Raw genomic sequence first — 453501 nt, 5'->3', positions numbered from 1 at the left:
ACATAGAATTACCATATGATCCAGCGATTCCACTTTTGGGTATATGACCCCAAAGAAGTGAAAGCAAGGACTCAAACAGATATTTGAGCACCCATGTTTATAGCACCGTTATTCACAATGGCCAAAATGTGGAAAAAATTCAGGTGTCCACATTTTTTTTTTTTTTTTGCCATGCCGCATGGCACGTGGGCTCTTAGTTCCCCAACCAGGGATCCAACCCGAGCCCCCCATAGTGGAAGCACAGAGTCTTAACCACTGGACCTTCAGGGAAGTGCCCAGGTGTCCACTTGACAGATGATAGATGAATGGAAAAACAAAATGTAACAAACATATACAATGGAATATTATTCAGCCTTGAAATGGAAAGAATTTGGATACATGCTACAATATGGATGAACCTTGAAGACATTATGCTGAATGAAATAAGCCAGTCACAAAGGGACAAATATTGATATTGTATGATTCCAATTATATGAGGTACTTTGAGTAGTCGAATTCATAGAGACAGAAAAAGCAGAATGGTGTTTCCCAGGGGATGTGGTAAAAGGGAATGGAAAGTTAGTGTTGAATGGGTACAGAGTTTCAGTTTTGGAAGATGAAAAATTTCTGGAGATCGGTGGTGGTGATAATTGTACAACAATGTAAAAGTACTTAATGCCAATGAATGGTACATTTTAAAATTATTAAAATGATAAATTTTATGTTATGCATATTTTAGATTTTGAGTTAAAATCTAAAAAAAATGTAGAGCAAAGAAAACAAAAACTGAATTTAGTACTTTATAATGTGAAAGCCAATTGATCAGCATAATTGTAGAGTGAACTCCTCACAGCAGATGAGACAAAATTCTACAAAATGCGGGTTCCAAATAGTTTCCCAGGTCTTAAGCTACAGCTGCTCTCTCCCATCCCCTTCTCCATCCCTTCAAAGTGCCAAAAGAACCCTTCAACAGAGCTCTACTGGGAGATTACTATATGTGAGATGTGGTCTCTGCCCTCAAGAAGCTCCCAGCAGGGTGAGAAGACAGGTGCGTGTGAGCCCGTATCTGAAAGATGATGTGACAAGGTGATATGGAGGTGGAAATGAGTAGGTGCCCTAGGAAAGAAGAGGGGGTGGTGGTGGGATGATGCATGGTGGTGGGCCTTGTAGAAGGTCATGAAGATGAGGGATATTAGAGGTGGGCTTTAATGGACAGTAGTGGATGGTGAGGAGGGAAGATGAGAGAGCATATTGCAGGAGGCATGGAAAGGGAAGTCTAAGATCTCTGGGGAAGGGACAACTTCTTTGGTGTAGCCACAGCCTCGGGTCCCATGGACAGAGATGAAGCTGGAGAGACAGGCCAGCTGGCCAAGGCCATGAAGGCCACATGTCCCTGCGAAGGCACCTTGGACTTTATTCTTCAGGCATGGTTTTTAAAATGGGGGGTGATGTGTTTCTACCTGGATTTTAGAAAGATAACTCTGAGAACAGTATAAAGGATGGATAGAACGAGGGATGTTAGCTTATTTCATAAAGGTGAACTTTTAGGACCTTGCATCCCAGGCCAACCTTCCCTTGGGTGGGAATGAATTTGTCAAATAGGCCAGGAATAGTCACTTGCTAAATGGCCTTTGAGAGAGACATAGAAGAGGAAACTCCATACCAACTGCAATGAAATATAAACGTTGCCATTTTGAAAATGCCATTGCTCAGGGAAGAGAAGTAAGGTAGCATAAGAGAAAAGTGACGGAGTGCCTGGGACCGGAATGAGAGCCATTGTTGTCATCCAAGGAATAACTCCAAGTTTCTCCATCGGAAATTCTTCCTCTGAGCTCACCTGGCTTGGAAATGTTAACTCATCTATAAATGGTGAAGTAGGTCCCCAGGAAGTGATCTTTCTGAGTCTAGGTTGAAGGAGCATCTCACCTGGGAACATAGCCAGGTGCCCATCTGGCCCTCCCAATGCTGTATAGCAAGGCTGCTAGGCCCCTCTGGGGTTGCGGTCTGGGAGCATCCAGACCAGAGCCCGAAGTGGGCCTCTCCTAAACTGTCGTGTTTACGTCCATGCTGTTTAATATGGACAATGAACAGATGTACAGATCAATTAATAGACATTTAAAAGCGTTTACTCCATCCCCACAGCAGTTTATGGAAAGTGCATTTAGAAAGCAATCGAAGTTATTGCTATTCTAAAGTGGTAGGGGATCCCAGATGAAAGGCCCTTGTAACTGGAAAGTATTTATAACTCAAGAAGAAACCCTCCACACCCATGTTATATAACACCAACACCATCTCCTGGCATGCCTGACCTGTCAGCCCATGCAGCATGTCTGTTTAAATTACTCTGTAAATTCTGTAGGGTGGAGACCTTGTTTTTACGGTTTGTAAAGCATCACGAATAACCATGGTGCTCTGTAAATAAATAGAAACTGCATGAAACAAAGAAAAGAGATGTTATTCAATGGCCATGTCCCCAGAGCATCCAGGAATTTGTCCCTTGCTCCAAAGTGCTTTGGGGTAAATGGATGCCACGTTGGGGAAGTAGCCTGTGGGATGGTGCCAGGGTCCTCATCTCCCTTTAAAGGGCAGTGTGAGAGTGTGGTCTAGGAATTGTAGTCACCTGCACGGGCAGCCTACAAGAGGAATTGTTGCTGTGGTCCTTGTTAGTCCAGGAGGAAGGACCAGGGCACAGAGAAATTAAATGATTTGCACAAAGCCACGGATGAACCAGAGGCGAAATGAGACCTTGTCCAAATTTGGTCCTAATCCCAGCCTATTGTTCATCCCACTTCTGCAACAGAGCAGCAGCTATTCATAAGTAGCTACATGGGGCTTCCCTGGTGGCGCAGTGGTTGAGAATCTGCCTGCTAATGCGGGGGACACGGGTTCGAGCCCTGGTCTGGGAAGATCCCACATGCCACGGAGCAGCTGGGCCCGTGAGCCACAACTACTGAGCCTGCGCGTCTGGAGCCTGTGCCCCGCAACGGGAGGGGCCGCGATAGTGAAAGGCCCGCGCACCGCGATGAAGAGCGGTCCCCACACCGTGATGAAGAGTGGCCCCCACTTGCCGTAACTAGAGAAAGCCCTCGCACAAACCGAAGACCCAACACAGCCAAAAATAAATAAATAAATAAATAAAGTAGCTATAAAATTAAAAAAAAAAAAATAAGTAGCTACATTACATCATGGCTAATATCCAACCCTCAGGAAGCTGCTGACTGAGGCCATCACAGCGCCCTCTTCCGCCATGAAGCTGGTGACTGGACCCTGGATCTGTGTCCAGCTACTGTGACCACCTCAAAACACTCATATCTCCCCAACCTTGTTTCTCCTCACTTTAGTTTGCAAATCTAGTTGCAGGGGAATCTAGGAAATCACATTTTAAGCTTTCCAGCCTCCTACACTGGAGGGAAGGTGGAATGAAGGTTGGTAGAGCCGTCTGCAGTTATCTGTCATAAGCACCAAAGGTGAGTTGTATGAAAAAGTCCAAACAAAGGATTTTTAAAAATATGGGCTGTGTATATGACAGTCAGCATGGCCTTGCATTATTAAAGCTCTTTCCATTTGCTTGTGTTTTATACTCCCAACTAGACTGTAAGTCCTTGGAAGGAAGGGACCACATCTTATAATTCTTAATACTTCCCATAGCACCCCTTACGTATAGTAACAACTGAATAAATATTTGTTGCTTGCTTTTAACATGTGCAGCGAGATGTGCAATGATCTTGAGCCAGTGTGAGAGATATATGAAAAGAAGAGAATTAGGTCAAAGCCTGTTTCAGTGATTAGTAGTTTGCCTGTAGTACAAAGCTCAGACTCGTAGGTCAGAGTCACTGACCAACGAAAACTTGGTATTTAGAGGCTGAAGGGCACCAAGAGAATCAGTGTGGAAGACACAGAGCTCTCAACTTGTTGGAAGGAGCACAGACTTGCTGAGGATAAGTTCCTTGGCTTGTTCAGAGGCTAGGGTTAATTTCTCATGTAGCCCAGGTCAGGTTTGAAAGAATAAAATGCAAAAGGCAATCAGGAATACTCTAGAATCATAGCAGGGGAGAAAGTGTCAGCGGTGGCTCTGCTCCCTTCCTCTCCTTATGGAAAAATTATGACCACGTGGTCCGCCTAGTTGAGTAGTGAGAGGGCTGGGGATCTATTTACTTTAGATCTTTCTGAAGAGTTTGCTTTGGGAGTCTAAAGTATTTAGTTATGCTTTTGCTCAGGGCTTCATTTTATTAGTAGGAGTGCTCACAGTAATTCCAAGCTTTTAAATTTATGGTGGAGAGATAGTAAGTTTAGAGAAGAAATAAAAATCACACATTCTTCGTTCTTTCGTAACATGGGGGAAATCAATCATTATTTTGGCTAGCGGCTCAGTCACTAGGGGCAAATGTAACAGACCTTCATAGGAATCAACTTGTGAAGGGTGATGAAAGCAGTGGCAATTTCAGTTCTAAGTGGAGAATCTCAGAGCAGATGCCATTCATCAAAAGTACATGGATTCTGATAACTTAGAACCATTGACTATTAGCGTAAGAAGGTAAAATGCTTTACTTATGAGGTTAGTATGGTGGTGGGTAAATTTTTTCTTTTGATTTTTATTAAATATGGGCACAGTGATGCTTATTTAATTAACAAATAAGATGATTTATGTAAGGCACTGAGTGTAGTGCCTGGCCCATAGTATGTACTCAATAAATAGAAAAATATATATATATATGTTTTTTTATTGGCGTATAACTGCTTTACAATGTAGTGCTAGTTTCTGCTGTACCGTGAAGTGAATCAGCTCTATGTATACATATGTCCCCTCCCTCTTGGACCTCCCAATTCGTCCCACCCTCCCCTTCCCCGCTGTGTCCACATGTCTGTTCTCTACGTCTGCGTCTCTATTCCTGCCCTGCAAATAGGTTCATCTGTACCATTTTTCTAGATTCCACATATATGCATTAATATATATTTGTTTTTTTCTTTCTGACTCACGTAACTCTGTATGACAGACATAATTGCATCACACAATTGAGAATACACATGGATTCTCTCCCTGCTATTAGCACACAGTAGTGAAGTTTTGTTGTGCAAAATGATGCTCTGAAAGCCATTTTCTCACACTAGGGAATCTCATGTGTAGTAGACAGTAAGTCGCTGGGTTGTACAACTAGATACTTCTTTGCCATCTGGCTTCCAGTTCACTCTAAACTCTATGATGAGAATGGTTTTTACACTTACTAACTACTACAGAGTAAAAATTGTGAGCTGTCTGCTAATCATTTTAGAGATGTTAAATTTGATAACATGTATCTTTTCAGGGACACTGTATTGCATAACGCAAGGTACACAAATACCTCCCCACTATTTGCCCACATTAGTGAGGTTTTGATGAACAAATCGAAGTCCTCACTCTCAGCCTAGGAGGCGAGCAGCCAGGGAGCTGGAGCTGACAATCTGAGGAAGAGGAAGGGGCATCAGGGAGCCTGGGATCTGGGAGAACTACCCCTCAAGGCCCCCATTGCTAGAGGTCACTTTGAGAACCCAGGAGCCCCTAGCCCACAGGTAGACTGATTGCCAGTTACTCAGCCTTTATAGTTTCCTCTGGGAAAGCGTTCACATCTTCCCGAGAACTGAGTTAAGATGCAAGTCCCTCTGCAGAGATTGAATTAACCATGCTGTGCAGGAAGGGGACCCAGAGTGGATCGATCCCTGGGTTTGGGATTGATGGGGGGAGAAATGAGGGAGAGGAAGAGGTGGGGCAAGACGGAGGATGGTTTCCCTTGGCATGTAGGTCAGAAGGCCCGTCCACAGCGGCTTTGCCCATTTCCCCATTTTCCCAGACAGCCAGCCTGTGCCCATGCTCCTCCAGGCAACGTTCTTAAAATGGGGCAGAGGTTGCTAACCTCAGGCTGGCCCCAGGAAGTTCTGTAAGTATATGTTTAAGGAAGGAGGGGAGCATTTCCTTCGTATCTCGCAGAGCAGACCCATCTGGGGCAGCAGAGTCCCTTCTCAGAGGCCAAAGACCAGATATAACTCTACTCACTAGCGTTATAACAAGTGTGATCAGATATGGGCAGTGCCCTTTGCAGAACCTCATGCTCCTAGCCAGCCCTTGTTCATGCCCACCTCTGATGCCAACCTGCTCTACAGCAGGTGTCCGGGGCCAGTTATTAGTCAAACAAGGAGAACATCTTTGAAAGGGTACATTCCAATGAGATAGGCTGATAGCAGGGGTAGCTTTTCAGATTTTACCATAATCCTCCTCTTGATTCGCTGTCTAGACATAGTTAGGTGCACAAAGGGTTAACAGGTCTCGTAGGACTCGGCTGCCAAGTACACTTAATGCTCAGTCCAGCACTCCCGGCTTGTATTCTTACGCTGCTGGAGTGGCCTGTTCATGGCATCTGGTTCCCTGGCAACAGCTTTCATTGGCTCAATCAAAGCCCTTTCTTCTTAAGAAAGCTCCTACTGAGACGCCCACCACCACCACTAATCACCATCTTAACTCAGGGCTTAGGATGCAGCTGGTATGAAAAATAGCATTTGTGGATGTGAGAAGATAAAGCAATGGACTGGGTTGGATACACCTGCCTTGAGTGATCCTTGTACTGATTTTCTATAGGACCAGTTGGAAATTACCTGTTTTTCCACTGGGACAGAGAGAAAGCCTGGGCCAGAAAGTTTCCCAGAGCTGGCTTTCTTTGTTCTGCAGAAACCCATGAGCCTCTGTGATTCATGACTAGCTGTTTCCTGGGCTGATCTGTGTTATAACTGCGGGCTCTGTGCTCTGACAAGGGGCGTTGCTGAGCTGAGGGAGTTCAGACAACGAAATCCATATTGTGGAAGGCTTGTCCCCAGTCAGCCACAAGCTGGGGGAAGAAGTCTGCCTCCAACAGAACCCGGGGAGTCTGGCGGCTGCTCCACCCGCCCCAAGAAGTCTCAGCAGCTCCAGATTTGCTAAGAATAGCGGGAAAAAGTAGCTCTTCGTGCAGCATTTGGGGGAAAAAAAAGTTGATGTGATTCTCTAATAAAGATGGGCATTTTTAGGGGAATTCTTTAATCTTATGGAGAATCGCTTTGAGTTTTCTTGTTTTGTCTAGGGAATGGATAAAGTGAAAGCAATAAAGTAGAGATGAGGACAAAGACAATCTGTTCTCACTTTTGGTTCACCCATACAGATCCATTTAATTCATTTTATCTTTTTCTAAAATCAAATTTCATCCCATGTACTTATTATACTCACTGAAATCTAAACACATAGCATCATTCAGGAATTAAAGTGTTCAAAATTCACAGTAGTATTTACAAAAGATGTTGACTTTTGGCCTGGCCATCCATCCTAATACTTGTGCTGCCCTAACCTTCTGGTTCCTCAAGAGAAAACAGTCATCCTGGTCGTGGTGCCAAGATGTAATAGGACAGTTGACAATTCAGGGACAGGGTTTGTGGCTGCTCTGCTTGGCAAGCGAAGGTCCTCTCCTGCAGCTGTGTGTGTGGATGAAAGGCTCTCTGTGTCTGATACCAGCCTGTCTGCAGCTTAGCAGGGTAAGGGCTCTGGGTGGTGCTACCTCACAAGCTGTTAAAATATGTTATTGAGGGCACTTAACAGAAACAACACACATTTGAGAGTTATTTGGGGACTAGGCTTGTTCCATCTCTTATTAGATGTGTAATGGAAAAATTCTTCACCTCTCTGAGCCTCAGTTTCCTCATCTGGAAAATGGGGTGATAGCATTTATCATGCAGGGCTATGGCAAGGACTAGGAGAAACAATGTGCCATCCCCATAGATTCTGATTAAATTATTCTGAAGTAGGGCCCTGACGCTAATCATTTTTAGGAGCTCCCCAGGTGATTCTAATATTGAGCCAGTGTTGAGAACCACAGATGCAGCAGATGGAAAGCTCTCTTTGGTTATTTATTTTTTAGGCTGAGGAATTCCTTGAACATCAGGGATTCTTGGGGATGGAGATGAAGAGGAGGTAATAATAGAAACAAAATTCCTTAACTCTTTCTTCAGATCCAGGAGTTACAACAGATTGGAACGGAGGTGTAGCCTGGTGCAGTGGAAGCATTCTCATTCTCTGTCCTTGAGCCCTTTCCAGATAGGTCTTAGTCAAATAGTTTTTACATTAAAAAAAAAAAAAAGGAAAAAAATTATTGAGCATCTACATGAAGGTTTCGATAAGAGATATTGTAATAGGGAGAAATAGGTAAATATATAGTCCCTGGGCTCAGGAAGCTCACAGCCTAGCAATGGAAAAGAAGACATGCTACAGTGAGCCTGTATGTTACTGGGCTGGGCATGATTAAGTAGTAAGACTCTGAGCTGCTTTTCCTTGGGGGAAGCTTGATGGTGTGACACAGGAAGTTTCAAGACACTCTGAAGTGGGGAGCACATTTTCAGCTTGGATTCTAAGCAGGAAGTGATTCTTATCCTTCCTAACAAAGGATAGCACACTCTGTCTGATTAAAGACCAAGAGAATAAAGACACAGAACCCTTGGTTAGAGCGGTTGACTTTATGAAATACTACACTGCCATTTTCATTAGTTAGCAGAATAGACAGCAAGCGAGCACTTGTAGGGCATATTTTAAGGAAGAAAATCTTTCATATGCATCAGTTGAAAGATGCTTGGTATTAAAGGCTGTATAAGAGTAAATATGTAAACAAAGACAACTTTTTGTGGTTACTAACAAGGTGGGGGCAGCCACAGCAACGTGGGGCACAAGGTTTAGAGATTCCAGAACCTGCAAGAAGATTCTAAGCTGATCCCCAAATGGTTCTTTTAGCCACACTATTGTGAGTTTTCACTAATATTTTTTTTTTTTTTTGGCTGTGCCACGAGCCTTGTGGGATCTTAGTTCCCCAACCAGGGATCAAACCTGTGCCCCCTGCAATGGAAGCATGGAGTCCTAACCACTGAACCACCAGGGAGTGCCCATCACTAATTCTTTAGGATGGAGAAAGAGGAGACTGGGGTTAGAACCCCTTGTATATTCTTTGGAGTTAATTCCATAAAAGAACATAGCACAGGGATGGCATATAGGTTTACTGTTATGTACCAGGTAGAATCAGTTGGTGGTGGCTCCCTAGAACACTTGATGGAGAATAATTCTGCAGGATCCTAGCCTAGCAAAACAGAGTTCCGTAGTTGATTGTTATGTCTTCCATAGGCAAGGGAGGAAGAGTGAATTGTGATACATATACTGAGCTTTGCCAATTCAATGTTACAACCGTTGTTGTAAACTGTCATTACAGGGTGTGGATTTAATTATTCTTAACAAATCCTCTTGGCGTTAATGTAAAATCAAAAGTTAAAGATCTATTCTACTTATTAGTATGTTAAACCCATTTCCTCAATTCCAAGATGTCATATATTTTAAGATATATTGCTAATTGAATAACAGGTTTTAAGGATAAAAGCCTACCATAAATAAGAACACTAAAGGTAACATTTATCCCGACATTTTATTTTCAGTACTTCACTCAACTTATGAGAATAAATCTCTTTCAAATTCAGCCTAATGATTCTTCCTGAATCATTTTTGACCATTGGCAGCTGTGCATAGCATTACGGGGATTCTCTGCTTTTTATCACCTGGCCTAGAGATCTCGACCTCCTTAGCAAATGTAGGCTAGACAGTCTGTTAGTCATATTGAAGACTACCAGGGCTTCATCTGTATTTCCTGTTTGGTTAAACTCATAGTTTTGTCCTACCCTTAATTAAATTATTCCTTTCTGGAAGGTAAACAGCTTGTCTTGAAAGTCATCCAGAAGGTTCAGAAAACTCTTTGACACCTGCAGGTGACTTTGAAATGAATGAGTTGATCATTCTAACCTCCTTTAACTTTAAAAATTCTATTTCTCCTGAGAGATCTGTCGATTTTTATTGTATGTAATTACAGTGCCCACTGTATAGACTGGCAGTCCCCTTCCTGTGTCCTCTGAAGTGCTTGACTGTTGTTTTGCAAGAAAACATGAAAGTGTAGTCATGCCTTCAGCAATAAATATTTGCTTCACTTATTGTAAATATGCCTCGCTAAGCTCTCCCATGGGTAGACAATAACTCTGTCTCCGCTCACTCTCCTGCCAGCACGTGGCAAATTTCTTTTGACATGATATAAGCAGCATCCCAATTTTGGAATTGTTAAGATGTGAACAAATAAGAGTCTGAGAATAAAGGGAATACAGAGGATATCTAAATGAGGTAAACTCTCAGTATTCAGCTTAAGATTCCAGTGCCCAGAGTTAGCAAATAAGGCAAGCAGCCCCCTCCCACTCCTCAGTCCCCTGGCAGAATCGTGTCTTCCAGGGGTTAGTTGTATCCGGGTGTGCGGCATATAACACACACAATACAGAATAGAAAGTATCACAAGAAAGTAAAACAAGATAGAAACTTTTAAGTCGTGTAAGAGAGGAATGGAGAAAATGCTATGGGAATTCAGAGGGATAGAGTACCTCTGCTTGTATAAATCAGGGCAGAGGAGGAGGTGATATTCAAGTGGACACTGAAGAAATAGGTACTGGATGGGGTCATGTGGAGAGAAGAGGCAGTTTGTGGTGGCCATGAAAAAGCACCTCTCGGGACCTCCCTGGCTGTCCAGTGGTTGACTCTGCGCTTCCACTGCAGGGGGCATGGGTTCCACCCCTGGTCGAGGAACTGAGGTCCCCCCGCATGCAGGTGGCGAGGTCAAAAAAAAAAACACCTCTCAGATCTCCAACTTTGAGAAGCATAACTGACCGAGGGCCCAGTTGTGCTCTCTGAAATCCATCACTGCGTTTGCGCTGAGGCCAAGCTTCCCGCAGGCTGCTCCTAGCAGAGGACTGAGAATGAGAGAGGTGCTACCACAGGCAGGTATGCTCTCAGGAGGCACTGCCGATGGGGACTCCTCAGGAGTGACTTTGGCTCAAGGACCCCCTGGTAGCCTTGCTTCTTTAGAACTGCACAGAGTCTAAGATACTTCCAATCCAAACTTTCTTCTCCCTTTTTCATGTGGTCAGACCTGTCCCTGATAGTTCTCCTGGCTCCCTTCCCATTTTCCCTCACAGGTGTTTTTCATAATAAATCCCTTGCACACCTAATCCTGTCTTGGTGTCTGCTTCTTGGAGGACCTGGACAGACACCCAGTCTTTGTGGAAGTGCCAGGTGGGTGTCTTCAATGCATTCCAAATCTGCTGTTGCATTTGCTTTGTTATTCTCACCTTTTTTTCCAGTTACCACTGTGTTTTAGAAGTTGGCATCATTGGATACTCTCCAGGGTGAGACGTATTTTAGGTAGTAAGAAGTGCATATAGCAAAGTCTCCCGGAGAAAAGGATGATTAGAAAGACATCCTAATTTTTTCTTATTATGCTAATTATTTCTTTAAATATAGTTTGTTTTTTAAAGAAAGGTTTGTTTTGTTAGTCAGGACTGTTTTGGTTACAAATGACAGAAACCCAATGCAAACTAGACTAAGCGAAATGGTGAACTGTTATGATGATGATACTGAGTTCCTTCATCGCAGGAACAAGCAGAATCTGAGATCGGAATGGCATTAGGATGCTATTGCTGTCTCTCATTTCTGAGGCCCGTGAGATGGCCACTAATGGCTTTTGGACTGTACATCCTACAACCCAGGGACCCAAAGAGAGACTGATTTCCCCTTTTCAATTCCAGTTCTGATTCCCAGGGGAAAGCTCAACTTGGCCTATCTTGGGTCAGATGCGTACGCTCACCACGATCAACTGTGCTCATGGAGACTGGGTCAGGGAAGAGGCCGTGACTGGTCCATGTTATACCAGCAATGTGGGGTTCATGGTCACTGTGTGCATGTTGGATGTTCTCAGAAGAAGGAAGGAGGGTTGCTGAGAAGACAAAATCATAGTCACACTACACAGAATATGTTTGCAATATATGTTTCTTCACTGCTGCTCAGCCATGCATAAACACTCAGACCTCACTCTTCTGCAGAGAGCTTGACAACCTCTCAGGAGGAGACTGAGCAGGGGATGAACCCATGTCAGGGCACACAGCTCTCGGATTTTATCAGCTCCACTAGGGACTGCAACCTCAAAGTTACTAGAAACCCTCTCCCAGCCACCCCAAATCATCAGATTTGCAGAGCTCTCCTTTCAAGTGCCTCTTGTTTCTCTGACCAGAAGGAATCTTTATAACATAGCTAAAGAGCCTTAGGTTTAGAGTCAGGAGGCCTTATCTTGGTTATGCCTTTAACCAGCTATGTGCCACTTAGTCTCTGCCCTGAAACTTCTTCAGTTGGGGATTTAGACAAGTGAAGATGACTCCCAACTCAAAGATCCTATGATTCAATACATTGTCAATCTGTTAAAAATCTGTTGGGCACTTCTTATGCTTAGCACTACCCTCTCACTTGAAACTAACTAACTAACTAACTGGTTTCCTCCCTCCCTTCCTTCCTTGTTTCCCTCCTAACACATTTATTGAACAATTGATATATACCAGGCACTATGATTTGGACATAAAAGCAAAACCCAGTCCCAGCTCTCAGAGAACTTGGCGTCTACTGGGGTAGCAGACACATAGACAGATAATTAAAATATTACATGATAATGCTTGATCATGAATGAGCATATTTCTATAACTAAGTTCTTCTTTCTTGCCCGTATCACGAGTTTTTTCTTTTCTGTAATCACATATTGGCATTTCTGCAGGAAATGGCATCTTCCAGTTCTACTTGAAAAAATATATTGGATATAATGCTTTGTGTTTTATAGCCATTGTGTCAAGGATAATAAAACAGTTTTTGGAGCTAGGACATTTGTTCATTTAACAAATATTTTTTTGGACATCTAATATGTGCCAGGTGCTAGGAGCCCAGATGGGGTGACAGACAATAAGTATACAAAGAAACAAAAAATATATAATTGCAAGTTGTTGTAATAAGTTCCAAAAAAAGAATTAAACATGGAATGTGGATGGAGAATGATGGGGTGGGGAGGTACCAAATTAGGTAGTGGAGTTGGTGAAATCCTCTGGAAAGACATTTGAGCTGAGGCCCTTAGAGAGGAAAGGAGCCTGCTGGGCTAAGGGTGGTACAGCATTCCCACACCAAGAGCCTCGCGGTAAGACTGTTTCGTGGGTCAGACCAACGGAAAGGAGGCCAGTAGGGCGGGGGTCGGGGGGGAGCAGCGGGCAAGGGGGAGGGTAGTAAAGGACCAGGGTGAGGGAGGTAGAGTCCAGATCAAGCAGGGCCTTGTGAGCCCACGTTAAGGGGTTTGGGATGGGAAGGCACTGAAGGTTTGAAGCCTCAGAGTGACTTGCAATTTGTGCTTTAAAAGGTGGTTCTGGGGACTTCCCCTGTGGTCCAGTGGTTAAGACCCCAAGCTTCCACTGCGGGGGACACGGGTTTGATCCCCAGTTGGGGTAGTTCTGCATGCTGCACGGTGTGGCCAAAAAAAAAAAGTTAAAAAAAAAAAAAAAAAAGAGGGGCTTCCCTGGTGGCGCAGTGGTTGAGAGTCTGCTTGCCAATGCAGGGGACACGGGTTCGAGCCCTGGTCTGGGAAGATCCCACATGCCGCGGAGCGACTAAGCCCGTGAGCCACAACTACTGAGCCTGCGCGTCTGGAGCTTGTGCTCCGCAACAAGAGATGCCGCGATAGTGAGAGGCCCACGCACCGCGATGAAGAGTGGCCCCCGCTTGCCGCAACTAGAGAAAGCCCTCGCACAGAAACGAAGACCCAACACAGCCCCCCCCCCAAAAAAAAAAAAAGATGGTTCTGACTATTGGGAGTATTCCACCTTCTGCGTGACGGCAGCGGGACCCTCTTGTATACCCATGTAGGAGTGTGTTTTTAGAGAGTTGTTTGGCAGGTGCTAAGAGAGACAGAGGAGGAAAGAGAAGGTGCTCTTCCCCTGTCCTGGCTCGGCCTGGTCCAGCACGTCCTTCGGCTTCGAGTGAACCGAGTGGGCCAGATGGAGAAATGGGGGAAGCTTTCTTATCTGCTTTGGCTGATGGCTGTCCATTTAATGGAAAGGTAAAAGAAAAATAGAAAAAAAAGAGGAGACTGGGATATAAATGCATGGGCCCACCAAGGGGGGAAAGTGGGGGGGTGGTGGTGGTGGTGGTGGTGGGATGAACAGGGAGATTGGGATTGACATGTATACACCAATATGTATAAAATAGATAACTAATAAGAACCTGCTGTATAAAAAATAAATAAAATAGAATTCAAAAATTCAAAATAAATAAATAAATAAATGCACGGTCCCCTCCAGAGAGGGTGAGAGGACATAGTGAATATTTCAGAGAGTGAAATATCACGTAACCTCATGTGCTGTCCCCAGTTGTCTCGGTCCAATTGTCTTGGCTAATCTGTAGGGAGTGGGGGAGAGTGTGGCCAGGCACCCCGGATGGCAGTGGACGATGGACCGTGGGTATTGGAGTCAGACAGGTTTAAACTCAAATACCGGCTAAACTTTGCCAGAAGATCCAGGACCAGTTACTTAACCTCTTTCAACCTCATCTTCCGTATCTGTAAAATTGGAATAATACCGTTAACCTTGCCACGTAAGGATGAACTGAGGCAGAACGTGCCACAGGTGTGCCCAGTAAACGGCGCTGCTAGGATTGTGTCTACAGCTGGTCACCTGCGAGACCTTCAGGAGCAAACCAGGCTTTGAAATCCCCACTTCCTCTTTCAGGCCCCCAGTCGCTACCTTCCTTCTTACCTAAAACTCTCATAAAGAAAACGTCGGTTTACTGGAGCTTAGAGCAGTGAGGGACTTCAAAACATGCCTCTGCTTTCAAGTAGGTTATGGATTATTTTTATTTTGCACTTTATTAAATTCCTATGGAATGTACTCATTTTTAGCAGGCACCTGGCCACACTGTTTTTGGGCATTTGGGAGCACTGGGAGGAGAAAGATCTGGTGCTCTCCTCCCCCACTTCATTGCCGCTCCATTGGGCTGACTTAATGTTAGGATGTTAATGCTGTCTCCAAATCCTCACTGTTGTCTCCTGAAATCACAGCCTCTGGCGCCCTTAGTGCTTTGGACATGGGGAAGGTGAGATTTCAGAAATGCCCTCCATTACCTTGATGTCCCTGCTCAATGCTGAGCTCCTTGTCCAGCCCCTGGCACAGCTGCAGCGACTGCCACCTGGTGAGGCTGCCCGTGAAAACTGGTGTTTCCTTGGGAAGAACTCAAGCCCCAATGGCAGACTTGGGTTGCAGTGGTAAGTAGATTCCAGAGCTGCCCCTGGAATATGAACTTTTCCTGGACACTTTCCATGCTGCCTCTTAGAGAACAGCAGATATCAAGGTATTCACACCAGGAGTCAATTAAAGAAACCCAAATTATTGCCATTCCTGGGGACTTCCCTGGTGGCGCAGTGGTTAGGAATCTGCCTGTCAATGCAGGGGGCACAGGTTCGAGCCCTGGTCTGGGAAGATCCCACATGCCACGGAGCAACTAAGCCCGTGTGCCACAACTACTGAGCCTGCGCTCTAGAGCCCGTGAGACACAACTACTGAGACTATGTGCCACAACTACTGAAGCCCGTGCGCCTAGAGCCCGTGCTCTGCAAAAAGAGAAGCCACTGCAGTGAAAAGCACTCACACCACAATGAAGAGAAGCCCCCGCTCACCACAACTAGAGAAAGCCCATGCGCAGCAATGAAGACCCAAGGCAGCCAAAAATAAATAAATAAATAAATACCTTTATAAAATAGATAAATAAATTGAATTAAATAAATTAAAAAAAATTATTGCCATTCCAATAAACAATGATCTCTCTTCCTTTTCAGATAAACTTGTTAGGATGGCCTAAAAGCCAGGTCTAATTACACGATCAGATAGCATAAATCTGATTAGTAGCTTTTTGTCTACTTTAATTAATTTTCTCCTGCAATCAGAGCTATTTTTAGTAAATGTTAAATATGTATTTGAACAACTTCAATGTATACCTCTTCTAAAACCTTCTCGGGTTCCTTTTCATTCATCCTCTTTCCTTTTTGATGAGGCATGAATGTTCCTAGGCATGAATGTTTCCTATGCAGAGAGGAAATGAGGAGAACACCATGTCTTCATAATTTAGCCTGGCATATAAATACATGTGTCCTAGGTACAAACACATATATCATAGGTTTTTTTTGGGGGGGTCATTTAAGTTTTGAGTGAAATATTTGATTCACTGGAGGGAAAAGAGAGGAAGTAAAATGGTGGGAATATTAGCAGTAGATCATAACTATGCCTTTAAAACTTGTCTGAAATAGGACTTCCCAAGGGCAATCATTCTTATCCATTATCCCTCTTCTGCTCCTCCAACTCCCTGCCCTTTCCCACACACACATATAAGACAATTTCCTCATCCCAGAGTGCATCTGTCTATCCAAATTTGTGAGACCTGCCATCCCAGTGGTTTAAATACTGATCTTATAGGAGTAGAATGTATGTCATTCACCTTTGTTTAGCACAGTGCCTGATACATAATAGGAAGTAGGGAAAGATGGAGGGAGGGAGGGAGGGAGGGAAGAAGGAAGGAAGGATGGAGAAAAGATGCTCATATTCTACATTGTTAGGATTCAGTAATCTCTTTGAAAGATCATTCTTCTGATTGAAATGCATGACTGGTGAAATTTGGTAAAATGTATTTTGACCAAATGCAGAGCACTGGCTAATGTCATGTGTCAGATACCCTTAGTATGTGGCATGAGGAGTGGTTAATTGTGGGTGAACACTTTTCCCTCTGTAGTGGGATTTCTTAAGGGTCTGAGTTAAGATTCCGTGTTATCTTCATGTTGATGAAAATTACTGCTGTTGTTTTAGGTTTCTCTTAGTTCACTATGTCCTTGTCAATTCTGATGATGAAAAAAGCTCCCTTGAGATTTTTTTAAAACAAGTTCCCATAGAACTCAAGTGATTGCTTTTTTTCTTTTTTCCTTTTTTTTTTTTGGAGTGTAAAAAAGTGTTAGTTTGAAACATTTGAGTTTAACCACAATTTACTAATTGTAGAAATTACTCTTTTCTTTTTGTTATGTTTAATAAGTTCTAAAACTAATATTCCCTAAACCAATGGTCATCATGTTTTTCTCCTTTTTTCAGATTGTCCAAGAACAGCAGAAATAAAGGGGAAATTCTGTGTAATCATTCCTCATAGGTGATAAAAAAAAATCGCAATCCCCAAATATGAAATAACATTTATTTTCCTGTTGATATATTTGAATAATTTGCACTGAAGTTAACACACACAGGAAAGGAAGAATTCCCTAAAGATTATTGCTTTAATATGTATGCACAAAGAGATTTAGGGCTAACTGTTGGTAAAGGATGGAGCCTTTAATTGAATGAAGTCAAATGAGCTGCTCGCGTTGCTCAAGGGGAGGTGATAGGGTCCACTTATCAGAGTCCCCAGCACCAGCCATAGGAGACCTCCTACACTCTCTGCCTTAGAGAAAGAACCCAATTTGGCCAAACAGTAGATAAGAAAGTGGACTCACCACTGGCTGGGTTGATGCTGGCAAGGCTGAAGTTTGATAATGTCTAATAATATCTCATGTTTACATAGGAACTTTTCCCTGGGGCAAAGTGCTTTACCAGCATTATCTCATTAACCTGTCCTCTGACCCCCAAAGCATCGACATTTTACTGGGGCTTGGTGTGAACAGAAGAGAGAAAGAACAAAAGAATTAAATGGCAAAGCTGGATTTAGAATTCAGGTCTCTACATTTCCAGACTGGGTTGCTCTCCTGTAGCCTGTCTTCACTCTTCGATGAGCCACTGAAGCCCATTCAAATGATGGGGGCATTGTGATTTGGCAAGGCCTTTTAAAAAGGAGAAACAACTCTGCTGCCATTCTCTGTTTTCGGTGTGTCCAAAGAATCGGTGAAAAATCCTAAATATTCTACCTGTATTTTCTGATTCAGGGGTTCTTAATCTTGGTTCAGTGGGTTTTGGGAGGTAGGAGGAAATTGTCTGCAATCTTGGTCTTATATGCATATGACCATATATGCATTTTTCTGAGGACTGAGCCAGTAGTTTCCATCAGATTTTCAAAATGATCTATGATTCCTTGAAAAGAACCTCTGAGTTCTTAGTTTTGTTCTCTAGCTGTAGTGAGGTATTGTAGCCGGTCTATAGCAAAATTAGTACTTAGAGTTCCAACTATACGTTCAGCTCTAATCTAGTTATGGGGTCGTGGGGCAAGAGAAATTGATTTTGCCTGATAACCTCTAAATCATATTTCTAAGGGTGCTAATACTTTATTTGGCTCCAAATAATTTTCCACATATGATTCAATCATTCATTCTTTTATTTAGTTATCCAACAGACATTCACTGAGTGTACTAATTTCCTGGGCTGCTGTAACAAATTATCACAAACTAAGTGGCTTAAAACAACAGACGTTTATTCTCTCACAGTTCTGGAGGTTAGAAGTCTGAAATAAGATGTCAACAAGACCACGCTCTCTCTGAAGCCTCCAGGGGAGGAATCATCCTTGCTTCTTCTAGCTTCTGGTGGTTGCTAGCAATTCTTGGCATTCCTTGCCTTGTAGACACATCACTCCAATCTCTGCATTAGTTATCACATGACGTTCTCTCCGTGTGTCTCTCTTCCTCTTTTTTGAAGGACAATAGTCATATTGGATTAAGGGTCCACCCTACTCCAGTATGACCTCATCTTAACTCAATTAACTACATCTGCTATGACCCTATTTCCAAATAAGGTCACATTCTGATGTTCCAGAAAGGACATGAATTTTGGAGGGACACTATCCAACCGAGTACACTGAGCATCTCTATGTATTGGATATCACCTGGGCACCAGAACTAAATATAAGACAAATCGCTGCCTAGGTACTAATACTACTAATGACCTTGCTTAACGTTTTTTTTTGACCAGCAGTGTTCTTTCTTCTTGGAATTCTTTTAGTTGTCCTGGGGTGATGTAGGAGTGTCCCAGGGTGTGATGGAGGTATTTAGGTCTCCACTTTGATTTTCTTCTGGATCTACATTCCTGTCCATTTTTGTAGGGAGCAAGAGAGCTGGAGTGCATCCAATAAGGGGCATGATTAACTTTCAGCAGTCAAAATAGCTACAAAGTCTCCCTTTCATCAAAACGTGAATTTGTAATAGGTATGCAACAAGGATTTAGTGCATAGCACAGGGAATTATATTCAATATCTTGTAATAATCCATAATAGAATATAACCTGAAAAAAAATAACCGAATCACTTTGCTGTACACGTGAAACTAACACAATATTGTGAATCAACTATACTTCAGTAATGATAATAAAAAAGAATTCGAGTGACTCATGAGTATGTAGGGCAACTCTAAACAGATCAACATTACCAGAGTACTCTCTGCAGAGCATGAATGGTGGGAGATGAGGCTGGAGAGTTAGGCAGAGACCATGGAAGGCCTTGTATGCTGTGCTTAGGGTTTTCAACAAGGAAGAGACATAGTTATAGCTGCATTTACCATGTTTCCCTCTGGCATGGAGTGGGGATGACTTGGAAGAGGGACCACAATGAGGGCAGGGAGCCCAGTTAGGGGGACATTACAGTGATCTAAGCAAGAGATGGTGGTCGTGGGGAAACTGGAATCCAAGTTGGTTGGCTGATTGTAGGGGTTAAGAGAGAGGACGGAGCCAAGGATAAATTGCAGTTGCTGGCAGAGTAAAATATTGACCTTGTCATGGCGGGCCACGATGCCTCTTAAACACCAAGAGCCTGCAGGTCTGCCGGGGAAGACAGTGGAGAAAGCCAGCCTCTGACAACCAGAGGGGGAGCGTGATTTTCCTTGTAACCAGTTTCTCTCCCCTGAGGCAAGTCCCATAGAGGAGTTACAATAACTAGTTCTCTGGTAGAGAGATGCCTGCTTGCCTTTATTCTGCCAACAGTGCTCTCTTACCCAGAATGCCTCTGGTAGAGAAAGGGGACATCTCAGGCTGCGGAGTGGCGGAGTCTAGGTTGGCTTTGAGACATTCTTTTGTCCTTTGACCATCTTAGCACCATGCACTCAACAACTCAGCTGAAGTTATTTCCCCAAACTGAATAACAGCAGTGGATTTTTTTTTAATGCTTAGAGAGAGCCATTAACTCATTTTCCCAAACAACTCCCAAACTCCTTAGGGAACCTGTCATTATTTCTCAAATCCTCATCTTCATGGGGAGTTTGGAGACTGGACTCAAAGTGAACACTTGGGGACCACACGCAGTCGTCATGTAGACTTGGATGTTGGTCTTCTGGAGTCACTTTGCCCAAGGGAGGCTCTTATTGGGCTCCCCTGCAACCCCTTTTATGTAACAACACAATGAGATGAGCTCAATCCAAATCCACTTTGGCTCCAGCAGTCACCAGCTCCCCCACTGGTGGCCATGATCCTCCTGTGATACCCTGCCATGTGGGGTAAAGTCATTAAGCATAGATCATGGAAAAACAGGGTCTAATACCCTGCTAACAAGTAACACATGACTTGGAATAAATATATTTCACAATCCGAAGAAAAGCTAATCACAGTTTTAGAGTTATTTCAGAGAAACAGAGCCTATTCTATGGATACCAACAATTCAGTAGTCAGGGTAGGAAAAAAAGCAGAAAGAGGAATGCAGTACAGCATAGGAATCAAGGGGTCTTGGGCAAGTAACTTAACCTCTTGGTGACTCAGCTTTCCCTATCTTTAAATTGGGGTAATAGTATCTATCTCAGAGAGTTGTTGAGAGAATCAAATGAGATAAGACGTGCTTAGTATACTCTGCATATGCGCCTGGTGCATCAAAACCCTCAATTCATGTTACCATTCATCGTAACTCTGGGGCGCAGGGAATGAGAGTAATGATCTCTCAACTATTTCAACTAATAGTTGACAAAGGAATGATTGAATCGAGGTGTCAGTGGCTCAGAAGCAGGGCTGTGTTCAGAATTTTCTCTTGCTATCTTGCTCTCTCTCCTTCCTGGGTTTTCCCTTTGATTTTTTTTTTAAACTCATTCCATCTTTGTGTTTCCTTTTTCCTGGTTCAGAGTAACAGGTAAGAAAGATCTCTAGGGTAAAAGAAGTGTCCCTGAGGAAAATGAGGCTAACTCCTTTCTGCTTTTTCTTGAAGGTTGATCCTATGCAGAAGGCTAAACTTGGGTTAAGTTCTTTCATTTTTTAAATCGAATAGCCAGGATTAAGAGACACCATAATGTTTACCTTACACATGTAGTACCTGTCTTGGAGGTGGAACCCATTGAGTATTTCTGTTTGTAAGCAGAGTCCAAACCTGGTATTCTTTTTTTTTTTTTTTTTTTTTTATTTATTTATTATTTTTATTTTTGGCTGTGTTGGGTCTTCGTTTCGGTGTGAGGGCTTTCTCCAGTTGCGGTGAGTGGGAGCCACTCTTCATCGCGGTGCGCGGGCCTCTCACTATCGCGGCATCTCTTGTTGCGGAGCACAGGCTCCAGACGCTCAGGCTCAGTAGTTGTGGCTCACGGGCCCAGTTGCTCCGTGGCATGTGGGATCTTCCCAGACCAGGGCTCGAACCCATGTCCCCTGCATTGGCAGGCAGATTCTCAACGACTGCGCCACCAGGGAAGCCCCCAAACCTGGTATTCTGACTAGCAGAAAATTGTGTTTTATGATTTAAAAATAAGAAAAGGACAATTTAGGTAGATTCTGATTGGATAGTAGAGATCTAATTTATAATTTTTCGGCCTCCACTTCAACTGATCAGACAGATTTGGGCAATGCTGAGAGACGAGCACAGAGCAGTTATAAATGCATAATAGTGGTGTGTGCACTGAAAGGGGACTTAGTTATCTGAAGTGAACATTTTGTATAACCTGTAGACCAAAAACCACTTGGTGAATGGAAGAATTGTATGTCACCTTCCTCTCATCAGAGATGAACTAACTGAATTACCTTGCTGTTTCACTTAACTCTTACAGTGAAATAGATTCTCACCTTAAAAGAACTATGAATCCACTTTTGTAGAGGGAGTTCCCCTAAGTGAACCCCGAATGGAGAACTTGAAAGCTTAATTTTTAGCCTTCCTTTTTGTCAGCTACTGTGCTAGCAGTAAAATAAAACATCTTTAGGACTTGAGAGGATGATTTGGTTTGAACATTTGTTCTCATTTTCTGGGGCTCTTCTGACTTTATCAAGCCTTTTGGCTTTTTTAAAGAAAGCTGTAAGAAGCACTGGCAAATGTGTGCTCTGCTGGAAGCCCTAAGTACTGGTGGCAAGTTAATATGGCATTGACTGATTCCTAAAGAAAGTATGTTATTTAGTAATTTAATTCCATGGAAATGCTAAGTGCAAATGGTGATGAAAATGGCAACAAATCATCCTTAGGATGGATTCTTTTCTGCTAAAAATTAAATAGTTTCCTTGTAGGCTGGTATGTGTCTTTGTGCAAGGGTGTCAAATGACATCCATTTGACATCCATGCCAACCCTCGTGGAATGAGACCCAGAAGTTGACGAGGAGAAATGCAGCTATAACTACAGTATTTCAGTGTTAATCACGAAGGATCGAGAAAGAGACAAAAAGGCGGGGGGCGGGGGGGCGGCGGGATATGTATAACAGCCTTTTTTTTTTTTTTTTTAAATTTATTTATTTATTTATTTATGGCTGTGCTGGGTCTTCGTTTCTGTGCGAGGGCTTTCTCCAGTTGCGGCAAGCGGGGGCCACTCTTCATCGCGATGCGCGGGCCTCTCACTATCGCGGCCTCTCTTGTTGCGGAGCACAGGCTCCAGACGCGCAGGCTCAGTAATTGTGGCTCACGGGCCTAGTTGCTCCGCGGCATGTGGGATCTTCCCAGACCAGGGCTCGAACCCGTGTCCCCTGCATTGGCAGGCAGATTCTCAACCACTGCGCCACCAGGGAAGCCCATAACAGCCTTTTAATAACAAGTTAAATTAAAAAGATCTAACCTTAAGATTTAGATTTTTCCCTCAAATCTGCCTCCCGTTAGAGCCTCAAAGTTCAGTTTGAACTCACTCTCACGTGCAAGCTTCCTTTATTTATAATAGTCTGCACACACACACACACCACCAACAATCTTTCATTTCTTCTATGCATGACTTGATTTTCTGTGAGACTCTGTAATTTCTAAGCAACCTAAAGCTTACCTAGACGCATAAACTAATGAATGGGCTCTAGATTCCCCTTCCATCTAACTAGCAGGCTTTGATTAGCAGATTAGCAGACAGTTGTACTGGGCAACACCTTTTGAGTTTCTTATTTACCCGTTTCTGCTATGAAGTCTCCTATGACTGGACCCTTCCCTGGTTGGAAATCCAGTTATCTTGCCGGCAATGCCACAAGCCTGCAGAAATGTGGCAGGGGAGGTGCAGTGGGCTCAGGGTTCCACCCGAGCGTTCGCATCGGGAGAGAGCTTCTTTCCCACTTCGTCACACTTTCTGGAGCCAGGGGTGGGAGGGAAGAGGAATTTAACTACATTCTCTGGAATTGTTTTTACTCTTTCCACCAAATCATTTCCTTTTTGTTAAAGAGCACTCCAGGGGGGAATTGACCTAAAATATTCCTCCTTCTATATCCTTAAGGCCCAGATCAATTCTCTGTGCTTCAATTGTCCCTTCTGTAAACTGGGGACAAAAAAAGGGTTTTTAGGGTAGGATGCTTACATAAGCTCTCTCTAATGCTCAGTAAGATTCCAGAATTCCATATTGAGAGTGTATAAAATGAGAACAAGAATAATTTCCAACTCGTAATGTTGTTGTATAGATTAAATGAGTTAATGTTAGGTGCTTAACACAGAACCTGCACAGAGTAAGCTATCATATTAATATTTCATTACGATAACACTGATATATGTGATACTGGTACTGTGACGGTTCCTGTGATTCTCTCAACAGGGCTTTAGGAGGGGGGTCTCCGCCATGCTAGGGCTGTTTTCCTCATGCTCCCAGTCACTGACTCCTGGTTAGCAAGGAGCGTGAGTTTTCCTTTTAAGCCCCTGTCCCAACTCTGAGGCTGGAATGGGCAGGGAAGGAGGCCATAGCAATGGAGGAAACCTCTGGAGGGACTCAAAGCAACCCTCCGAGGGGCTCCATCTGGGTGGTTCTGGGAAGCACTTCCACAAGCTCATTCTTCCTAACAGGCCCTTGGACCCCAATGTAGAAACATGCAAGAACAGGGAGCATGCAGCCCTTAGAATTTAAAAAAAACATATTTATTTATTTATATGGCTGTGTCAGGTCTTAGTTGCGGCATGCGGGATCTTTAGTTGTGGCATGAGAACTCTTAGTTGCGGCATGTGGGATCTAGTTCCCTGACCAGGGATCGAACCAGGCACCCTGCATAGGGAGCACGGAGTTTTAACCACTGGACCACCAGGGAAGTCCCCAACCCTTAGAATTTAAACAGCACTTATGAGTCTGCTTCTCACAAAAAAATAAAACAAAGCAAACAAACAAACAAAAACTTCCTGGGGCTAGCACTGCAAATGTCCTCCTCGATTCCATTCTGTCCTGATGTAACTTATTTTCCTCACTTACCCTCACTTCAATCCTGGATTAAAGTAAAAAGAATAATAGAGGATAGAAGACATTGAGACCTTAATCAATATTTGTAGCTGGGTGATTAGGGACACAGGCTATAGTCAGTTTTGCTGCTCTGTAGCTCACCTTTCAGAGCCTGAGTTTCCTCACATGTAAACTGGGGAGGGGGAATGATGATACCTACCTCATAGAGTTGTTGTGAAGAATAAATGAGATAATTATATATTAATAATAATAATGCTGACATTTATCGATCACTTATTTGATGTCAAGTACTGTGGTTCGGGCTTTGTGTGGATTATCTTAACTGCTATACCAGGTTGTACCCAGGGCTTAGCGTATGGCCAATATTCAATACATGTTAGCAATTATAAAGATAATGCCAATATCAGCAAAGTACAAAGAGCCAGTCTTCACTGCCCGTGGCAAAGTGTTTGTGCAATCATGCTCCCTTTCCCAAAGCTGGTCCAAATCACCCATCACTCCCCTGTCCACCTTATGTCCCTCTCCTTCTGGCCACACCCCATCTTGAAGCTCAGATTCAGGGTCTTTGGGAATCATGATTACTCGAGACACTGAACAAGCTGCTTTTAGCCTCACTAGTTTCCCCATCTTCAGAATGTGATCAAGATACCATTAACTGCTACAGTAATCAAGACATTTTGGTACTGGCACAAAAACATAAACATAGATCAATGGAACAGGATAGAACGCCCAGAGATAAACCCACGCACATATGGTCACCTTATCTTTGATAAAGGAGGCAAGCATATACAGTGGAGAAAAGACAGCCTCTTCAATAAGTGGTGCTGGGAAAACTGGACAGCTACATGTAAAAGTATGAAATTAGAACACTCCCTAACACCATACACAAAAATAAACTCAAAATGGATTAAAGACCTAAATGTAAGGCCAGACACTATCAAACTCTTAGAGGAAAACATAGGCAGAACACTCTATGACATAAATCACAGCAAGATCCTTTTTGACCCAGCTCCTAGAGAAATGAAAATAAAAACACAAATAAACAAATGGGACCTAATGAAACTTAAAAGCTTTTGCACAGCAAAGGAAACCATAAACAAGACAAAAAGACAACACTCAGAATGGGAGAAAATATTTGCAAATGAAGCAACTGACAAAGGATTAATCTCCAAGATTTACAAGCAGCTCATGCAGCTCAATAACAAAAAAACAAACAACCCAATCCAAAAATGGGCAGAAGACCTAAATAGACATTTCTCCAAAGAAGATATACAGATTGCCAACAAACACATGAAAGAATGCTCAACATCATTAATCATTAGAGAAATGCAAATCAAAACTACAATGAGATATCATCTCACACCGGTCAGAATGGCCATCATCAAAAAATCTAGAAACAATAAATGCTGGAGAGGGTGTGGAGAAAAGGGAACACTCTTGCACTGTTGGTGGGAATGTAAATTGATACAGCCGCTATGGAGAACAGTATGGAGGTTCCTTAAAAAACTAAAAATAGACCTACCATACGACCCAGCAATCCCACTACTGGGCATATACCCTGAGAAAACTGTAATTCAAAAAGAGTCATGTACCAAAATGTTCATTGCAGCTCTATTTACAATAGCCAGGACATGGAAGCAACCTAAGTGTCCATCATCGGATGAATGGATAAAGAAGAGGTGGCACATATATACAATGGAATATTACTCAGCCATAAAAAGAAACGAAATGGAGGTATTTGTAGTGAGGTTGATGGAGTTAGAGTCTGTCATACAGAGTGAAGTAAGTCAGAAAGAGAAAAACAAATACAGTATGCTAACACATATATATGGAATCTAAGAAAAAAAAAAAAAAAGGTCATGAAGAACCTAGTGGCAAGATGGGAATAAAGACACAGACCTACTAGAGAATGGACTTGAGGATATGGGGAGGGGGAAGGGTAAGATGTGACAGGGTGAGAGAGTGGCATGGACATATATACACTACCAAATGTAAAATAGATAGCTAGTGGGAAGCAGCCGCATAGCACAGGGAGATCAGCTCGGTGCTTTGTGACCACCTAGAGGGGTGGGATAGGGAGGGTGGGAGGGAGGGAGACGCAAGAGGGAAAAGATATGGGAACATATGTGTATGTATAACTGATTCACTTTGTTATAAAGCAGAAACTAACACACCATTGTAAAGCAATTATACTCCAATAAAGATGTTAAAAAAAAAAAAAGATACCATTAACCACTTATTGTACTTTAGGACAGGGGGGAGAAAGATAGTTTGTAAACACCAGTGAAGGTATTTCTGGCCCACTCCCCACTTGAGAGGCTGGTGTGGGAAATAAGTGAGGTGAGAAGTGTGTGCTTAGCTCTGGCTAACACTCAGGATGACAATTTCCAGAAGTCAGCCTGCTAAACCCAGTGCTTGGCACAGCACCTGGCATGTCCTAGGTCCTCAAGAAACAATTTGTTGGCACTGAAGATAATTCATGATTTTTAGCTCAAGGGCTTATTCTGTGCATCATCTGCTACAAAAAGCAACTCAGGGGCCAGCTGCCATGCATCCCTCCTTCCAGCTAACCCAGATTTGGAAACTGGAACTAAATGCTACATGCCATTTGTTTTCCTTTGGAAATTAAAAAATATAACTGGTGCTAGGTTATGCAACACAAGTTTCATTGTTGGTTACTACATTTCCTATCCACTGTCCCACCATACCCTCCCCAAGATGCTTTTCCCTTTGAATGAATTGTCCTCCAGTATCTGCAAGGCCACACTGAAGTTTGGGGATCACATTTTCTAAGGGTAGGTGGTATTAGGTGGTTGTCTTACTTAAATCAACTGAGCAGCTTGTTTTCATTCATGGACTATATGGCACTTTATCTCTTCACTTTTCCTCCCTTTGTTTCTGCTTCCTAAATGCCCTTTCTTGCTTCTATTCTGATATGCCCATTTCTCGGAGACCTCTTCTTGAACTCGAAGCTGAACTGATGTTAGGGCTATGCCACATAAACAGATTTGCAGGTGTGAAGCATTTTAAAGGAAGATCAACAGCAAAAGAGGTGGCCTTGAGCTCCCCAAAAGATCCTTCCAAAGTGAAGTAGACCCCCAGCCAAAGCACACTGGAATCCCTCATAGTAGTTTCAATAGTCTTTTGTTAGCTTGAAGTCTTCTGAAAGAGACTTTAGGGACAATGACCTAGAGAAGCATTTAAAATTCTGGCTGGTATAACTGTTCAGAACCAAAAACCTTTGTCCTATTATTTCAGCCACATAAAATGTTGATTTGGCTTTGAAATACCTAGCAATGAGAATTCCAGGATAAGGAGACTGCAGCCAACCTGGTTGTGATATGGACGTGGTCTTTGAGAGAAACCAAGAAGATCTGATGCAATAAACCCCTTTGGTATTGAGGAAGGCAGACTCCCAGTGGCAGAAAGCAATTGCTTGTGAAGAGGAGTGAGGAGAAGCATGGTAGCTACTTCAAGAAACTAGACAGCCTCCCAAACTCATATTTTGGCTTCAGTGTACAGTAATACACTAATGATTTTACTTTTTGAATTGCGCTTATAAAGGCCGACGGAAAGTTCATTTTCCTTCACTGAGCACACACTGGCTTGGTTTGCTGAGAGGTGGGACACACTGGCCTAGAGGAGGAAAAAACAACCAGTCAGGGGTTTCAAAATAGCCGCGGATGGTCCACAAATGGATGAGCCATATTTGTACTTCATACCAGCCGCTTAGAATCGCAGGATGCTGGAGGAGGGCCTTGATCTCAGACGTCAACTTCACCAGTTGAGGAAAGCAAGGCCCACGGAGATGAAGGAATTGATCTAAGAGCATGAAAATTATGGTGAATCACATAATCTGAGTTCTTGGGAAATGCATTCTTGCTGGATACCCACCCTCTGCAATTAGATGGGTTACTCCCACGACTGAACCTCCCAGTACTTTTAGAGAGAGGCTGTGTGGCATGTTACAGGGAGTGCACCGAGCTCAGAATCTGAGGACGGGAGATGATTCTTTCCTCTTCCTGTGTTACTTCAACTCCTAAGCCTCTCAGCTTCTTCATTTTTAAAATAGGAATGATTCCATGTTACATGATTGTTACAATAATTTTGAGGATAAAGTCAAATAGTGAATGTGAAAGCAGCCTTTAAAACAGTAAATGCCACCAAATGTCAAGTAATATTATTCTAAATAGCATTTGGGCCTCTGTGATGACGCTTGTCAAGTTCTTCCTAGAAAGATAATTAGTTGCTTATTCCTCCATAGGGGATGCTGTCCTCCCTCACCCTGAACTATGCTGCAAGTTACTTTAGGTGGAATGTGTCTTCCTTACTTTTATCTGTAATCCTGTAATCCCTTTAGTACCTGTCATACTACCTTTTCTGTAGTGGTTGCTTGATCAGTACTTCTTGGACTAGATCACTTATAATAAACTATTGTCTTGACTAAACTTCCCTTTTTCCACCACTGTGGTACTAAATGAGAAAATTCCAATTAGAACTTTTTTTTTTTTTTCCAACCGGAGAGTAAGAGGCACAATGAGTATTTACCAAAGACCTGACATTTTAATTGTACCTTTTTAACTAGTTCACTTTTCTATGAAATGTGAGGAACACAGATTCAGAGGTAAGAAATATCACAAATGGGAAAGTAAGAGTTGAAGAACCAAGTTTTATGAAATCACTTTAATGTCACTGACAGTGAAATAAGAGAAAAATAGAACAGATCTATGAAATATTTAAGTCCACACTGGCGTGCTTCGGTCTCTACTAGAATTTCCTGGAGCCCTGTAGACTGTTATTCACCATCCACATATGCATATATAAAAATATACCATCTATAAATAGCCACCTGCCTTTTCAGTGAAATTAAAGATGGGAGAGTTAGAAGAGAATTTCCCAGTATAATTACAGGGCTCAAACCTACAGCTGTTATACTCCTATAGTTCTACCCAGAGAATTTCTGATATCACTATTTTCTATCAAGCACATTAAAAAAATCTACTTTTTCTTTAATGGTGAGATGTTGTCAACAGGACATTTATTTGTTTCTCACCAAGATTTCTCACAAACCTACTTTAAAAGATTAGGTGTTGCATAGGGTTATTGTATAGACTAATTTTGTTTTATAAACTGAAGAAAATGTTCACAAGTGTTTCTGCTTCTTAACTAGGGATTAACACCAAACTCCTGCCAATGTTTTTCTTACTCCACACATGCCCTTTCACAAGCACTCTCTCTCTCACCTATTTTCTGCAAAGATGCACCTCCTTAAGGATCCCTAAGGCTCTAAAATTCTTAGGTAAGAATCTACGACGTTAGGAAGTACCACATTGTGAAAGGAATTAAACTGAACAGTTTTATCTTTGCTTGCAAAAAAGCAGGTAGTAATTTATTCATACACAGTCTTTGTTCCCTCGCTAAAGACAAGTGCTCTGCAATCTGTGAGCGCCCTGCAGGACGAGGCAGCACTGACAAGAGAGGAAAGGGACACATTTACAGGAGCAGTCACATAGCTCTCCCACAGAAGGGTCTAAGTGCCTTCAGCAGTTAATTTGCAAGCAAAAAACCCCATTGGGAGCCTTCCACCTACTCCAAAAGCAAACATTGTTAACAAGCAGTATTACTGTGGTGTTAGAAGAGGCATGCTTTAACCTAAAAGGTGTCATTTTATGAGCAAAAACTGGATAAACCTTAAGAGACTTGAAGTCGCTATTTTTTTCCTTCCTCGATGCCAAAATCTTCACAGCTTAAGATGACCTCCCACCCGTTGTGATGTTCAAACCCCAGGAGGATCTTAAAGCCGCTTTGCACACAGTGCAGCCGCAAGCCTTCCTCCTCTTGGTGAGGACTGTCACTGGTTTTCATTGCATGTGTTTGTAAAACACACCAGCCATGTGTGTGAGCCTATTAATTAAAACAAAAACAGAACTGTTTCTGTTGAGCTTTAGAAGTACAGAAACTTAGAGCCAAAGCAGGGAAGGAGAAACAGCAGTGTCCTGTCTGCTGCTGTGATGGCTGCCAGAGAATGAGGGGACTCTATTATGAAAAGCCAGCAAATAGACACCTGAATTAAAGTGGGAAAAAAAAAAAAAGAGCTGGCGAGGCTTGTATTGGAAGTATTTAGAATGCCTTTATTATTTCCCTGAGGGACTGTTTAATATCAAAGTGCCTGGATAGCGAAGGCTTCTCCGTCTAATCTGATTCCAAAGTTAGCCTCTCTGACAAGAGGAGAGAATAGCTTCAGTGGCTTCTGAGGCCATCCTGGGGTCAGGCGTGGAGTCTATTCCTGCCGGAGCTGCTGAGTCACTGCCATCTTGGGGAATCACTTGACCTCTGGCTCAATTGACCTACAAGGTAGAGTGAATCCTACAGCTGGGAAGGCTCTACGTGCAATGCCCCTGTTATGATCTCTGGAATCAACTACAGACTTTCCCAGCCACCTGAACCCAAAGGATTTAAGTCCCAACACTTTAGATAAGGGGCCTTAGAATACAAAAACACCAATCAGTGATTAAAAAAAAAAAAAAATCACAGAATTCTTCCCAAGGAAAACATCTCCAGAAAAGTGGACCAAAAATATTTAGTCATCTTTCAAATATGGACTCTATGCCTGAAGGGTAGTAAAAACATGGATCACGTAGCACCCCTCTAAAAGAGATGCTTATTCTGTACCTTCAGTAATTTATCCAGAGCAGGATGTGAAAAAGCTTAGTGGTGTGTGTGGTAGGGTGGTGTGGAGAGAGGCCGGAAGCAACAACAACAGAAAAAAAATAAAGGACAGTTAAGGCATTCATCACACTCTGTGTTTTAAAAGGCAAGAAAAAAAGACCTTAATATATATAACATTTTCCTCTATGAGGGACACATACAGTGGCGTCCTTCCATACCATCTTTCTATAATACAACATTCTGTTCTTTGGCTTACATAGGAACCATAAACTAAATATACATTCACTTTGTATTTAAAAAAAAATTTATTTGTGATCTGTACATGTGATAAAGTGGGGCTTCCTTGCAGATTTTTAAAGGCAAAACAAAACAAAAATCCAAAGTAAAAATGTATAAATACAATATATATTTTCTTACAAAAATGGGAGATTTACAAAATATACATACTGCACTTGTCTCTATTTTACAAATTTCACATGCAAGAGATACAACACAAAAGATGCCAAAAACTGTGTAGTGGGAGTTTTAAAAATCTGACAAATCAGACAGTTTTGGAGGTTTAAGGAACACAAGGTCAATGTTAACTTTAATATAAAAAGCAGCTCCACTCAACCTAACATTACATATATAAAGCAACTTGTACTCCTGACAGTACCCTCTATGATTTAAAAACTATTTAAAACAGCATTTAAAGACTGTTTTGAGAAATAGGATAGTGTTGCCAGATTGGAGGGTGGTGTCAAAGGTGGAGTAAAGGTTAGCTCCCATAATTCTCTGCTGAGCTTTAGCCCATTACGCAAAAGAATTGGAGTTCTATTATAGAAAAAAAAGTACATGATTTAAGATTAATAAATTTAAGTCATCCAGCGCATTTCAAAGAACTCCAGAATTACTTTGAAGTTTACCTTCTTTTAATGACTTTCCTTAAAAATGGGGCCCATGGTTTGAACTGTCCGCTTCACTCACTGTCATTTCTGCAGGTCACCTTCCCACCCGGCCACACAAAGACAGGGTCAGCATACACATGATATTTTATAAACGGATTTATGGAACAAAGGAAACAGGACAAAATGCTTTTTTACTTTTTAAAAAATTTAACGTTCCTTTATTATGAGGCTAAAGGCATTATGCTTCTCCTTTTATCTTGAAGGATTCAAATTGGAGGGAAAAAATAGAAAAAAAACCTAAATGCAGGTTTATGGGAAGACAAAAAAATGAATGGGGAGATTTCCCTGAACGTTTTAACAGAGCCTGTTGGATCATGTGTTCTGAATTAAATTTACTTAAAACAAACACAACAAACCCCTTGCATTTCCTTTAGCCAAATCAGAACCTCTGATGGAAAGGGGTATGGAAGCACACTGCCCTTCACTTTTCCTTAAAAAGAAATGTTTATCGCAACCAAATTAACATTCAAAGGGAAACTTCAGATTTGCGCTGCTTTGCCTATAAAAGTTGCTGTCTTCACAGTTCCTTTCCACAGGGAGACACTTGTTTCCTCTTTTGTCTCTTACAACAAAGACAGGGGGAAAAATGCATTCCTGTTTTGAAAAGCAACAAGTCATCACTTCTTTTCAGGGTATTAAACCAAATAAAACACCCTTCTTTCTTCCTCCTGCCTTTCCCAGAAAAGAAAAAAAGTAGTAGAAATAACTACTACTCGCCATCTTTCCCTTGTTGCAAAATGTTAGCTTCATTTCTTTTGCATCCTCACATTAGGATTCTAGGAGGCAGGCCTCCCGAGACTTCAAAATGCTTACTTTACAAGTCTTGAAAGGAGTAGAGGAGGCAAGACAGGCGGGAGGAGGCAGGGGAGGAGAGACTGTAATGTCTGACCCTGGAAATTAACCCATCTGGGCTCCAGTATGGCCCCAGTGAAAAGAGATTACGGTTTGACCACCGCTTAACAAGGACTCTGCAGGGAGTCCTCCCTTTTCCCAACAAAGCGGCCGCCGCAGACAGAGCTGTGCCTTTCACCCGGGCCTCACAGGAGTGAGGACAGGCCACTTGTCTTGCAGCAGGGGAATCGCTCGCAGTCCCCGTTCGGCCCCAGAGCCGGGAAGAACTCACAGCAACCTTCTGATCTCAATCTTTTCGATTGGCCCAGGTCGGTCCGTACCGTACAGGATTAACATCATCATCGTCATCATCCTGCAAGTCTTTGCCAGAAGTCTTTTCATCCAAACCGTCTTTCCACTCAGGTCTCTTTTCCAAACCCACGTATATCTATCTCTACATATATCTTCTCACTTCCAGGTCACTTCTCACTGGAGCGTAAGGAGGTTACAGAAACAAGCCCCCCCCCCCCCACCCCGCAGTTCTTCCCCTACCGCGCCGTTCCCCCTGCTAAGGGGTGGGAGAAGGAAGGGCGGGGGAGGCGCCGGGGCTCATACCGCAGTCTCCCCCTTGCTGCTGTGGCTGAGTCTGTGGTAGAAGCGGCGCCACGACTGCAGCGTCTTGCCGGACCAGATCCAGAAGCCAGTGGTGATGCCTACGATCATGGTCATCAGGTACTTGATCATGAAGACGGTGAAGTCGGGGCTCATGGGCGGGAAGTGGCCGGGCGGGCAGGGCACCGCGTAGCTCTTGCACGTCTGCAGGAGCCAGGTGCGCTCCCAGTGTTCGCGGAAGGCCTGCTCGTAGAAGTAGCAGGCCAGAACGATGGTGGCCGGCACGGTGTAGAGCACGCTGAAGACGCCGATGCGCACCATGAGCTTCTCCAGCTTCTCGGTCTTGGTGCCGTCGTGCTTCATGATGGTGCGGATGCGGAACAGCGACACGAAGCCGGCCAGCAGGAAGGACGTGCCGATGAAGAGGTAGACGAACAGGGGCGCCAGCACGAAGCCCCGCAGCGCGTCCACGCTGGACAGGCCCACGTAGCACACCCCGCTGAGCAGGTCCCCGTCCACCTGGCCCATGGCCAGGATGGTGATGGTCTTGACAGCGGGCACGGCCCACGCGGCCAGGTGGAAGTACTGCGAATTGGCCTCGATGGCCTCGTGGCCCCACTTCATGCCGGCCGCCAGGAACCAGGTGAGCGACAGGATGACCCACCAGATGGAACTGGCCATGCCGAAGAAGTAGAGCACCATGAAGAGAATGGTGCAGCCTTCCTTCTTGGTGCCCTGCGCCACCGTGCGGTAGCCGTCGTCTGAAAAGCGCTCCACGCACACCGCGCGGTCCTCCAACAGGAAGCCGGCCACGTGCGCCACGGCCACCATGAAATAGCAGCCCGATAGGAAGATGATGGGCCGCTCCGGGTAGCTGAAGCGCCGCATGTCCACTAGGTAGGTAAGCACGGTGAAGAGCGTCGAGGCGCAGCACAGCACTGACCACACGCCCACCCAGAGGCGGGCGAAGCGCCTCTCCTCCTCCTTAAAGTACATGAGGCCGTTGGCGCGGCCCGGCTCGCAAGGGGCGCCGCAGTCGCGCTCGCCCAGGAAACGGTAGCCGAGGTAGGGGGGTACCTTGAGCTGGCGTGGGCACGAGAAGGGGAAGGCGGAGCGGCCCCTACCGTCAGCGGCCCCCGGAGGCAGCGCGGTGAAGGGCAGGTCGGGCATGTAGGGCGCGGTGGGATAGGCGGTGGGGCCGCCGCCCGCGCTGCCGGAGCCGTCCGAAGTGTTCTGGCCCACGCAGATCTCTCCGGCGCCGTGCACGGGGAAGTTCTCGCAACGCAGCCGCTCAGGCCATTGGAAGCCGAACTTGTTCATGAGCGCCTCACAGCCCTGGCGGGCACGCTCGCACAGGGAGCGGCACGGCGGGATGGCCTTATCGAGCACGGTACACACGGGTGCGTACATGGAGCACAGGAAGAAGCGCAGCTCGGGAGAACACTGCACCTTCACCAGCGGGTAGAACTGGTGCACCTCGAGGCCCGCATCCTCTTGGTTCGTGTGACCCAGCAGGTTGGGCAGGATGGTCTGGTTGTAGGCGATGTCCGTGCACAGCGGGATGGAGATGGGCTGGCAGAAGCCGTGGTCCGGTACTGAGATGCCCTTCTCGCCGTGATACTGCTGCGCCCCGGCGCCCGCGGGCAGTGCGCCCAGCAGCGCAAGCACCAGGGTACACAGGCCCAGAGGCGAGCGCGACGCTGCCGCGCGGGGGCCCAGCATCGCCGGCCGCGGGTGCAGCGGCGTTCTCAGCCCGAGAATCGCGACAAGGCAGCCGGGAGAGGCTGGGATCCGGGGAGGCGCCGCTGCGCCGGGCGCATGAGAGTCCTCGCGGCGCCGGGGCTGGGCCGTGGGCGGTGCGCAGCCGAGGGCGCTGCAGCTGGGGTGCTCGGGCCGCGGGGGCGCCGCCGCCACCTCCGCCCAGCACTCGCGCAACAGCCGGGGGCCCAAACTCGTCTGCCTGGGCCGGGGGCGCTGGCGGGGGCCGCCTTCTCCGCTCGCCGCGACGTAACGGTGAGGCTTTTTCTGCGGCGAGGAGCAACAAGCGTCTCCGGTTACCCTTCAAAGTTTGCCCAAGTCTCTTGACTCACAGCGCACAGTAACGCGCGCGCCCCCCACACCAAGTCCGGCCCCCGGGCAGGCGAGGGCCGGGCGCCGCCGCTTGCTAGCCAAAGCCGCCGCCTCTACGGTGCTGCTCCGCCTCCTCGCCTCGAGGCTCCGCTCGCCGCCGCCTCCTCCTTCTTCGCCTCCTTCTCCACTCCCCGCTCCTTCTTCAGCCCCAAAATCTTGGCCCCAAGTTTCAGCCAAACGGCTGATTCTCGCTGAGTCCGATCGGCGTCTTGGAGCCAAGAGCTCAGCGAGTTCTTTCAAGAAATCCAGTCACACTGCGTCCGAAGCTGCGAGGTCCCGGTGCCCGCGGCCTGGGCCTGGCCTCTCCAGCCCCGCTCAACCCTGGCCGGTGAGTCCCGGCGCCCGCAGCCGCCGCCGCCCGCCGGGAGGGAGCGCAGAGTAACGCGTCGGAGCCGCTCAACTCGCCAGAAGAAGCGTCGGGCTCGCAGGGTTCCGGGCCGCCCCGCCCCCTCCCCTCCCCCCATTCACAAACCACTCCGGGGGCGGGCCCTCGAGCTCCAAGGCGGCCCAATGGCAGCCTTTGTTTTCTGTGTGGCCGCCTTTGGATTGGGTGGAAGTCGGAAGGGGCGGGCTAGGGAACCGGAGAGGCACTGTCCGCAGCGCTCTGGGCGGATTCCTGAGGGGAGGGGCAGGGGGCTGGGAGGGAAAAGTTAAGAAAAACTTTTACCCTGAATTCGCTCGCCGGGGGAGGGGGGGAGCGCACCAGAAAGGGAATTTGCTTGAAAGATTTGTTCCTCTTCCGGATACACTAAAATACACATTCCTAAACAGAAGAGCGCACACCGGGCAAGGCTTTTGCAAGGAGAAGCTGAGAATAGAGCAGCGCCTCAGCGGAGAGAGACGTGATCCGGAGTCACTTTAGCTCTCCCCGGGCTGAAAATGCTGGGTTTGGCTGGGCGCTTTTAGGTAGCGGGATCCTAAATGTGGGGTTCGGTATGGGGCAAGAAAGGGGTGCGCCTCGCGGATTGCTTTTCTCTCCCGGGACTCAGACCACGTGAGGCCACAATCTCCTCTCACCCCCTCTCCCTGCGGTAAAAAGGAGGAGGGGCCGTGTCCGAGGAGAAATCGGAGTCGGGCGGAGGGGGCCGGCTTAAGGCAGGAGGAAGTGCAGACCCCTCTGAGGGGAGAGAGCCGGGGAGCGGCGGGCGCGGGGGACACAGGCCCCAGCCCACCTTGACCGCGCGCACGGCCGAGTCTAGGGATCTGGTATAGCTTTAGTGAAGTCATTAGAAAACTAAGACAGTGTTGGGGGAAATGACTGTAAAAAAAACCTGCGGCCGAGTGCCCAGGAACACTGTACGGTTTAAAGCGAGTATTTGATTGCCTTGTTTTCCTTAGTTCTGCGACGCGTGGCCCTTCGGGATCCCACCTTCGTCGCAGAAGCAATGATTTGATCCTTAGAATTTCCGTAGAAAAGTTTTAATGCGTATTAGAAACCAAGGGCATTTGCTAATTAAAGAGTTTTCAAAACACAAAGAGTGGTTATCCTTGTTCTCGTGTAGCGTTTTCTGATTGGCAAGCGTCCTTTTGTTCCCGGTCAAATCTTCGCCCGGCTGAAGGCACTGGGCGCTGGCGCGCTCTCTCTGGTTACTCCCGGCGAGATCAGAAGTTACGGGGGCGGGGGGGTGGGGGGGGGTGTTTCTCCTCTCTCACTGGACTGCGAGGAATATCATGAATTCCTACGAAGGAAAGTGACATGTTAAGAAAGGAAAAATCTGCCTCTCTGTCACACACACACGCACAGCAATCCTATGCCTTAAAAAGTGTTAACTCCTGGCTGAGCCCTCCCTCCTGCCAGCTCAGTTCCAGGCGCTAGAACCCTGAGGGGTTCTGATCAGGATACATGTTTGCAGAAGTTGCTGCCTCTGCTGCCCACGGTGAGCCTCTTCTCCAGCAAGAAAAAACTGATCCTGAAATCGAAGACAATTAATTGGGTTCCCTTCTATGGGAGACTTTGGCTTCCTCTGTTTTTCTTTTCTTTCTTTTCTATTGCTGGTTTACGGGGAATCTGTCCTTCCACTTCACAGTTCTTTGTCCTTCTCCACTCTTGTTAATGGGTCTGCAGGGCTGAATCATTTAGGCCAAGGTAGGGTGTCAGACTGCTCCCATTGTCTGTCCGGCCCTCAACAGGAGTCCTCATCTTTTTCTTCCAAAGCATCAGTTTTCCCTTCACACCCAGGACTTTTTTTTTTTTTTTCCTCTTTCTTTTGTAGTGTCTGCCGCAGGTAATAGGAAGGATTAATAATATTTTCTTTTAAAATGTCTCATTGCCTCCTTGTATTTTTTAAGAGCTCCTCATTTTCTTTCTAAATTATTATTCTTATCACCTAACCCTGGGGAGCCCTGATATTGATTGCCTTGAAAGATGTTGTTTACAGACGGTGCTGCTTCTTTGCTTTGTCATTTAAAGTGTGTGTGGTGGGGGGTTGGAAATCCTTTTTTCTCTCTGTGAGCTCCAGGATGGTCTCCTTTTCTAAATCAAGTGTTCGTGCTTATTCATCAGGCCACTGATCTAAGTCATCTTTGCTTATTGAGGGAGAAATTACAAGCACTGTCATCTAATAAAATGAAAACTGACAGGATAAAATACTGTCTTAAATACCACTAAAACCAGTTTAGTTATGAGCTGCTTCTCCTCATATTATAGCCCCAGACAACTCCCTGATGAGGTAATAGGAATCATTTTTTAAAAAGAGGGAAAAAAAGAGAGCCCTTAAAAAATTCGAGGGACAGGGGCTTCCCTGGTGGCACAGTGGTTAAGATTCCGCCTGTCAATGCAGGGGACACGGGTTCGAGCCCTGGTCCGGGAAAATACCACATGCTGTGGAGCAACTAAGCCCGTGCTCCACAACTACTGAGCCTGCACTCTAGAGCCCACGAGCCACAACTACTGAAGCCCGTGCTCCTAGAGCCCGTGCTCCGCAGCAAGAGAAGCCACCGCAATGAGAAGCCCTGGCTCGGCAACGAAGAGTAGCCCCCGCTCGCCGCAACTAGAGAAAGCCCGCGCGCAGCAATGAAGACTCAACTCAGCCAAAAATAAATAAATAAATTAAATAAATCTAAAAAAAAAAATACGAGGGACAAATGAGATATTTTTAAAACAATCTACATGTAAAGTGAAGAAAACCCAGCCGCATTTATCTAGATGAAATGTATCACAGATGGGAGCCCTCTTTCTCTGACCCAGGCAGACAAGTGCAAAAAACAGAGAAGCAAAGCCAATTTTGTGGAGAGTGTAGTGTTTTTTAGGATGATTTTTAAAAAACCACTACAAAATTATTCTGAAAAATAAGAATTTGCTGTTTGTGAGAGGGGTGTGGTAGCTTTCTATGCCTTGCCTGATATAGAATGCTGATTTCAAGGAGCTAAGTAATAAAAGGGAGGAGTTCAGAAAAGTAAGCTCACAGTGTAGGGGCCTAAATAGTCTGTTTTAGGCTCTATGATAAATGTAGTAACATCGGTTCACATCTGTTCAGAATCAATTTAATTGTCTTTTCCAAGTAACAACTTCCACACCCAACTCCCAAAGCCATTAACTGGTATCTTCTTTGGAGAGCTAAGGGTGGAAACTTTTGTAACCCTCTGCTGCAAAACTTCCAATTGTCCCTGCCCTTTAAAACAACAAAGGCTTTTATTTCTTCACATCATAGTCATACGGTTCCATAGAAAAGTGATGCTATTCATTGGCTCCAGTTATTTAAATGTTACTTATCTTGGCCAAGTCCCAGGTTTATCTAGTTGAATTACATTCTGATGTCAGGCCAGATTTGAAAATGGCCACCTTTGTGGTGCCACAATCCTGTGGTTGTAGTGAAACTCCAGCTGCAAGAATTACTAATGCAAGACCCAAAAGGGCAGCTTTTAGCATGTACTTTCCTTTCTGGCCTCTCTTTTACCAGACAGTTTGTGACTTTATAACATTGAGGACTTGGAATATCCAATTGCCAGGTTGCCATTGACTTCTTTTCATTTTAGTTTGGGGTGTTGGATCATTCAAAAAATGGGAACATTTTTATCCCTAAGTGTTATGAAAGTTAGAGATGTCTAGATTGAATGAGAGGAATTAGAGGAGGGCCATGCTGAAGTCCTGTCGGGTACGCTAGGCCCTCCCACGTAGAGGTGGCTTGTGTGGTAGATCTGGTGACTGAGTCTATTCGACCATTTTCCTGGTTGGCTGAGGACTGTATTAGTTATCTATAGCTATATAACAGATTACCTCCAAACATAGCAGGTTAAAACAACAAATATTTAATATCTCATAGTTTCTGTGTGTTAGGAATCTGGGTGTGCTTAGCTTGGTCTTCTAGCTTGGGGTCTCTCACAAGACAGCAGTCAGGGTGTTGGTCAGGGCTGCGGTTACCTCAAGGCTCGATTGGAGGAGGATCCATTTCCAAGCTCATAACGTAGCTTTTGGCAGGCCACAGGTTCTTGCTAGCTGTTGGCCAGAGACATCTGTTCCTTGCTATGTGCACCTCTCATGAGGCCACTTATAGCATGGCACCTTGCTCCCGAGAGATAGAAGTCATGGTCTTTTTGTAATCTAATCTTGGAAGTGACATGCTGTCACTTTTGCCTTACTTTATTCATTAGAAGCAAGAAACTAAGTCTACCCACAATCAAGGGGCAGCAGGGTTACTCTAGAGTGTGAAAACCCATTGGAGGGTGAGCCCCTGTAGAGATGGTTCACCACAAGGGTTACTTATTCCTTCCCAAAGTATTATGGAGATAAGGTCTCAGAGAGACACAACTCTTGGGTCTCTGCCCTTGCAGTGTCCAGAGAAAGGGTCACAAATAACAACCCATGTTGGTTGGTTATAATGCCACTTGCATCTACTGGAGTCAGAACAAAACCCTAACTCTCTCTGGCCAACTGTCTTTTTCAAATACATGTCATTGGACTAGAGGGAGAAAGAATGTGGGAAAGTTGATTAACACAAAACCATCAGCAACCCAGGGGAAAAACCTCCAAGTGCAGAAGGGAGCCGTTCTTGGGAGTCAGATTTGTACTCAAAGGACCAGCATTTGGACCAAGTCTTTGACTATTGGCTATTTGGGTTATGAGGTAAAAGCATCACTGGTAATCACTACCTGTGGCTTTATGCCAGTCTGGAAAATAAGGATGTGTAGGAAGTGTGGCAGAGGTGTTAGTACAGACTGGTTTAGTTCTGCTTTTCACCATTGATTTCCTGTCCTGCCTCAGGCAAGTCACTTAACATCTCTAGCTCTCCAGGGTGTTGTGGGAATTAATGAGATAATGTTTACAAAATGCTTCGTGATCTGTGGGCAAAATATCATGAGGGCAGAATCCTGGTTTGGTTATATGGATGCAAATCATAGAGATAAATAGAAGACCAAGTTAGGTACATATTTTATGGCGCTGGCTCTTTGCTGAGGTTATGATTTTTTACAGTGGTACGCTGGTAAATGTTTAATAACTAGCTCTCCAGGAAATAAGCCCTGATCTATACATTTGCCAATTTCCATGGTGTGAATATTGATACCATGGCCGATTTCCAGCCACATGATGTTACTGAACTTGGGGTTTGGAAAAGATGCACATAATCAGCTCTCACAAGCCCCTAAGGGCTGATTCTAGCACACCACTGGATTTATAAGGACTTACTCTCTTCAGATGATTTAGAGCATCAAAAACAGTTATATTTTTAATAGAATGACTACCATTTATAAGGTACCAGGTGCTTTAGGTACACTAACTCTAATTTTATAACAATCCTCAAGGTTCCAGGTATAAGCTCCTTTTTATAGTAGCAAAGCCTGGACTGAAACCTGATCTATGTAACATTTTCCACTTCACACTGCACTGCTGCTTGATGTCTTCATGGTAAATATCACTAATTTTGGTCCTTTTATATGTCGGATCAAAAGCCATTCTAAAATTTAGAGAAGCCCCAGACTTTCTAGGCTTGGGCTATCAAGCCCAGATTGGTGATGACCCCCTGAATATTATACTGAATATTATATAGGTTTCAAACCCACTCGGTAATGACCACTATTTTTTTCTAATTTTCCAAGGAACAAGTTAATTCCAATTACTGAAACTGCACCAGTGAGTTCTAGATTAGGAAATGTGGGCGCTCTGCTACAGCCCACTAGGGCAGATGGGAAATTTGGCAGGGTACCAGACCCTCCCCATCTTGGCAGGCCAGGACCATCAGTAGAGAGCTAGGAAAAGCTGCAGGAAGAAGACTCAAAGTAGTAATAAAAGCCCCCAGAACCTTCTAGAAGAGTGAACATGGGAGCTAGAACAATGGATCTCAAACCTGACTGGTCATCAGCATCACCTAAGGAGTTTTTTCAGAAGTTTGGGCCCCACCTCAGACATGTTGAGTCAGAATCTCTGGCGTTGGACTTGGGGATTTAATTTTTAAAAGCTCACCGGGTGATTCTTTTGAATTAGTCAGGTTTGAGAACCGCTGACCCATACTCGTATTCCAAAGCTGTATTGTGTCGCTGATGCCTCATAGAAGGTCTCTGGTCTTGCATAAAGTCCTCACTCTACTTGATTAGGTTTTGAACTGAAGGATGGAATAATGAGAAACATAAAGGAGGCTGAGGTGTGTGAGGGGTGTATGTGTGTGTGTGTGTGCGCGCGTATGTGTAAGAGAGGATAAGAGAGGGAGGGGGTGGTTGGATGAATGTCTGGTTGCAGGGTGTGATGTTAGGTCTGAGACTTTTATTTATGAAGCTCAGTGAGTTCACAGTGGCTGTTCTAAAAGGTAACAGCTGCTACTCCTACAGTTCATTCACAGCATTTCCTCAGACTGATGTTGCCATCCTTGCCCCCTGTACTATATGAACCCTAACCCCAGATGATTGAGCCAGGAATAGGCAAGCATCTGACCCAGCCATGAGGTTGTCTGGCATCAGACCTCTGTCCAACAACTGTGCCCACTGGATATACAGTGGCCACCCAATCAGATCCTTTCATTTGGGGAGTCTGAGTGTAAAATACATTGACAAGAAAAGCTGAGAAACATTCAATGAGAAAGGAACAAGCAGAAACCAGGAAGGAGTAGAAGCCTGGGGGAAGCAAGAGCCATGATGTAGTGAGGTGAGTAGGGAGAGCAATTAGGTGGTGGTAACAGGAGCGCGGATGGAAAGACAGGATAGTAAAGACCTTTCACGGTGGAATACTATGGGAGGAGGGGAGGAAGGAAGAGAGGATGGATGGAAGGAAGGAAAGGAGAAAGGGAAAAAGAAAGAAAGGAAGGAAAGGAGAGAAGGAAGGAATAAAGGATGGAAGAGGAGAAGGAACACCTGTTTTAAAAGGAGAAGACAAGAAGACCACGTCACAGGAGCTGTTTCCTAGCTCCTTCCCTTGGAATCCCACTATCCCCATTAATGAAGTCACCTGCCTACCTGCCTGCTCTAGCAACTAGAGAGAACCTCACTAACCATAGTGCTGGGGTCTGCAAAAGGGTGAAAACACAGGTCTCTTCTGGCTTTCTCCTGGGGCATGGGTCCACAGCTGTGGAAGGCTGACCTCCGAGGATCAGCGCCAGCCCAGGAGAGGCATCCATTCGGGGTTGACTAACAAGGCTGTCTTGCAGTCACCTTCATCTTGCTCAATGGCCTGGATAAAGCATTTGAGAAGATACTTCCTAGGACTGCAATTGACACTGAGTTGACTCAATTGAATGATTGCAAAAGTGTTGCAAGATAGGAATTATCTATAAAGACCCAGGAGACCTCTTTCTTCTGAGCTGTTATAAGGAAGAGGAATAAATGCTCTAAAGCATATATAAAGTCCTTAGCAAGGTGCAGAGGCTGCAAATTGCCCCTCAATATATGTTTTCCCCTTCTTTCATGGCAGTGGAGCCCCCAGTCTTTAGCCAGACATATGACTACTTGGAATAAAGACTCCATATAAAAGCCTTCCATGTGTTCATCCGTTAAGTTCTGGCCAGTGGAGCATCAGCTGTGTTGTTGTGTTCAACACAAAGGGGGTAGATGTGCTCCCCGCCTCCCCCCGATGGCTGGAAGTCTGGAGGCTGCTGTGAACCATGAGGTAACCTTGGAAAAGAGAAAGAGATAGGAGGAGCCTGGGTCCCTAGCACTGTGGTGCACCATACCAGCCTGTGATGGATTCCCTCTGGATTTCTCCAATATGAGATAAAAGTAAACTTATGCCTTGTTTAAGCCAACATTATTTTAGGTTTTCTTATGCCTCTCAGCCAAGCCTAATCCTAATTTGTCTCATGGGGCCTGGCACATAGTAGGTACTCATCAAATGTCAGTTTTCTTCACTATCTTTCTTTGAAAGTGCTATAGCTCTTATGATATGGCTTCTATTCTCTCTTCTATTTTAGTGCCTACCTTATCCCACCTATTCATCTCAAAGGTCCTTGAGAATAGGAACTGTGTCTTATTTTTCCCCTTGGCCTTTCACAAGTTTCCATTTGTTGAATCAAATCGAACAATTCAGATGAAATTCAGTGAAAAAAATTTAAAAACCTAAAAACTGCAGAAATACAGAATGGTGAAAGACTAGCTAAGGACAAGATCTGGGAATCAGGATAGACCACAAGCTAAATGTGGGTTGACTGAAATGTTTTAAATTGAACATGCTTTGGGATACATGAACCAAATTAAGTGGCATGAAGGAACCAGTAGGAAGAGTGACTAACCCAAATAAATTAAAAAGTGATCCTCTGTTGTACATATATACAATGGAATATTACTCAGCCATGACAGGGAATGAAATGGTGCCATTTGCAGAGATGTGGATGGACCTAGAGAGTGTCATGTGGAGTGAAGAAAGTCAGAAGGAGAAAAATAGGTGTCGTATGGTATCGCTTATATGTGGAATCTGGAAGGATGGTACGAACTTATTGGCAAAGCAGAGGTATAGTCATGGATGTAGAGAACAAGCTTATGGTTGCCAAGGTGGGGAGAGGGGGTAGGACGAATTGGGAGCTTAGGATTGACATATATACACTACTGTGTATGAAGTGGATAACTAATGAGGACCTGCTTTTTAGCACAGGGAACCCTACTCAATGATCTGTGGTGACCTAAATGGGAAGGAAATCTGAAAAACAGTGGATTGTGTATACATATGGCTGATTCACTTTGCTGTGCAGCAGAAACTTAACACAACATTGTAAAGCAACTATACTCCACTAAAAATTAATTTTAAAAAAAGGTGATCCTCAAAAGGGAGGTGGGGGTAGTGGTGGAGAAATTTAATAATAAAAAAATCTACTTAAGCACTTCCCTGGTAGTGCAGTGGTTTAGAATCCGCCTGCCAATGCAGGGGACACAGGTTCGAGCCCTGGTCCGGGAAGATCCCACATGCTGCGGAGCAACTAAGCCCGTGCACCTCAACTACTGAGCCTGTGCTCTAGAGCCCGCGAGCCACAACTAGTGCTCTAGAGCCTGCGAGCCACAACTACTGAGCGCACATGCCTAGAGCCTGTGCTCCGCAACAAGAGAAGCCACCGCAATGAGAAACCCGCTCGCCACAACGAAGAGTAGCCCCCGCTCGCTGCAACTAGAGAAAGCCCGCGCACGCAGCAGTGAAGACCCAACGCAGCAGTGAAGACCCAACACAATAAATAAATTTATTTTTTAAAATCTACTTAAGGGGCTTCCCTGGTGGCGCAGTGGTTGAGAGTCTGCCTGCCAATGCATGGGACACGGGTTTGAGTCCTGGTCTGGGAAGATCCCACATGCCGCGAAGCAACTGGGCCCGTGAGCCACAATTACTGAGCCTGCGCATCTGGAGCCTGTGCTCCGCAACAAGAGAGGCCGCGATAGTGAGAGGCCCGCGCACCGCGATGAAGAGTGGCCCCCGCTCGCCACAACTAGAGAAAGCCCTGGCACAGAAACGAAGACCCAACACAGTCATAAATAAATAAATAAATAAATAAATAAATAAAAAGAAAAAGAAAATTCATATTAAAAAAAAAAAATCTACTTAAGGAAAAAACAAACAAACTAGTTCCTGGGTCCTACCCAAGAGAATCTGCTTAAAATCTCCCCATGTGCATCGAATGTGCAGCCAGGATCCCAAACAGCTGATGAGAAGACAAGGTGAAAATATTTGGTTGTTTCACTTGGAAAAATATAGGAAGTCATTTAACTGTCTTCCCGAGTAAGGGAAATTTGTTTTAAGATGGATGTGGTGCATTTCTTTCTTCAGGGGATCAAACAGAGGAAAGGCTTCAGTTACAGCTAAGGAAATGAGAAGAATTCTCGGGGTCTTGATCCAGCCACTAACCCCTGGGCCTTGGGTGAATCGGTTAACCTCTGTGGGCCTGCTTCTTCATCAGTAAGGCCAGGAAGCTGGGCTTTGTGATCTGGCCCAAGGAGAGCCTTTGGCTTATTTGGGGGTTCCTCCCCTGGGCCAGGACTTCCCACAGTAGGGGCTTTGTCGAATGTTCTGTGGGAGTTACCCACAAAGCTGAGCCAGTCTCTTCCCAGCTCCTGATGACTGGCACAGAGCAGCCCCTTCGCTGACCGTCTGTGCCCGACGTGTGCCCAGAAGGCCAGCACACGGCCCCCTGAGAGCGTCTTCGAGGGCCACTTACCCATCGCTTTTCTTCTCGTTCACATTTCCACTTAGTTCCTTCTCCCCCTCCCTGGCTCCCCCCTCCTATTGTAAAATAGTACCTTAAGCTCTAGAGCCAGGCTCTTCAACTAAGGTGTAGACAAAGTGGTTTGACTCCGCTTGATTAAAAACGCTGTGAATGGGACAGAACACAAACCTCAAAACATTTGCCTTTCAAAGCTGGGGCGGGGGGAGAGAGAAACTGTTATGGGATCTCGAATTTGCCAGATGTCAGTTTAAAGGGGCCTAAAGAATTCCTAAGCCTTTGTTTACCAAATCCTCTCTCTTCTCTTGTCAGAACCTCTCTGAAGCCGGGGCCTATGGCTACCTTGAAGGAGAGGCCACCAAAAGGCCGAAACTGGTTGGCAAGGGGCCAGGAGGGTGGGGGAAGGCATTTGAATTTTGTTTTTTCCTGTTAATTATCTGGGGCTGCCCTTCGAGAAATGGCTCACTTTGCGTTGAGAAATTAACTCTTAATCTCCACAAATGAGGGCAATCAACCTATTTACTAAATAAACACAGATCATTGCAGACTGGCTGCCCCTCTTTGTGATTTAATTTGAGAATACCTTCACCTGAGGGAGGAGCCAAGGCGTGGCTGGGTCCGAGCAACCTGGCAGGGTCCCTAAAGGAAGGTGGCAGGTTGAAGAGGTGGTTAAGAGAGGGCGGAGGGAGCTTGGTTGAGACTGGAGAGGGCTTTGAGGTTTCTTTTTCATTTGTAAATCAGACTCCCTCCCTGGCTCGGGTCTTACCTTCTGAATTTATCTGGGGCCTTCCGTTGTATGGTGTTAATTTTGGCTTTGAAAGTGTGAAGCTGGTAAAAGCAACTTTTATTAGAATGCTGGCTATCAGAAGTCTCTGGGAGGGGAACAGAGAAACTCTTTATTTCTTAGCTAACTCTCTTATTCATATGTTGAGGAATCTCTCCTTGCTTTTAATTCCCCTCCTCAGTCACCAGTTACTTTGATTTTAAGGAGTCACAGAAGTTTATTCAAGTCTTGGGTAGTTACACTGCAGTGGGATACCTCACTAGGCACATAGCAGTGCTCAATAAGTGATTGATTGAATGAATGAGTAAGGCACATCTTAAGTTGAAAAGGATGAAATAAAATCCCATGGCCTTCATTTATTTAAAAAAATGTATATTTACAGATTACAGTGTGCTAGGCACTGCTGGGACTATAATGTATCCCTGCCATCAAGGAATTAATAATTTTTAAAAAATTGAAGTATAGTTGATTTATGTTGTGTTAATGTTAATGTTGTGTTAATTTCTGCTGTACAGCAAGGTGACTTAGTTATACATATATATACATTCTTTTTTAAAATATTCTTTTCCATTATGGTTTATTACAGGATATTGAGTATAGTTCCCTGTGCTATACAGTAAGACCTTGTTGTTATCCATTCTATAGATAATAGTTTGCATCTACTAACCCCAAACTCCCAATCCATCCCTCCCCCACGGAACCAAGTCTGTTCTCTATGGCTGTGAGTCCGTTTCTGTTTCGTAGATAAGTTCATTTGTGTCATATTTTAGATTCCATATATAAGTGATATCATATGGTATTTGTCTTTCTATTTCTGACTTACTTCACTTATTAGTATGATAATCTCTAGTTGCATCCATGTTGCTGCAAATGGCATTATTTCTTTTTTTTATGGCTGAGTAGTATTCCATTGTATATATTACCACATCTTCTTTATCCATTCATCTGTCGATGGACATTTAGGTTGTTTCCATGTCTTGGCTATTGTGAATAGTGCTGCTGTGAACATAAGTATGCATGTATCTTTTTGAATTATAGTTTTGTCTGGATATACGTCCAGGGGTGGGATTGCTGGATCATATGGCAACTCTATTTTTAGCTTTTTGAGGAGCCTCCATACTGTTTTCCATAGTGGCTACACCAATTTACATTCCCACCAACAGTGTGGGAGGGTTTGTCCCTTTTTCTCCACACCCTCTCCAGCATTTGTTATTTGTAAACTTTTTAATGATGGCCATTCTGACCAGTGTGAGGTGGTACCTCATTTGGAGTTCTGATTTGCATTTCTCTAATAATTAGAGATGTTGAGCAGCATTTCTTGTGCCTGTTGGCCATCTGTATGTCTTCTTTGGAGAAATGTCTGTTTAGTTCTTTGGAATTAATAATCCTGATGAACAAATGAATCTGGTGATGACATTGAGTTTGTATCAAAATTATAAGGGGAGTTTGGCACCGGGCTAGGAGCCAGCACATCCTGTGATTAAAAAGGAGGGGCCAAGTTGGAGAATGGTTTGGGGATTTATTTTTCAGAACGGACATCAGAGTTCAGTAATTCTTCCCTTTCATTTTATAGATGAGAAAACTGAAGCCCAAGATGGTGGATTGAACTGTCCAAGGGATCACAGAATGATGGAACTAGTATTCACATTTTTGGGTTCCTGGGCCTGTACTTTAATCCAAGAGCTTTGCATGTAATGGCCTGACTTTATCTATCTACCTATCTATCTATCTATCTATCATCTATCTATCTATCTATCTATCTATCTATCTATCTATCTATCTATCTATCTATCTATCTATCTCTGCTTCTTATTCTCCTCACACTGGAAATGACTTGTGTGAGCTCCAGAGTGCAAGATCAGAGGTGACTGGCTAAGTAAGGGGCCCCAGGTTGGCTTGTGCCGGGAGATGCACAGAGCGCTGGTGCCGTGGCTGCTCTGAGCTGAGCCCCTTCAGCTGTGCTTTGTCTGCAAGGCGCCGGAAGCGGGGCTGCAGAAACCACTGTGGGGCAGCCAGACCCGAGCCAGGGGAGGGCCCTGGGGCAGTTCCTGCTGGCTGTTTGAGCTGGGGAGGGACTGTTGGCCGGCTCCTGTGGACTCCAGCAGACTTGTGAAGAGCTGCTACCAAAACGGAGGAGTTTTGAAAACAGCCCAGGAGGCGGGAGAGGAAACGTTTAGAGAAGAAATAAACAAAAGAGGCGTCAGACTCCTCACTCTAGCAAAAGGGGCTTTGGTTTACCTGTGAAACTTCACTCCTCCTCTTCCCCTGGCCTGAAATTTATAAAGCTAGTCCACCGCTCCCAGAGATGACTCGTTATTTTAAAGCCTTAGTTCTGAGGACCATATTGGTCCTGCTGTGTCTTAGCACCCAGGGTTGATGATACCCTGACTTAAATTCCAGTTGAACGGTTAAGAGAAAGCCAGCTGACAGACTCTGGTGTCTGGTATTAGTCTTTTTTTTTTTTTAATTAATTAATTTATTTATATTTTTTATTTTTGGCTATGTTGGGTCTTCGTGTCTGTGCGAGGACTTTCTCCCGTTGCGGAGAGCGGGGGCCACTCTTCATCGCGGTGGGCGGGCCTCTCCCGTTGCGGAGCACAGGCTCCAGACGCGCAGGCTCAGTAGTTGTGGCTCACGGGCTTAGTCGCTCCGCGGCATGTGGGATCTTCCCACACCAGGGCTCGAACCCGTGTTCCCTGCATTGGCAGGCAGATTCTTAACCACTGCGCCGCCAGGGAAGCCCCTGGTATTAGTCTTATCATTACTATTTTTATTAACAGCTAATGCTTATTGAGGGCTTACCATGGTTAGGCACTGCGCTAAACCCTTAACCAGCACTACCTCCTTGAATCTTTATCCTCACAGCAGCCCTTTGAGGTGGCGACTATTTATTGGACCCATTTTATAGATGGGGAAACCAAAGTAAAGAGAGGTCTAAAATCACACAGATAGTGGGTAAAAGAACAGGACTTTGAACCCAGTTCTCGCTTTGAAGAAAAACACTGGTGGGAAGGAAAGAAGCATAGGGAAGAAGTTGAGTCTGCTCCTAGGACTGTGAGCCACCTAAGCACCTATGTATGTCTGGCCTGGAGAAAGCCCCAGAGAGCAAACAGACAGGGTGAACGTGTGTATTCTATGGAAGCCTCCTTGAGGACGTGTTTCTATCTTCCTCTTTTGTAGCCAGCTGTCCAAGAGGACATCACAAGACCAGGACATTCATGGGATGCTGGTTCACTGTGAGGTGTATAGGATGCTGGGCAACCCCCAGGAGCCATATTACATTTTTCACTCTGCTAGGGGGAGTGATAAAGTAGTTTTCCCATTACCTTTTTTTTTTTTTTCTTTGTGGCACGTGGGATCTTAGTTCCCTGACTAGGGATCTTAGTTCCCTGACTAGGGATCGAACACGTGCCCCCGCATTGGAAGGCGGAGTCTTAACCACTGGACCCCCGGGGGAGTCCTTCCCATTATCTGTTTTGAATGTTCTCATTTTTGGTATAGTGGGGACTCCTATCCTCTTTCTTTGGAGATGCAGTTTGAGAGTAATGTTGAGAGCAGAGGTTTTGTAGATTTAAATCCTTGTTCAGCAGCTTGTTGGTTGTGTGGCTTTGGACAATCTGCTTAACTGCCCTGGGCCTCAGTTTCCTCATCTGTAAAATGGTGATGATACTAACACCTGCCACACAGGATTATGAAGATCAAATGCGATAATGCAATGAACTTAGTATTTGGCATGTTGTAAATGCTCAATAAAGGGTAATTATTATTGTTCTTTAATGGTTTTAAAGGGTTGAGGCAGATGGGGGCTAAAGTTTCTGGCTTCTCAGAAGGCCACCAGCATCCTCTATGCTCAGTTGAGAATGAAAATACTGTAGAAATGCCAGGGCCAAGGGAAAATCATGTTTTCACTTGAGTATTTCCAATGAATTAATAAGCTGAAGAGATGGATATTTGAAAGTTGCTGCAGAGCACAGGAGCTACCGAAGAGAAAGCTTTCTCTTCCAAATCTGGATGCCTAAAACCCATAGAAAAAAGATATTTTGGGCATCGCATGTTTATTTCTACCCATGTCCTTTTTAGGCAGAGGACTTTCAGAACCAAGAACTGTGCTAAGTACAAACGAAAGAAAAGGAGTTATTTTTCATTCCTAGGCAATATGTACATAGTTTATCAACATGATCACAATCTTTAGAGAAGCTAAACTTTTAATGGAAAACGGGGAGAAAATTTCAGTGGTATATTTTTTACCATGCTTTATATTATTGTCTTGTCCATTTCTTTTAGAATACAAACCAATTCAAAACGCCCTACAGAGCATTTTAAAATTTACAGAGCCGGTGGAACACTGCCCATTTTTGCAAATGGAAGGGTCAGAAACAGTTACTTGCTACACGGCAAGCCCCAGGCAGGCACATCGGCATCTCGGCCATATTTGTATTTCCCAAGAAGCTTTGCACAAGGTGGGTGCTTAATAAATATTGGTTGAATAAATGAGCTGTTGTTTTCTACCTTTCTTTACCCTCTGCAATTCAATTTGTTGGTTTAAAAGAATCTTCCTCATCACAATTTCCGAAAGCTTAAACAGTAAGGTTTGTGTTACAGATGTAGGTATGTAAAATAACAATTAATTACAAAATGCTGTTTTATGTTGTAGCTAGTGAAAAATGGTGGCCTCTCTTTTATGACTTCTATAAACCAGAAAGAACTTTGAGAACCTAAAGTCTTAGAACACTGTCTTACTGTGTAAAGATTCTTTTGATAAACATTTAAAAGAGAGAAAGAAAGAAAAGAAACCCTCACAATTTCCCTGAAAGTCTGATGTGTTTTTATCTGCGTTTTTTAGAAAGGCTAAATAGCTTGCCCAAGATCATAGAGCTAGTAAGTTTTAGGGCAGGATATGAACCCAGGTAGTCTGGCTCAGGAACTGGAGGCACTGCTTGAGCACACAACTATGAAGTATGTGTGTTGCTGACAATCGGGCAGCTCTGGCTGGAGAGATCTCGCCCCTGCCTGAACTCCAGAGAGAGAGAGGTCTCTTTAAAGGGTTCCTGTTCCATTTTTCCGACAGCTTTAATTGTTAAAAAGTCCTTCATTCTATTGAACTGAAATCTGCCTCTCCAAGGCTTCCATTGATCTTCACAGTATAAACTTAATCCCTCTTCCACACAACTGCCCCTCAGATATGTGCGTGCCACCCTTCCCCCACACCTCCTCCTCCTCTGGACTGTCTGTGAGAACATTGGAAATAGGCCCTCTCAAGATTCCAGGCCCCCAAACCGGCTGAGGCTGAGGGGAGGCTGGACAGGGCTTATGTAGGAGGCGGAATATTAAATCAGGTATTGTAAATAGCTCTTAGTTAATGTTTAGAATAGTGGGCAGGGAATTCCCTAGGAACCGGCTAAGGATGGCTCATCCTCCCTGGATTATATACTTCCCTGTAACACAGACATTGCCATAAGATGTAATTGGTCCTGAAAGTGGTGAGCGTAGTGGAATAGCAATGACCCGAGCCCTCTGATTTGTAGATGAGTCTTTATTCCAGCCTAGATGGGGTTCAGTGGGAAAGGGAACCAGACGCACAAAATTAGGGAGGATGAGACCAAAAAAAGACATCATAATGGGGAGGGGCCTGAATGGGGAGGCAAAGTAGGTTCGGCAGCAGGAATGATTACGTGATGCCTGGTGGGTTTGAAATGGCAGTAAACTCTTGCGAAGTGCAAGGGATATATGAATACCCTGGCAAGAGAGCCAGAAATGCTGATTAAAAAAATTTCTGTCCCCTCCATCATTTACACTGTAGAAATATAAATGCATGTGTGTGCTATGGGGTAGGTATAGTATATAGTATAAAGCAACTGGGGCCAGCTCCCCTGGGCAAGCTTGGTCCAGAGGAAGGAGAAGCACTTTTTGGCAGCCGATTTTAGCTGTCTCCAACCCACACCCCCATCCGGCCTTAGGCCAGACTATGGTACCTGATGAATGGATGGCTTTTTCTTGTGTAATCACATGGCTGAATATCTCTAAATGGTCAGCAAAGATGTGATAGTACCAGAGCTTGGCAGAACCCCAATCCTGATCAGAACTGAGATCCTTTGAAGAGGCTGAAAAGATAGCCAACTAAAAAGACACCTTCACTGTGTCCAAATGCATGTGTTCAACTCTTCCATCCAAAAGCATGTGTACTAGGTGCCGTGCTTGGCTCTACACATACAGTGATAAACAGGGCCAGCACAGTCCCTGCGTCATACTATTCAAGCTTCCTGGGTATCCAATGAGTACAAGGCTCTGTGCTAGCCTGAGTTGCTTTGCAGGCTGTGAAAGTTCCATCCTCCTTTTAGGGCTTTTGGGAAGAAGATATGGAGGGTGAAAATCTTCTGTGCTGTTGGAATAATGATGTTTCTGGGAGCAAGAAGGTTGGACATTGGGACTGCCCAGCCTGGCTGTCTTCTCGGAGATGTGAGGTCTGCAGCCATGGAGAGCTCCTTGGAGGAGGAATATTCACAGCATGCTCGTCAGCTTTTTTGTCTGTCTTACTCTTGAAGACAAATTCCCCTTTGTCTAAATCTGGATATTGTTCTCTCTAATGAAGTGGAGTAAAAGTCTAGTATTGCCAGCTTCCCTTGGAATCTCAAGCCAAGCCTTTGATCAGATAAGCATTCCTCATCCTCAGTCTCTCAGCATTTCCCAATGATTAACATAACATGCCACCAGACCATCAAGATAAGGATCCTAATGGCCACAATGGCTTCCCTTTCTTCCCTCAGCCCTTCTTTACTGCTCTGCACGTTACGCTCACTTGCAGCGGGGAAGAGTTTATAAGCGTGGGGCTAGGCCAGCCCATTCTGCAGGCAGCTCCCTGCAAGGCTTGTGCGAGGGCTCCAGGGACAGAGATGCATTTCCCTTTAATAAGCTTCTCACACTACATTAAAGATAAAAGGGGAAGGGAAATATTTATATTCTGACAAAGCAGCTCTTCCCTTCAGGCTCTTGTTTTATTTATTAACTTGCTCTGTCCCTCTCCCAGTCTTTCTCTCTGTTTCAGGGGCTAAGGCATTTCCTCTCCTTCTCCCCTTTAGTCATTAATTTTGCGGGTGAGTGACAGTGATGGAGGACTTTAGAATTGTTGTCAAAGAGATGAGGTTTGTATGTGGACCCCATTCCCAGGTGACACAAACAGCTGTTCCTCCGCCCTCCCGGGAGTGCCGCCCATTACCACCCTTATTATATAGCGCTTGGATGGCAGAATGCATCACGCTGGTTGTTATGTCATTTGAAAGGAAGCCGTCCAGCAGATTGTTCAGAGATACAGTAACCTGGACGCGTGACCGCATACACCAGGGACTTCTTCGACCTTTGGCTTATTACACATTTTCTTCTCTCACTGAGGTGATCCCTTAAGGATGCTTATTTCCTCCAGCTAATCTGTCCAAAGCCAATAAAACACAGGTATGCTGTTTTGAATTTCGATTCAACCCTTTTGCAATGATTATCATTAAAGTCTCAGACCACCTATTGTTCCCAAGCCTGTGCTAGTTTGTTAAGGAGTTAATCCTCTGAACACCCCCCTCTCCCTCTGAGGAGAAGTTGCCTAGATTAGTAGTCAGGAGAGCAGGATGTGTGTGAGGGGCTATTTTAGGCTCTGCTCAGTTGGCCTGTGTAATACCTGGGAGGATTCATCCTGTTTTCCAAGTATAAGCTCTTTCATAGTTCAGTAATGACTTTAAAAAAAAAATGATACATAATCATCAATTAAAAATTCAAAGTACAAGGACAGCCCAAAATGACCTACCTGCCTACTTGTGGACAAGCAATATAGGGTGACAGTTAAGAGCACAGACTCTGGAGCCTGAAGCCCTGGGTTTGACTCTTAGCTCTCCCAGTTACTACCTGTGCCACTGTAGGAAGCATCCCTATGCTTGTTTCCTCATCTGTAAAATAGGGGTGATGATAGTATCTACCCTTTAGGAATCTTATGAGTATTAAATATGCAGATGCATTAAATCACTTAAGATAGTGCTTGACACATAGTGTAGTAAAGGTAACACGTAACAAGAATTACCTATTGCTACTATTACCATCCAAAAATAATGCATAACACACAGTAAGTATATTCTAGACTACTCAGGTGAACTTGATGAACTTCAAATATTATTAGTTCCTGAATGACAAGATATATTCGTTCCTAAAAGATCAGTCCAAGGTTAAGAAAAAGAATTAGATGATGAAAATCAACTGAAAGTTTAGGTGGGTAGTTTTGATTGACTTCCCACCCGGTGATTAGATGTTTTAGTGCTCTCATGCTTCTTCCCGTCTCCCAATTTTTGATGCTTCTATTATTTTTAATTTGTTTGGGTTTATAGCACCTATATTCTGATTACGTATCAGCACCTACATTCTGAATGATTCTGCATTCACTTATTTCTCCACAGGTTTAGTTCTCTGGATTCAATGTTTATTGCTAGTCCTCTTTTCAAACTTTCACATTACTAATCCTCTAACTTGATCAGTTTCTCAATGGCTGTATTTCATCGTCAAGCAGTTTTGTTTTGTTTTCTAATTTATTTAATTTGTTTTTTTAATTTTTGGCTGCGTTGGGTCTTTGTTGCTGAGCACAGGCTTTCTCTAGTTGCGGCGAGCGGCGGCTACTCTTTGCTGCGGTGCGTGGGCTTCTCACTGCGGTGGCTTCTCCTGTTGCCCAACAGGGGCTCTAGGAGCACGGGCTCCAGTAGTTGCGGCACGTGGGCTCAGCAGCTGTGGCTTGTGGGCTCCAGAGCACAGGCTAAGCAGTTGTGGCGCATGGGCCCAGTTGCTCCGCGGCACGTGGGATCCTCCCGGACCAGGGATCAGACCCGTGTCCCCTGCATTGGCAGACGGATTCTTAACCACTGAGCCACCAGGGAAGTCCCTGTCAAGCAGTTTTTTTCTTTCCTTTTCCCTGCAGAAGGACTCAATGCTATATTCCCTGAATTCCTTCATATTTGAGAATGTCTGACTCTTACCCTCTCTGTATGCAAAGGACTGCTTGCTGAGAGTAATATCCTTGGGTCACCTTTGCTTTCCTTTAGAACTTGTGGGTATTCTTCCATTACTTTCTGGCATCAAATGTTGCTATTTAGAAGGATGAAGCCAGGTTCATCATTTTCCCCTTGTAGGATGCTTGAAGAATTCTTTATTTTTGGAGTCTTATTGATGGTTCTATATCAAATTTTCCTAGTTTAGTGTGAACACTTTTAAATCTAATCTTTTAAATTAGATTCAAATGTTCCTTGACTTTGGAGAAATTTTTCTGTATCATGTCCTCAAATATTTTTCCAGTTATCTTTTTTGGGGTGGGGAGGAGGCTTCTCTTTCAGATATAGACACCAATTGATCCTCCATTTCTATTCCTTTCTTTATTGTTGCTTTAACCTTGCATCTTGTCTCCCTATTTTAACTTTTACTACCTCAAGTATTTCCCAGATGTATTTGTTTCATTTGGGGGGAGGGGGTGGTCTTTTTTGTGCTTTTATTTTTCTTATTTATAGAAGGTACTGTTGTTTTAGTTCTTAATTGTTTCTTTAGCTGCTCAACCTCTCCTTTTATCTCATTCTTTAGCCGAGATTTTTCCCAACTTTAAGCTCACTGTATGCCTGTCCCTGAAGTTTACCCAAGAGGCAGTTCCCACCCTGACACCAGTAGTATAAAGAGAACAAACAGAAAAAGTTAAATGGCAATCAAAACCCTCTATAAGCTCAAGATGAGTTATCAAGACATCGGATGCTGTGGGTGTTCAGAAGAGTAGTTACTAAGAGTTGGTGGTTAGGATGTTCAAAGAACTGGGATAGAGGGCTGAGCAGCATTGCAGGGAAAGCTATGAGGGACAGGCGTGGTGCACAGTGCGTCCTCCAGTCTGTGAGGATGGGGCAGGAGGGGGCAGATGGTGGACAGTGGGAATCCAAGTGTGGGTGTGAGCCACACTATGGCGGGTTCACCTAGCACAGTGGTTGGGTCCTCAGGCTTCAGAGTCATACAACCTGGGTAGAGGTCTTCATTCTACTACCTGCTAGCTAGGTGACCTTAGGCAAGGTGCTTGATCTCTCTGAGCCTCACTTCCCCACCTGTAAAGTAGGAATAATAATATAAACCGTCTCGTAGCATTGTTAATGAAGACTGAGATCATTCATCTAAAGGCAAGGGGGTTAGCACATTGTCATAAATGCTCAGTAAATGGTGGCTATGATTGTGGAAGGCTTTGAGTCCCTAACTAGATTGTGAGGTCCTTGGGTTCCGAAGAGGCTGTATGTCATTTCTCACTGCACGCCTAACACATGGTAGATGATCAATAAATGTATGATAATTTTATTGTATCAGTTAAGTTGTATTTCACTGAAAATAGCAAAAACCCTAATTCAAACTGGCTTAAGCCAGGGATTGGTGGGCTGGGTCAAACCTAGACTTCTGTCTGTTTTTGTACAGTCCATGAGCTAAGAATGGCTTTTTAAAAAAATAAATTTATTTATTTATTTTGGCTGTGTTGGGTCTTCGTTTCTGTGCGAGGGCTTTCTCTAGTTGTGGCGAGCAGGGGCCACTCTTCATCGCGGTGCGTGGGCCTCTCACTATCACGGCCTCTCTTATTGCAGAGCACAGGCTCCAGACGTGCAGGCTCAGTAGTTGTGGCTCACGGGCCTAGTTGCTCTGCGGCATGTGGGATCTTCCCAGACCAGGGCTCGAACCCGTGTCCCCTGCATTGGCAGGCAGATTCTCAACCACTGCGCCACCAGGGAAGCCCCCTAAGAATGGCTTTTACGTTTTTAAATGTTTGGGAACAAAACAAAAGAAGAATATTAGGAGAAACTTGAAAATTATATGAAATTCGCTTTTCAATGTCTATAAATAAAGTTTTATTGGAACACAGACATACTCATTCATTTATGAATTTTGTGTGGCAGGTATTGGCAAACTTTCTCTGTAAAGGGCCAGCGAGTAAATATTTGAGACTTTGGGAATGGTACGTCCTCTATCGTAACTATTCAACTCTGGCATTGTAGTGTGAAAGCAGCCATAGGCAATAACCTTAGAAGAGGAGACCTAAGGACAGGAAACAGTGAAAAATCGGAAAGGCACCTAGACAGGAAGCCAGGTCTCCTGGGTTCTAGGCTTGACTCTCACCAACCAATGTTAGGATTTTGGTCAAGTCACTTAACTCCTCTGGGTCTGATCATCGGCAAAACAAAAGGGTTGGACTAGATTTTGAAGACTTCTTTAACTCTGAAAGTTCTCTCTTTCTACTTTGGAATCCTAGTGTAATAACCTGAAGGTGTGTGCAGCAGGTAGACTACTTCAAATGCAAGCAAAAGAAACCAACTTCAATTCATTTAAGCACAAAAGATATTTATTGAGGATATGAAGGTAGGCCACAGAACTAAAGGGAAAGCAGAAAACAGGTTCGAAGAGAACAGGAGCCAGATCAGGTCCTGGGGTCCTGGCAGCAGGAACTAAGGAATAATCTCTTCAGAATACTGTAGTCACAGTTGAACTCTGATCATTCTCAAGAACATTCCAGACTGAAATTCTGATGTTATGTTTCTAGCTTAGCTTAGGTTTGTATGAAAGAACCACCATGATTGTATCCTCTAAGGAGGGATTGTCCCTAAAGCCAAACGAGGAGGTATTATATACTAGAAAAAGAGGGAATGGATACTGGGCAGAGGTCCATGATAGAGTGAAGGGCAGAGTTGTCTAAATGCTAAACATTGTAGCATGAGGAGCCAACAAATGAGTCAAAGAAATCAAAATGGTAGCATGAGTCCTTTGCTTATTCTCTTAGCAAATACTTATTGAATTTGTGAATGGCGTTTTGGAGGACACCATAGAAATATAGTAATAACCTGTGAGACTGGTGAGAAAAGGTGCTTGGATTTTACTCAAGATGATCTGGGAACAAAATTATATTCCCTTTTAATTTTAATCATTAAAATATATCCAGGCATATGCAACTGCAGCTCATTATAGGAGAGATGTTAAGTAATTCTCTAATTATATGTATTACACGGTAGGCACAGGATCCCGAGACAAGTGACTTATCTCACATGTCAAGGGGAAGAGCTAAAAGCAGGACTTGACTTCCCAACTTGAGTAACTGTTCTGAACCCGCTGCCTAGCAACCATGCCCCCCATTCAGGAGCTGCTACCATGTGAGGAGCCTTGGAGCCTGGCTCCCCCGCTAAACCCTGAGCTTCTCAAGGGCAGGAACTACTGGGTCCTGTTCCTCTGTGATCCCCTGGGGCCTCTCGTGACACCGGACACGCAGAAGGCAGATATTCAGTAAGCATCTGCCTTACAGCCTCCGTAGAGGTTGCTGAGCCTGTCTCCACTTTAGATGTCAGCCTTGAGCTGAAGAGTATTGAAAACAGCTCTGGCTGCTGTTAACAAAAACTTGGTTGGGAGCATAGGAAGAAGGACTTATTTTAGAGCTGAAGGATTTCAGAGACTTTTTCCAACGGGAGGCTGAGCCGTAAGCTTGGCCGTGTCCGTGTTAGGTGGCTCATCCATCTCAACGTATATAACATTACTTGCGGCAAATAATGAAAAATTAGGACCTCATCAAGAAAACCCGTGAGTGTAGGGATCTCCATTCAGCTCTCTCCTTTTCTATGGGAAAAAGCTGGCCTGTGCCTCGAGCTTAGCTCAGAAGGAAATGTTAGTAGAAAGTTGTCCTCCATCTAGTACATGTGCACGTGTGTGCTCTTTGTTTGAGGAAACTCACTAACCAGCATGATTCACCTTCAGAGGCTCCTGTCTAGGCCTCTACCCAGCTGTCTGGAGATCCACAGTGCCCTCGGCCTTGGCAGGTCCCTTCTCCAGGACCAGAGCTTGGCAGTACCAACCCCAAAGCTGGATCTCAGAAGGGTGGATCTCTGAGGCCACAAAATCATATATTAAATACGATTGCCTCTCCTTTTTCTGGTTAGTTACCTGAAAAGGGGGGTTTTGGGTACTCCTTTTTCTTTCTTTTCTCCCTGAGGCAGTGAGTCTGTTTCTCTAGGCCCAGATTTGTGGGATGGCAGGAACTTCCAGATTCAGCTTCACAACAACCTAGACTGTCTCCAATTATCAGAAGCCTGTTGAGAAATCCTCAAAGCTAAATTAACCTCGTTCACTTATGCTTCATAAATCGACGTCACTCTGCCCTGGGAGGAGCAGAAGGGAGAGTGTTGGGAAATCAGAGGCTTTATAGATTGTCATATCTCCAAAAAGGTTGGTGCTCTTGGAGATTATTTGGGGCTGCTTCGCCCCCACTTTTCTTACCTCTGTAAGAGGCACAAATATGGTGTTGATTTGTTTAAAGAAAGATTTTTTTTTCTGAATCTCAGCATCAACCAGCCCTTTACACTTGCTCCACTCTCCTTGTCTCATTGTATCCATGTAACCCTTGTTATTTCACCCCCACTTTGCCTTCACCCCATTTTCCATTTCCATTGTCATGTCCCATCCATCCCCCCACCCTGTGTGTGACAGTGAATCTGAGGTATCTATTAATAAGGCCTATTTGGGCTGACTTCCCCCATGCCAGTTTCCCTGGCACCTCCAGTGGGTTACTTCAGAGAACCTTTTGATGGGCCACTCTTAGCTACACCTGCCTTATAATTCAAGAGATTCTCCAGAGATCCCAGCTCACCTCCTCAACTTCTTGGTTTTCTAATACTCACTCAAAAACAAACTACAGGGGCTTCCCTGGTGGCGCAGTGGTTGAGAATCTGCCTGCCAATGCAGGGGACACGGGTTCGAGCCCTGGTCTGGGAGGATTCCACATGCCGCGGAGCAGCTGGGCCCGTGAGCCACAGTTACTGAGCCTGTGCGTCTGGAGCCTGTGCTCCGCAACAAGAGAGGCCGTGACAGTGAAAGGCCCACGCACTGCGATGAAGAGCGGCCCCCGCTCGCCACAACTAGAGAAAGCCCTCGCACAGAGACGAAGACCCAACACAGCCAAAAATAAATAAATAAATAAAAATAAAATTTATTTTAAAAAAAAAACAAAAAAAACAAACTATAAGAAAATAATTTTACTTCTACTTCAGTTGGACTTCAGTTTTCTTCTTGTAGCCACAGAGACTTAGAATCACACAAATCTAGAATGGTGCTGAAGAGTGTTACAAGAAAGGTCCAGACAGAAGGCTGGCAGCAATATCAACAGTCTTCATGGTCCCTGATGGGCTGTCTAGATGCCACTCACACTTGCCCTCCGGAGACCGCTGTTTGGTTTACGGTGTGGATCTGTTCTGAGATAAAACAGGATCACCTATTTTTTAGACAGATAGTTCCCACATTTTCCCTCACCTTTTCCCCTTTCTCTCTCCAATAAGTTTCCAAACTTCTTAATGTCAAACCCGTTTTAGACAGTGATTCAAACACCAGGAACATCCAAAGAATGTTTAAAGTTTCCATTCATCAAGTGGCTTTGAGTAAAGAGCAGAAGTTCAGGCAGGACACACCCAAGACTGTGGGTGGAATCTGCAGCCAGAGCTGGGGGTTCATTAACTCTTTAGCTGAGCGCTTCCGAGTGGGGTTTGAAATACGGGCCTGAGGGTTCTCCAGAGCAAAAGGTAAATGAAGGAGAAAGGAATAACAATAGAAAGGGCGTATATGTAGCTGATTCGAGCACAGGCTGATTTCCCTTTCTCTAGGCTGGATATTTCTTTCTCTGAAGTTGAGCCCACTGACACTCCATTGTCTGATAACTAACATTCTGTGCAATGGGAGATTTTGTTTAGGGTTTTTTCCTCTAGGAAAGTTGTGAGGAGGGTTGGAGAAAAGGGAAAATTTTCAGCAGGGATGAACCTACAGAAGAGAGAGCTATGGAAAGCAGAGACATGGAGCACTTTTTTTTTTTAATGGAATTATAGTTGATTTACAAGGTTGTGTTAGTTTCTGGTGTATAGCAAAATGATTCAGATATATATATCTGATATCTATATGTATCAGATTCTTTTCCATTATAGGTTATTACAAGATATTGAATATAGTTCCCTGGGCTATACAGTAGGATCTTGTTTATCTATTTTATATATAGTAGTTTGTGTCTGCTAATCCCAAACTCCTAATTTATCCCTTCCCCCCTTTCCCCTTTGGTAACTATGAGTTTGTTTTCTATGTCTGTGAGCAGGACTATTCTTTGTGCTGTGTTTTGTTGATCAAATAAAAACTTTTGCCAGAGCCAGATTCCAATTTATCTTTGTTACATCAGAAGATAATCAGCTTCTATGTTATAAGAGAAGGAAAAACAAAACAAAACAAATCTTGTTCCAAAGTTTGTCAATGACTATGTCCCTTCAGTTCCACCAAATTGATGGCCACCAAATATCTCTGTGAAAACTCTTAAAAATCTTTTAAAGACTGAAATACAGTTGACTTACAATATCATGTTAGTTTCAGGTGTATAACATAGTGATTTGATATTTGCATACATCATGAAATGATCACTCTGATAAGTCTAGTAACCATATGTCCCCGTACAAAATTATGACAATATTATTGACCATATTCTCTATGCTGTAATCTCTGTGGAAACTCTTTAACTGTAGTGTCCGGAGCCCTGCTTGTAGCCAGACCAGTGAGATTATTAAAACTCACCCAAGGGCTGCAGACAATTAAAATAATGATGTGCAGCTTCACAAATTGACATGAGTAACTTGGGTGATACCAAAAAGGAAAGGAGGATTTTGAGCCTCTCCAGTAAATCAGCTTTAATGAGGATGTTCTTTGCTTTCCCTGCCATCCTTTCTAGTTATAAAATAAAGCTACCAAGATCTGTAGATGTAATCCCAAATGATGCTGCTGCCCCAGACAGGATGGTCCTCCGTCTGAAAGTCACATTCCCCATCCTTATCACCCCTGTTCCTTTTGAATGGAAATGGTCAGCTTGAATGAGATATTGCATGAAACATTTGCAATTTCCATTTGATCCTATAAGGAGGGAGGTTGGGGGGGGAGCGTGGATTAGGTTTAGAGTTGTGAGAAAATTCAATGCTTTCTTCACGGCTCTCTCCTCCTGATCATGGGGTGGTATATCTTCCAACTCCTTGGGGAGACCAATTGATTAAACAAGGCTCATTCTGAGCTTGAATCAACATGAGTTGAGGGCTGCAGAGGCCCCCAGCTGTTTGAAGAACCACCTGTTTGCAAAGAAACCTTAAAAAGAAAGAGTAAAAAGATTTTTTTGTGTGTTTTTTGGATAGAGATAGCTCAGGCAAGGCAACATCTTAAGGGAATAATCTGTAACAGAATTAAAAACAGGTGGATTGGACTTTCTTGAAAATATCCTTCATTAAAACAATTAGGGGGAAATGCTTGGCATGATGCATTTCAGATTTCGTGCAAGTGAGACTGGAAACGGAGGTAATTCACTGAACCTGTGTACATATCAGTTAACTTTGATGTTATGGCCCATGCGTATACAATGCGGACATACTGTACAGGTTACCAATAAAGCCATCCACTGGCTACTGTGTCTCAGCGATCTGCAAATAAACTCTCTGTGTTTACACTTCTGTTTCTAAATCACTAGCTTATTCTAAAGCACTACCACCACCACCACCGATAATAAAATCTCCGACTCTATCAATAATTATTTCTAAAAACAGAAGTTTAAAAACAAATATCTGTCTTATTATCTCACCTTTTAAATGTATATCATTTGACATGCTCACAGTTCCTAATAAGGAAAGTAAAGATTAGTTTATTAGGTTAGAAAAGGACATGTCAAGATTGGCTCACTCGGGACTTCCCTGGTGGCGCAGTGCTTAAGAATCCGCCTGCCAATGCAGGGGACACGGGTTCAAGCCCTGGTCGGGGAAGATCCCACATGCCACGGAGCAACTAAGCCTGTGTGCCACAACTACTGAGCCTGCGCTCTAGAGCCCATGAGCCACAACTATTAAGCCCGCGTGCCACAACTACTGAAGCCGGCGCACCTAGAGCCCGTGCTCCGCAACAAGAGAAGCCCCCGCCCGCCGCAACTAGAGAAAGCCAGTGTGCAACAACAAAGACCCAACGCAGCCAAAAATAAATTAATTAATTAATTTAAAAAATTGGCCATTATTATTTAAAATAAAAAGATTGGCCCACTCTACAAAAAAAATGTGACTCATTCTCAAGTTCACTAAGTAATCCAGGAATTTTCCCCTTAATTTTCCCTGTAATTTCAGAACAGAGCCTTGTATACAGCAGGTGCATCTTACTTAACTGCATTGTACTGAGCATCTACCATAAGGGGTAGGGCAAATGAGCCTTGGAGTTAAGATTATCCTCTAAAAAGCTCTTCATTGGCTTATGAAATAGAATACAGGGACAGTGCTCACTGTGTTTTTATCCAACAATGGATCAGATTGCTGTTTTGTTTTGTCTGTTTTTGCTTGGAAACCAGATGAATCAGCTGGCTCTTATTTAGAGGTCTTGATGTACCCCCAAAACACTTAACTTTCAAACCCTAGCCTTACACTCAGACTTGCCTCTAAGAGGTACAAGGGGAGTAAAACCAGCCGAGACAACAGCAGGTATGTCCCCTCATCTCGCTGAATCTGGGGTCTGTCATTGAGTGAGTGGGTGGTTGGAACGTCCACACTGTTGAAAGTATTATTTTTCTTTCTCTTTCTTTTTGGTGGGGGAGAGACAGACCAAGTGCGCATAGTTGAATTTGTATTGTATGATATGTTATGACTGTAGAGTAAATACTTACTGAATTAACAAATATTTGAGACGGTAGTAGTTATTTGGTTCAGTTGCTCTAACTCTTGTTTGACTATAGATTATTTTTCCCCACTGAAAAAAATTAACGGTTTAAATGTCTTTTAGGAAGAGCAAGGCATGTGCAAAAGACTAAAAGAAGAAATTACCAATCACTTTAAAAAGGAAAAAAAACAAAACAAAACAAAACCCCAGTCAGACTACTTAGATGAAGGCTTTGCCATAAATATGCCATAACATATTCTAAAGTTCTTAGGGGTACAATATATAGCAATACTGGCAATTTTAACACCATCACTAATCATTTGGAATACTCTGACATCCTTTCACTATAATATTTGTGTATTTGGTGGAAACTTTTTGAAAAGTCATTCCACTAGCCAACAAAAGTCATTTCATAGTTATGTAATTGTAAGGTAGTATTTCAGGGCTGTCAAGATCAAAGACTTGAAATATGACTTACCCAAAAAAAAAGTTCAGGAGAGACCCCCTCCAAACAACCTTTTAAAGGAACTAAACAATAGTATCTTCTGTTCATCTTCTGTTCTCCTTTGGTTTTTAGAAATAGAATCATACAAAAGGTACATTCTCCAGAGGCACATGAATTAAAATTAAAGAATGAAAAGAAATAATCCTGGATGAAACTTCTTCCTCTGATTTAAACAGTGAGAAATATATATGTTCAATGTATTGGCAATAAAAAGAGGAAAACTGTACTCAAGTTGTGAATTGGGCTCAAAATGAAAACCTGAAAATGAATGTCATGAAAACCACTTTATGAAAGACATTTTTTTATGCTTGGGGGGGAGGTATATGTCTAGTTTATCTTCTTGGGCCTTATAAGCCAAAACTAGAGATTATCTTTACGAATGAAAGTTCTTTTTGTACAATAGAAGCCAAAATCAACATATAAGTTTTTCTATATTTTTGCTTGCTGACCACTGTAAGCTCAGCTATAAACTATTGATCTGGTCTGAATGGACTGATTCCTAGGTGAATTCAGAAAGTTCTTTAGATTTTCTGCTTGTCTAAGGTGATAAAGAAAGGAGACCTCAAATTGTAATTCTCTCTCGTAGCACTGTCTGACTGTCTCAAGCTAAAAAGATGAAAGACAAAAACAAGCAAACAAGCAAAAAATACTTGTTCGCATATAAAGCATTTTAAATGATGATAATTTTTAAAATCATGATCTGCCAACCCTTTAAAAGAAAACTAAGGAAATGTAGGTGTTTGCGGCGCCTCCCTTCCTCCCTCTGGAACCTCAGCGTAGAACTCCGACCCAGCATCTTTCATTCACCCTTCTTGACAGATTTGGCGGAGAGCACCTTAATTTTTTGAAGACAACAGAGCCCCAGGGGTGGAAGAATCAATGGAAGATCACATGTAAGTAAAAAAATCAACTCAGTGAGGTGTTTCCTCCAGAAAGATAGGACATTTGCTTTTGTCACAGAAAAATGCCACTTCCAATGAAAAACCCAAATTGGTACAATGTGACATGTCCCCACTCGAGTCTTAGATATGCCGCTTCCTCGAAGGGGTGTTCTCCCAAGTTTTCCCCATATTACTTGTCGCTAAAAGGCTCCTCTCCCTCACTAAGCACAAACCTGTTAATGACACAGTCGTAGCAATAGAGATAATAGTAACATGTAATCACCACAACAATAGCAGCTGCCATGTGACAGGGTCTACTACCAAGTGTCTGGCACCAAAATTAACAATCTGTACTTGTTAGCAGTTAGCAGATTGGGTTTATTATCACCATTTTTACAAACGAGGAAACTGAGCTCAGAGATGTTAAGTAGCTTAACGTCTCATAATAAGGAAGTAGTAGAGCAGCAATTTAAACCCATGTCTGACTTTAAACACATTCTTTTGTACTCTTGCTTTCTTTTTTTAAAAAATATATTTATTTATTTATTTTATTTATTTACTTTTGGCTACGTTGGGTCTTCGTTGCTGTGCACGGGCTTTCTCTAGTTGCGGTGAGCCGGGGCTACTCTTCATTGCGGTGCACAGGCTTCTCATTGCCGTGGCTTCTCTTGTTGCGGAGCATGGGCTCTAGGTGTGCAGGCTTCAGTAGTTGTGGCACGTGGGCTCAGTAGTTGTGGCTTGCGGGCTCTAGAGCTCAGGCTCAGTAGTTGTGGCACACGGGCTTAGTTGCTCCGTGGCATGTGGAATCTTCCCGGGCCAGGGCTCGAACCCGTGTCCCCTGTATTGGCAGGCAGATTAGTAACCACTGCGCCACCAGGGAAGCCCTCATACTCTTGTTTTCTAATACTCTAGCCAACTGCAATGGCTGTTTCTCATGGTGGGGGTGAAGGGGGAGCCAAATACATGGGGAGAGGGCATCTGGGAATTTTTCAGGAAGATTGGAGAACAGATGACTAGCACTATCCCGGATGTTCCTCCGATAAACTTTGAAGGCCAGGTTCATTCACTGTTGTATTCTGGTTGGCAGGCACCTAGGAGATGAATCCATGTGAAACGGAGATAATAGGTGCTCATTAAATTTGTTCTGAGTTGAATGTTAAAGCCACTGCCACTGCCACAGTCAGGGCTCCACAGTTTCTCCACAGGAGGGGGCTAAGGAACGGCAGTCTGGTTGACAGGGGGACTAGGTGACTGTCTTGGAGCATATCTAGGGATGGGTGGCTTTGGTAACAGTGGTAGTAAATGGTAATGATGGGAACTCGGGGCACAGCAAAGTCCTCAGAAGACTGTTCAGCATAGCGGCTGAATACCCTGCCCGGCCCAGGGATGGGTCAGTGGTCTCATGGCCAGCGAAGCACCTACCACCTACCACAGGCATCAGAGGGAGGCTGCTAAGGACAGGAGGGGTCGGCCGGGTGCCCTGTCCCCTCGGTCAGCTCCGCGCCGCTGGCAGCGCTGCAGCTGGGCCGCTCGGGCTGTTTTCTGCAGCGCGATGACAGTGTGATGGAAGAGCCGTCACCTCACAGCCGCGCAGCCCTGCCAAGCTCCGGGAACACTCATTTTGCCTCAGCTGCTCTCTGAGAACCCACCCGGCCCGGTGGCGCTCACAGATGGAAGGGAGTGGAGGGCGCCTTTCCTAATGTAACATCTTAGCACATTAATCAAAAGCAAAATAAAAGCAAATCTCCCCACAAACATAAGCCCGTGTGGATGACATATCTCTCTTCAGAACAGGGCTGTGTCTGGGTCCAGCTGGACGTGGACTCGCCAGCCCCACATCCATGGATGTAACCCAGAAGGATGCAGAGGATATAGGAGATAAAGTTTCTCTGTCAGGGAAGAGATTGGAAACCGACTTCAAAGGAAAGAGAGGGACGTTATTGTTGAAGTTTGGGTCTCAGAGGAAGACGTCTTTCCAGCTGAAACACTTAACAAACCAAACCCACAGAATTGGAAATTCTAGACTCTTTGGTTGAGAGCACCTGGGGGCCCGGGTCTTACTGATCTCCCTTCTCTGGGCTGCGACACTTTTGATACGTCTCTCACAGGTTAGGCCTGTATTAAGCGAGGCCTTGTTCCATTCTCTTGAGGTTTCTTTCTTCTGCAATCTGACCTTCCTTGCCAGGCACTAAGCATTTTAAATCCAGAGGCCATTTTCCCTCTCACTTGGCATCTGTCTGAGTCACGGCAGGTGAAAGCATCTTGTAAGTGGGAATGTACTTTGCAAACATTAGTTCCCTCGAAGACTCCTTTATCCCTCTCAGAGCCCAGAACTGTGGCGGCCTGAAGCAGAAACTCAACAAAGACCCGTCCAATAAATGAAATAATTGACTGGAACGGCTCTCTTGTTGGCCAGTTTGAAAACTGAAATCCCTACAGGCTGCCTCCTGTTTTGTTATACTGGCTTCATTTCTGGAAGCAAGGAAAGGTGAGGAGAAAGTCTGACAAGAAATGTCCACGAAGGCAGGGTGTTGAATGTAATCTTTCCCCAAGAAAGAGAAGCAGCAGAACTGGAGAAGTTTCTGCCTTTTCCTTCTCTTCTGGGCAGAATGGTTATTGTGTTTCTAGGGAGATGCTTCCCAGAGCAGCCAAGAGAAGAGAGTTCAGTAAAATCCAGGCCTCCAGGTGCTTTCAACCACAGAGCCACAGAGTCTATTGGACTTTTGACCTTTCAAATACTACCAAAAAAAAAAAAGTTTTTCGTGCCTTCTCATTTATGAAGTATAACAAAGTGGGACAAACATAAAATAAAATTAAGCCCATAAATTTAACAATCACGCTTGCTCTCAGAAGCCGCTAAGAATGTATGCCTGAGTTTCTATTTTAATCTGTAACTATAACTCTGTTTTCACTGGAAGGGGAAGTTCCTCCAGCAGAGGGTAATTTAATTTTGTCAGTAACCAGACACATTCTGTTTAGATTTGGAATCCTTTTAAAATGGGAGCTTTCTATCAATCACCCGCCCCAAGCGTGTTTGGATTATGGGCTCTTTAAGAAAGGGGCTCTCTGCCTATTGAGGATGCATGGTGACCAAAGGGGATGGACCACCTTATCAGCAGCAGCTTCCTAGAGAGAAAAATTATCAATGTCCACGTGTTAATTAGCAGGATAGGGCCTGGTCACAGCTCTCCCAGCCACGTGGCCTCCTGCTGCCCCGAAGGCCAAGGCTGCCTTCTCTGCAAGTGGCCACCGTCACTGCTGAAGGGAGAGAAGAATTCCAGCAATAGTGAAAACATAACTTTCCACTCCAACCCAAGAAGCCAAACGCAGAAACCATATTCAAAGAGTTCTTTGTCCACAAGATAACGTTTGAATCGGAAACTCGTTTAGCCAGATTCTCTTGTTACAATTTACTGCTGCATCAGGTGGGGGCAGGGACGGGCACAATCTATCCTTTAAATAAAAGAGGATGATTCCCACAGGAAGGTCTGCAACTCCGAATGTGTATTTAAAAAAATCCCTCATCTGCCCACATCTCAGCCTCCAGTGTGGAAAACGTACCTCCAACTGCTGGAGGGTGTTCACTTGCGGGGAGGGCTTCGTGCACAAATAACCACACGCAAGAGCATGTGATTTTCAAGTTGGAGAGGAAAAAGTAGCCGAGAACAATCATATTTAGAATACCTTCCCTCAAAAAAAAAAAAAAAAAAAAAAAAGAATACCTTCCCTCTTAAGGATTAAAGGCAGGAGCAGAGACGGGAGGGATGGGGAGAGAGGAAAAGGATGGACAGACATCTCCCGGCAGAACAGTCCTGGGAGAACAATCTCCTTTGTTCAAATCAGGCTGAGAGAGCTGCTTGCAAAGCGCCGGATCTGGAATCAGGGCAGGTTAGGGCCTGTGTGTACGCGTGAGGTCTCCTGGTGACCAAGGGCCCAGGTGGGTGGGCCCGGAATGCTGATACTAGAGCCGGGCCAGGGGGTGTTTCGGCCCATTGTCTGCGCACCTCCACCCAGAGCCCCTACTGCTTCCCTCTTGAAGCCCCTTGGAGCATTCCGGCGGGTGGGGATGGAGGATAAGCACAGAATTCTTGCCTCCCTGGGGAGGGCCAGGTTGGCTGTGGGGGACAGACTGGGATTCTGACTGCCCGGTGCTCAGGCTATGGTCCTGGATGGGCCACAATCCCCTGAGGAGTGAAAACAAAACAAAACACATTCTTGGGCCCCCTAAGATCTTTTGAATCCAAATCTCCATAGGGATTAGGCTTGAGAATTTGTGTTTCCAAAGCTCCCCAGATATTTCTCATGCTACTGGTGAGGAAACTTATGACTTGTAAGGTACCTTCTAGCATGAATACAGTCTTTGTTTTGTTTTAAACCTGCTAATGCATATGAACCAGTTGGGGATTCCAAATCCAAAAATTGGCCAGACTTCTAAGGGGCCAGGGCAGACTCCCCCAGCTAAAAATGTGTTCCTAAAATGGGTTTGGAGAGAGCCACTCACCTGGTCTCCTTCAGACTTCTGGTCTCCCTGGATGAGGACTTGTAGCATCTCAGACTTGTGTTTTCAAGACTTGGTATCTTGGAAAAGTCAGGCATGGCTGATCGCAGGTCCAGGCCAGCCATTGGGAGGTAGCAGAGAATGGAGCTAGGAAACCAGGGACATGCTTCTTAGGGCAGGACATTCTGTGCAGCATGACCCCTTCAGCCTCCGTCTCATCCCTCATACCCCTCTTGGCCAGACTCTTATTTACACACTATTCTCTCTCGTTTGTTTCAAGTGGATCTTTTGGTTTGTATGCATTCTTGCAAAATAAATATCACTGTCTTATTCATTGATTCCCTCAAACAGGTATTTGTAGAGTACCTACAATGTGCCAGGCATTTGGGGATGCATTAATGAAGAAAACCATCAGGGATCCCTGCCCTTATGGAATATACATGCTAACAGGGAATGAAAGATAATAATCTATAAGCATAAAAATAAGAAAATTATCAGTATGTTAGAAGGCGCTAAGTGCTGTGGAAAAAATAATCCAGAAGAGGGGTATCAGGAGTGATGACTAGAGGGGTTGGGCAAATTGCAGTGTTAAATTTTCTGAGCATCTATTTTTGGTTTATATAAATAGTATTACTACACATCTCATTTTGACTTTTATTTTATTTTACTTTTTACTTAGCATCAGGTTTTCAAGTGCTGCATGTTATGCTGTGGTGTGTGTTTACCAGTCTTACGTATCTACTCTCCCAGAATGGACACTCAGATTGCTTCCAATTTCCCATCGCCATGAATAATGCTGCAATCAGCATTATACACTAGAAAATGTATTTGGGATTTATACCCAGGAGTGGATTTGCTGGGCTATAAGGTCTGCCTATGCTTAATTTCATCAAGTGTGCCAGATTGCTTCCCAGAGTTGCTGCAACAGCCCACACTCCCAGCAGCATGTATGAGGGCCCCTGAATCCCCATACCTCTGCCAGCACTTGGCATCCTCCAGCTTCCTGGATTTTTTGGCAGAGCATTCTGGCTTCTGTTATCAGCACTCTTGCTGAAATAATGTTTTGCCATTGCTATCTGTGCCCTGTCCTTCTCTGGCTCCCCTCAGCATTCATCTTTACATCACCCACCTTTCATTTCCTTCTGACCATGAGCACTTCTTGTCTGCCTTGCTGGGCTGTCTGTTTTTCTCACCTCAAGGCTCATGCCATTTGGACTTCATATCCTGAGGTCAGAAATCCCGCTTCCTAGTTGGCAAGATAGTAGCCTAAAGACTATCCTCCTCTTACCTGGCTTAACAGCTTTACTTCCATACTGTTTTCAGGATGTCTGACCCTATTTAGGGCCAGCAGTGGTTTCCTATGTCCTGCCTCATCTAATCTAAACTCTCCCGTTGCCTTCAAGACCTTCCACCACCTTGACCTGCTCTTCCATCCCACTTGGATCTTTGCACAGCTTCCTCCCTCAGCCAGAGCCTCCCTCTCTCCCACTTTGCTTATCTTGCTGTGGCTCACCCCTAGATCTCAGCTTAGACTCCTTCCTCCTTCCGCCAGGTCTCAGGGAGGTGTCCCTCACACAGGCCCAGAGCTCTCTGTGCTTTCTTTCCCTGTTGTGACGCTTCTCCAGCCTCTTGGTCATGGACACCATGACGCTTCACGCTCTTGTTCACCGTCACAGCCCCAGCACTTCCTGCTGTGTGCGGCACACGGTAAGTGTTCAATCCATACTCATTGACTGAATGAAGGAATAAATGAGTGAGTAAAGGCTTTCCGTCTCTGATACGTACAATGTTGGCAGCCTCAGGTTTTCGTGCCCACTTGAAATACTTCTCTCTATCCATTCATCTGCTTCCTCCTTTTTAAAAAATAATTGATACAAACCCCAGCAATTTTATAAATCTTACCACGTCCCCAATCTAATCACTGTTCCTCCTTTTTTTTTTTGGACTCCTCTATTCTTCTTTTTTTTTAAATAAATTTATTTATTTATTTATTTTTGGCTGTGTTGGGTCTTCGTTTCTGTGCGAGGGCTTTCTCTAGTTGCGGCGAGCGGGGGGCCACTCTTCATCGCGGTGCGTGGGCCTCTCACTGTCGCGGCCTCTCTTGTTGCAGAGCATAGCCTCTAGACGCGCAGGCTCAGCAGTTGTGGCTCACGGGCCTAGTTGCTCTGCAGCATGTGGGATCTTCCCAGACCAGGGCTCTAACCCGCGTCCCCTGCACTGGCAGGCAGACTCTCAACCACTGTGCCACCAGGGAAGCCCTCCTCTATTCTTTGTAACATACTGGAGCCAGTTTTTCAACTGGATCTAGGGGTTGTGAATGCCATGGGCCCACACTATGGAGGAAGCAGTCTCTGATGGGGTCCCCCTGCTCTTTCCTATCCACTGCCAGATTCTGTCCCAGAGGATCTCCCTTCAGCCCGTCCTCCCACACATCGCAAGACTTGTAAGAACATCTGATCATTGCACCTCCCTGGGAATCAAGCTCCTCTTGTGGAATGAGGGAGCTGGACAAGATCAGGGCTGATATTGAACCAGTATGCACTAGCCCAGGCTGCCAGAAGCCTTCTGGCCTGACATTCCTGTTGTCAAATATCTTAAATCTGGAGCAGATAATTTCAGTGTTATTGTATATCTGTCATTCTGTGATTCTAGGCAGGGAAAATCTGATCTTTTTATAATCCCTGATATTCTGATCCACGCACACCTTGTACAAAGTGTAAGATGAAGCATGTTATATTAAAACCAACAAATGGCATATCCGTGCTCCCCATAAGTTATGTTTATCCTCACCAAGTTTCCTTTAGATCCCTCTTGCCTGGCAGTGTCCGATTTAGAAAAAAAGGGAAAAAGGAGGTCTGGGCCTCAGCCTGGAGTGTGACCTCAGGCATCAAATTTGTCACAATGCTGTGGGTGGAAATGGCAAAGAAGATAATTCACAGTGACATCAGTGATCGAACGATGAGGTTTTTTTGATTTTTGTTTTATTTTTGCTTAGATTCTGAAATGTGGTGGATTTCCCCTTTTATGTGTCTAGAATTTTAAAATGCTTTCTTTTTGAAAACAAGCGTTTTCCCATAGTTTTCATTGCTGGAAAAAAATCACATGGCCTTTGTTCCACAATTCCCTCAATACTTTTCATTGCCATCTTCAAGGTTAGCAATATGCTGTTCTAGACGAGTTAGATATTTCTAGGCCTACGTATCTCAAGGTAGCATACAGCATAAGCAAATCAGAAATGGAATTTCTAAAGAATGACTTTGTGTGGTCTAAACTCCTGGGCTGGCACCTGAGAAACATGTCCAGGGGAGTTTGATTTGGGTACATAACTAAACTCCACTTATTGTCACAGTAAACTAATAGCCCATCACTGACAAACTGAGTAAAATTAAGAAAAGTGAAGAGGCATGGAGTAGGGGTGGGGGTTGGAAGAAATGGGGGAACTGTTCTTATCTGTCTACCTATCTATCTATCCATCTATATATCTATCATCTATCAGTTTAAATAAACTGGATAGGAATTTTTAAAAAAGAAAGAAAAGTGAATATAAAAATAAAAAGCCCCCATGGAAATTTCTCTCAGCTCAAAGAGGCCTAGATGACTTATTTGTTGAGAGATCTTTTTTTAAAAAAGTAGTTTTGATTCATTCATTCCAATCTATTGGCAAATCCTGTTGGCTCTACCTTAAGAGTATGTCCAGTGTATAACCCCTTCTTACCCTCCACTTCTTCTGCCTTGGCCCAAGGCACCGTTATCTCTCACCTGGACTCTGCCATGATCTCCCGTCTTCCATTCTTGCTCTTCTGCATTCATCCTCCATAGTGTAGGGTCACATCCCTGCTCACAGCCCTCCTGCACTCATTATAACCCTCATGGCCTCACCATGGCCTTCAAAACCCAGCCTGTTCTGGCCCTGGCAGCCTCTCCAAGGTCATCTCCCCTTATTCTTCACTTCCTCTCTTTCTTTGCTCCAACCACTGGCCTCCTTGCTGTTCTTCAGATATGCCGAGCATATTCCTGCCTCAGGGCCTTTGCCCTTGCTGTTCCTTCTGTGTGGAAGGCTCTTTCTCAGATACTTTTGCAGCTTCCTCCCTCACAGCATTCAAGTCTTCACTCAGATGGTTTCAGAGGTTCCCTCCTGACTCTCAGATAGTAGCCACCGTTTCACTCTACCTTATCTAATTTATCTTCATAGCACACATTACTATTTGATACTATGTATTTATTTCTCTACTGCCCTCTTATGTCAGGAACATTTATCTGTGTCATTCACGATAGTGTCCCTGAAAGCCTAGAATAGTGCCTGGTACATAGTAGGTGCTCATTAAATAACTGTTGAATGAATGAACGAATGTATTTATAAAATAAGTATTTGTTGCTCATTTATGAATAGGCTGGGCATTGGTCTTAGATTTTTAATGGATGCAACCAAACATTTCTTTAGATTGTAAAAGAAAAAACTCTCTGAAAACACATGTATCAAAAGATGCTAAAATCTGTTTAAAAAAATTTTTTTTTTTTAGAGCTGTAGCCCCAGGTCTGGGTGGGCAAGTGGCCTTATCTAATAGCTTAAGTGGTGGTTAAGTATATTTTGGGATTTGTTAGTCTTAACCCTGGGGCATGGCGGCTCAGCCCAGTTGATGATAGCCCGGCTGTGCCTGAGGTCACAGGTTCCTGCCCCACGTGAGTCTGTCAGCTTTGTTCTTGCCACAGCTCCAGATCTGTAGCTCCTGCCCTGATCAGCCTCCCCTGGCCGAAGCTGACTGTGGCCTCCAAGGGCATCACTTGAGAAGAGATGAATGGGTTTGCCCAGAACCATCACTGGGCCTGGAAACTCAGCTCAAAGTCATTTCAAAGCCAGCTGCTGTATCTAAAGACCATACAGTTGTGGTGGAGGGAGGGGTATGTGTGATTGCATAGAGATGGGGTACCGGTACTGGGTGATGGCCTCATGGGGGCACACTTTGGTCTGTGAAGCCCCTTGGGTCCCAGAGATGGTACCTGGTAAAGGAAAATGTACTTTTACCAAATCCATATAAAGGTCAGTGGATGCCCAGGCAAATTTGAGCACAAACCATAATTTTCTCTCCTTCGTTTATCAAAGAAAAACAGCTTTAAAATATCCCTGAAATCCTCAAGTAGGGCTTTATCTTTATTGCCCAAATGCTTGCCCTGGTATTTCATGTGCTTCTCTATCATCCTAAAGAGCTAAGGAAGCCCATCCCCCTTTTTATAGGTGGAGAAAAATGAAGCAGAGATAGTCACACTCACTTGCTTAGTCCTGCTTATCAGACTCTGGCTGTCCCACAGAGAGGCTTTATCAGATAAACACTGCCTTTAAATCCTTGAGCCCCACCTGGCAATACACTTCCCTGCCCTCGCCCAGTGGAAGAAATCAGGAAATCTAGAAGCAAGAACGTATAATTGGGAGGAACCTGAAAAATCTTTCTAGGGCCTCTGTTTTTCCCTTCCATTTAGAGACATGACTCTTGTGTCGTGTGGAAGGAAAAAGGAAATTGTCAAGAAGCCCTGACTCTACCTGCGGCTGACAACTAACTGGTCACTGAGGCTGTCAATGAAGATAGCATTTCCCTGGCATTTTATAACTGGGCTTCAGGGGTCCCACAGGGATCATCATTTTTCACATGCAGTTCATTTATCAGCTGTGGCAGGGAACAGGTTCTGTTCTGTTGAGGTTAAAAAAAAAAAAAAATTGTATCATGCCCGATAAAATGCTAAGGCCTCCTCTATTCTGAATCTCAAGGACTCAGGCCAGGAGCCCATAGGTCGTGAGATCAGCATCAGACACAAGTTGATAAATAGAAAAAAAAAATGTATCTTATAAAAAAAAAATTCAGGTTTAGGGGAATTCCCTGGCAGTCCAGTGGGTAGGACTCCATGCTTTCACTGCCTAGGGTGCGGGTTCAGTCCCTGGTCGGGGAATGAAGATCCCGCAAGCCACGAGGTGAGGCCAAAAAAAAAAAAATTCAGGTTTAGAATGAAAGCCTGCCATTGGCAACACTTTGGATGGGCCTTGGGGGTATTATGCTAAGTGAGATAAGTCAGACAGAGAAACAAATACTGTACAATCTCACTTATATGTGGAATCTAAAAAAGACAGACAAACTCAGAGAAACAGAGTAGACGGGTGGCTACCAGCAGTTGGGGGATGTGGGAAACAAGGAGATATTGGTCAAAGGGCACAAACTTGTAGGTATAAGATTAACAGTTTGGGGGATCTAATGTACAGCATGGTGATTATAGCTAATAATACTGTTTCATGTACTTGAATGTTGCTAAGAGTAGATCTTAAAAGTTCTCACCACAAAGAAAAAATGGTAACATGTGACAGGATGGAGATGGTAGCTAATAATGGTGGTAATCATTTCATAATTTATAAATGTATCAAATCAAGACATTGTATACCTTAACATGGAAGCAACCTAAGTGTCCACCCACAGAGGAATGTATAAAGAAGATGTGGTACATATATATAATGGAATATTATTCAGCGATAAAAAGGAACGAAATAGTGCCATTTGCAGAGACGTGGATGGACTTAGAGAATGTCATACAAAGTGAAGTAAGTCAGAAAGAGAAAAACAAATATCGTAAAATATCATTTGTATGTGGAATCTAGAAAAATGGTAGAGATGAACTTACTTGCAAAGCAGAAATAGAGACACAGACGTAGGGAACAAACTAATGGTTACCAAGGGGGGAAGGAGTGGGTGGGATGAATTGGGAAATTGGGACTGACATATATACACTACCATGTATAAAATAGATAACTAATGAGAACCTCCTGTGTAGCACAGGGAACTCTACTCAATGCTCTGTGGTGACCTAAATGAGAAGGAAATCTGAATAATTTGAGTGGATATATGTATATATATGACTGATTCACTTTGCTGTACAGCAAGAAACTAACAGAACATTGTAAAGCAACTATGCTCCAATAAAAATTAATTAAAAAAAGAAAAACATGTTGTACGCCTTAAACTTACACAAGGTTATGTGTCAATTATATCTCAGTAAAACCAGAAAAAAAATTCAGGTCCGAATGACCTGGGCCATGTAGTACCTGGTTATATGTATTAAAGTCTCCGAGCTACTCCAACAGTCACGGGGGGCCCCAGGTTGCACTGGGCCTTGCTTTTACCCTGGGGGAAACTGAGGCAAAGAGTTACAGAGACTTCCACCAGGGGAGACTGCCAAGGAGTCAATCGGTGGCCAAGTCCCTTTCCTCTAGCCTCACTGACTCTCCCTCCTGGTGTGTTTATGGCAGCTCAGAAGGTAAGCTCACCGGTCAGCGTGAGCTTTCCCCAATACATGCATCTCATATACTGGGAAGAGTAGGCAGCGGGGCTGAAGGTGAGACAGGAAATCTTTCTGGAGGCTCTGACGCCATTCCGCTTTTGGAGCTTTCCCAGCATCTCCCACAGAGTGGAGCCTTTGAAATCACCTTGTGGGGAGACTGGACCGAGAGCCGGGCTGCCTCCGTCTGCTCTCGCCCTGCTGCCTTTCTGTGGGACCCTGTGAGGGGAACGGAGCGGCGCCCTGGGGAGGATGCGAGGAGAATGGGCTGATTGAGGGATGTGGGCACCGCGCTGGCGGGCTGCCTGTCGGCCGGGCTGCAGGGTGGCCTTTCTTCTGCGTTTGCTCGCAGAGCCAGGGAGGCTGGGTGCCAGGGGGGAGAGCATTTCCTCCGTTCTGGAAAAGCCATGTCCGTCTGGCTTGCTCTGCAGCCTGTGACCTCTCAACCCCGCCGTGTTCCTGTCAATGGGCACGGACCCCACAGGCCAGGTCTCTGCTGTGACCAACAGGAGATGCTGGCCCCGGGAGGGGCAGCAGGGAGCGAGCGTGTGTGTGTGTGCGCGCGTGTGCGCACATGTGGGTGGACCGACCAAGCCAGCAATGTGTCTACTCCCCAGATATTCGCTGAGGGTCTCCGCCACAGGAATGTGGACTTGGCCTGTCGATGTAGTCCCAGGGAGAATCATTGGTAATGGCAGTCCAGTGTTCTTAGGTTTGAAGGGGTCTTGCAGGTCATCCTGTGCAGCCCCCTTATTTCTTGCAAATGAGGAAACTAAGGCTCAAGGATCTGAAATAGCTTGCCCAAGGTCACACTGGAAACACAGGTTCAAGGCCTGGCTCCACCACTGACTTGTCCTGTGACCTTGAGCACGTGACTCGACCCTGCTGCACCTGTTTCCTGAACATGTAAAGGGGGATAAGAAAAGTACCGGATCCACAAGGCTAATGAGGGTGTTGAATGAGGTAACCCAAGAGAAAGGCTTGTCACGGGCCTCTGCTCATGTCCATCTCAGAATCTGCATTGTCATCATTTTATTGTTGCCGTGCAGTTGGCAATGACCACTGCAAATGCACGAAGACTTTGGAAGCCAGGGCTCTGCAGCCACGCGTACACTCAGCCGTTCACCAACCCCCTCCAAAATCACCATCGCCTTCCGTCCTCCCCATTTTCCCGTGAGGTAGAGAAGGCCAATCTCCTTTCTTCCATTTTCCTGATGAGACAACTTCAGTCAAAGATGGGCCTCAAAACTGAGTCTTCTGCTTCCCAGCACCCCTTGCTCTTCTTGCCTCCACCTGCTAATTAGAATATTTCTACTGATTGAATATTACAGCTATTTTGGCACTAACTATGGGAAAGAAGGAAGACCCCTGCCCCCCACCCCTCCAGCCTTTCCCAGATGAATGGAGATCACCTCAGCCTCTTAACCCTTTCTGTTTGTTCTTGAGATCGTCCTGAGGGTCTGGGGCTTCTTCTGACTCTAGATCTGTGTCTGAAGTGAGGACAGAATGTACTTCCCAGCTCCAGGACTGGCAACTTTAACAGCAAACAGAGAATTGCCATCAATTGTGTTACAGTGGCTGAAGGGATTTATGGACTTTTTTTGGAGAATCTATGGACACAGACCCAAACTGAACAGAGCCCCGAGGAAACACAGTAGCCCTTGTTACACAGGAAGAATAGGTTTAATGTATACAGGGTGAGGGTAGGGGGGTGATGAGGAGAAAACAGAAGGAAGGGGGGGGGGGGTGGCCCTGCTATATATTTACAATTTGAGCCCTAAGCCCTGGATTTCTGAAGGTGGTGGCAGAAGGGTGATTTCTGTACTACATTCCTCCCTCTAAACCCACCTTGCTTGAGAAACTGCAGCAGGCACAAAACACTGTTCATGAAAATAATCAGCAAGCTCCCCCAGCCACTGGGAAAATGGGGCTGGTGCTAACACGCTCCCTCCCCATCCCCCAAAAGCACACAGCCCCTGAAGAAAACCCTGAAGCCAGACCCGGAGGCTGAGAGAACAGAGGTCGTCCAGGCTGACGGGTCAGAGGGCACAGCCATGGGAGGGGTCAGCTTTGTTTCCGCTCAGTGTTGGTGAAAGCCAAATCTTTATGGAACTTTTCTAGCTGCATTTTGGGCTATTTAGCTTCAAAAACAAAAGATTTATTTTTCCCCCTTCTCCTTTTGGGTTTTGTCTTCCGCAGACAGCGGTGACATATGCAGGTCTGGAGGCTGTTAAGACCGGGCCAGGTTCCTCCCCCCACCCCCCAATCCTTAGGAAAAGAAAAGATAGGATCTTAATTAAAAGAGAAACAAACATTGGCAAGGGCCACTGTTGCTTCTCTGATCTTTTCAAGAGGGAAAGGAACAAGAGTGGCATGGTGTGGTGTGCCTTTCCTAATACACTGTTGGCATAACCTGTTACATTTTATAAAACACTTCCACATGCTACAGTATCCTGTGGAATCCATGCATCCATTCTGTGAGATGGGGCTTATGGTCCCCTTTGGCAGATGTGAAAACTGAGGCTTGTAAGTAGCTTTGCCAATGTCAATGAGATATTGAAGGGGCAGACGTTTCTGTCTCCAAACACAGGAACCTTCCTGATAGATATACTAAGTGATGTGATTTAACTTCTCTGAGTCTCATTTTCCAAATCTAAAAGGAGGTTATTCCCTAGGTTCTATTCAGACCTTCTAAACTGTTCTTTCACTTTGCTCCTTCACAAGAAAAAGTCAATCAAAGGGGTGTCAGGAGCATGACAATACTAGGGGAAGAAATCAAGTTGTGTTTCTCCGTAGTTTCTGAGGTTTTATGTCAAGTCTCCTGTATGGTGATAAAGATGGGTTGTTGTTTCCATGCTGTTCTCAAGTATCAATCAGAATGGTTATCAAATCAATCTGGAACATTTGCAGAAGTGCCCTCTGACATTTTGGATGTGGAAGCTGTTGCTAGCATTGTCAGGTGTCCAAAAGTATGTGATTTTTTTTTTTTTTTTTTTAATTTTATTGCTACTTTATTTATTTATTTATTTATTTTTGGCTGTGTTGGGTCTTCGGTTCGTGCGAGGGCTTTCTCCAGTTGCGGCAAGCGGGGGCCACTCTTCATCGCGGTGCGGGGACCGCTCTTCATCGCGGTGCGCGGGCCTTTCACTATCGCGGCCCCTCCCGTTGCGGGGCACAGGCTCCAGACGCACAGGCTCAGTAGTTGTGGCTCACGGGCCCAGCTACTCCGTGGCATGTGGGATCTTCCCAGACCAGGGCTCGAACCCGTGTCCCCTGCATTAGCAGGCAGATTCTCAACCACTGCGCCACCAGGGAAGCCCCAAGTATGTGATTTTGGTAAAAAATACAGTCCTGTTTTTCAACACCATGATATTATTTGTAGAAACGTGACTGAGAAGTATACTACTGGGCTTCTGTACACAGCCTATACTTTAGAGCCTGTGCTCATAGCAGGGATTTGGGGCAAGCATTTGTAATTATGTCCTTTGTGAGTGACAGGCGACTTAGGACATAGGAATGCCTAGACTCAGAGCATTTCTTTTTTAGTTCTTGGGTTGAAAGCTCTATCTTACTTTACGTAACTCAGATGCAAGTGTTCTGGTGACATTTTGGTGGCCACAAGGATATGTATTTAGAGTCCTGGTTATTGTGGATGTACTAAGGGGGTTGGCCAGCAGCCACGACAAAGTACTTGCCTAAGGAGTGGGTATGGGTGGAGAACTACGGGAATGAGGTCTTCTGGTCTGAGTGTGAAAAGCCTGGTTGCCTTAGTTTGGTAGAGAAGTGAGCCCGTTGGTATTGAGCTCAACCCCCGCTGCTCTCATGTGCCTTTTGTTTCTGGGCATCTGGAATTCACGGGCAGGAGAGACTAAAGGGCATCGGGGAACCAATCTGTTACTTCATTTCTCTAGATTCGAATCTGTTGGCGTGAGATAGCATTGAAGAGGAGGCCAGAGGTGAGCACTGTGGGAAAATTTATTTCTTCTCCTGTTTTCCCCTCACCACTTCTACGATAACAATGATGAAGCAAGGATAGCGGAGGTGGTGTGGCGTTGAGATTAGCAGTTTGGGCTCAGGAGTTAGACTCCCTGGGGCCAGATCCTAGCTCTTCCACGCTGGGATCTTGGCAGATCATTTTACCTCAGTGTTCCTGTTTCTTTCTCTATAAAACAAGGATAATAATAGTTCCCACCACATAGATTGCGGAGGGGGTTCAGCTAAATGATTATGATGGCTCATAGCTCAGAACGGGCACCTGGTTGGTAAGTTATTCTTGCCAGCCTCCATTTGGCTATGGCAGACGTGAGACCTTCCCTTCTCCCCGACACCTGGTCAGGACCACAAACTCCTCTCTGGCTGTAGGATATTGGGGAATTGGTCCATGCTTTTTTTTTTTTTTTTTTTTTTTCTTTTTCAGTTTTCTTCAGCAATGTGGGATAGTTTAGCAAATCTGAAAACTGTACAGACACACAAGGTCCTGCAACCCCCTCCTGCTGCTGGAGGAACTGAAGGGATGTGTGCTCCCCACCTGGCCTGGCCCTCTTTGGGTTCATTGCCAGAATCTGAAGCTCTAAGCAGAGCTGTGTGGTACACACTGGGCTGCCCACTTTAACAAGCTGGCTCTGAGCGGGCCACCAGGTGGAAGGACTCTCTGCTCCTCAGAGAAACCAAACTCCAGTCAACTCTGCCAGGAACAGCCAAGACGGGAAGCAGGCGCTGGAGTCCCACATCTTCTGGAACAGGGGGCTTAAGGGGGCCCAGAAGCCGGTCAGAACAAAATTGCAAGGAAGACTTTGTCCCTTTCACCAGATTCTTAAAGGAATCTGAAACCTTAAAAAAAGAAAGAGCCCTTGTCAGAGAGGAAGAGGGGACAGCCACAGCTGGAAGGGAGAGCCTGGGTGAATGTCCCAACACGGGATGGTCCTCAGGAATGAATCGGGGTCCCGCCCAGGGCTCGGTCGTGGAGGATGGCCAAGTGTGAGAACACGATGGGGGCTGGTGTGTTCTCTGACCGCGGGAAACACAGCCACATTCTCCCCTGCTGAACGGCAGTTGGGACAGTAAAGCCAGGAGTCTTCTGGTCAGAGAAGTGGTCTGGGTTGATAATACGATGCTAATTAATACATTTACTAATGGCTGTCCCCTTGAAGGACCCAAGGTGGAGACCATGACAGATGTGAGCTTCTGGGGATGCTGTGGAAACTTCCCGAGAAGATAAAGGAGCTGGTTTCTTTCTGGGGTGGGGGGATTTCCTGCATTCGATGGTTCCCCTCGAGCCTCCTCACCGTGCCTTTCCTCTCCCTTCACCTGCTCTGTCTCAGCAGTGGAAACATCACGAGCAATGACAACCACACCGTTTCCCTTTACAGGGGGTGGGGATGGGCTGCAAGCCAGGTACCTGTGCTGAGTGTGTTGTAGTTATTATCTAGGTTAATCCCAACAACACTCATCCAATGTAGGCATTATGATTATTTTGCAGACAAGGAAAGAGAGGCTCAGAGAGAGGAACTCCCCTGCCACTTTCCGCAGCTAGTACACAGACGAGCCCAGATTCTCTCGGCCCCTCTCACGCCAGTGTCTACGTGCTGTCCCGCCCGCTTCCTTCACCTTCCACTCTTGTCCTGCATCACAGTCTGGACCTAAGAGTGCTTCCCTGTGAGGGTCTGCCCTAGAGAAAACGCAAAGAGGGAGGGGAGAGAGAACAGGACAGCTTTGTCAGTGTCTGTGTGTATTGGGGTGCTGTGTAGCCTTGGGGTGTTGTATGCATGTTGGGGTACTGTGTGTGTTGGGTGGCATGTTTGTGGAGGGTATTGTTCGTGTTGGGGACTTGTGTGTGTTGATGTATTTGTAGTGCTGGGGGGCGCTGTGGTGGGGAACTGCGTAGTGTTGGCAGTGTTGTGTGTGTGTGCTGGGGTGTTGTGAGGGTGTGTGCTGGGGGTTGGCTGTGACAGGAGGACAGCAGGACTCTGTCTCATGCTTGGTTGGTCACTCCTTGGCTGGGAACTTCACTTCTCCTGCCAAAGTCCCAACTGTCACTGCTCCCTGCCACCAACAACCCCCAGACTGAAGGAGATGGAGCAGCTAGCCCTCCGTGGATTTCCTCCCTGACCTTGACCTGGGGCTGGAACTGGCTACCAGCTCAGTGGCAGGAAGTGAGAGGACAGGCTCACAGCGAGGGCTTAGGGTGCAAGCATCTTGGCGTGGGCTGATGTATTTATAAAGGCTCTGCACTTGGGCCCACACTCTGTGCATATAAATATCCGAAGAATGAAGGATTTGCCCAAACCTGGCTTTGTACAGCCCATGGGAGAGATGTGTGCTTTTTATCTATTATCGCGTATTACTGCAATGATAATAATGAAAAATAGCTAATGCTTATATAATGCTTATAATGCATCAGGCACTGTTTTAATTGCTCTACATGTACAATCTAATTTCATCCTTGTAACAACTCTAAGAGGTAGCTACTTTTTTTATCCCCACTTTATAAACGAGGAGTCTGAGTCACAGAGCTGTTAAGTAACTTACCCAAGCTAGCACAGGTAGAAAGAGGTTGAGGCAGGCTTTGTAAAGCAGGCACGTGCTTTAGAAACCCTGCACCCGTGCCCTTAACCACTAGATCGCCTGGCCCCATCATCATACCAGGCATAGCGACAGGCAACTCTGACTCCTGTGCCCAGGAATGCAGCTGCACCTCCACTTCTTATAGCTCCTGAGATCCTTGAGGCTGGTGAGGCTTCACGGTTAAGGTAATAAAGATTTTGGCTGGGTTTTCATGTAGACCAGAGTTTCCATCTCTGGGTTGAACAATCCAGTTCTTGGCTTGCTGGTCCAGCATTTGCAACAAGAGCCTTTTCTTTTTTTCAAAGCAAAGCCCCCTCTCTCTTAGTTATTTATTTGGCTGCTTTGGGTCTTTGTTGCTGCATGTGGGCTTTCTCTAGTTGTGGCAAGCGGGGGCTACTCCCTGTTGCAGTGCGCGGGCCTCTCACTGCAGTGGCTTCCCCTGCTAGCACAGGCTCTAGGCGCGCGGGCTTCAGTAGTTGTGGCACATGGGCTCAGCAGTTGAGGCTCACAGGCCCTAGAGCGCAGAAGAGCCTTTTCTTTTGAAAGACTAAGGAAAGATGGTCCAGTTGAGCCCCAGACAGAAGACAAGGGAGGTATAAGGCAACATCTTTCCCAGCTAGCTTGGGAACAGTCATCTTTCTCCCCAGGAACCAACTTCTTTGCATCTTGAATGTTGAAAGAAAAGACTTATGTCATTAAAAATAAAGTTTTTTAAAGGAAAAAAAAGCACTCTCTTTGTCTCTTTGTGCATCTCCATACCTTCTTAGATGTGCTTTCAGAAAACCTCACTTAAATGAGTGCATTCCTAGAGAGTGAAGGGATAAATGGAACAGTAACAGGACTGACTACTTGGTTATTTGTCAATCTGTGGGGGAATAGCTTAGGACAAGGCTCTGTGAGGATCTCAGAGATGCAAAAAAGGAAGATGTCAAAAGGTAAAGGGACTCTTAGTTGGGGGTAGCAAGGGAGGAATGAAGGAAATGTATCTAATGAAATTATACCAGCCTACAAAGATCAGGAAAAAACTAACCAACATTATTAACTGCTGAGGAATTCACACTGAGCTCAGACAAGACAATGGATTTATTTACAGGTGCCCCGTGGTGCATGTTGGGGCGAGTGGCAGAGCATGCTTTTTGCTCCAAGAGTTTTCCTTGACTAGAAAGTGGATTTCTTGGCAGAACTGGAACCTGGCTAGTTTCAGATTCCTTCAGGACAGAAGAAATTCCGTGGGATGCATACAAAAGAGTCTGTTTCTGTCGGATAGTCAGGAGGAGCTGTCACAATATTTGTCTCAAGACCAGGGACCCCTCACCTTTATGCTGGCCGATGCTCTGGGCCCCTCTGCTACTTCCTCAGGGCAACGGGAGACAGGAGGAGCCTGAGGGAGGCCATTAGCAATCCCCATGGTCTAAGTCACACCCCATACCCAGTCTGAGCCATTACGGATGTATTTAAGGCAAAGGAACTAAACTCTGAAACAGATGTAGAAGAAAATAAAAACAAACAAATCCCTTAAAAAAAAAAAAAAAAAACACCTGAAGGCCTGGACACATAGTAAACTAGATTCATGGGATTTCCCTGGTGGTCCAGTGGTTGAAACTCCATGCTTCCATTACAGGGGGTGCAGGTTCGATCCCTGGTCAGGGAACTAAGATCCTGCAAGCTGCGCAGCCAAAACAAACAAACGAACAAACACACAAACAAACAAACAAAAACAAACAAGATTCATAATAGAAATGACGGATGAGTGTCAAGTGTGTCCCAAGTGGTTTGGAAGCTTCCCTCCTGCTCTCCTCTAATCCTCACCCCAAACCCTCCCCAACCAAGAACTGGATGGGGGAGAATATCTTCAGGGTCTTTGTAGAGCAGCCTGGACCCTAGCCTGCGTTTCGATGTATTCCTATCATCCTCAGATTGGGCTAGAGCCAGCTGCGTGTTGCAGAATACCAAGAATTTGAAAAAAAACCTTTGAAACTTTCCTGCATGATTCCCAAGTCCAACATGTCCCTTGTAATGTATCCCACTCTCTAAGAGCTGGGAAGCCTTCAGAGTTAGGGAGCTTTGTGTAACCTAGGCCATATCATGCTGCAGAGAACTGCAGAGAATTAATTAATATTCTCCAGTCGGGGATCTGATGGAGAGTTCCTCCTAGTCTTTTCCCAATGCCAGTCTCTCTCCTACTGTCAGAGACAAGCCTGGCTGACAGTCACAGTGGGTGATGATGGGCACAGATTGTCACAGAGCCAGAATCATAGAGCTCTGAGGGACCCTAGATGAAATCTAGATGCTTGAGGCTTGAGATAACAAATTTTAAGTAAAACCAAAGTGAGCTTTCTTGACACCTCCCCAACATCCCCACTTCACCTCTCAGACTTTTCACATCCCTTATTCTGCTCCAGCCACCCTGACCTCCTAGTTGCTCCTTGAGCACACCAGCATGCTTCCAGCCTCAGGGCCTTTGCACTGGCTGTTTCCTTTGCCTGGAACTCTCCCAAAATGCTCATGTAGCCAACTCCCTCATCTCCTTGGAGTCTGTTCAAATGTCACATCCTCAGTGAGGTTTACCCTGACCACCCTGTCTAAAAATTCCAAACCCCTCTTCCTACCCTCTGAGGGTGTAGGGATCTTGCTTTGTTCACTGTCCCAAACACTATTTCTTCATGGTCCCAAGCACCTAGAACAGTCCTGGCACAGAGTAAGCCCTCAATTCATATTTTTTGAGTGCACAAGTTTTGCCAGACATGCTTCTTGATGGAAGAAAGAGGGTACTCATAATTGGTGTATGGGGGCTCAGATGAGGTCACTAACCAAGGTTACACAGTTAATAAGGGCTAGAGGCAGGGTTTGCATGCAGAGCAGTTGAAATCCTGATCCTCTGCCATCATTTAGCTCTGTGACCTTGGGCAACTTGCTTAACCTTACTGAGTCTCCATTTTCCACCTGTAAAATGAGCATCAGTTAATCCCTCCTCACAGTTAATTGTAAGAATTAAGGGTTATAGCACCTCATAAACCTGGTCTTGTAGTTCAGATCTCAGCTCAGATGCCGCCTCCTTAGAAAACCTTTCCTGGCTGCTCAGTCTAAAGCTGCCCCCTGCTCCCTGATTTCAGACTATACTACAAAGCTACAGTAACCAAGACAGTATGGTACTGGCACAAAAACAGAAATAGAGATCAATGGAAGAGGATAGAAAGCCCAGAGATAAACCCACACACATATGGTCACCTTATCTTTGATAAAGGAGGCAAGAATATACAATGGAGAAAAGACACCCTCTTCAATAAGTGGTGCTGGGAAAACTGGACAGCTACATGTAAAAGAATGAAAGTAGAACACTCCCTAACACCAGACACAAAAATAAACTCAAAATGGATTAAAGACCTAAATGTAGGGCCAAACACTATAAAACTCTTAGAGGAAAACATAGGCAGAACACTCTAAGACATAAATCACAGCAAGATCCTTTTTGACCCACCTCCTAGAGAAATGGAAATAAAAACAAAAATAAACAAATGGGACCTAATGAAACTTAAAAGCTTTTTCACAGCAAAGGAAACTATAAACAAGGAGAAAATATTTGCAAACGAAGCAACTGACAAAAGATTAATCTCCAAAATATATAGCAAGCAGCTCATGCAGCTCAATATCAAAAAAACAAACAACCCAATCCAAAAATGGGCAGAAGACCTAAATAGACATTTCTCCCAAGAAGATATACAGATTGCCAACAAACACATGAAAGGATGCTCAACATCACTAATCATTAGAGAAATGCAAATCAAAACTACAATGTGGTATCACCTCACACCGGTCAGAATGGTTATCATCAAGAAATCTACAAACAATAAATGCTAGAGAGGGTGTGGAGAAAAGGGAACACTCTTGCACTATTGGTGGGAATGTAAATTGATACAGCCACTATGGAGAACAGTATGGAGGTTCCTTAAAATACTAAAAATAGAGCTGCCATATGATCTAGCAATCCCACTACTGGGCATATACTCTGAGAAAACCATAATTCAAAAAGAGTCATGTACCACAATGTTCATTGCAGCACTATTTACAATAGCCAGGACATGGAAGCAACCTAAGTGTCCATCGACAGATGAATGGATAAAGAAGATGTGGCACATATATACAATGGAATATTACTCAGCCATAAAAAGAAATGAAATTGAGTTATTTATAGTGAGGTGGATGGACCTAGAATCTGTCATACAGAGTGAAGTAAGTCAGAAAGAGAAAAACAAATACCGTATGCTAACACATATATATGATGGAATCTAAAAAAAAAAAAAAAAAGGTTCTGAAGAACCTAGGGGCAGGACAGGAATAAAGACGCAGACGTGGACTTCCCTAGTGGTGCAGTGGCTAAGAATCCGCCTGCCAGTGCAGGGGACACGGGTTCGAGCCCTGGTCCGGGAAGATCCCACATGCTGCGGAGTAACTAAGCCCGTGCACCTCAACTACTGAGCCTGCACTCTAGAGCCTGCGAGCCACAACTACTGAGCCTGCGTGCCGCAACTACTGAAACCTGCGTGCCTAGAGCCCGTGCTCCGCAACAAGAGAAGCCACCGCAATAAGGAGCCTGTGCACTGCAACAAAGAGCAGCCCCCACTCACAGCAACTAGAGAAAGCCCGTGTGCAGCAACGAAGACCCAATGCAGCCAAAAATAAAATAAATTTAAAAAATAAAATAAATTATAAAAAAAAGACGCAAATGTAGAGAATGGACTTGAGGACATGGGGAGGGGGAAGGGTAAGCTGGGACGAAGTGAGAGAGTGGCATTGACATATATACACTACCAAATGTAAAATAGATAGCTAGTGGGAAGCAGCCGCATAGCACAGGGAGATCAGTTCTGTGCTTTGTGACCACCTAGAGGGGTGGGATAGGGAGGGTGGGCGGGAGATGCAAGAGGGAGGGGATATGGAGATATAAGTATACGTACAGCTGATTCACTTTGTTATACAGCAGAAACTAACATAACAATGTAAAGCAATTATACTCCAATAAAGATGTTAAAAAAAAAAAAAAAAGTAGCCCCCTGGTGTCTACTTTCAGCCAGGCAGGACTAGATCCTAAACAAAGTTATGTGATGCTTTGCCCCTCTTGCCTTAGGGTCTTTGCCCTGCATTTTCCTTGTGTTTTACCCCTTTTCTCTCTATTTTACCCCTGCTTTTGTATATTCTTAAATATGAATGAATATTTTAAATAACTGCAGAAAGAAAGAAAGAAAGGAAGGATGGAAGGAAGGAAGAAAGAAAGAAAGAAATACAGGAAACTAGCTCCGTGAATAGTGCCTGGCATTCTTTAACAAATGACTCCCCCACTGAAAACCTATCCCTGTCCCACAGGGTCAATCCAAATTCCTTTTCAGGGTTGACAGGGTCCCATCTGGTCTCACCTCCTTCTCTGCTACCTCCAGGCCATCCCTCAGCCTGGAAAACCCTGAACCCCACCTTCACCTTCACACCTCCACCCTCCATCTACATCTGGGGACCAAATCTGGGCCATGAGCTAAGAATGGTTTTTGTGTTTTTAAATGGTCAACAACGAAAAATCAGAGCAAGAATGTTTTGTGACCCTGAACATTATATGAAACTCCAATTTCATTGTCCATAAATAAAGTTTTATTGGAACACAGTCACACTCATTTGCTTCCGTATTGCCTGTGGCTGCTTTTGTTCTTCTGTGGCAGAGCAAGAGTTACGACAGATGCCATAGAGCCCACAAAGCTTAAAATATTTACAGTTGGGTTGTCTTACTATCACAAGGCTGTAGGGACCTTGACGGGAAAAGTTTGCAGAGCCCTGATCTAGATATTTCATTCTTACTCTTTAGGTCACATCTGATCCATTGCTTTCCGGTAAGACTTTGTTCATGCACCAACACTGGGTAGGGAGTCCTTCCGTATGTGCCCCCGATTTTCTGTTTGCTCCGCCATCTCCCCAAGGGCAGGGACAGGTCCACGCTGTTCTTCGATGCACCCCAATGTCAAGAACCGTGCCTGGGACGTGGTAGGTGACCAGTAAGCATTTGTTGCATGAATGAATGGCATTTAAGGCTCCTCCTTCGCGGTCCAGAGTGCAGCCCAGAGCCAGGGCTCAAGGCGGTTTGAGCGGGGAGGCTCTGCTGAGGTCTGGAGTCCTTCAGAAAAGCCTGACGGTGGTGAGAGGCTCTCCTCGTCCAGCCACAGAACCTGGGGGCTGCAGGGACCTTTGGAATTTGGGTGGGGAATGTGACGAGTCTGAGCAGATGAGGGGGCTCAGAGTTGGGAACAGGGTGAAATAGATGCCTCGCAGAGAGATAGCATTTGTAACATCTTAACTGAACATTCACTTGATGGTGTTTGGAGGTTTGGGCACAAGCTTGGGGTTTATTCACATTCTTAATTACTTCATACTCAGGCATAAAGCAGCAACCCCGGGAGGCCGTCACTGTCCTCACTGTCTTATTCACAAGGCATTTCACTGTGAAAATTACCTCTAAGCCACCCATGGAGGAGTCTCTCTTGCCCTTCTGTTTTCTGTATGAAGAGATTGTGATTGCTTTGACAAAATCAGCTGGGACACTTAATGTCACTCTGAGACAAACTGAAAAGTTCCACCTGAAGTCTGGGTCACTGGCAGTGCTCTCAGTGCTGAGCTGGGAAAGGCCTTGTTGTTATTCCAAATTCAAAGGCAGCAATTGATAAAGGCAGCTGGCTAAACCTTTCGTGGTAAAACTTTATCTCTGACACCTATAGGTTGATCCAACTAGAGGAAACTGAAACTTTTAAAAAAAAATTTCAGTTTAGTCTAAGTCACCAAAAATTTGCAATAATCATGCAGAAGGCATGGTTTGACCTCTGGGCTAATGTGACAGTGCAAAGATCTGTCCGTCTGAGAGCAAGATATGCCCAGAAACACAGCAAGAAGAAAGGCAGTCCATGCTGTAAAGAAGAATGCCACTCAGCCCGCCACTCGGCCTCCGTGAGAGCTTGGCCTTCGCTTTACAGATGGCCCTAGGTACTCCTGGAAGCTTGCTGCTTCTCACCGCAGGCAGTGGTGTGCTGGTAAATGTTTAACAACTGGCAGGGGAGAAGGTGGAGCTGATTCGTAGCATTTGTCAATTAACATGGTCTAAATACTCCCACCAGGGCTGATTTCAAGCCTGCTATGTGACATCAGGCATCTCACAGAATTCCTGAAAATTGAATACTCAGCCCCCTCGAGCCTGTATGAGCTGGCTCCAGAGCTCTGTGGAGCCTGTGGGTACTCCACAGGGCGCTCTGTGGGTGTCAGGACTTGGAACTCTCAAAGTATGTGTTTGCCCAGGCCTATCACCCCAGCCTTAATTCCAAAGACCATTTTCTTATGGGCTGAACCTCTGTCACTTACGCAAGGCCCTGGTGTGAGAGAGCTGGCCTGAGGCACCTCCAGCCTCAGGTTCCTTGATTGGGTCTCCCAGGGCGGGCTGGATCCCTGGAATATGCAGAGGCTCCACTGCCCTGAATGCCTTGAAGGGGGTAAGCACAGAGGGTCCACTCCTAGGTCTGTTGGAAAACCTCAGATTGGCCTGCTTTGTGCCTGATCTTTAGCTCCTTGTGCATGAGAATGGGTCCATGGCAGGTGGCCTCTGGGTGGGTATGAATAGCAGTAATTGTCATCTTGTCAAAAGGATGAGCCAGGAAACTGGAATAGGACTGGAGGGGGGTGGGGGTGGGGGTGGGGTGCAGCTCTCGGTGAATTAGGGCTTTTCTATTGATTCCATAAGGCTACATAATGAGTCGCTTACGCAGCCTCCTGCCTGCCCTGCCACAGCTCTGACCTTCCCCAGGGATGAGGCGAGGGCTTCACCCCCTCCCCTGGTTAACGTGTGCTGCCTTTGTTTACCTGTTGTTGCTCTGGGAAGGGGACCTGATTCAGGAGCAGGCTGTTAGGTGTTTGCTGGAAGAGGAAAGAAAAGTGTGTGAGGCCCTATTGCCTCTGATACCTTTGGTGAGGAGCTCAGTCTCCCCATCTGTAAAATGGGGCCATAATAATCCCAGCCTCACAAGGCTGTTGCCAGGATGGAGGGAAACCATGCCCACGACTGCCTGATGTAGTCTCACTAAAGCACTCAGCTGAGAGCAACCATCATTATTATTTTTCTGAATTCTGGCCAAAGCCCCAGCACAGACTACACTTAAACCGTGTGACTAAGTGTGTGACCCCAGGCAAGCAACTCCTCCCTCCCTTCCCTCTACTGTCCCCCCTCCCTTCCCCCTCCGTGAAATGCTGGTAATCACACCAGGCCCTCCCTGCCTCCCAGGGACGGGAGGATTAATGAGATAATGTGAGAAGCCGGCTGCTCTGGGGAAGAAAGGTGTTATGTACATGGAAGGTGTAATTATTATCCTGTAACTACATGAACGTTTATATTGTGCCTACCCCGGCACTTCCGAGGGGCTTTGACAAGAGACTTGTCTCAAGCTGGAGACAGGTTCAAGGGGTGGGGACATCAGAAAGCTTCCCTCTGCTTCCGACTCGGGCTCCCTGCAGCCTCCTGGAGGAGACTGTGTCCACGCCCCGGGCGTCAGGAGCTCTGTGGGAGCCAGGAGAACCCTGGCCACTTTACGGCTCCATCCTCAGGATCGTGGAAGGCCCCGGTGTGGCTGTTCAGGGCATTCAAGTTGGAATGGAAGTCCAGTCATGAGCATAGCAATTTTGTGGCTGGCAAAGATTTTGGTGTAGGGTTTAACAAATTACAGGCTTACTCAGTTTGTCCTGACCAGTCCCTAACCTTTCAGCCTCCTGCTCCCCTCCAGCTGTCATCACCACCAACACCATCACCATCATCACTTAGGAAGTCCCCGAGTGGGCAGGGCCCTGTGCTGGGTGCTGGCTTTGGCTGCTTTAGAGTTTAGAGTTGACAACAGCCGCTCCTGTGCTCTTCCCCAGATTCTTCCCACCAGAAAGAGCGTGTCAGGCTGGGGGTGAGGAGGGCTTTGGGCAAAGAAATGGATGTGAGTCACCACCCTGGCAGATGTGTGGGGTGGGAAGATCAGGGGTGAGAGAGAACAAGGAGAAGGTGTGGGAAAATGGGGTCCCAGAATGTTCTGCACCCAATCGGAAATGCTGATGGGGATTAGGGATCAGATCTGGGATTTACATCCTGGATCTGCCACTTGGCAGCCTCTTGACCTTGGAAAGATCAAGGTTACTTATTCTCTGGGTAACTCAGGTTCCTCATCTGCAAAACCGGGGTGATTGTGGAGGGTCGGTGCGATGATCAAATGAAATGGTGCATATAAGGTGCCAGGGTCTGGAATTCTGGAAGGCAGTCAGGGCTCCAAACGTGTTAGTGATTTGTTCAAGCCGCCCGGACGTCCTCTACTCCTGCGGCGTTCTCCACGTTGGTCTATAGAGTCGTAATCCCACTGAGACTGATTTCTTGAGTATTTAGCCTCTCCTTCCCAGCCTTTCACAGTCACGGGAAGTGGAGGCCAGTGCATGCCCGTGGCGGTTCCACTCACGAGTAAGCACTCAGCATCCATGGTCACGCCTGAAAGTGAGCCCATTCCCCTTCTGCCTTTAAAAGCCAGAGGAGTTTATAGGGACTCTACCGGGGAGGTGAGAAAACCCAGTTTCCCAGAAAAGACCCTGAACAAAGTGACTTCTCAGCACAGAGTGGAATCCAGGCTCCCACATCGCGGTGCTGATGATGGTGAGGAAGATGACAACGGCAATAATTACGTACAAGCTTTAACTTTCCAAACTGTTCTCACAGTTTCCTCATTTGTAGGATGATAGGGTTGGATTAGATGAACTTTGAGGTCCCTTTTCTTCTTCCAACTTTCCCATTCTATAGTTCTATCTCATCACACACAAGAAAAGTTCTCAACTAGGGACAAGGTGGATCTCTCCCCACCACCCCCGTTCTCCCACTTTCCCCTCCACCCGCACCAAAGGCAGGTGCTCCTTCAAACACCTGTGGACAGATAAAGCTTCAGCATAAGAGAATGTGGTCCTTGGGCACCTGTTCTGAGGGATTTTGATAGGGTAGGAAGGAAGAAATCACAAATTTGGGGTCATCCTAGAGTTGTGAGGGTGGGAGGGGTTGTGTGTTTGAGGAACTCATTTAACACACTCAGTGGGAAACTCTCAGGCCACTTAACAAGATATTTGGATGCTGGGAAAATGTGAGTCATCAAGCTTCCATGATCTGATGGAAACATACCCTCCAGACAACTGCAGTGCTTTTTCCTATGGTTCCGTGCTAACCAGTGTTCTAGCTCCATATTGGGAAGGGGTTTTGATGTGCCCAGTCTGTCCCACCTCAGGGATTGGCAACCTGACATTTTGGTGGATTTAAGTCTCTCAGGAATCAATTGCTTTTGGATGATTGCACCGTCATGGTCACAAGGGTGGAGAAATGGGATCCTTAACCCAGTATGATGTCTTCTCTGTGAGGAGTAAGAACCTGGAGACCCAGGGGAAATAGCCTGAGCTCCTTAGCCGTTGGTAGCAACCATCTGTTCCTATGGCCAGTCCTGGATTTGGACAACACACACCACCTGGACAGGCATCCTGGGGGAAGTGCCCAGTGAGTTCAGAGAGGCACCTCAGAGGCTGCACATGCTGTGCCCATAGGGGGGTGGGCTGAGCCATAAGGTTCATTATGCAGGGGAAGTGAGGTGGGAGATGGCGGAGAAGGATCAGGGAGGGAGATGGAATGCATTTTATAGAGTACCTTGTTCTCCTTGGGAAGTGAGTAAATTCAGGGGAGTAATAGGCAGAATAATGGCCTCCCAGTGATGTCCAGGTTCTAATTCCCAGAACCCAGGAGTATGTCATGTTATATGGCACCGGGAAATTAAGGTTGCTAATCAGCTGACTTAAAGAGATAATCCTGGATTATCTGGGGAAGCCCAACGTAATCACAAGGGTCCTAGTAAATAGTAGGGGGAGGCAGGGGGGTAGAGTTAGAGTGATACAATGTGAGAAAGTCCAGCCACCTCTGGCTTTGAAGATGGAAGAAGGGGCCACGAGCCAAGGGATGTGGGAAGCTGGAAATGGATCCGCCCTGGCAGTCTCCAGAAAGGAATGCAGCCCTGCCCTTACTTCTGTTTTAGGCCAGTGAGACCTGTGTGATACTTCTGACTACAGAAGAGGGGAAGATCATAAAAGTGTGCTGTTTTAAGCCACTAGATGTGTGCTGATTTTTTGCAGTAGCAATAGGAAACTTATACAAGGGGCCTGGGACAAGGTCTCAGGAGTGAAAGGAGAGGAAAGTCGAAATGATTGTCCATGTTGCTATGGACCGGAGGAGGGTTACAATGCTGGCTCTTGACCTGGCTGGGTTGGGTTAAATGTCAATGAGTTCCAGTGCCTTGGGCTAATGTCTGGAAGTGGAGAGGGGGAGGGAGAAAGCCAGGGTGGCTGACAGGCAGAAAAGGGGGCCACGTGGGCAGCTCAGAAGCCTGTCCCTATTCAGAGCCCCCCATACCGGCCCAGGGTAACTTTTCTCATCCCTGCCCTTCCAGAGGGCTCCCCAGCGCCTGCAGCAGCCCTGCTGGAACGGTCTCTCTCCTTCACCTTCTGTTCCAGGACTTCACACCGTCTGCTCTGCACCGAGGCTTGTTTATCTCAGCACAGATCCCCACGCACTGTTTGTTCCGAGGTGAACCATATGCATCTGTGGTCCTGTTGGCTGGAAGGAGACGGGGGGTTCTCTTCCATTAGGGGAAGTCGGGGGGCTCAGAGGAGGCTCCACCTCTGAGCAGGGAGGGGGCCAGGGGTCAGGTTGCCCCAGGGACACTCGGGTGGAAAATGGCTCAGGATGGTAGGAGTGGGCCCAGGGCTGGGAGACGGGGTTGGCCCCCTTCCTCCATCGCTCTGTCCTTCCCCAGGTTCCTCTGTTCTTCCTCTGAGTGTTGCTGAGTCTGTGGGGACAGCTGGAGCAGTGACCATGGTTTGGGCCATTCTCAAAATAAAGTAGGAGGCAGTTGTATTAGTTTGCTAGGGCTGCCATAACGAAACACCGCAGGCTGGGTGGCTTAAACAACAGATGTTTATTTTCTCACAGTTTTGGAGACTGGAAGTCCAAGATCAAGGTGTCTGCAGGTCTGGTTTCTTCTGAGAGCTCTCTGGCTTGTGTCCTCACATGGTCTTTTCTCTGTGCAGGCATATCCCTGATGTCTCTCCCACTTCTAATAAAGACAGCAGTCAGATTGGACTAGAGCCTACCTACCCTAATGGCCTTATTTTAACTTAATTACCTCATTGAAGCCCTATCTTCAAATATAGTTACATTCTGAGGTACTGGGATACTGGGGATTAGAGCTTCAACATAAGAGTTTTGCGGGGGACAAATTCAGCCCATAACAGCAGTATTACCTGGTGATTGAAAGCAGTTGTTCTAAAGTTAAATCTTGGCCCCTCCATTCCCTACCTGTGTGATCTTGGGCAAGTTGCTTAGCCTCTCTGAGCCTCTCCTAAGTTTCCTCCTAGATACGATGGTATTAATAATACCTACCTCAAAGAACTTTTATGAGGATTAAATGAGATGAGGATGTAATTGCTTGTACAGTGCCTGGCACCCAGTAAGTGCCTGATGCCTGGGAACTTGACTTTGATTCCTGGACAGTCAGGGACTGTCTGACAGGCCCAAACCCCCAGTGAAGGAGGGAACTGGGCAGGCAGAAGCTCCCTGGACCCAGTGACATGAAAAGCAGCAATTGAGATTGGCACAGATTCACCCCGACACACCTCCCAACTCCTCAAGGCTAGGGTTGTTTGAATCATTTACGACAAACATGTATTACTTTGCAGTGAGAAACAATTCTACGGAGTAGGCTGGGAGGGTCCTGATAACCCCATTTCGCAGATGTAGAAACACAGGCCCAGCACAGAGACTGAGCCCAAGATCACATGGGTAGTGAGCATCGGAGTCAGGAAGACTCTGGTCCTAGGAATCCAATGCGTGAGCATTCCACATCCGACCATCCTTGAACTCATGTGTGTGAGTCGCCAGCAGCGGCATTGTCTCTGAATGAATGGAAAGGTTGAGGTCAAGCGTAAAGCATGGCCTTATGCGCCGAGCGTGTGTGTAGCGGGGATGCTGGGTGGAGAATTGAAGGACGGAGTCTTGGAGGCTGGGCCTGGGGTCAGACTCAGTGTGTGGCAATGACAAGGGGACCAGGTTGATGACCTGGTGTTGGGTGGGGGTTTGGGTGGTGGGTGGCCATCTGGGACCCTTGGGTGTTGGGGTGGAAAAGGGCAGGTAGAGTGGATGGTCAAGGGTAGCCTTGGGCGGCTCTGCCGTCAGGCCATCAGCCTCATTTACATGTTCAGAAGCTCCCGTCTGTTTAGATTAAGACCAAGACTCCCAGAAAACCCACACCCAGAGAGAGCTTTCTCCTTTCCAAAGCAGCTGTGCCAGGCCACCTTGCAAAGGACGATTCCTTGGTCTTCAGACCTTCAAGGCACTGAGCATGTGTAAACTAGGTCCTGGCATTTGTCTTTGGAAACCAAAGGTGGGATGGTCAGATATCCGGAGGCCATATCAGGCAGTGGGGAAATTCTAAAAGTAGACAGGGCCCTGCAAAACCAGCAGGAAAGAGGATAATGGCAAAGTGGGCTGTTTTCATGTTACTTCGGGCTGACCTGGGGATGTGGGAATGGCCGGGGCTCGCTGGCTTTGAGTGGGCATGGCCTGGGTTTTGTAGCACAGTTGCTGGCAGTCCTGTTGAAACAAATGATTGTGATTAAGAGGGAAAAGTGGAGAGGAGCTGGAGTGAGAGCCCATCCACCACCCACGGGAAACGGGAGAGAAATGGAAAGGATGCTTGGGGCTGGCACTCGGCGTTAACGGGCAGGCTGTTGTCATACTCGACTGGTGCGGCTAGTCAGCCAGAGGGAAAGAAAGAAAATAAAGGCCCTCTCCTCACGCTGGTTTGTGGGGCAGCCTTTGGGGCCCCGGGTTCCCCTCCGACCTTGGGGAGCTGGTTTTTTGTGGGCGCAGGGGTGATGGCTGAGGGGCGGTGGGTTGCTGCTAGGGGCCTGGAGAGAGGCTGGGCCGAAACTGTCCTTCCCAGCTCAGCGAGAGTGCCCAGGACAAATGGCCCAAGACAGCGTGCTGGCTCCCCTCCTTCCTTCCCCAGGACTCTGCAGACAGTCTTCTCCCTCCGTTTCCTCTTTCCCAAGCCTGGATCCTGGCCTCCATCTCCCGGTTGCCCAGGAGAAGCTCCGAGCCCATGCAGCTCTCCCTCACTCATGCCAGGAGGGACTAACAGACTGAGGATTTTCACACAACGAATACGACTCAACCGTGAAAAAGATGGAGCTACCCCTCCAGTCAGCCACATAAGCCAGTGTCACAAGTAAACTGTTGAGTGAAAGAAGCCAGACACAAAAGAGTGTGTCCCGATTCCACTTTTATGGAATCCTAGAATCGGTAACACTATCTATGGTGACAGAAGACAGAGGAGTAGTTACTTCTGGAGCGTGAGGTTAACTTGGAAGGGGCTTGAGGGAACCTCCTGGAAAAGTTCTATAGCTTGATGTGGGTGGGGATAGATGTCTGTGTGAATCTGTAAAAATCCATCAAGCTGTCTACTTAAGATTTGTGCACTTTAATGTCTATATTCTACCTCAACTAAAAAAAGTAAAAAGTGTAAAGCAAACAAACAATAAGTCATAAAACAGGGTGAGCATTGCCCTCCACCACAATCTTGAATCGCTTGTCTAGATACTCCTTGTGCGATTACTCTTTTTGAGTTCAGGATGCATAAGAGTGTATTTCAGAGATCACCCTGATTGGCAATCTATATAAATTCATTCTTCTTAAGAGTTCTGACTTTTTAAGGCAGCACTCTGGAGAGTGTAGGGCTTCATACTCTCTAAAGAAGTCCTTTTGTACAGCTGGATGTATGAGGTGGGCGTACAGGAGAGACTCCAAGTGTGGCACACACAAACCTGTCCTCCAAATAGCCACTCTCTTCTCTAGTCTGGACAGGAAACTGTGGTGCAAGGAGAAGATTTGTGGGTATCTCCTGTGATGGGGGGCGGGGGCAGCTATGGGTCCTTGGTTACAAGAACAATTCTTTGCTGGGGGATGCTTGGGCATCCTCAGATACCTGATCCACTGATAATTCACAGATTTTCTCACTAAATTTTTCATTTGGGAGCTGCCACGCGGGGCACAAGCCATACTGACGCGTGGGGTCCTCTCTCAGCCTTTGGTGGGACCAACAAGAGTGAAACAGACAGGAAGCTACTGGAGTGGAGGATGGTCATGGAGAAGGTACAAGAGAGGCCCGAGTCACTCATTCCTGGGCAGTCCTTTCTCCCGAGTAATTGGGAGCTCCGTGATTAGCAGGGAGAGAGTGAATGCTGTCATTACCTTCTGTTTCTCAGTAACTGACCCTCTTGGTTTGCTCCAGAGATATTGGGAGGGCAGCTGAGTTTCAGGTTAGTTCCTGCCCACTGTTTCCTTGGCTGATACTGTGGGACAGAAGAATGTAACAACCTTTTCTTCAAAGCTAGAATCTAACTAACTCTGCCTCTGAAAAGTGCTGACACACAGCCCGGATACAATCAGACACATTTCTCCCATTTTCTGCTGCTCTGGGTGAAAGCTACTGGTGTTTGATGAGCGGAAACAAGCCGCCCTGCTGAGATTTCCTGCCAGTGCCGAGTGTTTCTGCCAAGATGCTGAGTCTCCGCCATGTTGCAAAGGCACCTTTGTGCGGGCTGGCTCCTGTGGTGGCCTCCCCACACATCAGCGAGGCCGGTGGTATTTCCTGACCGCTGCATAGACCTGGGGCTGGAGCAGAGGCGTGTGTGCACGTGTGTGTACACGTGTGTGTGCAGGTATACACACACATCACGAGCCCCAGGTCTTGTGTGGAGGGTGGTGTGTCTGACCCTTTCTATGGTACCCTAGAGCTTTGCTTGGAAATGCTTTCCTCACCTGTAACATATTTTGCCTAGAAAACCAAAGGCTTGGGTAAAGAATAATTCCTCTTTGAGCTATGTCTTTCCTTTATTCCTTTATTTTCTTTTATTCCTGAAGAACCAACCCTTAAGACTCTTACAGCCACTTCTTCAGCATACTTTCCTTTATCAATAATTCTGTGCAACTTTCTGTTGGGGACAAGAGGTGCTATTAGTTATCTTTACAATTCTGTGCATCACTGAGAGGCCTCCTGCTCTATGGGGAAATGGAAACCTGAAGCAAAAGAGCCCATGGATGGGGTTGGACACCCCCTCCACTCCCACAGTTGGTGGAGTATCAATAACTGGGATAATTGCACCCGTAATCATCCCAGCAATAGTAATTTCTCTGGCGCACCTGGGGCAAAGACTGCTAATGCACTGACAAAATGCTGCACAATTAGGGCTGTCTCTGGGATCTTCAGGCTGGGTCTTTGTAACACCTCTTCTTGCCAGCCTCTGCCCCTCCTGCATACAGGCCTGCCTGTGTCCAAACTGCCCTGAACCCCACTGACTTTTTCGCTTTTTCCTCTGATCCACTTCTTTTGAATAGCCGTGAATGGCTATCTGTCCACAAGGCAGTGGAAAGAAGACCCCGTACCGTCTCCCCTTCATTCTATCAATATGGTATAATTTTCCAATGCTTTTACAATGCCCCAGGATGGCCGAGGGGAACAGGGGAGAGCTCTGCCCATTGTCCTGGCATCCCGGGAATCTCCCCAGATTTCCCCGTTGGACTTGGTTTACGCCAAAGTCCAAACGAAGACAAGAGGACAAAGGCTGAGCCACTCAGCAGCACCGAACTGCCCAGAAGTTACCATGGATAGAAGCTGGAATCCCCATTGGTTTTTCTTTTTAAAACACAACTTTTACTAAATGCCGTGAGCTGGTCACTGTTAAGACAATGGACCTGCCCAAGCATCTTGTCTAGGAATCAAGGGGAGAAAGACATTATGGGGCCCAGGAGCAGATGAATTGTTCCCAAGAATGGAGAACAAATGAGCCGAGGTACAAATGGACGGTAAAACAAAAGGACGAGATTCCCTGAACAATGCTGACTATTGAAGGGAAGGGGGCCGTGGACAGAGGCCCAGGTCGTGGGACCAGCTGAGGAGTGGTGGGATAGGCTAGTTTAGCTGTCAGCACACAACGGAGGAGCCGTGTCGTCTCCCCCTTGCCCTGTGATCCATGAAAACGCTGTGCTCATCTCCTTTCCTTGCGGCCCCCAGTCTCTGCCCTGCTGCTGGAAGTTTTGTGGCTCTAAGAGAAACGTGCCGCCAAGGTTTGCCTCCCGCCCCTCCTGCTGCGGCTCCCCGCATCGATGCGTTCACAGTGGGTACAGGCTGTTACTTTCTTTCTGAGACTGGGCTGCCGTGAGGCCTGTGGCGAATTTCAGTGGAACATGTGGACTCCCGTGGCACTTGACCCCTTCGTCCCTGGGGACCTGTTTATAAGGGAGTGGTGGGAGCACAATAGTCCGGGCCTCCCCCGCCCTCTGGGAGGCTGGTTGAGGATGTGTCTTTCTCTCTAGAATACATGATCACCTTGCCCTCGGTGCACATTCACAAAAGTCATTATGCGGGGACACGTCTGTAGACAATGAGAAACTGGGGGGTGCAGGGAGGAGCCTCTTCTACCTGGAAGCCGCCAAGACTCAGTCTTCTGGTGGAGAAGCGGACGAGCCCAGATGGGGCAAGACTTGGGTGGGGAGGGGCGATCCCCTCCCCGCCACCACAGGACATGCCCTGCCACCCACTGCCCATCTGCAGAGTTTCTGGAATGTTAGCCCAGCCTGTAGCTTCTTCCTCTTGTGGTGGCTGCGGCCTTGGGACTCTGGTTCTTCAGAAGGCATCACGGTAACTCAGACTCCCCGGGGAGACCCAGGCCTGGGACAGGAGCTCAGTATTGGGTGATAAGGTCGAGGCTTATCACTCGGGGCCAGTATCATGGGAGGTCTGAGATGGAAGAAACTGCAGACCTCTCCTGTTCCAACACTTTATTTCATGTGAACACTGAGGTCCCTGAGCAGAGGGTCAGTGAGCAGTCTGTGGTCAGGCAAGTAGTGCAGCGTCTGGATTAGGGCCCAGGTCTCCCTTCTGGGGTACCGTGTAAATCCTCAGGGAACCTAGGGTCGCTTTATTGAGGAGGCTAAGCTGGGCCCTGTCTGTAACGTGGATAGAGACAAATGGTTTTCTCTTGCTTAAGCGCATACCAAGTGACAAATGCCTTTTTTTTTTTTTTTTAATTAATTTATTTTTGGCTGGGTTGGGTCTTCGTTGCTGCGCGCAGGCTTTCTCTAGTTGTGGAGAGCAGGGGCTACTCTTCGTTGCGGTGCGCGGGCTTCTCATTGCTGTGGCTTCTCTTGTTGTGGAGCACAGGCCCTAGGCACGCAGGCTTCAGTAGTTGCAGCACGCGGTCTCAGTAGTTGTGGCTCACGGGCTTAGTTGCTCCGTGGCAAGTGGGATCTTCCCAGACCAGGGCTCGAACCCAGGTCCCCTGCATTGGCAGGCAGATTGATTCTTAACCACTGCGCCACCAGGGAAGCCCGACAAATGCCTTTTTAAAAAAGAAATAACTTCATCCAGGGAAAAAAGCAGACCTAGCCTCAGAGGGTTAGACGGGAGCCTGACAGAAATAGAACAAACTTGTCAAAGGGCAGAGCTGGGCACCAGCTCGTTCCTACTGTAGGGCTGCAGTTAATGCCTACCGTGTGGGGCTTCCTTTCTTTTTCCCTTAACAGGACTAATTGTCTCCTTGAGGGCAGAATGAGCTGCTCTTATTCTATCGCAAACCCTTTCTTCCGAGGCCTGCGCAGCCGAGCCATAGCTCCTGGAGCAGAGGCCTCCATATGCATTTTTCTTTTTTCATTTTCATTCCCTCTTCACAGAGGAGCCCACTGGGGCCCCGAGAGGTGACTTTCTCAAGGTCATAGCAAAGGGCAGTGTTAAAATTCAAACCCAGGTCTGTCTGACTCCACAACCCAGGTGCCCTCTGTGACGTTTCTTTGTGTGTCCTCTGCCTCAGGCCCTGGAGGGATTGTGAAGCCAGGAAGGGGATGGGGGCCTGAGGGAAGGAGTCCTAGAGTCCCTCATCCCAATGCCAAATGGCAACACGCCGCAGCTTCCCTTTAACCCTGGGCCACCCCCAGTGTTTCTTCCAGGTCTGCTGGGATCCCCTCTCACCTCCGCTTTCCCCACGTATGTTGTTCCTCTGTGCAGGCCTCAAAGCTACTCTTAGGAGAAAACAACTATTTGTTATAACCAAATGGATTAAGTTTGGTTCTGCAAGCTCATTATACCAGTTCATCCTCAAGTGACACAGCCCCCAGGGTCTTTAAAAATACACTCATGCACGTGCACACGTGCACGCACATGCACACACACACACACACACCTGAATGACTTGTCCTGCCAAGAACCTATAGTTCTAAAATTCTGATCTAATCAGGTCGCTCTTATGGTGGCATCTCTTCGTGGCTCCCTAGTATCAACAGAATAAAATCCAAATACATTAGCATTTGAAGTCCCCCATTATTTAACTATATCCTGTCATTCTAACCTTATCTTCAGAACACCATATACTCCAAGCTTCAGGGCTGGTCACTGTGCCTTGAATCCTCCTGAATTTTTCTGACCCTAGATCTCTGCCCCTTGAAGGATCTCTTCTCATAATACTCCACCCTTGGACTTCCCTGGTGGCGCAGTGGTTAAGAATCTGCCTGCCGATGCAGGGGACACGGGTTCAATCCCTGGTCCAGGAAGATTTCACATGCCTTGGAGCAACTAAGCCTGTGCGCCACAACTACTGAGCCTGCGCTCTAGAGCCCGCGAGCCACAACTACTGAGCCCGCCTGCCACAACTACTGAAGCCCGCGTGCCTAAAGCCCATGCTCTGCAACAAGAGAAAGCCACCACAATGAAAAGCCCGCGCACCGCAAGGAAGAGTAGCCCCCGCTCGCCGCAACTAGAGAAAAAGCTCGCACGCAGCAACAAAGACCCAGCTCAGCCAAAAATAAATAAATAAATAAATAAATTTGTTAAAAAAAAAAGGTACTGATGAACCTATTTGCAGGGCAGGAATAGAGACACAGACGTAGAGAACGGACGGGCGGACAAGAGAAAGAAGGGGAGGGTGGGGTGAATTGGGAGATTAGGATTGACAAATATACACTACCATGTGTAAAATAGATGGCTGGTGGGAACCTGCTGTATAGCACAGGGAGCTCAGCTGGGTGCTCTGTGATGACCTAGAGGGATGGGATGGTGGGTGGTGGGGTGGGAGGGAGGTCCAAGAGGGAGGGGATATATGTATACATAGAGCTGATTCCCTTTGTTGTACAGCAGAATCTAACTCAACATTGTAAAGCAGTTATACTCCAATTAAAAAAAAATTTAAAAAAACAAAAAACCTTCAGGTAGGCAGGACAAGTGAATGAGCATTTGGCAGATGAGAACATGGGGCCCAGGTAGATGGAGAGACACGCAGCTCATATGGCTTGGAAGTGGTGGGACCACATTGGAACCATAGATTTCCAAGTCTCTTTCACTCCAGACTATTACAGGGTTTCCCCTGGGGCTGGGCCTGCATGTCCCCTTTCCTGGAGAATGGATACCTAAAGGAAATTGGGTTTCTGTTAGCAAGGAAGAAGGATGATGATGAATTGGCAGCTAACAGATGCCCACCACACATTCAGTCAGTCCTGTACTGAGAGACCTTCAGGTTGTTTCCAGTTTTTTGCTTGTGCACACAACACTGCAATCAATAGCCTTGTACACATGTTATTACCATCGGGTGTTTTCATTTCTGTAGATTAGATTTCCCAGAGTGGGAGTGGTGGAACCAAGGGCATGTGCATTTTAAGTTTTAATATGTACTGCCCGATTCTCGCCAAAAATCTTGTGATGTCCACATTCCCCAGCAATGGGTGGGAAAGCCCGTCTCCCCACATCCTCTGCAGCTTCCAGCCTGTTTTTTTCCCACTGTACTCTGCCATCACCCATTTGGGAAGCATTTGCTGATTGCCAAGCAGACATACTTAGAGTGGCCCACTGAGTTAGATGAGTTAATTGCCTTCAGACACTTGACTTCTAAAAGACATCTGTTCTTAAAAGACAAATGAAGCCGCTCTGGGGTTAACAGGTTTCACCAAAGCTGCAACTGCCATGATCTCTGGAACCTGAGTTTTGATTCTTGATCTGCTTCGTAGGTGGTTCTTTCTCTTCATTTACTGGGGCACACACTGTAATGTGCCTCGTCCTGACTCTGTGCATTCATTGGTCCTCAGCCACTTCTTAAAACATTCCCCATATTTCTTGTGTTTACTCTTGGAATATCTTGGAAGGTTTTTGTTTGTTTTCTTTTTGTTTTGTGTTTGGTTTTTGCCTTTGACCAATTCAGAGAGCCGTGTCACGCTGGTTACCTGTCTGGGTGGGAGCAGGTGCTGTTTAATAGTAATTGCCTTGATGTTGGAGGAATTAACTTGAGAGAAGGCAGAGGTTTAGACACGTATCCACTTCGCCAGTTCAAAGCGTTTCTTGCAGTGGTCGAGGGTCTTTTTCGGTGTGATGATACAGCTTCTGTATGTTCCACATGGCAGGGAGAATGACGACTGCCTGGTAAACCACAAGCCAGTCAAGATCCCAACAGCTCTCAGATATCCTCTGCCTCAGCACCAAAGCCTGCATTTGTATGCTTATGTTAACTGAGGTTTCTTTATCACTGGCTATCTTTTTCCAGGGATCAGTTTTTAGATACAGAAAACATCACATTTCCTGGGATCACATAAAGTATCTGAGCTTAAGAAACTTCTGATAAAATTTGCAAGGCTGTTTATTCTGAGCATTGATTTTGTTTTTAAATGGATGTAAATGCATCAACCCTTGGAAATTTTTGTCTGAATGAGCATAGATTACAATGTCATCAACATTTTAAAGTTTGATAATTCAAGTATAATAAAAATATTTTTTTCCCCAAATATGCATGCTTATGCCTTTCATCCAAAGTTCCCTCTTTTTAGCTATCTCACTTTTGGAGCTCACTTCATGAACCTGAGCATCTTAAATTTTATGCACAAGTCAGATTTTTGTAATTTAAATACTTCCTCCATATCCTTATTGAGTTCCTCCACTGTATGAAGCACTAAATGGGTTTGAATGAATCACAAGAAATTTCTAGGTACAAGACTACTGCCATTTTACTAAGGTAAACCCAACACCCTGGGGGCTAAAGTTGGCTGATGGTAGTAATGCCTCCAACTGCATGACCTTGGGCAAATTCCTTTCCTTTTCTGTGCTTGGAGGTTATTTATATGTAAAATGGGAATAATAGTTGTATAACCCTCAGGTTATGTGAGGATTAAGTGAGACAATCCACACAAAGTGCTTGGAATAGAATAGTATCTAGCCTATAGTCAGGGCACAATACATATTATTACCCTTTTGGAAGAGAAAATAGTTTTGCATAGAGTGTATTTCTTCCTCTGGTTCAGCAGTGCTAATTGGTGGGGAGGAAGAAGACCAGGAAAGAAGGCATGGTAGAGCCCAGAGACCTGTGCTTGGATGTGTGTGTGTGTGTGTTGAAATGTAGACGAAAGAGGGATATTAGACTGTGTGAGTTATAAAGGGTTAAGAAATGAGAAGACCCAGTGAGGATAAAGACCTGGTTCAGGAGGAAGTGGGGATGTCGGCAGGTGAGGAGGCTCTGGTTGAAGAGACTGCACCACACTCGAGGTCTTGGAGGGAGGCAGACCGTGAAACTTGGTCCAGCTGTGGCCACCATACTGTGGGACAGAGGTCACCAGGGTGGACGAGGGCACAGAAGAGGGTGGTCAGGGTACTGAACAGATGATTGATGTGAAGGTTGAGGTCACCGAGGGTGCTAACAGGGAAAAGGGGAAAATGTAAAGCAGGAAGTGGCAGGGACCTGGAAAAGATGGCATGACCAAATGATAAGGACTTGAGTGGCATGACCAGATGGCAAGCATTTGACTTGCTCTACCTTCCCCTTTGTCTTGGGGACCTGGGAGGAGGCCAGGCAGTGAGAGGCAGGATGGCGACTGATGTGAGCAGGTTTGGGTTAAAGCGAGGGGAAAATTCAGAAAAAATGGACCACGGGGTATTGTGAAAGGTGGGGAGTCAAGAGACCCCCTAAGAAATGAACTGAGAGAGTAGCACTGACATATATACACAACCAAATGTAAAATAGATGGCTAGTGGGAAGCTGCTACATAGCACAAGGAGATCAACTTGATGCTTTGTGATGACCTAGAGGGGTGGGATAGGGAGGGTAGGAGGGAGGCTCAAGAGGGAGAGGATATGGGGATGTATGTGTACATATAGCTGGTTCACTTTGTTATACAGCAGAAACTAACACAGTATTGTGAAGCAATTATACTCCAATAAAGATGTGAAAAAAAAACAACTGAAAAAAACCAAACAGAAACACCCCTAAGAAAAAGCAAGTGGGAGATTAGGCACAGCTGGATAGGAATGATGATTTCTGTGGGGAAGGGATGGGGGGTTCACACACATGCAGGTATAGATGGAGCTGAGACATAGAAAAGGAAGTGGTAGTTTAAAAGAATCTCTCCTTGGAGAGTCTGTAGCTCTGCCATAGCAAGCAAGAATAGTAAAAAAAAAAAAAAGAGGAAATGAATCTCCTGGATTATTTTCCTCCAAAGAGGGGTGGAACATCTTGTTCCCTGGTAGTCTGAACAGCTGACCTGGTCTCTCCCTCCCAGTGGCTGTGACCCCCAGCCCCAGCCCCCTTGCTTGGCCATAGAGCCAGCGTGGTTGCTTGTTGGTTCCTGGAGGGCAGGGCCCACGTGTGGGTGGTGATACAACCTGGCCATCCCCAGACACGCAGCTGGGACCTACCTGCTGCAGGACACACATTCCGCGGCTTCTGCTGAAGGGAGCTGAATGGCTAATTCATTCCTGGTGCCACTGGGGACCATGAGCTCATTGTATCATTAAAGGAAGAAGAATAAACAGGAATGCTCAGGAACGGAGCAAACCTCTGGCCCTCTCTGGAGAGACAAAGGGGCCAGGACGGCCCCCAGCTCCTGCTGCCACCCTCTCTAGCCTTTCCACCTCCACAGCCAGCTCTGTAGAAGCAGCCCTCCTGCCTGGCCTTCTTATGCATCTGAAATGTGTGATGCATCCAAGGGCCTCTCTCCAAAGATAAAACTTCCTTCTTGATCTTGGATTTTTCACACTTTTCATTCCTGAGTCCTTTTTCTCTGGCTCAGCTTAACTCCTGCTCTTCTAAGCCTGGGTCCAGAAAATATATCCTCTGAAAACACATTGCTTTCTCTCACCTCTGAGCCATCTCCTGTCCTGTTCCACCTGTGTGGAGTGTCCCCTTCCTTCTCTCTCTAAAGGGATGACAGAAAGTATAGCATCAGTGACTTAGAGGATCTGTTTCTGGTCCCCTCAAGACTGAATTCCTAACTCTTTGCTGCAGTCTTTTCAGAGACGTTCCCTTTCCTCTCCGTTATTTTTCATGCTTTCTGACTCCTCAGTGTTTCTGGGTTTCTCTGTACATGTCAGTGGGGAGTTATGCTCCCATCCCCAGGTTGTGTTCTTAGTGAGGTATTCTACTTATTGTATAAATCAATCTATTTAAAATGTTAACCTCCCCTGACTTTCTATATCCTCCTGCCTCGCTTTATTATTTATTTCTCAGTGTTTTCGTCCTACATTCTTTTTTTTTTTTTTTTTTTTATTTTTTTTTTTATTTTTGGCTGTGTTGGGTCTTCGTTTCTGTGCGAGGACTTTCTCTAGTTGCGGCAAGCGGGGGCCACTCTTCATCGCGGTGCGCGGGCCTCTCACTAACGCGGCCTCTCTTGTTGCGGAGCACAGGCTCCAGACGCGCAGGCTCAGTAGTTGTGGCTCACGGGCCTAGTTGCTCCGCGGCATATGGGATCCTCCCAGACCAGGGCTCGAACCCGTGTCCCCTGCATTGGCAGGCAGATTCTCAACCACTGCGCCACCAGGGAAGCCCCATCTTACATTCTTTAATATTCAGTCAGGCCCTTTAATAGCAGTCCCCACCTTGCTCTAGCTTGAGCAGGGAGAAAGTTTGGTGATTGGTTCCTATCCGTTATAGCAGGTTTATTCCTGCCGTTTCATTAATCTCACAATAACCCACATTTTACACAGTGCATTGTTTGGACCCTTGTATGAGGGTCTTATTTTACTATGTATTTTCAGTTATTTGTTTGTTATGTGTCTCCTCTATTGGAATGTAACCTCCATGAAGACAAAGATTTTGTCCATTTGGTTCACTGTAGTGTCCCAGTATCTAGAACAGTACCTGGTCTTCATTGCCTCTCAGTGAATATGTGGATGATGGATGGATGGATGGATAAACACACCCACTCATCCCCTCTTCCAGGGTGGGGCCTTCATACCTGCTCTCTTAGTCTTTGTCCACAGGGTCTCCTCTGGGGGTTGATAGGGTTAACGGGTTTGGCTCACTAACTAGCTGGCTCCAAGCCCCAAGAGCGACCCCTCTGAGAGATGGGGGAAACTAGCCCCAGCATTAGTTCAGGGCAGCAGCTGCTCTGAGAAACAAACGCAGTGCTGCTAGGGTGAGGCCATATCCTGGGGCAAATTTCCTGATCTAAAGAGAGCTATCGAACCTGCCTGGAAAGTGTCCACTCTGCAAAACCAAGGCAAAGATTCTGGATTGAGGCTTGGAGAACCAATTTGTGGCTAATGTTTCTTTCCCCTCAAACAGCATGCCTGGGGGGTGGGGTGGAGCTTTCCTTTAACCCTGATTCTGACCTGAGGTATCATTTCCTATAGTCACTTTAAGAGGCTTAGTATTAGAGGATACCAAATAATTATTGTTTATTTTGTTGGGCATGAGAATAGTGTTGTGGTTATGTAAGAAATGTCTTTATTTTCTTTTGGAGATGCATATTGAAGCATGTAAGGATAAAAGGACATGGTATCTTGGATTTATTTAAATAAAATATTTCAGCAAAGGTGAAAAAAGGAAAAAGAAACAGAGCAAATGTGGCAAAATGCTGATAATTGTTGAATCTGGGTGAGGTGTATATGGGGTTTGATTGTATTATTCTATTTTTTTGTATGTTTGATATTTTTCATTTAAAAAAAAGTTAGCATAGGGGACTTCCCTGGTGGCGCAATGGTTAAGAATCCGCCTGCCAGTGCAGGGGACACGGGTTCGATCCCTGGTGCAGGAAGATCCCACATGCCACGGAGCAACTAAGCCCGTGCACCACAACTACTGAGCCTGCGCTCTAGAGCCCGCGAGCCACAACTACTGAGCCAACATGCCACAACTACTGAAGCCCACACGCCTAGAGCCTGTGCTCCGCAACAAAGAGCAGCCCCCGCTCACCACAACTAGAGAAAGCCCGCGCACAGCTATAAAGACCCAACGCAGACAGAAATAAGTAAATAAATAAAAATAAATAAAAAATAAATAAACTCTACTTACTCCAATACAAAATAAAAAATAAAAATAAATAAATAAAGTTAACATGAAGATCTAATGTAAAACACAGCGAGTATAGTTGATAACACTATTGTATAATTGAAATTTGCTGAGAGTAGAACTTAAACGTCAACAAAAACAAGATAAATATGTGAGGGTGAGGTGGTGGATGTGTTAATTAACTAAATGGGGGGAATCCTTTCACGATGTATATGCATATCAAATCACCACAATGTACACTTTAAATATCTTCCAATTTTATTTGTCAATTATACCTCAATAAAGCTAAAATTAAAAAAAAAAGTTATCACAAAACAAGCTGAGAAGAAAAAAACTGTTAATTGCTCAGCTAAAACCAGACTCATCTTTCCTTTGGGTGAGCTTAAGAGGGGGCTGTCTCCTGGGGTTCGGCCCCTGGGGTAACCCTCAGCCTCTACTGTCCGCCCAGCCTCCTAACCCAGAGAGGTACCTGCCCTGCTCTCGTTCTGATTCCCACCTGAAGCCTTCCCAGCAGCCAGAGTGGCTCAAACCTGCACACACCTGTGGGAACCGGAAATGGCCCCTCGAGCTTAATTTTAGGGGCAAGAAAGTTCTGTATCATTAAATAATATAGGCCCCAGGGAGGGGATCGAGTGTCGCAGAAGGAAAGGAGGGGGGACCATCCGGCTCCCACCCAGCTCCTCACCCAGCTGCTGATGCCTGAGGCCATCTCCTCCGCAGTGAAGTCTGGCCCAGCTCAGCCTGGCTTTTGTGACTTTTCTGAGGGTTGCTTGGTCTTTCACTCTGAGCACATTGAGTACTTTTAAAATGTAGGGCGTTGCTGCCGTTTAACTGTGAGAGGTGGCCTTCACCCATCCTTTTCCTCCTATGATTTCTCCCTAAGGATTTTTAGGTGGACCATTCGGAGGCCTGGAGGGGGCTCCAGAGATTGAGCTCAGTGTTGGATCTTCCCACAAGAGTTTCTAACGTCAACTGGAAGAGTCCATTTTTGTCAGTGTTAACTGGGAGAGTTCATTTTCTTCTGTTCACTGCCTATGCTACCAGGTTCGTTGTTATTTATTCATTTTTTATTTATTTATTTATTTATTTATTTATTTATTTATTTATTTATGGCTGTGTTGGGTCTTCGTTTCTGTGCGAGGGCTTTCTCCAGTTGTGGCAAGCGGGGGCCACTCTTCATCGCGGTGCGCAGGCCTCTCACCATTGCGGCCTCTCTTGTTGCGGAGCACAGGCTCCAGACGCGCAGGCTCAGTAGTGGTGGCTCACGGGCCCAGCCGTTCTGCAGCATGTGGGATCTTCCCAGACCAGGGCTCAAACCCGTGTCCCCTGCACTGGCAGGCAGATTCCCAACCACTGCGCCACCAGGGAAGCCCCTATTTATTCATTTTTTTAATGTTAAGCGTGACTTCTTTTTCTTCTTTTTTGGGAGAGGGGCAGGGGTGAGGTCTACCCCAATTCTCTAAGTCTCACCTAGGCACAGGAATGACCTTCACAGTGCATTCTCTTTATAGACTGACCCGAAAAACCTCCAGGCTTAAAATCCACTTTCAGCCTTCATCTCCCAGGCCACTTCAGCATTTGTTTGTGGAGTAGCACCTCCATGCTGGCTTGAAGGGGAAAGCTCTTTATTTTCCTTCTTTCATTACAGAGGTCAGGGAACTGACCACAGGTAGTGACGCTGGCTGTGTTTTTGCATTCTTTGAGCATTTTAGGGTTCCCGTTGCTAATTGTCCATAATGTTTTGGTAAAATAGGCCATGGAGTCTTTTGTCCCAGAATGGGGAACAGGAGCATGAGTCAACAGAACAAGGATACAAGGAGTTCTTAGGCAGGGATGTCTGGGATTCTTGTCCCTTTGTCTGTTTATTTAACGCATTTTTTATTGAGTATCCACGGGAGTCAGGCTCTGTGCTAGGCCCTCGAGGTGAAGATGAGACGACATAGACTCTGCCCTTAAATTGCTCCCAGTCTGGAGGGAAGAGTGACACCAAGTGCCACACCACTCCGCGCTGCTGTGATGGAGCCGTGTGGAGAGTGGCTGGCGAGGGAGGATTCCCACCACACCTCTCTGGGAGAAGAGAAAATGTTGAGACCACGTGGGCTCAGAGTTCTGCTTTTACTAGTTTCTTAATCTCTGTTTCTCCATCTGTAAATTGGGGATAAAATAATGGCTACTGGATAGGCTTGATATGAGGATAAAATGACATCATGCAGGTGAAAGGACTTTGCATAATTATTAGATAGTTACTATATTCACTGCTTTATGTCTTGTTATGTGTGCGTGATTTAAGAGCTTACTAGATTTTAAGCTCCTTAAGGACCACCTCTCTGGTCCAACCATATCATCCTCCTAAAAACCCTGAAGGCTCCCCATTGCCCTTCCAAATTAGGCACAAATGTCTCTCATAGGCCTCTTCAATATAGTAATGAGAACTAACATTTATTGAGCACCTACTGAGTGTCTGGTGATTTTCTAAGCACTTTTCACATGCTTTCTCCTTTTCTGTATAAAAATCTTAAATTCCCAACATGCACCAAACCTCCTACAGAAGAGGGTTAGGGAAAAAGTAGTACTAAACAGGAAGTTTGAGAATCACCTTGAGGGTCCCCCAACATTAAAGGAAAGGCTCAATTATTCTCCTGTATCCATTTGAATGGCAGTTAATGCTGGAAAGAATTCTACTCCAGTGGCCCCCTTGCCTCCAGGCAGGTTCAGATAAGAGATTATAATTATTATGGAGCCGGCCCAGTCCCCAAGATTGAAACAGAGATAATTCTTTGCTCTTTAACACGAAGTTGGAGTCCTTTGCAGACAAATTGGAAAAAGGGGAGGGAGGCAGAAGGGGAGAAGGGAGACTTGTTTAATCTCTTTATTTTCAGGAAAACAATCATTTTAATGATTCACCCTTTAATTTATAAAACAAACACAGCTGTGGCTTGATGCCCTTTATCTGATTTCAAAGGTACTAAGTTTTCAGCACTGGGCTCCAGAGGGGCTGCCCAATGCAGAGACTAATGGGGGTCACATTATGGGCTCAGAAATGCTGCCCAGAGTTGAGGGGCAGGAGCTGGGGAACCCCACTGCCGCCAGCGCTGAGGCCCCTCTAGTTGATGACCCATGGGTGTGTACCAGAGCTGGCACACCTGTTCAGATCCACGCACATGGTCCTTGGTAGTGTACACGTCTGTGTAGCACAGAACAGACAACGAGCTGCTTTCCCCACCGTTGGTGTCCTTTACATGATATAAAACCCAGGACTCTTGGTTTCATTGGCTCCCAAGACGTAGGGTGGTGCCTGGCACTTAGTAGGCCTCATGAAAGATTCTCTCAGTCAATCAAAAGGCATTCATGTTAAGTGCAATGTGGAATTGTGGATTGGATACTAGAACAGTGAAAGGACATTAGTGGAAAAACTGGTGTAATTTAAATCAAATCTGAAGTTTACTTAAGTAATTGTCAATTTTAATTGTATTAGTTTTAACCAATGTAACATGGTTATATAAGATGTTAACATTAGCAGAAACTGGGTGTACAGGTAAAGGGTATACAGGAACTCTCTGTACTATTCCTGCAACATTTCTGCAATATTCCAGAATAAAAAGTTTGTCATTAAAAAAATTCTCAGGTTAGGAAAAAAGTTATAGAGGCACACGAAGAAACAAACGTTACATAAAAGATAACAACGTCCCCACAAAGCCTTGATAAAAAAAACATATATATTACCAAAGACTTGTTGTTGAGAATTCAATAAGAGAATAAATGACCAGTGTTTCTCAAATTTTTCCAGAGGTACCCCAATGGTTGAGAGAGAGAGGGCCCTATTTTAAGGATAAAATCTCTGAAGATTTTACCTCTAAAATCATTAATATTTTCATTCTTTTTTTTAGGTGTTTGTTTTATGTAAAATAATGATTCTGCCTCCACAATTTCAAGTAAAAATAGATACTTTAGGAAGCTTTTCCATGTTTATTTTGTGATTTTAGGTACCCCGGGGTTATACATCTGTGCATCACAGAAGTATGTTGTCCCTGTGACAATACGTAAGCCCTATGTTCCTGGAAAACAGTGACAGCTAAGAAATCCCTCCCCCTTTTGTTCTGGAAATGGGTAACTGCAAAGGACCAGCCTGTCTGCCATGGACTATTCCAAGGTAATCCTTCCACGTGACTCCCAAAAGACTTGGCTGTGACTCCCTTTTCTACCAGCCTCCGTAAAACTTCAGGCCCCTTCCTTTTCTTTGATACCTTCCTCACTAATGAAAGTTCCTCACCCTGCAATAGCCTGAATAGAATCATCTTCTTCGTTGTTCGCTGCATTTTGTCTTTGATGCCTGTTTGAAAAATAAGAGATGTATGGACAGAGCCTATCTCAATGGCTGGTACAGAAGATTTTTGTAAATGTTTTACAGCATTAACAGCTATTGCCATTAGAATCAAACTTTAGAGCTAGAAGCACTCTTCAGATAGTGTCCTAAACCACCCCCTCACTTTACAGCTGTGGAAACCGAGATCCAGAGGGCTAACATGAGGTCACACAGCAGGTTAAGAGCAGGATGGGGGCTTCCCTGGTGGTGCAGTGGTTGAGAATCCGCCTGCCAATGCAGGGGACATGGGTTCGAGCCCTGGTCCGGGAAGATCCCACATGCTGTGGAGCAGCTAAGCCCATGCGCCACAACTGCTGAGCCTGCGCTCTAGAGCCTGTGAGCCACAAATACCGAGCCTGAGTGCCACTCAAGCCCACGTGCCTAGAGCCCGTGCTCTGCAACAACAGAAGCCACCGCAATGAGAAGCCCGCGCACCACAGTGAAGAGTAGACCCCTATTCCCACAACTAGAGAAAGCCTGTGCGCAGCAACGAAGACCCAGTGCAGCCAAAAATAAATAAATAAATACCAAAAAAAAAAAAAAAGAAAGAAAGAGCAGGATGGGCCCCCCACCTCAGGCCTCCCCTTACCTGGTGAAGCATCCTTTGCTCTCTACCCCGTTATGTCATGTCCCGGGACTGGCAGTGTAGAGACCACTGAGGCTGAGTTATCATCTCCCTATAACCCAGCAAAGTGCGTTGCATGCAGTAGGTCCCTAATAACTGTGTTTTGGATAAATGAGTGATCTAAATTTTCACCTTCTTCTAGAAGTTGAAGAGCGACGTTTCTGAAATTCTTCAAAAGAGTCATAATTAGACTCTAAATCAGCCCACTTTATATTATCTCTGGCCCATGGATAAGAAATCGGCTGACACAGTTCTAGTGAACAAGTCTTCTCTGGAATTCTCAGGGACTTGAGACCAATATTATACCCTACTTGGGACTCAGGGGGTCTACTCCCTATGGCTTGCATGGGATAGGGACCATCTGCAAGTTGTGTGCTGGCCACTGGATAAGTAGAGTAGATGGTAGGAAATATAAACTCAGAAGCCAGACTTCCGGGGTACAAGAGCCACCTCTGCCACCATACTAGCTGTGTGACTTTGGGCAATTTACGTACCCTCTCTGAGCTTCAGTTTCCTCCTTTACAAAATGGGGATAATGATAATATGTCTATTTCACGGATGATATGTGTGCGTGTGTGTGTGTTCACATAAGCACGTGAAACAGTGCCTGGCTCTTGGAGAGTTTGTACAAGTGTCAGTTATTATATTATTATTATTTTTCTATGGCAGAGACAGTGCAGAATGTCCCCACCTACATATCTGTTTTATAACCTCTCTGGTTCCTCTTAGAAACATGCAGAGAGCCAGTGTAGACTTGGCTCCAGAATCAACCATGAGAGAAAGTATCTTCCCTGCCTTGGGATGTTTTCTATGTCACAGGGGAAGTGCCTTGAACGTTCCTCACAGACCTGCCTCTCCCTGGTTCTTGGTCTCACTCTTTAGGCCTGAGTCCATAATCCATGAGGAGTCCACATTGTTTCAGAGAAGGTCACCTGTGAGGAAACTCTGCCCTCCAGCCCTCCCTCCTTCCTCTGCTGTGGCTGGAGGACTACAGGCCTCCCCAAGGCTGGGCTTTCTCTGCTTCTCTCTTACAAAAGTCAGCTAGGAAAGGTTGTACCTCTCTGCACCAGCATTCCCTTTGGCTTCTGTCAGCATCAGACTTGAATTCCCCAGAAGAAATTAAATAAACACAAGAACTCAGGATGTAATCCAAGGAGAAAAGTTTCTATTTCAACAAAGAACTCCTGCCCCAAACCAGATTGCCTTCTGTGGTAAGGCCATTTATAGTGGGAACAGGGAGGGGCAGTTAACAGGCACCAGAGAGTATGTCTTGGACTTGCTTTTATATGTGGAATGGGTAGAATAAGTGGCCAGAAGGAGACAAGAGTCCTGTGAGGAACTATATATTTATGAAGCATGACCCATCTGCTTCCAAAAATGATTTTAGGATGTTTGATGTTAAGGACACGTGTACAATAAAACCGTAGTAAATAGATAATCATACATAGACACCCATAGAGAAATAGTAAATGGATATATATATATATTTAAGAAAAACAAAATATAACATATATGGTAAATGGAGTTATAAAAAAAATCTATGCTGATATATTTGTTGTAATTGAGTACTAAATGTAGCTCTGAGATTTCTGGCAACCAACACAAAATAGGAAACACAATGGGATGTATAATTTTCATCTGGTAAAAAGAAGAATACAAGAGTGAGGTATGGGAATTGCCAGAATCAACAAAGATAGTTATTAAGGAGAACAAATTTCTGTGTTGCCAAATAATCCTACTAAAATATTCCGGTCAGAAACACCCTGATTTGTGCCTCCTTCTCAAATTGATTTTTGTGTTTATAGTTGATAAAGCACCAGGTGTATTCTGTCTCAGAGTTAGAAATAGCCAATTCAGGAAGTAAACAGCCTCAGAGAAGACGAAAACCGTATGCATCCCTCACAGGCCAGAGACTGTGGGAAATGAGGAGAAACATACCACCACCCTAGAAAAGCTTCAGTGGAATGTTGTTTAAGCAAGTAATAAAGTCTTGAGATGGCGATGGATTCCATGAAGGATCTATTTTCACCGACGTGGATGTATTAACATAGGCTCAGAAACCCGTCCTTTGCCCAAAGAGAATATAGAGCCAGTGCAGGTACTGTTTACTCTGCTGAACAAGCCTTAGAAGACTCACAAATTTTTTTTTTCTTGTGTAAAACTGAGAAGGGAAATAACAAGGAATTCTTCTAATACACAGGCCGTGGGCTTAGCGGACATGGAGGTCAGCGTGACTTACCTCTACACAATTCTGCTCTTTGACCTCTACTCGTTTCCTCGGTAGACCCTCATCCTGCCCATGTCCTCAGGAGCTAGGGCCACTGGCAACTGACATGTGGCTTAAGTGGGTGCTAATGGAGAAGACCATTCCCTTCTACCCAGACCCCACCCCACCCTCAGGGGCTACAACTGCTGAGAATCCAGGAAGAAAGGCCAATTTATACACTCACCCAGTTTGCGGGGGAAAATGCTATAAAGGGCATTATTGGGTCAATTGAAGAAAGAATAGTATCGATGTTAAATTTACTGAAGTTGATAATATACTATGGTTATGTAAAAGAATATTTCTGTTCTGAGTAAATATACACTGATGTGTTTAGGGATAAAAGGTCATGATATATATATGTATTTACTCTCAAAAGATTCAGAAAAATATTTTACATATATATGTGTATATATCTATGTAAACATATATTTACATATATATAAAAGAGAGAAAGAGTGAAGGCAGATGATGAAACAAATGGGTAAAATGTTAACAGTAGGTGAATCTGAGTAAAAAGTAGATAGACATTCTATTGTGTTGGCCAAAAAGTGCCTTCGGTTTTTAAGTAAAAATAAAAGATACTTTTCATTTTCACCAAGAACTTTATTGAACAACGTATTCACCCTTTTGTTCCACTACCTTCTGCCATTTTTCAGGCAACTTCATAATTCCATCTTCCTAAAACTTTTTATCTTTTTGAGCAAAGAACTGTTCCAGGTGCTTTTTACAGTCTTCCAGGGAATTGAAATTTTTTCCATTAAGAGAATTTTGTAAAGACCTAAATAAATGGAAATCCGAAGGTGCAATGTCTGGCAGATGAATCAGAACTTCCCAGCCAAGCTGCAACAGTTTTTGCCCGGTCATCAGAGAAATATGTGGTCTTGCACTATCCTGATGGGAAATTATGCGTTTTCTGTTGACTAATTCTGGACACTTTTCGTTGAGTGTTGCTTTCAGTTGGTCTAATTGGGAGCAGTACTTGTTGGAATTAATCATTTGGTTTTCTGGAAGGAGCTCATAATAGAGGACTCCCTTCCAATCCCACCATATACACAACATCGCCTTCTTTAGATGAAGACTGGCCTTTGGTGTGGTTGGTGGTGGTTCATTTCACTTGCCCCACGATCTCTTCCGTTCCACATTATTGTACAGTATCTACTTTTCATCGCCCGTCACAATTTGTTTTAAAAAAGGAATGTTTTCATTACATTTAAGTAGAGAATCACATGCGGAAATATGGTCAAGAAGGTTTTTCTCGCTTAACTTATGTGGAATCCAAACATCAAAGCGATGAACATAACCAAGCTGGTGCAAATGATTTTCAACGCTCCCACGCGATATAACGTTGATTGTTCTCAATTAATGTCTCGATTTGATCGCTATCAACTTCAACTGGTCTACCCGACCGTGGAGCATCATCCAGCAAGAAATCTTCGGGATGAAACTTCGCAAACCACTTTTGATGTATTCAGTCAGTCACAGCACCTTCTCCATATACTGCACAAATCTTTTTTTTTGCATTTTGGTTGCATTTTTACCTTTCTTGAAATAATAAAGCATAATATGTCAAAAATGTTGCTTTTTTTCTTCCATCTTCAATGTTAAAATGGCTACACAAAAATTCACCAATTTTGGTAAGTCTTTTTTTAAATGCACGCTGATATGATAGCTCTCACATATAAGCTAACAAAATTGTTTCGAATGAAGTTAAAGACAACTAAGTGCTACTAGAGCCATCTTACGGAAAAAACGAACAAAGCTTTTGGCCAACCCAGTATGTCCAATTTATGTTCTTGCAACATATCTGCACGTTTGAAATTATTTTCAAATAAAAAGTTTTTAAAGTTTTATGTTCTTATATTACGACTGTCCTCTGCCTGCAGCTCTCTGCTGTAAGTACTCTCTTTAAGGCCCCAACCCCATCCCAGCATTCTCCACTTGGCAGTCTCTCAATGGTCCAGATCCTTATCCTTGGTGATGTAACCTCTCTATAGCCCTTACATTGTTGAGCATCCACTTCTGCTTGGAGCTCTTTGCAGAACTTCTGTCCCGTCACACTCTGAGGATGTCTTCTCAATCATTCCCGGGACCCGTGCTCCAGTAAATGGAGGCCCTCCAAAGATTTGGTCTTGGATTCTCTTCTCCTTTCACTCTCTCTTTTTTAGCACCTGAACCAGAGATGGGAAGATGACAGTGGAAATGACTTCCAGAATTGTATGTTTAATCCTATCATTCTCCTAAGCTCCAGAACTGCTTCTACCTCAGCCTTAGTGTGTTAGAGACACCCATACTCTTCCTCTTTGACTCAATCCCATTCTAAGGTCACTTTGTAGATCAATCAGACTCATGACCCCAACATCTTCTCTCCCCTCATTCTCTTCTGCACTAAATCCCCAGTCTTATCCCTGTCATGGCCTTACCTTTGCCATGGCCACTTCTCTGACCTAGTCAGGTCCTTATCATTCTTGCTTTCACTGTTAGAACAGCCAGCCGTTAACTGTTCTACGCACCTCCAGGTCCTACATTTTTGTCCTGCCAAGAACCTATAGTTCTAAAATTCTGATCTAATCAGGTCGCTCTTATGGTGGCATCTCTTCGTGGCTCCCTAGTATCAACAGAATAAAATCCAAATACGTTAGCATTTGAAGTCCTGCAGTATTTAACTATATCCTGTCATTCTAACCTTATCTTCAAAACACCATATACTCCATGCTTCAGGGCTGGTCACTGTGCCTTGAATCCTCCTGAATTTTTCTGACCCTAGATCTCTGCCCCTTGAAGGATCTCCGCTCATAATACTCCACCCTTGGACTTCCCTGGTGGTGCAGTGGTTAAGAATCTGCCTGCCAATGCAGGGGACACGGGTTCAAGCCCTGGTCTGGGAAGATCCCACATGCCTCGGAGCAACTAAGCCTGTGCGCCACAACTACTGAGCCTGCGCTCTAGAGCCCGTGAGCCACAACTACTGAAGCCCAAGCGCCTAGAGCCTGTGCTCCCCGACAAGAGAAGCCACCGCAATGAGAAGCCTGCACACCGCAATGGAGAGTAGCCCCTGCTTGCTGCAACTAGAGAAAGCCCACGCGCAGCAACAAAGACCCAACGCAGCCAAAAAAAAATTACACCACCCTTCCTGTCATCCAAAGCCGAACCCCAATACTGCATGTATTAAGTCCTCCAGGGTCCTCCACAGCTGAGTTAATCTCTGACTCTTCTGAGTCCCTTGTCTATTGTTGTACTTTGGGTGCTTCATACTCTGGAGCCCAGACTGTCCATTAGAGGAGTCCCCACTGTCATTAGAGACAGCAGGCCTTCGTGCTCCTCCATGCTCAGTCACTGGAGGGGGGCGTCCCAGGAGGAGCATGGCCTCTGAGCTGAGGTGGGACCTAAAGGCTCTAACAGGTGGGACTTGTCAGCTCACTGCCTGCCTTGCAGCTGAACGGCAAGTCGTTTCTTGGAGGGAGGTCTGAACAGCGTACAACCCTGGCTGCCACGGAGGCACTGCGGAAGCAGCCAGATTGGCTGGTCCCAGCTAGGTATGGAGACATTATTGTCTCCTTCTCCATCTGAGCACCCAACTCCACTGTCCTCCAGGCTCACACGTTTTCTGAACATAATGCTCCAAGTACTTTACTGAGAAAGTGTGGAGGGGACCGGGGGGACTCCCTAATCACCAAGCTGGTGGCATGAGTCGAGAGGAAAGAAAAGTTTTCAAACTGTGTGTGAGCTCTCTGCAAAGCATAGCCCAGGCTCCTGCCTTTGTCACTGTCCCCTAATCCCTGTTAGGGATGTGGCCCTGAGTCTGGGTCTCCAGCCTGTTAGGAAATGTTTCACTCAGCTGACAAGGCCTTGTCCCTTTGTCATCTGCCTGCTGCCCCTGGGTTACAGACAAGATACTGGCTACCCCTCCCCAACTTTCCTGTGCTGGAAATCATTGACTCCTTGATGCTACTGTCCCCTTAAGAAAGAAAGAAATGGGAGTCATGAGCAGCCATGTGTGTCTCTACAAACAGGACCCTCCTTTTGCCACTCACACTCCCCTCACTGTCCCATTCTTTCCCCCAAACCCAGACTGGTGAGAAACTGCTGAGTAACAACGTCCACCATTAAGTACAAGAGCACGTTTAGTTCAGCACCACTGGCTGCTTAATTGGCTGATTCTATAGCTACTCTCCTCATCTGCCAACACAGTGTCTAACAAGCTGCTTGCAGGGCAATTAATCCTCAGGTTCCTGAGACCTGGCTGGAGAAGGATCTGTTCCCTTCCTGGGCATCCATTTGTCTGTGAGCCTGTTGGCTGGGGGCTGGGGAATAGCTTCTCATCCAGAGGTCCTGCATGGAACTTAATGGGGCTTAATGGGGCTCAGAGGACCAGCCATCCTAAGGAGAGGTGTCAGGTTCCTGGGGGGAAGCTGTAGCCCTTCTTTAGGGCCCAGAAAAAGCAGCCCTGACTGTCTCTCTGGGGCTTTCTGGGGTCCCTCCCTGCAGCCTGGGCAAACGGAATGGAGAGGCAAAAAGATTCAATGGTTAGAGAATGCATAGTCAGGTAGGCCTCGGTAGTTTCAAAACCCGGCTCCATCTCTTATTAGCCATGTGACTTTGGGAAAGTTATAGTTACTAATCTTTTTCTGGGTCTCAGATTCTTCCCATGTGAAAATGGGATAACAATAACAACTATTATTATACTGTCACCTACAAATAAGGATGACATAATGTTGTGTATGTGAAGTGTTTAGCATAGTGCATGGTGCCCATCATTAGGGCAATAATGAGATTGCAGAAGCAAATGAAATCATATTGCCAAAGGCAGATGTTTCAACCCTCAGTCAGCAGAGGGAACTGGAAATGACTTCACAGGCAACTGTGAAGTCAACAAAGTTTGAGCAGAGTTGAAACTTGGATTTTTAGGGAGCCAATTACTGTCATGAGGGAAGGCAACTGTGGGTGCTCCAGGGTGGGATATGCCCTCCTCCCAAGTTAATTCACTTACTGACTGTGGCCATTAGAAGGAAGGCAAGTATCCAGGCATGATGACTGTCATTATCATTATATCCAAATTTGGGGTGCAGTTTGCACACATCAATGTACATTAATGCATTTGATCCTCAGAACAACCCTATGAGATTTGTTGAGGTTCACATTTCCAGATGAGAAAACTGAGGCTCAGAGTAGCTGTTACTTGCCTCCACTGACCACAGGGCTGGGTGCAAATGTGGATCTAGAGTCTAATATTTTCTGAGTCCAGCGATGCATTATGAGGCCATGATAACAGACACTGCTAACATTGCTGAGGGCATGGGTTGCTTCTGACCTTTTTAAACATCGCTGGGAGAGGTTGTTGTCAATGTCTGATTTAACTTTCTGTCCATAACTGTGCAGGTCACCAAGCCCCATTGCTAGTGATAGAAAGCACTGGTCCTGCCGTAGACTGAATGTGTGTGTCCCAACAAAATTCATATGCTTAAACCTAATCCCCAATATTATGGTATTTGGAGGTGTGGCATTTGGGAGGTGACTAGGTCATGAAGGTGGAACCCTCATGGTGGAATCAGTGTCCTTATAAAAGAGACCCCAGAGAACTCTCCTCTCCTTCAGCCACGTGAGGACATATTGAAAAGACAAACAGCTGTCTGTGAAACAGGAGCAGATCCTCACCAGACATCGAATCTGCTGGAGCCTTGATCTTGGACTTTCCAACCCCCAGGACTATGAGAAACAAATGTCTGTTGTTTATAAACCACCAGTCTATTTTGTTACAGCAGCCTGAACAGACTGAGACAAGCTCCCAGCCCCTATCTCCTACCCAGACTTACAGGCTGAATGTGGGACGAGTGGATTGGATTTGAACACGTTCCCCCCAGTTTTACCACCGAACGTCAAGCCTCTGGGTTACTCTCGCATGATGACATGAAGGAGCTGGGCCTTTCTAATCACGGCTCTCACTGCACCTGGTAGCCGAATTGGAAGTCTGTTCCACCAGGAGTGGTCAGGAGAAAGACAAATTCCAAAGGGAAATGGCTTGGTTTTTAGAAATTGGGAAAGAATGTTCTTTAAAAAATAGAAAAGATGTCCTTTTCTTTTTTGTTTGAATTTTGTGAAGGAGACGTGAAAACCCAGGAGGCAATCATCAATCCCTGTCCAGCCTACCAGAGTTAGGAGGAATCAGCTGGATGAGGGTGGTGGGTAGAAATAGTGATCAGATGCTCGCTGACGGTGATGGAGGACTCCTGTTTGCTGGGAGGGGTGCCCACGAGCCCCACCTTGCCCCCGACCCCCTTCGCTTTGTTTACCAGATTAAGCAAGGGCTATTGACTCCCATTCACTAAGAAACTGAGCTGTGGGGTCTGAGTTCTCCATCTGGGCAGTGGGGCTGAGTTCTTATACTTTCAATAGGTCTCTAAAAAATCATCTTGATTTAAAAAGAAAGGTTTATTTTAAAAAGTTAGTGAGATACTTGGGAGCCATGTCTGGGTGTCTAAGGAATGTGCCTTTTCTGGAGAATTCAGCTGTTTTTAATATCTCTAAGGAGAATCAGGGAAGGGATCCACAAAGTTATCACAGATCATAGAAATTTAAGATAATCTCATGCCACCATTTGTTTTCAACTTCCTCCGCAAAAAATTTTACCAGGGTTGGTAGGAGGCTAAACTGGCTGATTTGGAGTTCCATTTCCTTTTTTTTTTTTTTACCCTATCTTTTCAGGGAGGCTTGTTAATGAGCAGGCGGATGGCTAAAAAGCCGGCAGGATGTGGGAAGAAAAAAGGAGGAGACCTGATAATCCACAAACTAGATAATTGGCCTCTGATTAATCAAGGGCAATGTTTCAGCACTGCTTCTTTTAGGGGAAGCACAGAGAGCGAACAGAGGGAAGAGCTGACATCTAAAAGCCCTGTAGCCTTAATGAAGGAGAAACCTGGTCATCGGAGCGTGAGGGAGTATGTGATAGTATAAGTACCCGATTAAGGAAGACCTTGTAAGGAAGTATTAAGAAGGGTAGAAAATTTGTCCATTTAAGATCAAAATAACAACAAAACCCTATCAATTTTGTAGGCATTTCATAGACATTTTTTTCTGTTTGTGTCTCCAGTATCATCCATTCTCCTCTTCCCCTTCTTAATAACACCCCCAGTTTCCTACAGGGAATCTCCCTCCCTCCCCTTCTCAAGCTGTGTGCTTCCTGGTGATTCCACCCCCCCGTGCTGCATTAGGGAGCAGGTGATCTGCTCTAAAGCATCAGTGCATTAAGTTTCTTTTGGCCTTGTTGGGCTCCCAGTTGGGAACATCATCCTAGCCCGTCCATAATGGCCAACCAGACTCAGTTTGGGGTACTGCCGGCCATTCTGGGGGGTCATGAGAAGAGAAGCTCATATGGCTGGAGTCTGATGAGGAAAGAAAACTGAGAAATGGAGAGAAAACAAAAGGCCTGGTTGCTTTGTTTGAGGCACAAGAAACCAGCCCTACTTCTAGACTTTTGCACTTAAATGGAGCCAGTAAAATACCTTGATTATTTGAGCCAGTTTGGATTGGATTTTGTTATTTGCAACTGAAAGCATCTTATGTGAAAACAACTAACAACAGAAGACCAAACAGGACACAAATTCAGCACCGTTTCTGAGAGAGGACAAAAGAGAGGGACATCCCCTCAAAACTCAGTAGAGCCTTCCCGGCCCACCCCAGGGACAGAGCAGCTGATGCAGCTGCAAGCCTTAGGCCCTGTTCTTACCTCCCATAGAGGCTGCTGCAATAGAACAAGTCCAGGTGAAACTCTGGATCAAGTGTAGCAGACATGTTCTACAGGTCACAGCCTGTATCCCTAAACTGGCTGAGCATTAACCAGGACTCACCCGTGGTGGGCAGGGAGTGCTGGGGCCCGGTGCAAACATGTGCACCTGCAGGAAAGTGCTCTGAGTGCAAAACAGGGGCACCCCCTTAGCACGAAGACTCGCAGTCCCTCTTCCCTCTGTTCTGACAAGTCAACAACAAGGCCAAGCTTTAGCTCCTTCTTGGTAAAATAAAAGAACTCTCACTGTGGACTGTACACGATCCTCTGTGCAAATTGTCCTTGTCTGAGGTGGGCAGTGGGCTTTTAAAGGGAAATGCCAACATAACTTGTGTTGTAAAAGTTTGCCCCTGGCTTGTAAGTGGCCTGGGGCAGAAGGTCACTTCTTTTCTCCCAGCACAGGACCTAACACTTGGGAGGTGCTGGCTAAGTGTTTAGTGAATGAATGAATGAATGAATGAGCTCCTTGGAACTGTAGCCATAGCAACTGCCTCACCCCATCTCTCACTTTGGAGGATTCTTAAGGAAGGGGCACACAGGGCAGGGGAGTGGGAAAGCCACAAGCAAACTTCCCCGGGGAATGGCTACTGATCAACTGTGACCTTGAGCAAATGACCTGAATGTCAGCTCAATACTCTTCACCAGAAAGTGGAGTCCTAATACCTACCTTACCAGGCTGCTGTGAGGGTTAAATATGGTGCTCAATAAATGCCAATTCCCTTCCTCCACCACTGCCCTGAGTACTCCCAGTGTTGGCCGAAGATGCATGGTGTTCAGGCTGGGGGCATATCTGCCCAGAGGTGCACTGACGCTCCTTTGTGTCTTTCAGGAGTTCCAGGAGGCCCTGCCACTAGGGCGTCCCCTACACTTGGGAACATTTGCAGTTTCCTATTGCTGCTGAGACAAGTGGCCACAAATTTAGTGGCTTAAAACAACACAAATTTACACTCTTACAGTACTTACCACAGGCCAGAAGTCAGAAATCAGTTTCATTGGGTTGAAGTCAGGGTGTTAGCAGGTCTGGTCCCCATCTGGAGGCTCTAGAGGAGAATCTGCTTCTTTACCTTTTTGGTTTCCAGTGGCTGCCTTACTCCTTGGCCTGTGGTCCTTCCTCCATTTTCAAAGAGCGTCACTCCAATCTCTGCTTCAGGCCTCATATCGCCTTCTCTTCTTCTGTAGTCAAATCTCCCTCTGCCTCCCTCTCATAAGGACACCTGTGATTACATTTAGGGCCCACCCAGATAATCCAGGATAATCTCCCCATCTCAAGAGACTTAATCACATCTGCAAATTCCCTTTTGCCGTGTAAGGTGATGTTCTCAGGTTCCAGGGATTAGGACCTGGATACCTTTGGGGGCCATTCTTCGGCCTCCCCCAGGAACCAAGTCATGGGGAAACCTGGTTGGCCCAGGCCACACTCAGGGGCCTGCTTCTCTCTGCCTTGGTGATGGCCATGTCACTAGGGGAGAAAAAATGCACTTCTTAAAGGGCTCCGTGGCTGCCCTGTGAGTTGTGTTTTCTTGGCTGGTGAACTCATTCTGCTAGCCATTGTCACTTGTCAAAGGCGGCGGGCAATAAATGTCCCAGGCCACATCCATCTTAGCCCTCCCCTCCCCCAGGATGCCGGTCCATGACCGACGCCCCTGCTGGCCCTGTGGCTCCTCCACAGCCCCACTCAAAGCCTCCGAGGATGCCCAGGTGTTGGCCCGGCTCTGTTTCAGCAGGTCTGAGCTCTCTCCAAGGCTTGCAAAACATTTTTCTACTCGTTGGATGAGACTGGCGGTCTTTTGAGCCTGTGATAGGTGTCCGAACTCCAGGAAAGTCTTTCTGACACAGGGCTGGGCTAAGCTTCACAGAGGAAGGGCATTTATGTCAGTGAAAACACAGAGCCCTGTTTAGTGGGCATTTGTTCTGCCAAGTCCTTCAGGCCACACAGCTCTGCGCTCAGTCCCCTCCTCGCCGTGCTGGGACATCCTGACAGACCCAGCAAGAGCAGTGCGGCTGGTTCACAGGCAGAGCGAGAAACGGCTTCAGAGGACCATCCTCTCTAGAGGATGCGGGAAAGAGAAAGGGAGAGAAAATTCTCCTCAGACACTGAAGGAGGGGGATTGGTTCTTGTCAGGACCAGGATTAAATTGAGATGTTGCTCTGGCTGTTATTTCTGAGTGATGATTTGGGCTAAAATATTAATTTTTAATAGCAAGAAGGATGTACATGTTATAACCACCTCTAAAAAAACAGAGCTAGGAAAGAACTACCCCAGGTGCTGGGAAATCTCATTTTATATGTATTTTTCATGGATGAATACAAGTCTGCATATATTTATCCAATGTCCTCATCTGGACAGAAATGAACACATTTTACTAATTCAGACTAATTGGGTGGGAGGCCTAAGTGAGATGTCTGAGTTACCATTTTTAAAAAGAAATTCAGTTTTATTATTTTTAAGAGCTTTGAGCAATGAAGCTAACAAGATGTTACCTAGGAGACATATTTACAGATTTATTCTTGAGGCAAAAAAGGCTCCAATTTAGACTTCAGCTATTGGGAGGGCAGCAGTGGCAAGTTGAAGGTCTGTTCTCACGGCAGGCGGGGATGTGTTGGGTATTTTGGGGTTTTTTTTGTTTTTTTAAAATTTATTTATTTTATTTTTGGCTGCGTTGGATCTTCGGTGCTGCGCACGGGCTTTCTCTAGTTGCGGCGAGCGGGGGCTACTCTTCGTTGTGGTGCGTGGGCTTCTCATTGCAGTGGCTTCTCTTGTTGCGGAGCACGGGCTCTAGGTGTGCGGGCTTCAGTAATTGTGGCACGCGGGCTCAGTAGTTGTGGCTCACGGGCTCTAGAGCGCAGGCTCAGTAGTTGTGGCGCACGGGCTTAGTTGTTCCGCAGCATGTGGGATCTTCCCGGATCAGGGCTCGAACCCATGTCCCCTGCATTGGCAGGCGGATTCTTAACCACTGCGCCACCAGGGAAGCCCGGGTATTTTGCACTTTTCTTTTTTTTTTTTTTTATAGCTACTTTATTTATTTATTTTATTTTATTTTTGGTTGTGTTGGGTCTTCGGTTCATGCGAGGGCTTTCTCTAGTTGAGGCAAGTGGGGGCCACTCTTCATCGCGGTGCGGGGACCGCTCTTCATCGCGGTGCGCGGGCCTTTCACTATCGCGGCCCCTCCCGTTGCGGGGCACAGGCTCCAGACGCGCAGGCTCAGCAGTCGTGGCTCACGGGCCCAGCTGCTCCGCGGCATGTGGGATCCTCCCAGACCAGGGCTCGAACCCGTGTCCCCTGCACTAGCAGGCAGACTCTCAACCACTGCGCCACCAGGGAAGCCCAGCCCGGGTATTTTGATTCAGAGAAAATGTTAACTCATTTTGTGCTAATCTTCCTGGACACGAGTGATGCAGATTTAGACGCCAGCCGCCATGCACATACACCTCATACTCTAATTCTGTACTGCAAAACAGCCATGACATCTTAGGGCAGAAAGAGACCTCTGCAGTCATGTGGTCAACTGCCATCTCTCAGTCCATGAGGAGTCTGAGGGCCAGAAAGGTGAGGTGATTTATCCAGCAGGAGCCCACAAGTGGGTGGAAGAACCAGGACTGGAATGCGAATTTCCTGCTCCCAGGTCAATTCTCCTTCATCTTTTACTGCTACCTCTTAGGCGTCCATGGCCACTTTAGAGAAGGGGAGAAGGAGAGGGGGTGAGAGGGAAGAGAAGAGACACACATTTTGAGAAAGAGATGAATCATCCGAACGCAATTTCTAACTGGGTTTGGAGCGTGTTACTGTTTATGCTCACTCTTCTCGGCTGGGAAGCAGACCCTGGGGCTCGAGCGAATACAGCAGAACAGCAGCAGACGCCCTTTATCCAGTGCTTGCTCTGTGCCAGACACTTTTCTAAGCACTTTACATGGATTAATTTAATCCATCATTTAATCCTTAGAGTAGCCCTGTGAAGTACGTACTATTATTAATCCTTTTACACCTGTGAGGAAACTGAGGCAAGGAGAGATTAAATAAATCACCTAAGGCCATTAGTGACTGAGCCAGGACTCAAATCCAACCCATGTCAGAAAACTAAAAATAGAATTACCTATAATCCAAGAATCCCGCTCCTGGGCCTATATCCAGACAAAACTATAATTCAAAAAGATACATGCACCCTTATGTTCATAGCAGCACTATTCACAATAGCCAAGACATGGAAACGACATAAATGTCCATCAACAGATGAATGGATAAAGATGACTTGGTAATATATACAATGGAATACTACTCAGCCATAAAAAAGAACAAAACAATGTCATTTGCAGCAACATGGATGCAACTAGAGATTATCATACTAAGTGAAGTCAGAAAGAGAAAGACAAATACCATAAAATATCACTTATATGTGGAATCTAAAATATGAAATGAACCTATCTATGAAACAGAAACAGACTCACAGACATAGAGAACAGACTTATGGTTGCCAAGGGGGAGAGAGGTGGTAGAGGGTTGGATTGGGAGTTTGGGATTAGCAGATGGAAATTGGTATATATAGAATGGATAAACAACAAGGTCCTACTGTATAGCACAGGGAACTGTGTTCAGTATCCTGTGATAAACCATAATGGAAAAGAATATGAAAAAGAATGTATGTATATATATATATATACACACACACACACACACACACACACACATATATATGTAAGTATATGTATAGCTGACTCACTTTGCTGTATAGCAGTAATTATTACAACATTGTAAATCAACTATACTTCAATTAAAAAAAAAAATCCAACCCATCTAACTGTACAGCCCTCTCCCACCTGGCGCCACTCTGTCCTAACCATTTTGCTCTCTCTAGAGCTTCCCAATAGGTGGCACAAAATACTGGCCCTTCAGCCACTGGGTGTCCAGGCAAGGCCTGGAGTGGCGGGAGCCACCTGGTTGCTTGCAAAGAACCTTATCTGCTTACTCTGGATTATTATTATTGTGTTACCGTTATGTTGTATTATTGCCTCTATGTGCCTCCTTGTGAGAAAGGTTGGGAAACACCGCTCTATTCTGTAACATAGTTTTGATGGATGATTCAATTCGTTTCTATATTTTTCATGCTGTCTGGTTAGCTCAGGATGAAATAAGGCCACAGGTTCAGCCCTGCAGGCTGGTGATTTAGTCCCCGACTGGCTCCTCTGGGAGCCATCTCACAAACACAAAAGAGAGAGAGGGCAAGGTGTGTCCGGATCTGTGTAAACCCATCACCTCCCAGAAAGGCTGTGGAGCACATGCCCTCTGGGTACAGATAAGCACCCTCATCTGCAGATATCAAGGGCAGGAACTTCCAATCCATGGAGAACAAAGCATGACATCAGGGTCACAGAGCATCTTTTATTTCTCTATTTCTTGGGTGTCATTTCCATTTTTAAAAAACTTCTCTACCTGTCGTGCAGGGGCACCTGAATTTTGTACTGCTGTTGCAATGATATATTCTTTGAAGGAGAACTACCTGTTCTGGAGATGTCAAGGTTAGAGAGTCAGCAATTATGAGCTTATGAGATAATGACATGTGTGTTTATGTGATGGTAAATTACACCATAGGAAAAAATTTTAAGATTCAGAGTAAACTATTTTCCCATATAAACTTACTGCCTCAGGAAAACTGTGGTTAAAATTATAAATTACCAGGAAACTTCAAATTTCCCCTAGAGAGCCAAAATAGAAATACAAGAAGAAGCATTGTTGAAATCATCCCAAATTAGAAGCAATGTTTATTCAATTAAAATAAGTGTATTTACACTATCTGTTTATATTGTGTCTTCTACCAGTTTTTAGCCATGAGGCTCAAAGGGAAATCTAGTAATCCTAGATTTCAGTTTCCTCATGTCCCTGATGGGCATGCTATCCTACCCAGCAGCTAACCGACTTCCTACAAATCTCCAAAGAAGTAGCTTCCTCTCCTCTCTCATATGAATCTGCTTCAGTGGCCTTCATGTTCGGAAAGATCTTTCTAATGTTTACCCTGACTCTTTGTGCCATGATATAAATCCACAACTTCTTGCCTGGTCCTAGGAAAATGACAGACACAGTTAACTCTTCACATTCTTAGAGAGTAGAACGGGGTCAACTCCTAACCTTCCCTTCCAGCTACCAAGACAGCAAGGGCTTACTTCCCATGGCTTCCATTTGGGGTGGGAGTTTTCTGTGCCCTCTCCATACCCACCTCACAGTGGAGTTCCAGGGTCTGTGCCCAGATATGCTGCGGTGGTGGGTAGGGTGGTGTCCATGGGTTCTAGCCATCTTCACGATTGTTCCATCTGCAGAGTCAAGGGTTGGCCAGTGCCTAGTATCGTGGAAGGATAAACTTGTGGTTGCTTCACTCCATAAACACCCAGGAAACACAGGGCCTGTAGGAAGGAGTAGAAGAGGCACCCTTCTGAAAAGGCAGGACTGGTCTGGATACCACTGCATGCTGGCCTGGGATCTTGGGCACCTTAGCTAAGCCTTTGGAACCTCTCTGTATCCTTATCTATGTGAAGGAAAATGGCGTCTACCTCACACAGCCTCACAGGGTGTTGTTAAGATCAGAGATGTGGATGTCATTAAAAAGCTCATGGTTCCTTCAGCTCAGCCCAGAAAGTTTAACAACTGGCACTCTTTGGCCAGAGCCCAGTGGCTGGGTCTAGTTGGGTGAGAAGATGGAGTTACGTCTAGGATATAGTGGCCCAATCACTGGGCTATGCTCTACTGAGTTAAAGATTGCTGACAACTTTTTTTTTTTTTTTTTGGCTGCACCCCTTGTGGTTCCCCGACCAGGGATCGAACCCAGGAAGCTCTAACCACTGGACCGCCAGGGAATTCCTGCTGACAACTTTACAATTGTGTGCTATCTCCCCTTCATTTCATGTGGTCATAGCCTCAATATGTATGACAAGTCTTACACACAGAAGGAAAAGGCATAATTCACTGCATAAGGTCAGAAAGTAAGTCCTCTGGGTCAAGGCCTAGGCAATAGAAGACCCCCATCCAAATACAAATACTTGACTTGGGAGGGGTAACCTATTGACAGCTGTTTCTGCATTGTTACAGGTAAATTAGTTAATTCCCTAGCAGATAGCCCTGGGGAGATGGTAAGTGTTGTTTGGGGGGAATGAGGGTGTTTGCCTCCTTGCATGGCAGGGTGCTGGGAAATGGGCAGTTTGCAGTGGGAGAAAGAGCACCGAACTTCAGTCTTGGATCTGCCATTTGTACAATGTGTGACCTTGGGCACCTTGCTTAACCCCTCTGAGCCTTTGCTTTCTCTTCTGAAAAAAGTGAGGATGCACAAATACCCCACAAGGCAGTTCGGAGGATTAAGTAGTAGGGTGTGGGTGTTTGTGCTTTATAAACCAGGAAGGGAAATGCAAATGTTGGTTGTTGTCATTACTGTGATCTCCATCTGGTTTGGATACAGGGTCAGCATGGAGAGAAGTATAAATCATAAGCCAGTTACTTTGCTAGGGACACTGGATGTGTCAGGCATGGAGTGTGTGTGTGTGTGTGTGTGTGGAAGGGGGGTGGGGTCTGTGAAAGACAGCACACACCAAGATCAACATAACTGTAATGGCTTTCATTATGGAGCGCCTACTGTGTGCCAGGCACTTGCTCACCACCTATCTACATTCCTTTGAGCCCTCCTAACAACCCCGATATTATTAGTATTTGTTTTTTTAATGAAGCAACTAGCTCAGAGAGGGCAAGTAATTGTCCAAGGTCACACAGCTAGTGAGGGCTGAAGCTAAGACTCAGAGCCAGGCTGGGTGAACTCCAAGGCTCATGCCCTTTGCACTCACTCCTTCCTATGTCTTTTTTTTTTTCAAATTCTGCACCCCCAAAACCTTCATCAGGGAAGCCTTGGTTTAAACAAGATACAGGCAGATCCCAGCACCATTCCAACCCTGCAACAGAGGCAGCAACACGGCCCTGAAATCAAATGGGTTCCCCGGAAGTTCACTGGGAGGGCTGGGAGATCCCAAATGAGAAGTGACCATCTGTGTTTGATGTTACCCCAAAGTGCCTGTTCCTCATCTGGGGCATTAGTGGTTGTAACAGAAGTAGTAGTATTTCAACAACAGTGGTGATTAGTTACAGAAGGAGCCAAGTGGCAGCTCATCTCCATGTAAAAACTGCTACGGGCCCTTGGGACCCCCTGGCCTGTGCTGTCCCATGTCAACAGGGTGCATATTTCCTGCCTGGTGTCCAGCTGGCAGTGCAGAGCTCTGTGACACAAACCCCTTCTAACTCAAAGAGTTTTTAATGAGCCTTCAAGAGAGAAGAAAATGGAAAAAATGCAGCAGGAACACAACAGCAAGCAAACCAGTGGGGGTGTAGAATCCCTCCGAGAGGGGATTAACCCTTTCTGCACACAGGGGCTGGTCCAACCCACTATCTCCCTACAGAGAAGATACCAGCAGGGAAGGAGTGTGGAGATGGAGCCCGAAGGAGATAAAGAAACCTCTGGAAGTCCAAACACCTATTTTTAAATTCTGGGGTCTCAGCTCAGCCTTAATTTGATGTCATTTGCTTGTTAACCCAGGCGCTAGGCTGGGTGTGTGTCACTTGGGAAGATCTGTTTCAATCACATAATCCTTCATCCACAGGAAGTGGAGGGACTGCTGGCTTCCCCTGAGGCCTCTTGGACCAGAAGGCCGACTTTGTAGGTGTGCACTTTCACACCCTGGGCGTCTACCATCAGGGGACCATGGAGCAGACGGGAAGGAAAACAACCCACCATCGGCTGGGATTGCCTCCTGCTCCGTGGGAGGGGTGGGGACCAGCCAGTGTGGAGGCCTGGGCCAGGACAGGGAAGGGTGTTACTGTGTGGCAGGAGCAGGAACAAATGTGGGTGAAGTGGACGTGGTTTAATTTAGCAAAGGAAGTGTCATAACTGTCTCTTTAGTAACCACAAGGTACAAACTCTGGGAAAGATGACTGTCTGCACGCCTTATTTAAAGGATCTATATATATACCCATGAGTATTAATAATGCAAACAGGACTCTTTTCTTTTGCTTCGTGCTAACATTTTTGACCTACAAATCACTGTTCATATTAAAGATTCTCTTGAAGCCACCCAGTTAAACTCAAGATTAAAGCAATATTCTGCCTTTATTTTCCCAATTTCAAAGCCCCCTTTCTCTTCTCTTAAACCTCGATCAGGGAGATAGGTTCAAGATGGCGGAGTAGAAGACGTGCACTCACTCCCTCTTGTGAGAGCACCAGAATTACAACTAACTGCTGAACAGTCATCCACAGGAAGACACTGGAACTCACCAAAAAAGATACCCCACATCCAAAGACAAAGGAGAAGCCGCAATGAGATGATAGGAGGGGCACAATCACAATAATATCAAATCCCATAACTGCTGGGTGGGTGACTAACAAACTGGAGAACAATTATACCACGGAAGTCCACCCACTGCAGTGAAGGTTCTGAGCCCCACGTCAGGCTTCCCAACCTGGGGTTGGGCAAAGGACCTGGGAGGAGGAATTCCTAGAGAATCAGACTTTGAAGACTAATGGAATTTGACTGCAGGACTTCAACAGGACTGGGGGAAACAGAGATTCCACTCTTGGAGGGCACACATAAAGTAGTGTGTGCATCAGGACCCATGGGGAAGGATCAGTGACCCCACAGGAGACTGAACCAGACCTACCTACTAGTGTTGGAGGGTCTCCTGCAGAGGCAGGGGGTGGCTGTGGCTCACCACAGGGACAAGGACACTGGCAACAGAAGTTCTGGGAAGTACTCCTTGGCGTGAGCCCTCCCAGAGTCTGCCATTAGCCCCACCAAGGAGCTTGTAGCCTCCAGTGCTGGGTTGCCTCAGGCAACAACCAACAGGGAGGGAATCCAGCCCCACTGATCAGCAGACAAGCAGATCAAAGTTTTACTGAGCTCTGCCCACTAGAGCAACACCCAGCTCTACCCATCACCAGTCCCTCCCATCAGGAAGCTTGCACAAGCCTCTTAGATAGCCTCATCCACCAGAGGGCAGACAGCAGAAGCAAGAACTACAATCCTGCAGCCTGTGGAACGAAAACCACATTCACAGAAAGATAGACAAAATGAAAAGGCGGAGGACTATGTACCAGATGAAGGAACAAAATAAAACACAGAAAAACAACTAAATGAAATGGACATAGGCAACCTTCCAGAAAAAGAATTCAGAATAATGATAGTGAAGATGATCCAGGACCTCGGTAAAAGAATGGAGGCAAAGATCGAGAAGATGCAAGAAATGTTTAACAAAGACGTAGAAGAATTAAAAAAACAAACACCTAGAATTAAAGAACAAACAAACAGAGACGAACAATAAAATAACTGAAATGAAAAATACACTAGAAGGAATCAACAGCAGAATAACTGAGGCAGAAGAACGGATAAGTGACCTGGAAGACAGAATGGTGGAATTCACTGCTACAGAATGGAATAAAGAAAAAAAAATGAAAAGAAATGAGGACAGCCTAATAGACCTCTGGGACAACATTAAATACACCAACATTCATATTATAGGGGTCCCAGAAGGAGAAGAGAGAGAGAAAGGACCTGAGAAAATATTTGAAGAGATTATAGTTGAAAATTTCCCTAACATGAGAAAGGAAATAGATAGCCACCCAAGTCCAGGAAGCACAGAGAGTCCTAGGCAGGATAAACCCAAGGAGAAATATGCCAAGACACATAGTAATCAAATTGAAAAAACTTAAAGACAAAAATTATTTAAAAGCCACAAGGGAAAAATGACAAGTAACATATAAGGGAACTCCCATAAGGTTAACAGCTGATTTCTCAGCAGAAACTCTGCAAGCCAGAAGGGAGTGGCATGACATATTTAAAGTGATGAAAGGGAAGAACCTACAACCAAGATTATCTTACCTGGCAAGGATCTCATTCAGATTTGTTGGAGAAATCAAGAGATTTACAGACAAGCAAAAGCTAAGAGAATTCAGCACCACCAAACCAGCTCTACAACAAATGCTAAAGGAACTTCTCTAAGTGGGAAACACAAGAGAAGAAAAGGACCTGCAAAGACAAACCCAAAACAATTAAGAAAATGGTCATAGGAACATCCATATCGTTAATTACCTTAAACGTGAATGGATTAAATGCTCCAGCCAAAAGACACAGGCTCACTGAATGGATACAAAAACAAGACCCATATATATGCTGTCTACAAGAGACCCACTTCAGACTTAGGAACACATACAGACTGAAAGTGAGGGGATGGAAAAAGATATTCCATGCAAATGGAAATCAAAAGAAAGCTGGAGTAGCAATACTCATATCAGATAAAATAGACTTTAAAATAAAGAATGCTATAAGAGACAAGGAAGGACACTACATAATGATCAAGGGATCAATCCAAAAAGAAGATATAACAATTATAAATATATATGCACCCAACATAGGAACACCTCAATACATAAGGCAAACGCTAACAGCTATAAAAGAGGAAATCGACAGTAACACAATAATAGTGGGGGACTTTAACACCTCACTTACACCAATGGACAGTTCATCCAGACAGAAAATTAATGAGGAAACACAAGCTTTAAATGACACAATAGACTAGATAGATTTAATTGATATTTATAGGACATTCCAACCGAAGTCAGCAGATTACATGTTCTTCTCAAGTGCACACGGAACATTCTCCAGGATAGATCACATCTTGGGTCACAAATCAAGTCTCGGTAAATTTAAGAAAATTGAAATCATATCAAGCATCTTTTCTGACCACAACACTATGAGATTAGAAATCAATTACAGGGAAAAAAAGTAAAAAACACTAACACATGGAGGCTAAACCATACGTTACTAAGTAACCAAGAGATCACTGAAGAAATCAAAGAGGAAATCAAAAAATACCTAGAGACAAATGACAACGAAAACACGACGATCCAAAACCTATGGGATGCAGCAAAAGCAGTTCTAAGAGGGAAGTTTATAGGAATACAATCCTACCTCAAGAAGCAAGAAAAATCTCAAATGAACAATCTAACCTTACACCTAAAGGAACTAGAGAAAGAACAAACAAACAAAACCCAAAGGTAGTAGAAGGAAAGAAATCATAAAGATGAGAGCAGAAATAAATGAAATACAAACAAAGAAAACAATAGCAAAGATCAATAAAACTAAAAACTGGTTCTTTGAGAAGATAAACAAAATTGATAAACCTTTAGCCAGACTCATCAAGAGAAAGAGGGAGAGGACTCAAATCAATAAAATTAGAAATGAAAAAGGAGAAGTTACAACAGACACTGCAGAAATACAAAGCATCCTAAGAGACTACTACAAGCAACTCTATGCCAATCAAATGGACAACCTGGAGGAAGTGGACAAATCCTTAGAAAGGTATCACCTTCCAAGACTGAACCTGGAAGAAATAGAAAATATGAACACAACAATCACAAGTAATGAAATTGAAACTGTGATTAAAAATCTTCCAACAAACAGAAGTCCAGGACCACATGGCTTCACAGGTGAATTCTATCAAACATTTAGAGAAAAGCTAACACCCATCCTTCTCAAACTCTTCCAAAAATTTGCAGAGGAAGGAACACTCCCAAACTCATTCTATGAGGCCACCATCACCCCGATGACAAAACCAGACAAAGATACTACAAAAAAAGAAAATTACAGACCAATATCACTGATGAATATAGATGCAAAAATCCTCAACAAAATACTAGCAAACAGAATCCGACAACACATTAAAAGGATCATCCACCATGATCAAGTGAGATTTATCCCAGGGATGCAAGGATTCTTCAGTATACGCAAATCAGTCAATGTGAAACACCATATTAACAAATTGAAGAATAAAAACCATATGATCATGTCAACAGATGCAGAAAAAGCTTTTGACAAAATTCAACACCCATTTATGATTAAAAACTCTCCTGAAAGTGGGCATAGAGGGAACCTACCTTAACATAATAAAGGCCATATATGACACACCCACAGCAAACATCATTCTCAATGGTGAAAAACTGCAAGCATTTCCTCTAAGATCAGGAACAAGACAAGGATGTCCACTCTTTTTTTAATTTATTTTAGGCTGTGTTGGGTCTTCGTTGCTGGGTGCAGGCTTTCTGTAGTTGTGGCGAGCAGGGGCTACTCTTGTGGTGTGCAGGCTTCTCATTGTGGTGGCTTCTATTGTTGTGGAGCACAGGCTCTAGGCACGCGGGTTTCAGTAGTTGCGGCACACGGGCTCAGTAGTTGTGGCTCGCAGGCTCTAGAGTGCAGGCTCAGTAGTTGAGGCGCACGGGCTTAGCTGCTCCACAGCATGTGGGATCTTCCCGGACCAGAGCTCGAACCCATGTCCCCTGCATTAGCAGGCATATTCTTAACTGCTGCACCACCAGGGAAGTCCAGGATGTCCACTCTTGCCACTGTTATCCAACATAGTTTTGGAAGTCCTAGCCAAGGCAATCAGAGAAGAAAAAGAAATAAAAGGAATACAAATTGGAAAAGAAGAAGTAAAACTGTCACTGTTTGCAGATGATATGATACTATACATAGGGAATCCTAAAGATGCCACCAGAAAACTACTAGAGCTAATCAATGAATTTGGTAAAGTTGCAGGACACAAAATTAATGCACAGAAATCTCTTGCATTCCTATACACTAACAAAGAAAGATCAGAAAGAGAAATTAAGGAAACAAACCCATTCACCATTGCAAGAAAAAGAATAAAATACCTAGGAATAAACCTACCTAAGGAGGTAAAAGACCTGTACTCAGAAAACTATAAGACACTGATGATAGGAATCAAAGATGATACAAACAGATGGAGAGATATACCGTGGTCTTGGATTGGAAGAATCAATATTGTGAAAATGATTATATTGTCCAAAGCAATCTACAGATTCAGTGTAATCCCTATCAAATTACCAATGGCCTTTTTTACAGAAGTGGAGCAAAAAATCTTAAAATTTGTTTGGCGACACAAAAGACCCTGAATAGCCAAAGCAATCTTGAGAAAGAAAAATGGAGCTGGAGGAATCAGGCTCCCCGACTTCAAATTATATTACAAAGCTACAATAATCAAGACAATATGGTACTGGCACAAAAACAGAAATACAGATCAATGGAACAGGATAGAAAGCCCAGAGATAAACCCACACACCTATGGTCAACTAATCTATGACAAAGGAGGCAAGAATATACAATGGAGAAAAGACAGTCTCTTCAACGTCTCTTCAGTAAGCTGGGAAAACTGGACAGCTACATGTAAAAGAATGAAATTAGAACACTCCCTAACACCATACACAAAAATAAACTCAAGATGGATTAAAGACCTAAATGTAAGATCGGACACTATAAAACTCTTAGAGGAAAACATAGGAAGAACACTCTTTGACATAAATCACAGCAAAATCTTTTTTGACCCACCTCCTAGGGTAATGGAAATAAAAACAAAACAAAAATAAACAAATGGGACCTAATGAAACTTAAAAGCTTTTGCACAGCAAAGGAAACTATAAACAAGATGAAAAGACAACACTCAGAATGGGAGAAAATACTTGCAAACAAATCAATGGACAAAGGATTAATCTCCAAAATATATAAACAGCTCAAGCAGCTCAATATTAAAAAAAACAAACAATCCAATCAAAAAATGGGCAGAAGAGCTAAATAGACATTTCTCCAAAGACACACAAATGGCCAAGAGGCACATGAAAAGCTGCTCAACATCATGAATTATTAGAAAAATGCAAATCAAAACTACAATGAGGTATCACCTCACACTGGTTAGAATGGGCATCATCAGAAAATCTACAAACAAAAATGCTGGAGAGGGTGTGGAGGAAAGGGAACCCTCTTGCACTGCTGGTGGGAATGTAAATTGATACAGCCACTATGGAAAACAGTATGGAGGTTCCTTAAAAAACTAAAAATAGAACTACCATATGACCCAGCAATCCCACCACTGGGCATATACCTAGAGAAAACCATAATTCAAAAAGCACATGCACCCCAATGTTCACTGCAGCACTATTTACAATAGCCAGGTCATGGAAGCAACCTAAATGCCCATCGACAGACGAATGGATAAAGAAGAAGTGGTACATATATACAATGGAATATTACTCAGCCAAAAAAGGGAATGAAATTGGGTCATTTGTAGAGACGTGGATGGATCTAGAGACCGTCATACAGAGTGAAGTAAGTCGGAAAGAGAAAGACAAATATCGTATATTAATGCATATATGTGGAATCTAGAAAAATGGTACAGATGAACCAGTTTGCAAGGCAGAAATAGATACACAAATGTAGAGAACAAACGTGTGGACACCAAGGGGGGAAAGTGGGAGCGGGGTGGTGGTGGTGGTGGTGGGATGAATTGGGAGATTGCGATTGACATGTATATACTAATATGTATAAAATGGATAACTAATAAGAACCTGCTGTATAAAAAAAAATTAAATTAAATGACACAAAACAAAACAAAACCTCAGTCATGCCCGGGCTACAGTTTCTGTAGTTTTTCTCTGTGGAGAAAGGTCTCAAATCAATCTAGTGACTTTATTTATCTAATAGACACTACCAAGTCTACTGCATATCAAAGCAGAAGTGTGCCTGCATTAAAACCAGGTGGTCCCTGTAGTCCAAGTGAAAAGATAAAAACAAAGTACCAGAGGTCAATGTTGAGCTGTCCGGAAGCCTGGGAAGATGTGAGCTCCCTTCTCTCGTCCCAGTGTGCTTTCTCCGCACATTTAACCTCATTTCTGTTCTTATACTTTATATCATTAATGCCAGTTGCTAACATTATCGAGTGTTTTCCTGTGCTAGACACTGTGATAAATCGATTACTTACATTTCCCCTTTATGTCGTCATGTTAAGCTGGTATTCTTTGCCCATTTTTCAGATGAGGAAATAGGGGCTCAGAGGCACCGACTGTCTTGAAGGTACACAGCTCATAGTTGGTGAGGCCTGTGCTTGAGCCTCCATGGCTCTTGCCTCCAAATCCTATGCACTTTTTACTGCACAAATACCCCTCTACAGCAACCTGTAAAACAGGTATTGTTCATCCTGTTGCCAATAGGGAAACAGGCTGAAAGAGTGCAAGCAATTGATCGCCCAAAGTTTTACCACTAGGAAATGGCGAAGCTGGAGCTGGAACTTGGGTTTTTTGACTCCAAATTCAGTGCTATTCCATTTACCCCTGCATCAGCCCTGGGTCATTGGCAAATTCAGAAAGGAGAGAGAACTGAGTTCATGGTTTCTCCAGGGCCCCTTGCCTTGGCCTGTCACTACCTAAGCCCTGAACTCAGGTGCCTGGGCTTTCTTAGGCCTTGGGCTGAGCAAGCTGAGTCCCGTGCCCTCCAAGCCCCCTTTCATCAAAAACCGCTTTCCAGTGCAATTTACCACAAGCGTCCTCACCTGGGTTTGGCTACATTATTTCTCAGGATCCCTCTTAGGTTCTTTTCCATTAAGATCCCCCTTCAAAGTCCCACTTCTGCAGGAGGCCTTCCTTCTCTCTTTGGCTCAGGTTACTCTATTTAAAACCTTCTGTCTATCAAGCTGACTGTTTTCTCCTTCACTTTTCTGCCCTGGGTCTATGAGCGTCTCCGCTAGATCCCAGATGTGGCCTCCCTAGAATACGGAAACTCCCAGCACGCCCTTGGAGACCCCTCACGTCTATGAGGAGGTAGATCACCCAACAGCGCCCTCCCCTGCACAGGCTCCAGGCCCAGCCCCCACTCCTGTTGCTCCCACCTTGGGTTCACTGTCCTGGAAAATGTTCGAGGTGGCGATAGAGTTAATGCAATCCAATCCTAGCCTGTGAGGAAGAGCTTGGCACTAGTTATAAACCTGCTCATTGCCAGGGCGGCCCTGTTCTCCATCATTCTCCGCTCCCTCTCCCCAATAAAATGACCCATTTAAACCAGATTTTTCTTATTAACAAGCTTCCTACTAAATGGCTTCAGCTGTGCTTGTTGATTTATAGGGCTTAGAAAGCACTGCTCAGCTGTGCCCCTCCCTGTTGGTCCAAGGGCCTGACTGAAACATCTTGTTCTGGTGACATTGTGGGAGGGCAGAGGCCACCTTGCAAGTGGCAGCTCCAGAAGGGGCTTCTTCTTTTCTTCTTAATATTTTAATTTTAGAAATGTTCGAACCCACAAACTTAGAGAAAATAATGTAATGGAGCCCCTTGAACCGTCACCTTGCCAGTCTTGTTTTATCTGCTTCTGCCTGTTTCCTAAACTAACCCCACCAGCTAGATTATTTTAAATTAAATCCCATTTTATCACTTCACCCATTTCAGTATATTTTCTAAGAGATAAAGACTGTGTGGCCTTTTCACATAACCACAATGTCATGAATACATCTAAAAATATTAACAATAATTCTTTAGTATTATCTAATATCCATCCAGTGTTCAAATTTTCTTGATTGTCTCATAACTTTTAAATACTTGATTCATTTAAATCAGCATCTAATCAATGTTCCCAACTGCATTTGATTTAATATGACCCAACTTTCTTTTTAATCTATAACAGTTCCTCTCCTCTTTTTTTTTTTTCAGGGACATCTTGATGTAGACAAAACATATGTACACTGTGCCATCACCAAGAAGGAAATCCTGAAAGCACCCTTGTCAGCACAGACCCTCCTTATACCATGGGTTAAGTTATTTATGTCCTTGGCTATGGCCCTAACCCACAGGCCTCTGCCTATTGTCCCTCAGAGCACCTTAAGACGGTTAAATCACACATAAAAATGCTCAACATCGCTAATCATTAGGGAAATGCAAATCGAGACCACAATGAGATATCATCTCACACCTGTCAGAATGGCTATCATCAAAAAGAATACAAATAACAAATAATGGTGAGGATGTGGAGGAAAGGGAACACTTCTATACTGGTGGGAATGTAAATTGGGTCAGCCACTGTGGGAAAGAGTATGGACGTTTCTCAAAAAACTGAAAATAGAACTACCATATAATCCACCAATTCTACTCCTGAGAATACATCCGAAAAAACCAAAAACACTAATTCAAAAGGCACATGCACCCCAATGTTCATAGCAGCATTATTTACAATTGCAACCTAAGCGTCCATCAACAGATGAATGAATAAAGAAGATGTGGTATATACAATGGAAAACTACACAGCCATAAAAAGGAACAAAATTTTGCCATTTGCAGCAACATGGATAGACTTGGAGGGCATTATGCTAAGTGAAATGTCAGACAGAGAAAGATAAATACTGTATGATATCACTTATATGTGGAATCTAAAAAATACAACAAACTAGTGAATATAACAAAAAAGAAGCAGACTCACAGATATAGAGAACAAACTAGTGGTTACCAGTCGGGAAAGGGAAGGGGGAGGGGCAATATAGGGGTAAGCGTAAAAAAAGGGGTTATGGGATTATATGAAATCACATGTGTGAAACTTTTGAAAATTGCAAAGCACTATAGAATTTAAAGAATCTTTCATTCAATAAAAAAAGAAGGCTAAATCATCTTAGACCAATACTGATTGCAATAATGGGATCCTAAAGTGCTGAGCAGTTACCGACCCATTCACTCCAATAACTCATATTTATTAGCACGTAAGCATTTACCACTACCCATCAGGATTGGTTCTCTTCCATCTCTATTTTCCCAGGTGAGGAAGTAGAGGGATAGAAGAATCTGTTCTACTCTTTCTGATCAGTGGATGTGGGCTTTGAAATCAAGTTGTCTGAAGGGTGCACCTACTTCTTAACCACTGAGGGGCCCTGCCTCAGGGTACAAGGTCTTATTTCCCACCAGGGGCTTTGCTGGGTTTCCAGGCTCCTCTCAGGCAGGGCCAGCGGGGAGAAGTGAGAATCTTGATCTCTAGGATGTGTTTGCAGTTCTGGGGAAAGGTGAGGGCAAGGAGGCGGCAGAGAGCCACAGCTGACATGGAGCTCCAGATCTTCTGTGGATTCCCTTTGTCTGAGCTGGGCTTGTGCCCATCCCCACCAATTCCCCGATGGAGGCTGTGAACAGGCCTCCCCACCACCTCTCTTTCACAGGTCCACACAAACCATCATTACCACATCTCTCAAGCCCACGCAAATACCACATCCACATGCCCTTAGACCCACACCACTGAGCTCACAGGCCAGCCCTCACACGGCTCAGGCCTGCAAGCACATACTTGCCTACACACACACCTCACTGTGCAGAATAAACACAGACCTTGGAGGCGCTGGCGGGGCGGGGGTGGGGGTTGGTGTTTTCCCGATGGTAGCCAGAACTAAAGGCTACCTGACTTCAGATAGAAAGGTTGTCTATCTATCTATCATCTATCTATCTATCTATCATCTATCTATCTACCTATCTATCTATCTATCATCTATCATCTGTCTATCATCTATCTATCTATCTATCTATCTATGTATCTATCTATCTATTTTTAATAGGTCTTCTTTAGTTCTGGAAAAGGCAAAGGCTTTCGAGCTCCTGGTCTCTGTCGGTCCAGAGAGTCTGGAAGGAGCTTGAGGGTTAGTGAGTGAGGCCAGGGTGGAAGGGTCGGAGTCGGACAAGCAGCCGGCTGGTTAAATAGGACTAAATCAAATTCCCCCCATCTGAAGGAGGGGAGCTCTAACCTGCGGTTCTAAGAGATAGAAAAACACCAACTGCTAGCAAGATAATCCAATTTCCTTTCTCCCTCGCTCTGAAGGGGACTGCCCCAGCCCTCCTGCTCCAACCTCACGCTGGGTTTCAGTCTGGCTAGAACTCTTTACCCCTGCAGCAGAATTCATATCAAAGCCTCAGCCCCCCAGGGTTCATTAGGAGGCATTTATTTCTGCATATTCTTGGAGAGCAGGAGGGAGGATAACTTGATTCGCAATGCAAATTACTTGGCTGTAATTTCAACTCTCCCTCCCTTCTCACAGGGAGATTTTGCAGGTCATTAAAAATATATGATTGTCTCCAAAACAGCAGTGACAGCCGCTCTGCTGGGCAGGACCAGGTGCTGGTGCTTGAAGGCCACTGAACGATGTGGGGTGAATGCCAGGCCCTCGCTCCTCTTCCAACCTCTGTGCTTCAGATCACAGGGATGGTGGCCCAGTTGGGAGGCCAATCTGGGGATGCAGACCTACTCTGTCTTCATTTCTGTTTTGCCTTTTACTGCTCTGGGGCATCCAAGTTCTTGGTTTCCTATCTGTGAGCTCTCGGTTTCCTCCTCTATAAAAATGGGGATAAATAAGGAGCTGGACCCAGAACACCTGGCACAGAGTAGGTGGGCAGTCAGCTTTTTGGGTTAGGCCCTTCCCCACCCCAGTCTTGCTGTCTAGCTTAATGACCCCTTTCTTCATCCCATCGCCCACCCCAATTTGGGCTACTGATTGATTAGAATCAGATTGATTAGAAACGCTGCTTTTCTTTTAGGATAAAGACTAATCTGGAGAAATCTTCTGCTTGTAAATGGTATTTTACTGGAATCTTAATCTTTGAAGTATAGCAAGTCAATAGGACATACTCCAAATTTCCTCATCAGAATATAGCATGCGTTAACCAGACATACAACCTGAAAACACTTCAGCTTTCTGGTGAATGTTAATTTCATCGCCTCCTCTTAACAAGGGAATGATAAAGGGTATAGGGGTACCGTGTGCACAAGGAAAGGAGGAGATGAAGACACTCTTCTTTACATGGGAGAAGTAGAAATGGAACTCGAGGCAGGAAGTGGCATGGGTGCTGGGGAGTCAGCAGGAGAGGGCAGCACAGCGGGGCACGGACTGAGGCATGAAGGGGGACTTAGAGCCAACCAGTCAAGGGAGTGTTGCCCAGATCTTCTGCTCATGGTGGGGGTTTCACTTGGTGTTTCCTTTCCCGTATTTCTGTGGGAATTCAGAAACCACAGAGCTATCTTGGCCTTTGCCTTCAACCTAATTGATCCCATAGACATTGGTCAATTATAGGCGGAGGGAGGAACTAAGAGATGTGAGCACTGATCAAAGCCAATATCTTTATATAAAACCAAGAAAAGATTTTAGGCCAGGCAGGAAGGAAACTACTCCTCCATGAGTCTGAGGCACTAACCTGGGATTTCCTGGGAGGAAGGAGATCTCTTTAGACATAGCCTTCCTGAGTCTCAGATGCTCTAGTCCTGAACTGCAGGCATAAGAGATGTCCTGCTTATATAATGATAAAGTTAATTCATAAATCTGGACCCACAAAATGGAGGCTGCCCCAGGGCCCGTCTCAAGTCACAAATCTAAACCTAAGTCAGCCTGCACTTACAGGAAACACCTCTCTGTCACGGAAAACTAACACCAACCACAATCCCCCAACTCAGCTTCAGCTAGCTCACCTTCCTCTAGAAAATAGGACCTGTAGCCTTGTAAGGAAATCCCCAACCTCCTAGCCAATCATGCCCTATTTCCAAGTTGCCCTTTGTTGCCTCTACATACTGTAAACATCACTCTTGACCAAAATCCCTTGGAAAGAGCACTGTATTCCCCCAAGACACGGATTGTTTTCCTTTGAACAAAGGACATCAGACTCACTACTAAACGGTTTTAGTTTTGTCATTTGACAATAATATGCACATAATCCTTGAGGAGCATGTGTTGCTGTGTATAACTGTTAAAGGAAAGTTATATATTTGAAGGTTTTAAATTACCTTTTAAATTCAGATTTAAAAGATATCTGGGAAAACAATTTGGCAATTTCTCAAAATGTCAAACAGAGTTCCAAATGGCCCAGCATTTCTACTCCTCCATCTACAACTTAAAGAAATGAAAACACAGGGCGACATGAAAACTTGCACATGAACTTTTCATGTGCAAGTTTATTCATAATAGCCAAAAAGTGAAAACAACCCAAATGTCCATCAAAGAATGAATGAATAAATAAAATGTGGTCTCTCTCTCACACACACATACACATGCACGCACACACACACGCACGCACACACACACACACCCCTGCCTGCATTCAGGATTTGGTTTCAACAGTTTGATGAAAAAACCAGTCTTCTTCTCCACACAAGGGGTTTGGAGCCAGGTTCACCCCAGGAGCCTGAGAAGAGAGGTCCCTTTCCCAGCGTCACCTCCTGTGGCTCCTCTAAATTCCCTCCTCCACATTCATCTTCTGCTTCAGCATCTTCAGCTTTTTGCATTTCTGGAAGCCTTCCATGCCTTCGTGCATCCTGACCATGGAATGCTCTTCTCCTGCTTCTCTGCCCACGGACCACCTACTGGTCTTCCAGAGCCTCTCCCTGGAAGCAGTTGGTCTCTGCTTCCTCCTGGGCAGGGAAGAAGCACAGGCCCCATGGGATTGAGCTCCTCAGGTGCAGGGACTGTGGCTCACTCACTTGAATCCTGGTGGGATGCAGGATGTGTGGTAGGTGCTCAAGTGATGATAGGAAGGAAAAAAAAAAAAAAAGGAGGTAGAGGGATAGAAGGAAAAGGAAGATCATTTTTGTATTATTTCTATTTTTATGTAATAACATTTAAAAAGAAAAGGAATTAGGTACAGAAGTTCTCTGAGTTCTATGTAATTTTTTGTTGGTCTCTAATTTAATTCATTAATAAAGTGGAAAAGGAGAAAGGCATATTTTACATTCTAATGAAACAAACAGATTTGAGGATTTAAAAAATGGTTATCTTTTATAGACAATATTCATTTCTCCCCTATAGAGAAATCATTGTTCTCCCCTAGAATGACCAGAATGACCTTGACCCTTACTGTTTCAGGAAAAGGGTTTGATTGACCTAAGGGCTGAATATGGAGCTTCTTTCTCTTTGTTCAAATGGAAAGCACACACACACAGTCATTCCCTTTCAAATCAGAAGAGGCTTAACTTCTTTTTTTTTTTTTTTTTTTGGTCCAAACCCATCCCCCTCAACACTCCCTGTGTGCAAATGCATCAAGTTTGTGGACTTCAAAGGGCATTCCACATGAGTGCTGGAGATATGGGGGTTCAGGAGGTGGGAAGGGCCCCTCTTTATTAGTTAGCATTTACTAAGCCTTTATAATCATTAACTAGTTACCCTGATGGAGTAATTCTTTTTTTTAAAAATGTTATTGAAGTATAGTTGATTTACAATGTTGTGTTAATTTCTGCTGTACAGCAAAGTGACTCAGTTATATATATATATTTTTCATACTGATGGACTCATTCTTATAGGCATTGATGAGAACTGTTGGAACATAGCAAGATGGAAACTGATCTGCTGACTTGGTAACTGTAGTCCTGTCCCTAAACAGGTCCCTTTATGAGGCACTTTTCAGAACTGGGGGCAGTATAGCACAGAGGAAAAAAAAAAGCATTGAACTGATTCTTGCTCCAACTCTGTCATTTACCAGCTGTGTGACCTTGGCTGCAGCCTCAGCTGTACTGTGGCTGGCTTCAATCAAGGAAAGCAAATAGGTAGCATATGCGCCACCACTGATGCCCTCCTGTCACCAGGGCAGACATTGTTAATCAATCCCAGCCCTTTTCCTGAGCCTGGACAGACTTCCATAATCCCACGTGCCTACAGCTGATCAGACTGCTGCAGCTTATTTACCATGCCTGGACTAAATGGTCTCTTCACTGTTCCTTCCAAGGCTAACATTCAGTAATGTTAAGTATTACAGCTATTCCATTCGTTGTGGCAACCACCACCAACAGACTCTATAAAATCGTGCCATTCCATGCCAAGGATCACAAAGAATTTCCCTCCTCAAAATACTCCTGAGAAACAGGAAAATAAGCATTCCATTCCAACCGTCCCAGAGGTTGAGTCTGCCTGAAACCAAGGGGGTGGCCTAGATACTCTAAAATAAGTTCCAAGCAGGGCTGAAAGCTAAGGCAGCCATGGCAAATACTTCTTCCTTCAGCACTGAGGGCCGGGAGCCAGTCCTTCTATCTAAAGGGGAATTCCTACAGGAGTTGATGAGAATTTGGCGTTAAAATGAATAGGTTCCTCTCATTCACTGCTGGTGGGAATGTGAAATGGTGCTACTGCTTTGGAAAACAGTCTGGCAGTTCCTCAAAATGTTAAATATAGAGTTACCACATGACCCAGCAATTCTACTCCTAGGTATATACCCAGGAGAAATAAACACATATGCCCACATAAAAATTTGTACCTGAATGTTCACAGTAGCATTGTTGATAATAGCTAAAAAGTAGAAACAGCCAAAATGTCCATCAACTGATGAATGGATAAATATAAAATGTGCTATATCCATATAATGGAATATTATTCAGCCGTAAAAAGGAATGAAGTACTGATGCATACATGTATGAACCTTGAAAATCTTATACTAAGTGAAAGAAGCCAGTCACAAAAGACCACAAATTGTATGACTTCATTTATATGAAATAGCCAGAATAGACAAATCTACAAAGACAGAAAGATTAGTGGTTGCCTAGGGTTGAGGGAGCTGGAGGGTTCAGGGGTGATGACTAAGGGCGGCAAGGTTTTTGGGGTGGTGAAAATGCTCTAAAATTGACTGTGGTGTTGGATGTGCAGCTCTGTGAATGTACCAAAAGCCATTGAATTGTATGTTTTAAATGAGTGAATTGTACGGTATGTGAATTATATCTCAAGAAAGCTGTTAAAAAGCAAAGCTGTTAGATTAAAAAAATTTTTTTTTAAATAAAATGAGTAGGTTCCTTCGAAACTGGGTCATGTGTTGAGACATGTGGATGGACTTGGAGACTGTCATACAGAGTGAAGTAAGTCAGAAAGAGAAAAACAAATATTGTATATTAACGCATATATGTGGAACCTAGAAAAATGGTACAGATGAATTGGTTTTCAAGGCAGCAATAGAGACACAGATGTAGAGAACAAACGTATGGACACCAAGGGGGGGAAGCGGCGGGTGGGGGGTGCGGGTGGTGGTGTGATGAATTGGGAGATTGGGATTGACATGTATACACTAATATGTATAAAATGGATAACTAATAAGAACCTGCTGTATAAAAAAATAAATAAATTAAATTAAATTAAAAATAAATAAATAAAATGGGTAAGTTCCATTTTTGAGGAAATCTTCATGTGGCAAGTTAAAGGTTGTGTTTGTGTGTTTATGTGAATGTGTGCCCTAACAGTGATGATAGAATAGCATCCTACAAAATGATCTGGTAATTAACATGACTAAGTACTGATCTGAGTTTTTAAGGCTTGACTAATGTGTCCCAGTCCATCTCCAATACCTTTAACTTGCTGATGAAAAAAGGGAAAATATATGTTTAATCCTCAGTAGTGGACCCCCCTGTACCAACATGCTTGTCTCCTCCATATAAGCCTTCAATCCCACTCCCCTGCTTGTAATATAAAGTCAGAATATATATAACTCTAACAAGCTGCCCTTACTTAATGTACTAGGTCTTCTCCTGACACTTTCCCTAACACCCTCTGTTCTCTTGTCACTCAGAATGGCACACCCCTGCCATGCAGTCCTCCTGAGCAACTCCACGCCTTTGTGCCTTCAGAGATGGGGTTCCCTCTGTCCCTTACACCTTGCTCTGTCCGCTCTGCTCTTCCTTATCTGGCAAAATGCAACCCACTCCTTAGAAAACTGAAGTCCTCTCTGGATCCCCAGGCAACTGACTTGTGCCCATAACTCTGTACAGAGCTCATTGCTGACACATGCTTTGTGGACTTGTCCATCTCCTCCCATCAAGGGCAGGGGTGATGTCGTGGAGACTTATGAAATCCCAGGGCATAGCAGCATTCCTGACACGGAGTGGGCCCTCGGAACGCAAATGAATAGATAACTCTTCGTGGCCCTGAGCTTGTGACAGTAAAGCTGCATTATTTGGGTAGATGATATGCTGTGTTTTTTTTGCTTTTGGAATGGAGGTGAGGCAACCAAATTCATGTATAAACAGAACCTTTAAGAGTTTGTTTTCACTCCAGTGATGGCTGATAGCTTTTTCTGCAAAAAATCTGATTGTGTGGAATTACAGACACACCACCCACCTAATGAAGGATGTCTCCTTCTTTTGACTCAGTTTGTGGAGGGTAGAGAAGACAATGAAAGGTCCAATTTCTCTGGGTCTCATTCTGACCAATGAGGAGGAAGTGGTTGGAGAAGTGATGGAACCTTGAGAGAAAACCCCCAGGTGGCCATTGACTCACCACCTCTGTTGGCAGCGAAAGCCTGCTGCCACGTCTTTGCTGTGCGGTGGCCCCGGTGGCTCTCCCCAGCACATGTGTAGTTGTAAGTTATGCATGCACTGCTGTGCTAATTGCATACATGTGAGATCACGCAAAGGTTTTATACACACACACAGACACGCGCTCATATACATATGTACACACAATAGCTACATAGCCCTTGTGTGATTTTAGATTTATATATTTAATAAATATTTATATTTATTAACATGCATATAATCATATAATAATGTTATATAAATTTAATAACATTCTTGTATATTCTAATTTTTCCCCAACAGGTTATTGGAGTATAGTTGGTTTACAATGTTGTGTTAGTTTCTGCGGTACAGCGAAGTGAATCGGTTATACATGTTTGTTTTTTAAATCTGTGCCTCTATTTCTCCCCAACAGTTTAAAGAGCCTTTCTCTATGTTACTACTCCCGTCCCACTCTGCCCTCCAATTCAGAGACAACCGACCTAACTCAGCGCAATTCCAGGAAGCAGAGCTCATTCTCCCCACTTAAGGATGAGAAAAATAAGGCTCAGTGAATTGAAGGAATCGCCCAAGCCCCACAGCTGGGAGATGACAGAGTCAGCTCCCTACCCCTCCTAGATAAAGTCTCCTGCTCACCCCGGCTGCAGGAGAGGGCGCCAGGGGGTGCATGGGAAGAGTCTGTAAGAAAGCAGAAGGGCAGCTACAAGTTGTGCAGAGCCAGAAATGCCGTGTAAATCATTTAGGAACAAATAGGAACTGATCCTCGTCCCCCTTTGAAAATATTAGAACATGCGAGAGTAAGTGTTTTCATGAAGCATCTCTGCTTCATACAATTCCAGGGCTTGAAACCTTATATGCAATGAGCAAGGTTTGATGGAAAAGCCGCCTTCTGTGGTGTATATACAGAATAAATGATGGCCCCATAAAACATGGATTTCTTTAATCTACTGAGGGAGCAGCACTGACAAGACACCGTGAGGGCACAGCTGTGTTTACTCCAGGGTCACCTAGTGTTATTTATAATAAATGCTTTCGCTTTTGCTCTCTGGTGACCACCTTTCCCTGCCCAGGATATGAAGTATGTTACCGCAGAACCAGACGCTGTTAATGGGCCCACACGGCTATGAACACACCAGCCGGTCCACGATTTTATAGCATCCATCACGGGACACCAGGATCCTTATTAAAGAAGAGAGCTTTTACAGCGTTTTCCAGAGCACCATATTTTTTAGACCCAACCCACAGGGAGAGTGCTACAGGGAGTGCTATTGCATTATAGGCTGTAAGATGGGGTCTGGGCCAAGGCTGCAAGGGAAGAAAATCATCAAATGGTATTTATGATGTGTGGTCCTGTGTTGATGCGGTGCTAGGGGCCATATGAGGAAAGGTAGACTGTCTTGAGGCTTTTCCCTTAGGAGCTTCCATTTGGAAAGTGAACACTGAGGCATACGTAAAAATTATGACCCAATTCACCACGTACAGTGTGGAGCAAAAATGTAGTTAACTTTGATTTATAGCATGTAGTACAGACCTTGATCTACTCAACATTTTTGGGCCACCAGAAGTCCTTACTTATTTCAATCCTTGTTTAATATCTTATCAATTGGTCTCAGGCCCCTATTCCTATGTAGGAAGCAGAGTTTACCGAATATAATCTTATCTTTCTTTGATGGTCAAGGATCTTGTGGTGTCAGATGTTTGTAAACGTTCATTCGCTCCATGAGCTCCATGGCCGACTGGGGATTAAGGGGGCCGGCTTTGATGTCAAAACCTGGCTCCACCACTTAACGAGCTGGGTGGCTTGGGACAAGTTGCGTCACCAGCCTGAGCTTCTGAGCCCTAGTATTGTCATCTGTGAAATGGAACTCATGGTAGTTACTTGGCTAGGATTAGAGATGATTAGTGTAGAGTCCTTAAGCATAGTATCTGCTACATAAGAAGCACCAGGCAAATAAGAGTTCTTCTTATCCGTTGTATCAAGTCAAGATGGAATGTAGATAGAGCTCAGATAGATCTCATATACCCTAGAAATATCGATTGCTGGTGGTGAATACTATTATGCCTGCCCAGATCTCCTCCTCAAGGCCCACCCACCTGTCCTCTAGCAGCTCTGATGACTCACAGTTGTGTTCCTAGCTGGGCATGGCCCGTAGCCATCAGGCACTGCCCGGCCCAAGGTTATACTCCCTCCCAGGCTGGATGATGTGTAGACAAAAGTTCAGCCCCATTGCCTCAATTTGGGACAATCCTGAAGGGCTGCCCCAGCTCCAGAGTTGCCTGTTGGGTCAGCTAAACCCTCAGATGCAGCTGCGTTGCAGGCCAGTGTCTCCCTCTGCTGGGTCCTCACCCCTTACAGGTGCATCTCCTGAGAGCTCTCCCCAGGAAACCTGTGGCCCCCAACTTTCCATGTGAGAGTCTGTCTCAATCTAAGAGCTTGCTTAAAATAGTTGATTTAAACTTTTCTTGAGATCTTTCTTTCTTTCTTTCTTTCTTTCTTTCTTTCTTTCTTTTCTTCCTTCCTTCTTTCCTTCTTTCTTTCTCTCTCTCTCTCTCTTTCTTTCTTTTCTTTCTTTCGTCTTGGGTCTTCATCGCTGCCCGCGGGTTTTCTCTAGTTATGGCGAGCGGGGGCTACTCTTCGTTGTGGTGCACGGGCTTCTCATTGCAGTGGCTTCTCTTGTTGCAGAGCATGGGCTCTAGGTGCGTGGGCTTCAGTAGTTGTGGCATACGGGCTCAGTAGTTGTGGCTTGCAGACTCTAGAGCGCAGGCTCAGTAGTTGTGGTGCACGAGCTTAGTTGCTCCACGGCATGTGGGATCTTCCTGGACCAGGGCTTGAACCCGTGTCCCCTGCATTGGCGGGCGGATTCTTAACCACTGCGCCACCAAGGAAGCCCGGTATATTTCTCCTGAAAGTGATAAGCAGAAAAAATATCAGTGAATTGTATTTTCTGGTTATTTAGGTCCCAGGTAACTGTATACGTTTCCTATTGCTACTGTAACAAATCATCTAATCATCAATTTAGTGGCTTAAGACAACACAAATTTATTATCTTAAATTCTATACTTCATAAGTCTGAAATGGGTCTCACTGGGCTAAAATCAAGGTCTCAGCAGGATTATGTTCCCTTTCGGAGGCTCGAGGAGAGAATCTGTCTCCTTGCTCTTTCCAGCTTCTAGAAGCTGCCCAAGCTCTTTGGCTCTTGGCCTTCTTCCTCCATCTTCAGGGCCAGCAATAATGGGTCCATTTAAATATTACATCACTCTGACCTCCTCTTCTGCCTGCCTTACACTTTTAAGGACCTTGGGATAACATTAGTTCTACCTGGTTAATCCAGGATTATCTCCCTGTTTTAAGGTCAGCTGATTAGCAACCTTAATTCCATCTGCAACTTTAATTCCCCTTTGCCATGTAATGTAACATATTCACAGTTTCCTGGATTAGGATGTGGACATCTTTAGGGGGCCATTATTCTGCCTACCACACCAATTAAAGTTTTACTATTTAACTTGATAAGACAAATGGGAACCAGAGCAAAGTAAGTGAAGATGGACTTACATGGACAATTACAATGTGTATACATTTTGTCATCTGGGATGTTTCAGGGTTGCGAACATCTGGGAAGCACAGTCTGGTGAGAGGGGGAGCTTTGGGAGGAACTGGGCGGCAGTGTAGGCAAAACTAAAAGTGACAAGAGCTTGAAGAAACCTAACTTCTGCAATGCAAAAAGTAGAAAGGCTGTGTTCTGAGTACATTTGAAAGGAGGGATGTAAGTAGGGTCTGATGTAATGACTAAACCCAGTTAGAATGTCTTTGGGCTGTGTTAGCCACCCTGACTTATCAAGTGCTGGAGACCGAGAAAGGCTGTGGAAGGGTGGTCCCATGTGTCTGACATGAAACTGATTGTCATATGGCTGGCCACATAAAAATCATATGAAGAAATTTTGTCTAAATTTAACCAGCACTGTCTGGGATCAGAAGCAACACCAGGTTTCCAGCAACTGGGAGGCGTTTAAGTTCAGGGTAGCTCCATGAATGAGAGAACTGCTGACTTCCTATCACAAAAGCTGTACCCAATATTCTCATTTGTCTCTTTAGAGCCCGAAACTCTCTCAAGCTACTAACTGCCATTTCTGTCTTAGGGCTCAGCATTGCAGGACAGAGAGCTGGTTCAAGGTGCAAGTGTGGGGATGTCCCTTTCCTCAATGAACCCTTTTGCTCATGTTTGTAATCCACTGAATAAGAGTTTAAGAGTCCAGGCAAGACACAATTGAAAAGGACTCAGTGACCTCATCAGTTTCCTCTGCCTCAGCAGAGTTGAGTGTCTGGGGCTTCCAGGCAAGTTACTTGTGAATATATATAAGGAAATTTAAGGTATGTTTTAAGTAAACATACCAGAGCATATGCATCCCACATGAGTCTCCCCTTTAAAGCAGTCCCCTTGGAAGATGAATCACTTATTCCAAAGATACTGTTAAAAACAATCTGGATCGTTTCTTTTTAGACACTTAAGTGCATACTTTGGAGTATCTTGATGGGAGCAAATATTTATCCTCTAAAGGTGGATTTGATTTTTACCAACAGCCAAAATTCATTTGTATCAAAGTCTGGGAAATAAGATGAATAATCAAATTAAGTGATACTATTTTAGATTAAAAGATGAGTCTGATATAATTGAATGAGACTAGTTTTCTCCTGAGGGTTGTAGATGGTTCTGAGGGCCAAAGAGTAAGAACAATGGACTCATTGATGGGATTAGTTGGCACCTTTCAAAGTGATTTCTTTAAAAGATTATGCACAGCTGAAGGTAGTAACTTCTGGAATTTTTCTTGAGGCTTATTACTTCAGAGAGACATTGTATCTTAGTGATTCAAAGCATAAGTTCTGAAGTCAGTCCTGGAACCAAAGTTCAGCTCTATATTTTTTCAGCTGTGTGACCTCAAGCAAGTCACTTACCCTCTCTGAGCTTTGTTTTCTTCATCTGAATAGGAGGCTTATCCTATAAACTACCTCAGAGGATGCCTGCAAGGAATAAATAAGGTCATATACATAGAACACAAGGTCATATATATAAAACACCCAGTCTACAGCATGACACACAGTAGGTGCTCAGTAAGTAGGGGCTATTGTTTTTCTTCATCAACACACTGGGTACACGCAAACAGGTGGGAGCAAATTCATAATATTGATTGTATTTTGTGACGTGATAGTACTAGTAACTATCATTTATTAAACACCCCTGGTGGGTAAAACCCTTTCAAGCCTCACTATAACCCCTTTAGAGGTAGGTACTATTATTGGACCCATTTTAACAGATATGGAAATTTGAGGCCTAATGAGTTAAGTAACTTGCCCCAAAGCATTCAGCTACAAAGCTGTGGAGTCAGGATTGGAACCCAGGTACTCAAACTTCCAAACTAGCACCTTTAACCCTTTCTCACACAGCTGTTTATGAAGGCCTGTTGGTCCTCTTCACAGTGACATGAGGACAGCGTGAGTAGGGGTCCAAGCATGGGCTTTGGAACCACATAGGCTGGATTTAAGCTTGAATCCCAGCTCACTCCCTTATCTGTCATGTGGTCCCTCCCAGTTTTCTCAACTATAACGTGGGGCGAATGAAGAGAGGCTGCAGGAGTAGCGTGTAGCACAGTCGGTGCAGGGAATGAAGTGTGAATGAAACCCCCAATTAACAGAACATTCTGCCCAGAGTAGCTTTTGGTGCCATACCCCAACCCTTGAGATCCACACGCCTGCCAGGGGGAGAGCAGTATCGCTGCTCTGAAAGCCTCTGGTGATAGCCTAAGTACGAAACACAGCCTCACTGATAGGGGGAAATTCTCCTGAAAGTGGGCAAAGTGTTTCCATCAGACTGTGGCCGAATTCCAGGGGCGGTGGAGGAGGTGACAGACAAAACCACTTAGTGCTCCTCCTCGGCCCACAAGCTGACACTCTGATCAAGCACTTTTCCTAACACATGTTCCTGGAGAGCAGCTTGTTATCTGGGGCCTGGGCTGGCTGTCCACTCCGACTCCTGCCTGGGACTGCCCCCCGCCCGTGTAGTTCCTTCTCACACCGTGACTTAAGAAAAATCCTGAGTGGCCAGAGAAAACATAGCATCAGTTGCAGCTTAGTGTCCAGCTGGTCTAGAGCACTCATTCATTCATTCATTCATTCATTCATTCATCTTCCGCAGGAGAGAAGTCGGCAGCCAGTCTTGCAGCTAAGAGGCCTATTATGGACTGAATTGTGTTCCCCCCAAATTCATATGTTGTGACTCAGAATGTGACTGTATTTGGAGATAAGACCTTTAAAGAGGTAATTAAGGTAAAATGAAGTCATATAGGTAGGCCCTAATCCCATATGACCGGTGTCCTTATAAGAAAAGGGTATTAGGACGCAGATAACAGACTGAGGGACCTTGTGAGGATACAGTGAGAAGGTGTCTTCTGGAAGCCAAGGAGAAGCCTCAGAAGAAACCAACATTGCAGATGCCTTGATCTTGGAACTGTGAGAAAATAAATTTTTTTGTTTATGCCACCCAGTCGGTGATACTTTGTTATGGCAGCCCAAGCAAACTGATACAAGGCCTAAACTTCATTTTCAGCCTTGCACACAAGGGTCAGGGCGGATGCCTGCCAGGAGATCACTGCAGTGAGATGCTTCCTGGAGATCAGGGCACCAAGGCCTAGTGGTGCTGGATGTTTGGCATAAAGAGCCTCCTGGATTTTCCGTCCCCACATCTGTGGCCAGTGCCCCTGGCTGTCCCCTTTGCACCGCCTGAGCAGCCTTCCTGACTTCTAAGCCAGTCACTCTGGGTCACCAGGGAAACTCCACACTAGACTGCCCTGAAAGCTGAAAGTGGTTTTCAGACCTCTTGGGAGTGATTCAGACCAGGAGGACACTCTATTGAAGCGATTTTTTGTTGTTGTTGTTGTTAAAGAGGCTTATTTATGCAGTCCTATCTGCTAACCACTTTCATCTGTTGCTGCTTGAATAAGAACTTGTTAAATGACCCACATTGTGCCTTCTACCTGCCTTTTGAAAGGACAGAGTAACAAATTTAAATGCGTATTGGGTAAATGTGCTTTATTTTCCAAGGGAGGAACTATATGATCTGGAACTGAAAATGCTCAAAGGCGCCACCCATGATTTTTTTTTCCCCGAAATTCTTTTCCACCTGCCAGCTTCTCACCTCATGGAAAGTCAGGTGCTGTCCTACTTATAGTGCTTACTCAACAAGTCGCTGATGGGGCCAACTTTTACAAACATGGACTTGTATTCCTACTTGGTCAGCATCAATTTGTAACTCAGAAAGTCTTTGTTAAATATTGAAATTAAAATGGCTTTCCTGTGGGGTTATTTCCATTTCTTCATCTGTAACTAAGGAGCTTTAAGGTGATCTCTAAGATACCTTCCAGCTGCCAAGATTGTGATTCTGTCTTGTAAGATGGGCAAATGCGTGAGTCCTTCTATGCCGCCACACAGCAAGCCATCATTCGAACCCAAATACTATTTATTTCATTCATTAGCTTAATAAATGCTGTTGAGTGAGGGGCTGAATTAATTAATGAATGCCTACTGGGTTCCCAGCCCCAGGGAACACGCAGATAAATAAGACAGCTTCTGCCCGTCAAGAGCTCACGCTCTGAAGGGGGAGACAGATGTGTAAACAGATGTGCTGCTCAGTTCGACTTTCTTTGTTTTCAGTTAGTTTTACCTATTATGATAATAACAACTTTAATTTATTTCGTGCCTGCTCTGCGTCAAGCACTCTGCTGGGTGTTGTACAATGAGTTCTCACACTCACTCTACAAAGTATGTATTATTGATGCTATTTTAAAGATTAGAAAACAAAGGTCAAATACTTAGGTCTGGTTAACTCCTTGTCCACATTGTAATAGGAGCTACATGAGCTTTACTGTTTCTGGAAAGAAAAGCCAAAGGACACCATGATTCCATCTCAGTGAAAGGCAGCAAGTGTGGTGATTTTATTTTCAATTTATTCACTTAAACAACGTTTACTGAGCAACTTCTCAGTGTCAGTAAAATTTAAAAGCTAAGTATTCTTCTGACCTGCTCCTGGTGCAGACAGTTTTAGCAAAGGAGAAAAAGAAGTGTCAGCTAATGATTATACCAAAATGGGACCAATACTCTGATGTAAAAGCAACAGAGTGTTCTGGGATCCCAGAGGAGAGAGCAGCTAACTCAGGGCTGGAGCAGTCAGGGAGGGTGACCTTTGAGCTGAGTTTTGAAGGATAGGTAGGAATTCATCAGGCAAAAGGAAGAACGGTGCTCCTAGCAGAGGGAACAGAAAGTACAAAAGCCTAGTGATACGAACAGAACACCGCATTTGGGGAATGATGAGCAATTCTGTGTGGCTGAGGGTAGAGGGAGTGAACGAGCCTTGAGGATGGAGGAGCCAGATGGAGAGGTCGAGTGGGGCCACGTTGAAGGGTCCTGTTCAGAATTTATCTTTTGACTGATGAAGTCTTTTCTAGGGGGGATGGTGACATCATCTGATTTGCTTCAGTGCAGAGCAGTGATTAGCAGTCCTGGCTACACATCAGAATAACATGGGGAGCTTTAAAAAATCCTGATGCCTAATGCTGCACACCAGATCAATTAAATAAGAATTCCTGGGAGCAGGACTCAGGCATTTGGTATTTAAAAAAAACGCTCCAGGTGATTCCGATGTGCAGCCAAGTTTGAGAACAACTGGTGTGGAGAAAACTCCAGGGAAGAAAGAAGTTGGTGACAGGGAGGCCAGTTAGGGGACTACTGGAGGCCTGGAGAACTCCTCCAGGGCAGTGGTTCTTGAACTTCAGTGCATCAGGATCACCTGGAAGGCTTGTTAACTTGCTGGGCCCCAGCACCCAGCTTCTCATTCGGGAGGTCTGGGGTGGGGCCGGAGAATGTGCATTTCTCACCGTTTCCCAGGTGGTGCTGATACTGCTGTTGCAGGGACCACACTTTGAGAACCACAGGTCTGAGGCCAGGCAGTGGGATGGAGAGGAGAAAATGGACTGGGAGGTATTTTGGAGGCAGGGAGAGGGGGATCTGGCAACGGGGTGAATGACAATGCAATGCAATTAATCAAAATGGGAACGGAGAAGACCTTTTTGCTCTGTTTATGATATGGAGGGAGAAGATTTCGGACATGTAGGACTAGACGTATTTGTTGGAAAGATCTAAGTGAAGGCACCTAGTCTGCAGCTGGGGATACTTCTCTAGCTATCTGGAAGAAGTGAGGCAAATTCTGGAGCAAATCAGGACCTCGGATTTAGCCTAACTCAAGATAGACATGAACTGTTGACTGTATATAGCTTGAGAATATATCAATATATTACTTCTATTGCTGCCATTTTTTTCTGGTATGTTTAATCAATAAAAGATGGTGGTGATGTCTTTGTAGCCGGTCTGAAAAAAAAAAAAAAAGAGATCCACATGATACATAAGCCATTAAACCTGGTCGTTAAGTATACATAGGTCAAAAGTTAAAACTGCCTCCCCCAGGTTTTCCCATTTATCTTCACACATGAATTTGAAAAGCAAAAATTACCTCTATTTCTCTATTATATTGGTAATTATTACGTTTTCCGCTTATTTGTGAGAAGAATCCAAGGCATTTTGCTGAGCCTCAGTTTCCCCAGTGGGCTGGATTTAGTAACTGCCAAGAACCCTTCCAACTCCAGCGTTCCAAGAGTTTGCCTTTGACTTGGTGTCAGATTTGCCAGAAGGATCTTCAGGAGCTGGTAACACTGGAAAACTTTTTTTTTTGCCCATTTGAATTTAACTTTCTTAGAGTACATTTCTATCAAAAAAATAGTAAGGCCCTATTGTCAGAGCTCTGTCCTTAAAGGTATTTCCAAACTTGTTTCTTATTCCTCATTTGACAAGTGCTGTCACAGAGCTCCATCACTCCTGCACGAACAGCTACCAATAAACAGAAAATTATTTCCAACCAGCTAACATGCTGTTTACTTTCCAGAAAAATTGCACTTTCCTATCTGACAGTTGATCAAGGGGTATCCCGCTGCTGTCAGCAGGGAGAAATGTTTAAACACAGAGATGGGAGTTTAAACATTTTCTCATTATCACAGAATAAGGGGGAAAAAACCCACAAATAAATAAATAAGTAAAAATGGCATCCAGACTCTCTAACCCCCTGCTGGGAGCGTAATGAAGCTGTGTCATGTGACCCAAAGGAGTGGGCTTTTATCTCTGGCCTCAGTTCTGTTACTCAAGTGACACCTGTCACATGACCCAACTTTGGTCTTTTATCTGCCTTCCCCAGGCACCCTTGTGGGGAATTGTCTTTTCCAGAGATGTGTGGCCTGTGGTGGCCATTGTAGTGGGTTCTGTTAGTGCCATTAGCCTGGCCCTTTGCATTTCCTGCCTCAAATCCCCTGCATCTCTCCTCAAACATTGTTTAAACATAATAAAGTAAAAAACACCTGCAAAACTAAAATAAGACCAAAAAAAAATCTCAGAAAGGACCAAAAAATTCAGTGCCATTATTATATTTCATGCAAGTTTGCAGGAATTGGAATTTGGAGAGAAACAAATTTTAAAGCACTAATATTCATGTCCGAATGTTTATTAGAGCAGGTGGTTGATAAAACCCAAGTACACTTCATTATAAAAATGTCTGCAATTCTAACTAGCCACGCTCACCAGGGAGAACCACAAACAACCAGCACCAGGTGTTGTGGCTTTTCCTTCCCCAACTTCATTCTAAACCCCAATCTAACCCTTTTACTCCTTTGCTTTGTTTCTTATTTTCCTCCTGGCCTCCTGCCTCCCCTTGCTAGCTAGAACCCCATGGCGCTGAACCTTTCATTTTCCTGGTCTATTTATCTTCCGCTCTCCTATGACAGCTACCGACACCCATCATGACCACCACCTCCATACACATCACCCACCACCACAAGTTAGCTGATTTTCATGGTGCTTACTATCTTCCAGGCACTATTCAAAATATTTTAAATGTATTAAATCATTTGATCCTCGCAAGCAACTCTGTGACACAGATATTATCATCATCCTCATTTTACAAAGGAAGAAATGAGAGCACAGAGAAGTGAAGTAACTTGCCCAAGGTCACACAGCTAGTTAGTGCAGAGCCAGATCCAAAAGCAGTCTAGATCTTGATCCTGCTCAATGCTGAGCAATCTTCAGAACTTTTCTAAATCTTGACCCATGTGCTTTTCTTTTTTCCGATCACAGAGGATATGTGTCTCTTATCCTCTTCCAGGCAAACGTAAACTCTTAATCTCATTTCCTTCAATCTCTGATTCTTCACTGATTCATTCATTTATGTATTCCACAAATGGTTAAACACCGATTATGTGTCATGCACAATTCTAGATGCTTGTGATATATCAGTGAACAAAACATTAAAATTTGCTCCTGTGGGATTTACTTTCTAGGAGGGGGAGAGAGCAAATACACTTGACCCTTGAACAACATGAGTTTGAACATGGGTCCACTTATATGCAGATTTTTTTTCAGTAGTAAATACTACAGTACTACAAGATCTGCGGTTGGTTGAATCCATGGATGTGGAGGAACCACCAATAGAGTACCGACTGTAAGTTATTTTCAAATTTTTGACTGTGCAGAGGGTCAGTGCCCCTAATCCCTGAGTTTTTCAAGGGTCAATTGTAAACAATAAATATAAAACATCAGTATGTCATATATGAAAAAAACAAAAAAACAAAAAACCCAGATCAGGTCAAGGGAGTAAAGGAGTGTGGGGTTGCAATGAAACAAATGGCAGAGGAGTTCATTCACTCAAAAGATATTTATCAAGGTCCTACGATGTACAAGGGACTATTCAAGGTGCTTGAAATACATCAGTGAATAAAACAAAGTTTCCTATCCTCAAGGAGCTTACATTTTAGTAGGGGTGAGAAAAACAATAAACATCGTAAATCAGTAAACCATAAATTATACAGCATGAAAGCCAGCAATAACAGGCTTTAGAAAAAGCCACCAGGGTAAGGGGGATTTGTGTGCAGGAGGCTTGGGTGTTGAATAGGGTGGCGGGTGTAGGCTTCGCGGATAGATGACATTGGAGCAAGTCTTGAAGTTGGCAAGGGAGTTGGCTGTGTGGATATTTGGGGGAAAACGTTCCAGGCAGAAGAAAGAGCCAGGCAGAAGCCCAAGGAGGGAGCATGCCCAGTGTATTTAGACTGTCCACTGATTCTCCCAACTTCTTTCTTTCTTTTTCCTTCACTCCATAAAATGCATAGTTCTCTCCTGTGCTAAAAAAAAAAAAAAAAAAGTAAAGAAAAGGCACCCTCTTACTGCTTCCACATTCTAGCTAGTACTCCATCTTTTTCATCCTTTTGTGCTAGTTTCTGAAAGATATGTCCTGCTTCTACTTTCTTACCATTCACTCTCTCTTTAATCCGTTGTATCTTTCTATGACCACCATTTCGCAGAAGCTGCTCCCTTAGAGGTCACCCATGACCAGTAGCCACCAAAATCCATGGCCTGCCTTGGTTTACACCCCTCTAACATTTTCTCTGTGGGCCCCTCAGTCTTGGAACACTCTTCTTGACTTTTATCACCCAGAATGATTCCAGTTTTCTGCCCCACCCCTCCAATTTCTAGCCATTAATACTTTGTTTCCTTTGCGAATTCTTCTTTCTTCCACCCTTGTGCTTCTTCTCTTTGTATATGTTCTCTTGGGGAATCACATCTTTGGGACTTCAGTGACATGTATGTAGGTGATGCCCACATATAGCCAGTCTTCATTTCCTAGTCCCAGGTCAGCAGTTCCAATCGTCTGATGCACACCTCCAACTGAAGATGTCCAGAAATGAACACATAGCCTCCTCTCCTGAACTAATTGCTTGACTAAAAATGATATAACAAGTCGTCCAGGCCCACAGACGGAAAACCTTACAGCCATTCTTCATCTCCCACCACTCCCTGCACCACTACACCCCACAGACAGTTGCTGTGGCAGATTCTTTGGTCGACTGTTCAACAGTCATTTCTCACTTCTTCCCCAGTTAAGAGAAAACTGATTATTCAGGAACTTGCCCCTCAGGAAAGTGATCCCCGCTTCAGATCAGTAGCAAATCCTGACCATTCTAAAGCAGTCATCTAATTTCTCTTGCTGGCAGTTTAGGAGTGGATATGTGACCGTCTGTTCAGTAAGATGTGAAGAGAACTATGCTTTCTTTGAAAAATAAGCACACAGGAATAGACATCCTCTTCCTCTACCGGACATTGTCATACCTGTATGTGATGCCTGGGGCTGTGGCAGCATCTTGTGACCATGATAGGAAGCAGCCTGAGAATTAAGGCAATGAAGGACACCGAAGATGCAGTGAAGAAAGACGGAAGGAACCTGGGTTGTTGATGATGTCTTTGACCCATCAGTTAATCAATCCGGGAACCAGGTACTTCTGGATTTCTTATGTGACCTAATATCTTCATGGATTAAGCCACTGAATGGGGGTTTTCAATTTCTTACAGCCAAAAAACATCCTGTCCTTTCTTTACTTCCCACACACAGGGCTATCTTCTTTTCACCCTCCTCGCCACGCCCTCACCAATTGCCTGCCTGGAAAACTCTCACTTGAAGACAAAGATTAATTGTCATCTCCTCTATGACAGGGAGGACTGAAATGTCATTGGATCTTGTATTTATTTCCACCTAATGCCCCAGTTGACTACAAGATCCTTGGGGGAATGTTTTTATATTTCTACTGTCCAGATGTTTGTGGACTAAATTAATGAATAGATGGGAAGGATTATTTTATATCTTGGTTCAGTTTTGGGCTCCCGCAAGATTTTTCTTGTAATATCCAATGACAGTTCTTACAAAAGAAACAATTGTTTACAAGAATGCCAATAAACTTGGATGAATTCATTACCCAGCACCTCAGATCTTATACCAGGTGCCTATTAACCTACTTAGGGATGGAGAGGAGTTAGAAGTAGAAAATGTGAATAGATTCAGAGAGGATGGACTAAAATAAAACTACTCTGGGAAATCATTTATGAAAGGCATTGAGAGTAACAAAAAGATGTCAGTCAATGTAACCTTCAGGGAAGTCTGAGCACTTTGGTTCTAAGAAATGTAACTGCTCAGAGTAATTTATTTTTTCTCCAGAAGTTAACTTCCATTGAATGTTCCCAGAGATTTCATTATAAAAAGGCAAAATTTTTTGAGAATAACTCCAAGGTGGTATTGGATGTGCACTTAAAATATCAAGAAATGTTAGAAGACAACGTTACCAACTCTCATAAAAATCCTATCACTCTATGTCAGCACTGTTCAGCAAAACTTTCTGCAATAATGGAAATGTTCTATATCTGCATTGTGCATTATGGTAGCCACTAGCCACATGTGGCTATGGAGGCCTTGAAATGTGGTTAGTGTGACTGAGGAACTAAATTTGATCTTGATTAAATTTAAATATAAATAGTCACATGTAGGTAGTAACTGCCATGTTGGACAGAGACCAACATGTTTTATGTGACCTAGAATAGTCAGGATAGGCTAGGTGATACTGCAGTAACAAATAATCTCCAAATATTAATGGATTAAAACAAAGTTTTATTTCTCTTTCTCACTATATATTCATTATACATCCTCTGGGGACTCCGTTCTACATCCTTTCATTCTGGGACCATCTTGAATGCTGCTGGTCACTGTAACAGAGGGAAAAATAAAGAGAGATCTGGAGGGTCTTGCACTGGCAATCAAATAAATGCTTGATTCAGAAGTGATACCTATCACTTCCACTCACAATTCATTGGCCAGCACTAATCATACAGCCCTATTCATCCACCAGAGAGCCAGGAAGTGCCATCCAATTATGGAGTCTGGGAGACAGAAATACTAGGTGAGTAGCACTAGTGACTGAAATAGTAAGCATTATTAAATAACTAATACATCTAACTGAACAAAAATAGCTCATGTTTTTTAAAGTCAGGTATATGCCTATACAAAGGAATCAACAAAAACATGGGAGGAAAAAACTATGCACAAACACCAGGAATGCTCCTTTGACAGAATCAAGGAAGAAACGAAGATTAGAATAATGTTTTGGTGTTTCATATATAATTTTTATTAAGCTCTTGAATAGGCAAATCCATTCATTAAAGGAGGAAAAGAAGGAAACACAAGCATGATTTATCTTCCATTATAATTAAAGAGAATAATTTTGTCAATTTTTACTTTTTAAAAAATCCTTAAAAAAAACCCAAAAACGAGCCTACCTGTTCTTACAATAGGATCTTACTATAATTCCAAGTATAGTCTGTCCACAGCTCTTCAAAAGCCCTTATTAGACATCTTTGAATTAGATGGGACCTTAGGGGTCAGCTATTCTAATTTCCAATAAGGGAATCCCTCCTACAGCTTTCTATCTCTTTTGGGGCACAAAGGAAGTCTACTACTGCTGTGGGAGCTCATTTCATTGGTGGACAGGTGAAATTTTTGGAGAACTCTTCCTGCTGTATCAAAAATATCATCTCTGAGCTTTCAATGTACGTATTTGTCCCGGCTCTACAGCCACCCAGCAGAGAGCCAGCCCCTTTGCTCCATGAGAACCCTCAATTCCTTGAAGGGAATTTCTCTGCCCCTGCGTTTTCCCTTTTTGGAGTATTCCTTCTTGTGCCCTGCTCTCTGTACCCTCTGTTCTCCTAGCAGCCCTCCTTGGAGCGTGCAGCCCAGACTTTGGGGACAGAGTCTGAGCATCAAATCCTAGATGCTTAAATTCAGTTCTGTGTTCTTCTCTGCAAGGCGGAGAATAATTACACCTACCTCTTACTTGTTAAGAGGATTAAACAGGATTAAATCTGTAAACTAATAGATGCACAATAAATATTTACTTCAATATGATGTTTCTTTTAAAGTGTGATGGGTAGAGTGAAATTTAACAATAATTAAGATGTGATCTGACTAATTCCCTTCTCTGGGACACCCTCTTATTCCTTCATTTATATCACCCACAAGTATTAGCATTATCTTTTGTGGGCAGCCAGACATACTATTAATTCATATTATACTTAAAAGTGCCAACTTCCACTAAGCCTTACTTAACTTGTTGACATTTTAAGCCTAAAGTGTAAGAAATTAAACCAGATGAAATTTGATAGGAATGTATTGGCTGTTGCTCATCAGCTTTTTTTATTTTCTAGGGTTTTTTTTTTTTTTTGGTTTGGTTTTAATAGACTTTATTTTTCAGAGCAATTTTAGGTTCACAGCAATATTCAGCAGAAGGTACAGAGAGCTCCCATACACCCCTCCCCCCCACATGCACAGCCTGCCCCATTACCGATGCCCTCCACAGAGTGCTACGGTTGTTCCACTGTATGAACCTACATTGACTCATCATTATCATCCAAAGTCCATTTTACATTAGGATTCATTCTTGGTGTTGTATATTCTATGGGTTTGGACAAATTTTTGATGAATGACATATATCTGTATCCACCATTTATAGTATCATACATAGTTACCCTGTCCTAAAAATCCTCTGTGCACCATCTATTCAACATTCCCTCCCTCCCCTAGCAACCACAGATCTTTTTACTGTCTCTATAGTTTTGCCTTTTCCAGAATGTCAAATAGTTGTAATGATGTAGTACGTGACTTTCAGATCGGCTTCTTTCACTTAGTAATATTCAGTTAGGGTTCCTCCATGTCTTTTCATGGCTTGATAGCTCCATTTCTTTTTAGTGTTGAATAATATTCTATTTTCTGGATGTACCACAGTCTATTTATCCACTTATCTACAGAAGGACATCTTGGTTGTTTTAAAGTTTTGGCGATTATGAATAAAGCTGCTATTAACATCTGTGTGCAGGTTTTTGTGTAGACATAACTTTTCAACTCCTTTGGGTAAATACAAAGGAGCATGATTGCTGGATCTATGGTAAGAGTATGCTTAGTTTTGTAAGAAACTGCCAAACGGTCTTCTAAAGTGGCTGTACCGTTTTGCACTTCCACCAACAATGAGAGTTCCTGTTGCTCCACATCCCTGGCAGCATTTGGTGCTGTCAGTGTTCTGGAATTTGATCATTCTGATAGGTGTGTAATGCTACACATTAGCTTTTAGCAAGATCTCAGGCTTTTGAATCATGATCCAATGTTAAATATCAGCTGCCTCTTCAAGAGTTGTGCATTCTACAGATTTGATAGGTACGTGATTACTGGAAAGATCATAGACATTGGAGACTGCCAGACCTCAGGTGTGTACCTTACCTCTGCTGTACTACCACAAAGGAGTTAGTTAACTTCTCTGAGCCTCAGTTTCCTCTTTTGTAAAATGGAAGTAATAAATGAGTAATAACAGTACTTACTTTAATGAGTTATATGAATAAATTGTGTGCCTTCTCTAGTTTTATTCAAGTGATTAATAATAAAAACATTTGACCAGAATAGGACTTAGGGCTGAAACTTGTACCACACCACTGCTGGCCTTTCTCCAGTAAGGCCACTGTTCTTTGGGCACATATATCTGCCTCATCATCCAGCCCACACAGTTTCATCTTTCAGGTATATCTGGACAGGCTTTGTCAAATGCCTTACTAAAATCAAATACTCAGTAAGGTAGATTTCTTTGGACTATCTGTGTACATTTTTCCTCCTTCCATCTCAGACTCTGAGTGCATAGGTACTATTTTTAAATTCTCTCTTAATTAGTTCCTCCTTGTTCTTCTAAAGGCTATATAGCGGTCTCTGGTTTCTAGGCTACTACATTTCCTGAGTAGATCATCCCCAGATGAAGTAATTTGAGTTTCCCCAGCTTCTTTTAGAAGGACCCATTGTAGAAAATGAAACACATGTTAGCCGAGACAGATCTCTCATTTTATTTGAGGCTTATGTGTGTGCACACAAGCATGTGTATCTCATGGTGCAACAGGACTTGAATTACAGCTTTGGAACTCTTTGCTCTTATCTATCTATTCAGTATCTCTGCCATCAAATCAGAGCTGAGATTACTCATCACTTTTGCTGTCATCACAGACAATTAGGATTCAGTAGAAGGAGACAGCCTGAAATTTAATTCTAACCAGCAGCTCAATCCAAACTCCCAAAATCTGGCTGGGATGGGGTGGTAATGTGTTTTGACAATCCAGTTAGTGAAGGAAGAAGCGCCCCCAAGAAATCATAACAAAGAGTCTTAAGCAAGACTCCTTTTGTTGACAACTTTATCCAAGAAACCACCTTCCCTGGAGACTTTTCTAAACTTTAGACTAATCCTCTCCTTGCCACAGAAGTCCTTTTGTTGCGGGAAATTGTAAGTGACCACAGGAGTGACAGGCCTCTGTAAGCACCAGCTCTGTCTCCAAAGTCTTTCAATTGTTGTCTCCCGTCTGTCCTGTTCTCCTTCTGGCCCAGGGATCATTCTATCAAATAACGAAATGAATGAAATTATTCAGAAGTTCTCTTCTCAGATGATTTCAATCTATGTCTAATTTTTGAGCCAATCACTGTTAAATTCTAGGCAAATGACAACAGCAATAACCTTTCATTGCTTTTTCCTCAAGTATTATGCACTGTTGCCTTGAACATCATATTTAAAATATTCCACATCACAGGTGATGGTATAAAATCCTTGGTCCAGTGTGGAGTTAGATTTGAAGCTTCTTAGTAAGTGGAAGCAAATTAAAACGGAAACAGCAATACAGTAGCCCTGGAAGTGAATGAAGAATAAAAAAATCAGAATCATGAACAACAGATTGAGTAAGGAAACCTGTTAAATGTTATTGCAAAGTTATTGATGGAATTATATATAAATATAGATGGATAGATAGATAGAAAAGGTGATAATAAATTTGAACAGAGGCAGCATCTTACCCCTGGTAATCAAAATCTATCTCCAAATGTACAAACTATCGTTATACCTCACCACACCCTAACTATTCAAAACACACCAAGCTTTGAAATAATATGTGTAAAGTGCCTGGCACATGGTATATACCCAGTAAATTTTAGTTCCATTTCTCTATTGTAGACATTAGCATACAGTTTTTCCATACCTGAAACTGACATTTTGAGGATCTTTTAAGAGTCTTAATTTTCAGGCATTGCTGCTAGTTATAAGTCCTAATATCCCAATTTACATTTTGAATCTCCTGAAAAGTGAATATTTTAACATAAATTCAATTTAGTGGAAAAGATTTACAGGCCCCAAGTGTCCATGTGATTACCACTTTTAGTCCCTAACTCCAGCACTCCCAGATTTTGCTGATCCCAAGCCGTTTATTAAACAGTTTAATTGCTCCAGCTTCTCCCTGTTGTGGTTCATCTCCTGTGGGTTTTATCTCCTTACATTAGTACCAAGGGCCCAGGGACATCGGGAGATTACTCCAGTGCACATTCCACCTGCCCCCTCCCTTCCTTAATGGCTGGCACAGACGCCAAGTTTGTCACGCTGCTTTTAATTGATTTTCTATTGTGACCAGTTTACATCTACAGGTAATGAATGATTCTTTGCAGAAACTGGCTGTAGTTCAGAGAGGCAGGGTAAGCTCCCTACCTTCTGGCAGGTTAGTAAAACAAAATAACAATAGAAATAATTGTTATTTCTTATGGGGCACCACCATATGAGACCATTTCCATCAATGTCTTTGATAATTTTATGAAGGGCAAATCCTAAAGTATACCCTATTCTCATAACTGGTGGGTTTAAAATGGCATAATTACACAGTAAAATTTCTGCTCTAGAAAATATTTTACTTGGGAAATACCATGTTATTATTGTATTGCCTATTGTAATTCCAATTTTATAGCGTCAAAATATAAACTTCAGTATTTCATAAAATGCTCTGACGAAGAGCTATAATTCTAAACTTCCCTGATCTTTCCAAATTTCTAAATACAATGATCTTAGAAGATCCAAAAGGCAGACATTCTTGATGTGTATATGCCTTTAACAGAGAAACTGGCAAAGAGCTGAATCCTGCCATGTGAATGACATTGGGGCAGGGGTGGTGCAGGGAGTATGCCAGTCATTACCATCTAGGCCCCAAAAGTTCTGCTAGGAAGCACAGCAAGCTGTGGTTGCCAGAGGCATGGCCAAATCATAGGTTAATGACTGTGGTCTGGGATATAGCCAGGGTCACTTACAGGGCTGGCTGGCTGGCTGTGTGCATGGGTCTCACCTTGATTCCTCTATCTAGATTGCTGTCCCCTCTACCCACCATGGAAGGCCCAGGATGAGTGCTCTTGTAAGGTCTAGGGACGTCTGTACTATGGTGGCTTTTGGAGTTGTCCCACCTGGCTTCCTGTGCCTACCAGCAGAACTCTTTAGGATGTGGTAGCTTTGGGGAAATCCTCTACAGCGCCCCTTCCTCTTCAAGATTACCTTGGAAGGCTGGGTTGCCCTGGGCTGATGGAGGAGACTCCTGAGAGCAGCTGAGTCTGTGACATTTGAGGATGGCTCCTCCCTCCCTATCAGGTCCTCATGGTTCCCAGAGCTCACCCTGGAGAGGACTCCCTGTAACCAATGGTGCAAAAAGGTGTAGCCTAAGAAGCCTGTAGCAGTGATGACTGGACACTCACAGCCTCCGAAACCACCTCCTGGGTGGGGCTGGACTCTGAACCAGGTCTGCTCTGGCACCTGGGGGCAGGCTAGGTGGTAAATTGCAGCACTATGGTGACCAACCATCCTGGTTTACCCGGGACTGTGTCAATTTTGGCACCGAACATCCCACATCCCGGGACACCCCTTGGTCTCGAGCAAATGGGACAGTTGGTCACCCTGACTGCTGATTTTGTCCTATCAGCTGACAGCGAGAACTACATAGTTAAGGGAATTTAACATGCCAGTGGAGTCCTGTATTCCAGTGTGTCAGCTCAAGGCCTTACAGTGACGTGTAAGGGTTGTCTCAGGAGTCTTACCAGTCCCCTGGCAGCGGGAGCTGATGCACACTGCCATCCTCCTTTCACAGCCTGTGAGGCCTAGGTCTCTGTGCCCAGAGTGGGAATGAAGAGCCAGGCACAGAACAGAGGTGCTCTGAACCCATGAACCAGGTCTTCACTGGACAGTGGTTGATTTTCAGTTCCATCCATAAGGAGCCACACAGCTGGAACCACTTACCTGGAAAATCTTGGTGATCTCGCCCTTTCTTTTCACCAGCATTTGCTAAACCCGGCTAGGTGGTGACCTTTCCGGTAGGAGGCCAAAAGGTCACACATTTCTGGCTTTAGCCTCACTCCTGAAACTGTAAATAAAGACTCCACTGTAGGGAAGAAAAGAGAAAAGCACCAACATATTATTTCCTGGGATTTTTCACGGTGTATTTTTTATGTCTGTTGTAATATTTGTCACCTGAAGAGACATCAAAACGTGAACCAGACTCATACACCAATAATTTATACTGACTCATGGATAACTCACATTACTGAATAGCTGTCAAGTGCCTCCTATTCAATTCACTTCAATTCAATTCACTTCAATGCATATTTACCAAATGAACACTTGGGTAAGGCACCTTGGTGCTGAAGGTGGTCAAAATAGGAGAAGAACTGGGAGCCACACACACACTAACAACAAGGGCCAAAATCAAGCCAAGGAGTCTGGACACGAGTCCCAGTGATGACAGGCAGTGAGCATGGTGCTGGGCTAGATAATGTTTTGGAAAGTTTCAAATTTCTGTGACATTAGATATATTTGGCAATCCATTTAAATAGACTCTACGGTGCAACTTTTGTAGATTAAAAAATGTTTTTGAAATATATGTATATTACCTATGCCCTCAGACTCATGTATTCGGTTAGCTCAGAATGCTGACAGTTTGCATTTTTATAAATGCCTGTGTTTGTTAAATGTGGGTTGTCCCTGGGCGCTTTACTATGCTAAACGTATGGGCCACGTCCTCTAAAAGTTAACATTTTAAGGGGCTCATCTGCAAAATGGGGATAAGAAAACTTGCGGGCAGATTGCTCTCAGCTTAGAGAAGATAATACGTGCCAAATGTCTTGGGTTGCTCTGATACACCATGTATCTTTAATAACCAGTAGCCATTGTTACAAGCATTAGCACAGATACCATCTGAGAAAAACATCGGGGGCAACAGCCACATTGTTACCAAAGCACATCCACAAAACCTGCTCAAGACATACTTCCACTTGGGCACTGCTTTTCCAAGGCTCACAAGCTGCACAAACTGGGTTGCACTGAATACCACACAGTTTCACAAAAAAAGAGAAGCTCTAGCTTTGGTGCACCGAAAGCATAAAATGCCGTAATAATATTGTTTGCTGGAAGCTATTCACACCCAAAGGGAAGAAATAAACCTGCAATGCTTACTCTGTCTTGGCTACCTTGGGTAAGCTGTGGCCCAGACTCCTTTGGTTTGGAGTTACATATTTGCTAGACTGGAAAGGTGAGACCTCAAGTCTTGTTGATATGCATAATGTATTTTCCCAGGTACATTATAACGCGCAATTTTGTAGTCTACTTTCTTTTATCTCGGGTCATAGTGTAAACCGTCAAACAGTTCAAATAAACAGTGCATATTAAACTTTACAGATTACTCTCAAATCGACTCAAGTCCAAACCATTTTGGGAACGTCCCTCAGGGAGAAGTGTCCTCTTACCTTGGGGACAGTGGCATGAAGATGTCCCTCAAAAGCAATAGCTCAACAGCAATGAGGGAGGCGGGGCAGGGAGGTGGAGAGAGAGAGGGAGAGAGCAAAAAAGAGAGAGGGAGGGAGAGAAAGAGACAAAGACAGAGAGAGGGAGAGAGAGAGGAAGAAAAAGAGAGATGGGGGGGGTGGGAGGATGTGAGAGAGAGAGAGAGAGAAACATGTGGCAGAACAGTGCTGGGAAAGCAACCAGTTAATCAAAGGGATTTCAATTTGGCCATGGACTGCCCGACTCTCCTTCCCAACTCACAGAAAAAGAAAAAGAAAACAAGAGGAGAAAAAAAAAAAAAAAGAAAGAAGGAAAAAAGCAGCCGAGTGGTTCTCCTGCAGCAATCTCACAAATGCAAAACCCTCCATTTGCTGACTCCTCATTAGCTTTCTGAATCTGACAGCATAATTATTGCAGCTGCTTTGCGCTTAGAATAAATAAATACAAAAGTGGGTGTTTAAAAACTTTTTGAGAAGGGAAATTCAGTCATCTAGACAGTCAGTAGGACAAGTTTATTTAAAACTTTGAGATTCTTATGTATTTAGATCATTTCGGAATGAGATAATGAGATAGTTGTCTTTCAGTCTAATTGAGTTCCTAAGCTCCTGGCTGTTGGCTGTCACCGCTTTCAAACTTTGCTTTAACTTTCCTTCCTTTAGAAATCTGATCCTGGTGTCTCCATTTACTCTTCCTGGGCTGATAACCTGGTGAAGTCTCAGTGCACTGGAGTGCAGAAAGTGACTTAATGGGATTGAGGAGCTAAATAACCTTTCACAGGAAACAAGATAATCAAATCTCTTCTACTTGCCTGTAATGGCTGAAAGAGAAAGCACAAGTTGAAAAGAAAGCTTGGAAATTAAACCATCATTTCAAAATGTCTTGTAATTTTCCTTGTCACGTGGTTTTCGCGCTACTCTTGCACATCATCAATCCATCAGCTGGAGTTGCTTAGTGCATTTAATTATTCATAGTGCACACAGCCTCCGTGACTGAGCGGTAATTTTAGCTCATGTGTATGTATATAGGCTTCATATCTTCAAAGCCCAAAGGATCACACAGTACTTTAAATTGAAGTTGCTAACTAACATGGAGTGCACTTAAAACTCTGACTAGGGGCACAGCACACATGCATTTCCGATTAAAGCAGATGATCTTTCCGTTTAAAATTAATTAGTGCCTATTTATCTTTTCCTCTCCCTCCCTCCTCTCATTCTCCCAGGACGGCATTTATGTGAACCCTTGAAATCAGTGAGTTAAAAGCTTTATAAAATAAACATTCTGTCAATCTGGGGTGCAGGAAACTAGTGTTAACCCATTGTGCAGATTGAGAAATTGAGGTTTATGAGGGCCAATAATGCATGTGACGCTGGGGGAAAAAAGAAGAAAACTCAAGTTTTTTAACTCTCAATCCAGAGCTTGAAGTCCTTGTACCATTTGTCTTACTTTATTCCTTTAAACAATAAAGGCAATATAACATCAACATGAAAGAAAACTTTGAAAAAAGGAAAAAAATTACCCACAATTCCCCTCAATTAGAAGAGCATTTTTATTTTTTGTACTCTACCTTCCAGTTTTGTTGCTATGCATAATACATTTTCACAGGTGCATTATAATATGCAATTTTGTATCCTACTTTCTTTTAGCTTGTGTCATAACGCAAACATTTCCATACTACCCCACACTCCTGTGAATTATCATTTTAAATGGTCATAGTACTATATGCTGAGTCAATATAACAATATTTATCCAATCAGTTCTCTTGTGTTGAATATTTAGAGTTTCTTTTATCTTTTAGAATTTAAAAAAATTAGAGACAACACCGCAATGAACATTTTTATGCATCTAGGGTTTGTTTTGTTTTTTTTTCTTTTCTGTTCAATTGTTCCTTTGGATAATTTCCAGGAACCAAAGTATAGGGATGAATGTTGTTAGCATTTTTATAGCTCCTGATAGGTATGGCAAAATGCTTTGCAAAGGTTGCCCCAACTTACACCACCATCTGCAGAGAATCATTTTACCACAATCTTTCCAGCACTGGGAGTTAGGAGTCATTAAGTTGAGGGGAAAAAATAACTACTTTAACAGTTATTTGTATTTATTTAATCACTAGTTAGACTGCCTATTTATCCCATGTGTTGGTATGTTTTTTTCATTTCCTTTGTGTAAATTGCTATTTTGTGCCTTTACCCAATTTTCCATTGGATCCTGATATTTTTCTTACAAAATTGAATAAGTAATAGTAAGGAAAAAATAATAACCAGCACTGATTAAGAAATCTTAAAACCCAAGGGTGACTGTGTTACAAAAAAAAAAGAAAGAAAAAGAAAGAACAAACTAAAACCAGATGACATTAAGGATTAAGGAAGAGGTCAGGGGCTTGAGTCTTTATTCAACATAAAATTGAGCCCTCTTAATTGTGAGATATTGAACATGTTACCTGGGAACATGTGACATCTTTCCTGGGAAGGCTTTAAAATAAACATAGAGCACGATGAGAGAATGGAAAGGTCGCAGGGCTGGGAGTCAAGATCTTGGTTCTAATCCTGGTTGTGTTACAGTACTAAATTTCCATGTGATCTTTAGCAAGCAGTGATGAGAAGTGGAAGACAGTGGCTTGCGAGTCTGACTTACAGTCAAATTTTGCCTCTCCCACTTACTAGCTGTATGACTTTGAGCAATTAGCCTCTCTCAGCCCCAGTTTTCTAATATGTAATATGAGGATAATAACTCCAGATTTGACAGTTAGTATCTAGATTGAATGAGAATTTATGTAAAACACATAGACACCCAATAAATGGCAGCCACTATTCTTCTTCTCTGGGGGTTAGGGACTCATCTATATAACGAAGACATGGAATAATGAGTCCCAAGATCCTTTTCTTGTCAAAGGGTCTCTAACTCTTTCCTGAAGCATTTATCTTTATTTGGAGATTCTTTCAGTATATGATGCTAACAAATTTAACCAACTTAAGGGCTTGGTAGAGCTGAGGGACTTGGTTTACCCAGACTTTTCCTACCAATGTAACTCTACGCAACACCTTAAGCCATGTCTCAACCCAACATCTTGTATTCTAATGTATTAGAGTGGGTTGAGGACAGCACTGAGTAGAAGGAGAAGACGTGTGTTATGGAGGACACTTCCTAACTTGCTTCTTAAGTACTGATTAATGGAGAATTTAAAAGGTAGAGTGGTCTGAGTTAGGTTAGAAACTCCTAGAAGCAGAATAGGATTGAGAGACCTGGCTCAGAATCTCCCTTCCCTCTTCCCTACGAAACCCAACCTCCGAAACCTGGCCTGTGGAATGACAATATATTCTGGTTAAACTTTGAATAGACTAGACAATAAAAGCAATAAACAGAGTAGATTTGAAATCATTAGCACAAAAAGAGCTAAACTAAGCTTTGCTGGTACATGTTAAAGAATGTTTAAATTGTTGCAAGAAGGCATACAATGATGAGGAGTAAAACCTAGGATGGAATATGAGTCAGGATTGTACTATTATTAAAGAGAAGATACCTTCGGATAATATTAGATGGCATTCAGAGGAGGATGACATTCCTCTCCCTGGATATCCTTCCTCCCCAAGCATCCAGACCCCATCATCTTTCAAGACCCACTCACAAAGCCATCCTGGACCCCTACAGCTGGAGTTTAATCTCACCTCCTTTGAACTGCCAGAGCACTTCACACTTGGTCTACGGCCATTTATATACTTGTTTCATTTCCTTAAGGACTGTAAGCGCTTTGAGGACAGAGTCCATAACTAATTCATTTTTGTATCCCTCAATCTCATATCTAATAGACCTTCAGTAAATCTTCCATGAATGAACTGGAAAATAACTCTCCCAGTATGTTAGAAACCTGAGTCTAGGGTGGGTCCATAGTCTCAGAGATAAGCAAAAGAATTGGAATAGGTTCAGAATAGAATAATGAAGCAAAATAGTTAAAAAAGGTAAAACAAACAATCTATATTGGGTATGTTTGGTGGAGGGAGGTCAAAGGAAGTCAGCCTAGAGAAGTGAGCTTTAGAAAGTGATGTCAAGGGATCTTCAAATATATTCAAGAGGTATTATTAAAAGAAGGCCTGAACTTCTTTTATTGGAGCAAAAGAAAAAATTACTCAGATTTTAATGGAGCAATATGAATAAGGCCTGCTGAAGAACTACCAGAGTACAGATTCTGGGGTGATGTGATCAAGGGTAGAGGTAAGTGCCATGCCTTCTTCCATCCCTATAGGTACCAAAGTATATGATGACAAGAAGGACTCTGGTAAATTATTTTTACAGAATTACAAAATCAATTGCAAGCTTTTAAGTTGTAGGGTTTTTTTTTCTTTTGTTTTTTGTTTTAAGATGCTGAAACCTGTTTTAAAGGAGAAGGGGGATTTAGACCAGGAAGGAATGGGAGAGACTCACGTCTGGGATTTAGAAAGCAAAATGGGACCAACCCACAGAGAGAGACAGCCTTTGATGTCCTGACGATCAAGGACCATGGCTTAAGGACCAGACTCTTAAATCACGTGGCATTTACTGCCCGAGATAAAAAATACTTTTGGGGATCAGTGTCTGTGGCTCAAAATGGCTAGGTTCCAAAATCAGTCTTAACTTTCCAAGGGTAACATTTGGAAGGCTCCTTGCAAGAACGGAGTGGAGCCAGTTTCTAGAAGGGGCAGCTTAATGATTTTCTACTCCCCTCACTCTCAAGTCGTTAAGCAGCGTTCCTTTCCCAGAGCCCAAGTTCATGCTGAGGGCAAAGGGAATTAAAGGAAGGAGCTGAACCTGCAGCTAAGATTAGAGAGTTGCCAAGGGCCTAATTTTAGGTCCTAGCTGCCCCAGCTGATGTACTGCACTGCTGGCTCAGCCGTGAGGCCACAAGCGTGGCCGTAAGCCGATGACTTGAGTGGGTAGAGTGTCTCCCAGGCCATCTGCAAAAGCAATTAGCTTGCTGTTGGGTGTGTTTTGAGAGAGACTACCAATTATTTCTCCTTCAACTAATGTTTCTTCAGGTGTTCAAGAGTCAATAAGGGAAAATGTCAGCGCTTGGCAGAAATTCCACCATGCTTGCCATTCTAGTATTCATGCTTCTCCACTTAAGAATGTGCTCCGAAAGGGAACTAAGCCCAGAATTCCTGGATTTTCGTGGCAAGTGACCCCCTCTCCGATTTCCTCTGGCCATAAGCTCACTGCCACAAACTAGGGACAGTGTTGTTTGGGATCTCTCGGCTTCGTGAAAACAGACATGGATGGATGAGAGCAACCCTTGCATTTTGTGGGGAATTTCTGTGCCCTGCTTCCGTTGGGATTTAGGCTGTCTTTCCACTCTTCGCACGGTTCCCAGCCTCAGGTTTCATGCTTAAATTGTCTTCGTCAGAGGGCAGACAATAAGAGCTGGCATCTCCCAGATCAAAGGGGAAACAATATATTTTAAAGTGACAACTTTGTTATCCTGCAACCGGAATAAAACCAGAATAATAAAATAATACAAATATTACCCCATAAGTGATTCCATACTGCCACCAGAGAGCAAAATTTCTTGCATAATTATGGCAGGGAAACTCTCTTTACACACCACTCACAAGAGCATGTCTTATTTTTGCACAGTTCTTATGCCTGGGGCAGCCCACCCCTTGGATGGAGACTCTGTGTCCCTGAGGGTCGGGAACTGTGATAACCGGCCGGTTCTTCCTGTCTGCAAAGGAGGCTCTTAATAAAGGCTCATTGCCATGGACAATGAGAAAGTAGGCTGGCACTGCCCGGCCGAGGGAGTGCACCCTTAGAAGACGTGCCCTTGGTGAGGGCCACTGTTCTCAAGGTGCACAAACTGGCCCCAGTGGCTGCTTTCTCTTACTCCATTTTTCTTTCCAATTTTCCTGGTACCTTTGCTTTCCCTGTCTTCTTGTCCACGTCCTATCTGTCGATCTGTCTCTAAACCTATTTCTGCACCCCCCCCACACATGCACACGCGCGCACACACACACACACACACACCCCGATCTGCCCCCCTTCCCCTGTCTGTTGGCGCTGGCCCTTTCATCTTCTCCCTCGGGGATTCGAGATGTCGCTGCAGGAAGTGCTTGTCGGCCGAGGCAACAGCAGCAGAGCCCTGTGGCTTTGACAAACCTCATTTAATTGGGAGGAAGCCAGGAGAATTTGAAAGAACTGAAACATCCACGAAACTCCTTTTATCAGGCATAATTTAAACTCTGCATGGAAAAACCCCTATATGTATAAAGAAAAGTCAACTTCCCTCCTGCCGTGAGCACTCCTTGTCTCCCCACCAGCACAGGCAGGCTCCTGCAAGATTCCATCTTTTCATTTTTCTAAAAGTGTCAAAGTAGATTTGGGCTCTGTGGCTGGGTGAACAGAGAAGGCATACAGATTGGTCCCTCTCCTGCACCTGCATGTGCACGCACACACGTGCACGCACACACGCACGCACACACACACACAACAGAGTCCCTCTGTTGGTGGCTTTGCTTCAGATGACCAGGATGAATCAAAACCCAGGTTTCTAACAACACATCGGTTTGCACAGTGATTTTCTCCTAATTACTCTTCATCAAGGAAAAGCTGGTGCCCAGAAAACTTTGAAGATCCCCAGTGGTTCTCAGTACACAGAATAATAAATCCTGGAGGAGGGCCCATGGGAGAAGTTTCTTTAAATGGAGAGAGGGAGCGTGAATGTGTGTGTGTGTGTGTACACCCCCAGTGTGTATACTTGCGTGAAGTGGTAGCTGGAAGCCCCAAGCCCAAGAGGAGAAAGCTAAGAAGGGGGGATCTAGGGGTTCAGACTGGGAAGAGGGGATTGAGATGGGAGTCGGGTAGCGGATGGGGATAAAGCTCGGGGTGAGGTACCAGGAAGGGAGTAAGAATTGTAGGTCTGGTGGAATGTCCTTTATTCTACCCATATGCCAAGCCACGTCCCTCCCCTCCTTCCAAATTCTACTCCAGAGTCACCTCCAGTCTCATCCATCTTACTTGAGTTATTCTAGTTCCTCCAAAGAATTGCCTTTAGCGCACACATATTCTCTGAACATCTGCAGCTGATTATGCACAGACTTTAGCTGTTTAGATATGATTTGTGCTAATATGCGTATGAGGGTGTCCTGTTTCCTCTTCCTCACTCTCTTTTCCTCCCACTTCATAGGATCCTTGAGGTCAAGGACAAGCCTCTTTTTTCCCTCAAATTTTATAGTACTTAATATGTTCTTGACACTTAATGGCAACTTAATAAATACTGATGACCGACTCTTCCTACAGGGTTAAGTAAGACATTAACCCCAGTTGTATGATTATGGTTATTTTTGGAGATACTAAATGACTCACTTTAATAATAAAATACCTCAAGAAATCCCAAACTAAGAGCTTTGGGCTGATGCAGGACAATGTCCCAGTTACAGTGGAGCTGCGTTCGCAAACCCTGGAGACTTTGGCCAGACCACATGCCTAAGCCTACTGAACGGTAGCTCCCCACCCCATGCCCATCCTCGCCCCATCACACCCCCCAGCCCAACACCCTCCCCCCAGTCTGAGCCCCTAGACCTTCCTTACTAGCTTCCTTCTCTCTGGCTTAGGACCTCTAAAAACTGTTTTCAGTTGAATGCTGGATGTTTTCAAAGAAACTCCACCTAAGGATGGTCCCCCGCAAACAGCCGGGGCCATGACTGCACTGCCCACAACTTCTGCACAGCCTTTCCTGGCCACGTTCTGAGAAACATGAGGAGCACTCCAGCCACATGATCTCTCAGCAGTTTTCAGATTTGGAGGATGACTTCAGGCCCAGGCAGCAAAGCTGATTTCAGGGTAACTTGTGCTTCCCGTGGGCATCCAGCCTGGGAGGACGCTCCCCTCTCCCCATGCCCCACCCCGTACTTCCTTGGGCAGCATCAGATTACCAATCAAGACAGCCCCGGCTCTCCTCTCCTGATATATCCATGTCACCTATCATCTTACTCTACGGAAAGAGAAAAGGGGTTGTTAGAAACTTTGCTTTTGCTTCTCCTGGCAGATGCTAGTGAAAGCAAACTCAGAGGCAACTTTCATCTCATCCAATTTCTAAGAGTAAGTGAGTACATGGGAAATGTTTGGATCATTACAAGGAGGTCTGTGTCATCTCAACCCTCAACTTTTGAGTTTTAGAAAATTGCAAAAAAAACTCAGGCAAGATTTGAACCCATCTTGCTTCTCCCAGCTCTAAGCTCACTTCTGGTTGCAAATTCTATAATTCTCCAGTGCACTGAGAAAATACTTAGACACTGAGACTTATATGTGTACATGTACACACCACACACACACACACACACACTCCCTTGCTCACCATCAGGAAGTTGGTGCAGTTGAGCAGGCAGGGCCCTGAAATAATTGTGAACCAGTGCTTCCTGGGCAGAGACACGGTCTCTTGGAAAGCCTTTCAGCATTTGGGAGGCCAGGTCTTCAGCTTCCGGAGCCCTGCCTAACCTGGAAAAGTGAGAGAGAAAAAGAGTTTCTCCAGAGGCTTCACTTCTGAAAAATCAAGGGGGAAAGAAGAAAAGTAAAGAAAAGGAGATGGCTAGAAGAGTTTCAAATAGAATTTTCCTGGGACTAGTAAAGTTGATGGCATGTTGAAACTCTTACCTGTCCTGTTACTAAGATGAAGGGAAATTTTCAGCATTGCCACCATTCAGCCCCCACCCCCGCCCCCTCCACTGTGGCTCTGGGTACCAGGTGTACATAAAGGACCTGGAATTGTAATAATAGAAACAGAAATATATAATTAAGGATTCTTCTTTGAGGGACACAGCGGCCTCTAGCAAGCAGAAAAGCCCAGATGGAAATATGTTCCAAGGGTGGCAAGCACAGAATCCTGGGAGGGGAAGAGGGAAAGAGGAGACTCTGGAGGGTGAAACTTGGGTGGAAAAAACCCTTATTTACAGTGTTTCTGAAGCTCAGCTCCCAGGGTTTGTCTCTAAGAAGCTCTATTGGTTTCCCCTGAGATAGAGCATAGGCAAGAAAGATAATTAAATACCCAAATTACAGTAAGGACAAATCCTCAAGTTGACCTTATGTTGAATTATAAATTTGGAGTTGAGCAAATCCATTAGCTGAGCAACTACCATGTAGGCGGTTGGATCTGGGAGATGCAGGGAAGCTGTCTTCTGGCAGCTTAATCTCGCAGAGGAGTCAGACACTAATCGAATGGTCATACAGATGCATAAGCACAACTGGGAAGAAAAAGGTCCAGACTTGGGAGGTGGTCAGGGAGAACTTTCCTGAGGAAGCAGCATTTGAGCTGAGAGCTGAAGACCTGGGGCAGGGGAGGGGCAGGTGTTGCAGACCCCCAGGGTGGGAGGGAGAAGAGTGATTTTAAAGAAAGGAAGAAAGGCCAGTTTGCTGGCCTGGGACAAAGAGGAGAGGGGTCTGATATGAAGCCAGGGAGGGTGGCAAGGGGCTGACCCTGCAGGCCCTGTGGGTCTTCCATGCTTCCTATTTACTTACAGTGGCTGAAAGTCTTTGCTAATCTAGTGCCAATCATTTAAGTACACCCATCTCTAGAGCCCACAGATAGGTTTACAAGTGGAAAGCACAAGACAGAAAACTGTGCTGATCCCGAGAGACAGTTAACTGCCGGACTGATGCCTGACATTCAGAATTCAGTTGCCTGGCCATGCAACTCCCCAATTAAGCAAAAACAGGTGGGCTTCCTTAATGTTGAATGTACATACCAACCTGAAGCGACAAACAGATACCCTTTCCCTCCCCAGGTGCCATGATGCAGTGATGCAGGAAGCCCTGGCCCAGAGTTGCAATTTGCCTAATTTTTGCATAAGATTTGCATAAAAAACTTTCAGGTATCTGATTCCCATGACATAAAACTGTTTCTGCAAACAGATAACTAACTCTACCCTCAAACTCAAGAGTAAATGCTTCACAGACTTAAGATAGAGAAGAAATCTGCAAATCCCCGGTCCTTGCAAATTTCCAGGCCAGCTGGAAGAGAAGGGAACTAGGGGTGGAGGCCTGCTTAGTAGTTTGTGGCCTGAAGTGCTGGCGGGTCTTTTCTCCATCTAGGGTGCCCTGCCCAGGCGCAGGTTTTCAGGGCCAATGAAATAGGAGTCCAGAGTGCGGAAGCTGGTTCAAATCAGCAGAACCCAGGACCAGTCTGGAAGGAGGCTCAGGGAAAATCTCGTGAAAAAGATTTTAGCCAGTCCGTTTTCACTATCGGGTGGTGGAGTGGGACGCGTGCCGAAATTAGGGCCTGAAACCTCTCTGAACTTCCGGGGGTGGGCGGGCGGACAGGTGGTTATGGGGGGGGAGGGGAGGGGAGCGATGCATCCACCTCCACACTGCACCCCAGTCAGAGATGTGTTTCCTCTGCACACTCCCACCCAGCTTGCTCATAACAACTGAATTGTTACAGAACTGCTCTGGAGAAGGGGCTTAGGAGCTGCGATCTGATTGGGCAAGGAAGACTAGGGGACTTGTTCCGAACCCGTGTTAGCTCGGGCGTACATACTGGTTTTATTGAGACTGTATCTAGGTGGGGTGGCGCCGAAGCCAGGAAAGGCTGATGGAGCTTACGGGGCTTGTGGGGACACATAGAAGCAGAGCAGGCCACTTCCGGCGGACAAATGAAAGAAAGGAGGGTAGGAACCGGTCAGTAATATGGGGACTTCTTGAGGACTTTCCTCTTCAACTAACCAACCTTCCCCTGACCCCACCCCACCCCCCGGCCCCCGCCCTTCCCATGAGGTTGTGTCAAAGCTTTTAGTGGCGTTGGGACTTATTTCAATCTCATGGCCTCCAAACTGTGACCGCCACCACCTACTTCTGCTCCTCAGCTGGCAGAGGCGGAGTATATGCATGAAGGCTTTTCCTCGGGTGAGACAATTTCACATTGGTCTTCTTGTATAAACCAAATACGTGCCCTCCTGACTACAAGACTTTACTAGTAGCATAGTAAAGGCTTATAGTAGGACCACCTGATCTGGACAAGCAACCTAAGAATCTCCACCTTGCTATGATCTCTTATTTGGGAGCTGAGAAAAGAGCCCTAGGGATACAGATGTTGCGTCTTTGGGCACAAATGTTAATTTACCTCCATGTTTGTATAATTCTGCTTCTTTCTGCCATCTATAGTCTTGTTTACTATCCATTGCCTTTATTGGCACATTTCTACAATTTTCCACCTCCTCTAACTCCTACCCGAACAATTCTTCACTGGTTACAACCCCTGCTTTGGAAATGAAGGTTGACATGAAAAGCGAACATCACAAAATTAATTTGCCTACTAGCACATTTCCATATAGGCTAAATGTTAATAGATATTATTTGTTAGGCTTGTGATATTAGCTATGGAACATGCCAGGGGTACCTTGCAAAGTTAAGAGAACCTACCGCCCAATTAATGAGAGTCTGTTAACAAAGACAAAGAATTCTCTGGTGAACCTCTCCTACTAGCAACATTTCCAGAAGTGAGAAGTGTTCCATTGCCAAAATAATACGTTTGTTGTAGAACACTTAGAAAATGCAGAGAGAGAAAACTGAAGCTATCTCATCACTCTGAGATAACCCTTTTCACTCAAAGATAATCACCATTGCTTTAGTGTTTATTTATTCTTTAGTCCTTTACTTTTATACAGATATATTTTTTGTTTTACAAAAAAATGGGATCATACTCTACATGCTGTTCAACCTACTTTTTGCACTTGACTGTCTTGATCATCTTCCCAGGACTTTGAATAGCCTTCTGGGACATAGTTTTAATGACTGCAGAGCATTTCACTATGTAGCTATACCATAGACCACATAGCCAAACTTTTATTGAAGTTGTTTCCTTTCTTGTTGGGGTGTAAGGGGCTATTATTAAAATCATGCTGTGACAAATATCCTCAAAGAGAAATCTTTGTGTACTTGTGCAATAATGTCCTTAGTATAAATTCTGGAAATTGAAATTCCCAGGTTGAAGGATACTATACAACATGTTAAATTTTTTGATTATCAGCTAGTTGTCCCAATTTCCATTTCCACCAGCAGTCCAGGAGAGCTCCTGTCTGTGTGTGCAAAGAAAACAAATTCATTCCAGCCAACCTGAATTGCCACGGGCCCCACTGCTCATGAAAGTGGTAAAAAGGATTATAATTGTAAATCAATCCTGAAAGATGTGCTGGGTGCGAGGACATCCACATTTAATTTTAGAAGTCCAGAATAGAAACATGAACAATAAGAAAAAGTCACTCAACATATCTGGAATCTGGTGGCTGTCAGGGGCCTAAGGCAACGGCCTTGATTTTTCTGCACAGCCTGGCTCTGAGTATAAAACTCTCCCACTGCCATTGCTGCCAGCAGGTTGATGGGGGAAGGGCTTTATCTGTTTGCAGCACAAGGCTGGTCACGGTGAGTTCAGCTGGGTTCTTTGTTGTTTTCCCCTAGATCCATAGAAAGAGAAAAAGGGCAGGGATAGAGCGGTCACTTTCTTTTTTCCAATTTTTCAATTTGTTTTTATTTTGAAGTGATTTTAAGTTTACAGAAGAGTTTCAGGAGTAATAGTTATATGTTTCACTAGCTTCCCCTAATGTTAACATTTTAGATAATCATAGTAAAATTATCAAAACTAAGTAGTTAATAGGCACAATATTATTAACTAAACAGCAGACTTTATTCAAATATCAAATACTGGGCTTTTTCGATGGTGACCTTTTTGTTGTTGTTGTTTCAGGAGAGTGGGTACTTTTTTAGTGCTGTCAGTTTAGGATGTGGTAAAGCAGATACCCCCAATAAGAAATATCTCCAACACTAGAGAGAAACAGCATCAGAGAAGCTGTCCTATAATTTCCTAATCAGTCTAACGAGTGAGTGTGCACTTAACTAGGCCCATGTTAATCGCAATCCCATCAAACCCCAGACAAGGGCTCGAGGTGCATTTCCAGTCCGCTCACAGCTCCTCTGCAGAAATATTGTAAAAAAGCCAGTGACAACAAGGCTGCTCTTTATTCATCACACTTGCAACTTGACTCAACTGACAAAGCCACAGAGACCTGGGTACCAGATGAAGCCCAGCCCTACCGCTCACTTAGCCTGATGACTTTGGCCAAGTTACTGAACTTCTTTGAGCTTCAGTTTCCTTCTCTTTGAAATGGGAATGAGATTTGTGAGGCATAAGTGAAATAACACGTGCAGCCCCCTACTAGGCACACAGCAAGCATCCCACCTAACCTTAGTCCCCTTTTAATGACAAGGCCCTTCTCAGAGCCAAGAGTTTTCTCATGTGATAACTTAGGCCAGTGCTGTCTAATAGAACTTTCCGTGCTGATGGAAATATCCTATTTCTGCCCCGTCCCATATGGTAGCCACTACTCACATGTGGCTATTGAGCCCTTCAAATGTGGCTACTGCAACTGAGCAACTAAATTTTTTTTAATTGAAGTATAGTTGATTTACAATATTGTGTTTGTTTCAGGTGTACAGCGTAGTGATTCAGTGTTGGGGGTTTTCTTTTGCAGATTATATTCCATTATAGGTTATTACAAGATATTGGATATAATTCCCTGTGCTATACAATAAATCCTTGGAGTACCTGAATTTCAAATTTAATTTTAAATAATGTAAATTGAAATAGTCACATGTAGTTAGCGGCTATGGTATGAGACAGCACATCTCTAGACATTACTCCTTGCTTTGAGAATCTGAGCAAAGAGAAGCCAGGAGTCTGAGCTAAGGCAGAGGTATTGCTGGGAACGAGGCAGTGGGCCGGGGTGTTGCCTATGGTCAGAAAAGCCAGCGGGATATTCAGCAACTCCACGTCCTGCTCAGCCTAGAAGGAAGGGCTGGCTGGGCGGCTGCAGGCGCTTTCTCCTGCCGTGCGACAGTGACAACAGCGGCAGTGCAGGGTAGTAAGGCGGTCTGCAGGTTTGGAGTTACCGTTTATTTTGGAAGCCAGTGGTGAAATGGAAGAAAGCCACAGGGCAGTATGAAAATCCAAATCCCTCTAGTTAGGGGTTAGGGAGCCTGACTACGCGGGCAAGAGGAAGTTTGCACGTCTTGCATGAAATGATAAAACAGCAGTTCCCTGGAACCTGTCTCCAAAACAACGGGGAGTTTCAGGTGATACAGTGCGTTTGAAAATAAGAGTGCAGTGTGCGGACGCCCTGGGGAGAATCGTCCCTCCCAAAAAAAGATCCTTTGCTAGTCCATAGTTCTGTGTTCCGACCTATTTCACTCTTTGTGCTCTGATATCCACTCTCCGTGGAGGCTTTTTAAAGTACATGAACAGTAAGTATGGGGAAAAAAATCAAACAAACGTTGGTTGGGTTAAACCCTACCGCATTTTCAGGGAAGAACAACGTTCAAACGTTCACTGAGGGTCTCTTTCTCTTCTCCCCACCTGCAGGAGGGTGTTTTTCTTTGACATTTGAGCCCCTTTCCCCTGTCTCTGATGTTTTCCTCACTGCCCTGTTTGCCTCCTCACTGAAGCAAAAAGAACAGAGCCTCGGCTAATTACTCTCAGATCAAATAATACTGGTTATTGTAATTGGTCATTGTCCGAAAACACTGAGTTCTTCTTAGCTCTGAGGTTGCCTGGCACGGCTTAGTTAGCTAACTATTCCGGGAATGTCTCTATTATCTGTTTTACTTTGCAAAAGAAACCGGGGACTTGTTGAAAGCTGGTAATAAAAGTCTGCCCTGGTCCGAGCCGAGGCTGCGTAAAGAGGGCCTGGGAAAGCGTGGCCTCCATGAATCACGTTGCCCCCCAACAGCTGCTCAGTGACGTCATTTGGTTTCTCTGTGTCGGAGAATAATAAACCCACTAGGTCTTCTTACAGGCCAACGCTCCCTCGTTCTCAGGGCCTCGGGCAGGGTTGAGGGGCACAAAACAATTTTAATGACCAAACTCACGGGAAGTAAAATGGTTCACAGAGAAAAACTAACAGACTCACAGGTGGCTGCCTGTCCGAGAGGCGTCTTCCTGGGGCTGAGGGCCCCCAGATCGAGGCGCTCAGGGGCTGGGTGTTCATCAGGTTGAGGCCCAGGGAAATGTCCCTTCAACCCTGCTGAGAGATAAGCTTTCCAAGGCGGTACTCACCAGTTGCAGACATTCTGAAGGCTCTGAGGCTTAGGCAGTGGGAACCATTCTGGAAAGCATACACAGACACGTTAAAAGACAAAAACAACCCTAAAATCCTGTTGTTAAAAATATTATTAAAATTCTAGGGACTTCCCTGCTGGCGCAGTGGTTGAGAATCTGCCTGCCGATGCAGGGGACACGGGTTCGAGCCCTGGTCTGGGAAGATCCCACATGCCGCGGAGCAACTAGGCCCGTGAGCCACAAATACTGAGCCTGCGCGTCTGGAGCCTGTGCTTCGCAACAAAAGAGGCCGCGATAGTGAGAGGCCCGCGCACTGCGATGAAGAGTGGCCCCCGCTCGCCGCAACTAGAGAAAGCCCTCGCACAGAAACGAAGACCCAACACACCCAAAAATAAATAAATAAATTTATTAAAAAAAAAATTCTAAATGCTCTTCTTGGCTTGGGGTAACAGGGAATTCAGTTATCAGGTAGGCAAACTAAATGAGTTTAAGTTTAAATGGAAGGTCACTATTCTGGGTTGAATTGTGTCCTTCTTCCGAATTCATATGTCAAAGTCCTAGGCCCAAGTACCTCAGAATTTGACCTTATTTGGACACAGGGTCGTTGCAGATATAATTAGTTAAGATGAGGTCATTAGGGTGGACCTTAGTTTAATATGACCAGGGTCCGAATAAAAAAGGAAATTTTGGACATAGAGACGGACATGTATAGGGGAAGACAAAGATGATGTGAAGAGACAGAAGGAGAAGACAGCCATCTACAAGCCAAGGAGAGAGGCCTGAACAAATTCTTCCCTCAGAGCCCTCAGAAGGAACCAATCCTGCCAACACCTCAAGTTCAGATCTAGCCTCCAGAAGTGTGAGACGATAAATTTCCGTGACTTAAGCCACCCAGTTTCTGGTACTTTGTTACAGCATCCCTAGCAAACTAAAATAATACAGTCACAATATTTAATGTCTGCTGTGTGCAGAACATGTGCCGAGTGCTGGGAGAATACAAAAGTAATCACGAGAAGCTTCCCCACTCTTACAGAGCTTACAATTCATTTGAGAGAACAAAACATGCGTGCCCCGCCCCCCTCCAAGAAAACTCATGTGACAAATGAGGGGGCAAAGTCTTAAAAACTCAGAAGTGGTTAAAAAATAACGGGACTAATTTTACATGTCACTTACAGTAAAGGTGGAAGTGAATCCTGGCTTGAATAATCCAAAATGGATGATAATAAGATTTGTAATTTTCTTTGGAGCACTCTTTACAACATTTACATGTGGATACGTGTGTTTCTATTTTTTTTTTTTGATATTGACAGTATTTAACCCAAAATAAAACTACTATAAAAGGAGACAATTTTGGGCTTCCCTGGTGGCGCAGTGGTTGAGAATCTGCCTGCCAATGCAGGGGACACGGGTTCAAGCCCTGGTCTGGGAAGATCCCACATGCCACGGAGCAACTGGGCCCGTGAGCCACAATTACTGAGCCTGCGCGTCTGGAGCCTGTGCTCCGCAACAAGAGAGGCCGCGATGGTGAGAGGCCCGCGCACCGCGATGAAGAGTGGTCCCCACTTGCCGCAACTAGAGAAAGCCCTCGCACAGAAACGAAGACTCAACACAGTCATAAATAAATAAATAAATAAATAAATAAATAAATAAATAAATAAAAGAACGTGAATTTCTTAAAAAAAAAAAAAGAGAATTTCTTATTCATTCAAGAAATACTAATTAAATGCTTACTCTATGTAAGGGTGCTAAAAGGGGCTGCAAGGATGTAAGCTTATGCTGCTTATCAAATCCTTCTATTTCCGACTCCAAATTCAGAAAAGAGTATTTCAACTCTCATATAAAAGGATGTTTTTGCTTTATATTTTCCTTGGGCCTGAAATGTAATTCTCTTGGTATTAAAAGCTCTCTTCTTCCAGCTCCTATAGGAATGGAAAACAGCAAGACTGTTTATCCAACAAAGAATTTAATCATAGTTGGGCAAAAAATGGTTTTGATAATACTGACCTATTCATGTCTGTATGTGTATAGAAAAAGCCCTGGAAGACCACTCACCTGATCGTGATAATTGATAATGGTCACTAGGGCTTACCCTTCTCACTTCTATGCTAATTTTCTTAAATTTATTTTTTTTTAAATAAAAAGCACATATTACTGTGTAACTTCAAAAATATGTTCAATTAAAGATGGACATTATGGTGTTAAGAGTTGTAGAATGAAAGCTGTGATCAAAGAACATGATTTAAGCTGAGTTTTCAAGGTCAGATGCAATCAAATGTGAACTACTCTGCTGGCGGTTTTTAAAAAAAATAAATTTATTTATTTATTTATTTTTGGCTGTGTTGGGTCTTCGTTGCTGCGCGGGGGCCTTCTCTAGTTGATGCGAGCGGGGGCTACTCTTCGTCCGAGCCAGGGCTTCTCATTGTGGTGGCTTCTCTTGTTGGGGAGCACGGGCTCTAGGCGCGCGGGCCTCAGTAGTTGTGGCTTGTGGGCTCTAGAGCGCAGGCTCAGTAGTTGTGGCACAGGGGCTTAGTTGCTCCGCGGCATGTGGGATCTTCCTGGACTAGGGCTTGAACCCGTGTCCCCTGCATTGGCAGGCAGATTCTTAACCACTGCGCCACCAGGAAAGCCCTCTGCTGGCGTTTTATAGTCCCAGGAGGGCACTAAGGGAAGCACTTGCCTATACCGGTTATTTAGTCTCTCTTCAGGTGATTGTGCCTAAATTCAAATAACCAGTAAAGATAAGAATACCTGGCATTTGTTCAGAATGTTTATTTCCAGACCACTTTCTGCTGCCTACTGGCAGTTTTCCCTGGCTAAACAAAATTAAAATATTTCCTCATTCAGTCATATCCCAATTTCCAATTGATATAGTGAAATCCATTTCAATGCTCTCCCATGTTTTATTTTTATGTGCTGTGGGTTTTGGCCTTTAGTTTTAATACAATTGCTAGCTTTAGTGTTGTTCTTGTGGAACATGGGTTTGGAATTAGCTGAATTAGGGTTTGAACACTGAACCCAGGGTTTGAAACCACTGCTTCAAGTTCACTGTGACCTTAAACAAGATACTTTCGCCCTGGCCAGCCTGTTTCCATAACTCAAGTTGGAGGTCATAGTCGCCTCACAAGGACTAAGTGATTTGTTGAATTTGCTGATGCAGTGAGATAACGAATGTAACGTGCTGGCCTCAGAGCATTAAACAAAATAAATCCTATTACCTTCTCCTTCTTTCTCTTCCTTTGAAAAGTGATGGGCAATGCAAACTATGTGTAGTTGGGACCTGGACTTGGGTTTTGAATACACACTATGCCACTTAACCAGCTGTATGACTTGAGGGTGTTACTTAACCTCATCGGGCCTCAGTTTTCCCATCTGCAGGAGCGAGATAATTATAGCTCCTACTGCACAGGGTTGTTGTGAGAATTAGAGCAGTGAGTGAAGTATAAGTATTTCCTCATCCTTTGCCTTTTTTCTTTCTGCCTCTTTCTCTTGTTTGATGTACCATGTATTTCTCCTCTCAGGTTTCAATAAGGTTTCTGCCTTATTGTTCTCCTTGGAAACCCATAATCTGCTGTTTCATTCTACTGAAATTCTAACGTGTTCCAAGCTTGAGTTCTTAACAAGCCTAGTTTAATTTCTTTTGAGTTTTCAGTGTAGGCCAGAGGAGTGTGCCTTAGCTCTGTGGTGTGGTAACATGAGCACAAGCCCAGGTGTAAATCTCCTTTCTGCCACTTATGAGCTCTGGGCTTTGGGGGAAATTACTTCACCTCTCTGGTTAAGTAACTCAGAAGTTTCTCAATCTGTAAAGTGGGAACGCTTTTCCAGTTGCCTGGGAGGATTAGATAAGATTAAGCACTTGGCCTGTAGTAGGGGCTCAATCAATGTTCGTCTTATTCCTTTTTCTTTTTCTACTTCTTGTTTCTACCCCTTATTTTGGAGAAGCAACCTGGCCTCACACAAGTGGTCCTCAAGCCAAGCAGTACACTAGCCTCACCTGGGAGAGTTTTTGAACCAAAAGGAGGCGCTGGCTCCACCCCACAGAGTCTGATTCAACGAGCCTGGGGAGGGCGCAGCACTGGTCGGTTGTTGTGTTGTTGTTATTATGTTTAATGGTCTCCAGATGTTTCTAGAGTGGCACTAAATGAGGCAGAGGACACTGGTCTATCAAGGAGGGCAGGGTCGACCACTCACCAGCGACTCCCACGCACTTCTCTGGGGCTCATTTCCTCAAGTAGGCTTGTGAAAATTCAGTTAATCAATGTACGTAAAAATTGCAGAACGCCGTGTCTGACGCATACTTCACATGTTTTTCAAGGATGTGAAAGAGGAAGCATGATGAAGGAAAAAAATCAGTCCTCGTAAATTCTACCAGTAGAGGATGACTTGTAAGAGTTGGCCCCAGGAGGCAATGTGACAACATTGAATTTGAGGTTCCATGTCTTGCGTAGACTGTGCCTGACTCTCTTCCCACATCTATTTTGTAGCTACGTTAGCCCAGATAGAGGATTGAGGTGTCCAGGGTCAGCCAGGTTGCTGGTTATGAAGCAGAGCCAAAGCCCAGTGCCCATTTGTGGCCAGCCCTCTGCCCTTATGCAGATAACCTGATGCTGGGTGACCTTGCCTCGTTCCATTGATTTTTCCCAGTAGTTAAACCGCAAGCGATCAATGAGAGAATGATCCACAAACAGGCATTTTACCCAGCGCCATTTCAAGAGAAGTCTGTTTCTCTGGCTTCAGTAGCCTCTCAAATCGTAGGTCTGTAGGTAGCTTATTTCCCTTCTCCTTCCAAAGATGATGGTTAATCATTAGACCAGATTCCTCTCCATCTCCTCCTTCTGCAGTTCTCTTTAAAGGAGTTCCCGTTTGAGTTCAGTTGGAATTTGAGGCAGGAAGAGCAAAGTAAACTTTGCTTTTGTAAAAGCCAAGTTTAAAAGCTGAACATTTTTTTTTTTTTCTTTTTTTTTTTTTTTTAGACTTTTTTTTTTTTTTTCTTTAATGAGCTTGTCTTTTTATTTTTTAAATTTTTTTTTTTTTTTTTTTTTTTTATAGCTACTTTTATTTTTATTTATTTATTTATTTTTGGCTGTGCTGGGTCTTCGGTTCGTGCGAGGGCTTTCTCTAGTTGCGGCAAGTGGGGGCCACTCTTCATCGCGGTGCGGGGACCGCTCTTCATCGCGGTGCGCGGGCCTTTCACCATCGCGGCCCCTCCTGTTGCGGGGCACAGGCTCCAGACGCGCAGGCTCAGTAACTGTGGCTCACGGGCCTAGCCGCTCCGCGGCATGCGGGATCCTCCCAGACCAGGGCTCGAACCCGCGTCCCCTGCATTAGCAGGCAGACTCTCAACCACTGCGCCACCAGGGAAGCCCCATTTTTTTTTTTTTTAATTTATTTATTTATGGCTGTGTTGGGTCTTCGTTTCTGTGCGAGGGCTCTCTCTAGTTGCGGCAAGCGGGGGGCCACTCTTCATCGCGGTGCGCGGGCCTCACACTATCGCGGCCTCTCTTGTTGCGGAGCACAGGCTCCAGACGCGCAGGCTCAGTAATTGTGGCTCACGGGCCCAGTTGCTCCGCGGCATGTGGAATCCTCCCAGACCAGGGCTCGAACCCGTGTCCCCTGCATTGGCAGGCAGACTCTCAACCACTGCGCCACCAGGGAAGCCCAAAAGCTGAACATTTTAATTTCCCAACTGAACAGCGTAAAAGTAAAATGAGGGCCAAACTGTTGCTACCATAGTAAAATAATGCATTTTTTCATAAACCTTTAAGAAAGCTCATTTCACAACCGATTCAAGTCAATAGAGATTTGTTGGTTGGTTGATAAAATATCACCAGGACCATTTTGAGCCTTAGCTCAAAGTGAAACATTTTCTAGTTACTATAGTCTTTACCACAATCACCCTAAGGTTATCTTATAGTGCGGTCTACTGAACTACACCTCTGGAATTTCCCGAACACAATGCATTCTTGAGATACCATATATTTAGATAGTCGATAATGCTGTTAGCCTTACTGCGCTATCTCAAGCAGGAACTTTAAAGCGGCTTTGCAAAAATCTGTAGCTCTTCTACCTCACCCTCAGCCTCACCCCAGATATACACACTCAAGCCCTCACAGCTGCTCGCCTCCCTCTTCCTCAGGTAGCTGGCTTAGTCTTTTGCTCAAGGAGTCTGAACTTGGCATTCCTGTTTGAGTGTCATCGGGACACCAAAAGCCAGTGCTCTCACGGAGGGCGCTCCTTGGCATTTGAGCCTGGCACTTCAACTCTCATTGGGGGCTTATCACTTTTCTAACCCTGCATCAAAACTTCTTGTGGATTCTAAGAAAATATCTATCCTCGGAAGCCTGTTCCTAAGGTAATGGTCTCTGTAGAGGAAGAGGAAGCCAGGCCTGGCTCCTGGTGCGTGGATGGAGAAGGTGGAGGTGATGGGCACAGTCAGGAGTCTCCCCTCTCCCGGGGGCAGTGTTTAATGTCTGTCCACCCCGACAGACGATGTTTGAGCTATAGCCTGATCATACCATTCGGTGTTTATGGTATTTAACGACGCATCATTTGACAACATTTATCACTCCCCTGTAGCCTCTACAAATGTTTAAGGGCCACACGTGCAGGTGTTGTGCTCAGCACTGGAAATGCACAGACATGGTACTTGGTGCTCCCCCCAAGTTTACAGCCATATGTTTTCCATGGGATGATGATGACGACGATGATGGTAATTATCATCATCTTTTGGTCTTTTCCAGCCTCTCTGACTCTTCCTTCTCAGCTTCCAAAGAACCCTTTCCCTCTACTGGATCCTTCAGCACTGGTCCCCCTGGGTGCCATCATAGTCTTCTTTCTCCACACGGTCTCCCTTGTGTGATTGAACTCACACCTGGAGCTTTAAATACCACTTTAAGCAGATGACTTCCAATGTTGTATTTCAAGATTAGACCCCTATAATCACAGGCTTGTATTTCTTTTCTTGTTTTTGCTGCACTGCATAGCTTGTGGGATCTTAGTTCCCTGACCAGGGATTGGACCCAGGCCCTCGGCAGTGAGCGAGCAGAGTCCTAACCACTGGACTGCCAGGGAATTCCCCACAGGCTTGTATTTCTAGTTGCTTTTTAGATATCTCCATTTGGTGGTCTCACAGATATATTCATCTTGAAATGTTCAAACCTTATACTCATTACATTCCCCACAAATCTGTTCCTTCCCCCTTTTATTTCCTGTGCCAGTAAATGGTACTATCATTCTCTCACCCACTGGGTTTAGGTTTCTCCTTCACAAGTCAAATCCAATCAGTTACAACCTCCCCTTGACTCTACCTCCTTCATGCTTTTTAGATTTGCCCCAACATTCTTCATCCATTGCTACTGTTCTAGTTGACACTTCTTATTTGTCTTCTAGAATCTAGAGCATTGCCACACTGACTACCACCAATTTAATTCTACATATGGTCTTCCAAGCAATTTTTTCTAAAATTTAAATCCTGCCATATCACTTCCCTGCTAACAATCATCCGATGCCTTCTCTTTGCTTATTAGTCGAGTCCAAATCCTTGGGATGATTACAAATCACTTTCCAATCTGTTCCCCAACTGTCCTTCCAGGTTAATCTCCGACAATGGTCTGCCACAAAGCCAACATTCTAGCTTCCCTGAGCTATTCACCTGCTTGTATATTACCAGGTACACCCGCTGTCCTACTCCTCTGTGTCAAGTTCCTTTGTCTGGAATGTCCTTCCCCCTCTTGCTCACCTGGAGACAGCCCACTTCATCATGCCTGAAACCCAGCTCATGTCTCTTTCTCCCAAACAGTCCCTAAATTCCCCAGACAAACCAAGGCCTTTTTCCAAGTGTTCCTAGAGGTCCCTAGGGGATCCTGCTATAATAATACTTTCCACACTGTAGTATTTATTTGTTTCTCCCTCTAGATTGTATGCCTTGAAGGCAGGTATCAATGTATTATTTATTTTTGAATCTTAGTCTCAGCACCTAGCAGTCAACAAATATGTGTTGCATGAATGAAAAATTGATGCTTAGGTGAAAAATTTTCAATGAAATTTACTAAACCTTATTCTTAAGAGGTAAAAGTGACTCAAGAGAGACCGCTTGTGATTCCCACCCTGTATCTTACGGGGATCGATGATGCCAGGCACAGGCCACGAAGGTGTGGAAGAAGTTTCTGATTTGAACCAGATCCATGATGTTTGCGACCTTAAGGCCTTTTTCCTGAACTGGGAAGAAACATGGCAGGGTTTACTTGAAAAAAATTTCTTTTTTTTTTTTTTTTTTTAATTTTTTTTTTTTATTTTTATTTATTTATGGCTGTGTTGGGGCCCAGCTGCTCCGCGGCATGTGGGATCCTCCCAAACCAGGGCTCAAACCCGTGTGCCCTGCATTGGCAGGCAGATTCTCAACCACTGTGCCACCAGGGAAGCCCGAAAAAAATTTCTTTTAACCTGCTTTCCTTCATTTGTAATTTTTCCTAATCTTAACTACTTTAAGATTATCCAGTCCCCCTCAGTAAAAACTGATAACTGCCACCAAATAAATTAAAGATGAGAAAACTAAAAATAAATGTAGAAACTATGAATGAAGATCAAAGTGGGCCATGTATCTAAATGAATTTCACTGCTTGATTTGGGGGATGGGTTAATAAAGATGTTAATAGTAACTCCCAGGAGCTGTTGCCGTGCTCCAGAAGTGGGACGGCAATGCACCTGATGGTGGTTCATAGATTCGGTGAACATCTTGACTTCATTACCTGAAGCAGGCGGGGTTGCCTGCTGGAGTCCCAGGGTGGGAGCTCCACTCACATTACACTTCAGAAACATGTCACCAAGCTCACAGATTCTAAAAGCAAGTCTGGGTTAAAGGACATAATCATTTGGGAATGAACTTGGAAAAGTGTTATTGGCTGATGCCAGCCTAGGGCATTGTTTTATTACCAAATTATATTTGCCCTTGGAAGGTACTGTGGAATTACCTATGAGCACCAACTTGGAGTTCAACAGGCTGGGTATTCTGGGTCACCGCCTTCCTGGCCAGGTGACCCTGGGCAAGACACATACCTCCCCAAGCCTTAGCTCTCTCGTCTATAAAGTAGGAATGATAACGTTGCCCCTGTTGGATAGAGCTGTTGTGAATCCAAGTAGTATGATGTATGAAAAGTGCCTAATTCATAGTTAGTGCTCAATAAACGACCGTTATTTTACCCAGCAATAAGGTGAATAATAACTTACATGTACTTTCTTGGCAAAGCAGGCAGAACAAGGATTATTAGTCCAGAAGGTGCTAGAACCTGGAACTAGAACCCAGGTGGCCGTTGATTTCATCTAACAAATATCTATTTACTATTATGTGCCAGTTATGGGGGCAGGTGTAAAATACTAGAAACACTGGAAGTGGTCAGGTTTGCTTTGTAGAAAACCTCAGCACTCTTTCCACTGTACCATGCTTTGGGTGAAACCAACAATGACAACATGAATACTGTCTGTGATTTAGTGGCCCTTACTGGACACCATTATGTAGATAATAAGGGTTCTCCCGGGGAAGAGCCCTGTGGCCACAGCGTGGGCAGGCATCTCACAGCAGTTTAGGATGGGCAGCAGAAAGGAGCCTTCACCAGAAGGGACAGCTTTAACAGGCTCTCAAACTGACTCAGGTAGGTGTTTGAAAACTGCAGATCAGCTCTTAGGGTATGTGAATTCAGGCAGTGTTTAGGCCCAAGCAAGGAAAAACCAAAGTCAGTTCTGGCCTAGGAGGTGTGCCTGACATCTATAAGGAAGCCAAGAATTCTAAGGGAGCTAAACAGAAAGAAACAGACATTGCATCAGCTCTCACACAACTACCATTGAGTCTGAACCCTGGTGAGTCACTGAGCAGCTGAATGAACTTCCACCCTGCATAAAAAAAAAAGGATGGGAACTAACTTTTATTGGGCATTGCCTAAAAGTTAGGCACTGTGGATGTTAACTATCGTTTTATAATATATACATATATCAAATCATTATGTTGTCTGCAAAATGAGACAGAGGGACATAACATGGTTAACAGAAAGAGAACAAGGTTTGCTGTAGACTGACCCATCTCCAACCTAGGAAATGCCTCTGTGCGGAACTGGGAGAAAGCCTCTGTTTCCTCAGGTGTAAAACTGTGCTACTACAACCAGCATGGACCCTAGCAGACAGTATAAGGATTAGCTATGTATGTCCTGTGCCTGGCACACAGGGGACACTTTTTAAATGATAGGATTGCTCCCATTTTGCAGATTAGGGAGCTGGGAAAGAAATAACTTCCTCAAGTACCCCCAGAGAGTACAAGGTGGAGTGTGGATCTGCAGCTCCATGAATTGATGCCAATAATTAAAACCTCTCTTATCAGTATCCTTTCCCTTAGTTCAGCCCACTGAGTAACTCACTTGGCTAATAGCTCATTCTATTGAGTGGATGCTTAGATTGTGTTCACAGCAGGCACACAAAGACACACTCAGAACTCTTTGAGCCCAAAGCGTGGTAGCTCTATGTAATCCCAACATAGACAAGGATCATTTTAGATTTTTAATTATCATCTGTCCTATAATGATGACAGATGAAGCGAAGCTCTCACACTGGATTTCAGGTCAAAATAAAACGTTCCCAGGGTAAGGCTAGATTGCTGTATTGTGAGCCTGTATGATGCCAGTATTCCGCCCCCATTATTTCTTGCTTCCACCTGGTGGTCAAAAGTTGAAAAAGCAGGCGTACTGAAAATAACTAGGTGTCAGCAGGATCCATTTGCCTATCGTTTATAGGACATCTGAATCTCGGTCGCTGCAGGGCTTTTAGTACTGCTTTCCTGCCTTTTGATTTCTACCAAGTTCCTCCAGTGGAAAATCTTTCCATGTGCAGTGTTCTGTCCTGGGGCTGAAAGGACCAGGATAATCCCGGATGCTTCCCTGCAGCTGAGCTCATGTCACACATCAGGCATGATTTTCAGCAGATATTTCTTTAAAAGTTTGAAGGCCTCGGTGGACTCTATTCCCTTCTCAACGGGAACAGGCATCAAAGAGACGGGAATAAAATGCTTTGCACTCACATCAGGAACTAATTGCCAATTTGGCAAATGCATTGACTAATGTCATGCACTGTTATTTCTAAATCCTCTCCTGTCCTTGACCCCCAGTATCTAGATGTAAACTTGGGACCATTAGTGGAGAAGGATAAAGTCTTCTGGTGCCTCAAATGGAATTGAGAGGGATTTAAACTAGGCGCTTTTGAGTGTGGTGAAATGAACCCAGCAGTACATTAATGCTAGGATTTGAGCTCACACAGCATGAGTGCTTTCAAAAACCGTGTTTAAGGAAGCAAACAGAGCCACGACAGACCCTTTCAGTGGAGCAAAAGGAGTTGGATGAAACAATCAATGACACATTAAAAAACCACAACTGGGCTGCAATCATGTGGGCAGAAAAAAAAGTTTTTCTTTATCACAGGATCTTTACATCTAATGAGATGGTGCCTGGACAACCTCCAGAGGGGTAAGGCCTCTGTTTACTTTAGCTGAGAAATGTCTAAATATTTAGTTGGTTCTCTTAAAAGCCTTACACCGGTCTGTAGCAAACTGGTCTTTAAGGTATGATCTTATGGGGTCTATATTGCCATTGGGAGAGCTATTTAAAGGGAATTTGGAAAAGTCAGAAGATATTACCACTGAAGGTGCAAATGTTAACTTTTTTTTTCCCCCTCTCAAAATTAACTCTTTTTAATGTCCTCCAAATATTTAGTTTAGGACCAATACCTTGCCAGTCAATACTTTCTCTTAATTCATCCTAAATGGTTCTCTACTTCTTACATACACTTTATTCTTATTGGTTCCAGTTGGGCCCGAAGCGCTTGAGGCTAAAAAGGGGAGGGACTCCTGAGCGCATTTTCTTGGGAGCGGGAGGGGAAGCCAAGAGGGCTGAGAGAGCTTTGTAAAAATGTCTATGGGGTCCACCCTTTAAATTCACACTACTGTCATGTATCGGCAGATTTCAGTCAAGACCAATATCCAGTTTGCTGTAAGCTTCTGGGATCCTCTGTGTCACAGACACAGTGCACCCCAGATATGGCATCAGTTGGGGCTTTAACCTTTTTAGACTTTCCGATAGTAGAATCCCCTCCAGCATGCCTTCTTTATTATTGCTTCTTGTGGACTCTCACTAAGGATCACCGAACTGCTCCCCTCCCCCGCTGCAGGAGGCCAGCACAGACCCTGTTCCGCCAGTTTGATGAATGTGTCTTGGCTAATTGTGTGCAAGATGGCAGGCCTTTAGCAAGTGTGACCAGTTTATTGTTCAGCCAATCACAGGCGCCTCAGTTAGCATGTGAAAAGGGGGTGTGTTGCCGGGGAGGGTGAGTGTTCTGGCGGCTGAGTCAAAGGAGGAGCGTTTTGGGGGGTCACAGAGCAACACCCACTTCTTTGAGGGGATGTTACTATGCTCTACTAAACCTGTAAACCTCTTACTCAAAGCACTTTTTTTCTCTTCCCTGTTTTTTCAAGGAGATCTTTTTTTCCCATGGTGCAAGCAAGGCAAGACACTGGCTACTCTACAGATGGAGCTCACGTTCCAGGGTTTTTAATATTTCACTTTTATATTTCTGTTAGAGAATGATCCTGCTGAGACTGTGGGAGTCCGTGCTCGTCAGAACCCCCTCACTGACACTTGGATATATTGCTCTGAAAGCTATCCCAGGAGAAAAGATTAAACAAAAAAAAGCCTACTTTTCAAAGCCTACTTCTCAATCTGCCCACATCAAAATAAGACAACTGGCCCTTTGAAGTGGAAGACACAAGAGTTCTCAGCCAGCTTGCTTAAAGCAGGGGGTGGGGCTGGGGGAGATAAGGAAGGAAGGAAGGAAGGAAGGAAGGAAAGAAAGAAAGAAAGAAAGAAAGAAAGAAAGAAAGAAAGAAAGAAAGAAAGAAAGAAAGAAAGAAAGAAAGAAAGAAAGAAAGAAAGAAAGGAAGGAAGAAAGAAGGAAGGAAGGAAGGCAGGAAGGAAGGAAGGAAGGAAGGAAGGAAGGAAAGAAAGAAAGACCAGTGTCTAAAATTATATACCTTTCTTCCTTCACCCAGATTTAATCAGGCACAAGAGTCTGAATTGATGGCGAGAAAATTTACAGCCCTGCTCATCAGCGCCCCAAGAAAACAGGTAACTGGACAGAGGAACCTGTCCAGCGGGGTCAGCACCAGGTGTTTTTTTAAAACCTGTACAAACAGAAACTGTGTTGTTCATACATAGTCGAGACAAGACCTGGTAAGGGCAGCGTGGGCACAGATGGCCACTGGATGGTTCCCTAAGTTCTGAGCTCTCCAGCTCCCTCAAAGTTGTTGTGCAGCTGAATTCAAAGTTTGGGGGCTCTAAGAGTGAAAAGGAGAGGAATGAAAATCTCATCAAGAATGGCGTTAACAGTTCTCCTCTGTGACATTTTACTGGCTCCCGTCCCCTCTTCTGGTCCCTTAATCACTGGAGCTCAAGTCCCTGGAAGAAACAGCAATAGCTCAGGGATGGGGGTGGGTGGGAGGCGGCTCGAAGGGACTTCTTAATTCATATAAGGGGATGTTCCTGGAACACGGATGTGGGTGGCTGTTTTAAAACATAGTCCTTGCGATTGAGTTATCAATAGTACTGACCCCATGCCCAAGATATGCTGGACTTTTTTTTTTTTTTTTTTAAAGTATTTGTTTATTTATTTATTTATGGCTGTGTTGGGTCTTCGTTTCTGTGCGAGGGCTTTCTCTAGTTGTGGCAAGCGGGGACCACTCTTCATCGCGGTGCGCTGGCCTCTCACTATCGTGGCCTCTCTTGTTGCGGAGCACAGGCTCCAGACGCGCAGGCTCAGTAATTGTGGCTCACGGGCCCAGCCGCTCCGCGGCACGTGGGATCTTCCCAGACCAGGGCTCGAACCCGTGTCCCCTGCATTGGCAGGCAGACTCTCAACCACTGCGCCACCAGGGAAGCCCGATGTGCTGGACTTTTAAGATTTACAAGTAAAAGTTGAGACATCTTGGCTGTGACTAAGGTTACAACGCCCTTCCCTTCGTAAGCCTAGCCTGGCCCACAGCTATACACTGCCCAAGCTGGTGGAAGTGGGGCTCACAAATGAGCACACCCCCCCCCCATAAGGAGAGCTGGTGAAAGAGTGTGGATGAATGAATACAAACCCAACCTCTTAGAGATCCATGAATGTGCTGAATTCATCTATGCAGACCCAGCACATTACACAGTGCCTGGCAGATAGTAGGTGCTCAGAAATTTTTGACTTATTTGAATTAAATTGAATCCTTACTAGAAAAACAATGCAAAGTATGAACCCTATTGATGTTGGGGCTGGAGAATTCTCTTCATAAATAAAAAATTGCATATTACTTTGAAATGACAGCAAAATAAAAAATGCAACATATTTCTCGATGTTTTATTGGAACCCAGTTATCTTATTTAGTACAGAATCTGGCAGGGAAGCATTTTGGACAAGTTTCTATCATTATTGTTCTCATCAAGGATCACTGTTTATTGCCTGAATCAACCTGAAACCCAAACATTTCAAGTTTGGGGGAACAGCATATGCTCACCATGGCAGCTTTGTATTGAGATCATTCAAATTGTTTTCTACAACCCATCTGTGACCCTAAACTTCTGCTTGCATCCATGTTAGGAAGCTGAGGGGTCCCATTTCACTCAGAGAGTGAAAGGGAAAAGGCGTTATTCCAAGCCCTGCGGCGAGAGGGTGGCATTTTTCTCAAGTAGTAAACTCAAGCAAAATCATTAGAAATGATAAACTATTTGGAAATGATCCGAACACCATTTAGCAATGCATACAGGTCATTCACAAAGCAGCTGAAATGACTTTACAGTTGGTCTTTAGCTGGTGTAGGTTTCCCACAATCCTGGTCAGTTCAAGATGCCTGAACCCTATGTAGAGCTGTTTGAGCAAAACTATTAGATGCTGGAGAAAAAATTAAAAAATTCCCATCCTCCTATGTCTTTTGTTTTCCATTTAAATTGTCTTTGAAATCTCCTTACAATTTCTTGCTCTCATAAAACCCTTCCAGGATAACCTCATACCAAAGTTAGTAATGACAACAATTTGGGGAAATTCCATTTTTAGTTACGGGACAATGGAATAATATAGAGACTGGAAAATCACACTTGGGCCACATTCTCCCTAATTTGTACATATTTACCTCCCCTTTAATCCTTCCTGCAAGAGTCCAGCTCTAGTATGGCCATTACTTGCTTCTCAGCCTCTGATATGGTCCTTCATCTTACAGCTCATTGCTTGTCTCCTCTCTTCTGTCTCAACATCCTTAATGTGACAACTGGGTAATCTGACCTCTCTGGCATGTCCTTGGGACCATTCCTCAAAGACATCCCCCATGGCAACACTTCTACCCCCAGGAGCCAGTATTGGAGGACAAAATGTGTGACAGAAAATGACCAGGTGTTAGGTTTGGAGACAAGGGATGAACTCTGATACAACCTAGAGACATGTTACCTGGCCTGTCCTAGGCCCAGTGAGCCTCTACTTCCCCACTATTGTATTAGCTTTCTTTTTATACTTTATGCGATACAATAACCTAGCAAATAAACTCAATGATAGTCACTGGGCTCAAAAATGAGACCATCTTTTGAGTTGTCCTTTTAAGCCATTGGGTATTTGGAAATGGTTGTGGAATCCACAGTAACAGTCATTCCAGATTGTTATTCAGCTTGTTACTTGTGTTTTACAGAGTTGGAGAACTGATCTAACCTCAACTACTATTTCAATGATGTCCTCCTCGTAAAAAGATTAGTCAGGGAATATGAGTCTAAAAATCTGTCTAGAGCTATCTACACTGTTAACAATTAAAGAAGGACACCCTGTTTGTGTGGCCAGTGCTCTCACACTGCTAATTCTCAGAGCTTTCAGAAGCTCAAGTCAATGTTACCTGGATTGTAGTTAGGTAGCTTGGAAACTCCAGGCCAGTTATCCTCCGTAGGGACTCCCAGCACCTATAGAAAGCCAAAGAAAGACAAAGAAAGATGAGGGGGAGATGAGGTAGATGGAGCAGGTATGGAGACATGAAGGACACATCAGGGAGGAAGAGGGAAGAAATGAATGTATGTCACATTATGCCAGCTGATGTGTAAATGAAAGAAACTTCAGTGTTTCCAACATTTGCAATTTCATGGGCAAAACTGCAGTGTATTTCTACGGTCCTATGTGTCAACATGACTGGGCTAAAGGATGCCTGAGATAGGCGGTAAAACATTATGTCTGGGGTGTCTGTGAGGGTGTTTCTGGAAGAGATTAGTATTTGAATCAGTAGACTGAATAAAGAGATTGGCCCTCACCAATCTGGGTGGCATCATCCAATTGGTAGAGGACCTGAATAGAACAAAAAGGTGGAGGAAGGGCAAATTTTCTCTCTTTCTTCTTGAGCTGGGACATCGTCTTCTCCTCCCTTTGGACATTGGAGCTCCTAGTTCTCTGGCCTTCAGATTCTGGGACTTAAACCAGTGGTCCCCTTAGACTGAATTATACCACCAGCTTTCCTGGTTCTCCAGTTTGCAGAGGACATATCTCAGCCTCCATGAAATCACATGAGCCAATTCCCATAATAAATCACAAGAGATATACACACACACACACACACACACACACACACACAAATACATACATATCTCCTATTGGTTCTGTTTCTCTGGAGAACTCTGACTAATACAGATCATATAACCTTGCTTAAAGTCATATTCTCATCCCAAAATATCTACAGACATACCTCAGAGATATTATGGGTTTGGTACTACAATAAAGCTAATATTGTAGTAGAGTGAGTCACACAAATTTTTGGTTTCCTGGTGCATATAAAAGTTATGTTTACACTATACTATGGTCTATTGAGTGTGTAACAGAGCAATGCACATACCTTAATTTAAAAAAACAATGTACATACCTCAATTTAAAAATGTTTCCTCACTAAAAAGTGCTAACCATCATCTGACAGCGCAGGGTTGCCACAAACCTTCAATTTGTTAAAAAAAAAAAAAAAAAAAGCAATGTCTGCAAAGTGCTATAAAGTGAAGCACAATAAAATGAGGTATGTCTGCTGTACTGCATGATCACCATACATTAGGAAGCTGCACTGGGAGTTAGGAATATAAAAAGACAGGAGTGGTAAAGTGTCCCTTTGCCTTACATCAGATGACTGTATTTATATATATATGCCTCAACAGGAGACACTTGACAGTTTAAATTATGCCTCAGCATGGGCATTCAGCTGTTCCCCGATGTGCTCAAATTAAAAAGGATTCAGATTGCTGACCTTTAAGCGGTGGAATGTTGGCTAAAAATGATCCCAAACCTAACTCTAGTCTTTTCTACCAAATTCATCTCATCTGCTTGTTTTCCCTGTGGCCCAGCAGCTTGGAATATGGTATTTGGTTTTTAACTGGTGGATAGTAATATTAACAACATCACTTGAAAAAGAGCTCACTTGTGCTTTGGATTACCAAATTGAAGCTTTAGTTTTTAATTACTATGAAAAGTCTTTTGGAGTATAAAGACAAACACTTCAGATGTTAGATGGTGCTGTTACTGTGAGTTCCCTTGTAGGCAAAATCTTACCATTCTTTTAAGATAATCATAAAAGCCCAATGTCAGTTATATCTAGGAGCCAGAATAATATTGTTTTTGTGAAATATTAATAAAACACTAGTAGTTTTCATACACCACTACAATATAACTCTTCTTAGAAGCATATCTCAGTACAAGTCTTTATAGAAGCATCTCTCATAGAAAAAGCCTAGTGAATCCATTTGTAAAATGCTGGATACAGATGCTGGCCCAATTGTTATGGCAGGAAGTCAATTGCCCAACAATGGCTGATAATAATCAATGAGGAATCCAGAAGGCTCTTAATATTTACCAGCTTGCTGACTAGGACTCTAGCCGAGAAGTACACTTTGTGGTGTCTGTTAAGCTTGTCCTCAAACAAAAGACACTGAAGCGCCATTTTCCCTCACATAATAAAAAAATTAAGCCACCCAGTAGAAGCTTCTTTCTTTGATCTATTCCCTAAACAAACTGAAAAGCTACTGAGAGGATTACAGGCTTTTCCTAGCAGCCACCCTGAGCCGCAGGAAACACTAAGAATCCTGGAATCCATTTTGAAAAACCAACTGGACTAATTCTTCTTTTGTGGGAGAGGGCCAGAGGATGGGAAGCTAATTCTTCTTTGTTAACCTACCATCTTATGTATTTGCACAGATGTGCATGTAAACAAGTGGGTGGGATGATTCACATGTACCCCTACGTCTTCTGTTGCCTGGCAAAGCACAATGAAAGAAAGTAAAGATAATGAAGAGAAAGCAATAAAGGAAATAAATAACGACCATATCCATATTTTCACTAAGGTGAAAGTTACCAGAATTGTTGGCTACCTTGTATTATTGTGTAATTAAAGCCAGCAAAATGGGTACCAACAATTTTGGAATATTGTGCCAAAAGCTTTAAGCCTGAGATTTTAAAAGTTTAAACAAAAATTCAATATCCTTTATTTGGAAATTTGATGCTCAGTTTTTATTTGAAAGTTACTGAATTCATTTTCACTTGAGAAAATTACTAAATCTCCGCTTCACTGACTGGGAAACTGAAAACCAAAAATTGTTGATTTACTCCCTCCCTGAAGGCTCTTAAAAGGCAGCTAGTGAGTGCTGTGTTTGAAACCACAGTGGGCTGCAAGGGCTGTTTTCTGCCTTTGTTGGAATGGAAACTGAAGGCATTTTGATTAATGGCTTTAAAGTCTGCATCGTTTATTTTATTCTGATTTTAGAACCACATCTGGTATTATTTGCTAAAAATACTTATTGAAAGAATTAGATTTCTAAAAAATTGATTAAAAATCGATGACAGCCATTCAGATGTAAACACACACACACACACACGGAGGCATTTCAGAAAGATGGTAAAATAAAAATTCAGGACTTATTATTATGCCTTTATTCCTAAGTGTGAGATCTCAGAATAAATGTAAAGAAAAGTTGTGATTAGAGGTTGGGAGATGTAGACTAGACCATTATTTTCAAAGAAGCAATTCCTACATCAAGTATCATAGAACCCGAAATAGACCACCTTTAGTAAAACACAACTCAGGAGCCATTTGTAATGTTTGAATTTCCAAGCTGCTTGGGATGTAGTAGTGTAAGAGATAACACACCGCTGAATGTGGTTCTCTCTTTGTCCTCAGAGCACGGAACTACAGATGTGGTAACAAAACTGTGGCCTCTACCTGCTTGGACAGAACCAGGCGGGAAAAGAGATGTAATGAATCTGACCTCTTGGTGCCCATAAAGGAGAACTAAGCAATTTGGAACTATCTCCCGATCAGCACAGATGATTGAAAATCAACAATGAGCTATACAAGTCAATAAACCTGAGAAATAACCACGGGGCTTGTGGGGAGGGGACAATAAACAGAGAAGAATATTATGATTAAAAATGATAGAAGCTACAATATTCTCTTAACACTTTGTTCAAAGAGGTCACAAGTTCATGGAGTCAGAAAATCAAATATACTTTAAGATGCTAGAGACCCAGGGAGATAAATTATGAGACTTGCGTTACCACCTAACTTGAAGCTAGGGCTGGGTTCAGAACTCATGTCTACTAACACCAAGCCAGTGTTATTTCTAGTGTGTTTACTTGTTTTATATTTGTAATGAGTTGTCATAAATGTCAAAATAAAGTCCTTCTGATTTATTGCAGTGTGATAAGAATAATGGTAGACGTGAACATGGCTTCCTGGGCAGGACGTGTTGGACTCATTTGTTAAGACACATTTGTTTTGGCTGCATCACTCATGCTTTGGTACTTTATGTCCAGATACAAGTCCAAAATTTTCACTTACTGAATTACCTAAAACATCTTCAGATGGCCAGTGTCAGCCACTAAGACCAGTCCCGGAAACTTGAACCAATAACTAGAGAGCCATCAGGTCCTGGGAAACATCTAACTCATTCTTTCTGTCCTATGATTTCTAAGTGCTATGCTAAATGCAAAGAACTGTAAAATGATTGCTTTTAAGAACACGATCATTTAAAAATAGGAAGTAATGTAAAAAAATCAGTTTATATATAACTCTTCAAATATCCTAACAGCATACCTTATCTCAGTATTATAATTTTTATTAACTATCTATATATACATACATCTTTTTGCATCTATACATAGTTTATGTTTGTTTTACATATATTTACTTATATTACACCCATCACCCCACCTAGACTGAACAACAGGTGAAAGCACAGATCATGCATTTTTCCTATTCTTTCCATTTTTCCATGCCTTGTAACATCTTATAAGATAATGAGTGTCCAATAAATATTGTGTCCTGATTTAATGGCTAGGAAAAACTTTTCAAATGTGTAAAAGACCACTGCAGGGTCTGGTCTAGGCAGTGCTAGCTGAGCTTCCTCTAATGTGGACAAGAAGTAATATTAAGTGGGAGAACAGAACAATTAGGTGAACTATTAGGAAATGCCTGTTAACAGTTTGGTCATTGAAACATCTCTATGAAAATAATTTCTATGAGAGAGAAAGACAGCAAACATTTATCGAGCACTTATGGCACATGGGGCTTGTTATGCATTTGATCTTATGAAATTCTCACAGCAAGGTTAGAAAGTCATTATCGCTAGCCCCATTTAACAAATGAGGAGACTGAAGTTCAGAGGGACTACATAATTTGCACACGTTCGTCTCGCTAAAAAGTGGCTAGAATTCAAATGCTGGTCTTCGACTCTAAAGCCATTAATTACATTAGGCTGCCTCCAGTTTAGATGATGATATCATCCAGTGATACTTTTTGAAGGTAGCAGTTCTTGGTCTTGCAGGGGAGTTTTGAGAAAAAAAAAACTTTTGGCTTGAAAAATGTTTGTTTTTTTTTCATTTTTTATATTTATTTTTGGCTGTGTTGGGTCCTCGCTTCTGTGCGAGGGCTCTCCCCAGCCGCGGCAAGCGGGGGCCACTCCTCACCGCGATGCGCGGGCCTCTCACTATCGCAGCCTCTCTTGTTGCGGAGCACAGGCTCAGCAGTTGTGGCTCACGGGCCCAGTTGCTCCGCGGAACGCGGGATCCTCCCAGACCAGGGCCCGAACCCGTGTCTCCCGCACTGGCAGGCAGACTCTCAACCACTGCGCCACCAGAGAAGCCCGAAAAATGTTTTTATTTTTAGTTTGTGAATGCATCCCAGTTTTTCCTATGTTCCTCCATAATATTCCCAATGTTTCCAAAAGAAAGCTTAATGGCAGTGATTAATCTCTATAAAATGTCTTAATTTCACAAAGGACATTTTATTTTATTTTGACATTCACAAAGCACAATGTTTTCTGGGTCATGAATCTGTAGCACTAGACTGGTTTGCACAGAATATCTTCATAAAGGTGAGCCATTGACCCTCCAGACACTAGCAACTAACTCTTCCCTTTTCCTAAATGTTCCCTGAGGATTTTCCTCACCTTCATGTGTGTATTAAAGATAAACTCAGCTTTCTTTTTTAAATAAATGAAGGACTCCACAGTGGAGACACAATTCGAAAATGAGGCTTTTTTTTTTTTTTTTTTTTTTTTTTATATAATGACATTCTTTTTTTTTTTTTTTTTAAGTATTTGTTTATTTATTTATTTATGGCTGTGTTGGGTCTTCTTTCTGTGCGAGGGCTTTCTCTAGTTGCGGCAAGCGGGGGCCACTCTTCATCGCGGTGCGCGGGCCTCTCACTATTGCGGCCTCTCTTGTTGCGAAGCACAGGCTCCAGACGCGCAGGCTCAGTAACTGTGGCTCACGGGCCTAGTTGCTCCGTGGCATGTGGGATCTTCCCAGACCAGGGCTCGAACCCGTGTCCCCTGCATTGGCAGGCAGATTCTCAACCACTGCGCCACCAGGGAAGCCCGAAAATGAGGCTTTTATACCATTCCTGGAAAGGCAAAATATTTGGGGCCACTGAATCAAAATCATAAAGAAGTTTGAGAAAAGCCAAGTTTCCTCACCTGCACACAAAAATCCCACTCTGCGATATTTCCCAAGATACCTGATTGGGAAGCTGTTAGCAAGTATGCTCTAGATGCCTGCTTGAAGCAAGCAAACTTGAAAGGGAGCAGAATCCAGGATACAAGCGATACCCTCCCCCCACCCCAGTTTAAAGCACTTGACACATGCTACAATATGGATGGATCTTGAAAACATTACACTAAGTGAAATAAGCCAAACACAAAGAACAAATCCTGTTAAGATTCTACTTATAGGGCTTCCCTGGTGGTGCAGTGGTTGAGAATCTGCCTGCCAATGCAGGGGACACGGGTTCGAGCCCTGGTCTGGGAAGATCCCACATGCCGCGGAGCAACTAGACCCGTGAGCCACAACTACTGAGCCTGCGCGACTGGAGCCTGTGCTCCGCAACAAGAGAGGCCGCGACAGTGAGAGGCCCGCGCACCGCGATGAAGAGTGCCCCTGCTTGCCACAACTAGAGAAAGCCCTCGCACAGAAACAAAGACCCAACACAGCCAAAAATAAATAAATAAATAAGTTAATTAATTAAAAAAAAAAAAAAGATTCTACTTATATGAAAACCTAGAATGGGCAAATTCATGGAGACAGAAGGTCAATGAGAGGTTACCAGGGGCTCGGGGCAGGGAAAATGGGGAGCTGGTTGAGTGGATACAGAGCTTCTGTTTGGGATGATGAAAAAGTTTTGGAAATGGATGGTGGTGATGGTTGCACGGCAATGTGAATGCATTTAATGCTATGAACTGTACTCTTAAAAATGGTTAGAATGGTAAATTTTATGCTATATATATTTAACCACAATTTAAAAATCATCAAAAAAAAGACAGCAATATATAAATGACTATAGTACACGGCATATAAGCTACCAGGGACATAAAAATGAAGTACATAATGGTGCAAATGAGGGAGGGATAAATAATGAATAAAGAAATGGAAGCCCACACACAAAAGCACCCTGTTACCTTAGGAATCTGGTTTTGGAGAAGCATGATACACAGCATACTTCTCTCACACTAACACGGAAAGCCTTTGTTTTACCAGGGTTCTATGAAAATTCAGTGCCTTGTCTTCAGCTGACAAAGATCCGGGGCCAAATATATGGTAGACTTAGAGCTGGGAGTGGCAGGGCAGGGTTGTGTTTAATTAGTAATGGCAGAAATTGCCCTGGGAGGTTGAGACAATAATCACCGGGAGCAAGTGGATTCATGGGCTGCCACGGGACAACGGGGAGTTCCTGACCACTCGTTCCCAAGGTGCTTATGCCCCTGGCAAATACCACAGTTTCCACAACCCTTAAAATACGGCTCACTCTTTCAAAGCAGATGGACTGCTTCGTTTGTCTCTAAGGAAAATTTGGTTCAAAGTTTGTAATGCATATATTTTTTTCTTCCTAAGAGGAATTCTTCTCTTACCTTCCAGATCTTCTCCAGCTGTTCAAGGATGTTGGAAACCCCAGGAAACAAGGGTTGACCCTGGAACATTTCAATAAAGATGCAGCCTGCACCCCTAACAAAGAAATAAGAGTCAACCCAATACTTTCAAGGAACCCATACGTGCAAAACTGAACTACTAGCATTTCACCTCCCAAGAAATACTTTGAGGACAATTAGATAGGGGCCACATACTATGAAAAGTCTTGGCAGAAAAAGTCCCTATGTTAAACAAAAATAAAAACAGCCTGCAGCTTTTTGTTAAAATGAGACACAATGGGCATTTAGGAACACAGTGTAGAAAGCAAACATTTGAGTTCATTCAAGCTCATTAACAATCTATTTTATGAGAGGAGGGGAAAGTACTGAATCTCCAAACTGAATACCTTCTTTCACTGAAACTAAGATGCTATCATTGTAAGAAGCATCATTATTGTATGTACTTTTAAGAAAAAAAAAAAAAAAAAACCCCACAACTTAAACTGTGATGATCAGAATGTTTCTTTCATATTCATTGAAAGGGCTGTTACAAATTTAATTAGACAGATTATTTCACCATATATCATACTTGTACATCCAAAAAAAAAAACGGAATATTAAGTGGAAGAAATTGGTTTAGCTACTCATCAAACTTTTTGACATTCAGCATTTGACTCGGACTCTTTGATGTCTGTGTTTATCCATGGTATCGTCCTTTGACGGTATCGTCAGGAGTTTGATGATACAGCATTTCGTAAAATAATCCATAAAACAACCAAGAGTCATTGGTGCTGGGGCTCCTAAGCTGACCTTGCAGTTACGTGTTAGCCCACTTTTGACTCCAGCTTAAAGAATGTTGCTAAACATGTCTGATTCACGCCTTCTCCACAACCATTTGGTTCCTAGGGGTTAAAAAGAAAAAAAAAAAAAAAAAGAGGTCTCCTGTCTTCCAAGTTACTGACACCCATTCTGCAAGTTTTGATGCTGCCATGTTGGATGTCCACACATGTACAATGGTAACTACAGTCATAACTGAAGTATGGCTGACGGCTACTGTAAGATGCTACTGATTTCAAGACGCATCCTGATTTAACAGAGAATGTGCATCTTAAAATAGATTAAATAGGGAGAAATATAAATTTTCTTTCCTACTTAGTCAAACTGGAGAATAATTCCTCAGGAACAGTAAGAAGTAAGATTTATTTTGCTAATAATGCACATTTTTACTCTTTTTTAAAATTTTTATTTATTTATTTATTTATTTTTGGCTGTGCTGTGTCTTCATTTCTGTGTGAGGGCTTTCTCTAGTTGTGGCAAGTGGCGGCCACTCCTCATCGCGGTGCGCGGGCCTCTCACCATCGCGGCCTCTCTTGTTGCGGAGCACAGGCTCCAGACGCGCAGGCTCAGTAATTGTGGCTCACGGGCCCAGCTGCTCCGCGGCATGTGGGATCCCCCCAGACCAGGGCTCGAACCCGTGTCCCCTGCATCGGCAGGCAGACTCTCAACCACTGCGCCACCAAGGAAGCCCAACACATTTTTACTCTTACAAATCTTTATTTATTTATTTATTTATGGCTGCGTTGGGTCTTCGTTGCTGCACGCGGGCTTTCTCTAGTTGTGGCGAGCGGTGGCTACTCTTCGTTGCGGTACACATGCTTCTCACTGCGGTGGCTTCTTTTGTTTCGGAGCACGGGCTCTAGGCATGGGGGCTTCAGTAGTTGTGGCACATGGGCTCAGTAGTTGTGGCTCGTGGGCTCTAGAGTGCAGCTCAGTAGCTGTGACGCATGAGCTTAGTTGCTCCGCGGCATGTGGGATCTTTCTGGACCAGGTCTCGAACCCCTGTCCCCTGCATTGGCAGGCAGATTCTTAACCACTGCGCCACCAGGGAAGTCCCAACTCTTACAAATCTTTTGAGAATGGTTCAGGTGACTGATTACAGAGATTATCCCCATGGTCTAATACTTCCCCAGTTTTGATGCCAAATCCCTTTCACCATAACACATAATCTTGCAAACTCCCTTAATTGTCTAGAAGTTTTGCTATGGCATGATAAAGAAGAAAATTTCAGTAAAACATTTTATTATAGATCATCATATTATTAAAGATTTATTATGAAGTTTATTTTAAAATGGTCTTTAATATTATTCATACGTATTTATTACATATGATAAATTTTTACTTTTTCAATCTGACTGTAAACACATGCTATTTAACTTACTTTGTGTAGGAGAAAGCAGATTTCTTGATAAACAAGTTTAAGAATAATTTTGATCTTGTGTCTAGTTTGGGGAGAGAATATATATTAAAAGAAAGACTGACATTTAACTGTATCTTATCACCTCAAAAGACACAAAAACTATTTTCATGACCTAATATTTGGTTTGCATGTAAAATAATCAATTAGCTTATTCTTAGAATTTTGTATACTTATAAATAAGAGATATCAGACTAAGTTTTGCAGGTTGTTTTTTGTTTTTTTTCCTCAAACAACAGGTCGTCTTTATCCCTAGTTGTTAAAAAGCTAATTTAGATTAAATGGCCACCATATTTTCTTTTTACTGATTTTTCATGTACAAGAGACATCTTGATATGTGACACAAGAATTTTGGGAATTCCCTGGCGGTCCAGTGGTTAGGACTCGGCGCTTCCACTGCCGGGGCCCGGCTTCAATCCCTGGTGGGGGAACTAAGATCCCATAAGCCACGCAGCACGGCCAAAAAAAGAAAAAAGAAAAGAATTTTGATCAGGCAAATATAGCTTAAGAATCTGGTGCACAGTATCTTGAGGTGAATTTTTAGAATTATTATCATTTTAAGATTGCTTACTAGCTTGTTTTTAAATATCCATGGTCTTTTTGCTTCTTGCCTTTAAAGCAACAGATATAAAAGGTAAAAATTAAACAATACATGGAGAATAATAAAAGTAATAGGAAACTGCCAAATGGTTAAAAAACATCCTGGTTGCTAGTAATGGTCAACAGTGAGATAAGCCAGCTGAAAAACTGAGGTGGTGAATACCATCAAATGGTCTCCATCCACCTCCCCTCATGCCTTGTCTTTGCATACTTGAAAGGTCTCAAATCATTTCATTTTGAAGTAAAAAACACACACACACACACATATATTTATGTATCTGTATGTATAGAACACATGTAATTGTTTATTAACTGACACAAAATAGAAATGGAAATGTAACAGCTTTTGAAGACTTGAACCAACCCTCCATCCAGTACCCTACCACCTTCCAGAAACCCAGGGGCTCACAAATCACCAGAAGGCCTGCGGGCATTTTAAACAAGGTTCAAACCATAGTCATTGCTAGGTTTAAACCTGTAGTCCACTTTTTTCCCTCACCTCAAAAGGCTTTCATGGCTTAGAAAAAGCTTGTTGCCTTTTCATGTCCTTTCATACTGGTGGCTGTGGGGAGCCAAGAAGGAAGCCCTTTTCGTTACACAGTTTCTTAGTGCCCTTTATCTTCTGCACCACTAGGACAGTGTACACAATTGTATAAACATATTGGAGAAAGTTGGACTTTAAGGCCATTATGCAAGTACTGCAGTCTAACACAAGATATTTGCACAAAGAAATAAAATGCTAATATTTGGTTGAAATTCCCATTTGTATGTGCATTTGTATGGTTGGTGCCATATAGGCATTCTCTTGAGTCTTTCTTTTTAAGCTTCACTTAGGGGCAGGTTAAAACCTTTCTCACCTAACAATCTGGAGTCTAAGGTTATATATATATATATATATATATATATATATATATATATAGTGTGTGTGTGTGTGTGTGTGTGCACATGTGCAATGCACTTAGAACACTTACAAGACAAACAAAATTCCTAAATCAATTGTATTTCAGGACCTAGAATACCCGTATCATAAATATCAGTGCACTGGTAAGAAAATAAGGCTGTACGCCTTAAGTTTGAAAAGGAAAGATATTTTTCAGGTAAGCACTGTTCTTTAAAAACTATATGATTCATCTTCCTATTTTTTTCATTTATTCTTCAGAACTGTTTTTTTTCATTTGCTTTGTAAACAAGTAGTATGGCTTTCATATTTTTTATTTGCTTCTTAAACAAGTTGTGTGGCCATCATCTATTTTGCCCACCCCAGACTAGCCTTAAAGCAAACATTTTAAATAATCTGAACATTCAGGTCTAGATAGGGAACCAGCTCCTATTTCCTTTTATTCCTCTGTTTTGTTCTTAAATCTTCATTCCTGTGGCTCCTCTTACCCTACATATCTTTAGGCTTCTCAGAGGATTTCTGCTCTGTGGAGATACCCTTGGGGCAGCTCATGTAGATGAAGCGGAACTTCACATGCAGGAGAAAAAAAGACCTGGTGATATCAAAGAGTGAATCCTTCCAGAAGGGAGAGATGCAATGGGTCATTTTATTGCTCCAACTGTGGTTCTTCAGTCAAGTTAGACGAGACAGCTTACATATTTTCTGCTTTTTCTGGCTCTCTTCCTAGTCTTTTCTCTATTCTGAGCATGAACAAATTCTTCCATAAGAAAGAAAAAGATTCCTCAAATTCCTTAGGCAATCTCTGGAGAAATAAACCATCTCAGGAGTTTTAGGTTTTGGGAGGTGCAAGGAGTACATAAGAACATTGTTGGGAGAAGTGAATCAGTATTTCATTTTTCACTATTGACATTAATTCAGAACAGCATGACATATGGCAGTGACACGATATTTCCATTTGCTTTCCCTGGGCCACTCTTTATATTTGGAAGTTTGCAGCAAGAAATCTGACCATAAAGAATCTCTCAGGCAGTGACAACTTTCCATAGTCCTAAATCCAGCAGCTGCCTGCAGTTAGTTTTGGATAGAGGACTTGTCTACCAAAATAAATCCTTCTTTAAAACCCAGTTTACATGGTTCTGAAGAAGCTAGGGGCAGGACAGGAATAAAGACGCAGACGTAGAGAATGGACTTGAGGACATGGGGAGGGGAAAGGGTAAACTGGGATGAAGTGAGAGAGTGGCATGGACATATATACACTACCAAATGTAAAATAGGTAGCTAGTGGGAAGCAGCCGCATAGCACAGGGAGATCAGCTCTGTGCTTTGTGACCACCTAGAGGGGTGGGATAGGGAGGGTGGGAAGGAGACGCAAGAGGGAGGAGATTTTGGGATATATGTATATGTATGGCTGCTTCACTTTGTTATAAAGCAGAAACTAACACAACATTGTAAAGCAATTATACTCCAATAAAGATGTTAAAAAAAAAACAACCCAGTTTACTACAACATGGATGAACCTTGAAAACATTATGCTAAGTGAAATAAGCCAGACATGGAAGGATAAATATTGTATGATTCCACTTATGTGAGGTTCTAGCGTGGTCAAATTCATAGAGACAGGAAGTAGAATAGTGGTTGCTAGGGACTGAGGGGAGGGAGTAACAGGGAGTGATCGTTTAATGGGTACAGGATTCATTTTGGGATGATGAAAAGTTCTGGAGATGGATAGTGGTGATGGCTGTACTCAATGCCACTGAAATGTACATTTGAAAATAGTTGAAATAGTAATTTTTATGGTATATATATTTTAACACAATACAAAAAAGTAAAAACAAAACCAAAAACAGTGTAGTCATCCTAAAACACTGAGTTTTTCTCTTCACTGAAGTTGCTAATGCAATCTTTTAAGGTCTGAAAAAGTAGCAGAAAAAGAAGAAAAGATGTTGGGAGATTAGAGGATGCTGGTTGTAAGTGTTGGGAATAGCCATATGTCTTACTTGTATATTTTCCATAATCTAACTGTTTGCTCTGGGCTTCCCATGGACTCTGCTGTTCCCCAGGGTTTACTGTGAATGAGAGGCTCTTGCACTACATGTTATAATTAGTTTCATTGAGACAAAGGCTCTAATGCTCACCCACTGTCACCTGCCTCCTACAAAGGCATTCAGTTTGTACCCTACAGGGTTGCATGCCTGGCAAAATAGGATTTTTTTCCCTTTTCTTCTGTTGTAATCTTTTCCCTGCCCATTTCCCTCTTATCACTCTGAAAAGAAAAAAAAACGGGGAAGAGGAATCCCAGGGTAAACACCCAATATCTAACAGTTACATAGAGAGTGAACAAATATAGTAAACAGTGGAAAATGCCTATTATTCTATCTCTACATTACTTTTTGAGTTTTACTGGACAAACAACAATAATGAAATCAAAAAGTGTAATGACAATAACTTTAACTTACAACTGTATTTTTATTCTGTAAGTGTCATCATTATTCATCAATGGAATAACATACGTTTTTGTATATGTAGTAAAAAGTAAGGGATACATAGTTTAAAAGAGATTTAAAGAATTGGTACATGAGCTGAAGAAATTATCCAAATGTAGCACAGAAAGTCAAGGAGACTGAAAATATGAAAGAGAGGATAAGAACCATGGATGATAGAAAGACATAGTCTAATAATCTTTCATTGGAGCTCCAGAAAGAGAGAATGGAATAGAGGCAACACTCAAAAAGAAAATGGCTGGTGAAAAACATGAATTCATAATTGGGAGATGCACAATATGCAACAAGCAGGGTAAGTAAAAAAAAAATCCACGCTAGACACTTTATAGTGAAAACTGCAGAGTAACAAAGGCAAAGAAAAAATTCTTTAAAACATCCAGAGAAAATGGGAGAGCACCTGAAAAAAGGGAAAGACAATAAGGCCAAAAGTAAACCTCTCTACAATTAGGCTGAGAGCAATCTTCACAAGAGCAGCAATGGAAGACAAAGCTGGGGAAATGGTATCTCCAAAGTTCTGAGAGAAAATAACTGTCAATCTACAATTAAAACCTTAGCATGACTACCTTTCAACAATGAGAGTTTACCTTAAGAAACAAAAGCAGAGGAGATTAACCAAGATGGCGGAGTAGAAGGACGTGCTCTCACTCCCTCTTGCGAGAGCACCAGAATCACCACTGGCTGCTGGACAATCATTGACAGGAAGACCCTGGACTTCACCAAGGAGGATACCCCGCGTCCAAGGACAGAGGAGAAGCCACAGTGAGACGGTAGGAGGGGCGCAATCAGAGTAAAATCAAATCCCATAACTGCTGGGTGGGTGACTCACAGACTGGCGAACACTTATACCACAGAATTCCACCCACTGGAGTGAAGGTTCTGAGCCCCACGTCAGGCTTCCCAACCTGGGGGTCCGGCAACGGGAGGAGGAATTCCTAGAGAATCAGACTTTGAAGCCTAGAGGGAATTGATTGCAGGACTTTGACAGGACTGGGGGAAACAGAGACCCCACTCTTGGAGGGCACACACAAAGTAATGTGTGCATCGGGACCCAGGGGAAGGAGCAGTGACCCTGGGGGAGACTGAACCGGACCTACCTGCTGGTGTTGGGGGGTCTCCTGCAGAGGCGAGTGGTGGCTCTGTTTCACCGTGGGGATAAGGACACTGGCAGCAGAGGCTCTGGGAAGTTCTCCTTGGCGTGAGCCCTCCCAGAGTCTGCCATTGACCCCACCAAAGAGCACCGGTAGGCTCCAGTGTTGGGTTGCCTCAGGCAAAACAACCAACAGGGAGGGAACCCAGCCCCACCCATCAACAGTCAAGTGGATTAAGGTTTTACTGAGCTCTGACCGCCACAGCAACAGGGAGGGAACCCAGCCCCACCCATCAACAGTCAAGTGGATTAAGGTTTTACTGAGCTCTGACCGCCACAGCAACAGTCAGCTCTACCCACCACCAGAGCCTCCCATCAAGCCTCTTAGATAGCCTCAACCACCAGAGGGCAGACAACAGAAGCAAGAAAAACTACGATCCTGCAGCCTGTGGACCAAAAACCACAGTTACAGAAAGATAGAGAAGATGAAAAGGCAGAGGGCTATGCACCAGATGAAGGAACAAGGAAAAACCCCAGAAAAACAACTAAATGAAGTGGAGATAGGCAACCTTCCAGAAAAAGAATTCAGAATAATGATAGTGAAGATGATCCAGGACCTCGGAATAAGAATGGAGGCAAAGATTGAGAAGATGCAAGAAATGATTAACAAAGACCTAGAAGAATTAAAGAACAAACAAACAGAGATCACCAATACAATAACTGAAATGAAAACTACACTAGAAGGAATCAATAGCAGAATAACTGAGGCAGAAGAACGGATAAGTGACCTGGAAGACAGAATGGTGGAATTCACTGCTGCAGAACAGACTAAAGAAAAAAGAATGAAAAGAAATGAAGACAGCCTAAGAGACCTCTGGGACAACATTAAATGCAACAACATTCGCATTATAGGGGTCCCAGAAGGAGAAGAGAGAGAGAAAGGACCAGAGAAAATATTTGAAGAGATTATAGTCGAAAACTTCCCTAACATGGGAAAGGAAATAGCCACCCAAGTCCAGGAAGTGCAGAGAGTCCCATACAGAATAAACCCAAGGAGAAACACGCCGAGACACATAGTAATCAAAGTGGCAAAAATTAAAGACAAAGAAAAATTATTGAAAGCAGCAAGGGAAAAACGACAAATAACATACAAGGGAACTCCTATAAGGTTAACAGCTGATTTCTCAGCAGAAACTCTGCAAGCCAGAAGGGAGTGGCATGATATACTTAAAGTGATGAAAGGGAAGAACCTACAACCAAGATTACTCTACCCGGCAAGGATCTCATTTAGATTTGATGGAGAAATCAAAAGCTTTGCAGACAAGCAAAAGCTAAGAGAATTCAGCACCACCAAACCAGCTCTACAACAAATGCTAAAGGAACTTCTCTAAGTGGGAAACACAAGAGAAGAAAAGGACCTACAAAGACAAACCCAAAACAATTAAGAAAATGGTCATAGGAACATACATATCGATAATTACCTTAAACGTGAATGGATTAAATGCCCCAACCAAAAGACATAGACTGGCTGAATGGATACAAAAACAAGACCCATATATATGCTGTCTACAAGAGACCCACTTTAGACCTAGGGACACATACAGACTGAAAGTGAGGGGATGGAAAAAGATATTCCATGCAAATGGAAATCAAAAGAAAGCTGGAGTAGCTATACTCATATCAGATAAAATAGACTTTAAAATAAAGAATGTTACAAGAGACAAGGAAGGACACTACATAATGATCCAGGGATCAATCCAAGAAGAAGATATAACAATTATAAATATATATGCACCCAACATAGGAGCACCTCAATACATAAGGCAACTGCTAACAGCTATAAAAGAGGAAATCGACAGTAACACAATAATAGTGGGGGACTTTAACACCTCACTTACACCAATGGACAGATCATCCAAAATGAAAATAAATAAGGAAACAGAAGCTTTAAATGACACAATAGACCAGATAGATTTAATTGATATATATAGGACATTCCATCCAAAAACAGCAGATTACACGTTCTTCTCAAGTGCGCACGGAACATTCTCCAGGATAGATCACATCTTGGGTCACAAATCAAGCCTCAGTAAATTTAAGAAAATTGAAATCATATCAAGCATCTTTTCTGACCACAACGCTATGAGATTAGAAATGAATTACAGGGAAAAAAACGTAAAAAGGACAAACACATGGAGGCTAAACAATACGTTACTAAATAACCAAGAGATCACTGAAGAAATCAAAGAGGAAATCAAAAAATACCTAGAGACAAATGACAATGAAAACACGACGACCCAAAACCTATGGGATGCAGCAAAAGCGGTTCTAAGAGGGAAGTTTACAGCTATACAAGCCTACCTAAAGAAACAAGAAAAATCTCAAGTAAACAATCTAACCTTACACCTAAAGAAACTAGAGAAAGAAGAACAAACAAAACCCAAAGTTAGCAGAAGGAAAGAAATCATAAAGATCAGAGCAGAAATAAATGAAATAGAAACAAAGAAAACAATAGCAAAGATCAATAAAACTAAAAGTTGGTTCTTTGAGAAGATAAACAAAATTGATAAGCCATTAGCCAGACTCATCAAGAAAAAGAGGGAGAGGACTCAAATCAATAAAATCAGAAATGAAAAAGGAGAAGTTACAACAGACACCACAGAAATACAAAGCATCCTAAGAGACTACTACAAGCAACTTTATGCCAATAAAATGGACAACCTGGAAGAAATGGACAAATTCTTAGAAAGGTATAACCTTCCCAGACTGAATCAGGAAGAAACAGAAAATATGAACAGACCAATCACAAGTAATGAAATTGAAACTGTGATTAAAAATCTTCCAACAAACAAAAGTCCAGGACCAGATGGCTTCACAGGTGAATTCTATCAAACATTTAGAGAAGAGCTAACACCCATCCTTCTCAAACTCTTCCAAAAAATTGCAGAGGAAGGAACACTCCCAAACTCATTCTATGAGGCCACCATCACCCTGATACCAAAACCAGACAAAGACACTACAAAAAAAGAAAATTACAGACCAATATCACTGATGAATATAGATGCAAAAATCCTCAACAAAATACTAGCAAACAGAATCCAGCAACACATTAAAAGGATCATACACCACGATCAAGTGGGATTTATCCCAGGGATGCAAGGATTCTTCAATATACGCAAATCAATCAATGTGATACACCATATTAACAAATTGAAGAATAAAAACCATATGATCATCTCAATAGATGCAGAAAAAGCTTTTGACAAAATTCAACACCCATTTCTGATAAAAACTCTCCAGAAAGTGGGCATAGAGGGAACCTACCTCAACATAATAAAGGCCATATATGACAAACCCACAGCAAACATCATTCTCAATGGTGAAAAACTGAAAGCATTTCCTCTAAGATCAGGAACGAGACAAGGATGTCCACTCTCACCACTATTATTCAACATAGTTCTGGAAGTCCTAGCCACGGCAATCAGAGAAGAAAAAGAAATAAAAGGAATACAAATTGGAAAAGAAGAAGTAAAACTGTCACTGTTTGCAGATGACATGATACTATACATAGAGAATCCTAAAACTGACACCAGAAAACTGCTAGAGCTGATTAATGAATATGGTAAAGTTGCAGGATACAAAATTAATGCACAGAAATCTCTTGCATTCCTATACACTAATGATGAAAAATCTGAAAGAGAAATTATGGAAACACTCCCATTTACCATTGCAACAAAAAGAATAAAATACCTAGGAATAAACCTACCTAGGGAGACGAAAGACCTGTATGCAGAAAACTATAAGACACTGATGAAAGAAATTAAAGATGATACCAACAGATGGAGAGATATACCATGTTCTTGGATTGGAAGAATCAACATTGTGAAAATGAGTATACTACCCAAAGCAATCTACAGATTCAATGCAATCCCTATCAAATTACCAATGGCATTTTTTACGGAGCTAGAACAAATCATCTTAAAATTTGTATGGAGACACAAAAGACCCCGAATAGGCAAAGCAGTCTTGAGGGAAAAAAATGGAGCTGGAGGAATCAGACTCCCAGACTTCAGACTATACTACAAAGCTACAGTAATCAAGACAGTATGGTACTGGCACAAAAACAGAAACATAGATCAATGGAACAAGATAGAAAGCCCAGAGATTAACCCACGCACCTATGGTCAACTAATCTATGACAAAGGAGGCAAAGATATACAATGGAGAAAAGACAGTCTCTTCAATAAGTGGTGCTGGGAAAACTGGACAGCTACATGTAAAAGAATGAAATTAGAATACTCCCTAACACCATACACAAAAATAAACTCAAAATGGTTTAGAGACCTAAATATAAGACTGGACACTATAAAACTCTTAGAGGAAAACATAGGAAGAACACTCTTTGACATAAATCACAGCAAGATCTTTTTTGATCCACCTCCTAGAGTAATGGAAATAAAAACAAAAATAAACAAATGGGACCTAATGAAACTTCAAAGCTTTTGCACAGCAAAGGAAACCATAAACAAGACGAAAAGACAACCCTCAGAATGGGAGAAAATATTTGCAAATGAATCAACGGACAAAGGATTAATCTCCAAAATATATAAACAGCTCATTCAGCTCAATATCAAAGAAACAAACACCCCAATCCAAAAATGGGCAGAAGACCTAAATAGACATTTCTCCAAAGAAGACATACAGATGGCCACGAAGCACATGAAAAGATGCTCAACATCACTAATTATTAGAGAAATGCAAATCAAAACTACAATGAGGTATCACCTCACTCCTGTTAGAATGGGCATCATCAGAAAATCTACAAACAACAAATGCTGGAGAGGGTGTGGAGAAAAGGGAACCCTCTTGCACTGTTGGTGGGAATGTAAATTGATACAGCCACTATGGAGAACAGTATGGAGGTTCCTTAAAAACCTAAAAATAGAATTACCATATGACCCAGCAATCCCACTACTGGGCATATACCCAGAGAAAACCGTAATTCAAAAAGACACATGCACCCGAATGTTCATTGCAGCACTATTTACAATAGCCAGGTCATGGAAGCAACCTAAATGCCCATCAACAGATGAATGGATAAAGAAGTTGTGGTACATATATACAATGGAATATTACTCAGCCATAAAAAGGAACGAAATTGAGTCATTTGTTGAGACATGGATGGATCTAGAGACTGTCATACAGAGTGAAGTAAGTCAGAAAGAGAAAAACAAATATCGTATATTAATGCATGTATGCGGAACCTAGAAAAATGGTACAGATGAGCCAGTTTGCAGGGCAGAAGTTGAGACACAAATGTAGAGAATGGTCATATGGACACCAAGGGGGGAAAACTGCGGTGAGGTGGGGATGGTGGTGTGCTGGATTGGGCAATTGGGATTGACATGTATACACTGATGTGTATGAAACTGATGCCTAATAAGAACCTGCAGTATAAAAAAACAAACAAAACAACTAATACTAAACTTTCATTGGGTTATTTGTATGGAAATATGTTAATATAAATGTTTCAGACATTACATGAAATTTCTAAAAATCTTATATTTGTATTTGTATGGAAATATGTATGGAAATATGTTAATATAAATGTTTCAGACATTACATGAAATTTCTAAAAATCTTATATTTGTATTTGTATGGAAATATGTATGGAAATATGTTAATATAAATGTTTCAGACATTACATGAAATTTCTAAAAATCTTATATGTTCTGGTATAATGTTATAAGTAATAATCCTAGTTATTACTTTAAAATGTATATCTCAGAAATAACTAATTTTCTTGTCAACTGCATTATTATGAACTTTCATCAAATCTTTAACCGTGGTCATTTTTAAGTCTTTTGTCATTTACAGACAGTTCTGGGTGTACTCTGATGATTTTGCAAATATGTTCCTATAAAAGGGTTTCATCTTCAAGAAATTCATGGAAAAGACTCTGACAAGTACAGGTTTCTGGTAACTGACTGTACTGCTGAACTGAATGAATAAGCATTTTCAGAACTCTAATGAAAAACTGATGAACTCATAAAAGTGCTAACAAAAGATCAAGATGAAAAAAAAATTAATTACATGGGACTGAGTGAACTGATGAGGATGAGTATAATTTTTGTGACTTTCTGTCTGAATTTAAAAAAAAAAAAAATCCCACAAGGACTCAGAGGCAAAGAATATACAAATCAATTTTCACTGCAAAGTAAAGGAGCTGTTACAGTGGAGGATTACTGGACTGAATGTCAATATTATGACATAGTATGAGTGTGTTTCATGTTTGGTAATTGCAATCATTGTTGCTTTTGTTGTGGTCATCCATGTACAATGCTTGGTGTCAGTCTATTTATGTCTTGTAAAAATAAAATACAGTGTGTGTGTGTGTGAATAAAAAAAAAAAAAAAAAAAAAAAGAAACAAAAGCAGAGTTTGCCACCAACAGGCCGACACTAAAGAAAGTTCTAAAAGATTTATAGCAAAAGAAAGGAAAATTATTCCAAAAGTAAGACAAAGTGCATGAAGGAATGATGAACAGTTTTAAATTTATTTGCACTTAATGAAAATAGCTTCAAAGTATATAAAGCAAAAATGAATAGAATTGTTCACTGTTGACAAATCAACAATATATCAAACAACTTCAATACATCTTTCCCTGATAGCTTAAGCAGACAAAAATTATATAAAGACAATGTGAATAACACAATTAACAACCTTGAAGTTTTGAACATATGTAAAAACCTGTACCCAACAATTCAGGAATACACACCCTTCTCGAACACACAGGAAATAATTGAAAACACTGATCACGTACTGGGCCAGTGCTTCTAACAAAGCCAGTGCTACTTCACTATCTTTGGTGAAACACCAGGTTTTTCTCAATTTTTTGCTAACCTTTAATTTTGAAATAATTTAAAATTTAAAGTTGCAAGAACAGTAGAAAGAACTCTTTTATATCCTTCAAACAGATTCACCAATTGCCAACATTTTGCCTCTTTGGTTTTATCATTTTATCTATCTATCTATCATCTATTTTTTTTATCATCTATTTTTTCTGAAGCAGTGGAGAGTAAATTGCAGATACAATGACTCTTCACCCTTAAATACTTCCACATGTATTTTCTAAGTACAAAAGCATTCTCTTACATAACAACAGTGCAATTATCAAAATCAGGAAATTTAACATCAATCCCAATAGTACTATCTAATCTACAGTCCATATTTAAACCCCACTGATTGTCCCAGTAGTGTTCTTTAGCTCCATCTCCCCCAGCATCCTATCTAGGACCATGCATTGTGCTTAGTTGGCATATCTCTTTTTAGTCTCTTTTAATCTGGAACATTTCCTCAGCTTTTCTTTGGCTTTTAAAACCTTGACTCTGTAGGGGAACGGAAAATATCACCCTAAAATATGCCACCCTGCCATAAGAATTGTTATGAGCTGAAGGAAACTGAGAAAAAGCAAACACCGGATGAGCTCTTTGCCTCTCCCTAGCTGCCTGAAAGGAGGGCATAAAATCCCCTTATGAAGATGTCCCCCATTCCCATCCCAGGAGGGGAGAACAACCTTATCACCATATGTAGAGATGGCACCAAGAAGAATCTATGTAAACAAACCTTGCTAAGTAACCCTTATCTACCACCAGGGTGCCCCATATACATATTCACCTTCCACAATTATCACCCCTAAAGAGTCCAGAAACCCCTTTCCGGGACTTCCCTGGTGGTCCAGTGGTTAAGAATCTGCCTTCCAAAGCAGAGGACATGGGTTCGAGCCCTGGTCAGGAAATTAAGATCCCACATGCCAGGGGGCAACTAAGCCCGCACACTGCAACTACTGAGCCCACACACTCTAGAGCCCACGCGCCACAACTAGAGAGCCCGCACACCACAACTACTGAGCCCATGCGCTCTGGAGCCCGTGCGCTGCAACTAGAGAGAAGCCCGTGCGCCGCAACGAAGAGCCCTCACGCCGCAATGAAGATCCCGTGTGCTGCAACTAAGACCTGACGCAGCCAAATAAATAGAATAATAATAATAATAAAAGAAACCCCTTTCCTTTGTCTTGTTACTTCTCTACAAGTGTATCGTCCTTTGTAAGAATGGTATAAAAGCCTCCAAGGCTAGCTGTTTCTCTGGGGATTTTCTCTTCTTTCCATGAAGTCACTTCCCCTGTGTCACATAAAACTCTTAACATAAAATAAAATGTGTGTGCTTTTCTCCTGTTAATCTGTCTTTTGTCAGTTTATTTCACAGACCCATCCATTGAACCTCAGAGGACAAGGAAACTTCTTTCCCTACAACGCTTTTAAAGCGTACAGTCTAGTTACGTCGTAGAATGTTCCTCAGACTGAGTTGATCTGATGCTGCCTCATGATGTGACTCGGTTTATGCTCTTTTTCTGCAGGAAAACCACGTATATGATACTGTCTCTCCAGTGTGTCCTATTAGGGGGCACACGATGTCAGTCAGTGCCGTTATCAACAATACTAACTCTAATCACTTGATTAAGGTGATGTCTGCCAAGCCTCTCTACTATAGTTACTATATTTTTCTTTTGTAATTAATAAGTAATTTGTAGAGAGGTACTTTGAAACTATGTAAATAAATATTTTATTCCTCATAAAACCTTCCCCTCTAGTTTAGCTATGATGCTTTTTTTTTTAATCAGTCTATTATTTTCCAGCTTTATTGAGGTATATTTGACAAAAAGTACGTTTATTAAGCTTCCTGAGATGCTTCTTGTTTGCACCAATTACTACTATATTGCAAAATAGTGATTTTCTAATTCCATCATTTTTTTTCCAGTTATTAGTTGGCATTCTACTGTATAAAGGAGCTTCCCTTCCTATCTATCTATTGATCCATCCATCCATCCATCCATCCATCTGTCTATCTACCTTCAGTATGGACTTATGTATTCTTTTTTTTTTTATATACATTTATTTATTTATTTATTTATTTTTGGCTGTGTTGGGTCTTCGTTTCTGTGCGAGGGCTTTCTCCAGTTGTGGCGAGCGGCGGCCACTCTTCATCACGGTGTGCGGGCCTCTCACTGTCACGGCCTCTCATTGCAGAGCACGGCTCCAGACGCACAGGCTCAGTAGTTGTGGCGCACGGGCTTAGCTGCTCCACGGCATGTGGGATCTTCCCGGACCAGGGCTCGAACCCGTGTCCCCTGCATCAGCAGGCAGACTCTCAACCACTGCGCCACCAGGGAAGCCCTGGACTTATGTATTCTTATGTTATTCAGTGGTATAATACATTACATTACTCTCACTATTAGGATGCTCAGAAGGTACCAGCTTTGGCCAGTGGGAGTCTCTTCAAGCTGCTTCCCACATCTTTTTACATATTCCCATCATTTTTTGATCACTTTGTTAAAAAATGTTCTGGCTTAACAAGATGTTCCCAGCTCATCTTATACTTTCCCCGACCCAGCCTCAGTATTGGCTACTTCTCCAAAAAGGCCTAGTTCTTTTCAGTAGGGAATGGTATTAAGAAAGCAATATCTGAGTAGCAGACCAACACTTATGGAAAATACAATAATATATTTCTTTTTAAAAAATGTACCTAGCAGAATCAAATGCAAATCCTCTCTGAGAGACCACACTTCATCCGAGCCCTCAAAAAAAAAAAAATCCCACAAACAAAATTCCAAGGATAATTAGCATATCATTGTCAAAAACAACAAAACACGCATGGAAAAAAGATACCATATGCAAGAACCAAAAGAAACAATAAACAACAGAAACAGACTTACAAGGAAGGACCTTTGCTCTAGATATGTAAGAGCTTAGAGAGGAAATTATAAAACTTTACTAAACGGCATTAAAAATGAGCTAAACAGATGGAGAATTATACCGTGTTTAAAAATTGGAAGAGGATATTACAAAGGTGTTAATTATCCTCAAAGTGTTCTATAATTTCAATGCAATTCCAATGAAAATTCCACTAGGGTTTTTCATGAAACTTGAAAGACTGAGTGTAAAATTTATATGGAGAATCAAAGAGGAAAAATAGGCAAGATACTGCTGAGGAAGAAGATGAAGTAAGTGGTGCGACTTGTCCTAGCAGATATCAAGTATTATTATAATGCTATAGAAATTAATACAGTAGGATGTTGGTACAGGGACAGATAAACTGACCCCAGTAGAACAGAGTAGAGAGTTCAAAACAGACCTATGCATTTATAGAAACCTGATATATGAGAGATTTGGCATGCAGATTGCTGAAGAAATTAGGGTGAGACCACTGGGTTAGCATAGAAAAAGTCAATTTCCAATGTATTAAGGATTTAAAGTGAAAGGAAAAATTTTACAACTTTTAAAAGAATGTATTGGATATCATTTTGACCTCAAGGAGGGAAGGATTTTTTAAACAAGAAATAAAAGGGCTAACCATAAAGGAAAAGACTGATAAAGTCAGCAGTATTAAAATTAAGAACTTTTGTTTAAAAAGACAACATAAAGATATGAAAACATAAGCCATGAACTGGGGAGCCTGCTTGTAGCACTCATAACTGATAAAAGATTAGTATCCAGAGTATAAGAACTCCTATAAATCAATAAAGAAAGAAAGGGAGGAAGGGAGAGGAAAGGAGAGACAGAGACATAGAGACCAAAAGAAAACAAAAGACACACAGAGGTATTTCATAGGAGAAAAAACACAAATGTCAAATAATCCATGAAAAGACATCCAACCTCATTAGTAATTAGGGAAATGCAAATTTTATCACAACATGCTACCATTCTACCCACTAACTTAGCAAAAATTAAGAAATCTGATTTTATGAATTTAGTGTGGATGTGGATAAGGGACTATGATACACTGCTGGTGCATAAATTGTTACAACCACTTGGAGAACAATTTGACACTATTTCATGAAGTTGAACATTCATATACCCTGTGACACAGCAAATCTACTCTTAAGTAAGTACTCTAGGCATATCCTTAAATATAAGTACCAAGTATATTCAAAATAGCAAAAAGAAATAAAACAAAAGGCAAACTAAATAACTGAAATGTTCATCAACAGAAAATAAAGTGTAGTCACATAGATCAACATGGATGAATCTTAGAAACACACTGAGTTAAAAAAAACCAAGTCACAGAAGACTAAAAACAATGGAATATCATTTTTATAAAAACTCAAAAGCAAGTAAAATAAATAATATTTTAAAAATACATAAAAATCTGTAGAAATATTATTTTTAAAAAGGGTAAGGGAATGATGACAAGAAAAAAAAATTCAGTGTAGAAGCTCCTCTGGTGGAGGCGCAGGCTGATGGGAAGGGGACATGAGTGGATGTGACAGTACTGATGATGTTTCTGGTTGTTACATCGGGTAGTGGGCTCATGGAGTTCACTTTACTATGCTTTTAATCTACATCAGTTTTCTCAATCTTGACACAATTGACATTCTGGGCTGGATACATCTTTGTCGTAGGGGGCTGTCCTGTGCATTATAAGATATTTAGTAGCATCCTTGGCCTCTACCCACTAGATGCCAGGAGCACCCCACCACCACCCAGCTGTGACAATAAATGTCTCCAAACACTGCAAGGGTCCCTGGGAAGCAAAATTGATCCTGGTTAAGAATCACTGATGTACATATTTATATATTTTGAATGTTTTAAATGTTCCATAATAAAACAAAGTTTAAAAGTGATGAGAAGAAGCTTCACTGTCTGCGAAGCACAACTAGGAAGTGATCATTAAGAACTGAGAAAGCCAGAGCCTGCTGAAGGCCTTTGAAGTGACAGTGCAGAGCAGTGAGGGCTGACAGTTTCAGGGGGGTTTTGACTAGCAGGTGATATTTCCAGAAGTGCGACTGGGTATCAGGAAATCAGTGACTCCAGATACACTGGAGGAAATTCTCTTCAACTTTTCTCAATTCTTTGGGAAATTCAAAAGCTTAGTTTAGCCTTTTAGTGTTTTTCTTTTTTAAACAGGGCCTTCTGTTTATATAAGACCATCTAAGGAGTTGAAGGAAGCCCATACATTTTGTTACCTTTGAGGAGGTGGCCGTGACTGCAAATTTACCACACAAATGACTGGGATATTTCCAGGGATCAGAGCTAGATTACATAACACCACTGCTCTAGGACGATGAATGGCTGAGAGCCCATTCTCACCACTGCACCCAGTTAATCCAACAGCCTCTCCAACAGTGTGGCTCTACTTGATAGCATCTATCTGGTTCTTACATTTGCACTACAGTCCCCCTTAACCCCTCATGCGGAGAGTTTATTACCCTTATTTTAAACACAAAGAAGCATAGACACAAAGAGGATACATGGCTTTTTTGAAGATAACGTAATCCAGAGTAACTGATTAGAAATATTGGCATGAAAATCAGGTCTACAGAGTCCTGGTATTTATGTTTTTTTCACCAGGTTCTGAATGGTGTTTGGCCATGTGCAGACAGTTGTGTGTGTGTATCTGTGGTTTGGGAGTGTATGTATGTTTCCCTGAGGACAAGGGAGAAGACAAAGGATTGAAGAGAAGAGCTAGAAGGAGGGGCATTGTAAAAATCAAATGAGATATGTATTTGAAAGTACTTTATATTTCTGTATACAAATGTGATTGTCATTATTAGAATGATTATCTAAAATGTAATACAGGTAATAAAACAACCTTCACGGGTAGGATGACTCACATTTTCTTGGCACTAGCTCTTACCATATGTCCAGTTCAGAGGAATATTCAGTGGCTCCCAGCAAGGCATCAGGAGGGCGGTACCAGAGAGTCACAACTTCTGAAGAGTATGTCTGGCTGGGAATGGACTTGGCCCGAGCAAGACCTGACCGAAGGGGGAAAGCACAGAACTCACTGTCCTGAGACTTTCTGGAGAGCCACAGTGATACAGTCTGCCAAGGAGAGTATAATTGGCAGAGTAAACAACATTTAAAAAATAATACACAAACTTTGGTGCTTTTAATAGAGCTACTCAACTATCTTGATTCTTGCGTACCTCTTCATCAAGTGAATTTCTCAAAATTTGGCCTACTTTGCAGCTAGATGTGGGTTTCCTGGCAGCTAAGTGTAGCAAGGCAACTAAATTTTTGCCTATTTGATATGAATAGAAGTGATGTGTGAACTTCATGGAGGGGTTAAGTGTTGGTCTCTTTTCTCCTTCCTCCAGGCTGTAGTGAGGCGGAAGTGGCTGCCATCTTGAAATAGGCCGTGGGGCAATGCCTAGGGGTGGTGGGGCCTCATGACAGAAGAAGAGTGGACCAATACACCATGGGGCCACCACAGAGCTCTGACTGCTTAGGTCAGACTGTTACATGAGAGAACGTGAAGCTTTGAGCATGTATACACCTCTGTAATTTGGGTTCTCTGTAACAGCAATGGAAAATCGATTCACGACTAAAAGGGCAACCCTCCATTTCTGCAGTCCAGGAATCCCCAGTTTAGCATATACAGGGTGAGGGCTGTTGATCCACATTAGTTATTTGGCAGGACCTTAGCTGGATCATTCTCAAGTGCTCCTCTACAAAATGAGAGTACTTTCATCAGTTAGCTATTTATCTCACTGGATCACATGATCTATAGCTAGAAAAAAACCTGAATAGATGAGTTCACTGTTGTGGGGAATTTGATAAATGAATGTCTGTTAAAGGCTTACTGCCGCTATAGTAGCATCATTTGACATCTGCCAAACGGAGAAGAGTGGTTCCTCAGCTTATATGGAACCAGTTTTTCAACAAAAATTTATTGAGCACCTGCTATGGTGCCAGGCACTAGGGATATAATGATAAGCAAAAACGGATCCAGGTTGCCCTCATAATGCTTATAGTTTAGTGAAGGAGACAAAATCATCGCAGAAGTATATATGTATAATTATAAACTGTGATATGTGCTAAAGTGGAAAGACACAGTGATACTCAGAGGAAATCTGAATCACTTTGATGAGAATAAAAGCCTCAGGTACCCATACAGTCCCACCTATATAGATACATAGGTGAGCAGAAACAGGTGTCCTGGAGCCTCCATTCCAGCAGGAGTCCATCCTACAATCTGGGCTTAACCTCTTTATCCTGTCACCCTGGGATAACTTTGATCTAGTCTGATGGAATTTGTACATCTACCTAGATTTAGGGAAACCTACCGAGTACGTTCACTCTACAAAAGTCTTTACATCAAAAATGGCAGTGAGGTAGTAGGGGTAACCAAGTTTTAGGATCTGATTAGACTGAGGCTTGATGGAACCCTAAGAAGTTACCAGTCTCGCCCTATTTCTTGCCTCAATCTTCCTATATGGTTGTTTGAAATCCTGACAAAGCATCATGTTCCCCGGTTCCCACTTTTCAAAAGCCAGCCCTAGTTGATGCTTTAAACATGTGCACACAAAAGCATCATTGTTCATAGCCCAGGAAGAGACTCGGGGGGCGACTTACCAAAATCAGCCAGTTTGAGCTCTCCCAGGTGACTGATGAGTAAGTTCTGAGGTTTCAGGTCCCTGTGGAGAACGTGTTGGTGGTGGATGTACGCCAGGCCCCGCAAAAGTTGAAACATGAAAAGCTGGAAGGAATGAACACCTTATCTAAGCAGATTTGAGCCACTATGTGTTGATTTCTCCTCTAAATCAAAAACAGTCATCTGAAAGAATATAGTAAAAGGGTCTCTTGAGAGACGAAAAAAAAATGAAGATTTTGCATTTGAACAGGAAAAAAAGGACAAGGAAAGTCAAGTAAGTAGACCATGTCCTAAACAAAGGGATTCTGGCTTTTCCTGACATCTCATTTCTTTGATACTGAAGGAATTACCCTTCTTTAAAAATCTAAAGTGAAACTTTGAAGTTTCCTTTGGAACACTAGTTATTGATTTAGATGTGAAAGATTTAATTTTTTTCCCACTGATGAACTTGGCATATAAGATCAAAGTTGACCTGGAAATGATATTCTAACATTTACAACTGCTTAAGTTTTCCAGGCTCTCTGATATAAAACCCTTTTAAAAACAGAACACAGGGAGACCAGACTGGGAAATATATCCTTAGATGGTATTAGGAAATAAAGGAACCATTATCTTTTTAAACGAATTTTAAAAGTATTAAGTTCAAAGTGAAAACAAGGGAAATATACAGTATAGATTCAGAGGGAAAAGATACCAAAATAAATTAGACCAAAAAAAAAAAATCAAAAGAGAATAAGGAATAAATAGTATAGAGAAGAAAAAAAGGGGGCGGGGGAAACAAAAGGAAAAATACATTCTAGGCCTAAATTTTAAAATGTTGCTTGTGGTTACAAGGCACAGAAACCAAAGACATTATTAGGTTCCCACCAAAACACAAGCTTAAGGAAAAAAAAAAAAAGAATGCTAGTATTCCAAGTGTCTTTTGCTATTTTCCAGTGCCACTGGCAACTGAGAATTCAAACACCAACATTAGTGTTTACAAAGACCTATGCCAACTGAGAACATGTGCTGGCAGTTTTGAAAAGAAAAGGCCAGCCCCAGCGTTCCTGGGACACGGGCAAAATAGTAGATGCAGAGCCATGCGGATAAATCCACTTTTTCCATCACATCTTGGAAACCAGGAACTTCAGAGATGCTCGAACCTGCAATGACCTAACAATGACTTGGACACATTGGAATCAAGTTGATGAGTGCCATGGTCTGACCAAAGCAGGATCCTGGGGAGTTTACCTCCCACTGCACAGCTGTGGCTGCATGGGCTTCATGCAGTTCCCACATCAGGGTCCCCAAGCCGTTTAAGAATGTTAACATTTTCTTGAGGCTCCTACTTCAAATGTTCGCTGGTTCAATGAGTCTTTCTCATCCCAATTCTTTCTCTTCCTGGTGCTTCAAACACACACACTGTATTATTCATTTTACCATTCATCCCATCACTCAGCTGCCAAAGCACAAAAGTCCCATAGCAACATTTCAACCCTCCGATCAGTTATAAACATAAATATTCATGGAAAAGACAATATAAAGGACAAACTTAAATTCCAGGTAAAAGATAAGATGCCATAGTAGGTGCTTAAAAATATGTTTTTCAATGTGATAGTAGTAAGGAAAGAGGGAGATGAAGACAGGTGAGAGACAGAAGACAGAGAGATGGTGACCAGCAAGGGACAGAGACAGAAGGAAGGGAGGGAAAGGAACATGTACTGAATACCCAGGACCTTTTGTAATCCTCAAAACAACGCTGTGAGGAAGATATGCTCGTCCTCGATTTATAGATGAGAAAAACAGGGCTCAAGGAAACATTAGAAACATGTCTAGAAAGAGTCAGGGCCAGGTCTCAAATTCAGACCTGCCTGACACCATGACACTATCCTGAGAAACCAGAGAAAAGTTATAAAATTAAAACCTGACAGGGAAGGAGAGAGTTGGCTAGCTGAGTCAGAGACAGAGCTTCATAGTGGGCCAGCCTGAAATCCCTTTCATGTCCCAAGCATAGACTGTTCTCACTGATTAGTCACACCCACCCGCCACTCACCTTCTTGCTCTGTAACTCCTTTCCTCCCTGGCTCCGCATGTCTACAAGCATTTGTAAATGGCAAAACACTGCAGTCTTAAGGTATGGGATTTCATAGCCACACTTGTCAAAACTGCAGTGTGTGCTGAGAAACCTCACCACCCACTTACTCTTTAATCCCTTGCAACCTGTATTCCTCCTTTCCCACTGCCAAAACTTCACCAGTAATACGACCCAATCTGATGGTGATTTCTCAGTCACCATCCAGATCGTGACTCTTTCCAGAGGGGTTTCCCATAGCCCAGGGGTTAGTCCTGTTTCCAACACAATGAGGCTCTTGGGAACAAAATAATTCCATTGGGCTAGTACCATCTGGGCTAGGAGTCCCACAAAAACACAATCAGATCAGTCAGCCAACTCTTCCAGGGAAGCCCGAGTCCTTCCACTCACGAGGGAATTCCTGGGATTTGTTCTATTAGAAATCTGACACAGGCTAATCTCACTATGATTCCCATCCTGTCTTCTGTGGTCACTAAAAATATAAGCCTTTCTGACTATTCCTTTTTCCTCCCTAAAGCTCATCTCCATACTGCTCTCTGCTTCCTCTCATTTAACCCAGCATCCATCGTCCCTCTCTCCCCCAAACCTTTTCATTGTTCACTTTTCACTCCTCAATCCTGGTTTTAAAACTTCCTAAAACCCACCCTCTGATGAATTTCCTTCTGTCTCCTTTGGCTTAAATTAGACCTTGAGTTCACTGCTTCCCTACAGCATTCTCAAGTGGATGCTAGTTCTTCTACAACTTGCTCATACCTTTGATCACTGCGAGGTGGGGTACTGGGTGACTTCCCAATACTCCTTCAAAACCATTGCTTCTCCACCCTCAAGTAAAAGCCCTTGTTGTTTGGACTTTCATGCCATTGAGCCACATCTTCCTCTATCCCTCTTCTCACTGTCATCCACATGACTCCCCACCATTCTCCATCATTCACTCAAGACTTGGGCACCCGGATCCCAGATGTTGCTTCCCTAACATCAGTGCCCATGTGAACATGTCCAGCCACCCTCCACACTCCGACGATCTGCTTCTCCGACCCACTTTTAGCCCCTCACTCTCCATGGTCACACACTGGGCCTTGCCATCATATGGAATTGTTTTTCCTCTGAAATGTGAAATTCATCCCCCTACAAAATGGCTTCTGCTTGGATCACTTAATTCATAATGTTTTTACTGTGGTCACCAATGTCTTTTGCTATGAAAATCCAATGGATACCTTTCACTTCTTCTCTTTGCAGCATCTGGCTTTGTTGACTGTCTTCTTTCCTGAAGCTCTCTCCCCACTTTGGTACCACAATCTCTTAATTTTTCTCCTACTTCTCTGACTGTTCTTTTTATAGGTTCCACTTTCTCTACTGATGTCTAATATATTGATATTCCTTAGGGTTCCATCCTTGACCTTCTATTATCACCTTACATGCTCCCTTAGCCATCTTATCCACTAACATTGCTTCAATTAACAACTGTATTCTGATTATTTAAAAGTCTTTAGCTCCACCTCAGATCTCTTTCCTGAACTGTTAGACCCATATAGTCTGAAGTTCACCTGGACATCCCATAATCACCTCAAGCTCAGTATGCCAAAACTTAACTCACTATATCCCTCTAAAATCTATTTTCCCATTTCTCTGTTTCAGTGAATGGCACTATCATCACTATCATTTATACTTTTAAGTATAAAAGTTAGAAAAAGCATTGCTGACTCTTCCATCTCCCATTAATTCTGGCTAAGTAATTAATTGCACATATATCCAGTTTCCTCCACCATCAATTCACATCTGCACCACTGTTGTCCTCATTAGCCTCACTGTCAAGGTTGGAACCCTAATGGACACAAGCATTTAGAGAATGACTGGAGGAAATGGGAGTATGGGGTGGGAGTAGAGAAAAAACAAGGGAAGAGTGAGGTCAGGGGACTATAACATTTCAAAAAAAAAAGTATTGCTCACCTTCCAATCTATTCACCACAGTGTCATCAGAGTGAGCTCTACAAAAAGGAAATCTGAATTTATCACCTCCTATTAAAATGATTTAATGGCTCCTCATATGGAATAGCATGGCATAGCTGGGCCCTTCATGCTCTGGCTCCTACTTACCTTTCAAGTCTCAGCTCTAACCAACCTCAACTCTGTTCATTCTAATCCAGCCTTAACTCCTGAGTTATCTTCAGTTCTTGGAATATACCATACCCTCCCTGGCATCCCAGCATTTTCACTGCTGCCTCTACTGTGGGGAACTCATCCCTAGTCCTATCTGCTTTGATTGGATAACTTCTTCCTTTGTGCTTCCATATACCCCTAATAAATTCCTCTATTTATTAGTGTATCCCTCACAAACCCACAAAGTCCTTGCTATCAAATATGATTTTCAACTTTGTGACACTCTCAACCATGCCCTCCTTGAAACTGTCTCTTGCCTTGACTTCCATAAAAATGCATTTTTCTGGATCTTCTATATTCCTAAAAGCTGCTTCCCTCTGCCCCTTGCTGTCCTGTTCCTCTTCTCACCCCCTAAAAGCAAAAGTTCTGTCATCAGTTCTTTCCTCTTTGTGTTTGCTCTTTTGATTATCCACTCTCTCGTCTTTAACTACAAACTCCATGCATCAATTACCCTCAAATCTACATCTCGAGCATACACCTTCCTCCTGAGAACCAATCTCCTCTTCAGCTGCCTGCCGCTCATTTCCTTTGGCTATCCCACCTCAACGAGAAGCTCATCATGTCTAAAACAGGACTCTTCTGCCTTCTCTCTAAGTCGACTTCTTTTATTTCTGTTAATAGAGCTATAATTCTCCAGGTCAATCACACCCCAAATCAGTCATGTTTGACCTCATCCTTTCCCTCCACACGCCCAGTTAGTCACCATGTCCTGGCTGAACTCTTGTTTTTGTTTTTCACATTCCTTTCTATTTGTACCTTCACTATCATAGTTTATCACTTCTTACCTAGAAACTTGCTACTCAGAGTTTGGTCCTCAGCCAGCAGCATCTGTATCACCTTGGAGTATGCTAGAAATGCAAAGCTCAGGCTTCACCCTAGACTAACTGCATCAGATCCCCAGGTCATTCATCTGCTCACTGAAGCTTGAGAAGCACTAAGCTAGCCCACATCAATAAACTCCTAACTGGAATCCCTGACTCCAGTCTCCTCTCTTTAATCCATCCCACAGACCACAATTACATAAATTTCCTTCTGATCGTGTCATTCTTTTTCAATCAAACCCCTTTAATGACTCTACTGTCTAAGGAATAAAGTCCACATCTTAGAAACTAAGGCTCTCAGCCACCTACCCAATCTATTTCCCCGGACTAATATACTCCATTTCACTAAGATAGTCTCTATTTCAGGCCAACAGGACCAGAGATGCAGTATGGCACTGGTAGAAAAGAATCTTAACCAATAATCCTTTTTAGCAATGGCAAAAGCTGGTTCCATAACTTCAGGCAAAACATTTGTCCTTTCAAACCTTGGATTCTAATTCTGCAGAAAAAGAAAGTTAGACCAACCCAGTGTTTCTAAGGCTTTTTTTTTCTTCTTTTCTTTTCTTTTTTTTAATAATCAGTCATCAATTTTATACACATCATTGTATACATGTCAATCCCAATCTCTCAATTCAGCACACCACCATCCCCACCCCACCACGGTTTTCCCCCCTTGGTGTCCATACGTTTGTTCTCTACATCTGTGTCTCAACTTCTGCCCTGCAAACCGGTTCATCTGTACCATTTTTCTAGGTTCCACATACATGCGTTAATATACGATATTTGTTTTTCTCTTTCTGACTTACTTCACTCTGTATGACAGTCTCTAGATCCATCCACGTCTCAACAAATGACCCAATTTCATTCCTTTTTATGGCTGAGTAATATTCCATTGTATATATGTACCACTTCTTCTTTATCCATTTGTCTGTCGATGGGCATTTAGGTTGCTTCCATGACCTGGGTATTGTAAATAGTGCTGCAATGAACATTGGGGTGCATGTGTCTTTTTGAATTACGGTTTTCTCTGGGTATATGCCCAGTAGTGGGATTGCTGGATCATATGGTAATTCTATTTTTAGTTTTTTAAGGAACCTCCATATTGTTCTCCATAGTGGCTGTATCAATTTACATTCCCACCAACAGTGCAAGAGGGTTCCCTTTTCTCCACACCCTCTCCAGCATTTGTTGTTTGTAGATTTTCTGATGATGCCCATTCTAACTGGTGTGAGGTGATACCTCATTGTAGTTTTGATTTGCATTTCTCTAATAATTAGTGATGTTGAGCATCTTTTCATGTGCTTCTTGGCCATCTGTATGTCTTCTTTGGAGAAATGTCTATTTAGGTCTTCTGCCCAGTTTTGGATTGGGTTGTTTGTTTCTTTAATATTGAGCTGCATGAGCTGTTTATATATTTTGGAGATTAATCCTTTGTCCGTTGATTCATTTGCAAATATTCTCTCCCATCCTGAGGGTTGTCTTTTCATCTTGTTTATGGTTTCCTTTGCTGTGCAAAAGCTTTGAAGTTTCATTAGGTCCCATTTGTTTATTTTTGTTTTTATTTTCATTACGCTAGGAGGTGGATCAAAAAAGATCTTGCTGTGATTTATGTCAAAGAGTGTTCTGCCTATGTTTTCCTCTAAGAGTTTTACAGTGTCTGGTCTTACATTTAGGTCTCGAATCCATTTTGAGTTTACTTTTGTGTATGGTGTTAGGGAGTGTTCTAATCTCATTCTTTTACATGTAGCTGTCCAGTTTTCCCAGCACCACTTATTGAAGAGACTGTCTTTTCTCCATTGTATATCTTTGCCTCCTTTGTCATAGATTAGTTGACCATAGGTGCGTGGGTTTATCTCTGGGCTTTCTATCTTGTTCCATTGATCTATGTTTCTGTTTTTGTGCCAGTACCATATTGTCTTGATTACTGTAGCTTTGTAGTATAGTCTGAAGTCAGGGAGTCTGATTCCTCCAGCTCCGTTTTTTTTCCCTCAAGACTGCTTTTGCTATTCGGGGTCTTTTGTGTCTCCATACAAATTTTAAGATGATTTGTTCTAGTTCTGTAAAAAATGCCATTGGTAATTTGATAGGGATTGCATTGAATCTGTAGGTTGCTTTGGGTAGTATAGTCATTTTCACAATATTGACTCTTCCAATCCAAGAACATGGTATATCTCTCCATCTGTTGGTATCATCTTTAATTTCTTTCATCAGTGTCTTATAGTTTTCTGCATACAGGTCTTTTGTCTCCCTAGGTAGGTTTATTCCTAGGTATTTTATTCTTTTTGTTGCAATGGTAAATGGGAGTGTTTCCATAATTTCTCTTTCAGATTTTTCATCATTAGTGTATAGGAATGCAAGAGATTTCTGTACACTAATTTTGGATCCTGAAACTTTACCAAATTCATTGATCAGCTCTAGTAGTTTTCTGGTGGCATTTTTAGGATTCTCTATGTATAGTATCATGTCATCTGCAAACAGTGACAGTTTTACTTCTTCTTTTCCAATTTGTATTCCTTTTATTTCTTTTTCTTCTCTGATTGCCGTGGCTAGGACTTCCAAAACTATGTTGAATAATAGTGGTGAGAGTGGACATCCTTGTCTTGTTCCTGATCTTAGAGGAAATGCTTTCAGTTTTTCACTGTTGACAGTGATGTTTGCTGTGGGTTTGTCATATATGGCCTTTATTATGCTGAGGTAGGTTCCTCCTATGCCCACTTTCTGGAGAGTTTTTATCATAAATGGGTGTTGAATTTTGTCAAAAGCTTTTTCTGCATCTATTGAGATGATCATATGGTTTTTATTCTTCAATTTGTTAATATGGTGTATCACATTGATTGATTTGCGTATATTGAAGAATCCTTGCATCCCTGGGATAAATCCCACTTGATCGTCGTGTATGATCCGTTTAATGTGTTGTTGGATTCTGTTTGCTAGTATTTTGTTGGGGATTTTTGCGTCTATATTCATCAGTGATATTGGTCTGTAATTTTCTTTTTTTGTAGTATCTTTGTCTGCTTTTGGTATCAGGGTGATGGTGGCCTCATACAATGAGTTTGGGAGTGTTCCTTCCTCTGCAATTTTTTGGAAGAGTTTGAGAAGGATGGGTGTTAGCTCTTCTCTAAATGTTTGATAGAATTCACCTGTGAAGCCATCTGGTCCTGGATTTTTGTTTGTTGGAAGATTTTTAATCACAGTTTCCATTTCACTACTTGTGATTGGTCTGTTCATATTTTCTGTTTCTTCCTGGTTCAGTCTTGGAAGGTTATACCTTCCTTAGAATTTGTCCATTTCTTCCAGGTTGCCCATTTTATTGGCAGAGTTGCTTACAGTAGTCTCTTAGGATGTTTTGTATTTCTGCAGTGTCTGTTGTAACTTCTCCTTTTTCATTTCTAATTTTATTGATTTGAGTCCTCTCCCTCTTTTTCTTGATGAGTCTGGCTAATGGCTTATCAATTTTGTTTATCTTCTCAAAGAACCAGATTTTAGTTTTATTGATCTTTGCTATTGTTTTCTTTGTTTCTATTTCATTTATTTCTGCTCTGATCTTTTTGATTTCTTTCCTTCTGCTAACTTTGGGTTTTGTTTGTTCTTCTTTCTCTAGTTCCTTTAGGTGCAATGTTAGATTGTTTACTTGAGATTCTTCTTGTTTCTTTAGGTAGGCTTGTATAGCTATAAACTTCCCTCTTAGAACTGCTTTTGCTGCATCACATAGGTTTTGGATCGTCGTGTTTTCATTGTCATTTGTCTCTAGGTATTTTTTATTTCCTCTTTGATTTCTTCAGTGATCTCTTGGTTATTTAGTAACGTATTGTTTAGCCTCCATGTGTTTGTGCTTTTCACGTTTTTTTCCCTGTAATTCATTTCTAATCTCATAGCGTTGTGGTCAGAAAAGATGCTTGATATGATTTCAATTTTCTTAAATTTACTGAGGCTTGATTTGTGACCCAAGATGTGATCTATCCTGGAGATTGTTCTGTGCGCACTTGAGAAGAACATGTAATCTGCTGTTTTTGGACGGAATGTCCTATAAATATCAATCAAATCTATCTGGTCTACTGTGTCATTTAAAGCTTCTGTTTCCTTATTTATTTTCATTTTGGATGATCTGTCCATTGGTGTAAGTGAGGTGTTAAAGTCCCCCACTATTATTGTGTTACTGTCGATTTCCTCTTTTATAGCTGTTAGCAGTTGCCTTATGTATTGAGGTGCTCCTATGTTGGGTGCATATATATTTATAATTGTTATATCTTCTTCTTGCATTGATCCCTTGATCATTATTTAGTGTCCTTCCTTGTCTCTTGTAACATTCTTTATTTTAAAGTCTATTTTATCTGATATGAGTATAGCTACTCCAGCTTTCTTTTGATTTCCATTTGCATGGAATATCTTTTTCCATCCCCTCACTTTCAGTCTGTATGTGTCCCTAGGTCTGAAGTGGGTCTCTTGTAGACAGCATATATATGGGTCTTGTTTTTGTATCCATTCAGCAAGGGCTTTTTTTTTTTTTTTACTGCATCCCCCAGTAAGAAATATATATATTTCCCGTTTTCACACTTATACATAGATAGACGCACAGCTTCAAATGGAAAAAAAGTTGCACAAAATAATACTTATTCTTACTAAAAGTAATATACTGTAATATTTTCTATTCTTTTCTCATCCATTCCATTTCATTTTTTTAAATGCTGGTTGCTAATCAGCAACTGATTTCACAGCCCTCTAGTGGGTCAGAACCTGAAGAGTGAAAAACACTGTGGTCCCTTCAACACTAACAGCCTGTGAGTCTGGGCTCCTCTTACTTGAACGCACCCTCTACTTCCCTGCTCTGTACCTTTGCTGAAAACATTCCTTCTTCCTCTAACGTCTTCCCCTATTCCAGCCTCTTGAAATGCATTGCAACTTTAAAGGTCTGGCTTATTAAAATCTCTTAAAATGAGAAGATATCTTTTACTTCTTTGCATGTCTACAATGTTAGGTCTTATTTCTTACTTGGTGTTATTCACAAATGTCCTGTAATAGTATTGGTGTGTATGTCTTATCTCCTGTTTTTGGCTCTATGTCCCTTGAGGAATTATGTTTTCTATGTCTTTCTATTTTGCTAAGCACTTAGCACAGTGCTTGGAATGAGAGTCACTCAAGCCTGAAAATGTTCTATCTTTCTCACCGTTACTCTTTCTCCAACTGCTCTTCTATTTAATCAAACCTCTAGTTCCTTGACTCTTCTGCCCTCTCCCTAGCTATCAGCAACCTGCCTATCTTCACTTCCTTCCCTCAGATTGGACTCAGTTTAGAAGCCTCTGACCATCCCTTTAACCTCTCTCTTGACATTGCCAAATATCTTGCCCACTTGCCTTTTCCTCTCACATGTCTGGCAAATCCCCAATTCTCAATCAGTCCAACTATCTACTTTCTCTGCTCCTCTATTTGAACGGCTAAGCACTGCCAGAAAGAAAGAAAGAAAGAAAGAAAGAAAGAAAGAAAGAAAGAAAGAAAGAAAGAAAGAAAGTAAGTAAGTAAGAAAGAAAGAAAGAAAGAAAGAAAGAAAGAAAGAAAGAAAGAAAGAAATCTCATGATCATGCAGATAATTTAATGGATTTCATCCTCACCAGAGTCTTTAACACACTACTAGACATTCCTTCTTGGTTTCCCGAGTTAGTTTTCTATTTCATTTTCCTCTAACTATTTTAAAAGGTTTTCACTCTTTTCAAACCCCTGTCTTCAAACCTTCCTTTCCCCCTTGCCTCCACGATGGGATTAGGTTCCCTTACTATGAGTCCTCATAGTATTCCTAGTTAACATGGTCATAGCCCTTATAACTTTGCTTCTCACTACCTATTTAAGTCCATATATCCTACTGGGCTTTAGCTCATTGAAAATAAGAAACACAACTTATTCATTATTGAAACCTCAGGATTTAACATGGCACTAAGTAGTCAATAACTATTTCCTGAATGAATGAATTAATAAACACATAAATATTAGTTAAATGAATGAGTACATCATATACAAATCTCATATGGTTATGTTAAGGGCCAATCAATTAATTAATGCCAATAAAACCTTAGGGAATGAAAAGTATGAAATACAAATGCTTTCTAAAATTTATAACAGATGTAGAATTACAGCTAGTTAAGAGTTTATTATCATTTCTATTCCAATGACTGGAAAAATGGAAGTTGGTCCCACACATAATCGGATCTGATAGAACAGGCAAAAGGATAACTGATAAAGATCCAACAAAGGTAATTTGTTTGCTAGTTGTAGTGGGGAACTATAGGTACAACACAAACTTTATCACAGACCACAGTAGTCTGCTATGAAGAAAGTATTTATTTTATGATGGCCTAACTTCACATTTTTTCTTGTAATGCAATTCTTTTTCATTGGTTTGTACTTCTAAAGACACATTTGCATGATGACAATGACTGACAGGGTTAGGCTGCCCAGAAAATAGCCAGACATTGCTCCATATCTTGAGGCAAATCTTTTTTTTACTTTCCCCTAGAATAGCAATGATATCCATCTTCTTATTAGTATCATGGAACTTCAGTTTGTGATGGCAGTCTGTTTCAAGATTCTTCTGCTGTGGGCAAGCTAGAGGAGAGTCCCGACCCTCAAAGTACTCACCCTGACATTGTGAGGATGAAGCCCTCCTGGATGCTGAGACATATACTGAGCCAGGTCTGTGTGCTACACAAAATGGTGGAGAGAGTGACATTAGCAGTGCTTGGTCAGTCTCACAAAGCAGACCACAGACTTGACTCTCAAAGGTATTACAAAGTTCAGAATTTTTGAGAATAAGGTGCAAAAGGTACACAACCAGGTTTTCTGAGACACCACTGTTAAAGTCAAACACAGTGTGCCTTCCTAACTGGCTGCTCTTAGAAGGAAGCCTGTTTCTCGGCACAAGAGAGGCTCATTTTAAATGACTGCCCCTGAACACGATGACATGGGGATTTTGTACTCTTCAGTGTCCTTGGAGGCAAGTCAGGTACACATGCCTTATGATTCCTTTCTGCTAATATTTGAAGAGTTTTTTCTTTCAGAAATACAAAATGATATATTCTTTAGTAAACTTGTATACAATTTTTTAAAACCTTGTGATTTATGTCTTTATTGTCAATGAAAAAATGTTGGGTTCTGCTCAGATAGTGATTAAAAATAGATTAAAAAAATAAGTGCAAAAGTTTTATTTAGGAGGCAGACTCAAAGTGTTTATTATTGCTTGTGAGGGGGGAAAAAGGCAGCAAATATAGCGGGTAAAGGAGCAGGACTAAAGAATGAGCATAAGAACAATAGGCTCCACTAATCACAATAATGAAAATTTCCATGACACTTTCCACATTGTAATGAAAGTTTTATCATGCCATAAAATATTAACAGATTCATTATACAAGCACCAGGCTTTTTCCTTATGCTTTATAAAATGCTGGGGCAACTCACCATGTATTCAAAAACGAATGTCAGTGTCTCTTTGGTGTGGATAATGTCATGGAGCAGCACAATATTGTCATGTTTCAAACCCTTCAGGAGAGAAGCTAGAAAAATTAAACAAAATTTTAATTCAATCACTGATCATGAAAGTACTGCTTTAAAAATGTCAAGCACTATTTATTTTTTAAACATTTCAAATCAACCATTCTGGTTTTTTAATGTTGGAAAAAAAATCTCTTGTTGTGAAATAATATTTAAAGCTATAAAACAATCTTCATTATTTATTAAATGGTGAATCATTGCATTTACATAACTTATTTTTCTTACAGGCTAAAGCAGTTGCAAAAAATATGTTTCCATTTACCCAATCAATTTCATCAAAGCACTCAGAGTACTTCGCAAATGCCTTCCTCTGGGAAGCTTATCATCTCTGCTTCAGAGCTACAGGAGAGGAAGCCTGGAGAGATAAAGGCCATTGGAGGAGCAGGAAAAGGAGTGCTGTGCCTTCTAGAGCAGGACTTTGCAACATGTGACCATTCTCTAAAATTCAAAGTCCCACGGGGGGTCAGCAGGGCCTGTAGATATGACTGATGGAAGGCAGGGATAAGAACATGGGATGAAGGATTGCTGAATCATAATATAGAGAGTGGATGGGATTTCTTAATGGGAGAATTGAAAACCTGTGGAAAGGAGGAAATTCACACTTAAAAAGAGGAGAGGGCCAAACTTGGGGAGCCTGGATGAGTGGGAAGGGCTGAGGACTGTCTGTTGCATCTTCAATAACAGGTTATTATTAGGTCACTAAAGGCAGCTCTAAAGGGGAGAAGTCACCATAAAAGGCCAGTGAGTGGCTGGGAGAGGGTTTGAAAGGATGACTCTGGGGGCTCCAGAGATAGGAAGACCTTCAGGAGGGTGGAGACCAGAAAAGGCACAATAAGGAGATGGCGAGTCTCAGCTCAGGGATCCCTGCATGAAGAAATAGTGTCTTTAAGACTTAAAGGAAAGGAAAAGTGAAGTGTAAAAACTCAAATCAATGTTCTGCAGGGTCTGCCTGCATATCATGAATCTCTTCCGCCTACTCTCTCCCAGAATTCCATAAGATTAAAAACAAACTAACTCAAATACTCAATTTTTTACAATTACTTCCTTCAGGAATCTTATCCTGTTGTAATGATCCTGTTGTTTTACGTCCTGGCAGCCATTCTCCTTTCTAGTGGGGACACCTCTATTTTCCTCTGGGGAACCAACCCTCTCCTTACTCAGCCCATGCTATTCTGATGGGGCTGATACCACCCCTACCTAAGATTGGGCATGTGACCTAGGCCTGGCCAATCAGAGCACAACATCCCCCAGCCACAGGGATTGGTTCAGAGACAGGCACAAAATCCAAGCCTTAAGAGAGCTCTAACTTTGCTTGTGCCATTAGGAAAGACATGCTTTCTTTTCCACTGTAAGGGCTGAGTTTGTAGGATTTAACTGGGAGCTGCTGTGGCCAGATTACCAACGCCTGGGACTAAACCTAAGGCAGAGAAAAACAGTGTTGGGTGATGGACAGATTCCTGGTGACGTCCTTTGCACCCTGCAAGCCTGTAGTTATCAGATCTGTGAGCCAGTGAATTTCCTTCTTTCCCTCAGTTTGAGCTGGGAACCTTACCATCATAGGAGCCCTACTGCACCTGCTAACCCTACTCTGCTTGAATGACTAATGTTCTAACTTATAGTTTTTCCCCCCGAATTCTTATGTGCTAAATTTATTATTTCACTTTTACAAGTACATTGCTTTGTAAACATAGTAAATTGTTTCACAGGCATCTGTTTACTGTCCCTAGTCCCAGACCAAAGACTACAAGGAAATGGAACAACTTTCCCTCTCTTTCGGATGCTGCCACATTACCTAGTACAATGCTCAGCCAAGAGTAAGCACTTGATTTTTTCAAATATATTTACTGGGTGTCTTAATGGAGAACTGACTGTAGAGCCACAGGCCTAATGCGAATCCTGGCCTTGTCACTTTCTACCCGAGCGAGCTCAGGAAAGAATCCCAACCCAAGTCTCCATTCACTCCTTGTGAAAAGGAGATAATGCATTTCCTGACCTGACTTCACAGGGTTGACATGTGGATGGAATCAGATCCCATGCATTAATATAAAGCATCACCCCTGCTGCAAATTAGAATATCCCAGCCATCAGCTTCTAAGCCTCCCTATCACTTTGAACCCCTCTAAACCTCCACTCCCAGATTAACATCTTAAAATTTTGCCTATGTCATGTTTCTGCTAGAGTTTTCAACACCATCCATATTTACAACACTGACTTCGGACAATCAGTTGAGAATGCTTGTATTTTATGTATATTTTTATTTATAAATTATGTTCATGAACTTCTCTCTCTCTTTCTTTCTCTCTCTCCCCCTCCCTCCCTCCCTCTCTCTCATCTCTCTCCATACACACACACACACACACACACACTACAAAGCATATAACAAAATTAGATTTTAAAAGGATATGGTAAAGCTGAAATTGCTAAGAATATTATTGACATTTTAATTTTATTTTAATACAATTTTAGTCTTGCTTAAATATGATATTATTAAAACTCCTGATGCTTATTTTTAACCATGATGGTATGTTTTGTTAATCACAATGGCCTCACACTGTCATTTGGTAAAAAGCTCAAGGAACAATATCTACTTAGGATGAGGTTCACTGCTAATGACAACATTGGGTATAAATCTTTACTTCATATAGTTTTCTCGATCATTTGTTTTATAGGAGTAGGAAAAGTGTCACTTTTGCCATTTCCCTGTTGTTCTCTTACATTTGCATTATTAGTCTTATCTTCACAATTTTTCAGAAATCTTTTGAAGCCATTAATCCACATGATGAGGATTCCCCACTCTAGTAAGTACTCCTCTCAACACTTTCTCACACCCTCATCCAAAACATCAGCAAATCTTCTGGCAATACCTTCAAAACATGTCCAGAGTTCCTCCCTTCTTACCATCTCCTCTGCTCCCATCCAGGGCCAGGCCACCATCATATGGTGCCTGAATTACTGCATATGTCTCCTAACTAGTCTCCCTGCTTCCTCCCTTCCTTCTGACAGTCTCTTCTCCACAGAACCCAGCCACTGTGACCCTTCTCAAATGGAAGTCAGGACATGTCCTCCTGGCTCCAAACCCTCCCGTGGTGTCTCATCTCACTCAGAGTGAGATGGAAGGGACATACAATGTCTGTCCACCCTCGGTACTGCCCTGCCCTCCTCTCCTCACTCCATCCTCATTCACTTGGCTCTGGCCACTGTGGACATCCAAGGCTGTTCCTTGGATGCTTCCAAACACATTTACACCCCAGGTCTTACACTTGCCCTTGTACCTGCCAGTAACCTTCTTGTCTCAGCTCAGCATGCTTCTTTCCTCGCTTCCTTCAGGTCTCCGCTCATATTATATATATAAGTCCGAGCCCCCGCCCCTGACCCACCCTCAGGTATCCTCTATCCCTGTGCCCTGCTGTATTCTTCTCCAGAGCACTTATCACCCCTGACATATTATATGTTTGTTGTCTGTCTCCACCTTTCAGAATATAAACTCCAATGAGAGCAGGCACTTTTGTCTATTTTGCTTATTGCTGTATTGGCAGTGGCTACAACAACGTCTGGGATATTATAAGCACTCGGTAAATATTTGCTATTGAATTAGTGGTCACTAATTACCTAATATTTCTATACATACTATTGGTTGGCATAGAGTATTTCTGTTGAAGATGCTTTTATTCCATGTTTATTTTAGTTATAAATGTCGTGTGTGTTATGGCATGTCTACTACTGCTTTTTTTTTTTTTTAACACCCCAGAACCACTGAAATACTTATACAGAAACTGTGACTTTTGATGAGTAATAATAGGGAATTTACGTGAAAGAGTAGATGATGTTTAAAGCAGTTTTCTCATGATATGGGTATATTGTTTGGTCCATCCACCAGAGATATCTAAGATGCCTACCACCTCAGATGTGTGGGTCTTAAACCCAGGAAGGAAAGGTCTTTTCTTCTAATTTCAAGGCTACCTCGTAAACTTCACAGCAGAACATGGTGTGTTCTACAGGATAATTAGCTGAGGGATGCAAAAGCCAACTGAGAAGAGGAAAAATACTAAAATCAGAGCATTCTGATTCCTGTAAAATTATTGTTTTTATAATTCACATAGTCTAGATATACTTATTTTTGTTCTTCTTCAAAGTAAAGACACAAAGATAAACAAGGGAGTCTTTAAAGCTCCAGAAAAATGGAATCACAATAGAATTACTTTAAGTGCTTCTAAAATAATTTTATAATGGTGATGATGGCTAACACTCATTGAGCATTTACCACATGCCAGGCACTGGTCTAAGAATTTTACATATACTAACTTGGTATGATCATGAGAACACTCAGAAAGCCAAAGAGGGGCTTCCCTGGTGGCGCAGTGGTTGAGAATCTGCCTGCCAATGCAGGGGACATGGGTTCGAACCCTGGTCTGGGAAGATCCCACATGCCACGGAGCAACTAGGCCCGTGAGCCACAACTACTGAGCCTGTGCATCCGGAGCTTGTGCTCCGCAACAAGAGAGGCCGCGACAGTGAGAGGCCCGTGCACCGCGATGAAGAGTGGCCCCCGCTTGCCGCAACTAGAGAAAGCCCTTGCACAGAAACGAAGACCCAACACAGCCAAAAATAAATAAATAAATAATAAAAATAAAGGAATTCCTTTAAAAAAAAAAAAGAAAGCCAAAGAGAAAACCTGAAGAAAACAACATAATCCCAAAATCAGAAAAAATGACCCATGATGAAACGTTAGTCAGCTCATTTAAAAAATGTAAAGTATTTCTTTCTTTAAGTGTCCCAAAAATGTGTTTAATATGACCAACTAAATACCAATGAAATTCCAGCTAATGAAATTTAACCTGATTCTCACATATGTAAGAGAGAAATAATTTAGAAAAAAATTATCATTTTCATCTTGCAATGATATAAGAATATTTAATTTCTTTGTTTTGTTAATTTCACTGGGGTTTGTGGTTTAGTGAAGTTTTAGAAAAATTGAAGCTTTGCAAGTGAAATGGGTCAGGATGTTTGATGTTACTCTCTGTTCTACTTTAGAAGAAAATGTAAAGATGACAATGACAAAGAACAAGGCTGATTCTCAAAGTCCTGGGGCACAGCTATATAGAGTGAGTGCCTGGTAGTCAAAGCCCTCCTAGGCTCTGAACTCCTTGAGCACCTAGCATATGCCTGGCATGTGGTGCTCAGTAAGTGCTTGTGAATTAATGAAGACCAGACAGTTGTCATGAGTTTATGTAGGAGTCAATAATGGAGCCAATTCTCAGGCCCAACCCACATTGGGCATTGAATTGAAAAGAATTTGTAGTTCCTGATGCCATGTTTTCTCTGGCCTGAGTGTCACAAATCAAGTCAATGAGCTGAATCATGCATTCCAAGAAATCACCTACATAAATTTAGAAAAATATGAAGACGAATGTTAGACAATAGTTATCATCTGACTTCTTTGGAATTGTTATCCCAATCACACGGCATTATTTTGTTTTATAAAAATACAACTATGGGGGCTTCCCTGGTGGCGCAGTGGTTGAGAGTCTGCCTGCCAGTGCAGGGGGCGCGGGTTCGAGCCCTGGTCTGGGAGGATCCCACGTGCCGCGGAGCGGCTAGGCCTGTGAGCCACAATTGCTGAGCCTGCACGTCTGGAGCCTGTGCTTCGCAACAGGAGAGGCCGCGATGGTGAGAGGCCTGCGCACCGCGATGAAGAGTGGCCCCCGCTTGCCACAGCTGGAGAGAGCCCTCGCACAGAAACGAAGACCCAACACAGCCAAAAAAAAAAAAAAAACAACTATGCACATATAAATGTGTTATGTCCCTGACGTGATTTGATTGCATTTAACGGAGGACTTCTTGACAAACAGGCCTATCGTAATCTATATGTGGTAACCAGCAACTCAGTGCTTCTAATTGCTATCCTCGACCTCACTGTATGACCTCACAGAGGTGCCTCTTTCTATTTTTGGCTCAGTTTTCTCATATATGGACTGGGAATAATTACTTTGTAATGTTTTCTACTAGAGAATGATCTTAAAAGATTCTCAGCTGAAACAGTTTTCTAACTTAAAGACTTGCAATTACAGTGCTGTAGAGTGGATGAAAGAATCAGCATTGACAAATATACAATATTGTATGTTATTTTCTTTAAAATGTCTCTCCTGTATTTTGCTTAACACTTATACAAAATGTATCATAAAAATAGATTTCTATTTTTATTTTAACTGTTGCAAAAGGAAAAATGCTTGAGTTAAGGATTTCTAAATTTATCATAATAAAGTAGAAAGGATATTTTGAATATAATAGAATGGATTTGAATAAGTAATGACTCTGATTACTAGCTCTGTGACCTCAGATGTGTTACCTAACCTCTCTGAAGTTCATATTCCTTCATCACTATGACAAAAATAACACTTTACCAACTAGAGTTGATGTAAAGTTTCAAAAAAAGATTGAGTTGGGGGGAAGATTATGTCATGTGCCTAGCCTTCAGAAAAGATTAGTTCTATGATTGCTTCCTGACTAATGCTGCTAACAGGCTGAAAGTCCTGGAAGTTCTTTTTAAACCAAGCTTCTATTTTTATAGAAACATATTTAAAATAATGCACATTATTAAGACATTTATACATAAGTTAATAAAACTAGGGAACTTGTTCTTATATAAAAACTTTTAATATTTGTCTATTCAAATGAAAGTGTTATCTCCTAGTTGCAAAAATAAACATTTAAAATATAATTATGGGGGGCAGAGTCAGGATGGCAGCATGGGAAGACACGGAGTTCGTGTCTCCCCACAACTAGGGAGCCTGCCAGATGCTGGTGGGGGACCTCGATGCCCAAGGAGATGGGAGGAACCCTCAAGCAAACTGGTAGGACATGGGGGAACCGAGAAGGGAGGAGAAGTGGGGGCCAGACAGGACTGGCGCCCCTGATGGGTGGCTGGAAGCAGGGAGGGGTTCCCACGCCTGGAGGGACCCTCGGGATCTTGGATCAGGGTGGGGAGTGTGATGAGCATTTCCCCTGCCCAAAAGGCCTGGGAGCCTGCCTGGCTCTCAGGCCAGGTCCTATGCTCTCAGAGGCCCCCTCCAGGCCACAGTGGTCCTGGGGGCATAGGAGGGAGGGCAGGGGAGAACAGGAGAGGCAGGTGGGAGGGGCCCTCCAGGACCAGAGGAGCAGGAGAGGAGCAGAGGGTGCTTGCCCCATCCACTCGGGCCCAGGAAGCCTGCTGGGCTCCCAGGCCGGGTCCCCCACACTCTGAGACCAGAGGCACACCTGGGCCCCTTCTGTTGAGCCTAAGCCTCACCTCTGCCCCCGCCCCGCAGGGCCTTTTCCAGCCCTTTGGGTCCTAAGCATAGGCCCTGCCCACTGCCCAAACCCCGCCCCTGCCTAGGCCTCATCCTCCACAGCCAAGGCCTTTTCCACCTTTTTTTTTTTCTTTTTTCCTTCTCCTCTTTTTTACAATTGTGGTTCTGTTTTACCTTCATCTATATTTTTATTTTTATATTCTTTCTAACATATCTGTTAGTTTCCTAGTCTAAGTTTATTCTTTACTCTTTGTTATTGTTCTCCTTTTTTCTGTTTTTTCTTTTCTTTTTTATTTTTTTTTTTTTTACCCCATGCGGCTTGCGGGGTCTTGGTTCACAAGCTTCAGTCAGGCCAAAGCTCCTGCAGAGCTCCGAGGAGCTCCGAGTCCAAACTACTGGACTAACAGAGAACCTCAGACCCCAGGGAATATTCATCAGAGTGAGGTCTCCCGGAGGTCCTCATCTCAGCACCAAGACCCAGCTCTACCCAACAGCCTACAAACTCCAGTGTTGGAAGCCTCAGGCCAAACAACCAGTAAGACAGGAACACAATCCCACCCAACAACAACAACAACAAAAAGACAGAAAAAAAATATGTCACAGATGAAGGAGCAAGGTAAAAACCTACAAGACCAAATAAATGAAGAGGAAATAGGCAATCTACCTGAAAAAGAATCCAGAGTAATGATAGTAAAGATGATCCAGAATCTTGGGAATAGAATGGAGTCACAGATTGAGAAAATACAAGAAATGTTTAACAAAGATCTAGAAGAACTAAAGAACAAACAAACAGAGATGAACAATACAATAACTGAAATGAAAAATACACTAGAAGGAATCAATAACAGAATAACTGAGGCAGAAGAACAAATAAGTGAGCTGGAAGACAGAATGGTGGAAACAACTGCCGAGGAGCAGGATAAAGAAAAAAGAATGAAAAGAATTGAAGACAATCCCAGAGACCTCTGGGAAAACACTAAATGCACCAACATTCAAATTATAGGGGTCCCAGAGAAAAATAAAGGATCTGAGAAAATATTTGAAGAGATTATGGAAAAGTTCCCTAACATGGGAAAGGAAATAGTCACCCAAGTCCAGGAAGCACAGAGAGTCCCATACAGGATAAACCCTAGGAGAAACACACCAAGACACATATTAATCAAACTATCAAAAATTAAATGCAACAAAAAAATATTAAAAGAAGCAAGGGTAAAACAACAAATAACATACAAAGGAATCCCCATAAGGTTATCAGCTGATTTTTCAGCAGAAACTCTGCAGGCCAGAAGGGCGTGGCAGGATATACTTAAAGTGATGAAAGAGAAAAATGAACAATCAAGATTACTCTACCCAGCAAGGATCTCATTCAGATTCGAAGGAGAAATCAAAAGCTTTTCAGACAAGCAAAAGCTCAGAGAATTCAGCACCACCAAACCAGCTTTACAACAAATGCTAAAGGAACTTCTCTAGGGGGGAAACACAAGAGAAGAAAAAGACCCACAAAAACAAACCCAAAACAATTAAGAAAATGGCAATAGGAACACACATATCAATAATGATGTTGAATGTAAATGGATTAAATGCCCCAACCAAAAGACACAGGCTGGCTGAATGGATACAAAAACAAGACCCATATATACGCTGTCTACAAGAGACCCACTTCAGACCTAGGGACACATACAGACTGAAAGTGAAGGGACGGAAAAATATATTCCATGCAAATGGAAATCAAAAGAAAGCTGGAGCAGCAATACTCATATCAGATAAAATAGACTTTAAAATAAAGACTGTTACAAGAGATAAGGAAGGACTCTACATAACAATCAAGGGATCAATCCAAGAAGAAAATATAATAAATATAAATGTTTATTCACCCAACACAGGAGCACCTCAATAAATAAGGCAAATGCTAACAACCATGAAAGGGGAAACACAATAATAGTAGGGGACTTTAACACCCCACTTACACCACTGGACAGGTCATCAAACCAGAAAATAAATAAGGAAACACAAGCTTCAAATGACACAATAGACCAGATAGATTTAATTGATATTTATAGAACATTCCACCTGAAAGTGGCAGAACACACTTTCTTCTCAAGTGCACATGGAATATTTTCCAGGAGAGATCACATCTTGGGTCACAAATCAAGCCATGGAAAATTTAAGAAAACTGAAATCATATCAAGCACCTTTTCTGACCACAATGCTATGAGGTTGGAAATCAATTACAGGAAAAAAACTGTAAAAAACACAAATACATGGAGGCTAAACAGTGCACTACTAAATAACCAGAGATCACTGAGGAAATAAAAGAAGAAATTAAAAAATACGTAGAAACAAATGACAACGAAAACACAACAACCCAAAACCTATGGGACGCAGCAAAAGCAGTTCTAAGAGGGAAGTTTATAGCAATTCAATCCTACCTTAGAAACAAGAAAAATCTCAAATAAACAATCTAACCCTACACCTAAAGCAACTAAAGAAAGAAGAACAAAGAAAACCCAAAGTCAGTAGAAGGAAAGAAATCATAAATATCAGAGCAGAAATAAATGAAATAGAAACAAAGAAAACAATAGCAAAGATCAATAAAACTAAAAGTTGGTTGAGAAGACAAACAAAATTGGTAAACCCTTAGCCAGACTCATCAAGAAAAAACGGGAGATGACGCATATCAATAAAATTAGAAATGAAACAGGAGAAATCACAACTGACACCACAGAAATACAAAGGATTATAAGAGACTACTACAAACAACTATATGCCAATAAAATGGACAACCACAAAGAAATGGACAAATTCTTGGAAAGGTACAATTTTCCAAGACTGAACCAGGAAGAATTATAAAATATAAACAGACCTATCGCAAATAATGAAATTGAAACTGTAATTAAAAATCTTCCAACAAACAAAAGTCCAGGACCAGATGGCTTCACAGGCAAATTCTATCAGACATTTAGAGAAGAGCTAACACCGATCCTTCTCAAACTCTTCCAAAAAATTGCAGATGGAGGAACACTCCCAAATTCGTTCTATGAAGCCACCATCACCCTGATACCAAAACCAGAAAAAGATATCACAAAAAAAGAGAAAATTATAGACCAATATCACTGATGAACATAGATGCAAATATCCTCAACAAAATACTAGCAAACAGAATCCAACAACATATTAAAATGATCATACACCATGATCAAGTGGGATTTATCCCAGGAATGCAAGGATTCTTCAATATACACAAATCAATGTGATACACCATATTAGCAAATTAAGGAATAAAAACCATATGATCATCTCAATAGATGCAGAAAAAGCTTTTGACAAAATTCTACACCAATTTATGATAAAAACTCTCCAGAAAGTGGGCATAGAGGGAAACTACCTCAACATAATAAAGGCCATGTATGACAAACCCACAGCAAACATCATTCTCAATGGTGAAAAACTGAAAGCATTTCCCCTAAGATCAGGAACAAGACAAGAATGTCCACTCTCGCCACTATTATTCAACATAGTTTTGGAAGTCCTAGCCATGGCAATCAGAGAAGAAAAAGAAATAAAAGGAATGCAAATTGGAAAAGAAGAAGTAAAACTGTCACTGTTTGCAGATGACATGAAACTATACATAGAAAATCCTAAAGATGCCACCAGAAAACTACTAGAACTAATCAATGAATTTGGTAACATTGCAGGATACAAAATTAATGCACAGAAATCTCTGGCATTCCTATACACTAACAACGAAAAATCAGAAAGAGAAATTAAGGAAACAATCCCATTTACCATCACAACAAAAAGAATAAAATACCTAGGAATAAACCTAACTAAGGAGGCGAAAGACTTGTACTCAGAAAACTATAAAACACTAACTAAGGGGCGAAAGACTTGTACTCAGAAAACTATCAAAGATGATATAAACAGTTGGAGAAATATACAGTGTTCTTGGATTGGAAGAATCAATATTGTGAAAATGACTATACTACCCAAAGCAATCTACAGATTCAATGCAATCCCTATCAAATTACCAATGGCATTTTTTACGGAACTAGAACAAATCATCTTAAAATTTGTATGGAGACACAAAAGACCCCGAATAGCCAAAGCAGTCTTGAGGGAAAAAAACAGAGCTGGAGGAATCAGGCTCACCAACTTCAAATTATACTACAAAGCTACAGTAATCAAGATACTATGGTACTGGCACAAAGACAGAAATATAGATCAATGGTACAGGATAGAAAGCCCAGAGATAAACCCACGCACATACGGTCACTTAATTTAAGACAAAGGAGGCAAGAACAGACAATGGAGAAAAGACAGCCTCTTCAGTAAGTGGTGCTGGGAAAACTGGACAGTTACATGTAAAAGAATGAAATTAGAACACTCCCTAACACCATACACAAAAATAAACTCAAAATGGATTAAAGACCTAAATGTAAGACCGGACACTATAAAACTCTTAGAGGAAAACATATGAAAAACACTCTTTGACATAAACCACAGCAAGATCTTCTTTGACCCACCTCCTAGACTAATGAAAATAAAACCAAAAATAAACAAATGGGACCTAATTAAGCTTAAAAGCTTTTGTACAGCAAAGGAAACCATAAGCAAGATGAAAGGACAACCCTCAGAATGGGAGAAAATACTTGCAAATGAAGCAACTGACAAAGGATTAATCTCCAAAATATACAAACAGCTCATGGAGCTCAATATCAAAAAAACAAACAACCCAATTAAAAAATGGGCAGAAGACCTAAATAGACATTTCACCAAAGAAGACATACAGATGGCCAAGAGGCACATGAAAAGATGCTCAATGTCACTAATTATTAGAGAAATGCAAATCAAAATTGCAATGAGGTATCACCTGACACCGGTCAGAATGGCCATCATCAAAAAATCTACAAACAAAAAATGCTGGAGAGGGTTTGGTGAAAAGGGAACCCTCTTGCACTGTTGGTGGGAATGTAAATTTATTCAGTCAGTAGGGAGAACAGTATGGTCGTTCATTAAAAAACTAAAAATAGAACTACCATATGACCCAGCAATCCCGCTGCTGGACATATACCCTGAGAAAACCATAATTCAAAAAGAGACATGTACCACAATGTTCATTGCAGCACTATTTACAATAGCCAGGACGTGGAAGCAACCTAAGCGTCCATTGAGAGATGAATGGATAAAGAAGATGTGGCACATATATACAATGGAATATTAGCCATAAAAAGAAACGAAATTGAGTTATTTATAGTGAGGTGGGTGGACCTAGAGTCTGTCATACAGAGTGAAGTAAGTCAGAAAGAGAGAAACAAATACTGTATGCTAACACACATATATGGAATCTAAAAAAAATGGTACTGATAAACCTAGTGGCAAGGCAGGAATAAAGATGTAAACATAGAGAATGGACTTGAGGACATGTGGGGTGTTGGTGGGAGGTGGAAGCTGGGGCGAAGTGAGAGTAGCATCTGACATATATACACTACCAAATGTAAAATAGGTAGCTAGTGGGAAGCAGTCGCATAACACAGGGAGATCAGCTCTGTGCTTTGTGACCACCTAGAGGGGTGGGATAGGGAGGGTGGGAGAGAGGCTCAAGAGGGAGGGGATATGGGGACATATGTATGCATATGGCTGATTCACTTTGTTGTACAACAGAAACTAACACAGCATTGTGAAGCAATTATACTCCAATAAAGATGTATAAAAAAAAAAAAGAAAAGAAAGAAAATGTTTGCAAACTTGAAAAAATATATATAATTATAGAGCTAGTTATGAAAGATTCTCTAAGTTGCTATGAAGGTGGCTAATCTTTTTAATTAGCAGAGGAATAAGGGTAGGGAACACGCCTATTGTGTCTGCTGCTGTGTATCTAGCAGCCATCAGAGTACCTGGCCAAAATAGGTGCTCAATAAATACTCATGGAATGAATGCTAAGAGATTGTATGGATTTTTGAATCAGAGAGATTTGGTTTGAATCATAGCTCTGTACTGGAATCGTAATAATCTCTATCTCCAAAGGTTATTAAGAAGATTGAAAGAGGTAACACATGAAAAATATCCTTAGTGCTGTTCATACTTTTGCCAATTTCATAACATTACATGTTACAGTCAAATAGTATTCCAAATGACCAGATTAATAAACTGCTGCATGTTTTCTACCTATATGCAGAGAGACTGTACGTGTAGTAAAATCCTACTCAATAAATCCTTGGCTGATATACCATTAGAGCAGCCAAACTGTTCAGGAAAAGTATATCCTACTTCAGGGTTTTTTAGAGAAGTCTGTATTGCTCATTTAGTTTTTCTGCACATGGCTTTCAGTTGCCTTTTTAGCTAGTGACCCTGGATTTTAACTAATGAACTCCAGCTGTTCTTATTTTGCCTTTCAGCCCTTCTCATTTAACCTCCTGTCTCCCTGGTCTCACATCCTTAAAGTTCTTACAGGAAAAATGGGACAGTGCCAAAGTTTTCAAATGAGGCCTCATGTCTTCTTGAGGGGAGAGGGCTCCTCTATGAAGGGCTCCCAGCTTTTACACTGGTGGAAAAAGAAACATCCATTGTTGGAAACTGGATGCCTAACAACCTCCAATGCGTCAAAAAAATCCTTTTGTGGTTTTTCATATTAAACAAGCAAAGCATTCAGTAAGGTAAGTCCATAAAACAAACCAAGAAAGTCCACAGTTGAATACTAAATGTAATTGCAAACACCTGTGATGGAGAGGCAATTCCTCGGTAAATATGCAATAAAAGAAACATTTAGCACACAGAGCAATACACATCCAGCTTTTCTGAACCATGCTAAAACCATCTGTTAGCAAAACCGGCAAACGTTTTCACTGTTAAAGTCAAATGTCATCCCGAAAAAGTTGGCTGTGGGCAAAATCTGAGCGAGGCAGGCCTGAAGCAACGGGCAAGCTCAGCTCACAAAGGAAACACCATGAGAACAGGGTGAACCTGGGCCTAGAGACCCTCCCCTTATGCTGGTGACCTGGGGATGTCTATTATGCTCAGAAATACTCTTTAGCCTATCCACACATCTCTTTCTAAATCTGATCATCCTTTCAGGGGGACCACTAATACATACATCAGTAAGTACAGCTTCCATTATATTAAACACTTAAGGCCACACTTTCCTCCAGAATGCACCTGATCCTACCAGGCTGAATCCCCGCCTAACCTGATAGCCATTTGGCCCTTCTGCTGAAATTCAAAATGATGTATTTCCCAGGGGCTCTGGAAGACTTTTGAAAATGGCATCAAATTCAGTTATAAACTCATTTTCTGAATTCCTTTTTCCATGCCTATTTGCATGACCCATCCTCCAAGCTCAGTTCAAAATCTATTGACTCTATTAGCCACATTGAGACTGACTTGTTCTCATCTCAGTTTACAAGGTCTTTGTTACCTCCATCATAACACTGGTTACAACTTGAATCATCTGCTCTGTTACAACTGAAAAGATAGAGAGCAAAGATCAGGCTTTTTCTTCTCATTCTTCACAACACCCAGCAGCATGCTTTGCATATAGGATGTGCTCCATAAAGAAGGGAAGATGAAGTAGTTAAAAGGGAAGAAAGAAAGACCAGGGAGAAGCCATTTCTCTGGGTTTTTGATGATATGAATAGCAATCCTGTCATCATTTTATTTCAAATGGCTTATATAAAAAGGTTAATAAATTGCATTTTAATGATTTATTTTCACTATACTGGCTTCTTGATTTTTAAATTATAAATTGTTAGTTATCTTGATAGTGAACAAGACATCACTAAGGGAAAGTAACAAAAATGGAATAATAATAATAGCCAACATTTGTTGAACTCTGAAGAGAAACTCTGTGACTAGTGTTTTATATGTATATTCTCATTTAAGCCTCATAACAACTCAATGAAATGGGTACTATTATCCTCTTTCTGCAATAAACTGAGTCTTAAATAGGAAAAGTAATCTACCCACAGTCACACCACTAGTAATTGGTATATCTAAGATTCAAGCTCAAGTCTGTCTGATGCCACCAGACTTCTCACCCACTTGCTCTACTGTCCAGGGTTCAGAGAAAATACAGGCATAACACTAAAAACACACGTTTTCCCAAGGAGTTTTTCAAATGCTATCTCAACAACTTATTTTCAGGCAAACTGCTTACTGAGAATTTGTGTGAATATATTATTTACTTTCTCTTTTGTATGGCTTTTTCTAGGGTTATATAGATACAGCCTTAGCACTTAGCATGGGACCAAACTCGCAGAAGATATTTAGTAAATACTCACTGAGTTCATAGTTTGGATCAACTAATATAATAGTTTTGAATTCTAATTTCCTCAGGAATAAGTAATAAAATGATTTGGAAAACCGGTGTGAAGAATAAAATTGCAATTATAACATTACTTCTATAAATATAAAAAGCTAGATGCTAAATGGATAGGCTCAATGCATTTTTATCAAATCAAAAACTTAAAATATCTCTTGGGTCCACTCTACTGTTCTTACCTTCCCGGATGGCTGTAAATGGGACTCCTTCCTCTGCATTCATGCTGATGACTTTTTTTTTTTTTTTTTTTTTTATTTATTTATTTATTTATTTATTTATTTTTGGCTGTGTTGGGTCTTCGTTTCTGTGCGAGGGCTTTCTCTAGTTGCAGCAAGCGGGGGCCACTCTTCATCGCGGTGCGCGGGCCTCTCACCATCGCGGCCTCTCCTGTTGCGGGGCACAGGCTCCAGACGCGCAGGCTCAGCAGCTGTGGCTCACGGGCCCAGCTGCTCCGCGGCATGTGGGATCCTCCCAGACCAGGGCTCGAACCCGTGTTCCCTGCATTGGCAGGCAGATTCTCAACCACTGCGCCACCAGGGAAGCCCCATGCTGATGACTTTTAAAGCCACTAGTTGTCCATTTATCCTAGAAGAGTCGGGGGAAAGGGCACACATTTGTTGACATGGCCCATAGCAGCAATTTATACTAAGGATGGTTTAACAAAAGTAGCTTTCCTTCAAAATTTATTCCAGTATATGAAATGTACAATTTTCTCAGAATAAAAAAGTTTTAAAAGTCATATGTATATATCAAGCCATCGTTTTCTCTTTACCCAAGTGATATATATTTATTACAGAAAATATGGAGACTATGGGAAAGCACAGAAAAAAATAACCCAACAAAGCCAGCTTCATATTTTGATATATATTGTTTCTTTTATTTCCCTTTGTGCACTTATTTGAGCCATTCTTATTTTTCATCTGAATTATTGTAATGACCTCCTAACAGTCTTTCTGCTTATATGTTTGTACCCCTACCCTCTACTTCCAACAGTAGCCCAGGGCATCTTTTTTAAAGTGAAAGTCAAAACAAGTCACTTCTGTGCTCAAAACCCACCGTCATCTCCACATTTCATTCTGAATAAAAGCCAGATTCTTACAATTGCCTCCTAGGTGCTACCTGACCTGCCCAGTCCCACCATTCTCTCTCTCTTCATCTCTTACTCTCCCCTTATTCATTGTTCTGTTTGCTGATGTAAGCTAAATGCCAGAGAACAGAGAAGATTTTAATGTAAGTATAACTATATTGTTTTTAATACAGTGGGATTCACATCGTATTATTAGGAACCTGTTTTTCCTCCATTTAACTTTTTCTGTTAGTCATTCTTGTATTATTTGACATTTAATAGTAACATTTCATCATATAAATATGTACAATGTATTTTGCCAATTCCAAATATTTTAACATTGTTTCTAACTTTTGGCTATTATAAAAATACCTGGATGATCACATTTGTTCATATTTGTAGATAAATCTTTTCATACAGCCTCTGTTATTTTCTTAGGGTCGTGGTGGAATTGCTAAATCAAAGAGTATGCAGTGTACAAATTTTTATTGTTTTGAACACATGTTCCCAAATTGTGCCGCAGAGTGATCACACCACTAACTGGTCATGAGCCTGGCCATTCTAGCACCCCCTCGCCAACAGCGGGCAGCGTTGTTTGTTTTTCGTTGTTGTTGTTGCTGTAAGATTTCATATTTTAGAACAGTTTTAGATTTACAGAAAAGTTGAGAAGATAGTACGGAAAATTCTCATATACCTCACATCCAGTTTCCTCTGTTGTTAACATCTTATATCAGTATGATACATTTGTTAAAATTAATGAGCCAACATTGATACATTATTATTAGCCAAAGCCCTTAGTTTATTAGGAATTCCTTAGGTTTTTTTTTTTTTTTTGCAGTAAAATTGTATTGCTTGTTGTGGGTTGCATTGTAAATTGGTAAAATTTGGGGGAATGCAACATGATCATATGTGTGAAAAACCATAAAACTACCACACTCAGGAATTTTTCTCAATAGTTACTTAGCAAAGATTTTAATAATTCCAAATGCATGAAAGATATCATTCACTGTGTTAGTTACAATAGAAAAAAAATAGAAATAGCTGAAATATTCAACATTAGAGAAAAAACTGATTTGATACATTTACATATTGCAATATGATTACCAGGATTTCTTTAGTTTTTACCTGATGTCCCTCTTCTATTCCAGGATCTCTTCTAGGACACCACATTGCATTTAGTTGTCATGTCTCTTTAGGCTCCTCTTGGCTGTGACAGTTTCCCAGACATTCCTTGTTTTTGATGACATTAAAGGTTCCGAGGAGTACTGGTCAAGTATTTTGTAGGATACCTCTCTATTGCAATTTTTCTGATGTTTTTCTTATGATTAGACCACAGTTATGGGTTTTGGTTTCATCACATCATATTAAAGGTACATACTGTCATCAAAATTTATGGCTTTTGATGTGGTCTTAATCACCTGGCTCAGGTAATACTTGTCAGGCTTCTTCACTGTAAAGTTATTCTCCCCCCACCCCTTTCCATACTGAACTTTGGGAGAACGTCACTATGAGTAGCCCACACTTAAGCACTGGAAAGTTACACTCCACCACCTTGAGGGTGGGTTATCTGCATAAATTATCTGGAAATTTGTCTCTTCTCTCCCATTTATTAATTAACTGAACCACTTATTTACAGCGCTATGGACTCATAGTCACTTTATACTTTGGGTTACAACCCAATAAATACTATTTTATTTATTTTGTTGCTCAAATTTTTCCACCTTTGCTCTTTGGGAGCTTTTTCAGTTGGCTCCTAGGTATCTTTGACATATCCCCATAAATGTGGGGCTTCTTTTTGGGGGGCATGTTTTTATCTTCATTTTTTGGCCTATTTAATAGGTAAAAAGGATTATCACATTTCTATTCCTTTAAATAACTGTGGAACTGAATTTTCATAAGGTTATTGGTCTTTTCTGTTCTTTTTTGGTTTACCTGTTTGCCCATTTTTTATTGAAATATTTTGCATATACTTTTCACCAATTTCTTTTGTTTGCCTTATCATGTCTTTGAAATTTTAAACTTAAAAATTTTTATGATGCTCAGTATTTTCCAAAATGTTTTACCCAGAACATAGCTCTGTGAAATTCTCCCTATCCCCTACCCTAAATTTTTCTGTTCAAATATGTTTAGAAAATGCTTTATACTTTAAAATTTTTCTTCATCTTTTTTAGAGAGTCATGGTATACATCAACATTTTAAAGATGCTGAGAGCACCTATAATAAAGGATCACATTTTATTTTGTCCTAGGGTTACCCGTGTCAAATGGACAATGGTAATGGTTTCAGTGAAACTTCTATTAAGGTGTCTCAGAATTGGGGGGGTCCCTAGAACGTACTTGGATAGAGGGGGCACCACGGACATGTCCAATCTTCCCTTACAGGTTCTGACTTAAGTGTTACATATAGACAGACCTTTCCAGTCCAAAAGTTACACAGACTTCCCCTGTTTATTCTTCTAGCTCTTGTATGTTTCCTTTTTCATTTAACTCTTTAATCCACTGGGAATTTATATTGTATATTTACCTTTTCCAAATTGCTAACAATCGTCCCAACTCCATTTATTGGACTGCTTATTTATTTAATTATTTTCCCTGCTGATTCGACATGCCACCATGATTGTATATTAGATGTTACTAATACTTGGATTTGTGACTGTTCTAGACTTTTACAAATCATATTTCTTCGATCTGTCTTATGCTCGTGCTACACTATTTTAATTATTGTAGCTTTTGAACATATTTAGAATACATTAAAACTCTAAATTACAGAATCATTGACATCTTTGTACTACTAGATATTCTAATCCAAATATCCTTACAAGGGTCCCTGAAATGATCTACGAGACCCTATATAAGGCCCTACTGCATCTGCACCTCCTCCCTGTCCTCACATCCTTCCATTCTCCCAGTCCAGTGCCAGGCCTGCTCCTGCCTCAGGGATTTGCTACTTGCTGTTCCCTCTGCCTGAAGCTCTCTTCCACTATACACTCACACAGCTCACGCCTCACCTTTGTCAGTCTCTGTTCAAGTGTTTCTTTCTCAGTGAGGCCTCCTCTCTCACTATTTAAAATAGTAATTCACCACCCCACTCTGGCAGTCCCTATTCCTCTTCCCTGTTTTATTCTTTTCCAAAGCATTTTTACTCTTTGACAAACTCAGTCAAAGAGTTCATTTGTTTATTGCCTCTCTCACCCCCACTAGAACATACACTCCATAAGAGCAGGGATTTTTGTCTCTTTTGTTTTCCAATGAGTCCTTATTGGCTAAAATAGTGCCTGGCACAGAATAGGTGCTTCATAAATATGAGTAGAATGAATGAATGCCTTTCTGGCTGGCTTTTTCTTCAAGTCTTTTATGTCCCTTACTAAATCTTTATATAAATCCTGCCCTTTTTTTTTTTTTTTTAAGTTTTTGGCTGCGTTGGGTCTTCGCTGCTGCGCGTGGGCTTTCTCCAGTTGCGTTGAGCGGGGGCCACTCTTAGCTGCGGTGCACGGGCTTCTCATTGCGATGGCTTCTCTTGTTGCGGAGCACGGGCTCTAGGTGCGTGTGCTTCAGTAGTTGTGGCACACGGGCTCAGTGGCCGTGGCTCGCAGGCTCCAGAGCGCAGGCTTAGCAGCTGTGGCACACAAACTTACTTGCTCCACAGCATGTGGGATATTCCCGGACCAGGGATCGAACCCGTGTCTCCTGCATTGGCAGGTGGATTCCCAACTACTGCGCCACCAGGGAAGTCCCAATTCTGCCCATTTTTGATTGTAATGATTTTTTGGTTGTTGCTTTTTGAGAATAATTTCCCCTACAATATTTTCTATTAAATGGTTATTGCTAATACATAAGACAACTTTTGATAAGTATATTTTGATTTTGTAACTGATCACCTTATTGTTCTATCTATCTCACTACTTCTAATAGTTTCTTAGATGATTCTCTTGGGTTTTTTAGGTAGACAATTCTATAATCCACAAAAATTATTTTCAGTCTTTTTTTCCTTGTTGCATTGGCTAGAATGCTTATGATAATCTTTAACAATAGAGAATAGTGGGCAGTCTTGCCCTACCTCTGACTTAATGGTGATGTCTCTGGTATTTAACAAAGAAAAAGTATGTAGGCTATTGATTTGAAATTATTCTACAACATAATGAGTAATTATCATTCTAATCCTATTTTGCTCAGAGTTTTAAAAACTAGAAATTGATGTTGAATTTATCAAATGCCTTTTTGACATCTATCTCTATATGTTTTAAAATTATAAATGTAATGCTTTTGTGGTAAGGAATAAAGTGAAAAGTTTGAGTGACCTTTCTCCATTCCAGTTTCAACCACTAGAACTAGCTACTTTTAATAATCCCTTGTGTATTTTTCCAGATTCCTCTAGGCACATACAAATTTATACATGAACAGTGCTTTTTTTCTAAATGAGATCATATATTGTTCTGTAACTTGCTTGTTTCTCATAAAATATTGGGCATCTTTTCATACATCTTATACTCTAGATGGTTGCATACTATTTCATTATATAGTGATAATTTAGCCAGTCCTCCATTAATGGATATTTGTAACCAGGTTTTTACTTTTTCTATTATAAATCTTGCTGCAATTAATACACTGTTACATATATCTCTGTGCACTTGGACAGGGTATATATTTGTAATGTATTTTTCATTCTATTACTAGGCTGAATCCCTTGAAGGAAATCTTTTATATTCTTAGTACCTAAGATAGTTTATGGAAGTGAATTAAATCCTGTTTCTACATAATATATTTAAAATGGTATCTCCTCCAAAATCCTCTTTAACAAGTAAAAATTATAACACAAGTCCTAAGATAAATAATAGTCTTGTAGTATTTATATTAAATTTTTAAAATTAACATTTAACTACTTTGAGCCATTATTTTTCTCCATTGGAGTACCATAAATTAAAGAAATCAGACCTTCTGACTATCCCACCTTGACTAAAAGCTGTGGAGTTCGTGAATCTTTCAAATACGTTTAACAAAGTTTTTATTAGCCAAAATGGGCACTTGCTTTCTGGATTAACAATCTTTTTATTCTCCAGCCATTTTGTGTAGTTTGCAAGTGTAGAATACCCAGGATTAATCATTCTTTGCGTACTATGTCATACTTTGTAGAAACCAAATTCAGTTTCTTCTACAAAGGCCAAGTGGAAGAAGGAAGGAGAAAACTCAAGGCTGCCATTGCAAACCTCTGTCATTGTGTTTTGGGCTGAATGGGGGGGGAATATGAAAATATCTGTAGAGACACCTTATCAACTGTACTTCCCACCAGGTGAAGAGCAGTAGTTGTTCTTTGGGTCAGTAGTTGAGAAAGTTTAATTTGAATTGAATCAAAAAAAGGAAAAGCTGATAAATTAGTGGGCTGATTTTAACTGGGGCAGGGGAAGTTTGTTTTCTTTCAAGGCTACTTCAATAATCATGTCTTTCCCTATTGACTGTGGGGTCTTGCATAGGTCCTGAACTTCTGTCCTGTGTCAGCTGGCTTCATAATGTCAAATCCTGGGGGTGAGATCCTCATCTCTAGTCTCTCCCAGCTAATGAGTCACTCACCGGCTAATCCCCTTGTAAACTGTAGCGTAAGAACCTTCACCCAGCTTCTCCAAGTTCAAGTAAGATGAGGCTGCCCCAAAGGGGAGGCTCTTCCTCTGCATAAGGGGAATGAGGAGGAGTGAGGGGGGGGGAAAGAAAAGAGCATTTTTTTAGTGTTGCCTTTTTTTTCCCCCAGAGAAATTAGACAGCATTGCAGAATGTACTTGGGAAGGTCTGCTCAGTAATTGCCCTGGAAATAAGGCCCAGCCTCTCTAGACAAGCACACATGAAATTCTTGATCAACATCAGCTGCTCACTCACCCACTGAAAACCCTGACTCAGATCCTCTTCCTGAAAAGAATCGCTGTTACTCCGTGGCCTTTTACTCTTGAACTTCCGGGCACGGACAGCCTGAAGTCCCCTGGGGTGAAATGAAGTCATGGAACATGATGCTTCTTTTAGGTCTGTTAGCTAGAGAAAAAGGAAAGTGCAGGAATAAAATTTATTCAAAGTCAAGACTCAATGGCTAGCATAAACCACTTTTTCTTTATTTGCCTGATGTTAACACTTCAAATGTTTTCCAAGCGTCCTACACGCCCAAAAGGCACCTTTCCTGAACGTCAGTTCCTTAAAAAAAATAAATAAATAAAATAATGATATCAACTGCTGAAACACAACATTTTCTCTTCACCTAAAAATATATCTTTAAACACTTAGGTTAACCTAAATTTCTTTGATGGATGGTTTCTAATTTTTCTCTGTTAAACCTAGACTTTTTTTTTTCCATGTCCCCTTAATTTCTCTTTTTAGGGGAAAAATTTTCTAGTATAACATTGCTAATAAACATGAACTAATTACTGAAATTTTTAATCCGTAGGGTACCGATACTGCAGCTTGCTTTTTGAGCTTCAGCTCTCTAATTTAGTACTTCAGCTATTTCAAGAGAACAACTTTCTCGACTTCAAGTCAAGGGAGTTTCATGCAGCCCAAAGCATAGGATTATTTTTCCCTTTTGGCTTAAAAGAAGATCTCCAAATTTGATAACAACAGTCACAAATTCTCTGTGACTTTAATAGAATTTTCTTTTTATTGCTTTAGACCTAGTGCAGGAAAACCAGACCCTGCTACAGAAAGGGAGCCTCTGAACTCCTCGGTTTATGGATAGAGGAGGACGCTGCTCCTGGAATACAAGTACCTTGATCGCAGCCTCCATCATCACCGGAGCGCTCCTCTGACGGCTGTGTGCGTCGCCTCCCTCCCAACAGCAACGGCAGCTGCATCCAGGCTGCAGAGTCTTTGCACACAGCTCTTGACCCATGATCTTCCAGGTTCAAGGAGAAAACCCGGCACTTGAACCTCTCTCCCTCTGCCTCTCCTGTCCTTGTTCACTCCCTTTTTGCCAGAGGTCAGCAATGCTGGAGCCTTCATATGACTCACATGAGGGCTCTGCTTGGAGCAGCCTCATGACTTCAGCAGTTTTTTCTTCATCAGTGCAAGAAACTACACATCAGAAAGGCGGCCGCCTGCATTCATATGTGCACAACTGAAACCAGGACAGCTAATATTGGAAAGAATAAAATTTGGCACAATTAAAGTTCTTATTCCAGTCACAAGTTAGTGCTACTGGTATACACAGTTTTTATGAATTTACATTGCTTATCCATATTATTGATAATATTTATTAGGCTTTCCTGGTGCTAAAGCGGATATGTTGAGGAGTATTTTCTCCCTGCCCTTCATCTGAAAGTATTTTGTTTTTAAGACTTCAAAATAAATTTGCAACCTAGCCAACTTTTAGTAGTCAAAGAAACCATGGAACCCTAAAACAGGAAGAAAGCTGAAGATATCTACTCCATCTCTTTTCCTTTAAGCAATAGTGTAACTAAGAGTCCCAAGGGGTACTCATTCATTCACCAATTCAAAAACTATCTAGTGAGCACCTGTGTTGTTCTTATTACTAAACAGGTAACAACGTTACACAATGGTGGAGAGAGAGAAGTTTGCATGAAATAGCTCCTTCTCTCCCTCTCTCCTCCCCTCTCCCTGCCTCCTTCCTTCCACATAAATGTAATTAACGTTTACTATATTAATACCATGACATGTCAAGGAACTACCTCAAGCTAGTTTGCAGTCTTTGAACAGAACTTTTCTCTCTCATAGACTTCTAAGGTCACTGTCACTATAATGTGCTAATTAGAGTGAGACGGAAAATAAGATGCACATAAACACACACACACAATCATTAAGGAAAAAATAAGTCATGTCTATTATCACAACAATATTTATATATATTTGATATCTGAACCTTACAAGAAAAGCCTTTCAGATAATTTAATTATGAGCGTATATGAAGTTTCATTTCAAAATTGCCACAAGAGACCTAAAACAAGTCAATTCAAAGATTCATTCCAATTAGGGACATTTAGTAAATGCAACAGCAACAACAAACAGACTAGTTACACTAATACAAAAAAGGAATATTTTGTTAAACGATTAAACTTTTGCCTGATAATCAACAGAGAGAGAAGCTAGTTTCTCAAAATGTTTAATTCCATTAGAATTGAACATAATTTGATTATAATACATTTTATCAGAAATGCTGATTTCTTCCTAAAAGATTGCGAATTTTGTTATACAAAAGTTATATCTCAGACCAGGTTTGAGACAGTTATTCTTTATCACCCTCTAATTGTTGTAAGTTTCAGAATTTTTAAAAGATTAGCATTTTTATTAGCCCAGGGGTAATTGACCTAAGTCTCAAGTTGCTAAAATAGAATAGTTTGATTTTTTAAAAGTTTAACACGGTATGTTTAGATACTAGAATGGGCTACTGAGGGAAATTGTGAAATACCCTTCAGAATTTTCAAAAATAAAATAATTTATGGTCTTGTTTAAAGTCAAGGAAAAATATTAGATGACTTAAGATATTTTCTAGCTCTATGTGATAAACAATTTTTGTTACCAAAGATTTCTGAATAAGGACAGAAGACTTCGATGATTTCATTTTGAATTGTGAATCGGACCCAGTTCATGTGCCACTCCAGGTTGGCCGGACCTACCTCAGGGCCTGGTTGGCTTCTTAGTGGGAGAAACCCACTATGCTGTCTTGAAGCATGGCCACTCTTACTCATAGACCAAAGATCCCTCACACCAGAAGCTGACAAGGAGAGACTCCTGTGTCTGGCCACCAGTCTGAATGGACCAACAGAGGCTCTGGCTTCTCTAGCAACTACCTGCAAGGGCCAGGTGACACAATCGAGGAATGCAGGAAGTCCCATGGAAGGACTTCCACTATGAAACCAGCGATGTTTGTCGTGGAGCTGAAGCCAGCTCAGAAACATGCTCCATTTATGCCCTCCTTTCTTCCCTCCGTTACTTCCCTTTCCCTCTCACTTCTACTTCCCTGGGATTGCAATGACCCCTCCCCCTCAAAATGAAGTGTTTGCATGTAAGCTTTTGCTTGAGGTTCTGTTTCCAGGGAAACTGTGTTGACAAATGAGAGCCATTTTTTTTTAATTAGCAGTAAAATTATAGGTTATTAATAATTTCAGGCTAGATTCTCCCACCCTACAATTATGGAGTCTTTTTTCCTTTCTCAATTGGTGTGTATTCAAACAGGTATGTTTAGTTGAGAGTTTGCACTTTTTCTAATCTTGCATTCTGTTTTTATTTGATTTAGCCAGATTATTAGGAATTTTGGTCTAATTATAACCTTTCTAGAATATGTAGATTATCATAAACATTCAACAGATATTAACATGAGAAATAATGTGAAGTCTGTGTCAGAAACATTAAAAATAATCCACATACATCCAATGGAGTGCAGCTGTAAAAAAAAAAACTCTATATAATGACATGCAGTGATCATCAAAATATACTTTTAAGTGAAAAACAGACAAAGATGTCACAAAAAAAGAAAATTACAGACTAATACCACTGATGAACATAGACGCAAAAATCCTCAACAAAATTCTAGCAAACAGAATCCAACAACACATTAAAAGGATCATACACCATGATCAAGTGGGATTTATCCCAGGAATGCAAAGATTCTTCAATATACACAAATTGATCAATGTGATACACCATATTAACAAATTGAAGAATAAAACAATATGATCATCTCAATAGATGCAGAAAAAGCTTTTGACAAAATTCAACACCCATTTATGATAAAAAAACTCTCCAGAAAGTGGGCACAGAGGGAACCTACCTCAACATAATAAAGGCCATATATGACAAACCCACAGAAAACATCATTCTCAATGGTGAAAAACTGAAAGCATTTCCCCTAAGATCAGGAACAAGACAAGGATGTCCACTCTTGCCACTCTTAATCAACATAGTTTTGGAAATCCTAGCCATGGCAATCAGAGAAGAAAAAGAAATAAAAGGAACACAAACTGGAAAAGAAGAAGTAAAACTGTCACTATTTGCAGATGATATGATACTATACATAGAAAATCCTAAAGATGCCACCAGAAAACTATTAGAGCTAATCAATGAATTTGGTAAAGTTGCAGAATACAAAATTAATGCACAGAAATCCCTTGCATTCATATACATTAACATTGAAAGATCAGAAAGAGAAATTAAGGAAACAATCCCATTCACCATTGCAAGAAAAAGAATAAAATACCTAGGAATAAACCTACCTAAGGAGGTAAAAGACCTGTACTCAGAAAACTATAAGACACTGATGAAAGAAATCAAAGATGATACAAACAGATGGAGAGATATACCATGGTCTTGGATTGGAAGAATCAATATTGTGAAAATGACTATACTACCCAAAGCAATCCACAGATTCAATGCAATCCCTATCAAATTACCAATGGTATTTTTCTCAGAATTAGAACAAAAAATTTCACAATTTGTATGGAAACATAAAAGACCCCGAATAGCAAAAGCAATTTTGAGAAAGAAAAACAGAGTTGGAGAAATCAGGCTCCCCGACTGCAGACTACACTACAAAGCTGTAATCAAGACAGTATGGTACTGGCACAAAAACAGAAATATAGATCAATGGTACAGGATAGAAAGCCCAGAGATAAATCCATGCACATATGGTCACCTAATCTATGATAAAGGAGGCAAGAATACACAATGGGGAAAAGACAGTCTCTTCAATAAGTGGTGTTGGGAAAACTGGGCAACTACACGTAAAAGAATGAAATTAGAACACTCCCTAACACCATACACAAAAATAAACTCAAAATGGATTAAAGAGCTAAATATATGACCGGACACTGTAAAACTCTTAGAGGAAAACATAAGAAAAACACTCTGACACAAATCACAGCAAGATCTTTTTGACCCACCTCCTAGTGTACTGAAAATAAAAACAAAAATAAACAAATGGGACCTAATGAAACTTAAAAGCTTTTGCACAGCAAAGGAAACCATAAACAAGATGAAAGGACAACCCTCAGGATGGGAGAGAATATTTGCAAATGAATCAACGGACAAAGGATTAATCTCCAAAATATATAAACAGCTCATGCAGCTCAATATCAAAAAAACAAACAACCCAATCCAAAAATGGGCAGAAGACCTAAATAGACATTTCACCAAAGAAGACATACAGATGGCCAAGAGGCACATGAAAAGATGCTTAATGTCACTAATTATTAGAGAAATGCAAATCAAAACTGCAATGAGGTATTACCTCACACCAGTCAGAATGGCCATCATCAAAAAATCTACAAACAATAAATGCTGGAGAGGGTGTGAAGAAAAGGGAAACCTCTTGCTCTGTTCGTGGGACTGTAAATTGATACAGCCACTAGGGAGAACAGTATGGTCGTTCATTAAAAAACTAAAAATAGAACTACCATATGACCCAGCAATCCCACTATTGGGCATATACCCTGAGGAAACCATAATTCAAAAAGAGTCATGTACCCCAGTGTTCATTGCAGCTCTATTTACAATAGCCAGGACATGGAAGCAAACTACATGTTGATAGAGGAATGGATAAAGAAGATGTGGTGTAAATATACTATGGAATATTACTCAGTCATAAAAAGAAACGAAATTAGGTCATTTGTAGAGATGTGGATGGACTTAGAGTCTGTCATACAGAGTGAACTAAGTCAGAAAGAGAAAAACAAATATCATATATTAACACAGATATGTGGAATCTAGAAAAAAGGTACAGGTGAACGTATGTGCAGGACAGGAATAGAGACGCAGACGTAGAGAACGGATGTGTGGACATGGGGGGGGGGAAGCAGAGGGTGGGATGAATTGGGAGATTAGGACTGACATATATACACTACCATATGTAAAATAGATTGCTAGTGGGAACCTGCTGTATAGCACAGGGAGCTCAGCTTGGTGCTCTGTGATGACCTAGACGGGTGGGCTTGCGGGGGGAGGTTTGAGGGAGGGTGGGAGGGAGGTCCAAGAGGGAGGGGATATATGTATACATATAGCTGATTCACTTCTTTGTAGAGAAGAAACTAACACAACATTGTAAAGCAACTATACTCCAATAAAAAATTTTTTTTAAGAAGTCCAAAGTAGTATAAAAAGTTGAAAAAAAAACTATATGACATGCAGTGGTCATCAAAATATATTTTTTTGGTTTTTAAAAAATTTTTATTTTATTTTATTTTGATTTTTTCTCTTTTTAAAAATTAATTAATTAAATAATTTTTGGCTGCGCTGGGTCTTTGTTGTTGCACGCGGGCTTTCTCTAGTTTCAGAGAGCAGGGGCTCTTCATTGCGGTGTGTGGGCCTCTCACTGTGGTGGCTTCTCTTGTTGCGGAGCATGGGCTCTAGGCGCACGGACTTCAGTAGTTGTGGCTCGCGGGCTCTAGAGCACAGGTTCAGTAGTTGTGGCGCATGGGCCCAGTTGCTCCGCGGCATGTGGGATCTTCCCAGACCAGGGCTTGAACCCATGTCTCCTGCATTGGCAGGCGGATTCTTAACCACTGCGCCACCAGAGAAGCCCCAAAATATACTGTTAAGTGAAAAAAGCAAAATGCTTTTGTGTGTTACCTTTTGTGGCAAAGAAATGTGGGAAAATAAAGTGTAGTCATTAGTTTTACTAATATTACTATTACTATTTTGAAACTGTTATTGGTGTATTTTAGGATTAGACAAGTAAGTAATTATGCTAATGTCATTCGAAACCAAACTTTTCAGCTTAGGAGAAAATAAACATAAATATCAGATTGAAGAAATCAAGTAAAAATTATATGATCTTAAATTTGATTTGGAAATATTGGTACACATATTTTTATTTTGATTATGATTTTTTCCCTAAAAAAAAAAATCAAACAAACAAACAAACTCTGTCAACCAAAAAGCTATATTAGAAACAACGACAACTCAACAGCAATGAGCAATCCTGGTGCTCAATTTGTGATCTCTAAATACCATTTTCCTTTAAAAAGAATCAAGGATCCATGGAGAAGTGGTGGCTGAATGTGTGGAGGATGAAATCTAGAAAGTTATCAAGAATTTGTCCAAGGCTCATCTTAAATCAGTGGAGTCACATCAAAAAGGACACAGGAACCAACTTGAAAGGACTCCCATTTGCCTTAACATGGGACAATTTGAACACCAAAAAGAATAATGACTGCAATGGATTGAAACACACCAAATACATAAAATCCATAACTTCATAGTGATCTAAATAAAAATGACCACTTGGAGCTTTCTAGTGCAGCAATTCATTACTCAGAATATTGATAAATAAAGGGGAAAAATCAAGTGTTTATTTTGTCTTTTCTACACAAATTATTTTTCCAGGGTTATCAAGTAGTTAATGAGGGGGAAATTCTTCTTCATGGAAGAATTCCAGCTAATAAGTGCAGAAGAAATGACAGAAGTAGAAAATTCACTATTATGCAATCCCTAATGCAATAATAGTTCTAAGCAACAATCATCAATGGGTGCTAGAATGATTAGGTGAAAGATTGATAAGGAATTCTGCAATGAAGGGTCAGGTTGACACCATCTGAGTCCTGTGATCAATTTTAGCCTCACTAAATTTGGGACATCCAGACAGTATGTGCCTCCTGATGTGATACAACAAAAATTGCACAGCATCACCTGTGAAGTATTTTTTTTAAACTTTTAAATTTATATTGGAGTATAGCCAGTTAACAATGTTGTGATAGTTTCAGGTGCACAGCAAAGGGACTCAACCATACATATGCATGTATCCATTCTCCCCCAAACTCCCCTCCCATCCAGGCTGCCACATGACATTGAGCAGAGTTCCCTGTGCTATACAGTAGGTCCTTGTTGGTTATCCTTTTTAAATATAGCAGTGTGTACATGTCGATCCCAAGCTCCCTGACTATCCCTTCCCCCCATCCTTCCCCCGGGTAACCGTAAGTTCATTCTCTAAGTCTGTGAGTCTGTTTCTGTTTTGTAAATAGGTTCATTCGTATCATTTCTTTTTAGATTCCGCATATAAGGGATATCATGTGATATTTCTCTTTCTCTGTCTGACTTACACCTGAGAAGTATTTTTGACTAAGGAAAAATGTTTAACCCGAATCTAATTAAATATCTACATCTAAAACCAAATTATGAGAAATACAGAGGACAGAAAAGTTAAATAATACCACAAGGAAGCAAACAGCTAAATCAGAAAGGACAAATAACCTGATTTCTCTTAAAATATTGATGGCAAAAAAAAAAAAAAAAGAAACAGTCAAGAGACATGACAAACAAATGCAATATGTAGACCTTGTTTGGATCCTGATTTGAATAAACTAACTGTAAAACAATGTTTCTTTTTTTTCCCCCAGCTTTACTGAGGTATAATTGACAAAAAAATTTGCATGTAATTAAGATGTACATGGTGATGTTTTGATATAGGTATACATTGTGAAATGTCTACCACAAGCAAGCTAATTAACATATCAATCCCTTCACATAGTTAACTTTTGTGTGTGAGAACAATTAAGATCTACTCAGCAAATTTCAAGTATACAATATTGTTAACTATAGTCACCCTGCTGCACATTAGAGCTCCAGAATTTATTCATCCTGCACACCTGAAACTTTGTACCCTCTGACCAACATTTCCCCATTTCCCCCACTCCCCAACCCCTGGTAACAACTGTAAAATGACATTTCTTAGACAAGTATGGACATTTAAATATTGTATTAGATGACCTTAAGAATTCATTTTCAATTTTGCATGATGATTATGTTTTTAAAACAATCTTATGGTTAAAGATGAATACTACGGGGCTTCCCTGGTGGCGCAGTGGTTAAGAATCCGCCTGCCAATGCAGAGGACATGGGTTCGAGCCCTGGTCCCGGAAGATCCCACATGCCACAGAGCAACTAAGCCCATGCACCAACAACTACTGAGCCTGCGCTCTAGAGCCCACGAGCCACAACTACTGAAGCCCACGCACCTGGAGCCCGTGCTCCATAACAAGAGAAACCACCGCAAAGAAGAGTAGCCCTCGGACTCCCCTGGTGGCGCAGTGGTTAAGAATCTGCCTGCCAATGCAGGGGACACGTGTTCGAGCCCTGGTCCGGGAAGATCCCACATGCCACGAGCAACTAAGCCCGTGCGCCACAACTACCGCAGCCCGTGCGCCTAGAGCCCATGATCCACAACAAGAGAAGCCACCGCAATGAGAAGCCTGCACACTGCAACGAAGAGTAGCCCCCATTCGCCGCAACTAGAGAAAAGCCCGCATGCAGCAACGAAGACCCAATGCAGCCAAAGATAAATAAATAAATAAATAATACATAAATAAAAAAGAAGAGTAGCCCCTGCTCAGCACAGCAACAAAGACCCAATGCAGCAAAAATAAATAAATAAATAAGAGAATGAATTAAAAAAAAAAATCTACCTTTAAAAAAAAAAGATGAATGCTAAAGTATTAGCAGGTGGAATGATTTAATTTCCTTGCTTTAAAATATTCCAGAAAAATAACGTTGGGGATAAAAAAACCAAAATTGGTAAAAATGTTGATAATTGGTTAAGCTGAGTGATGGCTATACGGAGGTTCATTTTTGTTTAAGAATTTTCTAAACAAGAAAGTAGAATAAGAATAATAGTTTTGAAAATACATTCACATGAAATCCATGTATTTTGATTATTTATTTATTTCTTTATTTCCCTGCCTATTTCCAACAAGGCGGGGGCAGGGGAGGCTTTAGATAAAAGTACAGTAGTAATAGTAACAGCAACAGCTACCACGTCAGTGCCTGCTCTGTGCCAGACTCCATGCTGATCCTCCAACTCCATGACAATGAGAAGGTACCGTTATTATCCCCACTTAATCACGAGGGAACTGAATCTTAGAGAGTTTAAGTAACTTTCCCAAGATTACTAAACTAGCAAATAGTAGAAGATAATAAAGCTGCTCAAAGACTACTAAATTCCCCAGATTTTATTTAATGAGGACACACTGATAATTGTATCTGCATAAAGAGCATAAAATCTGTCTGTTTGGTCTCATTCTTTATTAATTATTAGGCTTACATTTAAATTAGTTATTATATTTAGTATAAATCAGTAATAGGTAAGTGACTCTAGTTTGTTAATCACCAGGCATGTGACATCATCTTCGGTCCAAATAAAAGCTAGAGTACGATTCTGAAATCCCATGCCTTCCTTCTTCCTGGAGTTCTTTAACTTGACACTTCCACATGCTGAGAGCGCTGTCTGCTGACAGTAAGCAGAACTGCAAGCACATGGCATCTGGGTCTCCTTTGCACCTTTACATGCATCTGTGGTCTTTATTTACATCATACTATTATTGCCTATTAGTGTGCTATTTGTTTACTTGTACTCAGTTTTCACAATGAAGCTGATGGTGTAAATCCTAGTGTTATATTTTATTTCTATTTCCTTCAAGAAAGAGTAAAATTCAAAACTGATGAGTTAATTAGGAAGTATGTGGAGCAAGGTGGCCATATTTCCAAATTTCACAAGTTCTCATTGATTTAAGAAGACAATTTTGGGGCTTCCCTGGTGGCGCAGTGGTTGAGAGTCTGCCTGCTAATGCAGGGGACACGGGTTTGAGCCCTGGTCTGGGAAGATCCCACATGCCGCGGAGCAACTAGGCCCGTGAGCCACAATGACTGAGCCTGCGCGTCTGGAGCCTGTGCTCCGCAACAAGAGAGGGCACGATAGTGAAGAGGCCCGCGCACCGCGCTGAAGAGTGGCCCCCACTTGCCGCAACTAGAGAAAGCCCTCGCACAGAAACTAAGACCTAACACAGCCAAAAATAAATATTAAATAAATAAAAAAAAAAGAAGACAATTTTGGAGCCCCGGGAATTTCTGCTCAGAAATGCCAAATGCCCCAGTCACAATTTTCTAGACTTAAATTCTGTGCCCCTGACTCTGATACTAGACTCCTCGCATCCTGGCCTTACGTGCTGTGAATCAAAACTGTGAACTACAGATAGAACACTGAGGAATGCTGAGTGATTCCATCTGTATAGGTCCGTATCTTAAAACCACTGGAAAGCAATGACAGGTTAAAAGAGACATTTCACAAGCAGGTAAAGAAATCTAATTGCAAGGTGTTCCTGTGACAGAATGGCTTAGCCTATGAAAGTATAAAATTACACTGAACGCTATACCTAAAGAGGACCCTTTGTCTAAAACTGTAGGAATCCTTGGGATATCTGTAGACGCAGGGAAAACAGAAAGACACTGTTTCCCGTATAAGCAAAAAATAAAATTATGCTTCTACAGACTAGATGTTTTCTCTGTTGTTATTTGCATTTGTATGATTGTTTGTTTGTTTTAATTTCTTGAGTCTGAATGTATTAAGGGAAAATTCCAGAAATGACTTGAAGTGATGATTTGGTGCCCAATAAAATGGGGGACACCAATTTTATATTTTATTTTTGATTTTTAATATATTATGAAATAATATGATTTTTAAAAAGTGATTTCACGTTCTTTTCATAAAGAATAGATTTGTATTTATAGCATAAACAGGTTCCATGGTGAGGCAACTAGTCACATATTTAGTCCAAGTGTTCTGGCTAAAGGTAGAAAACAAATGACAATAATAATAAGGCAAACACATGGTTTACTTGTATTTACTCATAACAGTTCTGTAGTCAGAAGCATTAAACAATTTGCCCAAGGCCACACAAGAAAAAAGTGGTGGAACCAGGATTTAAACCAAAGCAGAAAAGCTCTGATGTCTATACTTTAAACCTACTTGACCATTTTCCTTCTTGATATAAATTAAGAGTTGGGAGATAATGTCCTACCAAAGACTTACCACGCCTGTTCTTGGTCCTCTGTTCTTTCATTAGGCATTGCCACCTAATACGGCTACCATTTTTTGATCTGTTCTAACCAAGCACTTCATATATATTATCTCATTTAATTCTGTGACATAGATATTTATTCCCCCAATTTTAGATGAGAAAACTGAGGATTGCTCAACATTTTTTAGAGTATAAGTGTCACAATTAGAATTTAAACCCACTGGTATTGATTCTAGGATCTGTGCTCTTAACCATGTCTCCACACAATGAGCACCAGGTGCTATGAGCACCCTTTTCCCTGACACACAGTGGGTCCATTAACTCAGCACAGTGTTCTCTTGTACATGGACAGGAATTTTGTTTCTTGGTACCCAGAATGGTACTCTAAGCCATGTGAAAGAACTTCCTCTCTGACAGGAAACATGCATCCCTGAAAGCAGAGGCTGAAGTGAGTGTCTTCCTCCTGTGGTCTTCAACACAATCTGCATCTCTTCCCAGTAGCCCCTCAAGACAGTTTACAATGAGAACAATTAGTCCACTAAAGAAGTGCTCAGGCTGGTGACTAAAAATAATGCTACTGCTGTACAACTTGCCATTGTTAATTTCTGTGAAATGGATTAAAATGCTCCCATAATCTTCTTTAACATTGCCCTAAGGTTTCTTGCTCTGTCAGAGTAAAATGGTCTAGCCCGAAAACCCATCCTTTTCCATGCTGAAGCGTAGCACTCTCCAGAGTACTAAAAGTATTATAGTAGTTTTAGAACTGTTTGAAACCATCTCCTGCAATTTACTATTACTTTAAAATTTGTGTATATTGTGGGTCTGTAAATACAAATAAACACAACTTACAAAACCTGACTTGTAAATTTCTTATACCCACAAACTGTGTGGCCCACTCTGAGACTCCCTCTCCCCATCTCTGTCCCAGGATGCCTGATCCCCATCTAGTCTTTCATTCCGGAAAGCAGCCGGCCTTGTATCGACAGCACCACTAGGTGGCCAGGATGGAGAACTGGCCAACTCGACTTTTCCTCCCTCCAAACGTCTTTTTTCCTCAAGAGAATGCCCCAACCTCCTCCACCACACACTCACCTCAATTTTCTTTGGACGTTGCCACTCACAGCCACGGTGATTCCACTTCAGGCAATCTTTCTCCAATGTCCACGTATCCGTTTTAAAAAATCTTTTTTTTCCTTCTCCTCACCCAGTTACTTCATAAGTTTTTCTTAATCTTCCAACTGCCCTTATCATATACATAAGCCTAGCAGTTATTAGGGCTGGGCAAACCAAACTTGGCTCCAAGGCTCTGAAATTTAGAGGATTTAACCACATTTTAAAAAAATTAAGTGTTTTTAAACCTGTGCAAATCGATTAGGTCTCTTCCCCTCAGAAATACTGAGCCCTCCCCAGCTCCCAGTCCCCCAGAAGCCAGTTAGCTCCTGGCCAGGGCAGAGCCTTCAGTAACAGCTAGGGGAAAGCTGATGGGCTGGAGACGCAGAGTAAGAAAAGTATTTAAAAAAATTAAAAAGAAAGGTAGGGAGGGAAAGGTGGGGGTGGGGAGAGGGAGAGAGGGAAGAAGGAAAAAAAGGGGGGAGAGGGAGACACAGAGACAGAGAGAGAAAAAGAAAGAAAGGAAGAAAAGTTTAACCTGGGGAGACTCTTGCATAGTTTCCTTTCTCATTACTTCCCACCAGCCAGTGCCCGATTGGGATGAGGCATAAGTGGGGAAGAAGGGGGGCACCAAAAATGAACAAACAAACAAACCCTCAGTAATCAAAACAAATTAAAATGATAAATAATCTTGATGCAATATTTTTTGATGTAATATTTTTAAATATAAATTTTTTTTCATTAAAATAAAAATTAATGCAAAAAATCCATGATGAACAGAATACAGTATTAACATTTTAAACAAAGACAAGCTGTTGCTTGTTTATTTACGACCTCTCATCTCTGCACACACAGAGCAGTCATTTCCAATCAACCCCTGGCCCCTACAGCGTGGCTGCTGACCCCCGCCCTTCCTCCCACACCCCAACCGCTGTGACAGTTTATGAGGGCTGATTGACAGGGGTGTGCAAGCAGATTGGCAATGTGGGATTTTATCCCTATCTATCTATCTATCTATCTATCTATCTATCTATCTATCTATCTATCTATCTATCTATCTAATCTATTATCTATCTATCTATCTATCTATCTATGTTTTTCCAAATTATAGGGCTTTTATTAACTTTTTCTGATTGATTAAAAAATATGGGAGGATATTTAGATCCATGTAGGTATAAGGGCGCAGGCTTTTCCTGTTGCTCGGGTTCCAATATGGGGTGCTGCTTCCCACTCTGGAACTCCAAAACTTTCATCCAACTTTTCTCCTTGACCCTTAAAACCTGCCTTTCTTTAACTACCAGCATTCATGAAAAATTATTCATTCAATACCAAGGGGTTTTCCTTCTTGTTTTTTAAATTGTAAAATATTGCAGAAGTATTGATTTCAGGTATATTTATATATATATACATAGGCCCCATGGCATGGCATGTGGGACCTTAGTTCCCCACCAGGGATCCAATCCGCACCCGCTGCATTGGAAGCACAGAGTCTTAACCACTGGACCACCAGGGAAGTCTCTCAGTTATATATATACATATATATATATTTGTTTAAATTAATTAATTTATTTATTTTTGGCTGCGTTGGATCCTCGTTGCTGCGTGTGGGCTTTCTCCAGTTGCAGCGAGCAGGCTTCTCATTGTGGTGGCTTCTCTTGTTGCAGAGCACGGGCTCTAGGCGCGCGGGCTCCAGTAGTTGTGGCGCACGGGCTTCAGTAGCTGTGGCACGCGGCTCTAGAGTACAGGCTCAGTAGTTGTTACGCACGGGCTTAGTTGCTCTGCGGCATGTGGGATCCTCCCGGACCAGGGCTCGAACCTGTGTCCTCTGCATTGGCAGGCGGACTCTTAACCACTGCGCCACCAGGGAAGTCCCACCTCAGTTATAGTTTTAATTGCAAATGCACATTATTTGAATGACATCGTAAATCAAATAACATTTGTAGATTAGTCCAGGAACTAATCCATTATTTACCTCACTGTTACTATGGGAAAGCATGTTCTAAGTTTCAAAAAACGCACCTGCAAATAAATATTTGAGATGCTAGTTTTTGTAGGCTGGGGGCTAAATGCTTTCTTTAAATATTTATAACAATTTACATGTTATATGTGTAATACACACCAAGGAAGGAGGCCCTTTAGCCCAAACTACTGCTCTTTACTTTTAGGAAAAACAGTGACTTGTAATGTCCAGCTTGAGATCAGAAAGCTAAGCTATGTCAGTAGAATGGGTTTCGTCAAAAAACTAAGGTAAGGAAAGAATAAGAGAGAGAAGTGTAGCATTATTAGGCACATATTACATAACAATAACTCAGATCCAGAAGAATTTTTTTTTTAAAGAAATTCAGGCAAGGTTTTATTTCATTTACATATAGATATTTACTTTTTTATTAAAATATGCTTGCTCTAATGGTTACTTCTATGTCATAATATAGGATTCATTAATATATGTCTCAACATATCTCATACAGCTATGTGCTTCCATTTTAAAAATAACAAGTTAGCATCTGCTTACCTACATCTGGTGGTGAGTCATTTAATCCACTATTTTTGGTATGAGGTGAGTAAAAGCATTTCTTTTTAAACCATTCCCCTAAATTACAATATGTCGTCAGCAGGTCTTTGCTCTTCATCTTGGTCATTATCTTCTTACATGAAGTTCAGCCACAGAGTAAAATGCTCCCAGATGTCAATGAGATTTGGATGCCCCTTTTCTAAAATCTCAGCCACTTAGAATCTCAGCATCCATTTTTAAAAACACAGGTGTAAGTTGTTTTAAACTACCTATTTAACTTGGGAGAGAAATGTAATCTAATTCAGTAAGAATAAAAAGTGTAACACACACACACACACCCTCTGTGTTTTTTTTTTTTTTTTTTTTTTTTTTATGAGAGCCTCTGGGAACTACATTTTTGTCTTATTTTTTTTTTATGGCTGTGTTGGGTCTTTGTTTCTGTGCGAGGGCTTTCTCTAGTTGCGGCAAGCGGGGGCCACTCTTAATCGCGGTGCGCGGGCCTCTCATTATCACAGGCTCCAGACGCGCAGGCTCAGTAATTGTGGCTCACGGGCCCAGCCGCTCCACGGCATGTGGGATCTTCCCAGACCAGGGCTCGAACTCCTGTCCCCTGCATTGGCAGGCAGATTCTCAACCACTGCGCCACCGGGGAAGCTCCACAGCCTCTGTTTTAATGGTTAAGTAGAATAAAAAACACAGGCTACAACTTTACTTTGAAAGCCCAGAAGATGTTTCTGTGGTATACTTTTAAAATTCCTCTTCGATCATTTCTGATTAAACATCCTCACAGACCCTTAGTTACCTATGAAATCAAGTCTAAATTCCTCAGCTTGGCTTCAGACAACCTGACTCTATCCTGCCTCACCCACCACTATTCCCCACTCATCCCCCTGCTCGTCACTGTAGTCACACCAGCAGCTTCACTGTCCAACAGACCTTCCCTGCTGTTCTGACTCAACCTTCATGTGTCTCTCCTCTGACACGTTCTTCCCTCCCCTGTACCTATCCATCCTTCAAGTCCTGGCTGAGGTTCTATCTCTGCTCGAAACCTTTCCTTGCTTCTTTGATTCTCCCCACTCCACACCCCCATCTCTTCCAAGGATGAGCTCCTGGATCACTGATTGTCTGAACACTCTAATAACTACTTTTAATGTTTTCCTAACAAGCTGAGAAAAACATTCTTTGAGGGTATGAACTATATCTTATACTCCTTTCAGATTCCTATTAAATGGCTGTTAAATTAAATAACAGCATGTACATATGTGTATGAATGCACCCCTACTCCCACACATATTCACATTCATATAGAGGATGGGAGCCTAAAATCAGCATTCACTTATTGTTCATTCTGATCCTACTCTGAGGCATATCCCTGAACCCTGCCCTCCCATGAGTCTTATTCTCAGTTTCTAATACTGGCCTTCACTGGCTCTGTTACTTCTTTTCTGTCATCCTCTATCATCCTCTTTTGGAACCCTACTTTTTAATCTCAGTCCTGAACTCTATATTCAACACATCGATCCAGTAGGAGTTGAAGCAGAGGACAAAACAGAGAACTTGAAGTTTGGAGATCCAGATTTGGAGAGTTGGGTTTGAATCCCTCTGCCACTTAAGAGTAGTTAGATTAACTTGGACAAGTCAGTGGGCCTCAGTTTCTTCACCTGTATTTTAGGAATAATTACCTGTCATGGGGTTGTTTTGAGGATAAAGCACACACATGAAGCATTTTGCAAATTGTACATTATAAAATATATTATATTGCAATATTATTAAAATTAGTCCAACTATCATTACCTTCAGAGGGGGCATCACCACTAACCACCCTTCACACACATTCACACACTCACCCATGGATTGCCTCAGGGCAGGTAAACCATCACCTTCAATCCTTTTGCCCTTTAAGCCCAGAAGGATTCTTGTAGGACTTTCGCCAACAGAAACATTAGTCAACAGCCAATCTAAGAAAGAAATAGAAAATTTTATTCAAGCCAATCTGAGGATTATAACCTGGGAGACAGTCTTCCAGAAAGCTCTGAGGACTGTTCCACCCATTAGAGGGCAAAGTACAGTTTTACAAGTTTTTGAGACAAAGGGTTATATTATACGTCAAATGACATATGTCAAATGACATATTGTTGACAGTTTACACAATACAGATCTACATGTACAAAGTGAGTAGTGGGTCGTGGATCGTCATGACCCCTTACAAGATTTAGAAGGAAGGTTATCTCCTAAGGAGTTGTGACCTTTGATGAGATTAAGAAGGAATGGTACCTCCTAAGGAGGTCTGGTTAATATAGATGCAAAATACACACTAAAGGGAAGTAAGGAGGCCCAAATGGGCAAAGAAAAATTTTATGTTTTAATTTTCCTCATCTTGCCATTAAATATGAATTTTATTTCATCACTTTTAAAGACAGGAAAATGGGAGAATCATGCCTCAATTCCTCCCAGGGGGCAATCAATCAGAGAATAGGAACAAGATCCTATGTCAGTCAGGGTAGCTGGCAGAAGAGGCAAGCACTTATGTCTATTTCAATGAACTGCATTGCAACAAATTGTTAAATTGCTAGATCTCAATAAACAATTTATTGAATAATTATTAAGTTTAAGGCACTGCTGCTAGTCTCTAGAGAATTAAAAAATAAGAAAAATACTGTCTGGGACCTTAGAATCTAACAAGAGAGACATATAGGTTTGCAAATTAGTGTAATACCTGCCATGCTAAAAGAGCTTATATTTATAACTAAATTCAACTCAGGTTGTGTGCTGACAGTATTGAGTCTATGACAATATCTAGAAAGACATGTTTGGATATCTTTTCTTGTTTTCCTTGCAAGGTCAGTTTCTTTCCAATGGGAAATCTGGGTTTGCTCTCATATCAACTATCTGTTTTTTTAATGCTTGGGTTTTGGGTATCTATTCTCTACCTTGACATCACATTCCCCTCCAACTACTACCCCAGTTTTCTATTCCCTTCACAGCAAAACTTCTTGAAGGGGATGTCCCTGCTACCTCACCTCCTATTCTTTCTTAAACTCACCCCCAGTAAAGCCTCTTTGTCTATTGCTCCACTGAACCTGCTCTTGTCCATGTCTACTGAAAGAAAAATACACAACGTAAAAGTTGTGAGTTAAGTTTTATTCAGGGACCTTACTGAGGACAATAGCCTGGGAGACAGCCTCTCAGAGAGCTCTGAGGAACTGCTCTGAAGAGGTAAGGGAGGAGCCAGGGTATACATATGAACTTTTTTTACTGGGAAAAACGTGTAGTCAAGCATCAAAAGATTACTGCTAATCACAAAGAACAGATAACTGAAGTTAATGATTTTAGTGCTTTTCTGTGTATGGGAATAAGCAAGAATCTGGGGTCATTTGAAAATTTTCCTTAGATATGCATCTTAATTATCTAAGGGCCAGTATATCCAAGGCACAGAATGTTTCCTGTTTTTCTCCATCCTGAATTCCCCTCAGGGTGCACTGTCAGTGGGCAACTGCAGTGGCTAATGGCTTGATTCCTGTAGAATTGGAATGGCAGGCAACATTTTTTTTCTTCACACCAAGTCACCAGAGATTCCATATTATCAAATCACTTCCCATACCTTATCTTACTTTACCATTTAGCAGCATTCAACACCGTTTATCATGCCATCCTTCTTGAAAGTCTCTTTGATTTCTGTGAAGTGAGCACTTTCCTAGCTTTCCCCCTACCTCTCTGGGACTCCTTTGCAATCATCCTTCCTGGCTCCTCCTCCTCTGCTCAACTTCCAAGCTTGGGCAACCCAGTACTTAGTCCCAGTCTTATCTACACCTTCCTATCAACACTTTCTTCCCAGGTTAAGTTCATCTAGTCCCTTTAGCTCTGAATGGCACCTATGTGCAAACGACTCAAATGTCTATCTCCAGACCTGACTTCTCCCTAGAACCCCAACTTCCAACTTGATATTTCCACTTGGATGCCAAAAAGGTATCCCAAAGTCAATATGCCAAAAACAGACCTCTTGAACCATGCCAAATGCTTCTCCTTAGTCTTCTCCAGTTTAGAAAACAGAATGCCCATGAATCACTTGCTCAAGAAAAAACCCAGGCAGGAAACGAATCAAAATTATGTCTAATCCATCACTAAATCATGACAATTCTACTCTCAAATCTACCTAATTCTCAATTTGCACGGCTATCACCCTAGTCCAAGTCATCATCATCGTGCATTTGGCCTAATGAAATACCTTCTCCTTGGTCTCCCTGCTTCAATTCTTACTCTCCTGTAATCTATTCAGTCAGAATGAAATTTAAAAATATTAATATTACTAAATCTCAACCCTTGAGTAAACTTCTTTTTAATATTCTGTGTAATGAAGTTGGAGGTGTACATAAAGTACTAGACAGAATGAACTTTCAAAAATATAAATAAAATCAGGTCACTTCCCCACTTAAAACTTTCTGATGATTCCCCTTGCATTTAGAATCAAAAACAAACTCATATCCTGGCCTGCCAACCCTCACGTGATCACTACAACTTCACTTTCTACCACTCTTCCCTCTGCGCTAGATACTTTTGCCTTCTTTCTATTTCTCAAACACAAGTTAATTCTCCTCTCAAAGAACCTAGCAGGATTCTGGGCTAGATCCTCCCTATCTTCTTAATCTCTAAATAGAGTTAGGGCCTCAGGCTGCTTATCTTTTCCGTGGACAACTTCCTAAATTTTATCTCTAGCCCTGATCTTTCTTCTCAACACAAGACTTATATATGCAATTGTCTACTTGGCATTTCCATTCAGATGCTTACTAGCAATATAATCTATAACACGTTCAAATATGAATACTTGATACTTCCTCCCTATATCCCCAGACATACTCTTTTTCCCAGTCTTTTCCATCTCAGTAAACAACAGTGCATTTTTACCGATAACTCAGGCCTTAATTCTTCTTTTTCTCTCAGTTGCTCATTTCTAATCCATGAGCAAATACTGTAGGCTCCACTTTCAAAATACATCAGGAATCCAACTCCTTTTCACCTTCTCCTCCACTGCCATCCTAGGCCAAGCCATTGGAACTGTTTGCCTTGGCCCTCCTGTGTCTGTGGGTTCTGCATCCACTGATTCAACCAACAACAAATTGAAAATATTTGAAAAAAAAAATTCCAGAAAGTTTCAAGAAGAAAAACTTGAATTTGCTGTTCCAGGCAACTACTTATATAACATTTACATTGTATGAGGTACTATAAGTAATCTAGAGGTGATTTAAAGTATACAGGAGGATGTGCATAGGTTATATGCAAATACTACACCATTTTCTATAAGGGACTTGAGTGTCTGCAGATTTTGGTATCCACAGGGGTCCTGCAACCAATCCCCCATGGGTACTGAGGGACAACTGTACTGCAATAGCCTCTTTCAGCTCTCTCTGCTTCCGCTCTTAAACTCCTACACTACGATCACTCTCCACAGAGCAGAAGAATCATCCCTTTAAAACAGAAGCCAGATTACAACACCCTCTGCTCAAAGCCCCAATGATTGCTCTTATCATTCAGATAAACCTAAAGTCCTTTCCATCCTTTGCATGGCCCAGAGGATCTGCTCCTACTACCAGATCATTGTCTACCTGATCTTATCTCTTACCTTTCAACCTCTTCTCATTTAACTCTAGCCTCATTCAGCCTCTTTCAATCTCTTCTCATTCAGCTCTAGCCACACTGCCCTCCTAGCCTTCACAGTTACTTATTCCCTTTGCCTGGAGTGTCAGATATTCACATGGCTTGTGCCCTCACTTCCTTTTAGATCTCTGTTCAGACGTCTTCTTGGAAAAGGGGCTTGCCCTGCACACCTTACATGAAATTGCACTCTTCCCTGTCTATTCCCTTACATTTCTTTATTGTTCATACAAAACAACAACAACATTTATATAGCACTTATATGCCGGGTAGCATTCTAAGCACTTTATATTTAGTCCTCATATCACCCTATAAAGTAGCTGACTTTACGATCCCTGCTTTATGGATGAAGAAACAGCAGTACATAGAGGTTAAATAACTTGTGCCAAGGTCATTAAGCTAGTAAGTGCTAGAGCTGAGATTTGAACCCAGGCTGTGCTTTTAGCTACTATACTATTTTGCTTCTTTGTAGCCCTAGTCACTGCTGTATTTGTTTACCTCTCACTCTTCCCACTTGTTTCAGTTATTGCTGCATAACCAACCATCCCCCAAACTTAGTGGCTCAAAGCAACAAGTTACTATTTCTTGGGAATGTGGGTCAGGAATTCAGGCAGGGCTTAACTAGGCTGTCACACTCACCTTGATGTCGGCTGGTGTCACTCACTCAGCTGCATTCAGCCAGTAACTGGGCTGGCCTGGAAGGTCACAGAAGACTGGCACCTTAATGCTCTTCCATGTGGCCTATCTCTTCATATTGTCTTTTATCAATCTATAGTATAGTTGGAGTTTCTTTAGAGTATGGCAGGCAGCTGGCTTCTCAGACGGGGATGTGGAAGCCGCCAGTTCTTTCTAAGGCCTTGATTCAGAAGTATCAGAACTTCATTTCTGTCACGTTTTATTAGTTGGGAAAACAACCATAGGCTAGCCCATATTCAGGGGAAAAGGATATAGACTCCACCTCTTGATGTCAAGAGTGGCATTTGTATACATGAAGGGGGAACTGATGGTGGCCATAGCTGGAGACTATCTTCCACACCACCAGAGTGCAGGTTCCATGAGAGGAGGCACTCTTATCTGTTTTGCTCATTGTTGTGTCTCTCTAGTGCTTAGAACAGTGCCTGGCACATAATAAGTGTGCAATAAATATTTATTTAGTCCATGTATGTAAGGGACAAGTGAAAGAAAGAGTCTGAAAAGGTAAAGGAAAGGTCTGAGGAGTAGGAGAAAACCCAGAAGGAATGCATCCCAGAAAACAAGGAAGAAAAGAGGGAAAGGAAGATAAGAATGAAAATTGTACCTATTTTTTAGATTTAAAAGTTTTAAAAATAAGTTTCAAAAAGCATATTCAAACCATATTTGTAAAGTTACAAGTTCAAACAGTGCAATATGGCATAGAGTGAAAAGTGAGTTTTTTTCCTACCTTTGTTCCCAATTTTCCTCCCCAGTGTCAGTCACTTTAATGCATCCTGTCAGAGCCAAGATATGAATATACAAAGACAAGGATATATATCCTCTCTCTTTCTCTTCCTGTGAAAAGACATACATAACATGTAACTGGTAGAATACACTTCATATGATTCAGCATCTAGCATTTTTTCTCTTAACCTAACTTCCAGATCATTCCACATCAATACATACAGAGCATTCTCCTTCTTTTAAATGGTTGCATAGAATGGTTCCATTCTTAGAATGTATCATTAGCTTTCAAAATTAGAAGGTGATTACTGGTTTCAGTAGAGCTGAAAAAGCAGAGACTGCAGATTGGGAGGTCAGAAAGTAAAAGAAAGGAGGACAAAGGAAAAAGAAATTAAAGATGGATATGCAGGAACAGGCTTATATCCTTAGGAGTAAGAGTAACAAGAGACAGGGAGGTTGAAAATACACAAAAGAGAAGCGATAAGTAATGGTGCAAGCCTCTAAGTGGATTGGAAGGGATTAACCTTGAGAGGCCAGAACACTTCCAAGGAGAAAGAGGGCGAAGGAAAGGAAGGCTGGGGCTGCAGGTAGGCTTTGTGATAGCAGCTGCTGGGAGTTAAAGAAATTCATCCCTGGGGGTCGCATTTTCCTCAGAAATGTAGGAGGCAAAGTTTATTTTTTAAAATTTTTACCAAAGAGGGTGGGTGGGTAGAGTTCAGGAAGAAGTTAGGAGAGTGTACGGGTTGGGAAGAGCAGGGGATAGGGATAGGAGAAATTCTGAATAGCAATGTGTTAAGGACAATTTGGGGCTTAACAAGATTGCCTGGCCACATGGTAGTCCTGACTGAAGTTGGACACCCTTGGTCTGCAGTGGTACCAATCCTCAGGGTTATGTTTTTTCCAGCACTGGTGCAAGAGTGTACAAGGTTGGTTGAACTGTTGCAGACTAACGGTTTTGCAGGGGATGGAGGATCAAGGAGGCAATCGAGTTGAGGATGTTGGTGAACTTAATAGACCATTTATGCACAGGAGCTTCAGACCCTGACTGCACACCTTTCGCTGATGGTCTGAATACAGGTTTGCAGGTCCAGCGATGGCACACTGCCCAGCAGTAGAGTTTGCACCCACTGTGTGTCATGAGTGGCGGCTCGGGAAAATCTTCACGAGGGGACTTAGGGGGCGCGAGCTGAGTCGTGGTGGGGCTGTGACTGCAACAAGCAGACAGCCGTGAAACTGTGTGCTGAGCAAACAAACTGGCGTTACTCAGACTGTATACGGGAGAGCTCAGTGGGGATCACAGGAGAGGCCAACTCATTCCCTCCTACAACACTCCATCCTTCAGGGTTGCAATGAAGTAGTAAAAAGTGCGGATTTTAGCGCCAATCCCCGCCGCCTGGCGATGACGTCATTCTCGGGGGAGGAAGTGACTACCGTTAGGGTACAGTCCATAGAAGCAGCCTGAAGACATTTTAGCCTTTTCACTGTCAAGAGTAGCGAACTTACCCTTCGGACTACAGCAGTCCGAGGTAGCAGCAAAATGACTGCAGCTCCCAACCACTCTCCTCACCGTTACCATGGAACCGCTCCGGTAGTTAGGCCCTCGCGACGCCACGTTACGTCATTGCCCAAGTGCATCTCAGGAGTCGTGGCTCTGCCTGGTCCTAAGGGAAAGGCAGTACCTCGGGACCGTTGCCCGCGGTGTCTAACGCCCCTTGAGTAATTTTGATCCCTACCAGACGCCGTTGGCATCTAACCCCACCTACGTCGGGAGTGATCTCCGGCCTTCACACTCGCTCGCCGCCCAGCCCCTGCCCAGAAGCCCCGCCCCCCGTGAATCAGCTGATCTCACGGGCCCGCGGGACTGCCAGGCTCGCGCCGGATGCAGACCGGGGTGTTGCAGGGGGAGCGGCAGGTGAGCGAGCGCGGGTCCTGGGTTGGCCCGTGGCTTCGGAGGGCTGATCGGCCGGGGCCTCCAGCGTGCGGGAGGCCGGGGTCCGGGAGAAAGGCGGAGGCGCAGGCCGAGGCCCGGGAGCGCGCTGCGGAGACCCACGGAGACGGCGCCCGCGTCTTCCCAAGTCAGCGTCCGACCAACAGACCTGCCTGTCGAGGAGCACCCAACGGCTCCAGGTTCTCCCAGTCGCCCCGGTTCCTCCTCCCCAGACCGGGCGCCACTGCAGAGATCTCAGGGTCGTGAAATTTCTTCGCGCCCCCCTTCCCGCCTCCCCCTACGCTGCCTTCCACCCATTCATTCGGGAGGATTTATTGAATGCCCACTCTAGGCGCCGACCAGATAAAGCGGGGTCCCTGGAGGCGAACCTTGGTGAGTGTCCCAGGTGGGTTTGTTCCTAGATGCAGATCGCGGTGGAGAGTGAACCGAGGGTTTTGCTGGCTTGAAAAGGCGGTTGTGGAAAAAGAAAATGACTTTGATATTAAGCATTAGTAGTTTAGCCTTAGTCCTTTGTCGTGTCAAGTTATCCAGCAGAGGTTGGTTAAGTTCTTTTGAGAAGTGACGATAGGAACAGAATAACATAGGGGCTGTCGTAAGGAAATGGTCCTGGCGGTGGGGTTGGTCCTCTGTGTAATAGGACTACTTTGGAGACAGACAAGTGTAGGTTCGCCGAAGTGTTGTACTGCTTAGGTCTTTGTTGATGAGGGAAGAGGAAAAGCACACGGGCTGAAGTGGCTTATCCAAGTACAGTATTCTCTTTTTGGTTTAGAATGGAAAAGGAAATCACTGTTGGACACAAACGCAGATACTTAGTCTGTTGCCTTTTGGATTTGTTGGTGGCTGTAAATGTTCTTTAAAAGGCTGTAAAGAATAAAATTAAGAATTTAAGGAGTGAAAAATTTGCTTTTGCAGTAGATTACAGTATTTTAATGTTGATAATACAAGCATAGTGGTGAAGTGCTTTAGACCTGAGCATAACTGGAGTCACATACACTTACATCTTTGAGTTTGGGCAAGTTATGTATCTGCCTCCATTTCCTTATCTCTGAATCGGGTATAAAAGTACCTTTCTCATAATGGTACCTTTACATGTAATGGTTCATGTATCATATTTTTTTTTTACAGTGCTCGGCACTGTATGTAGATATTCAATACATATTAGCCATTTTTATAAGTCATTTCCTTTTCCACTACATCATGATCCACTGACTCACTGTTTTCTAAATGATGTGAAAGAGAACTGAATATTTTTTTAGAAAAGAACTATAGTTTACTTTTTAAAATCAAGGGATAGTTTCCAGATAGTTTTATGATATAGGGGTATATTTAGAGAAAATATGATTTCATGTTGGTCTGTAGTAACTTTGGTGTTCCATTAGAACCTTTTAATGTGGAAAATGCTGATGGAATCTATACCTAGTTTAAATTTATTACTGAGTTTCCAAACTATGACTAGTATTGGCAGACTTAAGATTCATAGCTATAGCAAGAAATGTTAAAAGCTGTTTCACAATATTAAAATTTGAAAAGATGATGCAGAACATAAAGAACCAAACATGTAATTTGGGGGGGGGATTTGAGTGGCATTATGTGAGCCCCTTATTTTTTAAGTTGATTTATACAATGTGAACTGGAATCCCTTTTCTCCAAATTTCAGCCTTTCAGAATTTAGGTTGTCATTGACTTACTTTGGGCATTTTGACTGTCAAAGAAGCAAAAGGTATGGTAACAACCTCACTGAGAACTGATTTTAGTTTTCATATGATTAGATGGGAAAAGTACTATCAATCTTACACATTTTCATGAAAAACATGGGTTAAATGCAGTATCGCTGGGTCCATTCTAAAGGTATTTCCAAAGAATATGACTGACTTGTAAAAACCTTTTATAATTCTTTATTAATATGAGACTAGGTAAGGTATGAGTTGAAAAACTAGGAAGGAAGGTAGAGAGTGGTGATTTTTGAGCTGGTGTAAAAGAAGGCTTGCTTTGATGTAGTGTGAGGTTGAGCCCTTTTCTCCGACACTCAGAGGAATGCTGTGAGGATTTTAATAACCTTGTGGAATTAAACCTACCGCATACTCTAACTGTATTAGGGATATAGATATTTCTGGTAGAGTTTTTTTTAAACTTTTTTTTTCTTTTAACTTTTCATTAATGACCAATTAATTCAGTCATCAGTTATAAGAAAGTAGATTTCTTAAGGATATCAGTCCTTAAGAAATTCGTGGTAACCACAAATAAAAGAGCAACCAATTATGACATGGTCCTTTTTAGCATTACGTTTATTTTCCTATCCCCATTTCCCGCTCGTCTATAGATGTAATGGTGCCGTCTTTACATTCTGTCTTGATGTTTGCCAGCATCACACAAGTGACAAAAGAGCTGAACAATTGGTGAAGTAGGTGAATTAATTGATCCACGTGAATAGAGCAGAAATATTCAAGTCAGAGATGTATAGCGTACTTTTGGGGGCTCTTGTAGACTTACTCTTTTATTGTACAGTTCATAGAGTTTGGTTTTGAAGAAAAATGTATTTTCTCAACTCCTATGAAAAAAAGACTGGGTCAGTGGGATCTGGGTGAATTTACTTTCATTCTAAGGGTTCTTTTCTTCTGCAACCTAAATTTTTGTTGAGCCGAATTCTTAACTAAAATTGGGGCAATTGCCCAAGCAAACATCTAACAAAGATGATTATAGCAGCTCTTAAAATAGTGATAAAGTAGAACAATCCAGCTGTACTTTAGTAAGGAAATGGATAAACTATGGTTTATTCATGCAATGGAATACTATCCCTTGGTAAAAATGAATAAACTAGATCTTTGTTTATAACATGGATACATTTCAAGTACATAATATTGAGTAAAAAAAGCAAGTTGCCAAAGGATATATGATTACTGTATTATGCATTTATGGAGAGTTTTGAAACAATATAGCATATTACTGTTTATTGATATGTATGTATCTAGTGAGAGTACATAAAAGTATAAGAATGTACATGGAAATAAGACACATTAACTTTAGGAATAGTGGGTAACTCTGGAGAAGGAAGGTTTGGGTAGAGCTCCTTCAAATCTATGTATAACTTTTTCTTCTATTTTAAAGGGAGCTTAAGCAAATATGAAAATATGTTAATATTTGTTAAAACTCAATGATGGGTACATGGATTTGTACATTATTACTATTAATTTTTTTACAGATTTGTGAATGGTTAAGATAGTTTGTGAAACTAGCACCTTAGAATTTTTATATATAATCGGGGCTCTCTCCCGATATGCTTTCTTTTTTTACTTTGTAGCTTCTCTCCCCGCAGTGAAAAGAATGTGCCAGTGCAGCTCCACTATGTAAAGCTTTTCTAAAGAGAGGAGACAGACTTTTCGTTTGACTTGTGCTCCTGGGAAGATGCTTGCCTTAGGATATGAGGAATGATCCTTCTTGAAAGGCTGCAGGGGAATTTAAATTCTAGAGACTCTTGAGAAGTGCAGGCATGTACTGATCATGAACTCTCAAAGTATAGGGGAGTGCATTGTATCATAAAGCCCTGCAAGGAATTTGACAGAGTGACTCACATACAAAATTACTGCAGAGGGACTTCCCTGGTGGTCCAGCGTTAAGACTCCGCACTCCCAATGCAGGGGGCCCGGGTTCGATCTCTGGTCAGAAAACTAGATCCCGCACGCCGCAACTAAGACCCAGTGCAGCCAAATAAATAAATAAATATTTAAATATTTAAAAAAACCCAAAATTACTGCAGATATCATGTAGTCATTAACACTTTTTAAAAGTTTTCATTGGTTAAATTTTATTACAGTGTAGTAAACCTGAGTTTTATACTGTGAATGCAAGTGTCCTAGTTATTGCTCAAACAAAATAATGCTCTTTCTACAGGTATTGATAAGTAAACATGACGACAATGCGTTAAATGGTTGAATAACAAATAGTGAATTTAATAGCTGATCTCTAATATGACTCACACATTTAAAAACCATATTTTCATTCCTAATCAAGAATACCTGTTATTAGCACTTTCAAAATAATCAAAGTGAAGCTTATATCTCCAGAGCAGTATATTTTGACATGTGTACTCCCTGTTTGGTTATGTGGCCCCTTGTTGACCTTAAGCACTGGATATTATTGATTGGTAAAATAAGCCAACATACTTTGAACTGTATTTCTGTAATATTGCCTTTTTAAAAAAAGTGGCCATTTTAGTACAAGAATAGTAGCAAAATATTAAAGGAATAATTTATATCAGAAATTATATGCTATCAAGTAATAATAGGCATAAATGGTTGCAGTACCTGGGAATTTGAAATTCAGTTGCTCGTATTATAATATTTATCAGAATGTTTCATGGGAATTTAGTATTTACAGAAAATGCATTTTAAAGAGATAGGCAGTGGGTGCAAAAAGGAGCTAAATGGGTATTTGCTGGGTGTTTATTTTACCATGTTTATCCCCCTCTCCCATGAGTAATATCCATTTTAGAAGATTCTCAACAATCAGAAGAGTGTCGTTTTAGTAGGTTTCAAGGTGAAATTAGCAGGCCATAAAAAAAATAAAAATAAGTAAAAAGAGAAAGAGACTATGAAGGCTTAGTGTCCCTGATTGCCCAGAAACAGTCTCCTTGTACTAAGGAGAAAGGGACTGTTCTTTCCTAGGTTGTCTAACATCTGTGAAGTGACATGAAATAAAAGTATCTTCCTTGTTAGGAAGTACCATTAGCAAATTATGTATGAGAGTTTCTATTATGAGAAGATACTTTCCTTTCATGTCAGACATTGACTTTTATAACAGGCATGGAAACCTTCTAATCATTTGGAAGTCCGTGGACTGGAACTTAAGATCGAGGGTTGTCTTCCACTGAGGACTCACTTATGCGCAGCCAGCTTATACCTAGTGGTTACCATGGGTACAAGAATGTACCGATGAATAAGTCATGGTTTCTGACCTCCAGGAGTTTATAATATATTTTGAATCAATGACTTAAGTGCATTATCCCATTAGTAACAACATTATAAATAATAAGCACTCTCTAGGCCAGCCTACTGACTTTATTTAATGCATTAATTTACTGAACTCCTGAACTCTGGGTCAGGATTTAAGGGGTTGGTCAGCTCCCATAGTGGTATTAGGCAGTGCCTCCGGTGCAGTATTTCAGTCTGAGAGGGATGGATTTGAAGTGGCCTCCACCTTTGAAGGTGGTTTGTTTGTCAAGCCTTAGGTGCAAGGTGAGTGTTCCTCACCCTTCGGTGGTGGTGGGTAAAGGCTAGAGTGGCAGGATATCCAGGAAGTAGCAGTTGTTGGTGTACAGATTAGTTGTTAATCAGGTGTTTGAGTCAAAAGTTGCCTTAATCCATGTGTAAACATAGACTGAGCCTCTTAAAGCAAATATTTATTAAGCATTTACCATGTATAAAATTCCATAGGGTCTTCAATGATTGTTTACTGCATTCACAGCATAAACTCTGGTTTACTACATTGTTTATTTATTTATTTATTTATTTTTGGCTGTGTTCGGTCTTCGTTTCTGTGCGAGGGCTTTCTCTAGTTGCGGCAAGCGGGGGCCACTCTTCATCGCGGTGAGCGGGCCTCTCACTGTCGCGGCCTCTCTTGTTGCGGAGCACAGGCTCCAGACGCGCAGGCTCAGTAGTTGTGGCTCACGGGCCCAGTTGCTCCATGGCATGTGGGATCTTCCCAGACCAGGGCTCGAACCCGTGTCCCCTGCATTGGCAGGCAGATTCTCAACCACTGCGCCACCAGGGAAGCCCCTGGTTTACTACATTGTAATAAAACACAAGTAACTCAAACTTTAAAGAGAAAGTGTAAATGACTGCATGAAATCTGTAGTAATTTTATGTCAGATTCACTCTATGTCCAAATTCTTTTCAAGGCATTATGATACAGTTTGCTCCTTTATTATTATTTTTATTGTCTTCCTATCTTAATGTCTTGTCATTCTAAACAGTAATATCATTACTCTTGTAACTATAATTATTGCTATTATTTCACTATTTTAATCAATACACTTATTTTAAATCAATAAATGAGACAGGAGACTAAGACTAGAAGGGCCCAGCTTTGCTAGTGTTAAGTTAGCTTTCTTATGCCTTGAGGGCACTGTCTACTTAGAGCCATCATTCTAGTCAGAAAGATAGAACATACTCGTATATAAACTCCTTAAGGGTAGGAACTTGTTGGCTTATATAGGCCTAGTCTGTCTACAGGTATTTATTGAGTACTTGTTGTATGTCAGGACTATATTAAGCAGCTGGGATATAATAGAGTATAAGATGTTTTTGGCTTCCGTGGAAGTTTTATATTAGTTCCATACCTGGAGTATAGTAGGTAAGAAAACTACATGTGGTTTTAGTTGTTGAAATTTAATTAAAGTTAATATACTAACTTTTACTAAATTATTAAGGCAAAAGGACTTTGTCCGGAGAATAAAGTTTACTAGATGTGAATACATAGAATCCTACATGATTTGATTTTCTTTTTGCATTTGGGATAATAGTCCATTAACACATTTCTGTTCCATATTTTAAAATTTTTATTTATATTCTGCCTTGTTCCTAAAAGGCAGTTTACAGAAATGTGTAAATGTGGCAAAATAAAATAAAGAGACAGAATGAATGGAACCAGGTGTGAGATTAGAAAACATAGCACACATACTGTGAAGTCCTAGTCACTTACAGGTGCCATCATGTGGGACTCTTATCCTCCCACCACAAAATCTATAATCCTGCCTGTATCTGTACCTGTTGTTCTGTTTCTTTTTAAAATGTAGACCCTTCCTCTTGTGAAAGACCAGTCCCACTGCATGCGTGTTCCGGACGCTATCCTCTTCCACTTTTGTCCAGGATTTTGGTTCTGCCCTCTGTCCTTGTCTCCCTTGCATCTAGGATCAATGTCATTGTCCTACAAACATGTTCAGCTATCTGTCATCTTCCCCCATCCCCCCAAATTACACCCTTGATCTTCATGTTTCTCTCCAGCTACTTCTCCATTTCTGTTTGCCATTTCAATATTTTTTAAAAGAATTATTTACACCAACTTTATTTTCATGTCCTCACCTGCCATTTATAGTCAGCCTGCTGCAATCTGGTTTTCAGTCCCCAGCTGAGACCCCAGCCGTGTTGACCAGTTGTTCCTGCTGGAAACACTCTCTGCTTTGCTTTGTGTGCCCACATCAGACTCTTGTTTGTTCTACCTCTCAGGCCACTTCTCACCTCAGTCTTTGCTTGTTGCTCATCCTATCCAAGTAACTTAACAGCTTGATTCTGTGCCTCCCTTTTCTCTTAATACACACTCCAGTGATACTATCCATTGCCTTGATTTCAGATATTATCCATATGCCTTCCCAAGTTTATATCAATAGTTGAGACCTTTCTTCTGAACTCCATACTCACATATTCAGCTGCTCACTTGATATATATTCTTGGATTTCTCACAGGCATCTTGAACTTATAAAAAAAATCTTGTCTTACGAGAATCTTACCTTCCACTTCAGAATCCTACCGTCTCACTCTTCCTCATTTCAGTAAATGGTACCACTACACAGTTGTTCAAGGGAGAAATTAGAGGTCATTTTCGATACCTCCTTCTCCTTTACCCCCCACTTATGTCTAATACATCACTAAGTCCTAGTTGTTCTAGGACACAGCACCTCTCTCATTATTTACATCTTTCCACCAAATTGGTAGTCTTGTATGAAATTAAAGAGCCCAGGCTTCCTTCCTCCACTAAGATGAGCCAAGTGAGTATTTGCAGGGAGGATATTTCTTACAGAATTCATTTGGGCACTCTGTGTGAGTATGTTCACTATAAAATGGACTTAAAACTTTTAAAACAAGTGATGTAAATCACTGCCATTAAAAAGTTGAGGACCCCTACCGAAAATGATAGTTGTTTTAGAATACAGGTTCTCAGTCCCTTACTTGAAACCCTTGGGGCAAGGCATGTTTTGGAATTCAGAGTTTTTCTGATCTTTGGAATAAGGTGCATAAACCATATATTATATAACACTTCTCGTGGGACCTTTGGTACCACCCTACAATCATATTAATATTTCTATGACAAAATATATGAAGATGTACACTAAAGGGGTAAAAACTAAATAGCATCACATTAGTTCATGTTGGTTTTGCTCTTGGATGAGTTCAGGTCAGATTAGATTTTGCCACCAAAAGACTTAAATGAAAAAACTTCTAGTTTTCAGAGTTTTTTTGGAGTTTAGATTTCTGGTTACAGTATCATGGACCCATAGTAGTAGCTTTTCTTTCTAGCAATAATTAGAACATCTAGACCAGATTTTTTTTTTTAGGGCACTCCCAGATCATGGAATTAAAACCATATTCTCCGCATGTACAAGATAGCTTATTTCTCTGTTAAATGTAGCAGGAGGGTGTGTATCCACCGGGATCTAAAAGTGGAATCAACTCATTAAGAACCAAGCTTTTTGTTTTAAAGGGTCATCTGAGAGTTTAATTACATTTCACTGTGAAGGAGATAATTTGAAGCGTAGAGTGGTATACTTTAAAATAAATGCATCTTTGCTCTGTGGCTCATAGTACTTAATAGTTGGAGGGGATGCTACAGTCTAGTTTGCTCCTTTTACGGATGCTATTGATCTCTGGAAAGGCCATGTGCAGTAAAAGAGGACCCCACATTTTCTGACTCTGTAAATATCACACAGCTTCTGTATCAGAGCTAGTTAATGTAATAAAGGCTATGAGGGAAAGTTCCTATAACAGAAGAAAAGAAGCAGAGTACAGGGATCCTGACCCCCAAAGCTCATCTGGGGAGAAATATCCCCAGAGGAAGCCCCATGATTAGGCAATTTTATAACAGTTAAAACTGTTAGCAGTGAAAGAACATAAGCAAGTTTAAATGCTTTTTGAATGGTTGAGGCAAGTCTTATAGATTTCTCAGAGAGGGGATTATAAAAATACTAGGAAAACAAATTTTTTGGTTTACTTTTTCTGTTTGGATACATAATTGAGGAAGAATGTTAGATTAACTGGATTCGGTAAATGCTGCATATTTTAAGTATGTGAGGTAAAACTTTGTAATATAAGCTTCCCACATTTAGGTGCAATATTCCTTTTTAGTTATGTTTCCTTAGCAGTCATTTCCTTTTTTTTTCTCATTGCCGTATCTGAATTTCAGGCACACGTGTCTTCTTAGGAGAAGTCAAGTATATTAAACACCATTAAAACAAAATTCGACCTATAAATATCGATAAAGAAAGATGTGTGTGAAATAGTGTACTAGCTTTCTGTTGCTGCTTGTAGCATTGCTGCAAACTCAGTGCCTGAAATAACACGAATTTATTATCTTAGAGTTCTTTAGGTTAAAACTCGGACACAAGTCTCGGTGGGTTAAAATCAAGGTGTCAGCAGGGCTGTGTTTTTTTCTGGAGGCTCTAGGAGAGAATTTGTTTCCTTGCCTCTTCCAGCTTCTAGAGGCCACCTACATTCTTTGGCTTATGGCTGCCCCCTCCCATCTTCAAAGCCAGCAATTTAGGAGCTCTCTGACACGGCTTGTTATCATCACCTCTCTTTCTCGAGCTCTCCTCTGCCTCTCTCTTCCACTTTATTTATTTATTTATTTTATACAGCAGGTTGTTATTACTCGTCAGTTTTATACACATCAGTGTATACATGTCAATCCCGATCTCCCAATTCATCACACCACCACCACCACCCCCCTGACACTTCCCCCCTTGGAGTCCATACGTTTGTTTCTCTACATCTGTGTCTCTATTTCTGCCCTGCAAACCAGTTCATCTGTACCATTTTTCTGGGTTCCATATATGTGCGTTAACATACGATATTTGTTTTTCTCTTTCTGACTTAACTTCACTCTGTATGACAGTCTCTAGATCCATCCACGTCTCAACAAATGACCCAATTTCGTTCCTTTTTATGGCGGAGTAATATTCCATTGTATATATGTACCATATCTTCTTTATCCATTCATCTGTCGATGGGCATTTAGGTTGCTTCCATGACCTGGCTATTGTAAATAGTGCTGCAATGAACATTGGGATGCATGTGCCTTTTTGAATTATGGTTTTCTCTGGGTATATGCCCAGTAGTGGGATTGCTGGGTTGTATGGTAATTCTACTTTTAGTTTTCTAAGGAACCTCCATACTGTTCTCCATATTGGCTATATCAATTTACATTCCCACCAACAGTGCAAGAGGGTTCCCTTTTCTCCACACCCCCTCCAGCATTTGTTGTTTGTAGATTTTCTGATGATGCCCATTCTAACTGGTGTGAGGTGATACCTCATTGTAGTTTTGATTTACATTTCTCTAATAATTAGTGATGTCGAGCAGCTTTTCATGTGCTTCTTGGCCATCTGTATGTCTTCTTTGGAGAAATGTCTATTTAGGTCTTCTGCCCATTTTTGGATTGGGTTGTTTGTTTCTTTAATATTGAGCTGCATGAGCTGTTTTTATATTTTGGAGATTAATCCTTTGTCAGTTGATTCATTTGCAAATATTTTCTCCCATTCTGAGGGTTGTCTTTTCGTCTTGTTTATGGTTTCCTTTGCTGTGCAAAAGCTTTGAAGTTTCATTAGGTCCCATTTGTTTATTTTTGTTTTTCTTTCCATTATTCTAAGAGGTGTATCAAAAAAGATCTTGCTATGATTTATGTCAAAGAGTGTTCTTCCTATGTTTTCCTCTAAGAGTTTTATAGTGTCCGGTCTTATATTTAGGTCTCGAATCCATTTTGAGTTTATTTTTGTGTATGGTGTTAGGGAGTGTTCTAATTTCATTCTTTTACATGTAGCTGTCCAGTTTTCTCAGCACCACTTATTGAAGAGACTGTCTTTTCTCCTTTGTATATCCTTGCCTCCTTTGTCATAGATTAGTTGACCATAGGTGCGTGGGTTTATCTCTGGGCTTTCTATCTTGTTCCATTGATCTATGTGTCTGTTTTTGTGCCAGTACCATATTGTCTTGATTACTGTAGCTTTGTAGTATAGTCTGAAGTCAGGGAGTCTGATTCCTCCAGCTCCTTTTTTTCCCCTCAAGACTGCTTTGGCTATTCGGGGTCTTTTGTGTCTCCATACAAATTTTGAGATAATTTGTTCTAGTTCTGTAAAAAATGCCATTGGTAATTTGATAGGGATTGCATTGAATTTGTAGATTGCTTTGGGTAGTATAGTCATTTTCACAATATTGATTCTTCCAATCCAAGAACATGGTATATCTCTCCATCTGTTGGTATCATCTTTAATTTCCTTCATTAATGTCTTATAGTTTTCTGCATACAGGTCTTTTGTCTCCCTAGGTAGGTTTATACCTAGGTATTTTATTCTTTTTGTTGCAGTGGTAAATGGGAGTGTTTCCATAATTTCTCTTTCAGATTTTTCATCATTAGTGTATAGGAATGCAAGAGATTTCTGTGCATTAATTTTGTATCCTGCAGCTTTACCAAATTCATTGATTAGCTCTAGTAGTTTTCTGGTGGCATCTTTACGATTCTCTATGTATAGTATCATGTCATCTGCAAACAGTGACACTTTTACTTCTTCTTTTCCAATTTTTATTCCTTTAATTTCTTTTTCTTCTCTGATTGCCGTGGCTAGGACTTCCAAAACTATGTTGAATAATAGTGGTGAGAGTGGACATCCTTGTCTTGTTCCTGATCTTGGAGGAAATGCTTTCAGTTTTTCACCATTGAGAATGATGTTTGCTGTGGGTTTGTTGTATATGGCCTCTATTATGTTGAGGTAGGTTCCCTCTATGCCCACTTTCTGGAGAGTTTTTATTATAAATGGGTGTTGAATTTTGTCCAAAGCTTTTTCTGCTGCTATTGAGATGATCATATGGTTTTTCTTCTTTGAGTTTGTTAATATGCTGTATCACGTTGATTGATTTGTGTGTATTGAAGAATCCTTGCATCTCTGGGATAAATCCCACTTGATCGTCGTGTATGATCCTTTTAATGTGTTGTTGGATTCTGTTTGCTAGTATTTTGTTGAGGATTTTTGCATCTATATTCATCAGTGATATTGGTCTATAATTTTCTTTTTTTGTAGTATCTTTGTCTGGTTTTGGTATCGGGGTGATGGTGGCCTCATACAATGAGTTTGGGAGTGTTCCTTCCTCTGCAACTTTTTGGAAGGGTTTGAGAAGGATGGGTGTTAGCTCTTCTCTAAATGTTTGATAGAATTCACCTGTGAAGCCATCTGGTCCTGGACTTTTGTTTGTTGGAAGATTTTTAATCACAGTTTCAATTTCATTACTTGTGATTGTTCTGTTCATATTTTCTATTTCTTCCTGGTTCAGTCTTGGAAGGTTATACCTTTCTAAGAATTTGTCCATTTTTTCCAGGTTGTCCATTTGATTGGCATAGAGTTGCTTGTAGTAGTCTCTTAGGATGCTTTGTATTTCTGCAGTGTCTGTTGTAACTTCTCCTTTTTCATTTCTCATTTTATTGATTTGAGTCCTCTCCTTCTTTTTCTTGATGAGTCTGGCCAGTGGTTTATCAATTTTGTTAATCTTCTCAAAGAACCAGCTTTTAGTTTTATTGATCTTTGCTATTGTTTTCTTTGTTTCTATTTCATTTATTTCTGCTCTGATCTTTATGATTTCTTTCCTTCTGCTAACTTTGGGTTTTGTTTGTTCTTCTTTCTCTAGTTCCTTCAGGTGTAAGTTTAGATTGTTTATTTGAGATTTTTCTTGTTTCTTGAGGTAGGCTTTTATAGCTGTAAACTTTCCTCTTAGAACTGCTTTTGCTGCATCCCATAGGTTTTGGATCGTCATGTTTTCATTGTCATTTGTCTCTAGGTAATTTTTTATTTCCTCTTTGATTTTTTCAGTGACTTCTTGGTTATTTGGTAACGTATTGTTTAGCCTCCATGTGTTTGTGTTTTTTACGTTCTTTTCCCTGTAATTGATTTCTAATTTCATAGCATTGTGGTCAGAAAAGATGCTTGATATGATTTCAATTTTCTTAAATTTACTGAGGCTTGATTTGTGACCCAAGATGTGATCTATCCTGGAGAATGTTCCGTTCCATGTGCACTTGCGAAGGAAGTGTAATCTGCTGTTTTTGGATGGAATGTCCTATAAGTATCCATTAAATCTATCTGGTCTGTTGTGTCATTTAAAGCTTGTGTTTCCTTATTAATTTTCATTTTTGGATGATCTGTCCATTGGTGTAAGTGAGGTGTTAAAGTCCCCCACTATTATTGTGTTACTGTCGATTTCCTCTTTTATAGCTGTGAGCAGTTGCCTTATGTATTGAGGTGCTCCTATGTTGGGTGCATATATATTTATAATTGTTATATCTTCTTCTTGGATTGATCCCTTGATCATTATGTTGTGTCCTTCCTTGTGTCTTGTAACATTCTTTGATTTAAAGTCTATTTTATCTGATATGAGTATTGCTACTCCAGCTTTCTTTTGATTTCCATTTGCATGGAGTATCTTTTTCCATCCCCTCACTTTCAGTCTATATGTGTCCCTAGGTCTGAAGTGAGTCTCTTGTAGACAGCATATATATGGGTCTTGTTTTTGTATCCATTCAGCAAGCCTTTGTCTTTTGGTTGGAGCATTTAATCCATTCACGTTTAAGGTAATTATCGATATGTATGTTCCTATAACCATTTTCTTAATTGCTTTGGGTTTGTTTTTGTAGGTCCTTTTCTTCTCTTGTGTTTCTCACTTAGAGAAGTTCCTTTAGCATTGTTGTAGGGCTAGTTTGGTGGTGCTGAATTCTCTTAACTTTTGCTTGTCTGTAAAGCTTTTGATTTCTCCATTGAATCTGAATGAGATCCTTGCCGGGTAGAGTAATCTTGGTTGTAGTTTCTTCCCTTTCGTCACTTTAAGTGTATCATGCCACTCCCATCTGGCTTGTAGAGCTTCTGCTGAGAAATCAGCTGTTAACCTTATGGGAGTTCCCTTGCATGTTTTTGTCATTTTTCCCTTGCTGCTTTCAATAATTTTTCTTTGTCTTTAATTTTTGCCAGTTTGATTACTGTGTGTCTCAGCTTGTTTCTCCTTGGGTTTATCCTGTATGGGACTCTCTGTGCTTCCTGGACTTGGGTGGCTATTTCCTTTCCCGTGTTAGGGAAGTTTTTGACTATAATCTCTTCAGATATTTTCTCCGGTCCTTTCTCTCTCTCTTCTCCTTCTGGGACCCCTATAATGTGAATGTTGTTGTGTTTAATGTTGTCCCAGAGGTCTCTGAGGCTGTCTTCATTTCTTTTCATTCTTTTTTCTTTATTCTGTTCCGTAGCAGTGAATTCCACCATTCTGTCTTCCAGGTCACTTATCCGTTCTTCTGCCTCAGTTATTCTGCTATTGATTCCTTCGAGTGTAGTTTTCATTTCAGTTATTGTATTGTTCATCTCTGGTTTTTTGTTCTTGAATTCTTCTAGGTCTGTGTTAAACATTTCTTGCATGTTCTCGATCTTTGCCTCCATTCTTTTTCCGAGGTCCTGGATCATCTTCACTATCATTATTCTGAATTCTTTTTCTAGAAGGTTGCCTATCTCCATAGTTGTTTTTCTGGGGTTTTATCTTGTTCCTTCATCTGGTCCATAGCCCTCTGCCTTTTCATCTTGTCTGTCTTTCTGTGAATGTGGTTATTGTTCCACAGGCTGCAGGACTGTAGTTCTTCTTGCTTCTGCTGTCTGCCCTGTGGTGGATGTGGCTATCTAAGAGGCTTGTTGTCTCTTCCTCTTTTAAGGACTCTGTGATTATGCTGAGTCCATCTGGATAACTAGGATAATCTCCCCAACTTAAAACAAGCTGATTAGGAGCTTTACTTCCCCTTTGCCATGTAACCTAACATATCCACAGTTTCTGGGCATTAGGACATGGTATCTTGGGAATCATTATATAGTAAGTAACAAAGTTGCAAGACAGTTTGTAGAGTTTTAATTCCATTTGGATTTGAAAAAATGAATGTTGGTTAGAAATCATGTGGCATAAGGAGTAATCCACTTTAAGAAAACAGTGTATTCAAAAATATGACACCAAAAGAGAAGGTCAGCTGCTTTATTCATTTTACCGATTCTCAACAGTTTTGATTGACAGGCAGTAGGACACAATTTGGTTTACAAACAGTGAATCAGTTGCATGAAGTGTGCTTGTGCACTCCCACACCCTCCCAGAGCAGTTCTCTGGTTTCCCCCTGGGCATTGTTTAACTTTTATCAAGGGACCAGTTACTCCCTGATCTCTCATAGATAAGCATAGGTTAGACCTGGCCTCAGAACTTTTCTGTATGCTGTGAACTGTACATTTTATTAAAAGTTAATTACTATCACACACAAAGCATAGTATCACTTAGTAATCATATTTATTAAATGAATAGCATTTATTAAATCTGTTCAGATATCTCTTTCATTTACATGTACCCTTAATCCAACTTTGAATGAGTCAAAATCTTTCTAAAATAAGCATTAGGTAGAGAGTAATTTCCTCCAGATATACAGATGGGAAACTGTAAGAATTCACAGGCAACCTGGGGTAAACAGATGGTCTTACATCACTCCTGCTGGTGTGGGCTCTTTTCAAAGCACAGTGACGATGCCATACCCTTTTGCAGAAAAATAATGAATTTGGCCCCAGTATTTTTATCATTCACACATCTAAAACCCCGTTGCTCTTATTTTCATGAATTTTGGTGCCCTTAAAAATGTGAATTTCTTAGTTGAAATGCATTGAGCGTTTCTGTCTGCCTGTCAATATTTCTAGCTCTTACTTTATTAAACATTGAGTTTCTGAAATGATGGGTCATGATATTTGTACTGTTATTTTCATATAGCTCTTTTCTATTAAATGGTAGATTTAAAAATAGATATTTTAAATTCAGACTTCTTTCTTCCAGCCCTTTGGATTATGGTTTTGAATTGAGGTTGATTTGGGGTAAACATTGATAGTTCCAATACATGGAAAACTTTGTTTTAATGATGTAATTTTGTGTGTGTGCATTACTGGAAAATGAAATTAAAACTGTTTGAATCTGATACATTACTGGAGAGATTGCAGAAATTCTTTTTTTTTTTTAAATTAATTTATTTTATTTATTTATTTTTGGCTGCGTTGGATCTTCGCTGCTGCACGTGGGCTTTCTCTAGTTGAGGTGAGAGGGGATTCCTTTTCATTGCGGTGTGCAGGCTTCCCATTACGGTGGCGTCTCTTGTTTTGGAGCACAGGCTCTAGGCGCGTGGGCTTCAGTAGTTGTGGCTCGCGGGCTCTAGATCACAGGCTCAGTAGTTGTGGTGCACGGGCTTAGTTGTTCCACAGCATGTGGGATCTTCCGGGACCAGGGCTCGAACCCGTGTCCCCTGCATTGGCAGGCGGATTCTTAACCACTGCACCACCAGGGAAGCCCCAAGAAATTCTTGTTTACTTAATTGGTATTTAAGTGTTCATATGTCCCAGCAGCATTTAAAAAGTAGCCTTAATTTGTGTGTAATGAATGCTTAACACATTGAGTTTTCAGATTGAACTTATTTATAATAAAAAACAAATGAAAAAAATCTGTTGCCTGACAAAGTACAGCTAGGTTGTGGGTAGTCTTTTCTCACTTTGACATTACATTTGACGATCAACAGGCATTTTTATAAGCCCAGTGGGCAGGCTCAGTCTAGAGATTCGACTTTGGCAGGCAGGATATGAAATAGTTTAAATAGTTTTGCTGCATATTTATTGCCCAGTGAATGTGCACTTGTTGGAGAGCTGCCTTTTTTCTTCTTTTTTTTTAAATCTGACAGATAAAATAGCAAAGTGCTCTTTCACTGCTCTTTGTGCTTACCTGTGTTTTGCCATTTAGGGTTTTATATACGTTTTGCAAGGAGGGAATGATTTGGTGATGGAGTGCTCCCACTGACCGATGGACTCAAAGAAGAAAAGGTAAAATCATTTTTTCCTTTTCCCCTACCCTTCTAGGAAAACACAGCAGACAGTTCCACTTATGTGTAGCTTCTCTTCAGTTTAATTTTCTTGTTGATGGCTATTAAGTAGGAATAGTGACATTTGTGTTGATTGGTAAAGAGAGTAAGATAATTACAATAAAGCTTGCTAGCGGTACACTTTGTTGCTAGTTCCTTTCTTATGCTTATAAAAGGCACAAAATATCTTCACCATTTTAAAGCTTTTGAAGCCATTTTTTTTTTGTCACACATAATTTCAGGTTTTCAAAAGCAGCTTTATTAATTGTAATTCTATCCTTAGAGAACTCGGCACCATGAATGATATTTTGAAAGGAGGGTTAGGTTTGTGGCTTTCCTTTCATAAAAACATGGTTATGCCTAATTACAGTTTAGATGAATATTATTTAACAAAAGTAGAGAAAATCCTAGGTATTAGAAAATAAAGAAAACCAAAAAAAGTTTCTGTGCCTCATTAAAATATTGGCATCAGTGTTCTAGAAAAAAGAATATGAAAATAAATGCCCCATCAATGGCAACACAAAGGAAAATTTTATATAAAGGGAAACCCAGAGTATGTTAATGTGGCCTTTTCTTGGAAAGGGAGGCAGTTGGGATACGGTCTTGTTATGCAGCTGTGTGTTTTATGTTCTTTGAACTAGGGTTATCAGATGGATAGAATTCTTTGGCTAGAACGTGAGTAAAGCATGAAGGATTTTACTGGTACCTGTTATAAATTTAATTCTTAAAAATTTAAATAGGAATTATAGAGCTTAAACTCGGTATAAAGGGAAACATGGATCCCTATTCCTTCTGTCTTTCTCATCAAATACTTTTTTTTAAAATACCAAATTAAAAACTAAAAATTTAAAATAAGACTCCAACTTGGGGCATGTTATAACTTTAACATCTAAACAAGGAGTTAATGTACTGAGAAGTAAGAATCTTGAAATTTTAAATCAGAAAACTTCAAACAATAGCCCAGGTTTTGTTTGCTTCTTAGATAGAGATAAGTAATTTGTGGGTTTATCCTCAAGTCGTTTATATAAATAGTAATTTTACCTCTGCTCCTGTGTCATAACCACGCCATAAAATAGGTGCTAAACTATCTGACTCAGTCACCCATGTACTGGTAAAAGGTATAAATCTCATGACAGTATGAAGGACAAAAGATACAGTTCTGAACTGGAGGACCAAGCTATTTTTAAGCTATTTTTCTTGATGTTTGTAGCTCAACAGAAGCTGAAGGATCCAAAGAAAGAGGCCTGGTCCATGTGTGGCAGGCAGGCTCCCGTTCTGTAACACCAGAGAGATTGCCAGGCTGGGGAGGAAAGACTGTTCTTCATGCGGCCCTTGGAGTGAAACATGGAGTTCTTCTGACTGAAGGTATTGAAAAGAACGGCTTAGCCAACACTAACTGAGACTCTGACCAGTGTCGGAGCGTGTAGGAGCAGCTGAGAGTTACTGGGTACGAGGGATTCTGAGTGAACTTTGCTGGAACTTATGCTTTTTTTGTTTTCAAAATATGTTCTTACTCCCTTTATCAGAAATCAGGTTAGTTCTTATATTTAAGATGTACCATAACTAGAATAAAAGGGAGAATTATAGTTTAAAAATTTTAGTACTGATAAGTACATGAAAAATTAGATTTTTTAAAAGATTATGTATTCAGAGACCCTTTTACTATACCTTTGTTCATTAAATGTATCAGAATAATAATGCTAATAATAGCTAATGTTTATTAAACAATTATATGTGCCAGGCACTGCACTAGGCACTTTATATGTATTATCTCATTGAGTCCTCACAACCACCTTATGAGGTATCTGCTGTTATTATGCCCACTTCACAGATGAGGAAGCTGAAGGTCAGGGAGGTTAAATTGTTTTCCCAAGCACACACGACTATTTAAAGGGTCAGAGTTAGGATGGGAACCCAGAGAGTCTAATTTCAAAATTTGCTTTTTAAATCTCTTGGCTGTACTGTCTCAGTACCATTTTTATCAGGCATAAGTAGCAGCTCTTAAGGACATATAATAAAATCTACAAATCTATATCAGAAACATAGGCTATAATTTATATAGAGAGCTGCCTTTAATTTTGATGGCACTTTACCAACTAAGTCTTGGCAAATTTGATTTGGGTCAGGACTGCCATCAGCTTCACTAATTTATAAATTTCTACTCTGTAAGTATTTACTAAGTATTTAACAATGCTTTGGTATTTTCCTTGTAGGAACTAAGGGAAGACAGATTCTAGGAAACAAAGCTTAAATCTGACCATGGTGGCTTTTTGGGACAAACATGGATTTCTTTCTAATTTCTTTATTATTATGTCACTTTTATTATAATAATACATAATACTATTATTATTATTGTATTAGGCCAGAATTTGGAGAAAGCCTTACTTTTCAAATGTGAACTATATCCAGTACCTGCCCTATGGGCTTCAAAATCTATAGTTCTCAAGCTTGTATAAGTAGAATTCTGTTACTGTCGTTTTATTAGCCCCTCAGTAAGATATTTAGTAATCCTTCATGAGCATGATCTCTTTAAATATATAGAATCAAACCTAAAAGCCTGGGAAAACTGAGGGAAAACTTTAAAAAAAAATGTAAATAACCTATGTTCATGTTTAAGCAGTGTTCTGGTTTAAGTGTCAAAGTAACAAAAAATCTCAGCTCACACAAATGTGTAGCTTGAAATGGCACAAAGATCTCAGGTACTTTCTTTTCTAAGTGAGGAAATGGTACTGATTGAATACTAGAAATTTTCAAGCTTTGTCTCTATTCAATTTAACCATTAGCTCATAATTCAATGAGGACACCTCATTGACTCACTATTTTTGAGGTATTCCAGGTTAAAAAAATGATGTCTAAGTATTCACTTCTCTGCAATTTGCTCTGGAGAGACTGTTATTCTAATGGAATATAATACCAATTGAAAGTGCTGGTGAACTGTTGCAAGTGTGTTATATCACTTGGGAAGAAAAGTTTAAAAGATCTTAACCAGTGAGCTTATTTTCTCAGTACTCTATCCAAATTAGAAATTCCCTAATAAAAGCTGATCTTCCCTCTAGCCACTATTGTGTTTTTCCTTACATAGATGTTGTAGTGAGTTAATTTGAGTATATAACTGTATCTGCCATGTGTAATAGGCCAAAGATAAAGTATGCCTTTTTTTCATCAGCAACTCAATTGCTGCTTTGTGGAGGAAAAATAGTACCTATTTTCATTAATTTAAAAAAAAGTGGGTGACCCTCTGGTCACATAGGAAAGAAAGGATGGTGGGCTTTGTTTAATATTTTTCAAAACCCATGGCCAAGTCTTTGTTCCATTCGAGTGTTTGAGCTAGCATAAATCATTTGCACATACCCCCATATTTCCCCAATACCTGCAGTAAAACTATGACTTGGTAGCACACGTGAACACAAATAGGTTATCATCATTCATGTACCCAACTCACTGGTGCCTTCCCTTTTAATTCTAAAGCTAGCCAGTCATGGCTTCATTTGTTTTTTTTCTTTGTTTTGTTGTGATTTGCTTTTTAAACAAATGACACCTCAGGAAGGCTATCTAGTACACAATATATATTATAAATAACATTTAAAAATTATACATAGTATGGTACACACGTCATGTTAACATTGGTGCTCTCAGTCCAACGTGGAGGTATAAAGCTAATTTCATAGTTTTGGCCAAAGTGAATCTCTAATATTTTTATGTCATTGCATAATTTTTTGCTGCTCTGACTTATTCAGTAGTAGTGAATGTTGTAGATATTAGCGAATGTGTCTGTTTTATCTTCTGCTTATTTTATCTGATCATGTCATGATCATTATTTTGTCTTTGAACTCTTGGAATCTGCTTCTGTAATAGCCTGCAATGGTAGCCATCAGTAACGGATCGATGCTAGGAGTTTGTAGGATAAGGCTGAAGGAGAGGAGCAATACCCTTCATTTGAAGTAGTCTCCTGCAATTTGTAGAAATTGTCACTATTTTTCAGAATGTTAAAAGATGTTATTTGTTAAAAGATTAATAAGTGTGGAATGCTATCTTCTTCAACCAAATTTCTACAACTGTGCTTTTGAAAATTAAAAAAAGAAAAAAAAATTCTATTTTGTTAAACCTAGAGGGGACTAAAAGTTAGCTGATAAAATTTCTAGTTAATTCACTAACTCCCTCCCTTTTTTTTTTTTTCTTTTTTTTTAAAACCTTCAGATGGTGAGGTCTACAGCTTTGGGACTCTCCCCTGGAGAAGTGAACCAGCAGAGATTTGTCCGAGTAGCCCCGTTCTAGAAGAGGTGCTGGTTGGGCAGTATGTCGTTACTGTGGCAACAGGGAGTTTCCACAGCGGAGCAGTGACAGAAAGCGGCGTAGTGTACATGTGGGGGGAGAACTCTGCTGGCCAGTGTGCGGTCGCTAACCAGCAGTATGTGCCGGAACCAAATCCTGTCAGCATTTCTGATTCCGAGACCAGTCCTTTGTTAGCGGTCAGGGTCTTGCAGTTGGCATGTGGCGAGGAGCACACTCTGGCATTGTCCCTAAGCAGAGAGATTTGGGCATGGGGTACCGGTTGTCAGTTGGGTCTCATTACCACTACCTTCCCAGTGACAAAGCCACAAAAGGTGGAACATCTTGCTGGGCGAGTAGTGCTCCAAGTTGCCTGTGGTGCGTTCCACAGCTTAGCCCTGGTGCAGTGCCTCCCTTCCCAGGATCTGAAGCCGGTGCCAGAAAGATGTAACCAGTGCAGCCAGCTGTTAATTACAATGACTGACAAAGAAGACCATGTGATTATATCAGACAGCCATTGCTGTCCATTAGGTGTGACACTGTCAGAATCCCAGTCAGAAAACCAGGCCAGCACTGCCATCAGCCCCTCCACTGAAACCCTTGATGGCCAGGGAGAAGTGTTTGAGAACACCTTCGCACAAAATGAGCTGCCTGCTGCTACCGAACTGAATGTTGGAAATGTTCAGACCGCAAGTGTTGAGACCATTTCCTCCCCACAAGATGTCATGGGAACAACTGAAATTTCTTCTGCAAGAAGTGTACCATCATACCCTGACACTCAGGCAGTAAATGAATACGTGCAGAAACTGTCAGATCATGCAGTAAGAGAGAACTCAGAGAATGGTGAAAAGCCAGTGCCACCTCAGGTACCTGCTGAATTTTATAATATAAAGTTGAACCATATGAGTTTTCTTGAGAAACTTTAAAATACCTAAGGGTTGGTACCTTTTTTTATTTTTTGAGTTTGACTATTAATCTGTCTTATCATGCAAGCCTAGATAAGGAAAACCCTGGATTAATTCAAAATTACTCTTTATGTTCAAATTCTGGCCCTTTATTTATGATGTTGAAAGATGTTATTCTGGGCTTGTTTTGTAAGTAGAAGAATCCCATTTTTTTTTCCCAAGTACTTTTCCCCCCATGGCTAAGGTGGGCTCCTGAAGAGTTTAATCTAACATGACTATATATTCACAAAGAATTCTCTTATCTGTATTTGTAGCACTCTTCAGATACTATTGAGAAAAATCCTTTCCTTCTTTATCAGAGAAGGTTGCTGTGTGGCGGATCCCTTGATTATAGGCAGACTTGAAACTGACTGGCATTACATATTGTTCGAATTCTTTTCAGTTATGCCAGTGGTCCTTACTGGGCATCACTGGGCAGAGGGTTTAGTATTCTCTTCATCTCGTTTAAACTACTTTCACTTTGAAAACTTGTAGTAAGTGGAGAAAAGCTATTTACCAGGGGCATGTAGTAAGCTGTGTCTCCCTACTTAAAACAAATTGTTCTAAAGGATACTTGTTTTTTTACTCTTAGTGGAAGCCTTTTGCTTTTGCTTTTCCAAAACTCTAAGAAAACAAATCTAAACAAAAACATATAATCCTAGGGACTTCCTTGGTGGTCCAGTGGTTAAGTCTCAAAAAAAACCCAAAAAACTAATCATAAAAGAGCTGCCTTGTGGCGTTGTTTTCAGGTTTTTGAAACCACATAGCTTCTGGATTCTTTATCATTGTTGTTTACTGGTTCAGAATGGGAACGTGGCTTAGAGGTGTTTTTAGAAACAGTTTTTATTTCACAGTCTACTCACCGAACCTTGTAGATGTTTGATTTTTTTTTTTTTTTATTAAGAAGCTGTTTGGAGAAAGAAAAATCTAAACAAAGCAAAAGTAATAATTTAACAGGACTCGTACATGCTTATAAAAAAGTTAGATTTTGACTTTCCAGAAGTCATTTCTCTGATTTATTAACGTTGTAGTTAAAAGTTTACTGTATACTGTTTATTTGAATAATAGATTATCATCATTGAAATTGCACTGTCCTTTGGACCTGTTTGGTTAAACATTTGAAGTTTTGGTTACCTATGCTAGTTTTGGCAGTGTGTGTTTAAGTGTAATTCCATCTTTGTAAATAGTGTCTCAATCATACAGCTAACCATTAGGAATTTATGTGGCTTAGGACAAGTTTTTTTCTTCTGGCCAGATGTAATTGAAAGAATATCTCACGTTTGTGAAATAAACCAAAGTATTTGGCAATGAAGCATATATTTCATTTTTGCATTTTGCTATTGGTTGATTGGAACTCCTGAAATTATGTCTTCCATCAAAATTGCTGGGCACGTGTTTTTGTTTTATTTATTTACTTATTTTATGAATTGTTAAATATAATTAAGTAGAGGAGCCAGTTAGAACAATAGTTTAAAGTTTATATAAGGTAGAGTTTTTTTGACTTTCCTCCACCTAATGGTAAGAACTCCCTAAATTAGTCACCCCGAAATACCATCACTGCTTCTGTTATGAGCTTTTGTAAATAGATGGTGGAAATAGTGACACCAGTTTTTCTGAACAAGTTATGAGAACTGTGTCACCAAGGAAGTAATAGGCTTTGTATTTATCTTTTTTAACATGGTATATTTGTTTATTTTGTTGGATATTTTAATTAAAGACTCACATTTTGTTGAATTTAGTATTTAATTGAACAAAATGTATTGAGTGCCTACTACATGTCAGGCACTATGCAGGGAACAGGAATTATTTCCTTTAAGAAAATCAGAAGCCAGTGTTAAAAAATTTTTTTGGTTTGGTTTGCAATTCAGGACAAATTAAGATACACACACACACCCTCCCACCCCTTGGGATCTTTGGGTAGCATAGGAAACAAAATTTTCATTGTGACCTATGCTCATGACCCAAAAGCTTTTTCGTGTGTTAGTAGGTACATCTAGTGATTTTCTTTTTTAGTAAACAGTGGTGCTTGACAGCTCAGAGTACGTTTTAACTGATTTGTCACTAAGATATCAGAAAACTTTAGTTGGCTTTCTAATACAGCTGTGAATAACACCAAGAACCTTGGATCCAAATGTTTAATGATTAACCTACCACATTGCTCGATGGTAGCGAGAGCAAAGGTAATCTTTCAGTTTACCTTGCCCCTGGGTCATGGAAAATAACTCTTGATGAGACAGTAGAAGGACAAAAATTTCAGAACATAGTTTGGGGGCGGATAGTTTAGAGGTATAACTTATTTTTCTGCCTGTGTATGCCATATATAAATTTGTGTTCATAAAACATTTTAGGAAAAGCCTTTTCTTCTTAAAATGTAGTTTTTTCTCATTATTTCTTAGTAAAAATCTGTGTAATTTTTCCTAGCAGTGATCAATAATAAAACTTGCATTTTTTCAACCTTGTATCCAGGGCTATTACCTCATATTGAAGGCAATGTTTTCCATACCTTCCCTCCCCTCTCCCTTCTACTGTGTTTATTTTATACAAGCAGCTGGGACCTATTTTTAAATACCATGATAAAACACCACTCAAACAAAAGGAAGTACTTTTGATAAGGAACTGTATTTTAAGTACTCATTTCCATCTAATGTGTTAAATCTGTGATCAAGAAGGGATGCCTTTAGGTTGGAGATGAAGAGACCTCTTGTTGTTTTAGGTTCTTATATTTGCAAATAGTGATAGATGTTACACTTTCTTTTTATTGCTTGCTTGTTATATACGGGATTATATTTTTATATACTTTTTTATGTGTGCATATTTTAGCCTCCTGTAGCAGAAGCGATTCCTAATCTTCACAGTCCGGCAACCACAAGCACTTCAGCCCTGAACAGCCTAGTGGTCTCTTGTGCATCTGCTGTTGGTGTGAGAGTGGCTGCTACATATGAAGCTGGGACCTTGTCTCTTAAGAAAGTTGTGAACTTTTACAGTACAGCCCCTTGTGAACCTGGAGCTCAGGCAGGCATACTGCCTATGGGCAGTAGTCCCATAGGCCCAGAAGGTCTGAAAGATAGCAGAGAAGAACAGGTTAAACAGGAGTCCATGCAAGGAAAGAAGAGTTCAAGTCTTGTGGATATCAGAGAAGAAGAATCAGAGGGAGGCAGCCGAAGACTCTCTCTCCCTGGATTGTTGTCACAAGGTAAGGAAATAACCAGCTTTTGTGAGTTGACTTTTGGTGAATCCAAGATGCTCCTGACATCACATGCTGTGTTATAATAAATTCGCTTTCCTAACATACTCACATGTCAAAATTTATTTAATTAAATAGCTTTTTAAAAGCTACATGTTTCTCTGCTTTAGAAATAACTTCAGACGCTCGCTTTTTCATAATACCTGCTTCTGCTTATGAACCTTGTTTTGAGTCTTATTTGATTGTTCTGGAATGTAGCAGTAGCCTCCTTATTTCCTGGGTGAGCCTGGACTCCAGATCGATGAAGTTGCAGATGTGATCATTGGGTAAATGAGGAGTTAATGTACTTGCCCTGAAAGTGAAGACGATTTTAAGCTTCAGTAAGAGAAAGCTTCATTTTCTGAAACCATTAGCAATCAACTTCTTAGAATATTGAGACTATTGCACAGTTGTTTCTTCTACGTTTCTCACTCAGTTCAGGAGTCTCAGTCATCCGGACTTTTGCTTCTCAAGGTGGCCTGCAGACCAGCAACATCAGCAGCATCTGGGAGTTGGTTAGAAATGCAGGATTTCAGGCTCCATACCAAACTTAGTGAATCAGAATTTACATTATAACAAGATCCCAAGGTGATGAGCATGCACATTAAAGTTCGAGAAGTATTGGATTAGATCAACCAGGGGTTGGCAAACGTTCTCTTTTTTTTTTTTTTTGCCCTGACCAGCGATTGAACCTGTGCCCTTGACAGTGAAAGCGCGGAGTCCTAACTGCTGAACCGCCAGGGGGTTCCTGGCAAACTTTCTCTATAAAGAGCTAAAGAGAAATATTTTGTGATTTGTAGGCCATACAGTCTCTGTTACAACTATTTGACTTTGCTTAAAAGCAGTCATAAACAATACATAAATAAATGAGCTATATTCCAGTAAATCTTTATTTACAAAAACAGGCAGTGGACTATATTTGACCCATGGGCTATAGTTTAGAGCTTTGCACAAAATGGTATAAACCAGTGGTTAGGAAGTTAGGAATCCTAGACTAGACTAAAACTTACCTTTTCTGCTATGTCCCTATTCCCTACCCTTGTTCTACTTACTGCTCTCTCTTGTGCCACTGAGCACTTTTGCTATCCTGCCTCCTGATTCTCATTGCCACTAGATTCATCTGTGCAAATAAAACCCTAGTCCTGATTGTATGTGTGTGTGTGTGTGTGTGTGTGTGTGTGTGTGTGTGTGTATCCCATGAATTCTGCTAAGTCTGAAGGATAATCTTGGGCCAAAATGTTCTTATTCTGAAATGTCCTTTAGCATTTTCAGTATAAATATAATATTTGAGATCTCCTTGAACCACAAATGTGGGATATTGATTTTTGTCATGCCATTAGACCATGTGAAATATGCAATTCTACTAACAGACTTATTTCCTTAAGTTAAATTTTACTTAGTAAACTTAAAAGTATCTTTAGAAAAATTTTCCATGTACTCTTTTTCTCTCTCTTTTAAAATGATCTAGAATACATCTTTGCGGAAACCTCAAGTAGGTATATTTGAGTCTTTGTATGTACAAGTGGATGATACACTCACCAGAAAAGATTGTGATCTTAGCCGGGGATGATCACTTTCTTTGTGGCCCATAACTTAATGACCAAGTGACTAAGTTTATACCTAGTGACATTTTCTTCAAAACATATCCTGTCACCAGATTGGTGTACAAGATTTACACAGCGTTGTATGCCTTTGTTACAATTTTGGACACTCTAAAAGATGTCAGCATTCTTTTTTTAAACTATTAAGTTCTCTATAAAGTAATTTAAAGTAGGCAGCAAAATACAAAATCTTTTTAGTACTTCCCATTCATAACCATTTCCTCACTGTAGAAACTTTTAAGTTTTATGTCCAAAATAAATCTTTTGTTACAATATTTATAGTATGCTTGAACTTAGACCTTAATTTGGGAAGGCTTAACTTTTAACTCTGCTTTGAAATGGGAAAAATATTTGTTAGCCTTAGTGTAGTATTTTGTTAAGCTTATTCTTTAGAATACCAGTTCCATAGGATGTCACGTAGACATTCTATATAACAAATGTTATACAGAAAAGGATTTTGTGGCTAAACGTTTGGAAGTGGGGCAGGGTTAAACAGATTTAAACAGGGCTTTTAATTGCAGGACTTTTCAGCACCTTTAGCATGCTAATGCATGTGTGTGAATCTCTACAGGGCAGGTAGGAGGGAGGAAAGAATGCAGTAGGCAGTGTTTACCAAACTCATTTGACTACTTAATCCCCAGTTTTGCAGAGAACCTGTAGAATATGCTTCACAAATACCATGTTAGTGTATTTCTTTGAAAATCAACAGTTCATTAAAGTGGTCCCTTTTTTCTCACCCATCTACTCCCTCATGGTATCGCTGGTTTGTTTTCAGTCTCCCCCAGGCTCTTGAGAAAAGCTGCACGGGTGAAAACGCGGACAGTGGTTCTGACCCCTACATACAGTGGAGAAGCGGATGCGCTGCTGCCTTCTCTGAGAACAGAGGTGTGGACCTGGGGGAAAGGGAAGGAAGGACAGCTGGGGCATGGTGATGTTCTGCCTAGGTGAGTGCTGCCAGTGTTTACTGTTAGAAATTAGCTTAAACAAATAACCTCTCTCCTGTGAAGGTCTCCAAATCTCCATTTCCTCGTAGAGGAAATCTGGTTTCTTCTAGTTCTAGGTTATTATACACCATTAACTCTGATAAAAAGCAAAACAAATACCTCCCACCCCCAATCAGTCTTAGTCTTGAATTTGTTTCTAGCAATAAAGGACTTAAGTATCTATGGTATATCTTTCCATCTCTTCTTTGATGTATATTCATCTTAGAATACAGAAAGGGGTGTTTGGGATAAGATTGTATTTCATTGGAACACGTGAATGGTTCAAATTTTTAACTTACAGAAAACAACCAACAATTTTTTTTTTACCTGAAAGAGGTCTACCTGCTGCTGCCAGAATAACTGTAACCACAGTAATAAACCATGTCTATTCATGTACATCACAGAAAAACTGTTTTGTTTAAGAGAAACTCTTATGATATTAACAATAGATATTTGTGGAAGTGTGTAAATAGAATGATTATCTAAAACAGCCAGTTAATATAAATGTCTCTTTTATTCCTAGCAGAGTGAAAGCAACTAATGCGTTAAAAAAAACAACAACTCCCCTCTTTGGTTATATTTCATTGTCCTAAGTATATTCTCTGCCATATGAATCATTCAGTTGTTTTATGATTCTTAACAGATTCTGAACTATGGTGGTTAATTAGTGATTAATAGACAAAAATTAGGTTAAAACCATTCAAAATTATTTATATTTAGGAGTAGATTGAACATACATCCAGTATTTTTATTTTAATGTTTTCTTTTGAAATATTTACTTTTACTTGAAAGCACTTACTCCATAATTTGAGAAAGGCCATGATTCTTGCTGAGAATACTTCTTACTTTGAATTTGTATGTGTGTGTGTGTGTTTTTCTTTAAGGCTTCAACCGTTGTGTGTAAAATGTCTGGATGGTAAAGAAGTAATCCATCTGGAGGCAGGTGGTTACCATTCTCTTGCACTTACTGCGAAATCCCAGGTAGGAGGCAAACTATTAAAAGCTGATCTTAATTTCATGGAAGGCCAACCTGATGAGATTGGACCATCATTTATTGAGTATATGCTGTGTGTCAGGCAACAATCCCGTATCTCATTTGATCTTTTCAGTGTTTTACATTGCACTGTATTATTTCCATTTTACAGGTGAGGAAAGGGAGGTTTAGAGAAATTATGTAACTTGGCTAAAGTCACACACGTGACTGTAGACTTTGGATTCAACATTGACCTACTTGACAAAGAAGCTTTCTATAACGTGCTCTTATGGAAAAACAGAACTGAGTTTTCTAGGGTATTGGTGAATTTCTGTTTTCTGATGAAGAAAATCCATAAATAAGACACTAAGAAACCAAAACGCATTTCTCTCTTAAAATTGTGGGACCTGAAAGTGACCTCCAGAATCATTTAAAACCATGCTCGTATGCATAAACCCTCCTAAGGAAAGTAGTTTTTCAAACTTATTCTTAAATATATTCATATAATGATGCTTCATCAGTCCCTTTATCTTTTTAGGAAAAGTCAATAAAAGATTCTAAACCCTTTAAGTGCTTTATTTTAACTATCACATAGTAGGACAGCCAAAAAGCTATTATAGCTCATTTAAATAAATATAAATATTAGGAAAGAAAAGGATGATTTTATTATTATTAACGTGGTGAATCATCAAAAAGGCTTAAAAATAAGAAATTAGGAAGGTGGCAAGTTACAAAATCAGGATAAAAATTGCTAGCTTTCTTTTATACATAAGGTAAAGCAGAAAGCATACTTGGGGAAAAAGAAGCTGTTCACAATCACAACAAAAGTATTAAGGAAATAGGAACATCGTTAATAGGAAAAGTGTAGAGCCACATGACACAAATTCAAGAACTCTTCTAAGTTATAAAAGAAAATAGGAGTAAAGAGAGAAATTTTATTTTTATTTTTTAGAATTTTTGAATTTTATTTTATTTATATTTTTATACAGCAGGTTCTTATTAGTCATCCATTTTATACACATCAGTGTATACATGTCAATCCCAATCGCCCAATCAGCACACCACCATCCCCAACCCACCGCGGTTTTCCCCCCTTGGTGTCCATATGTTTGTTCTCTACATCTGTGTCTCAACTTCTGCCCTGCAAACCAGTTCATCTGTACCATTTTTCTAGGTTCCACATACATGCGTTAATATACGATATTTGTTTTTCTCTTTCTGACTTACTTCACTCTGTATGACAGTCTCTAGATCCATCCAAGTCTCAACAAATGACTCAATTTCGTTCCTTTTTATGGCTGAGTAATATTCCATTGTATATATGTACCACAACTTCTTTATCCATTCGTCTGTCGATGGGCATTTAGGTTGCTTCCATGACCTGGCTATTGTAAACAGTGCTGCAATGAACATTGGGGTGCATGTGTCTTTTTGAATTATGGTTTCCTCTGGGTATATGCCCAGTAGTGGGATTGCTGGGTCGTATGGTAATTCTATTTTCAGTTTTGTAAGGAACCTGCATACTGTTCTCCATAGTGGCTGTATCAATTTACATTCCCACCAACAGTGCAAGAGGGTTCCCTTTTCTCCACACCTCCTCCAACATTTGTTGTTTGTAGATTTTCTGATGATGCCCATTCTAACTGGTGTGAGGTGATACCTCATTGTACTTTTGATTTGCATTTCTCTAATAATTAGTGATATTGAGCAGCTTTTCATGTGCTTCTTGGCCATCTGTATGTCTTCTTTGGAGAAATGTCTATTTAGGTCTTCTGCCCATTTTTGGATTGGGTTGTTTGTTTCTTTAATATTGAGCTGCATGAGCTGTTTTTATATTTTGGAGATTAATCCTTTGTCCATTGATTCGTTTGCAAATATTTTCTCCCATTCTGAGGGTTGTCTTTTCGTCTGGTTTATGGTTTCCTTTGCTGTGCAAAAGCTTTGAAGTTTCACTAGGTCCCATTTGTTTATTTTTGTTTTTATTTCCATTGCTGTAGGAGGAGGATCAAAAAAGATCTTGCTGTGATTTATGTCAAAGAGTGTTCTTCCTATGTTTTCCTCTAAGAGTTTTATAGTGTCTGGTCTCACATCTAGGTCTCGAATCCATTCTGAGTTTATTTTTGTGTATGGTGTTAGGGAGTGTTCTAATTTCATTCTTTTACATGTAGCTGTCCACTTTTCCCAGCACCACTTATTGAAGAGACTGTCTTTTCTCCATTGTATATCTTTGCCTCCTTTGTCAAAGATTAGTTGACCATAGGTATGTGGGCTTATCTCTGGGCTTTCTATCTTGTTCCATTGATCTATGTGTCTGTTTTTGTGCCAGTACCATATTGTCTTGATTACTGTAGCTTTATACTATAGTCTGAAGTCAGGGAGTCTGATTCCTCCAGCTCCGTTTTTTTCCCTCAAGACTGCTTTTGCTCTTCGGGATCTTTTGTGTCTCCATACAAATTTTGAGATGATTTGTTCTAGTTCCGTAAAAGATGCCATTGGTAATTTGATAGGGATTGCATTGAATCTGTAGATTGCTTTGGGTAATACAGTCATTTTCACAATATTGATTCTTCCAATCCAAGAACATGGTATATCTCTCCATCTGTTGTTATCATCTTTAATTTCTTTCATTAATGTCTTATAGTTTTCTGCATACAGGTCTTTTGTCTCCCTAGGTAGGTTTATTCCTAGGTATTTTATTCTTTTTGTTGCAATGGTAAATAGGAGTGTTTCCTTAATTTCTCTTTCAGATTTTTCATCATTAGTGTATAGGAATGCAAGAGATTTCTGTTCATTAATTTTGTATCCTGCAACTTTACTGAATTCATTGATTAGCTCTAGTAGTTTTCTGGTGGCATCTTTGGGATTCTCTATGTATAGTATCATGTCATCTGCAAACAATGATAGTTTTACTTCTTCTTTTCCAATTTGTATTCTTTTAATTTCTTTTTCTTCTCTGATTGCTGTGGCTAGGACTTCCAAAACTTTGTTGAATAATAGTGGTGAGACTGAACATCCTTGTCTTGTTCCTGATCTTAGGGGAAATGCTTTCAGTTTTTCACCATTGAGAATGATGTTTGCTGTGGGTTTGTCGTACATGGCCTTTATTATGTTGAGGTAGGTTCCCTCTATGCCCACTTTCTGTAGAGTTTTTATCATAGATGGGTGTTGAATTTTGTCAAAAGCTTTTTCTGCATCTATTGAGATGATCATATGGTTTTTATTCTTCAACTTGTTAATATGGTGTATCACATTGATTGATTTGCATATATTGAATAATCCTTGCATCCCTGGGATAAATCCCACTGGATCATGGTGTATGATCCTTTTAGCGTGTTGTTGGATTCTGTTTGATAGTATTTTGTTGAGGATTTTTGCATCTATAGTCATCAGTGATATTGGTCTGTAATTTTCTTTTTTTGTAGTATCTTTGTCTGGTTTTGGTATCGGGGTGATGGTGGCCTCATAGAATGAGTTTGGGAGTGTTCCTTCCTCTGCAATTTTTTGGAAGGGTTTGAGAAGGATGGGTGTTAGCTCTTCTCTAAATGTTTGATAGAATTCACCTGTGAAGCCATCTGGTCCTGGACTTTTGTTTGTTGGAAGATTTTTAATCACAGTTTCAATTTCATTACTTGTGATTGGTCTATTCATATTTTCTGTTTCTTCCTGGTTCAGTCTTGGAAGGTTATACCTTTCTAAGAATTTGTCCATTTCTTCCAGGTTGTCCATTTGATTGGCATAGAGTGGCTTGTAGTAGTCTCTTAGGATGCTTTGTATTTCTGCAGTGTCTGTTGTAACTTCTCCTTTTTCATTTCTCATTTTATTGATTTGAGTCCTCTCCCTCTTTTTCTTGATGAGTCTGGCTAATGGTTTATCAATTTTGTTTATCTTCTCAAAGAACCAGCTTTTAGTTTTATTGATCTTTGCTATTGTTTTCTTTGTTTCTATTTCATTTATTTCTGCTCTGATCTTTATGATTTCTTTCCTTCTGCTAACTTTGGGTTTTGTTTGTTCTTCTTTCTCTAGTTCCTTTAGGTGTAAGGTTAGATTGTTTACTTGAGATTTTTCTTGTTTCTTGAGGTAGGCTTCTATAGTTATAAACCTCCCTCTTAGAACTGCTTTTCCTGCATCCCATAGGTTTTGGATCGTCGTGTTTTCATTGTCATGTGTCTCTAGGTATTTTTTGATTTCCTCTTTGATATCTTCAGTGATCTCTTGGTTATTTAGTAATGTATTGTTTAGCCTCCATGTGTTTGTGTTTTTTACATTTTTTCCCCTGTAATTCATTTCTAATCTCATAGCATTGTGGTCAGAAAAGATGCTTGATATGATTTCAATTTTCTTAAATTTACTGAGGCTTGATTTGTGACCCAGGATGTGATCTATCCTGGAGAATGTTCCATGTGCACTTGAGAAGAAAGTGTAATCTGCTGTTTTTGGATGGAGTGTCCTATAAATATCAATTAAATCTATCTGGTCTATTTTGTCATTTAAAGCTTGTGTTTCCTTATTAATTTTCTGTCTGGATGATCTGTCCATTGGTGTAAGTGAGGTGTTAAAGTCCCCCACTATTATTGTGTTACTGTCGATTTCCTCTTTTATAGCTGTTAGCAGTTGCCTTATGTGTTGAGGTGCTCCTATGTTGGGTGCATATATATTTATAATTGTTATATCTTCTTCTTGGATTGATCCCCTGATCATTATGTAGTTTCCTTCCTTGTCTCTTGTAACATTCTTTATTTTAAAGTCTATTTTATCTGATATGAGTATTGCTACTCCAGCTTTCTTTTGATTGCCATTTGCATGGAATATCTTTTTCTATGCCCTCACTTTCAGTCTGAATGTGTCCCTAGGTCTGAAGTGGGTCTCTTGTAGACAGCATATATATGGGTCTTGTTTTTGTATCCATTCAGCAAGCCTGTGTCTTTTGGTTGGAGGATTTAATCCATTCCCGTTTAGGGTAATTATCGATATGTATGTTCCTATGACCATTTTCTTAATTGCTTTGGGTTTGTTTTTGTAGGTCCTTTTCTTCTCTTGTGTTTCCCACTTAGAGAAGTTCCTTTAGCATTTGTTGTAGAGCTCGTTTGGTGGTGCTGAATTCTCTTAGCTTTTGCTTGTCTGTAGATTTTTTGATTTCTCCATTGAATCTGAATGAGATCCTTGCCGGGTAGACTAATCTTGGTTGTAGCTTCTTCCCTTTCATCACTTTAAGTATATCATGCCACTCCCTTCTGGCTTGTAGAGTTTCTGCTGAGGAATCAGCTATTAACCTTATTGGAGTTCCCTTGTATGTTATTTGTCGTTTTTCCCTTGCTGCTTTTAATAATTTTTCTTTGTCTTATTTTTTGCCAATTTGATTACTGTGTGTCTCAGCTTGTTTCTCCTTGGGTTTATCCTGTATGGGACTCTGTGCACTTCCTGGACTTGGGTGGCTATTTCCTTTCCCATGATAGGGAAGTTTTCGACTATAATCTCTTCAAATATTTTCTCAGGTCCTTTCTCTCTCTCTTTTCTTTCTGGGACCCCTATAATGTGAATGTTGTTGCATTTAATGTTGTCCCAGAGGTCTCTGAGGCTGTCTTCATTTCTTTTCATTCTTTTTTCTTTATTCTGTTCCGTAGCAGTGAATTCCACCATTCTGTCTTCCAGGTCACTTATCCGTTCTTCTGCCTCAGTTATTCTGCTATTGATTCCTTCGAGTGTAGTTTTCATTTCAGTTATTGTATTGTTCATCTCTGGTTTTTTGTTCTTGAATTCTTCTAGGTCTGTGTTAAACATTTCTTGCATGTTCTCGATCTTTGCCTCCATTCTTTTTCCGAGGTCCTGGATCATCTTCACTATCATTATTCTGAATTCTTTTTCTAGAAGGTTGCCTATCTCCATTTAGTTGTTTTTCTGGGGTTTTGTCTTGTTCCTTCATCTGGTCCATAGCTCTCTGCCTTTTCATCTTGTCTGTCTTTCTGTGAATGTGGTGTTTGTTCCGCAGGCTGCAGGATTGTAGTCAAGAAATTTTATTTTTAGGTGAGAAAAATCAACGTTGCAAAAATGCCATTTCTCCTAGATTATTAAATCAGTAGAGTGTAAATTCAGTACAATCCCCAAATATTCCAATAGAATATTTACAACTTAATAAAATGATTCCCAAAATTATTCTAGGAGAATAAACATAGGAGGTGAGCCACATAAATTCTGAAAAAGAACAGAAAGGAAGAGTAAGAATTAGCCTTATAAAATATATTATAAAACTACTAACAGATTATTATAGCAGAAACATACCTGTAGAATTGAAATAGACCCAAGTGTGTATGAGAATTTAGTCTATGATAAAAAGTGGGCATTTCAAATCAGATGGAAAAACAAGACCGAGTGTTCAGTAAGTACTGTTAGAACCACTAGCTTCTTATTTGCAGAAGAAAATTAAGATAACTTTACGTATTCTAATTCCAGATGGAGTAAAGATGTAGATGTTAAGAAATAAAACCTTACAGGTGTAAGAACACAGGTGATTTTTTTTTTCAGTAATCTTAGGAGTAGAAAAAGACATGACATCAAAACCAGAAATTAGAAAGTGAAGGTGATATGTTTGTGTATGTAATAATTCAGCAGTCCCACACAGCAAAAACCAAAACACAAACCAAAAAAACCCCACAAACTAAATTAAGATACATAACATATGGGAAAAAATATTTGTAACATATATGACTGTGTTATTACCTGATCCATAAAGAAAAATTGTGAAAGGACATTTGTATGTCATTCATAGAAGAAAAAACAGAAATGGCCAGCAACAAATGAAAAGATGGTCAACTACTCAGTAAGCAAATTTAAATTAAAACAAAATTTTCTCACCTATCATGTTAGCGAGGATTGCATTTAGTACTAAGTATTGGTGAGAGTGTGGGGAAAAGGTACACACAGTGCTGGTGGGAATAGAATGTACACTGGACTTTGCTGGAAGATGGTTTGTCAGTATGTATCAAAAATCAGAATGTGTGTGTTCATTGACCCAGAGTTCTTTGCCTAGGAACTTATCCTAAGGAAATATATACACTAATATATATATCCAAGGATTTTTAATGTAATTTTTATATTAAATAATTGGAAAGAAATTATTAATAAATGTACTTACTTCATTAGGTAATTGATTAAACTACACTCACAGTGGAGTTTTATGTAGTTATTATAAATGATATTGTAGCTCTATACTTGTTGACCTAGAAAAATGTCAATGCAGAGCATTACATAAAAAACATCAGGTCACAAAACACCATTGATAGTAGAGTCCCATTTTGTGTATTCATTATATCTAGTAGATATTAAAATTTCTGGAATTATACTGATATATGTGTATGTTCCTAAAACAAGGTAGTATCAGTAGTTATCTCTAAGTGGTTGATTCATCAGTGGTTTTCACTTTCTTTTTATTTCTTCATACTGTCACAGTCTTGTACAGTGATCATGAATTGCTTTTATAATCAGAATAAACAAAACCATTTTCATTAAACATAGCCATTGTAATCTGGTTGTTTTTTGTCTGGAGTGGAGCATAGGTATTTGTGTGTCTCCTACAGCAACTCTTCATGTATAAAAAGGCTCTCTAGTCATTCCATAGTACTCCTATCCACAGAGTAAAGAATCATGATTACTTTTTCTTCATGGTACTTACCTTTTTTAAAAAAAACCTCTTTCTTTGTAAGAGGCAGTATAGGATAATTCCTGGGATTAAATCCTGGCCCTGCCACTTACAAATTTGTGACCTCCCTGGGCCAATTTCCATACTAAAAAAAGGGTTCTTGTGATAATGAAACATTGATTAATACACAGAAAGTATATTCAGAACAATGCCTGGCAGGTAATAAACCCCCCCAAAATATTAGTTACTGTTATTGTTAATCCTTGGACTGTGTCTTACCTATGTACTCTATCTCCCCATTATCTCAGTCTTGTTTTAAAATGAATTTTCTTAATATTTGTTATTCTAAAGAGTGGAAAGACTAGTATAAGTAATCTGTGTGTAACTGTTGGTATATATATGTTATTATAAAAGTTCAGAATTGACATGCAAACTCAGAGTCACATCTCTTACCTACTTTCCTGTGGTTTTCTAATAGGTTTACTCATGGGGTAGCAATACCTTTGGTCAACTTGGGCATTCCGATTTTCCAACAACAGTTCCTCGTCTTGCAAAGGTACTTTAGTGAATTTGATAACTTTTATAGCAACTTATTCCAGAATTCTAAGTTAGAACACTTTATAGTTCTCCATTTCTTGTTTTATAAAATTAGGAGAATTGTATACTTGTAAGCTAAGTTTGTTATGATGTACATTAAAATTAAAAAAAAAAGTGAAGCCACTTGTTTTCAGGCTAAATGTTTCCTTTTTTTTGATGTGTTAGTTTATGTTTCTTTTCTGCTTGGCTTCATTGAGTATTCATAGTTTGTTTTTTAAAGTAAAAATGAACAAGTTCATTCTTTTAAAGCAAATGTTTCTAGCACTGTGATGTTGACTTTTGAGCTTTATACTACCAAATAATGCCTACTCTTTGACTTCTCACCTAAGTCTGACTTTTTTTTTAAGTGTGACTTTTATATAACATTATTTGATGGTTTGTTTTGTTTGTTTTGCTTTTACATACATAGTAGTAAAACCTTTTTGTAACCCTTTTAATTTTCTGTAGGGAAGCTAAAAGCGTAGATAATTTCTTCACTGCTGTGTGAATTGGTTTTAGTTTATGTAATGCTATTCAGAGATTGGTAACTTCTAGTCCCTTTGATGGAGTTTTAGAGGACTGTTTCTCAACCTTTTTTTCTGCCACAACATCCTGCAGAAATACAAAATTCATCAATAGTATTGACTCCTTATATAAGATTTGTTTGTTTTGGGGGGTGTTGTGGGCAGGGAGTAGGCATGATGATAGCCTGGTAGCCTAACAGAATGGAATGTGGAGCGCATGTATTCATAATGTGATTCTGGTATCTCCCCTATCCCAACACATGCTCTCTCCACTGAGAGTAATAGAGACTAAAAAAGGATAGTTACTTCAGTTTCAGGAACATCATTCACATATAAGCTACAGTTAATACATATTCCGCTGATTCATGTATTCAGTGTACACTATGCATCTATCACTATATAAGACCTTTACATGCTGCCTTTCCTTCCAGTGAACTTAATTTTACTGGGAAGAAAAGACTTAAATAAAACATTAGGGAACAGTTGTTAATTCTAGCTCCAATCGTAAATATTTTCAGCATAAAACATTTTAGTGGTAAGCTATTCAATTTCTGATATTTTATCACAAATAAAAATATGGTAACTCACTGTTCCTTGTTTTCTGTTATTTTAATAAAGTAGAATATACATCTATTCATACTAAGGAAAGTTTTGTAATATAGCATGGAGACGCTGGAAATACAATTTTTATTTAAAATTTTAGAGTCAGACAAGAGAGAATAGAATTTGTTATAAGGTTTTAGTTTCATTACTCTTTAACTGTGCGTATGAAAATACAACATCATTATTTTGGTTTTTATTTGGGGGAAGGGTGAGAAAAACATTTTGAAGTCATTTTAATTAATATGTGAATTAAAGTCAAGGCAGAGTGAGATCTGAATTAGTTTTGATTAGAGACTAAGAAGACGACTCTTTCCTCCTCCAAAAATTTTAATTCATTCTTTGCAAAACCAACAGGAAGTCAGTTATTTGGATAGCCTGAATTTGAGAAGATAATGTCATGCTGGAAGAGCATAACTATAAAGTAGTGGAGACGTGTGTGTGCGCGCTCACACACACACACACACACACACACACACACACACACATTCACCTAATCACCTAGGATTTGAACCCTATCTAGACACAGAATCTAACAGATTAGAAGTTTTTTGCTTATTGTTTTATGAGTCATGGCTGAAGCTGGGTCTGCAGGTTGGGGCAGTAGTTTTCATTAGCAGAACACTTCCTTCAAATGAAACCTTAGGCAGAATCCCCTACATAAAACAGATAACCGTGGAACTATTTTAGTTGAAGGATGGAGGTGGGTGGGGGCAAAACCCTGGCACCTGCCTTTCCATGGTGGTTCCTGAATCACTGCGTGGATTCCTAAGGTTTGAAAACCATTGATTTAAGGCAGTGGTTCTCAAACTTTTGCATACATCAGAATCACCTGGAGAGCTTGTCAAAGCAGGTTGCCCGGTCGGACCCTCCAGTAGCAATGTGGCCTGAGTGTGCATTTCTCACATGTTCCTAGATGATTGCTGCTGCTGCTACTGCAGAGACTACTCGTTGAGCACCACTGGTCTAGGGGATCCATGTAGATGGGCTTCTAAGGGGTCCTGCCTGTTTCAACATCCTGGGACACAGTGAAGTCACATCAGAGAGGTAGTGAGTTCCAAGTGGGAAAACAACTTTAGCACCCACGGGTTTAGTTGGCCAGGATGGAATTTAGCTTTGTTAGATTTTCTTTTCACCTTGATTTTTGTGCACGTAGCAGAATATGTATGGACAAAGGTGTGTCCTAGCTGTCAGAATAGGGCTCTAGAAGTTTCTGGGCCTTTGTAGTACAAGCTGAGTCTGTGGCAACTTCCAAAAATAACAATGAAAAAATCAAATCTATGGTTTTATCTTTTTAAATTTCAATTTTTCAGTTTTTTATAAAACAATCCAGTTCTAAATTTACAGGCTGAACAAGGGTTCCTTCTCACTCCTGCATCTCTTCTGCTGTTAATCGGGTGCATTGCTGGGTGAGTTTTGCCGTCTTGAGATGTGACTGGCTTTGTACTCCACCTGTTCAAGTAACTTAACATTCCATTTCCCGTGGATTTGGTGTTCCATCAGATTCCTTCATCTCGGACAGACAATGTCCTCCTGTCGTTGCAGGTGAACAGTGAAAATGGAGTCTGGAGTGTAGCTGCAGGCCAGGATTATTCCCTGTTTTTAGTGGATACTGAAGACTTCCAGCCTGGATTATGTTACAGTGGCCGGCAGGACCCGACAGAAGGTGACAACCTTCCAGAGAATCACAGTGGTACTAAGACTCCAATACTTCTCTCCTGTAGTAAGGTGAACAGGAATTGGATCCTAAGGCCCACATTCTATAACACATGAGAAGTATTTTGTTTCTGTTGCTTTTGTATGGTATGCCTTTTATTAAGTGTCTCTGACTAATGTATTTAAAATTGCAAACCAACTTGCCATCCCCCTTCTCTCCTTATCTCCTTTTCCTGCCTTATTTCTCTCCACAGTGCACATCATCATCTCACACACTATATAGTTTACTTATTTTGTCTATTGTCTGTCTTCCCTTACTGTAAGATTCATAAGAGTAGGGATTTTAGGCTCTCTCATTTACTGTTGGATCCTCATAGTAAATATTTCTATAAATATTTGTTGAATTAACAGCCTCACATAGGGATATTAAAATACATATTTCACAACGAAGTCTTCTGACTGTGTTCATGGAGTCCTCAGAGAGGAATCAGAATAGAAATTGAATAGATGAGTTTTTAACTGTAAGTGGGAAGTAAAAATTGCAGGGGCCTGAGGTGGGCTCGTGGCAGACCTGACAGGCCACAAACAGTGCTCTGTTTCCCATCACTTCCCCTCTTTTCTTAGCTTTTCATTTTGTTTACTACTGTTTACTCATTTTTCCTTCGTTGATCTGAATTTCTTTGCTTTCCTACTTCTTACCTCTTTTTCATAAACATAAAACCATTGGTCTGTTTCTGGTTTTCTTTTTCCCCACTTCAGTAACTCACACCCTCAAAGTGATACACTGCAAGGAAATTAACCCTCAAAGCTAGTACATTCTGGATTTTTTATTCTTACTGACTAATATATCCTATGGATTGTTTTCTATCCTTTGTGTTTGTTTTTCTGGCTAAATATGTAAGCTCTGAATGTATATAGGGGTGAGATCTTTCTTGCTAAAGGTAACACTGGCCAAGATTTGGCTCTTGACCTATATTAGAGTGTTATTCCAGACATACTAATTGACTCTCTGTAGTTCTTGGCCCTGACTCCACATTCCTCATTAAAGATTCCACAGTCCAGATAAAGGATGCAATAGGTTGATGAAAGGGATGAGGCTCAATATGTGTCTTTAGTTACCATGGGCTGTTAATAGTCTATTGGCCTCCAGCTTGGTTGCCTAGTTTAATAGGGGTATGTGACAAAAGGCATCAAATGTTTTTGTTCAGTGGTGTCATGAATAAATGACAAAATCCCCTTTTAAAGAAAACCCCTTTCTGTTGTACTTTTAAAAGATAGCACCTAGATCCTTGATATTTTGGCATACAGCATAGAGATCCTCTCTGCTCTCACCTATTTCATGCAAAAAGGGGTCCTGAGACATGTGTCTGTATCATTTGGATCTTTGTATATTTAGAGGGTCTGTGGTTCTAACCACATGTAAAATGAAATAAAAGGTATTGTGATAATAAATAATAGTATAGATGTATATAGTTATATTATAGATCATGATATAGGTATATAACAACAATGTACTGGTAAACCAGCCCTAAAAATCAAAATAAAACCAAAAGCTCTGATTTATAGTGTTTTCCAATTTTTTCTGGTAATTTCCCTATTGCCACTTTCAAACTTCTAACAATTTATTAAGCAACTTGCTGCAGAATTCCTGCATTGGCTCTCACCAGCTGATATGAGCCAACTTCAGTGCCCAAATTGCTACTAATAAATTATATTTTATCTTTAATCTTTTTCTTTTCCTGTTTTAGCTTGGATATATAAGCAGAGTGACAGCAGGAAAAGACAGCTATCTAGCCTTGGTGGACAAAAACATTATGGGATATATTGCCAGTCTTCATGAGTTGGCTACTACAGAAAGACGGTTCTATTCAAAATTAAGTGATATCAAGTCTCAGATTCTGAGGCCTCTTCTCAGTTTAGGTAAGTAGAACCTCCCCCCTCTCCTCTTTCCACCCACTCAATTATCAGGACTCTTGTTTTATCTGTTTTTTCTATATCACAAATAAAGAAAACTTTTTGTTTGAGTTGTACTCTTCTCCTTTCTTTCCAGTCTCTTCTTTTGTGCACAGGTAGTCAACAACTTACAAACTATTTCCACTTTGCCAGTAGCCCAGCTGCCCCTATCCTTCCACCCCCAGAGCTCCTTTCACTTGTGGAAGTAGAAAAATGGAGCTTTCAGAAGATTCATGGCAGAGAAGCAGAACAACTTTGGGAAAGTTGATCCTAGGGGTCAGACTTCTAAACAACACTTCTAGACCCGCTAGTCCTAAGATACCTTCCGTTATATGCTACCCAGATTTTTCATTTTCTTTGTTCTGGTTCTTAGAATGTTATCAAGTAGAACTTCATTTGGATTTACAAGTAGTCTCTAAAAATGTGAATAACTGTAAGAGTGTTAAGGGTCTTACCCAACATTAGCAGGAATTGATTAAATCTGATCCCTTTTCTTAGCTGTAATCAGTTACAAGAGAGATTGAAGGTAAGGAGATAATATGGGGAAAATAGATTGCAATAGTCCTAGATGGGGTGCTACTGTCCAGATATACTAGGGTATAGTATATAGACCCCTCTTGGGGTATCGAGGAGGTTAGAAAGGAATGCAAAATGGAGATGGGGGTGGGCTGTTTAAGGTTAACTTCCCATTCAAAAATTTTTCAAGGTTTGGCCCTACACTCAGAAGATGGACAGGATGTTTTTTTTTCCTCTTTCTTTCTCCTGAACTCCTTGACCCCCTGTGTGGACACAGAATTCAGACCAGTACTGTAGTACTTAAATTCTGCCTTGTTCGTACATCATTTTTCCACTTTAAGGTGACGTTGGCTTGTGTAGGTCAGCCCATTATTTTTAATGGGAAAACGTCTACTTTTCTTTTTTTTTATTTTTATTTTTTATTGGAGTATAGTTGCTTTTACTCATTTATTTTTTTTTAATTGGAGTATAGTTGCTTTTCTATTTTTCAAACACCTAACTTATAGTCTTTCCAAATTCAATCCCTTTGTAAGTTGGGGACTATCTGCATTTGTCTTTGTTTTTAATATGTTTTGCTTTTTTAAATGTTGTAGAGTTCCTGTTCTATAAATTCCCCTCCAGTGGGTGGGCTCAACACCCCAGGACTTTGGCAAGGGATAGGAAGCAATCAATCCAAGCTGGAAGCTTCCTGGATTGCTCTGAAAGGAAAGTGAAACTTGCCCTTTTCCTGTTCTGATTCCTGATTTCTTTGTTGGTTTTAGCTGGTCTGCTCATCAGCCTCACTGCTTGGAGAAAAGTCCTACAAATTGGGAGCTTTGGACTGGGAAAAGCAATAATCTCCTGATGCTCTCTATAAAGTTAAGAGTGACCAAGGCAGTCTGATTTTTGGATTGCTCTGTCTGCAGTGAAGGGTTGGGCTTGTCCAAGGGACAAGTAGAGCAGAAGTCAGTACAAAAGTTGAAAATGTTAACCAAGATATAGCTATGGAAGTGAGTTTAATTCCTGGCTGTCACTAACCAGTTGTGTGAAATTAGATAATTCACTTCCTTTCTCTTGGCCTTAGATGACTTATCTTCAAAATGAGAGGAGAGTTGGATTAGCACAGTGGTTCTCAAATTTGGCTGGTCTTCAGAATTACTAGAAGGCACTTTAAAAAAAAAAAAATCCAATTGGGGGATCTTAACTCTGACCTACTGAGTCACAATCTGTAGGGTCCTGTGAATGTTTTTAACAGGTTCCTCAAATGACTGGATACTGTGATCTCTGAATTTGCTTTTTTTTTTTTTTTTTTAACACTGATTATTTAGGTTCCATAGTTGAGAGTACATCTCAACCTGTTAAGTATTTTTAGAAGAGGGAAATTCGTAATCTTGGTCATAAAAATGTATTCAGATAATGAATCTTTAAGTTATGTTATCATCATCATCATCATCATTTTGTTCCAGAAAATTTGGGCACTGCAAGTGCAGTCCAGCTGTTGCAGGAGGTGGCAAGCCGGTTCAGCAAGCTGTGTTACCTAATTGGTCAACATGGAACCTCACTGAGCAGCTTCCTTCAGGGGATAAAGGAAGCCAGGAGTTTGGTCATCCTGAAGCATGCAAGTCTCTTCTTGGATAGTTATACAGAGCAAGTATCCAGTCTCGTGTCATGTTCAGTCTCTGCAGGGTTATTCTGCCAAGGAGAACAGCTCCTTAATCAGAAGAGACTAGATTAGGGAGAGTGCTATAAGGTAATAGAAATTGCAAAGCAGCGTTTTAATCTTAAGACAACTATAGTTCTGCATTGCTAAAATTTTAGTTTGCTCTAAGAGGGGAAAAAAGATTTCAATATAATGCATTCTCAGATTTCCTTCTGTATTCTAGCAGACTGATTGACAGTGTACTTAGTTTACATAAAAGTATTATAATAAATATGGTTCTTTAGAGAACAATTTTGTTTCCTGAAGTAAATTATACTAAAATTTGAGGAAATAGGTAACTAAACAATTATTTTAAGACCAACTGTTGATTGTAAATATGGAGCTCTTCCAGTGCCTGCTTTTCACTGTTGTGTACATGGAGAGTTTAAAGACCAAACTATCTTTAAAATAAAGATATTTTTGTAATAAAACCTAAGATAGTGATCCAAGGTTCTTTTCATGTTTTTCAAGTAAAATATCCCAACTGTATTTGAAATTTTAAGTATATCTCACTTTTTCTTATGTGAGGCATAATTTAAGTGTTATTTTAATGTATATTAGGTCCTGCTGTTGATCTGAAGTGTAGATTTTAAAGTCACCCATAATCCTACCACCAGAAATAACCATTGTTAATAATCTTAGTGTATCTCCTTTCAGACTTAGGCATATATGTGCAGATAGATGTATGTGATTTTAGCTCTAAGCAAAATTGAATATATTTGAAGCTATGGTCTGTGAGGAAATACCCTGATTAGAGTCTTTTAAGTCATCATATTTCAGATATAAAAAAAGTAGCATAATTTGATGCGAATTTACTTTTTTAAACTAGATTTTTGTGTGTGTGAAAGTTTCAGCTTTTACTAGTACTAATTTTTCTTTTTTGACTTGTACAGATCTCATAATGTATTTCTTCTTTTTCTGCTCTGATACGTCAGGACTTATGCTTGGAAATGCTTTTATTTTGATACCTTGGGCTTTTTTTTTTTAATGTAATAATGTATTCATATAGATCAGGCAAGTAAAAAAATCTTGATTTGTTTATGAATTTTTAAAATTATTTTTAATTGTGGTAAAATACACATAACATAAAATTTACCACTGTAACCATTTTTAAGTGTTCAGTACCTTGGGCTGGTTTTAGTGGGAATTCGCCTTCTCTCTCAAAGTCAAATGATTCCATTTGCCAACCCAGGAGTGTGAAAGAAATGTACATGGTGCAAAGCAGTATTTCAAGACTTATTCTTTAACTGTACATCAATACTTAACCAACATTTTCTAACCTTTCTTCACTTAAGCTCTTTTAACATATTTTCTTACCTTCTCTATTGTTTATTTCTGAAGACTTAATTGGGAAACCTAAAGAGAAGATTAGAGAAAATTTTTATTAAAAATTCAACAATTTTAGTCATCTTTTCTCATGTTTGTTAAGTTACCAAAGTAAAATCTTCCAAGTAAATTCTAGCATCTTCTGCATAACTTTAGGCGTTTTAAAAAAATTCCTATTAACATCTTTACTGAAATGGCTTTTTTCTCCTGACTTGTGATTATGTAACCTGCCCTTCTCTTCAGTCCTTTACAGTTCATGAATGTTAGCATCACAAAATTTCTGAAACTCGCTGATGAGATTCCAAGAAGTATCTATTCCAGACGCATGTTCAAAAACTCTGAAGAGCAAACTTACTTTTTAACACTAATATACATGTGTTTTCTTTTTTGCTCAAGGTATTGCACATCTATTACAAATTTCCTGGTTATGGGAGGATTCCAGCTTCTTGCTAAGCCTGCCATGTAAGCAAATACATACTTTACAGTTATTATTCTAACAACCAAAGATCATGTTTTATAGCATTCTGTGTTTTTGAGTGCCCAGGAAAAGCTTTGACTTGGTCCTTTTGCCAAACAAATCAAAATGTAGACTTTCACTAAATCTTATAAAAGATAGGTGTTATTAGCTCCTTATTATCATTGGAAGTAGCATGGTATTGAAAAAGCCGCAAGATCTGGGTCCTTCTTTACTGCTACCACTGATTATCCCCAAGACTTTGGACAGCTCTCCTCACCAAACTGAGCCTAACTTTTTTTCTCTGAAAAATGGGAATGTTCTCGCCCCAGTTGTGAGGAACAAATATTTATGTGATGGTACAGAGAAAAGTGCAGAGTGTTGCACAAATGCAAAGTTTTCGCATTTGGTCTCTGGATAAGTAATAAATATAAAAGCCCCTTGCATGAGCCGGTCATTCTGAACTGTGTAGTTTCTCAACAAGTGTTGACCTAGCAAGAAAGGCATGTTTAAAAATCAGTTATATTTTAATAGTAAACATTTCAAATATATACTCACAACCAAGATTTAAGTTTAAACCCAGATGTCAGTGTTTTGCCATGTTTGCTTTTGATCTTATATCTTAATAGAAAGAATAGTAATGACCGTGTCTCATTTCTGGTTTTAAAGGGAATGCTTTTAATATTTCACCATTCAACATGATTGCCTTAGGTTTTTGGTAAATATTATTTATAGGGTTAAACAGCTCCCTTCTAAAACTTGAAGAGCAATTGATTTTTTAAAAATGTTAAATATCCTTGGGTTCCCAAGGTAAATTCAGTGCTCTTTATGTATTAGTTTTTTAATACATTTCTGGATTCAATTTGCTAATATTTAAGATGTTTGCATTTATGTGAATATGATGTTTTCCTTCTCTTCTGAACTTGCCCAGTTTTGGTAAGAGGATTGTAGTAGTAATTATAAAATGAGTTAGGGAGCTTCCTCTCTTTTTCTATCTTTTTCTGTCAAAGTACAGATCAGGATTATCTGTACTTTGAAGATTTGGTAGAAATCATCTGTTAAAAAGCATGGTCTTCATGGGAGCATTTACTGTAGGGAGTTTTTAAGCTACTATTTAGTTTTTTTAATGAATAGGTCTGTTCAAGTCTTTATTTCTTCTTTCAGCTTTAATTGTTTATACTTTTCTGGAAAATTGTTTCAAATTTATTGGCATAATATTTTTATCATTGTCTTAAGATGTGTTCACCTCTATAATTTGTTGTAGCTCCTATTTTTCATCCCTATTATTATTTATTTGAGCCTTTTATTTTTTTATCTTGGTCAGTCTTATCAGCAGTTTACCCTTTTTTGTTATTCTTTTCAAAGATTAAGCTGTAATTAATCCTTTCCTTTCTTTGTTTTCTGTTTCACTAATTTCTGTTTTTTATTTCCTTCTACTTTCTTCATGTTCACCTGTTCATGTCTTCCAACTTCATGAGTTTAGCATTTAGTTCATCAATTTTTCAATCTTTTAATTTTTCTAAAGTACTCATCTAAGGCTATAAATTTCCCTCTAAGTGTTGCTTTAGCTGTATGTAAAAAGTTTTGATCCATTTTGTTTTTGTAGTCATTCAGTTCTAAATATTTCTCTGATTTCCATCATGATTTGACTCATGTCACGTGCTCATTCATTTCCAAAATATAGGGGTTTGGCCTTCATTTTTTTAATGACAGGTTAAAGAGTGTTATATTTTAAACTTATGTAGTAAGTTTTAAATCCTTGATCTTGCTATTTTGTTTAATATTAATATTTTGACACCGCTTTCTATTCTTTTACTTTTTAGCCCTTCTGTAATGTAACCTTCCTCTAGTATTTCAGAGTCGAGTTCTCAAGGGTTGACCTGATTCCTTGTTAGAGCAGCTAAAGCAAATGACATAAGTGAAAGCCTCTTGCGAGAGCCTGGACAGGTGGAAAGCAATTAATGAACTCTGGGTGACTCTGAGCTATGGAAGCAGATATTAAGTTTGGATTTGGACAGCATTTCCTAAGCAGTGGTTCATGAACCCCAGGGTTTTACATAGTTAAAGGCAGTAATAACATTTTTTTTAACTTCTATTTACAAAATCAGTAATTTAAGTTATTTTAAGGTATTCATTTAAAAAGAGAACACTTTGAGAATCTCTAGAGTATAGCTAGTGAGCCCATGGGCAGTTAGTGAATCTGCCTAAGCTTTCATCACTTAGCTGGTTTATCACTTAGCCATTCACCTCAGGCTAGCCTGGTGGTTTGATCATCAGATATATATATTTTTAATATTGTGGTAAAATATACATAGCATTTATCATTTTAACCATTCCTAAGTGTACAGTTCTGTGGCATCAAGCACATTCAGATGTTGTGTAAACCACTGTCTCTGCACAAAACTTTTTATCATCCCCAACAAAAATTCTGTACCAGTTAAACAGAGACTCCCCCCACCCCAGCCCCTGGTAACCTCTACTCCCTGTCTCTATGAATTTGCCTGCTCTAGGTACCATATAAGTGGAATCATATAGTGGTTGTCCTTCTGTGTCTGGCTTATTTCCCTAAGTATAATGTTTTCAAGGTCCATCCATGTGGTAGCATATACCAAAATTTCATTTCATTATATGTCTGAATAATATTCCATTGTATGTATATACCACATTTTGATTATCCATTCATCTGTCAATGGACACTTGGGTTATTTTTACCTTAATATATTTATTTTTTGAGTAACAAGTGCAAACCTAGCCATATAAGGAAAGAGCAATATTGCCACTATTGGATTCAAAACTCCCAAGAGAAGATAAGCTAAACAGAGTAGTTCAGGTTTTCTGAGAGCATACTAGGGCCCCTTTTGGGAAAGTCTATAGGCAAGGACTTGAGTGAGTCCAGAAAGGTAATAGGGATTTACAAGAGTTGGAACATTTCTGGTCTAGTACTGAGCATCCAGAAGAAATGTGGTCAGAGGGAGTATGTGTTCACCATGTACCACCTCCATCTCTCAGGAGCGGGTCAAAGCAGAATACTTCTGTAGGGTTAAATAAGTTTCCCCAGCTGATCTCAGCAATAGAATGTGGTGGAGGAAGTAGGAACATCCAACAAGCCAATATAAACAAAAATCTGGGCCATGTTCCTTGGGGCACGCTCTCTTAATTGCATTATAGAACAGTCCACTTTGTGCCATTGAACTTATGGGTTCCTGGAAATTATTACATATTTTTCCATCTTTCTAAGATAATATTTTATAATTTCTGAGTTTAACATCTCTTTATTCCATAGTTCTCTATTCCACAGTCCACTTTGTGCCATTGAACTTATGGGTTCCTGGAAATTATTACATATTTTTCCATCTTTCTAAGATAATATTTTATAATTTCTGAGTTAAACATCTCTTTATTCCATAGTTCTCTAAGGGATTATAAAATTATTCATTTTTGCTTTATAGTCTTGTGTGACATTGTTTTGTTTGAAGCCTTGTAGCTGAGAATTGTAATATAGTGCTTGTAAAGCAGTCAGGGTAGTACCTGGCACATAATTATTGTTCATTAAGTGGCAGATAATGATTATTACTCTGTTCCACCAACTCTTACTACTTTACAGATCTTTTAAGTGTTTTAGTCTGGTGAGCATAGTCTCAATGGGTTACTGATCAGCCTTAAAATTTGCAGTAAAATTTTAATTATGAACTTATATATAATTGAATATAAAAACTAAATGTTGGCTTCAGTTTGAAATGCTTTTGACGATCTCAGCATTAAAATCTGCACATGTAATTTGCTTTACTGTTTCCTGTTAATTGTAGTACTGGTATCTACAGCTTTTTATTACTGTCCTGTAATAAACTCTTATTAGATGATAAACAATTGAAAAAAAAAGAAGAAATTAGAAGTATTTTAATATTCCACGCCAGTTCTGTTAGAGCAAAGAGCTTTGTTTTTCCTCCAGTATTTCTTCTGTGTAGCACAACTGATTAGAGCAGTTAGTCTTGCCATTTATTGCTGTAACTTCTGGCTTGGAAATTAACAGGTAAATGTGTCAGCTGGTCTCCAATTATTCCCTGAAACTGTGGGATGTATGATTCATTTCCTAGAACTTCAGGCACAAGCCTGTGATTAACCATTTCTATTACAGAGTTACTATTGCTACCATTTGCTACTTTTTATACCCCCACATCCCATTTTATAGGCAGGGAAGTTCTTTTAATTACATCTGGTTTATTTCATTGTATTAATCTTCTGGTACTTTTCTTTCATAGCACCTAAAAATGTACATTTTGAAAAAGGTAGTATCAAGTGAAATATTTCTACTCAATATCATGCGTGTTGTCAGTACCAAAATGATAACTGAATCCCTTTTTTTCTTCAGTGATTTCCTAAATAAAAACCAGGAACTATTGCAAGATTTATCAGAAGTGAATGATGAAAACACCCAGTTGATGGAAATATTGAATACCCTGTTTTTCTTGCCAATCAGACGACTTCATAATTATGCCAAAGTTTTGCTAAAGCTTGCTACTTGTTTTGAAGTGGTAAGCTCTCATGTATACCTCCTTTGGACACTTGGGAAGTCAAGGATCATTGTTTGTTTGTTTGTTTATTTGTTTGTTTGTTTGAATTATGCTACCCCAAGATCTGGAACTACACTAATTTAATATTTATAATGTGTCTAAATTTATTTTTCTTCAGGGAAATGAAAGAAGAAAGTATGACTGTAGGTATATCTAGTGTTCTTTGCTGTAGATTCAGTTTCCTCTCAGGACCTTAACAAGATTAATTTTATTCACTTTATGAAAGTCTAAAGTTGAGACCCAGTTGTGCTACTCATTCAATAGTTGTCCAAGTTTGAGTACATACTGAGTACAATTACACAGAGCTGTTTAAAACCCTGGCTTCCTATATAATGACACACACTTGTACAGCAGTGGCATTAGCACCTAGCCTGGACTCATGATAGACTTATGCCAGGTATTTAGGTCACCTTGGCATATGCTATGAGAAATCACAGTGTTACAGGATTTTCTCAAACGTTAACGAGTTCACTTTCTGTATAAAATTAGTTAGGTGGAGTCCTAGAAAATTAGCACTGCTCTAGGATATGGGTGTATGTTAAAGCTGGTCCTAAGGCAGTCACCTTTGAAATTGTACTGAAACGTGTTGTTTTATTTTGTTTCCATTCTGAAGGGCTCTAGAGAAACCATAATGATTCTAGGGTTTCTTATAGTTCAAGATTTTTCAAATCTTGGAATCTATCTCCTTCTCTGGACAGATATTGTCTCCAGAGTGATCTAGGAATTGATGTGGCCTTTCTACATTTGACCCTACTGTGGTCTTGTGAGTCTGTTCTTTTGTCTGTTTTCAGTGTTACCCCACACTGATCTAATTTCAGCTATGAAGGTTTGAGCTACACAAATATCCCAATGAGATACAGATTTCACTCAGTATGTCCTTAATTAATCAAAAATCAGCTAGATCAGCTTGGAATTGTTCAGAGTCTGATACTGTACTATTTCCAGTCTGAAGAGTCCTAATTCTGTGTAAAAAATCCATGCTCTTTTAGTTTGGCATTAAAGGCCCTTCACAGTCTGATACTCTCTTTTGTTTCTAGCCTTATAGTCTACCCTGTGTCCTACATGTTAGTTCAGATTCCTGGATATAGTTCTCATATGCTTTTAATGTTTCCTCCTGAAACAACAACCCTACCTCTATCCTCATTATGGGAAACCTTCAAGGCTTGAGTCAAAAATCTTTTTCTCATGAAAATGAAGCCCTCTCTGACCATACTCCACTCCTTTCCCTGCCCATCTCTTAAGAATTAGTTATTCCCTTCTCTGTGTTTTGCTAGTACTTTATGTCCCCATTATTTTCTTATCACATTATGTCGGTGATCCTCAACCAGGGTTGGGGATCAAAATCATCTGTGTTTTTCAAAACATGTGGCTATGTTCCATCACTGCGAATTGTTACTTAGTAAGTGTAAGGTATAGCTGAGACATTATATGTGTATAAAATTCTTTAAATAAAAATAATACCTAATATTTATTAAATGCACTCCATGTGCCAGGTACTGTTCTAAGCATGTTATATATATTCATTTAATCCCCACATTGACCCTGTGAAATAGATATTATTATTATCATCCCCCTTTTTCAGATGAGAGAATTGAGGCATAGCTGAGAATTGGTAGAGCTAGAATTCATATCAGAGCATTCTGGCTCCAGAGTCTGTTCCTTTGACTATTTTACTATATTGTCTCTTCCAATAACCTATTAACAAAACCACTGTATTATTCTGGTATGTTATATGTTTTTCTGTCTTCTCTGCCTAGTTATAAGCTCCCAGAAGACAAAGATTGTACCTTACTTATTTTTTTATCCCTAACACTCAACAGAATATTCCATATGTAGTAGATACCATTAAATGTTCCTTAAATGAATGGAAAAAATGGATATGCATGACTGAGAACTGTGGAATGTAAAGTAATTACGAATGTGAGGAATCATCTTTTCATCTTACTTTCTGCTCGCTCTCCACAAGACACCGCAATTATACCCTATCCCGTGGTTGATTCTCAAAGCTTGGTCCACAGACACCTGGGGGTTCTAGAGACCCTTTCAGGAGATGGCAGGATCAAACTGTTTTCAGGACAGTACTAAGACATTTGCTGATTACACTGTGTTGTCGTTCGCACTGATGGTGCAGAGATAAAGATGGGTCAAACTGCTGGCTCCTTAGCATGAATCAAGGCAGTGGCACCAAACTATACTCAGTCATTGTGTTCTTTGCTGGCATGTACTTGCAGTTAAAAAACAAAATAAACAAACAAAAAATTGCCAGTTTCACTTAAAAAACATTCTTGGTAAAGCGGTAAAAATTATTAATTCTTTTTAGCATCAACCACTGAGTATATATCTTTAAAAAAAAAAAAGAGAGATAATTGACATATAACATTTTATTAGTTTCAGGTATACAACATAGTGATTCAATATATGTACATATTATGAAATGACCACAGTAAGTCTAGTTAACATTTATCACCACATACAGAAATATAACGTCTTTTTAATATTCTGCATGATGAAATGGGGAGTACACAGAAAGCAGCTCTGCTGCATCCCAAAGTATGAATGTTTTTCAAGGAAGAGCACAAGATTGAGATCGTTTGAGTTGAAAGCTGCCTTTTTCTTTTAAATGTGGAATGCTTCACGAATTTGCATGCCATTCTTGCTCAGGGGCCATGCTAATCTTCTGTGTATCGTTCCAATTTTAGTATATATGCTGCTGAAGCAACACTTTTTTTTTTTTAACTTGAAAGAACAATTGACAGATAAACTATGGTTATTCAGACTTGGGTATTTGACAGATACTTTCTCAAAAAGGGGGTTAAATGAGCCTGTCACTTCAAGGAGAACAACTGACAGTATTTGTTGCCAATGATAAAATCTGAATTTTTAAGCAAAAATTAAAATGTGGAAAACGTGTCTATCACTGCAACCTTGGCATTTTTCCAATATTTAAAGACTTTCTGATGAGATTGGTGATGATTTAATGTGCTTTTTGATACAATAAAATGTATCAACATTTGGAAGATCTGCATAATTCACTGAACCAGTATTTTTCATATGTCCAATTCACACGTTATAAAATCATGCATAGGTTTAAAAAAAATCTATTCAAAGTGTAGGAAAGACCAGTGAATTTTAATGTAACGGGATACAAAGACTTTGATGTAGTTTCAGATTCCACATTTTAGCTACTCTTTAAGAAACTACCACTTAACAAGTTTTGGTATAGTTTCAAAGGAGAATATCCACAATTATATGAAATGGCTATTAAAATCCTCCTCCCTTTTCTGACTATATATCTTTAAAAAGCAAGATTTTCTTCATTTATTTCAAATAAAGAATCTTAACAGATTAAATGCAGTGGCAGATATGAAAATCCAGCCGTCATCTTTTAAGTCAGATATTAAAGAGGTTGGAAAAGATGTAGAACAATGTCACTTTTCTCATGAAACATTTTTTTGTTTTGGAAATTTTAGTTATTTTTCATTAAAAGTGTTATTGTATTTGAAGTGAGTTTATAAAGATTTAAAGTTTTTTAAACTTTATTTTCTGATATGGTAAATATCAGGAGATAATAACCCACATAAGCAAAACAGAGGGATCCCGAGACCAAAACCCCTGAGAATTCCTGTCCTGTCCTGAGTTCTCTGCTGCTGTCCTCACTGATAACTGTCAGTGTATATTTCTTTTCCCCTTGAGTTCTTCCCCTATTTCATATGTACCTGTATGTGGTAGGATTTTCTGGAACTAGTCTTCTTTTTCCTCAGCTCCCTTTAGTGTACCATATCTGTTCTTAGGCTGGCTTCCCTCCCTAAATTATTACTACATATCTAAAGCACACTGAGGCTACAAATTCTGGACAATTGTTTTATATTCTTTTTTCCCTCCTTAATTATTGGCCTCTAGACATCTCCAGAATACCAGAAACTGCAGGATTCCAGTTCTTGTTATGAGTCTCTTGCTCTCCATCTCGGCAGGAAAAGGAAGGAAGCAGAATACACACTGGGTTTCTGGAAGACCTTTCCTGGAAAAATGACGGTAAACCGTGCCAATTGTTGATATCCCAGAAAACAGCAGGCTTATCCATAACAGCTGCCATAATTTTCTCGGTTTCTCACTTATTTATGGTAATAATGCTTCAATGACCCCTTTTCTAAGGGCAGCTAAGGACCACAGCAGTGGGGGCTTTAAATATCAACACCTTCCCTCATGGCTAGGAATCCTTTCTGAATATGTCTCTCTCTCTTTTGTTTGTTCCTATCTTTTTATTTTCCTTTGAGCACTGATTTTGTGAAATGTCTGGATCCCATCTGAATTTAGGTTTAACACCAAACTAAGCTATGACCAACAAATTCTCCTAAATGTGATTTGTACTTTTTCATCTTCTCTTTGCAGAAAATAATTTTGATACTTCAATTTTGTATTTGTTTTTAATCCCAGGATTCCTTGAGGAAGCCAGAGCGTCGACTGCTGTGTGAGAGCAGTAACCGGGCCCTGTCTCTGCAGCATGCTGGGAGGTTTTCTGTGAATTGGTTCATTCTCTTTAATGATGCCCTAGTCCATGCCCAGGTAGGCTGGATTCCTAACCTTAAAAGAGGCCCTGGAAGGTGCAGTACTATGAGTATTTAATTAATCGTAGTATCAGTTTATTTTACAAACTATTGTGATTTTACTGAAACTCTTGAGTAAAAGAGACTGTTTAGCTTGCTTTTGTGGTACTGGCCAGATTTCAGGGAGCTTTTTTAGTTTCCAACTTGAAAATGAGTGTCAGCCATCTGAAGGGGTCCTTGCAGCAGACATGGCGAGACCATTGGGGTTAGTTATGTTATGGGGACTATGTGGCTGAGGTGGACTTAACCGTTTGAAAGGGGTTCTGCAGCAGTGACCCCAGGGCCCACATGGGCTTTCTCAGATGTGTCTCCATGTTCTTTGTTTCAGTTCTCCACACACCATGTTTTCCCTTTGGCCACACTGTGGGCAGAGCCACTTTCTGAAGAAGCTGGTGGTGTGTAAGTGTCCCCCCAACCTCATTCCCTTCCTCTGTTACTTACCCAGTTTGTTTCCTTAGACATGAATAAAATGGGGAGGCTCAGGAGGCCTCCCCATTCTGCACAAGAAGGCTTACCCTCCCAGCACGTAGGTAGTAAGTGCCCTGCTGGGAAGAACATGACAAATCATGACAAGTGGTGGAAGGGCTTCTCCATTGTTCTCATCCCCATTGTTTAACCCAGAGAAATAACTGTGTCCTTTTCCCACCGTGGGAACCACACCCAGGGCATTGAATATATTTAAATTTAATTGACTTCTGATCCCTTTGAAATAAACAAGTTGCTTTTCATATTTGAGGATTGATGTTGTAATGACAGGTTGTCATACTTACTGATCTTTATCATTGTGAACGTTTTAGGAATGGCCTAAAGATAACTACACCTGAGGAGCAGTTCACTCTCATTTCATCAACACCCCAGGAAAAGGTTAGTCCATCATGGTATTTTCTTTCCATCTTTGGCCTGGCTCTTTCTGTCTTGCCTAATGATCCATAATTACGCCTGATAAATCGTCATTAAACCAAGACTGTAGAATTTCGTTGTTGCTGTTGTTGTTCTTTATTTTATTTTATTTTTTTATACAGCAGTTTCTTATTAGTTATCTATTTTATACATATTGGTGTATACATGTCAATCCGAGTCTCCCATTTCATCACACCACCACCACCACTTTCCCCCCTTGGTGTCCATACGTTTGTTCTCTACATCTGTGTCTCTATTTCTGCCTTGCAAACTGGTTCATCTGTACCATTTTTCTAGATTCCACATATATGCATTTATATATGATATTTGTTTTTCTCTTTCTGACTTAGTTCACTCTGTATGACAGTCTCTGAGTCCATCCACATCTCTACAAATGACCCAATTTCTTTCCTTTTTATGGCTGAGTAATATTCCATTGTATATATGTACCACATCTTCTTTATCCATGCGTCTGTCGATGGGCATTTAGGTTGCTTCCATGTCCTGGCTATTGTAAATAGTGCTGCAATGAACATTGGGGTGCATCTGTCTTTTTGAGTTATGGTTTTCTCTGGGTATATGCTCAGTAGTGTGATTGCTGGGTCATACAGTAATTCTATTTTTAGTTTTTTAAGGAACCTCCATACTGTTCTCCATGGTGGCTGTACCAATTTACATTCCCACCAACAGTGCAAGAGGGTTCCCTTTTCTCCACACCCTCTCCAGCATTTGTTTGTAGATTTTTTGATGATGGGCATTCTGACCAGTGTGAGGTGATACCTCATTGTAGTTTTGATTTGCATTTCTATTTTGGAGATTAATTCTTTGTCCATTGATTCATTTGCAAATATTTTCTCCCATTCTGAGGGTTGTCTTTTCATCTTGTTTATAGTTTCCTTTGCTTTGCAAAAGCTTTTAAGTTTCATTAAGTCCCATTTGTTTATTTTGTTTTTATTTCCATTACTCTAGGAGGTGGGTCAAAAAAGATCTTGCTGTGATTTATGTTAAAGAGTGTTCTTCCTATGTTTTCCTCTAAGAGTTTTATAGTGTCCGGTCTTACACTTAGGTCTTTAATCCATTTGGAGTTTATTTTTGTGTATGGTGTTAGGGAGTGTTCTAAGTTCATTCTTTTACATGTAGCTGTCCACTTATTGAAGAGACTGTCTTTTCTCCATTGTATGTCCTTGCCTCCTTTGTCATAGATTAGTTGACCATAGGTGTGTGGGTTTATCTCTGGGCTTTCTATCCTGTTCCATTGATCTATATTTCTGTTTTTGTGCAAGTACCATATTGTCTTGGTTACTGTAGCTTTGTAGCATAATTTGAAGTCAGGGAGCCTGATTCCTCCAGCTCCATTTTTCTTTCTCAAGATTGCTTTGGCTATTCCAGGTCTTTTGGGTCTCCATACAAATTTAAAAATTTTTTGTTCTAATTCTGTAAAAAATGCCATTGGTAATTTGATAGGGATTGCATTGAATCTTTAGATTCCTTTGGGTAGTACAGTCATTTTCACAATATTGATTCTTCCAATCCAAGACCATGGTATACCTCTCCATCTGTTTGTGTCATCTTTGATTTCTTTCAACAGTGTCTTATAGTTATCTGCGTACAGGTCTTTTGTCTCCCTAGGTAGGTTTATTCCTAGGTATTTCATTCTTTTTGTTGCAGTGGTGAATGGGATTGTTGCCTTAATTTCTCTTTCTGATCTTTCGTTGTTAGTGTATAGGAATAGAAAAGATTTCTGTGCATTAATTTTGTATCCTGCCACTTTACCAAATTCATTGATTAGCTCTAGTAGTTTTCTGGTGGCATCTTTAGCATTCTGTATGTATGGTATGTCATCTGCAAACAGTGACAGTTTTACTTTTTCTTTTTCCAATTTGTATTCCTTTTATTTCTTTTTCTTCTCTGATTGCTGTGGCTAGGACTTCCAAAACTATGGTGAATAAGAGTGGCGAGAGTGGACATCCTTGTCTTGTTCCTGATCTTAGAGGAAATGCTTTCAGTTTTTCACCATTGAGAAAGATGTTTGCTGTGGGTTTGTCATATATGGCCTTTATTTTGTTGAGGTAGGTTCCCTCTGTGCCCACTTTCTGGAGAGTTTTTATCATAAATGTGTGTTGAATTTTGTCAAAAGCTTTTTCTGAATCTATTGAGATGATCATATGTTTTTTCTTCAATATGTTACTATGGTGTATCACATTGATTGATTTGTGTACATTGAAGAATCCTTGCATCCCTGGGATAAATCCCACTTGATCATGGTGTATGATCTTTTTCATATGTTGTTGGATTCTGTTTGCTAGTATTTTGTTGAGGATTTTTGCATCTATATTCATCAGGGATATTCATCTGTAATTTTCTTTTTTTGTAGTATCTTTGGTTTTGGTATCAGGGTGATGGTGGCCTCATACAATGAGTTTGGGATTGTTCCTTCCTCTACAATTTTTTTTTTTTTTTTCAGGAGGGAAATGGTACTTTTACTTTTTTTTTGTTTCTTTGTTTTTTTATACTGCAGGTTCTTATTAGGCATCCATTTTATACACATCAGTGTATACATGTCAGTCCCAATCGCCCAATTCAGCACACCACCATCCCCACCCCACCGCAGTTTTCCCCCCTTGGTGTCCATATGTCCATTCTCTACATCTGTGTCTCAACTTCTGCCCTGCAAACCGGTTCATCTGTACCATTTTTCTAGGTTCCACATACATGCGTTAATATACGATATTTGTTTTTCTCTTTCTGACTTACTTCACTCTGTATGACAGTCTCTAGATCCATCCACTTCTCAACAAATGACTCAATTTCATTCCTTTTTATGGCTGAGTAATATTCCATTGTATATATGTACCACAACTTCTTTATCCATTCGTCTGTTGATGGGCATTTAGGTTGCTTCCATGACCTGGCTATTGTAAATAGTGCTGCAATGAACATTCGGGTGCATGTGTCCTTTTGAATTACGGTTTTCTCAGGGTATATGCCCAGTAGTGGGATTGCTGGGTCATATGGTAATTCTATTTTTAGTTTTTTAAGGAAACTCCATATTGTTCTCCATAGTGGCTGTATCAATTTACATTCCCACCAACAGTGCAAGAGGGTTCCCTTTTCTCCACACCCTCTCCAGCATTTGTTGATTGTAGATTTTCTGATAATGCCCATTCTAACAGGAGTGAGGTGATACCTCATTGTAGTTTTGATTTGTATTTCTCTAATAATTAGTGATGTTGAGCATCTTTTCATGTGCTTCATGGCCGTCTGTATGTCTTCTTTGGAGAAATGTCTATTTAGGTCTTCTGCCCATTTTTGGATTGGGGTGTTTGTTTCTTTAATATGAGCTGAATGAGCTGTTTATATATTTTGGAGATTAATCCTTTGTCCGTTGATTCGTTTGCAAATATTTTCTCCCATTCTGAGGGTTGTCTTTTCGTCTTGTTTATGGTTTCCTTTGCTGTGCAAAAGCTTTGAAGTTTCATTAGGTCCCATTTGTTTATTTTTGTTTTTATTTCCATTACTCTAGGAGGTGGATCAAAAAAGATCTTGCTGTGATTTATGTCAAAGAGTGTTCTTCCTATGTTTTCCTCTAAGAGTTTTATAGTGTCCAGTCTTATATTTAGGTCTCTAATCCATTATGAGTTTATTTTTGTGTATGGTGTTAGGGAGTAATCTAATTTCATTCTTTTACCTATAGGTGTCCAGTTTTCCCAGCACCACTTATTGAAGAGACTGTCTTTTCTCCATTGTATATCTTTGCCTCCTTTGTCATAGATTAGTTGACCATAGGTGCGTGGGTTAATCTCTGGGCTTTCTATCTTGTTCCATTGATCTATGTTTCTGTTTTTGTGCCAGTACCATATTGTCTTGATTACTGTAGCTTTGTAGTATAGTCTGAAGTCAGGGAGTCGGATTCCTCCAGCTCCATTTTTTTCCCCTCAAGACTGCTTTGGCTATTCGGGGTCTTTTGTGTCTCCATACAAATTTTAAGATGATTTGTTCTAGCTCTGTAAATAATGCCATTGGTAATTTGATAGGGATTGCATTGAATCTGTAGATTGCTTTGGGTAGTATACTCATTTTCACAATGTTGATTCTTCCAATCCAAGAACATGGTATATCTCTCCATCTGTTGGTATCATCTTTAATTTCTTTCTTCAGTGTCTTATAGTTTTCTGCATACAGGTCTTTTGTCTCCCTAGGTAGGTTTATTCCTAGGTATTTTATTCTTTTTGTTGCAATGGTAAATGGGAGTGTTTCCATAATTTCTCTTTCAGATTTTTCATCATTAGTGTTTAGGAATGCAAGAGATTTCTGTGCATTAATTTTGTATCCTGCAACTTTACTTATTCATTAATTAGCTCTAGCAGTTTTCTGGTGGCAGTTTTAGGATTTTCTATGTATAGTATCATGTCATCCGCAAACAGTGACAGTTTTACTTCTTCTTTTCCAACTTTTATTCCTTTAATTTCTTTTTCTTCTCTGATTGCCGTGGCTAGGACTTCCAGAACTATGTTGAATAATAGTGGTGAGAGTGGACATCCTTGTCTCGTTCCTGATCTTAGAGGAAATGCTTTCAGTTTTTCACCATTGAGAATGATGTTTGCTGTGGGTTTGTCATATATGCCCTTTGTTATATTGAGGTAGGTTCCCTCTATGCCCACTTTCTGGAGAGTTTTTATCATAAATGGGTGTTGAATTTTGTCAAAAACTTTTTCTGCATCTATTGAGATGATCATATGGTTTTTATTCTTCAATTTGTTAATATGGTGTATCACACTGATTGATTTGCGTATATTGAAGAATCCTTGCATCCCTGGGATAAATCCCACTTGATCGTGGTGTATGATCCTTTTAATGTGTTGTTGGATTCTGTTTGCTAGTATTTTGTTGAGGATTTTTGCATCTATATTCATCAGTGATATTGGTCTGTAATTTTCTTTTTTTGTAGTATCTTTGGTTTTGGTATCAGGGTGATGGTGGCCGTGTAGAATGAGTTTGGGATTGTTCCTTCCTCTACAATTTTTAGAAGAGTTTGAGAAGGATGGGTGTTAGCTCTTCTCTGAATGTTTGGTAGAATTCACCTGTGAAGCCATCTGGTCCTGGACTTTTGTTTGTTGCAAGATTTTTTTTTTTTTTTTTTTTTTTGAGAGTTGATTCTTTCTGGGACCTTGAAGAGGTGCTGTGGGTTTTTTTTGTTTGTTTTTTTTTTTTTGCTTTTAAAAAAAAATTATTTATTTATTTATGGCTGTGTTGGGTCTTCGTTTCTGTGCAAGGGCTTTCTCTAGTTGCGGCAAGTGGGGGCCACTCTTCATCACGGTGCACGGGCCTCTCACTATCACGGCCTCTCTTGTTGCAGAGCACAGGCTCCAGGCGCGCAGGCTCAGTAGTTGTGGCTCACAGGCCTAGTTGCTCCGTGGCATGTGCGATCTTCCCAGACCAGGGCTCGAACCCGTGTCCCTTGCATTGGCAGGCAGATTCTCAACCACTGTGCCGCCAGGGAAGCCCTGTTGAAAGATTTTTAATCACAGTTTCAATTTCATTACTTGTGATTGGTCTGTTCATATTTTCTATTTCTTCATGGTTCAGTCTTGGAAGGTTATACCTTTCTAAGAATTTGTCCTTTTCTTCCATGTTGTCCATTTTATTGGCATAAAGTGGCTTGTAGTACTCTCTTACAATGCTTTGTACTTCTGCGGTGTCTGTTGTAACTTCTCCTTTTTCATTTCTAATTTTATTGATTTGAGTCCTCTCCCTCTTTTTCTTGGTTTATCAATTTTGTTTATCTTCTCAAAGAACCAGCTTTTAGTTTTATTTATCTTTGCTATTGTTTTCTTTGTTTCTGTTTCATTTATTTGTGCTCTGATCTTTATGATTTCTTTCCTTCTACATAACTTTGGGTTTTGTTTGTTCTTGTTTCTCTAGTTCCTTTAGGTGTAAGGTTAGATTTTTTTTTTGGCAATTCAAATTTTTTTATTTAAAGTTATTATAAAATATTGGTTATATTCCCTGTGCTATACAACATATACTTGTAGTTTATTTATTTTATACATAGTAGTTTGTACCTCTTAATCCCCTACCCTTACCTTGCCACTTCCCCCTTCCCTCTCCCCACTGGTAACCACTAGTTTGTTTGGTTAGATTGTTTATTTGAGATTTTTCTTGTTTCTTGAGGTAGGATTGTAATGCTATAAACTTCTCTCTTAGAACTGCTTTTGCTGCATCGCGTAGGTTTTGGATTGTCGTGTTTTCATTGTCGTTTGTCTCTAAGTATTTTTTGATTTCCTCTTTGATTTCTTTAATGATCTCTTGGTTATTTAGTAACGTATTGTTTAGCCTCCATGTGTTTGTGTTTTTTCCGTTTTTTTCCCTGTAATTTATTTCTAATCTCATAGCATTGTGGTCGGAAAAGATGCTTGATATGATTTCAATTTTCTTAAATCTACTAAGGCTTGATTTGTGACCCAAGATGTGGTCTATCCTGGAGAATGTTCTGTGTGCACTTGAGAAGAAAGTGTAATATGCTGTTTTTGGATGGAATGCCCTATAAATATCGATTAAGTCTATCTGGTCTATTTTGTCATTTAAAGCTTGTTTTTCCTTATTAATTTTCTGTCTGGAAGATCTGTCCATTGGGGTAAGTGACCTGTTAAAGTCCCCCACTATTATTGTGTTACTGTCAATTTCCTCTTTTATAGCTGTTAGCAGTTGCCTTACGTATTGAGGTGCTCCTATGTTGGGTGCATATATATTTATAATTGTTATATCTTTCTCTTGGATTGATCCCTTGATCATTATGTAGTGTCTTTCCTTGTCTCTTGTAACATTCTTTGATTTAAAGTCTATTTTATCTGATATGAGTATTGCTACTCCAGCTTTCTTTTGATTTCCATTTGCATGGAATATCTTTTTCCATCCCCTCACTTTCAGTCTATATGTGTCCCTAGGTCTGAAGTGGGTCTCTTGTAGACAGCATATATATGGGTCTTGTTTTTGTATCCATTCAGCAAGCCTGTGTCTTTTGGTTGGAGCATTTAATCCATTCACATTCAAGGTATTTATCGATACATATGTTCCTATTACCATTTTCTTAATTGTTTTGTTTTTATAGGTCCTTTTTTTAAAAATTAATTTATTTAATTTATTTATTTTAGGCTGCATTGGGTCTTTGTTGCTGCATGCGGGCTTTCTGTAGTTGTGGCGAGCGGGGGCTACTCTTCCTTGTGGTGCGCGGGCTTCTCGTTGCAGTGGCTTCTCTTGTTGCAGAGCATGGCCTCTAGGTGCATGGGCTTCAGTAGTTGTGGCACGTGGGCTCAGTAGTTGTGGCTCATGGGCTCCAGAGCGCAGGCTCAGTAGTTGTAGCGCAAGGGCTTAGTTGCTCCGCGACATGTGGCATCTTCCCAGACCAGGGCTTGAACCTGTGTCCCCTGCATTGGCAGGCAGATTTTTAACCACTGCGCCACCAGGGAAGCCCTGTAGTTCCTTTTCTTCTCTTGTGTTTCCCACTTAGAGAAGTTCCTTTGGCATTTGTTGTAGAGCTGGTTTGGTGGTGCTGAATTCACTTAGCTTTTCTTGTCTGTAAAGCTTTTGATTTCTCCATCGAATCTGAATGAGATCCTTGCCGGGTAGAATAATCTTGGTTGTAGTTTCTTCCCTTTCACCACTTTAAATATATCGTGCCACTCCCTCTGGCTTGTAGGGTTTCTGCTGAGAAATCAGCTGTTAACCTTATGGGAGTTCCCTTGTATGTTATTTGTCATTTTTCCCTTGTGGCTTTTAATTATTTTTCTTTGTCTTTAATTTTTGTGAATTTGATTACTATGTGTCTCAGCCTGTTTCTTCTTGGGTTTATCCTGCCTGGGACTCTCTGTGCTTCCTGGACTTGGGTGGCTATTTCCTTTCCCATGATAGGGAAATTTTTGACTATAATCTCTTCAAATATTTTCTCGGGTCCTTTCTCTCTCTCTCCTCCTTCTGGGACCCCTATAATGCAAATGTTCGTGTGTTTAATGTTGTCCCAGAGGTCTCTTAGACTGTCTTCATTTGTTTTCATTCTTTTTTCTTTATTCTCTTCCGTGGCAGTGAATTCCACCATTCTGTCTTACAGGTCACTTATCCATTCTTCTGCCTCAGTTATTCTGCTATTGATTCCTTCTAGTGTATGTTTCATTTCAGTTATTGTGTTGTTCATCTCTGTTTGTTTGTTCTTTAATTCTTCTAGGTGTTTGTTCTTTAATTCTTCTAGGTCTTTGTTAAACATTTCTTGCATCTTCTCGATCTTTGCCTCCATTCTTTTTCCAAGGTCCTGGATCATCCTATCATTATTCTGAATTCTTTTCTTGAAGGTTGCCTATCTCCACTTTATTTAGTTGTTTTTCTGGGGTTTTATCTTGTTCCTTCATCTGGTACATAGTCCTCTGCCTTTTTATTTTTTCTATCTTTCTGTGAATGTGGTTTTTGTTCCATAGGCTGCAGGATTGTAGTTCTTCTTGCTTCTCTGTTGTTGTTTTAGTGCAGCAATTTAAAACATAAAGCAGTTTATTTCAAGAGCCAATCAGTATTACTCAATAAGGAGAGTATTAGGAGTCAGAAGTTTTTTCACACCAAGGAAAGCTAGCAGGATTTAAAGCGGTGCTTGATGAGTTGTTGCCTTAAGCTTACTGAAATTTACTTTTTGCTCCTAGACAAAGTGGCTCCGGGCTATAAGCCAAGCTGTGGATCAGGCTTTGAGGGGGACGTTTGATTTTCCATCTTATGGAAGTGGCAGCAGTATTCAAAGGCAGGAACCACCCATTTCACGCAGTGCCAAATATACTTTTTACAAGGATCCTCGCCTAAAGGATGCAACCTATGATGGACGCTGGCTTTCAGGGAAACCTCATGGCAGGTGAGAATGTTTACAGTTGGATTTATGCCTGGAGTCAGGATGGTAGTCTAATTACTGCAAAAGTACTGATTATCAGGAACATTAATTGACATGTATTATTCTTTACTTATGCATTGCAGAGGGGTTTTGAAGTGGCCAGATGGAAAGATGTATTCTGGCATGTTCAGGAATGGCTTGGAAGATGGGTAAGAACTTCGTGAACATGAGTGTAAATTCAACTACAGACTTAAATTATGTTATTTTGTGTTTAGAGTTATCTTCAAGACAGTTAGTAGAATTTTGTTTTGTGCTTTTGGAAGTGGATTAGGACTTATAATGCACATGTATGAACATGAAGAGAGCTAGGAATCCAGGGTGCAGCCTTGATTTGTCTAGAATGAATCACTTACCTTGACAGCTGTGTTACCTCAAGTTACACAGCTTACATCTGTTGACGTGGAACTGTGTTTTCTATCCATTTCTTAGTTGTAAAGACTGAGGACCTTGGGTAATGTTGATGTTGAGATTGTTGATATAGAAGTGCCCCCTTTACACAAAGGACATAGAGAAATTTTCCTTTCAGTAGCTTTAATTCATCTTTAATTTCTGTGATCTGTTGAGGGGGAAATCTTCTAAATGATATTGTATCCTAATGGTACTCAAATGACACTATTTTTATATAAACTTATGTTTTCTAACACTGTAAATATATGGCAGTGAAGTATTTTGTATCATGTTAGAGAACTGATATATTTTACTATATCAAAAGATTATTATATAAATTGTGTAGGTGATTTTTTTTGTGTGTGATAATATAAAGTTTTATGATGTCTTTTAATCTCCATTTAATAGAATTTCAGAATGAGAAGAGACTTGAGATAATCTGATTTACCCCCCTTATTACACAGATGAGGGAGCTGGGTACCTGGACTTACCCAAGGTGATGCAGCTAATTAGTGGCGGAAATAGGCCTAAACCACAGGTTTTCTGTTTTTCACTGGACTTGGGATAAAACACCTAATTGCTCTGTGTAGTGGTGTTGATGTCCCACTCCTCTAAGACTTGCCACATAGCTTAGGTAATAGATAACAGCTTAAACCAAGACCCCATTTACCCCTTTCCTCCTCTAGGTATCAACAGATCTTTTCTCTGTTCTTGTTATATTTGCCAGTGTATACACATAAAAGGTGAATATGGCATAATGCATCTTAAGATGTTTTTATTCCCCTTGGCAGGTATGGAGAATACAGAATCCCAAACAAAGCACTGAACAAAGAAGACCATTATGTGGGCCATTGGAAAGAAGGAAAAATGTGTGGTCAAGGAGTCTATAGGTAATAGCATTAGAAATGTTGCTGGACTGGTTGGTGTTGCTTTTTCAAAGAATCATTTAAACCTAAATGTTTGTGTAGCCAAATTTTCCAAGCAGTAAGTTTTGTTTATTCTTCTTATGACTGAAACTATATAGAACTATATAGAGTCTTCTTTAAAAGAACAACCTCTCATCTATCACAAGATGAAAATATTAGGTTATTATTTAGTTCTTCACAAAACTGTGTAAGCCTTGTAAACCATAACTTTCTCATAGAATCTCCTAAATACCTTGCTTGTAAATTTATCTTATATTTACTGCATGATTCTGATATGGACAAAGCCTGTCATTCTTTCAGAGATGACTCATTATTTCATTTTCCTGTAAGGGACTAAATACACATTTTTCCCCATGTTAACACAAAATACCACCCACAACATCTTCAACTTCTTAGACTCAGTCATTCAAAAATGAGATTTTTATAACCAAAGCAATCTTGAGAAAGAAAAACGGAGCTGGAGGAATCAGGCTCCTGGACTTCAGACTATATTACAAAGCTACAGTAATCAAGACAGTATGGTACTGGCACAAAAACAGAAATATAGATCAATGGTACAGGATGGAAAGCCCAGAGACAAACCCACACACATATGGTCACCTAATCTATGACAAAGGAGGCAAGAACATACAATGGAGAAAAGACAGCCTCTTCAATAAGTGGTGCTGGGAAAACTGGACAGCTACATGTAAAAGAATGAAATTAGAACACTCCCTAACACCATACACAAACATAAACTCAAAATGGATTAAAGACCTAAATGTAAGGCCAGACACTATCAAACTCTTAGAGGAAAACATAGGCAGAACACTCTATGACATAAATCACAGCAAGATCCTTTTTGACCCACCTCCTAGAGAAATGGAAATAAAAACAAAAATAAACAAATGGGACCTAATGAAACTTCAAAGCTTTTGCACAGCAAAGGAAACTATAAACAAGACGAAAAGACAACCCTCAGAATGGGAGAAAATGTTTGCAAATGAAGCAGCTGACAAAGGATTAATCTCCAAAATCTACAAGCAGCTCATGCAGCTCAATATCAAAAAAATAAACAACCCAATGCAAAAATGGGCAGAAGACCTAAATAGATATTCCTCCAAAGAAGATATACAGATTGCCAACAAACATATGAAAGGATGCTCAACATCACTAATCATTAGAGAAATGCAAATCAAAACTACAATGAGGTATCACCTCACAGCAGTCAGAATGGCCATCATCAAAAAATCTACAAACAATAAATGCTGGAGAGGGTGTGGAGAAAAGGGAACCCTCTTGCTCTGTTGGTGAGAATGTAAATTGATAACAGCCACTGTGGAGAACAATATGGAGGTTCCTCAAAAAACTAAAAATAGAATTACCATATGACCCAGCAATGCCACTACTGGGCATATACCCTGAGAAAACCATAATTCAAAAAGAGTCATGTACCAAAATGTTCATTGCAGCTCTATTTACAGTAGCCAGGACATGGAAGCAACCTAATCATCCATCGACAGATGAATGGATAAAGAAGATGTGGCACATATATACAATGGAATATTATTCAGCCATAAAAAGAAACGAAATTGAGTTATTTGTAGTGAGGTGGATGGACCTAGAGTCTGTCATACAGCGTGAACTAAGAAAGAGAAAAACAAATACCATATGCTAACACATACATATGGAATCTAAAAAAAAAAAAGGTTCTGAAGAACCTAGGGGCAGGACAGGAATAAAGACGCAGACGTAGTGGATGGACTTGAGGACACGGGGAGGCGGAAGGGTAAGCTGGGACGAAGTGAGAGAGTGGCATGGATATATATACACTACCAAATGTAAAATAGCTAGCTAGTGGGAAGCAGCTGCATAGCACAGGGAGATCAGCTCGGTGCTTTGTGACCACCTAGAGGGGTGGGATAGGGAGGGTGGGAGGGAGATGCAAGAGAGAGGAGATATGGGGATAGATGTATATGTATAGCTGATTCACTTTGTTATAAAGCAGAAACTAACACACCATTGTAAAGCAGTTATACTCCAATAAAGATGTTTTTAAAAAAAAAAGCCATGAGAAAAAAAAAACAAAAATGAGATTTTTTGATTGGTGAAAAATAGTCATATAAACAAATAATTACAGCTACCAGTGAGACATGAGTATAATTTTGAATTTCCTAAACTTTGTAAAAATGAGCATCAGAACTCAGTGTGCTTGTGATCTTTATTCATTCTTTCTAACCACAGTTACGCCTCTGGTGAAGTTTTTGAAGGCTGTTTTCAAGATAACATGCGTCATGGTCATGGTCTCCTACGAAGTGGAAAGTTGACTTCATCTTCTCCCAGTATGTTCATTGGCCAGTGGGTAATGGATAAGAAAGCAGGATACGGTGTCTTTGATGATATCACTAGGTACAGTACCCTGCTTCTAATCTCACAGTTTAGCGTGAGAGGATAAGATTCCTCTACTTCTCCAAAAACTGATGTTTTTATGAAGGCTGAGCACCTTAATTTGACAGTACTTCGAACATTTTTAATAAGACAGAGTTGTCAGGTGTCATTTTATGCATTTGTTTGTGAACCAAACAACAGGTTACTTCTTTACAAGATCAAGATCATTCAAAATTAACATTGGTACCATTTTCCTTAAAGCTTCACACATAAAAAGCTTTTAGTGTCTCAAAGAGGCTACCAAACCTTTGACTGTTATACAGAGAGAAACCTTTAATGCAGTCAGTAGGTAACAGGAGTAAAAGGTTAGGAGGATCAATGGAAATTCCCTTTTGGGGTCATAGGATAGTATCTAAACACCTTTCTGCCTAGGTCTTCCTATCAGGGTAGAGACTTGTAACCATGCCAGCAACCCAGGAATCAAGCTTGGTTAAATTCAATTAACTTGGGGAGGAATATAGTTCTTTTGCCTCTGTATTTGGTTTGGCCTGATTTGCTTTTGGACTAAATATATACTCTTCTTCTCATATTATTGTCATAATGTGTGATTTAAAAATTTTTGCTGTTATCACTAAAATCCATGATTATTTAACAGGCAGTTTGTACTAATTTTATTTTTTTTAGTGGAGATTAGTAAGATTTCTCGACGTTTCAGTAGGTGAAGAATGAACCTTCTTTTATGATAAATCCCATTTCTTTTAAGTTAGTAAACTTTTGGGTGAGAAAATATTGTGCATAGGTTTGAGCCTACCTTTTGAGTGACTCATTTTGATGACATTATTTAGAGTTGAATTCTTGGCATTAATTAAATATTTTAAGGTTATCAAGGAAGTACTGGAAGTATATACAGATCTATGTCTGGTAGAATATAATGTTAAATTCCTGAGAGAACATTGCTCTGAGTGGGATATATTTTACAATCACATTGTCCCATGTTTGAGGAGACAGAGTTGACCACTTTGACTAGAGAAATGGAACAGATACCAACCTAGGGGTGATGCTTGGTACCTCCCATGTGATAATTGTTTTTCTCCCACCTCATCTTTATCATCATTGATTTTTTATTTCATTTCTTTTTTTTTCTCCTATTTCTTTGCAGAGGGGAGAAGTACATGGGAATGTGGCAAGATGATGTATGTCAAGGGAATGGTGTGGTAGTTACCCAGTTTGGATTATACTATGAAGGCAACTTCCACCTTAATAAAATGATGGTGAGTGGAATATTTTACATATAGTTACTGTTGACTTTTTGAAACTCCTATGTCCTTAACTTTTTAACTCATCTTTTTATTAGTGTTCTACCTTTCCTAGTACTATTTTTCTTGTCTTAAGATTATGTAAGGCTCTGGGGGATGTGACTGTGGGTATCCTAAGTTACTGTGTGTTTTATGTGTTGTGATTTTTGTTTTGTTTCTTCACATAGGGAAATGGAGTTTTACTTTCTGAAGATGATACTATCTATGAGGGAGAATTTTCAGATGATTGGACCCTGAGTGGAAAGGTTGGAAACTTCTTTCTTTCTCTGATAATCTTTTACTAATTTTTCCTGACCTTTAAAAAGCTAACCTATAATAAAATTCACCTGTTTTAAGCATATATTTCAATGATTTTTAGTAAATACGCAGAGTTGTGCAACCATTACCACCATCCAGTTTGAGATCATTTCCATCACCCAAAAAGATTTCCTTCACCATCTCCTGCCCATTTGCAGTCACTCCCTGGTTCCACCTCCAGTCCCAGACAACCTCTGATGGACTTTATAGATTTGCCCTTTCAGGTCCTTTCATATAATTGGAATCATACAGCAAGTATTCTCTTCCCTGTGGCTTCTCACATTTAGTATGTTTTTGAGGTTTTTCTATATTGTGGCATGTGCAGTACTTTATTCCTTTTTATTACTGAATAAAAACCACATTTTGTTTATCCCTTCACCACTTGATGGGCATTGGATTATTTCCAACTTTAGACTGTTTCCAACTTTGGGCTACTATGAATACTGAAGTTGACTGCAACTTCTTCTTCTTTTTTTAGTTGAAATATGGTTGATTTACAATATTGTGTTAGTTTCAGGTGTACAGCATAATGACTCAGTATTTTTGCAGATTATACTACATTATAGGTTATTACAAGGTAATGGGGATAATTTCTTGTGCTATACAGTATATCCTTATTGCTTATCTATTTCATATATAGTTGTTTGTATCTGTTAATCCCATACCCCTAATTTGTCCTTATACCATCCACTCCCCTTTGGTAACCACAGGTTTGTTTTCTGTATGTGTGAGTCTGTTTCTGTTCCATTTACATTTAAAACTTCTTGTGTGAACATGTGTTTTCATTTCTCTTGGGTGGATACCTAGGAGTGCAGTTGCTGGGTTGTATGGAAAATTGATGTTTAACATATTAAGAAACTGCCAAACTGTTTTCCAAAGTGGCTGCATCATTTTACATTCCCATCATCAGTGTATGAGGATTCTAATTTATTCACATCTTTGCCAGTATTTTTTATTTTTTTTTCCTCTTTGTCATTCTAGTGGGTGTGAAGTGATATGGTTTTAATTGACTTTCCCTAAATGACTAATAGACTCATTATAGAGCATATCTTCATGTACTTACTAGCCATTCATCTGTCTTCTTTGATGAAATGTATATTCAAATATTTTGATATTTTAAGAATTTGCTTGTTTATAGTCTTATTGAATTTTAAGGATTTCTTTATATAGTCTGGATACAAGTTCTTTATCAGATACAGGGTTCACAAATATTTTCTTGTAGTCTGTGTCTTGTCTTTTTGTTTTCTTAATAGTGCCTTTTGAAGTACAAAAGTTTTTAATTTTAATGAAGTCCAGTTTATCAAAAAAACTTTATGATGAATTATGCTTTTGATTTCATATCTAAGAAATCTTTGCCTAACTCAAGGTTACTAAGATTTCCTTCTGTGTTTTCTTTGAAAAGTTTTATAGTTTTAGCTCTTATGTTTAGGTCTATGATTCATTTTGAGGTAATTTGTGTATGATGTGAATTAAAAGTCTAAATTGATCTTATTGCATGTGGGAATCCAATTGCTTCAGCAAGTTTTCCCATTGACTTTTCTTGACACCTTTGTTGAGGTTAATTCACTATAAAATGTGTTTATTTTTGGACTCTGAATTATATTCCATTGATCTACATGTCTCTCCTTATGCCAGTACCATGCTGTCTTGATTACTATAGATTTCTAGTAAGTTGTGAAATCAGGAAGTGTAAGTTTTCCAACTTTGTTCTTTTTAATAATAATTGTGGCTATTCTGGATCCTTTGCCTTTCTATATAAATTTTAGGACTGGCTTGTTAAAATCTGCAGTAAAGCCTGCTGAGATTTTTATAGGGATTATTTTTACTCTACAGATCAAGTCTACTCTACAGATCATTGGGAAGAATTACCATCTTAATAATATTGAATCTTCCAATCCATGAATGTGGAATGTCCCTCCATTTATTTAGATCTTCTTTAATTTCTATCAGCAATGTTTTGTAGTTTTCAGTGTGCATATCTTTGGTTAAATTTATTCCTAAGCATTCTTCTTGATGCTATTATAGAGAGAATTATTTGCTTAATTTTATTTTTGGATTGTTCATTGCTATTATATAAAAATACAATTGATTTTTGTATTTTGTTCTTATATCCTGAAACCTTGCTGAATTCATGTATTAATTCTAGTAGGATTTTTTTAAATGGATTTCTTGCATACAGGATCATGTTATCTGCAAATAAAGACAGTTTTACTTCTTCTTTTGCCATCTGGAAGGATTTTTTTTCCTTGTCTGACTGCACTGGCTAGACTCTCCAGTAGATGTTGAATAGAAGTGGTAAGAGTGGACATCCTTGCCTTTTTCCCTGTTTTAGGGGAAAAGCATTAAATCTTCCACCATCAAGTATAATGCAGCTAAAGGTTTTTCATAGATTCATCAGATTGAGATAGTTCTTTTCTATTCCTAGTTTGTTGAGAGTTTTTGTTATGAACAGGTTTTAGATTATGTCAAAGGGCTTTTTCTGTGTCTACTGAGATGATTATGTGGTTTTTGCTCTTTATGCTATTAATACAGCATATTATATTGGCTGCTTTTCTGATGTTAAAGCAACCTTGTTTTCCTGGGATAAATCGTACTTAGTCATGGCATATAATCCTTTTTATATATTGCTAGAATTAATGCTAATATTTTGGTGAAGATTTTTACATTTATATTTATTAGGTATTTATTATATTTATGTTTATAGTTTTCTTTTTTCATGATGTTTGTCTTTGGTACTGAGGTAATACTGGCCTCATAGAATGAATTGGGAAGGGTTTCCTCCTTCTCCATTTTCGGAAAGAATTTGTAAAGCCTTAGTGTTATTATTGCTTCTTCGAATGTTTTAGAGAATTCACCAGTGAAATCATCTTGGCCTGAGCATTACTTTGTGAGAAGATTTTTAATTTCTAATTTAATTTCCTTACTTCTAATTAGTCTATTCAGACTTTTCATTTCTTCTTGAGGCACTTTTGGTAATTTGTTCCTCTTAAGAAATTTTTCTATTTCATCTAAGTTACCTAATTTATTGGCATAAAGTTGTTCTCTTAGTATTCCCTTCTAACCTTTTTAATTTTTGTAAGGTTGGTGTAATGTCCCATTTCTTGATTTTGTAATTTTATGTCTTCTCTTTTTTTTTCTTGATCTAGTTAAGTGTCTTTTTTTCTTGATCAGTCTTATTAAGTGTTTGTCAAGTTTGTATATCTTTTCAAAGAAGCAACTTTTGGCTTCATTCATTTTTGTCTGTTTTCTATCTCATTGATTTTTGCTCTAATTTTTATTATCTCCTTGCTTTGGGTTTAGTTTGCTTTTTCTAACTTTGTGAGGTGGAGTTTTAGATTACTGATTTGAGATCTTCCTTATTTTATAATATAAATGTTTACAGCTTTAAATTTGCCTCTAAGTACTGCTTTAGTAGCATCACATCAATTTAGATAAGTTGTGTATTCATTTCATTCAGGTAAAAATATTTTACCAATTTTTCCTGTGATTTTTCTTTAATCCATGGATTGTTTTCATATACTTTTTGTACATGCATGTACATACACCTTTTTAAAAAGAATTAGGGACTAGTTAAAAATGAAAATGTTAACCATTTAGTGCTTTTTTTTCTTGATTTTTAAGATTGAAAATATTTCCTCTAATTCCACGTTTTTTCTGACTTTACCTAGGGAACATTGACTTTGCCAAATGGAGACTACATTGAAGGTTATTTTAGTGGAGAATGGGGATCTGGGATAAAAATCACTGGAACGTACTGTAAGCCTAGTCTGTATGAGAGTGATAAAGACAGACCTAAAGTTTTGTGAGTAACTAGTGTTAATTATGGATTAATTATTGAATGTTTTGAGTTGTCTTGCTTTTATCAAAGCTGGTTAATATTTCAAATGCAGGACAAGTTTTTTAATTCTTTTTTTCTTTAAACAATGTATAACCTTGAATTGTAAACTGAAACTGCTGGCTTAGTTTATAGCTGTAGAGCTTAAATGTTTAAAATGATGAAAGTTCTGTGTGTGGGAATAATCTTACTGTTAATGGTGCAGGTATCCAAGTTGATTGAAAGAGAGATTTTAAATGGAAGCCCTGCACAACTTGATTTTGAAAAGTAAAGGTCAATCCTATATATACACTAATACGCTGCATATATTGGGAAAAGTCAGCGTCTTTAAGTGTATGATGTTTTTCCTCCAAGTTTTTGGCATATGTTTATTTCCCTTTATTGTTTCCAGCTTTAGCTTTGTTTTTGTATTTTGATAGCATCTCAGGAGCTTCATATACTTTCTGTACCATGTTTATTCTTAGTATTTTTAGAACCCAGTATGTAATGCATTTCACAGTTCTCAGTATGAGATGTGCAAGGCACAGAAAGTCCTCATTTTAGCAGGGATCAATTTTGCAACACCAATTCTGTGGAAATGTAGAAAGCAAAGGAGTCAGTTCTGATGTGCTTCCTACTTAATTCATATACTTTAGTATCTAATAAACACTAAGTAGCTAAAAACCATCCATTTAAATTTTTATTCAGTTTTTAAACAATGGAACCACCATCAGTTTAGGCAGTTTTTGTCACAGAAGTATTTGCAGTTGTATATTAGAAAGTTTCTGTTCTTCTGGGTTTTTGCACAAAATAAGTGATTAATGAGAGGCTGACGTGACCTTATTAGCAGGAAGCTTGGAAACCTGGCAGTGCCGGCTGATGAGAAGTGGAAAGCCGTGTTTGATGAATGTTGGCATCAGCTCGGCTGTGAGAACCCAGGCCAAGGGGAAGTTTGGAAAGCGTGGGACAATATTGCTGTGGCCTTGACTACCAGTCGGCGCCAACACAGAGACAGGTGCGTGAATGCCTGCCCAGCATAGGGCAGAGCCTGGTAGGAAGACGAAACTTAAAACCAGTAAGTTGTCAAGGCTTCCCACATTTAGTTTTTAAATATAACTTAAAAGTCAATTATGTACTTCTGGGTAAGGATGGATAAAACACACCTCCTTGTATTTGCTACTGAACTCAACTATAAAACCTAGGCAGAATGCATGGACATTTATTTGAAACTCTGAAAAGTAAATATCAGCAGGTGTTTTGGGGAAGAGCAGCTGAATTCTTAACTTCAATATTCCTCATCCTAAACCCAGTATAACCTGAAACTAGAAACAAGCACTGTGGTGCAGACAGACAGAGATCCAGAAAAACGCCTCTGTTTCTGGCTCAAGATGCAGAAAAGAGACTTCCTAAAGCTCAGAAAGAGTGGAGGAGGTACACTGGGTTTTCTCTCTCTCCTCTTTCTCCCCTTTCTCATGCCTCAGTCTGCAGGCACTTCTGTGGCAGGGGCAGTGATGGCTGCGGCTGGAGCAGCCATGAAACAGGATGTGTGCAGGAGCCAGCACTCTTGCAGGAGTAGACCCTTCTTCTCCCTTGATGGATCATCAGGTCCAAGAGTCCTGGCCAAACCTCATTGCTCTTTGGCCTCTCTCTCTATCCTCCTACCACTTCATGGAAGTGGGCAGTTTCTGGCTGGAGGACCTACAAGGGGAATCAGAAAATGCTGGGGAGGTCATGGAAAGAGAGGAGCTCTGGAAAGCAACCCTGTAAAGTTGTTTATGAACTCCTGGATTCACCCCAGACCTGCATGTGTGGATTTGATCTGAATCAGCCAAACACTTTGAGAACTCAGCTACTAAGTTGACTTCCACCTAGGTCCCAGACTAACACCTCAGTGGTACTCACAGAACAGACCCAGATAGGACTGCAAAGCCCTTGAGAAGTGAGCTAACATTGGAACCACAGCCCACAGATGGCTGAAACAAAAGTATCAGCTGTTTCAGAGATTCCCAAGATCACCTACACGTTCAGTGATTCACTAGACAGACTCATAAGACTCAACATATAGTCGTACTCACAGCTAAGAGTTATTACAGCAACACAGTAAGGCTCCACAGCCCAATCATAAGGGAAGAAGACACAGGCAGAGTCTGGAGGAACCCATGTGCAAGCTTCCCATGCTCTGTCCTTTCTGTGAGGGGTCACACAGAGCACACTCTCTCCCAGAGCAGTAAAATGCAGCCACACATATACAATGTTTCTGCTCAGGGAAGCCCATCAGAGATGCAGTGCCCCAGATTTTTACTGGGGACTAGTCACATAGGCATCCTGTGCTTAGCAACTACCAAAATTCCATAGTCCCAGAAGGAAGCAGATGTTCACCACAAATCACTTTGTTAGTACAGTCTATGGACAGCAAAATATCCTTATCAGTTAGGAAATGTTTCATATTAGTATAGGGAACTTTTAGAAAGCTTAGTTCCCAGGTACCAGCCAAGGGCCAACTTTATAAGCAGGTCCTTGTAAAGATAACAGTTTCAGTTCTACTATGTTTACTATGTTATGGATGGCTACATTCTCCATTAGGATATAAACAAGACCCCAAATCTCGTAACATAATACTCATAATGTCCAGGAAATAAACCAAAATTACATGGCAATCAAAGAACCATGAAAACCTCAACTCATTTGGGGAAAGACAATCAATAGACATCAACAACCCCCTACCATAGATTTTGGAATTATCTGACAAGAACTTTAAAGCAGCTATTATAAAAATGCTCAAATGAGCAATTGCAAACATCCTTGAAACAAGTATTAAAATTGAAAGTATCAGCAAAGAAATAGAAGATATAAAGATGAACCAAATCAAAATTTTTGAATTGAAAAATACAGTAACCAAAATTTTAAAAATCACTGGGTGGGGTCAGTAGCAGATTAGAGATTACAGCAGAAGAGTCAGTAAATGTGAAAATAGATTGGTAGAAATTATTTAAAATGAACAACAGAACGTGAAAAAAAAGTGAATAGAGCTCTAAGGACCTGAGAGTCTAATATTTGTGTCCTTGGAATCCCAGAAGGAAAGGAGAAAAATTGTGGGGCTGAAAAAATATTTGAATAAATAGTGGTTGAAATGTTCCCAAGTTTGGTGAAAGACATAAACCTACACATTCAAGAAGCTGAACAAACGGCATCCTAGAAAAAACCAAATATCCATGTACAGACACGTTACATTCAAATTGGAAGGAAAAAATCTTGAAAGCAGATAGAGCAAAATTTTGCATTACGTATATGAAAACAGCAATTCAAATGGCTGCATATTTGTCGTTAGAAACCTTGGTGGTCAAAAGGAAGTCGCACAACAATTTTGAAGTGCTGAAAGAAAAATTACAGACGTACTCTTCATTTCTCTTTTTCTACTTTTTTCTTATTTTCTTCCCTTTTCTCCTTTTCCTTTTTCCTGCTTTTGTTTTTCTCCATCTGCCATTCTTCATATTTCCTTATTTAACTTGGCCAGTCACTTCTGCAGGCATTGACTAGCATTCATATCTAAAGAACTTGCTAATCCCTACAGTATAGGAAGAAGGTTTTGTTTTGTTTTTTCCTGTGTTTGGGATAAATGGGAATTGATTATAGTGTTTCATTCATGAAGTTTATAATTTTTACCTCCTACTCTTTCTATCAGTAGAAAAAATGGAAACTCTCAGGATTGATTAAAGCTGTGGACCTGCCCTTGTGTGGGATGCAGTTGGTCACCCTTCTCTGATAGAGCCCATGTGCATAGACATTGAGACTTGAGCCCTACAGTTAACCTTGGTTAACTCTTTTTGGGTGTTTCCAATAAGTAAGAATGAAAGAACTTTTGTATAAAACCACATTGCTGCCACAAAGGTCTTATTTGTTTATCTAAACCAGTATCATAATGATAATTGTGCACTGTTTCTAATTTCTCATTGATTGTAATCTAATAGAGTGCCATTACCAAAAACTTCAGTTGATGACTAGTATGTGTTTTATCTTAGCCTCTTCATCCAGAGCTTCCCTTTTACCCATTGCGTGCTTACCGCACCACTGTTGTGGCATCCGCATTATCTCCTTACTTCTTGAGCTCATTTCCATTTCAGCCTTTGCCATTTGATTTATTTTCCTTAATCCTTAGCTCTCCCTCTCCCCTTTATTCCATTTTTATTATCACTAACAAGTCTATCGCCAGTTTTCTCTTCAAGCTAATGTTGTAGTGTTTTCCAACACCATGGTTTCTGTTGGTGCAACATCTTCATTAATTTATTGTGGTTGGTGTGGAGTAACATTAAATGCTACTTTGAATGACTGTTACATGAACCTAACAGCAGGTCAGTTACCAATTATGCACACATTTGGGCTGAACACTGTGCTGGATGCTCCATTTCATCCTGAGTTGGTGACTGCGCTTCACGTGCACTCACAATTATCTTGCTTTCTTGAAATGTATGATAGGCTTTCTTTTCTCTTTTTATAGTCCAGAGATATTAAGTCGTTCACAGACTCAGACACTAGAGAGTTTGGAATTCATTCCTCAGCATGTTGGTGCCTTCTCTGTGGAGAAATATGATGACATCAAGAAATATTTAATAAAGGTAAACAAGAGTCAAAACCATGCCAGTCTTGTGAATTAATGATACAACTGACATGATATATCATTCAAATGTACTCACAGTTTATTGTTACTCATATCCTGTTTTTGCTTTTGAGGTATGTCTTTCGTTAGTTCTCTGACTACTAAAAGCACATTTCTCCCTAAAGATTGACCTATTGTGATAGAACTTTATAAGTTTTGTAAAGTGTTCAAGGGGGTTCTGGACATCTGGGGTCAGAGTTTATGATGGCTTTTTGTTTGTAACGTTAGCAAACTAGAGATTGTATAAATAAAGCATGCTGCCCTCACCCCATGGTTATGCTGTCTTTGCTTCCTTCTCAAACCCTGTGAGATCAGCCCACAATTTAAAGAATGACATGTATTGACATGGGGGTGCAGGAAGGAGTATTAGGAGAAATCAAGGGAACTGAACAGTGATTGTTTCAGAGCATAATCAACTGTCATTATTCAGTTTTCTGGAAAGTAACATTTCATATACTTTTCATGACATTTAAGGTATGTTAGAACCTTTTTTTTTTTTTTTCCTTCCTTCGGCCGTGCCATGTAGCATTTGGGATCCTAGTTCCCCGACCAGGGATCGAACCCGTGCCCCCTGCAGTGGAAGCGTGGAGTCCTAACCACTGGACCTCCAGGGAATTCCCTTAGAACCTTTCTTTTAATATTCTTTATCAGTATATCCAAAGCTATCTTCCCAAAATGTTAAAAGGATTCTTTAAGAATAGGGACTCCATATAATTTGGGTAGACTCAACACTTTCAGAAAAGTTGAAGTATTTAAATTTTCCTGGTCCAAAAGTAGACTCTTGACAGTTTGAAAATTGCTCATCATTTATGAAAGTGTTTCTTTTTGATCGATCAATTGTTTCTGCTGTTAATGCACACTGACTGGCTGCGTCGATTCTCTTGCTGCTCAGGCCTGCGACACTCCTCTGCACCCACTGGGCAGGCTCGTGGAGACACTGGTTGCAGTGTATAGAATGACGTATGTGGGTGTGGGAGCCAACCGCCGGCTGCTGCAGGAGGCTGTGAAGGAGATTACATCCTACCTGAAGCGAATTTTCCAGCTGGTGAGGTGAGAGATCTTTTCACTGAAGTCATCAAGAAAATGGTTTTATGCCACAGATCCTTCAATAGATTAAATAATGAAAGCATGTTTTTACTTTGTGTTTATGCTATAACTATAAAAAAAGATGGACGTTAGCCATTGTAACTTTATGTCTTTCTTTTTTTTTTTATAGCTACTTTATTTATTTATTTATTTATTATTTTTGTCTGTGTTGGGTCTTCGGTTCCTACGAGGGCTTTCTCTAGTTACGGCAAGTGGGGGCCACTCTTCATCGCGGTGCGGGGACTGCTCTTCATCGCGGTGCGCGGGCCTTTCACTATCGCGGCCCCTCTCATTGCGGGGCACAGGCTCCAGACGCGCAGGCTCAGTAGTTGTGGCTCACGGGCCCAGCTGCTCCGTGGCATGTGGGATCTTCCCAGACCAGGGCTCGAACCTGTGTCCCCTGCATTAGCAGGCAGATTCTCAACCACTGCGCCACCAGGGAAGCCCCTTTATGTCTTTCTTACTCATTGGGTATAATAGAAGGCTAAAATAAAATTTTTTAATACCAATGTTGGTATGAAATATAGTAGTCTTATTTGGATTTAATCTCTAGGCAAAATCATGTCTCTAAAGCCTAACCACAGAGAAGATAAAGTCTAATGTGAAGTTTTAGCCCTGAGTATTTATGTCCTATTCCTTGACAACAGCCTGTTTGTTCACTTTATTCAACAAATGTTTGAGTGCATCTATGTGTTAGCCACCATTCTGGCCCTTGGAGGAATTTATCAGTAAACCAACCCCCCCAAAAGAAAGAGAGAGAGAGAAAATCTGTACTCTCATGGGGCTTCCATTCTACTGGGGACAGAGTAAACAGAATATGTAATATGTGAGATGATGATTCATGTGATGGAGGGGAAGAGAATGGAGCTGGAGGTGAGATGCTGCTATTTTAAACGGAAGGTCAAGGAGACATGACTAATAAGGTAATATCTGAGCAGAGACTTTGAAGAAGGTGAGAAAGCAAGCAAGCATCTTTTCGAAGGAGAGTTTCAGGCAGCAAGCAAGTTTGGAACTTATGAAATTCAAGATATTTTACTGGGTTTAAGCCAACAAGTAAATACTGTATTGAGATAGTTATACAAAAGTTTATGAATTTGTCCCAGAAAAACCTCCTTATATTATTTAGCCTCAAAACTGATAAATGCATTTGGAAATGTTTCAGTTTGGAGGGGGCAGTGTTATCTACTAAAGAGATCACTGGGCTAGGATTGTTTCAGCTCTGACATTAGCTAGATGGGTGAAATGAAGGTAAGTTTCCTGAACTTTATAGTTTACTATAAAATCGAGGCAGGGGCATGGTAAAAGTCTACAAAAATACAGAAGATTGCAAACTGCCTGTAAAGAGTTAAGGTTTAAGTCTGTAAAAATAAAGAGGACAATAATCTTGTTTATGGTTAGAATCTACCATTTGCATACAAGAGGTGGGAAATAAAATCCAGGGAGAATTCAACGCCTAGGGAAAAATCCTCAACAATTTAGCAGCTCAATCATTTGGGAAAGTTTTTCAACAGCTTGGCTTTTTAAAAAAATTTTTAAATTTTTGCATGAATTGAGTTTTCATTTTTTCTTAATGTTGGACATTTAATTGTTTATATTCTGAAAACAATGATCTCTTCTTGAAGAGTCAATACACATAGACCTCAGATGAGATTTGCCAGTAAGAAAAACATATATAATATAGATCAGAATTGTTCATTCTTTAGTAACTAGACAGAAAAAACCAGAACAAATAGATTTTTTAGTGGTGTTATTCATTAGCTAGATTCTTAATTTTATCCTGTAAGAAGCATCAGTTAAGACTCTAAGGAAACTGACTTATTTAGTTGATAGAAAGTTTGGTTTTATTGGTCCTTAAAAGATTAAATAATGGAAATGTGTTTTTACTCTTTTTATCCACTCTAGAGTTGTAATTGTGTAATGATATTCTTTATTCTTCCTTAGGTTCTTATTTCCTGAGCTTCCTGAAGAGGGCACCACAATTCCTCTCTCTGCTCCTCTGCCAACTGAAAGAAAATCCTTTTGCACTGGGAAGTCAGATTCCAGATCTGAATCACCAGAGCCAGGGTGAGTGGAGCTGGGTGGAGATGGTGAAGAAAGGGGGTGGGCACCAAGTGATCTTATGCAAAGAATCCCAGGAGAAGTTTTCTATGGATCTGTTTCCTTCTTTTTAAAATGATACGGTTGGGGGCTTCCCTGGTGGCACAGTGGTTAAGAATCCGCCTGCCAATGCAGGGGACAGAGGTTCGAGCCCTGGTCCGGGAAGATCCCACATGCCGCAAAGCAACTAAGTCTGTGCGCCACAACTACTGAGCCTGCGCTCTAGAGCCCGCGAGCCACAACTACTGAAGCCCGCGCACCTAGAGCCTGTGCTCCACAGCAAGGGAAGCCACTGCAATGAGAAGCCAGCGCACCGCAACAAAGAGTAGCCCCCGCTTGCTGCAACTAGAGAAAGCCTGTGCGCAGCAGTGAAGACCCAACACGGCCAAAAATAAATAAATAAATAAATTTATTTAAAATATAAAAAATTTTTAAAAAATAAATAAAATAATATGGCTGGACTTTGTGATCTCTGAGGTTCCTTTTAGGTCTCAAGTTCTGTTAGCCAAACCCCATGAAACTGTAACTACAAATGACTGGGCACAAAGGCCACTGAGCGAAGTAAATCATTCTGCCCTAGGACAACAGAGAAATCAGCCTTAAAATGGAAACAGAGTGGGCTTTCAGTTAGATTTTGAGTTTATGATAAGAATTCACAGTTGGCCCAAGACAAAACTCTGGGGCCATAGGTAGACTTCTCGTGTTAACTCCTTACATTCAAGAAGGAATATGACTGCTTCCTTACTCAAAAATTCCCATCTTTACTTTCAAGTTCTAGAAAATAAAGCTCCATGTTTGATTCTGTTTTCAATTTTAAGGTTAATGCTCCTCCCTCTCCCTCCAATATTTTGTAGTTACGTGGTAACAGGTTCTGGGTTACTGCTTCCTGTGCTCCTACCTCGGCTCTACCCTCCGCTGTTCATGCTTTATGCCCTGGATAATGATCGGGAGGAGGATGTTTACTGGGAATGTGTTCTCCGACTAAATAAGCAGCCAGACGTTGCTCTTTTGGGCTTCCTCGGGGTGCAGAGGTCAGTACAGTAATTATGAATGGAACCTAATTGTTTTAACTCAACGTGCAAACAGCATTATCGGGAATTTGGTACTTTGATATCTAATTGTATATATGATTTGCAGTTTATTTACCTATCGCATATCTGTCTTCAGCAAAATAGTGATGTTTTAAAATCTCTATTTCTGATAGTTTTTAGACACGAGTTTGAAATGTGAGTATTCTTCTGAATATAAGTAAATAATTTGAGTTATCCTGCCTGATATTTTGCAGTTCTTCAAAGCAAAATACATATATTCACATTTTCAGAAAGTTAATTGCATTCAATCTTTGGCGTTCTTCTTTCCCTTCTTTTCTCTTCTCTCCCCTCCCTCCCCATCTACAATTTCTCATTTAAAAGTTTAGAAGTGCCCTTTTTTGTTGTAGGGCATTGTTTCTTGTTAGTCCAAGGAAATACTAAGTGATTGTACTTTCTAGAAGTGTTAGGATAAAACTGATCACCCCAGCACCCAATAATTATATATTTGTGCTATCAGAAAAAAATGAATGAGCCTTAATTGGAAAGTAAATTTTTTCAGTGGAATGGTTTAATAGTAAAAATGAAGGAACTGTGGAATAGTTACTTTAAATGGGGACAAGGAAGTCAATCTAGTCATTAACTGTTTTTATGGGGACTAATTTACCATAAGGAACAACTTGTATTAACAATGTATGGATTTTGTTTTAGGAAATTTTGGCCAGTGACCTTGTCAATCCTTGGAGAGAGTAAAAAGGTATAGTGGATTTTAGTTTCCTCAGCAAATACGCTTTTATTTGGTGTGGGGGGATTCGAGATAGCAAAACAGTTTCTATTTTACTTCAGTAATATAATACCCAAGCATGAGTTATTCACTGAAGACCTGCATTCTGCCATTGGTATCATTTATGTTTCTTGTTGCTGCATAAGACAGCTTTCCTCTTTGACCTTTATAAATTCTTTTTTTGCAGGTTTTGCCAACCACAAAAGATGCTTGTTTTGCCTCAGCTGTAGAATGTTTACAGCAGATCAGGTAATCTCTAATTTGTTGAAAATTACATAAATCAAAGGAGCGGTTAGTCTATTAAGATACTGATGAGCTCTTATCTTTACCTAAGCTCTAACTCCACCTCCCAACCCCCCAAGATGGTGTCAAACTCAGCTTGAAGATCAGAAAGACTCTGAGACATTTGGGTTAACTTTTGCTCTTACAAGGCCCTTGCATTTTCAAAAGTGGTGGAGAACCTACCCAGTAATTTATCTACATAATCGTATCTTTAGCCAAATGGAAATTAACCAAACTTCTTACTCAGAGAAGAGCATGTATTAGGAAAATAAGATTCCACATGGGTAAAAGGAGATGATCTATGACTTAGTGAATTCTTTCATGTGAACCATTGATAGTTGGAGGCTTCTTTCCTCAAAGGACCATAGGATTACAGAGATCATCCCTTCCAGTGACTCCTTTTGCCTGATGTATCCAACTTAAGGCACGTGAGCCCTAAGAGGGTATATTTGTATCAAACAATTAGTATCAAATGGCTCTATTAAGAAAACCATAGGATGTCTTTTCGTCATTTATTTTTATTTTTTAATTTTTTTTTTAACAACAGCACAACATTTACCCCATCAGACAAACTTAAAGTCATCCAGCAGACTTTTGAAGAGATCTCTCAGAGTGTCCTGGCATCACTTCAGGAAGACTTCTTGTGGTCCATGGATGATTTGTTTCCTGTTTTCTTATATGTGGTGCTACGGGCCAGGTGACCAATCTCTTCTGACTTTAATATCAGTGACGTTATTTTAACAAGTCTGCCCCTTGCTTTTCTGAGCTGATGACAGGAACATGCTCCCCCACTGCAAAAACAATCCATTTCTGTTAACCCTTTTCACGACGGTGTTACCTTTTTGTTGAGCTGCTCGCTCTTTTCCTTTCAAATAGATTCGGAAGTAGGATGTACATATAAATGGAAATAACTCAATATCTTTTTCTTGTTGGGCAGGATTAGGAATTTAGGCTCTGAAGTACACCTCATCGAGGATCTGATGGACCCATATCTTCAGCATGGGGAACAGGGTATAATGTTCACCACTTTGAAGGTAAAGTATAGCTATTATTTAATATTTTTTTATGTTAAAATCTCTCCTTCATTTACCATATTATGAATCTATCATTAACCTTTCTTTTATATAAAACCTTAATGCAAACATTAAGTGCCTTTAGAGCACATACTGTTAATATTTTAAAATATGATAACATGTTAAAGTAGAATCATTCTCAAAATACTAAAGCAAATTATTCATTACCCAATCTTCCCTGTAAGTTGATCATTCAAATCGTTACAGATCCTTATAAATGTAGACTATCTATATAAATGTAACTTTAAAAAGGAAACAGAAAGAATTCTTAGTGTCCAAAAAAACATTCAACATTAGAGCTATTTAATGGAATTAAGGTAAAACACAGAAGGCAGTAGGTATGTAATGAATATGAATCGCATCTTCTTTCTTTCCCATTTATTGTAACCAGTAGGTTACAAATGAGGTTCTCTGATCTGGGTGTTCTGTAGGGATTGTTGGAAGTCATTTCAGTTCCCCTGCCTTGATTTTTCTTGGCATTTGATACAATCATTGTGAAGTTTATTGGAAGAATAACAAATAGAAAATGGCAAAAACACTTCTGAAAAAAAGAGAGGCAGAACAGATCCACTGTGTCAGTTAATGAAGTGTTATGAAATTACAATAATTAAGATAGTATGTTACTGTCATAGGAATACACAAATACCTTAGTGGAAGGGATAGCTCCCATATAGGGAGTATTATAATAAAAATTTCACATATGAAAATGGAAACATCAAACAAAAATGGAAAAGAGAATTATATAATAAATGGTCAAAGTATTGGAAGAGCTTATTAGCAGTTTTGGAGGGAAGGTGGCATCAGGGTGGAATCACTCACGTAGCGAATTACAGATGCCTTAGTAAGGTTTAAATATACAAAAAGGGAGACAGAAGAAAAGACAGGCAAATTAAAATGAGAAAAAACTAGAATTTAATATCAGGTTTCTGGCTTGGGCTAATTGTTTAAACTTTTCAACTTAAATATCATTAACATTTATAATAAATAAACTGAAAAGAGAGGGGGCAACTGGGGAAAATATTGGCTACCAATGACTTACATTATTAGTATTTATGTTATATGAAGATCATCTCTAAACATATCACCAAGGAAGAAATGAATTAATATATTTATATAAAAGAAAACACTCAGGGCTTCCCTGGTGGCGCAGTGGTTGAGAATCTGCCTGCCAATGCAGGGGACACGGGTTCGAGCCCTGGTCTGGGAAGGTCCCACATGCCGCGGAGCAACTAGGCCCGTGAGCCACAACTACTGAGCCTGCGTGTCTGGAGCCTGTGCTCTGCAACAAGAGAGGCCGCGACAGTGAGGCCCGTGCACCGCGATGAAGAGTGGCCCCCACTCGCCGCAACTAGAGAAAGCCCTCGCACAGAAAACGAAGACCCAACACAGCCAAAAATAAATAAATTAATTAATTAATTAAAAAAAAAATTCCTAAAGAAAACGCTCAACCTCACTGCCGATTTAAAGAAAGTGCCATTTTGTCCCTGCTAAATTAGCAAAAATGTTATAAAGTTATACCCAGGGCTGGTGGGGTTATAGTGAAATCAGAATTAGTCCCACATTGCTGATAAAGAATAAATCACCCTTTTAGAAAACAGTTGTTATTAACATTTATATCAACAACGTCAAAAATGTTTCTAGGGTTTGAGTAGTCCTACTCCTAGTGATTTATCCCAAGAAATTAAAGAATGGAATACACTGTGTATTATTTGGATGAAGTGTTCTTTGTAGTGGAACTCTCAAACCTGGATACTTTCAGAATCACTTGGAGATGCTTCTTAAAGATGCATTCCTGGAAATTCTGACTCACTAGGTCTGGAATGATGCTTAATCTTCACCTGTATGTTTATCAGACATGCTAGGTGATTCTGATTGTAGTTGTTTGTGTACCTTATACTGATCATCAGCATATTCTACATGTCCAGTCAATAGTGGCTGAACAAATTAAGGTATTTCTGCTTAATGAAGAATATTATACAGCTTGTTAAAAATTTTTCGTCTGTTTTAGAATCAGAGGGAATTTTACAAAATTTTATTTCTACTAATTATAACTTGGCAAAATCGACATGGGATAGGGTAGGGGGACTGCAAGAAAACGGGAAAATGGAAGCAACTGCTGTTGTTGAGCTATCAGCATTAATCAAGGATTTCCTTTCTTAGTCCCATGTGCATTGTTATATTTATGTAATTTCTTTTAAAGTAAATTTTAAATGGTTTTGAACTTTTTTTCAGGCATGTTACTACCAGATCCAGCGTGAGAAGCTTAACTAGGCTGCATAACAGCTTGACAACTGGATTATCTATTCAAAGTGTTTTAGCACCATCTGGCGTCTTCCTGTAGTGGCAAAAAAGAACAGTGTTGAAATTAGGACGTTGTATCATTTTGGTTGTTATTTCTGAGCCTTGCTAATGATCGGAGCTCTGAGCCCAGAATAAAAGACTGTATAGTTTAAAGGGAGGATTGGAAAGGAGGTAGAAATCAGATTAGACCAGTCCCTGGCCTGTGTTAAGTTCCCCAAATGTCATACATCTGCTGTTGGAAAAAAGAGGATACCCCTTCCTACAGTAAAGAGTATGCCAGCTCATGAAGTTGTAAGAAAAAATTCTCAGTATAGCTTCTTACATTAAAGAGGTTGATGAATATTTTTGAGTTTCTGGTTTGCCTGCAGTTACCCCAGACCCCTTTGCAAGGAGCAGATTGTACTTGAAACTATAGTAGCCACACTATGCCTTCCAAAATTCCTCGCAGTCGTGTGTGCACCATGCTTCTTTGCTAAGGGAGGGGAAAGAGGAACTTTTAAACTGAAGTTTTAACTTTTTCTAAGCTTTCCCACCAGGGTATTCATGATGGGAGAGGTTCTGTGCAGTTACTTCTACCACACCCTGACCCCAGACCTGGAGCACATCCAAATAGGAGTCTTCTGCCTCCCGACTAGAAAGAACATAGGAATTTTGTTCTTGGATTCCTTACAATGCTACAGAGTGAATACACTGGAATTCAGACACTGACTCTGAGCTGCTGCAGAACCTCATTCATCTGTGTGCAAACGCTGTATTCCGGGGCCTGTGAATGAGAGCCTGAAGAGCTTTTGCATGCAGGCTGTGTTTTGGAGCAGAACTAGAGACTGGAAGATACAGAGGCAAAGAACTGCATCCATCCTTGACCTAGTGTTGTGGTTCTTCCCTGTACCTTGCACTGAACTCACAGAGGGGAAGGAAAAGGAAACTCGCTTTGGCTTCTCCCATCTCAAAAGTGTTGTGACACCTCAACCTTTTAGTGTTTTGCACTTTTTTTTTTTTAATGTCCTATTGTAAGTGTTTGGTTTATACCGTACAAGTAACACTAGTAGCTGTTTTGGATTACATAGGTGCTCTTCCCCATCTCATCTCCTACACACCAGGGTGAGCATACGGAGTGTCCTCCTCCTCCTTTGTGTTAACATCTGCAGATGTTAATCGATTTTGGAAAAGGATCATGGTTTCTGCTCTACTTTATAATCAAGACAAGTGTTTATTAAAATACTGTTTTGGAATGTTGGCTGTAATGTAACAGCAATTTTCATAATAAAAAACATTCATGTTTATGAGGTTGTTTATGATTGCGAAAGAAATGACACAGGGCAAACTAAAAATTTAAAAGACGTCCAAGTTTAGTTTTTTGGGGGAGGGGAGTTGCCTGCATTGTAATCTGTGCCTCTTTGTACGGCCTCAGAGATCCCACTGGGGTTTTAGAGATCTCTCTCTTTAAAATAAACATAAACTTACAGCACCTTTGCTGACAACAAATTAACTTTCTGACCCTAATAAACTGAGGTCAAGGGTCTTAAAAGAAATGGTACTATTATTTCTTTGAATAAAAGACATATTTTGATAGTTACAGGTTAAATTTTTTTTCCTCCTAAACAGATTCAAGGAAGGGAAAATGGAGGATTTAAAATTTTGGCTAGAAATGGTAGGCATTACTTAATTATATACCAGTTGTAATGTCTTCTCAAGGAGTGTTTACTAGAATGTGCCTGCCCATTATTGGAAAGGGACCAACTCTTAAAGATTAGTTTATGTTAAACACTTTACATTTCCATTAGGAATTGTTTTGATTTTGGAATAAACACACAAGTTCCACATTTGGCTTCTAAAGGCAAATTTACTGAATGTCTTTGATCCCTTTAGAGGAAGAGACAGGGGTAATTGTGGAAATTGACAGAGAAAAACGTGAAACCCACTGAAAAGTTCTCAAGTGATAGTAAGCTATCTCAATTCTAAGAGAAACATGTTATAATTCATCCTTTTATTGGAGTCTTGAAGCAGCTGTCCCAATACTTGACTCTTCATACTGTATTTATACTTTTCAGAAAGCATATTAAAACTATAAAATGTTAATTCCCTTGGGGGGAAAACCTGTAAGTCACCAGGCCAATGCCTGCAAATAAAAATACCTAGTACTCATGCCAGCAGCTTACTAGGTCTTACACATGCATGGTGAATGCCCACAGCCCTGTGGAGGAAGGTATTAACTCCACTGATTTTGCAGACAAGGAGAGGAGGTGATTGGCTCGCTGTCAGAGTTGGGACTCCAGAACTTCCTAGTCTAACTTCAGTGCTCTTTCCTACTACAGCTGCCAGAGATGTCATTTCATAGCTGGGTTATGCATTAAAAGTTCGTAAAGTAAAAAGCGAGTTGAAAATGAAAATTTTTAATAAAATTAAGTGCTTTTGAAAAAATACACTGTGCTCAAAACAGTCACAAGTGTATCACATTCCCAGCTTGTGTTTTCATCTATAACAGAGAACAAAGGAATGCCATATGTCTAATTTAGGATAAAAGGGCTGATAAACCTTTAACAGTTGCCATTTGGTCTTTACCCTTTGCCTTGCTGTCAGCTGTACCCTTTCTCTCGTTCTACTTCCAAATGTTCTTCCCACTGACACCTCCCTGCAATATAAAATTTTCAGAAAGGAAGTGGCTCCCATCTGAGATAGAGAATGGGCTATTAGGTTCATAATAGTACCTTGGTAGGGGACCTTCCAGAAGGAGATCTTTTATAAGTCTCATTATTACTGGCTGAAGAGTCTTCCCTTGTTTCCTCATCATAATGTGAGAAAATAAGGTTAATAAGATCGGCTTACTCTCAGGTTATCAGTTTTTCATTAGATGAAAATAAAAATGTTATTGTCTATTTTGGGGTGTCTTATTCTGAAATAGTCAACAAAAATATCTTTTTTGGTGTTAGCTATGTGCTGGCAATCAGAAAATACTGAAGTGAAGGTTTGAAATGATATAAATTGGACTTTTCAGTGCAAGGAATCCTTAGGAAGATTTGTGACGGGAGGCTTAAGAGTAATTTAGTGGTTAGGCTGGATTAGGCTTCTGTGGATTAAATCAAAGAGGATGTGCAGAGATTTTATCTAGAACAGTGAGGTGACTTTGGCACCAAATAGCCCACTGGTATTTTCTGCTGAAGCTTTTCTCTGGATAGGAGCAGCATTGCATGTTTGCAGTCTTGCAGGTAAGAGACGCTGCCAAATGATCCCGAGTTACCAGAAAGGTCTATAAATGTCTGCCCTTCTGTCAATTTTTAAGAGCTAAAAATAAAATTATGGGTAAATTTGAATGCTTTAGTTTCATCGTATCTCAAATTATATGGAGAATTCTGTGATTTCGAAAGAGCAGGTTTTGCTGTGAGAAACCATTTCTTAAGTATGGAATAATAAGTTGCCATGGAGACTGAGTAAAACTGAGCATTTGTCTTAGTCCTGATCAATAGCATTTTGATGCAGAGGAAGCTAGCCATTTTTGTACAGGCCATTTCTCATCAAGTTTTCAAGTGCTTTTTCAGGCTTTGTCTAGTAGAAAGCATTGTTTTGAAAAATGAGCATAATACGGGTAAGGAGTGTGGCATTTAATAGTAATCACTATATTTTTAAGTTTATAGAAATACTGATTTTTTTTGGAAACCAGAGATTATTGACCATTTTGTCGTACCACTGTCACCTTTTAAGTATAATATTCTATCATAAACATAAAAAATGCTTACAAATTGGAATCACTCTGTGCATATATACTGCTTTTTAGCAGTCTTCTAGAAATATTGATTTTTAAAGTAACGCTTAGGAGAAATTCCTTAGGTATCAGTAACACTAATGCAGCTTCTTAGTTAATGATAAGAACTGGCCATACTTCCTGTGTTACTTAATCAGTTCGGAATTGCATATGGTTGACTATTATTTACAGTCTCAATCAAGAACTCTCTCTCTCAAGACAGCAGAAATAGCCAAGGCTCAACTGACAGTCATGAAAAGGCAGGCAAGGAAGGGACACCACAGACTTTTGCCAGGGACTAGCATGTTTCAGGACTAAATATGGAAACAAAAGAGGAAAACTTTTGATTTTACTGCTTGTGAAATCTACTGAATACCCCATTGAGTGTCAAATTCCTTATCTGTAAAATGAAGGTTGCATTTGATTGCCTCCAAGATCTGTCAGCCCCGATTTCCAAGTCTGACGGGGAAGGAGGTTGAAGTCGATATAACCAGGCTGAGGAGGAGAAGAAGGCACAGGCCTCCTGAGTCCAGCTGCTCCTGTCTCAGGACTGATGTCCCAGCTGTCCTTGGGCTCCCTGGGGAGGTGTCAGTCTTTTACTTCTGAGGATTCAGCAGTGAACAGACAAGCAAAGTGTCCGCTCTCCAGACCTGACCCACACGGGAGCCGGAGACTGAACAGGTGAACGCATAAGGGAATCGTGAAGGATAAGCATAAGTACTATGAGGACGATAAGTTGCAACAGTTTTCTTTGCCACCCGGAAGGAGGGAAAACCATTTTCCGAGGTTTCCTTCTATGAAATTTTGGCTTACCTTGGGCCAATACCAGGGACTGGGCAGCTTAAAAACAACAGAAATTTATTTCTCACAGTTCTGGAGGTTGGAAGTCTGAGATCACAGTACCAGCCTGGTTGGGTTCTGGTGAGGTCCCTCTTCCTGGCTTGAAGATAGCCTCCTTCTGGCTGTGTCCTCATGTGGCAGAGAGATTAAGAGAAGAAGCTCTATGGTGTCTCTTCTTATAAGGGCACGAATGCCATCATGAGGGCCCCACCATCATGACCTCATCTAAACCTAATTACCTCCCAAAGGCCGCATCTCCAAATACCATCACATTGAGGGGTTAGGGCTTCAACACCTGAATTTGGAGGGAACACAATTCAGCTCCTAGCAAATTTGTCACAGGAAGCTGAGGACGACTGTTTTCAGAATTCAGCTAAGTTGTGGAGATGAACATTACTGTTTATGCTTCAGTGGCTGAGAAACTTTTAGCCAAAATGAGCCTTGTAGAGTATATGAATGAGTTATCTGTGTAGCTCTGGGTTGGCTGTAGATTGATTAGAAGTTACTTTAATAATTAGACTTCGTTATAGAAACCAGTCTATCTGTAAATTTCTCTCACAATTTCATCTCAGGAACGTACAGTCTCTAGTGCCCCCATCTGCTGCATGGATAGGCCTGGTTGGGCACACTGTCATCTGGGCATTAAATACGGAAGAATTGTGGTCCACCTACGATGCACACATAGCATCATTGTTTAATTCGTACTGCCTCACCAAGAACATATGGTTTGTGAGAAGCATTTTAAGAAGTTGCCTGAATATGATGGTTTGGTGTCAGACTCACCTGTTTGCTCTGGCTTTTGTCTGGCAGACACTCCGTCTCCCTTTTCAAACCCTACCTTGGAAGTGCTCCCCTCCCGGGAGGAAGATGAGTCATACATGCAACTGCTGTGCTAAATGATTCAATAGAGTCTCAGAAACTGGAATGCAGGAAAAAGGCAGGGTGTAAACTGACTCATTTGGGGCTGGGTGGGGTGGGTGGTGGTGGGCAAGGCAGAAGCTTATGATGTCAAGTTTAGGCAGAATCTGGCAAACTAGAATACTTCAGTGCGATGGGAAAAGAATGTATGGGAAGGTTGTCTAAGATTTCATAACAGCTTTCTGTGTTGCTATTCTCACTGCCATAGAATTTAGAGACAACATAAGAATCTGTCTTTTTCTAGATAGCCTCCCTGACTCAACCCCACAATCTGTCTAGATTCTAGACAGTGGTTCTCAACCGTATCAGATTCAAAAAACCATACCCGTCTTTAACAACTAATATGAAATGCTCCTTTTTAAAAAATCCTGATTTATCCTTTATTATTCTCCTGTAACAAATGCTGTCGGTGCCCTACCCATATCCCTTTTGGTGCATTCTATACCTACACTCTCTATCTGAAAGTACGCGTGTAACAGGCTGGAAGGACCAGAAGTAATGCTCTCTGGGGAAAGCCCTCAACCCATGTCTGGCAGTGTTGCTGTATAAATATCCCCACTCCCTTGTCCCTTGTTCCTCCATGGGACGAAGCTCCACAGGGCCCAGAGCAGTTACTTGCTTGATATACTTTTTACTGGCTTTTTTCCCTTGCCCTGCCTTAATACCTCACTCCACTACTAGTGTTCTAGATCACTTTCCAAGCAAATCACCTCACTAGAATCCTTGCTCTGTGTCTGATTCTGGAGGAACCCAGACTAAGACACACAAAACTTCACAAAAAAAAAAAAAAAATCCATATATATAATGCCCTAGTAATAATAAAAAAGAGAAATTAAACAAATGTAGTTGATAAGATGTCTAAATTTCGATGTGTAAATATGGGATATCACTATCCCAAAAGATATAATGAAGTAACACATGTTTGCACCTATAAGAGACTCCACCAGGGACGCAGCAGCTTCGAATGCAGACAGAGGTACAGCCACGGCTTGATGGCGGTGTGTTGTGGTGACATGTTATACTTTGAGCAGCTTAACCATTAATGACCTGATTTTCTGAAATGGTGAACTTGATAAAGTCCAAGCAAAATGAAGTAAATTCATTCCTCAATTAAGGTAGTAGCATTCCAGAAAATTCAGTGTATGTTAAAACTGTGCAAAAATACTTTGTGTTCATATGTAAAGAGAAGTTGAGTTCTGGGGTCAGATAATTATAAGGTGTTTTTTGTTGTTGTTGTTGTTTTTCCAGCAACATGAAAGTTCAGTGGGACATTTGAAAATTTGCAGGGCCTGAGGTGATTTCTCATTGTGTAGGGCAACTTCTGTCAAACTTTCTCAAAGAGCAGTTAGCATGTCCCCTTTGCCCTCGTTTTCTTATTCCCCATCCTGCTGGCTGAAATGTAGAGGTGATGGCTGGTGCTCCAGCCACCATCTTGGAACAGGAAGATAACAACACCACCACACCCCAAGGGGGCAAAGCAGTGAGCTGGAAGGAGCCTATTCTCTGAGAATTTCATGGAGTAGGGCTGCTCTGCCTCTGGACTTTTACATAAGCAAGATATAAACTTCTACTCTGTTAAGCCACTGTTATTTGGGGTTTCTGTTTCTTGAAACTAAACCTACTTAAAGCAATATATAAAGTAAACCCTAAGAGTATCCTCAGCAGTAACCCATAACTTTTGCAACTGTGATCAGTGCCATGAAGAACTATATGGGCAATGAGAGGGAAGAGGGCACCTGAATGGAGTCAGGCCAGGGAAGGCTCTTCTGATCTCTGAATGATGGTGAAATCAACTAGGCAAAGAGGTGGAAAATAAACAAACATGACATTATTTGTCACTTGTTTTAAGAAACGGGAGTAGAAGGAATGTTTCATGAAATAGTAGTTTTCTCGTTCACACAGCTGGTGATGGTTAATTTAGAGAGGAAACGCCACAGGGCAAGACTGTTTTATTCGATGTGGATCCTGGTGTGTATGTAGCACAGTGCCTGACTTGCTCAATAAATGCTGTTGAAAATATGTGTCTATATATGTACTAAGAGCTGCGGGGCCAGTGTGATTGAGTGAGCTGTGTGCTGTTTGTTGATCTGCTCCCCAGCTCTGAATTCCTTCTGAAAGCTTGGGAAGGGAGCATGATACAGTCCGACAAAGGAGGAGACCCGCCAGACAGCAAGGACAAGAAGGACGACAAGCTTTCTACGGTGACCAATCCAGAGAATGGTATGTGGTGCCAGATTCCTTTTCTAGACCAGAAAGTTCTTTTAATATCCCTCTAAATATCTGATCCAATTTAGGTGCAGAAATTCTGATAGATTTTTTGTGATTCCTATAAGGAATTTGTCATACAGTTTGAAGTGTCCTATTGCATCTATTAGTGGTAAGTCTAAGCAATTTTCAAGGCAGGAAGGAAAGAAATTGACACAGTAGATTCAGAATCTCTTTTTTTCCTACCCTGCGATGTTTCACTTTGCCTTAGAACTTCACAACTTGTTCACATTCAAAATATCACTGCAACAAATAGGATTTCTATGAAAATACTTGTAAAAGCAACCAAGCATTTACTAAATTCTGTTCAGTCCCTTTAATAGTGGAATCCTGAGATATGTACTAAAGGCCTATTAGGAGAGTTTTTCAATAAGAATTTTCATAAAGGGTAAATACACATGGTTGCATGTTTGAATTAGAGAAGGAGGATCCAGAAAACAACTAGATAATTTTGGAATAAACCAGAGGCTGTTAAGATTGGGGAGGGGAAAGCAATATTGCTCTCATAAAATCTTCCATTTCTATACTATGATCTATTATTTCATCTAATGTTGGCAACAACCCTGTGGGGAAGCTAACATACTCTCATTTTGCCACAAGGAAAGTAGGTTCCAGATAGTTGGATGGCTGTCTGAAGTTCACACAGTAAGTGATAGAACAGGGCTAGAAGGCAGATTTTTTTGGCCTTAAATCCAGTGTCCTCTCCTCTCCTCACGAGCTCCTGGCACCTCCCAGCGGTCTGAAGTGCCCTTCACATTTACACCTGCCTTTCCACCCGTCACCCCATCTCTGCCCTCTCCCGTTTGTAGGTATCTCCCAAATCCTGAGGCTTGTGCTACAACAGCTGAATCTGTTCTACAGCCGAGACGTGAATGGAGTGTGTCTCCTGTACGACCTCCTTCACTCCCCGTGGCTGCAGGCTCTGCTCAAGGTGAGCGCTCCATTGCCCAGAAGCCTTAGCCTTGGGAGCAGAACCTACTTGTCCAACAGTGTTGCTTGTCAGTTGGCAGGAAATTTCAACTGGGAAAAAGTTCAGAGACGAGCTACACAACCTCTTAGCTTAGGAAGGAATTTACTTGGCTGGAAAAGAATATGGCAGCTCCTCTCTTTTCTGCCCCCAACTCCCTTTCTTCCAGAGGCCCCTGGGGTCACACAGCGGCCACCACAAATGGCCATAGACAGCACCCTTAGCAGCTGTCTACAACCCTTTGTGCTTGAGGCCAACTCAGGACAAATAAAAATGCTTTAAAAAATCATCCCTCTTTGTTTTCATAAATTAGGACATGAAATGTCTACAGCTCTGTTTAGGTATCTTAAGTTTTTCTTACTCTGAAGATCTCTTCTTTTTTTAAATTTGGCTAAAATTTCATGCACTATACAATAGCATCTGACTATAATTTTGTTCTTCTGAACAAATGTTATTATTAAGAAAGATCCTTTTGAAGTTATTTTTTGGAGGATGTGTTTCCTTCACTTAAGTGAAATGTGGTCAGCCTTATGATGCATGTTAATATTATATTCTTTAAGATAAGAAAAAAGTGTCAGCATACTTAACATGAGCAAAGAGGTACTTCTCACAGCACTGGTTTTAAAACACCTGACTTCTTAATCCATTCATCCATTGTTGGACACAGCGTTTTTTCCCATGCCTTGGCTATTGTGCATAAAGCTTCAATGAACATGGGGTGCAGATATCTTTTTAGGTAGTGATTTCATTTCACTATCACTATATACTCAGAAGTGGGATGTCCAATGGAATATTATTCAGCCATAAAAGGGAAGGAAATCCTCCCTTTTTGCAACAGCATGGATGGACCTCAGGACATTATGCTAAGTGAAATAAGTCAGAGAAAGACAAATACTGTGTGATCTCGCTTGTGTGTGGAATCTAAAATGGTGGAGCTCATAGAAGCAGAGAGAATAATGGTTGCCAGGGACTAGGGGGAGGGGAAATAGGGAGATGCTGGTCAAAGGGTACAAATTTCCAGTTATAAGATGAATAAGTTCTGGGGAGCAAATGTACAGCATGGTGGCTATATTTAACAATATTGTATTACATAATTGAAATTTGCTGAGAGAAAAGATCTTACACGTTATCATGACACACAGACAAAGTGGTAATTATGTGAAGTGATGGCGGTGTTAACTAACCTTATCATGGTTATCATTTTGCAACACATATGTGTATCAAATCAACATGTCATACCTGTTAAATTTACACAATGTTCTATCTCAATTATATCTGAATAAAACTTTGGGGGAAACTACTTGATTTCTACCAGGGACTTTTTCCTCCTGGGAAGCTAATACAGGGGTATGAATGCCACTAAAGGCATTGCCTTTGCTACCACTGGTAGGCTGCTTAGGCTTTGTGCTCCCTGCATCAATCCACCAGCCTTAATCACTTCCAGGTAAACTTGAGCTTGGGCACTGAGGTAGAGCAAGGAAGCCCCACCATCCCAGATCCGGATGGAGAAAGCAGGGCTGAGCTGACCTCCTGGACCTCATTTCTCCAACTGTAAGAGAAACTAGATTTCTAAAATAAGACTAAGGTCTGCACTGCAGAGCTAGTCAGACCTTGGTATTCTCAGCCCAACCCTAGATCCTGGTATGGAAAATAATTCCTCAGGGTCAACAAAGACAAAGTTGGAATTTTTATAAACAAACTTTTACTGGAGAATTAAGGGAGGAAAGGAAACAAAAGATGAGCACAGAGTACAAATAAGCATGTATAGTGTGACCGGCCTCTCATTCAGATCCCCTGGTGAACCTGAGCCCCTAACCCATGCCCTACACAGCTACCCAGCCTGGAAGTTCCCACAGGTCTCTGGCTTCAAATCCTTATTGGCCTCAAGCCTGGAAAACCCAGGCTTACTTAATTTAACAAGAGTAAAAGTTCATGTTTCTTTTTATCAATGATATTGTTTGGGGAAGAACAGTTTCCAGTGGCAGCCAATAATTAAGCCTTTGGAGCGTTAGAGCCACCAGTCTTGAGTTCATTTCGCTTGGACAACTAGAGACACCTTATTAAAGGCCAACACACATGCTACCCAGCCACTTGTGCCATCGCTCAGGCTGAGTCTCCCCTGGGTGAGCCTTCCCCTCGATATGTCATTCTCTCCTCGTTGCCCTCGGCAGGTTATGACTGCCTCCAGGAATTTAAAGGAAAGAAGCTCATTCCTGCCACACCCCATGCCCAGGCGTTATCCTACGAGGTGAGGTGATTTTTCATCCAGAGAATAGTAGAGCTTTAACGTGATACCATTTTACTCATAGTGCTAGTTTAAATGCTCTAATGGAAGAGTTCAGTTGGTGATTATGCATCTGATAACTGTTTCTAATTGAGCTTTAATAGAAGGCCTGCTGTCTCCCCAAATTAAAACCAACAAGACACATTTTTAGCTTGTGTGCATTTCCCTCTTTTTCCCTAAACCGTGGACCTAATTACCCCATGGAAAGAGGGTAATGTTGCCCTACTAATGATACCCAATTTACATCCCTATTCTGGGCTCCTGGATGGCAGGCTCTGATGTCCTCTGCCCCCTCCCATCCTACTGAGATGTCTTATGGACCTCAAACTCTACATGTCCCCAACGGAGCTCCTGGCCATCCCGTCCCCAAAGCCGCTCTTACCCCAGCCTTTTCCATCTCACTAAGGACGTCTTTGTTCTTGCAGTACCCCGGCTGAAACCTCTGGGGTCATCTTTGACTTTTCCTTTCTCTCACACCCACACCCAGTCCTGTCAACTCTAGTTTCAAAATATATCGAGAACCTCCCCACCTCTGCTGTGCCACCTAATATACGGCATCGTCGTCTCTCACATGGATAATTGCGATGTAGCCTCCTACCTGGTCGCCCACTTCTACTCTTGCTCCCCTGTGGTCTATTCCCATCATGGCAGCCAAAGAGATTCTGATTAAAGATGAGTCAAATCATGTCACTTCCCTGCTCAAACTCTTCCTACAACAACTTCTCATCTCCGAGTAAACATCAGAATTCTTGCATAGTCAAACATAAGGTGGCCTCTGTTACCTCTTTGATGTCATACTCACCACTCTCTCCCTTATTCACTCTGCTCCAGCCAGTTGAACCCCTTGTGGTTGTTTGAACCAGACATGCTCCTGCCGCAGGCCCTTTGCACTTGCTATTCCTTATGTCAGTAACGCCCTTGCCCGTATAGCCACACGATTTGCTTTCTCATCTCCCTCCAGTCCCCACTCAAATGTCACCTCACGGAGGCTTTCCCTGGTCACCCCATCTAAAACTGCAATCCTCTCATAGCATTCCCTATCCACCTTCCCTATTTCATTTTTCTTCTTAACTCTTTACATCATCAAATAAAACTCTTTTACTTATATATTTTATTTATTGTCTGTGGCTCCTCACTAGAATGTAAACTCCATGAGACTGGGGGTTTTTGTCTGCCTATTCAGTGCTCTATTTGCATCACTCAAAACACTGCCTAGCACACAGTAGATGTTCAATGCATATTTGCTGAATGGATGCATAAATATAATCTGTTTTGTTTTTATTTATTGTGCATATTAAAAGAAATTAAAAAAAAAAAACTTCTGACCTCAGCTCCAGTGATCAACAACTTGAATGGTTCTCAGCTGTCCATAGGGAAACACACACGTGATATTTTATTCAGTTGTAACCCCAGTGAGTGGGGGTGCAGCTTGCTAAACTGCTTGTTTTCATTTGACAATATGTGATGGTGCTTGACTGCTGAAGATTCATGGAGCTGGTTAAAGTCTTGAAAGGGCTTATGTCCTGTCAGACGCAGGTCTATGCCTAAACCAAAGCAAAGAGATCAGACTTTATTCTGTCTAGCACTTTTTTGTTGCAACAAACGTTAAAATTGCTAATCAAATAATAAGCCCTAAAATACAAATTACTCTTTCATTTTGCAACTGAAGAATGGAACATCCCATGGGATTAAGCTACCTGGGTTCTCCAGGTAATTGAGCCTATACCTGGAGAACTCAGATACCTTAACCTGCCTGTAAAGCATTCACATTAGCAAACAGCTATCTTAGAGCCACTCGAGGGATATTGCCTTGGCACGTATGACATTACAAAACTATGTTTGTTCTTCCTCCAAGCCTGCGATGTGCCAGGACTGGGGCACTGTGGTTTAGATCTACCCCAAATCTTGGATTCTACCAGCTGTAATGAAGTTTAATGATAAGGAAAGACTCTAAGCCCTGACTTTAAAGATGAAAAAGAAGGCTTCAGTAACAGCTTTTCTTAGGTCAATATCATGTCAGTATACCTGTTATCCAACCTGGGTGATGTTAACTAGGTGATAAAGATTGTTAAAAAATTCACAATGTATGTTTTTCCACCAACCAGGTAGTGAAGATATTACGTGAAACCCCCAAGTCCCCTGAGATCCAAGAGCTGAGACAAATCCTCCAGGCTCCACACTTAAAGGCAAGTGCTTGCTAAAATGAACAAGATATAACCATCTGGCACATAGACAAAGTTGAGAAGGAGAAATAAATGTGCTAGAAAATGTGGTCTCTGAATAGATGTTCTATTACCGTATGTGGGTGGCCAACAGACTGTACCTAAAGATGTGGGACTTGGACGTGACTGGCTTAATCTCATTGGTCATGGAGACAAGCCTGCCCTATTTATAAGGAGGCATCCAGAACGTCCCATGGTGTCTTTTTCCCCCCGGGAAAGCCATTGTACCTCTAAAATTCTGTGGGGGGCAATCGAGGTAGCATACATCTTAAGTTATTTTAAGTTTCGAATAAAGTGTGTGAAGGTGTTTGGAAAATACAGTATAATAATGATTAGCTCTATGAGGGGGTATATGAAGAACATTTGATTGCAGAATAGAAACCTATCTCATAGTACTTACAGATTTTGAGATCAATTTATCAACAAATTAGAATTTAAGAGGATGTCTGCATTTGGAGCAATGGAATTTATCAGTCAAAAAGTTTTATTTCACAAGATAAACCTAGAGAATTTTCTCTGAGTTCCAACGAAGTTCTGTCCACCAGTCTCTGGCAGGGCTGTAGAATGACTACTTCCCCAACTCGTGAAATGAAAATTTAACATACTGGGCCATGAGAAGGAACTCTTTGATCATACCCTAAAAGTAGAGGACGACTTTTTCTCATTCTGTTTCACATGGGCCCTTAAGTGTCATTGATAATTAAACCAGCAAGGTGTTTTGATTACTGCTCCTCATTCTACCTTAATTGGGGAAACTATTACAATAGTTGTTTTGTAGTTCAAGTTTATAGGAGCACCATGGATTACATGGGTTTCCAGGAAATGAGAATGTGACAGAATACATTTTATCAGAAATGAAAGAATATATTATGTGTTGCTTACCCTCTCTCTGCCTTGTTTCCTTATCTGTAAAATGGGGGAAATAAATATACTTGCCTCTCAAGGATGTGGAGAAAAGGGAACACTTGTATCAATAAGTTGATGCAGCCACTGTGGAAAACAGTGTGGAGTTTTCTCAAAAAACTAAAAATAGAACTACCATATGACTTAGCAATTCCATTCCTGGGTATATGTCAAAAAACACCAAAAACACAAATCTGAAAAGATACATGCACCCCAATGTTCATAGCAGCATTATTTACAATTGCCAAGGTATGGAAGCAATCTAAGTGTCCATGAACAGATGAATGGATAAAGAAGATGTGGTATATATACACAATGGAATACTACTCAGCCATAAAAAAGAATGAAATTTTGCCATTTGCAGCAACATGGATGGATTTGGAGGGCATTATGCTTAGTGAAATAAGTCAAACAGAGAAAGACAAATACTGTATGATGTCACTTACATGTGGAATCTAAAAAATACAACAATCTAATGAATATAACAAAAAAGGAGCAAACTCACAGATATAGAGAACAAATTAGTAGTTACCAGTGGAGCGGGGCCGGCAATATGGGACTGGAGGAGTGGTAGGTATAAACTATTGGGTGAAAGATAGACTACAAGGGTGTATTGTACAACATGGGGAATAGCCACAATTTTGTAATACCAGTAAATGGAAAGTAACCTTTACAAGTTGTATAAAAATAAATTTAAAAAATTTTTAAAAATATATACCTGCCTCAGGGTTATTGTGAAGATTGAGTTAATCCACATAAAACACTTAGAACTATACCTGGCCCGTATGTGTTGGTTGTTGTTGTATCTCACATAGTATTGAGTCAGTGTCTTCTAGGTGGGTGTGTCCTATGTGTGATGTTTGTTCCCCTTTTCCTTCTCTGTTCCCAGGCCTTGCTCAGCGCCCATGACACCGTGGCTCAGAAAGACTTTGAACCGCTTCTCCCTCCCCTGCCAGACAACATCCCTGAGAGCGAGGAAGCAATGAGGATTGTTTGCCTGGTGAAAAACCAGCAGCCCCTGGTAAGGAAATCATTTTACCTATTCATTTAGGATTACACCGGGGTTAATTATGAACTAAGTTATCTCTAGTAATTACTTGGGCAATATTCTTGTCTGTAGTCACAGATGTAGTGTGCGACAATCAGAAAATGTGAGGGAATCCATGATAATAATGGCTAAACTGTATCTTAATGAATTTTGCCTGTGATTTCAAACACATTACAGGTTGTAATGTTTTCACCAGGGAAGATTTCTGCTTAGTGTTTTTGTTTTCTAAGAGCTGTGAGAGATAAGAAATTATTTTATTTTATTATTTGGCTCTGTGACATGTACATATATTTTACTCTGTTCAAATGTATTTGCCTAAGTTTTTTTCCTCTATAAAGGGGAAGCTAAGTAAGGCATTAATTTGATTTTCTAAGCATAATCCCTCTGATTAGGTTGTAATTGTGGGAGTTTTCTTTACCTTTGGAAGGATCTGAATATTCTTTGATGTCTATGTGGTTGGATATAGACTTTGGTAGACCAAGGTTGAATGACCTTTCCTTTTTCATGGCACAGTATGTATGGCCCTGGTTGGTATGAATGCCCTTGTCCAAAAGACCAGAGCAACATTGAGGGAAGCCCCCAGGAAAGTGATCATGTTAGGTAAAAAGGGGTTCTACTGTACTCTCTCCCCAGGGAGCTACCATCAAGCGCCACGAGATGACAGGGGACATCCTGGTGGCCAGAGTCATCCATGGTGGGCTGGCAGAGAGGAGTGGTAAGCTGGAGCAGCAGGGTGCAAGCGTGACCAGGAACAAAGGGAATGACTGTTTAATATTCCCAGGGAAGCCCCTCTTTCCTGACTGAGGTTGAGCTTTAATAAGTTCTATTGCTTGGTTACTAAGAAGGAAGAAAGGAATATTCCAGAGAAGTCCCATTGCCTTTCCTCACTGAGTCCCTCCATTCTAGGCACTAAATTAATGTTCCCTTACTTTACATTCCCATGTAAACCTAACAAGGTAAGTATTATCATGCTATCGTATAGATGAGGAAACTGAGGCTCAAAGAGATTAACCACCTAACTTGCTCGAGGTTTCACAGTGTGAGTCAGGATTCAAGTCCAGGTCTGCCTCATTCTATATTCCCAACTTTCACTCTTCACTTGGTCCTTCTGTGTTCAAAAAGGCATCGCTCTTCCCCGTCTTCAAACACCTGTTGCTTGCCTTTTCTACTAGAGAACCAAATTTCCTTCTTTTCATCACTGTGCTCCTGAAACGAGCTGTTCTGTACCTGCTGTCTGTGTCCTCACTGCCCATGACCCTGGAAACCTGGTGCAGGGTTCATACCCCAACGTTCTTAGAGAAATTACCCAGGGACTTCCTAGTTGCTAAGTCCACTGGCCCTTCTGTCAGCCTCAGTTTTATTTTTACTTCTGCAGCACATTTGATGTTGTTGACAATACCTTTCTTAAAATTTTCATCATCTTGGTTTCTGTTCCGATGTCATCCTGCGTCTTATCTGCACTGTCTTACCTCATATTTCTCAAGCCTCAATCTTAACCCTCAAGTTTCTCCACATTTTCTCTTTTGAAGAATACCCCCCATTTCCTTTTCATTTGACATTTTCTCATGACCCCGACAGCTTTATTTTTCGTGTTATCTTCTTACCAGAGTTCCAGTTCCATTTTACAACATCAGATTAGTGAAAATAAAAATAGCACCACCAGTTAATACCCACTGTTGGTGGAAAAGTAGAAAAATGCCATTCTCTTGCACTTTGGTGGTGGTGTAAGTTGGAATAGCCAGTTTGCTTTATTATTATTATTTCACAATGAAATTTAAGATGTCAGACCCTGCTTGGGTTAGCGAGTTTGTTAAGGAGCTTTGGGATGGCTACCGCCATTTTTGAGAGTTTTTTTGTACCCCTCTTTGTTTTGTGTTCCTGTTTGCCTAGGGCTGTTATATGCTGGAGACAAACTGGTGGAAGTGAATGGAGTTTCGGTTGAAGGACTGGACCCTGAGCAAGTGATCCATATCCTGGTAACAATCTCCTCCTCGCCTTCTCCATGACTCAGTGCCGCGTTGCGTCCAGCCCACGGCGTGTGCGCTGTAACCGGAGGGGGATTCGGGTCCCTCTAGGCAGCTTCTTCTCTCTAGGCCCCAGAACCTGTCTGTTTCTATGCAGCTCGTCCGCCTTCCCCCATCCGCCTCCTCAGGTGATCTGGCCCCTTCTGGATACTTCCCTTCACAAGCTGCTCTTTCAGCCTCAGGAAGACTGCCGGACCGCCCAGCCCAGGTCCCTCGTCACCTGGGTTGCTCCATTGGAAACGGAGCCCGGGGTGGGCGGAGCGAGACTGTGGAGGAGTGTCTGAACCTGAGCAAACCGCCCCTTGCTCCCCTTATATTTGTATGCAGTTTCCTTGAGGCAGCTTTGGGGTAGAAAAGAAGTCGCCAGAGGGCAGCATATGGGGAGGGGGACATCCTTGCTGGCCCTGCCACTATCCTTGTGGTTGGAATGGCGGTGTGACCTGATTATATGCGCTTTTGGTAACTCTTTCCGGTTCCCATTCCCATCCTTCAAACCATTGCCCGAGTCACCGTCCAGCTGTCAGTAGCCGTAGCAACTTTCCCCGCCCACCTGCCCCCATGTTCACCCCCAGGGTGGGGCCTGAGGTCAATTATTATATATTACATAGACTAGTGGTTCTCAAACTGGGTTCTTGGGGGAACTCTAGATTTTCATAGACGTGCCTTAGGGACTGAGAGGAGGAGTGGTATTATAAGGAGTATACCAAGCACCGAAATATTTTGCAAACCACTACGCAAGATTCTGTGTGGTATAAAAGACACTGCACAGGGAGCTTAAAGGACTGTCACAGACACACATGCCTCCACCTCAGCCCTTTCGGCTCCAGCTGTGGAGTTGCCAGGACAGTGGGGTTGTGAAATTCCCAAGTGAGACCGAGATCTTTCTTGCTGATCTCTAGGATCTCCAGTGCCCATCACAGTGTGTGACAGGGGGATTCTTACCTCCCCCATCCAACTAAGAGGCTCTCTGTTTCCTCCACTGTTAGTTTGGAGGTGTCAGTTCCCCCCAGAAGACTTGGGGGCACTTTATCTTCTTCCCCATAAGACTAGGCTGCCTGATGCCGAAATCAGTATTCAGGAAATAATTACTGACTAAGATATGAGGAGGGAAAGTCAGACCAAGAGCTCCTCTCCCTCCTTAGTGCCTGTGGGAATAAGACCTTGCTGAGTGTGGTGTCCTGGCAGCAGTGAGATGGAAGGTCCCTGCGAGAAGCCAGGCCTCAGTGTGGGTTTTAACAGACCAGTGATCCTGGAAGTCCCACAGCAGGACAGAAGTGAAGCTAAATTTCTTCCTAATGTCCATTTCTGGGTGGTGATATTTAGCTGTTGAGCCCTTGTAAAAGCCCCTGTGGGAGATGTCACCATTGGACCTGCACACGTTGAATTGTAACTTCTGTCTGCCAAACCCCAGTAACCCAGTGAACTCTGCAATTTGTCATTCTTTCCTCTGACCTTTTCTAGGCCATGTCTCGTGGCACAATCATATTCAAGGTGGTTCCAGTTTCTGACCCTCCTGTTAATAGCCAAAAGATGGTAAGAATTTACTGAGCCTTCATACCTACACACAGTAAATCCTCCAATAACAATAACAACCATGATGTACTTTGTATCTTATTACTATCCTCTATAATGTGTTGAAGATTTGTTCAATACTGTATTGCATATTTTTTGATACTGATGACATGAGAGGCAAATCAGTAAGTAAATGAATACAATAACAGGAGATGGGGTACCAAGAAGTTAAGAAGTAACATCAAGCATGGTGAGCATTTGAGCAAAAACTTCTCGGAGCTAAAAGATTCTATTCCCAAACTCACTTTTTTTTTTTTTTTTCATGGCTCTTAGACTCAGTTCAAGAAGGAAGTTCTTTTTGGTGAGGATGGAGAGGAAAGATAGCACCAGTAGGTGGAAGAGTGGGAGAGATGGTTTTAAGTCTTAACAACCCAGGGATAAGGATTCTTCTGAGGTGTCATTATGCACCTACTGTCAGGTATATGTTCGTGCCATGACTGAGTACTGGCCCCAGGAGGATCCCGCCATCCCCTGCATGGATGCCGGCTTGCCTTTCCAGAAGGGGGACATCCTCCAGATTGTGGACCAGAATGATGCCCTCTGGTGGCAAGCCCGGAAAATCTCAGACCTTGGTACCTGTGCTGGCCTAATCCCTTCTAACCACCTTCTGAAGAGGTAAGAAAAGTCATCACTCCTGGACTCAAGACCGAGCCATCAGGAAACAAAACATTTTCTCAGGCTTCTGTTATTGCAGTTAAGATGAGAGAAAGAGAGACAAGCAGGTAGATGAACACACACTGGTCTATAAATCCAAATGTCAACTTGTCAATATGCTCTAAACATCTTAAACACCAGAGGGAACAGAATAATCGTTATCAATTAGAAAAGAGAGAAAAGTACTTGGGAAGCTAAATTAAACTTTTAAAGGTAGTTCTGACTCCCTCTATAATCTTTCAAGGCTGAGTTGAAAGCCCAGTTACTGAGTCTCAACTTACCACCATCACCTTGGTGCTGTTGAGGTCCAAGGAAGGGATTAAGGATAGAAAGAAAATAGAATAAGAGGTCCAAGACTCAGCCAATGTTAAGAGATCATGAAGAAGAAAAGGAACTAGCAAAGGACACTGAGAAGGAATGGCCGATGAGGCAGACCAAAATCAAGATGATAGAGTGTCCTGATCAACTATGTCAACCACTGCTGAGGGGACTGAGAATTGACCACTGGATTTAACAACAGAAGTCATTGGTGATCTTGATAAAAGCAATTTCAGTGGATGAGGTGGGACCAAAATCTTAGTAAAAGGGGATTTGAAGACATTGACAACAATGAGCATGGAAAATTCCTTGAGACATTTTGTATAAAGTAGAGCAGAACAATGGACAAATAGCTAGAGGGGGAAGTGGAGTGGTATGAGAGAACTTTTTTAGATAGGGTAGATAATACTAATGGGAAAAATGCAGTGAGAGGGAAAATTTTATGATACAGGAGAAAGAAGGGAACATTGCTGCTCTTCTTGTCCTTGGGGAAGCAGGAGGAGATGTGATGGAGCCTATAAATAGAGGCGTTGGCCTTTTACAGGATCATGAACAGTTCACCCACAGTAATAGTAGCAGTAGGGAATCCAGAGTGTGTGGGCACAGCTGAGGGTGAGGGATATGGTGGGAGTTTATGGAAGGGCTCTCCCACCTGCTCTTATTTTCTCAGGGGAATAAGCAATGTCAGAAGCTGAGAGTAAGGGTGGGTAGGAGATATTGGGAAGGAAAGAGGAGAAAGCTTGAAAAGTTTCTATGAGAACTGGAGAGCAAATTGGTTAGATAAATACAGTATCATCAGCATTAAGGGCTCACTTAAGGTTAAAGGTCATAAATTTATAGTGATTCTGGTCAGCTTCCTGGGGGGCAGGGCCAGATTAGACAGGGAGTCAGATTTAACACTAAATCAAGAGAGGGACAAGGGAGTGATTTTAATGAAAGACCATGACATTTAAGCTTGTTAAGGAGGGAGATGACAGGGTAGGGTCAGTGGAAAGGAAGTCAGATCAATGGATTATAGGTCCCTATGGGGTTGATAGATTATTGGGGTTGGGAAGATAGGAGGTGCTGGTAGAAGAAAGGGATGCTGGAAATGGAAATTATATAGAGATTGTAGTTTTGGGTACTGAAAGGCCTAGGGTATGACAGTGGGATGCAGTGGCTGAGGTCATTGGAAGGTCATTGGAAGAGAGGAGATCAAGGAACCAAGAGGCCAGGGTGTTGGAAGGGGCATCTTTGTGCCTAATAAAATCATCATGCATTATGACAGAGCGGTGTTAAGAGCATGGGAGTTAGCAGGAATAATCTGAGAATGGCTTCCAGAAGAGTCGGGGAAATGGCTTTCAAAGTGAGGGCATCTAGGGAAGAGGGATAATGGTCCAGAGATGGCCAGGAGAAGCAGGACACAGACCCCACCTCCAGGCCCCACGGAGTGAGGGCCTCATGCAGTGGTGTGCTGGAACCAGCTCACAGAGCCTGCGTGCACCCTTCTCACACCCACGGTGGGTGACGTCGGGGTGGCAGCTTGAAATCAGCCACAATGAGAATATTGGCACTAGAAAAATCTGCAAAGCTGCACATGGGGCCTCATACCCCCGGGCTGGTTTGCCCACACACCACTGGGAGTGGGAGAGGAAAGAGCCACCTCTCCAAGGGGCAGGGGAGCAGTGACCTCAGGGGGACCTGGGTTTAGTTAGAACAAGAAGGTGAGGGGCTCACTCCAAGTGCAGGAGGAGGTTTGAGAGATTTCGCTGGAGATTTACTGCCAGTTCCAGAGGGTGTGTGAACGGGCTTCAGCGAGCGGCAGGTGGTGGATGGAGCCTTACAGGGATTAAAGTGCAGAGGATAAGGGATGACCTGAGGACACACACAGGGATAAAGCCCTCATGAGATTAGTCCTCACGGTCTCAGAGCAGAGAGTGGCAAGGAGATTCCAGTGGGGGTCTTGCAAGGAGCACACAGAAACGGCAGGTTTACTAGATGAGCGCACAAATAAAGGACAACGGAAGGAACTGAAATTCATGTGGCTCTAAAGGGACCGTAGTGAGCATCACGGCCTGGGAGGGAAACCAGAGCATGCGGTGAAAATCCTGAGACCAGCTGGAGCGGGCTAACATGCCGGAGAGGCAGGTGCCATGGCTCACGCTGTGAAGCTCTGTGGCGTGTGCACTAGTGGTCGCAGGCCAGATTTTCACCCTAAGTCAGTGTGACTCTGAAGAGCTGCTGTGAGGCAGGAAAGAATGATAAGAAAGGCCATGCATTTGGAGAATGTATTTGACAGTGTGTTTGGAGGTGAAATCTCCTTGTTCACTTGGTTGGAAGCAACAGAATTCTCGGAAACATTCTGTCCTGGATCTATTTCACCTGGGTTAACCTGGATTAATTTTTTTTTTTTTCCTTCTCACAGTGTATTTCTTTTTGCATAGGAAGCAACGGGAGTTCTGGTGGTCTCAGCCATACCAGCCTCACAACCACCTCAAATCCACCATATGTGAGTGTGCTGACACCTCAAACCCAGGCTGTGCATCACGGGAAAGCCAGCTCCCTCTCTCCCAGGGCTGGCTCCCCGCCCAACAGAGGATCTTTAAATGTCCCCATACCCCAGATAGCCTCCTGGCAGCCATCTGAAATCCTACCATAGACATTCATTCCTTTGGATTTAGAAGAGTTTTCAGTTTGTGAGAATGCAAATGTTCTCGTGATCACTCCCCGGCTTGAAGTCCCCTGAGGTGTCTACAGCTAGTCCATACATTATACACCTACTGGCAAGCAAGGCTGCAGAGCGGCACGGTGTGTGTGCCTTTGATGAGTAAACACGGGACTGAATTATTATTTAATGAGTGTAGTTTGTTCACTTCACAGTATTTTAGATGGCGGTGGAGGAATGGTCAGCAAAGGGATTCATGGTGGCGAATGCTTGTGAACGACTTACTGCCTTAGTGAAGGGTGTCGTAGCTCGTAGAGCCCAGCTAGAACCTGCTGATCAAGGACCGTCTGAAATACTCTCTGGCAGGAGTTACAGAAGGGGAAGAAGTGCCCGGAGGAGGGAGAGGGAGAGGGGCACGGACAGGAGGCTGGGAGGGCACTAAAGTAAATATCGATTTGCCCATGGAGAGTCCTCATCCACTTTACTTCTCAATTCTCTAAGCCAAAAATTATTATTTTTTCCCTTGGAAAGATATGATGACAACTATAGGGACATTTTTGAAAGAAAACACTCTTAAAATTCCTTTACACTGACCATATTTTCCTACTGTCTTCCAGTTATAGAACCATATTTTACATGGTTACAGTAACAGTTGCAATACTACTTTTTATCTTTTTTCTTTAACTTGGCATTTTATCAGAAACATTTGTCATGGTATAATCTTCATAGTGATATTTTAGTTATTTCCCCTGTGCTTTGAAAAAGTTTGTTTACCAAACCAGATTGAAGTACTTCTTTAACCCATTTTCCTATTTCATTTATCAAAGGCATGTGAAAGTGCTAACTAAGTTTCTAACCAGTATCTGATAACTAGTAGGGCCACGGGTTGACATCTAACTTGCTTGCAAGGCCTATGTGCCATTTCTATTAGAATTTTGCAAAGTCCATCCTGAAAAGAGTTTGCAGCCGCATATTATTATCCTTACAAATCTCTTGAGTCCAGGAACCCCAAGTATGGAGCCACTGAGTTAAAGGGTCACCTCTCACAGGAATGTTTCTTTCTTTTTTTTTTTTAAATTTATTTATTTAGTTTATTTATTTTTGGCTGCGTTGGGTCTTTGTTGCTGTATGCAGACTTTCTCTAGTTGTGGCGAGCGGGAGCTACTCGTCCTTGCAGTGCGTGGGCTTCTCATTGTGGTGGCTTCTCTTGTTGCGGAGCACAGGCTCTAGGGCTCACGAGCTTCAGTAGTCGTGCCACACGGGCTCAGTAGTTGTGGCTCATGGGCTCTAGAGCTCAGGCTCAGTAGTTGTGGCGCATGGGCTTAGATGCTCTGCGGCATGTGGGATCTTCCTGGACCAGGGCTCGAACCCGTGTCCCCTGCATTGGCAGGTGGATTCTTAACCACTGCACCACCAGGGAAGCCCCACGGATGTTTCTGATGGAGCACAACATTTTCTAAACTATCAGGTCATTTCTTTTTAACTGTTGTAGATGATATTGCAAATAAATATTATTTTGTATCTTTCTGTTCTACCTGAATGTTACCATGGGAAAAAAAATCTCAGGAAAGGGTTACTACTCAGGATGTATAGGCAACTTTATTACTCAAGAGTTATTGAAAAATTCCAGGTGTCTGTTAGTTTACAGATGTTATTAAAAAGTTATTTACTGAAGATGCACTTGTAATTGTCATCCCTCTTTCTTTCCCTCCCTCCACTCTCTCTCTCTTTCCTCTCTCTCTCCTCCTTCCTTCTTTTCTTCCTCCCTTCTCTCTCTCTTTCTTTCCTTCCTTCCATTCAAGATTTGAGTGCCTAAAATATAATGAACAAATAATAAGTGCATTAATTCAGAAATGAATAGAATGCAACTCTTACAGAGCTTATTGGGATAGAAGGGAATAGGATTTGCCAGAAGCAAATAGATCCCATTTCCAACAAGGCTTATAAATTTATTGGTTTCTATAGGATATTCACTTATCATTTTGTTACTAAGTCTCCATTGAATTTTTAGAGAATAATTTTGGCACTTTGCTTTTCCTACTGTAGGTAAGTTAATCTGATAAACTATAGCATAAACTATTGTGCTCGCTCTCTCTTTTTTCCCCTGCTTCAATCATTTTTCTGTACCCAGCGATTTCTATGGAAGAAGGTAAGAAATAGTATTTGTAGGGAAAAAAAACTCATCTCCAAAGCCTCCTAGAAATTTCCTATAGTTTTCTTAATTCACTTCAATTTCAATTCAGCTATTTATTAAGCTCTTCCTGTGTGCCTCATAGTGTGCTAATCACTAATACCCTAATTTATAAAAAGATGTCAGTCAAAAGAACACACACTGTGTAATTGTTCTTAACACTGAGAGGAATAAAAGAAAAGGGAACCAACATTTATAGGCAGCCCCAGAATCTAACACAGCACATGGTAAGAATTCAATGAAAGTTGTGAAACTGATCCTCTGTTTTCTTTCAACTGCTTTGTACACAATGTCTAAAAGTAACCCTGTAATGAAATTGTTATTGTTCCCATTGTATGGATGAAAAGATTGATAAGGTAAGAACATTGTCAGAAGTTGCAAACAGCGAGGTCTGGATTAAAGTTGCTCTCTGTCTGAAGGGCACTACATCAGGGGCAAATGGGGCCTCCAGTTATTACCTCTCCCTTTCTTCATGCTCAGACACCAAGATGACTCATTATGATGCCAAACACACACACACACACACACACAAGCAAGAAAGCAAGATGCTGTCTGCTTGTGGAGAGGGGAAAAGAAGAGAGAAGAGCAGTCCCCTTTGCCACCATCCACATTTCATCCCTGAAATTGGAAAGGGGAGGGGGAGGAGCATGGACGGGCCTTTGGGTCTCTGTGGTCTTGGTGGGTGACAAGCCCACTGTCTTTGTCAGCTCAGGCTGCCATAGCAAGATCACGCAGACTGGGTGACTTTAACCACAGACATTTATTTCTCACAGTTCTGGGGACTCTAAGTCCAAGATCAAGGTTCTGACAGGGTTGGTTTCTGAGGAGACTTTTCTTCCTGGCTCACAGATGGCTGCCTTCTCTCTGTGTGCTCACGTGGCCTTTCCTCTGTGAACGCGGGGTGGGAGAAGTGTGTGGGGAGACAGGGAGAAGAGAGAGAAAGAGAGAGAGAGAGAGATCAGTATGGTTTCTTTTCCTCTTCTTATAAGGCCACCAGTCCTTTTGGATTAGGGCCCCAACTTTATGACCTCATTTAATCTTAATTATCTCCTTAAAGGCCCCATCTCCAAATACAGTCAACTGGAGGCTAGGATTTCAACATATGTATGCATTTTTGGAGGGTACAGATCAGTCCATAACACTCACCCTAGCCCATAGTGTGGAATTGTTCATTTTTTAAAAAAGATTTATTTATTGTTTATTTATTTATTTTAGGCTGCGTTGGGTCTTAGTTGTGGCGCGTGGGATCTTTGTTGAGGCACGCGGGATCTTTCGCTGCAGCACGCGGAATTCTCTCTAGCTGTGGCGCGCGGGCTCCAGAGCACGTGGGCTCTGCAGTTTGCGGCACGTGGGTTCTCTAGTTGAGTTGCCCGAACTCAGTAGATGTGGCACGCAGGCTTTGTTGCCCCACAGCATGTGGGATCTTAGGTCCCCCACCAAGGATTGAACCCGCATCCCCTGCATTGTAAGGTGGATTCTTTACCACTGGACCACCAGGGAAGTCCCTGGAATTGTTAATTTTGAGAGCGCAAATTCCGTGGCTCTTTTAGACCCCAGAGTTACATATTAGAAAAACCGGGACTACTTGTGCTGTTATTAGAGATTCTCTCCTGGCCTCTGTAAAACAGGAATGACAACTGTAGTTTTTGTTTGCCTTTAAATCAAAACCCTCTAGTTATGTGCTAGGAACTAATGAATTCACCATTATAAATTACTGATCTGGAAAATAATCTCTAAATGAATATAAGGAATTGAACAACAGTGTTAAAAATCTCAGCTATGTGACTTGTTCATCTGTGCTCCTATCTCTATAAAAGAGTATTATTTCATAACATTTTCATATTGCATATTTTACTTAAAAACAATCAATGATATGATCTTTAAGGAAGTGATGATAAATTTATTGTATTACTTTATAATAGTATAGCTTATTATACAAACTATAATTTGCACTTTTAGAATATATAAGACATTTATTAAAATAGTATTTATTGATCACTTGGGAATTGTGGGTATTGTGCTAGGCTCAAGATATACAGTGCTGAAAGAAAAAAAAATTCTTTTTCAGAACATATGTTCAAATCAACTATTCTGATAGTAAAAGTAAAATTCAATTTAATAGATAATTAGTCATGTGCCTACTATGTGGAAGACACTAAGCTCTATAAAATACGTAAAAATTAGTTAAGATGATTTCCACTTTTCAAGGAGCTGTCTAGGAGGGCGAATAAGGCAAACACCCAAATGATTATATTACGAGGCAGAGTAGATGTGCAATAGCAGAGAACTCAAGGTAGTAGGAAGAAAACGCTGTGCAGTTCATGGCAAGGATATTCATTTTGATCAGTGTTGAGATGGACTTTGAAGTATTACAGGCTAAGGGAACAGCCTAAACAAAGGCACAGAGGAAGAATCAATGGAGTCTTCTCTAACAGGAGTGTAAGATACAAGAAAGAGACAGCAGTTTTCAAAGCTGGGTTTGGGTCACACTGTAAAGAGCTTTGAGTATTAGGATGAACAGTTTTAAAAGTTATATTCTTTTATTCTCATACATATATCCCAGCTAAAGGTAAAAATAATTAACATTATTGAGCACTTACCATGAGTCTGAGCTTTTCCTGCATTATCTCAATCCTATCCTATGTGGTAGGTATTATTACTACCCCCATTTATAGACAGAAGACTGAAGCTTAGAGGTAAACTAATTTGTCCAGAATTCAAAAGCCTGTGCTTTTAGAATTTTAACCATTCGATGTCCTGTGGCCTCCCATAGCCTACATTTTCATTTAGTACAGTAGAGCCCTTTTTATCTCTCAGAGTGAGCGATAGTTGTAAGAATAACATGATTATAGGGTGGTCTGAGTTTCATTGCCATAAGCCTATACATAGGGAATTTCATTTGTGATACTAACATTTTAACTTCAATTTTTCCCTTTCTATGCTCTTTTATAGAAGATGACATGAAGATTGACGAGAAATGTGTGGAAGCAGGTAGCATTTCCTCTTGATAGATTTACCACCAGGAGAAATATGAAGCAGTTCAGCTATAGATTTCCTGAAGCAGTCAGTCAAAGGGGCCACAGGCTTATTTTCTGGAAGAAATGTGTAAAATAAATCCCCCACTGCAGCCTTTTTCTGTGGTTCTGACACTTGGAAGGGAAGCACAGCTGCAGGAATGTCTCTATGCTTCAGACCAACCTTTTAGAAAGTGTTCTAGAAAGCAGTATTCTGGAAATGATCACAGGAACACACAGTAACACTCAGGTGTTACATTCAGTAACATTCAGGAGGAACTCCTGGAAACCACGTGCTCTTGGTGAAATACTATAAAATATTGAGATATCAGATTTTTATTTTTTAATTTTTAAATTTTTTAAATTTTTATTTATTTATTTTTAAAACATCTTTATTGGAGTATAATTGCTTTACAATGGTGTGTTAGTTTCTGCTGTATAACAAAGTGAATCATCTATACATATACATACATCCCCATATCTCCTCCTTCTTGCGTCTCCCTCTCACCCTCCCTATGAGATATCAGATTTTTTAAAAGCAAAATATCTATTTGATTATTGTTTGATACCATTTTCTGGTAGATTCTAGTATAGATCAATAGCCATGGGTTCCAAATTTCTGAGAAATATATAAATACTTCACATTTCTATTCTTAGATTTTTTTTGGAAATTGGGAAAAGATTTTTCAAATTTAGTGGCAGAACTAAGATTGGTTCAAGAATCACTAGGATTTTATTGGAAGACTAGTTGGAGAGTCTTTAGTCGGATAGGTGACTTTGTCTTGGCTTTATGGGTTAATCTAGTTTTTAGACATTAAATAATGATATGAAATGTTTAAACACTGGGTATTTCAAAGATTTACATATATTTCCCAGAACAACTACAGAATAATGCTGACATTATATTTATTTTACCAAGTACACATCCTGGGTTTTTTTTTTCTTGTTTTTTTTTTTAATTTGTAGTACTATTCATTTCCTTTCTGTAATTTTAATTAAAACTTTTTATTAGGTAACACATTCACATATTTAAAATTCACATATTGGTTTAAAATATACAAAAGTATATTCAGTAAGATTCCCTCTCTCTTTCTGTTCCCCTACTCAGTTTTCTTTCTTGAGGCAGCAAATGCTCTCAGTTTCTTGGGCATCCCTCCAGATGCATTCTGTGCAACGATGTATATTTTTTTCTCCTCTCCCACACCCTCATTCTCACCTCTTTTTAAAACACAAATGCATGTACTCTTTGATGGTATGCTATATACGCTGTTCTGTTCCTGGCTTTTTTACTTAACATTACATATCTTGGAGATGATTCCATCGTAGTACATAAAGAGCCTCCTCATATACTTTAAACGGCTTATTGGTTAAATAAGTAATTGTGCATTTATATAATCACTTATTGGTAGACATTTGAATTATGTCCAATCTTTTCTATTATAAACAATGATAACTATATCGTTTCACAAATGTGTGTATACCTTAGATGCAGCATTGCCTGATGTAAGGATGTGTGTGTTGGTAACATTGCTATATATTTCTAATTGCTCTCCATATACATTCTAGTTTTTTTTATGCTTAATGTCTCTTTAAAACACTAACGAGAATCGTTTTAACTGATGAGGGACCTGGTTTATCTCAGCTATTTCTCAGTCACCTAAACAACCTTAACCCAACCAAGCCATTCATATGCTCCTTCTCCTAGCCACACTCCCCTTGCTTATGGACCCCCCAAAGCTTCAAGCAAACCTCTAGCAGCAAAGCTGTATAGTATCCAACCATCTATTGGTGTTTACCATGACATTCCACCTTTTCCTTCCCTCTGAGCCTCTTTTTAATTTTATTTTATTTATTCTCTTCTATTTTATGATTTTATTTATTTATTTTAAGCTCCTGCTGTACCCCTTCTTGTCATCACAGCCCAACTGCTTATATGTACTCATTTAAGGCTTTATATGCCACAGACACACCACTGAGTTGGCCTTGATTTAGGAAAAACATTTTAAAAGTGCTGTGTGTGCAGAATCGTAGGGTCAGGGAATTAGACTGTTGAACTATAGACTCAGTATGGATAGTAATGTAACTATACTTTTGGTTTTTTGCCTCCATGGAAAACCATAGATGAAGAAACATTTGAATCTGGTAAATAAAACATGAATATTTGATACTGATTTTTAAATGTATATTCCAAATTTTGGTATAACAAACACTTTTAATGATACAATAATTGCTTAAAGACATAAACAGTATCGTCATGAGATATTGTAAACTTCACCATAAGCAGTGCTTCTCATTCGGGACATTTTGGAACCCTATGGGGGCATTTTTTGGTTGTCACATTGATTGGGGACACTACTGGCCTTTAATTGGTGGGAATCAGGGATGCTAGATGACCTGCTGTGTGTGAGACCATCCTGCATGATCTCCTGAATGTCCTGCTGGGCAAAACTCATTAGGAATCTGAGTAAGTAGTTCTTTAGTACACAACAGTGATGTAAGTTTTCACAAGATGTAACATGAAAAGCTCATTGGTTTAGAAGACAGTCATTATGGAGAGAGACATTTAAACAGAATAAAGACATTGCCTTGAAATTACTGAATAATTTATTCCACACATTCTAATCCATACTGATATTAAATCAACTGGAAAGTGAGGTACCTATACCAAACCAATTATTTTCTTTTTCTTTAATATGTTATTGCCATTATTGATGACACATGGTATCATCAAGTGTCTGTTCCTCAAAGTAATGTTGACGTTATTAGTAACAAAATTAGCCCCATGGAGTATTTTGAAAAACTGGCAACATTTTGGAGCATGTTAACATTACTAACTTGCTTCCAAGTATATGATGTTTCCTCATTTTCTCCATTTTGTCAGTGCTATGGCATATTACACCTACCTCAGTTAAGGCAATTTCCCTCTTTCCCATATATGCCAATAAATCTGGTCTGTTATCAGAACACTCTTTGTTCTAGTGTCCACTTGTTACTTTGCTCTTCTATTTTTCTATACTTCATATAAGGACTATTTTCTGATTTTCTCACTTCCTTTAAATCCATGCTTCTTCAGTATAAGTAGGTATAAGCATCTAATAGTTTATATGTCTTCTAGAGAAGCCATGCCCAAAGATTTATATTTTGAAATATATACTTTTTGAAACACGTACTTTTAAAACATAAATTACTTCCTTTTAATTTTCCTTTACATTACAGTTAGAGCATTACGTTGCTGTTTTAAAATGATGTGTTAGAATATATCTATGAATTTCATTTTTTAAGCTTAGAGAGATTGTTATAAATATTAGTTATAAAAGAAGATAACATTGGGACATCCCTAGTGGTCCAGTGGTTAAGACTTCACCTTCCAATGCAGGGGGTGTGGGTTCAATCCCTGGTCGGGGAGCTAAGATCCCACATGCCTCACGACCAAAAAACCAAAAACATGAAACAGAAGCAATATTGTAACAAATTCAATAAAGACTTTAAAAATGGTCCACATCAAAAAAAAAAAACTTAAAAAAAAAGTATTGAGACACATGGAGTTGGGAACTACTCACCTAAATTATTTATATACCATTTATGTTGCTTCTAAATTTCCTGTTTTCAATTAGATAGTTGGCTTGTTAGGGGCAACCTTTTTTTTCTCCCCCTCCACACTGCTGCCCAGCTTGTGGGATTTTAGTTTCTTATTTCCCAGACCAGGGACTGAACCCGAGCCACGGCAGTGAAAGCGCCAAGTCCTAACCACTGGACCGCCAGGGAATTTCCTGTTAGGGGTAATTTAATGATCTACACTTGGTTCAATGTTTGGGATTGGTTTAATTTTTTTTTTTTTTTTTTTTTTTAAATTTTTATTTATTTATTTATTTATTTATTTTATTTATGGCTGTGTTGGGTCTTCGTTTCTGTGCGAGGGCCTTCTCCAGCTGTGGCAAGTGGGGACCATTCTTCATCGCGGTGCGCAGGCCTCTCACCATCGCGGCCTCTCCTGTTGCGGAGCACAGGCTCCAGACGCGCAGGCTCAGCAATTGTGGCTCACGGGCCCAGTTGCTCTGCGGCATGTGGGATCCTCCCAGACCAGGGCTCGAACCCGTGTCCCCTGCATTGGCAGGCAGACTCCCAACCACTGCGCCACCAGGGAAGCCCGGGATTGGTTTAATTTTTAATTCCTCTGGATTATAGTCATTCTTCTTTGCTCTGTTCAACGCATCATTTTGTTGGGAGACACTCTACATGCCAAACTTGTGGCTGAGGCTTAGAGGTATTGTGATGTCTGTGAAAGGAGAGGCAGTGTTGCAGTGGTCAATGCCATGGACTGGAGCCGGATTGTCCAAGCATGAATCCTGGTCCAGCTAGCTGGGGGTCCTCTGTCACTCAACCTCTCTGCCCTTCAGGTGCCCATGTCTAAAGTGGGAAAAATAATTTATATAAGTAAAGTGCTTAGAATGTAAGTGCATGAGTGTTAGCCAGCATTTTAATGAAGAAATAATAGGGGCAATCAGCAGCTAGTTCTTTAATAACAGCACTGCAGAGGAAAGTGTGCAGCTGCCCTTAGTTACTGCAAAGCACTCCTTCTGGACTCCTTTTAGTCGAAAGAGTGAGAACTCTCAAGTACCTTATTCTGAACCCAGCTCACTTGGGAGCTCAGTTAAGGAACAATTGGCACCCAGCTGGCATTTTTTCTGAAGAAATAACGACAGTCATTCATGATGCTTAATTCTGTTACTTAGAGCATTTAATGGGCAGTTAAGTTTCTTAAGTTTTGGTCCCAACTCTTCTCTGAATGAAGTATCATGTGACCTCTTTGAATTTCTCTGGATGGTATAGTCTAATTAGGAATGCCATTTTAAAAGACATAAAAACACACCCCCCCCCAACAAAAACCAAACAAACAAAAACAGGGGTGATGGATGTTTCAAGATGTCTAGAAAAAGAAAACAGTACACTCTGTGTTCAGTTGCACCTGTCTTCAAGGGACCAGCTGGAGATGGAAATGTGTGACTGGACCCAAACAGGTAAGGAATGAGGACACTCGGGCCAGAGGCTGTTGCAGAGATTCCCCAGTGGCCCTTCCACCACTTCCTCGCCTTCACAGGGCTGCAGCTAGATGGCCTTTGGGAGAGAAGGGAAGAAGAGGCTCAAATCGATTGCCTTGAAAATTTCTCTTTCAAGCCCCATTCTTTGCCAACCAAGTAGAGAGGAGTCTGCATGGATAGAAAGCCTTCAAGGAGAGTCTAGATAAGCAACTTGCTGGAAAAGTTACTGTCTGCTGGGCAGCAGAAGCAGGTCCAGCGAGTTTCTGAGTTTCCAGTTGTGTGTTGTTCATTTGCCTTGGCAGGTCTTGCCCAGGTTACAACTTTCTCTAAGGGTGACATGAATGCCTCACCTGTGTCATTTGTCTTTATTGTTATTTGTCTTTATTTTGCCAACTTGATCTTCTCAAAGGCTTAACTTTTTCATGTCTGTTTCTTCACTTATCCAAATATCCAGAGGAACTTTCAGAAGGTGACTATTCATTTTTATGTCCTTGATAAGCCAAATAGAGCTATGTTTGAGATCTTTCAGTGCCTCAACATGAATACTTGACTGGATATATTTTAAGATAAGACATGATATTTTAAGGGTGAAATCAGTGATGAGATATACAATGTCATAGAAAATATTTTTAAATGAACAATGAAAGTAATTAAGCTGTATCACTGTATCCCTAAGTAAACATTTCCTTTTAAACTTATTTCCAATTTTCAGTTAGAAAAATATGCTTACTTACCAGAAGATGGAATTGATATTGGTGTGTTTTCTTTATAGTTTAAAATGGGTGTTTAAACACAAAGGTTAAGAAAGAAAGGTATATGTCCGTTCATTCTATGAACAAATGCTCTTTCTATATTATTTCAATGATCAGAACAGAGTTGCATAAGTGAAAAAGAATACATGTTAGTAAAAAGTAATTTGAAAATGATACTTTTATAATGTTTTTTCCCAGAGTTTTGGACAATTTTTCTGAGACCCCAGTGGAAGCAGAGACAGAAGTTTAAACAAGCTCTAGATGTTACTGCTGGGCACAGTTTTCCTAACTTTTGTCTCTCAGAGTCCTGGACAGTCAGAAACAATTTGCAGCCATAAAACAAATACTAACTTCATATAGAACGAACCACTTCATAAGGGAAACAAATAAAAACCCATTTCTAACAAAGAGATTAATTATAGGACCTACAGAACACCATATCTATGAGTTAAAGCCAAGACCAGTTTATATGTTTCCTTTTTTTAAAAATCAGTTTTCTTTGGGTACATTTAAAAATGTATACCCAAATTTATGTTTTTACTATGACTCAATATCTTTCTTATAACTTTAAAGACGACTATGATAGGTTTTTGTTCCAACCATACTAGACAGAATATATTCAGTGTATTGCTAAATTTCTGGATAGTGTCTCTATATAGTTTGGTGCATGTGATAGGATGGAAAGTGCTTAGGACATTTTTCAATAAGGCACTCAAGGATAAAGTCAGCTGTGCTGCCATCTATTGAAATAGTGTCTCTTGAAGATTTGAAGATAATTTCATGCATCCATTCTAAGTAAAGTTCTCATTCTCCTTTGCCATATTCTGTTCCTGCCATTTGCTGTGTTACAGACAAGGAGGAATTCGTTGGCCATGGTCAGAAGTTCTATATTGGTAGGTAATGATTAATAAAAGGTGGGTCTTTGTCACTTGCTGAGTTATATTCATATGAATATAACTTAGTATATGAATTATGAATGAGCCTGACTCTTCTGAAAGCTTCTTTTGCTGATGGATGTTCCCAAACTTGTTCCTTGTTCTGGTTTCTCTCTATCCTTTTTTAAAAAAATAATCAGTATTCTGATGTGTTGATCATTTATCGTAATTCATCTGGTTTATACTGGATATCTCCTAATTAATCATCAAACACAAATCTTTTGTTTTCTTCCAGTCTGTTCCATAATGTATTCACCTTACTCTAAAGAGACCAATTCTCTGACCACTAAACTTATTTTTTATGTTCACGTTTCCATGAACTGAGCAGAGCTTTCTGAAAGACCAGGCACCTTCACTATTCATTTAAAACCATGCTGGGCTTCCTCCTTATGTGAGACAGTGGGAAAACAGCAGGGCTGCAGGGTCTGTAAAGCAGAATGTTGGTCCCCAGGTCTGGATGCACATTGGAATCATTGGGGAGCTTTAAAAAACATGGGGCCACTTTTCTGCATCCCTTCCAGAATAATTCAGCCCAAAAGCCATTAAGCAGGCTGAGTAGGGTAGGCATCTACACACATGTGGAGAAGAAGCAGCCTAGAGTGGGGCATCAGAGCTTGAGCAGGGTGGGGAGGGCATCACTGCAGGGGTGATGGCGGCCTGGAGCAGGTCGTTGGAGCCAAAGTGAGTGGGGCAGCTGCCATCACTTGGGCCCCGACACCTCACAGCCACTATAAATATGCCCCCCTTACCTAGTTTGGGCTTGGCACTTCCTGCCAGGCTGCTGGATACTATGCGTCCCCCATCCTGCCCAGGTGCTGTTAATTGATACAATAAGTAAATGTATTGAGGCTAATAAGAGCTAGATTTCCCACTCTTAGAGAAAGGAGTTACCCATATGGAAAGGAGGAAGGCTAGAATGAAAACTGTAGTGTCGAATTGGCATTGTAGGCATTGGTGTGAACTCATGGTGTTCAGCACATATAGATACAAGCAATGTAAATGTGTGTGTATTTATATATATTCACATATGGTCCTAGCTCTGTCTTCTGACAGGACCTGGGAATGGCTCTGAAAATACCAGAAAGCCCTGTGATTCAGTAGGCAGATTATGTGGGATTCTAGGAGTTCGGAAATCACCACTAAGATGTCCAACTCTGCCACTGAGCACACAGTGGTGGGCAACCACCTAACCTGCCTGTGTCTAAGTGTATCCACCTGAAACATAAATCAAATCATGTCACACCCAACTCTCCACCGTCCAGCGGCTTCCCATCCCACTTTGACCACAATCCAACACTTGACCAAGTCTCTGTGTGGCCTCCTGGCTTCCTTTGCAACCCTATTTCCTACCCTCTCCCTACTGCTCACTGCCCCTCAGCTACACAGGCCTCCTTATCTTCCGCAAGCACTCCAAGCAAGATCCTTTCTCTGCACCTTTGCAATGCTGTTCCCTCAGCCTGGACTGCTCTTCCCCACAGACGCCTCCTCACCTGGCTGCGTTACATCATTCAGAGCCCTGCTCAATGTCGACTCTTCAGAGACGCTTAAATGAACCGCCAACCTGAAAAAGCGTCCCGGTCACCATCCACTTACCCTTCTTTTAAGCACTTATTTTTGTTGCAGTTTACTTTTCTCTCTCCTCCTGTATAAAATGTAAATTCCATGAGGAAATGGGCTTGGTTTAGTTGACCACTGTATCCCCAGCACCAATGCCCGGCACATAGCAGGCGCTGGATGCAACTTAGAGGTCACGTGGGGGCATTTTGCTGTTTTCCTTTGTATTACTTCCTATCTTCTACCTTCAGACAGATGTGTGTGAATTAACTCTTCCGGATCACAGTCACCGCATGCTCCGTCAGGTGTGAGGCACGAAGCGATCTCTCCCGCCCTGGGTCTCACGTCCTGTGCGTTTCTTCCCTCGCAGCCGGTTTCCGTCGCAGCATGCGCCTCTGCCGCCGCTGGTCCCACCTCAGCCAGCTGCGAGCCAAGGTGTGCGGCGCCAGCACCTGCTCGAGCGCAGCGGGCGCCCCGTACGAGGAGGTGGTGCGGTACCAGCGACGCCCTGCAGACAAGCACCGCCTCGTCGTGCTCGTGGGTATGTCCCCGAAGGCAGTGTCTCCTCATCCATGGCGAGGCTCTCCTGGATTCAGTAGTCTTGCATTGGGAGTAGTGGTAAAAGTAAGAGTCTTTATGGACCTGCATATAAACACCTTAAAAAAAAATAAAGCCTGTTTTTTATGTGTGTTTATAAATAAAACGTTATGGATCGTGCTTTTATTGTCTACAATTGAATGCGGTATGCCATGGTGTATATGAACCTGTGTAATAACAAGATGTAGTATGATTAGGTTATAAGCGAGATTTTTTTTAATATCTGGTTTAGAATTTGTTCTATAAGCATAGATGAATGTTTCCCCCCAGACTGGATCATTAGTCTCTATTAGAAATTAAAATGCTTAAGATTCATTCCCTTAAGAAATTCGTAACCACCTCCTTTAGAAGAGTGCCTAAAAGTCTTCTGGACTGTATCTTTGGTGCTGAAGAACAGGGCAAATATAGTGCTGGGATGATCTACTTTTTAAAAAAATTTATTTTATTTATTTTTTGGCTGCATTGGGTCTTCCTTGCTGCACGCTGTCTTTCTCTAGTTGCAGAGAGCTGGAGCTACTCTTCCTTGCGGTGCACGGGCTTCTCATTGCAGTGGCTTCTCTTGTTGCGGAGCATGGACTCTAGGCGCGCAGGCTTCAGTAGCTGTGGCACGTAGGCTCAGTAGTTGTGGCTTCTGGGCTCTAGAGCGCAGGCTCAGTAGTTGTGGCGCATGGGCTTAGTTGCTCTACGGCATGTGGGATCTTCCCACACCAGGGCTCGAACCTGTGTCCCCTGCATTGGCAGGCGGATTCTTAACCATTGCGCCACCAGGGGAGCCGGGGAGCCCTGAGATGATCTGCTTTGTGAACAAGATCTCTGCAAAGCTGGCCACTGCTGCAGTAGGAACTTACCTCTTACTGCCATCTTCTCTGTGTATTCCAGTTGTGATCAAGGCAGGCCCCTTTGGAGCAGAACAACATACCTTACAGCCAGGACCAGCTACAGAATTTTTGGGATGCTGGGCAAAATAAAAATGCAAAAGCCCTTCATTCAAAAATGATTAAGAATTTCAATGTGGGAGCAGAAAGCATTAAGCCAAGCGCAGTAGCCTAAGCATGGGCTTGTGGACCACACAGTTCTCTGCTCATGAAGCCAGCCCTATCTCCAGTTGCACATGGGGGTGCTGACTCCACCATCTGTCAGGAGATGTGTCCCTGAATTCTGTAATTGTGGAAGCTGGTTGTGATGTGATAGGAACTTCATGGGAAGAGAAAAGGCAGCTTGTCTCAAATGATCTGACTCGAGGCCAGAGAATTCTGAATATCCAACATTAGACGAAGTTTGCTGGGGTGACAGGTTCCTGCAATTCCCTACCTCATTTCTGAATGTTGGAGAAGTGTGGGTTACTCCATGGGTCACCAAGAAAATTCCCAAGAGTTTTCTGGGGTTATTTCAATTCGTGAGAATGGAAACTATGTTATTTCCCCAATACCATGTGCTCTCAAGTGTCTTCAACAGGAAGACTGAAGTGATGATTTCATCACGTAACTCTACTTATCCACCTCTAATAATTTCCATGTGTGGTGTTTTGTGTTTAGGACCTTCTGGTGTTGGAGTAAATGAACTGAGGAGACAACTCATTGAACTTGATCCGAACCGTTTTCAAAGTGCTGTGCCACGTACGTTTACTTTTTCTTTCATAGGGGTTCATGTTTTGGTAGAACTTTCTTTGCCTCTGCAGATGTACTCATCTCACTTAACTATGTTATACCATCCTTGTTGTAAGAATATAAGACACAAGAGATAGTCCTCAAGATTTCTAACTATATTTATTTTAATAGAGGAAATTGATTTACTAGCATGTAGCCTAGCTAGGCTTTTAAAAGGTGACTCTTCTTTTCATTTTTTAGCAATCATATAGATAACCTTTCAGGAAAACTAAATATTTAGCAATAATGGCTAACATTCATTCAGTACTTACTATCTTCCTGGCGGTGTGCTTGGCTCTTTAAATGCTTTATCATATTTTTAATTTTAATATATGCACATATAATTTTATATAAACTATAGGTATTATACCATCCAAGCTGGAGGAGCATGTGGGTGTGGGTGCTTCCCCTTCATCTCAAGGCAAGAGAGAAGAAGTTAGGAAAACCAGTTAAAGAGCTTAATATGTGTTCCCTGCTGTTTGGGAGACACAGAAGACTGGTGTCAGAATTATATCTGAAAAACCTAAAGGATAAGAGCTTAGAGGAAGTGGCCAAAGGCTGTATTTTGGGAGGTAGCTGCCCTTTTAGAGTCTGTCACAGCAAAAGAGTTGTGATTTTCCCCAAGGACCAGATCTGGGTGGATAACGTGGAAGAAAGTCAGCCTGGGGTTGTCTTGGTTCTTGCCCAAGAGGAAGCCTCTGTAAAAGGAGGCCAAAAGTGAATCCCCAGATACCCGATGGTGTGGAAGAAATCACAGATGGCTAGGTGGAATAGAGATGGATTTGAGATATGCAGCAGTGCTGGTGGTGGTGGTAGCCTCTGCAAAATAACCCACTACATCCTCTGGGAGATAAAGAGCCAGATTTAAACATCTGCCAGGTCTCAAAGGAGCCAAGAGCAACCAGCATCAACATCAATTAAGTAATAATTTTCCTGCGCTGCTCGCCTCTCCTCTCTCTCTCTGCACTCTAGCCTTGCATAGTTATAAAATCGGGGGAGGAGCAGTAGAAATGCAATGAAAGGGAAGAGAAGAACTGAATCAAACTCAGTTTCCTGACTTCTGACTTCTCTGATGGCAGGCTTCCCTGGGTGAGGCCAGTCTGAGCCAGTTGTGGGGAGAAGAAGCCTAAAATATAAATGAAGTTCATAATTTCGATTATTACATGGGAATGGAATTTTAATCATTAAATTGAGGCTGAGTTCTTGGCATGAATGATACTGAACTTTTTTTTAAAACCTAAGAGCAATCAGGAGAGTCATGGGAATTTCATCCAGGGCCAGGGAAAACAAAGTTGTTTTATGACCACATTCCATAGGTTGTGCTTTCCAAGTACAGTTTACATATGTAAGTATGGACACTAATCTCAAAAACAAAAATTAATAAAGAAATCACCATTTTCAATAATCTGGATAAAAATAAAATGCCCACAGAACACAGAAGAATTGTAAGTTGTCTGGATAACCATCATTCAAAGTGGGAATATGTCGCCCATATTTTGCTTTTTAAATTGAGTGAACAGTTTTAAGCTTAAAATGAATGCCTTAAAATGAATTATGCACCAATTCACAGACTTTAACCTACCATATAAAATATAGTCCAGTAGAAGACAAGGAGAAAGGGTCATCTTAGGCTTACATTTACATAATTTACTATCACCTGAGAACTAGAATTTTTTTCAGTACAAAGCTTTAGAAGAGGGACTTCCCTGGCGGTCCAGTGGTTAAGACTCTGCGCTTCCACTGCAGGGGGCGCAGGTCCAATCCCTCGCTGGGTCACTAAGATCCCGCATGCTGCGCAGCACGACCAAAAGACAAAAACAAAAATGCTATAGGAGAAGTGGCATAACTGTAGGAACTATAAAGATATAAAGAGAGGCTTGAATAAAGAAAAAACAAAAATGATCCCCAGATGACCTTTGCTTTCTGAGCTTCTTGAAATGTCCGGAACTCCTTTTATCATTTAGGGCCTGTTTCAAATTCCTACTTGGTCGTTTCCATGTGTTGATATCATCAGATGTTGATCTTTTTCATCCTTAAACTTTATCAAATACAAATACACATTTTTTTATGAATAAGGAGAATTTTTTGTAATACAGGTTAAGGGACTAGCAGCTTTGCAGTAGATACAGGTCACAGAGTTGGAACCGTGTCTTATTCATCTTTGTGTTCTAAGAACCTAACATGATAGCGGGAACATAGGCACTCAGTTTATGTTAGTTGAATAAATGGATGAGCAGACAATGAATCACTTTTAGGTATTCAATGAACTCCTATGTTCTACAACCAGGTACTATTTAGGTTGAAGAATCTATAATCAAAGTGGTGATATCAAAGAATCAGACTGAATCCAGACTCCACCAATCTTTCCTTTCTGGAGATCGCTAAAACTAATCACCATCTCACTTGGATATTAATGCATCTGGGCAAAACTGCAGACTGTCATGAGCTTTCTCCATTTCAAATCTGAGACAGTCTGGCATAATAGGAGACATTAGTCTGGGAGGAGTCAGGACACCTAGGTGCTTGTTTTCAACTTTGTTTTTCATTTGTTTTATTCATGTGAGCAAGTTAGTTACTCTCTAAAATCTTCAGTTACTTATCAGTAAACTACGGATAATAACCTTTTACCTAGCTACGAATGTGAAGGATGAAATGAGATCTTGGGAAATGCATTATCTAAACCTAAGATATTGCTGGTTTTGCTACCCGGGGGGCCTTAGCCACCTTAGGGCTCGCATATACTTCACTACTTTCTGTTCCAAAGTAACAGCAAGAGTTCCCTTAGGGCCTTCTTATCTTGGCTTAATACATAATACACTCTGGTCTAATTTATACCACGAACACTTCACAAAGGCTTATGATTAGCTGATTTTGATATGAGAACTTCTACTTTCTTATCACCAGTCTGGCTCCCTTTTCTGGTTCTAGCATTAAATTTATCTATCTGTTTATGTATTAATTTATTTATTTTGATCAGACATCTTTATCCAAACGTATATGGGTAACAAAACATTTTGAAGATTCTAAAATCTTTTTTAAAATTCCCTTTTTTGTCAGATACTACTCGTTCCAAAAAGAATTATGAAATGGATGGCCGTGAGTATCACTATGTGTCAAAGGAAACATTTGAAAGCCTCATGTATAGTCACAGGTAAGCTAGACGTCCAGAATCTGATTCTCCCCTCTGGTTGTTTAACATTCAAAATAGAACCCCTAGTTTTATGCATTGTCCAAAACTCCTGGGGTAATTTTTTTTGCGTCTGGAAAATTGAGTAAGGAAATGTATATTGATTTACTAGTACACCAAATCATTGAGTTTGGAGAGGGAGCAGAACTGAGCTGCAGATTTTAGAGAATTTGAAGAAGTAGTTAAGTCCTAGATCTCCTAACATATTTTTTTTCTCCTGTCAAATATCCACTAATTCATTTTGTGCCATCAAGATCCACATATTTTATTCTATTCTGTTGGAGTTTATCTTTATGTTATTACTAATAATATTTTACCTGTAGAAACAGTTCTTGTTTTCTTTGTTCCACCCTTGCAGGATGCTCGAGTATGGTGAGTACAAAGGCCACCTGTATGGCACTAGTGTGGATGCTGTTCAAGCAGTCCTTGATGAAGGAAAGATTTGTGTCATGGACTTAGAGCCTCAGGTGGGTCTGTGGTGGAGTATTTCCCATCTCCCCAAAGTAATGAATGCATGTCATCCATTTTATGCACATGCTTTAGGTTGTAGTGAGACACTTTATTCTGTTAGGATAAGACCACTTCCCATATCTAAGGACCAGGATCTTACTTGAAGGATCAATTGCCATTATCTTGTCTTAGCTGGGGAAAAAAATCTAGTTTCTCAGACAAAAAAAAAAAAAAAAAGAACTGAGCAGGTAGCCATAAAGAAAACTAAGAATCTTACTTTGACCTTGATCACAAAGGCATCAAGGTAACTTCTTGTGGAGGGAATAACATGTTGCTTTACACAAGGAGGTGAGGTTCCTATGTTATCATATCGATAGCTGTCTCCCTGAGACCATATGTGGAATAGAGCAGGAATAAGCGAGTTAAGGTAAGATAAAAAACATACAATGTGTAGTCCAAATTTTTATAATCCTGTATTTTCTTTGCATTTTTCTGTAGTCATGTAAAAATATACCTTGTGTGCTAAAGAAAATCAGGGGATATGAGATTTGTTCTCACTTGGTGGTCAAACTGGTGGTCAGTGTGAAGATGTCAGTTTTATCTGGTTTGAGACAATGGCAAGAGGAAAGGGAAGTGAGGGTGAAACAGAGCTGATTGGTCTTGAGAGTCTGTCCTTGTCTTTTCCCCACGAGATCATGCATAGAATCCTATTCTCAGATTTCAATAAGGATGTCATAGCTAGCAAGAGGAAGAACCAGTATTTGATCTTAATTTTGATTCCAGAACTCCATCTCTTAATTATTAAAATGTTTTTTAGAGTTGAGGACTTGGGAGCACATGAGAATATACTCTGGTTAAAAATAACTGCTAATTTCTGTTCTTAGAAATTTTGAGAACATTCATGTTGATTCTAGGAAATTAGGCCTTCTGTTTTTAGATCTTCAATCTAATGCTCTCCCAACTGAGATATTTTGGTTGCTAGGACTTCTGTTTTTAAATGTGCATTTAATTTTTCTGTGTAGGGTATTCAAGTGGCTCGAACCTATGAACTGAAGCCCTATGTCATATTTATAAAGCCATCTAGCATGAGTTGTATGAAGCAATCTCGGAAAAATGCCAAGATCATTACAAACTACTTTGTGGACATGAAGTTCAAGGTAAGATACAGAGGAAATAGATGAGTGTATTGTGGGGGTTTTTTCCTAGTCAAAAAATTACTGTATTGTTTCCAGAGTGTCCCTATGTTAAGTAATATAATTTTTGTTTCTAATGAAACAAAAATTTATGACTTTTGTTTCATTTATCCTTTTTACTGGACATCATTTATAGATATTAAAATAAAGTTTAATAACTACTATAAGGCTACTCATTTTTTTTTCTCCTCTTTTTGGGTTTAGCTTTTAAAAAAAAGGCCCTCAAGCCACAATTTGCAGTCACACAGAAATTGGGTGTGTGTATTTTAAATAGATTATTTATTTTACAAAAGCATTTGAATTTACTTTAAAATGCTCTAGTCAATTATCTCATCTGTAATATGAGATACCTTTATAAATATATATTAAAACACAAAGGATATTTATTAATGATTATAGCAATAATAGAGGGGCCAAGCCAGGTGGGATTAATCAAGTGATTCTTTTTCCCAGATATACATATATATATTTTCGTTAAATACACTTTAAATATTTTAAATCATAACATACATTCATCAAGGTGTGTAAATCTTAAGTGTACAGCTCAATGACTTTTTACATGTGTATGCACCCAGGTAACCATCACCTAGATCAAGATATTACATCCACTTGTTTGTGCGTGCATGTAAGTGTGTGTGGTAAAAAACATATAACATAAAACACAAAACTTACCATCGTAACCATTTTAAGTGTACAGTTAAGTAGTGTTAAGTCTATTCATATTGTGAAGCAGATCTCCAGAACTTTTTCATCTTGCAAAGCTCAAATTAAACATATGGACTGCTCCACGAATTTGCATGTCATCCTTGAATAGGGGCCGTGCTAATCTCTACATCATTCCAATTTTAGTATATGTGTTACTGATGGGAGCATGAGGTATCATTATATTATCCTTTATCTCTCTATTTTTATCTTCATTATTTTTTCAATGGCTACCGTATGAAAGTTTGATTCTCCAGTTTGCATTTCAAACAGTGGAGTCTGTGGATATATTCTCTGAGTCTTATGGGCATTTCAAATTCAGTTCTCATTTTTATGGCAATCTAAAAAATTAACAAAACTGCTTCTGGTCATCTTATAAAGGAGTACTGCCACAAGATCTCAGTGCCTGTATTTATGTTTGTGTTTATGATTGCATTAGCAATAAGTTGTACTATTTTAATTATTGTGGACAAATAAGAAAATAGTAGCAATGAATTTAATGCATTAGTGCCAAGTGAAGGCCAAATGACCTTGACTAAACGAACATTTCACAATAGTAGAAATAGACAATATTATAGGTGAATTCAGTCATCATGAAGCAAAGAGTAATAAAGGTATGCCTCATTTCGAAGAACCAGGTCTTCGAAATAATGTCATTCTTATCAGATTAATGTTCATTTGAAATTTATGTTTTAAGTTTTATTTATTTTTAACTGGTAAAATTTCTTTGGTTTTATGTTGTATATGGTTTGAGAGCTTCAAGTGTTTAGATAATAGAGTAAGATAATTTAAGTCCAAATAGGAAGTTGAGAGGATTGGTCTGTCTACAAATTGTTACTCAATTTTGTGAAAACCTGACCTGGGAGACATTAAGTAAGACTAAAGATAGAAACATAAGTTTTGTGGTTTAGAATGGAGGACATTTATATGACATAACTGTGTTTATAAACAGCTACACAACTGAATGTAACAGCAATAACAAACTGCATATTATTTCTATTTGTCTCATTAAGTTTGCTATGCATATTTTTCTATTTCTCCTAAAGGATGAAGATCTACAAGAGATGGAGGATTTAGCCCAAAAAATGGAGACTCAGTTTGGCCAGTTTTTTGATCACGTGATTGTGAATGACAGCTTGCAAGATGCATGTGCCCAGTTGTTGTCTGCAGTTCAGAAGGCTCAGGAGGAGCCTCAGTGGGTACCAGCGACATGGGTTTCCTCTGATACTGAATCTTAAGGAGGCCTTCTGCTTAATACTGGAGTTTTAACAATGTTCACCTATTACAGAGAGCTGGAAAAACAGCTGCAATCTAAAACAGCACTATTGTATTTGCCCTATTATAATGTGTGCAACTTTAAAAGTGCTACAGTTCGTTAATTAATCTTATTTGAAAAAAAACTGTATTGTATGGTTATGTAGAGTTATCTATTTGGCTTTCAGGGAAAAATGTGTTCCTTTACCTCATATGCAGCAATTGGTAGGGATATGAACAATGTTAAGTCACTGAGTAAGAGAACCTTTCACAGATTTCACATGGCTTTTGTATGATTCAGATAAAAAGAGCTTTCGTAAATAAAATAAGTCGTATTTAATTTCAGAAACTGTATTTTACCTCATGAAACTTCTGTTTTATAAACATGGATTTGACAAAAAGTACCTAGTTGACTAACTGCAAGAAAGAAGGGTTAATATACACATTTCACATCTAACATCAAAACTTACAGAAACAGCACTGCTCTCATTTTACACATTAGGCTGCAAGGAAAAATTATTCTTTTGATCAGGGCTGCAACAATCATTAATTTTCCCAAAAGCCAGTATCTACATTTATGCCTAAATTAGGAAAGAGCAATGGATTTTAGTGCTAGAGACCAACATCTGAGAAAACCACGGGCTGAGGATGTTATTCCACGAAGTCTTGTTTTTCTTACTTCCTTAAGTCTGAGACTTCCAGTCGCTCTTCTTGCCCTAGCATCTGTTCATCTTTTGCATCATTCCCTAACTTTTTCCACATCCATGCCATCCCTCTGCTCTTTCTTAACTATAAAACAGAGTGTATGCTTCAAAACATCTGTAGTTTTTAAATTTAAAGTGAATGTGTTATTTTTCTAAGAAACCCGACCAAACAAAACGAAGAAAATTAAGTCATTTTTAACACTCATGTGATCCCGGATTTGATTTTATGCCGTGCTTCTTTGGATGGAGGATAAGCAACTGGAGAGAATGTGAGAATTGCCTGTATCAACACACACACACACACACACACACACAAACTGGACAGAATGTGAGAATTACCTGTATCAACACACACACACAAACAACTGGAGAGAATCTGAGAATTGCCTGTAACACACACACACGCGCGCGCGCAACTGGAGAGAATCTGAGAACTGCCTGTATCAACACCCACGCGCGCGCGCGCCTGGTGGCTAAACGGGTGAGTCTCTAACTCCGACGCCTTGGAACGCGGAGCTTGGCAACGCGGGGGCGGGCGGAGACCCGGCCCGGGAGCGGTGGCTTAGTCATGGGCCGCGAAGCCCCCGCCTCCCGCAGGTCCCGGAGGCCGCGGCGTCGCGGGGAGCCAGGCTCGGGCCGGCGGCGGTTGCGCCGAGGGAGCCCGGCGGGCACAGCGCCATGAGGGCGGACTCAGGGCTTCGGGTGGAGGAGGACCACCCGGTGAGCGGTGAGGGGCGCGTTGGCCGCTGCCTTAACGCAGCCGCTACCTCTGGGGCGGAGCGGACACCGACATGCTGGGGACCAGAAGGGGAGAGCCCAGCTCGGGGAGTGCGCGCATCGGCCCATTTGGCGCTCACAGGATAGGGCTGGGGGTGGAGGCTGGAAGTTCTTCCCAAGGCCGGACCCGAACTCCAGGAGCTGGGCGAGGAGCCAGGCTTGAAGTTTCCGGGGGCCTGAGTGCGCATGTTGCCATGACGATGCCTCACATCGCTGCCGGCCCTGCCCCTGCGGGTCCGGGGCCTACCACAGAGGGTCTCTTTATCGACTCCTCCCGGAGGGCATTTAGCCGCCCGGGAAAGAGATAGCCGTTTGCTATTGGGGACTTTTAGTCCTGGTCTTCTCTCACTTCCCTCGAACAAATCACCGCAACCACTTGGGAAACCATGGGAAAAATCGTGATTGCTACACCGCGCCCGCTGGAGTCTCTCCTCCCGGGCATGTCAGCCCCGACTCCGACGCCCCCTTTTCGCCAGGAGTAGACTGGAAAAGCCACACCAGGTCTCCGCGCTCCCCCTCGCTCCCACCCTGATAGAGGAGGCTGCGGGCCAGAGCGGCCTTTGCGGCGCAGTTCGATGACGTATTGCGCCTGTGCGCGGGGCCCGCTGGGCGGGTGTGAACCCGGGCGGGGTGTGAGCGACCGGCGGCTGGGAGTCAGCGGCTGCCGGGCAGCACGGCTTTAGACGGAATGGGGAAGAAGCAGGTGGTAAGCGAGCCTTAGTTACTTTCAGTTCAGTTGAGCCGTCCTACTTTTGAGGAGTGTCGAGGTTGTGTTTCTGGATGGATGATACGTCATTTTTGCGGGACTTTTGAAATGTGGAGTTATCGTGTGAACTGAGTCTTTGGTTAGAAAGCGGTCCATAGCATCTTTAGAACAATACCGCTTTGTAGATAGATAGAACAATAACTATCCTTCTTTGCCGGTTGAATTTTGACTACTGGATAGTGTTAAGACAGCTGGCCTTGTCCTAATCTTTTAGCATTTGTATTAACACACTTTTTGAATGAATGGATAGGTAAATGGGACAGTTGTGGAACAAACTACGAGTGTTTAAAATTTAACCTTTTTAAACCAATGTCCTTTGCAAGCAGCTTGAGATACTTGGAACATTAAACTGATTTCTAGGCATTTTTGTTAGTATTTTATTTTGAAAGATTCCAGAGTGCTATTTAACTGTAATTTCTCTGAACTGCAAACACTTTTCTTATTCATGTAAAATAGCATTTATACTTTTTTTTTTCCTTTCTGCCCTAAAATGCGTTTTTCACACTGTATGTTTCAGAGTATGTTTTTTAAAAGTATGTTACTATGTGGCTTAAAACCTCCATTGGCTTCCCATTGAATTAAAACAAAATCTCTAATAATTAGTGATGTTGAGCATGTTTTCACATGCCTCTTGGCCATCTGTATGTCTTCTTTGGAGAAATGTCTATTTAGGTCTTCCGCCCATTTTTTAATTGGGTTGTTTGTTTTTTGATACTGAGCTGCATGAGCTGTTTGTATATTTTGGAAATTAATCCCTTGTCAGTTGCTTCGTTTGCAAATATTTTCTCTCATTCTGAGGGTTGTCTTTTCATCTTGTTTATGGTTTCCTTTGCTGTGCAAAAGCTTTTACGTATAATTAGGACCCATTTGTTTTTGTTTTTATTTTCATTACTCTAGGAGGTGGGTCAAAAAAGATCTTGCTGTGATTTATGTCAAAGAGTGTTCTTTCTATCTTTTCCTCTAAGAGTTTTATAGTGTCCGGTCTTATGGTTAGGTCTTTAATGCCTTTTGAATGGTACAGATGAACCTATTTGCAAAGCAGAAATAGAGACACAGATGTAGAGAACAAACGAGTGGACACCAAGGAGGGAAGGGGCGCATGGGATGAATTGGGAAATTGGGATTGACATATATAACAACTATGTATAAAATAGATAACTAATGAGAACCTGCTGTATAGCACAGGGAACTCTACTCAGTGCTCTGTGGTGACCTAAAAGGGAAGGAAATCCAAAAAAGAGGGGATATATGTGTACATATGGCTGATTCACTGTGCTGTACAGCAGAAACTAACACAACATTGTAAAGCAACTATACCCCAATTAAAAAAAAATCCAGGCTCCTTCCCTTTGTCTTCCTAATTAATCTGCCCATGCCTTGATAACTGTGCTTCATCCTTATTGGCCTTCTTTTATCTGGAACTCTCTAAGCCCAATCTCCCATAAAGGACTTTGTATTTGCTCCCCTTTGGCTCCTTTCTTATTCAGGTCTCAGCTCAAATATCTCCTAACTAAAGAGAGAATTTTCCTAACTAAAGTAGCACTCCTCATTCGTCCTCTTCCATATATATATATATATTATATATATATATATATATATATATATATACAATATATATATATAATATATATACTTAACGTTATCGTCTAATACTTAACCACTAGAATGTAAGTTCCATAAGAACAAGGATCCCTCTGTTTTGTTCATTACTATATCCCTGATGCTTAGAACAGAGCCTGGTCTGTAGACATTAAGGAATATAGGAAGGAAGGAACTTTATATGAAATTCAGAAGTATTAGGACAAATTAAAATTGCCCATCTGATTCTCATCAGTACCTCCTGTGTTTCACTTGACGAATAGGATTATCAAAAATTTGAAATACACGAGGTAAAGATGCTCTAAGGTTTTTACTTACAAGCAGTTTTCTTTTTCTTTTCCCCATAGCGTCCTCCACGAGCCCTTCCACCTGTGCCAAGGTAAAAATAATTTACAGTAATTTTATTATTGAGTTTTAAGAATGCAAAGTGAATAAAGTGAAAAAAATTGACTAGTACTGTTACACAATTATAATAATTCAGAAGAGACTTCCTGAAAGTTTAAAGATGAATAATTCTTGAATCATCAAGATAACAGTTATAATTAAATGCTCTGTTTCAGAGACTAAATGTCCACATGTTAGGATAATGGATCCATTCTGAATGTTTTAATGTCTTGTTTATCAGAATTCTGATCCTCTTTTGTTTGCTAGAATAGTTTCCTCAGAGTTTAAGCTGATTTTAATCAGTGACAAAATAAGAGTTCTTAATCTGTTTAATCCACTTTATTAATAGACAGTAGGGAATATGTATATGTAGGTTCAGAAAATATTGGGGTTATTTTGTTAGTCTTATTAAACAGCTTATTACTGATAATTAATAAGCTAGTTTGTAAACTAGCTGATTTTGTGTGAAAGCTAATTTTATTTTAAATTTGTAATGATTTAAGTCAATTTTCAGTCTAACAATATAATAGATTTCTAATTAACAGAGTTTCTCTTTTTGTCTCTGTCCTGATTAAATTTGGTCGGTGTCATATAAAGTGCTAATCAAGGTGAGTTAGTTCACTGTTAATGTAAAACTTTCTAAATACAGTATTTGGTGTTTGAAAGTTAGTTTGATTCCTTCATTTTCTCTTAAACTTGAATCTGAATAGTATAATTTATAATGCTACAATTTTTTTATCATAGTAATCTCCTATGACTGCCGTTTTTAAAGGATGGTTGATATATAACACTAGTTATGTGGCTGATATTTGACCTTATAAATTAAAAAGCATTCATCCCTGAATGGAGTCACCTAGAATATAACTGTTGGCTAGATTATAGTTCTGTAATAGGGACTACATCTTCCTTTGTCTCATTTCATCAGGATAGGCTGGATTATGTCACACTAACCCCAAAATCTCAGTTACTTAATATTATACGGGGTTTTTCTGGTTAATGCAAAGTCCATCGTAGCAACAATCCAGGACAGTTACCTTTCTCTACCTCTTCACTAATGATGTAGTGATCCCAGCTACTTCCATTCTGTGGTTCTGCCATCTTAACATGAGACCTTCTCAGTTGCCACAGCAAGGGAAGGGGAAGCTGGAGGGTTACTCACTGGCTTTTTCAATGTTTTGGCCCCCAAATGGCACAGATCACTTCATCTTGCAGCCTATTGGCCAAAACCAGTCATAGGCCACACCTAAGTGCAAGGGGGCTGGGCAATGTAGGGGATCAGATGAATATTTGGTGAGCCCACTTTCTGTCACAATTTATAACATTACTGACCAGCCGTGAGCTACTGGTACTATACTATGGGCTCCCTTTGATTTTGTCAGTCTCTTGCCTTCTTCCCCTAATGTATAGAAATTGGCTGGACCCAGGGGAAAAGAGGGAAAGGTCTTCCCTACTAAAAGTTCCCTTTTGACTTTTCCCTGCATTGAATTTTAGGCAGCCTTTTCTGTTGTTCTTTCTGTTTTATAGATGATATTCCACTTAGTCGTCCTAAGAAAAAGAAGCCCAGAACAAAAACCACGCTAGGTAAGAAGTGTTCTTTGTTGTGTGGGATCACAAGTTTTTCCAGGACCTCAGGCATGCTAAATATCACAGATCAGGGTGAGGCCAGGCCCCAGTCCCAAGTCACTGCTGTGTTAAGGATAGAATCCAGTTCATTTTGAAGCAGTGGGATTCTTGGTGGCAGTGAGGGACAAGGTAGTGGGCAGCCTGAAGAGTATCTAGAAACATTTGTGTAATAAAGGGTTATGCTGCCCCGGATCTTACTTCCACAATATTCTTGGACTCTTTGAGGTCTTTCATCCCTAGATAACATAAGTTGTCTTAAGCTATGATTGGTTCCAGACCCTTGAACAGGATACTGGATTTAGAGACACAAGGTTCTTGGATCCCTCATTTCAGTCAGAGAGTCTCTACATTAGAACATGAGTCTGAAGGCAGGGCCATATCATCCAGGTATTAAAGCTCCAATAATGAGCAAGTTCTGTGAACTTTTTTTGTCTCATTCACTGATAATCCTGGACATTCCGTCAGTAACTCAAACTCAGCATGTCCAGAATTTATCATCACTTTCAACAATAAATCAAGTTTTCCTGCTTATTTACAAATTAATGTTAATGGACCCACCCCCACCCCCACTCTCCCAGTGACTGGGGCTGGAAACCTCAGTCGCCTCTCACTGGTCGCTTCACTCTACTTGCTCCCTCTCACAAGCTTGCTTCTTCTGTAGTATCTTTTACGTCTCTTTCCCCTTGTCATTTCCACTGTCACGACCGTAGTTAGCCTAGCTCCTTTCTTCTTCTCACCTGAGCTATTGGGGTAGCCTCCAACATTGTTCTGTACTTCTAGCTTTCTTCCACCCTAGTCGGACCTGCCCACCACTGCTGGATGAACTTCCTAAAGCTCGTAGCTGATCATACCTTATACCTGGTTGGAAACTTGTATTAGCTTATCATTGCCTAACAAATGGTGGAATACATGGTGGGCGGAGGAAAAGGGAGAAATGGAAATGGATGCATAGAGAAAGACACACAGATATGCAACAAAAAGAAAAGAGAGGCAGAGAGACTTAGATTCACAAAGATACTGAAATGCTAGGCCCTAAAAATATACTCACATTAAGTACAGACATGTACATGTGGATTTAGAAAGGTCACTGGTGAAGGATGCAATAAAGACTGAGTTGGGGTAGCAGGGGTAGGGCTCTAGCCCAGCTACCAGCTTTTTTTCTTGTAAAAAAGAGAAAAAAATCAGTGCTCTAGACAAAAAAGGAGGTGTATTGCTAGGCTTTTATTAAAATTGTTGTTCAATTAGGGTACTTCAAATTTTTCACTCCTACAATTTGCAGTTCTTCTACATAAAATAGTGGGTGGTGGGGAAGAAGAGATATTGCTGTAGGATGGATTGCTAGCAGTAAAACTGCTAGACAGAAGGACCTGTGCATTATTAATATGATAAATTTCTGCTAAATTGCCTTCAAGGGAGTTGTTATTTTCTTGCCACCAACAGAGTCTGAGTGTCACATTTGCTAAATCCTTGAGAACACTGGAAAATATCAGCCTTTCAATTCTTTTTGTCAACCTAGTGGGCAAAAAGTAGCTTATTTTAGTTTCCATTTCTCTGAATACTAATGAGGTTAAGCATCTTTTCATTTGTTTATTCACTTATTTGTATTTCTTCTTTTGTGAAGAAGCAATGTGGTGAATGTAATGAAGTAAAATTCAAATCTGCCAAAATGGGTCGAAATCTGTTCAAAGATTTGATGAGGGGAGAGATTGAAATGAATGATCAGATGAAGAGATTTTTAAGTTATCTGTTAACTCCAGTTATCCATGATGACTTTATCATGTGTTAATTTATTAATGAAGGACTAAACTATATAGAGGCTGATAATTCTCAAGGCATAAGACAAGAGCGTTCCCTATGGTGACAGTTTCCATTACATTTTCACCTTTTTGAAAGTTCAGAAGCAGTTTTCCTCCTGCCTTTCTTTTGTTCCTCTTTCTAGCCCCCTTGTTTTTTGCTTCCTCATTCTTCCTTATTCCCTCATTTATTTCTTTTCCCAACTTAAAGCCCAAAGTTACAGGTGAGGAGGGAGGAAATCAAGATTTGGGGCACAATTAGTTCTGTAAGAGAGGAGGTTATTATATAGGAAACATTCCAGTTCCCCCTTTCCCTATATCTTTAAGACCTAGTAATCTCTGCTCAAGTTATCCCAATTTTTTCCAACTCCGTTTCTCTGTAGCTAGTGCTTCTTTGGAAGGTCTTGTTCAGACTGCTGTTCACAGGCCACCTGAGGGCAGTGAGCCACCAACTAAAGACCCCATAGAACATCAAGAAGCTCCTGTTCAAAGGAGACAGAGGAAGACGAAGCTACCTCTTGGTATGTAAAGAAACTAAGGTTAGGTTGTGACAGCAGTTGTGATTTTGGGGGTATGATTAAAAACCTGTCTGTTCCTATTTTTCCCCACCCATATCCCAGTTTTTTCTTTTTTGCTTAAAATTTTTATCGCCAGAGTAACTCCAATGGGTTAAGTCAGGAATATTTTAGAGGATCTCTTTTGATCGTATCTGTACAGATTATGAGAAGGGGTACAAATTCAGGACCAAAACAGAAAGTTCAGATCTTGGTATGTATATGAATTTGGTATATTATGAAATGGACATTGAGATTAGTGGGGAAAGGAAAAATTCTGTATTAACAGTAATATAATGGAGCAAAAGCCAACATTTTTTGAGTCTCACTATGTCCCAGCACTATTCACAAGGTAAACAGAATATTATATCATTATTTTGCTATCAAACTGGCAATGCTTTTTAAAGATTATAAAATCCCAAACTGTTGAATATAAAAGTATTGGTGAGAAATTGGTATACTCGTACACCACTGACAGAAAGTATAAATTGATATAGCCTATCTGAACTTATAGGAATAGAAGTAACTATAATGGCTACAGTAATTAAAGGATTCTAACTGTAACATAAGAGTAGAAACTGGTAATAACCAAATATTTAACAATGTGATACTGCCTAGATAAATCATGTTTTACCCATTTAATAGAAACCAAGTACTCATTAAAAGGATTGTTGAAGTAAAATAGTGACATGGAAAACCATCAGTAATATATTGTTAAGTCAAAAACAAAGATTATAAAATAGTTTGTATCAGAGGATCCCATTTTTGTAAAATATGTTGTATTAATTTCCTAGGGCTACTAGAACAGATTACCACAAACTGAATGACTTAAAACAACAGAAATCTAGTCTCTGACAGTTCTAGAGGACAGAGGTCCAAAATCAAGGTGTCCACAGGGCCATGCTCCCTCCAAAGGCTCTAGGAAAGAATCCACCCTAGCCTCTTCTAGATTCTGGTGGTTGTTTATAATTCTTGGCATTCTTTGGCTTGTGACAGCATAACTCCATTCTGTGCCTCTGTCTTCAGATTTTTCCCTGTGTTTCTGTGTCCAAATTTTGCTCTTCTTATAAGGACAACAGTCATTGGATTTAAGGCCCATCCTAATCCAGCATGACCTCATCTTAACTTGATTACATCTGCAAAGACCCTATTTCTAAAATCTCATTCACAGGTATTGGGAGTTAGGACTTGCACATATCTTTTTCGGGGGACACAATACAATCTAGACCATATGTATATACATACACATATGTAAAAAGAATGGAAGGCTATAGCAAAGTGTCAACTGTGGTAGGTTTTTTAGAAGGAGGAATTAGGGATGATTTTTTAAAATTTTCATTCTTCATTTATGTTTTATTAATTTTTATATATTTTATGTGTATAACTTTTATAATAATTAGAAAAAAGACAATAGATTTTGTTAGAGTAAAACAAACGAAGGAACAAAGATTGGGAGATTAGCTCTCTCCTATTAACATCAGCCCCAAGGAATAGTTTATTACAAAATAGTTTCCCTGACTAATTCCTTGCCTCTTAGAAGATAGTAGATCCTTATTAGATGAAAGAATTATAGGAGTAGAGGGCAGGAACTAGAAAAGTTAGGAGAATGGAGCACAGTTTTGAGATGCAAGTTGAAATTGGATACCACAGTGCCTGGGGGCACTAAGAGGAGAAGGAGTGGGCAGAAGAGGGCAGAGAAGGAAAGAGAGACAGAAATGACCCTCAGACAGCTTTACCTACTCTACAGTTTATTTCATTACTGGCAGTAAATATAGTTGAATTAAAACTACTCTTAGACACTCACTCTCCCTGCCTTGTGAGGACACACAAAAAGACATCTGTTTGCAAGAAAGCTCTCACCAGAATACAACCATGCTGGCACCTTGATCGCAGACTTCCAGCCTTCAGAACTATAGCCTCATCCACCAGAGGGCAGACAGCAGAAGCAAGAAGAACTACAATCCTGCAGCCTGTGGAACAAAAACCAAATTCACAGAAATATAGACAAGATGAAAAGGCAGAGAGCTATATACCAGATGAAGAAACAAGAAAAAACCCCAGAAAAACAACTAAATGAAGTGGAGATAGGCAACCTTCCAGAAAAAGAATTCAGAATAATGATAATGAAGATGATCCAGGACCTCGGAATAAGAATGGAGGCAAAGATTGAGAAGATGCAAGAAATGTTTAACAAAGACCTAGAAGAATTAAAGAACAAACAAACAGAGATGACCAATACAATAACTGAAATGAAAACCACACTAGAAGGAATCAATAGCAGAATAACTGAGGCAGAAGAACGGATAAGTGACCTGGAAGACAGAATGGTGGAATTCACTGCTGCGGATCAGACTAAAGAAAAAAGAATGAAAAGAAATGAAGACAGCCTAAGAGACCTCTGGGACAACATTAAACGCAACAACATTTGCATTATAGGGGTCCCAGAAGGAGAAGAGACAGAGAAAGGACCAGAGAAAATATTTGAAGAGATTATAGTCGAAAACTTCCCTAACATGGGAAAGGAAATAGCCACCCAAGTCCAGGAAGCGCAGAGAGTCCCATACAGGATAAACCCAAGGAGAAACACGCCGAGACACATAGTAATCAAATTGGCAAAAATTAAAGACAAAGAAAAATTATTGAAAGCAGCAAGGGAAAAACGACAAATAACATACAAGGGAACTCCCATAAGGTTAACAGCTGATTTCTCAGCAGAAACTCTACAAGCCAGAAGGGAGTAGCATGATATACTGAAAGTGATGAAAGGGAAGAACCTACAACCAAGATTACTCTACCCAACAAGGATCTCATTCAGATTTGATGGAGAAATCAAAAGCTTTACAGACAAACAAAAGGTAAGAGAATTCAGCACCACCAAACCAGCTCTACAACAAATGCTAAAGGAACTTCTCTAAGTGGGAAACACAACAGAAGAAAAGGACCTACAAAATCAAACCCAAAACAATTAAGAAAATGGTAATAGGAACATACATATCGATAATTACCTTAAACATGAATGGATTAAATGCTCCAACCAAAAGACACAGGCTCGCTGAATGGATACAAAAACAAGACCCATATACATGCTGTCTACAAGAGACCCACTTCAGACCTAGGGACACATACAGACTGAAAGTGAGGGGATGGAAAAAGATATTCCATGCAAATGGAAATCAAAAGAAAGCTGGAGTAGCTATACTCATATCAGATAAAATAGACTTTAAATCAAAGAATGTTACAAGAGACAAGGAAGGACACTACATAATGATCAGGGGATCAATCCAAGAAGAAGATATAACAATTATAAATATATATGCACCCAACATAAGAGCACCTTAATACATAAGGCAACTGCTAACAGCTATAAAACAGGAAGTCGACAGTAACACAGTAATAGTGGGGGACTTTAACACCTCACACCAATGGACAGATCATCCAAAATGAAAATAAATAAGGAAACAGAAGCTTTAAATGACACAATAGAGCAGATAGATTTAATTGATATTTATAGGACATTCCATCCAAAAACAGCAGATTACACGTTCTTCTCAAGTGCATATGGAACATTCTCCAGGATAGATCACATCTTGGGTCACAAATCAAGCCTCAGTAAATTTAAGAAAATTGAAATCATATCAAGCATCTTTTCTGACCACAACGCTATGAGATTAGAAATGAATTACAGGGGAAAAAAACGTAAAACACACAAACACATGGAGGCTAAACAATACGTTACTAAATAACCAAGAGATCACTGAAGAAATCAAAGAGGAAATCAAAAGATACCTAGAGACAAATGACAATGAAAACACGACGATCCAAAACCTATGGGATGCAGCAAAAGCAGTTCTAAGAGGGAAGTTTATAGCTATACAAGCCTACCTCAAGAAACTAGAAAAATCTCAAATAAACAATCTAACCTTACACCTGAAGGAACTAGAGAAAGAAGAACAAACAAGACCCAAAGTTAGCAGAAGGAAAGAAATCGTAAAGATTAGAGCAGAAATAAATGAAATATAAACAAAGAAAACGATAACAAAGATCAATAACACTAAAAGCTGGTTCTTTGAGAAGATAAACAAAATTGATAAACCATTAGCTAGACTCATCAAGAAAAAGAAGGAGAGGACTCAAATCAATAAAATGAGAAATGAAAAAGGAGAAGTTACAACAGACACCGCAGAAATATAAAGCATCCTAAGAGACTACTACAAGCAACTTTATGCCAATCAAATGGACAACCTGGAAGAAATGGACAAATTCTTAGAAAGGTATAACCTTCCAAGACTGAACCAGGAGGAAATAGAAAATATGAATAGACCAATCACAAGTAATGAAATTGAAACTGTGATTAAATATCTTCCAACAAACAAAATCCAGGACCAGATGGCTTCACAGGTGAATTCTGTCAGACATTTAGAGAAGAGCTAACACCCATCCTTCTCAAACTCTTCCAAAAAATTGCAGAGGAAGGAACACTCCCAATCTAATTCTATGAGGCCACCATCACCCTGATACCAAAAGCAGACAAAGATACTACAAAAAAAGAAAATTACAGACCAGTATCACTGATGAATATAGATGCAAAAATCCTCAACAAAATACTAGCAAACAGAATCCAACAACACATTAAAAGGATCATACACCATGATCAAGTGGGATTTATCCCAGGGATGCAAGGATTCTTCAATATATGCAAATCAATCAATGTGATACACCATGTTAACAAATTGAAGAATAAAAACCATATGATCATCTCAATAGATGCAGAAAAAGCTTTTGACAAAATTCAACACCCATTTATGATAAGAACTCTCCAGAAAGTGGGCATAGAGGGAACCTACCTCAACCTAATAGAGGCCATATATGACAAACCCACAGCAAACATCATTCTCAATGGTGAAAAACTGAAAGCATTTCCTCTAAGATCAAGAACAAAACAAGGATGTCCACTCTCACCACTATTATTCAACATAGTTCTGGAAGTCCTAGCCACGGCAATCAGAGAAGAAAAAGAAATTAAAGGAATACAAATTGGAAAATAAGTAAAATTGTCACTGTTTGCAGATGACATGATACTATACATAGAGAATCCTAAAGATGCCACCAGAAAACTAGTAGAGCTAATCAATGAAGTTGGTAAAGTTGCAGGATACAAAATTAATGCACAGAAATCTCTTACATTCCTATACACTAATGATGAAAAATCTGAAAGAGAAATTATGGAGACACTCCCATTTACCATTGCAACAAAAAGAATAAAATACCTAGGAATAAACCTGCCTAGGGAGACAAAATACCTGTATGCAGAAAACTATAGACACTGATGAAAGAAATTAAAGATGATACCAACAGGTGGAGAGACATACAATGTTCTTGGATTGGAAGAATGAATTTTGTGAAAATGACTATACTACCCAAAGCAATGTACAGATTCAATGCAATCCCTATCAAATTACCAATGGCATTTTTTACAGAACTAGAACAAAAAATCTTAAAATTTGTATGGAGACACAAAAGACCCCGAATAGCCAAAGCAGTCTTGAGGGAAAAAAACGGAGCTAGAGGAATCAGACTCCCTGACTTCAGACTATACTGTAAAGCTACAGTAATCAAGACAATATGGTACTGGCACAAAAACAGAAACATAGATCAATGGAACAAGATAGAAAGCCCAGAGATAAACCCACGCACGTATGGTCAACTAATCTATGACAAAGGAGGCAAGGATATACAATGGAGAAAAGACAGCCTCTTCAATAAATGGTGCTGGGAAAACTGGACAGCTACATGTAAAAGAATGAAATTAGAACACTCCCTAACACCATACACAAAAATAAACTCAAAATGGATTCGAGACCTAAATGTAACACTGGACACTATAAAACTCTTAGAGGAAAACATAGGAAGAACACTCTTTGACATAAATCACAGCAAGATCTTTTTTGATCCACCTCCTAGAGTAATGGAAATAAAAACAAAAATAAACAAATGGGACCTAATGAAACTTAAAAGCTTTTGCACCACAAAGGAAACCATAAACAAGACGAAAAGACAACCCTCAGAATGGGAGAAAATATTTGCAAACGAATCAACGGAGAAAGGATTAATCTCCAAAATATATAAACAGCTCATGCAGCTCAATATTGAAAAAACAAACAACCCAATCGAAAAATGGGCAGAAGACCTAAATAGACATTTCACCAAAGAAGACATACAGATGGCCAAGAAGCACATGAAAAGATGCTCAACATCACTAATTATTAGAGAAATGCAAATCAAAAGTACAATGAGGTATCACCTCCCACCAGTTAGAATGGGCATCATCAGGAAATCTACAAACAACAAATGCTGGAGAGGGTGTGGAGAAAAGGGAACACTCTTGCACTGTTGGTGGGAATGTAAATTGATACAGCCACTATGGAGAACAGTATGGAGGTTCCTTAAAAAACTAAAAATAGAATTACCATATGATCCAGCAATCCCACTACTGGGCATATACCCAGGGAAAACCATAATTCAAAAAGACACATGCACCCCAATGTTCATTGCAGCACTATTTACAATATCCAGGTCATGGAAGCTACCTAAATGCCCATTGACAGACGAATGGATAAAGAAGAAGTGGTACATATATACAATGGAATATTACTCAGCCATAAAAAGGAACGAAATTGGCTCATTTGTTGAGACGTGGATGGATCTAGAGACTGTCATACAGAGTGAAGTAAGTCAGAAAGAAAACAATATCGTATATTAACACATATATGTGGAACCTAGAAAAATGGTACAGATGTACCGGTTTGCAGGGCAGAAATTGAGACACAGATGTAGAGAACAAACGTATGGACACCAAGCGGGGAAAATGGCGGGGGGGTGATGGTGGTGGTGTGATGAATTGGGCGATTGGGATTGACATGTATATACTGATATGTATAAAATTGATGACTAATAAGAACCTGCTGTATAAAAAAATAAAATAAATTTCAAAAATTCAAAAAAAACATACTACTCTCTTAGTAATTCAGTTAGGGTACAATTTGAAAATCAAGATGGATACCAATATACCTATATAGTTTTATAATTCATGAAAATTCATGAAAAAATATAATTTTTATAATTCATGAAAAATTATATTTTAATATAATTTTATATAATTATAGTTTTATAATTTATGAAAAAAATGTATTAATAGAAATGACTGTTTTTAGAAAATTCAGGACCCAATTAAGTTTAGGCCAAAGAGTACTTGTGACTGCCATTCTAGAATGTACCTACCCTTACAGGTCCAGCTTTCTAAATTTCTGGGTTTTAAATTTTGTTTGATTTTTGTTTTGTTCAGAACATCTGTGGTAGGCTCTATTGCTTATATTATATTTCCAGCCCAGGCTGTAAGTGTTTCTTAAAATAGAATTTTCGGGACGTTGAGGGCATTCCATTTCCTGTATTTCCAGATAGGAAGAGTTGCTAGTGGGTTAGAAGGTTCCATTGACTCACTTGAACTTAATACCTTGTGTGCAGAAAAGAGTTAACACAGCAGGTCTGGACAGGCCTACTTTCTAGAGGGCCTCGTGACTGGCATCTGGGATCTTGGCTGGTAAACAGTTTTCTACATTGATATAAAGCTTTGTCTATCAGGGTGGCTCACTATGCATTTGTGCACACAATGTGATTTATGCTAAATATCTGCTTTTCTTCTGGCAGTCTAGAATTTTGGTATGTGCTCGGCAGAGGGTGCCTATGTGATCACTCCCAGTAAAAACCCTGGGCGCTGAGTGTCTGATGAGCTTGCCTGGAAGAGAAAGCGACATATGTGTTGACACAGCTTGTTGCTGGAAGAATTAACATATCCTGTGTGACTTCATTGATAGGGGACTCTTGGAAACTTGTACCTGTTTTCTTTTGGACTTTTCTCCATGAGCTTTTTCCTTTTTGCTGATTCTGCTTAATGTCTTTTCCCCGTAATAAAGTGTAACCATGAGTGTAAATGACTTGTGAGTCCTTTGAGTGAATCACAGAACCTGGAAGTAATCTTGGAGATCTCTGACACACCCTGGGTGTTGGATTACTTAATTTTTTTTTCTATATTGTTTGGTATCACAATTTCAAAGTTTCTCTTGAGTGTTTAGAGGTGTAAAATTTTAAAAATTAAAAATTTGTAAGATGGTGAAAAAAATTGGGGGCCAATTAAAATTCTTAAAGTTCTTTTGTCTTGCAGAAGTCTTGTACATTACTTTTCTTTTTACATCCTGGTAATTTGAAAACTTAATCTACTTTATTTTCAGAATTGGAGACTGCCTTTACCCAGAAGAAGACTTCTAGTCCATCTTTATTACCAAATGAAAATGGTATCAATGTGGAGCCAGCTGAGGAGCCAGCCATTCAAAAACCTCGAAGGAAGACAAAGTAAGAATTTATTTGTCCTTCTAAATATTTTGCAGAGATACCTTGATGCTTAATTTCAAGCTCCCAAATGGCAGCTTCTAAGTCTTATTAAATACTTGTAGTTGTATATCTCTAGGGTAAGTAATAGTACAAAAATATCAGTTAAACCAATTTAAGGATAAATTTGAAAAGGATAAACCCACTGAGAAAAGTAAAATATTGTATTTAAATAAAAAATTTTAGGAGCTGTCTCTGAAGAAGAGGAACACAAATAGAAGATTTTGTATAAGTAATAAATATATTACATATTAAAGATATTAAAAATTAAAGGTAATATTAATAAAGTAGGCTATATTATTTATTTTCCATGTTAACAGAATTCAAATTATGATTTTTTTAGCAATACATAAAAATGTTTATTTTAACATAGGAAATTAAGTGTCAGGTAAAATATAATGGTATTCTTTAAAGAAGTACACTGGAAGTTATATAACTTGTTTGTACTTGGAAGTGACTCTGCAAATAGTGATCAATATCTATATAGAATCATGTAATTTTAAATCTGTGAAGAAGCTTACGAATCTAGTTCAGTCACTTTATTTTCCAAATGAGAAAACTGAGGCCCACAGAAATAAAAGTGACTTGCTGTGCATAACAGTTAATAACTGATCCATTTGAGTAAAAACCAAATTTTGTGACTCCAAGTCCAAGGCTCTTTCCATGAGACTCACAGGTACCTCCTTATTTGGGTCTGTAAAAAGTTCATAATCATCCATTTTTCTTACTTTCTCCCTGATTACAGGAAAACCCAGCCAGCGGAATTACATTATGCCAATGAGCTGGGAGTTGAAGATGAAGACATAATTACTGATGAGCAAAGTAGTCCAGAACAACAGTCTGTATTGACTGCACCCACTGGTATTAGCCAGCCTGTAGGGAAAGTGTTTGTGGAAAAAAGCCGTAAGTAGGTCCTTGTTTTGGAATGTGAGCTCTTTAAGAATTATGCAAGGATATCCTTTGACCTGGGAATTATACTTCTGGAAATCTGAGTTAAGAAAATAAGCAAAAATATGGATAAAAATTTGTACATAAAGCTAATCATCACGTTCTTATTCATGAGAGTGAAAAACTGGAAAAAACCTAAATGTAAAGCAGGAGGGGAATGATTTCAGACAGTTATGGCATATCTATACAATGAAATCTTCTGTACCACTAAAAATAATGTTTAGGGAGAATTTTTCACTTCATGGGAAGATTCTAATGAAAAATAAACATATATACACACATGTAGTTTGATTTCAACTATAGAAAATTGCATAGGACAAAAAAGACTAGAAGGAAATATGCCAAAATATTAATGCTGGTTGTTTCTGGGTTATGGAATTATGCGTAATTTAAAAAATCTCCCTCTACTCCCACCCATTTCTTTATTCTTTGTTGTACTTTACCAGTTTTCTGCAATTGGTAGTGGTATTGGTGGTGGAGCAGGTAATGAAATGCTACAATTAAAAATAAATAAGAGAAAATACATGATGGTATTACCATATTAAATAATAAATACAACATTATAGCTACATACTCTTTTGGAAAATAGTTCTGCATTGGTTATGAGACTACGTTTGCAGAGTTTAAGAAAAATCTGCTGAAAGCATGATCATGACCATATGCTTTTCCCTTGGATATGCTTTGAATATTCTGCCTAAAGAACTCATCTAAAACATAAAGATTAGTCCTAAAATTTGCAACTTAGATTTTACATAAATTGTTTTAGAATTCTGATTCCATAAAAACCCACCTAAGGGATCTTGGTGTCGTTGGCCAGTGAGAAACCTGCAATCCAGAGAGGCTGACTCCCGCAGGGTCTCACAGTTGGTTAGTGCAGAATTGGGACTCGAACCAAGGTTTCATGACTTCTAGTTAAGGGCTTTTACTAGTTTACCATGTGGCCATAATTTACTTCAGTCTATTTTCAAGCAATATCACTCAATCCTCATTTTTATTCTTGCTTCCCTTAGCACAGAAACCTCCCTAGTAAAGTAACTGACCATAAAAGTTACCACTAGTCTGCTCAGAAGTTGCTTTTTCTTTGGGAAAATTTGGTGTCGTACTTCTGTCTTTCCGCCTCCAAAGTACTTGACAGCCAGTTTGGCAAGGATAATGGAACCTTTCCTGTTACCTGAGGTTCATTTGTGGATCAGCAGATAAATGAGAAGGAGAAGCCTTGTCAGCAGTAAAAGCATAAAGCTGTGCTCACAGTGTTGCAGTGCTGACAGTTGAACTGGTACCTTCCATGGGCATCTTCTTAAGACAAGTGTATGAAACAACCAGTTTCTTTTCTGTCATCACAGAATGCCATGCTACACTAACTGTCATCTTTTCCTAAAAAATTTAAGGTGTTTTCAAATATTGACTTACTTTTATAGTGTTGGGATTTAAACTTTAATACTCGTAAAGTCTCTAAATTAGAGGTTTTTAGACTATGTTATGTTAAGGGTTTCCAGACTTTGTTCTGAGTTGCAAGTTCATTATTGTATTTCATTAAATATAATTGATTTCTAAGACTGTTACTTTAACATCTATTTTGGGTCGAGAAGAAAGTGCATGGACGTTGTTTACTTTTCTTAAAGATAAAAAAATAGTATGTTTTATAAACTGAAAGAAAAGAGCCTTCTGAAATAGGGACCAAATCAGGGAGAATTTTTAGATAGGAAAACAGCAAAATTTCAGTCTCAGTGTGAGGGTTCTTAAGTGTAGAATAATAAGAAAGACCACCAGGGTTCCCTCTTGTTAGTTGTTTATAGTTGTGTATTGTGTTCTTAGGGCGATTCCAGGCTGCTGATCGCTCAGAGCTGATAAAAACCACAGAAAAGATAGATGTGTCAATGGACATGAAGCCTTCCTGGACCACCAGAGATGTTGCACTGTCAGTGAACCGGGCTTTCAGGTGGCTGATTTTGTTGGACTTCTCTTAAAACAAATGTTCCATAATTTTTTTTAAAAAGTGTTGATTGTTCAATACTATTAACAAAATTGACAACTTAAAATGGTGGTGGGTATAGTTTTTAAACATTCAGTTAGAGTTAAATGATCTGCCTATCAGTGTAGTAAAAAGAAAAACTTGTTTTTACTTTTTGTAAAATGTTGAATTTTATTCTTATATGTGAAGAGACGGGAAGAATGTTTTAGCTTTTTACTTTTGTCATTCATGTATAATAATGAAACCCTTTTCCATTCAGGATGATTGGTCTCTTTTCTCATGGCTTCTTGGCTGGCTGTGCTGTGTGGAATATTGTTGTGATATATGTTTTAGCAGGAGATGAGTTTTCTAACCTCTCAAACCTTCTGCAACAATACAAGACATTAGCATATCCATTCCAGAGTCTTCTCTACTTGCTTTTGGCTCTAAGTACAGTTTCAGCTTTTGACAGGTAAGACTCTTGTGACTGCAGATCCCTCTAACTTTTCTTCAGGAGGAAGTGTTGAGCAAAATGTGTCCCTGACTGACTATGACATTTTCAAAATAGAATTATAGCATATTAATATTATTTTGACTTTTAAAAAAGCCATTCTGTTTCTGTTTTTTTTGGGGGGGTGGGGGATGGGACTACTGTGAGCAAAAATACCCCCCAAAGTCTTAACCCATTCCAGCATCAACTCTGAGTCCAAAATTTCATACAAATATAATCAACTCAGAAAGTCCCAAACATCTTCCAGATGAACTGAATAAGGTATAGACAAGACTCTGGGTATTGTATTAGTTTCCTAGGGCTGCTGTAACAAAGTACTACGAACTGGGTGGCTTGAAACAGGAATTTATTTTCTCACAGTTCTGGAATCCAGAAGTCTAAAATCAAGGTGTGGGCAAGGTTGGTTCCGTTTTGGAGGGCTCCAAGGAGAGTCTATTCCTGCCTCTTTCCTAGCTTCCAGAGGTTTCTGGCAGTCCTTGGTGTTCCTTGGCTTGTAGATGCATCACTCCAACCTCTCCCTCTGTTGTCACATGACAGTCTAGTCTTTTCTGTGTGTGTCTTTTCTTATAAGGACACTATTCATATTGGATTAGGGCCCATTGTAATGGCCTCATCTTAAGTTGATCGCCTCTGCAAAGATTCTATTTCCAAATTAGGTCACGTTCACAGATACCAGGGTTTAGAAGTTCAATATATCTTTTTGGGAACACAATTCAACCCATTAAGAAAAACAACGACTTATAACCCAATAATATGGGTAATAGAAAGAGGTATAATAGAATCTAATGAAATTTGCCAATCAAGTTTAATTTGTTTCTTCTTAACTCTAAAGGAATGCCGACTAAAATAGTCATCTAGTTAAATGTTCTATGTTGCCTTTGTAAATAAGATATTCTTTCATGTGTGTTAAGTATAAATTGTAGCTACTTAAAGCTTAGTAATAGACAACACATGTGGTAGCATTAAAATAGAGAAGGAAGAAACTGTTGTCCAGAGAGTACAGTTTTGTAAGAAGTTGACAACTGCACTGTAACAAGAGGCTTTTGTATTTTCTAGGATTGACTTTGCTAAAACATCAGTAGCAATCCGAAATTTTCTTGCCCTGGATCCAACAGCTTTAGCATCTTTCTGTGAGTAAATCGTTTAATTTGATAACTGTGTAACTTTGAACCAGAAAGAGTATAATTTTATTTTAAAAGGGACTTTATATTTTTGCTACTTATAAACATTACATATAGATATTTATTCAGCAGAATTTGTAATTAAAAAACCATGGTAGGCATAATTTTGATAGAATAATTTTTTAATAGAGGTTATCTAAATAACTTTTAAAAGTTTGTTATTCTATATTGCTTAATATTTAACTTTTGTGTTTTCTACTTGACATTAAACAGATTGAGCTGATAGGGCATTTTAGTAACAAATACTATTTTATATCTTTTTGATAATTTGGAATAAATTTTGTTCTGAGAATATTAATAAAACTAATTTTAGGACCTTGAGTAAGTCATTTAATTTCTTAAAAGATCTTCTAGGTTCTTGTCAGCCTAATGATGAAATAGTGAGCATCAAAAGACCCTTCTCTACCTGTATTCTTGAAAAATAATGTAAGACTATCCAGCCTATTGAAATTGACCAAGTGAAATTTTTTTTGTATCATCATTCCCCAAAGTACAGATTATTTTTTGACCTTAAAATAATCTATAAATTAAAAATAATTAAAAATTATTAATTTTTAATTAATTTTATTAATTAAAAATAATTGTTAAAAATACATTATTAGTAATTCATTTGTCTTTTTCTCAGTGTACTTTACTGCTCTTATATTATCTCTGAGTCAACAAATGACAAGTGACAGAATCCACCTTTACACACCTTCTTCTGTTAATGGTAGCCTCTGGTAAGAATTCACAGTAGCATTAGTAATTGTTGATCGTAATAACAGCAACGATGGGAGTAATGGTGCTGTTCTTATCCTTTCACTATTTTACTTGTTTTCATTTGTAAATAATATTGAGGGCCCCGTTTTTGTTTCCAAAATTATGGCAAAAAAACCCCTATTCCATTGGTTAATGGGTAACTATTGTTGTATACTCCTGCATTTCTAATGAAATGTTTTGTAAAAAAATCTGTTTTAAATCTCTGAAGTTATGGTTTTAAAATAAATCATTACATGGTGAACTGGAGGAGCCCCACATCCTCACCCCCAATCAGGAAGCCTGATACCGCAGAGTAGTGATGGGAGTGGGTACCTGTGATAGAGTCAGGAAACCAAGCAGGCCAGAAAGAGAGCGGACTAGGGAGAGTCTGCTTCTGCCGATCAGTGGCCAACCATGAGAGTGATAGGACGGCTGAGATCCCACCTCACAAAACTTAGAGGGGCAGTCTTGTTTGAAGAGAGTGGCTAGGGGCTTGAGGTTAAGAGAGAAAGGAATGATTGAAGAGTAGTACTAACAGTAGTTGGAAGGGAAACTTAGAAAAATTCTTTGCCAACAGTAAATTTCCATTTACATCTGAGTACAAAGCAAATCTGTTTAGAATTCAGTAACATTTGAACCTTTGTTCTCATGATATATATGGTGTTATTTTATAGGGAAGTTATAGTTTATGCTTGTTATTCCTCTGGGTGAGGACTGCTCATTTTTTTTAAAGTTTATGAAATAGATATATCTGGATATATGGACCAAAATGAAGACATTTCTAATGAGTATTTCTGTACCTTTAGGGCAGAAGGAGTTGAGGAACAGGTTCTCCAGCCGTGGATTGTGGTGAATCTGGTGGTGGCCCTTCTGGTTGGATTATCTTGGCTTTTTTTGTCTTATAGGCCAGGCATGGATCTTAGTGAAGGTATGTATTAAAGAAAAAATAGTATATCATAAAATCTTCTATAATGACTTTATAAATCTTCTTTTAATGGATACAGCTTACAACATTTCAGTAACAAAGATATATTTAAAGTAAAATAACACAAGAAGAGTAATGATAAAGTGGTGAAACAGAATGCCACGAGAAGCAGGGAGGAGTGTATAGGAGAGCTGTAGTCTTGAAGTATCGAATACTTGATGAGGGGCTTCTGTGGTCCTTTCTCATATTTTGGAGGTATTTCTTCTCTTGGAACACTTCAGGTATTTTATAGGAAGTTTTGCTCTTCATTTCTCTTAGTCTTTTTCTGATCAAAGTATCTCTTAATGTGAAATAAATCATGCTTCATCTATTAGCCTCTGTTAGACACATATTCAAGTGAATTTATTCTTACCTCCTCCTCTACCTGCCACAAAATCTTAACCCCTCATTGTCTAATGAAGTGTTTAGTAATCCTACCTTTAGTGTGCCCAGGGTGATGTGAGATTTGCTAATCTCTAGTCCTCAGACCCCTCTTGGAACACCTGAAGAAGAGTCACATTAGCAAACTGTTAGTCTTTTCAGCACTGCTTTGGGAACTGCTTAGTATTTGTTTTGTAAGTTGTATTTCCTGGCAGATGTTCCACAGTTTCACCCTTGAATCTCTTTGATATTTTCTGGACTTTGGTTATTATTTTATTCTTGATTTGTTAAACATCCTGAGCATTTAACTGCAGTTTGACTAACTGATTATAGCCTGTGTCTCAGAAGTCTTGGAACTGAGAATCTTTTCAACATTTCCATTTGTAAAAACCAAGACGAAAAATGTAATCTTCTTGTGTATTTTCATTCATAAATGTACCGTTGCTCATGTTGTTCACTAATTATTCCTTTCGATAAATTTAAGGTATTTAAAAAAATCTTCTTAAGCTTTAAGTATTTTGCTGTTTTTCTTTCACTCAGTATAGCTTTTAGTCATTCAAAGATTTTTTCATCTAATGCTTACATCAGGGGACTTTATTTTATTAATTCCTAAGGTTTTCTTTTTTTGTATTTCCTGGTATTTTAATAAATTATGTGTCTATGCTAAGTAATAGTTTAAATGTAGAAATGTCAACTAATAACATTCTGCACTGTGGTTGGGATTAAAGCTGCACGCAGCTGGCCTGTGTAGTATTCAGTCTAAATCACAAAGTGTGTGTTACTAATTAAATATTTCCAGAATCTTGCTTTTAGGGTCATGTGAGTCAAATAACATTTCCATGTGGATAAAAAAAGGAAATATAAAATGAGGTTGATAATACTCGCTTAAAGGGTTGTTATGGTGATTAAATGGGGTAACATATTTAAGATATGCTGGCACACACCTCATCTTAGTTCCAGGTCCTCCACTGCATCTGTGTCCTACATTTTAGGTTATCATGATCACTATAGAATTAGACCTCTTAGATGTCTAATGATCCTGGATTCTCTAAGTGACTTAAATTTCCTGGTAAGAGTTATTATATTGTCTCTATTATATATGTTTTATTTTTCAAGGGTTTATAATACATTCAAAACTTGTATATCTCAAAATGCAAAACGTGTACATTTGTCATTAGTTCACCTTTTAAATCAGATTTCACTATCAAGAATTCTTACTTGTACTTGGGGGCTTTCTATTAACATATAATATGTCAATATTTAAAGACTGTTTATAACTAAGCTATAAAACTGTTTTTGAGATACTGGGAAATCATTTTGAGTGTGATTTGTTCATTTTCTCTCCCAGAGTTGATGTTCTCCTCTGATGTGGAAGAATATCCTGATAAAGATAAAGGAATCAAAGCCTCTTCATAGTGCCGACTCACCTTCAGAGTAATTACCTAGTATTTAGAATTTTTCCCATTCTTGTTTTTAAATGTATTTTTATAAGATATTTGCAGATGTATTTGGAATTGATTTTTCGATTATATAATACTGAAGAATTTCTCAGGATTATGGAAAATGTTAAAATGGTATCTGTGATTTATACCCAAACATTAATTTCTATAGCATTATTGTCTCTATGACAAAGGAGATGCTGAGGTAGAAACCAGCAGGTGAAAGTGTTTACTTCCTGTTTTCTCAAATTAGTTGCATTTATAATCATTATCTTTAAAAGTACTGTATACAGTGCTTTTAAAAAAGCCATTACTTTAGTGTTACAAAATCTATATCAGGTTTAAACATAAATTTAGGGAATAGGGAAGAAGGGGGGAAAAAGGACCTTCATTATTTATTTTTCTTGTCTCCTTACTGAATAAATTGAAATATGAAATTTGTTTTTTTTGAAACTGGTTCCGTGGTTGTGTATCATGTAATAAGTATAAAAATGTAATGTAATTTAGCTTGAAAGATGCTATATTTCATGGCTAATAAAAAGGAAATGTAACTTTTATTTGAAAAGTTTTATAATCGTAAAAGTTTAATTTTCTTGAAGGCCTGTACCAGTAGTTCCCGTATCTGGTTGCACATCAGAATCATTTAGGGAGCTTTAAAAAAACATATATTGCAGAAGAGAAGCCAAGTGGGCCAAGAGCTCAGGAGAATAAAGGAGAGGGCTGCGAACCTATGATCACTCACTTGACCTCTGCCGACCCTTTCCCCTGCTTCTTTTTTACATGACAAGAAGTATGAGTAGAGATTCACCATACCTAATCTCAAGCTCTTTGTCAGAGAGATCTTTGGCTGTCACGGAAATCCCACTCTTCAGGTGGGTCCTGCACTCAAAGAGGTCTCTTCAGAGCTGTATCCAGTGATGCCTCAACTGGTATGAGACATAGAGCTCAAGACATTAAGGCTCACTGTGGGAAAAGGTGTCTCAGAGGCTCTTGAGCACCTCAGTAAAACTAGGCCTGCCCTGATTAGCAAGCCACTGAATGTTGTGCAGCAGAAGAGGAATGACAAAGTGATGATGGAGTTGGATGGCTCTGAGCACAGGTCTACATTTGGTATGCACACCATACTAGGAATATCTTGCTGTTTGTAAGGCCAGAGCTGCTGAAAAGGGAATTCCCCTTCTGTCACAGAATTGTGAATCCACTGGCAATCCTGAAGTCATCCTGCCTGTTCCAGCTTTCACTGTGATCAGCAATGGTTTTCATGCCGGCATCAAGCTGGCAGTGCAGGAGTTCGTGATCCTCCCTGTCAGCAAACTTCAGGGAAGCCACACTCATTAGAGCTGAAGCTTACCACACCTGAACAATGTCGTCAAGGAGAAACATGAAAGAACCAATGTGGGGGATTTTGGTGAGCTGAATATTGTCCCCCAAAGACGTCCATGTCCCAATCCGTGGAATCTGGTGGAGCTGTACAAATTTTTCATCAAGGAAAACACAGTGGTATCTATCAAAATACTTTTGGTCATGATGATTGAGAAACTTGGAGGAAGTTCATTGCTAACGTATGTCTCCATGATTGGCTCAAAATCATAATTTTTCTCACCTTTCTCCATACATCACATGTTGGGTAGAGCGGTATACTTAGTAGAGTTCCTGAGGTGTCAAAAAGCAAGATCCCCAGTGGGGTTTTTGTCTTTGTTTTTTTGGGTGCAAAATATTCAGTAATTAATACCTGCCTCTCCCCACTCCCTGCAAGCAGAACAAAACATATATAGGCTTCTATGCTCCATTCCCAGAGATTCAGATTCATTGGGTCTGAAATGGTACCTGGAACACTGTCTTTTAGAAAAAGATATGCCAAGTGGTTGTGATATAGCCAGTAGACTAGCCAGAATTTGGGATCTCTGGCCTACGTGTACCACTTGTAATTTATTATGAAACGAAGCTTGGATTGCAATAGATGATTTGATCTTGATCAAATTGCTAGGTTTGTGAGAGGACAAAAAAAAGAAAGAAAATGAATAAAACATGGTACCTGCCTTTTAGTGAC

The 453501-nt window shown here is 41.1% G+C and overlaps 5 protein-coding genes, 1 long non-coding RNA gene and 2 other non-coding genes across 16 annotated transcripts; 3 read left to right on the top strand and 5 right to left on the bottom strand.

The window, feature by feature from the left end:
- Positions 1-29795: 29795 nt before the first annotated feature.
- Positions 29796-37053, bottom strand: FZD7 (frizzled class receptor 7). The gene has a single exon (XM_036858357.1). It carries the CDS (start codon positions 35195-35197, stop codon positions 33473-33475), a length of 1725 nt encoding a protein of 574 aa, XP_036714252.1. The 5' UTR covers positions 35198-37053; the 3' UTR covers positions 29796-33472.
- Positions 37054-169887: 132834 nt separating this feature from the next.
- Positions 169888-271008, bottom strand: CDK15 (cyclin dependent kinase 15). The gene is made up of 15 exons (XM_036858192.1): positions 270879-271008; positions 270005-270154; positions 269705-269799; positions 263609-263659; positions 263254-263297; positions 247382-247476; positions 246566-246628; positions 234871-234994; positions 233150-233270; positions 213121-213214; positions 205596-205659; positions 189665-189713; positions 182924-183063; positions 173068-173209; positions 169888-170658 (listed from the first exon to the last, which is right to left on the bottom strand). Exons 1-14 carry the CDS (start codon positions 270999-271001, stop codon positions 173100-173102), a joined length of 1323 nt encoding a protein of 440 aa, XP_036714087.1. The 5' UTR covers positions 271002-271008; the 3' UTR covers positions 169888-170658; positions 173068-173099.
- A 16346-nt stretch (positions 271009-287354) lies between these two features.
- Positions 287355-294287, bottom strand: LOC118898457. The gene is made up of 3 exons (XR_005020702.1): positions 294098-294287; positions 292599-292705; positions 287355-287487 (listed from the first exon to the last, which is right to left on the bottom strand). It is a non-coding gene; the product is annotated as an uncharacterized LOC118898457 (long non-coding RNA).
- Positions 294288-294415: 128 nt separating this feature from the next.
- On the top strand, positions 294416-383067 carry ALS2 (alsin Rho guanine nucleotide exchange factor ALS2). Of its 8 annotated transcripts, none has more exons than XM_036857361.1 (35): positions 294459-294914; positions 310653-310657; positions 311351-311430; positions 312679-312833; positions 315666-316603; positions 319502-319874; positions 322281-322449; positions 323373-323469; positions 331573-331650; positions 334340-334522; positions 336199-336370; positions 338365-338545; positions 340320-340385; positions 344747-344909; positions 348849-348980; positions 349383-349511; positions 349881-349951; positions 350350-350416; positions 359134-359336; positions 359456-359521; positions 360551-360649; positions 362909-363073; positions 364212-364323; positions 364536-364613; positions 368334-368467; positions 369327-369494; positions 372975-373092; positions 374026-374183; positions 376161-376283; positions 377171-377347; positions 378056-378101; positions 378316-378377; positions 378958-379107; positions 379348-379444; positions 382309-383067. In XM_036857361.1, exons 3-35 carry the CDS (start codon positions 311411-311413, stop codon positions 382417-382419), a joined length of 5061 nt encoding a protein of 1686 aa, XP_036713256.1. In that variant the 5' UTR covers positions 294459-294914; positions 310653-310657; positions 311351-311410; the 3' UTR covers positions 382420-383067. The 8 variants fall into 8 exon arrangements, 7 of the variants coding, with proteins under 7 accessions (XP_036713262.1, XP_036713257.1, XP_036713259.1 ...); XM_036857363.1 differs by having other exon boundaries at positions 294488-294506; XM_036857367.1 differs by lacking the exon at positions 310653-310657 and having other exon boundaries at positions 294416-294506; positions 381716-383067.
- LOC118898636 lies at positions 347565-347667 on the bottom strand. Its single transcript, XR_005020779.1, has one exon. It is a non-coding gene; the product is annotated as a U6 spliceosomal RNA (small nuclear RNA).
- Positions 383068-389413: 6346 nt separating the features above from the next.
- MPP4 (membrane palmitoylated protein 4) lies at positions 389414-427011 on the top strand. The gene is made up of 21 exons (XM_036857663.1): positions 389414-389482; positions 390214-390481; positions 392685-392761; positions 394903-394983; positions 396812-396943; positions 397604-397685; positions 398861-398946; positions 400456-400527; positions 400985-401181; positions 403962-404026; positions 406314-406331; positions 409326-409364; positions 411509-411529; positions 414881-414895; positions 416030-416071; positions 418038-418208; positions 419800-419880; positions 422968-423061; positions 423456-423564; positions 424570-424704; positions 426489-427011. The coding sequence occupies exons 1-21, from the start codon at positions 389414-389416 to the stop codon at positions 426678-426680; spliced, it is 2046 nt and encodes a 681-aa protein (XP_036713558.1). The 3' UTR covers positions 426681-427011.
- On the bottom strand, positions 425510-425613 carry LOC118898661. The gene has a single exon (XR_005020800.1). It is a non-coding gene; the product is annotated as a U6 spliceosomal RNA (small nuclear RNA).
- A 921-nt stretch (positions 427012-427932) lies between the features above and the next one.
- On the top strand, positions 427933-452008 carry TMEM237 (transmembrane protein 237). Of its 2 annotated transcripts, none has more exons than XM_036858960.1 (13): positions 427933-428120; positions 430890-430921; positions 431524-431534; positions 432451-432507; positions 434726-434863; positions 443182-443302; positions 444084-444241; positions 446102-446225; positions 446518-446709; positions 447805-447878; positions 448555-448648; positions 449474-449595; positions 451361-452008. In XM_036858960.1, exons 1-13 carry the CDS (start codon positions 428079-428081, stop codon positions 451426-451428), a joined length of 1233 nt encoding a protein of 410 aa, XP_036714855.1. In that variant the 5' UTR covers positions 427933-428078; the 3' UTR covers positions 451429-452008. The 2 variants fall into 2 exon arrangements, with proteins under 2 accessions (XP_036714855.1, XP_036714856.1); XM_036858961.1 differs by lacking the exon at positions 427933-428120 and adding an exon at positions 428139-428883.
- The last annotated feature ends 1493 nt before the right edge of the window (positions 452009-453501 follow it).

The sequence above is a fragment of the Balaenoptera musculus genome, chromosome 7 (assembly GCF_009873245.2).
Source record: "Balaenoptera musculus isolate JJ_BM4_2016_0621 chromosome 7, mBalMus1.pri.v3, whole genome shotgun sequence".
NCBI lineage: Eukaryota > Metazoa > Chordata > Mammalia > Artiodactyla > Balaenopteridae > Balaenoptera > Balaenoptera musculus.
The sequence above is the reverse complement of the archived record's forward strand: the minus strand, read 5'-3'. Positions and strand labels throughout refer to the sequence as shown.

Coding starts and splice junctions, on each gene's coding strand:
- MPP4 (XM_036857663.1), top strand. CDS start 389,414: ATGATACAGTCCGACAAAGGAGGAGACCCGCCAGACAGCAAGGACAAG. Junction 389,483..390,213: donor AGGACGACAAGCTTTCTACG/GTGACCAATCCA, acceptor GAACAGGGCTAG/AAGGCAGATTTTTTTGGCCT. Junction 424,705..426,488: donor TTGTGGACATGAAGTTCAAG/GTAAGATACAGA, acceptor TTTCTCCTAAAG/GATGAAGATCTACAAGAGAT.
- ALS2 (XM_036857362.1), top strand. CDS start 311,411: ATGGACTCAAAGAAGAAAAG. Junction 364,324..364,535: donor TCCACCTTAATAAAATGATG/GTGAGTGGAATA, acceptor TTCTTCACATAG/GGAAATGGAGTTTTACTTTC. Junction 379,108..379,347: donor TATGTGGTGCTACGGGCCAG/GTGACCAATCTC, acceptor CTTGTTGGGCAG/GATTAGGAATTTAGGCTCTG.
- TMEM237 (XM_036858960.1), top strand. CDS start 428,079: ATGAGGGCGGACTCAGGGCTTCGGGTGGAGGAGGACCACCCG. Junction 448,649..449,473: donor TCTGTTAATGGTAGCCTCTG/GTAAGAATTCAC, acceptor CTGTACCTTTAG/GGCAGAAGGAGTTGAGGAAC. Junction 449,596..451,360: donor AGGCATGGATCTTAGTGAAG/GTATGTATTAAA, acceptor TTTCTCTCCCAG/AGTTGATGTTCTCCTCTGAT.
- CDK15 (XM_036858192.1), bottom strand. CDS start 271,001: ATGGGTCAAGAGCTGTGTGCAAAGACTCTGCAGCCTGGATGCAGCTGC. Junction 234,995..246,565: donor TTCATCCTCACAATGTCAGG/GTGAGTACTTTG, acceptor CATTCCTTCCAG/CTTTTCATGTTTCAACTTTT. Junction 233,271..234,870: donor GCTCAAACTGGCTGATTTTG/GTAAGTCGCCCC, acceptor CCCTTCGGTCAG/GTCTTGCTCGGGCCAAGTCC.
- FZD7 (XM_036858357.1), bottom strand. CDS start 35,197: ATGCTGGGCCCCCGCGCGGCAGCGTCGCGCTCGCCTCTGGGCCTGTGT.